Source organism: Anolis carolinensis, unplaced genomic scaffold, assembly GCF_035594765.1.
Source record: "Anolis carolinensis isolate JA03-04 unplaced genomic scaffold, rAnoCar3.1.pri scaffold_8, whole genome shotgun sequence".
Classification (NCBI taxonomy): Eukaryota; Metazoa; Chordata; class Lepidosauria; order Squamata; family Dactyloidae; genus Anolis; species Anolis carolinensis.
Window position 1 is genome coordinate 10,668,860 of NW_026943819.1, and position 576,716 is coordinate 11,245,575.

The following is a 576,716-nucleotide window of genomic DNA, read 5'->3' on the forward strand; positions in this document are numbered from 1 at the left end:
TGCTGTTTCAAAGTTGTCCTCGTTGAGGACTAGCTGCATGTCGTAGTCCATTGTGTCCCAACTCTGAGATGGAACCGGGACCTTCTTGCGTTCCGCGATGATCTCCGTAACCACTTTCGCAAGGCTCAGATAGTCCTTCCATCTGTCAAACTCCCTGAACATGGAAGGGGCATAATGTGGCACGTGCATGGCTGATCCGGAGAGCATGGTGCCAATTCTACCCTGGTGTGGACACACACTGAATGCCACATATTGGAGGCGGAGTCTTTGTTTTATATATAAGGGGAGGGGTTCAAAACCTTTCACATTGGACCCTCCCATCAATTTTTACCCTCCTTTGCCCTAGATTTAACCCACACATGTCTAGACATCACAGGTTTTCAAGGAAGAGTTGGGTTTTTCCAATTTTTTCACTTCGGAGGTAATGCCAGAGTTTGTCCCTTGAGGCAGTGGTTCTCGACTTGTGGGTCCCCAGATGTTTTGGCCTTCAACTCCCAGAAATCCTAACAGCTGGTAAACTGGCTGGGATTTCTGGGACTTGTAGGTCAAAACACCTGGAGATCCACAGGTTGAGAACCACTGCCTTAAGGGAACGTTAGCAGTTGTGGTTCTGTTTGTCCATCCAAAAATGAGTTGCATTTCTGCCTTGGATGAAATAGCAACATTGCACATCCAACGTTTGCCAAAGTCCTGAAGGACGGATCCAGTAATGATGAAGCCTGCAAGAGTGTTATATTGCTTTTGCATGGCAGAATAGCATTGGACTGGATGGTCTCTTCTAGCTTTATGATTCTATGATGTTTGGCGTCATGATTCTATGATTCTATCATTTTAGGATTCTAGGACTTTTGGGATGATTCTGTGACTTGGTTCTTTGAGTCTATGACTTTAGGGACCATGTTTCTATTATTCCATGACTTCTGTGACCATATTTCTATGACTTTTGAGACCATTCATGGGCCATCTGGCTAGTATTCCGGGACGGTAAATGATATATCGGTTACAGCATCAGATATTTCTGGATACAGTAGAGTCTCACTTATCCAACATAAACGGGCCAGCAGAACGTTGGATAAGCAAATATGTTGGATGATAAGGAGACATTAAGGAAAAGCCTATTGAACATCAAATTAGGTTATTTTACAAATTAAGCACCAAAACATCATGTTTAACAGCAAATTTGGCAGAAAAGGTAGTTCAATACGCAGTAATATTACGTAGTAATTACTGTATTTACAAATTAACCCCCAAATATCATGATGTATTGAAAACATTGACTACAAAAATGCGTTGGATAATCCAGAACATTGGATAAGCGAGTGTTGGATAAGTGAGACTCTACTGTATATTGTTTTTGCATGGCAGAATGGCGTTGGACTGGATGGTCTCTTCTAGCTTTATGATTCTATGATGTTTGGTGCCATGTTTCTATGATTCTATCATTTTGTTGTCGAGCAATTTAGAACAGTATTGGATACCTGTAACTGTTTCTTTGAGTGGTGTTCTGTGGAAACACAACCCGCCCATCCTCCCCGCTGATTTTATGAAAAGAAAAGAAAAGAAAGAAAAAGCCACATCCGGCAAGGCCCACACACTGAAATACTAGGCCGGCCACCGTTGGCCGGCACGCTTCCCTGACAGGAAGAAAGAGGGGCCGCCGCCCCAAAGAAGGCTTCTGTGCAAGATTGCACAAAGGGGTAAAGAACGACAGCCGCGAGAGAAGAGAGAGGCGGTGCATCGTGGGAAACACGTCGACCACGTAGGCCGACAAGGCCCACACGTTGAAATACTAGGCCGGCCACCGTTGGCCGGCACGCTTCCCAGACAGGAAGTAAGAGGGGCCGCCGCCCCAAAGGAGGCTTCTGTGCAAAATCGCATAAAGGGGTAAAGAACGACAGCCGTGAAAGAAGAGGAAAGGGAAGCGGTGCATAGTGGGAAACATGTCCACCACGTAGGCCAAAAAGGCGCACACTTTAAAATACTGCCACCGTTGGCCGGCACGCTTCCCTGTGAGGAAGAAAGAGGGGCCGCCGCCCCAAAGGAGGCTTCTGTGCAAAATCGCACAAAGGGGTAAAGAACGACAGCCGGCGAGAGAAGAGAGATGCGGTGCATCGTGGGAAACTCGACCACGTAGGCCGAGAGGCAGCAAAAAGAAAAGAAAAGAAAAGAAAGAAAAAAGCCACAGGCGACAAGGCCCATACATTAAGCCGGGCCGGCCACTGTTTGCCGGCACGCATCCCTGAGAGAGAGAGAGAGAGAAAAAACCAGAGGACACCGCCCCAAAGGAGGCTTCTGTGCAAAATCGCATAAAGGGCTAAAGAACGACAGCCGCGAGAGAAGAGAGATGCGGTGCATCGGGGGAAACACGTCGACCACGTAGGCCGACAAGGCCCATACTTTGAAATACTAGGCCGGCCACCGTTGGCCGGCACGCTTCCCAGACAGGAAGTAAGAGGGGCCGCCGCCCCAAAGGAGGGTTCGGTGCAAACTCGCTCAAAGGGCTAAAGAACGACAGCCGCGAGAGAAGAGGAAAGGGAAGCGGTGAGTAGTGGGAAACACGTCGACCACGTAGGCCGAGAGGCAGCAAAAACAAAAGAAAAGAAATAAAAAGCCACAGGCGACAAGGCCCATACTTTAAGCGGGCCGGCCACAGTTTGCCGGCACGCATCCCCGGGAGAGAGAAAAAAACAGAGGACACCGCCCCAAAGGAGGCTTCTGTGCAAAATCGCATAAAGGGCTAAAGAACGACAGCCGGCGAGAGAAGAGAGAGGCAGTGCATCGGGGGAAACTTGGCCACGTAGGCCGAGAGGCAGCAAAGACCAAAGAAAAGACAGAAGAAGCCACGGCCAAAAAGGCCCACACTTTAAAATACTAGGCCGGCCACCGTTGGCCGGCACGCTTCCCAGAGACAGAGAGAGAAGAAAAAAACCAGGAAATGTGGGCCCAAGCCCCTCAGACCCAGGGGGCCGGCTACCGTTGGCCGGCCCCACGCCCACACACCACAACCCACGGGGAAGGGCATGCTTTCTTAACGTCTGCTTTCGAAATGTGGGCCCAAGCCCCTCAGACCCGGGGGGCCGGCCACCGTTGGCCGGCACCACGCCCACACCGCTGAACCCACAGGGGGAAGGGCATGCTTTCTTAACGTCTGCTTTCAAAATGTGGGCCCAAGCCCCTCAGACCCGGGGGGCCGGCCACCGTTGGCCGGCACCACGCCCACACCGCTGAACCCACAGGGGGAAGGGCATGCTTTCTTAACGTCTGCTTTCAAAATGTGGGCCCAAGCCCCTCAGACCCGGGGGGCCGGCCACCGTTGGCCGGCCCCACGCCCACACACCACAACCCACGGGGAAGGGCATGCTTTCTTAACGTCTGCTTTCAAAATGTGGGCCCAAGCCCCTCAGACCCGGGGGGCCGGCCACCGTTGGCCGGCCCCACGCCCACTCACCACAACCCACGGGGAAGGGCATGCTTTCTTTACGTCTGCTTTTGAAATGTGGGACCACTCCCCTTAGACCAGGGCGGCCGGCCACTGTTGGCCGGCCCCACGCCCACCCCCCACAACCCATGACACAAAGATACACTCCATAACAGCAAACCGTCAAGCCTCTGGAAAAATCTAGCCATTTCTGTAGTCAATGATTCCATTACATTGTGATATTTTGCAGCCAAATTCATAAAGTACGCAATAGCAACATATCATTTCAGCATATAGAACGACTTCTTATGTCTCCTTGGTTGTATAACATGAATTTATGGTGCTTTATTAGGAAAATCATAACCTCATATGATGTGTTATATGCTTTTCTTCAACAAGTCCAATCCAAGAAATTTGCTTATTTCAGCTCAGGTAGGCCCGTTCAGCTTTGATCAGTGAGACTCTTCTGTGTTCATGTTGGGTCAATAAGACATAAGATAAAACTGAAGTCACAGTCAGCATACAGCATTACCAGCTTAAAAAACAGTGGTGTAAAAACACGGCTCTAGTCCGAGGACTGAAGAGGAGGTAGTTTGACAGTTAAAAAACAATACAGTGCGAAATACTATTGGCCTGGCAACCAATTCTTAAATAGGCTACAAACGACCACACAGACCTCTAAGGCTTTTTGGAAGAGGAAGGTTTTAAGGCTCTGATGTTAGGTTCATGTTTCCATGGAGTTGCACTTCAGGGAAGACTAGTGTGTTTTACAGGGGTTATTAAAGTTCTCCTGCAGATGAGCTGGATAGAGGGAAATGACTTCTGTTGGTATACAATTAAAGTAAACTTGAGGAAGTACAATTATGAAAGATATTGTGTGTAATGGAGTAGAAATGAATTCAAAGTAGAAACAAAGCACAAATGTTGATTCCAAAGGAAACATGAAGACATAATTAAGTAATTGTTTTTAATAGCAAAAGAGTTTCTGAGTGGATTGATTCTCTACTTCTTACTCTGCGTAAGATTATCATCACATGCTGTCGACTACACCCGCTCAAGGCAATGGTACAGTAAAAGAAGACAATTTGGAGAAGTGGTAAAGGCCAAGGTGTCCCACTTCTTTCAGTGATTCCGCGTGCGCGGCCAGAGGGCGAGGGGAACCAAAGGCGGCCGTTCTGCGGCCACAACGTAGAGTACACTGCCTTTCAAGGTGAATGGGACACTGTCCCACAGTCTGTGATCACTCCACCCTCGTTATTACCAACAGACCAGCAAGAAACAATTCCCACGAGACGGAACTTGCACCCACACATTGAAAGCAGCCGCAAAGGCACACGCCCTGATGGGCAAACGGCACCGTGCGCGTGCACAGCCAGAGGGCAAGGGGAACCAAAGGCGGCCGTTCCGCAGCAACAGCGTCAATCACAGCCTTTCAGGGTGATGGGAGACTGTCCCACTGTCTTTGATCGTTCCACCCTCTTCTATCGTTTTACCAAAAGGCCAGCAAAAGGCAGTTCCCACTCGGCGTAACCTGCGCCCACACATTGAAAGCAGCCGCAAAGGCACACGCCCAGAAGGGGGAACGGCATATACCTCTGTAAAGTTAGAGTCTGGCGTCACGTAGTCCGCGAGGCAGCAAAAAGAAAAGAAAAGTAAGAAAAAAAACAAAGGGCAGCAAAGACCCCACCCTGAGCCGGCCACAGTTGGCCGGCATGCATCCCTGAGAGTTCGGCCCGGCCCTCCCACAAAGTTTTTTGTTTTTGCGACTTTAGCCTCTCTACCCACACCAACACCCCACCACCCAAGGGGAAGGGCATGTACCTCTTCTATCGTTTTACCAACAAGCCAGCAAAAGGCAATTCCCACTCGGCGTAACCTGCGCCCACACATCGAAAGCAGCCGCAAGGCACACGTCCTGAAGGGGGAACGGCACCCTCTGCGTGCCAGGTCAAAGGGGGAGGGGACCCAAAAGCGGCCGTTTAACGACCACAGCGTAGACCACGGCATATAAAGGAGAAGGGACACTAGACAACCATTTGGAGAAATGCTGGCAAAGGCGGAGGTGTCCCACTGTCTTTGATGATTCCCCCCTCCGAGTTATAAAGGCACCCTCCGCGTAAGCGGGCAGAGGGCTAGGGGACCCAAAGGCGGCCGTCCCATGACCACTGCGGCAACCACACCCGCTCAAGCCGATGGGACAGTGAAAGATGAAAATTTAGAGAATTTCTGGCCAAGGTCGAGGTGTAGTAATCCCAGCGGATAAAGACATCCTCAAAGGTTCAGATGGACAGATACCTCTGTAAAGTGAGAGTCTGGCGTATTCCTACACCTAAAATGATTATCTGAAGTATCCACATCAAATATAACAGTGCTCTTTCTGTACAGGAACTGCGAGGATCTGGAGAAGACCTAACAGTCATGGCTCATGATGGAAATATTTTCTGCCCCCCCCCCCCCAAAAAAAAGGGAATTGAATGAAATCCGAACAGAACACAAAGAGGAAGCATTTCCTACCTTGGCTTTCATGGACTAATTTTCCTCAGAATATCCTTCTACCTCTACAGAGTCAGTATTACAGGAGAGAAAACGTTTTGTAACTTCCGAATACAGAGATGGGCCAAAAGTATATTAAGTTCAACAGGGACAAATGAAAGATACTTCTCTCCGCGATGGCTGTTCGGCAGTGGAACTGTCTCCCCCGGACTGTGTTGGAGGCCCCTTCTTTTGAAGCTTTTAAGCATAGGCTCGATGGCCATCTGTCGGGGATGCTTTGAATGAAACTTCCTGCGTCTGTCTTGGGGGAGAACTCGATGGCCCATGAGTTCTATTCCAACTCTACTTTTCTATGATTCCATGATTCACTGATTCGGGAAACGGCCCCTTGAGATGGATGAACCCAAAAACGACAGTGGGCAACGTTGAGTGATGAAAAAGAGGAGAAAGGAAGGGAAAAGAGAGAGGAAAGCATTGTAGGATAGAGGTGAGAGTTGTTGGACAGAGTCCAAAGGGGCCACCCCCCCGCCCGGCCGCCCAAAAAATTGGCCAAACTTACTCTGAAGCAGAGTTGCTTAAAGGAGGAGAACTGTTGCTCTAGGAGCAGTCGGTCTCAAAATCCAAATCTGGGAAATTCAACACAGGAAGGTTGGCCTTCAGGAAAACAAGTTTCTCAACTGTTTGAGGGTCCAGCAAGCTGCGGTGGGGCGTGACTACATCTCCCGCTAGGCTGAAGACCCTTTCGCTCTGGACGCTGGTGGGAGGACAGCTGAGGAACTGGCGGGCTACGTGCGACAGATCCGGCCACATGTGTTCACGTGAAGCCCAATAGGACAATGGATCACAAGAAATTATCTCAGGAGGCTCCTCAAAGTATCTGTTGACTGAGCATTCGGCCGAGTCTACCTTTTGAGCAGAAGCCAGCAAAGAGGATTCTTCAGAGCAGGCAAGTATGGCCACCGTCTCTGCAAAGAAAACGTTTCCTGTTCGCGGCTGGAGATCCGTATCCCTACGGCAACCCCCTACCGGCTCCCCGGGACTTTCAGTCTCGCCACTAGCGCTAGTGCTGGGGGTGACAGGCATTTCTGGAAGAGGGGCCGCTGTGCCCGTTTCCTCCACCCTGGCAGCAAAGACCTCCCTCACAAGGTCAACAAGTTGGGCCTTCCACACGGTAAAGTCTTTTGGGCAGACATTGTACTTTAGCCGTGGATCACACAAGGCCGCCAGCATATGGACCTTGCTGGAAAGAAGTGGCTCTAGGCGTTTCCGTACAGCAAAGGACAACCTCCTCACCACCTCCTGGACCGGCGGTGTCAGCGGTCCAGCCAGGGAGTCCAGTGTTCGACCGGCCCCAAGCCTTTCTAGGTGCCTCCTTAGCCTCAAGACCATGGGCACTGCCTGGCTCAGAAGGGCTTTTGATTCCGAAAGGGTCTCAGTGGCATGTTTGAATGGCTTTAGTACGTCTACTAGCTGGGAGATGGTGTCCCACTCTTGCTTAGTTGGAACAAGCTTGCTAACAGGCGCAACCAAAGTGAGGGAGATGCCGTGTACCGCCTTCTGCTGCTCGACCATGCGTTCGAGCATTTTTAAGGTTGAATTCCACCGAGTCGAGACGTCCTGGAGCAGCTTGTGCTGCGGGAGGCCTTCAAGGCTCTGCCTGTCTCTCAGCTGCCGGGCTGCCTTGATGCTCCGGTGGAAGTAGCCCGCGATCTTTCTACAGCGCTCGATCAGCAGGGAGATGTTTGTGTTGCTGGCCGACTGCTCTTCCTGGCTCTTTAAACCTTCCTTGACGGTATTGTGAAGCAAGTGGGCCATGCAGGACACATTCTGAAACCCGGCACTTTCAACCGCTTTGATCATATTTTTACCAGCATCCGTCACCATAAAGCCCCTCCTCATTTCTTCCGGCCTACACTGCATCCATTCCCCCATCATGTTTTCCAGATAGTTGCAGATGGTCTCTGCCTTGTGATCACGATCAACTACCTCCAATGCGAGGAGTGCCCAACGATGGGATGTATCCATAGTGCCTTCCTTCTCCCACCAATGTGCCGTGAGAGAGAGGTAGGAGTGGCCTCCTCCCAAGCTTGACCAAATATCAGAGGTAAAATGGATGTGTCCTCCCATGGCGGTACGCAACATCTGGATAATGCGTTCCTTACAGCCCTCGTACAAGCCGGGGATTACTTTTCTGGAAAAGGTGTGACGGGAGGGGATTTTGTAGCGGGGGCACAGTCGTTTCATAAGGCGTACGAAGCCTTCTTGTTCTACCAGGTGGAAGGGATGGTGATCTAGGGCAATCATCTCTCCCACAGTTTGGGTTATCTGCTGGGGTGTGAGTAATGTTTCCCCCGTTTTCTTTCTGGGTAATGGAATGGCCCAATCCTCCAAGGTGGACTGTGTCCGCCTTCCACCATCTTCACCAGGAGAACTTTGCGTGCTAAGGCTGCCACTGGAAGGGCTTGCAGTTCCCCCTCCTAGCGAAATGGAGGGATGGTGTCGCTTCATGTGAGAGCTCAACCCCGAGGTCGCAAGATGTCTCGTGTCTCTGCCTCTGCTGATATTTGCCCCACAGTGTCTACAAACTGCCAAAGTAGCACTCTGAGAGTGGACATGGAAATGGTCCCAAATAAATGACCTTGGCCTCCCCACAGCCACTGTGGCGACGCCCTCAGAGATGGGAGTCGTGGGCACCCTTTCAGCAGCATGAGAAAGTCTACGTTTTGATGGTAGTACCTCCTCTACCTCCTCCTCACTGTCAGTAGCGGGTGGAGGGGTGGGGTTATCTATATCCTCACTATCCACCACCTGTAGTTCCATGACGGCAACACCTGTATGTTCCATTGATCGTCCACTTGTCTCAGCTCCATACGACAACCGGCTCTGGGTGGATGCCTGTGAACTTTCTGCATTCGAACAGCCAGCTTCTTCATCAAGTCCACCCACTCCCATAGTTCGGCGTTCCAGACGGATGGGACCCACCTTAACTTTTTTGGCCCCCCCACAGTGTCCTGGCTGTGGCTTGACTACTAGCAGGACTTGCTCCCCCAGACCCGCGTACAGCTGAGCGCTTCATGACAAGGGGAGTGTTTTCAGGTAACAGAAGGGATGATGGTAAGGTGTTGTGTTACTGGTGGGAAATATTTGTTGAATCTTGATTGGCAACGTGTTATATTCTGGCCAATTAACTGTCGCAAAAGCGCAGTCTATAACATTTAGTTAGTTTTATTTGTTTACAAGGGGCTACCTGTACTTTCCAGGTCTACAGGGAAGTATGGGATATGCAACTCTTTGCCAAACTTGGCTTAGGATTATCAGGAAGCGTCCCCGGCTGAGACACAAGCAGCCCCGCTTGTGTTTGAGAGCGGTGAAGGGACAAAGGCACCCCCTTCTTTCCCCAAAAGGAGTTGTATTTTGTACAGGGAAGTATGGGATATGCAACTCTTTCCCAAACTTGGTTTAGGATTATCAGGAAGCGTCCCCGGCTGAGACACAAGCAGCCCCGCTTGTGTTTGAGAGCGGTGAAGGGACAAAGGCACCCCCCCTTCTTTCCCCAAAAGGAGTTGTATTTTGTACAGGGAAGTATGGGATATGCAACTCTTTCCCAAACTTGGCTTAGGATTATCAGGAAGCGTCCCCGGCTGAGACACAAGCAGCCCCGCTTGTGTTTGAGAGCGGTGAAGGGACAAAGGCACCCCCTTCTTTCCCCAAAAGGAGTTGTATTTTGTACAGGGAAGTATGGGATATGCAACTCTTTCCCAAACTTGGCTTAGGATTATCAGGAAGCGTCCCCGGCTGAGACACAAGCAGCCCCGCTTGTGTTTGAGAGCAGTGAAGGGACAAAGGCACCCCCCCTTCTTTCCCCAAAAGGAGTTGTATTTTGTACAGGGAAGTATGGGATATGCAACTCTTTCCCAAACTTGGCCTAGGATTATCAGAAAGCGTCCCTGGCTGAGACACAAGCAGCCCCGCTTGTGTTTGAGACTGGGGAAGGGACAAAGGCACCCCCTTCTTTCCCCAAAAGGAGTTGTATTTTGTACAGGGAAGTATGGGATATGCAACTCTTTCCCAAACTTGGCTTAGGATTATCAGGAAGCGTCCCCGGCTGAGACACAAGCAGCCCCGCTTGTGTTTGAGAGCGGTGAAGGGACAAAGGCACCCCCTTCTTTCCCCAAAAGGAGTTGTATTTTGTACAGGGAAGTATGGGATATGCAACTCTTTCCCAAACTTGGCTTAGGATTATCAGGAAGCGTCCCCGGCTGAGACACAAGCAGCCCCGCTTGTGTTTGAGAGCGGTGAAGGGACAAAGGCACCCCCTTCTTTCCCCAAAAGGAGTTGTATTTTGTACAGGGAAGTATGGGATATGCAACTCTTTCCCAAACTTGGCTTAGGATTATCAGGAAGCGTCCCTGGCTGAGACACAAGCAGCCCCGCTTGTGTTTGAGAGCGGTGAAGGGACAAAGGCACCCCCTTCTTTCCCCAAAAGGAGTTGTATTTTGTACAGGGAAGTATGGGATATGCAACTCTTTCCCAAACTTGGCTTAGGATTATCAGGAAGCGTCCCCGGCTGAGACACAAGCAGCCCCGCTTGTGTTTGAGACTGGGGAAGGGACAAAGGCACCCCCTTCTTTCCCCAAAAGGAGTTGTATTTTGTACAGGGAAGTATGGGATATGCAACTCTTTCCCAAACTTGGCTTAGGATTATCAGGAAGCGTCCCCGGCTGAGACACAAGCAGCCCCGCTTGTGTTTGAGACTGGGGAAGGGACAAAGGCACCCCCTTCTTTCCCCAAAAGGAGTTGTATTTTGTACAGGGAAGTATGGGATATGCAACTCTTTCCCAAACTTGGCCTAGGATTATCAGGAAGCGTCCCCGGCTGAGACACAAGCAGCCCCGCTTGTGTTTGAGACTGGGGAAGGGACAAAGGCACCCCCTTCTTTCCCCAAAAGGAGTTGTATTTTGTACAGGGAAGTATGGGATATGCAACTCTTTCCCAAACTTGGCCTAGGATTATCAGGAAGCGTCCCCGGCTGAGACACAAGCAGCCCCGCTTGTGTTTGAGACTGGGGAAGGGACAAAGGCACCCCCTTCTTTCCCCAAAAGGAGTTGTATTTTGTACAGGGAAGTATAGGATATGCAACTCTTTCCCAAACTTGGCTTAGGATTATCAGGAAGCGTCCCCGGCTGAGACACAAGCAGCCCCGCTTGTGTTTGAGAGCAGTGAAGGGACAAAGGCACCCCCCTTTCTTTCCCCAAAAGGAGTTGTATTTTGTACAGGGAAGTATGGGATATGCAACTCTTTCCCAAACTTGGCTTAGGATTATCAGGAAGCGTCCCCGGCTGAGACACAAGCAGCCCCGCTTGTGTTTGAGAGCAGTGAAGGGACAAAGGCACCCCCTCTTCTTTCCCCAAAAGGAGTTGTATTTTGTACAGGGAAGTATGGGATATGCAACTCTTTCCCAAACTTGGCTTAGGATTATCAGGAAGCGTCCCTGGCTCGGATCCCTTGTTTCCAAAAACACTTTTGCGTGGAAAAAAGAAAGGAGAAAGCCCACCCCTTGCTGCGCCAGGAAAAAAACACCCACAGGACAGCCCTTTGCAAAAACAAAAGAAAAAGAAAGACCCAACTAACACACACCACCCAAACTCAGCCAGCCACCCCACCTTTTCTCCCGGTCTTCACACAGCCATGCTGTGACGCAGCAATCTTTCCTGCCTGCCAGTGCCTGCACCAAAATCTCCCTTCCACCCTCTCCAAAATTCCCAGTGCGACTGAGCCACGAGGCGTGTGCACGCTGTTTTCATTCAGGACGTCCTACCAGCCCCTCCCCCTGGTTAAACGTGCTCTCTGATTGGCTACAAGGTGCAAACAACACGCTAGATTGCCCCAGTGGACTTAAACAAGTTTGGATGATTTGCCAAAGCATTTTTTAAAAACGAAAAAAAAGGCGCCATAACGGAAAACGGCCAATTGCGGTTCGAAACCGCGATATCCAGGCGTGTGGACAACCAAGGTTCGATATTGCTTCAAAACAAACGAAAATAACGAAGCAATAACGGTAAACGGGGAAAACGAATTATTTGAGCAAGCCTATCAAATAATAAATGTAATAATAACAATAATAATAAATTACATATATACTCGAGTATAAGCTGACCTGAAGCCAATCAGGATCCTCACTCGAGTATAAGCCGATGGGGGCTTTTTCAGCCCAAAAAAAGGACTGAAAAACTCGGCTTATACTTGAGTATATACGGTAATTGCTATATAGATGATATGTTTTTGGATCACCCCTCTCTGAGTCTAAATAAAATTTGCTCCGTTACTTGTTTTATTCAGGGTTATCGCAAGGATTTCCTTTTTCAGTTTTGCTATCATTTTATTTAAAGCTCTGGGTTCTCCACAAAGACTTCTGCTGGCAATTTGTCTGTGCAGATGATGTTCTTTTCTCTCTGGGTGTAATCCGCTTTTGACAAGCCCAGCTAAAATTAACATGAATGTCCACAAAAGCACAAATGTGAGGCTAATTGGCATCTTCTTTAAAGCTGGGTGCCCAGGCTTACATATCAGCTGCACTTTGGAAAAATACTGTATTCTTTATAGTCTAAAACATACTTTCCTCCATTTATAGATCTAAAAAAAAACCCCACAGTATATCACAATATTGAGCTTCCGGTGGCTCAGTGTGTTAAAGCACTGAGCTGCTGAACTTGCAGACCGAAAGGTCCCAGGTTCAAATCCAGGGAACGGAATGAGCGGCTGCTGTTAGCTCCAGCTTCTGCCAACCTAGCAGTTCGAAAACATGCCAATGTGAGTAGATCAATAGGTACTGCTCCGGCAGGAAGGTAACGGCGCCCCATGCAGTCATGCTGGCCACATGACCTTGGAGGTGTCTACGGACAATGCCGGCTGTTCGGCTTAGAAATGGAGATGAGCACCAAGCCCCAGAGTCGGACAATAAATGTGAATTCTTCTTCATGGAAAAATAAAACATCCCCTGAAAATATGACCTAGAGCATCTTTGGGAGCAAAAATTAATATAAGACACTGTCTTATTTTTGGGGAAACATGGTAGCACAAAAATATCACTATATATTGAAAACATTGACTACAAAAATGGCTTGGATAATCCAGAAGCTTTGATAAGCGAGGCTTGGATAAGTGAGACTCTATTGTATTATATATTAACCTCAATGTGTCAGCCTTTGAAATTTGCGGGTTTGAATTTTGCAGATATGATTATGTGCAAATTCAATTGAAATGAGAACTTTGGGGAGTCTTTTGGTCTCTTTGCTTTAAGACTGGTTCTCACAGTTGTTTGACAATTCATGGGTTTCCTCTGAGAGTACAGTTTCACTTAAAGCCATGGCTGGATAGGAAAAAATATTTGAAAATATTTGAAAATGATTCAATATGTGTTGAGAAACATTGACAAGAAGAATCCTAGATTGATGAGAAGCTTCATATTTCAGAACGTATTCTGTGCAGAATCCACACATAGCTGTTTTATACAATAAACTGCATTTTTCTGCAAAGGGAAAAGCAATCTCTGCATGAAACATAATACTTGGGTATTAAATCTTGTGCACAAAAAGGTCTATAATTGCAAATAGCATTTAAAAATGTTTCGGTTTTGGTGAAAAGAATATTTCTACTTTAAAAAAGAAACTTAGCCCCCACCTACACTGAACATTTAATGGAGTTTCTAACCAGAATTTTAAAAAATGGTTTAGCTGTGCAGAAGTTTACATACGAAATCCTGGAATAAGTTTGAGGCCTGGATGATGGTTGTGTGAGCACTAATACATATTAAGGGCTTTCTTTTGCTTGCCTTTGTGGGAGTTTGTCTGGCTAGCTTTGAACTAGTGTAGATGGGGCCTTGGTGAAGAGTTGGATGTGCAGTTCAGCATTCCCTCTGAGCAGCCAGCTTAGAGCAAGTGGTATACAGTGTTCCCTCACTACTTCGCGGTTTGCTTTTTGCAGATTTGCTGTTTCACAGTTTTTCAATAAACTCTAAAGGAATATTATAAATCATAAAAAAAATTACAGCCTAAGGAAGGGAGGAAGGAGCAGCCGAAGGGAGAGAAAAGGAGCCCAAGCTGCAACGGGAAGAGAAGGAGGCGATTTATCAACACACAATTGGTTAATAAAGACTTAAAATACTGTATAACTACTAAAATAATGTATAAATATATAGCATCCCTACTTTGTGGATTTTCACTTATTGTGGGTGGTCCTGGGGGCCAGGCTGTGACACAGACTGGTTAGTAGCCAGCTGCATTAAATCACTCTGACCAAGAGGTCATGAGTTCAAGGCCGACAATTAAAAATAAAAACTAGCCCTGCTTGTTGCTGACCTAGCAACCCGAAAGATAGTTGCACCTATCAAGTAGGAAATTAAGGTACCACTTATAAAGTGGGGAGGCTAATTTACAACTCCATAATAATCATCCAGCCACCGTTTGGAATGAGGAAGTGCCGTCGCAGTGGATGATGAAGCAGCTGCTCCCCCTGTGGCCGGAATCGAATATCCCCTCAGGAGAAGGTTAAATTGCCTCTGCGTCTGTCTCTGTCTTTGTTCTATGTTATATGGCATTGAATGTTTGCCTTATATGTGTACAATGTGATCCGCCCTGAGTCCCCTTCAGAGTGAGAAGGGCAGAATATAAATACTGTAAATAAATAAATAAATAAATAAATAAATAAATAAATAAATAAGTGAAGGAACACTGTATACTTAGTCTTTCTTTCATGTTCATTCAACATAGTTGCTTTAAACCTGAATCTCTCCAGATGAAGCATATTGTATGTAGAAAGCTCTCTAGAAATCAGAAAAAAAGCTTCCCAGCTAACGTTTACATTCATCCCCCAAGAATACAAAAGCACAAGACAGGTGCTTGCTGAGTTATGTAGCACAGATTAGCATGGATGTGGAGCTATATTTAGAGCAGATAATGTCTACCTATTTTCCATGCTATGCATCAAAAGTATATTTCTGTGTTCTCAGTGAAGCATGTCCACAGGTGAAGAAAGCTACTTGATAGACAGGAAACAGGAGGCATAAATGATTTTGCTTGACTGAATGCCAGTTAATCTATGGGTTTGCATTAACTCTTGAAAGGGCACAGCTAGAGACAGGCAAAAGTTATGTACTGGTGGAGTCAAAGATAGACTTCTAGACAGTGTGCAACATTATTTAAAGAAGGAATGTGAGAAATTTTGAAAGGGAGAGAGAGAGAGAGTATGAAATTCTGATCCAGTGTGCGATTTATAGTTGGCAAATACTTTCTGGTGAAATAATCCTCATCTGCAATTATCCACATACAGTAGAGTCTCACTTATCCAAAATAAAAGGGCCGGCGGAATGTTGGATAAGCAAAAATGTTGAATAATAAGGAGGGATTAAGGAAAAGCCTATTAGACGTCAAATTACATTATGACTTTACAAATTAAGCACCAAAACATTGTTTTACAACAAATCAACAGAAATCAACAGTAACGTTATGTAGTAATTACTGTATTTTTGAATTTAGCACCAAAACATCGCAATATATTGAAAACATTGACTTAAAAACCATTGGCTACTAACAAATTGACTACAAATAAAGATAGAATTGCATAAAATGAACTTACAGTAGCAACATTGTCAGAAATTAAATCCATAAAAAGTTCAATCCTTGCTGCCTACAGAAACAGCTGTGGATCGGGATGGAAGGCAAACTGCTTTGGATAATCCAGAATGTTGGATAAGTGAATGTTGGATAAGTGAGACTCTACTGTATTTGGAATTCCAGGGTCCCTGGTTCTGCTTTTAAAACTGTTGATTTAAATTGACTGATTTCTATCTGATGACTGGTGCTTGTTTGTTCATTTGTGTCAACATTTCTCATAAGTATTTTAAAAACATGTTGTGTGTCTTCGAGTCATTTTCTATGTATGGCAACCCTAAGACAAAGATCCATCACATAAGCAGACATGTCCATATCTAGTTTTAAAGGTTTTCGTCTATCTCCCCTTCTAACCCTACCTCAACCCATTTATTTAAATGTGCTGACCATGTAGTGAGAGAACAGCCAGCAATGGTTTTCAGCACTGGGAAAGAATTGGCCTAAACTTGATGATGGATATGGCATGTGGGAAACCCTAGTAGAAATTCTATTGGTGACATATGAAGGCATCAAGAACTACTTTGCACAATGATCCCACAAAAGTTCGGTCTAACTTTCTGCTGTTGAGTGCTCACCATAGTAGTAGTAGTAGTAGTAGTAGTAGTAATAAACAAACTACAAACTACAAACTAGAGCTGACAGCTGGCACAACAAAACATTGCACGGAAAGTTCCTTGACAAAATTGAAGGAAAAGCTGATAAGGAGAAGACCGGGCTATGGCTCACGAATGAGACCCTGAAGAAGGAGACAGAAGGCCTGATCCTTGCAGCCCAGGAGCAAGCCATCAGGACAAATGCAATTAAGACCAAGATCGAAAAATCAGCTGATGACCCAAAATGCAGACTGTGCAAGGAAGCAGACGAAACCATTGATCATATCCTCAGCTGCTGTAAGAAAATCGCACAGATAGACTACAAACAGAGGCACAACTATGTGGCCCAAATGATTCATTGGAACTGGTGGGATCACAAACCTGCAAAAGTATTGGAAAATGAGCACACAAAGATACTGTGGGACTTCTGAATCCAGACTGACAAAGTTATCGAACACAACACACCAGACATCACAGTTGTGGAAAAGAAAAAGGTTTGGATCATTGATGTTGCCATCCCAGGGGACAGTCGCATTGACGAAAAACAACAGGAAAAACTCAGCCGCTATCAGGACCTCAAGATTGAACTTCAAAGACTCTGTCAGAAACCAGTACAGGTGGTCCCGGTGGTGATCGGCACATTGGGTGCCGTGCCAAAAGATCTCAGCTGGCATTTGGAAACAACAGACATTGACAAAATTACGATCTGCCAACTGCAAAAGGCCACCCTACTGGGATCTGCACGCATCATCACACAGTCCTAGACGCTTAGGAAGTGATACGAAATCCAGCATATCTTATCTTGTTTGCTATGTCATACAATAATAATAATAATAATAATAATAAGAAGAAGAAGAAGAAGAAGAAGAAGAAGAAGAAGAAGTTTATTTTATACCCCATCCCCATCTCCCCCGAAGGGACTCAGGGCGACTTACATGGCCAAGCCCAGGATAAAAACAATAACAATATAAAATACATCCACAGACAAAAACCTACACATTTATAAAATTCAAACATTAACTTACAAAGAAAAAAAACTTAATAAAACATGAAATTAAAAACGACAAGTTGTAATAATAGACTGGGTAAAGTGGGGCATTAAGTGGAGCAGCCAGGCAGCAGCCAGTTGTGTTTCTGGATGCATGAGGAAAGCCTCCCTCCATTTCTTGCTGTTGTGTGTCTCCAAGTCATTTCCTGTTATGCTTGAACCACTTTGCAATGGTGGCTCATCCTTCCACACCAATTCATTACGTGCATCTCTTAGAGAGCATGATGCAGTTTTCATAAGAGTTCTGATTGTTTCAAATCCATGTTCTGAGTGATTGCTAACTCCTCTGCACTATCTAGAAAGTGCAGAGGACCTAGAAAGGGACAATTTGTAGTGGTTTACATTATCCCTTTCTTCTCTACAAATTAGCCCACCACAAAATTTCTTCCAGTATCTCCAGTGCAATTTGTAAACAGTGAATATACTCCATTTTGCCCTCTTTCTCTACCTAGGAAAGAAAATATAATCAGCAGATTGGATGCCAGAGGGCTTTCATTTGTTTTGCAAAGCACTTTGAGACTTCAAGGCAAAACTCAGTGCTGCATGAGTGCAAATTCTTATTGATTTTTTTTGAAAAAAAATTAGTTAAGAATAAAACATGGGAGGCATGAAGGAAAGTGAATCATTCATATTTGAAGAACAATCATTAGGATGCGCAGAGAATCAATTCTGAGTGTGATTTTGTTCAATTTGCATATTTCATTAATCACCCTGGAGGTGGCTGTGATGTGATCAATGGCTCTGTTATGAGTACATTTGCTAATGACTCCAAAAGGGGTCAGAGATTCACTATATACATTGGTGGGACAGCAAAGAAAGTCTATATGGAATTATTAGGATAATTGAGGAGGGCTGTAGGCGAAGGATTTGGCTTGCATGATAACTGAACTGCAGCATTGTTCAATTTACTACATCATTTGGACTTGGACAGAACATGCAAATGGCACCCTTAGAAGAAAAAGAATGCAAGAACACCTACAATCTCATCATATTGGTAGACTTGGCTATGCCGTCATACCCAGGCACCTTTTAGAGCTTTAAGATGTGCTTCTTTCTTTGCCTGGGTGAACTGCGGGGGCCTTACTTTGAAGCTCAGGAATCCCAGTAACCAAAGTCACTTCAAGTTGAACAATCAAACAAGATTTTATTTTCTCAAAGTCCTTGGCAGACTTGGCACAAATTGTTGAAGTTACAAATACAAATAGTCAACTTATAAAACCTTGCAGATGTTCCTTTCTTGCTTTTCCCCTTAGTTGCTGGGTTAACTTCTTCCAAATGCGAAGAGATCCTGAGATCCTCTCTACCCTAGCCCTGAGCTGCTATATCAAAAAGAGCAGGTCTTTCACTATCTAAGCTCAAAACTAGCTTGGAGACAAAGTAATTAGAGTTTCTTCCAATGGCAAAGAAATCCTGGGATATTTTTTGCCCCAGTGCTGAGTTGTTATCTTGGAAAGAGCAGGTCTTCCCCTATCTGAACTCAGCACCAGTTTTATAGGCAAGAGGTCAGTACTTACGATGGCTTGTCTGAGCTGGCCTGGCTTGACCATACAAGCACATCTGAGATCCTTTCTCTTCTGTCTAGAAGGCAAAAGGCTTCTCAAAATGAAGATTTCATCCCCAGGAAAAGGGGCGGTCTCCAGAACAAAAAGATACTTTGCAAGCTTTCAGCAGCAAAGACTTTGCTGAGCTGGCTACAAACTCTGCTAATGGTTAACTATCAGGGTGCTGCAGAATCTGCAACATCTCTGGAAGAAATAAACAGGTGCTGTTTCCTATAACTATGAAAAAATGTAAATCAAGCCCTGGGAGACGGAACATTGGCCATTGTACGCTGATTCCTCTTCATTTTTGCCACGTAGCCCACTGGATCCCATTTCATGATATACATCTACTTCTGGTGGGGCTCTGTAGCAAAACTTTTTTTTAAAAAAAGCATATGTCATGGTGGTGGCAACACGGGAGGCTTCCTGTGTTGCTTAAGGAACAATGGGGGGAAACTGGGTGGAAGACACTCTCCCCTCATGGGATGGGATAAAGGGGAAGCCGGGCAATGTAGGGTGTGGGACCACAGGTTCCCCACTCCCCATGTAGGATTCACCAAGATCCATGGCAAATCCTTTACTTAATGTGTTAAGGTCCCTAATTAACAACGTTTTTATCAATTAAGTTGTGCAAAAATTTAAACAAACGCAGGTGATGAAAAGCAAAAGTGAGAATTATATATATGTTTTAAGTTTTATACTGCATTGTAAACTGTATTATTAATTGATTTATATGTACTGTGCTGATTTTTATGTTTTGGGGCATTAAATTTTGCCAATTTTCTGTGAGCCATCCTGAGTCCCCTCGGGTGAGAAGGTCAGGGTATAAATGCTCTAAATAAAATAATTAAATAAGAATTTGGAACAATTAAGGAAGAGCGAGCTACTTTTTCATAATGATGATGATAAATATATGCTAATTCAGGAAACAACTTGTTTTCCCAACAAGTTACTGTATATACTTGAGTATAAGCTTAGTTTTTCAGCCCTTTTTTAAGACTGAAAAAGCCCCCCTCGGCTTATACTCGGGTGAGCGTCCTGGTTGGCTTATATTTGGGTCAGCTTATATTCGAGAATATATGGTACATTTATTATTTTTCTCTATTATTATTGGTATTATTACATTTTTTATTTTCCTCTATTATTGTTGCTACTATTACATTTATTTTACTCTATTTTTATTATTATTAATAATACATTTATTATTTCACTCTGATATTATTATTATTGCATTTATTGTTTTACTCTATTTATTATTACATGTATTATTTTCCTGTATTTATTATTATTATTATTATTATTATTACATGTATTATTTTACTCTATTATTATTAAAAGGATACATTAAGCACATTTACATTGAAGAAGATGAGAATAATGATTTGATGAGTTGGACAGTCTTATCATAAATTTGAACATTATGTAAATATTCAAAAACATTTAACCTATTGATGCCTCAATTAATGTAATTTTATTGGTATCTATTTTTATTTCTGTAATTTACCACTCTCGGCTTATACTGGAGTCAATGTTTTCCCAGTGTTTTTGTGGTAAAATTAGATGCCTTGGCTTATATTCAGGCCGGCTTATACTCGAGTATATACGGTACTTTGATAATGAATTACACTACAGAAATGGAACAAAATTACCTTTTTTTGCTTGCAATGACCATGAGTGTAATTCACTTCTTTTCAGTTGAACTGACTAATGCCAGAGAGATAAGGAGGGGTCACTTTGCAACAAAGATACAAGAGAGAGAATAACTAGGAAGAACTTCTTTCTTCTAAAATATACCTGGTGGTACTCACTGGCAGTCTCTCATCCAGATACTAATGTGGGCTGGTCCTGCTTAGCTCCCAGCATCAAACAGAATTTGGTGCCTTTAGGGTATTACAAAAGAAAAGTCATTTTCCTTTACATTTAAAAAAAAGTCTCCCAGTTGGCATGATTTCTTTGTAATTCTTGGAAATGCAAGCTGAGAAGCTGAATTCCTAGCACATTAAGATTAGCTAGCAATGGTATTGATGCCTGGCAGTGCAGACACATGCCCTACATTTCTGGCAAGACAAATCTACAGAATTCCTGGCAAAACCAATACAAATGCTTTATTCCACCCCCTTCTTTTTATACGGGCTTGCATACCCATCTCAATCTGGATCACTTTGACACTTGGCCCTGAATTTGTTGCCAATGAATACATAATGGTGGCTCACAGAAGAAATATTACTTGATCTTGCTGGCATCACAAACTTTAGCTTTCTCAAAGGATGAGCCTGTGATACAGCTTGTCAAGAAGGGAAGTCTTGTTGATTTTTCAATATAACAAGATAACGTGCTGGATGGAGATTTTGGAAATGTCTCATTCAGAGGCTAACTAGGTGTCAAATAACAAACTTGACCTGATAGAAAATAACAACCACTTGGTCAGAGTCAAGCAAAAATAACACATGGGTTTCTAGAGAGAAAATTCAACCAATGTGATTTCTAAACATTCATCAAATATTATTTATTTATTTATTAGACTTGTATACCGCTACTCCCAATTTGGCTTGGAGCGGTTTACAGAAATACAATTAGCTTTAAAATAACAATAAGAACAGACATATTAATCCTTTAACCAGGGTCTTATAACTCTCCTGGTGTGAAGTCTGGGGATGTCCCTCTTCTTCCAGTTTAGGGAATTATCCTATGTTTTTATAGTGCATCTACACTGTTGAAGTAATGCAGTTGTGTACCACTTTGACTGTCATGGATGAATGCTATGGTATCCTGGGTATTGAAGTTTGATGAGTGACCAGCACTCTTGGGCAGAGAAGACCTTGTAAAACAACAACTTCCGTGATTCCAAGCTACTCCGAGTCCATTTGGGAAATGGGGCAGGATATAAATAAAGCTTCATTCAGTCATTCATTTCATAGGATTGAGCCATGGCAGTTAAAGTGGTGTCAAATTGCATTCATTCCACTGTATAGAACACCCATAGATCAAAATAAAGGTAAGCTGTTAATAAGTTTGCATTTAAGGTAACTTCTAAGAACAGTACACCACCCTCCAACTTATACTTCATGATTACAGATTGTTATATATTATTTCATTCTGTATTTATGTACTCAACAAAAAACGCAGCACACTTAATTCCAAATGTTGTCATTCAGCCAGGATCTTCAGGATCAAAGTTCCAAAACTTTCTGATTACATTGGACATCAATGTCATCTGCCTTCAAATGTCCCTGTTTCCTCTCTCTTAGCTGGGATTTTCAAATTAGCAGAAAGAGATGGGGGCTGAGCACTCACATTTTATTTTGGAAAGTACAACAACCCTACTTTTGTTTAGCTTGTAGCCATACCACATCTTTCCTGTGAACTTCCTGCAGAAAGAGATGGCCCCTTTAGCAGTTCCACCCATCTCCTCTCCTTAGCCATTCTCCTTTTGCACAATGAAATCCACTCACCTCCTGCAACAAGGTAATTGACAGCTTTAATAATCCCATTCATTACATAATTGGAAAACAGTTGTGCCATAAACTGTAGATTCCTTGTTTCCCGCTGGGCCTAAGTGGGGGGCCCAGCTAACTCAATTAGCCCAGTATTTCTGCAGAATGTGCTATTTCATTTAGCACAAAACACTTCCTAAGAACCACTGGATGTCTCTACTGAGATTAAATCAACAACTGTTATCAGAGGAAAACAAAAATGTCTAAGTAGAACATCAGAACACTCCACTAAAACAGGTTTTAAATCCCACGAATTTGGCTGGGATCAATAAGCCTATGTTTTACGTTGGCTCACATATGCATATGGATTGATGAGCATTTGATACTGACATTAAATGACGATATGTATATGTTATATACATGAAATATAAGTTAGAGCATGTCACAAACAATGGCTTAAATTCAATATCCTCTCCATATGCTGTAACATGTGGACTATACACTATAATAATAATAATAATTTCTTGTTTTTCTGTCCGAATTGTCCAGTTTTGCCTGTGTCCAATTTATAATGCCAGCAGTATACCTTATGACAGGTATGGCCCAGGTGTTTATGGCCTTGAACAATTTGGACAGAAAAACAAGAAAACGCATGACCATTCATCATTCACTGCACCCTCGCAGTGATGTTGACCGGCTATATCTGCCTAGAAGATCTGGTGGCAGAGGACTCTTACAAGTAAAACAAGCAGTCAAAAAAAAAAAAAAACAGTACAAGAAAACTGCACTACAAACTAGAGCTGACAGCTGGCACAACAAAACATTGCACGGAAAGTTCCTTGACAAAATTGAAGGAAAGGCTGACAAGGAGAAGACCTGGCTCTGGCTCACGAATGGGACCCTGAAGAAGGAGACAGAAGGCCTGATCCTTGCAGCCCAGGAGGAAGCCATCAGAACAAAGGCAATTAAGGCCAAGATCGAAAAATCAGCTGATGACCCAAAATGCAGGCTGTGCAAGGAAGCTGATGAAACCACTGATCATATCCTCAGCTGCTATAAGAAAATCGCACAGACAGACTACAAACAGAGGCACAACTATGTGGCCCAAATGATTCATTGGAACTTAAGCCTCAAGTACCACCTCCCAGCAGTAAAGAACTGGTGGGATCATAAACCTCCAAAAGTATTGGAAAATGAGCACACAAAGATACTGTGGGACTTCTGAATCCAGACTGGCAAACTTCTGGAACACAACACACCAGACATCACAGTTGTGGAAAAGAGAAAGGTTTGGATCATTGATGTTGCCATCCCAGGGGACAGTCGCATTGACGAAAAACAACAGGAAAAATTCAGTCGCTATCAGGACCTCAAGACTGAACTTCAAAGACTGTTGCAGGAACCAGTACAAGTGGTCCCGGTGGTGATCGGCACATTGGGTGCTGTGCCAAAAGATCTCAGCCGGCATTTGGAAACAATAGACATTGACAAAATTACGATCTGCCAACTGCAAAAGGCCACCCTACTGGGATCTGCGCGCATCATCCAAAAATACATCACACAGTCCTAGACGCTTGGGAACTGTTCGACTTGTGATTTTGTGATACGAAATCCAGCATATCTATCTTGTTTGCTGTGTCATACAATGTTGTTGTGTCAATAATAATAATAATAATAATAATTTTATTTCTTACATGCCTCTCCCTGCAGCTCAACCTAGATATTGAGCCCTCTGATTTACTTTAAGGTTCCAAAACCAACACACCAAAGCATTCACTGGATCTGAAATTTGATTGCTCACCAATATTGGGACACAATGCAATACTTGGTGATCATCTGGAGACCTCCATGCTTCTGCAATCATTGTGCATACACCTTGGAATGAGGATCTCAAGCAGTTTCTCTGATCCAATATGTTCACGTTGGATGCATTTACCTTGTAGAATTAAAGCAGTTTGACAACACATTCACTACCATGGTCTACTGCTATGGAATTATGGGTGTTGTAGTCTTACAAGGTCATAGAATTATAGAGTTGGAAGAGACCTTGTGGGCCATCCTGTTCAACCCCCTGCCATGAAGCAGGGATATTGCATTCAAAGCACCCCTGACATATGGTCTTTAGCTTTCTTTGCCAAAATAGTACAGCTCTCGTGATTCCATAGCATTGAACCATGGCAGTTAAAGTCATGGCATGGCATGGTGTCAAATTACATTAATTCTATAGTGTTGAAGCATCATACAAGGTTGGGATATGTTTTGAAGTGTCCCTGCATGAAGGGGGACAGGAATACAGTTTTGTGACTTGAAGATTGGGTTGCTGACCTGAAGGCTACCAGGTTTGAATCCAACCTGGGGAGAGCTCGGATGAGCTCCCTCTATCAGCTCCAGCTCCATGCGGGGACATGAGAGAGGCCTCCCACAAGGATGGTAAAAACATCAAAACATCCGGGCTAAGTTCCTGGGCAATGTCCTTGCAGATGGCCAATTCTCTCACTCCAGAAGCAAGTCGCTCCTGACACGGAAAAAAGTGATATGTATGAGTGTAGATGCCCTAACCTCAATTCAAATGAGAATATTCCATATAATATTTTATATGATATATAATGCAAACTATTAAACTGTAAGGCAAATTAATCTATCATTAATAAAATTTACTCCTTATTCTCTTTGTCTGGCAGGCTGTTCCCAAAGCTTATAATACAAAGACAAGTATCCACTTATTACAATAATACAGAAATCATTAAACCTAAATTTACTATCAATACATCAACATGAAAACAGATACAAAATGTGTTGTTAAACAATCAAATAAAGAACTGTTACATTCACAGTAGAAACAATATTTTTCTCTTGTAGGATGAATTTACTCCTCTTCTCATAAACAATAAATGTTCTTAAGTTCTTTGATGGTTCCACATACACAAATTGAGTCCTCTTCTTATATATAATGACTAGCTGTGCCCGGCCACGCGTTGCTGTGGCTTAGTCTGGTGGTGTTGGTAAGTCTACATTAGGTTGTATTGATGCTGTAACCTCCACCCTTCTTTATACTCACATTAGTAGTAGTATTTGAAGTCTGTTACCTTCTTCAATTTTTGTGTTGATTGATAATTGCTTGAGATCCCTGTTGTCTTTGGTTTGTTGTTAATTGTAATGTCTGATTCTGCTGAGTGCGGTTTATATTTTTATTGTGGTACAATAGTCTTTTTTTTTTTTGCCTGTGTAGGTGTTTATTATTATTGTTGTTGTAGTGATTATGAAGGTTGGATAAGTTAGATGCTACTGTATTGTTTTTTGGAGGCCCAGTGTAGCACTGACTGGCCTCTCAGCCTCAGTGCCTGGCTGTTTCTTGCCTGTGATGGTGTTGATTCTTATTGTTGTTGTTGTTGTTGTCATTGTTATTATTGTAATTGTTTTTTTGGAGGCCAAGTGTGAATGTAGGGATTGGGGAGGTGGATGAGTTGTGTTGTTAAATTTTGTATTTGTTATAGTCACAATGTGTTGTTGTGAGTTTTGTGGGTCCGGATTGTGGTTCTGTGGTGTGGTTGTGTTGTTACAACTGAGAGGCAAGGCTTTTGTGTTGTGTTGCCAAGTTTTGTATTTCTGGGGCATTTAGTTGTGTGCCAAGTTTTGTATTTCTGGGGCGTTTAGTTGTGTTGTTATAGTCACGATGCATTGTTGTGAGTTTTGTGGGTCCGGATTGTGGTTTTGTGGTGTGGTTGTGTTGTTACAATCGGGAGGGAAGGCTTTTGTGTTGTGTTGCCAAGTTTCGTATTTCTGGGGCATTTAGTTGTGTTGTTATAGTCATGATGCGTTGTTGTGAGTTTTGTGGGTCCGGTGTGGTTTTGTGGTGTGGTTGTGTTCTTACAACCGGGAGGCAAGGCTTTTGCATTGTTTTGCCAAGTTTTGTATTTCTGGGGCGTTTAGTTGTGTTGTTATAGTCATGATGCGTTGTTGTGAGTTTTGTGGGTCCGGATTGTGGTTTTGTGTTGTGGTTGTGTTCTTACAACTGGGAGGCAAGGCTTTTGCGTTGTGTTGTCAAATTTTGTATTTCTGGGGCGTTTAGTTGTGTTATAGTCACGATGCGTTGTTATGAGTTTTGTGGGTCCGGATTGTGGTTTTGTGGTGTGGTTTTGTTGTTACAACCGGGAGGCAAGGTTTTTGTGTTGTGTTGTCAAGTTTTATATTTCTGGGGCGTTTAGTTGTGTGCCAAGTTTCGTATTTCTGGGACGTTTAGTTGTGTTGTTATAGTCACAATGCATTGTTGTGAGTTTTGTGGGTCCGGATTGTAGTTTTGTGGTGTGGTTGTGTTGTTACAACCGGGAGGCAAGGCTTTTGCGTTGTGTTGTTAAGTTTTGTATTTCTGGGGCGTTTAGTTGTGTGCCAAGTTTCGTATTTCTGGGGCGTTTAGTTGTGTTGTTATAGTCACGATGCGTTATTGTGAGTTTTATGGGTCCGGATTGTGGTTTTGTGGTGTGGTTGTGTTGTTACAACCTGGAGGGAAGGCTTTTGCATTGTGTTGCCAAGTTTCGTATTTCTGGGGCGTTTAGTTGTGTTGTTACAGTCACAATGCGTTGTTGTGAGTTTTGTGGGTCCTGTGTGGTTTTGTGGTGTGGTTGTGTTGTTACAACTGGGAGGCAAGGCTTTTGCATTGTGTTGCCAAGTTTTGTATTTCTGGGGCGTTTAGTTGTGTTGTTATTGCATGATGCGTTGTTGTGAGTTTTGTGGGTCTGGATTGTGGTTTTGTGGTGTGGTTGTGTTGTTGTAACCTGGAGGCAAGCCTTTTGCATTGTGTTGCCAAATTTCGTATTTCTGGGATGTTTAGTTTTGTTGTTATAGTCACTGCGCAAACAACTTTATCATTTTATATATATACTAGCTGTGCCCGGCCACGCGTTGCTGTGGCTTAGTCTGGTGGTGTTGGTCAGTCTACATTAGGTTGTATTGATGCTGTGACCTCCACCCTTCTTTATACTCACATTAGTAGTAGTATTTGAAGTCTGTTACCTTCTTCAATTTTTGTTTTGATTGATAATTGGTTGAGATCCCTGTTCTCTTTGGTTTGTTGTTAGTTGTAATGTCTGTTTCTGCTGAGTGTGGTTTATATTTTTATTGTGGTACAATAGTCCTTTTTTTGTTTTGCCTGTGTAGGTGTTTATTATTATTGTTGTTGTTGTGGTCATGAAGGTTGGATAAGTTAGATGCTACTGTATTGTTTTTTGGAGGCCCAGTGTAGCACTGACTGGCCTCTCAGCCTCAGTGCCTGGCTGTTTCTTGCCTGTGATGGTGTTGATTCTCGTTGCTGTTGTTGTTGTCATTGTTATTATTGTAATTGTTTTTTTGGAGGCCAAGTGTGAATGTAGTGATTGGGGAGGTGGATGAGTTGTGTTGTCAAATTTTGTATTTGTTATAGTCACAATGCGTTGTTGTGAGTTTTGTGGGTCCGGATTGTGGTTTTGTGGTGTAGTTGTGTTGTTACAACCGGGAGAAAAGGCTTTTGTGTTGTGTTGTCAAGTTTTGTATTTCTGGGGCGTTTAGTTGTGTTGTTATAGTCACGATGCACTGTTGTGAGTTTTGTGGGTCCGGATTGTGGTTTTGTGGTGTGGTTGTGTTGTTACAATCGGGAGAGAATGCTTTTATGTTGTTGCCAAGTTTCACATTTCTGGGGCATTTAGTTGTCTTGTTATAGTCATGATGCGTTGTTGTGAGTTTTGTGGGTCCAGTGTGGGTGTGTGGTGTGGTTATGTTGTTACAACTGGGAGGCAAGGCTTTTGCATTGTTTTGCCAAGTTTTGTGTTTCTGGGGCGTTTAGTTGTGTTGTTATAGTCATGATGCGTTGTTGTGAGTTTTGTGGGTCCGGATTGTGGTTTTATATTGTGGTTGTGTTCTTACAACTGGGAGGCAAGGCTTTTGCGTTGTGTTGTCAAATTTTGTATTTCTGGGGCGTTTAGTTGTGTTATAGTCACGATGCGTTGTTGTGAATTTTGTGGGTCCAGATTGTGGTTTTGTGGTGTGGTTGTGTTGTTACAACCGGGAGGCAAGGCTTTTGCGTTGTGTTGTCAAGTTTTATATTTCTGGGGTGTTTAGTTCTGTGCCAAGTTTCGTATTTCTGTGGTGTTTAGTTGTGTTGTTATAGTCACGATGCGTTGTTGTGAGTTTTATGGGTCCGGTTTGTGGTTTTGTGGTGTGGTTGTGTTGTTACAACCTGGAGGGAAGGCTTTTGCGTTGTGTTGCCAAGTTTTGTATTTCTGGGGCGTTTAGTTGTGTTGTTATAGTCACAATGCGTTGTTGTGAGTTTTGTGGGTCCTGTGTGGTTTTCTGGTGTGGTTGTGTTGTTACAACTGGGAGGCAAGGCTTTTGCATTGTGTTGCCAAGTTTTGTATTTCTGGGGTGTTTAGTTGTGTTGTTATCGCATGATGCGTTGTTGTGAGTTTTGTGGGTCCGGATGGTGGTTTTGTGGTGTGGTTGTGTTGTTGTAACCTGGAGGCAAGCCTTTTGCATTGTGTTGCCAAATTTCGTATTTCTGGGATGTTTAGTTTTGTTGTCATAGTCACTGCGCAAACAACTTTATAATTTTATATATATAGATATTGTTCTTGTTTCTTTATTATAGATAGTAGACTGCAAAACCACAACCGGTTTCAACTCAAAAGAGTCATCCTCAGGTGGATTGTAGTCCTTTTTTTCAGTTGTTTTTGAGTTTTTTAAATGTGGATCCTATAGGGAAATATGTAGTGGCTACCAGTTAATTACAATACATGTAGTTACATGAGACATACATGATACACAACGAAGATAATGTAAAAGTCATACTCACAGAAAGATCTAAGTTTTTTTAAAACATGCATACTCTGCAGACAGTTTGATTCCAATGCGAGTATGAAGCTGAGTAACTAATAGAACACAAAAGTAAGATCAGGAAACATTCTACTGATTTGATTTTTTATAAACATTTTGAAGATCTAAAACACAATCCTGAATCACTTCAGGTTCAGGTTCTAGAAGTTTTCACACCCTCCAAAGGCATGGATTTCCAGACAAAGCTCCTACAGTGTGAATCTTTTTGGATTTTCACACTCCAAACAGAACATCCAAAGGGGTTGAACAATACCAACTCTTATGATTGTTTTTTGTAAAGATTGATAGTCTTTCTTTAAATGTGACTTTGGAGTAACAGCAATTACATTACTTTACAACCACCTGACCATTGTGCTTGCCATTTAAGAGTGAAATTAGTTACTCAGCTTCATACTCGCATTGGAATCAAACTGTCTGCAGAGTATGCATGTTTTAAAAAAACTTAGATCTTTCTGTGAGTATGACTTTTACATTATCTTTGTTGTGTATCATGTATGTCTCATGTAACTATATGTATTGTAAATTAACTGGTAGCCACTACATATGTTCCCTATAGGATCCACATTTAAAAAACTCAAAAACAACTGAAAAAAAGGACTGCAATCCACCTGAGGAAGATTCTTTTGAGTTGAAACCGGTTGTGGTTTTGCAGTTTACTATCTATAATAAAGAAACAAGAACAATCATTATATATAAGAAGAAGACTCAATTTGTGTATGTGGAACAATAGAACTTAAGAACATTTATTGTTTATGAGAAGAGGAGTAAATTCATCCTACAGGAGAAAAATATTGTTTCTACTGTGAATGTAACAGTTCTTTATTTGATTGTTTAACAACTCATTTTGTATCTGTTTTCATGTTGATGTATTGATACTAAATTTAGGTTTAATGATTTCTGTATTATTGTAATAAGTGGATACTTTTCTTTGTAGTTCCAGGGAACCCATTTTCTTCTTTTTTGGTACCCAAAGCTTATAATACCAGCAGGGATTGAAAGGAGATATTGTGATGCCTGCAGTGAAGGACAACATGCTCCTCCTCCAACCCACATAAAGAAGCTAGCAGTGCCCTCCTTCTCATGTAACAGTTTAGAAATTCTAGGGCAGACATCTCTGTCATCCAGATATGAAAGAATATGTAATGGCTTTGAAGAAATGGCCCAGAGGCTGTTTTGGTTGGTTCTCAGCTTGTGGCATTTCAGTCAGTATCTCATTTATGTAATGAGGATACTGATTGCTTATTTCACATATTTAGTCATTTATTTAATCTATATCATATTCATACCCAAAGCTTGCCAATACTATGGTATTGACTTGCTGTTTTTGAAAGGATGGTGTAATTACAACTTTTTCATATGCAACAAATCCTCTTGTGCTCAGTTTTCTAATGTATATAAATTATGTTAAAACCAGATGCCATTGTGAAGCAGGTAAACACCACACAAAGTAGCCAAAGAAAATCTGCACAGTGAAATGGAAAGGACTGATGGCATGAACTTTACTGCAAGGATCTTTTTGGGGGAACATTTCCATTATATTAAAGCTACTTCTTTTCATCAATTAAACATCCGATATGGGGAAAACAGGGAGTTCTAATGCTCACTAGCAATTGTGAATGTGCAAGTTGTAAAGCAGGCTGATGAGAAATCCTCACAAATGAAGTTTATACTGCTATAAAGCTGCATAGCCCTGAAATACTGCTTCATAGCCCTGAAATTATGTCAGATTTCAGGTCTATGCAGCAGGCCTCAACAAAATACATAACCCATAAAAGATGGATACCTTTATTGGCCAACTAAAATGCATATCACACAAGCCTTTGAAGCTCCATTGGCTTCTCCATCAGAGAAAAATATTAAGAAATCATATAGGGTAGATATAGTGTAGCTGGTGATTCATCCAGAAATCATCATTGCTAGTCGGGAGGTATTCATTGATTTATTCTCTGGGTGTCTTCAAAGGAAAATGCCTAGGACTCTATGCAGTTTTTATATCAAGTGGATTGTTTACTCATTCTATAAAGATTAAGGGTACAAATGCACATCTTTCCTTCTGATGTCTATGGCTGGAGGAGAGTAGAAAAGTGTTACTACTAACTCCTTCAGGACTAAAAAAAATATCAATACTATGTGGGAGGATGGTTCTACCATGTTGGAAGTTGCCTTTAAACTTGGAAGCTGCTGAAATTTCTGCCAGCATTACTTAGGCTTTATACCATCTAACATTTCACAGATGAAAACTGCGACATGTATGGCCACTGGCCAATCCATATCCATGCATGGACACTGTGGTGAAAGTTACTACAGTAGAGTCTCACTTATCCAAGCCTCGCTTATCCAAGTTTCTGGATTATCCAAGCCATTTTTGTAGTCAATGTTTTCAATATATCGTGATATTTTGGTGCTAAATTCGTAAATACAGTAATTACAACATAACATTACTGCGTATTGAACTGCTTTTTCTGTCAAATTTGTTGTAAAACATGATGTTTTGGTGCTTAATTTGTAAAATCATAACCTAATTTGATGTTTAATAGGCTTTTCCTTAATCCCTCTTTATTATCCAAGATATTTGCTTATCCAAGCTTCTGCCGGCCCGTTTAGCTTGGATAAGTAAGACTTTACTGTATTAAGAAAGAACACACAAGTTAGGAGAGACTGCAGATGTTTGTTTCTTCTTTTGCCCCCAAAGCTGGTAATGGCAAAGCTTTGTTCCTCTTCTCCCGTCTCCTCCTTGCTGAATAAATTGTGCCCAAATTACTTTTGCACTTTTGAATTTAGGGTGCATCTTGACTTCCTAGAAACAGTGATGCTGACTGGAAGAGGTTACACTCCATACTTCTAAGCTTGGGAGCTGGATGGAGGCTAAACCATATGACCCCCAATCTACCCTGAAAACTGGATGGCTTTTGCATGGTCAAATGGTGTTGGAATCAGTTCAGCAGCACACACCCATGACTCTTGCCTTGCTCTCCGAAATGTGTCATTTTCAGTGACCCAACATGCACAGAAATGGCACCTGGAGTGATTTTGTCCAGAGCAACTATACAACATTGGAGAGGTGGAAGGAAGAATTAATCCCTGCTCCCCCCCCCCTTTTCCAATTGCTTTGACATTTTGGATATTGTTACTCCAAATGCTGAGTAATCAATAGTTCCACAATGGCACCACAAATGACAGAAGCCCCCACTGGCACAATGCGTTAAACCCTTGTGTCGGTAGGACTGCTGACTGATAGGTTGGGGGTTCAAATCTCAGAGTGGGTGAGCTTCCTCTGTCAGCTCCAGCTCCCCATGCAGGGACATGAGAGAAGCTTCCCACAAGATGGCAAACATCAAAAATCCAGGCATCCCCTTGGCAACGTCCTTGCAGATAGCCAATTCTCCCACACTAGAAGCAACTTGCAGTTTCTAAAGTCACTCCTGACACGAAACAAACAAACAAACAAAAAACCAGAAATGGCATCCCACTCCAGTGGGATGGTGGTGTAACCAACTATTCAGGAAGTGGCATATATTTCACACACATAACCACGATTGCAAATTACTATGAAGTTTTGGGAAATCTCTAGAGTTAATGTGTTAATGTGATTCAAGGTTGCATTAAGTCAATATTACCCAAGTCCTGGGACCTATTCTTTATCCCCTCCTAATGAATACAGTGTCAGAAAGGATTTTCTACCTTCTGTCCGACATTAACCCTGCAGTTACTCAAAAGGTTGCCCTTTTTGCCCTGGCTGCTCAGGAAATCCAGGCAAAACTGATCTCCGATGTCGCGGTCAACTGTGCTGGAGATGCTTTTAACTAATAGTGGTTTTTTATATCCAAGGTGTTTACTGCTTGGGTTTTAATAATGCTGTACTTACTTGGTTTTATCTTGTTTTTAATTATGTTGGTGCTAATCCATGACATATGTATAATTTGAAGGGCATATCCTGACATTGATATTTGCAGCATTTTAATGTTTTAATTATTTATATAAGGTTTATATTGTATTTGATGATCTGGCTTTTGTGTATTTGTTTGTTTGTCTTGCATGCGAAAGACCTATCGTCTAAGCATTAAATAAATTTGGATTTGGATTTGGAATATTACCCAAGTTATACATTTGAATCTTGTGAAACCTGTAAGTTCTGAACTCTCACATCACCAAGTCTAATTCTGGGCACCGCAATTGAAGGGAGATGTTGACAAGCTGGAAAGCGTCCAGAGGAGGGCAACTAAAATGATCAAGGGTCTGGAGAACAAGCCCTATGAGGAGCAGCTTAAAGAGCTGGGTATGTTTAGCCTGCAGAAGAGAAGGCTGAGAGGAGACATGATAGCCATGTACAAATATGTGAGGGGAAGTCATAGGGACGCAAGGGAACAATGGCTTCAAACTACAGGAAAGGAGATTCCACCTGAACATCAGGAAGAACTTCCTGACTGTGAGATCTGTTCGGCAGTGGAACTCTCTGCCCCGGATTCCAAGTCCTAAAATTGCCAGTAACACAGTATAAAACCATTCTTAATTTGTTCAGTCCACAATCAAACTTTTAAATAAAAGTGTGAACTCATTTTCTATAGAAGAACACTTAGATTTAGTTTTACCTTTCTGGAGGATGATTCAAAGCAGGTTCGCCCAGAAAGCTAATTCCATCTGGGCTCTTGGGAGCTCAATTAGAACATGGAGAAAGCTAGTAAGACGTTTTTGAGAAATTTCAGTGTGTTTGGCAGTGGGAAAATTCTGCATTGCATGTAGTGTTTTATAGGGTAACCTGCTGTTCCTTAACTTTATGAAGTTACTGCAGTAGATGAACAATGAAGAGAAGGAAGAATATTGGAGGCAAAATGAGCCTGAACCTTTGTGTGTGGGGAGGGGAGGAGTTTGCCGAGATTTCCCAAAAGTGATGTGCTGCCCACTTCCATCCAAAGCGTCAGATTTCTTTGCCAAGCTCAGACAGAGGCCACATCACAATGGATGTTTTATTGCATACTTTTATTGCACACTTCCAACTGCCGAGACTGAGCTCATAGTAATTTGGCATGTCTCAAAACGAGCATCATTATAAATGGTTTCCTCTACATATTAATACAGTAATGGCTGTTTTTCCAAATTAGTCTAGAAGATATTTAAGCATCGAATGTTTCACCGGCCAGTTGTTTTGGTCTCAATCCCGCTGGTTCACTTTGATCCATTTAGCATCAAAGCCTGACTTTCATAATAAATTTATTATTATTTTATTTATTTAATACATTTATATCCTGCCCATCTCACCCCGAAGGGCGGAGCGGCTTACAAATTAAATTTATATACAATATTATATTATTAGCATAGCACAATACTGGCAATAAATTACCATATTGTACTATATCTTCCTACTGAGGAGGCGTTGTTGCGATAGTAATCCTGCTCAGTACGAGAGGAACCGCAGGTTCAGACATTTGGTGTATGTGCTTGGCTGAGGAGCCAATGGGGCGAAGTGGCACAGTGTGTTAAAGCGCCGAGCTGCTGAACCTGAGGACCAAAAGGTCCCGGGTTCAAATCCCAGGAGCAGAATGAGCGCCCGCTGATAGCCCCAGCTCCTGCCAACCTAGCAGTTCGAAAACATGCAGATGTGAGTAGATCAATAGGTACCGCTCTGGCAGGAAGGTAACAGCGTTCCATGCAGTCATGCCAGCCATATGACCTTGGAGATGTCTATGGACAACGCTGGCTCTTCGGCCTTGAAATGGAGATGAGCACCAACCCCCAGAGTCGGTCACGACTAGACTTAACGTCAGGGGAAACCTTTACCTTTACTATATCTATATATTGTAATATTATTAATAATATTATATGTAATATACAATATATAATTAATATTATTATATTGTATTATTCGTATTATGTTGTATTACAAAATAATATTATTAATATTATATGCATATACAATATATTATAGTATTATAATAAACCCATGATAAGTGAACAAAGTAGTTTGATTTATGACAGGGGTTACATCTATACTGTAGAATTAATGCAGTTTGACATAATTTCCAACTTCCATGATATGGAATCTCAAGAGTTGTCATTTTTCAAGCCTTCTGCATCAAAGAATGCTAGTGCTTCACCATATTACAGTTCTTGTGATTCCATAACAGTGAGCCATGGCAATTAAAGTGGTGTCAAGCTGCATCCATTCTACAGTTAAGACACATCCAAGGTTGAGCAACACCCACCCTGGGAGTGGGAATTTACATTGAATGTTTACAAAACATCAAGAGAGATCTAGGTACCACTACCAACAGGGTCCTGCAGCTATTGCAATGGAAGTCCAAGGGAGCAGAGATGTGCAATGGAAAATGACTCATTTTATCTATTTTCTCCTCAATGCCATAGGTATTTGGAATATATGAAGCTTTCAAAGAGGTCTCACATAGGGAGAAAGCCTCCAGTGACTTGTTAGGAAGAAACCTCCTGACCCACCTCCATGCAGCTTTCTAAGAACTGCCTTCACAGTTAATCTGCCCTTCATGATGTTGGAAGAGTGTGTGGAAAATCAACTGGAGATCAAGAGATGGTAACCTTTCAATACCCTTTCCTTTTTCTTTTGAGCCTGTTCACTCTCTGCTACTAGAAGGGAAGTCTAAGGGTGAGGGGTAAGAAAGGGGCCTAAGGAGGATTCTCCTTGAAGTTCCTTTCTCTTTCCCCCCATAAGCATTCTAATATTTTTTCAATCCCTGTGAAATAGTATAAAATCCAAACAACCAAGCAGCCTACCTCTATTTTCAACTGCTGAGGCCAATAAGAAATTGATTAAGTGCTTGGCTAGGTAGGTCCACCTATGCTTAACTCTTGACCTTCATGGCTTATTAACATTTAATAAGAAGGGAGTGATTATGATCAGCTGGGTTCATGAGTTTGTAAATTACTTCTTGAGGATGTAAAAGCATTAAATCCCGGACCAGGAAAGAATTATAGGCCAATTGCCAGCTTCCTCTTTCTGGACAAACTGTTTACTAGCCATGTTGTCGAAGGCTTTCATGGCTGGGATCACAGGGTTGTTGTATGTCTTTTGAGCTGTGTGGCCATGTTCCAGAAGTATTCTCTCCTGATTTTTTGCCCACATCTATGGCAGGCATCCTCAGAGGTTGTGAGGTATGGAGAAACTAGGTAAGGAAAGGAAAGTGTTGGTTCCCATCAACACTCTGAGGGCAGAGGACAGCTAATGACTGAACAAAGGATTTCCCCAGGCAAGAGACAAAACCTTTCCAATGCTAATTAGGGTGATTAAATGAAACATTAATGCTGGCTTCCCAGTGACAAAGGACTCTTGCCACACTCTGGACTCTCCACAGATATATATTCTTTCCTTTCCTTACCTAGTTTATCCATACCTCACAACCTCTGAGGATGCCTGCCATAGATGTGGGCGAAACGTCAGGAGAGAATACTTCTGGAACATGGCCACACAGCCCGAAAGACATACAATAACCCTCTTTACTAGCCATTTCCACACATTTCTGTAAAACATATGAGGAACGACTAAGAAGTTGACCATAAACAACTTAGGGAATAGAAGAATGACGGTTGACATGATTCTTCTCTTTAAATACCACAAAATCTGCCACAAAGAGAAGGATGTTGGGTTGTTCTTTGCTGCCCCAAAAGATGTAACGAAATCTAATGGTTTTATTTTACAGGAGGGCAGGTGTCTATTGAAAATAGGAAGGAACATCTTGACAGACCATTTGGAAATGGGATAGTGAGGTCTTATTTCTGGATTTCTTCAAAAGCGAGGTTGAGCATCTATTTCTTGAGGATGTTCTAGTTAGAGATCGTGTGTTGAGAAGGAGGTTGGACCCTTATAAGTCCTCATTCCAAGTCTATGGTTATATTATAGTACAGTCTTGCCTCACTTATTGTGGGGATTAGGTTCCAGGACCACCCACAATAAGTGAAAATCCGTGAAGTAGGGATGCTATATTTTAATATTTATGTATTATTTTAGTAGTTATACACTATTTTAAGTTTGTATCAACCAATCATGTGTTGATAAATCACCTCCTTCTCCTCCCGTTGCCGCTTGGGCTCCTTTTCTCTCCCTTCGGCTTCTCCTTCCTCCCTTCCTTAGGTTGTAAATTGTAATTTTTAAAGAGTTTTTTAGAGTTTATTGAAAAACTGCGAAACAGCGAATCTGCAAAAAGTGAATCATGAAGTAGTGAGGAAACACTGTATTTCCCATGCTAGAAAAACGATTGTTTCATTTTCCCAGGCTTTTCATTATGTAAAACATTCTACTATGTTTTAGATTCTGTTTTGGAGATATGTTCTCAAATTCTGTTTTTCTGCCCCCCTTTGCTAGTATTTATGCAGTCTTAGAATTTATTTTCATGTTGTAATTTGGGATTATATGGTTTTAATCTTTAAATCTCATAGAGAAATCTCCTTATTGGGTGTTTGTCAATATTGAAAATCTGTGCATTAAATCAAATATCAATATAGATGTATTTGCTGACCAAGAAGTTATTTTATTTAAAAAGAACCATGACCAAGGGTAATTTGGGGAAATATTGTGAGTAAATATAACAAACTTATGGAGTAGAAATTTACAGCTCACCAAGCTATCACAGTTCTGTGGAAAGCAGTGATGGATGGAGCACTTGTAGCGGCTGATGTCACTTCAAATCAGATTGAATCGGGGATGCACCAAACAATGTGGAGCCTTTGTTCAGGTTTCTCAGCAAGAGCAAACGAAGCATTCAGCATCCCTGAAACTTGCGAACTGAATAGCTGACAGCATTAGAGTGATCCCTTCAGCTTTGGACAGGAGACCCACTGATATGTGAAGAAAATTGTCCGTATTTCAAAAACATTGTAGCAGACAGTATCTTGCAAGTTGCAAAAAGGGATCAAAATACAAAAATATTTTTTTAAAGTGATAGATCTGAGGATGATGTTGATTATGATTATGATAATAATGCAAAGAAGGGGAAATGGCACATTGGGAGGCAAAGCTACATCATCCACCTGAAAGTATGGTCTCACACAGCCAAGGCACCACACCAGCAACTATGCAAAGTCACCTGTCACTCTGATGGTAAATTGCTACTATCCCTTTGTTGTCAGGAATGGTATGAGATAGTGGCAAGGGTGCAGGAATGTCACATGATACAAGGGCAATATCGTTGTTGTCTCTGCTGCAAGTGATTTGAAGACTGAAATCCCAGGCTCACCTTCCCAACTGTACAGAAATCTCCAACTTTATTATATTAAAATGCACAGCCAGGTTGACCAATCTGTCCAGCTTCATCAGGTTCATCACTCTTGTGCTTGGACATATGATGCGCAGCTTATAAAGAAACAAGTGGTTGTTACACCTTGAACCCTTTTTGCTGTTCTCAATGGTCAGGATCATTTCTCAAGCTCTGACATCTGACATGACTTGTACATTTCATCCTCGCCTCTCAGTAGCAACATCATTTGGTGGCTATTGCCAGGAGGAATCAAAATGTCACTCATTGATCATAGTCTCAAACATCACTATCATGACTTCACACAATTGCTTTTTGAAACAGTCCAGTTAGGATAGACATAGGCTTGTTTACTACATAAAGAAGTGAACAACTCAAAGGCTCGTGAATATCAGAGCCTCATAGATCACAGCACCAGTGTCCCATGATAATCAATTCAAAACAGTCTATTACATTTAATATTTCATTGGAAATGAAATATAAAGGAAGTGTCCTTTATACAGCGTTCTGTTCTTGACAAGGTCTTTAGAATGAAAATGGGTACTTCTTTCAAGATAAAAAAGAAATTCCTTAATATTGTTGTCAGTAGCAAACGACTATGAGAGGGGTGTGTAAATGTGTGTGTTTTAAGTAACAAATAGGTAAGAATGGAAGAATGGAATTAAGTAATTTATATGTTTTTAATGCTTTTTAATGTTTGTATAATGTATTTTTACTGATTACTGTTAATGGTTTTAAATGTGTTGTTAATTTTATTGATTGTTTGGCATTTAATCTTGCCGGGTGTTGTAAGATTGAGTCCCCTCGGGTGAGAAAGGCGGGGTAAAATGTTGTAAATAAATAAATAATTGGAAATCATAGGAGTTGTGGTTTTACAAGGTCTTTAGCTTTCTCTGCCAAAGAGTGCTGATACCTCACCAAACTACAACTCCCAGGATTCCATAGCAAGGCCTATTTGGTAATCACCACAAAAGGTTTGACTTAGAAATGAAAATGTCTCAGCGAAACATCCTATGATTTTTAAGAAATGTAAAATATTAAAGCATATAATACAAATAATACAGAAAATAAACAATAATCACTATCTCTAAGAGTAAAATATGTGGTTTTCTTAATTACTCACTGAATGTGTAGAACTTTTGGAACAATGCATGTGTGATCAATTTAATCCATGATCCATGCAGTCATGCCGGCCACATGACCTTGGAGGTGTCTATGGACAACACCGGCTCTTCGGCTTAGAAATGGAGATGAGCACCAACCCCCAGAGTCGGACACGACTGGACTTAACGTCAGGGGAAACCTTTACCTTTATTATACATTTGTTGTATTGTTAAATATATGTACTGTGGCTTAATTTGTGACTGTAGTTACAATATTCAATCATGGTGGGCTCCATAGAACCGAGAAAGAGGTACACTGACATTTGTGTATACGGGTATGCTGAGCATCTGGGTAAGAGTTGTATTTCCCTGAGGCCACATGCACGCTGAGTGTTGATGTCTTTTCCAGGATTTTTTTTTCTGCGTAGACCTAATGAGAAATAAAAGTCAGAAATGTTATTGGGAAACATACATAAACTGCATCGTATTTCAAAGCCCTAGGATGGGGACCTGTAAATCACCCAGCAAGCATTTGCAGATAAATTGTTAACTAATTAATATCAGCACCATTGATGCAGAGAAAATATTTACTGAGGGATTTATATGTAACCCGCCACAGCTTTGCCACTTTGGAGGCCTACTTTATAAATCATTCTAAAATGTTTGTGTGTCTCATAAAGGCTTTATAAATGTTTGCTGACAATTTATCTCACATCTACTGCTATCAACAACCCACCAAGTTATTTGCAAATGTCACTATCTATACAATAATGATAACGGACGTGTCTAATAAATATCCAAGCAGCTTCATGTTACTATACCTCAGAAAATTGACTCTTCTTCTGCTCTTTGAACTTGAGAACTGCCCAAGGAGATGCAACAGAAGGCTTGACTAAGATTGTCATAACTTCTCATAAGTCATGATGATGTTCCACAGTTGGGAAGCCTATCATTTTGAAAACTGAAATCCTTGACAGAACAATCTTAGGATACTTTTCCAGGCTTTATTGCTGGCTTTATACCAATCCTGGTGGTGATTTTTCTTAAGATACTGTCCCTTTAGTGAGGAAAGAAGCTCCACCAGTAAAGGGATGGAGCTTTCAGTGGAAACTAACAATATTTATGAAATGTTTGAGACAATCATGCAACCAGAAAAACCCAGAAAGTCTAAACCAGAAAGAGGTGAGGCTCTGGAGATACTGCAAGATGTTGACATTGGTTTAAGAGGATCAAGAAACTGAGAAATTGGCAGATCTAGGGACAATTTTGGCAGGTTTAGCAACCTGGGTTTTTTTGTTTTGTTCCTAGAGCAGTTGACGGGGGATCAAAAACACAAAGTGGAGGAAGGGAGACTCCCCAGAAATGAACAGGTGTCTACAAATGAATTATTGGTGATCTCGTGGAATGACACGGATTACAAAAACAATTTTGGTGAAAGAAAGGGATGGAGAGGGATGAAAGAATAAAAGAATGTAGCAGCACTTTTCAGATTAACTGGTGTTTATTGTAGCATGAGCATTCATGAATATAACACCACTTTTGTTTAGATAGGCCTCATGAAACAAAACGTATTCATCCAATTTTGGGAGTGGGAGTGTAGTGCAATGGAATAGGATCCAGAAAGATACAAATCAGAATTCTTGCCTTAAAGTTTGAAAGGCTTGCTTAAGTGATGACAGATGTTTCAGGTCCTTGCATGCTATATCTTTACACAATATATAAAGATATGACATGAGATACCTTTACATGATATGGAATGTGATGGAACTAAGGTCTTCATGAAATAATGTTTTATACAATAGAACACAGGACCAAAAAAATCAGAAAAGAAGAATTAAAGAAGTTTTTTGCAATTAACCAAAGATTTTACAAAGACAGCTAGATTGAGAAATAAAATGTCATATGCTGGCATATATATTGATAAATGAGAAGAAATTAATCTTAAAGACATGTGAGAGGGAAAGCAAGATACCGTACTTCTTTATGTATTTTGTTGGTAATGTTAAAAAAACATTAAATAGACAGAATTTACCTGTGATTTCAAATTCACAGAATTGATACTGAATGTCCCTGTAAGAGAAATATTTGAAGTGATTAAGAAGATGAATACTGGCAAAGCACCTGAGCTAGATGGTCTATCTGCTGTTTACTATAAATGTTTTGGGGAAACACGGTTATTACCTTAACTTGATTCTTTGGAATGAGAAGAATGTTGAACAATGGAAAGAGACAAATATAGTTTTGATTTATTAATAATAAAATGTTATAAGCCAAAGATCCAATATTAAAGTGGACAGTGACAACAAGGGCAGAATATATCAAGTACTTGAAATTATTGAGAACATTTGAATAAAAAAATAAATGAGAGAGAAACAGCCATGGCCATTTCAGATTGAAGAGGGCTGAGTAAGTTGGGTTGCTGTGAGTTTTCCAGGCTGAGAAAGTTGTTTACACCAGCTTTGTAACATAGTCTCCTGTTAACATGGCAGATAGCAGCTGAATCTCATACCAGTTCCAATCCCCAATTTAAAAAATATCTGGTTTGTCAAGTTGTAGAAAAGGCTGAACTTCTTCCATTGGTCTCCAACATCCAGTGCCTCTTGTAACGTAATGCAAATTTTCACTGTCATGCATATATCTGTAAAAACAATTAGCTAATTACTGCTTTCAAACATTCCCCTGGCAGAGGAAACACATAATTGGAAGCTGGGATGGGTGATTATTATACTGAGGTCATTGGCAAAGTCCTCGGTTCATAAACTTCCCATGTGGGAGGCCACAGCCTAGAAGAGGAAAATAACTGCAGACTTGACTCAAGCTAAAAACTCCTAAGAGCAGTCCATTGAGATCAGTTTGTGAATGGCTTCCCCAAGTACAGTGTACACATTATACAAGGGATTATTCAGTCATCATTCAACTCATGAATAAGAAATCCTTCTGGGTTTGCCTTTCTCTAAATCCGGGTGTTCAGCTTGTTCATTTATGGCAGTTGGACCTGCAGACATTTTCATAAGAGTGTGGGGCCATATCTAGGATGACTTATCCAGGACATCAGACTAAGGCAGTTGTTTTGGATGCATTCACCCATTTGTGTGTCCCCTCCTCCCTTAATTCCTTTATTACAATTGCACTATGTATTAATTTCTTAGATTATAGTCATGTCATTACCTGCAGTTATTTCTATTGTATAGCAGCAACCTTTGTAATCCAAACACTAATACCAGTAGTTAAGTCATTGTATCCGCTAAGCTTAAAAAATACAAGCAGTGGTGTTTCACATTACTTGGATTATATCCATGAGGTCTTAAAACATTGTCACATTTTTAATTTGTAGAAGCCTCCATGTCCACCAGAAACTAGTCGATTGTCGTTATTACTGTATAAAACAACAGAGGGGGGAAAAAACATTCAGTTTTTTTAGTTGGACTGCAGCATTCCAGCCACAAAATAATATATTTATTACTTCCCAAACCATTTTTGTCATTGTAGAGATAAAAACTACACAAATGCTAACTGATCAGAATAATTAATTAAAAATCAATAAATCAAATACATCCTTCTGTGTTTTACTTTTAAAAAAATAATCACACAAGCACCCAAAGTTCACCAAGATACTCTTTTTTTGTTCAGCCCATCTTAACAATTTCCACCAATTTTGAGTATACAATGGAAATGTTGACAATCCAAATAGTCTTTGCTTCCATTTTGCACTATTCTTCTGTTCATGTGAGAACTCTGATTTCATCAATAACCATTCCCTTTTTAAAATGCCCCAAATATAATTTGAGGATCAACAATGATGCAAAATGGAAAAAAATATCAAAAGTCATATCTTCTCCAATAATGTACAACACATGTTTTAAATGGCTGTGCGCCCCAAGATTTACCTATTTTGGCCTCTTGGTTCTTTTGTAGGTATTGCCGATGTCATTTTGATTCAATGTAAGTCTTTAAAACTCGGTTTGGAATTAATTTTTTTCTTCCTTCAACAAAATATTTTTTTTAGAGAAGACCCTGGCTTGATATGTTCTCCCCACCTTGATAAGGACAACTAAATTTTAAAGAAACCTTTAAGAGTAATAAACACATAATAACAAAAGGTTATCGCATATTTTCATTCTATGTTTGGATACCACCCCCCATGTACACATTCCTTTAATTGGTATCTGTGGTTCTCCTTCAAAGGAATGGTGCAATGTAGAAAAATCAAATATACAAACAGAACGTTTAATCCATCCTTTATGTTGCTAGAGTGAAATCTAATGCTTTTTTTTGTATAAGAACCCAACAATCTTTCTGATATTTACACCAAGAAGTTTGTTCAACAGTTTAAAGCCAAAGAACGTTTTGAAGTTCTCCAGTTCATGAGCAACGTCACAGATTGCTTGAGGATCACTGTAGAAATTCAGTTTGTAACTGTCTCCGTTTCCCTGTGAGCTGGAGTTGAAACAGTGGGAACTGGAATGGTTACTCTTCTTGTTCCTTGCTCCTCTTGAACCAAAGGTCCCCCCTCCCCAGAAAAAGGAACCCTCCCGTTTACCCTTCTGAACTCTCTGGAACGGCATTCCATCAGTTTGGTATTCTCTCAATGTATATAGCTGGAGCAGCTGAACGTGCAATGGTAGCAATGAAGCTGTGGTCTCGACTCCGCTCCACGTTGGTTTCAGCCTGGTCCCGAGAGATAGTGTCATATCCCTTATTTACATGGAGGGGTTTGTGGGCCTGGCAGTATCCAATCACCGGTTGGTCATAGCCATAATAGGGCAAGGTTTTCATATGGTGAGGGACCTAGAGGGAAAGAGAGAGAAAAAGGGGAGAGGAAAAGAAAGAGGAGCCACACATTAGCATCACTGCAGAAGAACAGCAAAAAAAAAAAAAAACAGTCTGTGATGTGGGAAAAAATAAACAATCTAGTCAATTTGTTGTCGAAGGCTTTCATGGCCGGGATCACGGGGTTGTTGTATGTTTTCTGGGCTGTATGGCCATGTTCCAGAAGTACAGTAGAGTCTCACTTATCCAAGCCTCGCTTATCCAAGCTTCTGGATTATCCAAGGCATTTTTGTAGTCAATGTTTTCAATATATTTATTTATTTATTTCCAGCATTTATACCCCACCCTTCTCACCCGGGGGAGCTCAGGGCGGCTTACAACAGTTGGCAACATTTTATGCCAAGAACATAATAATAAAACAAAAACAGTACATATAATCAATTAAAACTATATATTGTGATATTTTGGTGCTAAATTCGTAAATACAGTCATTACAACATAACATTACTGCGTATTGAATTACTTTTTCTGTCAAATCTGTTGTTACAATTGAAGTAACACAGACGTTACTTCAATTGGGATGGTTTAATCTAATTACAAAGACTCAATCCCGACGCTGCCAGCAATTGTGATGGTGCTAAAGCCAATTGGTAAGACTCAAGCCAATTGTAATGGTGTCAAAGCAAATTGTAAATGCTGTTTCCACTACTGAGGGGATTTTTGAATCTTTTAATCCCTCTAGATTATATATATATCACCTTTATATGAGGGGAAGGATTACAGGGGGTGATCTTTATTTCAAGATCCCAGCCTCTGTCTCTGTAGTTAGGGATTTCTGTGTTGTTGTTCCCTTTCTGAGGTAACTGTGACTATTACTCTTCTCCAATCCCAAGGTGATTTATTAAGGTAACTGCCACCAACGTGAGGCTTTTGAATTATCACCGATGAAATTTGGCTCCACAGATGCAGATGAGATGTAATGAGTCAGTTGTTAGCAAAGAACAACAAGTTTATTGCGTACAAAGCTTATGGTTGCAGGTTGAATGATTTACTTATGGAACTTTAGATAAACAAGTGGTTTAATAACTCTTATAACCACCACACCAGTAGTCTCTGGTGTAATTCCACTCTCACTCTCCTACTGATGATATAAATTGTAGTGAACTTTAACCTCAGCGGAGCTCCTTAGTGAACAATGTCCCAACTACAATAAAAGCCTTTAATTTGATCTACTACCTATCAAATTCCTGATCACTAGTCCTTCCCAACTATAGATCTTGACTAGGCTCCCTTTAGTCTGTCTTGACTAAAGATTTTGGCCAGGCCTGTCTCCTCAGCCCTTCTTGACTGAAAAGCCTCCCGCCACGCACTCCCTGGTTTCTTTTTTTTTTAACTCCCTCTTTTTCCTTTTCTTGGCTCCGCCCACTTCTCCCTCTTGTGAGCTAGCCTGCTCCGTCTCCTTGGTAACAGCACTACTGTGGATTGAAACAAGATGGCTTCTGTTTTAGCTACTGTGTCAACTAAACACAAATACATACTTTTAACTGTTAAACATAATAACTATGACTTCTCCACACATGATGTTTTGGAGCTTAATTTGTAAAATCATAACCTAATTTGATGTTTAACAGGCTTTTCCTTAATCCCTTCTTATTATCCAACATATTCTCTTATCCAAGCTTCTGCCGGCCTATTTAGCTTGGATATGTGAGACTCTACTGTATTCTCTCCTGACATTTTTTTTTAAAAAAACCCTCAAAAATCAGAACAGTAAATAAGAAGCAACACTCTGAAAACAGAGGAGTTCCAGACATGCATCAACCAGGGGCAACTATCTGGACAAAGAATGCCCCCAGGCAGGAAGAAACCAGGAGATGAAGCTATTCACTGCTAATTAAGGTGATTAACTACAACATTCACAGTGACCTCCAACTGACAAGAGTTCTTCTCTCACCCTGGACCTTCCACAGATATATATAAACCTTCCTTGCTGAGTTTCTCCATACCTCACAACCTCTGAGGATACCTGCCATAGATGTGGGTGAAACATCAGGAGAGAATACTTCTGGAACATGGCCATACAGCCCAAAAGACATACAACAACCCCAATCTAGTCAATACTCAAATAAGGAAACTGCCTTTGATTTCTCAGATTTTGTGATCTCCTTCTTAGCCACACTTCTTACAAATAAAACAGGGAATAATTTGGATTAAACCTGAGACAGAGTTTGGGGCTTGTCAGTTGCGTTCAAGACTCTTGTCCTTTTCCCATGATTTGAGCATCTGCTGACTCTTTTGTAGAAGACTGTAGTTGCAACACAAACCTGACTGCATATTATCACAGATGTCAACCATACCGCCGTTAAAAATTCCAACAATTTGAAAAGGGCAGGTTTGTTAGTCAGTTGCAGCAAGAAATCCCAGAGACCTTTGATATCTTCTGGCATCAAACAAGGATGACATTTTAATATCTCATTCTCTAAGACTGTAGGTCTATTTTTATTTGTCTCATCCACCCACATTTCATTTTCTTCCTACATTAATGAGAAAATTCTAACTTTTGCATAGTGCTTGGCATCCTCACTTTTCCCCGGGTCATGAAACGTCATGGATACAACAATTAAAATAGCCAGTAAACATTAGTGGACAATTGAAATCAACACCGCTCTTTTATATTGCAGTACTAGGACCATCTCCAAAAACTTGAAAGAATTCCTTTACAGGTACAATTTTTTCCAGCCCCACATGATATGTTGATATAGAGGTTTTGGGGAGGTGCCGCCAAGAATCATCAATTATATTCCAATAGCCAGTATATATCTTAAGCATCTGGAAAAAGTCCAGAGGATGTGAATCAACATATGCAGGCTATAAATAACAATTGCCCCTGCCTGACCGTCCAACCAACCAACAAAGCCATGTAGTAACCAGGAGGCTGTTTGGGAACAGCTAGGTGTGGATCACTGTTTCTAACTATGTTTTGTCATAGCCAAAGATGGTGATCCTTGCTTGGCACTTTTTCTTTCCCTAATATGGCCATTTAAGGGTTTCAGCAGGATTCTTTCCCCCCTGAAAAGTCTCATTTTCCTCCTTCCCTCCCTCTATTTGAACATTCTTTCCAGCTCTACTTAAGGTAAAGGTAAAGGTTTCCCCTGACGTTGTCCAGTTGTGTCCGACTCTGGGGGTTGGTGCTCATCTCCATTTCTAAGCCGAAGAGCCGGCGTTGTTCGTAGACACCTCCAAGGTCATGTGGCCGGCATGACTGCATGGAACGCCCTTACCTTCCCGCCGGAGCGGTACCTATTGATCTACTCACATTGGCATGTTTTTGAACTGTTAGGTTGGCAGAAGCTGGAGCTAACAGCAGGCGCTCACTCCGCTCCCGGGATTTGAACCTGGGACCTTTCGGTCTGCAAGTTCAGCAGCTCAGCACTTTAACGCACTGAGCCACCGGAGGCTCCCCAGCTCTACTTAGAAGTAAATTAATGCTTCTAAGTAAATTACTGGTAATTCTTAGTAAATTACTGGTACAAAACTTGCCCTCAGATATTAAATCCTTTCCTAAGGAATCTTTTTCCTCTGACCCCAAAACTCAGTGAAGGCATGTGTTCTGGGACAGTTCATTTTCACTCCTAGAAACCAAAATCTGAGGAGCATATACAGACATCTGTTTTTCACTCAGTGCCCATGGGTGTTACTGTGAGCTCCAACCCCTGTAACCCCTGCAAGACATGACCAAAGACTAACTATAAAAAGTAGCAACTTGCTTAGCCAATCATTCCCAAGGATCTTCCTGCCTGAGTGCAGAGTGGATGGAATAAACAACATCTGCATAAAACATTTCAAGGAAGCAGCATTCCTACCAGATCTAACTTTCTTTTTCATCTCAGGAGTGACTAGAGACTGCAAGTTGCTTCTGGTGTGAGAGAATTGGCTGTCTGCAAGGATGTTGCCCAGGGGACGCCCAGATGTTTGATGTTTTACCATCCTGTGGGAGGCTTCTCTCATGTCTCCACGTGAGAAGCTGGAGCTGACAGAGAGGAGCTCACCTCGATCCCTGGATTCAAACCACCGACCTTTTGGTCATCAGTCTTGCCGGCACAAGAGTTTAGCCCATTGTGCCATCAGGGACTCCAGGTGCAACATGATAACTAACTAATCACAGCCTGCACTGATCTACAGCAGTGGTTCTCAACCTGGGGTCCCCAGACGTTTTTGGCCTACAACTCCCAGAAACCCCAGCCAGTTTACCAACTGTTAGGATTTCTGGGAGTTGAAGGCCAAAAACATCTGGGGACCCCAGGTTGAGAACCACTGCTCTAGAGCCTACATACATGAGACACAATGTGAAAAGACAGGAAGCTGTAATGATACAGCAGACTCTTAGAGCCCACAGAGTTTGCCCAAAATGCCCATCATAATGTCATCATTTTGCCTTCCATCTTGGCCTCATCCACTGGAGGTCAGCAAAACTAGACCTTTCAAACAATCCAACAAGTGGAAAGATCATACAGGATTTAAATCCCCCAGTTTATTCTAAGTTTTCATCTTAGTGCTTTGAAGTAGCACTTGACTAAACAATAAAACCCAGCAATTCTTCGTGCCCTTTTTATTTTGGAGATTGAGATTTCCCTTGTAAAAGGACAGACATCAATAATGTACAGGACATTAACTCGATGGGGTCCAGTACACATCATTGTTTTGTCCCTCGCCTCTAAACAGGAATTAAAAGTTCTGAATCAGAGCATTGTCTCTAAATGGCTTTGAAATACCATTGCCCTAAAAAACATATATGCTCAGTAGCTTATCCAACTGTCCCCTTGGCTCCATTTTAAAAAACTTTCTTTCTCTTATCTGTCCTGCTCTTTGGTACCAAGAAAGAAAAACTAGTTCAAAATGGGGACCAACATAAGGAAAAGAACATCGAAAGAAGGAGACTGGATAGCCATTTGTTGAGAGCGCTTTGTGTCTTACTTTTGTCTTCTCGCATGTCAGAATGGGGTTAGACTTCAACTTTCTGATTATAGGACAACCTCACAAAAATTTATCCAATATAGTACTTGGAAACCAAAGCACACAACTTCTGTCAAAGAAGAATTGTGGCAAAGAGAGAGAATGCAAGGTTGTTTTTCTGTGCAGCAATCATAAACATGGCAACCTGTTCCACCCATTACTCACAATAAATACGTACAATATTTAATATGAACATTTGATAATGTTGCTGCCATAATGACAAATGAAGGCATCGGAGAATGAGTGAAATAACTTTTTGTCTTGTATTAAATATTGGCTTTTCATTAGATCTCTTCAAAATTTATGGCATGCAGGAGAGCTACTCAGAAATGAATGGCTTCCTTAAAGAGTTTTAAATGCTCTTTTAAAAGTTGTACAGGAGTTCTGTATGTGGAAAGTGGAAATAAAAATGATTTCTTAAAGCCACGAGCTCATGCCACCAAGATATAATTCTTTTTCCTTATGGTCTTTCTGGTTATAATTCAGGTTTCTACAGCTTATACAAAAATAGGGAGAAATTCAAGAAGAAGCTGATGATATTTTGAACTAAAAGGGTCCCCCTGCCCCCATTTTGCACCTTCCCAAACAGTAGATCTCATGGCATTTAGGACAGTGGTTTTGGAAACTGTCTCTCACAAAAACTAGGCATCAACTGTCAAAAGTCCCAGCCTGCAAGGACAGCAGTGAGGGATTGCTAAAATTGCATTTCAGCATTTTAAGACTCAGGATTGGGAACCACTGACCTAGAGCAGAAATGCAATTCCTTAATATTTTTTTTCTAAAAAAAGAAGAAAGAAAAAGCATTGAGTAATTCTAGAAATGCTATTCCCTCTACAAGAAAGACTTTGAAACCTACACCATTCTCAACTACATACTAGTAACAATTTGGGTCTTATTCCTTGTAAAATTTGCAGATGGTTGATTTAAACGGAAAAGTTATTTCCGCATTCTATGGCAATTTTCTATTCTATGGCAATATTCTTAATTAAGATTTTTCATTACATTGATAAAATATAGATAGATTTATAGATATGAATAAGAAAACGAAATGATAGAATAGCAAAGAAATCTGAAGTAACCGTTATATATACATAAAATAGTATTTAGTACAATAGAGTCTCACTTGTTCAACATTTGTTTATCCAACATTCTGGATTATCCAACACAGTCTGCCTTTTAGTACTCAATGTTTTTGTAGTCAATGTTTTCAATACATTGTGATATTTTGGTGCTAAATTCGTAAATACAGTGATTACTACATAACATTAGTGTGTATTGAAATACATAGATCAGATTGGGGTGCAGTGTAGGGGAGATGAGGATAGTTGATGCATACATCTATGGATAAGCTATATTGGCACCAAGCTGGCAAATACCTGTATATATTTTTTTAATTTTAAGTGTACCAGATGTATGTTGTATTTCATGTTTGTTTTGTCTGTGCTTGATAAGGCCAACTGGCTAATCAATAAATTGTTGTTGTTGTGTATTGAAATACATTTTCTGTCAAATTTGTTGTATAACATGATGTTTTGGTGCTTAATTTGTAAAATCATAATGTAATTGAAGTTTAAAAGGCTTTTCCTTAATCCCTTCTTATTATCCAACATATTCACTTATCCAATGTTCTGCTGGCCCATTTATGTTGGATAAGTGAGACTCTACTGTGTTTACAAAGTTACTATTGTGCTATAGAGTAAGTAAATAGCTGTAATTCTCACAAGAGACTGTTTACATAAATAGTGTACTTATCAGGATTTAATGTTAAATTAAATAGAAAGGCAAAGTAAAGGAAAAATAATAAAAATAGAGATAATAGAAAGAAAAGTGTTTTTGTTTTTGACTTCCTGGTATCTTCATGAGGCCTCGTCCTTTTCTTTCATTCAGTCATTTATTCATTCATTCATTCATACATACATACACACACACATATATATATTCTATGACAATTTTCTAGATAGAATGGCTGATATGTGCCAGTTAGATGCAGCCAACCCAGTGATATACCAAATGGCACAAGGTGGTCTTCTTCTCATCCAGAATGGCTTAGTGGGATACTGTTCAGAAGGAACTGTGGAAGTGTAATTGCCAGGCCCAAATAGCCCGTAGCAGTTGAAAAACATAGAGCATGTAGCAGTGTAAACATTAAACCAACACCATAAGGAAAGTGCTTGCATGATGTGCAGATGTTGTCATTAGCACTTGCAGAACTTTGTGCCCACACTGTGCCTGCAACTACATGGTTTCAGAAGACAGAGAATTGATTGAGATAGTTGCCTCAGGATATATATAACTGGTTGTATGATCGACATGGTTGAAAAGTGAAAAGAGCTTAAAACAATGCAAGGGGTGCCTCATCTAGGGGTTCCAAGCAAGACCGAGTGTATGGCAACCTTATTCCTGACACTAGAAAATGGTTTTTAAAAAGAAAGCTAGGGTTTTAAGACTTATTTTATGTTTTTCCTGTGATATTTAGTATGAGTTTTAAAGCAAATTGACCTAATTTGAACCTCTCAGTTGAATATATGTACTGGAACCATTATCCTTTAGGCTGTATCCTTGTCAGAATATTGTAATGAACATTTTTGGCGCAAATACGCACCTAATCTTGCATATTGGGACAAATGTGTAAAATATGGATTTTAGAAAAAATACATCCAAAAATATTAAGAAATCAGGAAAAGGCAGACATGTTGAATGTGCCCTGATCATTTTGATTCAAATAGAAACTGGGATAGATCAGACTTATGATTTAAAATATGTGACCATGGCATAGACGGAATAGGATAATTTTCACATAAATTGCACCCCAAAACTACCAAGTGTTTTTTCCAATCCTTACCTAAAGGTAAAGGTAAAGGTTTCCCCTGATGTTAAGTCCAGTTGTGACTGACTCTGGGGGTTGGTGCTCATCTCGATTTCTAAGCCGAAGAGCCGGCGTTGTCCATAGACATCTCCAAGGTCATGTGGCATGACTGCATGGAGCGCCGTTACCTTCCCGCTGGAGCGGTACCTATTGATCTACTCACATTTGCATGTTTTCGAACTGCTAGGTTGGCAGGAGCTGGAGCTAACAGCGGGCACTCATTTCACTCCCGGGATTTGAACCTGAGACCTTTCGGTCTGTAAGTTCAGCAGCTCAGTGCTTTAACACACTGTGCCACCAGAGGCAACTTGTAAAATGGTTTTTCCATAAAAACTGCTACAGAAGAGATAGACGGGAAAGTCATCAACTTCCTGACTGTGTTCGAATTTTTTTTTTTGCTCCTTGTAAAATAAACTATGTAGTTTCTGGTAGAGAATAACTATTGTTATTAATATTAATATTATTATTAATGCCCATTGGTACACATCAGATGTCATGGGGAAGCAGACCTCTCTCACACTCAGCTTAGGGTACCAGAGTAACTATTGTTATTAATATTAATATTAATATTAACAGTCATTGGTACACATCAGCAGGGCCGTAGCCAGAAAAAAATTTCGGGAGGGGTTTTGAAAATTTAGGGGGGGGGGGTTGAACCCCTAGCACGCACCCCTCCCCGCTACAAACCTGTCAATATCTGCTTGAGATAGTGCCTGGAGGGACTTTTAATGTTTTGCATCTCATAGACTTAGCATGGGGATTTAGTTAACCAGTTAAAATTCATGAGTAAACCAGATTTTTTTTATAACATGAAAAATTTCGGGGGGGGGGGTTGAACCCCTAAAACCACCCCCTCGCTACAGGCCTGCACATCAGCTATAATGGGAAAGCAGCCCTCCATCAGTACCTGCTTATTATGCTACTGAAATGAAAGTAAAACGAAAGCAAGCACAATGACTACACGACTTGCATTTTTGTGTCACCTCTCGTTTCCTACTAAAATGTTGTCATCCATTTAGTGTAGCTGAACAGTCAACACAAAACGAATGCATGAAGGAAACAAAGGAAACAAATATTGCGCACATCCCTAATAAATAGTAACATGTCCAAGGTCACGAAAACATTAATACTTAAAAAGTACCATCCCTACACTATCCCCATTCAACGAATCTTTCCAGGTCTATTATTTACGGACAAGTCAATGCTGTCTTGTGATTCCTGCAGTAGGTTTAATATGATACAACCAACATTTTGTAACAATATTTGAAGTCTCCCCGATGACAATGTTTGACACATTTTCTGAACCCCTGCCACAGATTTTGACATCTTCAATTGAATTTTCCACTCTATTTTTGTGTCACATTGTCCTTGTTTCAGTAGGTTGTGTAAGATTTATGCAAAATCACTTGAAATACCTTCAGGGTGATGATAGCAGGCTGCAGGCAAGTTCCATTTTTTGAGCAGAGGTCCTGATTTTCAAATATGGCATAATCTAATTGGAAATAATAGCACTAAAATGATGTCCTATGGAAGGAATGGCCCTTGTGCTCTTTGAACAATATGCCACATGCAGGCACGTTAAACATGATGCATTGGTAGAACAAAGAACAACAGATGAAGAGAGAAGGCATTAATGTTGCATTCTATGCAATATATTTTTGGAATGTGTCCCATTAAAGTCTGTAGCTATTATTTCAAAATAAGCACATGTAGGAATGAGCTACACAGATAACAAGAAGGATATACGGAAGCTTCTATGCTATGGAAAACCACATACAGTAGAGTCTCACTAATCCAAGCTAAACGGGCCGGCAGAAGCTTGGATAAGCGAATATCTTGGATTATAAGGACTGATCAAGGAAAAGCCTATTAAACATCAAATTAGGTTATGATTTTACAAATTAAGCACCAAAACTTCATGTTATACAACAAATTTGACAGAAAAAGTAGTTCAATATGCAGTAATGTTATGTTGTAATTACTGTATTTACGAATTTAGCACCAAAATATCACGATATATTGGAAACATTGACTACAAAAATGGCTTGGATTATCCAGAGGCTTGGATAAGCAAGGCTTGGATTAGTGAGACTCTACTGTATTATGATGTCTGTACCCGCAATTGTCACCCATCTCTTCTCTGTTTTCTTTATTTATGTATCCTATGATATCCAGCTTAACACAAATTGTTGCAGCCACTTGATAACAGATATACTCATATGCAGGCCTGTAGCGAGGGGGCGGTTTTAGGGGTTCAAACCCCCCCCCCCTTTCAGGTTATAAAAAAAACCTGGTTTACTCATGAATTTTAACTGGTTAACCAAATCCCCATGCTAAGTGTATGAGACGCAAAACATTAAGAGTCCCTCCAGGCACTATTTCAAGCAGATATTGACAGGTTTGTAGCGGGGAGAGGTGTGTGCTAGGGGTTCAACCCCCCCCCCCCCGAAATTTTCAAAACCCCTCCCGAATTTTTTTTCTGGCTACGGCCCTGCTCATATGTGATATATGTAATGAATAAGGCTATAATACAAATGTAGAGGATAAGTGAACACCCTCTGATGCAGAAGTGTATGTGTGGAGAACTTGTTCTCTGGCTATCTTGAGTAGTCATTGTTGGAACTCTCTTTGCTGTTGTTTTAATGCCATTTTTAAGGTGGGGTCATCCTATTGACTCCTGGATCTAGTCATAGATGCTACGTTCAGAAAGATGAGATCATGACACTACTTTTGCAGTCAGTTTTGACTACTTTACAACTACAGTAGAGTCTCATTTATCCAACACTCGCTTATCCAACATTCTGGATTATCCAATGCATTTTTGTAGTCAATGTTTTCAATACATCATGATATTTTGGTGCTAAATTCATAAATACAGTAATTACTACATAGCATTCCTGCGTATTGAACTACTTTTTCTGTCAAATTTGTTTTAAAACATGATGTTTTGGTGCTCAGTTTGTAAAATCATAACCTAATTTGATGTTTACTAGGCTTTTCCTTAATCCCTCCTTATTATCCAATATATTCGCTTATCCAACATTCTGCCGGCCTGTTTATGTTGGATAAGTGAGACTCTACTGTATTATGAAGTCAAATTCAATCCAATCAGTACATCTTGTGAACGTATTATCAATTTTTATTATTTTTTTCTACCAGTTTCCTTTTAGCTCTGCCTTCTTGAAGCAATGAGATGTCTATCTGAAACAAAACTTTGAGATATCATAGAATCATCAAGTTGGAAAAGACTTCATGAACCATCCAGTCCAACCCCTTGTCAAGAAGTAGGAAAATTGCATTCAAAGCACGCCTGACAGATGGCAATCCAGTCTCTGTTTAAAAGCCTCCAAAGGGGGACACACTCTGGGGCAGAGAGTTCCACTGCTGAACAGCTCTCTCACACAGTGAGGAAGTTCTTCCTAATGTTCAGGTGGAATCTCCTTTCCTGCAGTTTGAAGCCATTGTTCCGTGTCCTAGTCTCCAGGGCAGCAGAAACAAGCTTGTTCCCTCCTCCCTATGACTTCCCCCTCACATCTTGATACATGGCCATCCCCAAACCTAGTATAGAATAAGTACTGTATATACTCGAGTATAAAAAGCTCTCCTCAGCTTATATACGAGTGAGGGTCCTGGCCAGCTTATATTCGGGTCAGTGTATACTCGAGTAGATACGTATTCAGAGTTGGACAGTCTCATCTTAATAAAGTCTTATTATTATCTTAAATTACAGTTTTATATAAATATTCAAAAACATTTAACCTATCGATGCCTCAAATAATGTAATTTTATTAATTTATTATTAATTTTTATTTTTGAAATTTACTAATAGCTGCTGCATTTCTCACCTTCATTTTATACTCGAGTCAATAATTTTTCCCAGCTTTTGTGATAAAAATTAGGTGCCTCGGCTTATATTCAGATCGGCTTATACTCGAGTATATACTGTAACTAGCTGTGCCCGGCCACGCGTTGCTGTGGCGAAGTATGGTGGTATGGGAAATAAAGTATTGAGGAATTGGTGGTAGTTAAGGTAAAGGGTAAAGGTTTTCCCCTGACATTAAGTTCAGTCATGTCTGACTGTCTCCATTTCTAAGCCGAAGAGCTGGCATTGTCCGTAGACTCCTCCAAGGTCATGTGGCCAGCATGACTGCATGGAGAGCTGTTACCTTCCCGCCGGAGCAGTACCTATTCATGTACCCTCATTTGCATGTTTTTGAACTTTAGGGTTGGCAGAAGCTGCCTAAGTGAGGCCTAACTCTGCCTGTTCCCTGGGCTGAGTGGGTTGCTAGGAGACCAAGTGGGCGGAGCTTAGCCTTCTAACTGGCAGCAATTGGATAAAAACAATTATTCCTCTCCCTCTAATTAGGACTTTATTTTTCTTTTCATTTTGTTGTATCAACCTGGAGGCATGGATGATGGGTTGTGTTGTCAAATTTTGAGGTTGGGGGGCCTGTAGTTTTGTTGTTTTGTCAGTCACCGGGATTCCATCACTCTTTTATATAGACAGATTATCAATTATAGGCCTTCTCTACCTAGATCGATGAAGCAGTAGATAGCTATGTTGTATCTGAGTATTGACAAGGATTATTATTTTTGAACGAATGCTTCTTCACGATTTGGCATGCCAAATGCTTCCCATATACCTTTACGAAGCTTGCTGTAATGTATTTTAAATTAGTATAAATAGGACTAGGCAGAAAATACCCTTCAGGAGGAAGCAAATTTGCCTGGTGTATTGCATGTAGAAAGCACAAAGAACTCTTGCAGGGGAAAATGTCTGCAGCTCACGTCAACAAGAGACAGCATGCTTGACCGAACACTAGACTCAGTCAGCCATGATCTGAAGTCTCAAACTACTTTATTATTCTTCAAACTTCCTCTCTTAGCGAGGAAAATGGAGATCGGGATCAAAGTCTTCTGCTTCAAGGAGGTTTCACTGTCTTTCTGTCTGTTTACCCAGAGATATAGAAGGTGATGTGTCATTAGGTTTATTCATCAACTATGGGACACATCCAAATTTGGAAAAGGTGTAGGCACACAAAGGTTAACTCATGAGGATAGTCTAAACTCAAAAACAGCAACATGATTTTCCTGCCCTCTGGCTGGGTGCTCCTTTTCCAGCTGTGAATTAACATCCTAACCCACATTTTCTCCTTTCCATCCCATGAGTCTAAGTGTTCTTGCTTCGATTAGAAAAACACCTGCTGATAAATCCTAGGAATGTCTATGTAAAACCTGTCCAATGTGGACCCAAGAGGCTGAGTCAAATTGTTATAGCTCGATAAAGACAGTGTGAATTCATTACACAATCTTGGGAGGTGTGGTCGTATGTCTAATCACCAGAAAAATTGTGTTGTTGGAAATGTCTATGGATTGCTTTTAATTAGCATTGTTTTATATGTATTCTTAATCAATTTGAGGCCTATATCAAGATAAAAGAAGGACAAAAATAAAGTAAACAAATCAATGAGCAAATAATGTGTGGCAGGGATTTTCTGAGGCAAAAGCACATTAATGCTGTGCTAATTTTATGTATATACTAGCTGTGCCCAGCCACGCATTGCTGTGGCGTTTTCTGGTGGTGTTGATGAGAAATTGTTGAGGTAGTGGTGGTATTGAATGTCTGTTGTATGGTTGTGTTTATGCTTAGTATGCACACTGAAGTGGATTATATGGCAGTGTGGAGTCAAGATAATCCAGTTCAAAGCAGATAATATAAGATTCTAAATGGGTTATATAGCTGTGTGGAAGGGCCTTGAGTCTACACTGCCATATAATCCAGTTCAAATCTGATAATCTGTGGAAGAGGCCTAAGTGAGGCCTAACTGTGCCTGTCCCTGGGCTGAATAGGTTGCTAGGAGACCAAATGGGTGGAGCTTAGCCTTCAAACTGGCAGCAATTGGATAAAAACTATTATTCCTCTCCCTGTAATTAGGACTTTATTTTTCTTTTCTTTTTGTTGTATCAACCTAGAGCCATGAATGATGGGTTGTGTTGTCAAATTTCAAGGTTGGAGGGCCTGTAGTTTTGTTGTTTTGTCCGCTGCCCTGATGCCATCACATATATATATATATATATATATATATATATATATATATATATATATATATAAAAAATATCTATTGTATATAATATAATAATATAATAATAACTTTATTTTTATACCCCGCCCCATCTCCCCGAAGGGACTCGGGGCGGCTTACATGGGGCCTTGCCCGATAAAACAATCAAATATCAAAACACAGCAACAAAACAGATATCCAATAAAAACATCAATTACAGTAAATATATAATATTGATAATAATATTATAATGGAATACAATATTATACTACTAATAATACTATATAATACTATTAATTATATATTATATATTACATGTAATATTTCTAATAATATTACCATATAATGATATAGTACAATATAGTAATTTAATGCTTATATTGTGCTATGCTAGTAATATATTTATATTCATTTGATTTGTAAGCCACACTGAGTCCCCTTTGGAGTGAGAAGAGTGGAATATAAATGTAGTAAATAAATAAATAATAAATAATAATGGAATCTCACTCCCCAAAGGAGATGAGGCTACTAGATCCATCCCACCCATCATTTAGGTATACTTTGTAAATGTTTGAACCCCAACTATATTTTTAATATAGTTGAACTGTACTTCTTTTAATTTTAAGGTGTTTTATATTGAGTTTTAGGAGTTTTGCTTGTCTTTGACAGAAGAACAAATGTGTTCAAATGTTTGGTGGAGATATAAAACAGCAAATCTATTGAACTTCATCTATATTCATTCATTCATTCATTCATTCATTTACAATATTTATATCCCGCCCTATATGTACACAATATATTATATTATTAGCATGGCACAATATTAGCATTATATATTGCTATATTGTACTATACCACTATACTGTAATATATGAGTAATATTACATGTAATATATAATTAATATCCTTATATTGTATTATTATTTGTATTATATTGTATTACATTATAATATCACTATCAATATTATATGTATATACAATATATTATGGAGCCCCGCTGGCGCAGCGTGTAAAGCACTGAGCCGCTGAACTTGCAGATTGAAAGGTTGCAGGTTCGAATCCAGGGAGTAGAATGAACGTGTGCTGTTAGCTCCAGCTTCTGCCAACCTAGCAGTTCAAATTCAGTCTTAACACCAATAATAATGGAAAAAGATTTCCCAAAGGAACTAAAAGGAACGCTAGATAAAAAATTAGAAAAAAGGGAACTAAAAAGGGTAGGAAATTGGATAGAACAAAAAATGGAAAAGGTAAAAATGAGAGAAGAATTGAGAGGAATAAATATTTCTTGGATTCATTGGATTCAATTAGAAAAATGGAATGAAAACTGGTGGGCCCGAAATAAAACTGGAAAACAAATAACACAATTTGAGGAATTAATAATAAAAGCATTAAAAAGAGAAAATAGTGAGCCATTAAAAGGAACAACAAGTAAAATATATAAAATACTAATTAAAGACATAGAAAAAAAGAAAATATTAACATTAAGAGAATCATCGGAGAAGGAAGTAGGAACAAAGATAATGGAAAAAGAATGAGAGGAGATATGGAAAACAAGACTATTTAAAAACATGTCAATTAGAATAAAAGAAAATTATTATAAACTAATTTGGAAGTGGTATTTAACACCAAGAAGGTTAAATATTATGAATAAGAATAATAATGAAAAATGCTGGCGAGGGTGCCAGGAAATTGGAACCTACATGCATATGTGGTGGGATTGTAAACATGTAAAAGGTTTTTGGGAAATGGTTATAAGGGAAATAGAAAATATGAATATAAAATTAGAAGGAATCCAGTGGAAATATTACTTTTAATTAAAAAAAGAGGATGAGAAAGATAAGAGGGAAAAAATTTAATATAATGTAGAGTCTCACTTATCCAACACTCGCTTATCCAACGTTCTGGATTATCCAACGCATTTTTTGTAGTCAATGTTTTCAATATATCGTGATATTTTGATGCTAAATTCGTAAATACAGTAATTACAATGTAGCATTACTGTGTATTGAACTACTTTTTCTATCAAATTTGTTGTATAACATGATGTTTTGGTGCTTAATTTGTAAAATCATAACCTATTTTGATGTTTAATAGGCTTTTCCTTAATCCCTCCTTATTATCCAACATATTCACTTATTCAACTTTCTGCCGGCCCGTTTATGTTGGATAAGTGAGACTCTACTGTACATGCTATTAACAGCAGCTAGATTACTAATTGCAAAATATTGGAAATGAAAATACAAATTAATGAATGGTATAAAGAAGTTTGGCGAATGGTACTGAATGACAAGCTAACATCAAATTTAAAAGTAAAGAAGGGATTATGGAAAAAATGATTTTGAAAGTATTTGGAGAAAAAACAAAAACAAAGGAGAAAGAAAGAAACCTGGAAGTAGAACCCAGGAAAGTTCTAAATATATTTTTACAACCAGAATCTGTTTTGGACCTCAGTTAGTTTTCAACATAAGGGAGTCTCCTGGTGCCATATGAATATGTGCTTGTGTGAGAGTAATGGCCTACAGCGTTTCCGAAGTTGCTGAATTGCAATCTCCCAGCGTTTTTGGAAAGCGCAACCAGCAGTGAAGAATGTGCTGAAAGCAGCACAGACGGGCAGAATGCATTGACTTTTCTCCTGCATTCCAGAGGCATTTAAGCACTCAAGGCAAGTAAATAGGTGTAGCAATGAGTTCATGAAGACTAATAGCAAATCTGAGGGAGCCAATTTATCTTAATGATCCCAGCACTGTACAAAGCCGAGTGTGGCGGGACACAGCCTATTTCTGCATATCCTTCTACATTACGTATAATAGGCTGCTCCAATTAGTGGCCAAATTGTTTCAAAGGATTACCATGCATTTCAATACCCCAAATAATCAAAGCCAGCTCTGCATGGTGGTGAATTGATGAACATTTTGCATATTTTGACAAGGGGAAATAATTCAGGCTGACTTTGTGAGCTGTCTCACTGTGTGCGCCATTGAATCTCTCTCCCTGGCCGCTCCACTAAAGGAGGGATCCTTGTCAGCGATGATGAACATTGAGCACGTTCGGCTTGAAAGCAGGTTAATTGTTCTCACCCATCAAAATACAGATGGACAATGCATTCATTCCGAGTTCTCATTTATATGAAGATGAGGCACAATGGGGCCAACTCCATCCCCTACACACATACCATAGAAAATGAGAAAAGGCATCTACAGTAGCACACTCAAAAGGCAAAGTATGAATGAACTAGAACAATAACTTTCACGAATTGAATAGGAACCGAACCGTGCCTCTTGCAGAAATATCCCCCATGAGGAGACAAATATGCTCACTAGTTCTTGTGGGTAGGACTCAAAGTATTATTGTGATAGCACAGTAATTCTATCCATAACAATGGGTATTTTGAAACAATAGGTGGTGAAAAAAAAGCAAAACCCAGAAAGCCTCCAATGAATGAATGAATGAATGGAGGCATACCTCAAAATGTTGTTGTATTTATATGTTGTAATGAAATAGTCTTCTTAGTAATTTAAGATAATTTTATCACAGATTGAGATGCATCAGCTTTATTTGTTGGCTAATTTGGGGCTGACTAATAAGTGAAATTGAATACACACAGGTAATATTTATTTTTATATTTTAAAATATTCATTTTAATTTTTGTGTTTTGTATTTTCTGATGTTTTTTTTTTTGCTTTGTTTGTTTTATCCAGGCTTGGCCCCATGTAAGCCACCCCAAGTCCCCTAGGGGAGATGGAGGTGGGGTATAAAAACAAATTATTATTATTATTATTATTATTATTATTATTATTATTATTATTATTATTATTATTAGGACCTGCCAATGGTCACATGGAGCATGAAGTGGTGGCGCAGTGGGTTAAACTGCTAAGCTGCCAAACTTGCTGACTGGAAGGTCAGTGGTTCGAATCTGTGGGATGGGGTGAGCTCCTGCTGTTAGCTCCAGCTTCTGCCAACCTAATAGTTTGAAAACAATAACAGGTATATGCTGGTAGATTAATAGGTACCGCTTTGATGTGAAGGTAATGATGCTCCATGCACTCATGCCAGCCACATGACCTAGGAGGCATCTACGGACAACACTGGGTCTTCAGCTTGCAAATGGAGATGAGCACCACCCCCCAAAGTTGAACTTGACTAGACTTAATGTCAAGGGGAAACCTTTATCTTTATCTTTAATAGAGTCTTCCTATGGTCACATGAAGCATAGTAAATTGAGATTCAGGTGCCATGTTTCAGATGAATACATATACTAGCGACAGTGCCAAACAGATCATACTCCAACTATGTACAAGTCATTGCTAGCAAGATTTGTAAAGAAGATACAAATGAGCCTTCTAATTCTTTGATTGCCTTAATTGTATGCTGCAGGTCCATGGTACATTCAGGTACATTCAGCATCCTCTGTTTCATCACAGTGACCAGTCATGGTTTTTCACATTTGCTTCAGAAAGAGGGAGAGGCGGTGCTTTGCTCCCTTCCAGTGAAGGGAGAGCTGTAAAATAGTCCCACCAAGACTTGAAGGGGGAGGGGCCAGCATTATCATGTTTCTTTCTGAATTAAACTTTGACCTACCCTACCACCCTTTAACTTTAAAGGTCGCCAATGGGGCTGGTTAGGAATTCCCACCTATGCTCTAGGGTGGGTGGGGGGGTACACCTACCCTACACTCTGAGGTGGTCCACCGGCGAGGCCAATTAGGCAGTTGCCTGTGGCACATTGTTACCGGGGGCGCTGTCGAGGGGCCCCCACATGCTCAAGGAGTCTCGGTTTGCCTAGGCCGCTCCGCGCGGCACCAGATGTGTGTGTGCAGGCCTTCCAATCGACCGCGCAGACGGGTGGCTCTCCAGGGGGCTGCTGCTGCCGCTGCCAGTATTTTTCCACAATTTGTTTGGGGGAGGGCACCAAAATTCAGGAGGGGTGCCAAAATTCCGGTCGCCTACTCCCGAAAATTACCTCGGGACAGCTCTTCCTACACTGTTGAGTCCTGGGCAAATTGGGTGAGTGGGCTTTAAATAGGCTATCAGGAAAAATAGGAATAGGTTTACATCTCACTATGCACCTAAGGCACCCCTTTGTGATGTAGGCTATGAACGGGAACCTCATCTGCTGTTAAAAGAACGGAGGTGAGGGTGAACAGTAATGGCCTTGCCCAGAGAGTTCTGGATGAAATGTTTCATCTGTACCCTTAATGGTCACTCTGGAATCAACAGTTGTTGCAGCTTGGGACCATGGTGTCTCTCCCTTAATAGATGAGGAGAAGGTCTTGGATGGCCACTGCCTCAGTTTCATCACATATCAAGTTCATGCTCTTAAATTGGTTGGTAATTCACATAGAAATTGATTGGTAACGTTTAATAAAAGTTGACCATAGTTTAAACCACACTATTGTGTTGACTTGTTATTTCGCTGGTTGGAGAGCAAAGACTATCAGTAAACTGAGCCACCTATTTTTTTGTTATAACACAGCAGTTCCAAAATAACATATTTTGTATTTTACTAGGCACTTGAGCTCTTTTGATTTCTTCAAAATATCAGTTATCATTGCGGAAGGTAACACAGTTCTAACTAAAAACTTTCAAAAGTGGTACAGAAAAGAAAAGGACTTATTTGTCTTCACCAGGATTCTCCACTTCCTTTAACCACAATTGACTATAGCAGTGGTTCTCAACCTGTGGGCACCTAGGTGTTTGGGCCTACAACTCCCAGAAATTCCAGCCAGTTTACCAGCTGTTAGGATTTCTGGGAATTGAAGGCCAAAACATCTGGGGATCCACAGGTTGAGAATCACTGGACTGTAGCCTTTCCTTGTAAATTGCCTTATTGGTTGCCACTGTTTTTACAGCACAGCAGTAGTAGAGAAGTCTAACCATGAGAATGAAAAATACAAAATAGCATGTCTGTAAAGATAACAATGGCATCTCAAACTACAAACCACAGGGAGCCATTTATTTCAATCAAAACGGTGGGGTTTGCAACTTAAGTTAATTAAAGGAAAGATGACAATGTCAGATAATAGTTGTTTCTCTCATTCTAATATACTGGAGAAAAGATTTCTCTTTTCTTCCTTATCGTTAACATGTTTTTAGAGTAACATAAGGAAGCAATATTGTTCTTAATAAAACCAAAAAAGCTGTTGCCTAAGTAACCAAAATATAATTGAATGGCTTTATTGACTTGATGAGATAATTGGCCAGCGCTCAAATCTAGGGGGAAGTTGAGACATTGAAACCACAACATGTAATTCTACATGTAGTCTTGAAAGCACAAAATGCATCAAACTTGATGAAGCTAAAAATATCAGAATGAGCTCATGGCCAAGTATATCCAAGCAACTCTGACTTCCATTATACAAATATGGATACACTTGTTTAGACAGTTTAGACAATTTAGAAGTACACATCTCCTTTTCACGGGAGACTTGAAAACCTGGTGCCGTCATATGGATGTATCCAGGTAGCCAGCCCTCCCAAACATCCAGTGAGTAACAAATTTAATCTTATCAAAATAAATTATTTCCTCCTTCAAGGTCTACTCCCACAGCAGTCATACTGATAAATCAATATATATATATATATATATATATATATATATATATATATATATATTGATTTATCAGTATGACTGCTGTGGGAGTAGACCTTGAAGGAGGAAATTTATTTATATATATATGAGAATGATTCAAAATTAGCTTTTGCACAGGACAGAAATAGCTTGGATCTCAAGGGAAGTTAGTTTTCTGTTGCTAACTGGGTTGTAATTGTATTCCTTGTCTTTAGCGCCTACGTGGTCAAGAAATGGAATGCCTTCTGGCTGAATTCATATCCCTTGGACCATGTCACGACCCAGGCTACAGAGCACCAATAACCATACGCAGAGGCCAAATTCTATCTAATATCTTTATTAAGGAAATATATAAAGTTAATAAAAGCGAATGTAAAGGTTAGTCCAGAAGCAGACCTTTCAGGAAAGGTCAAAATTAGTCCAAAGAAACAATGTCCAATATGAAATATTAAGGTCCAAAGTTGTAATCCAATAACCGAAACACTCACTTTGCCAAGCAAAGTGAGGGGAGATGACAAGGTCCTTTAGTCCATGAACTTGAGCAAGGCTAGGAAATAACTTGATACTTGAAACAAGGCTTGAATCGTGGAACAAGGTAACGAGGAACAAGAACAAGGTCCGTGGAATAACTTGGTAAAATCCGTGAAACAAGGCAAGGTTTAGTCCTGGGAAACAAGGCAAGGTCCGTAGGTAAACAAAGGCTGGGAAACAGGAGCGAAGGCTGGAAACAAGGACAAGGCTTGAGCAGGAACGAGGCTTGAAGCGGAGCGCGCTGTTCAGACACAACTCGCTCCGGAGGCTGACGAATTGACTCCGCGAAGTTACTTCGCGGGTAAAACACCTATATAGAGTCTAACTTTCCCGCCGAAGCAGTTCTCTGGGAACCAGAAACGAAAGCTAAACTCTGAGACCAGATGTTTGACTCCTTAAAGATTCTCACGAAAAGCAGGCTTAATTGGCTACATTCTTAGCTGCTATTCTAGCACTCCTGCGCGAAGCTGCTTCCAAACCCCTCTGTTGTTTACAAAACTCATGGCGAGAGAACACGGGAGATGTAGGCTCAGGGTTTGTTTGACATACTTCTGGGACACAACTTTCTTGCAGGTGCAAGGTTCCCAGATCTGCCTGGGAAAGATCTGGCTGAGAAGATTCCAGTTCTGACTGGGAAGGTAAAAAACCCAAGTTTTCTTCTTCATCAGGCATTACAATGTCATGAGCAGGACTACAAGGCCCATGAGTCATCACAGACCATCCAAACCGGAGACAGAAATAATGTAGGCCCGAGACTCTAATGTTGTCACTTTTCGTCTCCCTTTCGACATAGAAGGATGTGAAAATCTTGCATGATGTATTCTGTGCCTTTTGCTTGGCCAATAAAAGTATTGCTCTTTTGTGGAATTTGCACTTTGCTGCATTTCCTCAAATGTGTATAAGCATCTCTATTGCAGGTGCCACTAGGTGGTACTGTTGAACATACTTTTCCACAAAGATTGAGCTGAAAGTTACTGCATTATCATCAACAATTTTACCTATTGCTTGGACTTTTAAGAGCACCTTTTTCTCTCTGTTTTGATCTCTCTCTCTCACACACACACACAAATAGTTTTATTAACAAGTATGGGTTGTTATGTGAAAATTTGTTATTCAACCTGTTCTGATGTTTCTTCTGCATTATGATTATGCCTAAAGAATAAAAAGTTCATTGAATTTCAAAAAAAAAAAAAAAGACATTCCTCATGCTATTTTGTCTTGTAGACATGATCTATGTAAGTCTTTCAGTGCAATCCTCCATACTCGGCTGTCCCACCGTGTTTGAGTTGGCTTACTCATCCTATTCAATATTATTCACAATTAATTCCAAATGTTGGAAGAAATCTATCCATATATTATGTAATATCGAATGTATCTAGGATTAGAATTGCAGCATTATGACGGCTATTATATTCTGGTTGATGCACCTTTTAAATGTTGTACTATAATTAAAGGGGCCATGGTGGTGCAGCGGGTTAAATTGCTAAGCTGCAGAACTTGTTGACTGGAAGGTCAGTGGTTTGTATCTGCGGGATGCAGTGAGCTCCTGTCGTTAGCCCCAGCTTCTGCCAACCTAGCAGTTTGAAAACATGCAAATGTGAATAGATCAATAGGTACCGCTTCAGCAGGAAGGTAACAATGCTCCATGCAGTCATGCCAGCCACATGGCCTAGGAGGCTTAGAAATGGAGATGAGCACCAACCCCCAGAGTTGGACTCAACTAGACTTAATGTCAATGGGAAAACCTTTACATTTACTTTACTATATTTTTACTTCCTGATCTGAACATGAACTTTGGCTAAAGCAAGTCATGAAATATTTTTAGGAAATGCTCATCATGTATTTGCATACTCTTTTTGCTTATTTCTGCCATCATGAAATTGTTTCTGGTTGGAAGAGAGAAGCATAAAGCAATCAATTGATTTGCTGTGGTTTTAATGACGTGCATTGTAATTATTGATGATATGTGGCATTCAGCCAACAAATCAACTGATGAAAAACTATTTAATGCATTTACCATTGAGGAATAGTTTGCTGATTGAAACATACGGACATGGCGATACTAACTGACATCCCATTTATATTTTAATCACACTTTAATGAGAACTTGCCAATTTTGCACTTTGAACCAACACAATTATCAGTTGAAACTAGAAACTAGAAACATGAAGAATATTGTTGTCCTTCCAGATTTGCTAGTTTAAAATTGATTTTGCATTTGTGTTGTTACATATGTATGATTGAATTACAAATACCACAATCCTTGTGATTTTTTCCTCAATTTAATATTCAAGAATACGCAGGTCATTTATTTATTTATTATTTGTAGTATTTATATTCCGCCCTTTTCACCCCGAAGAGGACTCAAGGTGGATCACAGAACATATATATACAGCAAACATTCAATGCCATTTATACACTGACAACACAGACAACTGTAACATAGATAGAAGTATATATAGGCATTTTCCATCTTCGGCATCTTTGGAGACTTGTGATCGGTTCCCGGCCCTCCGGGGGGGGGGGGGGGCTCCATTTCCCTGCTGAAGAGATTTTGTTCGTAAATTTTCCTCCTTGATCAAATCGCCAGTATTTTCTGGCATTTCCTTATGGGTGCCTACATACCTTCCAGCTTTTAAGCGGTTCCTATTTATCTACTCGCATTTTGCTTTCAATCTGCTAGGTAGGCAGAAGCTAGGCTAAAGGTCAGGAGCTCACCCTGACCTGGACTTCACTGTCAAGCTTCAATTGACAAGATTTGCTTGGTGGTTTAACCTGCTGTGCTGAAGCCCGCCCCATTATTGGTTAGTTGTGATCTCTTTGCCTCTTCACTATGTTTAAGAATTAGAAACTTTCTGATGTAACATATTTTTATAAAGATTGCTTGCTTGAGTGTATGCATCATGCATCTGCTTCAATTTCTGTTATGAAAGTGAATTAAACAAAATCAGAATTACTAATGTGAAGTTCAGAGCCAGAGTTTTCAAAGGGACTGAATATGTGTGTTCTTCAGAGAAAACAAGCCTTTGAGTGTGATTCGGGAATCAAACATGGTTCATTTCACCTCCTATTTATTTCTCAAGACCTCTTGAGAACAAGAAGCAAACATGGGTGACTTTTTTAGATATGTGAAAATCTCTCACCCCCAATTTAATTTACCTATCTTTTCCTGATTCCTACTCACATTTTTCCATACTTGATTACCTTGTTTTATGCATTTCTTCTAATTTCATATTTCCTTGTGCAATTTACAAAATGTGTATTCTCCCAGTTATGAGTATTTACACATTTTCTTCCTACCCTTGATCCCCTCATTTTCTTTTTTGACATGTTCCCTTATTTCTACATTTCTTTGTGTAATTTACATTATTTACACAAATGTTCTAAGTGAATTGAAGCAATTACATGTTATTTTTTCCAATTATATACATTTTACCAATTTTGATTTTTTTAAACAAAACAACACACTCTAATTTGTGTATAAAGTATTGCTTGGGAATGTTATATAAAACTTTCAGAGATGCTCTTAAGTATTTGTGTATATATAAAATAGCATTTCAAAAACCTGTTGGAAGGATGGAAAGGATAGAAGAGAGCTGGCTGGGAACCAGGATCTTTTTCTGGGAATTCAATGTGGCCAAGAAATAGAAACTTCTGTTTAAAGAGACAGAAAATGCAATGGGAAGGAGAGAAAAAATAGCTACAAAAATGAGTATTCTTTCTCATTCAGATGTTTTATTTGAAGACATAATAATTTGAAATAGCTTGACTTTTTCAGCATCTCCATAATACCCTCTTTGATTTCAGTATCATTTTTTTCTGATGATGATTATTCATTTTTTTCTATACACATAAGGTTTATTAAATACTTTCTTTTTAGAAAAGAGAGAGTAGCAACAATAAAAAACTATCCAGCATCACAGCCACAGCCTGTTTTCTCAGCAATAATTTATATTCACTTCATGATAAATGCAGTTGCTTTGGCTTCATAAAGTGCCAGACAGGAAATTTACAATAGGAAGGAATAATAAACAGTGAAGGTGGACTCAAGGCATGCAACACCAGTGGATTGCAGATCCCGCTCACGTAATGCACAGGCCATCTATTCAAACCAATTTTCCATTCTAGGATTTGTTAGAGTAGACTAAATGCTACATAAACTTCTTTGACATTCAATTATATAATGTGTATTATACATTCAGTAGAAGGACAGACAGATGGAGAATTTCGCTGAGTGGTTCACTGGCCACTTGCCACTGCCAAACTAGTGAAAGCCAACCATAAAGGAGTATATGTGTGTATGGACATAATGTAATTCCATATGATGAACCCACTCATATGAAGTACTCTGGAGAAGTTTTCAATAACAGAGATGGAATGGCATCCAAACTTAGACTAGAGTAAAACAGATTCCTTGATATAAGTGGGACTATTCATTCATAATCAACATCAACCTGTTATCCATGGATTACATATCTATCTATTAAGACATTAAGAGTAAGTGTATGCTGACTTTTAGTTAAGGAGTTTACAAACTATTACTTTAGTCATTCCCTGTTCCCAGGTTTGCATTCTAAGTAACACGGGACACACAATTAAAAGGTGATCACCAGAGGGAAGAGAATCTGGGGCTTGTCTGTACTACCCAAAGACCCTAGACTCACCTTGAATGAATACTTGGCTGTCTTCATGATGTACAGATACTTCCAGGGAAGATTTGTGGATTTATATCAGTTTTGCTGGGTAAGATTAGGGAATACTCTAGAGTTTGCTGGAAACTCCATGATGTACAGATACTTCCAGGGAAGATTTGTGGGTTTATATCAGTTTTGCTGGGTAAGATTAGGGAATACTCTAGAGTTTGCTGGAAACTCCAGACTATCTTATTGCTTCAGGGCAGTCTGGACAGTTAGATCAGAACCAACTCAGCCCAATCCATATGCACAAAACTCAACATCGACACTGAAATACAACACCGCTTGAGCTCTGCGAGTGCAGCATTTTTCCGAATGAAGCAGAGAGTGTTTGATGATCGGGACATCTGTAGAGATACCAAGGTGCTTGTTTATAAAGCCATTGTCCTCCCAACCCTGCTCTACGCCTGTGAAACGTGGATGGTCTACAAACGTCACACTCAACTCCTGGAGCGTTTCCATCATTGTTGCCTCAGAAAAATCCTGCAAATCTCTTGGGAAGACAGGCGGACAAACGTCAGTGTGCTGGAAGAAGCAAAGACCACCAGCATTGAAGCGATGCTCCTACGCCATCAACTCTGCTGGACTGGCCACGTTGTCCGAATGCCCGATCATCGTCTCCCAAAGCAGTTGCTCTACTCCAAACTCAAGAATGGGAAATGTAATGTTGGTGGGTAGGAAAAGAGATTTAAAGATGGGCTTAAAGCCAACCTTAAAAACTGTGATATAGACACTGGAAAGCCCTGGCCCTTGAGCGCTCTAATTGGAGGTCAGCTGTGACCAGCAGTGTTGCGGAATTCAAAGAAGCACAAATGGAGGGCTTAAAGGAGAAACGTGCCAAGAGGAAGGCCCGTCAAGCCAACCCTGACCAGGACCACCTTCCACCTGGAAAACAATGTCCTCACTGCGGGAGAACATGCAGATCAAGAATAGCCACCTAAGAACCCATCCTCAAGACCCCACAACTGGAAGATCATCATCCTCGAACTACGACGGACTGCCTAAGTAAGTAAGTAAGTAAGTAAAGTAAGTAATTCATATGCAGACAGGACACTGACGCCATTAACATTTCCTTGAGCTTATCAGCACAGGGAAAGGAAATAAGTAGACCATGACTGTAAAACTTGGTCATAGTTGGTCATGAAGTTCCTTGAGAGCTCCTGACCATCATGGACATCTATGGTGACATCACAATAGATTGTCCAAGTGACTAGCATGAAAAATGGGGATAATTTCACTTCCTTCTCCCTGGTTCGAATGGCACCTCTGTCAAGGTCAGGACAGGAGACCCCATGATCAGGAAAAAGGAGTGGAAACTGCCCCACCTTCTTCATGCTGATCATGTGAACATCCCATTCTCATGCCAGCAGAGGTGCCCATAATGGCCAGGACCTCTTATGGAGCTTCATGTCCAGCTAGAAATAGTTGTGACAGTGACACAAAGAAGTTAAGGTGCACACCACCTCAACAGACTGACTGTGCTCCATGGCCATTTAGATATAGCCTTGGATTTGGCAGAAATATGCCTAATTTAGGGTTAAAATATCCACTATAGATATGCCCAATGTCCAGAACTTGTTTGAATGTCTCTTCATCAGATGCCCCATCAGTGGTAGTTGGAATAAGGAGGGGCAGAGCCTCTATGTAGTTGCTAGGGCAAAGACACGATGGAGACATGTCTGGCTCCTCTTCCTGCTCAGAAGCCACAGTAATGGAATATTTCATATTCACTGGATTGTAAGACCATTTGAATCATCGTCAGTATCATCTGGAATTTATGAAGCACAATCAAGATGACTTCACCTATGCCATTACTGTAATACTTTCTGTAGCCCAGTTTTAGTATAGATCTAATAGTCCATTCAAAATGGTGTAAATACACATAAATAAACCACATATCCCCTTTTCTCCAGCATAGCATCATATAAGTGTATTTACAGGCAAATATTGCTCATTCATTTTTATCTATGTCTGTTTAGAAAGCTCATTATTATATGATTATGTGAATTCATATTTGATTGGTTTTATTTTAATGAAGCAGACACCTAAAAATCAACAACTTTTCTTTTTAACTGCTTATTAAAAAATAGAACACATGAGTAAATTAATGGCGTTGGTGAGCATAAACACTCCCACAAGCTGTTACATCAAATGCAAAGCTTTCTCAAGAGAAGCAATTTTTCAACTTGAACTGGTGAAGCAGAAAAGCCCATATTACTGAGTTCAATATGTTTGCCGTGCTTTATTATGGTCTGAGTGTAAACCTGATCCAACTAAAATCCAGTGAGGTAAAGGGAAGCTGGTAGATATTCTGTTTTAGAATATTCTGAGAAATAGAAATAACTGCTTCTCAGTAGTAGGACATATATTTCGCTGCAAAATATAACAGGTCCCTGACATATTTATGTGGGGTTAATAAATATCTCTTTCTGGGTGCATCTACACAGTAGAAAGTACACCATGCCCTCTGAGTGAGGAATATATTCATGCATATCTTTTTGATCTTTCCTCCAGCCATTACTCTCAGTCTTTTGGTTTGCTATCCAAAATCTGAACGCTTATCAGACCATAGCAGAGATGTTTGCAAAAGTATGCACAGCTAAAAAATATGCATGTGCAGATTTCAAAATTGTGCATATACCCTGTTTCCCCTAAAATAAGACATCCTCAGAAAATAAGACCTAGTAGAGGTTTTGCTGAATTGCTAAATATAAGGCCTCCCCTGAAAGTAAGACCTAGCAAAGTTTTTGTTTGGAAGCATGCCCAACGAACACAACACCAGAGCATGTAGGATCGGTAAATGTACGTACCATAGAGTGTTGTAGATGGAAATAATGGCAGTAACAAGAAATTCTTGATAGGTTTCACAGTTTGTCTGGTTTGTGATGACAACTACTGTACAGTATATAATAAATGTTCATTTTTTTGTTCAACAATAAATGTGAATTCTTCTTCATGGAAAAATAAGACATCCCCTGAAAATAAGACCTAGAGCATCTTTGGGAGCAAAAATTAATATAAGACACTGTCTTATTTTCGGGGAAACACGGTAACATACTTTAGTCAATTGGATGAATTTGCACATGCCAAGCGTACAATTTTAAAAGTTCACTGAGAGTAAAAATGTGTAAGAACAGTATGTGAAGAGAATCTGAGGAGCTCTCCCCAAGGTTTATGGCATGCCAACTCTTTGCTGGAGGAGGATTCAGGAACATAAGGCTAATTCTTGTATAGAAGGCAACCCTTGGAAGCCATATTCCAGGCATGGATTGCATCCATATTGGCAACATATCTGATGACTTCTTGTATTTCACACTAGTGGAAGGTTTAAGTATGCTTCTGAGAACCTTCAAGGCTTACTATGTTCCTTCCAAAAACTGCATGCATGGGAAACACAACCTCTCCCCATAGATTTGCTTGCAGCAAAAGCCTGCAGTGTTCCTGATAAGACAAAATGGGAAATGAGAGCTATTAGAAAGAATGTGCTTAAGGAAAAGAAGTGTTGTTTCTAAGTGATTTCTCACCAGAGAACTGTTGGGCATCCCTTTGTAGATAATAAAACCCAAATACTCTTACATCTGGTGCAAACTCTGCTCACAGATTCTCCCGGAATTAATTGTGACACTTTACTGCTTCTCCAAAGAGGAAGTTTATTTGAACAAGAAATATTGTAATGACTGCACTAAATAAGCTCCAAAACTCCAGGAGCTCTATATGTAATCCATGGGCACTTTTGGTTGAGGTAGGAAAACAGACAGTTTATTACCTGTAACTTGGAGAAATCTGGCAGCATAAAACTTTGGTGGTGTCGACACACATTGTTGTTATTTGTCATGTTTTCCTTGTTAGTTTATTTTATTTGCCTTTCCCATCCTTCTTGGTATTTATTTGCTTGAGATATCATTTTTTACTCCATACTTCTGAGTCTTTCTGGAGAATTTCCACACTGACACAACTATTGAGAGCCGCAGTGGTACAATGGGCCACACCCTTGTGCTGCTGAACTGATGACCTGAAGGCTGACAGTTCAAATCTGTTGGATGGGGTGAGCTTCTGCTGTTAGCCCTAGCTCCTGCCAACATAACAGATCAAAAACATGCAACGTGAGTAGAGCAATAGGCACCGCTTTGGCGGAAAAAGGCAAAAAATGCTCCAAGCAGTCATGCTGGCCACAATTACTCCCCAAAACTCAAAACTGGACAGGATAATTCACAGATGGCATTTAGCAGCATCAATGTGGTGCAGTCTGTCTAACTCTGATAGCCATTTAAAAACAGCTTAATAGTTAATTCTGTTTAATATCTCTATCTCTGCACACACACTATAGGAATAATTAATGAGCTAATGCACTGCACTTAGAGATGCCCTTGCTGTTAGTCTGGGAACTTCAATTAGTCTGGGGAAAAACCCAGCTGGAACTAGAAAGAGAGATCCTATCAACCACTAACATTTCTGCTTAACTGTGTACCAATGTATTCAGTAAAGAAAATATAATAAAGAGCCAGTGCTTCTCTGGATTATCTGCTCATAGACAAATCCTTCTGCTTAACAGGTAAAACTCAAAATTTTGGTTTATTTTATTGGTTTATGTTATGGTGTGAACAGGGTTGATGTGTCTCTGGGAGACCTGGACTTGGGAAACTTTTGGGAAACTCGAACATCCCCATCTGCAAAACCTTTGTCCATTACAACTGATAGCTCAAGATACAAAATTCTTACCAAGTCCTCACCAGGTTCAAACTAGTGCATGAAACCAGTATCAAAATATGAAAATAGTCATCTAAAGCTTGAATTGTTTTTCTTCTGTCAATTTTTTCACAAGCTCTAATTCCATCTTCTATTTCTGTTCTTTCAATTGCTGCTTCTTGCTCCTACTCCCTTTAAAAAAATATTAAAATATTTAATATTAAATTATTAAAACTTTCTATGATCCAGAAATTGCCATGCAATCTCAATGAGTTTTAAAGTGAAGCATATAGAACTGAAAAAGTGATCTCTCTCCATCCTTTCAGTTACAGAGAGCGTGATTTTTTTCAATGTTAGCCAGTGGGTTTCCATGGCAAAGCAGGGACTCAAGTCCGGGTTTCTCAGAAACACATCAAACCTGTCCACACCATAAAATAAACCCATTTCAATAATGCAATTCTGAGAGCACTCTGTACCAAATCCTCTGTAAGTGTGCATGTGCCCAATGATTCCTAGATTCATTGAATTACTGTATATATTCGAATATAAGCCTAGTTTTTCAGCCCTTTTTTAGGACTGAAAAAAAACCTTCTCGGCTTATACTCGGGCGAGGGTCCTGGTGGGCTTATATCCAGGTCAGCTTATACTCAAGTATATGTGGTATATTTATTATTTTTCTCTATTATTATTGGTATTGTTACATTTATTATTTTACTCTATTAATTATTATTATTACATTTATTATTTTACTCTATTATTGTTGTTACTTTTACATTTATTTTACTCTATTTTTATTATTATTAATACATTTATTATTTTACTCTATTATTATATGTATTACTTTACTGCATTTATTATTATTATTATTATTATTACATGTATTATTTCACTCTATTATTATTAAAAGGATACATAAGGACATTTACATTGAAGAAGATGAAAAAAATGATTTAAACAGAGTTGAACAGTCATATCTTAAATTACAGTTTGATGTAAAGATTCAAAAACATTTAAACTACTGATGCCTCAATTAATGTAATTTTATTGGTATCTCGGCTTATACTGGAGTCAATGTTTTCCAAGTTTTTTTGAGGTAAAATTAGGTGCCTCGGCTTATATTTGAGTCGGCTTATACTCGAGTATATACGGTAATTTGCAGGGATTTTAAAACAGGGACAATTCACCATACTTAAAGGTGCCATCCCATATCATTTTATCAGGCAATAAGTTCCATTGCACTCAATGGATTAATCCAGGTGAAATTAATTTCAGTCCAATTGATTTCAACATATACATTTCTAGTCCCATTTGCCTTTTTAAATGTTGAAATCATTGTTTGAATGTACATTGTTTTGTTTACATATTGCATTACTGCCACTCTCATTACCATTGCCTTTCCAGATCAAAATTTTCAGCTCTGTTTATAATGGAATGTGTTTGAGAGCTTGCAATCTTACAACAATACCATATTGCACAATTATAAATCCAAATGTAATTTAAGTCATACAGTTTTTTTCAACCTCAAACAACATCCGTCTGAACATCAGAATCAAGGTTCCCCCTTAATGCAGTTCAGTTGAAACAATGCTAACATGCCAACAACTTGCTGGGATGAAAGACCCCCCTCTTCAATAGAAAATAGCTCAATTACAGATGATTATGCAATATGTATTTAATGTATAATTGCAACTGAGTTTTATTTTTAGACTTCATTCTTTGTGAGAAATGGTAAATTGCTGTAATTCATGTAACACAAAGATTCTTCCTGGATGTTACTGAGACCAGATTTTTTTTAAAAAAAAATGGAACACAGTAAAAATCCAAAGTGACTGCTGAACACATCCTATCATATCCTGAATACCCTAGGCTCTATGGATCTACTCTGAGTATCAGGAATAAGAACTGGTAGAGAGAAAAGGAAGCCAGCTGGACTGAATGAAACATCCCTGGTAAGGTCTCCCTGCTCAATTTCAGCTTATTGAGTGGTATTCTATCAAGCCACTTTTTGACTGATATAGTTCTCCAGAGCTACGAGGGTTGAATGAAAAGTAATGCCTCCACCTTTGTAACTCCTCAACAGATGGCAGTACTGGTCTGCGGCAGGTACTGGCTTGTTCAGTAGACTCTCCTCTACAGTTCCATTTGGTGGGAAGCCTTGACATTGAACAGCTGTGTTGTTAAAGTGTGAAGTATGGAACCCTGCGCAGATGGTCGGTCAATGCGACTTAAGCAACATGCAGTCATTGAATTTTTGACAGCAGAAGGCGTCACCCCATCATCAGAGAATACAATCAATTTATGATTATTGTGTTGATGTGAATACTGTGCGTTGTTGGGCGAGTAAGTTTAAAGATGTTGAGGTGGGAACATCTGACTTGCGTGACAAACAAAGAGTTGGATGTCCTGTGACAGCAACCACTGAGTTTCACAAACAAAAGGCTGACAGATTGATTCAGGACGATCGTCATATCACTCAGAGAGAAATTTCAAGCATAATCGGCATTTCACAAGAATGTGTGGGTCACATTATTGCTTTGCTTGGCTATCAGAAGATCTGTGCATGATGGGTATTGCGAGACGCTGGTTGGGGAAAAAGAGTGTCGACTTCTTCTGTGACGGCTTCAGAAAACGTGTTCATTGTTGGCAGAAATGTATCCAATTGTCTGGTGACTATGTGGAAAAGTCAATAGTGGTAGTTAAAGAGCACATTCTAAGGATTATTTCTGCGTTTGATTTATTAAAATATTCCCATCTAAACCAAAGTAATGAAGATGGAGGCATTACTTTCCATTCAACCCTTATAACTGATTTTTGTGCATAGCTTTGTTGATCTTTTTTTCAGGATTGTAGGCAGCAGGCAGTATGGTGGTGGAGATAGAACAGGCAAATGGAGAAGTGAGAGACATATTCAGACTTATACTTCTTTTTTGTATACTATCCAAAATCTAATTTGCATTCCTCTTCTAAGTAAAAATTTTCCCCTGAGAGGCTAAGCACACACATTCAGCAAGGATATCATAACAGGCAGATTGACAAACATGATTCTTTGTGCTGACCATTTGATACATCTAGTCTTATGGCTGGCTGGCTTTCTCGCCAAAAAATTGGATTAGGAGACTTGGTCTGGTATTACTATCACATATACACCCATGGACACTCATACAAACTCACAAAGCCTGCAAGAGTAGCTGTTATATAAATGATTATTGATTTCCTCTGCTGAGAGCCACTGCCAGCTTTAGTCAGGGAAATGGTTCTTTTATCAGGTCTGCTTGGTGAAGTGTCAAAACAGACAACTGAAATATACCTTATATCAACAAAAGACAGAGCTGAAACCAATCTTCAAAATTAGAAGCCTGGAGAGGTAAGACAAAGAAGGAATGTATCACACAGGCAGTCATGGAGAACAATATATCTGTTTGGTTCCCTGAAACATGATCCAGTCTGGTCCTAACTAAAAGGCATCCTGTTAAAATGGGAGGAGAACATATTATTTAAAGGACTGACAAAGGGCAATAGGTAAGTGTAACACACCTGGAAGAAAGAAAGGATTCAGTTCAGACTTTTGGGCTGAAATCCAACCATTAAAGGAGGAAACGAATCCTGAATGTACTTTGGTCTTTTTTGGCACATTTTCTCTCCAATAAAGCATCTTTGTTTTATGCATTCTTAACATGCTTGCGTTTATACAAAAAGGGCACATATGTGTACATGCAACCACAATACACATGCATTCACTGAAGTATATTGTGCACTTTTATGTGAATCACATGGTGAGGTTGGGAATGTATGGTATCTGACCCCAGATTGCAGTCAAGTCTTCATTTATTTCAGAGAAGAATGAATCGCTTAATCTCAAATACAGAAGCAACCCCCCAAAAAATATTTGCCTGCCGTACATTTAACAGCAAGCGTATCTATGCATACTAACAAGAAAGAGATGGGTATTCATTTTCCTCCAAGGAAGTAAAATACAACTTAGCTGGTGGGCTCTCAGGCATCAAAGATGCAGTAGACAATGTGTGGCATTGATAAATAGCTGCTTCATCTAAAAAGTCACCAACGAAGAGCTATTGCTGCTAGTTCAGATGAGTTCAGGAAGCAAACATTTGCATAAATAAGGAAATCACAGTTGTTGAAGGAATGCATATTTTCCTTCTTGTATCAGAAAAATCCCCTGGATGACATGACGCAGAACTGGGATGGGGCTTTGATGTTATGGTGCTGTTGCATTTGAAATACTTAGTGTTTATCCTTGATGCTAGTCAAAGCAGAAACTCTCTGAAATTTAAAGTACGATGTAGCTTGGAATTCCAAACACATATACTGGTCACACAAGCACTTTTAACTGTTATTCTAATGATTTGTGAAAACAAACTTTCAAAAAGTCAATTCAGGGGGTTAATCAGCTCCACACCACCCTGATTTATTGGTGAGCCAGGCCTCTCACCAATCCATCCTTTGTCAGACTGCTCAAGCATCCGGCTTGACAAACAACACCACAGTCGTAATTCAGCTGAACGCAGCAGTTCTTAGGCTTTATTATATACAAAATATTTACAGTTACAAAGTCCATCGCTCATAGGGCTCATGCTTTCCTAAGCAAGGCAAAGCATGACCTTTCTCTTTGCCGATTGTCAGTGAAGCACTTCTGTTGGCAACTCCCACATTCCAGAGGAGAATGACGAAGGTCCTGCCTGCCCTCTGAGACCGGAAGGCTTGACCTATTGGCTAGGCAGGCTATCACTCAAACTGGCCTGCCATTAACCCATGTGCTTCTGGAACACACAGCTGCAAAGCTCCAACAGCAAAACACTTGATTCAATATTTCACCAAACACCAAAATACACCAATAAGTCATACAGTCATAGAATTGAATGAGGTCTCCTAGATCAACAGCTCCAATTCCCTGTCAGTATAGGATCCTCAGTTAAAGCATCCCTTCAATGTACAGTAGAGTCTCACTAATCCAAGCCTCACTTATCCAAGCCTCTGGATAATCCAAGCCATTTTTGTAGTTGTTTTCAATACATCATGATATTTTGGTGCTAAATTCGTAAATACAGTAATTACAACATAACATTACTGCGTATTGAACTACTTTTTCTGTCAAATTTGTTGTATAACATGATGTTTTGGTGCTTAATTTGTAAAATCATAACCTAATTTGATGTTTAATAGGCTTTTCCTTACTGCCTCCTTATTATCCAAGATATTCGCTTATCCAAGCTTCTGCCGGCCCGTTTAGCTTGGATAAGTGAGACTCTACTGTAGTTGCTTTGAAGAAGTTCAGAGGAGACCCCATCACCTCTCAAGACAATTTGTTCCATTGCTCAGCTATTCTTACTGTCAAGAAGTTTCTTCTAATGTTCATCGAAATCTAGTCTTATAATTTTGAACCATAGAATAATAGAGTTGGAAGAGACCTCATGGGCCATCCAGTCCAACCATTTGACCTGGTCCAACTATATGTGGCAGCAGATAAAACATCTCTCCCTTCCTTGCTGTGACAGCTCCTGGGGCATGTAGTGCAATCATGCTGGTCTTCATCACACACCCCTCCTTCGTATATTTTGCTCTCCATACTCTTTATCACAGTGTTTCTCAACCTGTGGGTCCCCAGATGTTGTGGCCTACAACTCCCAGAAATCCCAGCCAGTTTACCAGCTGTTAGGATTTCTGGGAGTTGAAGGCCAACACATCTGGGGACCCACAGGTTGAGAATCATTGCCTTATCATCACTGTTTTTCTCCTACAAATCTACTCCAACTTATCTATATCAATTTTTAAAATAGGCATTAGAACTGAAAGCATTATTTCAGATAAGACCTGACAAACACAAAATATATTGGGGCTATTTCTTGTCTTGGAAACTGTGCTTCTGTTGCTGTTGTATGCCTTCAAGTAATTTCATAGCTTTGAGCCATAGCAGTTAAAGTAGTGTCAAACAGTTAATTCTACTTGTGATCAACAATAGTTTTATGTAGTACCCTTGATGTATCTCACATTCCATACCTATACCTTCATGGTGTGTGTGTGTGGCTTAAATGTGGAATTTTTGAAATTTTCTAATTTATATGGATTTTTAGGATTCTGTTCATGGCTTCCAATGTGTTAGTACTAGTCTGTACTAGTCACCCTCTGCCGTGTGTAGCAATTGATGCTCAGGCTTTTAAAGTAACTGTCCTGTTATATTGTTTTATCCTGTTGTTTTATCTTGTGTTGTAATGCTTTTAAATTACTGTTTAATTACTGTGTATGTAATGTTATGCTATGTTGTTGTTCGGGCTTGTCCCTGTGTAAACCGCCCCGAGTCCCTTCAGGGAGATGGTGACGGGATACAAAAATAAAGTTGTTGTTGTTATTATTACAGTAGAGTCCCACTTATCCAAGTTTCTGGATTATCCGAACCATTTTTGTAGTCAATGTTTTCAATATATCGTGATATTTTGGTGTTAAATTCGTAAATATAGTAATTACAACATAACATTACTGTGTATTGAACTGCTTTTTCTGTCAAATTTGTTGTAAAACATGATGTTTTGGCGTTTAATTTGTAAAATTATAACCTAATTTGATGTTTACTAGGCTTTTCCTTAATCCCTCCTTATTATTCAAGATATTCGCTTATCCAAGCTTCTGCCGGCCCGTTTTGCTTGGATAAGTGAGACTCTACTGTATTATTATTGACACAGACATAGTATGACACAGCAAACAAGATAGATATGCTGGATTTTATATCACAAAATCACAAGTCGAACACTTTCCAAGCGTTTAGGACTGTGTGATGTATTTTCGGATGATGCGTGCAGATTCCAGTCGGGTGGCCTTTTGCAGTTGGCAGATCATAATTTTGTCAGTGTCTATTGTTTCCAAATGCCGGCTGAGATCTTTTGGCACGGCACCCAGTGTGCCCATCACCACCGGGACCACCTGCACTGGTTTCTGCCAGAGTTTTTGAAGTGCAATCTTGAGGTCCTGATAGCAGCTGAGGTTTTCCTGTTGTTTTTTGTCAATGCAACTGTCACCTGGGATTGCAACATCAATGATCCAAACCTCTTTCCTTCCCACAACTGTGATGTCTGGTGTGTTGTGTTCCAGAACTTTGTCAGTCTGGATTTGGAAGTCCCACAGTATCTTTGCGTGCTCATTTTCCACGACCTTTGCAGGTTTGTGATCCCACCAGTTCTTTACTGCAGGGAGGTAGTACTTGAGGCATAAGTTCCAATGAATCATTTGGGCCACATAGTTATGCCTCTGTTTGTAGTCTGTCTGTGCGATTTTCTTACAGCAGCTGAGGATATTATAATAATAATAATAATAATAATTATTATTATTATTATTATTATTATTATTATTAGCCACCCCCTGCTAATTTTGTGCCATATGCATGCTTGACAAGGATTCCTTCCATCATGACATCTAAATCATTGATAAAACGTTGAAGAAGCCCCTAGGATAGAACTTTGAGGTGCTCCAGTCAAGATCACCTTTTAGTTTGCAACCAAACTGCATTGAAAGAACAGTGTAGATGTACTCTAAAGTGTGCTGTAATACTTTTTTTGGCACTGAGGTTAGTCTAACTGATCTTTAGTTTCCTGGATCTCTTTCTGTCTCTTTTGAAGCAAGGAACAATGTTTGTCCTTCTTCAGTCTTTTGACCTCTCATTGGTTCCCCAAGATTTTTCTAAAATGATGGCAAGTGATACAGCAAATTCCTTCCCATCTATTTGGGATGCAGTTCACCTCACCCTGTAGATTCTAACTAATTTAAGTTAGCTAGGTAATTCCTAACTAGCTACCTAAGAATCTTGACTTGATTTCAAATTAATGTTGTCCCTCCCTGTAGCTAATGTTACTTGATTCCTTGGTGCTGCCTAGCTAGACTTACCTTTTTCCAATTTGCATATTTTTGTTTTGAACTGTTTGGAACATAAGGCTTGACTCCCAGGAAGACTCACAATGGGATGAAAGCAGTCATATAAAATGATGAGAAATGGCTTTAGTTCATCCAGTAAGTGGAGGATTATTGAACAGAGAGAATAAAAGTTAAGAGCTTTAACACAAAAGATCTGAAACACACACTAGGGATGTTAAACTTCAGAATTTTTGTTCTCACAAGCTATAATGTTCTCACAAAAATAATGTTACCAGATTTTTCCTTGCTGTGAGAAAGCCATTGAAAACAGTGTCGTTTCCAAATATTATTCTCAGTTCAAGATTGAATCTGTGCCAAATAAAATAAAATAAGCATTATCTTTTTTGTAGCAGAAAAAAGGAGAAAGGGAGGGGGAGAAAATGTGGCAGCACTGCATTTGTATACAGGAGAATTGTTTTGCAGAGAAAATATTGTTTTCTCTGCAGAAATTGTATTTTTTTTTTCATGGACAAAGAGGCCACATGGGTGAATAAGGTACAAATGCCAACACTATCATCACATATACTGGAAATTCACTTCCTTTTTTTAAAAGCCTTTTACCTACTGAAATATATATATATATTGCGGTTGTGTCTTGAAGTTAACATGATTGGAAACTGATTTAACCATCAAATTAAGCTATTTTAAATGGATGTGTCCTCAAATGATGGTAGGAATTCCTTCCTTAAATAAGGTTGGGAGTCCATCTTTCAGGTGTACTTTGGTTATGCATTCCTTTTATGGGTCTGCACTTTTATATAATGATAGTGTGTGTATGTGTGTGTGTGTGCGCGCGCATGTGTATGCCCATTTGGTGCCTTAGTGGTACATAGAAATTTCCTTTCAAATGTCACTTGACAGAAGACAGAATGAGAAAGGCAAAAAAGAAGTGTGAATAAAACACTAATTATGTAGAGGGGGGAAAATAATGTACAATAATAAAAGTTTGAAAATCTGACTAAATGTAGCTCCATAATAGCATAAATATGGGTGTTTCGATTCTGACTATCACTGCCAGAAGCTAATGAGCTTGACATCTAAGGTAGGAGGTTAATTTAGCTGTAAATAGTCAAATCAATATACTTTCATGATTGCTTCAACTGAGACTGCCTCTCCCCTTTAGGGAAATAAAATTTTAAAACTACAAAACCAAAAGTGTGTGATTAAAGTGTGTGATTTGGAATCAGAGAGTCTTCATGTCATTATTAAAACTGACAAGGCAAATCAAAGTGATTAAAACTATGTATATCTCATATATCAACATGGCAGTGTCTGTGTCCCTGGCATTAGATCATAGATGTCCTCATAGGTTAATTCTGTTGGGAATCATCCTGGACTACGCAAGTCTAGATGTAGTTAGATGATAGAGTTAGATTGAGGGAATCCTTTCCCTGTTTCCAAAGCATGTCTAGACAGGCTTTACTGTGTTTCACTCTATCTTGTTTACGTCACATCCCTTACTTTGAAGTTAGTAGAAATGTGAATCTCTAGGGACACTAGCTTCTCAATGGTCAGAATGTTTTATGGCCCCAATAAACTGGACCATGAGGTTGGAACCATTTTGGTTCACTATTCTCCCTTTGTTCTTCTAGCTAACAAGAAGCATCTTGCTGTCTCTCCTGGCAAGATATAACTATGTAGATGTTTGTTATTTTTCCTTTCTTATTTTTCCTTAGAAACCAGTCTAGAGTAGACTAGACAGCTCCCAAGCCTTTCTATCTACAATGGAGTTCTTTTTACCTGAATAAATATTTTTTTGAACTTTTACTGAGACTCTGCAGTCCATTGCAATCCTAAATGATCAAAGGCTTCTCTTGCTCGCCCCATGTAAGTAACTGTTGCATTTAAAAGCTTTGCTTTTGCTACTCTGCTGATTTTTGGTGAAACCTCCCCCAGAGAGGGTTACATTGAGTCTAACCGCTCAGAGATTACCACAACAAATTCAATGTGACCTGCCTTCAGACAGAATGGGCAAAATACAGGTATGGGATAAACTAGACCACATTTTAATGTATTACATAAAGCATCTGATATATTCACATTGAGGGGCCCCTGGTGGCACAGTGTGTTAAAGCGCTGAGCTGCTGAACTTGCGGACCAAAAGGTCCCAAGGTTCAAATCCCAGGAGTGGAATGAGCGCCCGCTGTTAGCCCCAGCTCCTGCCAACCTAGCAGTTCAAAAACATGCAAATGTGAGTAGATCAATAGGTACCGCTCCAGCGGGAAGGTAAGGGCGCTCCATGCAGTCATGCCGGCCACATGACTTTGGAGGTGTCTACAGACAACGCCGGCTCTTTGGCTTAGAAATGGAGATGAGCACCAACCCCCAGGGTCGGTCACGACTGGACTTAACGTCAGGGGAAACCTTTACCTTCACCTATATTCACATTAGACTGCCTACCTTTCAGTATTGGAAGGTCCATCTGAGTGCCCTTCTACACAGACCTCAATCCTGGGAGGAACTGGAGTATTTTATCCCAGTTGCTCCTGGGATGGAGGCCCACACCCACCCCAAACCCCTGTCTTTTCCTGTGGGGCATTGGCTACATGCCCTCCCCCCAACCTCCAGACATATCATTTTCACACACCAAGAGCTTTCACATGCAGCCAGACCTTTCTAATATATCATTGCTACGTGCCAGGAGAGCTGCAGGAACACTGTAATGGAGGCCCAGTAAGGCTTTTTTTTTACTTTTTAAAGGGGTTTGGGGGCTTTTCGGGAGGGAGTTACAGTGTCTGGGTTTCTTCCAGAAAGTTCCGGGATAACATCTGGACACCCACCCCAGAAAGCATGGGCTGTCTGGGGTGTGTGTGGACAGGCACTTAAACGTGAATGTTCTGGGATAAGTGCCTGTCTGGAAGCACCTAGGTTGGCAAAAGCTGGACCTAACAGTGGGAGCTCACCCCACTCCCCGGATCATAACCACCAACCTTTTGGTCAGCAAGTTCAGCAGCTCAGTGGTTTAACCCTCCGTACCACCAGGGGCCCTCTATCTGACTTAGTGGATCATTATTAACTCTATTTCCCATCCCACCTATTAGTCAAGATCTTAAGCTAACATATACCATATATACTTGAGTATAAGCCGAGTTTTTCAGCCCTTTTTTAGGACAGAAAAAGCCCCCCTCGGCTTATACTCGGGTGAGGATCCTGGTTGGCTTATATTCCAGTCGGTTTATACTCAAGTATATATGGTACATTTATTATTTTTCTCTATTATTGTTGGTATTATTACATTTATTATTTTACTCTATTTATTATATTATTATTATTATTATTATTATTATTATTATTATTATTATTATTATTATTATTTTATTATCTCACAGCAAACAAGATAGATATGCTGGATTTCGTATCACAAAATCACAAGTCGAACACTTCCCAAGTGTCTAGGACTGTGTGATGTATTTTTGGATGATGCACGCAGATCCCAGCAGGGTGGCCTTTTGCAGTTGGCAGATCGTAATTTTGTCAATGTCTGTTGTTTCCAAATGCCGGCTGAGATCTTTTGGCATGGCACCCAATGTGCCCATCACCACCGGGACCACCTTCACTGGTTTCTACCAGAGTCTTTGAAGTTCAATCTTGAGGTCCTGATAGCGGCTGAGTTTTTCCTGTTGTTTTTCGTCAATGTGACTGTCACCTGGGATGGCAAACCTTTTTCTTTTCCACAACTGTGATGTCTGGTGTGTTGTGTTTCAGAACTTTGTCAGTCTGGATTTGGAAGTCCCACAGTATCTTTGTGTGCTCATTTTCCAATACTTTTGCAGGTTTGTGATCCCACCAGTTCTTTACTGGTGGGAGGTGGTACTTGAGGCATAAGTTCCAATGAATCATTTGGGCCACTTATTATTATTATTATTATTATTATTATTATTATTATTATTATTATTATTATTACATTTATTGTTACTATTACATTTATTTTACTCTATTTTTATTATTATTAATGCATTTATTATTTCACTCCGACATGATTATTGTTACATTTATTACTTTACTCCATTTATTTTTACATTTATTATTTTACTCTATTTATTAGTATTATTACATTTATTATTTTATTCTATTATTATTAAAAGGCCGCATAAGCACATTTGCATTGAAGAAGATGAGACTAATGATTTAACCAGAGTCGGACAGTTTTATCTTAAATTACAGTTTTATGTAAATATTCAAAAATATTTAACCTGCTGATGCCTCAATTAATGTGATTTTATTAGTATCTATTTTTCTTTCTGAAATTTACCACTCTCGGATTATACTTTCTCAGTTTTTTTGTGGTAAAATTAGGTACCTCGGCTTATATTCGGGTTGGCTTATACTCGAGTATATACGGTATTTGAAAAAACTACAATTAAAATGTACCAAAATTCAACATTAAAATTGAATTAAGCTATTGACCATACTAAAGACATATAATCTCAAAAGATGTTACAACATTTATATGATTGAATATTTTTATTTATTTATTTATTTATTTATTTATTTATTTATTAGACTTGTATACTGCTACTCCCAGTTTGGCTCGGAGCGGTTTACAGAAATAGATTAAAACAATATACTTAGCTTTAAAATAACAATAAAAACAATAAAAACAACAATAAAACAACAATAAAAACAGACATAGCCCCGAGTTTTTCACCCATTGAAAGCTTGTCGGAAGAGCAAGGTTTTGCAGGCTTTCCGAAAGGCAAGTAGGTCTCGGATAGTTTGAGTTTCAATATTTAAAGCTGAAGCTCATTTCAATGTCCTGATTTTGGCGAACTACTGCATACTTCCACCATGAAATGTGCATGCATTTCTCTGCATATTTTCCACATGTTTTGGGAAATATTCATATGTTGGGCAAAGGATACCTGTGTGCATATTTCAAATATATACATCTTCACATACATATTTCAAACATCTGGAGCCATTTTTCTTTGTGGTGAAACATATGCCACAAGCTCAGAAACATGGAGATTTCAAAGTACAGATTATATTTTGTTTCAGAAGGTAATAAAATGTGTAAGGAAGGGCAAAAAAAATCTCATCCATTCTTGGGAACTATTGTAGATGGCAGTGCCTTACATTTAGCAAGATAGACCTCAAGAAGATGAGTTCTTGTCTAGGTTTTCTTTGGTATTTCATCCACTCCCATATCCTGAAAGGTTGTCATTTAGGAGGAAAAAAATCAATCCTCATGTTTTTAGTGTGGCCAAAGACTATGACCCCATCTTTGATGGTGTTGGTTTCAGTTTGAAGGGCACTCTGTTTTTATTAAATCTATTTGCTGGAAAGAAACCATGCTGTGCTCTTTCTAAGGCTGAAAAGCAACAACCCAAGACAAACAGAAGATCTTGAAGCTGCAAAACAACCCTTTAGTTAATCTTCGGTGTTTATCTATCCACAGACAGCAGAAAGGATAGTCAGATCATGATGTTTTTGTTCTGTGAGGCATGTTTGGATGTCTCTAGAGACACGTAACTTCATTCCACTTCCATATACTGCAAGAACTAGCCATACAAAATGAAAACTGCGGATAAAACCTCATCTTTAGCTGGTAGAAGATAGCTGCCAGTTTTGACTGCATCCATCCAGTTTGGCAGATAGAAAGCTGCACTTTTTTTGGATAACGCATTAGGAATTCATGTTGAATGCTGCACATCGAAACATGTTGAATGCTGCATATAACTCATAAAGGATTCCAGTATTGAACTACTATCCAAATCTAGTATTTCTTTAAAAAAAATTTTTTTTTTTATAAATTTCGGGAGTTACAATAAAAGTGGGAGAACATTGTGGTTGATAGTAAAGTAGGAAAGCATAACCTCTCCAAGAGGGAGGGAAAGAGAAAAGAGATAAAAAGAGAAAAAAAAGAGGGAGGGGGTCCATTGACTTCCATCCTTATCTATATTGTCCTTGATCCAAAGGGAATCTTGTTCCCAATACTCTATTGTTATCCATTGATTTTACAGCTTCCCTATATTTATATTTTTCTTGTTACTTTCTACATATATGTTGATGCTCTATATTTATATTGTTATAATATTCTTTTCTTCTTTTTAATAAAATCTAGGAGGGGTTGCCAATCTGCACTTCTCTTTGGTAGTCCTTGTTGTTTAGTTAATAAATATGATCATCTATCCATATTCTTTATTTCCATTAATTTTAATAGCCATTGGTCTACGTTTGGTATTTCTTCTTGTCTCCAATTTTGTGCGTAAACAATTCTCGCAGTTGTCATCATGTAGTCGAATAAAATTTTGTCATTTTCTTTTAATTTGTCTTCTGTAATTCCTAAGAGTAAATATTCTGGTCTCATTTGGCATTTGATATTCAATATTTTTTGAGTTGACTCGTGGATCTCTTTCCAGAATTTTTTTGCCTTCTCACAAGTCCACCACATGTGGAAGAAGGATCCTTGCTCTTTCTTACATTTCCAACAGGTTAGATTTATTTATGAACCCTAATTGCTTCGGGGTTATATACCACCTGTGGAACATTTTAATCCAGTTCTCCTTTAAATTGAATGAATACATTTGTTTTAATTTCTTGTTCCAAATATTCTTCCATTGATCCATGTGAATTGTTCGACCTATATTAATTGCCCATTTTGTCATACATTCTTTTACAAATTCTTTCTCAGTTTGTAGTACAGTAGAGTCTCACTTATCCAAGCTAAATGGTCCGGCAGAAGCTTGGATAAGCGAATATCTTGGATAATAAGGAGGGATTAAGAAAAAGCCTATTAAACATCAAATTAGGTTATGATTTTACAAATTAAGCACCAAAACATCATGTTATCCAACAAATTTGACAGAAAAAGTAGTTCATTACACATTTATGCGATGTAGTAATTACTGTATTTACAAATTTAGAACCAAAATATCATGATATATTGAAAACATTGACTACAAAAATGGCTTGGATAATCCAGAGGCTTGGATAAGCAGGCTTGGATAAGTGAGACTCTACTGTATTTCTTTTAAGGTCGGCAATTAAATTTTCCAAGACTAGAGATGGCAGGGATTTTCACTCTATTACAGTTTTGGTGAGAATTTACTGTAAGGTTCACAAACGTCAATATGTATTTTGTGTATTTTTGTTTTAAAATGTGGGAGAAATGTAAACTATCAGAGACATCTATCCATCTTCGAGTACTTAACTGTCAAAAGTCTGAATTCTTGTAGTGTTGTTTCTGACATGCTTCTTTACAACTTTCTGACATCAGAAGAAACCCCCGGAAGACATGCCGAAGAAAGACAATAAAAGGAAAGCAGACTCCATGGGAGCTGGCAGATAAAAGCAGGCGTCCAGCAGGGCTGGGCAAAGGCATGTTGAGCAACTTGAAAGAAAGAGGAGGGCTGCACCACTTAATTTACACTTTACAATTACATCATTACTGTCTATTTTAGAAAGGATATTTTGTGGGGGGAAAGTAGAAGAGATACATGATCTGAGGAGGCAGCTTACATAGTTGTCCAAGCAAGGTAAAATTCATAAATAAAAGTCAACTGAAGGGATAGGAATAGAGTGCTCGTTGTCCCGAAACTGTCCCCCAGCTCAAACAACCATAATAGTCTTGGCAGCAGAAAGTTTGGGTTTAAAATGCTACTGGTGAATGTTGACAGAGGCTGTGCGCCCACATGGCTTCCCATATGCCACCCCATTGCATGGCATGGCAAGGGAGTTGGATCAATTGAATAACAGACAGGTTGTTCAGCATCGAGATCTATACCTCATAGCATGCCAACACTCCTCAGTTGCATTCAAATACAGTTATGACCCATTTGTGATGTGCTTGCTCTAATTCGAGTGGCTCCCAAAATGACTGGGGGTTAATGCAGTTTGCCACGGCCTTAACTGCCACATCTCCATGCTTTTTACCCTGTTGACGTTGTTGTTTTCACTGTGATTGTTATGTATTTTATATTGTGGTATTTTATACTATGTATTTTAAATTGCTGCATTTTATTGTATGTATTGGGCTTGGCCCCATGTAAGCTGCCCCGAGTCCCCTCGGGGAGATGGGGCAGGATATAAATAAAGTTGTTGTTGTTGTTGTTGTTGTTGTTGTTGTTGTTATCTCAATGCTGTGGAATCCTGGGAGTTGTAGCTTTACTAAGTCTTTAGCTTTCTCTGTCAAAGAGTGCTGGTGCCTCACCAAACTACAACCCTCAGGATTCCATAGCATTGAACCATGGCAGTTAAAGTGGTGTCAAACTGCATTAAAACTTCAGTGCAGACATACCTCCAGACAGCATTTAGGCATTAGGTCTGGAAATGGTAAGGAGAAAATGACCAATGGAAACTCCAGTTTAAAGTTCATGTATGGAATATAACAGAGCCCCTGGTGGCACAATGTGTTAAAGCGCTGAGCTGCTGAACTTGCGGACCAAAAGGTCCCAGGTTCAAATCCCGGGAGCGGAATGAGCACCCACTGAGCCCCAGCTCCTGCCAACCTAGCAGTTAAAAAACATGCAAATGTGAGTAGATCAATAGGTACCGCTCCAGCGGAAAGGTAATGGCGCTCCATGCAATCATGCTGGCCACATGACCTTGGAGGTGTCTACGGACAACGCCGGCTCTTCAGCTTAGAAATGGAGATGAACACCAACCCCCAGAGTCGGTCACAACTGGACTGAACATCAGGGGAAAACCTTTACCTATGGTATATAACACTGTCTCTCTCACCAAGACATTTTCAATCTTTGCTTGTTTGCTTTCACCCTACACCTTTTTATTTTAAAGAGGATTTAGAATATTAGCTATCTATGGGAAGAGACTTCTAGAATTTCAGAAGACCGCCTCAAAGCTCCCAAAGAGTTTAAGCAGGAATCAAACAAATGACATTTCTTCATTGATTCAGATGTTAATGAGGATGCTTATGTACAAAAATATTCTCAGATGTGTGTAGCTAATTACATGTTTCTTCTGGTTTTAATCACATTTGAAAACCATTGTTCAAATGTTGCTTCTTCTTAGCTTCTTCTCCTCCACAAAGCCATCAGCCTAATATTGAGGTCCACCAGCATTTGGATGTAGAAGAGCCACCAGAGAATATTATAGTAGAGAGTTATGGGATTTTGTCCATTCATGGCCATGTATGAACACAATATGTCCTGACATAAACTACATGGTAACTATTTACTCCCTATTCAAAATGTTCAAAAGGTTTCAATAGATATTTTACATGAACATTTCTGAAAAGATTCAACTTCACTTTTATTGAACAGTTGGATGGTATTATTCATAAATTAGTAAAAGCTACCTACTGGAAAGGTTCATCTCTCCAAAGAGGAGATCTTGTTTTATCTCACTAGAATCCTGAGCTCAGAAGAGCACCAGCAGTAGAAGCCATCTGTGACTGATCCTCATATTGCATTATTTCACACAATACGTTTTCAACAAACAATTTACCAACAGGGGTTGCTTCCACAATAATTAGGTTAATTATATTTTCTAATCTATTGAGCCTTGATTATCAGAGCATTCAAACACAACATTTTCCTCCTGTCACTTCCAATTCATTTTGCATTTTCTTTCAAAAAAGAAGAAAAAGGAGGAAGTTTAATAACTGTGCATGTTTTCTTCCCATTGAAACAGTTATTTATTTTAAAGTTAGCAATGACCTTGAAGTTGGAAGCTAATGAAACATAGTACAGGTTGAATATCCCTCACCTGAAATATTCATTGTGCAGATTTAACACCCCCTTTTTCCTGAAGGTTGCAGAAGTTCAATAAATAAATAAGTCAAACAATGACCCTTTTATACCATAGGTTTGTTGTCTAGCCACTTCATTTCATGTTGGGGGTTCAAGAAAGCAGGAACATTCATGCAATTTTCCCCAATGCTCCAAAATCAATTTAAAGGTTAAGAAAATGCTATACATCTAGGGTCCAAAAACCTTAAATTTGCACAGTCATGGGGTAGTTACAGCAGCATTGTTTATCCTACAAATATTTAAATCATCCAGATAGGGAGACAATATAGCAGAATCAGGAGTATTGTGCATTTTCAGAATAACTGTGGTTATTTCTTCAGGCCATTGTCATCTTCCAGTTTTCCATTTAGTTAAGAGTAAATTGCTTTTTTGGTATATTACATTATGCTTATAGAAATTAAAGAAAGCTAGAGAAGCTGAAGTTATACTGGATTTAGAAAACAGAATTGGAAGTTCTCCAAGTTGCAGTTACATAAATCATATCTAAAGTACAGTCGAGTGGGACAAACTGTGCAAAATTAGCTCTGCTGGCTTTAGAGAAGAAATATTCAAACTGATGCCTTCTGGAGAGCATGTTTGCTAATTTAACATTTGTTGAATGCCTTTTTATGCTTTATCTGAAGTGAAAGAATAGAGGGATGGATGTTCATTGCAATACTAAACTCAATTATATGCTTAAAGTCCATGTATTCAATAAGTTCCCTTTCATTTAGTGGGGCAGCTTTTGTCTTGTTGATATTTTTTAAGCGAGAAGTAGTTTCCTGAAGACTCTACCACTAATTTTAGTGCAGAAAACCACAGAACTTTTTCCTGTTCCTATGTCTTTTTGAACATCTGCCAATCTTCCACAGTTGCCCACATGAGGCCACAAAAGCTGTGAGGACCACATCTACCACATGTTCCATCACCTTGGACTTACGTGGACTTTTCTCGGGAAACCAGAAATAATGGTACTACAAAATGCAACCTAATGAGGCCCAAATATTAAGGAAATAAAGGTATATGTGTAAAGTCAAAAATCACATATCTGTGTGTACAAAAAACTTGCTAGGTCCATGGATGAAGACATATCTAAGCCAAAACAAAATAGATAAGGATACAGTTAAACAAGTGACCAGAATATAATGTGATAAAAATAGATAGTAAGAAAAATAGATTTTATAAATGGACAGTGTTTCTGGATATTTTTTTCAAATATGCATGTTGTCAAACAATCTTTAAACAGTGGGGCGTTATTCGTTAGTGTTTCTACAAAGAGGAGTGATGCATAATATATGCAGTTTTTAATTTTTCTGCTAAAACGTCTTCATGAGACTTGCACAGATAGATTCTGAAGTGGGAAATAGTTGAGTTCTCTGTATATTTTCTACCTGGGAATGTAGCTGCTCTCTCTGCACCGGTTCTTTTGAAGAGGTGGGAGGAGTCATGACATAATATATAACAGTAAGTTAGTGCTAAATCTCAAGTCATTATACAATCAGCATTTTAATTCATCAGATTAAGTATGCTGTTTTGGTACCATCAAGCTCATCAGTCAAAATCTTCCTAAAGGCCAAGATATGACTTGCTTCATGGAACCATCTTGAATATTGGCATGGCTTCAGGAGGCTCCAGGTGCCTAAAGCTCTTTCTGCCTGTTGCTCTATTGAGCAAACAGCTGAAAGATAAACAAAATACATGATCAACTGCTGTGATGGAGCCAAGAAAAGATAATTAACTTTGTAGCAGGTGCCACCACCTGTGTCCATCCCATTTCAGCCAAAACAATTTTCCAGGCAGATGTGGAAAAGGGAAGTGAATAGGTTTCAACTGGGGAAAAAAGTTGTTGAGAAGTGTAGGAACACTTCAGGACTTACAATGGTGGATTATGGAAATTTAATGTAGTGTGTTTCCTCCCAGAACCTGCCTTTCTGCTAATGCTTACTATGACAGTCAGCATATTGTAGTGATAAGAGCGCTGGATTAGGATTCCTGTAGACCAGGCTCAATTTCTTTCTTCATCCATGGAAACCCAAGATGTTCCTTTTAGGAAATCATCTTCTAGCCTCAAAGGAAGTTATTAAAAACCCCTCTCTAAAAATATTGCCAAGAAACTTCTACGATATGTTTGCATTTAGGTATCCATAAGTTGGAAATGACCTGAAGGCACATATACCATAGGAAGACAAACAAACGTGAGCACCTATCCATCGTGAGCACCTCTCCAAATTCTACCTGAATTTTTGTCATATTCTTTCTCCTCATCACACCACAGGACTTTTTTTCCTTTATATGATAATTAGTATGCAATTGTATTCTCCATACAGTGTATATTTATTTGTATACTTTCCCAAATGCATCAGTTTTTGTACTTTTGATTTATGAATGAAGAATGATATGGTCTGAAATTGAACAGATCTCTTGCTCTCTCATAAAAGGCTCAAAGAATTGCTAAATTGTTTATTAGAAGTGTAGCAATCAGACACCCAGGTAGTTCTAGACCTCAGTGCATCATTTTGTAATCTAACTCCCCAGCAAAAGGGAAATCTTGGTTATTAAATTTGATTGCACTTGATTAAGCCCACATCAAAAGCCATTTTGTTTCCTCCAGGGGATTAAATGTACTTGCAATTGTTACTGAAAATATATATAGCATAGCACAGCGGGTTAACCACCAGCTACAGAAGATCTTGCTGACCAGAAGGTCAAAAGTTCAAGCTCCAGGCAAGGTGAGCTGCCACCATCAGCCTAGCTTCTGCCTACCTAGCAGTTCTAAAACAGCTGTGTGAGTAGATAAATAGGTACCCTTTTGGCGGGGAAGAAAAAGGTGCCCCTGAAAAACATGCCAGCAGTCTAATCAGGAAGGCAACTGTGAATGACAAAAGCTCCTCGGTGTGGAAGAATGGAGCACCTCCCCATGGCTGAGTCAAGCACAGCCTCCAGTTTCCGGAGATGGAAAACAGAGAGAAGCCTGCCTCTGTCTATGTACTATTCTGTCTTTGCCAGAATAACAGCAGTGAATGTTTGCCATATACGAGGGTTATCCAGAAATTAGATTACGTTTTGGAATTAAAAATGGACAAAGTATAGGAGAAAACATTTACCATATGCAGTTGAAAGCCACACTCAAATACCACATCTCACGTAATCGCCATTCAAATCTAGGCTCTTACCATAGTGATGAATGAGCTTTGCAACTCCTTTCCCACTAAGTTTGCCGCTTGCGTCCTCAACCACTTGTTTCCAACAATTGAGGCGTGGCTGGCAACACAGTGTTTTGGCAATGATGCGCAGCTGCGGGGAGGGATGACCGGCTGGTTGAGGACGCAAGCGGCAGAATTTAGTGGGAAGATGTTGCAAAGCTCATTCATCGCTATGGTAAGTGCCTAGATTTGAATGGCGACTACTTGAGATGTGGTATTTGGGTGTGGCTTTCAACTGCATATGGTAAATGTTTTCTCCTATAATTTGTTCATTTTAAATTCCAAAACGTAATCTACTTTCTAGATAGCCCTCATATGTACCTACATATAAGCTGCTCTGAGTCCCCTCAAGGAGATAGAATGGAATATAAATAAAGTATATTATATACAAGAGCATTGAATGCAATGTAAGAATTTTTTTTAAAGAAAGGGAAAAATAGGTTTGCACATTTGCTGGTATATGTTTTAAAAGAATACATACAACAGTGTATATTTCCACCCTTCCTACATAGAAATCTATGCAATATTTTCCACTTCAAGGTACACATATTTGGTTTCCATTTTATTTGGCTTTCCATTTTATGCATACTTTATTGACTAGAGTATGTTTATATACATTTTAATGCTGAATATCTTTCACACGCAAACAGAGTTTTGTATGCATGTTTTCTTCATCAGTGAACTACATGGCAGTCCTGTGAATTTTGTATTGGGAGCTGCAAATCACAGTTTCCATAAGGAAATATTAACCTCTCATATTCTATTTTCCAATGCTAGAGCTATTGCATGCAAACAGAATGTATTCAGTTTCTAAAGAGCAAATACAGTAGGAGAGGAATGCTAAATGTTCATCCGAATACGTCAAAAGATCTTGAATTACTACAATTGGACATCACTTTAACGGTCATGGCTCAAAGCTATGGAATCCTGAGAGTTGTAGTTTGGTGAGGAAGAAAAGACTAAAAAAAATTGTAAAAATAATTCCCATTATTCTATAGCTTTGAGCCATGGCAGTTAAAGTGGCATCAAACTGCATTAATCCTACAGTGTAGATGCACCCAGAGACGTATTACCTTCCTACTATAACACTAGGCAACAAGTTTTTTGTTCCTGGGTTATAAATGTCATTTCCTAATTAGTCCAGTCATAAACACATGGAAAAACTTTATTACACTACAAAAGTTTTGTTTGTGCAGGACATCCTGCAGCACACATCGCTGTAGTTTTTCAATGAATATCTCAACCAATTCAACATAGTTTGTGACAGCCACAAAAATGAAGTTTCTGGTACACAACATCTACTTTCAAAGTAAATTAAACAAGAAATAACTAGATGCAATTTCCCTGTGTTCACACTAAGGTTTGGTGGATCAGTTTCAGCTCTGCTAAAGCCTTGGCGGGCCATAGTATTGCTCCCAACATAGTATTGTTCCCAAAAGTGATGTTCTGGTTGACTAGAAGCCACTTAGGCTCTTTCTACACTGTTCTTATATCACAGGATCTGATTCCAGTTATCTGCTTTGAACCAGATTATATGAGTCTCCATTGCCATATAATATTGGATAAACAGATAATCTGGTATCAGATCCTGGGATATAAAGACAGTGTAGAGGAGCTTTGCTGTCATTTTTTTTTTCCTGTTTCCATATGTGTCAACATAAAAAGTATTTAGATCAAGAACTGCAATTGTTTCAAATTCAACACAGATGTTTCTCAACATATGCATGTTTGGGAGGGATTCACATTTGGGTGAGGAAAGAGACTCAGGAGACACATGCAACTGTGGGACACATGCTTCTCATGTCTGGTTTAGTTCTTAATTTACTCATTACCATCAGTGTACATGGAACGTTACATGTACGGTTGAGCAATTTTCATTTGTCCTCAACCTTATAATCTACGAAGAAAACGGGAATGGCAACTGGATAAGTCCAACAGATGTTGGTTGCTGTTCTCTCCCTCCAAAGCCAAATGTGGCAACTTGGGTAGAATAATGACCTTTCCCTGGTTTCTTGGCCTTGGCATGAAGGAACTATTCTTCTTTCTCACTGAGGCCAGGATAGTGGCTGTTGGATGGATGGAGGGTCTTACCTCAGCTGCTGGTTCTAAGCATAATAATAATAATAATAATAATAATAATAATAATAATAATAATAATAATAATAATGTGCAAGGAAACCAACGAAACCATTAATCATATCCTCAGCTGCTTTAAGAAAATTGCACAGACAGACTACAAACAGAGGCACAACTATGTGGCCCAAATGATTCATTGGAACTTATGCCTCAAGTACCACCTCCCAGCAGTAAAGAACTGGTGGGATCACAAACCTGCAAAAAAATGAGCACGCAACAATACTGTGGAATTTCCAAATCCAGACTGACAAAGTTCTGGAACACAACACACCAGACATCACAGTTGTGGAAAAGAAAAAGGGTTGGATCATTGATGTCACCATCCCAAGTGACAGTCGCATTGACGAAAAACAACAGGAAAAACTCAGCTGTTATCAGGACCTCAAGATGGAACTTCAAAGACTCTGGCAGAAACCAGTGCAGGTGGTCCAGGTGGTGATGGGCACACTGGGTGCCATGCCAAAAGATCTCAGCCGGCATTTGGAAACAATAGACATTGACAAAATTACGATCTGCCAACTGCAAAAGGCCACCCGACTGGGATCTGCGCGCATCATCCGAAAATACATCACACAGTCCTAGACACTTGGGAAGTGTTGACTTGTGATTTTGTGAAACGAAATCCAGTATATCTATCTTGTTTGCTGTGTCATACAATATAATAATAATAATAATAATAATAATAATAATAATAATAATAATAATAATAACAATAACAACAACAACAACAACAACAACAACAACAACAAGTTTATTTTTATACCCCGCCTTTATCTCCCCAAAGGGGACTCAGGGCGGCTTACATGAGGCCAAGCCCAAATAAAAACAAGAACAATATAAAAAACAACAATAGATAAGAGACATGCACAATTATAAAAATGTAAACATTACCCAATAAAAATAAATGACAAAAACTTAATAAAAGCATGGATTAAAACGTAGAGGTAGTAAAAGTAGACTGGGTAAGGTGCACCATATAAATATTGTAAACACGAGGTGACTGATAAAGTGCTGCAAATTCTCGGAAGTGCAAATTGGGATGGGAATAGACCCTGTGTCTATATCAAGTTGACAAAGCTAAAAAGTGCAAACTGGTACAAAAATGGTCACAGATACAGGAAGGTTATGGGGATGAGTAATCTTTATCCAGATGTGCAGATGGCTAAGTGCCATCTAGAACATTGTTTTAGTAGTCGGACAATGCTATAAATTTATATATCTGTTTGCAAATAAATGTCTTCTAACAGAAAGTAAGAAAACTTTGCTATTGTGTGCATGGGGAGTATTGACAAATAATTAAATTATCTGGTGAAGCTGGAAATATTTTAATTATATATTTAATTAAAACCTGTCTTCTGGAAGGCACTGTCTGTCTGTCAATATCTTCAACATTTCTCTCCAAAGAGGCAATTTGAAAGAATGTTTTCTTTATCCTCAATGTGGCATATGGCCAATCACTATATCTCCCTAATAGGCAAAAATATAACTGCCACTTAAACAGAAAAGACTGTGCCTACATGAAAGATGTGACATTCCTGAGGGAGAAGCTATTTATTAGCAGGTATGACGACTGGGCGAATTAGAAAAGGTCCAAATGGGATCATTTTTCTTGCAAGGTAGGAGCTGTTGAGAACATTTTACATTCCCGGTGACAAGACATATCTTTCTTTATAAGCTTTGTCCCTTGACAACACAGCAAGCTTGGTTTCTAGCAAATAAAGACATCCTGGAGCCACAATACTTATTCCTCCCCCCACACAAGCAGAATGCATTTTACAGAATATTCACAAAATACTGCAGCAGTAAATATGCTGGAGACAAGAAATCTCACTGACTTGATCCTGTGGAAAAAACCACCCTTAGTTGACCCCATTAAAAACCAGCCAAAATAATCTCACCCTAAAAGGTCGATGTTAATGTATTGGACTAGTACTTTTGGATATTATTCTTCACTGAGTTTCTTGCAATGAGTTATTTCAGCAATTATCCTATTGCAATTTTGTGCACAAAACAGGATTGTTTTCACAGAAAACGGGATTTTCTGCATTGGAAAGATAATTCTTTGATGCAAATATATTAATTCTTACACAGAAAATACTACTTTCAATTCAAATTAACCATGTGCAATTTTTAAGTAGAACAAATCCCCAGTTACTGCAATGTTAGATATGGGAGATTTAATAACATTCCTTATAATGAACGATTCTGTATCTGTGGAACATCTGAAATTGAGGATTTAGCACATATATTATTTGACTGTAAACTGTATCAGAAGGTGAGAGATTTGTTCCTTGGTCCATATATCAAACGGACAATGCATTGGGAATCGCACATCAGAATAACGTATTTTATGTGCGGTCACGATCCAAAAATAACATATAAATCGGCTCTGTATTTGAGCAAAACAATACGTTTGAGATCCACATATTTGGGGCTGATTGGGGTAAATTGTAGGGGTGACAATGAAATATGATGGATACATTCAGTTTTATAATATTTATTTATTGTATTGTTACAAGTGTTTTATCTAATTTTTGTATAGAATGTAATCAAGTCTTTTCAAGCCTGGTTGTTTGGCTTGGTACTTTGATATGGCTTAAGGGCTAATCAATAAAATGTTCTTCTTACTGCAATGTTGTTGAGTAAACTGGGGAATTGTTCTGCTTAAAGATTGGCCAAAACATTGACATTTCTGGCCCATCCTCTGTTTGGATATCAGCTAACATGCCAATGCCTTAAATCAAGAAATAGCTTTCTAAGATCTACAGAGATACTCTGTAGAGAGCAGAATTCAAAACGATCTTGATAGATTAGAGAGATGGGCCGAAACTAACAAAATGAAGTTCAACAGGGACAAATGCAAGATACTTCACTTTGGCAGAAAAAATGGAAATCAAAGATACAGAATGGGGGACGCCTGGCTTGACAGCAGTGTGTGCGAAAAAGACCTTGGAGTCCTCGTGGACAACAAGTTAAACATGAGCCAACAATGTGATGCGGCAGCTAAGAAAGCCAATGGGATTCTGTCCTGCATCAATAGGGGAATAGCGTCTAGATCCAGGGAAGTCCTGCTCCCCTCTATTCTGCCTTGGTCAGACCACACCTGGAATCACACTGCGTCCAATTCTGGGCACCGCAATTGAAGGGAGATGTTGACAAGCTGGAAAGCGTCCAGAGGAGGGCGACTAAAATGATCAAAGGTCTGAAGAACAAGCCCTATGAGGAGCGACTTAAAGAGCTGGGCATGTTTAGCCTGCAGAAGAGAAGACTGAGAGGAGACATGATAGCCATGTACAAATACGTGAAGGGAAGTCATAGGGAGGAGGGAGCAAGCTTGTTTTCTGCTGCCCTGCAGACTAGGACACGGAACAATGGCTTCAAACTACAGGAAAGGAGATTCCACCTGAACATCAGGAAGAACTTCCTCACTGTGAGAAAGGCTGTTCGACAGTGGAACTCTCTGCCCCGGGCTGTGGTGGAGGCTCCTTCTTTGGAGGCTTTTAAGCAGAGGCTGGATGGCCATCTGTCGGGGGTGCTTTGAATGCGATTTCCTGCTTCTTGGCAGGGGGTTGGACTGGATGGCCCAGGAGGTCTCTTCCAACTCTACTATTCTATGATTCTATGATTCTATTATTCCACTCGCAGGAACATCTCAGCAAGCGAGAGTCCAAAAGTGGCAGGCTAAAATCTGGAACCTCAATCAGTGGCTGATACCAGATGAGAAACTCCCTCCTGGCCACACAGAAGACTGAATGACTTGGAAGGCTCTGAACAGACTGCACTCTGGAACCACGAGATGCAGAGCTAACCTTAAGAAATGGGGCTTCAAAGTGGAGTCCATGACATGCGAGTGTGGAGGAAAACAAACCACAGACCACGTACTGCAATGGAGTCTGAGCCCTGCCACATGCACAATGGAGGACCTTCTTACAGCGACACCAGAGGCACTCCAAGTGGCCAGCTACTGGTCAAAGGAAATTTAGTATAATGGTGGCACAGTGTGTTAAAGCGCTGAGCTGCTGAACTTGCAGACCAAAAGATCCCAGGTTCAAATCCCGGGAGAGGAACGAATGCCTGCTGTTAGCCCCAGGTCCTGCCAACCTACCAGTTCGAAAACATGCAAATGTGAGTTGATCAATAGGTACCGCTCCGGCGGGAAGGTAAGGGCGCTCCATGCAGTCATGCCAGCCACATGACCTTGAAGGTGTCTATGGACAACGCCAGCTCTTCGGCTTAGAAATAGAGATGAGCACCAACCCCCAGAGTCAGTCACGATTGGACTTGACGTCAGGGAAAACCTTTACCTTTAGGTTTTTAACACTGTTTGTGGTTTTTCTATACATTATAACTGTATTTTCAATTCACTTCTGATAGAAAATAAAATAAGCATGAAGAATGAAAATGAGAGTAGCTGTATTCTTAACAATAAGGCAAGCACAGAAGGATCTTACTTGGAAAACAAGGCTCAATTAAAACTTAAAGGGGCTTGACGCTGGCTTTAATTTATCTCTGAATTCTAAGGACCTCACTGAGGTTGCAGCAGTTGAGTTTTATCTCCACGTGGAGCTGAATAATAAATTGATGAAGCAGCTCTGGCCATCTAAATTTCAAAAGAAGAGACTCTAAAGGAATCACAACCAATCCACAGATGGCAGACAGATGGCTACAAGATCCAGAGATGTGTACATACCCAACTTAATTGAAATGAAATTCATAATTCATTGCAATAAATTTATCCTGGGCACATGAAAGGCAACATCCTTAAGCCAATTAATGGGGAAAATGGTTTTAAATAATTAAGGCCCTATTTATGAATGGCTTTCTGCAGTATTTATGAGCGGATTTTCACTATGGGTAGCAACAAACATATTGCTTATTTTTAAGTGAGATGGAGAGGAATTCTTCAGTATGTTGATCTTGGTGTATTCCAGAACAGAGCAAAGTTCAGGGAGATAACAGAAAATCCTCCTTTTCCAGCATAGGAAATGTCTGATGAAGGCCATGTTGTGACTCACAGGTTGTCAAGGAAGCAGAGATGATGAGCATAAGACATCCAAATGGGGTTTGCAGCTGTAAGCAAATTTTCACTGAAGTGACAAAATCCAGCTCTTGGTGTGTGAGCAACTCAAAAAAGAGGAGAAATGCACGAGTCTCAAATTTCAAATTATTTCATATATACCCTGAAACATATATTTTTTTGCAAAGGAACAGATTAATGTTCAGATTATTCTACACAGCAAGGAAACATAAAGGTCAACATGGTTGGTGAGGCCCCAGAACTATTTGGCAGAGAAGGCTAAAGACATTGTAAATCTTCAATGTCCATCTTTCTGTAGCATTGAGCCTTGGCAACTAAAAGATGCCAAACTGCATTCATTCTACAGTGTAAATACACTCCAATAATTTTTTTTAATTATTATTAAAAATTATAACCTGCGGTGACATTTTTCACATATAGAGACTGTCTGCAAAACAGAAACTCTAAAACGCGGGCCTTGAGATCCTCCGGGGAGGCCCTTCTCTCGTTCTCGCCTCCGTCTCAGGTGTGGTTGGTGGGGATGAGGGAGAGGGCCTTCTCAGTGGTGGCCCCTCGGCTCTGGAACTCCCTCCTCAGGGAGATCAGACTGGCACCTTCCCTGTCCACCTTTTGTAAGGACCTTAAAACATGGCTGTATCTCCTGCCAACCTAGCAATTCGAAAACATGGAAATGTGAGTAGATCAATAGGTACCACTCTGGCGGGAAGGTAACAGCTCTCCATGCAGTCATGCCGGCTACATGACCTTGGAGGTGTCTATGGACAACGCTTAGAAATGTTTTGGCTTAGAAATGGAGATGAACATCAACCCTAGAGTCGGACATGACTGGACTTAATGTCAGAGGAAACCCTTACCTTTACCTTTATCGATGTGCCTTCGAATGAACAGTTCCAGTTAGATATTAACTTGTCACAATTATTGCACTTTATCAATGTCTTGTTGATTTTAATCTTGAATTCTTCCCTGATCGCCCTATATTATTATCCTCGCATCTCACATATAGTCTGCAGAAGCTCACCCTTACATATTTGTGCTGTCGCGTCTGGGGCTATAACTCTTAGCAAAAGAGGCATGGACGTGACATCTTTCCCCAGGGGATTGCTTCTTGCCCTCCTTTAGGGAAACTGGAACTCCCAAGGACCAAAACACTGTAGATAACTCAAAACTGGTTTTATTGTTCACAAAAGGTTATCCCTTTAAGGCAATTAGCTGGAGTTTCAAAGGGGTAAAGGAAAATATACATTACAGTCTTTGGTTATCTTAAGTACAAGGAGCTCTGCAGCTGAGAAGCTGTTCCAGGTCCCTCTTTCTCAATGGCTGTGAATGCCGGAGTGATCCTCAGCCTCAGTCCAAATGGCCTATGTTTGAAGACACAGTCTTCCTTTGATGCCAAAGAACTGATTTGAAGGCGCTTGAGACTCCTGAACGTCCTCCAGGTTGGCCCTGAACATGAAGCATAAGTCTCAAGGGTAAGAACCTCAGAATTGGTGCTGAGAGGTAACTTAATCAAGGGCTTTTAGAGCCAAGTCTCTCTCTCACATCCATCTGGTAGAAAGCTTGATGGTGGAATGAAAAAAGGAAACACTGTCCTACTCCAGGAAGAGGTGGAGCCAAACAACTGAGCTGAGGAAGCAATATAACTGGTACAAACAACACTGATCAACAGCTATAAATAACCAATCAATCCAACTGCATTTACAGGGTAAAGGCAAAATCAGGCATGATACAACAATTCAAATCTTGCAACTTACAGTTCGACATATAGATGGCGCCACTCGCGCCGTCACAATATTTGTACTATGCTCTAGCTTTGAAGGAGTAGATATGTTTATGATGTTTTATGCTGTGTTATGTTGTTTTTATTGTTTTATATTGTTTTAAATTATAAATTATGACTGTGTTTTAATGTATGTTGATGCTAGGCTTGTCCCCATGTGAGCCGCCCCGAATCCCCTTGGGGAGATGGGAGCAGGGTATAAAAATAAAGTGGTGTTGTTGTTGTTGTTGTTGTTGTTGTTGTTGTTGTTATTATTATTATTATTATTATTATTATTATTATTGGAATAACAACAAAACAACAAATGGAAAACAGATGGCCACAAGATCCAGAGATCTTGTGCAGAACATACAGTAGAGTCTCACTTAATAATAATAACAATAATAATAATAATAGCAACCTTCTTCAGGGTCCCATAAGGAGAAGACCTGGCTATGGCTCACGAATGGGACCCTGAAGAAGGAGACAGAAGGCCTGATCCTTGCAGCCCAGGAGCAAGCCATCAGAACAAAGGCAATGAAGGCCAAGATCAAAAAATCAGCTGATGACCCAAAATGCAGACTGTGCAAGGAAACAGACGAAACCATTGATCATATCCTCAGCTGCTGTAAGAAAATTGCACAGACAGACTACAAACAGAGGCACAACTACGTGGCCCAAATGATTCATTGGAACTTATGCCTCAAGTACCACCTCCCAGCAGCAAAGAACTGGTGGGATCAGAAATCTGCAAAAGTATTGGAAAATGAGCACACAAAGATACTGTGGGACTTCCAAATCCAGACTGACAAAGTTCTGGAACACAACACACCAGACATCACAGTTGGGGAAAAGAAAAAGGTTTGGATCATTGATGTTGCCATCCCAGGTGACAGTCGCATTGACAAAAAACAACAGGAAAAACTCAGCCGCTATCAGGACCTCAAGATTGAACTTCAAAGACTCTGGCAGAAACCAGTGCAGGTGATCGGCACACTGGGTGCCATGCCAAAAGATCTCAGCCGGCATTTGGAAACAATATACATTGACAAAATTACAATCTGCCAACTGCAAAAGGCCACCCTGCTGGGATCTGCGCGCATCATCCGAAAATACATCACACAGTCCTAGACACTTGGGAAGTGTTCGACTTGTGATTTTGTGATATGAAATCTAGCATATCTATCTTGTTTGCTGTGTCATAATAAAATAATAATAATAATAATAATAATAATAATAATAATAATAATAATAATAATACTTTATTTATACCCCACCACCATCTCCCCACGGGGACTCAGGCGGCTCACAAGGGGCAAGGCCTGACCATCATAATATACAAAAACAACAGCATAAATACATTGCACAATATACAAAAAATAAAACACAGTAAAACAATAAGAAAGGAGTTAATAAAAAGGTAATAATATCAACCACCAAGTACAATTCATTCGACTTATCAAACATAAACAGGTTGGCAGAATGTTGGATAAATGAAAATGTTGGATAATAAGGAGGGATTAAGGAAAAGCCTATTAAACATAAAATTACATTATGATTTTACAAATTAAGCACCAGAACATCATGTTTTAAAACAACTTGACAGAAAAAGCAGTTCAATACATGGTAACATTATGTATTAATTAATATATTTACGAATTTAGCACCAAAATATCGCAACATTTACTACAAAAACGTTGACTACTAAAAGGCAGACTGCATTGGATAATACAGAATGTTGGATAAGCGAAGGTTGGATAAGCAAGACTCTACTGTACTGATGTTTTTTGCAGGGAAAAGAACCCTACATTTTTGCACAGAAACCAAGAGTCCCAAAATCTGGAAACAAAATGTAAAAACTGTGCAAAAACGCTCATGTTTTCGTCCAATAGGGAGAGGACATTTGTGTGATGACTCATGGGCCATGTAGTCCTGTTCCTAGTACTGTTGTGACAGATGAAGAGGAAAACTTGGGTTTCCCACCGTTTCTGCCGGATTTGGAGCCCTTGCAGCTGCAGGATGTTTGCCCACAAGAAGTCAGCTAAACAAGCCTTGAGCAGAAATCTCCCCCATTTTCTCGCCGGCTTTATTATAATCAAGATAGAAGCGCTCGGGAGGCGACTCGCCGGAGCGCCAGGATAGCTGCCAGACAATTAGATGATTAAGTCTGTTTCCCTTGGGAAAGTTTAAGGAGTCATGCATCTGGACACAGCATAGGTTTCGTTTCTTGTTCCCCAGAGAAAGTGTTCTTTGGCGGGAAAACAAGATCCTATATAGGTGTTTGGCCACAAAGGAATCCTTGTGGAGTCAATTCGTCAGCTTCGGGAGTAGATTGTGTGTGGACTACGCTACTCCAGTTTCCAGGACCTTGCTCTCGTTCCAGCCCTGCCTTGTTCCCCGGACCTCGCCACGGATTTCGCCACGGACCCTTTTCTTGCTCCTCGCTTCTTGTTGCCTTGAATCAAGCCTTGTTTGCCAAGAATCTAGTTTGCTCCCCAGCCTTGCATTAAGCTCCATGGACTAAAGGACCTTGTCATTTCCCCTCACTTTGCTTGGCAAAGTGTGTGTTTCGGTTATTGGATTACAACTTTGGACCTTAATATATCATATTGGACATTGTTTTCCTGGACTATATTTGACCTTTCCTGAAAGGTCTACTTCTGAACTATATTCTACACTTGTTTTTATTAACTTTATATATTTCCTTAATAAAGATATTAGTTAGATTCTGGTCTCTGCGCATGGTTATTGGTGCTCTGCAGCCTGGGTCCTGACAATTTGAATGCATTGTTTTTTTCATGAAAAAAGTGAAATCACTGAAGATTTACATCCCTAGTGCTTGGATAGGAACAACTATGCCATCCATCAAATACAGCTACTCAAGATGGCAAGCTTTGATACTGTCTAACTCAGATGAGACTGCAGAGACAACTGAGACAGGCAAAAGTAATGTAATTACTTGAGCTGGAACACAGCCAGTGCAAGGCTTTCTTTGTAGGAAGAAAAGAAAAACAGGTGCTTTTTTTCTACATTTCACACTGCAAAGCACAGAGGGGATGGAAGAAAGATAATATTTTGTTCTGGCATTCTATTGATACAATGGAAGAATAGCCAAAGGTTTTTCTTCCCTCTCTTCACTTGAGATTCTTTTTTTAAATAGCAACTACAATGACAAGAGATCAGTAACATTCTGATCAGGAATATTGCAGGTGTCACTTTTTTAATGATTTGCTGTCCAGATATTCATTGTGCAGCAGAATTAATTTGTCACAAAGATAACAACCATGCCAAGTCCACAGTCAAAAAGTTCAGTCCGTAGAAATGGATGTGGCAAGAAAAACCTACAGAGATTAGTTTGGATTATTCCAACACGTGACTGAGAAACTCGGGTAGGTAGGGGTCATTAGGGGTCAATATTTCAGGTTCAAACCAGATGAGATATTTAATGTACGCATGTGTTTTGCAAAATAGTGAAAAATGTACGGTAGACTCTGAGTTAGCTAGAACTCAAGCAATGGGAACTCTCAAACAACCAGGTTTTTTAAATAATAATAATAATAATACTTTAAATGTAAAGGGGGCTGTTTTTATAATACAGTAAATCAATGTCAGGGGAAAATCTTTACCTTTACCTAAATTTAAAAAAAGTGTTACATTGAGTTAAGTTTGTCTATATTTGCTTAATTACTATACTTCAATATTACTATCTGGTCAATATATAGTTTATGGTATGGTTTAGAATGGCATATAGTATAAATTAGACATATTTTAATAGTAACTTTCAAGCAGAAACTATATTTATCTGGCATCCACCAACCCCCATAGGTGCCAGTTAGCTAAGAATCTATATTTTTGATATTTCACAATTTCCCTTACCTCCATGTCTTGCATTTATTGGGCTTATCATTGGAAGCAAGCAAAGTCCCACAATAAGAAACTTACTTCAAGGGAACCACTGACTGCATAGGGGAGCTGATGAAGAAACACAACCTATGAACTATCTACAGACCCACTATGAATATCCAACAAATGCTATGTTCAGCAAAGGACAAGAGGGATCCTCTCACCTCTGTAGGAGTCTACCATATACCGTGCAGCTGTGGACAAGACTACATCGGGACCATCAAACCACAGCATTGCCCAAACATGATTCAAGGAACATGAAAGAAACTGGAGACTAACTCAACCATAGAAGTCAGCCATAACAGAGCACTTGATGAACCAACCTGGACACAGCATATTACTTGAGAACACAGAAATGCTAGACCACTTTCACAACCACCATGTCAGACTACATAGAGAAGCCATTGAAATCCACATGCATGTGGATAATTTCAACAGAAAGGAGGAAACCATGAAAATGAAATCTGGCTACTAATATTTAAAAAAAACCCTCTAAAATTAGAACAGTAAATAAAGAACAACACTTAGAAAACAGGGGAATTCCAGGCAGGAAACAATCGGGGATGGCTAACCTCCCAACAAAAAATTCCCCCAGGCAGGAAGCAGCCAGGCTTTGAAGCTGCAAGCCCATTCAATGCTAATCAAGGTGGCCAATTGCAACATTCACACTTGCCTCAAACAAACAAGAGTTCTTTCTCCCACCCTGGACATTATTCCACAGATATATAAACCCCACTTGACGCGTCGTCTCATTCGTTCAGTCGTTTTAGACTCTTCGTGACCTCCTGGACCAGTCCACGCCAGAGCTCCCTGTTGGCCGTCACCGCCCCCAGTTCCTTCAAGGTCAAGCCAGTCACTTCAAGGATACCGTCCATCCATCTCACCCTTGGTCATCCTCTCTTCCTTTTTCCTTCCATTTTCCCCAGCATCATGATCTTCTCCAAGCTTTCCTGTCTTCTCATGATGTGGCCAAAATACTTCAGCGTTGCCTCTAATATCCTTCCCTCCAGTGAGCAGCCATTGGGCATTATTTCCTGGAGGATGGACTGGTTGGATCTTCTTCCCAAGGTCCAAGGCACTCTCAGGATTTTCCTCCAGCACCAGAGTTCAAAAGCGTCTCTCTTCCTTCGCTCAGCCTTCCTTATGGTCCACTTGACTAGTTTCCAACAAACTTCACAACCTCCGAGGATGCCTGCCATAGATGCGGGCAAAATGTCAGGAGAGAATGCTTCTGGAACATGGCCATACAGCTTGGAAAAGTCACAAAAACCCATAACTTACTTCCACTAAATATTTTGTTTTATCACCATTTTCCATTATACTGTATTTGTTTTAGCTGAATCCCATGTTCTTTCCATGACATTTATGAATCCATTTTGAAATTAGTTGAATTAATTGTTGCAAATCACTTCCCTGTAGTTTATGATGGTTTTCATGACTATCTAACCAAAATGCACTTTGAAAAGTGAATATCATTTTTTTTTGTCTCTGACTATGTTATGGCTAAACGCAGCTGTCCTTGGTATTCTGGCAACTGTCGGCTAAGTGAAGCTATTCTCTTCCCCTTCCTTCCAATTTGGGAGCAGCCAATCTACATGCAGATTTCAATGTTTCACAGATCTAATTATGTGCAATGACAATCTAATTAATCTCTCCCCCTTTCCCCCCTGTTTTCTTTTCTTTACTCAGTTATGGAGTCTATTCCTTTATTGCATATGTCAGAATTTAGAGTGCTGGCAAAAATTCAGAACACACAGGCCTGATTTGGTATGCAGCAGATTCAACGGATTTATTTATTCTCTCTTTTCTACTTTTCCCCAAAGATATCTGCTTATCCTGCCTAGCAAAGAGACAGGTTGAACTCTCTGGACAGTGGTTCCAGTTTCATCAGTAATATCCTGGAATCTTCAGGAAGAAATGCCCCAGAGTAATCTGCCTGGTGTAGAAACAACCATAGTCAGTTTTAACCAGAAGACTAGTGGAAGATTAGAGTCAAATATGATGTTTTGTAAAGGGCTAGCAAGCTAAATTAGCATTATATAGAAAGTAGAGACAACATCACCCAACTCTTTAATCTAAGTTGTTGATGTCAATATATTTTTTCCTGAAATTCTGGTGCATGACGCCTTCCTCTCAGGGAGCTGATTCTCTTTTTTTCTGTGATTGAAACAAACATTTAAATTAATGCACCCACTCATAGCTCCAGGGTATCTCTGGCTAAACCTTCTAGCCCACTGGGGCAATTTTGAATATTCCATGACTCATAAGTTCCCAGAGCAGGAAAATTGTTCATAAATGTTTCATGATATCACATCTGCTCAGTTAAGAGGTGCCAGAAGCTTCACCACTCACAGACCAGGTAATCACACAGTATCCGAATCTATATACTAATGCAAAGCTAACTTTCTAAACGGGTCTTCTAATTTGTGATTATGATGATTGATGATGATGATATCTGGGAAATAAATATTTCTGGATCGCATACATTCTTCTTTGAGAACCTTAGGCTAATTACCATATATACTTGCGTATAAGCCAACCTGAATATAAGCCGAAGCACCTAATTTTACCACAAAAAACTGGGAAAACATTGACTCCAGTATGAGATACCAATAAAATTACATTAATTGAGGCATCAGTAGTTTAAATGTTTTTGAATCTTTGCATCAAACTTTAAGATATGACTGTTCAACTCTGATTAAATCATTATTTTCATCTTCTTCAATGTAAATGTGCTTATGTATCCTTTTAATAATAATAGAGTGAAATAATAAATGTAATAGTAATAATAATAAATGCAGTAAAATAATCAATGTATTAATAATAAAAATAGAGTAAAATACATGTAAAAGTAACAACAATAATAGAGTAAAATAATAAATGTAATAATAATAATTAATAGAGTAATATAATGGAGGTAAAAATACCAATAATAATAGAGAAAAATAATAAATATACCATATATACTTAAGTATAAGCCAACCTGAATATAAGCCCACCAGGACCCTCACCCGCGTATAAGCCGAGGAGGGTTTTTTTCAGTCCTAAAAAAGGGCTGAAAAACTAGGCTTATACTTGAGTATATACAGTAGTTTTTTTTTAATCACAGCTTTTCATTGTTAATATGTTTTCTGCTGATTCCATTTTTTCTGCTATGGTTGGTCTTCCAGGAACTTCGTTGTAACTTATCTTGGTTGCCTAGCAAAATGATATTGCAGCCTATTTTTCACATACTGTTCAGGAACACAGAAGTCTTTTGGAAAATTGAATTCTCCATAAACTTTTGGAGATTTTGTGATCTTTGGAAAAGCGTGACCTTGTTAGAAGTCATAATCTTTTGGGAAATGATAGCATAACCTTTTGGGAAAATGGCATTCATTCAAGGCAATCAGGTTTCTCAGCTGTTAAATTGATGTACCTAGATATGTCTTTGAACTGTTGGGGACAAAGATATGCCAATGCACTACACATACACATATATGCAACAGAGTTTCGGAAGTGTTGCTTTTAGTTGGCCAAAAAAATCTACTCTCTTTTAAAATATATATTAGCCTTTAAATCATGCTGTCAAGAGACAAAAATAAGCAGACCTCTTAAAAAGTAACAGTTGGTTTACTCACAAACTTCATGTATTCAGCATACAGTTACTTTGCATTTCAATCGAGATGCAGATAGGATTTGAAATAGTTTATCTGTGTAGGTAACACAAGGCATCTTTCCTGGAAAGTCTAATGGCTTCCTTACAATATTCTGTTCCTAAGGTAAAGGTAAAGGTTTTCCTCTGACATTAGGTCTAGTCGTGTCTGACTCTAGGGGTTGGTGCTCATCTCAGTTTCTCAGCTGAAGAGCCGGCATTGCCTGTAGACGCCTTCTAGATCATGTGGCCGGCATGACTGCTTGGAGCACCATTACCTTCCCACCTCATTCCAGTCCAGGAATTTGCGTTATTAATTTTTAAAAGTCTTGATTTAAACCCTTATTTATTCAACCATGTTAGCGCCATTACTTCTATGTTGTAGACTAAGGCCCCTTCCATACTGCCTTTATATCCCAGGATCTGATCCCAGATTATCTGTTTATCCCAGATTATCTGGAAGGAAGCTCATATAGTCAGTTTAAAGCAGAAAATCTGGGATCAGATCCTGGGATTTTTTTTATTGTGTCAGAAGTAATTTGAGAACATACTGCAAGTCGATTCTGGTATGAGAGAACTGGCTGTCTACAGAGATGTTGCCCAGAGGATGCCCATCCTGCTGGGAGGCTTCTCTCACATCCCTGCAAGCTAGAGCTGACAGATGGGAGCTCACCCCATCTTGTGGATTTGAACTGGCAATCTTCAGGTCAGCAAACCAACCTTTAGGTCAGCAGTCCAGTTGGTACAAGGGTTTAACCCATTGCGCCACTGCGGCTTATGGAATATAGGGTAATGTAGAAGGAGCCTTAGACTCTTCTTGAAGGTAGCAATGAGTAATTTCAGCAATTTTCTTCTTGGGTTGATTTGCATGGAAAAATATTTTCTGAACAAGACTGTAATATGCACTGAAATATTATTTTCCATGCATAAAATGCTCTTTTTTGTCCCAAGCGCTCCCTGCACAAATTTTGCACAGAATAATCCTCAGTTGTGAAGATTCACTAAAATGGCATGCAGGTAATATGACACGTATCTCTTGGCAATGAAAGCCAATTCATTTTTGAAGAACTAAAATGGACAGACCACATATTCAAGACAGAAATGAGAGAGAAAAAAAATTACAATTTTCTGTGAAGAATACAGTTAAACTGCCATCCCCCATCTGTATCCAAAACTTGTGTTAACTTCTTGTAATCGTATAGATACACACACTATTAGAAATAGATTTCTTGAACATCAAAGTTTGTAATTTAAAATGAAGTATCTTTGTGTTATCATTTGAACAGCAACGTTTTCTTTTGTGTATGTGCATTAAATCCCTAGACATTTTACAAGAAAAATAGCTTGGAGTTCATCCATGTCCTTAGCTTTTGTACAAAGGTTTGACAGTAATTGCTGAGGGAGAATGTGTGTGCATGTTTTACAGTCAAGGGGGGGGAGGATACTCTACAAAAGAATAATTGTAATTTTTATCAAATTAGAACAAATATTTCAATTTCTGGGCAATATGACTAAATGTGGGTTGTTTCAGTCACAACATGTCACATGAAAGGATTCACCTGATAGTTTCCAAGCATGCAATTAAACATGACATTTAATAATTACCAAGACAGGTTGTACCAAACTACCTCTCCGAACATATGATTTCATCAACAGGCATATCAGCTACACTTCCTTGATGCTTACAGATATATTAAAATTCTTTATGTGATATAATACACCAAATTAGCTACCTGAGAGATAACAGATAACACATCATGGCAAGGTATAATCTTAAATGTGGTTTCCAGAACACTGTCTTTCATTTTTGGGTGAAGAAGGATTCCACCCATCCAGCTCCCTGATTTTTCAGTGGATTCGCTTACGTAGGTGGCATTTGAGATCAATTCAGGGAGTGCTGTGGTTTTAACTTTGAATATGCATTGAATATATTTGAATGGTATTTATATTTAATTCTGTTTTAATGTTTGTATATTTGTACATTTTAAATGGTGTGCTAATGCTTTTGTGTTAAGCAGCTTTGAGTCCACATAAGGGGAAATAAAGCAAGGTATAAATTATTATTATCATCATTATTATTATTATTGACACAACGACATTGTTTGACACAGCAGACAAGATAGATATGCTGGATTTTGTATCACAAATCACAAGTCAAACACTTCCCAAGCATTTAGAACTGTGTGATGTATTTTCGGATGATGTGTGCAGATCCCAGCAGGGTGGCCTTTTGCAGTTGGCAGATCGTAATTTTGTCCATGTCTATTGTTTCCAAATGCCAGCTGAGATCTTTTGGCATGGCACCCAATGTGCCGATCACCACTGGGACCACCTGTACTGGTTTCTGCCACAGTCTTTGAAGTTCCATCTTGAGGTCCTGATAGTGGCTTTTCCTGTTGTTTTTTTATCAATGCGACTGTCACCTGGGATGGCGACATCAATGATCCAAACCTTTTTCTTTTCCACAATTGTAAGGTCTGATGTGTTGTGTTCTAGAACTTTGTCAGTCTGGATTCAGAAGCTCCACAGTATCTTTGCCTGCTCATTTTCCATGACCTTTGCAGGTTTGTGATCCCACCAGTTCTTTACTGCTAGGAGGTGGTACTTGAGGCATAAGTGCCAATGAATCATTTGGGCCACATAGTTGTGCCTCTGTTTGTAGTCTGTCTGTGTGATTTTCTAACAGCAGCTGAGGATATGATCAATGGTTTCGTCGGCTTCCTTGCACAGAGTGCATTTTGGGTCAACAGCTGATTTTTTGATCTTGGCCTTAACTGCATTTGTTCTGATGGCTTGCAAGGATCAGGCCTTCTGTCTCCGTCTTCAGTGTCCCATTCGTGAGCCAGAGCCAGGTCTTCTCCTTGTCAGCTTTTCCTTCAGTTTTGTCAAGGAACTTTCCATGCAATGTTTTGTTGTGCCAGCTGTTAGCTCTAGTTTGTAGTGCGGTTTTCTTGTACTGGTTTTTTGTCTGCTGTGCTTTGAGGAGTTTCTGGTTTTTGACTTCAATCAAAGCAGGTTCTTCACTTTCTATTATTATTATTATTATTATTATTATTATTATTATTATTATTACTACTACTACTACTACTACTACTTGCGGCAAGAAAGAGGAGAATGATGCAGAAAGGGAGCACAACTACTGAGATGCACATACAATGTAGAATTAATGCAGTTTGATACCACATCACTCAATACTATGGAATACTGGGATTTGTAACTTGATGAGGCAACATGGCACTCATGGCAGAAGAGGCTAAAGACCTTTTAGTACTACAGCTCCCATGATTCCATAGTATTTAACCCACTGTACTAGACAGAGACGTGGCAATGAACAATGGGTTAAAATGCCAGCTATAGAGGATCCTGCTGACCAGAAGGTTGGCAGTTCAAGCTCCTGACGTCAGCTCCAGCCTACCTAGCAGTTTGGGAACAACAATGTAAGTAGATAAATAGGTACCAGTTTGGTGGGGAGGTAAAAGGTGCCCTGAAAAATATGCTGGCAAAATCTGACCAGGAAGGTGTCCATGGATGACAGGCTCCTCGGCATGGAAAAATGAAACAACAGCACCTCCCCATGGCTGAATCGAGGAAAGCTAGATGCCAGAGATGAAAAGAGGGAAGTCTTGCCTCTGTTTATGTACTGTCTGTCTTTGTCAATTGTATAACGACATTGAATGTTTGCCATATATGTATCTGTATTCCGCTCTGACTCCACTCGAGGAGATAGAGCAAAATATAGAAGTATATATTATTGAGCTATGGCAATGAAAATGGTGTTAAGCTGCAGTAATTCTACCATTCCTGGTTTTAGTATTTATTTATTATCACTAATTTTCATCAAATCCAACAAGCTAGCAGTATATCTGGAAACAATGGTATGCACCTTTGCTGCACACAAGGAGTTAAAATGTGCTACCCATTAAGCCAGACAGGAACTCAATCCTGCCATCTGCATCTAACCTTGAACCATAGGTGAATGCCATAAATATAAAATAGTGGATTTATCCTCTGTAGGTCTTGATGGAAATACTACCAATGAAGAGGCACCATTGGGATTTACACCATCCTTTGATTTAATTATTTGGCAAGAAGCACTATGCCATGTCAAGGCATTTGTCCTTTGCTGTCAAAGCTGCCAGCACCAATTTCCCTTGTCAAAAAGAGGCCCTGTAATGGACTGAAAAGAAATAAGAATGGAAAACTGTGGCTATGATTATTGTAATTTTCAGTGTCATGATGACGTGATTATCCTTTTAAGCATGCAGAGTCTATACAGAATGCTCTTGAATAATCATATACTGTGGATCTTGCACATGTACTTAAAGCACTAACATGCTGGTTTGGGCTTTGCAGTAATCCTACAGAATAAATTTGTGTATCTTCATGAATGTCAGAAAGCAAAGGACACTGTCTAAAGATTTTATTTCTTTTCCAATAGGAGATTTTCCTTTTTTTGTGTCTACTGATGATGCAAAATCTGGGCCAACAGTTACATACAATACATGCAGTATTTCTCAGAACTAGGAATGTCAGAGGGATATGTATTTTAGGAAGGCACTTAGACCTAGAGTAATAGGGATCTCCAGGAGAGAATTCAAAGTACCTTACCAAACTACAAATCATAAGATTTAATAGGCTGGACCCATGATAGCTAAAGTGGAATGAAACTGCTATAATTGTATAGTGTGGACAAACCAAGGCAAAGTTCAACAGAGCAATTCCAAAAGGGCAGGCTTATGTATCAAATAGATATAAGTACCACATTTAAAAACAGCATTCATAGTTCACCCAAATTAATTTGGACAAAAAAGAAATTCTCGTGTTTTGCTGAGAATGTGCAAATGACTTGCAGTTTTACAGGTAAAAAAAATTAGTTTTATTTTGTAATTTCATTCTAATCAAGGCAATAATAATTTACAATAAATTACAATAATTCACCAAGCATTCAGAGAATAGCACAGTGCAATAGGTAGCTATGAAGTGACTGAAATATGATTGGACTGGCTCCTGGATTATGATTTTGGGTCTTTGTGCTTTTAACAGTTTATTGAATGTATTGATTGTTATGGTTTTATGATTTTTATTGATTTTAATGTATAATGTATATTGTATTTGTATGTTTATGTTTATTGTGGCATTGAATTGTTGCCAGTTTGGAAGCCGCTCTGAGTTCCCTTCGGGGTTGAGACAGAGCAAGGTAAAAATCCAGTAAATAAATAAATTTCCACATAAAATAATAATAAATATACTTTATTTATAGTCCGCTTTATCTCCCCAAGGGGACTCAGAGCGGATTACAGTTACATATATGGCAAACATTCAATGCCGTTATGCAATTGACAAAGACAGACAGTACATAAACAGAGGCAAGGCTTCCCTCTTTTTTCCATTTCTGGCACCTGGAGGCTGTGCTCAACTCAGCCATGGGGAGGTGCTGTTGTTTCATTCTTCCATGCCGAGGAGCTTGTCATCCATGGATGCCTTCCATCAATATGTTTTTTTCAGGGGCACCTGTTACCTCCCTGCCAAAGCAGTACCTATTTATATACTCACATCACTGTTTTTGTACTGCTAGGTAGGCAGAAGTTAGGCTGATGGCAGGAGTTCACTCTGCCTGCGATTTGAACTGCCAAACTTCTGGTCAGCAAGATCTTCTGTAGCTGGCAGTTTTAACCCCCTGTGCTGTAAAAGGTATTACAAGACATTACTGAAATGCTTGATTGAATTGTAGAGTATGGTTGACTATTCCATAGCAAGATAAAATGTATTACATTGACATTTTGAGGAATTTTGATATGAATATTTTTGATGGAAATGTAAACACAACAAATTTATTCCACACCCTTGATCACATGGGTTTTTTTGGCATATACTGCACATACAGTAGAGTCTCGCTTATCCAACATTCTGGATTATCCAACACATTTTTGTAGTCAATGTTTTCAATACATTGTGATGTTTTGGTGCTAAATTCGTAAATACAGTAATTACTACATAGCATTACTGCGTATTGAACTACTTTTTCTGTCAAATTTGTTGTATAACATGTTTTGCTGCTTAATTTGTAAAATCATAACCTAATTTGATGTTTACTAGGCTTTTCCTCAATCCCTCCTTATTATCCAACATATTCGCTTATCCAACGTTCTGCCGGCCCGTTTATGTTGGATAAGTGAGACTCTACTGTATTTAGAAAATTCAGAATGAAAGTACTATGAAATTAGCCACTGTCGCGTAATTGCCTTCACATGCATCTGTTTTCAACATTTTGAAAACATCCTTATTTATTTTACATCAAAAATGGGGGAAGCATGAACATTTTGGGGCATCTATCATTATTTTAATGTGAACACAGTCAACTAGTATAGTTTTACTAAGTTTGTTTTTCCATACATGGAAGCTAACATTGTCATTTACTGCAATAGCCAACATCTTTAGCAGTTGTCATAGTACACTTCTTTATTTTTTCTATCAAAACTCAAACGTCATTTCACAATTCAGGTCAGGTAGGGTGCCCTAAACACTGATGTTTATTTGAACTGCGCTCCACACTCCTTAAGGCTTTCCAGTAACTACTGCAAAGGCAAAATTGTGTATGAGAGCACAGGAATAAAGGGTTAGAAGTAGAAAACACAACACTAACAAAGGCATTACTCTATTAACCTCTCCTACATGGGTTTTCCTTAATCTCTATGTGAAGCATGAAGCCCTTGAAAATGTTTCCTTGGTGCCTCCTGTGGATTTAAAAGCCACTGTAACCCTACGATCTTTGCTTTAAAAAACTGTACAGCAGCACACAAATTCTGAACATTGTAAACCAAACAGTTCTGCCTGGCTGACAGTTCTGTTCATTCTGCAATGTCTTCAAATATGGCTTACAATCTTTTTGGGTTTATAGAAACTTCATCTCCTAGTAAGTTTAATGATTAGTCTCTAACAGCATCTGCCTTGAAAATAAATAATCTTAATAGAGGACAAAAGGGTCGTGATTTTTTAATAAAACATCTGAAAATGTCTTATAAGAAAGCAAGAGAGAACATCTCATTTCAGAAACCTATTTTTCTTGAGAACTTATTCTAAGACCTGAAGGTAAACTATTACAAGTACAAAACTATATGTGTGAAAGAAGTTCTATGACTACTAGCATCTAGATTTAGGCATAAATTGCAGAAACACATATATTTCATTTCACATATATTTAACTTAAGCTCCATCTATACAGCCATATGATGCAGTGTAGACTCAATAATGCTGTTTAACTGCATTATATGGCAGCATATATAGGGCCTTAGAGATTTCAGGTTCTATCAGTTTCACTTAAGATCTCATGTCTACAATCTCAAAATTGGTTTGAGATTTTGAAAATTTAGGTTGAGTATCCCTTATCCTCCGGTGGTGCAGTGGGTTAAAGCACTGAGCTGCTGAACTTGCAGACCGAAAGGTCACAGGTTCGAATCAGGGGAGCAGAGTAAGTGCCCGCTGTTAGCTCCAGCTCCTGCCAACCTAGCAGTTCAAAAACGTGCAAATGTGAGTAGATCAATAGGTACCACTCTGGTGGGAAGGTAACGGTGCTCCATGCAGTCATGCCGGCCACATGACCTTGGATGTGTCTACGGACAACGCCAGCTCTTCGGCTTAGAAATGGAGATGAGCACCAACCCCCAGAGTCGGTCACGACTGGACTTAACATCAGGGGAAACCCTTACCTATCCCTTATCCAGAATTTTGAATTCCAAAATCCGAAATACTCCAAAATTTTTATTATTATTATTATATATTTATGAAGAGCCCCCGTGGCCTAGTGGATTAAAGCCTTGTGACTTGAAGGTTGGGTTGCTGACCTGAAGGCTGCCAGGTTCGAATCCCACCTGGGGATGAGCTCCCTCTATCAGCTCCAGCTCCAAGCGGGGACATGAGAGAGGCCTCCCACAAGGATGGTAAAAACATCAAAACATTCGGGCGTCCCCTGGGCAACGTCCTTGCAGACGGCCAATTCTCTCACAACAGAAGCAAAAAAATAAACAAATTATATATTTATACCCTGCTTTATCCCCTGAAAGGGACTCAAAGTGGCTTAACATAAAATTATCAGCATAACCATTTAAAGTATATAAATACACGTATATGAACATTAAAACAGGATTAAATATAAATAGTATTTTAAAATTCCCAGTTAAAAACCATTAAAATAAATTCAAAGTTAAAAACCAAATCACCCCCTGAATTTATTTTAAACATCTTCATTTATAAAAGCCTGCCTAAATAAAAAGGTTTTAGCCCACTACGGGAAGGACAGCAGGGAGGGGGCCATTGTGGCTTCCCTGGGCAGGGAGTTCCAGAGTTAAGCGGGAGCCACTGAGAAGGAAAGCCCGCTCTTTCGTTCCCACCAACTAGGCTGGAGATGGAGCTGGGACTGAGAGAAGGGAGGGCCTCTCCCGAAGATCTCAGGGCCCAGGCAGGTTCGTACAAGTAGATGTGGAAGGTCAAATAGCCTGGACCTGAACCATTTAAGGTTTTAAAGGTCATAAGTAGCACTTTGAATTGTGCCCAGAAACAGACTGGCAGCCTCTCTATCCTCTCTATGGTGCCTCTCTATCCTGCTTTGATTCGATCTCACCTGGAATACTATGTCCAATTCTGGGCACCACAATTTAAAAGATATATTGACTCTAAGCTGGAAGGTCTCCAGAGGAGGGCAACTAAAATAATCAAAGGTTTGGAGCATATGAATCATTATGTGGAACACCATAAAGAAATGGGTCTGTTTAGCATCTGAAGAAAAAGTTGAGAGGAGACATGAGAACCATGGATAAATATGTGAAAGGATGTCATAAGGAAGAGGGAGTAGGTTTGTGTTCTGTTGCCTTGGAGACTAGTACTCAATGGAGCTATTATTATTATTATTATTATTATTATTATTATTATTATTATTATTATTATTATTATTATCTGCATTTCTATACCGCTTTTCTCACCCCTGGGGGGACTCAAAGTGGTTTACAACATAAGAAATGGCAAAATTCAATGCCTTACAAATATTTAAAAATATATAACATATCTAAATAAAATACATACAACTGTAGATTAAATCCATTAAAACTATAAAAATATCAAACAAAGTCATATGCATAAAAACATGCTATTACTGCAATTAACATAGATCCCTTCTCTTCCCCCACCACCAAGCAAGATGGTGGAGGCCTTCGATCAATGGGTTCAAATTACAAGAAAGGAGATTTCACCTGAACATTAGGAAGAACTTCCTGAGCGTATGAGCTGTTCAACAGTGGAACTCTCTGCTTCGGAGTGTGGTGGAAGCTCCTTCCTTGGAAACCTTTAAACAGAGGCTGGGTGACCATCTGTCAGGGGGTGCTTTGATTGTGCTTTTCCTGCATGGCAGAGGGTTGGACTAGATGGCCCATGTGGTCTCTTCTATGATTCTATGATTCTATACATTATTTGTAACTAGTATTTCTAATATTTCATTTATGATGTTGTCTTCCCCTAATTTATTCCTTCAGATATCTTTTTATTACTCTTTTTGTGCTCCTCTGAAAAATTCAGAGAAGTGCAAGTTTGATGGATAACTGAGTTTTGTGTATTGTAGATTAGGTAAGAACACATTATAATACAAATTGAAAGAATTTCTCATCCTTCACTAATTCCCACTTTCCAGTAGCAAATAGACCTCTAATAGAGGATTTCATAATTTCATTCCTTTATCATTCCTAGGTTTAGTTTATCTACATTTCTCTCTCCCTGAATTCCAATTTAACTAATTTTAGCTGTCAGCCAGTCAAGAAACTTCCATAGATCTGGAGAAAATGTACCAAAAAAGAGAATTAATTGTTATGTGTTGTTATCTATTTATTCATGGACAAGTAGTTATGCTCTCTGCCTCTGGTGACTCAGTCTGCAATAGCGATGTGTGCAATGTTTGTTTCCTTTGTTCCCTTCATGCATTCGTTTCGTGTCGACCGTTTGTCTGCACGAAATGAATGACGACATTTTTGCACGAAGCGAAAGGCAACAGAAAAATGTACCCCGCGTGGTCATCGTGCTTGTTTTCGTTTTCTGGCCACATTGCCTCCATGCTTGCAATCACTTCCTCGTGCATCAGAGAAGGAGACGGGGAGGAGGTGATCCTTGGCCTTTTGCCTTGCCTAGCTGTTTGCCTTGCTGGTGAGGGCACTGGTGGAAACTGGGATTTGGGTTTGGACTTTTCCTTTTTGTCTGGCTGCTTGCCTCATTTATTTATTTTTCCTTTGAAGCCCTTCCATTGCCGCCAATGGGACGAAAATTTTCATTTTTTTTCATAAGCAAGACAAAATTCTATTCGGAAATGGGGACAAATATGAAAATGAGACAAAATGAATGAAACTAAACAAAATGAACAGCAATTCCATACAAATGCACAACACTAGCCTGCAATCTCAAAGGACTTCTTTCTCCATTACTCCAGCATGATATTCATGTATTTGTGATTGTACATAGAAAGTAAGAAAACATCTTGTACCACTCTCATGATGGGCTCATCCAATGAAATCAGAATGGTAGGGAGATTTGCATCTAAAAGAAAGAAGTATTCCTTACTTCCTTTCAGCAAAAGTTGACTTTGTTCTTTCCGGGTGGAAAGATGTAAACTCTCACACATTTGGTCAGAAAAAACTCATTGGAATCATTTTATGTTGTTATTGCTGCTGTTGTTTTCAAGAATTATGATGCACTTCCCTTTCAGATGCATCTGTATGGCTGAACACACACACACATGTATACACTAAATAGGGATTATTTATTTATTTAATACATTTATAGCCCCCCCCTTCTCACCCCGAAGGGGACTCAGAGCGGCTTACAAATTAAATTTACATACAATATTATATTATTAGCATAGCACAATACTGGCAACAAATTACCATATTGTACAATATCTATATATTGTAATATTATTAATAATATTACATGTAATATATAATATATAATTAACTGTTGCAACACAGACTCCTTAAAGCGCCAGACCAGACTTTAGTTCACAGTTTATTAGTTCACAACCAAAAGGAGCCCAAAAACGAACTCAAAAGGCTCAGAACACTTAATCTTCAGTGTGAAACACAGAATTCCCAGCAACCAAAACAAAACCCCAGACCCTGGAGAATAACCCGGATTTAACCGGAGTATAATCCGGTTTAAAAACAAACTTTGTAAAACAACAAAGAAGGCACTCCAATTCCCAGCAGGATGTTAGCAGACAGGAATAGACAACCAGCAGGGGCCCAAAGACATCTGTCAATGTCATCCAAACACAATGTCGGCATCGTTGAGTCCAATCCGGGTCAGAGAAGGAGAAGTCAGCAATACGAAATCCAGTCCAGGTCAGAGAAGGAAAAGTCAGCAATACGAAATCCAGTCCAGGTCAGAGAAGGAGAAGTCAGCAATACGAAATCCAGTCCAGGCCATACACAGAGCCAAAGTGTAGAATGCAGCACGGCAAGTTCACAGAAGTCTTCCCAAAGTACGTCTTCCCAAACAGCTCACAAGGACACACAAACACCCAACAACACTTTGCCGACTGCAAAGGTGATCCATTTCCCAAACCCACTTATATTCACAAATCATCCTCAGAACTAGAATCAGCCAACACCCTGCTAGCAGCTGCAGCCTGTTGCTTCAATTCCTCCTCAGAGCTAGAATCAGACAACGCCCCACCAGGCCTCCTTTCAGCTGAATCTCCTTGCCGATCTCTCCAATCTGTCCATCTTTTATCCAACCCCATAACTCCCCAAGATTCAGCCGGATCCCCACTGTGCCAACCCTCGAACGTGTCGCTACTTGTGGGTTCTCTAAAGATGTCCTGGATCTCCCGCACCTTAGTCCAGTCCATTACCTCATCCTCTGAACTTGTCATCCCATCCTCCTGATTCTTAATCCCATCATCCCCCTCAAAGTCCTCAAATGTGTCATCCTCAGTAAGCTCCATAAGTATTTCCCTAATCCGCTTCCTTTGTTGCTCCTCATCGGAGTCTTGCTCACGAGTAGCCTTTCTTCCTCTTCTAGTGCACCTAGTAGTATCATTACTCAAAGACTCCATCACAACATTAGTGTTAAAGCACTGAGCTGCTGAACTTGCAGACCGAAAGGTCCCAGGTTCAAATCCCGGGAGCAGAGTGAGCGCCCGCTGTTGCTCCAGCTTCTGCCAACCTAGCAGTTCGAAAACATGCCAATGTGAGTAGATCAATAGGTACTGCTCCGGCGGGAAGGTAAGGGCACTCCATGCAGTCATGCCGGCCACATGAGCTTGGAGGTGTCTACAGACAATGCCGGCTCTTTGGCTTAGAAATGGAGATGAGCACCAAACCCCAGAGTCAGACATGACTGGACTTAATGTCAGGGGAAACCTTTACCTTTACCTAATTGTATTAAAATAATATTATTAATATTATATGCATATACAATATATTATAATATGATATTATAATTATCATGCTTAACTTCCACATTCAATCAAAATTAGATGTATAGAGTGGTATCAATTCTTGGACACCTTAAAGGAAGAATAATGACGCTCTCAGCACATCCATTCTTGTTTGAATGTGAAAGTTAAACAGGGTCGTATCTGCTTAGCCCTTTTATGGGATAGCAACAGAGAATACCAGGGAACACAAGGTAGGGAAAAATCCCAAATAAAACCCATCTGCCAGTCAGAGTTTATGGTAGTTGGCCAGAGATATGAGTGATTAGATTTCATATAAGACAGCTTGCTATGTTTTTAAATAAAGTTTAACACCATTTTTGTAGTATGTGTGTAGGGAGGATGATTCATCAGCCAGAAATTGGCCTGGCTCTGCTTGGCACCAAATTAACAGCAATCTAATTCATTATTACTGTGTTTTTACTACCTGGAATGGTGAGAGCAGTATGTTGGATTCTCATTATTATATGCCAAAATACCTTGGCTAGCTTCGAATAAAATGCGCCCTGACTCGGGTGGCTAGGGAGCACCATTTGCTGTTATGCTGCAGGCAGCAAAAATTTCCTAGGCCATCCCTGGCTAAAAATCAACAGCAGCAATGGAATCCTATTTTTGCTGTTCAGAAATAAGTCCCACTTTTTTCTCCGTGTCTTATTTGTGACTACATATTTACTGAATTCCAGCCTGAACATGCTAATTCATCAGCCATAAATTGAGAGTGAGAAACCAGAACATCTATATTCTTTCAGCATTATTAGTAGTGCTATTCGAAATCTTTCACTGATGCGAAATAAATTACACCACAATACACACATTCATTAACAGCAAAGACGATTTTAACACTCCAGCTTAGAAGGACATAAGGATGAGATCTGCCACTAATTATACACCAGATCACATACAAAGTCACATGGGATGTCAAATTTCATGAGGTTTTGCAAGATCTCAAGTGGATCTATATAGTCATCCATGCCAGACAATTGGGAATTTTCAACCAAACCTTCAGCCTGAGCAGGTCACAAGGTAGTTTTGCCCCCTTTAAACATCCACCATCACATAGGCAGCTGTCACGACCCAGGCTGCAGAGCACCAATAACCATACACAGAGGCCAGAATCTATCTAATATCTTTATTAAGGAAATAAGTAAAGGCAATAAAAATAAGTGTAGAATATAGTTCAGAAGATGTCCTTTCAGGAAAGGTCAAATATAGTCCAGGAAAACAATGTCCAATATGAAATAGTAAGGTCCAAAGTTGTAATCCAGTAACCGAAACACTCACTTTGCCAAGCAGATTGAGGGGAGATGACAAGGTCCTTTAATCCATGAAACTTAGGCAAGGCAAGGAAATAGCTTGATTCTTGGTACACAAAGCTTGATTCAAGGCAACAAGGAACGAGGAACAGGGACAAGATCCGTGGTAAATACTTGGCAAGGTCCGGGAAGCAAGGCAAGGTCCTGGAAGGCAAGGCTGAGTCCTAGGAAACAAGGCAAGGTCCGTGAAGCAAACAAGGCTGGGAACGTGAACGAAGGCTTGGAAACAGGAACGAGGCTTGGAAACGGGAGTAGCGCTGTCCACACACAACCTACTCCAGTAGCCGACGAATTGACTCCGCAAGATTCCTTCGGGGCAAGGAACCTAAATAGGGTCTCGTTTTCCCACCAAAGAACACTTCTCTGGGGAATCAGAACCGAAAGTCAATCTCTGTGTCCAGATGCATGACTCCTTAGAATTTCTCATGGAAGCAGTCTTAATCAGCTGAATGCCTGGCTGCGATTCTCAGGCTTCTGCGATTAGCCTGCTGAACTCCTTTTTGTTGTTGATAATAACTACGGCGAGAAAATGGGGGAGATTCTGACTCAGGGCTTGTTTGGCAGATTTCTGGAAGGCAAACCTCTTGCAGGTGCAAGGGCTCCAATTCAGGCTGGGAAAGTTCCAATTCTGGCTGAAATGGTGGAAAACCCAAGTTTTCCTCTTCATCTGTCACAACAGCGTTAGGAACGGGACTACATGGCCCATGAGTCATCACAGCAGCGAGGACCCAAATATCTCTATTCCCCTTCCTCTCCCCTGTGCCTTTGTTCTTTTTTCCCTTTTTTGATGCAGTGGCGTGTGTGAGGGAATGGTCATGCTAGGTGGAAAGGGAATCAAAGAGATCTCCCCAGGCATTTCTACTTCTTCCTGTCTTCTCGGTTCCTTTGTGTCCTTCACTTTTACTGGCTTTTTAAATATCCGCTTCCTTCTCTCTGTACTCCTGCCCCCTTCTGTTGTAGCCCAGCCGTCAGGATCATGCCCTTCACAGGAGATGGAGGTTAACTCAGAGCCTGAATCGGATGATGGGCCTCTGCAAGACTGGGATCCGAGCCCAGTGACCTTGCGGATGCCTGTTGTTGAACCTTCAGAAAAAACAGTTAATTGGGGAACTTTCTGATGATCACCCAAGTTTGGATTCATCAGATGGAGAGGCGGCTGGGGAGGATACATTCTTTGACCGCAGACAATCTATCTCACAAGAAAGGAGTGAAAGAAAATGTATAAGGTGCTGCAGATGCTTAGCTCTCAAACGCTGTTGAGTCAACTTTCCCTTGTGAAACAGGAGATGCCTGGATTCTCAAGGCAGGCAGCCTTGAGAATCCCTTAAAGGGACCTTTGCACCTTGCGGTGTCAACATTGCTTTCCTTGGGAGAAGCATCTACGTTCCAGTCCCTGTTTTTTGCCTTGTTTCCCGTGCTGTTTCTCAAGTTACCTAGAGAGAGTTCGAGCCTGTTGACCCTCAAGTAGACCTTGCCTTGTTGTTTCAGTTTCTCGTTACTCCTGATGGATGTTTTCCATGCAGATTACAGTTGTTGAAATTGCTACATCTTGTTTGGATCTCTACAACCTCCGATTTCTTGCTGCCTTTGATTCTTTGTGTAGAACTATCGAGTTCTGTCTGTGGATTATAACTTTCAAAGACTTTGTTGGACTATAATTACACAGTCAAGTGCCTTTCATTATAGACTATATACTTCAGAGACTTTTTAATATTTTCTTGCATATATATATAATCTTCAATAAACTGCTTTGCTTTTGATACTGGCTCAAGTGTGGTTTTCAGAGTGCTTTCGTAGCCCTAGGGTGCAACACCTTCTTTCCTCTAGACTTCCAGCTGGATTCCCCCATCCCACTATTCCTTGAATAAGCTGCTTACACTTTTTTACCCCTCTTCCTTGCCCAGCCTGCCATGTTGTTGCTTGGTCTGACATGCCACCACGACCCCATAGGCACCTCAATCACCATGTGACACTCACTTCTTTCTATCCCAAAAGCTGCCCTTCTGGTTTCCCCTGCCTTGCTGTTCATTGGGAAGGACTAAATTTGCTTTATATTTTGAATCTGAAATTATGATTAATCTCACCTGAACAAACACAAGTGAAGAGTGGAATGAATAGGGATATCTGTTCAGAATTGAGCTGCATGGAATTGGGGCATGATAATTTCAATGTGAGAAATAGAGAAACTGGAAGATTTCATTCCATTGCTAGGGATTAAGAAGAAGCGAATATGATGTATTCACCAGCACATTCCTGCAGGACACTAAGGACCTCATCAGATGGAAATTCAGAAGCCGGGGGACAGCAGGGGACGAGGGTTGGGGGGCCGTGGGGCAGTGCCTAGCTTCATCCCCTTACCATGGTTTGCCATTCCAAAAAATTCTTGGCTGTTCCCACCTTCTTCCTGTTCTGTCCCTGGCTTCTTCTATGAGGATACAGTTAGTTAACCATATCCTTGGGGCTTCCTCTTACCATGCTGCCGGAGCACTGACAGGACAGAGCCCAATGGAGTGCCAAGTTACAAGACATCTTTTCCCCATGATAACTTTCCAGTATTGAATTTCCCTTCCTGTTGTCTCACCCCTATTTGTAACTATGAGTCATTTGTCAATCAGATATTTACAACCTGGGGACTCCCGTATAGATGCCCAGTTTCTATCACTGGAAATGCCTTTTGTTGGGTAAGAGGTTAAACTTGCTTCAATTTCAAAAGTTGTTACTCAAGAAACAAATGCCTGAAGAATATAATTAAACAGGAGAACAAATCCTTATGAGCTTGAAGTTCAAATACTTACAAATTAATTGTAAACTTCTTACTATAAGGAATTTATCTGCTTCTAATGAAATAATAGGGCATGTTGCTGATCTCTAGTTGTAATGTCTAGTAATGTCAACCAATTTTGAATGTTTTTCATGAGTTGACAGATACATTAAACTAACTTTGGACCAACAAAATATTAATTCAGGAGTAACACTGCAATTTATTATTGTTTGAAGTTTGATTTTTTATTGTTGCTCCTTTAGATTGTAATTAATATTGTATCTTTCAACAGCTTTCTCCGAAGTATAATTAAACTTAAACTGAAATGTAGGTTAGGAACTTAGTGGAGATATGGATTTTGAACTGGATCATATTCAAATCTGCAGATTAATTGGAAAACTCCAGATCAGGTAGGTTTGCTCCAGATGTCAAATTCCCTGAACTTTTCAAACATCTGTATCTAATTACATCCACAAATAAATATTTAAGTCCAACACTGTTTAAAGTGAATTTGAATTTTCTTCCACGGTGAAATTGCCTGACCATTTTGAAAGAAGAGGTTTTGCAAGATTTTTGGTCATAGCTCTGATGTGATGTTTTCAGAAAAAAATAAATTGCCACACTATTGGGTTTTTTTCCCTCTTTAAAAGCACTACACACCTAATCTATAGATCTCTGCAGCAACTAAAGGCATTTTCTGCTTCATGAACAGAGCAAGTCTAACATTAAAGGCAAGCTAAAAACTCCAGTTAAAGAAATCGCTTATCCGGAGAGTAATCCTAGGATTAAGGCTTTTTGATACTACAGAGAGATATCAAAGCATAATAGAAGAGACAGAATTCTTGGAAACTAGAGATAATACAATAATTAATAACAAAATACTGTTAAATAGTTCCTTACAATCAACAATAACACAGAGAAAGAAAAGGGAAAGATATGACTTTGGAAATAATAAAGTGGATTATGGGGGGAAAGACGGATGTGTTAGTTATTGTGAAGATCCACAAAGAGTAGTTGGGTTCTGTCTTTTAAAATGGAAACAATAAATAAGCACATTAAAGACAGGTCCCATTTCCAGGGACAATGTAAAGGGCAGGGACTGTCTTGTTTTTCTTGATTTATCAACTGCTTGGGAAGCCCTTTCGCTAAAGGGTAAGGAATAACTTACTGAGCAATGTGAGTTTGTAGTGGAACTTTCAAGCGGAGGAACTAATGCACTCGGCAGAGGCTGAACAGCCCACATACAAGAAGAAGCAGAGAAAGTAATCAAACTTAGCCTCCTCTGTAAGGTAGAAGACGTATTCATGAATATTGGTGCATAACCAATACTGACTCATATTCCTGAAAAATGGCAAGGAAAGAAGCAGTACTACATGGTATCAGGAGAGATGGAGCACTTTATGTAGAAATACTCTTGTGCCATCCGCCAGACAATAAAAAAAAACTATAAAGCTGAAACGTGCCGTCCTTTATCCGGGCGAACTGCAAATCCCTATAAGCTGTCCTAAAATATTGAACGACTGAGTCTGGAGAACTTCAAAAAAGGATGTTTATTCATACAAGGTTGTAAACCTGGCACAGATCTTAAAGTTGCAGAAAATGAAACAAATTTCCATAGGTTTTAGTTGCAGAATTATCCCTGGTTCCAGAAGGCAAAGGTGATTATAAAACCACTATACCCTAATCACGCTGTCTATATTAGAAGGAGAAACTCTTTCCTTCCCTATCTTTACAGCAAAGATTAGTTCTAGAAGCGATGGAATAACCCTGCTCCTCTAACTAGATTTCCTATTCCAGATCAGTATAATTCAATACTTATCTAATTTGGATAGGCTTAGATTGGCCTGCTTTTGAGGATGATTTGTCCCAGTTAGCCTTGCACAGCTCCAGCACGTTGGAAGACTATAGCCAGAATGAGGCTCCAAAATGGAGACTAGACCCTGGTAAAAAAGGGCGGTCCTAAGATGTTGTACTCTTTGACCAATCATTGCAAAGAAAACTGCAGCCAGCTCTAGCAGACTCCAAGCCACCTTTCCTGGGCTTTTGCAGCCAAAGGCCGAAACAAAATGTAAGGCAAACCATCGTCCTGGGGGACGGAACACTCCCCGCTTAAATTCCCAGGATGTGGGAATTTACCACTCAAAAACATACAAACACCTTTGTATACACAACAATAAAACAGTATAAAACTTACACACTTTGGATAAGCAACACGAGATTGCTGGTTGGTCTGTCTAGGACAGACATTTTGTCCTTACTATGAGTCTTTACCTGAACTTTTCTAACCTTACCGTCAGGGCAAGGAAAGGTCTTTAGTATAATGCCCATAGGCCAGGTATAGCGGGGCAGGTCTTTGTCCTTTAGCAACACAAGGTTTCCCACCTTGACATTGTCCTTTGGGGTTTGCCAGAGTCTTCTGGTTGGAAGCTGGCTTAAGCATTCGGCCTTCCACCTCTTCCAGAAGTGGTTGGCTAAGGTCTGCACATGCAAAATTGGTGCCACAGTCCGACCAAATTGACTTAATTGGCCCTCTGAGGGCTATAAACTTTTTCAAGGCATTTATGAATGATGAAGTGTCCATTCCCTCTACATCCTCAATATAGACAGTTTGTTTTGACAAACAAGTAAACAAAACCGCCCATCTTTTATTATTTACAACACCACCCCTGGTTTTTCTGGTAACAATTTCCCAAGGACCAAACACATTGATTCCCACATGGGAAAAGGGTGGGTCTGTCAAAGTCCTATCCTGAGGTAGTTCTGCCATTAACTGACTTTGACAGTTTCGCCTAAGGCACCTGCATTTAACACATTTGAAAATACAACTGTTGACCAACCTTTTGGCATTAACTACCCACAGACCTTCATTTCTAAGGGCTGCCTCAGTTAGAGTTCTACCCTGATGATGGATCCTTTCATGGTGATGCCGAACGAGCAGCAATGCAGTGTGACTATTAGGGGGTATGATGATGGGGTTTTTTATGCACGCCTTGAGTTTAGCTTTGGCTAACCTTCCTCCAACTCTCAAAATACCCTCCTTGTCTAGAAATGGGTTTAACTCATTTAGAAGACTTTGATTAGGGATGTTGAGCCCTTGCTCTAGCCTAGCTATTTCCTGCTTGAAAGCAGATCTCTGTACTGACTTGAATATGACGCTCTTAGCCTTTATCATATCCTGGACCTGTAAAGGCTCACTATCTTTGCAAGCTAAACGATGTATAAGCCTAGCAACTGCTCTAAGAAGACTGTGCCACTCTGAAAAATGCTCAAAGCGGTGTAGTTCCAGGTAAGATCTTTGGCCTGTCTTGATTGCAGTGGTGGTCTTGCAGGCTGTTATTTCTGGAACAGACTCTGGTAATTCTATGCTTTCCGAAGGTGAAAAGACCAACGGGAAGTAGACATCCGCTAAACATCGTGGACCCATCAACCAACTGGATCTTAAAACTCGTTGAGCTGATGCTCCTCTAGAAGCGATGTCGGCTGGGTTGTCATTTGTGGCAACATGATGCCACTGGCTAGGTGTGGAGCTAGATAGAATGTTGTTAATTCTATTTGCTACGTACACTTTGAATCTTTTGGTTGTGTTGTTGATGTAACCAAGCACAACTGTACTGTCCGTGTGGAAATGGACATCTTGAAACAAGTCTCCTATCTCTTGCTGGATGATGCACCAGAGCTGGACAGCAAGAACTGCTGCACACAATTCCAGCCGGGGTATTGAAGTTCCCATAGGAGCTATTTTGGCTTTTGCCATGATGAACCCAACGTGGCAGTCATTCTTGTCCCTTTGCCGCATGTATCCCACAGCTGCTATGGCTCGTTCCGATGCATCACAGAAGATGTGAAGTTCTGTGGTGGGTTCTATCATCGCCTTGCAGGGAACAAATTGTCTGGGAACTGTGATGGTTTCCAGTCCTTCAGCTTGAGAAGTCCAATTTGCCCAAGCTGCTTTCACCGATGGGGTCAGCTCTTGATCCCATCCTATCTTCTTCAGTGACCAGAGTCTTTTTTCTGTCACATGCCTGTTGTTAGGCAAAGTGGGTTTTCCTGCTTTAAAAGGCAGAGGGGCTATCCAATTTCCCTCTGGACTCCGGGAAACTTGAGAGTTCATGATCTCTAAAAACCTCTGTTCATCTTTGGAAAGCGCTGTAGTTTCATCCCTTTCGGAGACTTCAAAGATGGAAGAATACTCTGGTGTTATCCCCTGACAATAGACCGAGATATGACTCAAACAGCTATGCATTAGTGTGGGGCGACTGCCTTGAAGCACGTGCGCTTGACGAGTGCCCACCGACGATGGAGGGTGCATCCTATTTATGCACACTGGGCCTGTAACTGTCCAGCCTAGTGGTAGCAGCTGAGCAATGGGCGCCCCTGGAGGTCCCTTAACTTGGTCGTTCACATAGAACAAGTTCGGACAGTCCGCACCAAGCAGAAGGGCAATGTCCACATCTGGACGGAAAGCAGGTAAGGCGTTCTTCAGCTTTCGCAAGTGAGGATGGGCTTCCACGACTTCTCTGGTGACAATCTGCCTTTTGTTCCGGGGAATAGAGGAACACTCAATGAGGTCTGGTAACTCGAACAGTCTCTTCTGGTCACAAGAGGAGACAACAAAGCCGGATGCTATGCGACCCTGCAACTTCTTCTTCCCTACACAGGTGGACATGGTGTAGTCGACCGTCTGGGTTTTTATGTCAAACAGTTGGAAAAACTCTGGAGTCGCCAGGGAGGCGTCGCTTTGTGAATCCAAAGCCACGTAAAGTCTCTTTTTAAGCCAAGGTCTTCTGGCTGGATATACATCTGCTAGGCAGATGGGATGGCAGACTCTGAACTGGTGCACGTCAGAGCATAGTTCAGTACAGGCGACCGATGGAGCATCCTCCTGCATCCGTGACGCGGTCTGCATGTTGGTGGCTTCAGTAGATGACCCTTCTTTGGAAGACGTGTCCCCTTTGGCGCGGGAGACAGCGTCAGAGTTGTGCATCGCGGTGCAATGCTTAAGGCTGTTACACCTTGCGCATTTGACGTCCTCTTTGCAGTTGGATGCAAAGTGAGGAGTTGCTCCACAGCACCTAAAACATATGCCCAGCTTCTGTACAATCTGTTGTCTTTCTTTATAAGGCTTCTTGCCAAATTCCCGGCAGTTGGCCAAACTGTGAGGCTTTTGGTGAATGGGGCAGAGCACCTCCTTCACCTCTGACTTGGATTCGTTGGCCCTGTGCTGAGTTTCAACAGCCTTAACACTAACCGGTCTTTTGGCCTCTCTGGATGGTTTTTTCTCCACTTTAGGTGCCTTCTCTGGCTGGGTCCCTCGGTATAAGGTGGGGAGGCCCGTCTGCGGATCATTCCTTTCTCTGGCCGCCCTGGTGATGAACTGGACCAAATGAGAAAATGGAGGGTATGCCTGGGAGTGGGCCTCCTTGTAGTTGAAGACCTCCTGTCCCCAGCGTTCTTGCAAAGTGAAGGGCAGCTTGGTCAAGATCTGCCTCTGGGACAGGTGCTGATCGAGGCACTTCAAACCGGGCAGTTCTGGATTCTCCTTGGCCGACTCTAATTCCGTAAGGAGATCGCTGAGGTCCCACAAGAGTTTGAAGTCTTTGAGTTTCAAAGCTGGGAACCTTTGGAGCTTGTCCATAAGAGATGCTTCAATCTCTGTGCTGGCCCCATACCTCTGCTGCAACCTGGCCCAGGCCTTTTCCAGGGCTTTGTCGGGATCGGCTACGTGGGCTGCGTAGATCTTCTTAACTTGTGAGGATGAGGCTGGGCCCAACCATGCAGCCAGAAGAGTCAGTTCTTCCTCAGGCAATAACTTTAAGTCTCTGATTGCTCTCTGGAAGGTGGCCTTCCAGAGAAGAAATTCCTCAGGCTTGTCCGAAAACTTTTCGACACCCTTGTCCTTAAGATCTCTTCTGGGGCTTCTGATGATGGAGACAAGCTGGGACTCTGGCGTCGAAGGGAACAATTGAGGAGTTTGCTGTTGTGGAGTGGACTCCCACCGTGCACCTTGCGTCAACCTTTGGCCTCTTGGAGGGATGACATCGACCACTGACGAATCGGTGGCTCCCTGTGCAGCTGTCTGTAAGGGCCAACTAGCACTTGGCCTTGAGGCCCTGATTGACTGACCTAGGGATTTAGCAGGAGGCACAGGTAGCTCGGGCAAGGGTGAGCTCCCCGCTATGACGCTCTGCTCTGCAGGAAACTCAAAAGTGACTTTGGGGCCCTGCTCTGGGTAAGGAGAGAAGTCTTCCTGTTCCTCATCCGAAAACTGGCTGTTTAAGCTATTAAGATGCACAAGCACCTTGGAAGAAGGGTCCTGCTTCGGCAACTGACTTACATTTTCTTCTGTGAGTGGCTCAATTAGGGCCTTGGCCAAAGTCTCAGCCCTTACCTTTTTGGCAGTAGCATCCATCCTTATTCTAAGCATTTCTATTTCACCTTGCCTTTGGGCCTGTTCCATTTGCATTTCGCTTTGTCTACGGGCCTGTTCTATTTGCAGTCGTTGCTCTTCTTCTTTAAAGGGAAGGGTGAGATCAGCTGCCTTAGCATCAGCCTCCGCCCCCGCTACCTTGCTCTTTAGCTCTAGACGTGCAGCCTCCTTAATGTGCAAGGCAGCTAGGGAAGAGATGGCACTCCCAGCAGCAGAAGACTTGCTAGAGTGGCTATGTTTAGATGATGCACACTCCCTTAGCTTAGATACCTGGCTAGAGCGGTTGGACTTAAGACTAAGTGCCACAGCAGGTGATTTTAAAAGATTGGTCTCATGGCTGCATAAGGAAGACTGATTTCCTTTTGGCTCAGACCTTAGATTAACAGATGGAGAACTAAATTCCAAGGCATCTAGAATTGCCCTCACCTTATTTTCTTTCTCATTAGTGTCAGCTAAGACACTCACTATTTCTAACTCTGAATCCTTGGCGTTAATGCGCTCGAGGACCTGGACTATCTTAGACACCAAACCCCTCCAAATACCGAAGGTCTCTTCAAGGTCTGTCTGTAATATGGATGGCACCCTTGTAATACCCAAGCTCTCAATTCTGTCCATTAATGTTACAATTCGCTCCCATGCCGAACCTAACCTCACATGGAGGAGCTCCTTTTCATCTATTAGATGGGCTAGCATCTTGGCTGAAGGGTGCTTTATCCTTTGGGGCCTTTCATTCCTACTTTCAGCCTCAGAAGGAGGTATACCATCTGCATCATCTTGAAATTGCATAGACATTATGTATTCTTAATAGCAAGTAAATTTACAACAAAGGCAAATGCAATATACCTGCAAGTAAATTTACAATAAAAGCAAATTCAATATATAATACAATTCACAGCACTTAACCATAGCAATATATATCACTAAGTAACTATACTTTACAAAGATTGTGACCTTTGGCGCCAAACTTTGGTAGGCAAGCTGCAAAATGCCAACTGACAGCAACTTGCCACTTGATACCTCCCTTGCCCGAGTGACGTAAACTGCCAAAATGGCGACTTCGCCAAATTTTCAAGCACCTTGTGCTCCGCGGCTCGAGGCCTGCCGCCGAAGGAGCACCGAGGCTGGCTTTGGAAAGGAGGAGAGAAGAGACGCCTCCTCCCCGCTGTGAAGGGAGGTCACCACCGCAGGACGATGAGACAGGTCACCACCGCAGGTCAATGAGGCAGGTCACCACCGCAGGATGATGAGACAGGTCACCGCCGCAGGTCAATGAGGCAGGTCACCACCGCAGGATGATGAGGCAGGTCACCACCGCCGGACCATGAGGCAGGTCACCACCGCCGGGCGACTGTCCCGGCCGAGATCCTAGCCACTGTGAAGACTCAGCCAGAACTTTCTTTTGGAGTTGCCAGGCTTATCTGGGTCCCGGCCTGGTGCTTCTGGACTCACCACCTCTGTGTGAGCCCAAAGACTGCTGCTGGAGCTCCGCGGCTCGATACCTGCCACCGAAGGAGCTCGGGGTAGATTGCTGGGTTTTGCACAGCCGTGCAATTGCAGAAACAGCCGCAGCTGAAGAGCAGGATACTGCAGAGGCTGAAGGAATGGCAGCAAGCTTCACTGCAACAGACCAACAAAATCAAAGTCTCTATGGCCGTGCAGGCTAGCTCAAGCGGAAAACCGCTGATCGTCCTCAAAACTGTGCCGTCCGCCAGACAATAAAAAAAAACTATAAAGCTGAAACGTGCCGTCCTTTATCCGGGCGAACTGCAAATCCCTATAAGCTGTCCTAAAATATTGAACGACTGAGTCTGGAGAACTTCAAAAAAGGATGTTTATTCATACAAGGTTGTAAACCTGGCACAGATCTTAAAGTTGCAGAAAATGAAACAAATTTCCATAGGTTTTAGTTGCAGAATTATCCCTGGTTCCAGAAGGCAAAGGTGATTATAAAACCACTATACCCTAATCACGCTGTCTATATTAGAAGGAGAAACTCTTTCCTTCCCTATCTTTACAGCAAAGATTAGTTCTAGAAGCGATGGAATAACCCTGCTCCTCTAACTAGATTTCCTATTCCAGATCAGTATAATTCAATACTTATCTAATTTGGATAGGCTTAGATTGGCCTGCTTTTGAGGATGATTTGTCCCAGTTAGCCTTGCACAGCTCCAGCACGTTGGAAGACTATAGCCAGAATGAGGCTCCAAAATGGAGACTAGACCCTGGTAAAAAAGGGCGGTCCTAAGATGTTGTACTCTTTGACCAATCATTGCAAAGAAAACTGCAGCCAGCTCTAGCAGACTCCAAGCCACCTTTCCTGGGCTTTTGCAGCCAAAGGCCGAAACAAAATGTAAGGCAAACCATCGTCCTGGGGGACGGAACAACTCTTATTACACATATTTCCAGGAGGATAGGCAGGAAGAGAGGGCAGATGCAAACACAGACAGAAGAAGAGTATGTGATACAGGAATAGAACAGGTATGAAAACATACACATACCAATGGAAAGAAGTTATCATAGACATGTTGTGTCTAAACTCCTAACAAATGACATAAAAGCTAAGTTTCAGTGATCACAGCTAATGGAAAGCTTGCCCATTTCAACATACCGTATATACTCGAGTATAAACTGACCCGAATATAAGCCGAGGCGCCTAATTTTACCACAAAAACTGGGAAAACTTATTGACTCGAATATAAGATGAGGGTGGGAAATGCAGCAGCTACAGGTCAAATTCAAAAATAAAAATAGATATTAATAAAATTGTATTATTTGAGGCATCCATAGGTTAAATGTTTTTGAATATTTATATAAAACTGTAATTTAAGATAATACAGTAATAAGACTTTAATAAGATAAGACTGTTCAACTCTGAATATATACTCAAGTATAAGTCAACCTGAATAGGACCTGGCCAGGACCCTCACTCGAGTATAAGCTGAGGGGAGCTTTTTCAGCCCTAAAAAAGGGCTGAAAAACTAGGCTTATACTCAAGTATAGACAGTAAGTGACATTTCACCATCAGCATCAGCATCACCGTTCTCAAAAGTGTCAAGTAGTTTGGACTCTATCTACACTGTAGAATGAATGCAGTTGGACACCACTTTGCCATGGCTCATGGGAATCATGAGAGATGTTGTTTTGCAAGGTCTTTAGTATTCTCTGCTAAAGTCTGCTGGTGCCACACCAAACTACAACTCCCAGAATTCCATAGCATTGAGTGATGGCTCCGCCTTGAGGTGCTTTGATTGTAAACTCAATGGGATGAGTTGTTGAATGCTTTCATGGCCGGGATCACAGGGTTGTTGTATGTCTTTCGGGCTGTGTGGCCATGTTCCAGAAGTATTATCTCCTGACGTTTCACCCATATCTATGGCAGGCATCCTCACAACCTCTGAGGATGCCTGCCATAGATGTGGGTGAAACATCAGGAGAGAATACTTCTGGAACATGGTCACACAGTCCGGAAAACATACAACAGCTCAATGGGATGTCATCAGCAGAAATGACTACCTGCCACCAGGAACTTATGTATCCTAGGATATGTTTGCCTCAGTCAAATATGAAGGCTGTGATTGGTCCGATGCTTTTTTTGTCACCCTGTCTGATGGAAGAGGGGATGGGCAGGTTAAAATTCAACCCAACATTTATTCAGGATTGCCTTGCTTGTTTATCCAAGAGTGAATATTTCTTGTGATAATATGACACTGCTGAATATTTATCATGCTTAGGGTGAACAGATTAGAAATGGCCTTGTACAACACAGGTAATATCAAGACGAAGTGAAGGAGAAGGATGGAGAAATAAGAAAGAACCTGCTGCGTTGGATGCAAGGTGCAATTGGGAAGGGATGACAATGATTTATAACATGGTATTAAAGTGCCATACTGTAACTGTCACTCTCAGCATTTCCTGAGCAAGAGAAAGTTAGCTGAAGTCAGAGCTCTGATTATAGGAAGGTGCCTCGCAGATGGATAATGCAACTTGACACTTTTTGTTCTTCTCCGCATTAGTGCAATTCAGAAATGAAATTCGCCATGACGTTGTGTCTGTGACTCAAGAAGTAAATTTGTCAGTTTGCGCATGCATGGCAGCGGTCAGGAGTCAGTGCCATGCTGGAGAAATCAGCTAAAAGCTTCTCAGGTCGCAAAAGGTTTCCAAATGAAGGATGAGAAATGAAAGAGGTACCTTTGTTCCCTTGGCTGCTCCCTACCATTTGGACCCTTTATCTCACAGCCTCTGTCCAGCTCCTTTCCAATCCTCTAATTAAATGCCTGTTAGAAGTATGCTGAAATCAATCACTCTCCTCTTTTCTTTTTGTTCACTGCTCTTCCCTTTGGGTAGGTTCTTTAATCAGTGCTAAAGCAAATACAACCCATGCATGAAAATCGAGGTTCATTTCTTGCTACTGAGAGTTAAAACAGGTTCTGGAAACTAATAGGAAAAACCATTGTTGGAGACCCGGGAAGCCAGCGTTAGTTGTGATATTGGAATAGGTTAGGCTAGACTAAGCATGGGCAAACTTGGGTCCTCTAGGTGTATTGGGACTTCAGATCCCACAATTCCTAACAGCCTACTGGACTTGAAGTTCAAAACACCTGAAGGGTCAAAGTTTGCCCATGCCTGGTCTAGATGGACAAGTCAGCCTGTTATAGGATTTACCCTGAAAAGAAGACAATACCCTCAAACTATTCTGACTTGGCAGGAACTATTCTGTTTTTAATCGATTTTTCATTTGATTGTTGCATCTTTGTTTTTACTTACTGATATGTGTTTTAAATTTTTATACTTTGTTTCTGTTTTGGGCTCAGCCCCATGTTAGCCACCCCGAGTCCCTTCGGGGAGATTGTGGCGGGACAGAAAAATAAAGTATTATTATTATTATTATTATTATTATTATTATTATTATTATTATTATTACCCATCATTTTTTCACTTTTAAGATGTACCCAGTTTACTTCAATTTCTGCAAGCTGAGTTCAAAATGCAAAAGTAGTTAACACAGCAAAGAGGAGGAAACCAATCCTTCCCAGTAGACCTGAGCAAAGACAAACTGCTGCAGCCTCTCCTAACTTGGATGCTCTTTCTCATTAATCACACTTGTCACCATGATAATACTCTAATATTGCTTGGTCATATGTACCCCTATTAATCTATAAGAGGTTGGAGGGTGTGGAAAATGTATAGAAATGAATCACTTTTGCTTCCCTGTATACATTAATACGGTAGAAGGGACATGATAGACATGTTTAAATATCTGAAAGAATACAAAAGAAAAGGGAGCAAGCAGAGGCGGTTCAACCACCAGGCCAACTAGGCAGTTGCCTGTGGCGCCATCTTGTTGAGGGCACCATCCAGGCAATTCCGGTCTCCAGCGGCCTGCCTCCGCAAGGCATTGACCTGCTTTTTCTGTTGGTTTGTTGTAAAACATGATGTTTTAGTGCTTAATTTGTAAAATCTTAATGTCATTTGATGTTTAATAGGCTTTTCCTTAATCTCTCCTTATTATCAAACATTTTCGCTTATCCAATGCTTTTATTTTTCAGTGATTGGTTTGGGGGGGGGGGCACCAAAATTCTGTTCACCTACACTTGAAAATTACCTAGGGCCGGCTCTGGGAGCAAGCTTGTTTTCTTCTGCTCCAGAGTATCTCTGTACAGAAGGAATTTACAAGTTTAAATTTTCAAAGTCTGCCCTCTTCCTAATGTGAGGGCAGTTTTAATAAAATCCCTTTGGAACAGTGAGTTTGTCATTGAAGGCTGGGTCAAGTGGAAGATATTAAACATTATGGTTTACATTGTCCTTTTTATAGCGACCTAAGAGAGGTAGATTTCTGAGCCAGATTATAGTAAAAATTTCAAGGCACCCCTGTGGCTTTAAAAAAAAAATCATATCTCTTAAAATTAGAAAGGTGGCTATACTGGATATATCTTTGGCCAAATTGTAGCAGAATTATATATGTGTGTTCCATGTTTTGAATATGTGTTTTAGCTACCGTTTTGTATTTTTTTAAAATGAATCACTGTTTCATAAATATGTTTTCTATATTTCTAATATGTTCAAGTGTGTGGGAGTAGCTTAACACATCAGCCTGCTTGGCCGCTTGCACCCTATCTCACTGAGTCTACTGGAGTTGTTGTCTCAACACTCCCTGAGTAGCTAATCCACATTTCTGAATCTCTAGATCTCTAGACCCTCGTGACCGCCTTTCCCCCTATGAACCTGCACGATCTCTTCGTTTGTTGGGAGAGGCCCTCCTCTCACTCCCACCTCCATCGCAAGTACAGTTGGTGGGGATGAGGGAGAGGGCCTTCTCCGTGGTAGCCCCTGGCTCTGGAACTTGCTTCCCAAGGAAATTAGGCAAGCTACCACCTTGGCTGCATTTAGGATGAGCTAAACACATAGATGTCTATTATACACAGCAAAAAAGGAAAAAAGGAAAAGTATGGTATAAAATATAATACAAGGTAAGTTATGTTATTGTTATACACTTCTATTGTAATGCAGTCCCTTGTATGTTACGATTATAACATCAACTTATATATAAAATACTGTATAGGTGAGTAACTGTTGTTTTAAACCATCTCGGGTCTGGATTGGGTTTAAATTACCGTATATACTCGAGTATAAGGTGACCTGAATATAAGCCGAGGCACCTAATTTTACAACAAAAACTGGGAATATTTATTGACTCGAATATAAGACAAGGGTAGGAAATGCAGCAGCTATGAGTCAATTTCAAAAATAAAAATATTAATAAAATTGCATTATTTGAGGCATCAGTAGGTTAAATGTTTTTGAATATTTATATAAAACTGTAATTTAAGATAATAAGCTCAACAGCCTGTGGTGCAGGCTGTTGAACAGCTGCAATAAATCACTCTGACCATGAGGTCATGAGTTCGAGGCCAGCCCGTGGCAGGGTGAGCACCCTTCAATTAAAAATAAAAAATAACCCCTGCTCATTGCTGACCTGGCAACCCGAAAGATAGTTGCATCTATCAAGTAGGAAATAAGGTACCACTTATAAAAAAGTGGGGAGGCAAGTTTAACTAATTTACGACCTGGAATGAGGAAGTGCCGTCAGAGTGGATGATGAAGCAGCTGCTCCCCCCGTGGCCAGAATCGAACATCCCCTATACAGTATAGGTACCCTGTATATAAAGTATCCAGATGGATTTATTCAATCCTCAATCTGTATGTATACAATATAGTAATGAAGAATAGTTATAACATCACATCGGGTTTGAATTCGGTTAAAGCTAATTCACTCTCTAGTCTTAAATCCAGTTCTAATTCATGTAATTGTTGATTCTCAATACAGTCCTATCGTCGTCCTCAAGATCTGTTGTAGTATTGTTCAAGGTGAAATAATTCAAAGTAAATAAAATGTAGTATAAATTCCTTGCATAAATGATAACAAAGTGGATTTACTCAATTAGTGGTTTTTGTTGTTTGAAGTGTTTTATGTTTCTTATTGTATTTGCTTGGGCTTTCGCCCCATGTAAGCTGCCCCGAGTCCCTTCGAGGAGATGGAGGCAGGGTATAAGAATAAAGATTACTATTATTATTATTATTATTATTATTATTATTATTATTATTATTATACCCCAGGGAATTCTGCTCTTACCTTATTTGAACCCTATGCCAACCTTGAACCAGCTTCTAGAATCCTCACAAAAGCGTTAATTGTATCCCCTCCTAAATTCCACCCCACCAGTGCCAATATACTCCTTAAACTTGTTGTCACTCAAAAGGAACTTCGCTCCCCAAATCCTAAAGTCCCAGCCCCTATTCTTTCCTTGATGACCCCCAGATCTAAGCCCAGGGCAAATGGATGTAATAGGCAAGGCCTAGAAGGTTTCTTAGACCAAATTAGCCATGATGATTGATGTGAGTGGCCCCACGAGTATCCTCTACTAAGGGTTGTCTCCTGGAATATTGCGGACTGGTTAAATAAATGGGTCGACAACTACTTATATCTCTACCTTCGAATTGATCCTACTGCAGGAAACATGGGCCATGGATAATATTACTCTAAATGGTTTTGTCACATACTCTCTTGTATTTCTAATACTTTCTGTTATGACTTGGAGAGGCAACATTAAATAATAAAGGCAAAGCATTTAAAATCAGTATAATTGAAAACATGCTGTTAAAAGCCTTTGGTTGCAAATCTATGTAACAATTTGTAATGGGCTGTGTTTTCTACCTTTTTTATCATGATCAATGCTTTTACGTTGTTTTAATCTTTATTTGTACTGACACTGAATTCTTTAAAAACTGTTGTATAAATAATGTTTTAGCTATTCTTCTTTAAGAGATTTAGACTACCTTGGGACTTTAGAAAGGAGAAAAGTGAATATTAAACAAGCAAACAAACTGGTTTGTCATTTTTACATGATTGCTAATGATAGACTGGATTTATACCCCTTTCAAAATAAGAAAAATACATTCAAACTCACTTATAGCCCAAAGTTAAATGGTTGGTGCTGTGTTCTTTGGTAAATGACAAATGAGTTATTATTACTTTGTTATATCTTTGGTGGAAGGCATTAATGCAAATATCCAGAAGTTCTCCAAATGTACCAGAAATTCAATGGGTGTCATTCCACTGCTTATAGCCAGGGGAAAAAAAGATAGATAGATAGATATTGCTGTTGATAGGTGTCTAAATGGCATATAACAATTTAAAAATATTTATAACATGCAACATTTTAAGTATCCAATGCCATGAAGATCTCCAGTTTTCATCGGTAGTTTCAATTCCATTCAGCAGTCATTAATGTCTCACATGTTTTTATATAAACGGGATAGTAATTGCATAATCTATCTTGGAAACCTAAGATCACGCAGCTAAATTATATTAGAATTTATTCAGAATAATATATTATAGACACTTAAGACCAAAGCGCTAAATTATACTTCAATTCACCTGGAATAATACATTTTCCAACCTGACTGGAGAGCATTGTATTAACTATGATTAATGTTTTTACAACTGGAGACCAAAGGAAGTAATAAGGATTTGCAGCACATTACAGAGTGTTGCAGAATAGTTTTAATACTATTATTATTATGAATGCGTTGGAATGAAATAATGGTTGGCAAAGTGCTTCATGAGAAGTGGGAAATTATTAATTCATCTACTGGTGACTGAAATGTTATTCAACATGATCAATGTATGCGGAAAAATTGCCAATACCAAATTTCATATTTTTCCTTGGCTGTTTTGTGTAAATGGCAATCCCTTATATTATTATTTTAAAAAATCCGAACTTCTTTTTTTTCAAGATGCCTGGAATATCTGGATTAGATGCCTGGGAACTAAGAAAAGGTTGTCTATTGTTTTACTCTCTCCCACTTCTGAATTTTGCAGACATACAATCTAAGAATATGGGAAAGGTGAGGAATTCCTAAAACAATTGGCTTATATTTGCGATTCCTCTTTGCTCTCTCACAGCATGGAACATAACTGAGCCAACTTACGTTCATTACATTTGGGAGCCTGCAGAATCTGAGAAGAAGCATTAATCTTTTAAAAGATGTGTAGAAAACACATTAAATAAAGTTGTCCTTACTCATAGCAGTCACCACTTGAGTTTTGATTTTTTAAAAGGGGAAAAATATATTTTGTATAAACAAGACATGTGAGGAGTATACATCCTATGTTAAATAATGATGTAAAGCTTCCTAGGGTTTCCAAGAAGATCATTCTCCTTATGAAAAAGGTTATAAAAATGTAACTACCATTGACGACTGGATCCTAAAACTATTTGATATAATTCAAATGGACAATTTGACTCAGAAATGAAGAGTCATAAAAGAAAAAATGGACTGGTCGGGCCTTAGAAATTTTATTGAAAAAGATGGATACAAACTAATAATAGACTTATCCGACGTATGAAAATACGCTAAATTACCAAGATGGTTACACCAAAAAAGAAAGATAATGAACAATGGCAATTATAAAGACACTAAAACCCTCAAGAGGACAATGGAAAGTCACTCAACCCCCTTTTTATTTTATATATATATATATATATATATATATATATATATATATATATATACACACACATACACATATACATACACATACTGTATTTTTTTTGTTTTGTTGTTGTGGTTTGTCTCTTATCTCTCTCCTGTTCTTTCCAATCCTTTTTTCCAATACTATTGACTCTCTATCCCTGCACAATGTTTTCCTTGCTTTCACTATATTTCTCACTAATACTATAATAAAAATCACTTTTAAAAAAGGTTATAAAAATCATAATCATCATCACCATCATTATCTTAAAAACACAAATTAAAAATAAATTTATTTGACATGTAATCTGGTCTCTTATTCTGTGGTTGGCCAGAAGCACGTTCACCTAATTCACATTGGTTTCTTGTTTGAACCTAGCAAAAAAGAGATATACAGATGGCTCTCCATCCACAATTGCAAGTTTGATTTCTGTGGATTTGATTATTTACAGATTTGATGAAGATGTTCTTTCCAGGAATTTCTAAGTCCTTCAGAGCAACTCAGTGTTCAGCTATGGAGAACCTAAACATGTCTAGAGAGGTGATCCCTTGGGTTTAAAACATTGCATTTTTAATTCATGGTTTTTCACTTTTATGGATGTCCTGTGCTTCTAACCCCAGCAAGTGAGCTGGGCTGACTGTAAATCCAAATTCACAAGTCATAATCCAGTTTACATGCTCTCAAATTGGGCTTGGTGGTTTATATGTATGCACTATAAAACGTATACGGTAAAGGTTTCCCCTTGACATTAAGTCTAGTCAAGTGATGCTCATCTCCATTTCTAAGCCGAAGAGCCAGCGTTGTCCATAGACGCCTCCTAGGTCATGTGACCAGCATGACTGCATGGAGCACTGTTACCTTCCTGCCGAAGCGGTACCTATTGCGGTACTTTTGCATGTTTTCGAACTCCTAGGATGGCAGAATCTGGGGCTAAGAGTAAGAGCTCACCCTGGTCTCTGGATTCGAACCCCCAACCTTCTGACCAGCAAGTTCAGCAACTCAGTGGTTTAACCCGCTGCATCACTGCAGCCCCTATAGAACATATAGTCTCAATATTTACAGTAGAGTTTCACTTATCCAACATAAATGGGCTGGCAGAACGTTGGATAAGCCAATATGTTGGATAATAATAGATTAAGGAGAAGCCTATTAAACATCAAATTAGGATATGATTTTACAAATTAAGCACCAAAACATCATGTTACACAACAAATTTGACAAAAAAGTAGTTCAATATGCAGTAATGCTACGTAGTAATTACTGTATTTACGAATTTAGCACCAAAATATTACGATTTATTGCAAACATTGACTACAAAAATGCGTTGGATAATCCAGAATGTTGGATAAGTGAATGATGGATAAGTGAGACTCTACTGTACTACTTGTTACTGTATGTTTTTGTCATGCTAAACCCTGGCCACTGTTGCTTGCTTGTGTCGTGCTAAACTAACGTTTTAACACAGTATCTAAATGCAGCCACATTCCGCTGCACACATTCCGCTTCACTTAATTTAAAAGAAACAAATATAACAGCCAAGATCAGTCATTTGGGTGCTTGCATGAGCCAAGATCTAATAAGGATCTTATGATGATTTAGAGAGATGGGTAGGCTTTGTATGCAGATGAGCAGAGAACGCCATCATTTACATAGAACAATATTTAACACATGCATGCCAAATATTATGAAGGAGGAGTGAGCACGCATAAACTCTTCTCCACCCAGTTTAAATTTAAAAAGCAATCTAGCGACTGCCAGGGAATGCCGTGACTCTCGAGTGATTAAATAAGTAGAAAAATAAATTATACTGCAAGGTGATCAATAGAGATGCCGCCTGAAAGCGCTCTTACTTTACACACAAACCATTCCACCGGTGGGGAAAAGAGACTTGTTATCCAGTGAGCTTTTTTGTGAGTTTTTACTCTCTCACACACACAAAGTGGTGACATTTCACAGCACACTAATAGACACAAACCAGCAGTCCTCCGAGTAGCGGCTCTTTGAGATGATATTTCTGCCTCTGACTCCAGGAGGGTTTTCGCGTTTGCTGCATTGATCCATTATCTAAAAGAACAGCGTTCTCCAGTTGGGCTGTAGGGAATGTTCGGGTCATGGCTGGCTCCCTTGGATACATTTATTTTAAGATTCAGAAAATTCTTGTTGCTCTTTCTTCCTTTGAAAGATTAAGTCTAATCTAAGCATTGCCCCTATGGAAATCTTGGATTTATTTCCCTTACCGCTTAAAAGCAATAGTTTGAATTCAGGATGCATTTATCATTGCTTCTGGCAGTCGCGGGGAATGCTTCTAATAGCTTTTCCAACTGCAACTGTGACCCTCGTTCCTTGCTTACATTTCCGTCTCCCCAAAACTAGTGATAGAGAGCGGGTCATGCCGTGAGGCTTTTGTTTTGTTTTGCTGTTTTTACATAAACCTTTGGGGCTCTGTTTCCAAGATCTATGTCGGAATAGATCTGACATGAAGCTGAGGCAAACCTTCTCAGAAAATCTATTTTGTGCTGAGAAATATTTAAGTAACCCTCCCCTTCATCTCACATCAAATTCAGGCACTTTCTAGATATTCTTCAAATATTTTCTTTCATTTAACCATTTATTTTATTATTCCTACAATTTACCAAGTATAATACCAGAATTGGAGCACTATGGGAGATGCCAAATGGCTTCATGAAAGGATGTTGATGCTTTTGTTGTTATTATTAGCCATTGATCTTCTACACCAGTGGTTCTCAACCTGTGGGTCCCCAGGTGTTTTGGCCTAAAACTCCCAGAAATCCCAGCCAGTTTACCAACTGTTAGGATCTATGGAAGTTGAAGGCCAAAATATCTGGGGACCCACAGGTTGAGAACCACTGTTTTACATTGATTACTTAGGAATACATCCCTTACCAATGTTTTCTGGCTCTCTCTCCACTCCAAACCCACCAGCAGCTGAATTGACCAGAGGAAAATGTATTTATTTATTTATTTGCAGTATTTATATTCCGCCCTTCTCACCCTGAAGGGGACTCAGGGTGGATCACATTGTACACATATAAGGCAAACATTCAATGCCATATAAACATAGAACAGAGATTGAGACAGACGCAGAGACAATTTAAACCTTCTCCAGCTTCCAGCTTCCTGAGGCTATGCTTGATTCCGGCCGCAGGGGGAGCAGCTGCTTCATAATCCACTGCGACGGCACTTCCTCATTCCAAAGGCAGCTGGATGATTTTTATGGTGTTGTAAATTAGCTTCCCCACATCTAAGTGGTACCTAAATTTCCTACTTGATAGATGCAACTATCTTTTGGGTTGCATAGGTCAGCAATGAGCAGGGTCTATATTTTATTTTTAATTGTCGGGTGCTTAGGGTTAACACGGGCTGGCCTCAAACTCATGACCTCTTGGTCAGAGTGATTTATTGCAGCTGGCTGCTAACCAGCCTGTGCCACAGCCCGGCTGTCAATCAAGGACCAAAGAGGATGGCATTTCTAGACCCTTCCCATCAGCGAATGAGGCAAAAATGTCAAATTGTGATAGGGGTCCTGCTTCTGGTTGCTGTAGTCTTCATTGCTAACATTGCCTGGTAACATCCTCCTCCTTACATCTTGATTGACAGATAAACATACCTCCTTTGGTCAATGCAACTGCTGGTTGTTAAGGTGGCCTTGGGGTCATTTACAATCATGGCAATGGTTCTGTGATCATGATTGTAAATTTTACTGGATATGTGGCTGTTACAAATCTATAACAAGGTTTACTGGGTATGTGGCCATCTTAGCGTGACAATGATGTGCTGCACGCATTCTCAAACTACTTGATACGGTCCAACATGACTTAGAAACAACAAGGAGTTTCTAAAAATACATATTATATGTATGTTTTATTTCCATATTACATAAACATGTATCCATAATATGCATTTTTTTTAAAAAAACATTTAGAATCTAAGGCCTCTTCCATACAGCTGTATACAATCCCACATTATCTGCTTTGAACTGGGTTCTGTGGCAGTGTGGACTCAGATAATCCAATTCAAAGCTGATATTGTGGATGATATGCCTTGATATTCTGTCTTATATGGTTGCGTGGAAAAGCCCTAAATTATATATATTCTATAATATAAATGATGAATGCAATTTGCTGACGATCCTGTTCCCTAGAAGCACAAGTATGAGCTGCTTCCTTAGATGCGAATGCTGGCATTCTTCTGAAAGATAGTTCTATAATGTTGTATATATGGATAGGTGCTAAGGTATTTTATTCATGCAGCCAAGAACACTAGCTATTGCATTTTTTTTAAGTATGCAAAATCCCCCTCCACCCAAAAAAAAAAAAAACTCTCATGAAATCTATTGGTACATATTCTCTAGGGAAAATCACTCCAGAGTCTTGCCATCTTGCCGCGAGGAGAGTCACATAATGTCAATGGTTAATCAGAGTTTACATCAATTTTATGCTCCAGGAAGGATAGGGTTCTGGCTTACTGGGAGAAGAACAAAACAATCAATACAATGCTTTCCTGCCAGGAAGCCCTGGGAAAGGCCAGTCAAGGTGGAGAGGGTTTGCCTGAAGGCCTTTACCAGTACATATGTTTAACAGAGTTTTCACTTCATTCCTTGAGAATATAATAAGTGCTCCTTGATTGGGACTTCAATCCTTCCTTTGTTTTGAGGACTACATGTTGACTTTGATGTAGTCATATCAAGTCATTGGTTTTAAATTTGTGAAGATGTTTAATCTCTTTCACAAAATTTGGGGTAGTGATTATGGAGATTTAAAGGGGGATCAAGTGTCAAGGGGATGAGCTAAGATCAATAAAATGGTGGCCTTGTGTTGTCGAAGGCTTTCATGGCCGGGATCACAGGGTTGTTGTATGTTTTCCGGACTGTATGGGCATGTTCCAGAAGTATTCTCTCCTGATGTTTCGCCCACATCTATGGCAGGCATCCTCAGAGGTTGTGAGGTATGGAGAAACTCAGCAAGGAATATACAGTAGAGTCTCACTTATCCAACATAAACGGGCTAGCAGAATGGCCCCTACATTGGCAGTCTTCAGAAAGAACTTGAAGACCTGGCTGTTCCAATGTGCCTTCCCAGATTAATAGGAAATCTCCAATACCAAGTCCCATAAGCACTTTATTAGAATTAAGATCGCATATCGCACTCTGCACTTGCCCTATAAGCCTTATATATCACCTGTCACATCAGCACTTTTAATCTTGTACCCATTACTCTGGCCTGGCCCAGTTTAATTGTGTTTTAGCATATTGTTTATTGCTTGTTGTTAATACTGTTTTAATTGTTTTTAATTTGCCTTTTGTTTTGTATTGTTATATTGTGTGTTGAGGCCTTGGCCTTTGTAAGCCGCATCGAGTCCTTCGGGAGATGCTAGCGGGGTACAAATAAAGTTTAATAATAATAATAATAATAATAATAATAATAATAATAATGTTGGATAAGCAAATATGTTGGATAATAAAGAGGCATTAAGGAAAAGCCTATTAAACATCAAATTAGGTTATGATTTTACAAATTAAGCACCAAAACATCATGTTATATAACAAATTTGACAGAAAAAGTAGTTTAATACGCAGTAATGCTATCTAATAATTACTTATTTACAAATTTAGCACCAAAATATCACGATGTATTGAAACATTGACTACAAAAATACGTTGGATAATCCAGAACGTTGGATAAGTGAGACTCTACTGTATCTGTGGAAAGTCCAGGGTGAGAGAAGAACTCTGTCAGTTGGAGGCCAGTGCGAATGTTGTAGTTAATCACCTCAATTAGCATTGAATAGCTTCATCTCCTGGCTTCCTGCCTGGGGGGCATCCTTTGTTTAGAGTCGTTAGCTGCCCTTGGTTCCCATGTCTTTACTTACTGTTTTGATTTTTGAGTTTTTTAATACTGGTAGCCAGATTTTGTTCATTTTCATGGTTTCTTCCTTTCTGTTGAAGTTGTCCACATGCTTGTGGCCATTTTTCTCCAACTTTGTCTCCCATTTGTGTTGATGAGGTTTCTCCTATGTAGCATTAATCTGGCAAAATGTGATGGAGTTACTGCTCTTTGTTCATCTCCTTGTCCAAGTCCCTTCCTCAATCCCTTTTCATTTTCTATTTTAAAGGATAAGGATCATGAAGTCCTCCATGGATTGTTGAATTGCAGCTGCCAGCAGCTCTAGTCAGTGTAGCAAATGGTTATGAGTTCTAGGAGTTGCAGTCCTACATACTATGACTCCCACCTCTGTGGTCTCTTCCAACTCTTATTATTCTATGAACAATATTGCCCTGTTAGTATTGTAAGGGGCCCCTGGTGGCACAGTGTGTTAAAGCACTGAGCTGCTGAACTTGCAGACCAAAAGGTGCCAGGTTCAAATCCCGGGAGCGGAATGAGCGCCCACTGTTAGCCCCAGCTCCTGCCAACCTAGAAGTTTGAAAACATGCAAATGTGAGTAGATCAATAGGTACTGCTCCGGCAGGAAGGTAATGGCGCTCCATGCAGTCATGCCAGCCACATGACCTTGGAGGTGTCTATCGACAACACCGGCTCTTCGGCTTAGAAATGGAGATGAGCACCAGCCCCCAAAGTCGGTCACAACTGGACTTAACGTCAGGGGAAACCTTTACCTTTACTTTAGTATTGTAAGAGAAGACATTAGAGCCCTTGTTCAAGTTACTGAATTGCACATCCAAACATTCAGAATAAGAAATAATTTATCACTTGCCAAGAAGTTCCGGTTTATTATAAAGAGAAAGAAATAAAATTTTGAACTGAAATCCTAGCTTCAGGCCTGGGAAAGAACTGATTCAAATGTCAAATATTACCAGAAAATACCTCCATGCATTTTTAATTTATGTTCTCCTCTCTCTGGCAGTGATATGCATATAAAGACCTCGACTCCACCAAGGTCACTGTGACAGTGGAGTTATCCATGCCTTTTGCCGTTTGAAGTTAATTGGATTCTGTTCAACTCCACTTGGACTAGCATTATACCACTGCCGACTTCTATCTTGCTAAAGGAAGGTCTGAACTGTGTAAGAAACATTTTTCCCATGTCTCCCTCATTTATTTCTTCTTCACACAGGTCTCCTGAAGTGGTATCTCTGATAAAGAATGAGTCACATTGAAGCGGAGAACTGGTTTGAGTGGCTTCAGAACTCTTTGTAATGTATCACTTGCTTGAGGCTTTTAAAACAAGTGTGGTTTAAATGATATGATATATGAGATTTTTAAAGCAAGCACATTTCCCCCTTTCTCCAACTGTGCAAAGCTGTTTCCTCTATCCTTTGATAAAAACTGTAGGGCTATATGATGTGGTACAGAAGGGAAGATACCACGGAGAATAGAGGAACACTTGGCAAAGAGGGCATTTTTGTGGAGGAAAGACATCACAGACAAATAAATTCACACTATAAAGATAACTATGGACACTATCACAGGCAGACAAACCACTATTGCAGCTGGAAAAGCAACTTTGTTGACAATCTCTATTGCATGATGCTATGTGTATCTTGCTGCCGGTCTTCCTCCTCCTTGGAATTATCCCACCCCTCTATATATCAAATAACTTGTAATCCCACAACTTTCCCATCACTTATCTTGCTGTGAAGGGTCCTTTCCCATTTTGAGCAAGATTGCTGACAGTAAAGTGATGCCAAGGGCTGGGATTCTCCTTCTCTCCTTCTCAATATTCCAAAGTTACCCATCCTCTATTTACTTTACATTTGACAGTCACATTTGCCTTCTTTGTTTTGTTTTTCAAAGCTGTGATTGTGGGATAGCTCTAAACATTAGGGAACAGTGGCAGTGCAGGAAGGCTGGGTCACAAGGGTAGGCAGAAATATTGTTGCAAGTTGACACTATTGCACAAATGATGTGTGATATCCAAGATGCTCAACCTGGTATGTATCTGCCAGCATGACTGCAATGGAATAATAATCTTGTGCAATAAAAGTCCTAAGAAAGTTGCCAGCTCACTTTCATTCTCCTGAAGCCAACTAAACATGAGATGACCATATCCTGCTAATATTAAGTGCCTTTAACAGAATCTTCTACTAGTATTCTGGGATATGTTTTTCATAGATAGGAAGAAGGTGAGCCTTAACATTAAGCAAAGTGTGATGATAGTATCAGTCAAGAGATTCTGTGAATCATGGAAGTCATGAAATACAGTGGATGAGATCCTGGGTTACATGGGTGTCAACTCAGATCTACACCTTTTCTCCATCCTGGTAGTTGCCATGCACTATGGGGACACTTCTTCTGCTGTTTACCAATAGAGAGAGAGAAAGTGAACCAGAAACAGGAGGAGGAGGGGAAGGACGAAGGAAAGTTGGTCTTAGCTGTAAGGGAAATAAAGTCTTCTGTGAATGAAAGAGCCCTGAGACCCATCTAAAAATGCATCCATGCACATAAACCAATAATAATAATAATAATAATAATAATAATAACAACAACAACAACAACAACAACAACAACAACAATAATAATAATTTATTTTTTTCCAGCTGACAGTCGCATTGACGAAAAACAAGAAAAACTCAGCCGCTATCAGGACCTCAAGATTGAACTTCAGAGACTCTGGCAGAAACCAGTGCAGGTGGTCCCGGTGGTGATGGGCACATTGGGTGCCATGCCAAAAGATCTCAGCCGGCATTTGGAAACAATAGACATTGACAAAATCACGATCTGCCAACTGCAAAAGGCCACCCTACTGGGATCTGCACGCATCATCCGAAAATACATCACACAGTCCTAGACACTTGGGAAGTGTTCGACTTGTGATTTTGTGATACGAAATCCAGCATATCTATCTTGTTTGCTGTGTCATAATAAAATGATGATGATGATGATGATGATGATATAGACCCTCTGCTTTTGTAGGGTTTAGAAATGCGGGACCACTGTAAAAATAGGAAAAATCAGCATAAACGTTAAAAACCCAGTTTTTTAACCCAAGTGAACATCTCCTTAGGTCATTCAGGACAATCCCATGGTCAACGTTCACCACATATAATAATAATAATAATAATAATAATAATAATAATAATAATAATAATAATAATAACAACAACAACAACTTTATTTTTATACCCCGCCCCATCTCCCCGAAGGGACTCGGAGCGGCTTACATGGGGCCTTGCCCGACACAACAATATAATAACAGCAATAAGACAATAAAACAAATATCCCAACAATAAAACATCAGCATCAATAAACCAGTCATAAAAATCAACATACAGCATAAAATGTTAAAAACAGGAGACTAATACACGGAGACTAATATACATACCCACAATATTATAATCTCAGAACATAAACATAATGATGGCAAAACTACACATTACATTAATGTGCAACTTATTTCCTGTGCTAAAAAGTGCAACTAGTGAGGACCACAATATGTGCATTACATACTTAACACATTGTTTTTATCTACCTTCAGTGCATGGTGTATGTATCTTCAGCCATAAATTCTTAAATATCCAGCCAAATGTTCTAGAAGTACAATTATATTTACGTCTTAGAGAGCATTTTCGACACCTTCTGCTCCCTTGGAAACATCCTGTTCTACTTCCTTATGCATTATATTCTTCATAGTGAGCAGGCTGGTAAAACCCTCTAAATGTAATCAACCTCTCAAGGGCATCAGTCAGGCTGTTTTCTAGTTAGATAATCATATCAAGGAAAGTTGTACTGAAACTCAGCAAGACAGTAAAAGTAACATTCAGAAATCTTTTCACTAAGCTAAGGTTGCAGGGCTACACTGGGGAAAGAAATCTTAAAACTCAGCTAAGTGAACAGTGTTTGAGCTCTAGGATGGTTCCTAACATACCTAGGCAATCTTCCAAATTAACACTACAATTTCCAGAAGTCTTTTGGAGAATTCTTAGAATCATAGAATCATAGAATAATCGAGTTGGAAGAGACTTCATGGTCCATCCAGTCCAACTGCCTGCCAAGAAGCAGGAAATCACATTCAAAGCACCCCCGACAGATGGCCATCCAGCCTCTGCTTAAAAGCCTCCAAAGAAGGAGCCTCCACCACACTCCGGGGCAGAGAGTTCCACTGCTGAACAGCTCTCACTGTTAGGAAGTTCTTCCTGATGTTCAGGTGGAATCTTCCTACGTTCATTCAGCTGAAACTCCAGAAAATCACTCAGGCATGTGTTCACACTACAGAATTATAGGAGTTTCATACCACATTAAGTTCCACGGCTCAATGCTCTGGAATTCTGAAATTTGTAGTTTGGTAAAATACCTACTCTCTTCCGACAGAAAGCTCTCCTGCTACATTAAGCAATCCTCTCAATGGATTGTCGGTTTGTTGTGGTGAGGGGTTTGCGTGTTCCAATGAACTTGCGGGCATAACCATCAGAGTCATGTACTCCCAGGAGAGACTGCAATGGAGGTTCTAGACCAAGCACAATCCGACAGATCAAGCGGAAGATAACATAGTGCATGTTACAACGGTTGTGAAGGTAGAAGAAGGCTGCCACAGATTGAGAAGCCACCATCGTCATGTTAACCATGCCACTGGTTGGGACCCTCACTCTATGAAGACTGTGTTGATCAGCTTTGCACCGACCTCCACACATTAAAAAAACTCATTTCCAAGAAAAATACTACACTTAGAAGGCCATCATACTCAGACAACGAGGGATTGCCTAATTAAGTAAGTACACATCCCAATGTCAATGAAAATGGGGTCAAATTGCTATAATTCTGCAGTCTGGATGGTGTGTCACCTAATTACATTGCTGACTTGTGTTTCCACTGGGACTAAATCCACCGATGTGCCAAAAGGAATCAGTTAAAATCTGACACAAATTACTGGGCAAAATAATAATTGACTTCTTACGTAATATACTGCAGAAAGGAACTAGGTGGATATCAAATTACAACTATCCTATCTTTTAACCTCTAATCCCTAGACGATTTAGCAGAGGACAAGCAATAATACAGGTTGAAATAGATATTATCCAATATCCTTTCTTCCTTCTAGAACATACCATATATACTCGAGTATAAGCTGACCCGAATATAAGCCGAGACACCTAATTTTACCCTAAAAAACTGGGAAAACGTTTTGACTCGAGTATAAGCCAAGGGTGGGAAATGCAGCATCTACTGGTAAATTTCAAAATAAAAATAGATGCCAATAAAATTACATTAATTGAGGCACCAACAAGTTAAATGTTTTTGAATATTTACTGTATTTCAAAGAAAAACAGTAAACTAGCTCTGTAAGTGGAAAAGTAGGGTCAACAAAAACAATATGGTATTAACAATAACTTAACAACAACAATAAAACTTCATTTGTACCTCGCCCTATCTCCCCTGGGGACTCAGGCCAGCTTCTAACATAGTAACAGGCAACATTAAATTCCTATATAAATAACGCAGAGCTAGATAGAAATCTATAGTTATATATACTAATTTCACACATGCATTTCCCTCTGAAACGTTTGCAAATTCTCTCTCTATATATGTGCATTTCCCTCCTGCATCTATCTAGAAATCTCTATATATGTGTGTGTGCATTTCCCATGTAATATTTCCAAGCCCTATATTCATATATATATATATCTATCTAGACTTCTCTCTATATATAGATAATTATATTTGTATAGGATTTGCAAAGACTTGCAAACATGTGAGGCAAAAATTTATATATAAAAATAATGTATACACATAGATACAGATATACAGATATATGGAAATCTCTAGATATCTATATGCATATAGGATTTGCAAAGACTTGCAAACATATGAGGGGGAAATTCATATATAAAATTAATATATATAGAGAGATACAAATATTTAGGTACATAGGGATTGCAAAGGCTTGCAGGGGGAAGTGCCTACATATCTGTAGCAGAGATTAACAAATATTTTATGATAAATGCTTTTGTAAGATTAATGGGTATATATATAGTCTTCTTCCTGACTCGCAAGGGCTTATTTTCCTTTTCAAAACATTCTCTTTGTTAAGAATGAGGGAGGCTTTGGAAAAACAAACACACTGATAAGGGAGGAGAGAAATATATATTGCAAGCAATGGCCTCCAGGCTCCGCTGCCCAGCTTGACCATGACCCCATTATAACCCGAGGGAGGCTTTTTCAGCTGATAAAAAGGGCTGAAAAACTCAGCTTATCTTCTAGTACAGGGGTCCTCAAACTTTTGAAGCAGAGGGCCGGTCCACTATCCTTCAGACTGTTGAGGGGCCGAATTATCATTTGAAAAAAATATATATAAACAAATTCCTATGCATACTGCACATGTCTTATTTGTAGTGCAACAACAACGAAAGAACAATACAATATTTAAAAATGAAAACAATTTTAACCAACATAAACCTATCAGGATTTCAATGGAAAGTGTGGGCCTGCTACTGGCCAATGAGATAGTCAAGTTAATTAGGATTGTTGTTGTTGTTGTGTGCCTTCAAGTCATTTCAGATTTGGGTGAGCCTAAATCTAAAATTAATTATTTATTTACTGCATTTATTTACTACATTTATATCCCACCCTTCTCACCCGAAGGGGACTCAGAGCAGCTGTATGTACATACAATATATTATATTATTAGCATAACACAATATTAGCATTATGTATTACCATATTGAACGATACCACTATACTATTATATAATATGTAATATATAATATTTTATATTATTATATGGTATTATTATTAGTATTATATTGTATAACATAATATTATTATCAATATTATATGTATATACAGTAGAATCTCACTTATCCAACGTTCTGGATTATCCAACGCATTTTTGTAGTCAATGTTTTCAATATATCGTGATATTTTGGTGCTAAATTTGTAAATACCGTAATTACTACATAGCATTAATGTGTAATGAACCATTTTTTCTGTCAAATTTGTTGTATAATATGATGTTTTGGTGCTTAACTTGTAAAATCATAACCTAATTTGATGTTTAATAGGCTTTTTCTTAATCTCTCCTTATTATCCAACATATTCGCTTATCCAACGTTCTGCAGGCCCGTTTATGTTGGATAAGTGAGATTCTACTGTACAATATATTATATTATTAAAACTGAGGGCGGGGGCCAGGTAAATGACCTTGGAGGGCCACATCCGGCCCCCGGGCCTTAGTTTGGGGACCCCTGTTCTAGTATATACGGTACTGTTTTACTTTTTTTAAAAAAAAAAGGCTGTAAAAGGCAGGCAACATGAACAGTCTTGGTTGAGGGTATAAAAAATTAAATAAGAAAAATTTTCCATTTTTTCAACTTTTTTTTCACATTCAAGGGAGCATGCAAAGCCCTTCTGTTCCTGATTTCCTCTGCTCTCTGCAGATGGTATTTCCAAACCAGAGTGTGGCACTGGCTAAGGAATGGGATTCTATATGTGAAACCCATCTGTGCGCAAGAAATGTTTCTGTGCAACCACCCTCCCCAAATGTTTTTCCACTATAGAGTATTTCGTTTGCAACACTTTAGGGGGATTGACTGTCAGGGAAAAAGTATGCAAAATCCTCACTGGTCTCTTCTTCTTCCTAGTGGGGGTCCAGACTGCCAGGAAACCTCTTTTTCATCCTGGCAACAAATAAGTCAGTAGCCATTCCCTCATTATGAGAATGATATTCAGGGTATTGATGGAGCTACACGTGAGCTCTATATCATCTTCATAACCTATACTGTGAATGAATTTGATATCACTCTGCATCATAATAAAACAAAACAAAACGATTATGTTATAGGCAATGTGCAACCAAATTGGCTGTATTTATTTGTCTCAGTAGTTATTTCTGGTTCTCAAGTGCCATTTGCATTTCCCTCTCCCCATCCTTAAGAGAGAGATTCCTGTCCCGTCTTGCATTTATTGCTTCCATTTCAGCTTATCTGATATCCCTGAGATTTTCTTTATCCCATCTCTTCATTCAATTACCAGCAAAGAATGCACATAACTTCTGCTGGCAGTTTCTATACACTTTGTTTAGCAATCTTTCTAATCATGATCTGAAGCAAAATCCAATTACAGGCAGACTGTGGTGTCCATTAGATTCCTATTAGCAAAGATAAAAGCTACTCCTGCCCTCCCTCCTTTTTCCTTTTGCAACCTCCCACTCTGAGAGCTCAAGAAATAACTGAAAGACATAGTGCCGACGAAAGGTCATCAGCAGTGACAACAAAACTTTTTGGTTCAGGGAAATTAAAGGACAGCTACCTCTTCGTAGCTAAACATAGAAGTGGCTACTAGCGTTCATTAAAAGTTTTTTTAAAAGCAAGAGTCCCCTGATTGCTTGTTGTGTATGAAGCACGACTTTGAAACATGAACACACACTTTTGCTGACATGTTGACAAAGCTATTGATTCCTGGTGCTTAACTTCTAAAGTGCCATAGGTTCAAAGCTCCTGGAAAGCACACCATCTGTTCCAAAGATCCTACCCTCTAAATCCAATATTAATGAACAGATATAAAAAATATTAATAACTGTTCAGTCCCTACCAAAACATGGGTTTTCTAATGCTTGGGAAACCTGGTAGGGAATAGCAACATAGATACAAGAATTCTGCACAAATTTCATCTGGTAGAGATATGCAAGTTGAGTACCTTTTATCCAAAATGCTTAGGCCTAGAAATGTTTTGAATTTCAGTTTTTATTTTTAGATTTTGGAATTCCTATCTATATATATAAAAGGGTAATGAAATTTCGGCCTAGGACAAAACAACAAAACTACACATCCCAGAAACACTAAACTTGGCAGCACAACCCCTCATCCATGCCTCTACATTCATACAACAAAAAGAAAAATAAAGTCCTAATTAGAGGGAGAGGAATAATTGTTTTTATCCAATTGCTGCCAGTTAGAAGGCTAAGCTCCGTCAAGGGAAAACCTTTACCCTTTACCTTAACTACCACCAATACTTCAATACTTTATTTCCCATATCACCATACTTCGCCACATCAACGCGTGGCCGGGCACAGCTAGTACTGTATATATGTAAATAATAGAATATCTTGGCGACCCAAATGTAAATGTGAAATTCATTTATTTCATATACACCTCATACAAACAGATTGAATGTAATGTTATACAATATACAATAACAAAGTTTCATCAGGTTTCTGCAACATAGCTACAGATTTGTGAAGTTATGAAACATAGGCTGTGATATTCCTTAGTCTACACTGTAAGTGTTCTTTAGTCTACAATGTAAGTTTCATGTTGGAAATATCCCATGGAGCATTTATGATATTGAAGTTGTCACTGCAATAAACATTTATGAAGTTTCAGAGTTGTCTCACACAGAGCAGTTCTGTCCTTTTTACACATTTGTTACATTTTCCACCACAGACTGGAACCTATGATTTTCCATCATTATGAAATTGCACTTCTTTATGAAGGACAATGCGCACTCCTTCGTTTTGTGTAAATCACTGTCATTGCCTTTGAACTTCAGGAGCAAAGCTAATTTATTAAAACTGGTATCTGGGTGGCTATCTTTATATATTAGGTATTTATACCCTGTTCTTCTCCCAGAAGCAGAATTCAAGGTGGCTGACAATCTATATATATAATAAAAGTGAAATCGGAGTATGTATCAGCGTTTTGATTGGTCTGGGGGAATATGTGCTCGCGTTTTGATTGGCCTGGCGGAATATGGATCAGCTTTCTGATTGGCCGGCCGGAATATGGGCCAGGCTCTGATTGGCTGCCACTTTCACAGGCCACTGGGATTGCTGAGGGAAAAACTACTACCAACTGGCTTCGTTCGGCCTACTTATCTCCTCAGAACTATGCTAGCTTTGGGACAGTTAACAGCTTTCGGCCTACACTTTGGTAATAAAAAACACCACTGCCACCACCAGGAAGGCCGGACCTGGACCAAACTTGACACACATCACCCCTATGATCCATGAACCCACTGACAACAGATGGCCCCCTTTGGCCCCTCTGCTGACATGTTTAAGGCCTTCCAGGCTGGCCCCACGCCGCTAGGCCCAAAAGGGGACGCCATCTTGCATCAGCTTTCAACTTCTTTGTAAGGCCCTACTTTCCTCAAAAGACAGCAGAGAACATTGTTATTATCGTTTTAATGATATGCTTATGAACACTTCTAGCCCCCAAAGCCCCAATCCAAGCCGCCTTTGATCATTTTGCTAACACGTTTCAGGCCTTGCAGCCTGGCTCCATTGTGCTAGGCCGCAAAAGAGGCGGCCATCTTCCCTGTTCCAAACAGAGCAGCTTTTGCCTGGGTCTCTTCTGCCACCTATTTGCAGGCCAAAGAGGCTGGCCCCGCCCTCCCAAGCCTCAAAACAGGACGCCATTTTACCTCTTCAGCTTTTCCCTGCCTCATTGGGAAACAGCAGTCCCCTTCTACAAGGTAAGACAGCACTGTTTATAATAGACTGAAGAGAACCTCATTCTTATCTTTTAAAGGATGCCTTTTCATGCTTAGGAACATTTCTAAATCCTGTTGGTAATGCTTACTAAAGTATACCCATTGCATCGATTATTTAATAATGTCAACAATTATATAAATCCAGTTTGGGAATACCAACATGATTCAGGCTAACACGTGCAGGAATATACAATCAAAGCACTCCTGATAGATGGACATCCGTGTCTCCTCCAAAGAAGGAAACTTCACCGTGCTCCCAGGCTGCATATTCCACTCTCAAACAGTTGTTACTATCAAGAATTTATCCCTAATTTTTAGATCAAATCTCTTTTCCTGGAGTTTGAATCCACCGCTCCATGCCAAATATCGTCATCATACAGGCTAGAATTGGTGGCATACACTGATCTAGCCGATTCATCCATGGAGCTGGCTCGCTTCCATCAGACAATGTCAGGCCAGTTCCGTGGGTCAAGGAGGGCAGAACCGGCATGCCATCACCACCACAGCAACACAGGATGCTTCATTGCTCAGTCACATAGTCGTTTCCGACTCTTTGTGACCTCATGGACCAGTCTATGCTTGAGCATGAGCATAGGCCAAAAACATAGGCCATGCTGCATGCAAACTACATAACTGGGACTAGAGTGGAATGGATGATAATTGGAACAGAACTCGTGAACACAGAACTGAGAACTAAAGAATAAGACCCCTCTTTTATCACTTTTAACTTCAAAGGTGTTGCCTCCATGACTTTCACCAAGACCATGTTTCTAGGAGATGCTTGAAGACCCATGCAAATGTTAATTGGGGGATATCATAAAACTGACAAGAAGGAAGAGAAGAAAGCAAGACATACAGACAAACCATTTAGTGTGCATGACTTGATTGTTAGTTCCCCAACATATTAGGATTTCTGAAAGATGTACTGTGAATTGTGCCACAGAAAGCAAATCTCCATTGTAGGTTGTGGGACAGAAGAAGACCTATTGGAGAGAGCGAAAGCTATGTTGTTGTCTATATGTGACTGAATATTTTTAAGGTATACGTAACAATGAATTTTCTAAGCAACCTGGAGGAATCGACTTTTTTGTGCACTCCTCCAGGCAGAACAGGTTATCAATTCTGAAATCAATGATTCCAAATGAAAAGTCACAGACAGATGGGTTTTTCTTAGCTGGAAGAAAACCCTCTACTGACTGCCTAATAGATTTGTGAAGGTAAGCAGTAAATTCTGATAAAAAAGAACAAGGTCTTTTATAAATTAGATTTTTACAGCTGCATTTTTTCCTTAAAATGTATGTCCATTAAGGGGAAACCTATTTCCGTGGTTAGAAACTTAGATGTTAAATACCTACAGATGGACACAAAACATGTCCAAAGTAGAAGACTTTGCCACAAGCTCAGGTGCCAACTGTAGTAGTGAAATGTCCTCATAGGACTGAATAAAATCAACCACAACTTTAGAAATACTTTCACATGCTTATCTTGTAATGCAGCACCCATCTCATCACATAGGGGATTTTTGCCCCTTGCCACGCTGGGACTCCTCTTTGACCACAGATCCATATGCACCTCATCAGACGACTCAGAATCAAAGCCCATTTCCATTGAGCGTTCCAAGAAGCTTCTTCTCCACCATGATAAGTGTTCCCTGTTTTTGGGTAACTTCCCCCCTGTCTGTTGGAGGAAAAGGCAAGACATTATGTGTCTTGCCATGCCTTCCCTTATCTGGAAATTTAAACAGAAGAATTGCAATATATTGATAAACTCTGGTCCATCAACAGAGAGTTGAACAGAGGCAATAATTTCCTGGCACACTGCTGCTCAATCGCATAGTAGTTTCCGACTCTTCGTGACCTCATGGACCATCCACGCCAGAGCTCCCTGTCGGCCGTGGTCGCCCCCAGTTTCTTCAAGGTCAAGCCAGTCACTTCAAGGATACCGTCCATCCATCTTGCCCTTGGTCAGACTCTCTTCCTTTTTCCTTCCATTTTCACCAGCATCGTGATCTTTTCCAAGCTTTCCTGTCTTCTCATGATGTAGCCAAAATACTTCAGCTTTGCCTCTAATATCCTTCCCTCCAGTTAGCAGCCATTGGGCATTATTTCCTGGAGGATGGACTGGTTGGATCTTCTTGTGGTCCAAAGCACTCTCAGGATTTTCCTCCAGCACCAGAGTTCAAAAGCGTCTATCTTCCTTAGCTCAGCCTTCCTTATGGTCCAGCTCTCGCATCCATAGGTTACTATGAGGAATAAAATTGCTTTGACCATGCGGACCTTCGTTGCCAGTGTGATGTCTCTCCACTATTTTGTCAAGGTTGGCCATTGCTCTCCTCCCAAGAAGTACACACTACACATATTATAATAGTAGTTAGCATTCCAGCCTCATAGAGCTCTCTTGCTTATTTGTATTACAACACCTTTCTGGTTTCCAGCCAACACTACACTATGTTCAAGGAACTTCCTCCACTATTTATATGATAGGAAGGATCACCCACTTCTTTTTCCTGGCCATGTGACTGCTTCTCTTAGGATTACTGTGGGACACCTTCAATGACTAGAAGCTCACACAGTTTTGTGGCCATTTGGGATAGGTGACATGGACAATAAGGGGGTGGTCTAGCGGGCCTCCAGTGGCACTGAGCTGATGAACTTGTGGACTAAAAGGTCCCAGGTTCAAATCCGGGGAGTGGAATGAGCGCCTGCTGTTAGCCCCAGCTTCTGCCAACCTAACAGTTTGGAAACATGCAAATGTGAGTACATCAATAGGTACCGCTCCGGCGGGAAGGTAACGGCGCTCCATGTAGTCATGCCGGCCACATGACCTTGGAGGTGTCTATGGACAATGCCGGCTCTTTGGCTTAGAAATTGAGATGAGCACCAACCCTCAGAGTTGGACACGACTGGACTTAACATCAGGGGAAACTTTTACTTTCACCTTTCCCTAGTGGGGCCAATGTTATCTCAGTCCACCTATGCAGTCTGGACTCGGATTCACTGCCACTGCAGGTCCAGGATGGTTCATATGACACCCATTTTTGCTCTGGACTAGCCTTGCATTAATCCAATCCTTTCTGAACACATATAGCATCTTGAAAGTGGGGATTTGCAGTCTTCCCATATTTTCGGGAGAGCTTGTTCCATGATCAGAATAGACATCCAAATTGTGAAATAATTATCAAAGTGTCTTGCAATGGCAGGAATCAGATTTACACTATTGTAATTTATAAAGAGAATGCTAGTCGTTTGTTTAATATTCTGCCTTTATTCAATATGCAGTAACAATAGGAATAAAAATTCCTGAGAAACTAGTCGAGCAGAGGACAAGTCAAATTGCCAAAGAATCATTGAGGAAAGCACCTTTCCAAACAAGAAAACAAGAAAACAGTAACAAGCCAAATCTCCTCGTTATGCTTGCTTGCTTGTTCCATTTGATTTTTCTGGATGTCAGGGTGAATTATGCAAAATATTATCTCCCTCTCTACATGACATGAATGACATCCAACTCCATTCATAACCATGCCATATGGGATGCCAGTCTTCTGTTTAACTGACTCCCTGCTTGGATAAACAGTCACTCTTGCTGGAGGCGGCAATATTTCCTACGTACCAGGGCAGGGACAGTCCTTGGCACAAGGGGAAACTGTGCTTGCTAAATCATAAATATATAGCCTTGGAACCTTTCCCTTCAAACAGTAGCACATGAGCATTGCATTAGAATTTCTATGGGTATTTTTATTTATTTTCCACATCATATCAGTTGCAATAGGAGATTAGGCTCCTGGGTGGCCAAACAACATGAGATAGTTTGTATGTAATTATTTGAAAAATAAATATTTGAAGTGGATTATTTTCTTTTTCACAGATTTTTTTTGTTTCTTCCTCCCTTCAGGCACTGTACTTAATGACATACCTCACCCAATTATTTTTACAAGACACGAATTATAGCAAATATCAAGGGGAAATGGTGTTGCTCAATGATAGTGGATACAAGTTGAACACAGAAATTCTCAGGTTGTTCTCTGTCAACTTCAAGTAGAGGAAAGCTGGAAAAAACCTCTGTGTGACTCATTGGCAACAGTACTGCCCTGCAAGTGTTTTTGGTCTACAACACTCATCATCCCAGACAATGCTTGGTGGGAATCATACCCCAAGGGAAGTAGAGATAACAGTGACCTAGATAAAACAACTATTTGATTAAGTATAAGGCAATTTGCTATGTTCTGAGAAACAAGAAAATGATCCACAAACATGCAGAACATTTGGCAGTTTTGGGGAGCAAAGAGGTAGGGATACATGCATAGTGCAGCTGGCTGGTGTGTATGTGCGTATATCAATATATTTTCATCTGATTTTTAGTCTTTGTACCATCATAGTGAAGATGGTTTCATGTCATCAGATTAGCAATTTCTATGCCTGGGAATCACCCTCAAAAGCAGAATCACACACATACTGTATATACTCGAGTATAATCCTAGTTTATTATTATTAATAATACATTTATTATTTCACTCTGATATTATTATTATTATTATTATTATTATTATTATTATTATTATTATTAGGAGCCCTTGGTGGCGTTGTGAAGTAAAGCCTTGTGACTTGAAGGTTGGGTTGCTGACCTGAAGGCTGCCAGGTTCGAATCCCACCCGGGGAGAGCGCGGATGAGCTCCCTCTATCAGCTCCAGCTCCATGCGGGGACATGAGAGAAGCCTCTCACAAGGATGGTAAAAACATCAAAAACCTATGGGCGTCCCCTGGGCAACGTCCTTGCAGACAGCCAATTCTCTCACTCCAAAAGCAACTCAAGTTGCTCCTGACAAGAAAAAAAATTATTATTGCATTTATTATTTTCCTATATTTATTATTACATGTATTATTTTCCTGTATTTATTATTATTATTATTATTATTATTATTATTATTATTACTATTATTATTACATGTATTATTTTACTCTATTATTATTAAAAGGATACATAAGCACATTTACATTGAAGAAGATGAGAATAATGATTTGATCAGAGTTGAACAGTCTTATCTGAAATTTGAGCTTTATGTAAATATTCAAAAACATTTAACCTACTGATGCCATTTTATTGGTATCTATTTTTATTTCTGAAATTTACCACCCTCGGCTTATACTAGAGTCAATGTTTTCCCTTTTTATTTTTGGTAAAATTAGGTGCCTTGGCTTATATTCGGGTCAGCTTATACTCGGGTATATACGATACTTTTCATTTTCAAAATGAGAGGAAAAAGTTAATATAATATAGTATTCAACTGTGTTTTTTAGGGTCTCTGGTGAGACATTGCTTCAATATAAATATCCATGATAAGGTAAGGGTGGATAACTTTGAGCTACGTGACTGAATCTGGTCTTTCCAAGGCCCTAATTTGGCCTTTGGGTCCACCCCATAGATGCTTATGGCTTTATCAAGATCACAGTAACAAGAAATATAAGAAATCCAAATGATCCCAGAAATCCCCAATTAAAATCTCATTTTTAGCCACAGATTTAGCACCTGGCATTATGCAATCCCTTTCTTGCTTAAGAAAACAAGAAGGGATTTAAACCTAGCCATGGTGGTCTTGATCTAGGCGAGGAATCAGCATGTTTACATGTAAAGAAAAAGGGGCAGAAGACTCAGATGCATGCTATATATTTATTGTAATATATAGTTTGAATCCCAGCCCAACTGTCACTGGACATTGATATGACATATAATGTGAAACATACGAATTGCAACTCCTAAAATGTTATTGAATGTGCCAAGATAGTAGAGGAAAACTGGGGGGGGGGGGGGGGGGGTTGCAATTTGATGATATCTAGACGTCACAATTTGCCTTGTAACAGATTGGGCTGCTTTTTTTAATAAATAAATTTTATTGAATAACAGTGAATTTTACATATTTGTTACTTAAAACTTCTTGTACATTCTTTAACAAATTTGCAGTACAGGATTATGTATATCATAGTATTTTCACTCTCTAACTACTGTATATACTCAAGTATAACCCTAGTTTTTCAGTCCTTTTTTTAAGACTGACAAAGCCCCCCTCGGCTTATACTCGGGTGGGGGTCCTGTTTGGCTTATATTTGGGTCAGCTTATACTCGAGTATATATGGTACATTTATTATTTTTCTCTATGGTATTATTATTGGTATTATTACATTTAATATTTTTCTCTATTATTGTTGCTACTATTACATTTATTTTACTTTATTTTTATTATTATTATTAATACATTTATTATTTCACTCTGTTATTATTATTATTATATTTATTATTTTACTCTATTTATTATTACATGTATTATTTTACTCTATTATTATTAAAAGGATAAAAGGTAAAGGTAAACGTTTCCCCTGACGTTAAGTCCAGTCATGTCTGACTCTGGGGGTTGGTGCTCATCTCAATTTCTAAGCCGAAGAGCCGGCGTTGTCTGTAGACACCTCCAAGGTCATGTGGCTGGCATGACTGCATGGAGCGCCGTTACCTTCCTGCCAGAGCAGTACCTATTGATCTACTCACTTTTGCATGTTTTCGAACTGCTAGGTTGGCAGAAGCTGGAGCTAACAGCGGGTGCTCACTCCCCTCCCGGGATTTGAATCTGGGACCTTTCGGTCTGCAAGTTCAGCAGCTCAGCGCTTTAACACACTTCGCCACTGGGGCTCCATTACCGGGTTTATATTAAAAGGACATTTACATTGAAGATGAGAGTAAATTGGTCATTGTTTGAGGACTACCTTGAGAATGTAATTTCCAAGAAGTGATAATGTAATATGTAAGGAAAAGGATAAAGACCGGAAGTAAACCTTTCCCTTATGTGTTTTTCCCCCCCTCACAACCTTTCACCCACTACACCCCCCTCTTCCCCTCTATCCCCTCCCCTTACATCAATCCTTACCCCTCCCCCCCTTCCCAAATGTAAATGTGTTTGTGTTTATTGTTATTAATGTGAATATTTGTAAACCTTCAATAAAAATATTTAAAAAAAGAAGAAGATGAGAATAAGGATTTAATCAGAGTTGGACAATCTTATCTTAAATTAGAGCTTTATGTAAACATTCAAAAACATTTAACCTACTGATGCCTCAATTCATGTAATTTTATTGGTGTCTGTTTTTATTTCTGAAATTTACCACTCTTGGTTTATGTTTTCCCAGGTTTTTTTGTGGTAAAATTAGGTGCCTCAGCTTATATTCGGGTCGGCTTATACTCGAGTATATATGGTATATTACATACTCATATTATTTACCTTTTGTTACCCCTCACCTAGTGCTATCCCTTCACCCCAGACCAGCCAATTGCAATATTTATTTCCAAAATTCCATAGAATGCTATTTTCCTCATTTTAGCCACCAGCTTGATCTCCCTCCTTCCACTATTGCACTAAGGTGGTGATGTTGGGGAGGGTTGCAATGGTATTATATGGTCCTAGTTTAACCCCGTGCTCTGTTCTTGCCTGTTTATTTCCATTTCCACCTGAAAAAGACACCTCCTCCCAAGTATTACAGCATTCCCGCATATCCCATTAGTCATGTACAGATTAGCTCTGCCTAGCACAGCTATCATTCAGGCTGAAGGTTCTGCTGACACTGGAAACCACAAATGGTCCAATCCATTGCTTTAATTAATGATCTGCTGGAGATCTGTGACAGTGCAGATGAAAACAATTGGACACTTTAGCTCGGGGGCACCTGCTGTACAACTGTAGGTTTCCAGACAGTGAATTGTCGGAGTTTCTTCCAACTTCTAGTGAATCTGTCTTCGCTTGACTTCTGTACTTCCTAAATATCTAAATCAGTGAGCCTTTTTATTAATGATGGATTCACCCAACACTTTTCACAAAATATATCCTGATGAAGAGAGTGATGTCAAGACAAAAAGAATATGAAATCATTTGTATGGATGGGGAAGGGGATTGTGTCTCTTGCCCGTGAATTGCCTTGCAGATGCCATTGGTTTCTTCTATGAAACAGACTGTGCAAGCACATACCTTTCTTTGTGGTGTCTTCTTTCTTTCTACATCTCTCATTGATCTTTTGTCTCTTAATAGTAAAAAGGAATAAGTTCTGTAGCAGTGGCTTTCATTTCTTTCCCAAGGCACACAGCATTGTATGCGTCTTGTCAAAAGCTTTCTGATCATATGAAAAAAGAAACTTGGAATGAATTTTCAGCCACCTGCCTCAAATTTACAAAGTTTGTAGAGGACTGTGGACCATGTTGTAGGACTCACCTACTGTCCTTCTGTGTGTCCATTCTACTTTGATTTAGCATTACATGGGTGATAGTCGAAGGTGCTCTATTGTCCAGATTTCAGGACCTTTGAGAGATATAACTCCATAATGTATCTCCTCCTATGAGCCATCAAGAACCTTAAGATCATCTGGGGAGGCCCTGCTCTCGGTCCCACCTGCCTCGCAAGCGTGGCTTGTGAGAACAAGGGACAGGGCCTTCTCAGTGGTGGCTCCTTGGATGTGGAACACCCTCCCTAGCAACATTCAGCAGGCCCCGACTCTTCTGGGCTTTAGGAAAAACCTAAAAACATGGCTATGTGCATAAGCATTTACTGAATAAGCACTATGATCCAACATGGTCTGAACTAAAGTTTACGTGTGAGGTTTCTGGATGAAAGGATTTAAGTATTTATATGTTTTTAAGCTTTGTATATTTTTTTATTAAGTATTGTTAATTGATTTAAATGTGTGACTTGATTTTATTGAATTTTGTTCTGGGCATTGAATTTTGCCAGTCTCTGTAAGCTGCTTTATTTATTTATTTACAGTATTTATATTCCGCCCTTCTCACCCCAAAGGGGACTCAGGGCAGATCACATTGACACATATAAGGCAAACATTCAATGCCATATAACATAGAACAGAGACAGAGACAGACGCAGAGGCAATTTAAACCTTCTCCAGCTTCCTGAGGATATGCTTGATTCTGGCCACAGAGGGAGCAGCTGCTTCATTATCCACTGAGATGGCAACTTCCTCATTCCAACGGCGGCTGGATGATTTTCATGGTGTCGTAAATTAGCCTCCTCACATATAAGTGGTACCTAAATTTCCTACTTGATAAATGCAACTACCTTTTGGGCTGCTTAGGTTAGCAATGAGCAGGGGTTATATTTTATTTTTAATTGTCAGGTGCTCACCCCGACATAGGTTGGCCTCGAACTCATGACCTCTTAGTCAGAGTGATTTATTGCAGCTGGCTGCTAACCAGCCTGTGCCACAGCCCAGCCTTTTGAGTCCCCTCAGGTGAGAAAGGCAGGGTAGAAGTGTTGCAAATAAATATCAAAGCAAAGGCTGAGATTCTGCATTGGGGCACATATGTGCATCACATAGTTACATCTCTGTAGTTGCATTTCCTGATGTAAACACCTGAAAGCCAACTGGTAAGCATTGCAGTGCACCACCAACATATCAACAACCATGTTGTCTGATGATGATTTCTTCCCTGGCCTCCTTGGTCAAATCAAGCTATTTTCTTGCATTTTCTCCACTACTAAGGTGTCATCTATAAAGACCTGAATGTCTCTATTGGTGTTTCTCCACAACAAGAAGAAAGCTGACCATAAACATGTTTTTTTTGTGTGTGGCATACATCTGATTTATACCATTATAATTCACTAGCAGGATGTCTGCCAAAGTCTTTTGAGTTTTTGTGGGAGTCTTTAGATTGACGTTGTGAAAAAACTCTTCTCCTTTCTGAAATGTAGGAAGGCTATATGCTCACTAGAGTCTAAATAAAGCAAGCAAGCAACAGGAACATAACAGTTACTCTCGCTGTACAAAGCAGGCCGACCTCTTCCACCCACCCCTTACTAGATTTCTAAGGAAACTATGTTCATTCACAAAGGATAGAGAGCTTCTATTTTCACTTAGGCCTGTCTCTTCAAGAGAAATGTTCCCTATATTCCAAGGTGTTACTACAAGGCATAAAAAGGGTACCCCAACAGAGTATGCTGCTTAATGTCTACCTGCTAGAAACACATTTCAGGATCAAAATATCCCCCCCACCCCAAGCTCTCCTACAGACTTAGGAAATTACAATGTATCTGCCATCTCTTTACTTCACATTGTCCATATAGGTAAAAGTAACAATGGTAATATCATGGTTTCAGAAGCTTGCAGGACTGATAAAGTTTATACCCTATTCTAGTTTGAACTCTGTAAATAAGAAATACGGCAATACAAAATTCCCAATAATAATGATGATGAAGATGATGATGATGTTGACCGGCTATATCTGCCTAGAAGATCAGGGGGCAGAGGACTCTTACAAGTAAAACAAGCAGTCAAAGAAGAAGAACATGCCCTGGCATAATATGTAAAGCAAAGTGAAGAACCTGCTTTGATTGAAGTCAAAAATCAGAAACTTCTCAAAGCACAGCAGACAAAAAAACACTACAAGAAAACGGCACTACAAACTAGAGCTGACAGCTGGCACAACAAAACATTGCATGGAAAGTTCCTTGACAAAACTGAAGGAAAAGCTGATAAGGATAAGACCTGGATCTGGCTCATGAATGGGACCCTGAAGAAGGAGACAGAAGGCCTGATCCTTGCAGCCCAGGAGCAAGCCATCAGGACAAAGGCAATTAAGGCCAAGATCGAAAAATCAGCTGATGACCCAAAATGCAGACTGTGCAAGGAAACCGACAAAACCATTGATCATATCCTCAGCTGCTGTAAGAAAATCGCACAGACAGACTACAAACAGAGACACAACTATGTGGCCCAAATGATTCATTGGAACTTATGCCTCAAGTACCACCTCCCTGCAGTAAAGAACTGGTGGGATCACAAACCAGCAAAAGTATTGGAAAATGAGCACGCAAAGATACTGTGGGACTTCCGAATCCAGACTGACAAAGTTCTGGAACACAACACACCAGACATCACAGTTGTGGGGGGAAAAAGGTTTGGATCATTGATGTTGCCATCCCAGGTGACAGTTGGATTGACGAAAAACAACAGGAAAAACTCAGCCGCTATCAGGATCTCAAGATTGAACTTCAAAGACTCTGGCAGAAACCAGTGCAGGTGGTCCCAGTGGTGATCGGCACATTGGGTGCCGTGCCAAAAGATCTCAGCCAGCATTTGGAAACAATAGACATTGACAAAATTGCGATCTGCCGACTGCAAAAGGCCGACTGCGCACATCATCCAAAAATACATCACACAGTCCTAGACACTTGGGAAGTGTTCGACTTGTGATTTTGTGATACGAACTCCAGCATATCTATCTTATTTGCTGTGTCATAAAATTAATAATAATAATAATAATAATAATAATAATAATAATAATAATAATAATAATAATAACTTTATATATATCCCGCCACCATCTCCCCGCAGGGACTCAGGGCGGCTTACATGGGGCGAAGCCCGACAACATAATTGAACAAAATAAACAACAACATAAACACAATTCATGGTATAAAAAGATAAAAACAGTAATACAATATAGAACAAGAATCTTATAACAGTAGTTAATAATATCAGTCAACCACCGGGCACAGTTCTATCATCTCTATGAGTGGGGAAACTGAGGCAGCAATGCAAAATAAAATGATGAATTAAAGTGCATATAAGGTAAGAACCTAATAAAATGCAGGATAGATTATAAATACCATCTGGAGCCAACTGGAACATCCAAGTCTTTAGTTGTTTTCTGAAGGAGGATAGAGAGGGAGCTAACCTAATCTCCCTGGGGAGGGAGTTCCAGAGAAATACAAGTGTTCTGCGAGACTCCAAAATTCAACCTGGAATAAGGGATAGTTAAATCTGTTAGCAGTTTGTATACCTTCTTCAAACATTTGTTAAGTATTCCATTCAGCCAAATTTTGTATTCATTTATGCATCTTATTGTCAAAGCCCAAATCTGTTTTGGTGGCGGGGAGTGGGCTTTATTTGCACAGATGTATGGAAAATTGGTTTTCTTTATATAAGATAAGTTTCCCCTCCAGAAAGTCTGCCCTCGACAATGAAATAAATGAAGATTTACATCCTTACCTAGGTGATATTACTTTATAATGATAGCATCACTGTTGGTGGTACAAATAACAAGCCTTTGAAAACACTAAGCAATAGGGCTGTTCTGTGATTTTGCTGATGCTTGTTGTGGCAGATTCAGTTCTGGGAAGTTTTTAAAAACTCATCATTTTTCATTCTATAAAATACATCACCTTGAATACTAGATGCCAAATCTTAATAAATTTTAGACTTTCTTTGATTGCACCTTTTGTCTGAACAGTACAAATGGTCTCCTGCATGGTGCAATGATGACTCAACTGAGAATGTATATGCTATGCATATCTTAACACCTGTTGGCAAACATCAATGGGTTTTATGACTCTTTTCCTTGAATACATTGTGAGTGTGGAAAATAAAAATAAAAGGACATGTTTCAAAAAACTAAAAACTATGGGAGATACACTAAATGGCTGCGATATTTTACCACTCCTCCACTTTACATTCCTCACTATATGCACTTTCTCTGACCCAGTTAATTTTTATGAGCTTTCTCAGGTTTTTATCTAACTATGTTTCATTGTAAATGTGATTTAAATATGTTTTATAGATTTGTTTTTACATTGTTGTGTATTTTACAGTGTCTGTAACTACCTGGGTTTGGCCCCATGTAAGCTGCCCCAAGTCCCTTTGGGGAGATGGAGGTGGGGTATAAAAATAATTTTCTTTGCTATTAAGGTAAAGGTTTTCCCCTGACGTTAAGTCCAGTCGTGAACGACTCCAGGGGTTGGTGCTCATCTCCATTTCTAAGCTGAAGAGCCAGCGTTGTCCATAGACACCTCCAAGGTCATTTGGCCAGCATGACTGCATGGAGCGCTGTGACAGTGCAGGGTGCGTGTGGGTGGGTTACTTCAAAAACCATCGATCAACAGCTCCGGATCAGCACCCTGATGAATTGGTGAACTTCTGCCCTCACCAATTCCTCTCCAATGTCAGACTGCTGCTCTCGTTCTGAGTAGCAGTACAGACTCACAGACATCTGCAGTCTGAAGTTCAAACACTTATTTAATATTTACAAAGCATATTTACATCGCAGCAAAAGCCATAGCTGGAAGCTGGCATTCTTCCTTTTGCCTCTTGGCTCGGCACACACAGCTCAACTGATAAGAAAACACATTCCACAGTTCATGAGTTTCGGCCAGACAGTTCAAACGGAAACTGTGCCCCATAGCTCCTGTGGGCAATCACTCAAGCAGTCTAGTGATTAACTCCTGCACTGCTGAAATGCTTTGCCGGAAACACAGTTGCAAAACACCAAACAGTTTAACTTGATATAACATTTCAACCTCAAAACATAAACATACACTAACACGCTGTTACCTTCCCATCAGAGATCTATTGATCTACTCACATTTGCATGTTTTCGAACGACTAGGTTGGCAGAAGCTGGAGCTAACAGTGGGTGCTCACTCCGCTCCTCAAATTCGAACCTGCAACCTTTTGATCTGCAAGTTCAGCAGTTCAGTGCTTTTAACACACTGTGCCACCAGGGGCTCCATTGTTGTTGTTGTTGTTGTTGTTGTTGTTGTTGTTGTTGTTATTATTATTATTATTATTATTATTATTATTATTAAGCAATGTCTCCTCTTTTCCAGGAGAGGGGATTCCTTCTCTCCTTCTCCCCACTTACTCTGTCACTCCAGTCAATGTTCCTGCAACAATGGACCCCTAGTATCCATGTGACACAGCAGGCAGTAAGGGATGGTTAGGGTCATCAAATCATGTTTGGTACCCCTGGCAGTTGGCACTTCTTTTCAGTGGCTAGGGAGCCTCCATGTAACCCATACCAGGGCCAATCTTATTTATTTATTTATTTGTTTGTTTGTTTGTTTGTTTACTACATTTATACCCCACCCTCTCTCACCCTGAAGGGGATTCAGAGTGGCTTACAAGTTATATTTACATGCAATATATTATATCATTCGCATAGCACAATAATAGCATTATTTATTACTATATTGCAGTATACCACTATACCGTAATATTATTAGTAATATTACATTTAATATATAATATATAATTAATATTATTATATTGTATTATTATTAGTATTATATTGCATTACATTATAATATTAGTATCAATATTACATGTATATACAATATATTATATTATTACCATATTTATTTATTTACTTACAGTATTTGTATTCCGCCCTTCTCACCCCAAAGGGGACTCAGGGCAGATCACATTGACACATATAAGGCAAACATTCAATGCCATATAACACAGAACAGAGACAGACACAGACACAGAGGCAATTTAAACCTTCTCCAGCTTCCAGCTTCTTGAGGGTATGCTTGATTCCAGCTACAGGGGGAGCAGCTGCTTCATCATCCACTGCGACGGCACTTCCTCATTCCAACTGTGGCTGGATGATTTTATGGTGTCGTAAATTAGCCTCCCCACATATAAGTGGTACCTAAATTTCCTACTTGATAGATGCAACTATCTTTCGGGTTGCTTAAGTCAACAACAAGCAGGGGCTACATTTTATTTTAATTGTCGTGTCTCACCCTGACACGGGCTGGCCTCAAACTCATGACTTCTTGGTCAGAGTGATTTATTGCAGCTGGCTGCTAACCAGCCTGTGCCACAGCCCGGCCCCATAAAAAATTATTATTATATTCTAATAGTACTATGTTGTTGCTGGAGGGAGGGCCCCCCAACTGATGGCAGGTCTTGATAGTGTAAATTAATTTGGTGGTAAGAAAAGCAAAATTTGATGGTAATGGCAATGCAACCCAAACACAAAAGACTCTCCTGATTAGTAGACTGGCTCCCTTCCACTCAGTGGCTGGTGGAATGGCAGTTAAAGATGGTAAGATGGTCTTACACAATGGCAGAATTAGATGCCACATGTAATACAAAATGTAGTAAAACCAAACATAAAACACAATTAAAAGCCGGTATCCAAATCAAATTAAAACAATAAAAACCATGTGACCCTTACAACAGGGGAAGTTTCCAGCCAAAGTCAGAGCCAGTCCATGTTCGACTTAATATTAATTCACAGAATCCATCAGGTCATATCAACTCATATCTTAGGATGGACCAAACACTTGGCCCCGCATCCAGGTCTTCATTCAACTGCTGGACTGAAAACCAACACAAATGTAAACAGAGGGAGGAAAGATGGCCAGGAGATAGCCTATTACCACTCTAACAAATTGAATTCTCAAGAAATGGCAATATATTAGTTGAATCAATGAAGGATCATGAAAGGGCTTCTTCTCCCACCCCATTGACAAAAACAATACTTGATAAGTGAACAGGCTGTGTGATATAGATCTTGTGGACACCATTGCAGATATCCCCAAATTTTGTATCAATATAGATCGAAATGGAGCATCTGGTGGCGCAGTGTGTTAAAGCGCTGAGCTACTGAACTTGCAGACCAAAAGGTCCAAGGTTCAAATCTGGGGAGCGGAGTGAGTGCCCGCTGTTAGCTCCAGCTTCTACCAACCTAGCAGTTCGAAAACATGCAAATGTGGGTAGATCAATAGGCAGGAAGGTAAAGGCATTCCATGCAGACATGCCGGCCACATGACCTTGGAGGTGTCTACGGACAACGCCGGCTGTTCAGCTTAGAAATGGAGATGAGCACCAACCCCCAGAGTCGGTCACGACTGGACTTAACGTCAGGGGAAACCTTTACCTTTACTATAGATCCAAATAAGATTTAGAAGGGTAGCTATGAAATAACTGAACAAGATACTAGAGTTACAATTGTGAAAGTTGGACAGTGAAGAAAGCTATTAGGAAGAGAATCAAATTAGAAATATGATGTTTAAGGAGAGTTCTATGGATATATTGAACTGCCAAAAAGAGATAAATCATTCCTAGAGCAAATCAAATCTGAAAATATGGTCCATTATAAAAGACAATAATATCTGATAAGTTAGAAGCAAGCACAAAGTGAAGAAGACCTCATTCCAGTTGGATAGACTCAATCAATGTAACACAAGCTGGAGTCTGCAAGACAAAAGCAGGGCAATTGATCATGGGGTTTCTCATTTATAGGGTTGGCACAAGTTGAAGGTAACTTAATGACAGATAACAACAACAAACAATGTTATAATTTTCATTATATGGGGAGCAATCATTATGTTTTCTGTAAAAATTAGTACTATGAAATATCCATAGGACCATCACTAACACTATCAAATTGCATTTGTTCTGCCTGACAAAGTGAACAAATTCAACTTTTAGAAAAGGTGTGCACTCTTGCTTGCTTGCTTTCCACTCAGACAATTTCATCTGTCCTGTTGCCAGAACACCCTTGAAGCCTCCTCCATGCAATCAGTCTCCCAGCAGGAGCCAATTGTCTGGGTGAAACTACTTCATTTTTTCCCATATAGCAAAAATGTGAAAGGCTGGGTACTATTATTAAGGAGATCAGAGATATACCCCTGTGAGATCTGAAATGACATTAATTTCTCGTTGTCCAGAGAAATCAGAAATGGCCAGGGCATCTCTGGCTTTGCTGGATTTTCTCAGAGATCAGGACAAATGCAAGATACTTCACTTCGGCAGAAAAAATGGAATGCATAGATACAGAATGGGGGATGCCTGGCTTGACAGCAGTACGTGTGAAAAAGACCTTGGGGTCCTCATGGACAACAAGTTAAACATGAGCCAACAATGTGATGCGGCTGCTTAAAAAGCCAATGGGATTTTGGCCTGCATAAATAGGAGTATATTGTCAGGGAAGTCATGCCCCCCCTCTATTCTGCCTTGGTCAGACCACACCTGGAATCACAATGTGTCCAATTCTGGGCACCGCAATTGAAGGGAGATGTTGACAAGCTGGAAAGCGTCCAGAGGAGGGCGACTAAAATGATCAAGTGTCTGGAGAACAAGCCCTATGAGGAACGGCTTAAAGAACTGGGCATGTTTAGCCTGCAGAAGAGAAGGCTGAGAGGAGACATGATAGCCATGTACAAATATGTGAGGGGAAGTCATAGGGAGGAGGGAGCAAGCTTGTTTTCTGCTGCGCTGGAGACTAGGACGCAGAACAATGGCTTCAAATCCCAGGAAAGGGGATTCTACCTGAACATCAGGAAGAACTTCCTCACTGTGAGAAGGGCTGTTCAGCAGTGGAACTCTCTGCCCTGGAGGTGGTGGAGGCTCCTTCCTTGGAGGCTTTTAAGCAGAGGCTGGATGGCCATCTGTCGGGGGTGCTTTGAATGCGATTTCCTGCCTCTTGGCAGGGGGTTGGACTGGATGGCCCATGAGGTCTCTTCCGACTCTATTATTCTAGGACTCATGAAAGTATTATTGGGTTTAGTTTGCATCATCAAGAATATGATGCAGGCACGGTAATGAGGAAAAACAGCTGAGAAAGTACCCCTTGATTAATACCACACTGTTGAGTCCCATCTATTGCAACTGGATTGAAACAAAAAAATCAGGAATGTCTAGGTGAGAATTCAGAATATACTGCAAATGTTGCATGATAGAAAGAACGGATGCAGTTAAGCACACCTGCTTCCTAGTGCTTATGATTCTGCATGGTCCATTCAACCCCCTTCAGCTTTGTGCATAATATTGCATACGTTTCTAGAATTTGTTGGCTACTGTTTCCATGATTCTCACTGTTGGTGATATTGGGCAAGGCTGGTGGGACCTATACCAGAGGGCTGCTCGTTTCCCATTGTGTTCTACACAATAGGTATTTGCTGAAAGTACATTTTAAAATGCTGAATGCTATTTTAAAGGGTTTCTTTGAGGATCAATTTCTTTCAATATTGGCATGACACAACATTTGGTCAACTAATTTTCTCCATCCATGTCCCTCTGTGATGATGCAAACTGCAAACATAGAGGGATTCACATTATCATGTTATAAATTTCATCATCTTACACTGATATTGCCTTCTGCTTTTACTTCTTGTTCAGTTTTAATGTGAGAGGGGTTAGGCATGCACAGAAGGAAGAAGATTTGAATTCTTTAAGAAACGCCTTTACATCTGTGGCTGGAGTACAAGCCTTTTTTCCATTATAATTCTCCAGAACAGCATGAAGACAATATAGCTCGAGGATGAAGCACTGATAGTACCTCATCTGTGGTATGTCTTTTTGATATGTATTTTATATTCTTGTATTTTATTGTTGGGCCTGGTCCCCACATGAGCTGCCCCGAGTCCCCCCGGGAAGATGGGGTGGGATACAAGAATAAAGTTGTTGTTGTGGTTGTTGTTGTTGTTGTTGTTGTTATTATTATTATTATTATTATTATTATTATTATTATTATTATTTAATTAATTATTTGAATACTGATTGCTCTCCCCTCCACCCCAGGCTAAAAAATGGATCTAATATTGTTGAATTCCTGTATTTTATTTTTGTTAATTCCACTTTGATCCACTTTGATTCCACTTGCCTAGTTTCCAAAAGACCTCTAAGGATGCCTGCTATAGATGTGAGCAAAACATCAGGAGAGAATGCTTCTGGAACATGGCCATACAGCCTGGAAAACTCAAGCCTTTACTACTGATTTCAGCTTGTCCTCTTCTCCTCTGCACTATATTTTATCATTGATTTGTCATTATCTGTCATTTTTTGTTTTTTATCTTCCCCAAATGCCAATGCCAATGGGGCAAACTTAAAGTGCAATTCATCCATCCATCCCTTAAAAATTGTGCACTGCACTGGAAGTCTCCCCAGAAAGAAAGGCAGCGAAATAGTGTTTGAAACCAACCAAGTGGAATTATATTACTCAAGGATCTGCAGAAAGAATCTTGAGCTGGAAATGTGGCTCCAAATATTATTTTCAACAAGATCACAGAATATGAAAATGCAAGATCTCTGTTCTCCCTTTTTTCCCTCCCTCTCTTCTTTTTCTAAGTTTGACATAGGCTGGTAAGGGCCCATCACACCATCCCACAGCAATGGCTCCCAAAGTGACCAATTTAAGGTGGAATCAGGTGTCAAGCAGGGATGTGTTATTGCCCATCTTCATTGCTATGATACTTCACCTTGTTGATGGGAAGCTTCCCACCGGAGTGGAAATCATCTATCGGACAGATGGCAAGCTATTTAACCTCAGCAGACTGAAAGCCAAAACCACGGTCACCACAACATCTATTATAGAACTCCAATATGCCGATGACAACGTAGTCTGTGCACATTCAGAAGAAGACCTACAAGCCACTCTAAAAACCTTCGCAGAAGCATATGAGAAGCTTGGCCTCTCACTGAACATCGAGAAAACCAAAGTGCTCTTCCAACAGGCACCAGCTAATCCCTCTGCAATGCCAGGAATACAGCTTAATGGTGTAACATTAGAAAACGTTGACCATTTCCGCTACCTTGGCAGCCACCTCTCCACAAAAGTCAACATTGACACTGAAATACAATACCGCCTGAGCTCTGCGAGTGCAGCACTTTTCAGAATGAAGCAGAGAGTGTTTGATGACCGGGACATCCGTAGAGAGACCAAGGTGCTTGTTTACAAAGCCATTGTCCTCCCAACCCTGCTCTACGCCTGCGAAATGTGGACGTGACACTCAACTCCTGGAGTGTTTCCATCAGCGTTACCTCAGAAAAATCCTGCAAATCTCTTGGGAAGACAGGCGAACAAATGTCAGCGTGCTGGAAGAAGCATTGAAGCGATGCTCCTATGCCATCAACTCCGCTGGACTGGCCACCTTGTCCGAATGCCCGATCACCATCTCCCAAAGCAGTTGCTCTACTCCGAACTCAAGAACGGGAAACGTAATGTTGGTGGGCAGGAAAAGAGATTTAAAGATGGGCTTAAAGCCAACCTTAAAAACTGTGGCATAAACACTGAGAACTGGGAAGCCCTGGCCCTTGAGCGCTCTAATTGGAGGTCAGCTGTGACCAGCAGTGCTGCGGAGTTTGAAGAGGCACGAACGGAGGGCTTAAGGGAGAAACATGCCAAGAGGAAGGAGCATCAAGCCAACCCTGATCGAGACCGCCTTCCGTCTGGAAACCGATGTCCTCACTGCGGGAGAACATGTAGATCAAGAATAGGTCTCTTCAGCCATCTACGAACCCACCCCCAAGACACCAGAAATGGAAGACCATCATCCTCGGCCTATGAGGGATCGCCTAAGTAAGTAACTAAGTAATCACACCATTCTAGTTGCTTGCCTTCCTCTAAACTAATACAACAATTTTAAAATCGCAGTATCACTCTACATGCTTCTTTTCACATTGCCTCTTCGTTTTACCAGCAATCCTTCTCTCCATTTCATTCGCATATCCACTGTGGGGGTGACGATTATGTCAATGATTTCTTTAGAAGGGGAAAGGCAACAATATTCTCTGTCAAATAGAGGAAAGGACAGAAAACAGGTTCCTTTTGAGCAGCATTGTTCACTGAACTGCATGAGCGATCCCTTTTTCTCTTTGCTGCCTGGGATATTCAATGTATGAAGTCAAACAAGTGACAATCATTCTCTGCAGGAAACCTATTTTGTGTTCCCCATATGCATAGACATTTGCAAATTTGAAAAATAGGCCTACAGAAAATAAAAAGAGAAGGGAAAAAATTCTTATCTCTTTTTGCATTACAACTATCAATGCCTCTCTGTCTGAATTACCATAGGAGATAAGTTCGCTGCCCAGATATGAAAAGCACTCTCATAATTTTCTGTTAACATGCCATGTCAATTGGACCTTGGACAGTCCAATTTTAAATAGCACAGTGGTTCCCAACCCTTTTTTGACCAGGGACCACTTTGGCCAGGGATCACTCTCCAACATTAGTACCAAAAGGGTTACAAAATGGTTTTTGGTCAATTTTAGATTTGGTTTGATTATTTGGGATGCTGATTCAGAAAATTGCATTTGATATACCATATCAGCTCTAGTTTCTGATACAGAACAAGAATTGGTGATGGAAAATTGGCAACAGATTACAGTAATCACAAACATCATGCAGGAAAATAACTGAATTTTGAATCCAACTCCTTTTTATTTCCAGAACATTGATATTTCAAGGTCAAGAATTGTGAAATAGTGTAAATAGCAGTTTAACACTGAGAATATGATAGATTCCATTTTTTAAAAAAATCATGAACATGATTATACAGCACTAGCAGTGGTCATATATTTTAATAATAACTACACATTTCTTTCTGAAACATTTTCTGTTGCTGACACATTCTTATGTCCCTGCCTTCCTGGAATCCAGCAACGGAGGTTTAAATGTTCCAGGAAATCAGGCTGCACTTTAACTGTATTTGTGTAAACATTTCATGTGCAACAACCTTCAAAGTTTTAGGGGGATCAAAAGTGCATTGAAAAATGATGCCCCAGGAAACAATTGGTTAAACATAACATTTAAAATAAGTAATGACAAATATATCTTCAGAATCATAGAACCAGAGGAGCCCGCAGGAGCCATCTAGTCTCACTTTCTGGCATCTCAATGCATAACTAGAGCTGAGAAGTGACTTTATAAATGTTGTTTAAAAACCTTCAAAGAAGATTTCACCATTTTTTGTGGTAATACAGTCCAGTGTCTAATAATAATAATAATAATAATAATAATAATAATAATAATAATAATAATAATAGTAGTAGTAGTAGTAGTAGTTGTTGTTGTTGTTGTTGTTGTTGTTGTGCGGTTTTCTGGCATTGTATATTTCTGCAGCTTCTGTGACTGTTCATTTGTATTTTGATTCCGTAGCCCACTTGTCGATGGAAGTCCAGAATCAGCAGCATCCACCGTGGTCCTTTTTGTCCTGGGCGTCGACCAAGCCAGTATAGACTTCATTTTGGTTTGATTCCCCATAATGCTAATGGATGGGTTAGGTGCACTTGGTTCCACTCCTCAGCTGAGTTGGACCTGCCGGTAGTTACACTACCACCAGCACAGCCCTCAGTCATTGGAGTGGTAAAGCCCCCCCCCCCATGTCAAGATGGCACCTGCGGGGTGTTCTGACGGCTTGCTCTTGGGCTGCAAGGATCAAGCCTTCTGTCTCCTTCTACAAATGGGACCCTGAAGAAGGAGACAGAAGGTCTGATCCTTGCAGCTCAAGAGCAAGCCATCAGAACAAATGCAATTAAGGCCAAGATCGAAAAATCAGCTGATGACCCAAAATGCAGACTGTGCAAGGAAACAGATGAAATCATTGATCATATCCTCAGCTGCTGTAAGAAAATCACACAGACAGACTACAAACAGAGGCATAACTATGTGGCCCAAATGATTCATTGGAACTTATGCCTCAAGTACCACCTCCCAGCAGGAAAGAACTGGTGGGATCACAAACCTGCAAAAGTATTGGAAAATGAGCACGCAAAGATACTGTGGGACTTCCGAATCCAGACTGACAAAGTTCTGGAACACAACACACCAGACATCACAGTTGTGGAAAAGAAAAAGGTTTGGATCATTGATGTCGCCATCCCAGGTGGCAGTTGGATTGATGGAAAACAACAGGAAAAACTCAGCCGCTATCAGGACCTCAAGATTGAACTTCAAAGACTCTGGCAGAAACCAGTGCAGGTGGTCCTGGTGGTGATGGGTACACTGGGTGCCGTGCCAAAAGATCTCAGCTGGCATTTGGAAACAACAGACATTGATAAAATTACGATCTGTCAACTGCAAAAGGCCACACTACTGGGATCTGCGCGCATCATCCGAAAATATATCACACAGTCCTAAACGCTTGGGAAGTGTTCGACTTGTGATTTTGTGATATGAAATCCAGCATGTCTATCTTGTTTGCTGTGTCATACAATAATAATAATAATAATAATAACAACAACAACAACAGCAACAACAATGACAACAACAACTAGCTTGGGGACCCAGCGGTGCCCCAGTTATTTGAAAAAGGCATTATATATGCTGACTCCACAATTAAAGTGAGATTAGGTAATAGCGGGGCGGTCTCCAATGGAATAGCTTCAACTAGGGGTGTGAGACAGGGATGTCTGTTGGCACCGTTCTGTTTTAATTTTTATATAAATGATATCATGGAATATTTGAATATGAAAGAATGTCAAGGACCAAAGATTATGGATAGGGAGTTAAATATTTTGATATACGCAGATGACATAGTTTTGTTATTAGTCTGCTTTATCTCCCAGGAGGGACTCAAAGTGGATTGCAGTACACATAAAAGGCAAGTATTATGCCTTTTTACACAATGAACAACAATGACATACAATACACATACAAGGTAAAGTCCTTTTCCTTTTTATCTCTGGCATCTGGAGGCGATGCCAAACTTCAACCATGGGGAGGTGCTCTTGTTCCACTTTATTTAGTTATTTACTACATTTATATCCTGCCTCTTTCACTCCAAAAGAAGGACTTAGAAAGGCCTTACAGAAAGGCAGCAATTTGATGCCATGAACATAAATGCATTAAAAATAACAATTTTCCATGAGGAGGAGCCTGTTATCCGTAGACATCTCTGAACACATTGCCGGCATGTCTGCATGGGTTGCCCTTTTACCTTCCCACCAAGGCGGTACCTATTCATCTACTCACATGGCATGCTTTCAAACTGCTAGGTTGGCAGAAGCTAGACCTGACAGTCCAAGCTTACTCCGACTTGCAGCTTCGAACTGCCAACCCTCCAGTCAGCAGCTTTTTCCTGCAGCTAGCGGTTTAACGGAGCCCCGGTGGTGAAGTGTGTTAAAGCACTGAGCTGCTGAACTTGCAGACCAAAAGGTCCCAGGTTCAAATTCCGGGAGCGGATTGAGCGCCCGCTATTAGCTCCAGCTTCTGCCAACCTAGCAGTTTGAAAACATGCAAATGTGAGTAGATCAATAGGTACCGCTCTGGCGGGAAGATAACGGCTCTCCATGCAGACATGCCAGCCACATGACCTTGGAGGTGTCTACGGACAACGCCGGTTCTTCAGCTTAGAAATGGAGATGAGCACCAACCCCCAGAGTCAGACATGACTGGACTTAACATCAGGGGAAACCTTTACCTTTACCTAGCGGTTTAACCCGCTGTGCTACTGCAGCCACAAAGAACCTCTTAAGTCAAGTTTAACTTTTGGCCTACCTGTTGTTATCATAAATAAGGCTGATATTTTAATACAGTCTCTACCTACATAAAGTGAAAATCATTGTGGACAAGTTTTCTTCTACGAATTCTTTTTTAGTAGACAAGCACTTGGCCCGAAAAGGTTTTAAAAGAAAGTTCTTTAAAAAATACAAAGGAGGAAATTTCCTTTGATCCCAAGAAGGAAAGAGAAATCTCTGACTCTATGGAGTATCTCTAGTAGGCAGTCTTTTGTAATTGACTTCTTTGTGGCCAGAACACTTCTTATAAGTGACCATATTTTTCTTTTTTTCTTTTCTCTCAATTTGATCTCTTTTTCCTGTTCTCAGGTTCTGTTTAATCTTCTCAAGTTCACTTCCCCATGTCTTCAGTTGGTGCTTCCACCCATCTGTATACTCTTCTTGCTTTCTCTTTCCTTGCCTTCCTTTTCACTTCACTTCTCCACGTGTCCTCTATAAAGCTTCAGTTACATCTCCTGCTGTTTGAGGGCATCCTTTGTCTCATTGTACCTCCACCCCGTTGCATCTCTTGACTTCCATCTGGCTTCTTCTCTTCATACATTTAAATGCTTGTTAAAAACACCTCCTCTTCACTCACATTTTCTCAAAAGTGGCCTTGCTTCTCTACTTTCCTCTTCACTCTTATTCCCTTGTGCACACTTAAAATCTCGAGCTGTAACTATAATGGTAGGAATGCTTATTTTTTAAAGCCAATATCCCTTGCGCGGTGTCTCTCATCACACTTTGATAACTATAAAATCTATGGGGGATTCTTCAATATCCTTCTGAAAGAAGGATTTTTAACTGTTGTCTTCCTGTTCATTTTTAATGTGACCTTTCCATTACGGTTCAATGTGGAAATATTTAATAGTACAGGAATGATAGAACATGAATGCAACTTTCTGTCAGAAATTAGACCCCACTCATGCTAATGTTTTGCTACTTCATTAACATCTTGAGTAAATATTTTGTTGCAGGTGACCAAAAGTCTCAAAGCAACTAACGAATGTGCAAGAGAAAATATAAACAAGTATAGTAAAGATAAAGGTTTTACCCTATCATTAAATCTAATAATGTCCAACTCTGGGGGTTGGTGCTCATCTCAATTTGTAAGCTGAAGAGCCGGTATTGTCCATAGACACCTCCAAGGTCATGTGGCTGGCATGACTGCATGGAGTACTGTTACCTTCCCACTGGAGTGATACCTATTGGGCTACTCACATTTGCATGTTTTCAAACTGCTAGGTTGGCAGAAGCTGGGGCTAACAGCAGGAGCTCACTCCATTCTCCTACTGACTGTTCAGTGAGCAAGTTCAGCAGCTCATCAGTTTAATCCACTGCACTACTGGGGGCTCCCTGTAAGGAAGTACAGTAGAGTCTCACTTATCCAACATAAATGGGCCAGCAGAACGTTGGATAAGCGAATATGTTAGATAATAAGGAGAAATTAAGGAAAAGCCTATTAAACATCAAATTAGGTTATGATTTTACAAATTAAGCACCAAAACATCATGTCATACAACAAATTTGACAGAAAAGTAGTTCAATACGCAGTAATGCTACGTAGTAATACTAATTAATGTATTTACAAATTTAGCACCAAAATATCACAATGTATTGAAAATTGACTACAAAAACATTGACTACTAAAAGGCAGACTGCGTTGGATAATCTAGAACATTGGGTAAGTGAATGTTGGATAAGTGAGACTCTATTGTATATGCAAATGCAAAATGAAGCAAGCATGCAATCCTCATTTTTTTGTATATATATCTATCTCTACCTCTATATATATATCTACCTGTATATATATATCTACCTCTATTTCGGCCTAGAATTGTTTAGCTCCTTGTTTTTAACATGTGATGTATGTATTGATTGTATGACTGCTTTTCATGTTTGATTTTACAATGTGTAATTTGTCACTGTTTTTATTATTGCTGTGAGCCGCCCCGAGTCCCTTTGGGGAGATGGGGCGGGATATAATAATAAATTTATTATTATTATTATTATTATTATTATTATTATTATTATTATTATTATATTATCTCAAGTCATGGTACTGTTTCCCATAGGACTTCCCTTCAAATTCAAACTCATTCCATTCCAATCCAGCAAAGATATCCACATTTCCCTTCATAAAGCAGAAATAGCAGAAAACATACACAGAGATCTGAATGTTACCACTAGGACTAACTAGAGAAGACCTTTGGAATCAATTCTTCAATGACAAGTCAACAACTCATTGATAATCTTAAATAATACTGCAAGTCGCTTCCGGTATGAGAGAATCAACCATCTACAAAGATGTTGCCTAGGAGATGCCAGGATGTGTTGCAATTCTGTGGGGAAGCTTTTCTCATGTCAGACAAGCATTCCAAGTTCTGAGGATTATCTGGGAAGGAATCCCATTGGAGCATTGCGGCAGCCCAAAATACCTGGGAGTTACTCTGGACTATGCTCTGACTTAGTCAAGCAGCACTTTAAGTAGGTACTAGAAATAATATCACACCAAAGCTGACTGGCACAACCTGGAGATCACAACCGGACACAGTGAAGACATCTGCCCTTGCGCTTTGCTACTCTGCTGCTGAATACGCATGCCCAGTGTGGAATACATCTCACCACATTAAAACAGGGGATGTAGCTCTTAATCAGACATGCCACATTATCACACAATGTCTATGCTCTACGCTGCTGGAGAAATTGTACTATTTAGCTGGTATTGCATCACCTGACTTCTGTCGGGAAGTAGCAACCTGTAATAAAAGGACCAAGGAATTGACGTCTCTGGCCCATCCTCTGTTTGGATATCAGCCAGCACACCAATGCCTTAAATCAAGAAATAGCTTTCTAAGATCTAATGAGATACTCACAGGAACACCTCAGCAAGCAAGAGTTCAAACGTGGCAGGATAAAATCCGGAACCTCAATCAGTGGCTGATACGAAATGAGTGACTCCCTGGGATACACAGAAGACTGAGCAACTTGGAAGATGTTGAACAGACTGCACTCTGGCACAATAAGATGCAGAACTAATTTTAAGAAATGGGGCTACAAAGTGGAGTCCACAACATGTGAATGTGGAGAAGAGCAAACCACAGACCACTTCCTACAATGCTGCCAGAGCCCTGCCACATGCACAATGGCGGACCTTCTCACAGCGACACCAGAGTCACTCCAAGTGGCCAGCTTCTGGTCAAAGGATATTTAGTATAATGCCAAGTTTTTAATTTTGTGTTTTTAAATACATGATAACTGTACCCTCAATTTGCTTCTGACAAGATAAATAAAATAAAATCCTGAATAATAAAAAGGATAGACAAAAGGGAAGCTATGTATTCTTCCGTGTGAAAATGTCATTCTTAAAACTTTGAAAGTGCCAGAGTTCTTCTATAGAAGGATATTTGCCAAAATCTATGTGAACTGTTATATAATTTTACATATATTTAGCAGCGGTGCTAAGATACCCATGGAGGGGTGAATTTGGTTGGGAGAAATTTCCTTTAAAATAACCCCACACTTCCAAAAGACTCAGTAATAAAATGTGGTGTTAGGATTTCATATTTAGAGAACTGATGTTTTAAATAGCAAATCAATCAGTTGTGATCCAGCTAATTAAACAATTCTGATTATTGGTGTTGCTGGTGATGAATTATGCTCCCGATTTTAATGCTTAATATTATGGAATTAATTTTCCAATGCAATCTTCCAATGTCTGCCTATGCTAGTAACATAGTAGTGAAATATTAAGAGCTATACAAATTTCTGTGCCAAGGAATGTAATTACAAACTTTGACAGTGCAAGTATCAGCAAGTACTCCAGGGAAGGCAATTAAAGGGCTTTAAGCTTTTGTAAGAGTCAACAGAACACATTTATTTCAGAAAATATAAGCAAATAATCTTCCATCATTTGGAGCAAGCACGCCTCAACTCTGATAGTATTTACAGCTTTCTGTCCTCTGTCTGCCAGTCTTCCTATTAAGATTCTTTCTTGACTTGGAATCTCAGTTTGAAACTGTTTGAAGTTGGGAAATAACAACCAAGCTGGCAATTTAAATAATTACCACTATTCAATGCACATATTGATTAGTCGCCACCAGTAAGACAGAAATTTCCCCTTTGCCCTGATACAAGGAACAGAGATAATGGTGTTCTTTCTCAAATCTAGCAGGGATAAAAAGGCATAATTAAACCACAATCTAGACGCTAAGTGAGAAAATCAAACTGAAAGATCCAACTGTGGATTCGCTGCTGGTTAACAGTTCTCTCTCTCTCTCTCTCTCTCTCTCTCTCTCTCTCTCTCTCTCTCTTTTGCCACTGACCAGACTGTGTTATTTAGAATTTCTATTTATTCTTTGGTTGAATTTACAATTTTTCAAATATGGTATACTACTCATTTGTGTGTACAATTTTTTTCTGTGCCTATCTATTGTCTCTCTCTGTGTTAATGTTTTTGCAAACATATATGCACATACACACATACAGGATTTACAGGGTTTCAGAAAGATTAATCTCTTTCACATCAGGTAGATGTGAAGATAACATGGGAGAAGGCATTCCAGAATCGAGTTGCTGCAGTGAGAAAAGGATCTATGGGTAGATCTACACCGGCACATATTTTGGGTAATCTGGCAAATGCAATGCCAGATTGGCCCTAGGTAATAATAATAATAAGCCATCAGAACAAGTGCAATTAAGGCCAAGATCAAAAAAATCAGCTGATGACCCAGCTGTTTTAAAAATGTTTTGTTAAAGATGTTTTAAAGATGTTTTAAAGATGTTTTTAAATGGTTGTTTTAGCCGGTTCTTGTGAGCCGCCCCGAGCCCTAGGGGAGTGGCGGCATATAAGTTTGAAAAATAAATAAATAAATAAATAAATAAAATGCAGACTGTGCAAGCAAACCGACGAAACCATTGATCATATCCTCAGCTGCTGTAAGAAAATCGCACAGACTACAAACAGAGGCACAATTATGTGGCCCAAATGATTCATTGGAACTTATGCCTCAAGTACCACCTCCCTGCAGTAAAGAACTGGTGGGATCACAAACCTGCAAAAGTATTGGAAAATGAGCACGCAAAGATGGGCACACTGGGTGCCGTGCCAAAAGATCTCAGCTGGCATTTGGAAACAATAGACAATGACAACATTATGATCTGCCAACTGCAAAAGGCCACCTGACTGGGATCTACGCGCATCATCCGAAAATACTAGACACTTGGGAAGTGTTCGATTTGTGATTTTGTGATACGAAATCCAGCATATCTATCTTGTTTGCTGTGTCACACAATAAGAAATCTAGCATACCTATCTTGTTTGCTGTGTCATACAACATCGTTGTGTCAATAATAATAATAATAATAATTTATTCTTATACTCCGCCTCCATCTCCCCGCAGGGACTCGGGGCGGCTAACATGGGCCAAGCCCAAATTTCCATAATAAGCAGATTAATATATATATATACATATATATACATATACATACATATATATATATATATATATATATATATATATATATATATACACACACACACACACACACACTACACACACACACACACATTTAACAATAAAACATCATATACATTTAACGTTACACAGGTCAAACCAAGAGTTTACAATAATATAATAATAAATAAAACCGCCTAATAAGAACAAGATAATAAAAAGGCAGGGCAGTGGAGTGACCCCACAGGGAGCTAGGCAGGCATGCTCCCATCTCAGCAAAATGGATTTCCCATCGCAAAAGCTATGAAGACCCATGTGATAATATACATAATGTATTGTATGTATTATCATCCTTATAAGGCCCTTCCACATTTTCCTTATATCCCAGGATATGATCCCAATCCCTTCTACACAGAATATCAAGGCAGATAAGACACAATATCTATTTTAGAATTGGATTATCTGAATCCACATCACCAAATAATCCAGCTCAGTGTGGATTTTATACAGCTGTGTGGAAGGGCCCCCATATTATCATCTTATCCCATGATTTCTGGTAGAGGAGACTCATATAATCCAGTTTAAAGCAGATAATCTGGGATCAGATCCTGGGATAGGGCAGTATAGAAGAGGCCACCATGCTTACAATTGAATATTTGAATGCCATGCACGAGCTATCAGTGGGACAAGTATTGTTTTCTCCCCTCCCCAAATAAAAATCTGCCCGAAGTATTTGGTTCCTTGGAATCAATGGGAAAAATCCTGCTGAGAATATACCTCTATATTCTGAGAGATAAAAATTGTGACATTTGTACACATACAAATGTTGCAGTCCTTGCAAAATCCTCAACGCTATGGAAAACCTCATTGTTGGAATCAATTTCAGGTAAACCATCAACTTCACTATTGATTTTGAGCAAGCGTATCTCATCAGTATGCCACAGAATGTCCTTCAACACACATTTATTGTAGCAAGCAATCATAATAATAGATAATAATACATCCTTTCTCAACCAATGCTAAGGGATTATAAATTTTGCAGTTCATCAATATCAGGAAGATCATATTTCCATCCCTGACTTATGAAATGTAAAGTAGAAGTGGTCACCAAGTAGTTAATAAACCATTTTGTTCACCATTGATTATTAACCATTTCTATTAATGACACTAATGCTGTTTAATCCCAAGGAAGCCATTATTATCTCAAAAACACTGCAAATTTATCAAATGACATGGAAATATAAAAGACACAATAAATACCTTTTAGGCAGCTTCTAAATACTGAACTAAAATTCATGACTTTATCCCATAGCATCTCAGATCTTTTCATTTAACAACTGCCTAGTTTTCATGGCAGTTCCATTAATATCCAGCAATGATGGAACAGATATACAAAAATAAGCCTTTATTCACCACCACATTATCAGCACCACAACATTAACTGCAGCAAGAATTAAAATATCTTTGGTTGGCATTTCGGGGAAGTCCAAATTCCAACCAAAAGGACATACCGTATATTCTTGAGTACAAGCCAACCCGAATATAAGCTGAGGCACCTAATTTTATCACAAAAAAACTGGGAGAACATTGACTCCAGTATAAGCCGAGATACCAATAAAATTACATTAATTGAGGCATCAGTAGTTTAAATGTTTTTGAATCTTTACATCAAACTGTAATTTAAGATATGACTGTTCAACTCTGATTAAATCATTATTTTCATCTTCTTCATTGTAAATGTGCTTATGTATCCTTTTAACAATAATAGAGTGAAATAATAAATGTAATAATAAATAGAATATAATAATAAATGTATTAATAATAATAAAAATAGAGTAAAATAAATGTAAAAGTAACAACAATAATAGAGTAAAATAATAAATGTAATAATAATAATTAATAGAGTAAAATAATAAATGTAACAATACCAATAATAATAGAAAAAATAATAAATATACCATATATACTTGAGTATAAGCCGACCTGAATATAAGCCCACCAGGACCCTCATCCGAGTATAAGCTGAGGAGGGTTTTTTTTTCAGTCCTAAAAAAGGGCTGAAAAACTAGGCTTATACTCGAATATATACAGTAAGTTTGCTTGAAGGACAGGACTTCATAGTACAGAACACCAGCAAACTTTGACTTACACATTTTACTTTGGTTTTTCTAGCATAGGTGACCTTATTAAAGCTTGAAAACTTTATTTTCCTTTTCTACTAAATAAAACTTTGCAAGGATAATTACATTCATGTAAATGTGGGATGTTCCAGTGATGTAGTCCTACTACAGTCCTAACTCAAAAAATGAATCTGCATATTGCTTTACCAAAGCATGCCAAATTTTTTGAGACATGTCTTCCTTTTATTATTTACTGTTGGGATTTCCAACAACTATATAAAATGCACCTGGACAGTCAAGGATCATGTATCCACCCACTGATGTTTGGTGCAGCATGAGATTTCCAGTGCCGGCAAACTATCTGTTTTGTGAACAGCAAAGCCTTGACAGACCACTTTCCCTGGCCCTCTTCTAACTGTCATTTATCAGAGATACAGCATCTTGAAGCACTTCTTGTTCTCTGTTTCCAATGACTTATCCAGTGTCATGTTGACTTATATCTTAACCTTTTCTCCAAAAGTGGTTATAATGTAGTTTTTTCCCATAGTAGCTGGAGGACATCTAGTGCTTATCTATACTTCTATATCTTGTCATACGAAAGAATGGACAAAGACTTCAAGTGAGCTGTAGTCCAATATATAAGACTACTTATTTAATTGAGAAAATATGTTGCAGGCTGAAATAACTAACTCAAAGACGATCTTTAACAGGTAAAGATGTACAAGTGCTTGAGTGGGTAATTTAATCTGCAGTGACATTTGAAATATACAGTAGCAGGAATTTGTTATCTGTTGGGGTTTGGTTCCAGGAGATCTCTTGATACCAAAATGTGTGGATGTACAAGTTGCATTATATAGAAATACTAGCTGTGCCCGGCCACGCGTTGCTGTGGCATTGTCTGGTGGTGTTGGTGAGAAATTGTTGAGGTAGTGGTGGTATTGAATGTCTGTTGTATGGTTGTCTTTATGTTTAGTATGCACACTGAAGTGGATTATATGGCAGTGTGGAGTCAAGATAATCCAGGTCAAAGCAGATAATATAAGACTCTAAATGGGTTATATAGATGTGGAAGGGCCTTGAGTCTACACTGCCATATAATCCAGTTAAAATCTGATAATCTGTGGAAGAGGCCTAAGTGAGGCCTAAGTCTTCCTGTCCCCTGGGCTGAGTAGGTTTGCTAGGAGACCAAGTGGGTGGAGCTTAGCCCTCTAACTGGCAGCAATTGGATAAAAACTATTATTCCTCTCCCTGTAATTAGGACTTTATTTTTCTTTTCTTTTTGTTGTATCAACCTAGAGCTGTGAATGATGGGTTGTGTTGTCAAATTTTGAGGTTGGGGGGCCTGTAGTTTTGTTGTTTTGTCCGCTGCCCTGATGCCATCACTCTTTTATATATATAGATAGCAGAAAGTTTCATATAAAAAGGACAAAATCAAGGTTTGCTTTTTGGATGTTTTCAATTTTCAAACCAAAGATGGTTGAATCCACATATTCAGTTGTTGATTCCAATCAGAATTAATCCATTGAATTAATAGTATTAATGAAATGTTCATTTACACAAGTTCCCATTGACTGAATGATTCTACTGTATCTCTAGGCCTAAAAACTGTATTTGGGTTACTTTTTCTTGTATCTGTAATTAAAGTATGGGTTGGTAACTGTTGCATAGGATAATAGTTATACCTGTAGCCACCAGGCTGGGCTTCACTATGTGACTCGAGTGATCTATAAGTTTTACTATAGGCTATGACTCATGGCTGAGTATGATTGTCTTCCAAGAGTAGATTGTGGAGACCTACCGTATATATTCGAGTATAAGCCGACCCGAATATAAGCCGAGGCACCTAATTTTACCACAAAAAAAACTGGGAAAACATTAACACAAGTATAAGCCTAGAGGGGTAAATTTCAGAAATAAAAATAGATACTAATAAAATTACATTAATTGAGGCATTAGTAGGTTAAATGTTTTTGAATATTTACATAAATTTAAGACAAGACTGTCCAACTCTGATCAAATCATTATTCTCATCTTCTTCAATGTAAATGTGCTTATGTATCCTTTTAATAATAATAATATAATAAATACAGGAAAATAATACATGTAATAATAAATAGAGTAAAATAGTAAATGTAATAATAATAATAATAATAATAATAATAATAATAAGATCAGAGTGAAATAATAAATGTATTATTAATAATAAAATAGAGTAAAATAAATGTTATAGTAGCAACAATAATAGCGAAAAATAATAAATGTAATAATACCAATAATAATAGAGAAAAATAATAAATGTACCATATATTATCGAGTATACGCTGACCCAAATATAAGCCAACCAGGACCCTCACCCGAGTATAAGCCGAGGGGGGCTTTTTCAGTCTTAAAAAAGGGCTGAAATACTAGGCTTATATTTGAGTATATACAGTATTCTGTGTTGGTATTGTCTTTTTGGTTCCATGTTTGGTTGAAACATACTTCCCTCCCCCCTTTTAAAAAAGAGTTAGGAGTCAAACATTGGCAAACAGCTATTTTTAAATGCTATTTTACAGTCATCTGGTCTATTTTTGCACAGTTATTCCCAGCCAAATCTGCTTGAGGGTTTAACCAAGTGTCCTTAGATTGAAAAATAAAGTGGTGGGGTGGTGACTCCATTTTCCTCCTATCTAAACTGAAAGCAAAACACAATTAATGAACTCTTCACACAGGTAAAAAATGCCCTGTTTTGCCACCTCCATGCATGACATTGGGGCCTGCCATGCGCCACAACGCACAGCAGGCTCCACTCACTTTCCTCCTTTTGGTACTTTGCTCTCCATTACAGGGAAGAAAGAGTCTGGGGCACTTTTGGCACCTGAAATCTGTGTGATGGTAGAAAGGATGATGGGGCAATGTGTGTTGCCATTTATTTATTTATTTATTTATTTATTTATATTCCGCCCTTCTCATTCCGAAGGGGACTCAGGGCAGATCACATTGTACATATATAAGGCAAACATTCAATGCCATATAAACATAGAACAGAGACAGAGACAGACGCAGAGGCAATTTAAACCTTCTCCAGCTTCCAGCTTCCAGAGGGTATGCTTGATTCCAGCCACTGGGGGAGCAGCTGCTTCATCATCGACTTCGATGGCAACTTCCGCATTCCAATGGTGGCTGGGTGATTTTTATGGTGTCGTAAATTAGCCTCCTCACATCGTTCCTCACTATCTTTTGGGTTGCTTAGGTCAGCAATGAGCAGGGGCTTTATTTTATTTTTAATTGTCGGGTACTCACCCCGCCACGGGCTGGCCTCGAACTCATGACCTTTTGGTCAGAGTGATTTATTGCAGCTGGCTGCTAACCAGCCTGTGCCACAGCTCGGCCCCATGTGATGGGGATGGGAAAGTGTGCCAATGTACCTCTTCCCACCCTCCATGTGTGATGAGGGGAGGGCGTGTGGGATGCCATGAGTTGCCCCATGCACCTTCCCTTTCACCGGCAAAAGCCAACGAGATGGAATGGCCCACGTGGGCCATGTGACAAGGTCCTAAGAAGGTGCCAATATTGCACATCTTTAGGGTGGGTGTTTCATGTGTTAACTTTCTTTTCTTTCAGTGGAAAAGTAGAAAATTACTATAAATAAACACATTTAGATGTCATTTTTGAAAAGACTTGTTTTTCACCAGTCAGGCACTTAAACTCCAATACAAAGATCTCCACCAAGAATCTTTTTTTAAATATAGTTTTTTATTTATTTTATTGTTATAAGTACATCGAAAGTGGGAGAACAGCTATAAATATAGAGAGGAAAGAGAGGAAGAAACATGTAGAAAATAAAAAAATAGAAGACAAAAAGGAAAAAAGAGAGGGAATAAATAAATAATAATAATATAAAAATCCAGTACAGTAGAGTCTCATTTATCCAAAATTCGCTTATTCAACGTTCTGGATTATCCAATGCATTTTTGTAGTCAATGTTTTCAATACATCGTAATATTTTGGTGCTAAATTCGTAAATACAGTAATTACTACATAGCATTACTGCGTATTGAACTACTTTTTCTGTCAAATTGGTTGTGTAACATGATGTTTTGGTGCTTACTTTGTAAAATCATAACTTAGTTTGATGTTTAATAGGCTTCTCCTTAATCCCTCCTTATTATCCAATATATTCCCTTATCCAATGTTCCGCCAGCCCGTTTATGCTGGATAAGTGAGACTCTACTGTAGTTTGACTTCCCATCTGCGTTTTAGGATCTTTTCTTTCGTTCTTTTGTTGTTTCTTGTTCTTTCAGCTCTCTATTCTTAATGATAACTTTTATAAGAAAGACAAATCTGTCATGAAGTCCATTCCTTTTTTAAAACAAATTCTTTGAAATTTGACCAGTCCATTTCATTTTTTACATCTCTTATTTTTTGTGTTAAACTGTCCATTTGTATTATCCATTCTTCTATGGTTGGAATTTTCTTTTCTTTCCATACTCTTGCCAATGCAAGTCTGGCCGCCATACTTATGTGAAAGAACTCCCTTTACTGGTTTTTGTTTAATTTAGTTTGTGAATCTGGTTCCAATCTAAATTTAATTTTCAATATCTCCTGTGTCTTTTGATGCATCCCCCAAGAATCTTAAATGAAATCTCCATGAGATCTTCAGCTTATGTATTATTTTCAAAAAAACATTGCTCAAGGAGGATATATGCTCAGATTTAAAGAGGCAAATCAAAATTTAAAATCAACAGATGTATGGTTCTTGCAGAAAACTGATGTAATGCATGTTGACTTTATTGGCATATTGCATTACATAAACAAGGAAGGCCTATTCCAGAATCAATAGTGGTTTAATTCTGGTTTACTTCGTTTTTCATGTGTGCATTATCTTTTTAATTGCACATTGTTTGAAATGTTTGTGAACTGTCTTAAATATGGTGCTGGGAGGAAAGTAGAATATAAATTAATGCAACAATATTTAAAATAATCTACAGGAATAGCTACAAGTGATACTGCGACTGTAAGGAAGGAACCAGCCTGGAGCAATTCCAGAAGATAAAATTACTTTGACAATCTCTGGTTGGCACCAGGTGCCAATGTGAACAGGAAAAGTGTTAGTCTGATGGAAGCAGAGGCAAACAAAAATAATTAGAAGGAAATATACACGGAAAGCCTAAAGTCAGACTCGTGTGTGCATATGAGTGCATGCTGGCATAACACACACTCCAAGCTGTTATGAACTAAGTAAGACTTGTTCTTTCCTGTGCTTGTTACTGTCATACCAATTCAGTATTCAGAAACTGCCATCCTTGTTCAGAGCTTTGGGTTTTGGATTTTTTGGAAGCAAGAAGACTAAATCTTTTTTCCCCATCTATCTTCCCTTATCTGTAAAGTGTGAGTTGGAATGAGCCCTTCTCTTGATTAAACACAGAACTCCTTTCTACTCCATCATTTCCAGGATTATTGTTGAGAAGAAAGCCATAAAAGGCTTGACTGTAAATGAGTATATTTAATGAAAAAGGGGGCACATGAGGCTTGTAAAGCATCAGCTGGCTTCGAAACTTGCTGTAATCTACAGCTCCTATGGTTACCCTCCCTTCAAGAAAATGCATCTCTTCCTAACCTAAATGAACCTCTGCATTTTCACAGGCCAATAAAAATAATTGGGACAAACTGGGATGGGCGGGCAGAGAAAGAGAGAGCGATAGGAGAGATTGAAACTGCTTGATGTTTTAGTATCCAACTGCAAGGAAGTCAAAGAGGTAGAAAGTCAATAGCTAAGAGCATCTACCTTATAGAATTACTGTATGTTGTCAAAGGCTTTCATGGGCAGAATCACAGGGTTGTTGTGTGTTTTCTGGGCTGTATGGCCATGTTCCAGAAGTATTCTCTCCTGACGTTTCACCCACATCTATGGCAGCCATACCTCACAACCTCTGAGGATGCCTGCCATAGATGTGGGCAAAACGTCAGGAGAGAATACTTCTGGAACATGGCCATACAGCCCAGAAAACACACAACAACCCCAGAATTACTGTAGTTTGAAACTACTGCAGCTGCTATGGCTCATAGCTATAGTAGTTGCACAGGCCATCTCTTTGACTTGAAACATTGCACTATATTCCTCTGCCCGAAAGCATATTAGAATATAACATTGTATTTTAGTTCTAGTGGTCCCTCCAGGCCATCCTCTCCTCCATCCCAGTGGTCTTTTTTCTTTTTTCTTTGCAGATTCATATGTTATTTGAGTGATTATATTCCTTCTGCTTATGTGATTGTTTTAGTCAATTGTTATGTTTTGTTTTTGTTTTTATTTCTTATAGCATTTTATAGTGTTTTCAGTGTTTTATTGTACAATGTTTTATGCTGATTTTATATTGGAAACTGCCCTGAGTCCCTTTCGGGAGAGAGGGCAGTATACAAATAAACTTTTACTTACTTACTTACTTACTTACTTACTAATGCTATAGAATCCTGGGAATTGGAACACCAGTCTTTGACACAGAAGGATCAAGATCTTTGAAGCTGGCAGGCTATTCAATGCTAATCAAGGTGGCCAATTGGAATATTTACACTTGCCTCCAATAGACAAGAGGTCTTTCTCCCACCCTGGACATTAATAGATATATAAACCCTACTTGCCTAGATTCCAACAGACCTCACAACCTCTCAGGATGCCTACCATAGATGTGGGTGAAACATAGCAACCTAGTGATTTTAGCCATGAAAGCATTAGAGAACACATAGATCAAGACCTCTTAAAATTGCAACTTCTGTAGCAACTGAGGTCAATCCAGTGTATGTCATGCCATGCCATACCAGATCAATCTCTATATAATGGGTCATTGTAGATCTGTCCAAAAAGGATTGGTGACAACTACAAAGTTATGTCCTGCTTATATGTTTGACCGTATCTTCCCCTACAAATCAGGGCTCTTAGATCTTCCGAGGAGGCTCTTCTCTTGCTCCCACCTCCGTCCCAAAAACATTTGGTGGAAATGAGAGAGAGGGCCTTTTTAGCGGTGGCCCCCCGGCTCTGGAATTCTCTCTCCACAGAGATTAGATTAGCTCCCACCCTAGCCACATTTCACAAAAATTTGAAGACTTGGATGTGCCAACATGCCTTCAAACAATAGGTCGGTTTTTATCACCACCCAGTCTTAATTATTTACTGTCCTAATCTCCAGCACTTTATTCCTATTCCTAATTTTATTACTTTGTGTTTTTGCACATGTATTTTATGAATGCTTATTTTATTGTTTTAATTATATATGCAGTTTTTGTGTTCTGTTTTCATCTGTTGATTCTTGGGCTCGGTCCCCATGTAAACAGCTTCGAGTCCCCTCGAGGAGATAGGGACAGGTTATAAATAAAGTATTATTATTATTATTGGAGCCTCCAGTGGCGCAGCGTATTTAAGTGCTGAGCTGCTGAACTTGCAGACTGAAAGGTGGCAGGTTCGAATCTGGGGAGCGGAGGGAGCGCCCACTGTTAGCTCCAGCTTATGCCAACCTAGCAGTTTGAAAACATGCAAATGTGAGTTGATCAATAGGTACCGTTCTGGTGGGAGGGTAACAGCACTCCATGCAGTCATGTCGGCCACATGACCTTGGAGGTGTCTACGGATAACGCCAGCTCTTTGGCATAGAAATGGAGATGAGCACCAACCCCCAGAGTCAGACACGACTGGACTTACCGTCAAGGGAAAACCTTTACCTTTACCTATTATTATTATTATTATCATCATCATCATCATCATCATCATCATCATCGACACAACAACACAGTACGACACAGCAAACAAGATAGACATTATTATTATTATTATTATTATTATTATTATTATTATTATTATTATTATTATTATTATCTCAATAAGGTTCCAGGAATTTTGCATTTCTTTGTCACCAGAACCAAAATACGAGCCAGTCCTAGAAAGGACCTTGATTCCTCTTGACTGAACATTACATTTAGCAGCCGCAACTGTTGATTACAGTAACATTTCAGACACATAGTCACAAGAAGATGAATACATTGAGTCATTGCCCAGGGCTCACCATCCATCAATATTGATTCTGGGGGTGCTTATGAGGAAGCAGTGCACACACTGCCAGGTAGTTTATGCAAATAGTTGTATTAGTTTGCTATACAAGCTCCCTGGGTTTATTAATTCTGGCTTTAGCCCTCCGTGGTAAATCTAAGGAAATGGGATGAAAAAACCCTAAACCTACATACCGTTATTTCATTATCAATCATCAATGCTCACCTCAACATACCCACAAGTTAAATCTAACAGCTAACTTGATTTTGAATCATATCTGAACTTAAAATTTTTTTTCAAACAACAAGATCAAGCTTTTTAATGACTTCCATGGAATGGCAGCGTCCTAATGACAAATATCCCTTGGAGTTAATTTGAGGGCTTTGCGCATAAAGCAACACATCAACAGTCCCTGATTTATGGAAGTGTTTCTGCATAATAACAACCGAAAACCGGAATTGTATTGCCAGGGGCAATTACTTTACTATAAAGGATGTGAACCTAAAATACATTAATTTAATTTCCAGACCGGTAAGAGGAACAAAATATATTAGGAAAGAAGCAGCAAAATGATAAAATTATATTTTAGATTTAAAGTTATATTTTAGATTCCTTGTGTCCATGGATAACCCCACATCATAATGCTTGGGTCAATCACACAAGAGGGAATGGCAAAAAGAGGAGACATTTCTCCAGTTGGGCACAGGGCACTTGTGACTTTCTGTTGGTCTCTGCTCTGGATAATGTTTGCAGCTCTGTCTGGGGCTACTTCTACCTCTACTTGTACTGCCATTGTTCAGGACTGCCTGGGCCACAAAATGCCATACTATTTCACATCACAACCATTGTGACATGGCCTTGCTGCTTACTCTGCTAGTGTAATGGTTCAGTTGCACACTTATAACAATTGTCCCTTTCTGGGAAGTAATATGCCCATTCCATAATACCATAATTCTAAACCACATGATACGAGGGTTGAATGAAAAGTAATGCCTCCACCTTCGTAATCCCTCAACAGATGGCAGGTCTGGTCTGCGACAGATCCTGGCTTGTTCAGTAGACTCTCCTCTACAGTTCCATTTGGCGGGAAGCCTTAGCATTGAACAGTTGTGTTGTTAAAGTGTGAAGTATGGAACCCTGCGCAGATGATCGGTCAATGTGACTTAATGTCACATTCTTGACAGCAGAAGGTGTCACCCCAAAGGAAATTCATCAAAGAATGCAAGCTGTTTATGGTGACTGTGTTGATGTGAGTCCTGTGTGTTGTTGGGTGAGTAAGTTTAAAGATGTTGAGATGGGAACGTCTGCTGTCAAGAATTCAATGACTGCACGTTGCTTAAGTCGCATTGACCGACCGTTTGTTCAGGGTTCCATACTTCACACTTTAACAACACAACCGCTCAATGCTAAGACTTTCTGCCAAATGGAACTGTAGAGGAGAGTCTACTGGACAAGCCAGTACCTGCTGCAGACCAGTACTGCCATCTGTTGAGGAGTTATGAAGGTGGAGGCATTACTTTTCATTCAACCCTCGTAATAAACTGGTTGATGATGTACTAAATACAGGATGCTAACCAATTTGTTTCTGCGAAAGGGGGAATTCTGGAAAGGGCTCATTCAGGACCTGTCATTTATTTAGCACTATTTTATTCTTTTTTAAAAAAAACACTAAAAGTGCTTTATAATATTTCAGTGTTATTTATCATGTCAGAAGCAAATTGGGAATACAGTTATAATGTATAAAAAACCCCCACAAAATTAAAAAAAACTTGGCATTATACTAAAAGTCCTTTGATCACTTGGAGTGCCTATGGTGTCATTGTGAGAAGGTCCTCCATTCTACATGTGGTAGGGTTCAGACTGCATTGTGGTCTGTGGTTTGCTCTTCTCCACACTCGCATATTGTGGACTCCAATTTATGGCCCCATTTCTTTACATTGGCTCGGTATCTCGTGGTCCCAGAGCACAGTCTGTTCAGCGCTTTTCAAGTCGCCCAGTCTTCTATGTGCCCAGGAGGGAGTTTCTCATCGGGTATCAGTCACCGATTAGCCTGCCACTTTTGGACTCTCACTTGCTGAGATGTTCCTGCAAGTATCTCTGTAGATCTTAGAAAGCTGTTTCTTGATTTAGGTCATTGGCATGCTGGCTGATATCTGAACAGAGGATGGGCTAGAGATGTCAATGCCTTTGTCCTTTCATTGCTGGCTACTACTTCCCAGCAGATGTCAGGTGGTGCAATACTGGCTAAACAATATAATTTCTCTATCGGTGTAGTGCATGGACATCCTGTGATAATGCAGCATGTCTCATCAAGAGCCACATCCACTATTTTAATGTGGTGAGATTATTATATGATAGATTATATCGGTCGCCTCAATCCCCAAGGAATTTCAGTGTTAAAAACAGGTTGTTACAATAAAGAAAAAAGATATGTTACTTATTTAATCTGTTTGTACCTTAGCCTTCTGCCATTAATGGGATGGAATTCTTTATGTGTTGCCATAAAAAAAAGAATGTAAAAAAGTGCTCATTATTTTTTTTTCCACCATTGAAAGAAATGGTGACACCTCAAGACACCTCCTTGATAAATTGGTCAACTATTGCAACATTTTCTGTATTTTAAAGCGCAACATAAAATGAATGAAGAACCTCCCCCAAAGAAAGTCCTTAAAACTTCATAAACATAAAGATTTCATAACATGACAAATGTTTCAACATAAAATACAAGTTTCAGTCACTGGAACTGTATTTTATGGCAAAACATTCTGCATTTTCTGAAACCTTTAAGAACATTTGAGCTGGGTGCATGATGGATGGGGATTACTGTTGTTCAGAAATGAGTTTTTCACACTAGTGGCAACTCAATGTCCTAGTTGCATGCCCTGACATCCACTTTTGGGTGAGGAACCCTTTTGTTATCTCTCTGTTGCACATTGTTGAAGAAGAAATGATATGAAATAAAGTTGAAAACACTACAAAATTATTTCGAGGGGGGAGAGATGCTAAGATTTTGTTAGTGTTCTGTCTCTCAGGGGTTTGATTTGCATTTTCCCATGGTTGTAGGGAATAGCACCCTTTTTTGCATTTTTTCCAGGTTTGCTGAAGACTCAGCAGCACTCTGACAGTTAGCCATCTGCAGAGATTTGTAACCATTTTGCAAGTCCTTTGCTGATGAAAGCTTGCAAAGTATCTTTTTGTTCTTGAGACCACCCCTTTTCCTGGGGATGAAATCTCAATTTTGAGAAGCCTCTTTGCTTTTTACAGAAGAGAAAAGAACTCAGATGTGCTTGTGTGGCCAAGCCAGGCCAGTTCAGACAAGCCATCATAAGTACTGACCTCTTGCCTTTGAAACTGGTGCTGAGCTCAGATAGGGAAAGACCTGCTCTTTCTAATATTGCAACTCAGCACTGGGGCAGAGAATATCTCAGGATTTCTCTGCCATTGGAAGAAGCTCCAACTACTTCGTCTCCAAGCTAGCTTTGAGCTTAGATAGGGAAAGATCTGCTCTTTCTAATATAGCAGCTCAGGGCTAGGGTAGAGAGCATCTCAGGATCTCTTTGTGTGAAGTTAGCCCAGCAGCTAAGGGGAAAAGCAAGAAAGAAACATCTGCATGATTTTATAAGTTGACTGTTTATATTTGTAACCTTAACTACATGTGCCAAGTCTGTCAAAGACTTTGAGAAAATAAAAATCTTGTTTGATGTTCAACTTGAAGTGGCCTTGGTTACTGGGATTCCTGAGCTTCTAAGTAAGGGCCCTGCAGTTCACCCGGCAAAGAAAGAAGCACATCTTAGTTTATCTTAGATGCCCGGGTGTGACGGCATAGTTAGAATCATAGAGTTCTAGAGTTGGAAGAAACCAAGGGCCACCCAGTCCAACCCAATTCTGCAAGGCCGCAAAACACAATCAAAGCACTCCTGATTGATGGCCATCCAGCCTCTGCTTAAAAAATTCAGACTCCACCATACACTGTGGCAGCATATTCCACTGTAGGACATCTCTGAAAGAACTTCCTGATGGTAAGAGGCTAGAGATGCTCTGAAGAAGAACTGTGTAAAAATATTAGCAGTCAACCAAGGCTTCCACTCAATTATACGGTTGCGACTGAACCTTCTTCTGAACAAGAGAAACCCAGGTAAATGTCGGGCTTTCTATCTTTAATTCATTCCCCCTCATTTTAAACAACACAGCAGCTTCAGATGAGTGAATTATTCTGCTCCTCAATCCATAAGAACTGCCATAGGAATGAGCAATGAGGCACAAATAAGATGGAGTGCTGGCCTTCGCTTTGGATTTCTAACAGACGTGTCACTCAGCCTCTCTGTCCCTATTGTTACCTGTTTGTACTGCAGGTAATCCTATGCCAATTGCATAGCAATTAATCTCTGCTGCTCTCCATGCCTCATTGTTGAGGCACTTATTGGCAAACAATGCCAGGATGGTTCGGTGTGACAGTTCAAATTGCAACAAGCAAAATATCAATGCAGGGAAGAGTGACTTGGTGGCAGTCTTTTGGTTACAGGTGCTACTTACTTCTGTAATACTAATGTCCTTGTAAAACTGATCGCTCAGTAGGCAATGTGCATGACTGATAAAGCCTTTACGTTGTTGCTTCTCATTTGGCCATGTCTGTAGTATAGATTCAGGACAGGGAAGACCAAACATAGACATGTTTGATGGAAGAGGAGGTTTAGAGCTTGAAATGGAAGGCTTTTTTTTTTCATGTTAGGAGCAACTTGAGAAACAACAAGTCGCTTCTGGTGTGAGAGAATTGACTGTCTGCAAGGACGTTGCCCAATTTTTTTTGATGTTTTGACCATCTTTGTGGGAGGCTTCTCTCATTGTTCCCGCATGGAGCTGGAGCTGCTAGAGGGAGCTCATCCATGCTCTCCCCAGGCTGGATTCGAACTGGCAACCGTCAAGTCAGCAATGCAACCTTCAAGTCATCAGTCCTGCTGGCACTAGAGTTTAACCCACTGCGCTACTGGGGGCTCCTTCAAATGGAAGTGACTAAAACACACTGCTCAAGAGATGTTAAAGAATATGTAAATCCCATGTTAAAGTAGACACATACTAAAATTACAATAAACTGAAAATTGTCACAAACATTGTGTCAGCTTAACCTAAGGAACAGAAACTCGCTATTGCACAAGGCACTACTAAAAGAGAAAAATTCAAACTACAATAAGAACCCTATATCCATGGGGATAATATGTTCCTTGTTAGAACATAGTTACCTGAAACTGTGGATAGGACAAACCACCACTACATTACTAGCTTATCCAGTATGACTCTGTTGTAACTTCTAAGGAAGCATACTATGGAATCACCTGGCAGATTTAGAAAATCCGAAGAGTTTTCCCTGAACATGAGTAAGGATTAGGAAAGCCATTGATATGAGTTCTGTGGTTAAGGAGAAATCTGACTGAAGTGTTGTTTTTTATTATCATTATGTGATGATGCCACTGGATAATACACCATTGCATTGTTTTACTGATTTTATATTTTGAAGAATAAATTTGAAATTTCTTATACATAGGCAAATCCACTGGCACAACATCCAGGATATGTTGTAATAGACCCAGAGTCCATTCTGCACGGGTCCTCCTCCATCCTAGAAATCCTTTGACTGAATGAGGCTGCTCACTAATAAATAATACATCCCTTCCTTTCAGCAACTGACAGGGCAAACTGATTTGTAGGCAAATTCTGAATTATAAATAATGGAATGCAACCAAAGAAAACTTAGAGCCAACTGGGAATGCTGTAGACCCATTGAAACCAATTCCCTGGATTATAGTCAAATCAACACTAGATCACACCATCAGTGAGACAGTTTTGGTCTTGAATTGCTTAGAAGTTCAAAGATAATAAAGTCAAAACAGACATCATGGAAATGCAGTGCAATGGAAAAAGTAGCAGATTAGATGCATATATCAAAATGTAACTTGGACAAATCAGTTGCATTATTTTCCTATTGTAAACTCTGCCTTTAGAGCAGAGGACAATATAGAAATAATAATAATAAAACAATAATAAGTTTATTTGTATCCTGCCTCCATCTCCCTGAGGGGACTTGGGGCAGCTCACATGGGGACATGTGAAACGATAAGATAATTTTTCCAATATCAAAATACATATGCTCTTTTGTCAATCAAGATATACAAAGTCTTTCCTGAAAACATCTGCAGAACAAGACTTCACCAAGGCTGACAAAACTGATGGGCCATTCATTGAACCGCATTTACCACAAAGCATTTCTGTCAAAATAAGGTTCTAATAGCCAAGTCTAGTGCTGTTAGCAAACTATGCAGAAGGACTTCATCATCACCACCAGGTTAATTCGAGGAGTTGTTCCTGGAGCCCATTACTCTAACTTTAGAGCACGTTTTGCAAAAACAGGTTTCATTTAGTGAGAAACGTACACAAATTCAAAGAAGTCGAGGCAAACCTACATGATTAACACTAAAATGAGCAGTAAGAGTAAACCCACCTACATACTCCCTATGGTCTCATTAGTGAATATCATTAAAACTTCAGAAGTTAAGACCCAGTGAAGCCAACCCAAGCAAACAGTCAATGGAAAATTAATGGTGTTAGTCTACATCATGGTACTTGCACACAATTACCAGTCTTGCTCTCTTTCTCCCTTCTTCCCTCCCTCCCTCTTTCTCGGCACACTCTGTCCATCCCACAGCAAAGGAATGTAACATGCAAGGTTACCATAGTTATAACAGAAAATTGGAATAAATAGGGCTCATCTTCCCGTTATAATTGGGACACTGTCACTCAAATGGTTGCAATACCTCTCCTTTTCTGTGCAAGGTTTTGGTGCAAAATCAGTCCAGGTCAGTTCAGACACGTGATGGCTTAAGACCCAGTCCAACAACATAACATCTTAAAACTTTCTTTATTAATAAGTATGGTATTAGCAGTTGGTGCAATAGCTTTGCTGGTCGCTGGTCTATTTCCAGCAAAATTAAACATTAAGGTAATGCATTTATCTGTAAAGTCCACTGTGACTCAGGTCCATCTTATTTGAAGGACTGTCTTCTGGCACTATTTTGAGGTTTTCTAGACCCTCCTTTGTATACATCACTCTACCTCAATGATTCCCAACCTTTGATTGACCAGGGACCACTTTGACCAGGGACCACTTTGACCAGGGACCACTTTGACCAGGGACCACTTTGACCAGGGACCACTTTGACCAGGGACCACTTTGACCAGGGACCACTTGACCAGGGACCACTTGACCAGGGACCACTCTCCAACATTAGCACCAAAAGGGTAACAAATCCGTTTCTGGTCAACTTTAGATTTGGTTTGGTTATTTATGGTGCTGATTCAGAAAATTGCATTGAACAGACCACAACAGCTCCAATTTCTGATACAGAATATATGTCACCCAGTAGTTGCCATCTGCTCACCCACAGAAAACCACATTTAATAAGCCTCAGCACTTTAAGAGGGTTTTGTGAGACCAGTCACTCACATTGCAACAGTGTAGTAACGGTGAGACCGTGGACCATATTTTAGTTCGTGTGGACCACTGGTGGTCCACGTACCACAGGTTGGGAACCACTGCTCTACCTGGTACATCTGGTAGGCAGGCACAGGAGAAGTCATTCTCCTTCCAGAGAGGGATGTATCCCTAGATGAAGATATTGTTGTTTCAGCAGTAAGAACTGTTTAGTAGAAATAAGCCATTCTATCCTGGATTTTCTTGTTGTCAATTTTTACCCTGATTGACTAGGCACTTCTATTGATGTCAGCATGGGGCATCCGCATTGGCCAGAAGCTCTCATGGACCAGCAACATTGACAGGGACATTAAGGTGACAATCTACTACATTATGTATAAAGCCTTCATTTCACACAATTAGAAAGTTCAAGATTGAAGGAATATTTGAACTCTAGTCTTAAGTGTCTCTTATTGAGTCTTTCAGGGGAAAATATAAGATTTTGAAATTTCTATTAAATTTAAGAAGGTTTTGATCACCATTTTCTTAAAGGTAGATTGTATCTTTTAAAATCTCTTATGTACTATCATTCGGGTTGAATAAATGTAAAAAATGAGTTTTGTGGTGATTCCTTGTGCCAGCTGAACTGCTGGCCTGAAAGGTCGGCGGATTGAATACGTGAGACGGGGTGAGCTCCAGTCTGTCAGCCTCAACTTACCATACAGGGACATGAGAGAAGCTTCCAGCAGGATGGTAACACATCTGGGCATTCCCTGGGCAACGTCTTTGTAGACAGCCTATTCTTTCACACCAAAAGCGACCTGCAGTATGTTCTCAAGTCACTTTTGACACAATAAAAAACCTATAGAATTAATATCATTTGACACCACTTTAATTGCTGTGGCTCAAAGCTATGGAATTATAGAGTTTGTGGGTTTACAGATCTTTAGTATTCTGTGTCAAAGAATACTAGTGCCTTGCTAAACTATAACATTCAGCCATGGCAGTGAAAGTGGTGTCAAACTGTGTTCATTCTACAGTATAGCGTCAGTCTTGGACTTCTCTTTTATTTTTCCTTCCTTTACCCACAGTGAAGTGAAATAGACATGTGTGCACACCAGAAACAATGTGTATACCTTTATCATTCTGAAAATAGAAATAATTGTAATAGCAACTCTGATGGATGTGGAGTGGGAGATAAATGTTAAAAAAATCTTTGTGCACCTTGTATTTCTTCATGGTATACTTTCAGTGGCATAATCAATAATTTATTAACTTGGCAAGTCACACAGTTATCTATAGAGATTAGTTTTAGTGATTCATGGAAGAACAATAGCCTTATTCTATGGCCATACTATGTATCAGAAAAGGCTTCAACAAAAACCCAATTATAATACAGCACCCATTTACAGAACTTGTATGACAAGTAAAACATTTTGCTGATAACATACATAAATTCCCTGTGACAAACCCCCTCTCATTATGCAAAAGCTCTTAATGTATTATTGGTATGTTAAAAAAAAAAGCAACTATGCACTAGGAGGGACATTGTCTCTATTTAACAGTAATGTATTCAGATTACTGCACCATTACATTTTTGGTCAAGATCAAGCCCTTAGGTCCCTGATCACATTGCTGGTTTATGGAGCTTATAACTATGATAATCAAGCAGTGTGTATCTGTCAACCCAGAAAGGAAGTCATGAAAATAAAATGTACGTGGGAGGCAGAGCTCACATGCTGTTATAAAATAGTACATGTGTGTGCATTCAGACATATGATGCCTCTGTTCCTGAAGGCACTGAAGTCATTTAATCTAGCCTGAATTTGTTTAATTCCATTTTTAAGCTATTGCTGGACATGACCATCTTTTCAAAGCAAGTTAAATGATTTTTTGTATGGGGTGTTGGCTTAAACTCAACTAGACCACTGGTTTATATGCTGCAGCATTCTGTATTTAAGTTGCCAGCAGTTCCCAAGAGAAATCAGTCTTCTTCAAGTACGAGGGTTACCCAGAAAGTAGATTATGTTTTGGAATTAAAAATGAACAAAGTATAGGAGAAAATATTTACCATATGCAGTTGAAAGCCAGACCCAAATACCACTTCTCAACATAGTCGCCATTCAAATCTAGGCACTTATGATAGCGATGAATGAGCTTGGCAACTCCTTCCCCACAAAACTCTGCCGCTTGCGTCCTCAATGCAGCATTTTGGCGATGATGCGCAGCTGCGGGAAGGGGTGACCGGCTGGTTGAGAACACAAGCAGCAGAGTTTTGTGGGGAAGGAGTTGCGAAGCTCATTCATCGCTATGACAAGTGCCTAGATTTGAATGGCGACTATGTTGAGAAGTGGTATTTGGGTGTGGCTTTCAACTACATATGGTAAATGTTTTCTCTTATACTTTGTTCATTTTTAATTCCAAAATGTAATCTACTTTTTGGATAACCCTCATATATATCAACTCTAACAAAGACTACTTGGTGATGACAGGGAATTGAGCAACTTGAATTAGGCTCCTGCATTACATCAGAATGCCTCAGCTTTAGGGAATATTGGTGGCATCTTCCCTTGACCTAATATAGCAGATGTCAACTGTACTCCCCAAAGCTGAGACATTCCCAGCGTGGGACTCACCATCCCGCCCTTTCCTTTGTTGTAGCAGCCATTGGGCACAACATGGTTTGTGTTGGGTGCTCTCTCCTGGAGTGATGCTGGCCAGAGCAACAACATGATATGAAAACAGAGAGAGGAGAAGATGACAAGATTCTTCCTCCTCCCTCTTGCCCATTCCATGTCACTTTAGTACCTTGCTGATGTAACTTCAGGTGATGAGTGACTGACACTAGGGATGTGCAATTCGGCCAAAAGGCATGCCATTTCAGGGCCATTGTCGGCTCACCTCCCATTCTGTTTATCGGGAAGTTACAGTAGAGTCTCGCTTATCCAAGCCTCGCTTATCCAAGTTTCTGGATTATCCATTTTTGTAGTCAATCCATTTTTGTAGTCAATGTTTTCAATATATTGTGATATTTTGGTGCTAAATTTGTGAATACAGTAATTACCACATAACGCTACTGTGTATTGAACTGCTTTTTCTGTCAATTTGTTGTAAAACATGATGTTTTGGTGCTTAATTTGTAAAATCATAATGTAATTTGACATTTAATAGGCTTTTCCTTAATCCCTCCATATTATCCAACATTTTCGCTTATCCAACGTTCTGCCGGCCCGCTTATGTTGCATAAGTGAGACTCTACTGTACTACAAATCTTTTTCATTCAAACTGATTCAGGTGAAGAGAAAGGAGGAGAGTGGTCCTACATCCGAGCAGCTGTGGTGCCAATCTGGTGCCAATGGTCCATTTACACTTACTCATAGAAGCAGGCTCTTGTAAGGGCACCAAACATACCATCTGCTGAAACCCTTATGGCACCATTACACAGTTCTGATAAATACGGTTATATCTGCAATCTTCTGCAGTGGACTCCTGTAGTTATTCTGCTGTCAAGCACATTTTATTCCCTGATCTGTGACACCGTAAGGAGCAGAATAGTGGCTCACTGTGCAGGCTGACACATTTTGCTTTGCTAGCTGTTGTGTTTATCCTCCTTATATATACACAACATAGTGGTGGGGGGTATTAATATAGTGGCAGTCCATTAACATGGTGACATTCAGTCACCAAAAACTACCCATAAATATGACATATGGATGCTTCCTTTTTATAAATAATACTGTATATACTCAAGTATAAGCCTAGTTTTTCAGCCCTCTTTTTAAGACTGAAAAAGCCCCCCTCGGCTTATACTTGGGTGAGGGTCCTGGTTGGCTTATATTTGGGACAGCTTATACTCGAGAATATATGGTACATTTATTATTTTTCTCTATTATTATTGGTATTATTATATTTATTAATTTTCTCTATTATTGGTGCTACTATTACATGTATTTTATTTTATTATATTTATTTAAAGGGGCCAGGCTGTGGTGCAGGTTGGTGAGCAGCCTGCTGCAATAAATCACTCTGACCATGAAGTCATGAGTTCGAGGCCAGCCCGTGGCAGGGTGAGCAACCATCAACTGAAAAATAAAAAATAGCTCCTGCTCGTTGCTGACCTAGCAACCTGAAAGATAGTTACATCTCTCAAGTAGGAAATAAGGTACCACTTATAAAGTGGGGAGGCAAATTTAACTAATTTACGACATTGGAATGAGAAAGTGCCGTCACAGTGGATGATGAGCAGCTGCTCCCCCCTGTGGCTAGAATTGAACATCCCCTCAGGAGAAGGTTAAATTGCCTCTCCTTCTGTCTCTGTCTCGTTTCTATGTGTATTTGGGCATTGAATGTTTGCCCTATATGTATATAATGTGATCCGCCCTGAATCCCCTTCAGGGTGAGAAGGGCGGAATATAAATACTGTAAATAAATAAATAAATAAATAAATAAATAATTTAATAATAATAATAATAATAATAATAATAATAATAATAATAAACTTTATTTATACCCCGCCACCATCTCCCCAACGGGGACTCGGGGCGGCTTACATGGGGCCATGCCCAAAACCATACAATATGACAAAATATAAAACAACATATCATAACACAATTTAATAATACAATAAATAATAACATACATTACAATTCAAAATTCAGAAAAAGCAATAAAATCCAGGGCAGGCCACATGAACACTAAATTAACACTTGGTGAGAAAGACATATGAATAAAACCACGGGGAGTAGGGACATAAAATAGTGGAACAGTCTAGAGGATAGATATCCTAAGGGAATAACCGAAGGAAAATATGACAGTTACTCTCCAAAGGCACACCGGAAGAGCCATGTTTTTAAGTCTTTCTTAAAGGCTAGCAAAGTGGGGGCCTGCCTAATCTCAATGGGCAGTGAATTCCATAGTCGGGGGGCCACAGCAGAGAAGGCCCTCTCCCTTGTTCCCACAAGACGGGCCTGAGATATAGGCAGAGGCGACAGGAGAGCCTCCCTTGACAATAGAAGAGATCGGGCGGGTTTATGATAGGAGATACGGTCACTAAGGTAGGCGGGTCCCAAACCGTTTAGGGCTTTATAGGTGATAATCTGCACCTTGAATTGGGACCGGAAAATGAACGGCAGCCAGTGGAGCTCCTTGAACAAGGGAGTAGATTTTTCCCTGTAGTTCGCCCCCGTTATTAATCCGGCCGCCGAGCGCTGGACCAATTGTAATTTCCGGGCCGTCTTCAAGGGAAGCCCCACGTAGAGCGCATTACAGTAGTCCAGCCTAGAGGTAACTAAGGCATGCACCACCGTGGTCAAGTCAGACTTCATGAGGTATGGTCGCAGTTGGCGCACAAGTTTGAGTTGTGCAAAGGCCCTCCTGGCCACCGCCGACACCTGAGCCTCAAGCGTCAGCGCTGAGTCCAGGAGGACCCCCAAACTGCGGACCTGTGATTTCAGGGGGAGTGCAACCCCGTCCAGCACAGGCTGCCACCCGATACCCCGATCAGACGAGTGACTGACCAGGAGGGCCTCTGTCTTGTCAGGATTGATCCTCAGCTTGTTCCTCCTCATCCAGTCCGCCACAGCGGCCAGGCAGTGGTTCAGCACCCGAGGGGCTTCCTTGGAGTCAGATGGAAACAAGTAGTGGATTTGCGTGTCATCTGCGTAGATGGCAACGCCCTCCAAAACTCCGGATGACCTCTCCCAGCGGTTTCATGTAGATGTTGAATAGCATGGGGGATAGGATAGACCCTTGCGGGACCCCACAGGTCAAAGGCCAGGGGTTCGAGCAGGTGTCCTCCAGCTTCACCATCTGGGAACGACCCTCCAGGAAGGACTGGAGCCACAGCAGGACCGTGCCACCGAGCCCCATCCCAGAGAGCCTCCCCAGAAGGATACCATGGTCGATGGTATCGAAAGCTGCTGAGATGTCCAAGAGAACCAGCAGGGTCACACTCCCCCTGTCCAAGCGACCAAGGCCGTCTCGGTGCTGTGCCCAGGCCTGAAGCCAGACTGCGAGCAGTCCAGAAAATCAGTGTCATCGAGGAACTCGTGGAGCTGCGTAGCAACCACCCGCTCCAGAACCTTGCCCAGGAATGGGAGGTTGGAAATTGGTCTGTAGTTGTTACAAACAGATGGATCTAACGTGGTCTTACTCTATTTTACTCTATTTTTATTATTAATAATACATTTATTATTTCAATCTGATATTATTATTATTATTATTGCATTTATTATTTTACTCTATTTATTATTACTTGTATTATTTTCCTGTATTATTTATATTATAATAATAATAATTATTATTATTATTATTATTATTATTACATGTATTATTTTACTCTATTATAATTAAAATGTTACATAAGCACATTTACATTGAAGACGATGAGAATAATGATTTCATCAGAGTTGGACAGTCTTATCTTAAATTTGAGCTTTATGTAAATATTCAAAAACATTCACCTACTGATGCCTCAATTAATGTAATTTTATTGGGATCTATTTTTATTTCTGAAATTTACCACCCTCGGCTTATACTGGAGTCAATGTTTTCCCAGTTTTTTTGTTGTAAAATTAGGTGCCTCGGCTTATATTCGGGTTGGCTTATACCCGAGTATATACGGTATTTTGTTAGAATGATATAATATAAAAATCTACCTACAAAATTGAATTTTAAAAGAATAAATGAAAGGAAAGAGAAAAATAATAGCGTGAAAAAGAAAAGGAGGCCAAAAAAAGAAAGAAAAGAAAAGTGACTTTCAATCTTTTCTTTCACAGCTATATCTAAATCTTAGTTAAGCCTCCTCCATCTATTTTTAGCCTTAGTCAAACCAAGAAACAGGACACATTAGCATTAAACAAACAAAAAGACGCTTCTTTGTATAATCTATCAATTTCATTAGTACACATATGAAAGATAACTTACCATATTAATTAATTATGCTACAGAAAGTTAATAAAAGTTTAGCACCAATATCTCTCTATTAATAATAATTAAAAATGATAGTTATTTCTATTTAAACAAAAATAATCTTTCGTTCCTACAAGTCTGTCAATCCTAAAATTTGGTGTTTAAGCTCCAAAGTTAACAGTTTAAAACACGATTATCTACTATTCTTATACTATTATGTTAATATCTTTTGTATGAATAAAACCAATTGTAACCTCCACATGCAAAATTAACATAATTTGTTAAGTCAAACAAAATATTTTGCTTCTTAAATTTAGCAGTAATTTAGCAATGAAGTATTTATGACAACCATCCTGAAACAAACAAAACAACCAATCCTGCCTCAAGACTATGGAGCAAAACCCTCTAGACTTTTCTTAATCTGTGTTACACCTTAACTTTAACATGTGGACTCCCTCCCCAATGGAGATGGAAATTTCTCATTTAAAAACGCATATCTTAGATATGGATCCCCTGGCGGCACAGCAGATTAAACCGCTGAGCTGCTGAACTTGCTGACCGAAAGGTCGGTGGTTTGATTCCAGGGAGCAGGGTGAGCTCCCGCTGTTAGCCCCAGCTTCTGCCAACCTAGCAGTTTGAAAACATGCAAATGTGAGTAGATCAATAGGTACCGCTTTGGCAGGAAGGTAATGGCACTTCATGCAGTCATGCCGGTCACATGACCTTGGAGGTGTCTACGGACAATGCCGGCTCTTTGGCTTAGAAATGGAGATGAGCACCAACCCCCAGCGTCAAACCCGACTAGATTTAACGTCAGGGAAAATCTTTACCTTTACTATTTTAGATATAATTTCCCACTCTAGTTTCCTCTCTTGTTCTCTGCTTCTTTCCTGGAAAATGGTGTACATTCTCTGCAGTGACAGATTTCTTTCATCACAACTTCAATTTTCTCAAGCTTCCAATGTTCCCATCATTCCTAATCTGGTATTCTTCCAACTGGTTGTTAATCTTAAAATCTGATGTCAAGGTTCTATAGTTCCACAGTGAACAACATTCATTTTATTTTCCCCTTCTAACAGTTTGATTTGAATTAACCTCATCTGATGGTTAATTCATTTCTTCTTTGTCTTCACCTTCCTTGTCATCTTCGTCCTCATCGTCTCCTCCTCTGTCTTTTCCTTCTCTTTCAACTCTGTATGCTTCATCTTATTCAAGACATACATTGTTTTTAAAATCATCAACTATTTTACTAAAAGATTTGACTAAAGACTTCTGAGTAGAATTTATCTTTTTTTTCTCTCTCGGTTTCTGAAACATTAGTTGATAAAGAGCTGTTCCCTCCTTTTTTCTTGTGAAGCAACCATTATCCAACATTAATATGCCTGGTAAAGAATTGGCAGTCTTATCAGCGGGTTGCTGTGAGTTTTCCGGGCTGTATGGCCATGTTTCAGAAGCATTCTCTCCTGACGTTTTGCCCACATCTATTTCAGGCATCCTCAGAGGTTGTGAGGTCTGTTGAAATCTAGGCAAATGGGATTTATATATCAGCTTTGTCTGGTGGTCCTTATGTAGACTTATTCACAGCAGCATGGTATACGATAGACTCCTTCAGAGGTGAGAGGATCTCTCTTGTTCTTTGCTGTGCTTTCATCTTATCAGTGCATTTAAACTTTGTCAAAACCAGTAGATTTTCTCTGAAATACATGCCTTGCAATCCAAAATTAATAAACCCAAATTAATCAAATTAGTGTAAAAGAAAAAAATAAACCTTTCAACTGTCATCGTTGCTCACCTTTACAAGATTGTTGCTTTTAATTTAATACTTTATTGCATTTCCACCTCCAACTCTAGTCAAACCTTTTGTCTTTATTTTTTAAAGGTATTTTTTATTGAGGCAGGGTCACAGCTGGGTCCAAGTGTTAGTAAGTGAGATCAAAAAGTAGATATTGTACAAAGAATGGGAAAAAGTTTTGGATCGAGTGTCTATTAGAGAGAGCTGTTTACCAGCTCTCCGGGTGCAAAATGACGGGAGGACATGATAGAGTCCTAGCTCCTTCAGATGATATTACTAAACCACTCTTTTCTGTTTCCATAACAATGTCTGGGTTGAAGAGTCTTCTTGGGTCATCCCTTGGGTTTTCCTCTGATCCAGAAACATTACTTGATAACTGCAGCTAATCTCCTGCTGTTAAAATATCCATCATCATTTCTTTCACCTGTGGATTCCCGCAAGGTAAAAGTACAAATGTTGATGCCTTTACATTTGAGTAGGGGGAAGTGGTGGAATTTCCAGGTAGTTGAAACCACAACATTCGGGACACTACATGATAATGTGTAAGTTGTAGCACCATCCAATTCTGAAGGCACAAGATCTTTCAGTAAGTGGGCAAGATTTCAAACTGAGCCTTTTCCAGAAAAAGTCATAAATACCAATCCAATTTTGAAGTGAGACAACAACATTCAACCTATCTTTGTGATGTATGAGGAAGCTTTTGCAGGCAACCTGGGACTTGTAAGCTTCTCGACTTGGCAGAGATCACCATATTAGGGAATGCGGGTTTATGATAATACTATTTGGAATGTTGTTATAGAAACGATGCCTGATGATGTCAAAATAGATAGGACGATAGCTTTTATGGATCAGCCCTCTCTGGCTAAGCTCATAAATTTATAAGCTTCACTGAGCTCTTGCAAATTGAAAACTTGAACAATGCTGTCAACAAAATATGGCTCAGGAAATACATCTTTGCTTCAGACGTTTGTCTGCATATGATGCACATGTGTGTGTGTATTAATGGATTATGGCATTGCCACAGGTAACCTGATTACCCAACAATATTTGGAGGACTGGCTCTTGTTTACTTTTGCCCCACTTGCTGTTAGAGCATTACCTTTGCAATTTTCAAAAACACCATGATCTGACCATCCAGACTGACCAAAAATGTCCTCCTATGACTTCCTTGGGGTATGGGGTCCATCTTTCGACATTTTTTGCAGCCTCTCTCGACCTAAGGAGGTCTTTATTCTGACTTTGAGCTCCCTTCCTTTAGAATAAAGGATTGTTTGAGGCATAAAATGGTTGGAAGGGCTGAAAGCAAGGACATAATGCCTTACACCTTCTAGTGCATGTTTGGAAACAATATGTTTTTAAAAGGCCTTTGGGATTACGAAACTGTTTATGTAGGGGTACATGTGACCAGTGGTGGTTGTGTTGCTTATGCCAGCTCAAAGGAGAAGTCTTACAAAACTGGAGTGCTATGGGAGAAGAATGTCTTCTCCCACGTCCTGCAAATATGTTTGCTCCTGACCAAAAGGACACCGACTAGGGCCTTTGTGTTTAATTTGTAAAAATGCCTCTGTGTGCTTCACTGTATTCTGCTTCTGATATTCTTTTGACTCTCAAAGTTCTGCTTTGTCACCAGTAAGACCAAATAGATCTTGGAGTCTTCGTGGACAACAAGTTGAACATGAGGCAACAGTGTGACGCAGCAGCTAAAAAAGCCAATGTGATTTCAGGCTGCATCAAAAGCAGTACAGTGTCTAGATCGAGGGAAGTCATGGTGCCTCTCTATTCTGCTTTGGTCAGACCTCTTTACCTGGAATACTGTGTCCAATTCTGGGCACCACAGTTTAAAAGAGATATTGGCAAGCTGGAAAGTGTCCAGAGGAGAGCAACTATAAAGAAGGTCTGGAGACCATAACATATGAAGAGCATCTTAAAGAGCTGGGTATATTTAGCCTGCAGAAGGGGAGTTCAAGAGGAGACATGATAGCCATGTATAAATATGTGAAAGGGTGTCATAAGAGGGAGCAGACTTGTTTTCTGTTGCCCTGAAAACTAGAACTAGGAGCAATGACTTCACATTACAGGAAAAATGATTCCACCTGAATATTAGGAAAAAAAATTTAATCACTGTTTAACAGTGGAACTCTCTGCCTCAGGGTGTGGGCGAGGCTTTTTCCTTGGAGGTTTTTAAATAGAGGCTGGATGGCCATCTGTCAGGGGTACCTTGATTGTGCTTTTCCTGCATGGCAGGGGGATGGATCAGATGACCCATTTGGTCATCCCCAAATCCATTAGTCTATGATTCTAAGTATTAAGGCAACAAATATTTTTTCTAATAATAATAATAATAATAATAATAATAATAATAATAATAATAATAATAATAATAGATGCATTTATTACTGGCCTCACCACCTGCAACAGTAGTATGTTAGAAAACATTCTGAAAGATATAAGTAGGATTGGTCCACCAAAATAAAGATTAAATGTTACAAATATTTTTCCCTTTCATCTATTATGATAAATGGGATTAACTATTTAAAATAGGCATACTCCCAGAATTTAGGACAGTGAATGATCATCACAGATGTTTGGCATGTGTCTGTTGTTAAGTTTCCTCAAGTCAATCTCAACCTAAGGCAACACTTTCATAGGGTTGTGTCGGCAAGATTTATTTAAAGGAGGGCTGCCACTGCCTTCCCCTGAAAGTGGATGATTTGCCAAGATCATCCAGTCCATTTCCATGGATTCCAACTAGGACCTTGGTCTCCAAAAGTCCTAGTGCAGCCTTCAAAATGCTATATAATGCTGGCATGTTTAGCTGCCTGCAAACACACACAAACACAGAATGCACTGTGCTCTGCAATGAAATGTTCAAGATTAAAATTCAGGCTGTTAAAGTTTCCCTTTCAACATTTCACTAACAATTCATCATATCTAAACAGCAGGCACCCTATTCTGCTATTTCTCTTTAGTCTATTAAAGGCCATGCATGATAAAAGTGCAAAGCAAAATTGTGCAGGATAAAACCTATGTCGGACAATGGGAAAATCCATTTTGAAAGACAGTCTCTTATATTCCGATGCATTTAGCAAAACAAGCATGCTGCTCTCATTTAAAGTCACCGCGTCGAGCTTAAAGAAAAGGATTGGTTGGTGTATTCAAACTCTGTAGACTAGTAATATATTCACTGGGGAGAACCCAAAGAAAATAACTCCTATGTCTCCTACTAAATAAAATACAACAGTGGTTCACATGACATTACTATAATGGGCTTTAAAAAGAACTGTATTCCGGCTGTCAGAGAAATATGACAACCTTACACATTACAATTCAGCTTGCGAAAATGTATTAGAGATCAATAACCTCACAGCATGGCCTGGACATTCCCTGACAATTGTTCAACATTTTAACAACCGATGCTCTGGGTGGTATTTTTCTCCACTTGTCAAAAGAGCAACCAAATGCTCTGAACATACCCATAGAGAACCCTGCAGAAGATCCAGTATAATAATGGGAGTGCTAGTATCCCTGTGCTACTTCTGGGAGAAGTGATGTATCCAATGTGAGTGAGCAAAGCGACGATGGAAAAAGAAAAATAGCACACATGTTGAACAAACATGATTAGAATACCTGAAAAGGGCTATCAGCATTATCAATTTCACATTTTTCTCCAAATTCTGTGTGCATACTCATGCTTTGTTTGGAAAATTCTGAATCCCATCACAGTTTTCTATGTACATGTTTTCAAATGTTTGCAATTTTGTACACATTTTGTCACAAAATTTGACATGGCAATAGTTTTGACTGTAATAATAATAATAATAATAATAATAATAATAATAATAATAATAATAATAATAATGTTTGACTTGTGATTTTGTGATACGAAATCCAGCATATACATCTCATTTGCTGTGTCATAATCTGACTTTGTATTCATCATCATCATCATCATCATCATCATCATCATCATCATCATCATCATCCGAAAATGCATCACACAATCCTAGACACTTGGGAAGAGTTCAATTTGTGATTTTGTGATTTGAAATCCAGCATATCTATCTTGTTTGCTGTGTCATACAATAATAATAATAATATTTTTTTTCTTAACACATCTCCTCGAGGCTCAAGGTGGGTTATAACATAGTTAAAACATATAAACATTGCAAAGATTCTATAAATACACATATTAAACTGTATTTCTATAAAAGATGCATATAAACTTATGAACAAGGACAGAGGATCTGGACGTTCACCATTAAGCACTGGCTTCTGCTGGAACAAAACAGCCAGTGAACCACATCCAATTTCCCCTTCCCCAACATTTATTAATCACATATGGTTCAATATATCAAAATTTACATTACTGAACAATGATCTCAGCTAGAGCGATATCTGTCCAACTCCCACTGGTGCTGAAATGTTGTAATTGTCGTACCAGAACTAGATTCCCTACCTTCCAAGCAATTTATTTTGGTGTTTCCTGCCTGTGTAGAGCCTCAATGATTTAAAATTCCATCTGTTCCACAAGTGGAATGCAATTGAAAATCACCATTTACCCATCAAACAAAAAATTCGTCATGCAGCCAGGGTTGTTTGTATTTAATTCTAGGAGCATTAAAGTTAGACATTTTTATTCTGTGAAAATGAAAAGTCTGTCGATGCTGCAGTATTGAATAATTAGTGTATGGCCACTTGCAACTAGTTCCTAAATATGTTTAATAAAGAAACAAGTTTGGTTGAGTACTCCTTGTCCTCCTAGTTAGTGTGATTTGGACTCACTGTGCACTGTAGAATTAATGTAGTTTCACACCTTTTTTCTGCCAGGGCTCAATGCTATGGAATCTTGGGACTTGTAGTTTCATGAGGGACCAGAACTCTTGTATAGAGAAGGCTAAAAACCATGTAAAAATGACAGCCCCCAGGTCTCCATAGCATTGAGATAGAGCAGTTAAAGTTGTGTCAAGCTGCTTTAATAGTAGATACACCCCAGGATTGCAAATGAAGTCTTCTGGTAGAATTCAAAATTAGACCCGGAGTCAAGGATTTAGGTGGTGAAATTGAAGACAGAATTGAGTTAGATATTATCCCTACATAAAGAGTCATTGTTCCCACATATTAATATAATACATGGCAGGAAAATGAGGTCTTATGTGTTGATTCTGATGCTAATGTCTCAATCAGTTCTGTCCAGAATCTTCTTCCATTGAGAAGAATGGACAAATTGGAAGTCTGGCTTCCTGGGAATGTATTTCTCACAATGATACCTCACTGTAAAAGGCAGGGTTCCTACACTTTGGCAAGTTCTTCAGAGGCCAAGAGATGATCACATGGAAGTCATAAATAGAGACAATGAATGCCATCTTGACACAATTTTTAAAATGCATAAGCTCAGAATAGGGCATGACTTAGGCAGTAGGTCTGCACATTTTACCAGGTTCTTTAGTATTAAGTAGATAAAATGATTTTGCATTTATAGACACACACAAGCACTGTGCAAAGGATACTTAGCAGTCAGGAAGTATTCAACAAACAACGAAACCTGTCAGGGGGTCATTGTTTGCTGGATTTGAAATTCCCCACAAGACTCAAAACAGTGGTAAACATGTCACTCTATAAGTTATAAAAAGTGACAAAGACACAAATCCAAAACAAAATATTTATGTCTTTGAAATGGGATCTTTGATTCATGTGTGACATGTCTGAAGCATTGTCACCGGGATAAATGTCAGTAATAAAAGCAAACACTGCCACGAATCCTTACTACCACCAAGCCGTGGATGTACAGCTATTAGTACAAGTACAATGGAAGATGTACTAAGCGGGTAGGGGAATGGGGATTTCCTTCTTCAAGTCACCCTTGGTTCTAAGGGTAATACCACAGTTGATAAGTTATTCCTTCTCTTCTTCAGTGGAGCTTCAGAAGAAGTGAGTCAAAGACTTGGAGTGTATCAGGTCAGTGGAACTAATACAGTTTCACACCAATATAATGGCCATGGCTCACTGTTATGGAATCCTGAGAGTTGTAGTTGTAGCCTTCTTTGCCAAGAAGTAGTGGTATCTCTACTACTCCCATGGTTCTACAGCACTGAGCCATGATAGGTATCCAACTGCATCAGTTCTACAATATAGATGTGCCCTGGGTTGGGGAAGGAGCCCCAGCCCCAAGACCAATAGAGGTCTTTGCTTCTTCCAGCATGCTGACATTTGTCCGCCTGTTTTGCCAAGAGATTTGAAGGGTTTTTCTGAGTCAACGCTGATGGAAACACTCCAGGAGTTGAGTGTGACGTCTGTAGACCGTCCAAGTTTCGCAGGCATAGAGCAGGGTTCGGAAGACAATGGCTTTGTAAACAAGCACCTTGGTCTCTCTACAAATATCCCGATCATCAAACACTCTCTGCTTCATTTGGAAAAATGCTGCACTCGCAGAGCTCAGGCGGTGTTGTATTTCAGTGTCGATGTTGACTTTTGTGGAGAGGTGGTTGCCAAGATAGCGAAAATGGTCAACGTTTTCTTATGTTACACTATTAAGCTGTATTCCTGGCATTGCAGAGGGGTTAGCTGGTGCCTATGATATTTCACCTTGTTGATAGGAAGCTTCCCACCGGAGTGGAAATCATGTATCGGACAAACGGCAAGCTATTTAACCTCAGCAAACTGAAAGCCAAAACCAAAGTCACCACAACATCTATTATAGATCACCAATGGAGTCCCTGGAGGCGTAGTGACTTGAAGGTTGGGTTGCTGACCTGAAGGCTGCCAGGTTCGAATCCAACCCGGGGAGAGCATGGATGAGCTCCCTCTATGAGCTCCAGCTCCATGCGGGGACATGAGAGAAGCCTCCCACAAGGATGGTCAAAATATCAAAACATCTGGGCATCCCCTGGGCAACGTCCTTGCAGTCAGCCAATTCTCTGACACCAGAAGTGACTTGCAATTTCTCAAGTCGCTCCTGACACACACACACAAAAATAGAACTCCAATATGCTGATGACAACGTGGTTTGTGCACATTCAGAAGAAGACCTACAAGCCACTCTAAACACCTTCACAGAAGCATACACAAAGCTCGGCCTCTCGTTGAACATCGAGAAAACCAAAGTGCTCAGAATATTATGAGGAGCCCCAGTGCCGTAGTGGGTTAAACCCTTGTGCCAGCAGGACTGATGACTTGGAGGTTGGGTTGCTGACCTAAAGGTTGCTGGTTTGAATCCAACCCGGGGGGGAGAGAAGATGAGCTCCTTCTATCAGCTGCAGTTTCATGTGGAGACATGGGAGAAGCCTCCCACAAAGATGGTAAACACTCCCTGGGCAACATCCCCCTGGACAATGTCCTTGCAGATGACCAATTGTCCCACACCAGAAGCAACGAAGAAAAAAGTATATAGGCATGAAGTTGTCTTGGACAAAATGGAGCAGTTTATCCTCTATGAGGAACACAGGGGATGTCTCTGAGAAGGAGGTTGGCTCCCCAACACAAAGGGGAGACATTTGGAAGAATGTCTAATACATTTTTCATTTGTGACCAAATCACATGAGCTTTCACCCCCATCCTAGGACGTTGCTGAGATGCAGCCAGGATGGATTCCACCAAAGTCCATCACTTGTCGCAGGGCTACTTCCAGCAGGGCTCCATGCCATCTCCGTGCATGTTGTGTCTTGGCAGCATGCTAAGCATCAGTCTTGAGAACATGAGTAATTACCCGTGTTCTCATAAGGACAAGCCGGGGACAGATGGATAACAGTGTGGGATGGCAAGACGGCGCTGAGAGATGCTGCCCGATGGATTCGCCATGTTGCCCCACAGATGCCCCCACTGTCCCCCGGCTTAAGGACCTCAGTGTGATGAGGTCTTTGCTTTGTACACACTTTCATTGCTTAGAGAGCAAGGAGAGGCAATAAGGGTTTCAACTATTTTAGATATGATCATAATCAGTTGGGATATAGCCACTGTCACTGATCATGCCTCTTGCAAAAAGTAGTTTCAGATCTTTACAGTAAGTGGGTAGATGTGCTTTAGGAAGGAAATTCATGGGTCCAGTGTCCATTAATTCCAAGACCCCCTCTCATCACCACTACTCACTTTCTGCTATCTCCTGGTGAGGAAATATCAAGCTCTCTCCTTGTCTCTCCAGATTTTTTTTTTCTGGTTGGATCTCATCTCCTTGCTGATGATTTGGCTACCTAAGCTTTCCCTACTAGGAATGTCAACCTGCCATCATCCTTCACCCAAAAATACGAAAAAAAAGTTTTGATGTGGTAGGAAACAACACTGAGAATGTGCTATCTCTGATGTTCTCCAAACATACAACCCAACTGAGACATTGAGTGGTATAAACCAGATCAGATCACTACAAATACAAAAGCCTTTCCATCTTACACTTAGTGTTTGGTGCAAGGGGCTTGTTTTCAATGTCAAGAGACAAGTCAGACATATAAATAAAATTATGTCCTTGTTCACAGTTTAATTTTGTGGTAGTGCATCAATGTCATGTGAAAATGTGAGGGCATTATTATAAATAAGCTGAACGATTTTAAGGGAAATGCCTTAACCGAGAGGTCGAGAAGACCTTGATGATTTCTAGAGGCTTGCTTGAAAATAATTCTACAAGACAAAGATACAGAATTTTCAAATGAAACCATAAACTATTTGCAGATTTATAGAATTTTTCCTTATTAGCTTTGAAAAACCGAGCCATTTTAAAAGGAGAATACATTTTTAGTGTCTAAATGAGAAACCAATCGACAATGTGCCATTGGTTCATTTCAGCAAATATTAACATGGAAGACAATTTTCTGCCTGCCGCAAATGCTTTAATTTTTACCAAGATGAATGTTTTGAGCAGCACGGAATAATTAAATCATCTTCCCTTTCAAAAGAAGCCACATATTTTCAATGTGTGTTTTCAGCATTTTGTAAATCATCTAATGATTTCCTGCTTGCTTAAATATTGCTTCCCCACACTGAACTGATTAACTAATGTGAAATATACAGGAGAGCCTTTCGTTTCAAAAAAACACCAAGTTCCTAAATCAGTTAAAGATTTCCTGCTACTGTGTATATTATAATTCCTGTGATGCTGATTAGGATAATGTTGAATCTGCTGGGACAATTTTCCCCCCTTTAAGGTTGCCTTGGACATATGCAAAATGAATTCCACTGTAAAAATATATGTTTTTTTCCCCAAAAAATTAAAGACATCATAGGTGGATGAGCCGAGGGAGAATTGTGCTGCATGCAGCTAATAAAACATCAATGGGGAATCCCAATTTTCCATTATGATGGCCAGAATATGTATGTGCATTTATGTCCTTCCAGAATTGGACCTTAACACTCCCAACCATTCTTCAGGAGATCTTCTGAGTGGAATCAATAGGCTTCAAGCTGACTTACAAAGCTGTTCAGCCACGAACCAGCAGGGACCAACAGGAATTTCTCCAGGCCAAATTACATGTCAATTTCAAGCGGTTTGCATTTTCTTTCAGCCTAAAGGAACCAGGAACCGGAATGCCATCTGGGATTAAATAAATAGTTCCTTTGGGTCCTTTTAAAGCAATTTCTTGGATGCTACATGCCCCTAGCCTATGGTACAAAACACATCTACGCTGGCTTAGGACAGCATTATAAATAAATGCATACAACTGAACATAAAGGAGCCCAAAGCATAATGTAAGCCACTGGTTGATATTCCTACTACCAGATGATGAGGCTACAACAGGGGTGCATCTACACTGTAGAATTAATGCAGTTTGACCCCACTTTAATTGCTATGGCACAGTGTTATGGAATCATGGAAGTTGTAGTTTGGTGAGGCAATGGCACTTTTTGGCAGAGCCAAAGACCTAAAAGTTTAAAGACCTTAAAACTGAGCATGAAGGAGTCCAAAGTATAATGTAAACCACTGGTTAGTATTCCTTCTGCCACATGGTGAAACTACAACCATTCCCATGATTACAAAGCTTTGAGCCATGGCAGTTAACATAGTGACAAACTGCATTAACTCTACAGTGTAGTTCAGTGGTTTTCATACTGTGCTCCGTGGAACCCCTGAGGCTCCATGAGAGGTGCTCAATGGCTCCGTGGATGCCCCACTTCCTCTGGGGTTTCTGTTGTTGTTGTTGTTGTTGTTGTTGTTGTTGTTGTTGTTGTTGTTGTTGTCACCACCACTACTACTACAAAGGCTGGGTGGCCATCTGTTGGGATACTTTGACTGTGTTTTTCCTGGATGGCATAAGGAGGTTGGACTGGACAACCCTCGGGGTCTTCCACTGAAATATTGTTATGTTGGTTAAGATTGTTCTGAATTATAAATATTGCTTTTTGTGGGGTTTTTTGGCACTATGTGAATTAGTTCACATGAACACTCTCCATCCATCTGTCACTGGCCTGGCCCATGCCTGATATATATACATTATATATAATACTAGCTGTGTCCGGCCACGCGTTGCTGTGGCGAAATATGATGGTATGGGAAATAAAGTATTGAGGAATTGGTGGTAGTTAAGGTAAAGGGTAAAGGTTTTCCCCTGACATTAAGTCCAGTCATGTCTGACTCAGGGGGTTGGTGCTCATCTCCATTTCTAAGCCGAAGAGCCGGCGTTGTCCGTAGACTCCTCCAAGGTCATGTGGGATGACTGCATGGAGCGGCGTTACCTTCTCGCCGGAGCAGTACCTATTGATGCATGCACATTTGCATGTTTTCGAACTTCTGGGTTGGCAGAAGCTGGGGCCAACAGTGGGGGCTCTCTCCGCTCCCCCAATTCAAACCTGTGGCCTTTCGGTCCAGAAGTTCAGCAGCTCAGCGCTTTAACACGCTGCGCCATCAGGGGATATTATTTCCTAAAGGTTGTGAATATACAATATTTCTGAATGGTTTTTTTCCTGTTGGATGCAAGTATGAATGCTGCAATTAGGAAAATGATTAGGATTTAATGGCCTTGCAGCTTTAAAGCCTGGCTGTTTCCTCCCTGAGTGAATTTTTTGTTGGGAGGTGTTAGCTGGCCCTGATTCTTTCCTGTTTGGAATTCCCTTGTTTTCAGAGTGGTGTTGTTTGCGATATTTTATGTGCTTCTACTGTCTGTGGCCCTGAGAAAACAGAGGATTTGCCAGACTTTGATGATGGGAATACTTTGTTGGGAGGTGTTAGCTGGCCCTGATTGTTTCCTGTGTGGAATTCCCCTGTTTATTTACTGTCCTGATTATATTGTTCTGCATTATTCTATCCCAGTAATTATTTCATATTAAAGTAGAATCTCACTTATCCAACATTCACTTATACAATGTTCTGGATTATCCAACACAGTCTGCCTTTTCATAATCAATGTTTTTGTAGTCAGTGTTTTAAATTCATTGTGATATTTTAGTGGTAAATTTGTAAATGCAGTACAGTAGAGTCTCACTTATCCAACATAAACGGGCTGGCAGAATATTGGATAAGCGAATATGTTGGATAATAAGGAGGCATTAAGGAAAAGCCTATTAAACATCAAATTAGGTTATAATTTCACAAAAGAAGCACCAAAATATCATGTTAGACAACAAATTTGGCAGAAAAAGTAGTTCAATACACAGTAATGCTATGTAGTAATTACTGTATTTATGAATTTAGCACCAAAATATCACGATATATTGAAAACATTGACTACAAAAATGCATTGGATAATCCAGAACATTGGATAAGCGAGTGTTGGATAAGTGAGACTCTACTGTAATTACTACATAGCATTACTGCGCATGGAACTACTTTTTCTGTCAAATTTGTTGTATAATATGATGTTTTGGTGCTTAATTTGTATAACGATTACCTAATTTGATGTTTAATAGGCTTTTCCTGAATCTCTTCTTATTATCCAACATATTCACTTATCCTGCCGGCCTGTTTATGTTGGATAAGTGAGAGTCTACTGTTTCTAAGTGAGAGTCTACTATTCTATGATTCTATGATTCTATGATTCTTGATAATCTTATATTATCTGCTTAGAACTGGATTATATGAGGACCCTTCTTCACAGCTGTATAAAATGCCCACTGAAGTGGATTATATGGCAGTGTGGAGTCAAGATAATCCAGTGCAAAGCAGATAATATAAGATTATAAATGGGTTTTATAGCTGTGTGGAAGGGCCTTGAGTCTACACTGCTATATAATCCAGTGCAAATTAGATAGCCTAAATCTGCCTGTCCCCTAACTGAACCGTGGCTGTCCCTTGGCTTGCTAGGAGACGAAGTGGGCAGAGATTAGCCCTCTAAACTGGCAGCAATTGGATAAAAAAAATTATTGCTCTCCCTCTAATTAGGACTTTGTTTTTCTTTTCTTTTTGTTGTATCAACCTGGAGGCATGGATGATGGGTTGTGTTGTCAAATTTCGAGGTTGCGAGGCCTGTACTTTTGTTGTTTTGTGAGTCGCCGTGATGCCATCACTCTTTTATATATATATAGATAATATATAAATATTTATTGGGGCTTCACGAGAAACTTTTGCTTCACAAAGGGCTACACAGCTGAAAAAGTTTGAGAATCCCTGGTGCAGGTGGACAAATGCTAAGGTTATACAATCCCTGGTGCAGCTATACAAATGCTAAGGTTACGAAATATTACTCTGCAAAAGGAATGCTACAGTTCTAACACATGCTATGTATAACTTTGATATTGTGGAAATATTAATTGCAAGTAATGCATTATTTGCAATGAGTTCCTCAAAGTTCTTCTTGGGCCAATATAAAGATGTCTCTACACACAGAAAGCATATGCTGAACTGCAAATTCTCTCTCCTGGCCATTAGAAGATGGCATAAGATTGGCTAACTGGCTCCAGATGGATGTCTGAATAAAGGCTGAAGCAGCAGGTTGGTTTCTAGCACCAATAATGCCAGAGTTATTTTCAGGATCAGGGACCATTTGTCTGGACTAGATTTATGGAGGTTATTTCCCAAGAAAATATCAAAGGCATCTGTTTGCCATGGTTCAAGGACCAGGAGAGCTGGCTCGGTAGTGCCGCAATATTTTAACATGCCAGAGTGTAAAAGAAATGACTCCGAGGGTTGCCTGCCCAAAGCAATCAAATATTTTACTGGCAGCTGAAGTTGCAATGATGACCAAGTCTAAAGGGGAACTCCAAAAAACAGCTGTAATTTAATGGCCCACTTTAAAACAAATTTCTTCTCGCTGGAAAATGAACAACAAGCGCACATCATTACATGTCATTTAAATATTATTTGTTTGGGTTAACATTTAAACAGACTTAATAGCAAAATTACAACCAAGTTTTTCTTTCTTCCCTGATTGGCAGTTGGATCAGATATTTTGGTTGACTCTTATACTTTGTAAATTGAGTTTCTAAATATATACACTTAGCTCCTGTAGTCCTCAGAATGTGCTTTTTGATTCTGAGTTGACAATCTTCACATCAATTAGACTTTAATTAATGTTATATTTGCAATACATGTTATAATTAAAAGAACAGTGTAACAATGACATAGATATTTTTAAAGAAGTGTATGTATAATATATATAGTCATATTTGTTCACGGCAAGGATAGGTTACTTTATGCTGGAAGTTGTTCTGATCCTGGATAAGGAATATAATACTCAGTCACCTCCTGCCAATGCCAGGGAATGCTGTGAAGTGTATAGTTTTTAAATTGGCATTAATGGTTTTAATAGTTTATTTTTAATTGTTTCAATGTTTAATTCTATTTTAATGCTTGTATGTTTTCTAGGTTTTAATATAATGTATTTATTTTATTGTTAGATGCTTTTGATCTCTTTTTTAGAGAGATTAAGCAGGACAGATGATACTGTTCCATTATCTGGGTGAAGGCCACAAGAGGGTGCTTGTAAGAGACTACAAACGTCTAAGGCTCCTTCAGGCAGGGGGAATCTTTTTATCCCACCAGCTGCCCCAAATTTGTAAAGAACTAATAACGACTGCCACCAATTTGTAAAGATGCAACCACCAAAGACGCAGGGAGATGATTACTTTTTTTCTTTAAAGGGTAGCGTAACTTAATTTAGAATATATGCGACAGAGGCTTGGATGTTGAAAGAACAATAACAAGTTTATTCAGGCACAAGCTTGGTGGTTACAATGTAGCTTCTCACTTAAACTTTCTTCAACAATTGCAATATTAACATATGGCAAATTCACTCTCAAAAGACTTTCTCCTTCCCTTGAGCAGTTTAAACATTTTTCTTCTATTATAACCAATGCTATCAACTGATCACTTTGGATCTAACTGGAATTGCTTCCCCTTACCACTCAGACTCTACGAATAAACCCAAACAAGTCACTTAACTTGCTTAATATGACACAACTAGAGATCTGAGCTTCCCTGGTTTCCCTAAACCTGGAACCAGTCTATTCCCTGTGATTCTTCCGATCACAGACTGAGATCTGAGCTTCCCTGGTTTCCCTAAACCTGGAATCAGTCTATTCCCTGTGATTCTTCCAATCACAGAGTGAGATTTGAACTTCCCTGGTTTCCCTAAACCTGGAACCAGTTTATTCCCTGTGACTCTCAGATCACAGGCTGACATTTGAACTTCCCTGGTTCTAACCACCTCAGAACCAGTCTTTCCCTGTGATTCTTCCAATCACAGACTGAGCTCTCTTCAAAACATTCCCTCCTTTTTCATCCAGCTAGTTCTGCCCCTTTCTTGCTAGCTTCGAAATAGTTACATTTCTACAGAAGCAGGTACGTTTCTATGACAACCTGACTCAGAATGCTGAGGTGGCCACCATCCCCCATGCACTGGTAACTCTAATACTTACCCATTCCAAACATATACCTATAATTAAACATAACATCTGTAAACCAAAATTCATACTTCATTACAGTGCTAGAGAAAGAACAATAGTCCATTAAATGGGGGTGGAGAGTGGCTTGATGGAGTAAAACCATTTTCCCCTGTTTTCCTGTTACTCCCCCACCATGTCCCCATCATGGAAACAACCCACATTTATGATATGGGGAGGGGACATAACCAGTGAAAACGGGGAAATTGTTTTCCTCCTTCAACTCCTCCCATAAAATGGACTATCCTTCTCTCTCTAGTGACCCCTAGTGGCCTCCACCCAGATAATGTAACAATACCAGAAAATAAATAAATAAAAAGGCAAAGAAGAAGTTGAAGACAAAGATGAAGATGAAAGTGAAAATAAAAATAAAAACTGTGATAAAGTGTAGTGAGAAGAGACAGGGCTTTATGACAAAAATTAGGAACTATTGACTATTTGGGCATTTTGGACTACAATTCCCACAATCGCTTACCAATGTCTCAACCTCCTGTTTACTGGGAAACTAAACATTCAAAATGGTACCAATAAACAACAACCTCAAATATGGAATTACTGACCTAGGACAAATTGGACAGCTTTCACCTTGTTTATTTCATAATAAATGGTACTAAGAGAAATATTAATTAGCTCACAGGCAACGATGGCTCTATAAAGAAAATACAAGTTTGAAAGCATCTGAAAAAATGCAGATGTGGAGCAATCTGAATAATCAAACAGAATGTAACTGTAGGCATGTTTGTTATGAGGGAATAAGGATTACCATTTGCTCATTCTTCCAAATTTGTTTACATAAGAATAACCTTCATGTTTTTGAGCTCTAGATATGTGAATTATTAAAGAAGGTGCAGCCAGAGTGAATCCCACCTCCTTCTTTTGTTGGTTTTCAAACATAAACTGGATGCCTATGCGTTGGGATAGTTTTTGGTTGTGTATTCCTGAATGACATGGGATTGGACTCAATGACCCTTGTGGTCTCTTCCAGCTCTATGAGTAAAGTGACATTGATGAATAATAGGTAACTCAGTGATCAGTGGAAATGAGACAAAGTAATTTGAAACCCTCTAAATATAGAAGGAATCTCAGGTGGTAGGAAAGGTTATTTTTATAAAATGCTTTAGCCAGCATGGAGCTGCATTCATTGTTCCTTTCCTTGCAAAATTACAAGAATAGAATATACATATCCTGTTGATATAGCTCGTATTTCTCCACATTCTACTTCTATGTCATGTTACCTCATTCTAAAACCTTTTTTTTTCATCCTGCATTAGTACACATTTCTCTATACTTCTTCCATAATGTATGTATTTACCAACACTCTTTGAAGACCACATTGTTTGTATGTATTCCCTCCACTGGCTAAAGTATGTTTTTCTACTGTGTGCATTTTAGCTCTTTGCATTTTAAAAAGACATGCCAGGCTTTGTGTGTATTTCCTTTCCCTATGATTCATTGAAAGCTTTACACATGTGCAGATTAATAGGGCAAGGTGCATTTTGACTTGTAACAAGTCCTCAAAAGAGTGCAAAGGGCAATTGGGGTGAGAATGACGAAGCCAGTGAATTCCTTTGCACTCCAGGCTAGAATAAACCTCATTCCAGATCTTTCTCTGGTTTTGTCATTGGAACAGCAGAATCTGGAGAAATATGTAAGATTTCTAATACTGGGATAGACAATATGGAGCATGTTACTTCACTGCATTTCTAATAAAATCACCACCCCTAATAACCCATCAGACACATTAAAAACAAATACACAATCCCAGGATCTTGCTTTTTGATTATAGAGATCCAGTCTCTGAATTAAAGTCCAAACATTTCCCATGATAGGCTTCCTGAGAGTTGAGAAGGACTTAGGCCATACATTGATGATTATTTGAATCAACATATGAAACATCTATGGCTGGATCTACACTGCCACATTATCCAGTTTTTGAATCCAGATTATTTATTCTTTCCAGCATTTATACTCTGCCCTTCTCACCTGAGGGGACTTAGGGCGGTTTACAACAATTGGCAAAATTTAATGCCTAACACACAGTTATAAATCAAAACAATACATACAATCGATTAATAAAACTATTAAAATATATTATAAAAGTTAAAAACATACGTAATTATATCCATTATCTGATTTGAACTGGATTATATGTGTCTACACTGCCATATGATCCAATTCAGCATCAAGATATTTATATATGAAATTATTTCGAACTACCGTGTTTCCCCGAAAATAAGACAGTGTCTTATATTAATTTTTGCTCCCAAAGATGCGCTAGGTCTTATTTTCAGGGGATGTCTTATTTTTCCATGAAGAAGAATTCACATTTATTGTTGAACAAAAACATGAACATTTATTATATACTGTACAGTAGTTGTCATCACAAACCAGCATAAGCAGACAAACTGTGAATCCTATCAAGAATTTCTTGTTACTACCAATATTTCCATGCACAATACTCTATGGTACGTACATTTACCGATCCTGGATGCTCTGGTGTTCTGTTCGTTGGGCATGCTTCCAAACAAAAATTTTGCTACGTCTTACTTTCAGGGGAGGCCTTATATTTAGCAATTCAGCAAAACCTCTACTGGGTCTTATTTTCTGGGGATGTCTTATTTTAGGGTAAACAGGGTAGGAAACAACCAGTTACTCTGTTACTCTGTTACTTACACTGGAAAAGACAAATGGATATGTGTCTGAAAACTGGCAATGTGAGCACAAACAACTCTCAAGAGAATTAGTTCATGTAACTAAACAAAAGATTCTGTGAGTTTTTCACCTTTTGCTATTTTAGGATAATCATGGTTATGTTCTCTGCTACGGATATTTACTATTGCAAAAAAAGAAATAAGCCCTCCAGGAAAATGCAAGGTCATCTCACGCCTGACCCTCAGGTGGCCTTCATCAATATGAAATAATAAGGAATAACAATAAGAAGAATGCCTTAGCTATAATGAATTCCTACCTTATTCACTGCACAATCATCCATGACAATTCCTTTTTGAAACAGGACTTCTCCGGAGAGCTGAGAAGATAATGGCAAGGAAACAATATACAGCTCCATTATTATTCGTTCAAAATATGCAGTCCTTCTAAGCTACAAGACATTCACTGTAAATTGCAACTATGGAAGCTGTTTAAACAATAATTTGCCAGATTTCTCATTAACCCACCCTTGATTAGTTTAGTTGAGCAATTTCATTTCTGGCAAATAAAGGCATATCCTTCTTCCAACCTGACCTCTGCCACCTAATGTGTATAATGAGTGGTTTGTTCTGGTCCTGCTGGCCAAGCAACCAAGCCATTATGCAGAAAGAACATCTGTGGCCCCGACATTATAGAGAGGTCCACTGGCTTCATTCCCTTCCAAAAAATGCACATGCATTATAAATGGATGGTGAAGGGGAGGCGAACAAATTGGGATGAAAATTTCTAGACACTCTCCAAAAAGAAATACTCCCAAACAAGTTTGTTTTTACTTGCACACAGTTACACAAAGATTGTCAAGATGCTTTGAGAGAACGTTAGAAACAGTTAGTCAATACAGTTATTGAGAATGACCAAATATGTACATTATTGTGGGTAGATTCTCAAGATAAATAGGTCAAAAACAAAGGTGGTGGGGACAGGGAGAGAGGGGAAGTCTGATCTGATGTCAAAACATTGATATCTACATGGCCACATTTGTAAGACTGGACAAAAATTCTCATGAAGATGTCGAGTTACTTCCCAAAGAAAGCAACAATGTTGTGGAACCATATCTGCAGTTTTGAAAATAGTTTCTTGGTTTATTATGTTTACAAAGGAAACAGGGATCTTTCATTTGAGCAGCAGGGAGATAGGAGAAAAAAGTACCGTATATACTCGAGTATAAGCCGACCCGAATATAAGCCAAGGCACCTAATTTTACCACAAAAAAACTGGGAAAACATTGACTCAAGTATAAGCCGAGATACCAATAAAATTACATTAATTGAGGCATCAGTAGTTTAAATGTTTCTGAATCTTTACATCAAACTGTAATTTAAGATATGACTGTTCAACTCTGATTAAATCATTATTTTCATCTTCTTCAATGTAAATGTGCTTATGTATCCTTTTAATAATAATAGAGTGAAATAATAAATGTAATAACAATAATAAATGCAGTAAAATAATAATGTAATAATAAATAAAGTAAAATATAAATGTATTAATAATAATAAAAATAGAGTAAAATAAATGAATAAGTAACAACAATAATAGAGTAAAATAATAAATGTAATAATAATTAAGAGAGTAAAATAATAAATGTAACAATACCAATAATAATAGAGAAAAATAATAAATATACCATATATACTTGAGTATAAGCCAATCTGTAAGGCCACAAGGACCCTCACCTGAGTATAAGCTGAGGAGGGTTTTTTTCAGTCCTAAAAAGGGCTGAAAAACTAGGCTTATACTCGAGTGTATACAGTAATCTAAACTTGTTGCACTGGGATGAATGCAGAGGAAAGTCTCAGACTAGGGAGTAGGTTTGCATGCATTTATATAAAGTACTAGAATAGAGAGAAATCAGCGTGGAAACTGCAAGAGGTACCATAGATTGTTGTACATGGAAATAATGATAGTAAATAGTTTTTGATTTATTAAATACAGTTATATATTGCAATTACACATTTTTGTTATTTAAACTATACATATTGCGAAATTATGGGTTTTTTTCTCGAAGTGACACACCACCCAAGTCATGGTGAATTTTGACACACCAAGCGCAAAAGCTTGCCCATCATTGCTCTATATAGTAATTCACTCCGGGTTCCTTTGGGTAGAAGGACGGAATATAAATAAAGTGCATTAAAATTATTATTATATAATTATAATTATTATAATATATTATCACTAGCTGTGCCCGGCCACGCTTTGCTGTGGCTTTTTTAAGGTGGTTCCGTGTCTTAGAGGGGGGGGAATCCTTTGTTGGGAGATGTTAGGTGGCCCTGATTGTTTCCTGGATGGCATTCCTTTGTTTTCGGAGTGTTGCTCTTTATTTTGTGTTTTGAGATGAAAGAGTGCTGAGTACCAAATGGGTTTGGACCTTCAAAGAGGTGGGGGGGGGATCCTTTGTTGAGCATAAGAATGTAGTAGTTGTCAATTTTCTAGGTTGGGAGGCCTTTAGTTTTGTTGTTTTGCCCGGTGGAGCGACACCATTATCCTTTTATATATATAGATTTTAGTCTTTTGTTCAGTGGAAATGAATACCAACAAAAGGACACAACCTATTTATTGTAGAGCTGTTGAAGTCCCCTTACTTCATGGGTCTTGGAAAGACTACAAAAGCATCCAGCTATGTCCATAGAGGCAGATACAAATGACTGCATTAATCACTGAGAACTCCATGGGCCAGAGGACCTAATGGCTAATGCAATCATTTTGTGTCTGGCCATGGGGATATGGGCTCCTCTGTGATGAACCCCACTCTTCACCAGGCTTAAATAGCCATGAATGGTTGGTTAGAGACTTCAGTAACTCTACAGTAGGTCCCAAGGGGTATGAAATGGTTTAGCTTAGCATAGTTCTGAATGTTGAGCCATGGAAGATGGCAGCAATCAGTGAAAGCATACAGCCCCTTTCCATAGGCATACAACTGGAAAGTCGCAACATGAATTAAAAATAGGGTGCGGAAAGGAAAATAAGCATTAAAAATGCATACATTTTAATATCTAAATGGAATAGATAAAAGGAGAAAAAGACCCTGTTGAAGTTGGAATGGGCATACTTCCAATTTCCTTTTGCTACAGCATACTGTAGCAGTTGATAGTTTTGACAGAGTAATCCAATGAAACCAGTGTTGAAACAGACTAAATAATAGTCTTGTTTAGATATGGGAAGTCCTGGAAAAAAAATGGAAAATTGGGGGCAAACAGTTGCTTTCTGTTTCCCCCCAAATTTTTCAATTTCCCTCCTAATTTTTCTGCTTTTTCCCTGTCCCCACCCCATTTTCCCAGTTTTTTCAGGCCTTCCCATCTCTAGTCTTGTTCCAGTCCCCGTCTACAGACACTTTATAATGGTAGATTTCTTGGTCCCCGGTTTTCTGTGAACCTGTCACTTGGAAAAGCTTGATTTCCCACATTTCACTGCATGTGGGAAAAATGCAATAGGGCAAATCACCCCCCTATCAAACTGATATTTTAGATGGCACACTAAGAAAAAAACCCAACAAAAACAATGTATGTTTTTTGCTTCTGGGCAGATGCAATACGCAAGCATATGCAGTTTTAATTGACCAGTCAATCAATCAATCAGTCGTGAGGATACCCTGGATTAATCATCTCAGATTTCATTAATCAGACGCTAGCCCTGGTGCTAATGGCAAACAAGTTTAAGCATTCAACACCGTAGCAGTAAACCACTCAGTGCTTTAATTGAAGAGCCACGCACCATTAAGCAACTTCTCACTTCATCATCAAAATTGTCTTTTACAATTGCACCCCATAAGCAAAGGAATGTGTGCCTATGAATATGTGTTCAAGAAGCAGGGTGGCGGTTGGCACATTGATAACGGGTGGAGAAATGAGGATCCCATCTGGATCTCAAGGAAGTCCTTCTCTCAATCCAACTACTGAGTCAAGTTCATTTGACTGGCAAGAATACAGATATATGCTGCTCACAATAAGGTCATTTGGAAGTTATTTTTGGTCATTTGGAAATATTGGGAAATACAATAACAGGCTCAAGATATAATGCAAGTATCCATGCTACTGAATATTAGTGTTTCTGTTTATGGTATCTTGGCTCCATTCTTCATTTAGACACCCTTTCTTTCCAATTACCATCCCACAGCTAATAGCCACCAGAGAATCTGTTTAATTGCAGATATATCCTCCTTTAACCAATCTGCTTTTGTGTCTCTTATAAACTTATCTTGGTTATGCAGCCCAAGTGATGTATTGTGTGTCAGTGGGAGGCATTCTAAATGCAAGCCTCCTATCTACAGCCCATATCAGTAGACTTCATCTCTTATCTTCAATTAAAACACTTGTCCAATTGTAGTCAAAATGCTTAATTGTGGCTGGATTTTAAGAGAGGATTGAGAGAAGGTAAAAGGACACACATTGTTAGATGAATCCATGACTCTTCATAGAAAATACTCAAAGAAATATGATCCTGTTATGCAAAGGTAAAGATAAAGTTTTTCCCTGATGTTAAGTCCAGTTGTGGCCAACTCTGGGGGTTGGAGCTCATCTCCATTTCTAAGCCGGAGCCGGCGTTGTCCATAGACATCTCTAGGTCATGTGGCCAGCATGACTGCATGGAGTGCCGTTACCTTCCCGCCGGAGCGGTACCTATTGATCTACTCACATTTGCAAGTTTTCGACCTGCTAGGTTGGTAGGAGCTGGGGCTAACAGCGGGCTAACAGCGGGATTTGATCCTGGGACCTTTTTGTCTGCAAGTTCAGCAGCTCAGCGCTTTAACACACTGTGCCACCAGTTATCCAAAACAGACATATAATCCTAGGACAAGCAATGGTTGGGTTGTTTTTCTTTTGAATGTGGAAAAATCACTTACTGTCATCAATGGGTCATGATTATCCCAAACATTTCCCTCTTTCATTCCCCCCCCCCCCACATTTCTTTGAGAAAATTATAAAATTAAAAAAAAATTGGAGTAAAGTTCGCAACAGTCCTTTGTCTAATCACTTTATTTGACAAAGTTATTCAGGCTTCTGAAGACGAGTTTGATATTTGGGTTGTAATTTATACATATCTCACAGTTTTGGATCCCCAAGGAACTCTAGGAAGATTTCTAGTTAAAGCAGATAACACATAGTCATAACATAAAAACTAACACTAAAGTAACAACAAGGGGGCCGGGCTGTGGCATAGCTGGCTAATAACCAGCTGCTATAAATCACTACTGACCGAGAGGTCATGAGTTCGAAGCCTGGGTTGGGTTAAGCCTCCGACCATTAATAGCCCCGGCTTGCTGTTGACCTATGCAGCCCCGAAAGACAGTTGCACCTGTCAATTAGGGAAATTTAGGGACGCTTTATGCGGGAGGCTAATTTACAACACCATAAAACTGCCAGCAAAACACGAGGAAAAGGAATGCGGAAGTACAGCCACTACTGGACGGTGAAGCAACAGCTCCCCCTGTGGCCGGAATCGTGAAGCTGGAAAAATGTTAAAAATGCCTCTGAGTCTGTCTAATGCATGTTGTTTGTCTGTTGGCATTGAATGTTTGCCATATATGTGTTCATTGTAATCCGCCCTGAGTCCCCTTCGGGGTGAGAAGGGCAGAATATAAATACTGTAAATAAATAAATAAATAATATAAATTGGCAGTGGAAATAAAAATACTGTAAATATGTTATGAAAAAGACTGGGTGACCCAGCATATTATAATGGTTTAAGTGGGTACATCAACATTTGACTTCTTTACATGCACCACTGGAATCGCCGAGTATTGCAGTGAATCAAAGTGATCTCGGTGGTGCCCACCCAGAGGACAAGAGGACCTGTCTCCCCACACCTCGTACCATCCCAGATTCCCCTCACATCATCCCATGGGGGGAAGTCTGTTTTAACTGCCTCAACACGTTGATTTCTATTGAAAAACAGGATCCCTCCCATCTTTTGCCACCAGCTATTTTATGGTGGGAGCCCCCGGTGGCGAAGTGTGTTAAAGCACTGAGCTGCTGAACTTGCAGACAAAAAGTCCCAGGTTCAAACCCGGAGAGCAGAGTGAGCGCCTGCTGTTAGCTCCAGCTTCTGCCAACCTAGCAGTTCGAAAACATGCAAATATGAGTAGATCAATAGGTACCGCTCTGGCGGGAAGGTAACGGCGTTCCATGCAGTCATGCTAGCCACATGACCTTGGAGGTGTCTACGGACAATGCCGGCTCTTCGGCTTAGAAATGAAGATGAGCACCAACCCCCAGAGTCGGATATGACTGGACTTAACATCAGGGGAAACCTTTACCTTTACTAGTTTATGGTGGCGGCAGGGGTTTTGAGATAGTTTCACCCCGGAGCCACCCCGGATGTACTTCTCCGGGGTGTGATGTGAGCCAGCAGGCTCTGTGACAAAACTGCTTAAAACTTGTCACTACCACCAAAAATAAGCCTGTGTGAAAGAGGTATTTTGTGGCAGCTGCAAGATGCATGGAGCTGATTTGGTTTAATGCATTTGCTTTGAATTCTTCCTGAGAATCCAGATCAAATTGTGACTATGGGTCTGTGTAAGCTGTTGGGCTGGTTTCAAGATCAAACTGTCTACAAGTATTTACATGGCCAACCCATATTTTCCAGGATTTAGTAGTACTCACTGCCACCCTCCTATTCTTGTTGTTGCTGCTGGTGTTGCTTGCTCATTGCCTGGAGTGATGTTAGCTGGAGCAAAGAGGCAACCAGAGAAGGGAGGGAAGAAAACAGAAACACCTTATCTCCACTCTCTTCTCTACCCCCCCCCCCCTTACCCCATGTCTCATTGGTAGCCCAGCAGATATCACTCAGGTGACAAGCAATGGACATTGGCAATGTCACGGATGATGGCGGCTACAATGACAAGAACAGGAAAGGGACAATAAGGGTGACCCTCCTGTCTCTGTGGCCATTCCACACTGAACTTAGAATAAATGGTTCACATAGAGCCACCCTATTACTCCAGAGACCTGGATTTGAACTCCTACTCAGAGGAAGGCAAAGGCAAATCCCATCTGAACAACTCGATGATTGGGTTCATCTTAGGTTGTCAAATGTCATTACACTATGGAATTCCATATGTAATGTAGTGTAATGACATTTGACAACCTAAGATGAACCCTATCATCGAGTTGTTCAGATGGGATTTGCCTTTGCCTTCCTCTGAGTAGGAGTTCAAATCCAGGTCTCTGGAGTAATAGGGTGGCTCTATGTGAACCATTCTAAGTTCAGTCTGGAAAGTCTGGAAAAAGTTCAGTTTCAGAATGCTGTGATGGCCACCAACTTGGCCAGCTCCAAAAAGGAATTGGTTCATTTCTTGGTAGACAAAGCTATGAATGGCTAGCTACTAATCAGTGATCACAACTATTTATTTATTTATTCATTCATTCATTTATTTATTATTTACTACATTTATATCCCTTTCTTCTCACCCCGAAGGGGACTCAGAGCGGCTTACAAATCAAATGAACATACAATATATTAATAGCATAGTGCAATATAAGCATTAAATTACTATATTGTAATGGTAATATGGAAATATTATTAGTAATATTACATTTAATATATAATATATGATTAATATTATTATATTGTATTATTAGTAGTATAATATTGTATTCCATTATAATATTATTATCAATATTATATGTATATACAATCTCTATATATAAAAGAGTGATGGCATCATGGCGACCCACAAAACAACAAAACTACAGGCCCCCCAACCTCGAAATTTGACAACACAACCCATCATCCACAGCTCTAGGTTGATACAACAAAAAGAAAAGATAAATAAAGTTCTAATTAGAAAGAGAGGAATAATTGCTTTTATCCAATTGCTGCCAGTTAGAAGGCTAAGCTCCTCCAACTTGGTCTCCTAGCAACCCAATAAAAAATAATAAAAAACACTAAAAAATAATTTAAAACACTAAGAAATGAATACAATAAAATACTATAATAACAAAAAATAACTAAAAATAATACAAGAAAATAATAAAATATAATAAATAAAAAAGATAACTTACAATAAAATTAATAAAAAATTACAAATAACGTCAGATTAAAATTACACAACAATTTTTAACTGATACCACCACCACTTTGCCACAGCAATGCGTGGCCGGGCACAGCTAGTATATTATATATTTATAAATTATTATACATTATATGTATGTGTATATAAAATTAGCATAGCATGTGCTATGGCACAGGAGACAAGATGCAACTATCTTCCTGGCCCTCAGGTTTGTATGAGAGTAGGTATTTATTGCCTTGAGTTTCAGCAGTAGCATGCTTCTCAATACCACTTGTTAAGATATATGAACATGGTAGTGCTATTATGTTCATGCATGTTTATCGGCCTCCTATGGATCTCTGTTTGATTACTGTTGGAACAAAACACTGTACTAGAAAGGACATTGCTCTGAATTACCATTCATAGGGTTCTATTGTTTGCATTCATATTAAACATTGTTTTGTAGTGTGGTTCTTGCAATCCTATGTACAATTGCATCCTCCAGTCTTTTAGCAGCAGACTTTTCTTTTACGCAGTCAACATTGTGTACTTTATTCTTTTAGAGCAGGTTCTTTAGAAATTTAAACTAATTTAACAACAACAATTTCAGAAGGCTGCTGAATTCTGATTTTTATTTATTTATTTGCCGTGGAAGATGCAAATGCCAAATGAATATAAAAATAGATTTGTTCCTTTATAGCTGTAAGCCAATTTCTTGGAGTTCATGAAGATCTATACACATTAACAATGCCGCTTAGCTGGATTTTCAGCTCCCCCTTCTCTTTTTTTAAAACTCTCTTTCTTTCTTTTTTAGCTCCAGGGAATAAAGAGGAGAAAAAAATAACCCAAGCAAATGCAAACTGTCAAGTTATATATATGATGCCTAAAATCTCAATCGAGCACTTTGAAAGCTTGTCAGGAAAATTAATTACCCTCTTGATTTAAAGAGTGCATTTTTGTCCCCCCTGACAAAAGCAGCATTTAACTATTGAAAGTGAATACTGGTTGACACGAGACATCTCATTCAATAAATAACACCAGGTTTGGTGCTATTAACAAACCAGAATATTTAAAAATGGATTTCACAGCTCCCAGAAGTACCTGTTTCCCAGATCAGTCTGTTCCCAGGGTTAACTTACATGACCTTATTTAAAGATTAAGAATGCCAAGAACACTGCACAGAAGAAATAATAAATGTACGTTAGGCGTGGAATGAACATCCCATTATTAATTAATTCATTCTGCTCCATGGTGAGATTATGTTTCTTACATTGTGTTTCTTACCTCTAACACAGTGGTTCTCAACCTGTGGGTCCCCAGATGTTTTGGCCCTCATCTCCCAGAAATCCTAACAGCTGGTAAAATAGTTGGGATTTCTTGGAGTTATAAGCCAAAACACCTGGAGATCCCACAGGTTGGGAACCACTGCTCTAATAAGTGGTCCAGAACTTCTAGGAGTAGAGGACATGCACTGAGAACATATGTGTCTGCCAACTAACTGTGGTAGGTGAATATACATATGGATATAACCATAGCATTTTTCCAATATTCTCCTGTGCTCTTTCCTAAATGAACGGGGCCATTGGGTTGCTGGATACAGATTCTCCAATAATAATAATAATAATAATAATAATAATAATAATAATAATAATAATAATAATAATAATAATTTCTTTGATTAAAGTCAAAAATCAGAAACTCATCAAAGCACAGCAGACAAAAAACCAGTACAAGAAAACCGCACTACAAACTAGAGCTGACAGCTGGCACAACAAAACATTGCATGGAAAGTTCCTTGACAATTGAAGGAAAAGCTGACAAGGAGAAGACCTGGCTCTGGCTCACAAATGGGACCCTGAAGAAGGAGACAGAAGGCCTGATCCTTGCAGCCCAGAAGCAAGCCATCAGAACAAAGGCAATTCAGGCCAAGATCAAAAAATCAGCTGATGACCCAAAATGCAGACTGTGCAAGGAAACCGACGAAACCATTGATCATATCCTCAGCTGCTGTAAGAAAATCGCACAGACAGACTACAAACAGAGGCACAACTATGTGGCCCAAATGATTCATTGGAACTTATGCCTCAAGTACCACCTCCTAGCAGCAAAGAACTGGTGGGATCACAAACCTGCAAAAGTATTGGAAAATGAGCATGCAAAGATACTGTGGGACTTCCGAATCCAGACTGACAAAGTTCTGGAACACAACACACCAGACCTCACATTTGTGGAAAAGAAAAAGGTTTGGATCATTGATGTCACCATCCCAGGTGACAGTCGCATTAACGAAAAACAACAGGAAAAACTCAGCCGCTATCAGGACCTCAAGACTCTGGCAGAAACCAGTGCAGGTGGTCCCGGTGGTGATGGGCACACTGGGTGCCGTGCCAAAAGATCTCAGCCGGCATTTGGAAACAATAGACACTGACAAAATTACGATCTGCCAACTGCAAAAGGCCACCCTGCTGGGATCTGCGCGCATCATCCAAAAATACATCACACAGTCCTAGACACTTGGGAAGTGTTCGACTTGTGATTTTGTGAAACAAAATCCAGCATATCTATCTTGTTTGCTGTGTCATACTACTACTACTACTACTAATAATAATAATAATACTTTATTTTTCTATCCTACCACTATCTCCCGAAAGGACTCAGGGTGGCTAACATGGGGCCAGGCACAAAGCAAAAACAAAATATGACAAGTTAAAACCAAATATAAACAATATCATCATAACACTCAGATATAATAAACAAATTAAAAACACAAAATACAAAAACACCATAATGACCAGGTAGGGAAGGTAATAAAAATGAATAGCACCATCAATGGGTAAAATGGGGGTGGTCAAGTCAAAAAGTGCATAATTTCAAGACCGTTAATAAAGTGCCTGGACAAGTGTCAAAGTGTTGCCTGAGATAATTTGGGTTAGGATAGGTAGGAGGGAAAATAAAGTATGACAATGAGAGGGGTATAACATGTCATTGATTGTTCAAATGCACATTAAAAAAAACCATGTTTTTAGCTGTTTAAAAGAGGCAGACAGGGTTGGGGCCAGTCTAATCTCCCTAGGGAGGGAATTCCAAATCCGAGGGGCCACCACAGAGAAGGCCCTCTCTCTCGTTCCAACAAGCCGAGCCTTTGATAGTGGAGGGAACGAGAGGAGAGCCTCCCCAGAAGATCAAAGAGAGATACTTTCTCCATTCCTTTTTGGGAAACAAAATGTAAGGTCCAAGTAGTTGCGTGAACAAGCCAAACATGGACAAGACATAAGTGATCTAGAACATACTTGCATATTGAAATTCATATTTTTCTAATACTGCTGTCCCAGGTCTTTGGTTCTCCATATATTTTTGCCTACAAGGTTCAGTAGTCTTTGTTACATGGTCAATGATAATCATGTTCTTTCTGTGCCCACCATCCTCAGTAGTTCTACCTACTATGGTCTATAATTAGCATAGCAACATCCTATGCTAATTTTATATACATATATATATATACAGTAGAGTCTCACTTATCCAAGCTAAATGGGCTGGCAGAAGCTTGGATAAGCGAATATCTCGGATAATAAGGAGGGATTAAGGAAAAGCCTATTAAACATCAAATTAGGTTATGATTTTACAAATTAATCACCAAAACATCATGTTATACAACAAATTTGACAGAAAACGTAGTTCAATACGTAGTAATGTTATGTTGTAATTATTGTATTTACGAATTTAACACCAAAATATCACAATATATTGAAAACATTGACTACAAAAATGGCTTGGATAATCCAGAGGCTTGGATAAGCGAGGCTTGGATAAGTGAGACTCTACTGTATATATAATTTATAAATATATAATATATTGTATATACATATAATATTGATAATAATACTATAATGGAATACAATATTATACTACTAATAATACAATATAATAATATTAATTATATATTATATATTAAATGAAATATTACTAATAATATTACCATATAATGATATAGTACAATATAGTAATTTAATGCTTATATTGTGCTATGCTAATAATATATTGTATGTTCATTTGATTTGTAAGCCACTCTGAGTCCCCTTCGGGGTGAGAAGAGAGGGATATAAATGTAGTAAATAAATAAATAAATACAGTAGAGTCTCACTTATCTAACACTCGCTTATCCAATGTTCTGGATTATCCAACGCATTTTTGTAGTCAATGTTTTCAATACGTCGTGATATTTTGGTGCTAAATTCGTAAATACAGTAATTACTACATAGCATTACTGTGTATTGAACTACTTTTTCTGTCAAATTTGTTGTTAAACATGATGCTTTGGTGCTTCATTTGTAAAATCATAACCTAATTTGATGTTTACTAGGCTTTTCCTTAATCCCTCCTTATTATCCAACATATTCGCTTATCCAACGTTCTGCCGGCCTGTTCATGTTGGATAAGTGAGACTCTACTGTAAATAATAGTGGAATAGAGGGCCTTGATAGAGGAATCGAAGACTAAGCATTCCATTAAAATTCCTGTTTTGGCAGAGACAATCCTGATGAAACCTCTCTCATTCTTCTTCATGATTATTACCCCAAACATTTTCCCTCTTCACTCTGCTTTAGAAGCATTTGAATTGATTTGATGCAGTCAGTAGATACCCTGTTTTATTTGTGTACTATAGTAAACTATAGCATGGGCTATCAGTTCTGAACAGAGGAATTTATCTACACATGGTAAAAAGAAATGCATGATAAGAAAACTCCTACAAGATAGAATCTGGCAGTATGACCAAAGAAAATTAATGAACACAGAAAATGTAAAAAATGGTAGAGAGTGATAATCTCTTACCCAATAGCTCTCCAAATATAATTCTGTTATCTGCCATGATCCATTTAGGTGAATTATACAAGGTGAGCTGTAGACACTATACAGTGTTTTCTGATTTCGCTGACAAGTATTACAGCTAATAAGTAATTGCACGTTAGTCAAAAGCATTTCACAATGCTCATACAGGTTAAAGCCTGGGCAAGTCATTTAAGGTGTAGGAGGGCTTTTTAATACTTTTTTTAAAAAAAATCCTTGTGTCTTACACTGGTTTACAACGTAAAATAAATTAGGCTATAAAACTGCTCTAACTTAGATAAGACAAGCTTCAGCTGTGAAAAATAATGAGAGTGGGGATCAAGCTAATTTTATTACAGTAAGGAGATTGATTTCACGTCAGTACATTACTTTCGACATGAAAATTACCTCTACTTTATTTAACCTGAGATCTTGAACCCGGCCAGTTCGAAATTGTCTCCTTATTTAATACTGTTTTAAAAGCCAGGTAATATGATGCCATTATCATATTACTCAATAAAATCTTGTGTGTATAAAAGAGAAAAAAGCAGCGAGGTTGAAACTATTCTATGGATACAATGCCCTGAAATACTGGTGGGCATATAGGAATGGTACATTTGTAACAAATGAGAGGTGAGAATATTTTGGCTTTCTCATCATCACATGAGAAAGAGCAATGTAGTTTTCTAGCCAACTGTGGCATAATTCATTACATGACCCAAAGCCTACCCATAGGTTGACCATTTTTGTCTAAAAATAGCTAAATTGACAGTGTTCTATATTTCTCATCCTTATTGCCCTCCAGCTTTTTATTTCATTCCGTAGCTATTTAGTCAGCACTTGTGCAGTTTTTGTGGCCATTAATCACTCAAATTATATTTACCCGTATAAACTCGAATATAAGCCGAGGCACCTAATTTTACCACAAAAAACTGGGAAAACATTGACTCCAGTATAAGCCGAGATACCAATAAAATTACATTAATTGAGGAATCAGTAGTTTAAATGTTTTTGAATCTTTACATCAAACTGTAATTTAAGATATGACTGTTCAACTCTAATTAAATCATTTTTTTTCATCTTCTTCAATGTAAATGTTCTTATGTATCCTTTTTAATAATAATAGAGTGAAATAATAAATGTAATAATAATATTAATAATAATAAATGCAGTAAAATAATAAATGTAATAATAGAGTAAAATAATAAATGTATTAATAATAATAAAGTAGAGTAAAATAAATGTAAAAGTAACAACAACAATAGAGTAAAGTAATGAATGTAATAATAATAATTACTGGAGTATAATATTTATACTGGAGTATAAATGTAACAATACAAATAATAGAGAAAAATAATAAATATACCATATATACTTGAGTATATGCCGACCTGAATATAAGCCCACCAGGACCCTCACCCGAGTATAAGCCGAGGAGGTTTTATTTCAGTCATAAAAAAGGGCTGAAAAATTAGGCTTATACTCGATTATATACAGTATATCTTTTAAATATAATCCCTAAATCATGGAGTCAAAATAATCTCTGGGTTTCATAAGTTTTAGTATCCCAGCACACTGATAATAGCTCCCCACAAAAAAAAGTATATTTTCATTAGCGAAAATGCTAAACCTTTGTTTTCAGGTATCCACAACAATGAAGTTTCTGCAGTATAAAAACTACTTTCAAAGTACATACTGCACAATTAAACAGGAAAAAACACTTTGAAACCAGAAACAGATTTTTTTTTCAAATTTTGTTACCTAGTTTTATTGTCAAGCCCCTCTGATTCCTTTTGCACTAAATAAATAAATCTTTAATTGAATAAAGTGAAACAGTTGATATTTAGATCCTCAAAGAAAGATACCACATGGATTTAGAATTGGAATTAGATTTGGATCTATGTGCTATATTACTGTGGAATCTAAAAGAAGATAGAGATAAAGATGTAATTCTTCACTAAGTTTCTTCTGGAAGGTAGCAATGAGTAATTTCAGGAATTTTCTTCCTGCTGAGTCTTTGAAAACCACACAGCTTTGGAAGGCTACTCACAGTTCAAGAGGTATTCTGCAAAAAAAAAAAAAAATCCCATGTGGTTGTTTTGCACAGAAATCACAATTCTGCACAGATAAATTGAAGGTGGAATAAAGTAACCAGCAGGAGAGATTATTTTCTCTGGTAACTCCAGGAGAAATTAGAAGACCAAAGAAATCAAGCATCCAACTTTACTAGAAAAATGCATTTCTGTCTCATATTGTAAAGTATGAGCCCCTGGTAGCACAGTGGGTTAAAGCCTTGTGACTTGAAGGTTGAGTTGCTGACCTGAAGGCTGCCAGGTTTGAATCCAACCCAGGGAGAGCGTGGATGAGCTCCCTCTATCAGCTCCAGCTCCATGCGGGGACATGAGAAAACCTTCCCACAACGATGGTCAAAACATCAAAACATCCTGGGCAACATCCTTGCAGATGGCCAATTATCTCACACCAGAAGCGGCTTGCCATCCTGACACGAAAAAAATACCCTAAAGTACAATAATTTTCAGGATCCAGCATCCTAATGCATTCTAATTGCTCCCAAACCAACAGAATAACGAGTCAACACAATAATATGGGTTAAAGTATGGGCAACTTTTATTAAACGTTACCAATCAATCTCTATGTGAACTGTCAACCAATTGAAGGGCATGAACTTGGTCTGTTTATGAATCGAGGTAGTGGCCATCCAAGACCTCATCTATCAAGGGTGAGAAACCACAATCCCTGGATACAACCAACTGTTGATTCCAGGGTGACCACTCAGGGAAATAGATGGATAATTCTGTCACAATTCCATAGGATATTCAGACCGGAATTCTCCCTAATCAAGGCCATGGCCACACAGCCCGAAAGACATACAACAACCCTGTGATTCTGGCCATGAAAGCCTTCGACAACACAAGGCCATTACTGTTCACCCTCATCTCAGTTCATTTAACCACAGCTGAGGGTAACCACAGCTGAGGGTAGGTTCATGGCCTACACCACAATAGGGTGCCTTAGGTGCACACTGAGATGTAAACCTATTGTTGTTTTTCCACATGATAGCCTATTTAAAGCCCATTCACCCAATTAGGTCTGGACTGAACAGTGTAGGGTAGGTGAAAAAAAAGTAGAACATGGGGAGGGGGAGATTCCTACCCAGCCCCAATGGCAATCCTATAGCGTACACTATTAAACGGTGTGAGGGTGAGTCAAAGCTATAAGCTAAAATGGAGAGCAGGATGGGGATCTGCTCTAAGTTGGCCCTACCTCTTACAAGTCCCGGTCAGGCTGTGGCATAGTTGGCTAGTAGCCAGCTGCAATAAATCACTACTGACTGAGAGGTCATGAGTTCAAAGCCCAGGTTGGGTTAAACCCCCAACCATTAAATAGCCCAGCTTGTTGTTTACCCAAGCAGCCCGAAAGACAGTTGCATCTGTCAACTAGGAAATTTAGGTATGCTTTATGCGGGAGGCTAATTTAACTAATTTAAACAGCATAAAACTGCCAGCAGCATGAGGAAAGGAAAGAGGATGTACAGTACTCAATGTCACTAGTAGACGGTGAAGCAACAGCTCCCCCTGTGGCTGGAATCGAGCATACTCTCATGAAGCTGGAAATGTTAAATTGCCTCTGTGTGTGTCTATACTGTATGTTGTTTGTCTGTTGGCACTGAATATTTGCCATATACAGTAGAGTCTCACTTATCCAAGCCTCGCTTATCCAGGTTTCTGGATTATCCAAGCCATTTTTGTAGTCAATGTTTTCAATATATCATGATATTTTGGTGCTAAATTCGTAAATACAGTAAATACAACATAACATTACTACGTTTTGAACTGCTTTTTCTGTCAAATTTGTTTTAAAACATGATGTTTTGGTGCTTAATGTGTAAAATCATAACCTAATTTGATGTTTAATGGGCTTTTCCTGAATCCCTCCTTGTTATCCAAGATATTCGTTTATCCAAGCTTCTTCCGGCCCGTTTAGCTTGGATAAGTGAGGCTCTACTGTATATGTTCATTGTAATCCGCCCTGAGTCCCCTTCAGGGTGAGAAGGGCAGAATATAAATACTGTAAATAAATAAATAAATAAATAAATAAATAAATAAATAAATATTCCCAAAGTTTTCCCTTTGCCAGAAGGGAGCAAAACACCTACCCGCCCCCCTCATTTTGAGTGGGGGGGGGGAAGCAATACTTTCCATATAACCACTATTGCTTGATGATGTTAATGGGGGTTTTTTTTTTACGCCAGACATCTGAACTAACCCTCTATAAATCTCATTGTTTGTCAAGGGGAACCAGATATTCTGAGTGGAATGTTTGCTATGCTAACTAATGCTGGGAGAAAATTCATAAGACCAAATAATACATTAAAAAAGAAAGGCAAGCCCACACAAAAATGCATTACTGTTTTTCCCTGCAAAGGGTAATGAAACGTGCGTGCGCACACACCACAGAGAAAGCAGAAGGAAGTGGGTTCATTTATTTCTAGTGTATTCATAATTATTGTTCAATGCAATTACTCACCATAATATTACATAAAAATAAAAAAGCTGTTACGACTTCATTAATTAAGACAGTGTTACAGAAAGGCTTATTGTGTGCTCATGAAAAGAAGGAGAAGAATAATGTGTGTGGGCAGAGCAGAACGCATTGAATAAATACTACACAATATTAAAAGGTCAAATATTATACAGTTTTTAAGCAACGGGGCATTATTGCAACTTCTGGTGTTGCGTAGTTGTTTGTTTCTTTGTTTGCTTCTATTCTTCTTTCACTGTAAAAATCTCCCAGAAAACAGAAATGTCATCCCCTCTAATGTTTAAATGATGGCTCTGATTAGAGATGCTCTTGGATTTGATGAGAATCTTGAAATGAAAACTGAAGATTACTTATTGCAACTGTGTCTATTCACAGATTAGTAAAGTAAGGAATGCTTAACCATAGCTTCACAGAAGACATTTATAGCTAGCGGGGTATAAATACTGTAAATGAATACAGTAGAGTCTCACTTATCCAACATTCTGGATTGATTATCCAACGCAGTCTGTCTCCTGTTCAGATCCATTGCTCTTTCTCTAGGCAGCAAGGACTGAAATTTTTATGGATTTAATTTCCAAAAATGTTGTTACTGTAAGTTTATTTTATGCAATCCTATCTTTATTTGTAGCCAATTTGTTAGTAGCCAATATTTTTGTAGTCAGTGTTTTCAATACATTGCAATGTTTTGGTGCTAAATTCGTAAGTACAGTAATTACTACATAACATTACCGTGTACTGAACTGCTTTTTCTGTCGATTTGTTGTAAAATGTGATGTTTTGGTGCTTCTTTGTAAAATCATAACCTAATTTGATGTTTAATAGGCTTTTCCTTAATCCCTCCTTATTATCCAACATTTTTACTTATCCAACGCTCTGCCAGCCCGTTTATGTTGGATAAATGTAGGTTATTTTCCCATCCTTTTGACTGCTTTTTTTTTTAATACTCCATTACTTGAAATAAACTTTTTCTCCATTTGTGATCCAATGGGAAGAAAATCTTAGAATGCTCTCAATATTTAAAACAATTATGTATGGATAAAATCTACAAATGAACTTAAATTTGGACATTTGATGAGCTATTGTGATTATTTCAAGTATGTTTTTTTTTCTTATCTTCCTGCTCTTGTTATTCTAGAACATTGTTGTGTTTAACTGAAAACCTTTTTAAATGTAAGTATTGTTTAAAAAATTAACATTTAAAAGTGTTTGATCTGCAGTGGCAGGTACATTTCTCCTCTCTATACTGTGTTCCCTCACTACTTCACAGTTCACCTTTCACGGATTCATTGTTTCGCAGTTTTTCAATAAACTCCAAAAGACTATTATAAATCATAAAAAATTACATTTTACATCCTAAGGAAGGGAGGAGGGAGAAGCCGAAGGGAAAGAAAAGGAGCCCAAGTGGCAACGGGAGGAGGAGGAGGGGATTTATCAACACACGATTGGTTGGTAAAGACTTAAAATAGTGTATAACTACTAAAATAATCTATAAATATTAAAATAAATATAGTGTCCCTACTTTGCGGATTTTCACTTATTGCAAGTGGCCCTGGAACGTAACCCCTTGGAACTATACACATATACAAGAAATAGTGATGATAACTCAGGTTAAGGCTCTGTTTATCTCCAACTTCTTGATATATCTGACTGTGTCACTACAAGTCCTTGCAATGTTTGACTCTTTTAATATTCCTCTTGAAAGGATCTGGCAATAAGATAATTCAGTTCACAATTTAAACCTTTAGAGACCAAGAAGTGGCCTTCTTTTCAAAGAACAAATAATACTTCTGATACATTAACCATCTCACCTTTGCATGATGGGAAGCTGCAATATATTGTAAACAGTTATCTGCAAAAGCCAAACATGGCTCAATTTGTAAACTACTTACAAAATTTCTATAGATGATTTTTTATTATGCTATCATTTTTTTCCTCTTGTGGTTTCCCTCCCCTCTTAGCAATATTATTGTCGAAGATATCATCAATGCCACTTCAAATCTGTCAGATATAATCTTCTAATCTGCCAACTTTTCACAAGGCAGAGATGAGATCATGCACAGACTGACAAGACATGCAGAAAAGTCTCGGCTGTCGTGGAGCCTGTTAAAAGTTTTAAGTTTCCTCTATTGTGCGAATGCTGTCAAATGTGGCCCTGCAATTTCTATAATGACAGCTCCTGTCAGTTTAAAAGGGTAAATTATTCAGTTCAACAGAGAATGTTGACAGTAACTGTAAAAGGGGCCTTAGCAATTAAAAAGAGAGAGAGAGAAAAAGTGAGGGGAGGAGATCCAGGTATTGTGAAATGTATTGAACCTGAAGTAAGCATCTTTGCAATTATAACTTTACACTGATATCTCTTCTTCCTTTCTTGAGACTATAAACCATTCTACAAGCAACATCTAATTACATTTGTTTAGACTGCCCATCAACATTCTTCTTTTAAGTAACTTTAAAAAATGTTGTAATGCAGGGCTCTTCTGTTTGTGGTTTCAGGGTTGAATCCAGAGGACTGAGATAAGAAACCCAACTGATGATCTAGGACAGTGTTCCCAACCTGTAGTCCGTGGACCACCAGTGGTCCCCAAGAACTAAAATATGGTCCTCAACCTCATCGTTACTACATCGTTGCAACAAGAGTCTCATGAAACCCTCTTATAGTGCTGATGCAACTGGGATGTCGGGAGGGGAGAGGCTGACTACCCATGAAAGTCTCCTGACTGCTGCTTCTCCTCCTCTCCCTCCATGTGGCGCCTGGAAGCAGAGGTACCTTGGTGTCTTCATTTTTAGGCCTGTTCTTGGAGTTATTTGGGGTACTGATTCAGAAAATTGCAATGGATAGACCACATCAATTCTAGATTGTTAAATATGGTTTTCTGTGGCGAGCAAATGACGACTACTGAAAGACATATGTTCTGTATCAAAAACTACCGGGCTGGGCTGTGGCGCAGGCTGTTGAGCAACCAGCTGCAGCCAGCTGCAACAAATCACTCTGACCAAGAGGTCATGAGTTCGAGGCCAGCTCGGAGCCCCGCGTTTGTCTTGTCTTTGTTCTATGTTAAAGCATTGAATGTTTGCCTTATATGTGTAATGTGATCCGCCCTGAGTCCCCTTCGGGGTGAGAAGGGCGGAATATAAATACTGTAAATAAATAAATAAATAAATAAATAAATAAATAAATAAATAAATAAATAAAAACTAGAGTTGTTGTGGTCTATCCCATGCAATTTTCTGAACCAGCACCCCAAATAACCAAAGCAAATCTAAAGTTGTCCAAAAATTGATTCGTAGCCCTTTTGGTACTAAAATTGGAGAGTGGTCCCTGGTCAAAAAAAGGTTGGGAACCACTGATCTAGTAGAAGGCAATTCCCTTCCCAACATGATTTCTGTGCCGCTTCATAAAGACTCCCCTTCCTCTTCCATCTCTTCAGCAAAACCTACATACTTACTTGTTGCTGTGCTATCAAAATCTCAGTTCAAGGGATTTTCTAACACTGCAGAGCAAAGACTGAAAGCACATAGGGGTTGCAGAAGTATTACTTTCTGGATCCATTGATGGGACTTCTTTGAGAATGTCTAAACATTTACAGATTCTAACCCCAACCACATTCTTGCTGTTTGCTGCCTCTATTAACTCAGCACCAATCCTTAGGACATTGTTGGAGAATTTTCTTCCCAAACTATTGCAAAAAAAAAAAAAAAAAGAGAGAGAGAGAGAGAGAGAGAGAGATTTCTTGTAACAGAGAGCTTCCTTTATTTCATGTTGGAGCTACTTGGAAAAACCCCACCTTGAACAAGCATAGAGAGGAAAGAAGCTAAAGAGTAGACATTTTGTCTAATAAGCATTCAGATTTCATGATTATGAGAACAATCAGCAGTATTTCTTAAAAAAAATTCTAGAAATCACATATTTATCAATCCCATGGAATCAGTTTAGGATTTTTGCTACTTCCCTGTGATTTTGTGGACATCAAGCAGAGCCAATACATTTATTTATGTATTTAAGAGATTAAGTATAAATGTTCATCTATGAAAATGAGAGGGGGTGCAGTACACTAGAGATTTGATATCCAGGGTTTTACTTACCAAAACAACAAAAAATAACCTCCTCTCCCCAAGTGTTTCTGGGCATCTTGAGATCCTCTAGTGCAGTGGTTCTCAACCTGGGGTCCCCAGATGTTTTTGGCCTACAACTACCAGAAATCCCAGCCAGTTTACCAGCTGTTAGGTTTTTTGGGAGCTGCAGGCCAAAATATCTGGGGACCCCAGGTTGAGAACCACCGCTCTAGTGCAATCCCGTGGTATGCTGTAATTCCAAATATAGTCTAGTTTAAAGTTTGCTGTTAACTACAGTTTTGGATATCCATAGGCATTCTGGGAATATATCCCCCATGGATGCAAGACTGTACCGTAAAATCAAAAGTAACATATACAATATTAAATAGTACCCAAACTGCCAAAAATGCATTTATTTATGCAATGTTTGAGACCATTTAGAAAAGAACATGCTTTTTGGTATTCTCACAAAATTTCAGTGCATTAATAACTCCATGTAGATGTTGATTTGCATGAGAGTCAGGATGAGTCAGAAGAAAAGAATCACTTCATAGTATAGAATGAGCCAAGACGTAACAAGGAAAAGAGCATTGGCCAGTTGTCCAAATCTATTACATTAGTTAGCCACTGCACTGCAATTTTGACTACAACTCAGCCTCCAGATAAGAACAAAAATATTACCAGCTGTCTGCCAGCATTACACGTGCTTTAAGCTGTCTTTTGCTGTGGTCTTCTTTTTGTGAATGTATGGGACCAAGCAAAGTTGCTGTTGCTCAGCCAGGTGGATTGGTAGCTGTAGCAATACAGTAGAGTCTCACTTATCCAACACTCGCTTATCCAGCGTTCTGGATTATCCAACGCATTTTTGTAATCAATGTTTTCAATATATCGTGATATTTTGGTGCTAAATTCATAAATACAGTAATTACTACATAGCATTATTGCGTATTGAACTACTTTTTCTGCCAAATTTGTTGTCTAACATGATGTTTTGGTGCTTCATTTGTAAAATCATAACCTAATTTGATATTTTATAGGCTTTTCCTTAATGCCTCCTTATTATCCAACATATTCGCTTATCCAACATTCTGCCGGCCCGTTTATGTTGGATAAGTGAGACTCTACTGTAATTGCAAAAAAAATTCAAGAACACAGCCTGTGATTCTGTATCAGAGTCTACGTTGTATAACTTTTCATCTAGTTGGTTACATAGCAGAAGTGCTATGGAATCCTCCTACTGCATCGCAAAAATGCAGAATTGTTTAATGTTTTCTGGGCTGTATGGCCATGTTCTAGAAGTATTCTCTCCTGATGTTTCACCCACATCTATGGCAGGCATCCTCAGAGGTTGTGAGGTGCTGGGACACTTATGTAGAAATGTCATGGTAACTCCTTCCTGAATATGGACATTCCAAAATCCCTCAATTCTATTTCCCACAGATGTGAGTTCACTTATATAGATATTGTAGGCAATGAGAACATGGGGATCCACACATTTTCTCAGGGATCTGTCCTAGGATGCTTCCAGAGCAGAGCCAGAACAGAGCGTCATGAGAAGGGCTCCGTCCTGGCTTCATCTTGAAATGGAGCCAGAAGTCAATATGCTGAGGTTCTAAGTTGCATGTTTTGACCCAGAAACCTCAGGGCCCGGGACATTCCTGGAATGCCAATCTTAAGAAGATTTATAATTCCTCTTAAATATATATTTCTGGATGATTTTCTCAATGCTGGCAGGATTCTTAAGGGAAAAAAACCTTGTTAATAAACTAAACATTATGTTGGCACGTATCAAGAAGTAGCACATACACACATTTCTGCATCAGCATTTGGCAGCTTCCTAAACAAATCCATAACTTGCCACTCACGGAATGACTCACAGTTCTTTTCATCCCCTTGAATCAATCAATAACAGCAACCGCTAGAATAAGGAAGCTTTGCTGCAAATATTTGAGCATTCACAAGAAGGCAGTGTTGTTTTGCTTTGTTTAGTTTTGCCTTCAAGATGTAGGTAAAATATGTGCAGATAAAGTGCCAAAAGCAGCAAAAAGAAGTTTGGCAGAGTAGTAAACTCTTAGGAGACTATAGCACAATGGCTAAGGGTACATTTACACTGTATAATAAATGCAGTGTGACACTTTAAACTTATATGGCCCAATACTATGGGATCCTTGGATAGTTGAGCAAAACTATTAGATGTTAAAGGTAAAGGTAAAGGTTTCCCCTGACATGACCGACTCTGGGGGTCGGTGCTCATCTCCATTTCTAAGCCAAAGAGCCGGCGTTGCCCGTAGACACTTCCAAGGTCATGTGGCCAGCATGACTGCATGGAGCGCCCTTACCTTCCTGCTGGCACCTATTGATCTACTCACATTTGCATGTTTTCAAACTGCTAGGTTGGCAGGAGCTGGGGCTAACAGCGGGCGCTCATTCCGCTCCCGGGATTTGAACCTGGGACCTTTTGGTCCACAAGTTCAGCAGCTCAGCACTTTAACACACTGTGCAAAATGCTATGGGGCAGCTTTGCCTAGTTGGTATTTTCATAAGGACTTGGATGTTTCGGTTGGCCTTTGGTGAGACAAGCATTAGATAATCAACCCCATACGGTATTTATCAGGTCCCTATTTTATTATCTATGCATTTCATCTCATCATTGTACTCTTGCATAGATGCTTCAGTTCCACCTATGTAGACCACAAAATTGTATTTGGTGGTTGACTGATATTATTAGCTATTATAATATCTCTGTTTTATAATGTATTTTGTTTTTATCTTTTTATACTGTGAACTGTATGTATGTTGCTTTTATTTAATTATGTTATTCAAACTTTGACCCATGTAAGCTGCCCTGAGTCCCCTGGGGGAGATGGGGTATAAATAAAGATTATTATTATTATTATTATTATTATTATTATTATTATTATTCATGCAGGGATTCTTGTTCTCAGGGTTCTCTGGTTCCATAGAGGACAAATGTTGTTACAACGCTCCATTTTCAGTGTTGGAACCATTGCTGTGTTTTCTAAGGAGATCATAATTTTAGAAGCATTTAATGAAACTCCCTGCACATCTAGCCTTTATCCCACTACCTTCAATCTTTAAGATAACAATCTGGATTTTGACTTGCCAGAGCTTACAGGCAAAAGTAATTCCCATTGTTTGCCATTTTTCTAATGTTTCCACAGAGTTATCCCCATTGAAGCTTAGCATTTATCAAACAGGCTTAGAATTAATGAACACCTTCAAAGTATATATGATAATTTTTACAAAACATTCAAATAGAAAATGTAATGCCATCAAAGGGAACAGTCCAGGTCTGGTGCTCAGTGAATGAGAAGTCTACCTTTCATGAACACAGCCAGATTTAACTAAACAAGATGAATCCCGAAAGATGTTGGTCAAATACATTTGCATATTTGACTGTTTGTTAAAGCAATGTAGGGTAGCCAAGAATGCAAATTTCCAATTTTCCCTTGCAGGCATATTTTCAGGGATGGAAAGAAAACCCAAGCAAAATAAAAATGCAAAATATAAATAAACAAGAACAATTGTAAATGTTTGATTTGGTGCTTGTCAAATTGAAATTATAGCAATTGATAACATACACCATTTTTAGGCAAGCCAGGGGGGTGGGGGTGGTTGGCCTGGAATTAAACTCTCAGGCTTTCAAGTAGCTCTCTTGTATGTTGTTTTGTTTATTGCTGGAATATTTAATCTGCTGTTAAATTTTATACATGAAATGCTGTTATGTTGTTGTTCGAGCTTGTCCCTGTGTAAGCCGCCACGAGTCCCTTTGGGAAGATGGAGCGGGGTATAAGAATAAAGTTGTTTATTATTATTATTATTCTTATTCTTCTTCTTCTTCTTCTTCTTCTTCTTCTTATTATTATTATTATTATTATTATTATTATTATTATTAGTGGATGTCAAGGACCGACTGGATGTGTATCTCTTCTTCCCCATTTTATCCTCACTACAAGATAGACAATTTTTCAGCTGCCACTAACCTGACCAGTGGGACAGGATCTATCTGTCATTGAACTTCATTTCTCCCCTCTTCCATTTTCTTAACGTATATTTATACTGTAAGCCTGAGAGCAGATACCACTGAATACACTATGTAAGCGTAGAGTTCTTTACAGGGTAAAGGTATAGTAAATAAGTAATTAAAATAAATAAATAAAGATAATTGTAATAAATAAGATCCTTATTAGGTCAGGGTGGATGAACTGACAGGTGCATATTTACCAGGAAGACTCGTAGTTCAGTAAACAAGGCTTCCAAGTACTATGGCACCACTTCAGCAGCGATATTATTTATTTATTTATTAGCGACATTTATATCCCGCCCTTCTCACCCCGAAGGGGACTCAGGGCAGTTTACAAGTATATATACATACAATATATTATATTATAAGACTATATTGCAATATTATTAGTAATATTGCATGTAATATAAATATACAATTATAATAGTGAATTGTAAAACATATATTGCCTTCAGTGACTATGATTTCTGTCCACAGCAAGTCCCTCTAAAATTTCGGTCACACTTGTGTCAATAGAAAATACCATTGGGAATTCCAGCAATGAATCTTGCTACTTGGCCCTTATAAAACCAATTTCTATTGTGTCATAAGCGACTTGAGAACATATTGCAAGTTGCTTCTGGTGTGAGAGAATTGGCTGTCTACAGAGATATTGACCAGGGGACGCCTGGATGTGTTACCAGGGAGGCTTCTTTCATGTCCCCGCAAGCTAGAACTGACAAACGGGAGCTCACCCCATCTTATGCGGCCCGCCCTTGTTATTACTGTTTCTTTGACTTGTGTTGTAATGTATATTATTACTTATTGTATTGTTTAATTGCTCTATGATATGTTGTTTTTATATTTTGTTACATTGTTTTGCTTTGGGCATGGCCCCATGTAAGCCGCCCCGAGTCCCCGTTGGGGAGATGGTGGCGGGGTATAAATAAAGTATTATTATTATTATTATTATTATTATTATTATTATTATTATTATTGATTCAAACAGATAACGTTCAGGTCAGCAACCCAACCTTCAAGTCAGCAGTCCAGCTGGCACAAGGGTTTAACCCATTGTGCTATTGCGGCTCCTTTATAAATCCAAATAGTGGCCTTGCTGGTTCTCATCGCAAGATTGAGAAGACTATTAGGGGACTGAAAGGACATCTGGGTACTTTGTTGCAGCCTGATTTACCTGTGAACCCCATACCAGATCTGGTAAAAACACAACTTGTCAGTTTTTCATTGATAGCTACTGAATACAAGGATGTAACGTCAAGAGACCACTGCTGAGCTCTGGTGTGAGGCAAACTTTCCACCACCAGTGAAATGTAAAACAACAAAGCTGATTTAATGATCACAAAGGAGGGAGAGGAAAAAGCACATAATCACCTGATGCTGTTACATATAAATCAAGTCCATAATTATGTGGCGGTAATTCCCACATAATTTGCCACCTGCCAATTCTTAATCAAAGGAGGAGTGTTTCTTCCTGGTAGTCTTGACCTTGAGAATATATACAGCATCGCATTGCGTCTTGGATGCCATGGATCTCCCCAATCAGTTATTTGAGTTGCCCACACATCAATTTATATGTGGCTCACTCTGTCACTCATTATATTCTAAAACAAAGATTTTCAATTTTCCTTTAATAGAAGCTCAATGATATGGAAAACTAACAGTGAGAAAATCCACCTGGTAGAAGACGCCAATGAGGCATTGCTATTGTATTTAGAAAGAAGTGAGAAGGAAAGACAGAGGAAAAACTGAACTCAGTGGCCATACATATGCCATATAGGAGGCGACATTACAAGCATCTACATCTTTGAAACGTTTTTTAAAACCTGAAGTATAAATGAATTAATGAATTCCTGCATGGAAGACGGTTTGACTGGATGGCCCTTGTGGTCTCTTCTAACCTTATGATTCCAATGAAGAATAAACCTTTTTAGGGAGATGCACGATGAAAAGCTCTTGCATATATTAAAGGGGTACAAAAGCGCCACTTTCGTTGAAGTGAGTCACAAACAATGAGTAGGAGAAGAAGAAAAGATTCCATAACTATGTGCTTAAAAAGTTTTATTATGCTCGGTGCGAGACATTTTGCTTTAGAATCTGCGCTGTTTTGTGGGAATAAATCAGGTTGGATGGTATTAATGTTGCAATTTAAAAGAAGCACAAAATGGAAGAGTGAAGTATACGCTTACTGCAAATCACTTTTCTTCAAACTCTGAAAGAGTTAGAAGGGACTGCAAGAGGCATCTTGTCCAACATCCTGCCATGCATGAACAAACAGTTAAAGCACTCCTTAGGTATAATAATCCAAAATCTGTTTAATTACCCCCAAGAAGGGAAGTCCACCACCCTTTGAGGCAATATTTTCCACTATTGAAGAGATCTTATAGTATGAATGTTCTTCCAAACATTTCAGAAGAATCTCTTTTCTTGTAATTTTAATCCATTGGTTCATGTTCTCATCTCTGGAACAGCACTTAATATGCTCATTCCATCTTATACACGATATCCATTCGAATATTTAAAGGTAATTACCCTATAAAGGTGTCATTTTCCACTAATTGCCTTCTCAAATGTAGCAACAAATAATTTTAGCAATTTTATTTCCCTTTTTTAAAAGAACACACCACGTTTGAAGCCTACTGCAATTCAAGGTTTATTCTCCACAAATTTTGTGGATGGTTATTTTGCAAAGAAAACAACACAGAAAACAGCCTGGTAACTGTCTTGTATGCATGACAGCTATTTCATGGCAATTGAAGCACTATAGCAAATGTGGTAACCTTTCTTCTTGCTTCTTCCATCCACTTTAGCAGACATCAGCTGCATGGAGAAAGTGAGGTCCATTCTGCTGGCTTTTGGGGAATCATTAAATGAAGCTATTTGAGAAATGAGTCAAGCCAGAAGTTACTTAGAGAAATATTGTGAACTAAGTAATAGATACATTTATTTATTTATTTAGATTTATTTATTTACATTATTTATATTCTTCCCTTCTTACCACGGTAGATCACAAAACACATACAGCAAACATTCAATGCCGTTAAACACAGACAGGACAGACAACAGTAGAGATAGAGGGATATAGGCATTTCCCATCTTCATCATCCTGAAGTTCTGCTTGATTCTAGTCACTGGGGCGGGGGGTTGCTGTCGCTCCACCCTCCATGTCAAAGAGCCCTGTTCACAGACTTCCTCCTTTTTTGATCGCCGGAATTTTTCTGATATTCTCTTAAGGTAAGATAAAGGTTTCCCCTGACGTTAAGTCCAGTCAAGTCTGACTTTGGGGGTTGGTGCTCATCTCCATTTCTAAGCCAAAGAGCCAGCATTGCCCGTAGACACCTTTAAGGTCATGTGGCCGGCATGACTGCATGGAGCACCGTTACCTTCCCGCCAGAGCGGTACCTATTGATCTACTCACATGTTTTTGAACTGCTAGGTTGGCAGAAGCTGGAGCTAACAGCGGCCGCTCATGCCACTCCTGGGGTTTGAACCTGGGACCTTTCAGTGCTTTAACACACTTCGCCACTGGGGCTCCTTACGATGCCATTAAAATACCTTCCCGCTTAAGGAGTACCTACTTATCTACTCACAGTTGTTTTCTATCTGCTAGGTGGACAGTGAACTGGGCTGAAGATCAGGCACTCCCCCCCCTCCTGCTTTGAACTACCAACCTTTCGAGTGGCAAAATTTATTGCAGCTGGCGGTTAACCTGCTGTGCTAAAGCCCGGCCCTAAAATTATGTCCATTATTTTTAGTTAAGAACATTTTGTCTTCCTTGCAAAACTGCAACATAAAACATTTGCACAAAAAAACGTCCTGAACTACAAAGAAATCATGGGTTTTTTAAAAATTCTACTGAAGTTGTCAAGTGATAATGAACTCAAGAAATAACCCTGTAACACCCTTCTAGTTACTTATCTCCAGGATGAGCCATTTTTGGGATCAGTCCATTAACCAATCACTAATCCACTTAACATGTTTTATCAGCTCGTCTGTGAGAATATAATGGGAGACTTCCAAAAGTGTTACAGAAATCAAGATGTTAATCTGGTATAACTTGTATTTGAGATACCCATGCTGGCTCTTGGCAATTAAAGAACACATTTCTAAATGTTCACAGAAAAATCTTGATCCTTTCCTTGAATTAACATTAAACTGATGACCAAGTCTCCCTTCCCCCCCATTTGAAAATGGGGACAACATTTGCCCTCTTCCATTCTGCTGGGACCTCTTCTATTCTCCAGTAATTCAATGTTTGGCAGTGCTTTGCAATTTCATCTTCATGTTCCTTTAGTACCATTGGATGCATTTTTGCTGGCCCTGGAATCTAAAATTCATTTGGAGATGCAAGGCAGCCCTGCACTATCATTTCACCTACCTTGACCCAAAGTCTAGTTGCTACACATATATCATTTCTTCTATTTTCACCAGGTGCAGGACTGTTTCTTTTTCAGGAAACAATGTACTCTAGAAGGTACTGAGCAGTTCTACTCTCTTTCTATTGTCTCTTAGCGTTTCACCATATATATATATATATATATATATATATATATATATATATATTTCTTCTTTTGGCTTCAAACATAGCAAACTTCTTCTGCATTTTAAAAAGTATTTTTCACCAAGTTGGAACGTTACTTTTTCTGAATTTCTCTCTGCAAGTGCTGGCTACACATTTGTATTTCTACCTCCTTCCATTTCTTGTATGTGCCTTTTTAAAACATCAGGTGAAGAGAAAGTTTTATAATACACTAGCTGTGCCCGGCCACGCGTTGCTGTGGCGAAGTCTGGTGGTATGGGAAATAAAGTATTGAGGAATTGGTGGTAGTTAAGGTCAAGGGTAAAGGTTTTCCCCAGACATTAAGTCCAGTCGTGTCTTACTCTGGAGGTTGGTGCTCATCTCCATTTCTAAGCCGAAGAGCCGGCGTTGTCCGTAGACTCCTCCAAGGTCATGTGGGATGACTACATGGAGCGGCGTTACCTTCCCGCCGGAGCAGTACCTATTGATGCACTCACATTTGCATGTTTTCGAACTTCTGGGTTGGCAGAAGCTGGGGCTAACAGTGGGGGCTCACGATATATTGAAAGCATTGACTACAAAAATGCGTTGGATAATCCAGAACGTTGGATAAGCGAGACTCTACTGTAAATACTACATAGCATTACTGCGCATGGAACTACTTTTTCTGTCAAATTTGTTGTATAATATGATGTTTTGGTGCTTAATTTGTATAACGATTACCTAATTTGATGTTTAATTGGCTTTTCCTGAATCCCTTCTTATTATCCAACATATTCACTTATCCTGCCGGCCTGTTTACGTTGGATAAGTGAGACTACTGTATATTTCTAATCTTATATTATCTGCTCAGAACTGGATTATATGAGGCTCCTTCTTCACAGCTGTATAAAATGCACACTGAAGTGGATTATATGGTAGTGTGGAGTCAAGATAATCCAGTACAAAGCAGATAATATAAGATTATAAATGGGTTATATAGCTGTGTAGAAGGGCCTTGAGTCTACACTGCCATATAATCCAGTGCAAATTAGATAATCTGTGGAAGAAGACTCAGTGAGGCCTAAACCTGCCTGTCCCCTAACTGAAACCTGGCTGTCCCTTGGTTGCTAGGCAACGAAGTGGGCAGAGATTAGCCCTCTAAACTGGCAGCAATTGGATAAAAACAATTATTGCTCTCCCTCTAATTAGGACTTTATTTTTCTTTTCTTTTTGTTGTATCAACCTTGAGGCGTGGATGATGGGTTGTGTTGTCAAATTTTGAGGTTGGGGGGCCTGTACTTTTGTTGTTTTGTGAATTGCCGTGATGCCATCACTCTTTTATATATATAGATACTCCCAGTAAACACATCACAGCACAAGAGGCATATGGAATATGGTTTTTGAACTGTTTTTTTCTTGCTTGATATTTTGTGAAGCATTCAGTCAAAATCAGTGCTTGGCAAATCCTCACATTGACAAAATCCTTTTCAAATTTATGAAAGAGGTGGCTTTCAAACATTGTTTTGACATTTCTCTTTCTTGTACAATTATAATTATAGTAAGAAACAAATCTTAAAGGACTACTTAATAAGACTTTCCCTTGAAACAAATAGCAACTTATGTTCCTATGTTTAAAAAACAGTAGCATTACTTTCCCAATGGAACTAGTGATGAACAGCTTCTCTGATAAGTTTGGAACTGAGTCAGCAGTTATGACCTTCTGAACAATAGTTTGTAAAATAACAAGTTTCTCTTGTTTTTCCTGAGGTCTGCCTTTGATCTTAGAGTGTCATTGGTTTCTTCACCAAGTCCTATGCACTAGTTCCAGCTTAGATCTTTGCAAAAACTAAAGAGTAATTTTAAAGCCTTTGGGAAGTAACCTGGTCAACCTGAATGCTGACCAAGCAAGAAATAAATCTTGTTTTATGTCCCAAGTCAAAAAAACACACCTGAGTGAAATGATACTCAATTGGTAATATATCCAAGCTTTATCGACTGAATTAACTCATTCTTCGTGCCAGATAATTTTAAACTTTGGCAACATCACTAATTGCAATATTACTTTCCTGCATTCAGTAAGCGAGATCCCATTTTGTCTTGGGAATTGTAACATACACGTCCATGCCAAACAATTAAGTTTCAGACTTGATTTATTCTATAGCGCATAACATGTTAATCAGTGTACAAAAAACCTTAAGGGCCGGACTGTGGCGCAGCTGGCTAGTAACCAGCTGCAATAAATCACTACTGACCAAGAGGTCATGAGTTCGAAGTCCGGGTCGTGTTAAGCCCCCGACCATTAAATAGCCCAGCTTGCTGTTTACCTAAGCAGCCCGAAAAATAGTTGCATCTGTCAAGTAGGAAATTTAGGTACGCTTTATTCAGGAGGCTAATTTAACTAATTTACAACACCATAAAACTGCCAGTAACATGCTGGAAAGGAATGAGGAAATACAGTCACTAGTGGACGGTGAAGCAACAGCTCCCCCTGTGGCTGGAATCATGAAGCTGGAAATGTTAAATGCCTCTGTGTGTGTCTATACTGTATGTTGTTTTTCTGATGGCAATGAATGTTTGCCATATATATGTTCATTGTCTCCTTAGGGGTGAGATATTTGATCAAAGGAACGAAGTCTGCAAATATAACTAACAAATAAGCATTTCTTCATTTGTCTGGAAGTGTGACTGAGTATAGTGTAGAAATGCTCAGGAAGAAAGCACTTTGAAAATAATAAAAAGGTCAAGGATGATTAGTGTTATTACTGACATTCATAACAGATGAGCAAGGTCTGTGTGGTAACTACCTCCCACCCCATTTCTAAAAGAATAAGATGTACCTCAGTTTTACTTTACATCCTTCCTAAGTTCTAACAAACAGAGTCAAAGTCATGCCAAAGCTTTGCTTTAATCAAATCTGAAAGACGAAGGAGGTAATCAGCGCATGTATGTATTAGTTTGGTGCACTGATGAATTATTCTCAGCTCCTCACACTAATCATTGATTAAAATCACAGTTCTCTTCCAAGCATCGGCTGAGTAATTGTTTAATCAATTAATCAATTACGCTTTCAAACTATGTACAGACATGCCGGTATGACCATTTAGTGGTGGTTCACAAGTACTCAAGTGGCAGATTCCGTTTAAAAAACCCGAGAAAGTGAATTAATCTGTCTTTCATGAAATGGGTCTTTGTAAACTTCTCTCTCATGAAGCAGAATTTTTCAATTTGTCTTAGCATACAGAGGTTAACTTGTTTTTAAGTTTTGACTGTTTCCCGAACCTTGATGGGTAACTAAATTTAATTTCTTACATTTGTTTTATTTGTAGCAGATGGGAGATGATTTAATTTCTTATGCATCCGAGGTAGCAACAAAATGGCAATGAAACATACATAGAATTTTCTGTCAGCAATTTCTAATTTTTAGAAGAGTGCAATCCTATACTTTGAGATTCAGAAATTGGTAATTGGCTTATATCCTGATAAATCCCTTACAGAGTGCATTGGTTTTTCATAGGCCTGGACAATGGATTTTCATGGATAAATCACCCTTTAATTTGTTTTTTTGTTTTTCTTGTCCTCCTACAGGAGGTTGAGCACTAAAATGGCTCAAATGGTTTTTGATGTGGCCACTTTAAGCAAAATGCATTGAATCCAAACCATTATTTAAGAGTTTTTCAGCCGAGAAATGTTATGTTCCACTTCATATTACTTTCACTGCTATGCTTTCTATACTATCCTTTCTCATTCTAGTTTCTGATCTGACACACACACATACATCTATATATTATCTGCAGTCTTGCTCCACCATAAGGTTTGCAAGGAAACAACTTACTCCTCATTACCGTTGTTTGCTAAAGGCGATCCCATCAAAGTGTAGCAAATAAATCATGTACAACAGTTTCTCTGCCATAGTAAAACGGCATCCTTCACTATATGTGCCTTGCAGTACCTTTTTCAGCACAATGATTCTATGATACACCTCAGATAAAGATCTGGATCCCATTCTCTCCAACATTTCACTGGCAAAAACCAATGAATGCGGTAAAAAATGTGTGACCAAAAGTCGTAAGTGTAGAAGAACATACAAAACTATAATTTCTTAAAAATACATTTCTTCTGAATTTCCTAGGATGACCAGCTACTTTTGGGGAAAGGATGGGATGAGATGCACTGCAGAGAAAGACGACAGAACAGAGAAGAGGGCCAGGCTCAAATAGTCTTGAGTTCTCTTCAACACACTGCACAATATTGCGTTTACCTATCACCCTCCCTTCCTTCCATCTCTTTAAATAGTGTTCTCATACCAGAGTTCCAGGGAATGAAATTCTGAGATGCAATCATTACATTACATATCTAAAGAGGCCTTTGTGACTAGGCCATTATCACCTTTCTATGTTCCCCATTAAGTATTATTCACACTATGGCAGGAAAGATCTTGTACTTGCTAAATGTAATGTGTCCATGAAGCACCTGGGGGACAGAAGTAAATCAAAGTTCTGAAGCTTTGAAAGGTAAAAGGGAAAAACTATTTTCAAATAATACACAATTCCTTAGAACTTGTCAGATGAGCCAGCAGCTGTCTTTAACCAGAAGCCTATTTGTCTAAATTGGTCTATAGTTTTTACAGAGACACTTCTATGCCATAGAAACACTGAGCTATTGGAGAGGAAAACACTTGTGAAAGTGAGTTGTCATCTTGTATAACCAAACAAACAATAGCAATAGGAATAATCACAATTTTTCAAAGCATTGTCCTCCTTCTTTGGAGGCTTTTAAGCAGAGGCTGGATGGCCATCTGTCGGGGGTGCTTTGATTGTGATTTCCTGCTTCTTGGCAGGGGGTTGGACTGGATGGCCCATGAGGTCTCTTCCAACTCTATTATTCTATGATTCTAAATATTGTCCACTGGCTAAAGAGCATATGAATAATACAGCTGCATTTGATATGTCAGTGATGCGAGACACAGAACTTGGTCCTATTTAGGATTACACATCTAGTTGTATTGCTTGCTTGTAGAAGCATAAGAAAATCTGATCTTAAAGGGCAAAAACCCCACCATTTCCCATCAAGAAATCCAAATAGCACTCATGAACTACACTCCTCCAACCTGTGTTTGAAGACCTCCAGAGAGGAAATGTCTTCTGATGAAGTCTATTCCATTGTCCATCAATTCTTATAGTAAACAATTTCATCCTGATATCTAGGTGGCATCCTTCTTCTTGTGGATTTCTTGAATAGCAGGAAACAAACTAATCCACACATTGAAAATCCCCAAAGGCATCGTTGAGGTTTTAGTTTTTGAGAAGGGGAGCATGGCATCATTCAACATTTCTCAAAGACTACTTGTCCTTGATATGGCATATGAAAAGAGAGTCCGAGCTCCAAGAAGAATTCTAGACTGGCACAGAAGGAGTCCAAAATATTAATGCCATATCTTCCCATCCCACCATTATAGGTGTTGGAGGCTCAATTATTAATCTCAAAAGCCCCAAGAATGTAAAAAGCATTTGAGTGTGGACAAATATTTATGAAGACTCTTGAGCTCTGAAAATGAGTTTGTAACCTGATCAGTAAAGTCAGCATAGTGTGGTGGTTTGAGCCTGAATTGTAAGTCTAGAGCAGTGGTTCTCAACCTGTGGGTCCCCATGTGTGTTGGCCTACAAGTCCCAGAAATCCCAGCCAGTTTACCAGTTGAAGGCCAAAACATCTGGGGATCCACAGGCTGAGAACCATTGCTTTAGAGACTAGAGTCTGAAACCTTGCTTAGCCATGAAAAGTTGACAGATGATCTTGAGTAAGTCACTCTATCTCAATCTCAGAGGCAAGCAATGGTGAACCTCCCTTGAACATACCTTGTCAAGAAGAACCTCTAAGTCACTTTAGGACCATTATAAGTCAGAAACAATATGAAGGCACACAACACTTTTGGACTACATAATAATGGAGATTAAGAATTTATTGAATGATATATTGAAATTGCCAGATTCTCCCTTATTGTTCCAGTCTCTTCAATACACTCATTTTTAAAGAACAGGACATGTAATGTTCAATGCACTGAAAAAGGCAACACTTATACACAGTAGGCAAGACTGCAAAAAATCCTCCTCTGAAAAAAATCACAGTAATTAACCTAAAGGTTGTAGCACAACCCTTGGATGTCTGGCTGAAATGATGGGTTAGAAACATCTACATTTAATATAGATTAATTAAAGGTGGTAGGCATTAAAATGAACCAATTCCATCAAAATCTTTTCAGCATTGTCATCAAAATGATTGAAATAATGAGATTAAAAGGTTACTCTCTCCCCCTTTCTCTCTCTCTCTTCTTCCCTTCTGCCCCTTCCATCATTATGAGTAATATTTATGATCAAACAATGAAATAAGGTACAAAAAAGCATGAGTTTTGCACAGAACCTTGCTTCTGACTGTCTTTTTGACGAACGGAAGAACGGAGAAATTCCATCTATTCCAAAGGGATAAAATGCAGTGCTCTCTCTCAGAAGAATTGTCTGTATTTGTAACCACTAGATCATCATCTTAGGACATCACGTCTTCTGCCCCAACACGCAATAAAAGATTGAACAGAGAGGAGTAAAGATGTACTTAGGAGGAGAAATGAATTGTTCTCCAAATGAGATATGACATGGAATACGCTAGAGGTTTCTGATTGACTCAGTGGCAGAGAATACAAGCATTGTCCACAAAGACTGAAACTTAATTAACATTTTAGAGTTGTGCTTTGACATTTTTACCACTTAGGTAAAACCATTTAGGTAGCCTGTGGTGTTAAAAACTGACAACATTCATACTTCACTTATTTAAATTACTCTTTCATAAGAAATGTTTTTTTTTTTCTCCAAGAAAAATAGAAGTGTTCAAATGCAAATTCAACTTATTTGAATCCCAGACAGTCATAAATTTCACGGGAAAAAGGATGGAGTATGGGGAGGACAGTTTCTTATGAACAAACCTGTGACATTTACCATTGGCATGAAATGTATTTCATATTAGCATTATATTTTCTGCAAGATCATTAGCATGTGGTCCATGCGTCTATGTATCTTTGGTACAATTAAGATGCAAAATAATATACCGTATATACTTGAGTATAAGCCTACCAGAATATAAGCCGAGGCACCTAATTTTACCACAAAAAACTGGGAAAACATTGACTCCAGTATAAGCTGAGATACCAATAAAATTACATTAATTGAAGCATCAGTAGTTTAAATGTTTTTGAATCTTTACATCAAACTGTAATTTTAGATATGAGTGACCAATTCTGGTTAAATCATTATTTTCATCTTCTTCAATGTAAATTGCTTGTGTATCCTTTTAATAATAATAGAATGAAATAATAAATGTAATAGTAATAATAATAAATGAAGTAAAATAATAAATGTATTAATAATAAAAATAGAGTAAAATAAATGTAAAAGTAACAACAATAATGGGGTCCCCTGGTGGCACAGTGTGTTAAAGCGCTGAGCTGCTGAACTTGCAAACCAAAAGACCCCAGGTTCAAATCCCGCGAGCAGAATGAGCACCCGCTGTAAGCCCCAGCTCCAGCCAACCTAGCAGTTCAAAAACATGCAAATGTGAGTAGATCAATAGGTACTGCTCCGGCGGGAAGGTAATGGCGCTCCATGCAGTCATGCCAGCCACATGACCTTGGAGGCGACTATGGACAACGCCGGCTCTTCGGCTTAGAAATGGAGATGAGCACCAACCCCCAGAGTCGGTCACGACTGGACTTAACGTCAGGGGAAAACCTTTACCTTTACTTTTAACAATAATAGAGTAAAATAATAAATGTAATAATAATAATTAATAGAGTAAAATAATAAATGTAACAATACCAATAATAACAGAGAAAAATAATAAATATACCGTGTATACTTAAGTATAAGCCATTCTGAATATAAGCCCACCAGGACCCTCACCCGAGTATAAACCGAGAAAGTTTTTTTTCAGTCCTAAAAAAGGGCTGAAATACTCGAGTATGTACAGTAACTGAGTCTAGCAGTCTGGAAAAAGGCAGCATTTTTTCCACGTATTGAGACTTCTCATAAAAAGAAATAAAACTTACCCTGAGAATTTCCACATTGGTGATTCTTAGGGGTCGTTTTGGGGGAAAAACAGAACACTAACAAAACAATCTGAGTATTTTTAAATGTAAGTGTGCACATACACAACTGGCATCAAGATGGTTAAAATTCACAGTTTAAAATTGCAAGGAGAAGATGGGGTGATGGCGACAGGGGACAGGGAAAAGGCAGAACTACTTAATGCCTTCTTTGCCTCAGTCTTCTCAGAAAAAGAAAGCCATCTTCAACCTCAGCAACACGGAATGGACGAAGGATTGGGGGAAATCCAACCCCAAATAGGGAAACAAGTTGTCCAGGAACACTTGGCCTCTCTAAACGAATTCAAGTCCCCAGGGCCAGATCAGCTACACCCAAGAGTACTGAAGGAACTAGCGGAAGTTATTTCAGAACCACTGGCAATTATCTTCGAGAGTTCTTGGAGAACGGGAGAAGTCCCAGCAGATTGGAGGAGGGCGAATGTGGTCCCTATCTTCAAGAAGGGAAAAAAGAACGACCCAAACAATTACCGTCCGGTCAGCCTCACATCAATACCAGGCAAAATTCTGGAAAAGATCATTAAGGAAGTGGTCTGCGAACACTTAGAAACAAATGCGGTCATTGCTAATAGTCAACACGGATTTACCAAAAACAAGTCATGCCAGACTAATCTGATCTCTTTTTTCGATAGAGTTACGAGTTGGGTCGATACAGGGAATGCTGTGGATGTAGCGTACCTGGATTTCAGTAAGGCCTTCGACAAAGTCCCCCACGACCTTCTGGCAAACAAACTAGTAAAATGTGGGCTAGACAAAACTACGGTGAGGTGGATCTGCAATTGGCTAAACGAACGAACCCAAAGGGTGCTCACCAATGCGTCGTCTTCATCATGGAAAGAAGTGACAAGTGGAGTGCCGCAGGGCTCCGTCCTGGGCCCGGTTCTGTTCAACATCTTTATTAACGACTTAGACGAAGGGTTAGAAGGCACGATCATCAAGTTTGCAGACGACACAAAACTGGGAGGGATAGCCAACACTCCAGAAGACAGGAGCAGAATTCAAAACGATCTTGACAGACTAGAGAGATGGGCCGAAACTAACAAAATGAAGTTCAACAGGGACAAATGCAAGATACTTCATTTCGGCAGAAAAAATGGAAATCAAAGATACAAAATGGGGGACGCCTGGCTTGACAGCAGTGTGTGCGAAAAAGACCTTGGAGTCCTCGTGGACAACAAGTTAAACATGAGCCAACAATGTGATGCGGCTGCTAAAAAAGCCAACGGGATTCTGGCCTCCATCAATAGGGGAATAGCGTCTAGATCCAGGGAAGTCATGCTCCCCCTCTATTCTGCCTTGGTCAGACCACACCTGGAATACTGTGTCCAATTTTGGGCACCACAGTTGAAGGGAGATGTTGACAAGCTGGAAAGCGTCCAGAGGAGGGCGACTAAAATGATTAAGGGTCTGGAGAACAAGCCCTATGAGGAGCGGCTTAAAGAGCTGGGCATGTTTAGCCTGCAGAAGAGAAGGCTGAGAGGAGACATGATAGCCATGTACAAATACGTGAAGGGAAGTCATAGGGAAGAGGGAGCAAGCTTGTTTTCTGCTGCCCTGCAGACTAGGACACGGAACAATGGTTTCAAACTACAGGAAAGGAGATTCCACCTGAACATCAGGAAGAACTTCCTCACTGTGAGGGCTGTTCGGCAGTGGAACTCTCTCCCCGGGGCCGTGGTGGAGGCTCCTTCTTTGGAGGCTTTTAAGCAGAGGCTGGATGGCAATCTGTCGGGGGTGCTTTGAATGCGATTTCCTGCTTCTTAGCAGGGGGTTGGACTAGATGGCCCATGTGGTCTCTTCCAACTCTACTATTCTATGATTCTATGTTTCTATGATTCTATGAAAATGGGCTGGGCTGTCAACCAGCAACATCCAAGTCAGACAATACTGGGTTATACAGACCAATGTGCCAAAGCAATGTAAGGTGAGTTTATATTTGCCCAGATGATGACAAATGCTAGCTATCATTCCCCATCCCTTAAACATGATATCTTTCTTTGGAAAGCAAAACTATTTCGCCTTTAAATGCAAGCAAGATGTCAGTGCATGTTTACATATAATTTTCTTCAAGCCAACCCTAAAATATAGCCACTTACATAAATATACAACACAATTAGGAGAAAATGGTCATCTCAATATTGCTGCACTAATGAGAACTGCCTGTATGAAATGACTATATCATTTAATTAAAAAGCCCATTATGGGGCCCATTCAAAATTCTGTTCATTGAACTCTTCCAAATAAATCTGAATTGTTTTAGTACAGAGTTTAGGGTTGTCATTTTATTTGTACAAACAGATTTTGTTTAAAAAACAAGGGCTCTGGGCATTATGCTAAACTGCTCACAAAACGCCAGAGGAGTCTAGAACGGCACATGCAGAGCTATGAACAACTGAAAAAGACCCAAAGCTCATAAATACTTGTTAGCTTTTCATAAATTATCTTTCACATCCACCCGTTTCAATTATATCCTACTTTTTTTTGTATCTATCAAAGAATATGCATGGGGTGAATGACACAATTTTTTAAAAAAACTGCTTTATTCAAAGACATAATATGGTAAATCTATGATATATCTAACCACAATAACTTGCGATGAAACAAATGTATGATTGTTGTTAAAATTAAGGCCAGATTTGGTGTTTGTACACAATTCCTAACAAGATTTTATAAATCTTGGTATTTGGGGATTTCTGCACACATCAAATTGTTATTGAGCCACAGTGACCCCCCCCCCCCAGATGTATAGTTCTCCAAGGGCTCAGAAATAAACATGATTTTTCCATTTTTAAAAGACCCTTTTGGTCCAGAAAACATTGGAAGATTGAGACCGAATCAGCAGCAGTTGTAAACCCCAAAACTCTATTGTATCTAACTCTTTAGTAAATTTCATCTCCTTAATGATTTTGTGTAATTTGCATCTTTCAACTGTGTATTGTATCTCTTTTTTATATATGAAATGTATAGAAAGTGCTTCTTAGAAATGTTTCAAAATGTAACTTAGATCGATATCTACCTGTTTCAATGATGTACCAGTCCATGGCTACGTCTGGGAATGTCAATTAGGTTACTATTGATATCCTCATATTTCCAAGGGAAGGCTCTGGAAACAATGCTAAAATTCATCTAGTGAATCAAGTCAAAATTTGAATCAACTTGAGACTTGATAATTTTTATTTTGGCTTAAGCTTTCATGGATATCACACCACTTCTTTGGTGAGATAGACTGTAACAGGATCCAGATACGTTTGCAAGTTGTTGGACTTCTGTATCCATTTACAGTGGATTGGTATCCATTGGGGTTTGATTCCATGGATGTCAAAATGTGTGGAAACTCAAGTCCCATTAGATATTATGGCATAGTGAAATGATTTTCCTTATATAAAATGACAAAATCAAGGCTTCCTATTGGGATTATTAATAGAATATTTTCAAACAGTGGATGCTTGAATCTGTGGATAAATAATCCTCTGATACAGAAGGCTGACTCTATAAACTGTTCTATTACTGTATATACTCGAGTATAAGCCTAGTTTTTCAGCCCTTTATTAGGACTGAAAAAAAACTTCCTCGGCTTATACTTGGGTGAGGTTCCTGGGGAGCTTATATTAAGGTCGGCTTATGCTCAACTGTATATGATATATGTATTATTTTTCTCTATTACTATGGGTATTGTTACATTTATTATTTTACTCTATTAATTATTATTATTACAATTATTATTTTACTCTATTATTGTTACTTTTACATTTATTTTACTCTATTTTTATTATTATTAATACATTTAATATTTTACTGCATTTATTATTATTATTACATTTATTATTTCATTCTATTATTATTAAAAGGATACATAAGCACATTTACATTGAAGAAGATGAAAATAATGATTTAAACAGAGTTGAACAGTCATATCTTAAATTACAGTTTGATGTAAAGATTCAAAAACTTTTAAACTACCAATGCCTCAATTAATGTAATTTTATTGGTATCTTGGCTTATACTGGAGTCAATTTTTTCCCGTGTTTTTGTGGTAAAATTAGGTGCCTCGGCTTATATTCGGGTTGGCTTATACTCGAGTATATATGGTATATTCTATCACAGCATTCCCACAACTGTATAAATAATTCTGTTTAATAACCTGAGACTTTACAATAACTATATATTTCATCTGAGTTAAGTAATACACACTTTGATTCAAATATTTCTATAGCCCCCAATTCCCTAATTGCATTAAATTATTGGAAGTGGGAATTTCTGATGCAAAGCTCCACACAATAGTGATATGATTCCCTTTCCTTCTTCAGTATTTTCTTATCTTCACACATAAATAGGCGAAGATGGTCTCCCAGTTCACAACTCTAGATTGTTGGGAGCATAAGTCAAATATCATGATAGTACTGTAAACATGGTAAAACAATGGCACATATATATATATATAACTGCGTATGTATTGAGAGGAGGGCAAGACTGTGCCATCCAAAGGGGAAGCGATTCCAACATTGCTATGAAACATTAATTTGGAGCAAGGCAGTGGAACATCTGAATTGTTTATGTGCTGCTTGTTAATGCTAAGACTCAGCATTTAAAATAAAACCTTTATGTTCTGCTCACAGAAAAGGTCTTTGGCATGGACATTTACTGCTAATGAAAGAATATAATGCCAATGACCTTCTTCCTGGGCTGGAGCTACACTTAAAAATTTAGTACATTGAAAGCAGAGGATCAAGTGCTGTCCATACACTGCAAATCCCTATCGAAATTAATAGGGCCGTACAGAGGAGCAGAGCAGAATATGATGAGATCTGGCCATCAATAACTCAGCAGAAAACTCATCTACTCTCTTTATTGTAGTGTATGCATCATTTCATTATGCTTCCAGGCATGTCTGAGAGACAGCAGGAAAAGGCTACAAAGAATGACATGACTTCACCAAAGCCTTGTAAAAGTCCTTTAGTTGTGTCACTGCCTGTCCAATTCAACAGGATTATTAGTTTCTACAGGCTCTGGAAAATCACAGCAACAAAAGGCTTGATGGAATACTTGTCTGTTTCCTCATTAATTAAAAAACAAACCTGCTGCCAGGGTGAGAGGCTTACATATCTGCTACACAAGGCGGGGGAATAGTTACCTTTCAGAGTCTCTATGAGAACCCGAATTTTTTGAATTTCAAAAGACCGAGAAACATTGTGATAAAGGGGGAAAGAATGAAGTCATGTTCCAAGGTGAAATGATCAAAGTTCAAAGATCTTATCAAAGACCATAAAGGACCTGAAAGGGACTATGGAGTTTGGTTGGCTTTCCCATGCTGTACACCATTTTGTCCAGTACCATAGACCATAATATTTTGTTTGTGTTATAGAAACTGTCAGTAGAAAAGTAATCATAGATACAAATCACAAAAGGATATATCTGATCCAAATGAGATTATTTACCAAAAACAAGTCATGCCAGACTAATCTGATCTCTTTTTTCGATAGAGTTACTAGTTGGGTCGATACAGGGAATGCTGTGGATGTAATGTACCTGGATTTCAGTAAGGCCTTCGACAAAGTCCCCCACGACCTTCTGGCAAACAAACTAGTAAAATGTGGGCTAAACAAAACTACGGTTAGGTGGATCTGCAATTGGCTAAGCGAACGAACCCAAACGGTGCTCACCAATGCGTCGTCTTCATCATGGAAAGAAGTGACGAGTGGAGTGCTGCAGGGCTCCGTCCTGGGCCCGGTTCTGTTCAACATCTTTATTAACGACTTAGACGAAGGGTTAGAAGGCACGATCATCAAGTTTGCAGACGACACAAAACTGGGAGGGATAGCTAACACTCCAGAAGACAGGAGCAGAATTCAAAACGATCTTGACAGACTAGAGAGATGGGCCGAAACTAACAAAATGAAGTTCAACAGGGACAAATGCAAGATACTTCATTTCGGCAGAAAAAATGGAAATCAAAGATACAGAATGGGGGACGCCTGGCTTGACAGCAGTGTGTGCGAAAAAGACCTTGGAGTCCTCGAGGACAATAAGTTAAACATGAGCCAACAATGTGATGCAGCAGCTAAAAAAGCCAACGGGATTCTGGCCTGTATAAATAGGGGAATAGCGTCTAGATCCAGGGAAGTCCTGCTCCCCTCTATTCTGCCTTGGTCAGACCACACCTGGAATACTGCGTCCAATTCTGGGCACCACAGTTGAAGGGAGATGTTGACAAGCTGGAAAGCGTCCAGAGGAGGGCGACTAAAATGATTAAGGGTCTGGAGAACAAGCCCTATGAGGAGCGGCTTAAAGAGCTGGACATGTTTAGCCTGCAGAAGAGAAGGCTGAGAGGAGACATGATAGCCATGTACAAATACGTGAAGGGAAGTCCTAGGGAGGAGGGAGCAAGCTTGTTTTCTGCTGCCCTGCAGACTAGGACGCGGAACAATGGCTTCAAACTACAGGAAAGGAGATTCCACCTGAACATCAGGAAGAACTTCCTCACTGTGAGAAGGGCTGTTCGGCAGTGGAACTCTCTGCCCCGGAGTGTGGTGGAGGCTCCTTCTTTGGAGGCTTTTAAGCAGAGGCTGAATGGCCATCTGTCGGGGGTGCTTTGAATGCGATTTCCTGCTTCTTGGCAGGGGGTTGGACTGGATGGCCCATGAGGTCTCTTCCAACTCTACTATTCTATGATTCTATGATTCTATGATTCTATGAGCAAATTTAGTCAAAGCACAGACTGGGAATTTTTTATCCAGAAGGTGTTTGACTGTAACTTCCATTGGTCTTTGTCAAGGTGGCCCATACTCAGGAAGGGTCAAAACCAATCTTTAGGAAGAGGTGAAAGATTTATCAGGAAATAAAATATTGTTATTATTGTTTGTATTCATAAGAATTGTACTAGCAAAACACCACCAACCGAAGTCCGATCAGCCTTCCTCTACTGATCCGATCTCTTGCAATCCCATCACTTCTCCCTGTTATTTAATCCAAATATTTCTCTCTCTGTGTTCTCTGCTTTCTTTATTTCATGTAATAATAATAATTTGGCTGTTGCCTAATAATAAAACTATTGGGCTTCTGTGGAAGCTTTGCCAACAGAACCCATTCTCTCTCTTTACTCTAACTCCAACCTCCTCCATTGGAAAATAAAAGATTTGCTTGACCACTCCAACAACTATCATGTCAGACTACACAGAGAAGACATTGGAATCCATAAGCATGTGGACAACTTCAACAGAATGGAGGAAAAACATGAAAATGAACAAAATATAGCTACCAGTATTTAAAAAACTCAAAAATCAGAACAGTAAATAAGAAGCAACACGCTGAAAACAGAGGAGTTAAAGACATGAATCAACCAGGGGCAGCTAACTACTCTGAAAAAAGGATGCACCCAGGCAGGAAGAAGCCAGGAGATGAAGCTATTCAATGCTAATTAAGGTGAATAACTTCAACATTCACACTGGCCTCCAACTGACAAGAGTTCTTCTCTCACCCTGGACTTTCCACAGATATATATAAACCTTCCTTACTTAGTTTCTCCATACCTCACAACCTCTGAGGACGCCTGCCATAGATGTGGGCCAAACGTCAGGAGAGAATACTTCTCAAACATGGCCAGACAGCCCAGAAAACATACAACAACCCAAAGATTCTTGTCACCACCTTACCTTTCTAAATTAGTGAAGTTAAAATAATATAATATGCTCCAAAAACATTGGCTAGTTTCCAAACATCACTAGGTTCCCCACAATACATTTTTAAAGTGTTTTCCCCCCAGTGGATCATACAGGATCTACTATTCTTATTTTTCTAATAAGAAGATGTGCAGCTTGTTTTCTTATGGATGCAAGTAATGTGAGATGTATGTTGTGAGAACAAGAAATGCAAAAGCATTAGAAGAAGTTGCTGTTTTTTTATTAGTAAAGAAAGTGTAATACTGGGCTGTGTGATATGGAAGCCTGCATCTTTGACACCTAGCAAGAAGAAATTGTGCCCTGATGCTCCTGGAGAAGTTACAGTGTAGAAAGGAAATTCCTAAAAATCAGGGGATAACCCAAATGTTGTGGAACTTAGTAAGCTAACAGTGGTAGATGTGCCCTCCAATTGTGGCCATTTTCATCCCGATAGCCCTAAAATGATGGGAAGGGGAGCCCATGAAGCAGCCCATTGCCTCCAATGGGCCAGATCTTGCCTCAATTTTTGGGTGTGGACCAAAAGCAGCTTTTTGGATGGCAGCTTTTTTGGGAGGCTCACAAAAAATTGATCTGTGGGCTGCTGAAATTCAGAAAACAGAAACGGATTGCAGTTTAGTGGAATTTCACAAGCCTAGTTTTTAAAGCCATCTCTGCATGCATATCATGTCATTACTTGTTTACAATAAATCCCACCCCATAAGACATTGGCTACTCCCCATCTTGCCAGTTCAGCCATTTCTTTCCTTTAATTAACCTAGTAAGTCCAGAATAAAGAGCATCTCCACATCAATAAAAACCTATCAAGTGAAATTATTGGCAAGCCAGTATCTTTGCTAAATTCCTGTACTTTGTATAGTGCTTACTAGGAGATATTCTGCTGCCTTGTTTCACGTGCAAACCAACTGATTTATATGAAGCAACAGGCTCTCATTTGTATAATTTCATTTGAGTTCCACCTAGACTGATAAACCTGTACAATGGATGTGCCATTTCAGACTAAGGCAAGATATTTTACTGTCTCAAGCAGAAGAGCAAATAGCATTACCTACCTGCATATACAACAGATATTGTGGAACCTGAAACCCAGATAACTATCCTCATCTTTGACCATAACATTACACTAGGAACAGCCCCAGAGATGTGTCTTGAGGCATCTGCTTCACTGTGTGGCTGATCCATTTGTGAAGACAGGAAGACCACATTATTGACTATCTTGTATAACAAAATAATATCTGTACATAAAACTAGAACCAAACACACATAAAATTAATTTGGAAGTAAGTGGGACTTACTTTCAAATGAAAGAAAATGCACAAGCAAGGTCTGTATTTTTTACCATTTTGGCCACCCTTCTCTGGAGAACTTTCAGATGTCTATATCCTTTTTTGATTGTGAAGCATGTAACTAGATATAATATATTTAATTGTCTTTAATTTTAAAACAAATCATTTATCTATGGAGCAAAATGTAGCTTTGTTTTCTAGATATGATCAATGGGTATCTGAGGCTAAACAAATTAATCTGGTCTTAGTTTTAATCTAGAAAATGAAAGCTCACCCACCAGTTTACCATATCCCTATCCTGCTTTTTAAACTATAGGCTATAAAAATTGAAGAATGGCTGCACTATCAATTTAAACAGGCCTCCTTGAAGATGAGTTGTCAAAGCCATAAACCATGGCTATAATGATGACTGTATTTGCAAGGAATACACTATGTCATGTTATGTGCCAGCTTCAGCATTATGTGTCATACCATCCAGCCTTCCTCTTTATCTGAGACATGACGTATAGGTGAGCATATACAAGTCTTAAGTTTTGCTCTTTTTAATCAAAGTAGGCCTTTTTTGTATTCAGAAATAGAAAGTGTGGAAAAGGGTAATTTATGCACATAATTCAACATCTCATCCATATTAATCTACAAGCCACCAAATACTAAGTTAAGACCATGCACAGCACCTTGCCAGGAGAGACTAGGTCTATCTTACATAACTATGGCTGAGAACTGATATCAGGATTGATTAGCAGAAATTTCCATATGGGTCTACTGCTATGCCCTTCTTATGTTGAATTAACAACTACTCCAGATGTGCAATTAACCAAATGTACAACATTCTTCTATGTGCAATGGCACTGCATGCCCAACTTTTCCTCTGGAACCTTGAACTGAATGTAAGTTTTCTACACTGGAAAATTGCATTGAAGTCCCAGTTATTCCCAGTGCAGTTTTTTTCCTGTTCCATATTTACATATTTAAAAGGTGATTATTTGTTTATCATATCTTACAAGTAAACAATTAACAGTGTAGCAGTACTAAAGATAAGCTAACTGCATATCTATTAAATCTTTGTAACAGATAGGGTGGTGAAATGGGTGAAAACCTTGTGCTGGCAAGATGGCTGACTGAAAGGTCAGTGGTTCAAATCTGGGGAATGGAGTGAGCTCCCATCTGTCAGCTCCAGCTTCCCATGCGGGGATATAAGAGAAGCCTCCCATAAGATGGTAAAACATCCAGGAGTCCCCTGGGCAACGTCCTTGCAGACAGCCAATTCTCTCACACCAGAAGTGACTTGCAGTTTCTCAAGTTGAAAAAAAATTGTAACATGATGAGGAAGAATACTCCTTTTGCAGTGTTGCTGTTACATTTAGTTACTTTGATAATAATGTCGATTTGGGCTCACTAATGGTTGGGAAGACATATATAATTTAAATACTGAATTGTGCTGCTGCCTTCTGTGTTGTTGAGAAGTACGGAAAATTTTTAAAAGTAACTTTTCAAGAGCTGCTGGGTTGAAAACTAGGAATGAGCCAATTTTTCACTACTAGCCAGGTGTGATATTTATCTCATCTCCTATTCATTTGGAAAGGCTATACAAGATTGCAGGTTAGGTTTAACCTTTGCATGATCAGCAATGGGGTTGGCTATGTCTCACTGTTTGTGGCCCAGCACTGACAAATATCCTAGGTTTGTTCACAGAGGTTGAGGTGTGTAAATAAAGTGTTGGACAAAATGCCCTGATTGAAAACATGGGCTAATTCTTCTCTGTGGAAGTCCCAGGCTTATGGAAATCCACAGTGGCACACATCATGATCAACCAATGCTGCTCTGGCTTTGCAAGATTGAACAGTTTGACACCAGGCAAACTCTGTTGTAACTTTAAAGGCATGATGGGTACACTAATAAAATGTATTTTAATGAAGCTGCAAACATTTTCCTAACCCCAGATTCTACCGCATAAAGCTGTACAGAGATGCATCAAAGCATAAGGATGCTGATTCCTGATCGCGGCATTATCATATCCCTACAAGAGCATTGCCTGAACATATGCTCCCTTCACAGCAGGTGAAGGAAGAGAGATGACAAGGATTACTTGTATATTCATATATCATGCATGGGTGGCACAGTATTTTCTGTCTGAATATCCTTTAGGGATTGTTTTAAAGCTTTCCAGATACGCTCAAACTTTTCTCGGATATGATGCAAAATACAATCTTGGCTTGAAAGGTTTGTAAAAGTATTATCACATTGGCCTTAGCGTTGGCAGAGAAGTTGTCTTGACAGATAGCTAACCACAGCTATCATCATCCACTGTTAATAGGTAAAGGTAAAGGTTTCTCCTTGACATTAAGTGTAGTCGTGTCCAACTCTGGGGGTTGGTGCACATCTCAGTTACTAAGCCAAAGAACCGGTGTTGTTCGTAGACACCTCCAAGGTCATGTGGCTGGCATGACTGCATGGAGTGCCATTACCTTCCCACCTGAGTGGTACCTATTTATCTACTCACCGGGCGGGGCTGTGGCGCAGGCTGGTTAGCAGGCAGTTGCAATAAATCACTCTGACCAAGAGGTCATGAGTTTGAGGCCAGCCCGTGTCGGGGGTGAGCACCTGACAATTAAAAATAAAATATAGCCTCTGCTCGTTGCTGACCTAATCAACCCGAAAGATAGTTGCATCTATCAAGTAGAAAATTTAGGTACCACTTATATGTGGGGAGGCTAATTTACAACACCATAAAATCATCCAGCCGCCGTTGGAATGAGGAAGTTGCCAACACAGTGGATGATGAAGCAGTTGCTCCCCCTGTGGCCGGAATCAAGCATACCCTCAGGAAGCTGGAAGCTGGAAGCTGGAGAAGGTTTAAATTGCCTCTGCATCTGTCTCTATCTTTCTTCTATGTTATATGGCATTGAATGTTTGCCTTATATATGTACAATGTGATCTGCCCTGAGTCCCCTTCTGTCAGGACCCAGGCTACAGAACACCAATAACCATGCACAGAGGCCGGATTCTATCTAATATCTTTATTGTAGGAATATATAAAGTCAATAAAAACAAGTGAAGAATATAGTTCAGAAGTAGACCTTTCAGGAAAGGTCAAATATAGTCCAGGAAAGTAATGTCCAATATGCGATATTAAGGTCCAAAGTTATAATCCAATAACCGAAACACACACTTTGCCAAGCAATAGTGTGGGGAGATGACAAGGTCTTTTAGATTTACCTATAGCGTATGTTGATACTAGATAATACTTTTGTGTTTTGTTAGAATTTAGAAAAAAGCCTTACTAGATTAAATTATAGTTTTTTGTGTGTGTGTGTGTCAGGAGCAACCTGAGTCGCTTCTGGAGTGAGAGAATTGGCCGTCTGCAAGGACGTTGCCCAGGGGACGCCCGGATGTTTTTGATGTTTTTTTACCATCCTTGTGGGAGGCTTCTCTCATGTCCCTGCATGGAGCTGGAGCTGATAGAGGGAGCTCATCCGCACTCTCCCCGGGTGGGATTCGAATCTGGCAGCTTTCAGGTCAGCAACCCAACCTTTATAGGTGAAAATATATGTAACACTTAATATGTAACCAAATATATGTAACCAAAAGCTGGGACACGAAATGGGTTAAGGTTTACCCCAAAAGCACAACCCTACCTTCTTCTCTTCCTCAAGAAGAAGGTAAACCTCCCTGTTTTGCTTTTCTGTTGTCCCTTTCTTCCAATGTAATTTTAATTTCCTAAAAATAAAATAACTCAGAGCATTGTGAAAGCATTTTCACTCCAAGCACACACAAATACAACCCTTGTCGGCTTACAAAAGGGGAGGAGTACAGTCCATAAATAAATTCTAGGGGATACAATATACTTTGAAAATACATTCTACAATAGGAAAGAATAAAAATATGTTTTCTTTCTTGGTATTATTATAGCATACCTACCTCTTTCAAACCAATAACCCAAATGGTAAACAATGCTTTCTAATGCAGAAGTCCTTATGGTTCATTAAATTCAAGTGAAGGGGAGAGAAAGGAAACCAGAAACCTGTGAGATGGGAACATAAATAGCTTTAGAGCAAACAATAGTTTAAACCGTGTAAATGTCTCCATTCTCTGCCTTTCAGGGAATATACGACTAAATTATCGTATTGAAAATGAGCGAAATGATAGAAGGTATTCTATTTATCTAATCCATTTCTGCTTTCAACCTGCTAGATGGGCAGGTGAGCTGGGGCTAAGGGTGGGTGCTCAACCCCGATCCGGGCTCGAACTGCAGACCTTTTGATCAGCAGGATTATTTTAGGTAAAATCTTCATTTTATATAGCACTATTATCCCAAACCGTGTGTCTATCAATACACAGATCTGTAATTTTAAATAAAAAAGAATCATCCTGAGATCAACTTATGATATTGCCAATGTTTTATATGTGTGTGAACATAGTCTGTATAGGAGTGGGGAGGAAGAAACAAGAAGTAGTTGAAGTTAGTCCAGCTTGCACATATACAATGGACAGTATAGAATTCAGATGCATTTGATCTATGAAAGATTAGGAATACATCAAACCCACCCTGGATAACAACTCATTTGCACTGCCGAAAACTAAGAAGAAATACAGGTGAGGAGAATTTTGAAAACAACTCAGTCCAGAATGCAAATCTATTTGGAATTTATCACATGTTATGCACATTTGACTACAACAACTGTATGTAAATTTCAGAAAGATAAAACTGTGTGAATGCTGTGTGAATTCCTGGCTGTTCTTAATAAAGCAGGCACCGTTCCATGCTCAAAATGCAAGCCAGTTTGTTTCTATGCAAGTAGTTAATCTGTTCTTTGAAAATGGACTATTGCCTAGTCTCATTTATTATGGGAAATCCAATTGTATCCATACCCAGAAATAAAAAAGAGTGACACCAATGTTGAAAGTAGGAACACGATTTTGGTAGAGGAAAAACAAGATTGTATCCAAGCAAAGTGAGAAGAAGAGGAATGTAGAAGAGGATGGGTGTTTTATCAAGTTCTGTCAAAATCTTCTATGTGCTTTAAGTCATGAATCTCTTCACAGTCATGGATCTCCTTAATATAGTATTCTGTTCTGCTCCCTTTCTTATTTATTCTGTTACTGCATTCCAACCATCGGCCTTCCCGTATTAGGAATTCAAATTCAACATGTTTATTTTCCATGCTCTATGCATCAGTGAATAAATGCCTAAAACCAGAGGTCATTCTCTCCTGTTTCTTCCTTGTTATTTTTTTCCTGCCCAATGATGGTTTGTATACTGTCATCTCCACCTCTATCATTAAAAATATCCCTAGTATTTTCCACCATCTGGAATACTGTCTCCTATCTTCAAATAACTCTGTTGAAATGTCACGATTTGTGACATTTCTATTTCTATCCAACTCTGTGTCCTTAAGAAGGATTTCTTGCAATCCATTTTTTGGCCAGATGTCCTTCTTTGTGAAAGCATACACAATTGTCCAAGGAGCCAAATAGTTTCCAAATCTTTTGCAAAGGCAGCTGTTCCTTCCTCATGTTCTTTGATGCTCTCTTACTAGACTGCTTTTAAAGTATCAAACAGTCCTCCAAAGTTCTTTAGTTTTCTATGCAGAGCCTCAAACTTTGTTGCAATATGTCAAAGGCTGTATCTTGTAGTATCATTTATTTTCATGGTGATCAGAAGAAAGGAGTAATGATTGGTGGACTTAATGAGTCCTGTCAAATTCACTTCTAGATCATGAATCTTCATTCCATAAGACATGCTGTGAGGCCTGAAAACCAATACCTTTTCTTCTAGTCAAGGGAATATCACTAATCACTATCTCCACATGGTTTTTCAGAGAAGAAGAGAGATCTACAGATCCTACCAAGTCCACCTCCATCCTCTTGAAGAAACAGAGGCCATGTTCCAGAAGCATACTCTCCTGATGTTTCACCCACACCTGTGATAGGCATCCTCAGAGATATATACCTCACAACCACTGAGGATGCCTGTCATAGATGTGGGTGAAACGACAGGAGAGTATGCTTCTGGAACATGGACATACAACTTGGAAAATGCACAACAACCCAATTAAAGTTTCGATTCTTTTTGTCACTTCCAGGTTTCTGCCTCCTGTATTCGGAAATTTTTCTCTTTCTTATTGTACTAAATCAATATACTTTCAGAATAGTTTTGGATGGTCATTAAACAGTCACGTTCATACAGCTGCAAAGGAATCATAATTCAATGGGGAATCCTGGTTTTAATGTGTGACTTTTGCTTGATCATTGTTTAGCCACCAAAAGTGTTCATGGAGTGGAAATAAAGGTAAAGGTTTCCCCTGATGTTAAGTCCAGTTGTGTCCAACTCTGGGGATTGGTGCTCATCTCCATTTCTAAGCCAAAGAGCCAGCATTGTCCATAGACACCTCCAAGGTCATGTGGCCGGCATGACTGTATGGAGCGCCGTTACCTTCCCACCGGAGTGGTACCTATTGATCTACTCACATTTGCATGTTTTCTAACTGCTAGTTTGGCAGGAGGAGTGGTAATAGAACTTATTTAATAGACAGAAAGTTCAACACTTGCAAATTATTCCCAAGTGAGAGCTTTATAAGATGGCAGCCACTTCTATGGTCACAGCTGCTGCAAAATCTTCAGCTGCAATCATTTAAATAACTGTAATGTCAGTAGAAACCAAATGGTTAGTTGAGTAAATGTATGAAGGGAAGCAGTTTTGGGGAACACCAGCAGAGTAGTAAAATGTAGGGCTGTAGCTATTCTGATAGCAGTTGGAGTAAGAGCGGTAATAAAGTTTGTTTGTTCCACACTGCAGTGTCCTGTGGTGCTTGTTTATAAAATTGGCAGAAGAAAATATTACAGTAACTTCTGGTTTGAGTGTCCATATGACCTTTTTTTCTTAAATCATTTTTCTCATTGGCATGTAGGTGTGCATACTCCTGTAATTTCCAAATGCAGGAGGCTAAAAGGAATTTATGGAGGAGAAACAAGAATCATAGCATTTACTTTCAACCTCATTTAAACTATAAAAGGAAGAGCATTCACTTTGAGACTGAAATCTTCTCTCTATCTGGGTGAAGCCTTTTGTCATATCATAGATCCCTCGATAGATCAATAATAAAGTAATAAGATAATAATATTGAACTGCAACTGTCACCCAAAGGGCTGCCCCTAGAATGACCTGCCAGAACAGATTAAACAGCTAGATTCAACAAAAAGTAAAACAGAATTATAGACCTATCTCTTCCGAAAGGGCTGCAAAGTCAACTTTAAACTATGAATTCAGACTTTACATTTTATTAGTATTAGGGTTTTCATAAAATCATAGAGTTGGAAGACACCACACAAGCCATTCAAACTTCTTACATGCAGAAAAACACAATTGTGTTCTATCTATTTTAATGATGTATTTAAGATCTGTGTGTTTGAATGAGATCGTACCTTCCATGAGGAGAAGAAGGTAACAAATACTAATACTACTACTACTAATAATAATAATCATCATCATGCTGTCAAAGGATTTCAAGTTCAGAATCACTGGGTTTCTATGAGTCTGCCAGGCTGTATGGCCATGTTCCAGAAGCATTCTCTCCTGATGTTTCACCCACATCTATGGCAGGCAGAGGTTGTGAGGTCTGTTGGAAACTAGGCAAGTGAGTTTATATATCTGTGAAAGGTCCAGGGTGGGAGAAATAACTTTTGTCTGTTTGAGGCAGGTGTGAATGTTGCATTTGGACACAAGTGAATGTAGAGGATTGTCTGTAAATTAAATAGCCTTGCAGCTTCAAGGCCTGGCTGCTTACTGTTAGTGCTTACTGTTAGTGCTGGACTACTCTAATAACTACCATGTCAGAGTACACAGAGAAGCCATTGAAGTCTACAAGCATGTGGACAATTTCAACAAAAAGGAAAAAAAACCTTGAAAATGAACAAACCTTGCTACCAGTATTAAAAAAAAAACATTAAAATCAGGACAGTAAATAAATAACAACACTCAGAATACAGGGGAATTCCAGACAGGAAACAATTAGAGTCAGCTAACACCTCCCAACAAAGATTCCCCCAGGCAGGAAGCAACAAGACCTTGAAACCACAAGGCTATTCAATTCTAATCAAGGTGGCCAATTGCAACATTCCCCTGAATAAACCCCACTTGTCTAGTTTCCAGCAGACCTCACAACCTCTGAGGTTTCTCCCATAGATGTAGGAGAAATGTCAGAAAAGAATGCTTCTGGAACATGGCCATACAGCCCAGGAAACTCACAGCAACCCAATAATAATGATAAAATTATTATTATTATTATTATTATCATCATCATCATCATCATCATTATTATTATTATTTTATGACACAGCAAACAAGATAGATATGCTGGATTTCGTATCATAAAATCACAAGTCGAACACTTCCCAAGTGTTTAGGACGGTGTGATGTATTTTCGGATGATGCGTGCAGATCCCAGTCGGGTGGCCTTTTGCAGTTGGCAGATCGTGATTTTGTCAATGTCTATTGTTTCCAAATGCCGGCTGAGATCTTTTGGCACGGCACCCAATGTGCCCATCACCACCGGGACCACCTGCACTGGTTTCTGCCAGAGTCTTTGAAGTTCAATCTTGAGGTCCTGATAGCGGCTGAGTTTTTCCTGTTGTTTTTCATCAATGCGACTGTCACCTGGGATGGCAACATCAATGATCCAAACCTTTTTCTTTTCCACAACTGTGATGTCTGGTGTGTTGTGTTCCAGAACTTTGTCAGTCTGGATTCGGAAGTCCCACAGTATCTTTGCCTGCTCATTTTCCAATACTTTTGTAGGTTTGTGATCCCACCAGTTCTTTACTGCTGGGAGGTGGTACTTGAGACATAAGTTCCAATGAATCATTTGGGCCACATAGTTGTGCCTCTGTTCGTAGTCTGTCTGTGCGATTTTCTTACAGCAGCTGAGGATATGATCAATGGTTTCATCAGTTTCTTGCACAGTCTGCATGTTATTATTATTATTTGAAACACAACAAGATGAGTCCACAGCAGACACTCTGCTGGCTGTTGTATTGGATCACATGTCGGACACTTCCCAAGTGTCTAGGACTGTGATGATGATGATGATGATGATGATGATGATGATGATGATGATGATGATTTCCAGTCTTGTGTGTGTCTCATTCTGACATCAGCAGAGGTGGCTGTACCAGCCCATTTCTCAAGTTCAGCACCATGGCCAGCTAAGAGTTGAGGCAGCTGCACCACAGAGGAGATGTAGTCTGGAAAAAAACCTTCAAACTCAGCATGTATGTGCCAGATCTGGGGCTCCTCCGGGTCAAATTTACACTAGATTGACTTGCCAAGAAGATGAACCCTTAAGAGCCTGAACTATAAAGATCTTAATCAATGTCCGTGTAGAATTGTAATGTAAGTCAAAATCATGATACAAGGGGGAATCTTGAATCATCCAAATAAAGACCTTGCATATAATGTGATTGATTTCAGATGCTCCTATGGGTATTGCTTCATTATATGCCTATACAACAGTAATTTTGTTTTCTTTTTAATTTGCACTTGTTGTACCCTGGATAATGATGTTCCTGGCAGCTGCAAACAAGGCATTCTGAGTAACTGCAAGTCAAAGCCATATTCAAATGCTACCGATCAATTTTGGTTAAGAAGTGTTCTCATTTCATGTTGTACCTTGTTGGAAAATTAATAAAAGAGAAAACAAGGTTGTACTAGTACCTACATTGCAGGGAATCAAACAGGGACATATTTGCAATTTTTATGTTTGGCTTTTTTTCCCCCCAATAGCAAACCTCAATAGAGAATTCAATCTACTCCTGCGTGTTCTTCCAAACAACAAAAACGAAAACAGACAGAAAGAGGATCCTCCAAAATTAAAATAGGAGAGCATGCATACATACAATCAAAATGACTCTGTATTTCAGATTTGTTCCTTTGTGTACATGTTGTTGGAACTAAAACAAATGAAACATCAATCTGGGATGAATACACATTCTGTTCACATCCAAGTATTTGCAAGCTTCTTTGAAGGCATGACAGGATAGATAGATAGATAGATAGATAGATAGATAGATAGATAGATAGATAGATAGATAGATAGATAGCTCAGTCATTCTCAGGTGGGAGAAGAAATACTGTGTGTGAAGGTCTGTTCTCTCTATTTCAACATTTTCTCTCTTTTGCTAAATCCCTCCAGCTGTTTTCATTGTTTCAATAATGGATTTTGGGAATTGGTGTTCTCTTACCATACCAAAATCCCACATACATTTTAATGCATTTTCCCTTAATTGGTACATTTGCTTCTGCAGTTTTTCTAATCTATGTAACATATCCCCAATGACTGATATGTGTTTGTGCATATTTTTAAAACAATCATACCCTGTTCATACTTTAAAATAGGTAGAACAGTTTTGAATGCACTTCATTTCTGAGAAATGACTCCAACAATGTGAATTTTCCATATGAGGTTTATATTTTTCCCCCCAAGAAACATCAGAAGATGCAAAAATGCCGAGAGACTATTGAGTCCAGCTGAATGTCTTTCAATCTCTGCAATATGGGGGTTCACACATCTAAGTTCCCAGAGTATTTAATGCTTCAAAGCCTGCTGTTGAATCTCTGTATGCTCAGACATTTTTGTGATGTTGAATTGGGGTTGGCTATCTTTTTTCTCTGGCAGGCTCTTCATCTCTTTGCTGCCTACTAAGCATGTGAGATCAATACAAAATGTTTCAAAAATCATTACAAAACTTGGGGGGGGCACCAGTTTTTGGTTCTAAAGTATTTGTAGTATAGTTAGTAAAACTTTTGTTACAATAAAATGTCATTACTTTTTTCGTTAAGTAACTGAACAAGTGGGGAGATTTCAGGGGCTTATTTCTCCCCCAGTTTTAGAACTATCATGATGAAACTTGCTATAATTGTACCACACATTTTCTACTATTATTCCACCAAATTTCAGAACATTACACCCATCAACTAATTTGGGGGCAATTTTTGAATTTTTTTTTTTTACAAACAATATATATATTTAAAATCCCTACAATAACTATCTACTTGAATTTTTATTTATTTATTTATTTATTTATTTGAAGTATTTATATTCCACCCTTCTCACCCCAAAGGGGAGTCAGGGTGGATCACATTGTACACATATAAGGCAAACATTCAATGTCATATAACATAGAACAGAGACAGAGACAGACGCAGAGGCAATTTAAACCTTCTCCAGCTTCCAGCTTCCTGAGGGTATGCTTGATTCCGGCCACAGGGGGAGCAGCTGCTTCATCATCCACTGCGATGGCAACTTCCTCATTCCAATGGCGGCTGGGTGATTTTATGGTGTTGTAAATTAGCCTTCCCACATATAAGTGGTACCTAAATTTCCTACTTGATAGATGCAACTATCTTTCGGGTTGCTTAGGTCAACGACGAGCAGGAGCTATATTTTTAATTTTTATTTTATTTTAATTGTCAGGTGCTCACCCTGACATGGGCTGGCCTCGAACTCATGACCTCTTGATAACCAGCCTGTGCCACAGCACAAGATTACCAGGGCATCAATCTCTCCAAGTTTCAGAAAAATTCACACATCTACGGATTTTGGGGGACTTTCAAAAGTTTAGACAAAAATATGTATTCATCCAAAAAGCCACAACAGTAATCCCCTTGAATGTCTGTTTAACAGTGTGTCAATATGGCACACAATTAACCACATAAGTTCAACTTAGGACAGATTTATACTATACTTTGACAAGTTATATTGTCTAAACCTCTAAAGAAGGCAATGGCAACTCCATCTGAGCAAATTTTACCATGAAAAACCTTTGATAGGCTCACATTATGATTATCAAAAGTCAGAAATTATTTCACAGTGCACACAAACACAACAAGTAATATTGTGAATTTATTTGAATTTCCTCCCACTTGATTTCCCGTAATCAAGGCATATGAGCTCTTAAGAATATATGTATATATGTATGCAAGACTGTAATTCATGCCTTGCTTTTCTGTAAAAAAGAAAAACACTCTGGGAAGTTAACAGTAATAACATTCTGTTTCTAAAACATGACATGAAAACTAATTAAAATACAATTAAAAATAGAACAATAAAAGAAATGAGCACCACCCAACCAATTAAAATCCTCTTCTGCAACAAATTGTCTCATATGTTGCCGGCTTGCCTGAATGAAAATGTCTTCAATTCATCATGCAAAGACATCACAGAATAAATGTTGCCTCCCTCAAGAGGAGTTCTAGGACTTTGTGGCAAGAATCTGCAATTCCATGGCAGTCGTGTGATTACAGATAGCAGATCCATACCGGAGGAGAACTTTCATTCACGTAATTACACTGATTCATGATTCCATGGTCCCGTGATTGTACTTCTGCATACCCTTGTAATCCTACCTTCCCAACTACTAGAGTTGTGTGCAGAATTCATTTCTACTGTTCTACTGTTTCTTTGGGAGCAGAAACGGGAAGGCCCCTCCCCACAGGAAAATCAGTTCGGCATAAAAGCAAGTTAGAACCAATCCGGGATCCAAGCCTCCTTTCATCTGCAGCCGAGGGGGAAAGAGTGTGTGTGTGTGGTGTGCAGGCCCAGAAAGCATGCACACCTGCCAGTACCTATAGCCAAGCACCGGGGCTGGGCTGTGGTGCAGGCTGGTTAGTAGCCAGCTGCAATAAATCACTCTGACCAAGAGGTCATGAGTTCGAGGCCAGCCCGTGTCGGCGTGAGCACTCAATGATTAAAAATAAAATATAGCCCCTGCTCGTTGCTGACCTAAGCAACCCGAAAGATAGTTGCATCTATCAAGTAGGAAATTTAGGTACCACTTATATGTGGGGAGGCTAATTTACAACACCATAAAAATCATCCAGCCACCATTGGAATGAGGAAGTTGCCGTTGCAGTGGATGATGAAGCAGCTGTTCCCCTTGTGGCTGGAATCAAGCATACCTTCAGGAAGCTGGAAGCTGGAGAAGGTTTAAATTGCCTCTGTGTCTGTCTCTGTCTCTGTTCTATGTTATATGGCATTGAATGTTTTCCTTATATGTGTACAATATGATCTGCCTTGAGTCCCCTTCAGGGTGAGAAGGGAGGAATATAAATACTGTAAATTTTGCTCTAGAGTAAGATGCTCTCAGCTGATGGTGCACATGCTTTCTGGGCCTGCACGCCACACCACACGCTCATTCTCCTTGAAAAGTGTGTGTGTGGCATGGTATGTAGGCCCAGTTCCTGTAGCTGAGCGCCTCTTACTCTATAGTAGAAACAGCAGGTAAGAAGCCTCCTTATAGTGTGTAGCGGGAAGGGGAGCCTGGGTGGGAAGCCCCCTACCCATAATGGTTCGATAGAAAACCAATCTTCCGGTGCCCCAAACGGAAATCAGATATCTGCCATCCTGATTTCAGGACTATCAGGACTCCCACCAAAAGCCAGGAAACCAAACAGGTCAAGGTTTACCCCGAATGCACAACCCTACCAACTACTCTGTAGTTGCCCCCAGGCAGGAAGAAGACAGAAGATGAAGCTTTTCAATGCTAATTAAGGTGATTAACTACAACATTTATACTGGCCTCCAACTGACAAAGAGTTCTTCTCTCACCCTGGACTTTCCACAAATATATATAAACCTTCCTTGCTTAGTTTCTCCATACCTCACAACCTCTGAGGATGCCTGCCATAGACGTGGGCGAAACGTCAGAAGAAAATACTTCTCGAAAATGGCCATACAGCCCGGAAAACATACAACAACCCTGTGATCCCAGCCATGAAAGCCTTCGACAACACATTTTACTCTGTAATTTTTTTTAAAAAAATACATCAATTTTGTAGTTCCAGTAATGGTCAGGAAAGTCAAATATAATTGAAAATTGTTAAATGAAGACAGCTCAGTAATAATAAGGAAAAGAAAGAGAGAATCCCACCATCTGATGTCATTTTACTGCCATCATGCCAGACTGAAAGTAAAACATACTCATTGCACAAAATGTTGTAGAAATGTTGTAGAACTGTGAGCTAAAGATGAGTTATTCCCCAAAATAGTAGGAGACAGTTTAATCATGGGAAGGAGGCAGATGGGCATTGGGATTCAAACAGTGTCATGCAATAAGAAGAATCACCAAAAGTGACAATCTTTCTGTAGTGTCAGTTTGCCTGCTTCATGCAACAAAGTTCTTAAAGTCTGGAAGTAGCCGCCAGGAATGTTTTCTCACTAGTGCATGCATGTACAAGTTTTCTCCTCAGCCTTTAGATTGTAGAAAATCTTCCACAACAGCTTTTCCTTACACACACACATAGTCAGGCTACCTGATAATAGGAATATATATATAGACATTTTGAACATTTTCTTCTTCTGGGAAATGTATTTGCTACCAGTCGTGATCTAACGCATCCTGGCAGCTGGCAGGTAGGAAGTGAATCTGGTGGAATTAGATTGTTATTAGCTGCAAAAATTGCAATACCTGAAACCATCTCAAGCTAGCTGTGTTGACAGTGTGATGGAATCCTGACAATACCTTGCCAAGTGGGTGAAAGGATATCATAGCTGAGCAGATGATTAGTTTTAAAACTTTTAATGGATCCTAGTCCATGGCAGACCGATGGAGTGAATGGTACACTACCCCAGGGAAATATGAAAACTATTTTATATCTCATTTGCAGGAGTGAACACCCAGGAGGTTCTTGCCTTTGTCAGAAAATGTAAGTTCTCCCTGAATATGTTGGTTTAGCATTCTGTACTGCAGCATATAGCTTGTCCTAGTATTTTGTAGCCTGGACTGGGCTCATTAACTGCTCTGGTAGAGAGATCGTGTGGTGAGGGCACTGGAAGAAGGGAGAAAGTCTAATAGGAAACATTCAGATCTGTCATGTACATAGTGAATTCGAATGGTGTTGGGAAGGTCATGGGGAAATAGTACCCAATATTATAGTTGTTAAATAGATGTAAATCATAGAGCGCCATGGAAGGACAGTAAAATATTTAGGTACATGTGAGTCATTAAAAATAACGTATTTTCAAACATCCTTTTAAAGAGACATATACATACGTAATTCAGGTGATGCATGTAAAACTAAAAAATCACTGGTGCACAATTGACATATTCTACTGAAAGCAGAAGTGAAGCTATACAAACAGTATGTTCATCTTTGCAAGTTGCACATTGTACATTGAGTTGCGGTACACTGCACAGCGTGGACATGCACCATATTTTGTTTCTTGCAGTTGTTCAACCTAACAACAACAACAACATATTGTATATACTTGAGTATAAACCTAGTTTTTCAGCCCTTTTTTTAGGATTAAAAAGGCCCCCTCAGGTTATACTCGGGTGAGGATCCTGGTTGGCTTATATTTGGGTCAGCTTATACTCGAGAATATATGGTACATTTTTTATTTTTCTCTATTATTATTGGTATTATTATATTTATTATTTTACTCTATTATTACATTTATTATTGTACTCTATTATTGTTGCTACTATTACATTTATTAGTACAATTACATCTATTTTTATTATTATTATTAATACATTTATTATTTCACTCTGACCTTATTATTATTATTATTATTATTATTATTTACATTTATTATTCTACTCTATTTATTATTACATGTATTATTTTCCTGTATTTATTATTATTATTACATGTATTCTTTTACTCTATTACAGTAGAGTCTCACTTATCCAAGATAAACGGGCCGGCAGAATGTTGGATAAGCGAATATGTTGGATAATAAGGAGGGATTAAGGAAAAGCCTATTAAACATCAAATTAGGTTATGATTTTACAAATTAAGCATCAAAACTTCATGTTATACAACAAATTTGACAGAAAAAGTAGTTCAATACGCAGTAATGTTATGTTGTAATTACTGTATTTATGAATTTAGCACCAAAATATCATGATATATTGAAAACATTGACTACAAAAATGGCTTGGATCATCCAAAGGCTTGGATAAGCGAGGCTTGGATAAGTGAGACTCTACTGTATTATTAAAAGGATACATAAGCACATTTACATTGAAGAAGATGGGAATAATGATTTAATCAGATTTAGACAGTCTTATGTTAAATTAAAGCTTGTTGTAAATATTCAAAAACATTTAACCTACTGATGCCTCAATTAATGTAATTTTTTGGTATCTATTTTTATTTCTGAAATTTTCCACTCTCGGCTTATATTTGAGTCAATGATTTCCCAGGTTTTTTTGTGGTAAAATTATAAGCCTCGGCTTATATTCGGGTTGGCTTATATTTGAGTAAATACAGTACTTCATTTGTTTTCTGCTCTATCTCTCTGAGGGGACTTAGAGCAGATCACAGAATATATACAAGGCAAACATTCACTGCCATCACAATTAATAATATAGACAGACAATACATAGACAGAGGCAAGGCTTCCTGCTTTTTCCATCTCTGCCATTTGGAGGCTGTGTTCGGGGGGGGGGGACATGTGGGAGGGGTGGGTATGGGCTTGTGTGGGAAACAGGAAGGTAGGGGAAGGGATTAGAGAAGGGAAACCAAGGAAGGAGGGTGTGAGGAAAGGTCCAGGGGGGATATCTGTTGACTTCCTTCCTCTGTCTTCAAGTTATATACCTTCGATTTGAAAAATAAAAGTTTCATTTAGTTCTTCTGGTTTCCCTTTTGGTGTTTCCACATCCAGTTTTTTCCCCGGTGCATTTCCATAGGTAAATCTGAGAATTCATTTTTCCTTGTTTGCTTTAAGATATTCTTTTATAGGGGTCCAGTCCGTTTGTTTTTTGGGATTCCCTGTGTATCTTTCAATTGATAGGCTATAATGTCCATTTTCATTATGTCTAAGACTTTCATGATCCAGTCGTTTGACGTAGGAGGTTCTTTGATCTTCCAATTCCTTGCATAAACTATCCTGGCCACTGTCACCAAATAATTGAATAATATATCTTTGTTTTTGTCCCTTTCAACATCCAGCATTCCTAGTAGGAAAACTTCTGGTTTCATTTCTATTTTCTCTAATAATTTTTTTCCTACTTTCTGATGTATCATTTTCCAATAATTCTTAGCAACCTTACAGGTCCACCACATGTGGAAAAAGGTTCCCACATGGGTGCCACATTTCCAACATTTTCCTTGCTCTTTTTCACAGTATTTGGCCAGTTTCTGAGGTGTGATGTACCTATGTGATGTGCTATTTTTGAATTGTTAGGTGAGCAGAAGCTAGGGCTCATGGCGGGAGCTCACCCAGACCTGTGGCTCAAACCTGCCCTTAGCCCCAGCTCACCTGCCCACCTAGCAGATCAAAAGCAGAAATGTGAGTAGACAAATAGGTATTGTTTTTGTCAGAAAGGTAATAAAGATGCCCTTAAGGACATCAATCAGAGGAAGGCTCCTCGGCATGGAAGATGGAGTGACAGCTCCCCCCCCCCCCCCAATGGCCGGAGTCAAGCACAGCCTCCAAGATGCCGGAAATAAGATGGGAAAAACTGCCTTTACCTCTGTTTGTGTTGTTTGTCTTTGTTAATTGTATAATCAACATTGAATGTTTGCCTTGTGTGTGTTCTGTAAGCCGCTCTGAGTTCCCTTCAGGATGAAAAGGGCAGCGTATACATTCTGTAAATAAATAAATAAATTTGTAAGCAGGAATGAGCAAAAAATGTGACAGTTATGGGAAATGGTTACTTCAGACTGCAGTTTTTCAAGGAGATGTACTGAATCTAAATGTTCAGCATACATTTTCACAAATGCATATTGACTCCTGAATCATTTGTGTATAGAAAAATGTTGAAAATCCATCATATCGGTGTCATTTCTTTAATCGAGTTATCTATTGTCTTTCCTTAGTTTTATAGCATTAGATTAAGAAGTAATGACATTTTTAGTTTGGAAATTCTCCTCTTGGCAGGTGCATGATTTATTTATTTACTTTCTGCATTTTATTTTTCTTTCTCCCATCGTTCTCCCAATATGGGGACATGCCACAATGGGAGGATATGTCTGGAGACAAACAGGGGTACGAGTTAAAAATGGATGGTGATATCCTATGAAGTTCACTTTTACCAACTCTTGGAAGTAAAATATTCTTTTATCAAAGCAATATTCTCTGAATATTGCACATGAATGTTTTAGCAAACAGAATTACATTCTGCTAGGAGCTTCCAACGCCCAAAGGGAGATCGTTCTTTGCATTTTCTCCCCCAAAAGGTGTAAAAGTTTCATTAGTTTGCAAAGTGAACACCGAGTTGTAATTAATGCAGGGGAAATGTAATATTGCACAGTATTACCACAGCCATGCTTTTTTATTAACTTTACTTGATAAAAAGTGAGGAGGATCATGTTCAAACCATTACATTAATATTCTTCAGAGAGTTGGGCTATAATTTCAACTTCTCTTTCTCTCTCCTCCTTTGCCCTGTGAGTCAATATGGGAGGATGTCTGGCAATCAGCAATTGCAATTATCTTTCTTCCCCAGATCTGAACGGGTAACTGTAGCTTCCACTAATAGAGCTGCCAATGAATAGTATCTCTCTCCCCTCTCCTTCCTTGGGTGGATTTTAAGGCAGATGGCTCCAATGCTCAAGGCAGCGGAATATGAGAGGCTAAAGAGGACATATGTTTTTATAAGCCTACTTAATGTCAGTAAGGAAGGGGGAAAAAGCCTAAAATAATATAAAAGCAAAGACTAAAAGATCACACTAGTTTGCGAGAAACCTGACTTGAGGGCATAGGATCAGACAGCTTCCGCTAGAACATGACACCAATAATCACAGGAACCCAGGCTAAGACCTATAGGCTACATAAGTATTCTCTGATTTTACAATCTTATATTTTCCTGTAGGTAATTCCAACTGAACTGAATAGGATTTACATAGATTCTGGACTCCAGCCTCTAGAATTTGCTAAGTAAAGGTAAAGGTTTTCCCTGATGTTAACTCCAGTTGTGTCTGACTCTGGGGGTTGGTGCTCATCTCCATTTCTAAGATGAAGAGCCGGCGTTGTCCATAGACACCTCCAAGGTCATGTGGTTGGCATGACTGCATGGAGCGCTGTTACCTTCCCAACCGAGCGGTACCTATTGATCTACTCACATTTGTATGTTTTTGAACTGCTAGGTTGGCAGAAGCTGGAGCGAACAGCGGGCGCTCACTCCGCTCCCCAGATTCGAACCTGCGACCTTTTGGTCTGCAAGTTCAGCAGCTCATCGCTTTAACTCGCTGCGCCACCGGGTCCCCAAGAATTTGCTAGGAAGCAGGAATACAGACCACGAGAAAAGGTAGTAAGTCTCCTCCTACACAGTCCTTATATCCCAGGATCTGATCCCAGGTTGTCTGCTTTTAACTGGATTATATGGGTCTGCCGTATAATCTGGAATAACTAGATAATCTGGGATCAGATCCTGGGAAATAAGGACTGTGTAGAAGGGGTCTAAATCTTGCAGAAGGAGAGATTTCATGACCAAAAACAGAAAACTGGGGGCAAGAAAGACATTTCAATGGAATCTTAATTCCTTATGGTCATAGCCTTCCTAGGCCCCTTCTACATTGCAATATGAAATCCAGATTATCTATGTTGAACTGGATTATCTGAGTCTACACTGCCACATAATCCAGTTCAAAGCAGACAATCTGGATTTTATATGGCAGTGTAGAAGGGGCCTCAGATAATCCAGTTCAAAGCAGATAATGTGTCTTATATTTGCTTTGATAATCTGGATTATCTAGCAGTATAGAAGGGGCTCCAGATGTTATGCCTCCCAAGAGGCTGAGGATGGTGATCTTTAAGGAGACTGTTTTTTCCCTACCCTCTTTCCTCTTAGTCAGCTTTCTACGGGGTATATTTACACAGTAAAATTAAGGCAATTAGATATATTTTTAACTGCAATGGCTCAGTGCTATGGAATCATGAGTGTTGTAATCATACAAGGTCTGTAGTTTTCTCACCAAATTACAAATCCCAGGACTTCAAAGTGCTGAATGTAAAGGGGTGTCAAACTGCATGAACTCTACAGTGTAGACACATCCTTGGAAATGCATAAAGGTAAGATAAAGGTTTTCCCCTTGACATTAAGTCTAGTCGTGTCCGACTAGACTTAATGTCAATCTGTAAGACAAAGAGCCGGCGTTTTCTGTAGATGTCTCCAAGGTCATGTGGCCAGCATGACTGTATGGAATGCTGTTACCTTCCCGCTAGAGCAGTACCTATTGATCTACTCACATTGCATGTTTTCGAACAGCTAGATTGGCAGAAGCTGGGGCTAACAGCTGAAGCTCACCCCACTCCCCGGATTTGAACCTGTGACCTTTCATTCAGCAAGTTTAGCAGCTCAGCAGTTTAATCTGCTGTGCCATCAGGGGCTCAAGAAATGTATACCATCTCTAATTCCAACCATGTTTTGTGTTTCTATGGCATGTTTTGCCCAAAGGAAATATATCAAATAAATTCTGAAAGATAGGTGGCAGGATTTTGCAACCTTAGTGTGTGTGTGTGTGTGTGTGTTGGGTTGGGTAGGATGTGTTTATTACATAGCCAACACTGGCCCTGGCCTGACATCCTTCAATTGAAAACCAGATACTCTCATACGGTACTTGTTCCTCAACAAGTTTGTTCACGTTGTGAAGCGTGGGCAGCTGGAGAAGCTCAACCACTATGGTATGTTTACAGAAAAAAAGAAAATAGACACAGATTGCCACTTTACAGCCATACCTTCAAGAGAAACAATACAAAAAGGTGGCACTGAAAGAAATAGTCATCTATCACGGAAGCAAAAAACTTCCAGTAATTTGAAGAGGATGGATTTCAGTACCTTAGAATTCAAGATGACAATTCAACTGTAGGGAGAAGAGGCAGAATTGCAATTATCTCTTTGGGTTCCATCTCTCTCACCATGTGCCCAGTCCCACAATCTGCTGGGTTTGATTGTGTGTGTGTTGTAATAGATCTGACATTTTTTTTGTAATCACTTTTATTTTATTAAAATATAGATATCATATTTTATGGACCCCCTGGTGGTGCAGCGTGTTAAAACACTGAGATGCTGAACTTGCAGACCAAAAGGTCGCAGGTTTGAATCTGGGGAGCGGAGTGAGCACCCACTGTTAGCCCCAGCTTCTGCCAATCTAGCAGTTTGCAAACATGCAAATGTGAGTAGATTAATAGGTACCGCTCCGGCGGGAAGGTAACAGCATTCCATGAAGTCATGCCAGCCACATGACCTTGGAGACATCTATGGACAACACCGGCTCTTCGGCTTACAAATGGAGATGAGCACCAACCCCCAGAGTCGGACACGACTGGACTTAACGTCAAGGGAAACCTTTACCTTTACTATCATATTACATATTACAGTAGAGTTTCGCTTATCCAACATAAATGGGCTGGCAGAACGTTGGATAAGTGAAAATGTTGGATAAGAAGGAGGGATTAAGGAAAAGCCTATTAAACATCAAATTACATTATGATTTTACAAATTAAGCACCAAAACATGTTTTACAATAAATTGACAGAAAAAGCAGTTCAATACACAGTAACGTTATGTAATAATTACTGTATTTAGCACCAAAATATCTCAATGTATAATAATAATAATAACTACTACTACTACTACTACTACTATATTTTACTTTTACCTACTTTATGTTTTAATGGGCTTTTATGCTTAATGTAAGGTATTGTTTGCATAATGTGATTTTACTGTGTTTTATTCATTGTAATACGTTTTAATTGTTGTACTTGTTTACTGTTTTCGGGCCGTTGTCCCGTGTTAGCCGCCCTGAGTCCCTGCAGGGAGATGGTGGTGAGGTAGAAAAATAAAGTTACTTTACTTTCTTACTTTATTTTTATGCCCCACCTCCATCACCCTGAGGAGACTCGGGGCGGCTTACATGGGGTCAAGCCCAAGCAAATACAATAAAAACATAAAAGACATCAAACAAAAACCATGTGTAAATATAAAATATTAGACATTAACATGTAAGGGTAAAATGGCAAACATTAATAAAACATAATTTATTCATAAAAATAAAAATCATAAAAACGAACTGGGCAAAGTGCGCCACATAAATTGAAAAACATTGACTACAAAAATTGCGTTGGATAATACAGAACGTTGGATAAGCAAGACTCTACTGTACATTCTTCATAATGCTAAAGTTATAGAGACTTATACTATATTACAATCTAAAATCCTAAAATTATCCCCCTACCTAATCAAAATAATTTAAAAGAAAAAAAAATATAGAGAGATACTTCCAACTCTTCTATTCACACCACTATCATACTATTCAATATCTCTATATCACACATACAGTGTGAACCCGTCAGTGTTTTAAGACTTACATGGGAAGTATAATAATGGCATTCTTGTTTTTCAAAGACTGAGTTCTTTTGGTAAGTCTGCAAAGTTTGTTTTGTTTTTTTCTTCTTCCTTCCTTTCTTTTTTTCATCTTCAAATCCAGTAGAAAGGCAGGTTTATAAATCAATTGCCTGACTATCAAAAAAGAGTCTCACTTTGATCTGCCGCTGTACTCAATCTGGCTGATGTGTTTGTACATCAGCTCAGAGAAAATTTGTTCTCGTTGATTTATGGACTACAAACGGGACAATTCCCCTTTTATAGATAGTGCCATTGCATACAAGTACCACACAGAACAGAAGACATGAAAGGAAACAGAAGATTGGACATGGAGCACACTGTTTGATTCAGACTACCTTATAAAAAGGTCTGGTAGTGGGGTTTCTGGAATTAATGCTACATAGGCATCACTTCACAACTGATGACACTGAATGCAATAAAAACTCCTTAATTTGAAATCTGTTGCAGAGTGCAGAGCTGGGCCAAAATATTTTTTTTACTACCAACTCCAACCAGTTTTGAGAGTTAGCAACAATGGTGGGGGTTCTTTCAGTGAAGGGTGAGCCAATGATGATGATGATAATGATGATGATAATTGAAAATTGAAGGAAATGCTGACAAGGAGAAGACCTGGCTATGGCTCACAAATGGGACCCTGAAGAAGGAGACAGAAGGCCTGATCCTTGCAGCCCAGGAGCAAGTCATCAGAACAAAGGCAATTCAGGCCAAGATCGAAAAATCAGCTGATGACCCAAAATGCAGACTGTGCAAGGAAACTGACGAAACCATTGATCATCTCCTCAGCTGCTGTAAGAAAATCGCACAGACAGACTATGAACAGAGGCACAACTATGTGGCCCAAATGATTCATTGGAACTTATGCCTCAAGTACCACCTTCTAGCAGCAAAGAACTGGTGGGATCACAAACCTGCAAAAGTATTGGAAAATGAGCACGCAAAGATACTGTGGGACTTCTGAATCCAGACTGACAAAGTTCTGGAACACAACACACCAGACATCACAGTTGTGGAAAAGAAAAAGGTTTGGATCATTGATGTTGCCATCCCAGGTGACAGTCGCATTGACGAAAAACAACAGGAAAAACTCAGCCGCTATCAGGACCTCAAGACTGAACTTCAAAGACTCTGGCAGAAACCAGTGCAAGTGGTCCCGGTGGTGATCGGCACATTGGGTGCCATGCCAAAAGATCTCAGCCGACATTTGGAAACAATAGACATTGAAAAAATTACGATCTGCCAATTGCAAAAGGCCACCCTACTGGGATCTGCGCACATCATCTTAAAATACATCACACAGTCCTAGACACTTGTGATTTTGTGATACGAAATCCAGCAGCATATCTATCTTGTTTGCTGTGACATACAATGTCGTTGTGTCAATAATAATAATAATAACTTTATTTTTGTATCCCGCCCCATCTCCCCGAAGGGACTCATGGCGGCTCACATGGGGACCAAGCCTGGTACAGCATAAAACACAGTATCAAATACATTTAAAACAGCGAACATATAAAACAAGCATATAAAAACAATAAAACATAGTAAACCAACCAATAAATGAGGCAAATTATCAAATATTTAGAAGTCAAGCCCTAATGAGGAATGGCTAAGGGAGTATGTTTAGACTGGAGAAGAGAAAAATGAGAGGGGACATAAAAATCATATTGAAATTTTTAAAATAATTTTTAATCCAAGCAAATAGGCATCCCAGGTGGCACAATGAGTAAAACCCTTGTGCTGGCAGGACTGCTGAATGAAAGGTCGGCAGTTCGAATCTGGGTAGCGGGGTGAGCTCCCATCTGTCAGCTCCAGCTTCCCATATGTGGACATGAGAGAAGCTTCTCACAAGATGGTAAAACATCAGAGCATCCTATGGGCAACGTCCTTGTAGATGGCCAGTTCTCTTACACAAGAAGTGACTTGCTATTTCTGTGACATGAAAAAAAAAATCAAAGCAAATACCATGGTAGAAATATCCAGATTCTTTAGCACAGCTTTGTGGTCAACATATGCTGGAAGTTGGCCATAAACTCATATTAGTTGAGCATATACTTAACATATACTTAAAAAGCTTTCAGATGAGTACAGAATCATTTGGGACTTCCAGCTCCAAAAAGGGCCATTCTTCAACTCTGCACAACTTTGAGTTTCCTCAAATCTGCTGATACCTCTCTTTCTTGTTCTGTGAGTAAATTCATTTTGGCTATGTATTATTACAGCAGCAACGGATGTCAGAGGCAGAGGTAATTAAACTGAGGAACTTGTGCTTCTTGATGTGTTTGCTGCAGCAGTTTTTGTGTAGCATAAGAAAGACTGAAGAAAACAATCAGAAGTTCTCTGGAAGTAATGATCCATGAAGCTGTGCAGAAGAAAAACAAGCAAACAAGAGGTTGCCTTCTATTTCCAAATGAACAGAGTTTTGCTAGCTATCATTTCAAAAAGGGAACTGGATTAGTTTGAGCAGAAACATTATAATTATCTGCCTTACATAAGCATATCTTTCCCTTCTAACATTGAAAGCTATGAGAAACAGTATTCTTGTCCAGTTTCATATTTTTAAAAAAATATTTTTTTATTGACAATAACAAAAAGAATTTCCTTTACATAAAAAGTGGGAGAACATTTTAGATACAGAAAAGTAGGTAAAAAAGATGAAGGGAAGAAAAAAGAGAGAAAAAGAAAAAAAGATAAAAACAAAATATATAAACTTAAAAAAAACTAAGAATAATAATAAAAAAGCAAAAAAAAGTTGTTACTTCCTTTCTTCTTAGTAATGGTAATTTAATTTTTCTTCTAATGAAAATGCTTCAACATTCATCGGTTTATCATTTTAAAGCCCCTTTCTTAATCTTGCGGATGGTCTTTGGTGCCTTTTCTATTTTTCAAATTAAAATCTTGGTTTTATTTTCTTTTAGCCATTCCTTGAAGAGAGTCCAATCTGTCATTTTGATAGTCTTTCTTTGAGATTTAGATACTAATATTGTTAATAAATCCATATTCATAATATCCATCATTTTCTGTATCCAATCCTCTTTGTCTGGTGTCTCCTTCTGCCTCCTTGATCTTGCGTACACAATTCCCATTCATGAGGTCTGCACATTTCTAGAGAGGTAGTTTCTTAGGAAAAAAAAATACCAAAATTTGTATTTTTTTAAAAGCTTTTGTGGAGGTCTTGTGCCTTTAACACCAGGGAATGTAGATGAATGACTGTAAAGTAAATTTGAAATGAGCATTCTCATATGCCCACCTGGTATTTTTTGTAGATCTATGCCTGTTACTTAAGGTTAGCCATAGGGGTCCTATCTAACTGCCCATTGCACTCATTACCACCATGATTTTATTATTTGAAGTTTTATGTAGTAAATGCACATCCATTGGCTCAGCCACAGCCTTATAATAACCAGCATTCCATTATTATTTCAGTGGAGTGTCTGTAGATCAAAAGCACATCACTACAGGCCACTGAATCGCCTTGAAGACTCATACATATTTTAAGTCGTAACATAGGATGGAATTATTATTTTACACAAGAGGCATACATCAAAGGCTCCACTTGCAACAGAAGTAGGTAAACCGAAAGTTCCTTTTCACCTTCCCTCCCAATACCAAGAAGGTAGCCCAGAAAAGACATTCAAATCTAAGTAAGATGTATGTCTGAAGGGAGTGTCAGGTTCCTTCTTCTTGTCTCCATTGACCTCCTATCTGAGGAGGAGAGGCAGAAAGTCTACAGTTGTGTGTGTTAAGGATACATAGATTGTACCTTCTCCTTATATTTGGATCACTGTGATGTCAAACGGTTTGCCTTGAACTAGAATTGAGATCATTCTATCATTTTTTGGGTTGCAACCAAGCACTGCTTTAGCAATTTTGATTATGAAGGCTACTCCATTTCTTCGGTGTTCCTCTTGTCCGCAGTAGTAGATCTGGCAGTCATCTGTTGTGAAGTGGCCCATTTCAGTTCACTGACTCCCAGCAATACATGGAGCGAGAGCTACCAGATGTCCAAGCTGGGTTCAGAAAAGGCAGAGGAATGAGAGACCAAATTGCCAATATCCGCTGGATAATAGAGGAAGCCAGGGAGTTTTAGAAAAACATCTATTACTGCTTTATTGACTATTCTAAAGCCTTCGACTGTGTGGACCATAATAAACTGTGGCATGTTCTTGGTGGTATGGGGATACCAAGTCACCTTGTCTGTCTCCTGAGAAATCTGTATAAAGACCAAGTAGCCACAGTAAGAACAGACCACAGAACAACAGACTGGTTCAAGATTGGGAAAGGAGTGCGGCAGGGCTGCATACTTTCACCCTCCCTATTCAACTTGTATGCAGAACACATCATGTGACGTGTGGGCCTTGACAAACCCAAAGCTGGAGTTAAAATGTCTGGAAGAAACATTAACAACTTTAGGTGTGCAGATGATACCACTCTGATGGCCGAAAGTGAGGAAGAGCTGAGGAGCCTTATCACCAAAGTGAAAGAAGAAAGTGCAAAAGCCAAGCTGCAGTTAAACATCAAGAAAACCAAGATCATGGCAACTACACCTATTGATAACTGGAAAATAGAAGGAGAAAACATGGAGGCAGTGACAGACTTAATATTTCTAGGCGCAAAGATGACTGCAGATGCAGACTGCAGCCAGGAAATCAGAAGACGTTTACTTCTTGGGAGGAGAGCAATGGCCAACCTTGACAAAAGAGCAGAGACATCACACTGGTAACAAAGGTCCGCATAGTCAAAGCAATGGTATTCCCCATAGTAACCTATGGATGCGAGAGCTGGACCATAAGGAAGGCTGAGCAAAGGAAGAGAGATGCTTTTGAACTCTGGTGCTGGAGGAAAATACTGAGAGTGCCTTGGCAAGAAGATCCAACCAGTCCATCCTCCAGGAAATAATGCCCAACTGCTCACTGGAGGGAAGGTATACTAGAAGCAAAGATGAAGTATTTTGGCCACATCATGAGAAGACAGGAAAGCTTGGAAAAGATCATGATGCTGGGGAAAATGGAAGGAAAAAGGAAGAGAGGCCGACCAAGGGCGAGATGGATGGACGGTATCCTTGAAGGGACTGGCTTGACCTTGAAGGAACTGGGGGCGGTGACGGCCGACAGGGAGCTCTGGCGTGGATGGTCCATGAGATCACGAAGAATCTGAAATGACTATGTGATTGAGCAGCAGCAGCACCTTCTCCTTATAATTTATTTCATTTTTTTTAAAAAAAACCATTTTATTCACAAAATTGCATTTGAAGTGCCTCAGAGCATGCTTAAAATGTACCATCACCATCAAACCCCAACATCACTGTGGTCACAATTCGACAAGAGTTTGGTGAGGCACCAGCTCTACAACTTCCATGATTCCATAGCATGAAGCCACGGTAGTTAAAGGCATTTAGTTGCATTTATTCTACAGTGTAGATGCACCTTCTGTCAATGCCTTCAGTGATAACCTGTTGCATGATTCTCCCTTTTAAAGAAGTTTCCCCCCATTCCTATCCCTGCTTCCTTACAACCTCCCGGCTTCCTTTTTAGCCATACATCCATCTGTCAAACTGGAGCAGCTTCTCTTTTCTCTCGCCAGGGAATAAGGACAGTCATGGATGGAAGTTTCAGGAACAGATGCTTCTCTGGCTGGCAGGAGAAGAAACACTCTCTGTTGACACAAGTGTCTACCTGCTCCTTTGCCAAAGATACTGAAGTGGCTTAGTAGAACATCTCTGTCACTCTCCTTGACCTTTGAAAGGCCTTAACTGGGGATTGATGAGCTGAGCTTTCAGGAAGGTGAAGCTTTGATCTGTACAATAAAGGAAGGACTCAGAAATCTGGAAACAGCTAAGAACCAAACCTCATTTCTTCATATTCTTGGCAAAGTTTTATTCTTAGTTCAAGTAGAAAGTGAAAGAAATGAAGGGTGGACTTTCCTTTCATGTTTTCAGAATCCTCTCTATTTACTGTTCTTATTTCCCTTTGTGATTACAGGTACAGTGACACATTCAATTTGTTTTATCGGGACAGGTAAAAGATGATGTGGTGGCAAGATGTGAGGGTGTAGGAAAACCATTTTATGTTAATAAGGGACTTCGAGGGATGGGTAAAATCCAGATGATTTCTGGTTTTGGGGTTGTTTACAATTAAATATATGTCTGGTTGCTTTTCTGAGCAGCACTTAAAACATGGAACCATTGCTGTCAGGATGTGTTGAGGTATGTTTTGAATATATGTCCAGTATGTTTGCCCTGGTGAATCAGTGTGATGTAGTAGTTTAAGTGTTAGACTCCTGCAGACCATAATTCAAATCCTAGCCTGGCCATGGAAACACACTGATTAGCCTTGAGAAAGTCACATATTCAGGAGCAAAATCTGTGAAAAAATCCTGCCCAGAACAACTATGATGTATTCACCCAATGGTCACGATAAAAAATGGCATTTATCCTTATTGGTACTATTTCTCACATCAGTTTGGGGATAGAGTGATAAATTGTTCATCTTCATCATCTTAGGCTATCACTCAGAGCTGAGTATGATTGCCTTCTACCGTGTTTTCCCGAAAATAAGACAGTGTCTTATATTAATTTTTGCTCCCAAAGATGTGCTAGGTCTTATTTTCAGGGGATGTCTTATTTTTCCATGAAGAAGAATTCACATTTATTGTTGAACAAAAAATGAACATTTATTATATACTGTACAGTAGTTGTCATCACAAACCAGCATAACCAGACATGGAATCCTATCAAGAATTTCTTGTTACTACCATTATTTCCATGTACAACTGGTATGTACGTTTACCAATCCTGCATGCTCTGGTGTTCTGTTTGGCAGGCGCTGGGCATGCTTCCAAACAAAAACTTTGCTAGGTCTTACTTTCGGGGGAGGCCTTATATTTAGGAATTCAGCAAAACTTCTACTAGGTCTTATTTTTCGGGGATGTCTTATTTTCGGGGAAACAGGGTAAGTGCAGAGTCTTGGTGGTAAGTCTGTAGGTGACTGTAGAGACTTATTCTTTATCTGCATGTTCTTTTGCAATGAATACATCAATTTCCACATGGAATGTGGTCCCAACAAGGGTTGACTAGATACACCTTCTTCCTCTTGACACATTTCTCCCCGTCACCATCCATTCATGCTTCTTTGAATTCCACAGCACTGCTGGTCATAGCTGACCTCCAGTTAGAGTGCTCAAGGGCCACAGCTTCCCAGTGTCTATGCCGCAGTTTTTAAGGATAGCTTTAAGCCCATCTTTACATTATGTTGGATAAGTGAGACTCTACTGTACTGTATTTACAAATTTACCACTAAAATATCACAATGAATTTAAAACACTGACTACAAAAACATTGATTATGAAAAGGCAGACTGCGTTGGATAATCCAGAACATTGTATAAGCAAATGTTGGATAAGTGAGATTCTTCTTTAATATGAAATAATTACTGGGATAGAATAATGCAGAACAATATAATCTCTAAAACCAGGACAGTAAATAAACAGGGGAATTCCACACAGGAAACAATCAGGGCCAGCTAACACCTCCCAACAAAGTATTCCCATCATCAAAGTCTGGAAAATCCTCTGTTTTCTCAGGGCTACAGACAGTAGAAGCACATAAAATATCGCAAACAATACCACTCTGAAAACAAGGGAATTCCAGACAGGAAACAATCAGGGCCAGCTAACACCTCCCAACAAAAAATTCACTCAGGGAGGAAACAGCCAGGCTTTAAAGCTGCAAGGCCATTACATCCTAATCATTTTTCCTAATTGCAGCATTCATACTTGCCTCCAACAAACAAACAAAAAACCAATCAGAAATATTGTATATTCACAACCTTTAGGAAATAATATCCCCTGATGGCGCAGCGTGTTAAAGTGCTGAGCTGCTGAACTTCTGGACCGAAAGGCCACAGGTTTGAATTGGGGGAGCGGAGAGAGCCCCCACTGTTAGCCCCAGCTTCTGCCAACCCAGAAGTTCGGAAACATGCAAATGTGAGTGCATCAATAGGTACTGCTCCGGCGGGAAGGTAACGCCGCTCCATGTAGTCATCCCACATGACCTTGGAGGAGTCTACGGACAACGCCGGCTCTTCGGCTTAGAAATGGAGATGAGCACCAACCTCCAGAGTAAGACACGACTGGACTTAATGTCTGGGGAAAACCTTTACCCTTTACCTTAACTACCACCAATTCCTTAATACTTTATTTCCCATACCACCATGTTTCGCCACAGCAACGCGTGGCCGGGCACAGCTAGTATGTTATATTTTGCTAAATCATGAACAAAGATCATGATCATTACCAGTTTCCAATCATTTATCTGCAGTGATCTTATGAATGCCAAACTAGTTCACGCATAAGATCTCTGTGAATTAGTATGACTAGTGATTGTGAGCAAAATAGAGTTCATGTAGTCTACACTGCAATGCGACACCTGCAGCCCTCCTAGTGTTTTTAGACTCTGCTTCCCATCTATCACAGGCTGCAGCCAATTGTTAGGAGAATGAAATTTATAATCCAACAGCTGAAGGCTTCAGTTTATATATCTATCTGACATGTATCTGTTTCCAGCCAGTGAAACAGATTCATCTAGCCAGTGAATGTAAGATGTTTTAGTTTTCTTCTCAACTTACACCCTCTAATAGGGTCACTTTCTTCCTTTTGTATTCCCATTATTTGAAGTTTAGTATCAGCATTTGATTCTTTAGTTTGATTCCTTGCACATATAGTAAAGGTAAAGGTTTCCCCTGACGTTAAGTCTAGTTGTGTCTGACTCTGGGGGTTGGTGCTCATCTCCATTTCTAAGCAGAAGAGCCGGCGTTGTCCGTAGACACCTCCAAGGCCATGTGGCCGGCATGACTGCATGGAGCGCTGTTACCTTCCCTCCAGAGCAGTACCTATTGTTCTACTCACATTTGCATGTTTTTGAACTGCTAGTTAGGCAGAATCTGGGGCTAACAGTGGACGCTCATTCTGCTCCCCAGATTCGAACCTGTGACCTTTTGGCCCACAAGCTCAGCAGCTCAGCACTTTAACACACTGCACCACCAGGGTCCCGTCTTTGCACATATAGTTGTTGTAATTTTATGGTTGTCTGAACAGGGTTTTTATAAACAAAATAAAAATATTAATTCCATTGAAGCCAGTGAAGCTATACCAGCAGAGACCTGCAGCAGAACTTTTAGATTGATGCTCTATCACAAGAAAGTTTTTCAGTTCTATATGAACATTGCAAAAAAAAAAAATGATTTCCGTCCCTTTTGCTGGACAACATCTGTATGCATATAAGCTTCTGCAGTGTGAAACCTTGGCAGAATTTCTTTTTAATCTGGTCTGAGCATCACTTTAATCAAAATCCAACCTCAGGGATCATGCATATGCACAAAAAAAATCTGCTGGGCTGCCAATCAATGAAGTGACTGCACCAGCAAAAAAAGGTAACTGGCCCATTGCTCTGAAATGACAACCTCTCATGAATAAGAAAAAGGGTTGTGAGCTTCTCTTTATTTCCAAAGATGCCCTCGCTATGCCTTATTGGTATGCCTTATTAAAAAAATATAAAAAACGAGGATAATATTGAAATAGTAAAGAAACACCGGGAAAAAGACATTGGTGTGTTTCAAATCAACAGCACTTTATATTCAGGACTGCACTGTCCACAAGCATCAGTAGGCATAGCTCCATTGCTATGCTTGGCATACCAACTGAGAATCGGACTCGAAAGAATATAAATATCTGCTGCCTGGTCCATCTGTTCCAGCATCCTATTGTCCACAATGGGCTGCCAAATATCTCTAGAGAACCAACAGATATGGTTTGAAGTTGGAGTCTGCACAAGATTTCCCAGTTTGAGTCAGTCAGATTTAGAAACTGCTAAGTCAGTTCAAGGGATGTTATTTAGTTATGCAGATGTAACCAAGTAGCCAACTTAGGATATCTGTAGGCACTTTTAAAGGCATCAAATAGGGACCTACTCCATGACAACTAAAAGCAATGGACATGACAAAACAACTCATTTGTTCTACGGTGAAATGCTGTGCATGTGTGTTGATTTTTAAAGTCCTTTGAAATGCTTGATCAAAAGAAATTATAATTATCAAGTCTTCATTACAAAGAAAGTAGCACACAGGAAGATTATAATTAATGTTCTCTTCAGGTTTGTTCTCACAAGCATCACCTTAAAACTTTTGATAAACTAAATCTGTAATTAAAAGAAAGTAAAATAAAGAGGGGGGAACCGTCCTTCAATGCGAATAGTTTTTCTGCCTTACCTATTCATATTTTGCTTCTGCCTACATAACCCATTTCTTCAGCAGACTATACTTTCTCACTTACATACAGAACATACCAAGTCACCTTCACCTTCCTATAGCTGAAAACATATGAGGACATAAATTAAAATGAGTAATGTTGGGTTGAGGTACCACAAATGCCTTGTAGACTGCAGAAACATTTTTCAATGCCAATCAGTAATCTAGGCAGATTAAATTAACAGCAATTCTTGATTTCTAAATGATAGCGTTGTGCTTGCATCATGCAAGCACTGCATGGCAGGGAGCTGTTTTTTCTAACCTCCAATGGAGAGGAGGCATGGTGGACAGGGATAGACCTGAAGAGTGAGCACTGGGGCGCACGTCTGGAGGATGTTTGAGCTTCACCAATGCCCTCCATTCCCCTCTTTGTTAGGGTCAAGTTTACATTTTTTATTAGCCTATCTAATACAATATCTTGAAGATTTTAAAAACTGTCTAAGGGCGGAGTAAGTACTTGGCAGGTAACAGATTTATTTATTTATTTACTATATTTATACCCTGCCCTTCTCACCCTGAAGGGGACTCAGAGTGGCTTGCAAACTACAGCAAAAATTCAATGCTGCATGACAGACACAACAATAAGCATACCATATCAAATTATAAAACAGTTAAAACATTATTGTGGCTCAGCTGGAACCTCAGAGTGACTCTGATGGGGATTCAGGTTCCAAATGGCTCTGATGGGGATTATGGGATTCAGGTTCAAATGTCCATGTGGTAGAAGATGAGGAACAGGGAGTTTTTCCCACAGTAGGGAATGGTGTTGATGATACTGAAATTAGCCAGGTGCAAATTGGCTCAGAAAATGAGGACAGTTCTCAGTCTGATAGCAAGCAGGCAGACGCTAATGAGCAGGTTGACCTTGATGGAACGGAATCTCTAGATCGAACTGACCATTTGGAATTCAGGGTTCGAAGGAGTGTGAGAATAGCAAACAAGGAGGTCAGAGGCCAAAGAAATGCTTTCATGCTTTGCAAAGGGTATTAAAATTGTGTTGGGAGACAAATCTTTGTCAAAGCAACTTTTCGCTCAAGCCAAGAAGCAAGCTCTCGTGTTCCTGGATTATCTTGCAGCCTTTGTGTGTTCGTGTTCACACACATGGTGAAGGGATGGGCTCTGGAAATGCTCTTTAGGTCCTGGAATCAAGACAGAGGAGGAAACAATCTTCAGAGCTAGCCCTCATTTAAATTCTGAGACTTACGTCCTCATCATATGGGGTAATTTCGGCAGCACACTCTGGTTTCTCTTTATTTGCCTCATGGAGCCGACCAAGTCCCATCACATGATGTAGAGCTACTTTTGGCAGGGCTTGATTGTGCAATGGGGAAAAAAACAAACTAGGCTGCTACAGCTGCAACACAGAACATTTCCCGTGTTGCATAGGGATCAATGAGGAGGAGCCAGGTGGTGGACACTTCCCCCCATGGGATCAGGTAAGTGGGAAGCCTGTTGATGTGGGGCGTGGGGTGATGGGTTTCCCATGCCCCATACTGGATTCGCCACGATGCATGGTGGTTCTGGCAGCTCATATGATAAGGTCATTAGGTTCAAAACAAGCCAACTACAATTGTTGGTTGGTTAAACTTTCCAGAGTTTGTTATAAACAATAATCCTTTATTTTTACCCAAGAATATACCAAGATGCTGTAAAAATAAAACATAACTAACAATTTCCACCTAGAAGGAAGATGAGGGAACAGGACATTGAACTCAGCTCTTGCATAAGATCATTTCACCTTGTACACAAACCACAGACTAAAACTCTCTACCAGATCACTAGTAGTTTGCTTGATGGTTAATTTATTAAACATATTTATATTATGTTGCCCATGTGAAGATGCCCTGAAGTGGTTTAAAATAATAAAGTAAATAGCATAAGAAACCAAATGGGAATGCAATCAAATGTAAGTAAGTAAACTTTTATTACAGTCAATGACCAGCTCATATCAAGGGCACCCAGTCCCGTACATCCATATGGAATGTGGATGTGGCCCATATTCAACCCATCTTTCTGTGTCTCAACAATTATTCCAATGTTGGTCAGCAAAACTATGGGAATCCCTTTACTTTTTATGCTGACCTTTCCTTTTCTGGCGTGGGAGATATCCACATGGAAGCATTTGCAAAGAATATGTCTCTCTGTGTATGGATTCATCTTGTGTCTGAATAAAAATTAGGTTTTTCTGCAAAGATCCATATTATTGTCTTGAATTACTGCACACCAATTGGACAGGGCTACATTGAGATTCCAACAGTCAACTGCAATTGTGACCAAAATATGCATATATGATATGTGGTATGAATGGAAGAATGAGTTAGTACATTTGAAGACACCAGTCTGTAGACTAATACTTGCAAAGCGTAAACTACCTGCTCAGGAATTGTAATTAAAACCTGCTAACGAGACCTGAAACAGTTGACCTGCCTGGCAAACTGTGATAAGAACTGCAACTGATAAGAGAAATGTTTACATCTGTTAACATCTGTCAACATTTGCTAACTTGATGAACTTTTGGGGCAGAGCTGCTTGTGTTTGCTAACACCAATCAAGAGGAATCAACATCTGGTCCAGGAAACTGAGGATATTCCAGGATGGAAGACGTCTATGATTCATTTACAACTTTGGGATAACATCATCAGCAAAATATTGTTATATAAGTGACCTTATGACAGTCCAGAAGGTGTGACAGACAGCGACGCTGTTCACCCGCCATGCTCAGTGGAGATGGTGTACTTGGGAGTGGCAGATCTGCTATGGGAAAGCAGGATTCTGTTCACTTTTTGGGGCTTCCTTTTCTCATGGGAAGAGAAAAGAGTGCATTTTGAAGTCATGGTCTTTTTGAAGTTATGGCATTTTGGAACTATGTCTTGGCAGGCAGCAGTGGAAGCTGGGTCTGGCCTAAGCAGGTGCTTCTCCAAGGAGGGAGACAGAATATGGTAATATTTGTGTGCATGAAGATGGATGCATGTTGTGTGTGAATGATGAATGAAAATGAAACCCCCCCCCCTTGTTTGTTTGCTAGCCAATGTAACTGTAGGTTGTTTGTGAATCCAATGTAGTTGCATAGAACCTGTATGTCTGTATGTCTAAATGTTGTTCTTTGTTGTTCTGTAAAAGTTCTGCTATACCTCTCAGACTGAAACTGCAATAAAAAGAACCTATGCTTTAAAGTTATTGAAAAGTTATTCATAACATTTTTGGTGTCAGAAGTGGGATATTCTATTCAGTCTGAGCAGGATGTTTTAACTTTTGTTGTAAAAGTCTTCATGACACAATGAAGACTTAATTTAAGATTTTCTTTCATGACCTTACAGTGAGACCCATACTATCACAATGAAAATCAATGGCAACTCCTCATTTTGCAACCAACATTTGAAAGAAGGTGCTGTTTTTCTTTATGTAAAGGATGGGACCAGAGCTGCCACCTCTCTTATGGGAGCTTGCTGTTAGGCAAGGCACAGCTTGCTTCTATTCTGCAATGGAAGGTGAGAAGTTTATCCCACTGTGTTTTGGCAACTGTGTGTTTTTTCTTGGCAGCAGCAGCTGTCAGTTACAGCATCACGGCTGCAGAGGCTGCGGGTACTGGAAAATTGGACTGATAGGGAGTACATGACTCCTGTTGGTTGTGTATCGCCCACCCTGGCTCACAGGTTGATTGACAGACCTCGGGTTTTTACCATCAACCAATGTTTCTGAGTGGAGATAATAAGGGATTGTATTATGCAAAGCAGGTATTCTGACACTTAGTTGGCCCCCTCCCCGGTGACTTGTACGGCGATCCCTGCTTGGCACAGCTGGGCTAAAGGAGGAAAGATAGCGCATCTCAGAACCAGGCAGCATTGGAAATGACAGCTGAGAAGGAAGAGTAGTTCTGCTCTGTACAGGGAACGTAACAAAATGCACACAAGCAAATCACCAATGACATTGTTTTGAGTCAAAATAAACACTGTGATGGTTTTCCTGGCTTCTAGCAAGAATAGATGCAGTTTCTTGTGAGTAAACATCCACAGTTTATTTCTTTTTAACAAACCTGCTGATTTATTTATTTATTCCATTTATATCTCATCTCATGCAACTTTTGATTAATTTTCTTTTCAAAGGAACCCTGCTTCTGAATAATAATAATAATAATAATAATAATAATAATAATAAAACTTTATTTATACCCCGCCACCATCTCCCCGCGGGGACTCGGGGCGGCTTACATGGGGCAGCTGCCCAAAGCAACATAAGAACAAAATATAAGCAACACAACACAATCACAATATAAAAAAGATACAATAGTAATACAATATATCAATGTAAACAACAATACAGGATAAAAAAATTACATTTAGTGTTTTTACGATTTTTTAAAAGATATTTTAAAGATGTTTTTAAATTGTTAGATTTTAGCCTTTCTTGTAAGCCGCCCCGAGCCCTAGAGGAGTGGTGGTATATAAATTTAAATAATAAATAAATAAATAAATAAATAAATAAATGGTAAGACTGTAATAAATACAAGATAGATGATTAAAAACCCTCTGGGGCTGATTAATTAATGACTGTATGTTCTATAGTAGGCTGTCCCTCCTGCAAAGACAAAGTTTTTGCAGTTTAATATACATTTCCCATGTGTTTATAATAGGATCAATTAGGAAATGGTATTTATAACTGAGAAACAAAAATCATAGTCCAGGAGAGGAAGTGTTGTTTTTCCCAGAGAAAACAGGAGATAGACAGTGGGTGGGAACAGCTCTCTACAATGTGATGGCAAATCAACTGAGAACTCCTGAGTAAAACAGATAGTTTGCTAGTGTGTGATGGAGGTAGGAAAAGCATCCATTTAATTTCAAAACACAGAATGCCTGAGCTGTATGGTATACAACTCTTCCAAGCACTTGACATGTTCAGTGGGATGAAGTAAGGACCAAGGCATTGACATCTCTGGCCCACCCTCTGTTTGAATACCAGCCAACATGCCAATGTCTTAACTTAAAAACAGCTTCCTAAGTTCCACAGAGATACTTGCAGAAACACCTCAGCAAGCGAGAGTCCAAAAGTGGCAGGCTAAAACCCAGAACCTCAATCCATGGCTGAGACCAGATGAGGAGGAGCCCCTGATGGCACAGTGGGTTAAACGCTTCTGCCGGCAGGACTGCTGACCAAAAGATTGGCGGTTTGAATCCAGGGAGCAGGGTGAACTCCCACCTGTCAGCTCTAGCTCCCTATGCAGGGATATGAGAGAAGCCTCCCACAAGGATGATAAAAACATCAAATTATCTGGGCGCCCTTGCAGATAGCCAATTCTCTCACACCAGAAGCAACTTGCAGTTTCTCAAGTCACTTCTGGCGTGCACACACACACAAAAACAGATGAGAAACTTCCCCCTGGGCACACAGAAGACTTGGAAGGCACTAAGCAGACTGCTCTCTGGCACCACGAGATGCACAGCCAATCTTAAGAAATTGGGCTACAAAGTGGAGTCCACGACATGCAAATTTGGAGAAGACGACTTACTACAATGCAACTGAGCCCTACTACATGCACAATGGAGGACCTTATCATAGCAACACCAGTGGCACTTCAAGTGGTCAGCTTCTGGTCAAAGGAAATCTAGTGTAATGCCAAGTTTTAAACTTTGTTTGTATTCTTAAATACATTTCAATTATATCCTCAATTTGCTTCTGACACGATAAATAAGCCAGATTGGTTATGTCATATTCTCTACCTTTCCATGGCTTCTCTTTAATGAGCGTGTGTTATTTCATGGCTTCCTTGCTGCAAAATGGCTATTTATAGCCTTCAGAATGAACTCCTTGGTAAACAACTGAACTGACCTAATGACAAGAAAACACTGCAAAGCAATAAAAGCAACACGTAAGCTTTTAATTAAACATTTAAAAGCAATTCCTTCATTAGGAAAAGACATCCCATCTACCTTGCTCGGGATGTTGTGTCAGCACTTCCCGGGCTACATTTTCATGACCTTCCAGCAAAATGTCATTAACACATCTACATAGGTTATTCTCAGTTCTTTGGTGGCACCATTAACATGCCTTTGTGTTACTCCTGTTATGAGGCCATGGCCATTGAAGGAGGTGAGTGACTCTCTTGCAAATATTCCAGATACTATTCTGAACATTCAACTTTCTGCCTTTTAATTATAGTAGGGAAAAAAGTATTTAGTTAGATACCAATTGTACAAGTTCTCCCACTTAAAAAGATGAGAGAGGCCTGTAATTGGCGTCATAGGTAGACCTCAACTAGAAGAGACAACATGAGAAAACACATCCAGAAAATCACATTTTCTGATTTTTCACAAATTATGGTGGAAAATAAGTATTTGGTCGATAACAAAAGTTCATCTCAATACTTTGTTATATATCTTTCATTGGCAATGACAGAGGTCAAACGTTTTCTGTAAGTCCTCACAAGGTTGGCACACACTGTTGCTGGTATGTTGGCCCATTCCTCCATGCAGATCTCCTCAAGAGCATGTTCTGGGGCTGTCGCTGGGCAACATGGACTTTCAACTCCCTTCAAAGGTTTTCTATAGGGTTGAGATCTGGACACTGGCTAGGCCACTCCAGGACTTTGAAATGCTTCTTATGAAACCACTCCTTCGTTTCCCTGGCGGTGTGCTTGGGATCACTGTCATGCTGAAAGACCCAGCCACATTTCATCATCAGTGCTCTTGCTGATGGAAGGAGGTTTTCACTCAAAATCTCTCGATACATGGCCCCATTCATTCTTTCATGCATATGGATCAGTCACCCTGGTCCCTTTGCAGAGAAACAGCCCCAAAGCATGATGTTGCCACCCCCATGCTTCACAGTAGGTATGGTGTTCTTTGGATGCAACTCTGCATTCTTTCTCCTCCAAACACAACAAATAGTGTTTCTGCTAAACAGTTCTACTCTGGTTTCATCTGACCATTTGTCATTCTCCCAATTCTCTTCTGGATCATCCAAATGCTCTCTAGAAAACTTCAGTTGGGCCCGGACATGTACTGGCTTAAGCAGGGGGACACGTCTGGCACTGCAGCATCTGGTGGCATAGTGTGTTGCTGATGGTAGCCTTTGTGACATTGGTCCCAGCTCTCTGCAGGTCATTCACTAGGTTCCTCCATGTGATTCTGGGATTTTTGCTCACCGTTCTTGTGATTATTTTGACCCCACAGGGTGAGATCTTGCGTGGAGCACCAGATCGAGGGAGATTCTCAGTGGTCTTTTATCGCTTCCATTTTCTCATTATTGCTCCCACAGTTGATTTCTTCACACCAAGCTGCTATTGCTGATTCAGTCTTCCCAGTCTGGTGCAGGGCTACAATTTTGTTTCTGGTGTCCTTGGACAGCTCTTTGGTCTTCACCGTAGTGGAGTCTGGAGTGTGACTGCTTGAGGTTGTGGACAGGTGTTGTTTGTACTGATAACAAGTTCAAATAGATGCCATTACTACAGGTAATGAGTGGAGGACAGAGGAACCTCTTCAAGCAGAAGTTACAGGTCTGTGAGACCCAGAAATCTTGCTTGTTTTTAGGTGACCAAATACTTATTTTCCACCATAATTTGCAAATAAATTTGTGAAAAATCAAATGATGTGATTTTCTGGATGTGTTTTCTCATGTTGTCCCTCCTAGTTGAGGTCTACCTATGACGCCAATTACAGGCCTCTCTCATCTTTTTAAGTGGGAGAACTTGTACAATTGGTATCTGACTAAATACTCCCCCCCCCCACTGTATATATTTTTACAAGCAATTTACTAACCCCTATGCTCATATTAGCTAGACCTCATTGTGTTCTACCCAATGGGAGTGGTATTCTTGTCAACACAAACAGAGGCATTGGCATGATGGATTACGGATAGTGATATAAATATTTAACTATGACATTATTTGATGTTAACAATTTCCATAGTTTTCTCCTTCTATTGGAGAAAATAAATATATCTGAGCCATTTTTGCCCAGTAAGCTTCAGGAAATAATCCTGAATAGAAATACGTGTGGGGTTTAGATTTTTTGTTGTTGATTTGTGAGTATATGCAAAACTCACCATTGTTGCATCAAGAACAGGTGCTTTGGGAAACAGTTGTGGTATATATACACATAATATCCATACAAACAAAAACATATTTTCTGTGAAAACTTTAAAAATATGCATATAATCCCTTCAACCTCGCCATCTTTCTTCTTTTTCTCCTTTCCCTCTCTTTTTTCTTTTTACTAATGTAAATTGCTAGAGCTGCTATTCACATTTCAGCTCTCTCTCTCTGGAATCTCTGCAACTGTGGACCAATGTTTCAAGTTTATGATATTCACATAAATCCATGCACATGAATGCTAAGGCATCACTAGCATGTGTACTGCATCTACTAAGGTGAGGTATGAACTGCGGAAAACATATTGTAGAACGGCAGTGGGCTGATCAGATTCTCAGAGTGGCATGTAGTTAAATGGCAGTTATTTGATTAATTGATTATTAATAGCAATAATTTGATTTTCTCCACCCATTTTAGCATGTTGAAATTTAGAAGAATTGAGGGTAAGACTGAAACCAAATATTGATGCTCACAATGCACTCAGAAACAGTCTTCTTCTTAAATATTTGTCTTTTGTACCTGTCTCTAGTTGGTAGATGGTGGTTGGTTTGAGATTGCACTAATCTGAAACCACTTCTACTGTAGAGATATATTATTGTCTGCTTTGCTGACAAATTAGCTACTGTATTTGGCTTTTAAATCAGTGAAGAATGGTCACTATGTTCCCTTTTTCCCAACTGTCAGCTAATGGCAACCCCATTTATCATTATTATTATTTATTTACAGTATTTATATTCCGCCCTTCTCACCCTGAAGGGGACTCAGGGCGGATCACATTATACACACATAGGGCAAACATTCAATGCCCATAAACACATCAAACAGAGACCGAGACAGACAGACGCAGAGACAATTGAACCTTCTTCTGGGGGGATATTTGATTCTGGCCACAGGACGGAGCAGCTGCTTCATCATCCACTCTGATGGCACTTCCTCATTCCAGGTCGTAAATTAGTTAAACTTGCCTCCCCACTTTTATAAGTGGTACCTTATTTCCTACTTGATAGATGCAACTATCTTTCGGGTTGCTAGGTCAGCAGGGGCTATTTTTTATTTTTAATTGATGGGTGCTCACCCCGCCATGGGCTGGCCTCGAACTCATGACCTCATTGTCAGAGTGATTTATTGCAGCTGCTCAACAGCCTGCGCCACAGCCCATTTCATAGGATAAAAGTCAAGAAATAATAGAGGTGATAATAGAGGTAAATAGGGACAGGCTGTGGCACAGACTGGTTAGTAGCCAGCTGCAATAAATCACTATGACCAAGAGGTCATGAGTTCGAGACCAGCCCGTGTCGGAGTGAGCACCCAACCATTAAAATAAAAAATAGCCCTGCTCGTTGTTGACCTAAGCAACCGAAAATATAATTGCATCTATCAAGTAGGAAATTTAGGTGCCACTTATGTGGAGAGGCTAATTTAACTAATTTACGACACCACAAAAATCATCCACCAGCATTTGGAATGAGGAAGTATCCAAGGACTCGGCGTCACAGTGGATAATGAAGCAGCTGCTCCCCCTGTGGCCGGAATCGAGCATACTTTCAGGAAGCTGGAGAATGTTAAATTGCCTCTGTGTCTCTGTCTCTATGTTGATATGGCATTGAATGTTTGCCATGTATGTGTACATTGTGATCCGCCCTGAGTCCCCTTCGGGGGGAGAAAGAAGGGCAGAATATAAATACTGTAAATAAATAAATAATTTTGTTAGTTGCATCCTCTGCAATAGGAATTTAATATGAATATGGAAAGCTATATATACAGTGTTGGTTTGCCTGAAATGAGGTCATGAGATAACCATGTTGTCATTGCATACCTGTTTAGTAGTGAAGCCATGCTCAGTATGGATTTCCAGTAGGCAAATGCTGCGGTGTACACATTACCCTGTGTATCCCCATGCCTTGCAATTGAGAGTGTTTAATGCCGGTTTCCCTAATTCCCGCTCTACCCGGAGCCATGACAAGAATTGCAATGACTAATGACATTCTCCTCCAACATTGCCTCATTAACAGCATGTCCTCATTTAAGAGGGCAAATTTACCATAAACAATTGCATCCCCTCTGCACTGTCCTCAGCAGCAACTGGGCATGCTGTTCAAGAATTTACCCCCTGTGATTCAACAAGGCATTAGGGCTGAATGGTCTAGAATTTTAACTAAACATATGATGGAACCCTTCTTCCCAGACTAAATCAAGGGCTGTAAAAGAAGCGTCTGCATTTCTGTCTTCAGCTTTTCCTTGTTCTCCAAAGGAAGGTGACGTTGTGTGTGTGTGTGTGTGTGTGTTGGGAAGAACATTACTTTTTCCCCCTGGTTTTGATTTGTTCAACTGACAGCACCAGCTTCACATTAAATCCTCAAGGTCATAAAACACCAAAAGATTCAGAAACTGCTAAGGAGGTTCTATAAGTAAATATATTATATTTAAGTTTGAAATTAATAATAGTGGTGCACTCTAAAGATTTATTATAGATATATTTTCAAGGGATTGGTGAACAAACAAACACACAAGCAGAGAGGAATGATGGGGGAAATGTCCCCCAATTTCAATTGACAATTGTTTCACCATTTATCTTTCATAATAGCAAGGGGTTATATCCAAGTGACACAGCATTTCTTTTTCAATCCCTAGCACTTCCCAATAAAGGAGTTTGGTAGCCAAAGATGGGAGTGAGAATTGGACTAAGACGACAAAGGACTCAAATCCCAGTTGAGCAGTGAATGCCCCTGGGTGACTGTCTAAGGCTGGACCTACACTGCCATATAAGCCAGATAATCCATATAATTCAGGTAACAAAGGATTCAAATCCCAGTTGAGCAGTGAATGCCCCTGGGTGACTCTGTCTAAGGGTGGATCTACACTGCCATATAATCCAGATTATCAAAATTGATAATATACATTATCTGCTTTAAACTGGATAAATACAGATAATCTGTATTTTATATGGTAGTGTAGATGGAGCCTAATACAGCCATGCAATACAGTTTCCAAATGCAGACTAAGGCCCCTTCTACACTACCATATAAAATCCAGATTATCTGTTTTGAACTGGATTATATTACAGTGTAGACTCATACAATCCAATTCAATGCAGTTAAGATGCATTCTGCAACTGGATTATATGGCAGGGTAGATCCAGCCCATGTTACACTTTCACAATCTAAGAAAGAACCTCACCTGAATAAATCTTGCTAAGAAAACCTTGTGATAGATTCACCATGGAGTCAACCTGAAGTCACATAATAATAGAAACCGTGATGGGAAAGATTGCCTGAGATCTTAGAGAGCCAGCAAGAGTAGATAACATGGGGCTTAGCACAGCAGTAGTGTGACCTTGAAAAAAAAAACACTTTTCTATTATGAGGATATTTTTGTGACAGTGGATTCCAGCACATGATGTTGCTATCCTGTGCCATTCATAAAATCAGGAATAGCGGCAATTTATCAGCATGTTGACCTTGGTATCACATCTCTTCCAAAAGTCACACAATAACAACACTTTGGCAATCCCATCCTACTGATGTTTTGCTTCTGTTTTTAATCTGTTTAGAGTTCCCAAAGGGTAGTAAAAAAGAAATTAAAATCAAAAGTTGCAAGAATGGCATAGAAGCCGCTGGGGTTTACCATACCAGGGAAATTCTTGTAGTGTGATAAGATCAGAAACTCTTGATGGATTTTGTCCATCAATAGCAAGAGATAGGTTGGTCATGGGAAGGTGGCAGACCACATGGTTCCATACCAGTCTGCTACTCCAATGTAATGAAGTCCCCAGTGTATTACATTAGAGCCATTTTCAAACAATCTTTAGCTTGGTGTAAAATACTTGGTGTTATGTTATCGAATTAGCCACTGGAAAATCAAAGAAAAGAACATGTGTGTTTGTATCTTTTTCTACCACCCAAGATAATAACTCCATATGCTGTGAATATGGCTTCTCAGAGATACAACATAGTGAAATTGTATATATACAGATAGGATGTTGCATTTAAAAAAATAGCAAGAACAGTGACGACAACAAAGTAACAACATTTACTCAGGAATCTTTCAAAGCCCTTGTCAAACAACTTCAGTGCTATTTCTGGATAATAATTATCCCAAGATTCTGCCCCTCAAATAGTTGAGTTTCCAAGCAGCAAGGCACCAGGAGTAAAAGACACATCCATAGGCAAGCATGCCAGTATAAGCTATGCTTTTGCATTCTGAGCAGGATCTTGGAGTACACACTGTGCAGAATGGAGGCATACTGTACAATCTATGTAAGTGTATGATGCTTCCTCTCTCCTGCTGCACCCTATATACCACATTTTCTCTTTTGCCTTTCCTCCCCAAGAGTGCCCAGATTTGCTCGTTGAAAGCACCCGCTGCTGACTGCATACCTGTCCTTGTATTTGTTTTAACACAGTGGGACCCTGGAATGTGACTTGTTCAATTTCCATCCATAGCTCTCTGCCACCATCAGCAAATGCAAATCAATCATACTAGGTCAGCTCCCTGATTTCTGAGACATACGGAATGGTTTTGCTCTAATACGGCCTAAGGATGGAGAGGAATTTCTTTGGGCTCAACATTCCTGATGAAAGTAGTACTTTTGCCCCTCCTGAGACTTGTTAGGAGAAAGTGTGCATTACTCTTGGAACCTCTGCAAATCTGTGAGGCTTATAGTGTGATTCTGAGAAACTACAAACAAGCTGAAAGGCACATAACTAGGCAGAAAAGCAGAAGCACATTCTGTCCAACAAGAAAAGGCTGCATAAATTAGGGAAAACATGCAAATAAAGGCACAAATGAAGAAACACATATTAGCGTTAAATGAAGTTCAGTGTGATAAGTAAATATAAATTAAGGTTTTCCCCTGACATAAAGTCCAGTTGTGTCTGACTCTGGGGGTTGTTGCTCATCTCCATTTCTAAGCTGAAGAGCCGGCATTGTCCGTAGACACCTCCAAGGTCATGTGGCCAGCATGACTGCATGGAGCGCCGTTACCTTCCCGCCGGAGTGGTACCTATTGATCTACTCACATTTGCATGTTTTCGAACTGCTAGGTTGGCAGAAGCTGGGGCTAACAGCGGGTGCTCACTCCGCTCCCCGAATTTGAACCTGTGACCTTTCAGTCAGCAAGTTCAGTGGCTCAGCGGTTTAACACACTGCGCCACTGGCGGCTCCAATATATAATATACAATATACAATCTGACTACAGTAGAGTCTCACTTATCCAACACTCGCTTATCCAACGTCTGCATCATCCAACACATTTTTGTAGTCAATGTTTTCAATACATCATATTTTGGTGCTAAATTCATAAATACAGTAATTACTACATAGCATTACTGCATATTGAACTACTTTTTCTGTCAAATTTGTTGTATAACATGATGTTTTGGTGCTTAATTTGTAAAATCATAACTTAATTTGATGTTTAATAGGCTTTTCCTTAATGCCTCCTTATCATCCAACATATTTGCTTATCCAACATTCTGCCGGCCCGTTTGTTGGATAAGTGAGACTCTACTGTATTAGATACAAAACAAACTAAAATGAAAACAAGTGGATTTGGAGAAATGTAATAAAATCCGGGAAATATACTGAGGAGCAGCTGTGTTAGCCTAGCCACAAAATACAACTACACTAGAGTCTCACTTATCCAACCTTCACTTATCCAATGTTCTGTATTATCCAACACAATCTGCCTTTTAGTAGTCAATGTTTTTGTAGTAAATGTTGCAATGTTTTGGTGCTAAATTCGTAAATATGGTAATTGCTACGGAATGTTACCATGCATTGAACTGCTTTGAACTAAGGGTTTATGTGCAACGTGCTGGATGAATGGACTTAAGTATTTGTATGTTTTAAGCTTTGTACAATGTTTTTATTATGTATTGTTAATTGATTTAATTATGTTGTTGACTTTTATTGAATTGTCTTGGGCATTGAATTTTGCCAGTTTTTGAAAGATGCTTTGAGTCCCCTCGAGTGAGAAAGGTGGGATTAAAATGTTGTAAATAAATAAATAAATTTTCTGGCAATTTGTTGTCAAACATGATGTTTTAGTTCTTACTTTGTAAAATCATAATGTAATTTTATGTTTAATGGGCTTTTCCTTAATCCCTCCTTATTATCCAACATTCTGCCAGCCCGTTTATGTTGGCTAAGCGAGACTCTACTGTAAATCCAAAATCCACAAAATAGTGAGGCCTTTGCTTGACCAATAAAAATGGATGAAATACATCGAGCAAGCATTCAAAGCTTTCTGTTGTTGAAATCTTTCATCGCCAGAATCACTGGGTTGCTCTTTGGTTCTATTGCATATGTTACATGGAGATGGCAAAAATTAAGCAGAAAGCTGAACACATATTTGCAAAATTTCTGCTTTGGAATTTGACTATGTGAGTGCCATCAGTAGATTTTTTTATAGTATCATCACACAACTTCTTCATTAAATGTAAGCCTGGGGTACATTCTTTTTCCTAGCTCACAGATACAGAAAAACTTACAATTATTACTTTTTTCTAAACTGCTGCTACACTCCACTGCCCCCAACCATGATAATTAGCAAGTCCCATCATCTCATTTTGTCTTTTTCATCCCATCTACCTCAATAGTTCCTTTGCAGCAAAACAGGATGGCATTCTCATTTAGCTAAGTGCCCATTCTGAGGAAATTCCAGGGTGAAAATTGGTACCGGCACTATCTATAATGGAGATAAAAATTAACACCTTGACCAGGATGTGACATACACAGAGGAAAAGGCAAGGCACTCATCAGCAATATGACCACTTTGTAGCTAGCTATTCAGCCTTCACCAAGCCAAGCCTTAAGTGCACCTGGCCATTTTATACATTCAGAAGAAAGTATTTCTACATTACAGTATTCCATTTCACACACAGCCAGACAAAGATGGCAAGACCCAGATGTTCCGTAAACTAAGACTATCACTTTATTAACAATTTACAAGACTATGTATCTGAGGCGTAAATATGTCTGATGAAAGCATGGACCATATTAGGAACTCCTCCTATGCTATTATTAGCAAACCAACATGTCACAAGCCTGACATCTCTGGTTTACATTTAGGTAATAAGACAATGCCAGATAAATATACCTGAAGTCCTGGATTTCCTCAAATGGGTTCTTCATCTTTTCCCTCTCAACAAACTCCAGAATCTAAAGGACAAGTTGAGAAATACCTCTTTCACCCTAGAAATATTAGCTGCCGTGGCACAATGGATTAAACTTTGTGCCGATTGAACTGCTGACTTGAAGGTTGAGTTGCTGACCTTTTTTTTCATGCCAGGAGCAACTTGAGAAACTGTAAGTCGCTTCTTGTGTGAGAGAACTGGCCATCTGCAAGTAGGTTGCTCAGGGGATACCCAGATGTTTTTGATGTTTTGACCATCCTTGTGGGAGGCTTCTCTCATGTCCCCGCATGGAGCTGGAGCTGATAGAGGGAGCTCATCCACACTCTCCCCGGGTTGGATTCGAACCTGGCAGCCTTCAGGTCAGCAACCCAACCTTCAAGTCACAAGGCTTTAACCCACTGCGCCACCGGTGGCTCTTTTAGTTGATGACCTGAAAGTTGGCAGTTTGAATCCGTGAGATGGGGTGAGTTCCCGTCTGTCAGCACTAGCTTGTCAGGACATGAAAGACGCCTCCCAGCAGGATGGTAACACATTTGGGCATCCCCTGGTCCATTTCTCTGTAAACAAGCAATTCTCTCACACCAGAAGCGACTTGCAGTATGTTCTCTTTCGACACGATTAAAAAAAACCATGGAGTGCATAAGGCATTGTTTCCTGCTTTGCCCTGTGTTTGAACAATGTAAAATACCCATCACTGCATTTCCATTACCCTGACTATTCATGCAAAGCGGATGAACCCTGACTTGCCAGACTAATGACCTCTGGATTGAGTAAAATGCATGAATGCCTCTGAAAGAGTATTTGCAGAATTTTTTGTTCTCACTAAAAACTTCCTTAGAAAAAGAACAAGACAAGGAGAAGTTTGTTTTGTAGGTCTTGTAATTTGTGTGAAAACATGTAAGTACCGAATGGTGATCTTTGCGAATCAAAGGATGTACGTGCATACGCACACACAGAGTGAAAATAAGCAAATTGTCTGATTGATCAAAACAACCCAATGAATGCCTCTGGCATTAAAAAGTTCATGCAACCTGACAGCACTTACTTATAATGGAACTATGCAATTTGCACATTTCATGCAATTTGTGCACAAATACAAAATCTCTCTTGAGACTCATAGAAAATCTTTCTCCCATCTCAGAAGCAGCAATATGTTTTTACAGTTTCCCATTCTCATACACAATAAACATAGATTAGATCCCCCATTTTAATAACAGTTAATTAACAACAAAAGGAAGAAAACTCCTTTTGGGTTTGATGAGACGTGATAAGGACTTTCTGTGTTCACTGAATCTGCAAAATGGGAACAAAGTACAGCTCTTGTGGACTGATGATGTGTTATTTCAGCAATATGGATCTTGTGTAGTAGAGCAAAAGGAGGCATTGCATTGTATACTATGCTTGGAATAATTCCCTCTACATCATAGCCTTGAATTGGAATAATATATCATAATGTAATATAATGTATATACATAAAATATTGATAATATTATATTGTAATATGATATAATACTAATAATACAGTATAGTAATATTAATTATATTATTATTACTAATAATATTACAATATATTGATATAGTACAATATAGTAATTTAATGCCAGCATTGTGCCATGCTAATAATACAGTATTGTATGTAAATTTAATTTGTAAGCCGCTCTGAGTCCCCTTCGGGGGAAAAGGGCGGGATATAAATATAGTCAATAAATAATAACTAAATAAATGCATAGTACATATGCACAATAGTACTGTATGCACAAGTCAGCTACTGCAACTTCAAATTAAATACCGATGTTCTGTAGGCGATGAAAATGCCCAGTACTGTTCCGTTATCCGGGCGGAGGCCACAAGGGGGCACTAGAGAGAGAAGGATAGTCCATGTTGGGGGAGGAAGGATGGGTTGACGGAGGAAATTAATTTCCCGTTTTCCTGTTTTTTGCCCCACCCATGTCCCCGTCGTGGAAACAACCCTCATTTATGACACAGGAAATGGGGAAGGGGAATAACCAGCAAAAATGGGGGAAGTGGTTTTCTTCCTTCAACTCCCCCCCCCCCCCCCGTAAAATGGACTATCCTTATCTCTCTAGCACCCCTTGTGGCCTCCGTCTGGATAATGGAACAGTACCAAATGCCTGTCACTTTTGCTGGGAAACATATGCACACAAAATATCTACAATGATCCTTACTGTCGCACCTCAGGTTAGCTTCACCTTGCTAAAGACACCAGGCTGCACACAGATCATAGTCTTTTGTAATTTGTTAGGAAATAAGGAAAAGATAGTTCATAAAAGGTAAAAGTTCAGTTCCAAAAGATAATTACAAAAACAAGGCTGTAAGCACAAATCCATGGAAACATTAGGCATGAAGCAAGGTCTTTAAAACGAAGCCCAAGTCCCAGAAACAAGGATACATCTAGGCAGGGAAGCAGACTTAGTTCTTGATTCAAGCGAGGAATTGCTTTGGCAAAGATTTCCCTCTCAGCAGACTGTTTTAATAGCATACCATGAAGGCATTTCTTTGCCCCTTGAAGTCCCTCTTATTAGATATTCTGAGGCTTCTGCGCAACCCCCAAAATTCCAAACGACTAGCCTGATCTAGAGACGCGGCCTCATCATCGCTTTCAACGCCACAGGGCTCGTTAGTGTTATCAGGCTGGGAGCTACTCTCCCTTTCTGCTTCTTGCACCTGAAAACCATCATCAGTAACAACATCATTTCTTCCCGTGGGAAAGCCTCCCTGCTCCTCATCTCACACAACAGGGACATTCTGCACCTGAATCCCATAATTCCCTTCAGTCATCTTGAAACTCATCCTGAATCTGAATCCCATCATCTTGAAACTGCATCCCAGAATCCTCATCAGAGTCACACAAAGGCTGAGTCACAACACTTACCACTGAATATATGGCAGTTAAAGTAGTTTAACTGTGTAATGTGGATACAGCCAAAGACTGAAAAGGGGGTACTTCTTTGACAGGATCAATTTCAGGCAACAGGATCAATGTCGCTAAGACAAGTAAGAAATACAAAAGCACAGGAGTGCAATAACAACATGAATTAGTTGATCCATCCAAATATAATATCTCCTCCTTACATTTAACACATATCCCCTTTCAGGGATAGTACGGAATTGGTTTCAATTTTTTTCTAAAGTCTTTTTCTCTAAGGTACAGTAGAATGGATGTGCTTCCCTGCATTCTTTTCCATCCCCTTGGTAACCAGTGACAGTCATTTTCATTCTAGCTACCCATTAGATAAGCAACATGAACTGAGCTACTGTGAAACAGAATTTAAATGCTTTGTATCCCAAAATAACCCCCAAATATCATATTTGCATCAAAAATACTAACAACGGCTATGAAGGAAGCATACATACTATCTCCATGAAATAACAAAACAGACTATTTACTGAAAGAAACAGGGAAACTGGTTGACATATTACATCACATTAAAATCAGTGAGAGCAGAAGTATCTGTCAAATAGCTGAGGCCATTCATTAATGTTTGCACTTCTATATATAGCCTATTTCTTATTTTTTCCTGTATTAAAAACAGAATAGATCATCCTCAAGCCAAGTTATCCTACAGTTTGAAGTTAGCAACCACTGTTGAGCTATTTTCTGGGCACAAGCCAGAGAAAGAACTGACCCCGTCACTACTGATTTTTAGGTTCATTGGAAGAATAATCCCATAAAAGGGACCGGTCATGTAATGACAAACTAAAGGATTCCTCAAACAACTGGCAGCGGCAGGACAAAATAGTGCAAATCAATGCAAAACAGTCCCCAACCCATTGCAAAATACAAGCAAATTTGATTTAAACTCCCACCTTCCTCTAAGCACAGGATTCAAGGATGAGTACAAGTGTTTAAAAACACGGTATGACTAAAAATAAACCCCTTTGCACAAACACGTTAAAACGCAATTAAAACAGGGTTCTATTCTTAAAGTACAAGTTAAAAGCAGTTTTTAAAATACATTATTATAGAAAAACAGCATAATTAAACAAATAAAAACAATGAGGCTGCAATGCTATTCTTAGTTTCCTGAGATTTAGGTTTTTTGAATTCAGTGCATGCTATTTCTGCATCCATATGGACATTGTAAATTAATACAGTTGGTTGTCTGCATCTACCGATTCTGTATCCATGGATTCAACTATCCACAGCTTGAAAATGTGTTTTAAACCCTCAAAGGCCACGGCTAGCACAACGGGTTAAACCGCCAGCTATAGAAGAGCTTGCCAACTAGAAAACTGGCAGTTCAAGCCACAGGTTGAAGTGAGCTCCCACCGTTAGCCCAAGCTTCTGCTTACCTAGCACTTTGAAAACAACAATGTGATAACAGATAGTGCTTTGGCAAGGAGGTAAAAGACACCCTGAAAACATGCCGGTAAAACAAGGCTCGGCTTGTTGAAATGAAGGAGAGGGCCTTCTCTTTGGTGGCCCCTCGGCTTTGGAATTCCCTACCTAGGGAGATTAGGCTGGCCCTAACCCTGTCTGCCTTTATTAAGCAGCTTAAAACATGGCTCTTCCAGTGTGCATTTGAACAACTAACAACATGATAGACCCCCATCACTGATATACAGGGTGATTGAAAAAGAACTCCCTAGTTTAAAGTATAAATACAATAAAACTAGGGAGTTCTTTTTCAAACACCCTGTACTGCTTCCTTGCACTTTATTTTCCTCCCTATCCATCTTATCCCAAATCTTCTCAGGCAATTCTCACACACTTGTCCATGCACTTTATTAAATGGTCTTGAAATTATGCACTTTTATATGACCACCCCCATTTTATCCATCAGTGGTGATGCTTGTTTTTATTACAGTAGAGTCTCACTTATCCAAGCTTCGCTTATCCAAGCTTCTGGATTATCCAAGCCATTTTTGTAGTCAATGTTTTCAATATATCATGATATTTTGGTGCTAAATTCATAAATAGAGTAATTACAACATAACATTACTGCGTATTGAACTACTTTTTTCTGTCAAATTTGTTGTATAACATGATGTTTTGGTGCTTAATTTATAAAATCAATAGCTTTGCCCGGCCACGTGTTGCTGTGGCTTACGGGAATCCTTTGTTGGCCAGGTGGAATAGCAGTGAATAGCCTTGCAGTCTCAAAGCCTGGCTGTTTTCTGGAGTAGCTGGGGCTTTTTGTTGTATGAACGTAGAGGCATGGATGAGGGGTTGTGCTGCCAAGTTTAGTGTTTCTGGGATGTGTAGTTTTGTTGTTTTGTCCTAGGCCAAAATTTCATTACCCTTTTATATAGATATTTAGATAACCTAATTTGATGTTTAATAGGCTTTTCCTTAATCACTCATTATTCAAGATATTCGCTTATCCAAGCTTCTGCTGGACCGTTTAGCTTGGATAAGTGAGACTCTACTGTACCTCATTTTTATATAGTAATGATAGTAGTATACTGTAGTCTGTGTTTTAATTGAATTATTTAATTGTTTATTTTATTTGATTGTTGTGTTGATACTATTTTTAGTTATTGATACTTGTTTTAACTTGTTATGTTTTGTCTCTGTTTTGGGCTTGGCCCCACGTTAGCCGCCCTGAGTCCCTTCGGGGAGATGGTGGCGGGATAGAAAAATAAGGTATTATTATTATTATTATTATTATTATTATTATTATTATGTATTAATTATGAAGACATGCATGGACAACAGACTCCTCAGCATGGAAAAATAAAACAACAGCACCTCCCCATGGCCGAAAACAGCCTCCAGATGCCGGAGATGAAAAGAGGGAAGCCTTGCCTCTGTTTATGTACTGTCTGTCTTTGTCAGTTGTATAAACGGCATTGAATGTTTGCCATATATGTACCTGAGTCCCCTTGGGGAGATAGAACGGAATATAAATAAAGTATATTATCATTATCATTATTATGAAAAACAAACCTTGATTTGCCATTTTATATAAGGAAAAACCCTTTGGTTATGTCATTGTATATAATGGACTTCAGTATCCAGGATTTTGGTCTCCATGGCAGGATCTGGGATCAAAGTGACACATCACCCATCTTGTACAGGAGGTGAGATTGCTCAAGAAGCTGGAAATCCTTGGGGTCTTGCCTTGATTTGTCAAGATAGTCATTTCACACCTAGAATGACAAAGGTTTCTGGTGGCAAGTTTTCTTTCCATTCCTATCCTCCATAAATCCCTCTCCCCAGAATTTGCACGAAATCCATAGGAATAATTTGATCAATAAATTTGAGGGATCCTCATTACACTTGCATTAGTATTTTATAGATGTATATGTTGAGCAGGAATAGAACTGCTAGGGAGATATCATGCAGCATTACTTTTTAAATGTTGTTTTATGTAGAGAAGGGAAAAATGGAATTGTGAATTAATTTGAACACTCAATTTTTGATGGCGCCTTGTTAATGCATCGGATTTTCTGAAGGTAGCAAGTACTCATAAAATATGTCTGTGCAGGGACAATTAAAAGGAACACAAATGACAGAAATTTGGAGGCATGGAAAAGATGACTAATGAGGGCATAATTAAGCGAGAATTTTATGTAACTGTTGGTTTGAGCAGAGTACGTAACTGCTTTTGCAGAAACAGCAGCATGACGATGCCAATTTTATATAGATTGATTAATTGAATGATTGATGGAAATACAGAGTTACTATTCCCACCCCCTGCCAAAAGATGCTTTCTTCAATGCAAGTTAACATTATGCCTGAATGTTATGAACTATACCCAGTGTTCAATGGGACTACCATTTGAGGTTGTGGTCTAAGTAGTAGAAATGGGTAAGAATTTCATTAGCCTCCTTTTGTTTCATTGGGACATCCTTAAGTTCACAATATATTTATTTTCATAAATTTGACTGAAGTACTTGAGATCTGACATATCTAAATGCAGGAGAAAGTTAAACCAATGGATGTATGTCCATTCTGCATTGTAAAGCAGAGATGAGACTCATGAGGTCATCCAGGTGTTGCTATAATGCAGTTTGCATGAATCGTCACTATTTGCAATAATCATCACTACAAGAATTGTCTATAGACCCACCAAGAAAATCCAACAGTAAATAAGAAGCAACACTCTGAAAACAGAAGAATTCCAGACATGAGTCAATCAGGGGTAGCTAACAACTCTGAACAAAGGATTCCCTCAGGCCAGGATGTGAAGCTTGGAAGGCTATTTAATGCTAATCAAGGTGATTAATTATAACATTCACACTGGCCTCCAACATACAAGAGTTCTTTCCCCACCCAGGATCTTCCACAGATATATAAATCTTCCTTGCTTAGTTTCTTCATATACCTTACAACCTCTGAGGATGCCTGCCATAGATGTGGGTGAAACATCAGGAGAGAATACTTCTGGAACATGACCATACAGTCCAGAAAACACACAACAACCCAATCATCACTATTGGCAATGCTTATTATGATTGCTAGGAGTTGTAGTTCAATATCTATAATAATTACATATGAAGAAAAAGGTGGGTGAATCCCACCCTCAGAAATCTAGTATATTTGCCCTGCCTAGTTGATACTGGGACAATGGATTTCCATAGAAATGTGCCTGCTCAGAAGATATTAATTTTAGAAATTGGGGTAGGGGAAGAAAGGATGCATCAAGAGACAGGCAGCACAGAGCTGGAGCAAATGAACCTATAGGTCAGGCATGAGCTCCTTTAATGCTGTTCTGGCTGCTGGTCAGAAAAGTCAGCAAGTAGCCACGAAGAAGAAATTGGTTTGCTTTGCCATTTCTTGTGAATCAACATAATTCACACTTCTCAGTTAACATGCGAACCATAATGCCAGAATCCTGCAGATTTTACACTTCTCATGAAATTTTCCAATCAAAGACACCTGTATATACTCGAGTATTGTTGGGAATCATCCTGGACTGCTCAAGTCTAAATGTAGTAAGATAGATGATAGGGTTAGATTGAGGGAATCCTTTCCCTGTTTCCAAAGCATGCCTAGACAGGCTTTACTGTGTTTCACTCTATCCTGTGTATGTCACATCCCTTACTTTGAAGTTAGTAGAAATGTGAATCTCCAGGGACACTAACTTCCCATTGGTCAGAATGTCTTTTATGGCCCCAATAAACTGGACCATGAGGTTGGAACCATTTTGGCTCCTTCTTCTCCCTTTATTCTTCTAGCTAACAAGAAGCATCTCGCCATCTCTCCTGGCAAGATGTAACTATTTAGATGTTTGTTATTTTTCCTTTCTTATTTTTCCTTAGAAACCAGTCTAGAGTAGACTAGACAGCTCCCAAGCCTTTCCATCTACAAAGGAGTTCTTTTTACCTGAATAAATACTTTTTGAACTTTTACTGAGACTCTGCAGTCCATTGCAATCCTAAATGGTCAAAGGCTTTTCTTGCTCACCCCGTGTAAGTAACTGTTGCATTTGAAAGCTTTTGCTTTTGCTACTCTGCTGCTTTTTGGTGGAATCTTCCCCAGAGAGGGTTAAATTGAGTCTAACCGCTCAGAGATTACCACAACAAGTATAAGCCGACCTGAATATAAGCGAGGCACTTAATTTTGCCACAAAAAACTGGGAAAACATTGACTCCAGTATAAGCCGAGATACCAATATAATTACATTAATTGAGGCATCAGTAGTTTAAATGTTTTTGAATCTTTACATCAAACTGTAATTTAAGATATGACTGTCCAACTCTGATTAAATCATTATTTTCATCTTCTTCAATGTAAATGTGCTTATGTATCCTTTTAATAATCATAGAGTGAAACAATAAATGTAATAATAATAATAATAATAAATGCAGTAAAATAAAATAATAAATGTATTAATAATAAAAATAGAGTAAATAAATGTAAAAGTAACAACAATAATAGAGTAAAATAATAAATGTAATAACAATAATTAATAGAGTAAAATAATAAATGTAACAATACCAATAATAGAGAAAAATAACAAATATACCATATATGCCTGAGTATAAGCTGACCTGAATATAAGCCCACCAGGACCCTCACCCAAATATAAACCGAGGAGGGTTTTTTTCAGTCCTAAAAAAGGACTGAAAAGCTAGGCTTATACTCGAGTATATACAGTATATACTAATGTGAAAGGGGTCCCTTATTGCCCTGGTTGACTTCACTGCATGTGATGGCCAACAAGTAGGATCCATATTGCAGCTGGAGATCACCAAAATACAGAAGATGGGAGCAGACAGTAAGTACCACCTAATATCCTCGGGTTATGAAAGTCTGGGAAACATGGCATGGCAGTGGAAATATTTGCAGCCAATACTGTCTCAAATGTGGGTGATATTCCAAATTGTTGTCCAAGGCAGGTTTGTTCTTTCTTATTTTTTTTATCATGTCAGAAGTGACTTGAGGACATACTACAAGTCGCTTCTGGTGTGAGAGAATTGGCTGTCTACAGAGACAGAAGACAGGAGCAGAATTCAAAACGATCTTAACAAACTAGAGAGATGGACCGAAACTAACAAAATGAAGTTCAACAGGGACAAATGCAAGATATTCCACTTCGGCAGAAAAAATGAAATGCAAAGATACAGAATGGGAGACACCTGGCTCGACACCAGTCCGTGTGAAAAAGATCTTTGAGTCCTCGTGGACAACAAATTAAACATGAGCCAACAATGTGATGCGGCTGCTAAAAAAGCCAATGGGATTCTGGTCTGCATCAATAGAGGAATAGCGTCTAGATCCAGGGAAGTCATGCTACCCCTTTATTCTGCCTTGGTCAGACCACACCTGGAATACTGTGTCCAATTCTGGGCACCGCAATTGAAGGGAGATGTTGACAAGCTGGAAAGCGTCCAGAAAGAGGCGGTTCAACCACTAGGCCAACTAGGCAGTTGCCTGTGGCACCATCTTGTTAGGGGCGCCATCGAGGCAACTCCTGTCTCCTGCGGCCTGCCTCCGCATGGTATTGAACTGCTTTTTCTGTTGATTTGTTGTAAAACATGATGTTTTAGTGCTTAATTTGTAAAATCTTAACGTAATTTGATGTTTAATAGGCTTTTCCTTAATCCCTCCTTATTATCAAACATGTTCGCTTATTCAACGCTTTTATTTTTCAGTGATTGGTTTGGGGGGGGGGGCAAAATTCTGTTCACCTACACTTGAAAAATACCTAGGGCCGGCTCTGCGTCCAGAGGAGGGCGACTAAAATGATCAAGGGTCTGGAGAACAAGCCCTATGAGGAGCGGCTTAAAGAGCTGGGCATGTTTAGCCTGCAGAAGAGAAGGCTGAGAGGAGACAAGATAGCCATGTACAAATACGTGAGGGGAAGTCATAGGGAGGAGGGAGCAAGATTGTTTTCTGCTGCCCTGGAGACTAGGACGCGGAACAATGGCTTCAAACTACAGGAAAGGAGATTCCACCTGAACATCTGGAAGAACTTCCTCACTGTGAGGGCTGTTTGGCAGTAGAACTCTCTGCCCCGGAGTGTGGTGGAGGCTCCTTTTTTGGGGACTTTTAAGCAGAGGCTGGATGACCATCTGTCAGGGGTGCTTTGAATGAGATTTTCCTGCTTCTTGGCAAGGGGTTGGACTCGATGGCCCATGAGTTCTCTTCCAACTCTATGATTCTATGATTCTATGAGTAGTTGCCCAGATGTGTTACCATCCTGCTGAGGGCCTTCTCTAATGTCCCTGCAAGCTAGAGGTGACAGATGGGAGCTCACCCCATCTTGCGGATTCGAAACAGAAACCCTCAAATCAGCAACCCAACCTTCGGGTCAGCAGTTCAGCCAGCACAAGGTTTTAACCCATTGTACCACCATGGCTCCTTTCTTAAAAAGTTTTAGGACTTGGGATTGAGTTCCCCTGGACTGGCCTTTCAGTGACTGGCTGATCAAGGTGAGCAACCCATGGATTGAGATTGCGTTTGGGGTGAGTTGTTTTGTTTAAGGACTTGTCCCTCAGACACATCACATTGCCCCTCCCCACCTTCCTAGCAGTTATCCCAGGAAACAAACAATAAGCAGGAATATGTTGATAAAATCACCTTATTTACCCAAGAATCTTATGTCTGGCCTTTTTATTTTATGCTTGACATTCAGTGTACCTGAAGCACAACATTCTTATTAATACTTCAAAGATAATTGGGTTGTTATCAGACAGTTGGAGTGAGAATTTATACTTTGCTTTTGTTCACTACAGCTTAAATCTTACAAATTTAGCTTAGTTGGGATTTTCTTCTGACCTACAGGCTCATAAGGCTGCATGGATCTTCCACTATAAGAAGAAAAACACCTTGCTTGAACTACTTCTAATGATCTCCCTTTCCCATAGCAGGTTCTTATTTCCTTCTTCTAATTAAAACTGAGATTCTCAGCAGACTCTATCAAGGAGAACGAGTCAAACTCAGTGGAAATGTCTTGTGCATAAAGGTAGATGGAACTGGGCTGTAAACATCCAGATGCTAAACACCTTTAAGCGGCCATTTCATGAAGCAAAAAGAGCATGTTGTTAAATTGTTATATTATTCTATTTGCTGAGTTCTCAGTGGTAGAGGATATAAAAATTGTGAAAATGTACACAAACAGGCAACCCATACTGTTTAGAAATATCTTGCCCTGTTGTTTCCAACTTCCATTAATAACATCCTTTGGTTTAGTAAACCAACAGATTTCCAGATTGAATCAACAGATAACACTCATATTTTTTCTGTACTACTTAAATAACATTACAGTTTAAGAAGAAACATGTAACCTTGGTTAAACCATTACTTCCACATCCATTCTTCAGAATGAATGCATTTACACAGCCTTCAAATAGTTACCATAGCTAGTATTAGCTGTGAGACATTGTATACATTTTTAGACACACTATATTTATTAAAATGTATAAATTGACTATTGCATTTGGGTACATTTTAAAGAAAAATCATTCCATGTATAAATTGACTATTGCATTTGGGTACATTTTAAAGAAAAATCATCCATGGTTTCAGATATGCTTCCCTGTGAAATAAATCTCAAGCTTTGCAGATGTACCTGTTTCCATGGTAAGATGCATTCCATTCTGTTCACAAATCTCAAGAGGTGAAAAATAAATCCTCATTTCCATGGAAGTGTTCATCAAAACATTAGTTCTAATCCCCACTTGGAACAGAGAGGCAACATTGCCTCTGAAGTTGGGAGCACCAAGAGCAAAATGTCTGCTAGAGATCTGAACACCTTGAGCAGGTTCATATGGGAACAGGCAAATCTTTAACTAATGAAATCCCAGCCTCTTTACTACAGCTTTATCAGATCATGCTGATGTTTTAGACAGCACCTGAAAACAATCTGGCCATCAGTTTAGGTTCTTAAGCACTGTTAAAATACAAACATCAGGTGAATACTCTAAACTAGGGTATGGTTCCAAATTTCATGAAACTACATACAATATACAATCAAGTACAGTAGAGACTCACTTATCCAACACTCGCTTATCCAACGTTCTGGATTATCCAACACATTTTTGTAGTCAATGTTTCCAATACATCGTGATATTTTGGTGCTAAATTCATAAATACAGTAATTACTACATAGCATTACTGCGTATTGAACTATGTTGGATAAGTGAGACTCTACTGTATTTCAGCAACTTAAGCCCATTGACATTATGTGTCTTTGGCCATATAATCAAATTTGAGAATGCAGATTAATTGCACTGAACTGGATTATATGGCAATTTAACTTATACAATTCAGCTCAATGCAGTTCAATCTGCATTATATGAGTCTCTACTGTCCATTATAATGCAGTTCAATGTGGCAGTGTAGATGGGGCCTAAGTGTACATGGTTTCTTTAGCCTTTTTGCCCTACATTAACTGTTGAAGGAGTACAATGGTAAGAAGAATGTGTTTATGGAAAGAGAATGTTCACTTGCCTTAATATATAGCTTAATATTTGCCATTGGAAAACAAGGGAGATTTTTTTGTTGATGCTGTTTCTCGTCAGGAGCAGGAAATCATTGACAATCTGCTATTGCTATTCTATATCAGCATAGATCCAAATCTTTTAACTTCTTCCCACCCTGTTCGAAGTTATAGAGTTGCCTTGGAGACCGAGTTGAGCTAGCATTTCTCCACCTCGGTGAGGCTTTCAATGGACTCCATTGTACCATGTATTCTTGTTTATTCCTGAAGCTTTGATGGCATCACCCTTCTTTTGCAGCTTCTCAAGCTTGTTTTTAAAATTTGCCAGCCTCATACAAAACAAGAAGGGCTCTTATTAAGCTGAGCAATGGGGTTTTTTCTTATTTTTCATTGCTCTTTAGCTATGCATATTTTGCTAATAAGTAGCAAGAAGTGAGAAAAGCTGCAGCAATGTACCGAGCTGAAATCCTTGACAGATCAGCTACAGGAAGCACCAGTTCAACATTGCGTGTTACTAGGGAGACTCAAACAAAACTTACAAAGGACAACAAAAGAAAACTCTATCTTCTCATCATAAACGAAAACACACTTTTATAGATCAAGTTTTCATGTATTCAGTTTTGTGTTAGCACGTCTGGTTTATGAAATACAACCATAGATAGATTTTATGCATATTTCACAGATGTGCTGGAAACAGAGTAATATCAAACTACATCTATATTGTTTATTTTACTGATATCAGGGAATATATATCACCAGTTTCATATATCACCAATTTAATAAACTTATATACAATTTGACCACTACTACAAAAACTGCTGAGCTGCTGAACTTGCTGACCAAAAGGTCAGCAGTTTGAATCCAGAGAGCAAAGTGAGTTCCCACTATTAGCCCCAGCTTCTGCTAACCTAGCAGTTTGAAAACATGCAAATGTGAGTAGATCAATAGGTACCGCTCCGGTGGGAAGGTAACGGCGCTCCATTCAGTCATGCCGGCCACATAACCTTGGAGGTGTCTACAGACAACACCGGCTCTTTGGCTTAGAAATGGAGATGAGCACCAACCCCCAGAGTTGGACACAGCTAGACTTAACAGTCTAATTTAAGATTTTGGGAGGGGTTTTCTTGCTACCTAAGAACTTTAAAGCAGAATTTGATATGAATCTAGAACTATTGCTATCAAATTGAATTTTTGAAAATGAATAGAAAGATAGCTGCTGTTGTGACTGCGCCTTCGGGGTTATGGTTGATGGGGATGGAATTCGAAGAGGAAGAAAAAACCCTCGTGATGAGGGTTCACTGGAGGAGTTGCGCAGGAAGCGACTTAGAGAGCTATATGGGGGATCTTCTGAGGAAGATTCAGATGGGGAGATGGATGCTGAGGAACAGGTGGTGGCTGGGGAAGCGGGCACTGAATGGGCACAGCCACCGGAGATGTCTGGAGATTTGGGGTCTATGGATACTTCTGAACCTGGGGTTTCTGCAGGAGCTGATCCCAATTGGGATGCTTGGAGAAGGGAGGATGGTTCTTTAAGTGTTCATGGGGCTAAGTGTGGGCAGGATGATTGGGACTCCGACGAATTGCTAGGTACTCCAGATCCACGAGCTCTAGCTGTGTAGAGCTCCGACTCTGAGTAGATTTGGGACACCTGGTGTTTGGATGTGAGTGTTTGGTCACCCAGGAGGAAGGGGAATAAAATGGGAATGTTTGGCCACTGCACTTTGCGTGTGGCAAGGTGTTGCTGAGGCGCCATTGGGATCTCTGTGTTTCCATGAAGACTGGACTTGGACTATGATTTGAATCTGCTGTTATCACCTAGCTTGGCTCTCGCTGTGTCTTATCGTGGACCTGTTTTGGATGACTGCACCCTCTTCAGACCTTGGATCAGAATTTGACCTTGCTACTGCCTTCGCCCTGTGATTGATGACTACTATCGGCTTTTGACTCCTGGCTTGCTCTTTGGACACCGCTGTTATCTCCTGACTTGACCTTGGAATCCCGGACGACGTCTTTTCACCATCCTTTTGGAGCCTTCGGCTTTATCCACATTGTGGAAGCAGTCTACTGCATTCTTAGTTTGTTTGTTTGTTTCCTGACCAATTTGATGTTTTCTTTTGGGAACTGTTCCTTTGAAAACTACAGAGCCGGCTGGCAGGGCTTGGACTCAGAAAGTGCAGTTTGCACTAAGGTTGTTTAGCTTTGTTTTTACCTGCTTGTGTTGCTGAATTATATTTTTTGTTTGAACTGCTCTTGAAGCACTGATAGTGAAGTGTTTCAAGGTTTTTTCTGTGTTAACATTACTTTTTGGCTTATCTGCTGAATAAACTCTATTTTTGTTCGCTAATTGGCGTCTGACTCTTGACAGCTGCGCTACTGTTTAGCTACAGCATAAAGTTAAGATTGTGGATAAAACCATGAACATACTGTCTATGTATCTCTTACCATCCATGAGCACATAGTTAAAAAATTATAAGTATGCTGGGAGTTTTGGCACTTCAGCTTCGTTCAATACTTTCTAATGGGAATTATGTAATTATAACCAGCTGAATACACTTGTAGAACCTGCTTGAGATCTTCTTGCTCAACTTTTAGGCTGCTTCTCCCATCTCTTAATTTTAGTCATGTTCATGCTCATCTAAATGCCTGAACACGGATCGAGAATGTTTCCTCCTCAGTTTTGATTATATTTCATCTAAGCAGATCTCAAAGTGAGTTTGGGGGCTTTTCCTTCCAAATGAATTGCAACATATCATTAACTTCATTCTATTTTGCAGAGTCATGCAAGGCTATATTTTGGCTGCCTTTAGTCATTATATACTTAAAAGGACTATGGCTGAAGTACTATGAGTGTTTACCTGAGAGGGAGCCCAACTGAGCCGCTACTTCAAAGCAGACATTGCATGAAACTTTCTACTATATATCTTATTGAAGACACTAAGAGTTATTTTATAGTAGGAAAAATATATATGGAGCCCACAGGTGGTGCAGTGTGTTAAAGTGCTGAGCTGCTGAACTTGCAGACTGAAAGCTCCCAGGTTCACATCTGGGCAGCAAAGTGAGCGCCCACTGTTAGCTCCAGCTTCTGCCAACCTAGCAATTCAAAACATGCAAATGTGAGGAGATCAATAGGTACCGCTCCAGTGGGAAGGTAACGGCGCTCCATGGAGTCATGCAGGCCACATGACCCTGGAGGTGTCTACGGACAACGCCGGCTCTTCGGCTTAGAAATGGAGATGAGCACCAACCCCCAGAGTCAGACATGACTGGATTTAACGTCAGGGAAAACCTTTACCTTCTCTCTCTCTCTCTCTCTCTCTCTCTCTATATATATATATATATATATATATATATACAGTAGAGTCTCACTTATCCAACATAAACGGGCCGGCAGAATGTTGGATAAGCGAATATGTTGAATAATAAGGAGGCATTAAGGAAAAGCCTATTAAACATCAAATTAGGTTATGATTTTACAAATTAAGCACCAAAACATTATGTTATACAACAAATTTGACAGGAAAAGTAGTTCAATATGCAGTAATGCTATGTAGTAATTACTGTATTTACGAATTTAGCACCAAAATATCACGATGTATTGAAAACATTGACTACAAAAATGCGTTGGATAATCCAGAACGTTGGATAAGTGAGTGTTGGATAAGTGAGACTCTACTCTGTGTGTGTGTGTATATATATATATATATATATATATGTATGCATTTTCACCAGGAATGTGACTTGTTCAGAACATTCTGGATTTAGGATTTGATCATACTAAAGCAACATGAAAGATTCATTAATGTTTGATCAACTGATGACAAGCAGAACTTGGCATTTCTCAAAATCATTATTATTAGCAGGCAAAGTCTTGCTTTGCACATTAGAATTTGCTAAACAAGTATCAACCAGTCCTTCATTTCCCTCCCTTTCTTACTTTTTGGCAGATTTCTTGGAATTGTGCAAAATCTAGACAGTGGTTTGAAAATCAAGTAATTACTGAGAGCTTTTCTGCAGAAGAATGTTTGAAATAAGGAGTCTTTTATACTAAAAGCGCACCAAGTGAGGTTGCCAAAACATAAGCCTCCATTTTATGCCTTTGACACTATGGTTTCTCTGGCTCTTTGGATTCCTGGGGGCAGAATAGCAAGTACTTCCAAAAGGAAAATGGGAAGGAGCACTGAATATTATCCTCACCCACACAGTAATCCAAGAACCTTGGCCACAGCATTATTGCTTGCTACATGCCACATTCGTTTAGTTTCAGGGATGCTGACAAAGACTTGGCACTCCATGGCCCATTGTGCCACTTCTTTCTTGCCCTGGGTGATTAGTAAGCCAGTAAACCATTCAAACCAGTGGAATAAAATCTTGATGACAGTTTGCTAGACCTAAAAACTAAAGGCTCGTACTTAAAATCTCTGCTTTTGTATTTGTTTGGGATACTCACCCACACTGCTTCTTTGAGTCCGAATTATAATAAAATAGATTATTCCTATACTTTGCTAAGGTGTTTAGATACGTTCAAGAGTAGAATAAACTACCCAAGAAGGTACTGATCTGCCTTCATTGCAAGTTGGGCATGCTCTAGCTGTGGATTCCTGCATGGAAGGATTTGAATCCGCCATCCCACTGATTTCCTTCAAATCCTATGATTCTATGATCTAATCACAGTAGAATGTAAAATATGTTAATTAGATGCAAAAAAGTTTTTTTTTAATTTTTGAGCATTGCTTTGATGGTAGCAGTCTTTTTAAAAGCATTAGCATACGATTTCCCACTACTTTGAATTAAGCTCAGGTCATGGTGCCTCTGAGATTGTATGATATTTACTTCCAAGAATGTGAATGCTTTCTTTCTTTATTTAAATAATGGATAGAACTAAAGTTGTTGTTTTTTTTTTTTAAGATGGGGGCTTTTCCTGGTTGCTTTGCTCTCTAGATTTGGAGTGTAATTCTGTCTGCACTACAAATAAGACATGTGCAGTGTGCATAGGAATTTGTTCGTATTTTTTTTCAAATGATAATTTGGCCCCTCAACAGCCTGAGGGACCATGAACCGGCCCTCCACTTAAAAAGTTTGATGACCTCTGCCTTAAATAGTTCCCCTTGCAGCATTCTTAAAGTCATTTTTAGCCTTCTTTCCAAGATATGCCATGTGTTTACAAAGTCTTCATTATCTATTAATTTCTCTCTCCAATCTTTCTTGAGTAGTTCTCTTTCTCTCTTCCATGATTTCGCTATAACCATTCTTGCTGCAACAAAGCTGTATTGGCATATTTCTTTATCTTCCTGGTTAATACCCTTTCTGAATAGACCTAGAAGGCACATTGCTGGGCTTTTCTTGACCTTATTTGTTTCCAAAACTACCCCTTTCCAAAACTGTAATATTATTGGACATGACCACCAGACATAGAAACAAGCACTTCTGGTTTTTTTTAATATCTCCAGCAATCTCCTCTGTTGGTTTTGTCCATCTTAGCTAATAACTTAGGAGTTATATAGCGTCTATAAAACATTTTGCATAAGTTCTCTCTAATAGACCCTGCTATTGAGAATTTAGAACCCTTTTTCCATAGATACTCCCAATTCTCTAATTCTATGTTTTTCCCCAAATCTCTGGCCCAAGAAATCATGACAGGCTTTATTCTATTACTTTCTAGATTATATTCTAGAATATATTTAGAATATAAGTTTTAAAAAATGTTTTATGTAATATGTTAATATGTTAATTTTATATCGGGATATGATGTTTTAACTGACTATATATTGTGGTTGGATGTATTTGTATGAATTTTATATGTTGTACACTGCTTTGAATCCCACCCACGGGAGAAAAGCAGGATAGAAATGAATTATTATTATTGTTATTGTATGACACAGCAAACAAGTTAGATATGCTGGATTTCGTTTCACAAAATCACAAGTCGAACTCTTCCCAAGTGTCTAGGACTGTGTGATGTATTTTCGGATGATGATGATGATGATGATGATTATTATTATTAATAATAATAATAATAATAATAATAATAATAATAATAATTTATATAATCTGGAGATGAAGTCCCAGATACAAGATATATAATTAAATATATGCAAATATTCCAACCTTTAAAAAAACCCTGAAATACAGAACACTTCTGGCACCAAGTATTTCGTATAAGAGGCTCTTAATCATTCTGTACACAATACATTTGTGAATATTGAATGGAGAAACAGGAACAAGTTTTGAAAATCTGTTCTAAGAGGTTTATTTTTTTCAGTTATAACATCTTCCACATATTCTCTCTATATTCTATCTCTGTTTGTTGTCCCTAGATGCATCTTCAATTCTAAACACTCTGGCTTAAATCTTGATAAAAGAAGCTCCGAAATGTAATTCAGCTTCAAAAGTGTTACATGCCTCAGGTTACATGGAGTAAAAAGTCAACTCAAAATGAAGCATAGCTTCTTGACATAGTGCTTCTCACTCCACATTTAAAGATAAGCGTGTGCATACACAGCAGCAAGGTCACTATTTCTACAGGCTAAAATTTACAAAGAAATATAGAGGGTTGTGAATGGGTTGAGATCTTAAAAGAAAGATCACTGAATTTGTTCTTCTTGCAAGAAGAAGGGAGTTTGTCCCAAACACAACAATATCGAGACAATCTGCAGGTCCGGAGAGATGAAATTTCAAGAGAAGAAAAACAACAAAAATAAAATCAAGATATAATTTTAAGATATGAAACCTCCTGCTCACACAGCAATTATCCCAGTTGTAGATAGTTACACAGAATCACAGAGTCTAACTCCTTCAAAGCTTTGCACACCTCTAATGGCAAGAACTGCATACGGTATGTGCATTTGGAATAGGATACTGTCACTGACATATATAGATTTGTGATAGATTTCATTTATTTACAGCATTTATATTCCGCCCTTCTCACTCCGAAGGGGACTCAGGGCGGATACACATATGGGCAAACATTCAAGGCCTTTTAACATAGAACAAAGACAGACAAACAAAGGCTCCGAGCAGGCCTCGAACTCATGACCTCCTGGTCAGAGTGATTCATTGCAGTGATTCATTGCAGCTGCTCTCCAGCCTGCGCCACAGCCCGAGCCCAATATTTCATCTGAAATGTTATGTTCAATTCTGGAAACCACAGATCAGGAAATATATTGACATGCTAAAATGTTTCCAGAGATAGGTGACCAAAGTTGTCAAAGGTCTGGAAGCTAAGATTTACTTACTTATTTAGTTAGTTAATTAATTACAGTATTTATATTCTGCCCTTCTCACCCGAAGGGGACTCAGGGTGGATTACAATGAACATATATATGGCAAACATTCAATGCCATCAGATAAACAACATGCAGTATAGACACACACAGAGGTATTTAACATTTCCAGTTTCATGAAGGTATGCTAGATTCCAGCCACAGGAGGAGCTGTTGCTTCACCATCCACTAGTGACACCAAGTGCTGTACTTCCTCATTCCTTCCCACGTGCTGCTGGCAGTTTTATGGTGTTGTAAATTAGTTAAATTAGCCTCCCATATAAAGCGTACTTAAATTTCCTACTTGACAGATGCGACTGTCTTTTGGTCTGCTTAGGTAAACAGCAAGCCAGGCTATTTAAATGTCGGGGGCTTAACCTGACCCAGGCTTCGAACTCATGACCTCTCGGTCAGTAGTGATTTATTGCAGCTGGTTACTAGCCAGCTGCACCACAACCTGGCCCTAACCTCTATGGGGAGTGGTTTAGGGAACTCTGATTTGTAATTTGGAGATTCAGACAATTCGGAAATACAAACCTCCGAATTACTAATCGGAAAGGAAATTGTGCAGAAATTCAAGAAATTTGTGAAAACTTTTTAAAATTAAAAATGGACAGCCAAAACATTTTGAAACTTGACAGACTTAAAGTATTAAATGTTGCCTGCATATGTGCCAAGCTTTATCTGGATAGCCATAAAAACGATAGAAAAACAAACCTAGCAAATTTCCCCATGGCTGTTAATGGAATGAATCTTAATGAAGTAATAACAAAGCTTCAGAGATTCGGATTATGAATCGAAATAGGATCCCTCCAAATCTTTAGTAATTCAAGCAGGGAGCATCCAAATCTATAAAACGAATTGCTAATTGAATTTCAGCTATTTTGCACACCTAGTTGACATATTCCTATCCCACAAAGGTGGCCATAATGGACATCTGATTCACACAATATGCCTCTAATTGTAATGCCAAATGAGACTATTTCTTTTAGGATACAGAAGCAATAAACTCATTGATGGACTGAAGCGAATAGCAGATTTATTAGATAGCAGACTAAAAGTATGGATGCTAAATAAAGTCTCTACCCAAAGCTATTCCCCACAGTTGTTAGGAACTCAGAGAAACAACAGGAAATACCTCAAGGCCAAAAGCACATTCCCAGCCCTTCGATTTTTCTTCTTTCTCTCAGACCAATCTTGCAGAGAGTTTTATGGACAGAGATCCTTGCACTCTCTCTTGATAATACCTGTTGTCTGCTGCTTTCCGAGTTCTGAACAACAAAGTCTGTTTCTTTAAACTAGGGGTTCTCAAACTCCTGTTGTCATAACTGTGGTTAGTAGACCTTGAGCATCCTTTATTTTAAATGCATAAGGCCAGTGGTTGTTTGGATTCAGGATTATTTTGAATTTTCTGCATAACTGCATCGGCATATACACAGAAAATGAAAAATCTTGGAGATGGACCCGAAACCTAAGTTCAACATTTATTTATGTTTCATATACATCTTGAATATATAACAAGAAGATAATTTTAAGTACTAACTTAAATATTTCTGTGCATGAAACAAAGTGTGGGTATACTTAACGATTGAAATATTTCAGCTTTTGCAATTCTGGATTCTAAACCTGTACCGAAAAAGAGAGTGCTGTGAAACTAATTCCCCAGGGAAGATTTTTTTGAAGCCTACTCAGCTCTCTCTTAGGAAGATCAATTCTCCTGAGTCTTTTAAGAGTATTTTAGTATTTTGTACCCTCAGGTATTTTGAGGATGTGCTGCAAAACCAATCTGCAATTCTGTCATAATTATCATTTGTTAGGGTTTTTAATAATTGCTTTATAGTTTTTGAATCATGTTTATTTTATTTTCACATTAAGACTGCAGCCCTGTACTCACATTCTGACAGACACAGCTATCAGAGCTAAGAGTAAGAAACAGCACAATCGGTAACATCTAAAAAGCTACATGATTTCCACCTACAGATGTAATTCTTTGCTAATTTTCATCTCAGAGATAACAATGAACAATTTTAACAATTGTCTTCCAACAGCAAAAAAGAAGTATTTGAAAATGCAAGTCCCATTCAGAACTTGTGATCACAAAATAGCATATTATTTTCTGCATAGGAGCCTCCAATGGCCTAGGGGATAAAAGCCTCATGACTTGAAGGTTGGGTTGCTGACCTGAAAGCTGCCAGGTTCGAATCCCACCCGGGGAGAGCGCGGATGAGCTCCCTCTATCAGCTCCAGCTCCATGCGGGGACATGAGAGAAGCCTCCCACAAGGATAGTAAAACATCAAAACATCCGGGCATCCCCTGGGCAACATCCTTGCAGACGGCCAATTCTCTCACTCCAGAAGCAACTCTGGTTGCTCCTGACACGAAAAAAAAAAATCTGCATAGAAAATAGTATTACTTTCTATGCAGAAAATAGTATGCCATTTTGTGGCCACAAATACTTATACACATTTTTTTGCACAGAAAATGCTGTTTCCTGTGCTGATAATCCTGTTTTCTGCACAACCACACATGTATCCATATGCACATTTTGTGTGAAAACTTAAGTCTTCAGCTCTGAAGCTCTGTTCAGACATTCATGAAACACACTTGACCATTTTCTGAACATTTTCAAATATTATTTCCATGCCTATTCCCCCCAATGACTCACTTCCTATTAAGGAAATGAGCCATTGCAGCACTCATTGATTATAGTTCATCAGTAGCACTTATCGTTTTTGTTGTTGTTGTTATTGTTGTTGTTGTTGTTGTTGTTGTTGTTCCACTTCAGCACACAGACTGATAATAAGAAAGACAGGTGAGCACTAAGGCTTTTCTTTTGAACCTGTAGAATTAATGCAGTTTGACATGACTTTAGTTGTTGCAACCCAGTGCTGTATTATCTTAGGAGATGTATTTTGATGAGGAACCAGCGGTCTTTGGCATATAAGACTAAAGCACTCACAGGATCCCCTAGAATAGAGCCACGGCATTTGATGTTGTGCCAAACTGCATTAACTCTACAGTGTAGCCACTCTCCTAGTCCCTGGGTGCAGAGAAGCAGCCAAAATGTCCACGCAAAGGTTGAGATACATAATTTATGCTCAACACATCATTTGAGTTTTCTTAGCAAATAATTCAGGTGGTTTGGGGAGGAAGAGTCCCAGCGCATGAATGCTCCTGCTCTCAGTTAATGAACAACACTCACAAAGCTGCAAGCATACGAACAAGTCTGGAAAAAAAATCAAAACGCAGTGAGCTGAAGTGACAGATTTCAACTCAGCTGAATCTCATATTTTATTTATTTCTGAATGGGGTGAATTTGTGCACTGAAGTGTAAATGATCAAATTAGGTGATTTCAAATCTACCTCTGAACTCAAGTCACATAGGTTAGCTTCCATTTCCATGGAAGAAATGGCTGGGGTTTTTGTTATCATAACCTACAGATATTTTCAATCCCTTGCTTTCTGTTCTTTGTGTGCGGTACGAAACCTGTCAACTTTGTACATATGATAAAATATTGTTTTCAACTTCCCTGAAGTGAACTAATACATTTATCTCCATTTAGTGAAGATAGGAATAAATTGCATACCTGGAGTAGGAAAACCCCCCAAAGTTCTGCTGATAGTTTGCATTCAGGGACACAGGGAAAAAATGTTCCTTCCTCCCCCCCCCCCCCCCACCAACTTTTGAAAAATAAGGAAGTTCAAACTGTATGAACTTGACCACCATCATGTCTATGAACTATAATATCCTTTCAGATAGGGTATATTAGAGTACAGGGCTACTAATGAAGGTTTGAATAACCATCAAACTTATTCAGGTGTTGGTATCCCATGTAAGTAATGACTTTATTGCACGAAGCAGCTATCCCATAGCATTCACACAATCAAAGATGAAGGCAACTTACAGAGATGATCAAGCTGTCTATCACACCTTTCCATAGTGGCATAACTGCGGTGATTTGCCACTCAGTTGTATCATACCCATATGTCCTACTAGGAATAAAACTCCACTTTGCAGTAGTTCCATTGCCCCATTAGTATCCATAGAGATAACATTGCCACTCTTGCACCCCAAGGCAACATGAGCACTGGAAACCAAACAGAGACCAATAATCATATAAAACTTTATTAAAGCAATAATAAATTCAGGAAAGAATAAGTGGAAAGGATGAGTGAGCAATAGTCCTTTATGATATGGTATGAATTAGTCCAAAGAGTTGAAGAGATATGTCCAATATTATTGTCCAAATTCCAGAAACCGAAACATGCTCAAAACTGTTGGGAAGTTCTTGAGTGGGGAAACAACAAGAAAGCAGGAGTGAATAACAAGGTCCAAAGTAACTAGGAAGTCTTTGATATCAAGGCAGGCAGAAGACGAAGCTAAAAGCAATCTGGATTCAGGAACAAGGCAAGGACGTGAATTTACTCCGGATTAAATCAGGAGTCACGGCTTGGCTTGGCCGCCAGGAACAGGAGACTTGGCTTGGTGAAATCAGGGAACTGGAAATGGTGAAGTGTTCTCAGAAGTCGCTACGTTGACATCACGAGTTGTTCACAGTGTAAGACACTTTTATGGAACTTAGATCTAATCACAGCAAAGGGAAACCAATTCCCCAAAGGTTCCCAAGGAAATCTCCTATCCATTATCCCCTCTAGATGCCAAACATCGACTCTTTTGAAGCTCCTGTTTTTCTGATCTCTGGCGATGCAAAAACTCCCTTCTGTTAAAGGATACATTCCCTGGGGAACTTGGGACATCTGGTTCTACCACGGGAGTAATGTTTTCAGTATCTCTCCCAATTTAGGGAGCATCGGAGCTATCCAAAGCTGGGGTCTGTAATTGGAAGGAGCTCGTAGAAGAACTGGGTAAAAGGTCAGAATAAGCTTCATCCTGGTCAAAGTTCATTTCTGAATCAGGTTCAGAACCCAAAGGTGGCTGGGGTATAACAGCCCCATTAGTATCCATAGAGATACCAAGGTGCTTGTTTAGAAAGCCATTGTCCTCCCAACCCTGCTCTACGCCTGCGAAATGTGGACGGTCTACAGATGTCACACTTAACTCCTGGAGCGTTTCCATCAGTGTTGCCTCAGAAAAATCCTTCAAATCTCTTGGGAAGACAGGCAGACAAATGCCAGCGTTCTGGAAAAAGCAAAGACCACCAGCATTGAAGTGATGCTCCTACGCCATCAACTCCGCTGGACTAGCCACGTTGTCCGAATGCCCGACCACCATCTCCCAAAGCAGTTACTCTACTCCCAATTCAAGAACGGGAAATATAATGTTGGTGGGCAGGAAAAGAGATTTAAAGATGGGCTTAAAGCCAACCTTAAAAACTGTGGCATAGACACTGAGAACTGGGAAGCCCTGGCCCTTGAGTGCTCTAATTGGAGGTCAGCTGTGACCAGCAGTGCTGCGGAGTTTGAAGAGGCACGAATGGAGGGCTTAAGGGAGAAATATGCCAAGAGGAAGGCCCGTCAAGCCAACCCTGACCGGGACTGCCTTCCACCTGGAAACCGGTGTCCTCACTGCGGGAGAACATGCAGATCATGAATAGGTCTCTTCAGCCACCTAAGAACCCATCCTCAAGACAACAGGAATGGAAGACAATCGTGCTCGAACTACGAGGGATTGCCTAAGTAAGTAAGTAATTATTATTTTTGTATAAAATAGCTTCACAATGCTGGTGAAGTTTTTAAAATAACTTAAAATCTATCACTTATTGCATGGGGGAGAGTATGCAAGTGTGACACATAAGTGGATTGGGTTCAGTGATGGGATCATGGCATGATCAGGGGCTATTAGCAAATTTTTCCATCAATAGCACGGAATGGGTTTGTTGCAGGGAGGTGACATATTGGCAATGTCTTGGACATAGTATTTTGTGATAGAAACTGTGAGTCCTACTGCCATGTCAATTTGCCGTCTTTGTGCAATAAAGTCCTAAGACTAGTGTATAGATCAAGGAAGAATAGGGCTGCACAAACTGATCCTATTATTTAATAATAATATAATAATAAACTTTATTTATACCCCGCCACCATCTCCCCAACGGGGACTCGGGGCGGCTTACATGAGGCCATGCCCAGAATAATACAATATCACAGAATATAAATAGAACAACAAATCATAACACATTAAACAATACAATAAAAGATAATATACACTACATTAAGCAAAATCAAAACAACAATAAAACCACGGGCAGGCCACATGAACACTAGGTTAAAAACTCGAGGTGAGAAAGGGAATAGGAATAAACCACAGAAAACAGGGTCATAAAGTAGTGGTGCAATCTGGAGGACAGATATTGGAGGAGAGTAACAAAAGGGATGTATGCAGTAATTACTCTCCAAAAGCACAACGGAAGAGCCATGTTTTCAAATCTTTCTTAAAGGCTGCTAGTGTGGGGGCTTGCCTAATCTCACCGGGCAGTGAGTTCCACAATCGGGGGGCCACAGCAGAGAAGGCCCTCTCCCTTGTTCCCACAAGGCGGGCCTGAGATATCGGCAGTGGCGACAGGAGAGCCTCCCCTGACGATTGAAGGGATCGGGCAGGTTTATGATAGGAGATACGGTCACGAAGGTAGGTGGGTCCCAAACCGTTTAGGGCTTTATAGGTGATGGTCTGCACCTTGAATTGGGACCGGAAAATAAACGGCAGCCAGTGGAGCTCCTTGAACAAGGGAGTGGATCTCTCCCTGTAACTCGCCCCAGTTATTAATCTGGCAGCCGAACGCTGGACCAATTGTAATTTCCGGGCTGTCTTCAAGGGAAGCCCCACGTAGAGCGCATTACAGTAGTCCAGTCTAGAGGTAACTAAGGCATGGACCACCGTGGTCAAATCAGACTTCACGAGATATGGTCGCAGTTGGCGCACGAGTTTTAGTTGTGCGAAAGCCCTCCCGGCCACCGCCGACACCTGCACCTCAAGTGTCAACGCTGAGTCCAGGAGGACCCCCAAACTGCGGACTTGTGATTTCAGGGGGAGTGCAACCCCATCCAGCACAGGTTGCCACCCAATACCCCGATCCGACGAGTGACTGACCAGGAGGGCCTCTGTCTTGTCAGGATTGATCCTCAGCTTGTTCCTCCTCATCCAGTCCGCCACAGTGGCCAGACACTGGTTCAGCATCTGAGGGGCTTCCTTGGAGTCAGTTGGAAACGAGTAGTGGATTTGCGTGTCATCTGCGTAGAGATGGCAACGCCCTCCAAAACTCTGGATGACCTCTCCCAGCGGTTTCATGTAGATGTTGAATAGCATGGGGGATAGGATAGACCCTTGCGGGACCCCACAGGTCAAAGGCCAGGGGTTCGAGCAGGTGTCCTCCAGCTTCACCATCTGGGAATGACCCTCCAGGAAGGACTTGAGCCACAGCAAAACCGTGCCACCGAGCCCCATCCCAGACAGCCTCCCCAGAAAGATACCATGGTCGATGGTATCGAAAGCCGCTAAAATGTCCAAGAAAACCAGCAGGGTCACACTCCCCCTGTCCAGCTCCCTGCGGAGGTCATCCACCAAGGCGACCAAAGCTGTCTCGGTACTGTGCCCAGGCCTGAAGCCAGACTGCGAGCAAGCCACTGCAAGCCACATTTGCTCTCTCCACATTGTTCAGAGGTAGTCCTCAGAGTGCCTGAAACTTAGCCCAGTGAACTGGAGGGAAACCTGAGCTCACAGATTCTGCAGGTTTATCAATATGTCGACAGTGCTGTTCATTAAATGAGAGCCAGAGCATTAGTACACATGGACATATTTTAATATTTGGGTGCAAAGCCCAGTTCTTCCATGAGACAGAGAGCGTGATATGTTTGCCTCAAGAAGAAATTAACAGGAGATTGAAGCAAATTGCTGGAAAGTAGTCATATCCTCTGATTTGCTCTGCACTCCCATTGCACCCTGCCAAGAAGTCAATATCTTCAGTCACTAGAGAGGATTCTGTGGCTAACAAAGTTAGTATTATTGCAGACCTCAAAGTTTAAAGATCAAAACCTGGGACCAAAGGATGGTCCCCAAGGATGCTATAAAGAATGATCAAACATCAACCACAATTGCTTAGACTGAGTATCAGAGTACTAGTACTGAATACTGAGTATTTTTGGAACAGGAATTATTACCTGTATAAGAGGCTGGAAATGCTCCTTCTGTTTGCAATGGCATTCGTTCACTCTAGTGATTACTTCTAGACTATATAGACTGGCTGCTAGGTGCTTCTTATAACACTGAAGGGCACATTATAAGAATCAAGTGCATCAACAAAGAAGAAAAATGCATATTGGGTTTGAAGTGCGGCTTCAGTGTTGCTCAATGGTTGTTTCAGCCGACTGGTCAATGCCAGCAATACAACAGATGCCTTATGTTTCTGGTATTGGACACCATCCTGCAATCGTTATCATTATTAAAATGATTAACTCATATATTGCTTTTGATTCAAAGAACATATGGTGTGTACAAGTTGTATTTGAAAATATTTCTAGACGTGAGATGCTTCATGGGCACAATAAGCTTAGCCCAGTGAGGCTGGAAAGCATTTGCAAAAATCAGCAGTTCAGAGAAGGTTTCCTAGCTTCTAGTTCACAATCAGTAAAACCTGTCAGTGGGAACAAGTACAATTTTTAACACTAAATGATCGTCTGTGCAACTATAAGTGCTCTAGACACGCCTCCAAATTTTGGTCCTCAGAAGGTTGGCTGCCATGGGCCATATAAATGTCATGCAAACAATGAATGTGTTTCTTTATTTCACATAATAAATGTCAAGCTGGAATTCACAAGAAGTAGAATGCTGATCAGTACAAACCTAGAGAAAAAGAATAAAGGAAAGAGTGAGGAAAAACCAAACAGCCAAGCCATGGAAAATCAGTCTTCTGGCAAAGCAAAACTTTGCATGAACCTCACTCTGATCTTGCCAATACTTTACAAATATTTTAGCAAAGCTCCCCTATCAGTTAAACCTATGATGAAAGTCAACAGAGACAAGATTCTGAGAATGCTGCCAAAGTATGGTTTCCATTGTCATTCCAAATCTCATATTGAATTAAAGAGGATGTGGTTGAGTAGTGGAGCATTTTGCTTGCTGTATACAAAGATGAGTCCCAAGTATTTTCAGACCATCTTGGCAATACCTTTTAATTGAAATGACATCTAGATTAAATGGGGAGACTGGGATCTCTGCAGTCCAATTACATATTTAATTTATCAGTTGCCAAGCCTGATTATGTTTTTATCTCATTGCAATCTGCAGTAGTTAAAGAGAAGGCAGAAGATATAGGAAGGATGGCTGAGAAGCAATGCACATCTCTTTTCACAGAGGACCAACTTAGTTGAACAGTTAGAAGAGTTGGAAAAGACCACAACCAGTCCAGCTCTCTGCCATGTAGGAATCAAACCGCTTTTGTCAGATGGCCATCCAGACTATGTTTATAAATCTCCAGAGAAGAGGATTCCACCACTTCCAAACAGTGCATTACACTGCTGAGCAACTCTTACTATAAGGAAGTCTCTTACTATAAAGCGGTTCTTCCTGCTGCTAAGGTAGAATCTCTTTTCCTGGAGTTTGAATCCACTGAGGAGTGAGAAGGGTGAGGTACAAGTGTGACAAATAAATAAATTGCTGTGTTGTCGAAGGATTTCATGGCCAGGATCACAGGGCTCCCAACCGTCATGTTTATTTGGGAAGAATAATATTTTTATTCACTTGCCCACTAAATCATGCAGCTTTCAAATCATGACAGCAAAATTAATGATAAATAGTCAGCACCTAGTAAATATTCCTGTTCCAAAGGGACTCACAAATTAGCAAGTCTGATGTCATTAAACATTTAGGCCTTTATTAACTGGTGTATTCCGTGGTCATACTCAGATAATTTTCAAGCTAGCAAAATATATCTTCTTGAGTCCAAGGAATGCTGTTGTATAATGCATGTGGCTAGGTAATAAATATACTCTGCTGGTTTAATAAAGTTTCGCATTGTGCCACAGTCACAAGACAAGAGAAGCAAGCTAGATATTTTCCAAGGTCATCATTTAGAAATGTGCCATTGATTCCTTTCCCACACAGTTGTATGCCATATAGCATACATCTATTCTGTATTAACATCCAATCTATAAAGTCAGCACCAATTTTAGGTAACAAAAATATGAAAGCAACAATACTATCACAGACTTTATTTATTTTGCATCAAAAGCATTATATAAACAAATACAGTCTTGCTTATCCAACCTCCTCTTATCCAATGTTCTATATAATCCAACGCAGTCGGCCTTTTAGTAGTCAATGTTTTTGTAGTCAATGTTTTCAATACATTGCAATGTTTTGGTGCTAAATTTGTAAATATAGTAATTACTACATAACGTTACATGTATTGAACTGCTTTTTCTGTTGATTTGTTGTAAAACATGATGCTTTGATGCTTAATTTGTAAAATCATAATGTGATTTGATATTTAATGGGCTTTTCCTTAGTCCCTCCTTATTATCCAACATTTTCACTTATCCAACTTTCTGCCGGCCCGTTTATGTTGGATATGTAAGACTCTACTGTAAGTATAAAACTGATAAAATAAAGGGAACACAGGCAGCTAAATAATTTTAGATCAAAAACGGGCAACAGCGACCGTGTATGGATGATTCTTCACAATCGGACTTCATGATATGCTTTCCTAACACATATTTCCAAATCTAATTTTCATGAATATATGTGTTATTTCTGCTAATACATGAACGCTTGTACTCACACATTTTTGACCTAAGAACTCCACTGAAAAATCTGGAGAAATGACTTTGGCTCCAAGGTGCAGAATTATATATGTTTGTATTTAAATGCTAACTTCTATGTGTGCACTGGATGGCTGTGTTTATTCATGAAGCACAAAGGAAGGAGGTTGAAGACAGAAGACCTTGACCACTTAGTAAACCAGACAGACAAGGATGAATCACTCCCCCGTAGCAGAACCAGCATGTTTAGTGATCAGGGTACAGTATGAGAATCAAAGTTACCACAGTTAAAGAAAAGCTATCCCTGAAGCATGTTACATGGTAGTTAGCAAAAATGTAGGAAATTATTGGCCTTTCCCCCTGCAGCACCCTATCTGTGGAGTGTCCTCTTCTGGTAGGCCAGTTGGCACTAATATCAGTCAAACTAAAAGGTGGATTTGGGACTTAAGTGCTCAGAAACAACCAAACTTGTGTGCAAAATTGCACTGAGTCTAGTAATAGCTGCAATGTTACAACATATGGGCATCTGTTGTGCAGTGGTAACCAGTGGAGTGGCTGATGTGCCATGGTTTGATGGACAATGGGTACTGGAGCATCACTTCATGCAAACCCAAACAAAGTTTAGGAATTCCTGAAGAATAACAGTGTTTGATGCACATTTATAAAAGAAGAGATTAGTAAAAGTAAAGGTTTTCCCCTGACATTAAGTATAGTCGTGTCCAACTCTGGGGTTTGGTGTTCATTTCCATTTCTAAGCCGAAGAGCCGGTGTTGTCCATAGACACCTCCAAGGTCATGTGGCCAGAATGACTGCATGGAGCACCATTACCTTCCCACTGGAGTGGGGCCTATTGATCTGCTCACATTTGCATGTTTTCAAACTGCTAGGTTGGCAGAAGCTGGGGCTGACAGCAGGAGCTCACCCCACTCCCCAGATTCAAACTGCCAACCTTTCAGTCAGCAAGTTCAGCAGCTCAGCAGTTTAACCCACCAGGGGCTTCAAGAAGAGATTATGACTAATTATAATCCATCTCAGTGCAAGTACAACTTCAAGGAAATTGTATCTGAAAGTGTATTTTTTAAAAAATGCAAATTTTCAACAAGTAAGGAAAAGCAATTACATCTAAGTCTGTGCTTCCATTGCTAATAAGATGCTTTGATTTCTCAAACAACCAGAGGATGAACCAAGGAAGACACGGGTGATTGTGTATGTAGTTCCTTACCCAGAGCCCATCTGCATTGTCATATGGTGCATTACTTGACTGTGTCGATAGGGCCTCAGGCTCAGAGGAAGGAAAAGGTATCTCTCTCTCTGAATAAATTTTGCCAAGTAAACCCCATGACCTTAGGATTGACATGAATTGAGAACATTGTGAGGACACACCACAACAACAGGCTTTACAGCATGATCTATATTCATTATTCATTCTCTTGGGATCTAAGTAGGAACGAAGTGAAACATGGCACAAATCATGTCAATACCCTTCCTCCCAGAAACTGTTCTAAAATGCTTTAGCAAAACACTATAAACACTTAAGAAAATGTCAAAGATCCAGGAAAATTCAAGAGCCTCTTCCCAGATGCATCAGACAACATTATAGAAATTATGTTCATAATGGCAATGCCATTTTACAGCGCTTAGCATCACAAGGGAAGCAGCGTGCTAAATATTAATATTAAACCTGAAGGCATTCCATGCCCTAAATGCACTTAGCTTTGCTTTGTTTTTCTAGAGTGATTGCAGGCAACAGTTTTCAGCAATTAAATAAGGAAATATGACTTGGACTCCATGCCTTTTCCCCTCATTATTTACAACCAACAATTTTGAAAAAGAGATTGTTTGTGTTCGTTCTCAAAGGGTGACATTTGATGTAATCAGGAGAGAGATAAAGACTAAAACTATTGCTTATATTTTTATGGACTATGCAAGTGCATTGAAATTAAATGACTGCTGTTTGTGACATAGTAAAGTCCTGGTATAGAAATGGGATGTTTAATGACGGATAAGAATTAATTGACCTAATGCCAGGCACAGAAAGGAGATATGCAAACACCACATGGGTGTTAACCCTTCCCTATGTCATTCAAAGCATGTGCGTATGTGTGTATGTGTGTGTGTGTCAAGATATATATAATGCTTATATATTTGGCATTTATGTTCTAGACAAAAGGCAATCCATTCCCTCCAGATGCTTTACTGCAAGTCTCAAAATCTTTGCAAATAGATACTGCCTGATACCTATCCGAATTGTAATCCAAAACAGCTGGAAGAAACTTGGCTGCCTACCCCAGAACTCTTCATTTCAACATGTGCATATTGGCCAACTGGCCATCTGAGTGTTTTATCATCTGACCACATTTTATTTGTCCAGTTGGCAAAAAAACAGCAAATACTACAAATCAGGAGAGGACTTTATTCCAATAAGATATGACAGAAATCCAATTTCTTTTGCTCCACAGCCTGAATACAAAATTGTCCAAGACTCTGATTACTAAACTGCAATAGCTCCTCTCTGTTACTGAAAAGAGGTATGTTGTACACAAGTGACTCAGTGCAAATCATTGTTATTGATCAGAATTATGATTTCAGCTTTTATGTTATGTCCACTGGAGGGATCTCTTCTTTTTCGCATATATTAGTGTCCAACCTCCTAGCATCATGTAAAAACTAGTGAGGTGAATATGAATCTTTTTTGCCAGTTGTTTGATAACTAAACTGTTGACATTTCCATCTAATTTCCATTCCCACCACATCAATTCTTGATTTGTGCAGTTTAACCCTATTCTAGCTTTGCATGTGTGGAAGAAAATGAACTTCAGCTTATTCATTGTATGTTGTATGTATGTCTATGTGTTAAATGTTTTGATACGGCTGATGGGCTAATCAATAAAACGTGATCTGAATTGGGATTTGAATAGCTTATTATTTCATAGGATCATAGAGATAGAAGGGGTTCCAAATGAGAGCGATGAGAGATAGAAGGGGTTCAGTGCATGATCTCCAGCCAAGGCCTCCACAGGAGGTAGCACTAGCTACCCAACCTCTTTCTGAAGTCATTCAAAGAAGGAGACTCCATTAATTTTCTAGGAAATTGATTCTACTTCTGAACTACTATGAAGGCTGCAGGAATTTCATTCTAAAGTTCAATTGAAATATACCTGCCTATAACTTCAAACCATTGGACTTGGTGACATCCACAACATTGGCACCATTTACTGAAATAGTGATATAAGATCAGTTTGATAGGATTGTTCTTGCACCTACTGATATTGCATTGTCATCAAAGTACCTGTCCTCTGGCATCTCATGTGTTGTCCAAGATTTTCCAAAAATCATGGCAAGAGGTTCAAAGAGCAAGTTCCTTCAGTACCCTGGGATGCAGTTCATCTAGAATTGCAGAATTGAATTTGTTTAGGTTAGCTAGATACTTTCTGGTTAAGACATTATCAATCTTGATTTGCAATTCAAATCCTTCCTTTCTTCCCTTCGTTTACATGCATCCTGAATTCAGTCTTCTGTCTCCTGTGCCTTATGGTCTCCATGATGTTGTCCCTGTCCTTTCCTTCTCATAATTCTATGGTTGGTGGTCACCACAACATGAGGAACTTAGGAAGATAGAGAACCACTGGGTTATATCCTTCAGCTGCAATATTTACATCATGGGAGACATATTCGGATTTATGTTATGCCTATAAGGTCACAATTATCTTCCTGTGTTAGGATTGCAAGCTCATCTTGTTTGTTTCCCAGGTTCTGTGTATTAGCATGTAGGCATTTGATGTTTTACTTGCTCTTAGCTATTATGTTATTGTCAGTTTTACTGTGGATCTCATTCTCTCCCTTAGCTTCTCGTTTGGATTTCACATCCTTGCCTGACATTTGAGCTATCAACTCCATTCACCCTAGGGTTTAGTTTAAAGCCCTATTGATCATACTTGGCGTGCTACTATCAAAGACATTCCTTCCACTTCTTTGTGAAATGCAGCCTGTCTGGAGCCAGAGGTCTTCTGTCTAAGAAGTGAAGACTGGTCCCAGAACCCAAATGTTTCATCTTTGCCATCTTCATAGAGAGTCATTCACCTTTGGTGACTTCCTGTCCCTATGTAGTCTTTTATCTTTCCTTTACAGACTTGATGAGAGTACCACCTGTGCCTCCAATCCAGAACTTCAGTCAAATATCTGGAAGGGACTAAGATAAAATAGTCCAATTCCCAGTGCAGCAAGAAATATTCTACTACTGTACCCTAGTAAGTGGCAATTCAACTTCTTATTAAACATCTCAAGTGAAGTTAGCTCCATCACCTTCTAAGAAAGACATACCCACTGCCAAACATTCACCTTTGGTAAATTCTCCCTGAAATTTACTCTTAACATTTTTAAAAAATTATTTGGAATTCTAAAACTGATGCCTTATCACTCAAACAGACTCTCTCCAGCCCATATATATTCCATTAGATTAGCAATTGCTGTCCACCCTGCCATCTGTGGTGTGACTTCCTGGGATTCTTTTTTCTCACTCATGGAGTTATACATGAATTGTTATGGCAGCCTTGTGCACATAAATACGGAATGCACACCAACAAACAGCTGTTCATACCCAGGTGTGTACGCCAAATTATGTTTCCCTTCTGTTTCTGTACCATTCATCTCTTTCATTCCATCTTCTCCCTCCCCCTACTAACACTGTCTACTTTTGGGGGGGGGGGGGGGGATACCGCAGGAATAATCGGATAAGCTAATAAAGTCAGATTCATAGAAAAAGATAGACATGTGCATGCACATGAACACAGGAATCTGAAAGGCAACAACACATTAATAAATAGTATGTGATATGCATGCCTGAATTTCACCACACTAGAAAAGAGGAGAGATGGTGGTGGCAGAGTATTAAGAAAGCATAACACTCATAGCCCTGACAACAACAAAAAACCAAACAAATGGGTACAGAAATACAGAAAATACAGAAAATGCAAAAGTCATGTGAGAATTTGCAAATGTACTTACTGTATATACTCGAGTATAAGCCTAGTTTTTCAGCCCTTTTTTAAGACTAAAAAAACCCCACCTCAGCTTATAATCGGGTGAGGGTCCTAGTGGGTTTATATTCAGGTCAGCTTATACTCAAGTATATCTGGTATATTTATTATTTTCTCTATTATTATTGATATTGTTGCATTTATTATTTTACTCTATTAATTATTATTATTACATTTATTATTTTACTCTATTGTTACTTTTACATTTATTTTACTCTATTTTTATTATTAATAATATATTTATTATTTTACTACATTTATTATTATTATTATTATTACATTTATTATTTCACTCTATTATTATTAAAAGGATACATAAGCACATTTACATTGAAGAAGATGAAAATAATGATGTAATCAGAGTTGAATAGTCATGTCTTAAATTACAGTTTGATGCAAAGATTCAAAGACATTTAAACTACTGATGTCTCAATTAATGTAATTTTACTGGTATCTCGGCTTATACTGGAGTCAATGTTTTCCCAGTTTTTTGTGGTAAAATTAGGTGCCTTAGCTTATATTCAGATCGGCTTATACTCGAGTATATACGGTACATGATTTTCCACATATAATGAGAGGAATACAAAATCTTTTCTGATATGCTATAGATTCTGGTCTCATATGACTATCACCGGGGGCCCTATCCACTGCCATATAATGAAGTTTCAAACTGCATTATATGGCAGTGTAGATAGGGCCTTAGTTATCTAGTGTGGTGAAAATATTGTGCGTACATTTTAAGATGTTTTAAATCATTGTTTTGCTATGTTTTAATCTTGTAATTTGTATTGTGTTTTAATTGTACATCAAACTGATGTTTTTAGGGCTTGTCCCCATGTAAGCCACCCTGAGTCCCTTCGGGTAGATGGAAGTGGGTTATAAGAAATAAATTATTAATTATTATTATTATTATTATTATTATTGCTAGATTTATTTTGACCCCATAGCCCCCCCTTGTACACGGCCATATAACGGAATAAATGTAAACACTGCCCCCACCCCATATCAATCAGTTTTATGCAATGTATTCATTTTGCACAAAACATAGCTTGCACAAAATAAAAAAAATAATTTTGTGTAAATGCATTAGATTTTGGACAAAATACATTTCTTACACATAAAAAGCACACTTTTCACTGTGCTGGCTTGTCCAAATTATGACTCAGAACATAGCTTGTTTACAGTCTGTTTACCTCTGCCTATTGACATAATGTCTCCATTAAATTAAATAAGCAGCATTAAAACAGGCACATGCTGCAAATTGGCTGCTGGGGGTGAATATCAACACACACCAATGACCCTTCAGACAACATGGTGTTCAGTTGTTTTGAGTGCTAAATGCAATAAATACAATTTATGGATAAATTCGAGTGCAATTGCCTCAATCTGAGTCCCCCTTCTAAGCAAAGTGTGCACCAACGTTCCCACTAAAGGAAGAAAAAATAATAAGCTATTCTTATCATTATGCTTTTTCAGCAGCTGGGAAATAAAATGTGTCTCAAAGAAGAGGGGCAGCTTATCTTGGGGTGCATTTGCACCGTTTAACTGATATATTTTGATGCCACAAACTGCCATGGCTCAATGTTATTAAATCCTGAGAGTTGTAATTTTACAAGGTCTTTAGCCATCTCTGCCAAAGGTGATGATGCCTCAGCCATGTACAACTCCCAGGATTCAGTACCATCAAGTCATGGCAGTTAGCATAATATCAATCTTCTTGTTCCTTCTCTCTTTTTGTGCCAAAGAATTCTAGAAAAGGAACTCTATTCTCTCTCTTCCCTCCTGCAGTTATAGTCCACTATATTTCAAATCTGGCAGTTTTAGTTACTTCTACTTTCATATTTTGCAAATGTGACAAATTCACTGTAAAGAAATGAACCAAAATGAAATGTTTACACATCTCTGCTTCAGATGTTTGCTTTCTGCTCATAGTATATCAATATTAATGGTCAGGTTGATCAGGCAAAAATTATAGCCATAACAAAAATGGCCCCAAACTTCATACAAAGCTCTCTCTGTATATATTGAATGATTGCCTAGAGTAGTTTTTCATAACACTGGCACTGAAAAGGGCAGATTCATGGACACGACATATTATTATTTCAATATGTGAAAGGATTATGTAACAAAATGGAGATAGTGTTATGCAGAGAAACTTTATCTAATTTTCCCACCAAAAATTATGGTTTTCCCCATTCTGTTTTTGGAACTGTCCAGATAATCATTTTCAATGGATCTTAATCCAGGCTGTGGCGCTGGCTGGTTAGCAGCCAGCTGCAATAAATCACTCTGACCAAGAGGTCATGAGTTCGAGGTCGGAGTGAGCAACTGACAATTAAAATAAAAAATAGCCCCTGCTCATTGTTGACCTAAGCAACCCGAAGGATAGTTGCATCTATCAAGTAGGAAATTTAGGTACCACTTATATGTGGGGAGGCTAATTTACGACACCATAAAAATCACCCAGCCGCCATTGGAATGAGGAAGTTGCCATCGCAGTGGATGATGAAGCAGCTGCTCCCCCTGTGGCCAGAATCAAGCATACCCTCAGGAAGCTGGAGAAGGTTTAAATTGCCTCTGTGTCTGTCTCTGTCTCTGTTCTATGTTTATATGGCATTGAATGCTTGCTTTATATGTGTACAATGTGATCCACCCTGAGTCCCCTTCAGGGTGAGAAGGGAGGAATATAAATAATACTGTAAATAAATAAATAAATAAGCATCTTAAAACTGAAAGCCATAAATATCCTGAGAATAGGTACATTTACATCCAGATCTGCAGCACAGACACTGTTTGCATAGACCTAAATAGAGTCTGCGGCATAGATATATGTCAGTCTCTATGCTCTCAACTTCAAAAAAATTATATAGGTTTGCTATCAATCTCTTGTTTCGTATAAATATAGCTATATCTGTGAGCATACCCTGAAGGTACATGATCCAATAATAATGCTGAATGGTAACATTAACCTGGCCTTGATCTGGTCATAACCTATATGAGAAATCTCTTGGGATCCTTGCCGTCTTCCACTTCTCATTAATCTCCACAAAAGAAACACAGAAACAAAAAAATATGAATGCTATACCATGGTCCCAAAGGTACACTTCCAATTCTAACTCTATTCCATCTTCACCTTTATTTATAGGAGGGGGCAGATGCTGCCTGGTATTCTACTCAGGTGTATATTCCCCTATTCAGGTGGTTAGATATTTTTCGTCCAGTACAAAGTGTTCAAAGTAGCAGAACCAAAATTTTTTGCATGCAGTTCCATTGAGCACATATCAAACTGAATGATGCACCTGTGTATTCAGTTGCGTACAGTAGAGTCTCAGTTAACCAACCCTCATTGGTTGAGTAGTAGTAAATACTGGTGGTTGTTTGAGAATTAGTATAAAAAATAGGCCCAAATAATAACCCATAAATTCTATATTGACTTGCTAAGATTAAAATATAACATTAAAAATAAATAAAGACAAACTTAATGTAACACACTCTCACACGACACTATAACAAATGAGTTTTTAAATTTAAAGTATTATTTCTTCAATGTTTTTCTGGTTGCTTGAATTCCAGTTACCCAAGAGTCTATAATATTGGTGTCTTGGTTCAGTTACACAAAACGTCATTCAAGGTAAGAGTTGTGTGATGCTGCCTGCAAAGATCAACATGACCCAAAAAGATTATGTGTCATTTATAGCACCATTTTAAGCTCATTTTGCCAGAAACTCTACAGAAAAGTTTCATTTGAGATGTTGACTTATGATCATCCCTAGTTCCAAACCCTTTCTACCACCTTTTTGGAAAATGATTTCCCCATCACTTGGCATCCACCCGGAGTCTTGCTTTGGAAAGATGTTGGGATTACAAAAAGATGTAGCCTACATTAGGATTGGGATTCATTCACTTTTCTTAACAGGGAAAAAAGCCAATTCTACTTGCTAATTTAGTCATAAGAAATAATTCCACCCGCTCTAATAATGCACATAATTACACACCTCGGTGGAGTGTTTGGGGTACTAATTAGTTAATGTTTGTACAGCACATGGAAGATGTTATATTCTTAAGTATTACTTTTAACTAAACAGAGTATTCATACTCAATTAATATGCACCATAACTTCCACTACTGCTATACTCACGTACATGTAATCCACCAAAAAAATGCATATACAGACAGCAATGAGTAACCAAATAAAAATCCAGAAGGACATTAGGAACCTATAACAAGGTGTTTTTGTAGGCAAAATATATTCATTTTCACAATACTGAACATGTTCTTCACTACAAGGTCAAAAGCAATAATGTCATGAAATATGCATAGTTTGAATGGAACTGTATGAAAGATGTATGGTTGGGGTCTATATAGTCTAGATTCAATCCCACGATTGAAGCCTGGAAAACTACAAAAAGGTGGTGAAGAATTCATGGACTGCAATTAAAAGTTGCTAATGAGTACTGTCACAATGATTAACTGTTAAACTTTTGGTGAAAAACAACGTGTTATACATTATCAGAGACAATGGCTCTTCAAGTTATGGACATGTTTACAAGGTTCCTTATGTTAAGAAGGATGTCAACACAAGGCTCCTTATATTTACCAATACCAATTAAGGAGAGTCAACATCTGCCAGGAACTGGGAAGCCAGGATGTTTCAGGCTAGGAAAACATCTGTCATTCATTTAAAACTTTGGAACAACATTAGCAAGTTCTTCTTCAGGAGACAAAGGGAGAAATTGTGATGTGTGCACGAGGATGAATGAACGTGTATGTGCAGTGTGAATGCTGAGTAAATTCCCCTTTGTTTGTTGGCCAATATTGCTGTAGGTTGTTTGTGAATTCAATGTACAGTAGAGTTCCGGTTAACCGACTTCTGGTTAACCGACACTCCGTATTATCCAACATCCCAGGCCCCTTGGGAGGTGCTCATGCACGTTGCTAGGTAGTTTGCTATCTACCTAGCAACGCGCACAGGCACCTCCCAAGAGGCAGGGCGGCGAGCAGAGAAGCGCCCGTTTGCGTTGCTAGGTAGATAGCAAGCTACATAGCAACGCGCACGGGCGCTTCGCTAAGCCGAGTGCTCGCTGCTCTGCCCCTTGGGAGGCGCCTGTGCACATTGCTAGGTAGATAGCAAGCTACCTAGCAACACGCACGGGCGCTTCCCAAGGGGCGGAGAGGTGAGCACTCGGCTTAAGAAGCACCCCTGAGCGTTGTTAGGTAGCTTGTTATCTACCTAGCAACGCGCACGGGCGCCTCCCAAGAAGCAGGGCAGAAGCGCCCCTGTGCGTTGCTAGGTAGCTTGCTATCTACCTAGCAACGTGCACAGGGCACTTCCTTTAACCGGCTTGCTGGATAATAGGGCCTCCCTATTATCAGTCAGATCCAGTTATTCGACATTCAGCCCGCCCGTTTATGTCAAATAACCGGAACTCTACTGTAGTTACAAAGAATCTGTATGTCTGTATGTCCAATGTCGTTCTTTGTGTAAAAGTGTAAAAGTTCTGATACCCTTTATCATACTGGAAAATTGAAAAAAGAACATATGCTTTAAAGTTATTGAAAAGTTATTAGTAAATGTAATTCAAACTGCATTATATGGTCATGCAAATGGGACCTAAGTCTCATCTCGTAAATAGTAATTTCAGTAATTTTCTTCCCATTACTAGAAATTCTTTGAAAACCACATAAAATATGCAAATTGAAAGCAGAATTTCTAGAATAAAACTGTCTGTCCAGAAAATGTTTCCTGCAGAAAACAACCATGTGCAAATTTTACACAGAATAAGTCCAGCAAAGATTCCCATGAGTCCCAAATTCTTTCAAGTATATTTGTTTATTATTTCTATCCCCTTGTGCAACTCCAGTCCTGAACCTAAAGGTAGACATCAAAAACATGCCCAATTCCTTCTTTAGGAGAATTTCCACTTACATAAGACTATAACAGGATTTGAGTCTGTACATTATTTGCTCTCAAAAGATCAAGTGAACACTTCTCCAAGCCAAATTACTGCAGAGTAAATGGTTTGCATATGACAATGAAGAGTGAGTCACCACTGTATTTCTAAGACTGATTAAAAGAACGTGTCTAAATTGAAAGATGGTCAGAAATGCATTGGATTACCCTTTAGAACATTAGTTACGAAGTTCAGACACCAACAAACATCCTCAACATAGATCTCCCCCACCCCTGCCCCAGCCATTAACAGTTGCTTTAATCCTGCTGGCATGAAGTTGTTAATTTAAAGCTTTCCAGACAATGAGTAATGGCTAGAGAGCTCTCATTTGAGGAAACAGATGAGCTGGAACACTTTCAAGGCCAAATTAAGAATTTAGAAAATTGTACTTGCATTTGTTTGCAGCTAATGCATTCATTTTCTCCCCTCTTTCTCATTAATACGTTATGGCCATTGGTGCAGCTCCTATTAATTTAATAGCATCATGGCCATTATATGCTTAACATGGCAATATTGCACCTTCGCTGAGCTAGATCTGTCAGAGAACACAATAGCATGCTTAAAGAATGTAAACTCTAGAGTATTATTACTCAATTGCTCTTTCAAGAGGGTATGCATTTGCTCATCATATGCCAAACATCTTTCAACCCACCAGAAAAGAAAAAGAAAGTTGCCGCTTTCTTGCTCATCGTGACAATAAATTAGACATAAATGTACATGTTGGGCCAGTTCATTGTAAATACAAATGTACCCCAATATAATCCAATGAGTGAGGAAATAAAGTAGAGGTGTAGTGATACTGTAGGATAAATGCAGTTCCACACAACCTTAACCATCATAGCTCAATGCAATGAAATAACAGGATTTGAATATCTCTTTTGTCTTCTTTGCCAAAGAGCACTGATGCTCCACCAAACTTCAACTCCCATGATGCCATACCATTGACACACTGAGTAGTTAAAGTACAGTTAAACTACATTCTGCAATGCAGATGTTCCTTAAGACTCTTAAAAGCAGAGTTGGAGAAAGAGGAAGATGAATAATGTGATCATAACCAACGTAGTTCTATCTGACCAGAGGAAGGTCCTTCAGAAGATCTGAACATAATGGGGCCAGTTGTAAAGGAGGAGGCAATTTGGTGTTAACTCATACAATGTCGAAGTTCAAAGGTAATAACCAAAACTTAATAATCAAAAGAAAGAAAATGCATCACCAAAGCAATAACAAAGCTAAAGAACCTGTCTCTAGGTATTTTTTTATTTTAGTAGGTGGCCAGAAAAAAGCAGGGCATGAGATATCCTTCAAGGACACAACGTGAAATCTGTCTAGGAAAAATTCTGAGTGGATTTACAAAAGTGGAAGGAGATCAGGCTTTTCACTTAGTCCTCCAGGAGCCAAAAAAACTTAGTTTCTTTCGGTCCAGTAAATGGAATGAGATTTTCAGCTCCAGAAATTTCTGCTGTTACATTGCACATTGGTATGCATAGGCTTTAAGCAATATACAAAGAAAAATTAAAATGCATTGCAATAGTTCATTTGGATATTCTTATATAGTTATGTGTTGCCTTTTTAACTTTTAAATATGTATTTGCATTTATGTAACACCACAGAAGAAGGCCATAGAAATATGCACATAGGCCAATATGTGCTGGGCTTTTCCCAAAATAAAATATAATCGATACCCTTTTCCCTGGGATTATGTTAGGTTCTCTCCAGTTATCTGCCTCTTTTTAAATCTTCTTAAATTGCTTTTTTCATAGTATGCATAGTACAGTGTGCAAGTTTGACTTTGCACACATATGCTTCTCCATATCAGCAACTGCAGTTAGTGGGAGATGTGATATGGAAGGTGAGAAACTTCATCATATGGTCAGTATAGACTCATATGGCAGTGAGATGGGGCATCATATTCTACACTTTAGCTTTAGATAGAGAGCAAACAAACTGACTGTTGGACTGAGTAGACCTTTGGTTTGATCTTGCAAAGCTGTTATGCTGCCATGTGCATTTTGCTGTTGATGCAACAAAAGGATAGAAATCAACGGAAAGATAGAAATCAACAGAAAGAAAAGAAGGCTTATTATTAACTAAGTGTAGAAATCGAGTAGAGAAAGAAAAGAGAAGCTTTTTTGATCCTTTATCGTAATACTAGAAGGGGCTGTGGTGCAGGCTGGTTGGAAGCCAGCTGCAATAAATCACTCTGACCAAGAGGTCATGAGTTCGAGGCCAGCCCACGGGGTGAGCACCCGACAATTAAAAAATAAAAAATATAGCCCCTACTCTTTGCTGACCTAAGCAACCTGAAAGATAGTTGCATCTATCAAGTATGAAATTTAGGTACCACTCATACGTGGTGAAGCTTATATGTGATTTATGACACCATAAAAATCATCCAGCCGTTGTTGGAATGAGGAAGTTGCCATCGTAGTGGATGATGAAGCAGCTGCTCCCCCTGTGGCCAGAATCAAGCATACCCTCAGGAAGCTGGAAGCTGGAAACGGGAGAAGGTTTACATTTTCTCTGCGTCTGTCTCTGTCTCTGTTCTATGTTATATGGTATTGAATGTTTGCCTTATATGTGTACAATATGATCCGCCCTGAGTCTCCTTCGGGGTGAGAAGGGAGGAATATAAATACTGTAAATAAATAAATAAATAAATTATATTCACCATACTATAGTCAATAGTAGGAGATATAGGACAAATTAAAGGAAATACTTCTTCACATTATGCATAACTGAACTACACTACAATGTACAGTGATGGCTACTGATTTAGATGGCTTTGATAGGGCAAGAGGTAATTCAAGGAAGATAAGACTATCAGAGGAGGAGGAATCAAGATGGCGATCAACTAGCAGCTCCTGAACTAAGCTCCTGAGCGGAGACCAGACTCATCCCAGATGACTCAAATGCCACCGAGAGACAAAAAAAGAACTTGAACCAGCCCCAGCAATGAGACAGGGAACAACAAATCATCCAAAACAGAGAAACAGATGAGAGTTTACTCCTACCTTAAAACAGCAAAGGCCACAACAATTGTGAGTAATAGATCTTCAAATTTATTTTATTTATTTATTTACAGTATTTATATTCTGCCTTTCTCACCCCGAAGGGGACTCAGGGCAGATCACATTGACACATATAGGGCAAACATTCAATGCCATATAACATAGAACAGAGACAGATGCAGAGGCAATTTAAACCTTCTCCAGCTTCCAGCTTCCTGCTCCGGCCACAGGGGGAGCAGCTGCTTGATCATACACTGTGATGGCACTTCCTCATTCCAACGGCAGCAGGGTGATTTTTATAGTGTTGTAAATTAGCCTCCCCACATATAAGTAAAGGCTTGGCTTCGTGAGCAGGCGTTTGATGAGTGAATTCTGTTGGCTCGACTCGGTCCAGATTAAGGTTTAAGTATAAGGTGTTGTGGACGAATGGCTCAAGTATTTTATAATGTATGGTTTTAAAACTATTTCTTGTATTTTGTTAAATTACCTAATTGTTTTAATTGCTTATGTTTTATCTTTTTGTACTGTATATGGGCATTTAATTTTGCCAAATTGTGAGCTGCCCTGAGTCCCTTCGGGTGAGAAGGGACGGGTAAGAAATGATGAAATAAATAAATAAATACATAAATAAGTGGTACCTAAATTTCCTACTTGATAGATGCAACTATCTTTCAGATTGCTTAGGTCAACAACAAGCAGGAGCTATATTTTATTTTCATAGAATCATAGAATCATAGAATAGTAGAGTTGGAAGAGACCACATGGGCCATCTAGTCCAACCCCCTGCTAAGAAGCAGGAAATCGCATTCAAAGCACCCCCGACAGATGGCCATCCAGCCTCTGCTTAAAAGCCTCCAAGGAAGGAGCCTCCACCACGGCCCCGGGGAGAGAGTTCCACTGTCGAACAGCCCTTCTCACAGTGAGGAAGTTCTTCCTGATGTTCAGGTGGAATCTCCTTTCCTGTAGTTTGAAGCCATTGTTCCGTGTCCTAGTCTGCAGGGCAGCAGAAAACAAGCTTGCTCCCTCTTCCCCATGACTTCCCTTCACGTATTTGTACATGGCTATCATGTCTCCTCTCAGCCTTCTCTTCTGCAGGCTAAACATGCCCAGTTCTTTAAGCCTCTCCTCATAGGGCTTGTTCTCCAGACCCTTAATCATTTTAGTTGCCCTCCTCTGGACGCTTTCCAGCTTGTCGACATCTCCCTTCAACTGTGGTGCCCAAAATTGGACACAGTATTCCAGGTGTGGTCTGACCAAGGCAGAATAGAGGGGGAGCATAACTTCCCTGGATCTAGACGCTATTCCCCTATTGATGCAAGCCAGAATCCCGTTGGCTTTTTTAGCTGCCGCATCACATTGTTGGCTCATGTTTAACTTGTTGTCCACGAGGACTCCAAGGTCTTTTTCGCACACACTGCTGTCAAGCCAGGCGTCCCCCATTCTGTATCTTTGATTTCTATTTTTTCTGCCGAAGTGAAGTATCTTGCATTTGTCCCTGTTGAACTTCATTTTGTTAGTTTTGGCCCATCTCTCTAGTCTGTCAAGATCGTTTTGAATTCTGCTCCTGTCTTCTGGAGTGTTAGCTATCCCTCCCAGTTTTGTGTCGTCTGCAAACTTGATGATCGTGCCTTCTAACCCTTCGTCTAAGTCGTTAATAAAGATGTTGAACAGAACCGGGCCCAGGACAGAGCCCTGCGGCACTCCACTTGTCACTTCTTTCCATGATGAAGACGACGCATTGGTGAGCACCCTTTGGGTTCGTTTGCTTAGCCAATTACAGATCCACCTAACCGTAGTTTTGTCTAGCCCACATTTTACTAGTTTGTTTGCCAGAAGGTCGTGGGGGACTTTGTCGAAGGCCTTACTGAAATCCAGGTAGGCTACATCCACAGCATTCCCTGTATCAACCCAACTCGTAACTCTATCAAAAAAAGAGATCAGATTAGTCTGGCATGACTTGTTTTTGGTAAATCCGTGTTGACTATTAGCATGACCGCATTTGTTTCTAAGTGTTCGCAGACCACTTCCTTAATGATCTTTTCCAGAATTTTGCCTGGTATTGATGTGAGGCTGACCGGACGGTAATTGTTTGGGTCGTTCTTTTTTCCCTTCTTGAAGATAGGGACCACATTCGCCCTCCTCCAATCTGCTGGGACTTCTCCTGTTCTCCAAGAACTCTCGAAGATAATTGCCAGTGGTTCTGAAATAACTTCCGCTAGTTCCTTCAGTACTCTTGGGTGTAGCTGATCTGGCCCTGGGGACTTGAATTCGTTTAGAGTGGCCAGGTGTTCCTGGACAACTTGTTTCCCTATTTGGGGTTGGATTTCCCCCAATCCTTCGTCCATTCCGTGTTGCTGAGGTTGAAGATGGCTTTCTTTTTGTGAGAAGACCGAGGCAAAGAAGGCATTAAGTAGTTCTGCCTTTTCCCTGTCCCCTGTCGCCATCACCCCATCTTCTCCTTGCAATGGCCCTATCGCCTCCTTTTTCTTCCTTTTTCTACCAACGTAAGCAAAAAAGCCTTTTTTGTTGTTTTTTATGTCCCTGGCAAGCCTGAGCTCATTTTGCGCTTTAGCCTTGCGAACCTTTTCCCTACAGGTGTTGGCTATACGTTTGAATTCTTGAATTTTATTTTTTGGGTGCTCACCCCTACACGGGCTGGCCTTGAACCCATGACCTCTTGATCAGAGTGATTTATTGCAGCTGGCTGCTAACCAGCCTGCGCCAAAGCCCGGCCCCAAATCCCAAATCCTCTGCTATAAATCTAGCAGTAAGAAGACTGTCTCCCCCTCACCCTCTGAGGATCCAGCCCAGGACACTCTCCAGAACAAGGTAGTAACAAAGATAACTTCTTGGAACATTTACCCAGTTCCCCCAACAAATACATCACTCAACCCTGCCATGAGATATGTCTGCTCTTAGCAGACACTATTATCCTTATTCTGCAATGGCCAAATGATATTGCGGACAAAGTAGAAAATTTCCGAAATCCCTTGATCAACATTGCCCCCAGGGCATACAAAGGGTTAACAAGACAGCAACACAGTGCCATGCTGGCATGGAAGGTGACTCTGAAGCCTCCTTGTCAACTTCCATAAATCACTATGAACCAGTCCTTGCAAAAAGCTCTCAGAGTATCTTACAGTAAGCTCAGCTCTTACTACAAATTCACCAGCCTCTAGAGGAGGAAAACAAGGGCCAAAGGACTTGGGGTTCCTTAGAATCATAGAGTTGGAAGAGACCTCATGGGCCATCCAGTTCCAACCCCCTGCCAAGAAGCAGGAAGATCACATTCAAAACACCCCCGACAGATGACCATCTAGCCTCTGCTTAAAAGCCTCCAAAGAAGGAGCCTCGTTTTCCTTTGACTTTTGTCATTTTTTCTAGCCTCCTTTCCATTAGCTCACTTCTATACACAAGACAGATCTATCATAAGATCCATTTTTTCTTTTTCTCAGGAATTTTATAACATTTGTCCAATCAGTCTTATTTTTTCCTTCTCTTATTTTTTGTGTCAAAATGTCCATTTGTATAATGTCCAATATTTTGGTTAGCCAATCTTTCGAATTTGGAGGTTCTTTTCTTTTCCAAACTCTTGCTAAGGTCAGTCTAGCCACAGTGCTAATGTAAAATAGTATTCTAACATCATTTTTCTTTAATATTGAGTTTGAGAATCCTAGTAGGTAAGTTTCTGGTTTTAATTTGAATTTGGTTCCTATCATCTTTTGTGTCATTTGGTGAATTGCCTTCCAAAATTCTTTGGTTTTCCCACATGTCCACCATTGGTGAAAGAAGTTTCCTATTTTTTCCCCCACATTTCCAAGCTGGGCTGTGGCGCAGGCTGGAAAGCAAGCCAGCTGCAACAAATCACTCTGACCAAGAGGTCATGAATTCGAGGCCAGCCCGTGCCTGCATCTTGTCTCTGTCTCTGTTCTATGTTATGGCATTGAATGTTTGCATTATATGTGTGCAATGTGATCCGCCCTGAGTCCCCTTCGGGGTGAGAAAGGCGGAATATAAATGCTGTAAATAAATAATAAATAAATAATTTAGAGTTCTTTTTGTTGAATTATGCTAATCTGTCTGGGGTATAATACCAACGGAACTGCATCTTATACCAATTTTCTCTTATATCTGTTGCCGCTGTGTATTTTTTTTCCAGACCTCTTTCTTCTTCTTCTCCTCTTTGTTTCACTCCCTGTCTCTCTTCTCAGCATTCTTTACTACTTGCTTTTTGTTCTCCCACTTTCGCTGTATCTACACTTACAAGAAATAAATAAAAATTATTATGCAAAGAAGGAGCCTCCATCACACTCCAGGAGGGAGAGACTTCTGGTCCACATGGAAACAGGTAGTACTGCTAAGGTTTTGGAGTGAGAAAAGGCCTGAAGTAGACAGTTTTTGACATGGTCCAGCAGGACTCTTTGTAATAGTCTTATGTTAAGACTGTTAAGAGAGCAACAAATTGTCAAGTTCTCTGTAAAGACTTTGGAAATGAACAGTGGAGTAACAAAGACTATCTAATGGAAGCGATATATTCACAAACAAGACACTAATTTGGATAAGGAGAAATTTGGAAACATCCCTGAGAACATATCAGAAGCAAATTATACATGTAACATGACTGAGGCACTTTGGGAGAGAGTAATTGCTTAAGCAGCTGAGTAAAAATATGGTAAATAAAACAAATAGGAAGTCTGACAGCATAATCTTCAACGGGTTTTCCGAGAAGGAAGCTATATCTGTGCTCAAGAGGGCTTATTCCCAGATAAGTGTGCACAGGATTGTAGCCTGAGCCTCTCTATAGTTAAGGCACATAATGAAACCTCAAATCCTGTAAATTAGATTTAGCAAATGTCACATAGGGAGGGGAACACCCCAGAGTATTCCTTAAGACCTTTGATCTATGGTTCCTAAATTAAAAAAGAGGATTTCAGAGCTTATTTCTGCAAAGATTCTTTTTTTCTTCCTATTAGATCAAGGTTTTGAAATGATCTCTCGCTGCCTTCCTCAAGTATCTGACTCAGAAGGAAATAGCATTTGGATCAGATGCTATTAAAAGCAAACTCACTGGGGATTCTAAAGCAACAAGTGGATTGTGGAAATATTAGCCACAGGCTAGAGCATATGCACACACACTCACAGAGATAGCATAATATCCTGTTTGGAAAATTAGACAGAAATCTTAGCTAAAGGCTATTTCCAGATCAAGGTGAAATGATGGGATTCTTCCTTCTTGCTTACTTAAGGCGACAGGATAAGGAACATTTCATCTAGCCTACTTGCCTCCAGCTTGAATTGGGATGCAGTGTAAAGTGGAAGGTGAACCTTGGTATTCCAATAACCAGGAGTAAAGGAGAAAGCTAACAAAAGAAAGGTATAAAATCTCTTGAGTGTCTTTGCAACTTGCAGAAGAAAACCAATGAAGTGTTGCAAATTGCAGCAAGCTGACACTCCTAACTGAGCTGGCAATTTGTCTCTTGTATGGAGATGCCCCACCAAAACTGGATACAATATATACTCGAGTATAAGCCGACCCAAATATAAGCCGAGGCACCTAATTTTACCAAAAACTGGGAAAACATTGACTCCAGTATAAGCCAAGAGTGGTAAATTTCAGAAATAAAAACAAATATCAATAAAATTACATTAACTGAGGCATCAGTAAGTTAAATGTTTTTGAATATTTACATAAAGCTCTAATTTAAGATAAGATTGTCCAACTCTGATTAAATTATTATTCTCATCTTCTTCAATGTAAATGTGCTTATGTATCCTTTTAATAATAATTGAGTAAAATAATACATGTAATAATAATAATAATAATTGTGCGGTTTTCTGGCATTGTATATTTCTGCCGCTTCTGTGACTGTTCATTTGTATTTTGATTCCGTAAGCTTACTTGTCAATGGATGTCTAGAATCAGCAGCATCCACCGCGGTCCTTTTTATCCTGGGCTACGACCGAGCCAGTATAGACTTCATTTTGGTTTGATTCTCCATAATGCTAATGGGTTAGGTGCTCTTAGTTCTACTCCTCAGCTAGGAGACTGTGCAAGGAAGCTGACGAAACCACTGATCATATCCTCAGCTGCTGTAAGAAATTCGCACAGACAGACTACAGAGGCAAAACCATTTGGCCCAAATGATCCATTGGAACTCATGCCTCAAGTACCACCTCCCAGCAGCAAAGAACTGATGGGATCACAAACCTGCAAAAGTATTGGAAAATGAGCACGCAAAGATACTGTGGGACTTCCGAATCCAGACTGACAAATTTCTGGAACACAACACACCAAACGTCACAGTTGTGGAAAAGAAATAGGTTTGGATCATTGATGTTGCCATCCCAGGTGACAGTTGCATTGACGAAAAACAACAGGAAAAACTCAGCCACTATCAGGACCTCAAGACTGAACTTCAAAGACTCTGGCAGAAACCAGTGCAGGTGGTCCCAGTGGTGATCGGCACACTGGGTGCTGTGCCAAAAGATCTCAGCCGGCATTTGGAAACAATAGACATTGACAAAATTACGATCTGCCAACTGCAAAAGGCCACCTTACTGGGATCTGTGTGCATCATCCAAAAATACATCACACAGTCCTAGACACTTGGGAAGTGTTTGACTTGTGATTTTGTGATACGAAATCCAGCATATCTATCTTGCTTGCTGAGTCATAAAATTATTATTATTATTATTATTATTATTATTATTATTATTATTATTATTATTACAGGAAAATAATACATGTAGTAATAGAGTAAAATAATAAATATAATAATAAAATCAGAGTGAAATAATAAATGTATTATTAATAATAATAAAAATAGAGTAAAATAAATGTAATAGTAGCAACAATAATAGAGAAAAATAATAAATGTAATAATACCAATAATAATAGAGAAAAATAATAAATGTACCATATATTCTTGAGCATTAGCTGATCAAAACATAAGCCAACTAAGACTCTCACCCGAGTATAAGCCGATGGGGACTTTTTCAGTCTTAAAAAAGGGCTGAAAAACTAGGCTTATACTCAAGTATATACAGTATTCAGAGTCAGACCCTGACATCTGGCAACTTTAGTACACTATTATTGCTTGCTGCCTAGTGATCTAGATTGATCACTAAGATTGCATCCATCTGGACTTGAATTCAAAGGGAATGGTGTGACCTGGTTTGCTTTAAGATAGTGGATCCCAAAGAGATAGGCACAAGTATCAATGGGGTAGGAATCGGGGCCATAGCCAGAAAAATATTCGGGGGGGGGGGGGTGAAACTTCTTTTAGTGAATCATGAAGAGTAGTTCCATAATGCAAAATAGTTTAGAAATCAGGCTCCATCAATAAACTTCAGTGGACATTCATGGGGATTTGGTTAACCAGTTAAAATTCACGAGTAAACCAGTTTAAAAAAAAACTGAAATATTTGGGGGGGGGGGTGTTGAACCCCTAATTTCCCCCCCCCCCCTTGGCTACAGCCCTAGTAGGAATACATGGAATGGTGAGAAGGAGACAGAGAAGGTACAAAGGCACCAAAGACCAAAAGGAAAGGGAAGTTGTTGATGAAGCAAAGAAGGCAAGAGGACATTGAAAGCTGTGATAGACAACTAGTGATCTTCTGTCTGTTGTTGGGTAACAACATTTATCAGCTGTAAACGGTGGGATAGTGAGAGTTACAGTCCAACAACTGGAAGAGTATCAATTGCCCATATCTAGTCTAAAACATCCTGATATTTTGGATTACTTTCAGTCACCTCATCTTGCATGGATTGAAGCACTAGCGTTCCCCCTCTTTCATTCTTCCTCCGCCTCCATTTCTAAACTTTGTGCACATCCATCAAAGTAATGGGTCACTCGTTTTGCAACATGTGTTTGAATACTTTACCTGTAAGGGGAAGATAATGCTTTAGAAATATATAGCCTTTCAGGACCATGGATAGCATCTGACACTTTAAATTTTGCTTTAACCTGGCCTCACAGACTATAGTTTCAGATTACATCTCATGGGATTTGGAGTAGAAATCTCTTCTGTTTTAGTTTCCAAATCATTCCATCTTATTTTATGACTCCTCATCTAGAGTCCCTCCATCTTTGAGCACAATGCAAATAAAAAAGAATGCAATAAGGTATGTGTTTACATATTAACCCAAACAGAGTTGCAATGTATGCAATGTAACTATTCTTAACAACTTGGAAGAAGGTGAGCTGACTGTGCAGGGAACAGATTGGAGAATATATTGTTGAATCAAAACAAGAATTTATTAACTGACAAGAACTTTAGACTTTTTCTCCTCCTGAGTCTCACTACAAAGTCTTTATGAGGAGAGGTAAAATCTTTGAGAGATAGACATAGTTCTAACCAAACTGAGGCTCTTAAATCTTTATTTCTTCTTATTGTCTCTGTCTTGTATTGTGTTCAACTGTCTCTAAGATGATCTTAATATTTAACTCTGACTAGACTTGACATTGCAACTGAAGACTGTATACTTGGACCATTGTCCTATGTTTTGTCCTTTAGTGATATTGTTACTTTCACATTGAGAACTAAACTACTCTATATCCGCGCATGCACTGTAATTGCCATTAGCTCATTACAATGTGAACATTACATGTGTGGCAACCAACCAATAAATCATTCCTCTTTACTCCTGACCAAAGTGGTTTTCACTGGTTTATGCTCTGAGTAAAGGAAACCTCTTTGATAAAATACAGGATTGGAGCACAATCTTTCTCAGCTGAATTGAGAACTCCCTGGAAGCTTTGAGCTTGCAAGGGCTAAGTAGGACTCATGATAACAGGATGACTTGGAAATCTCTCATTCAAAGGGTTGCCTTGTCAAAGTTATCTTCCTGGCAGTTAGCAACAATGTAAGACAAAATTGGGCCTTTGTGGGTTTTACGCTAAGGAAGGCCACATTCACTGCCTAAATATTTGCAAGCTATGCATTTATGTTCCATTACCTAGATTTTGAAAACACACTCTAAAAGAAGCTTAAAGCATTCATGGTTATGATATTGCATCTGTATGGCAAAATCTTATTTTTGCACTTGTTTTTCAATTTAAATAGAAGCACTTCACTCACTGAACTCTTTGGTTTATTAAGCCATCAGTCTGCAATCCAATATACTGTTAGTGTTCTAAAACAAACATACGCAATTGTCTCTAAATGCATTACACTTTATTGCCAAGACATTTTTCATTAAATGCCTCTGTATAAAGTACATGATTTTTTTTTTTTAAAAAAAGCTCTTTAGTTAAACTTGATGCCCTGTAGCCAAGATTCAAGAACAGCTTGTTGTTTTTGATGGTATCTTCTATTAGTATTAAGAATATGTTTGTGGTTCTCTAGCTACAGTTTGTTCACACTCAGCTAAATCAATAAGCAATTTCCTCCATATGTATGTTATATACAGTAGCTGTGACAAGGTCCAGATGGCTTATTCTATTCTGTAATTGAGTTTAAGCCTTTTACAGAAATATAATAATATTGAAAATGAGCCAATTGAATTTCACATATATATCCATGTCCTTACTGTTATGCCTCTCAGAGCCCTTAATCAAAAGCAAAAGTCCACAAGGCAGTGATAAAAACTGAAATAAAAATTGAAACAAAACCCAATACGCAGCTACAAATGTCATAGGAATAACTGCTGTTCAGTGATGTATGTAAGCATAAAAACAAATTATCATCTTGCAGTTGAGTAACTTTAGGAGAAAGTTCAAGGGGTAAATTTATTTTAGCTCCATACAGCATCAAACAAGAATTTGTTCTCTAGAAGTTTTGACCAACAACTTCCATTAGCTCCATCTAGCATAGCCAATAGAAAATGGTTGGAGATGTTGGATACAATCCACTGTAGAATTGATGCCATGGCCTAATGTCACAGAGTCATGGGCTTTATAGTATGGTAAGGCACAGTACTGTTTGGCAAAGCAAGCTAAAGCACTTGTAAAATGACAACTTTATTTATAACTTGAGCTTACTGCAGTGGATGTCCATTTATCCATAAAGTTTTGATTCCTTGTGTGCTGCCATTTTCATTGTTGGACTCAGTCCAGCATATAGAGCAGTGGTTCCTAACCTGTGGACCATGGACCACAGTGGTCCCCAGGAACTAAAATATGGTCTGTGACCTCACTGTTACTACACTGTTGCAACTAGAGCGACTGGTCTCACAAAACCCTCTTATAATGCCAAGGCAACGGGGATGTTGGGAGGGGAGAGGCTCCACGAAAGGCGTGACAACAAGCCTCCTGACTGCTGCTTCTCCTCCTCCTCCTCAATCCCCCTGAGTGGAGCAATTCCATGTGGCACCTGGAAGCGGTGGCGCCTTGGTGTCTTTGTTTTTAAGCCTGTTCCTGGGGTTATTTGGGGTGCTGATTCAGAAAATTACATTGGATAGATCACATCAGCTCTATATTATTAAATATGGTTTTCTGTGGGCGAACAGATGGCGACTACTGGATGGCATATGTTCTGTATCAGAAACTTGAGCTGATATGGTCTATCCAATGTAATTTTCTGAATCAGAACCCCAAATAACTAAACCAAATTTAAGGTTGACCAAAAACTGATTCATAACACTTTTGGTACTAATGGTGGAGAGTGGCCCTTGGTCAAGTGGTCCCTGAACAAGTGGTCGCTGGTCAGAAAAAAAGGTTGGGAACCACTGATATAGAGACATTTAGTGGTTGACACCTGCATCTATATTGACATTATAATTTGAAGGTCTGGGGGCTCTTACATAGAGAAGACCATTGCCATGTACAAAATCAGCAACACCATTTAAAAAAATAAAAAATAAAATTAGTTCGCTCAATTTACAATATCCTCAGTAGCCCACACTGGGTTAGCATTTCATTGAGCCATCCACCAAAACCTCAAGAAATATGTCTTAATCAGTTACCATCACTGTAAATCATATTAGTGAATATAATATTTGCCATTTGCCATTCAAATGCATGTGCACTTAGTCTGCAATCACCCCCATGGCCACCTTTACAACCCCCCTTTTGTACAAGACAGAATAAGTTCATTTCATCCAAATGACATCTAAATGACCATTTACAATTTCAGATGAGTTATCTGGTGTGAATTTTCCTGAGTTTCTCTGTATCCATTTCCTTCTTACCCAGTCTGATGTGAAACTTTTCATTCTTCTGTTCTGTAATTTTGCAATTTTGCACATTATCTCTCTGAAATGCCTCAACAGTGTATGAATATTTGAGATAAGGTGTATATTTTGTCATAGCAAATCCTAAGAGGGCACACTTTCGTCAAGTTTGTCAAGTCCAATCCAATTTCCTTCCTCCCTATTGTAAAGAAATGAAGAGACACTTGTCAAAATTTACATTTCTGGGGTGCCCACTTGCCTCTCACCTGACTGTGAGAGCTGTCAATTTATCCCAGCTCTTTTTCTTGTTCTTTTTTTTTTAGTGCACTCATCTCTTAGTTTCAGCTCCTTTGGTGAGCAACTTTGTCAAATGTTTTGTGAAAGTCCAAGTATGCAATGTGACACACTTATCCATGTACGCATTAAGGCTGTCAAAGAATTCTAAAGGAGTAGCGAGAATTGATTTATCTTTGTAGCAGTCATGATGACTTTCCTTCAATAGTAGAAAAAAAGGATATACTTGATCCTTTCATCTCTAACAATGCTACCCATCACTTTACGTGGAACATTTTGTAATTCCCATTCACGTGTTGTTGCTGGGGTTATTTTTTTGAAATGTTATTGATTACTTTACACATATCAGGCATAAATTAGACAATTTTGTTACAAAATAAACCATTTACACATGAATGCCTTCTAAACCCAATGATTAGTAGACTGATAATGTATTGAGAAGAATACGGATTACTTCACTTTTTATCTTGTTTTCCTTAGTACTTTTAGAGTTATTTCCTAGTACATCAGTTTGACTCCTCACTCAGCAGTCTCCTTATCCACACATCTAATTTATATATAGTCCAATGGTCCAAAAGCTTTGCTAACTGGCTTATTTGTTCTATTTAAAAACTGTTTCAGTGTTGACATTTTCATCAATATGCTCCTCAAATATATATATATATATATTGCATCTTTTGGTTTGCATCTGACTTACAAGAAGCACTGCTTGACTATCAAGCAAAAAGTGTGTGCTAGAAATAACATATATGAAAGCTGACTGGCACAACTTGAAGATTACAACCAGACAGAGTGAAAACATCTGCCCTTGTACTTTGCTACTCTGCTACTGAATACGCATGCTCAGTGTGGAATACATCTCACCATGTTAAAACAGTGGATGTGGCTCTTAATGAGACATGCCACATTAGCATAGGATGTCTATGCTCCACACCACTGGAGAAATTATACTTTTTAGTATAATGGTGGTTCAGGAAAACAAGGGTGGCACTAACCTAAATTACATTACAGTAGTTTATTTGTGTTAGTAGTTTATTTGTGTGAGGATCTGCAGCACCTAACACACCACAAAGAGATTATTTTCATCACAGAAGACTGGAATGCTACGGTGGGCAGTCAAATGACAACCGGGATCACAGGCAAGCATGGTCTGGGACAACAAAATGAAACAGGACACAGGCTGATAGAATTTTGCCAGGAAAACTCAATGTGCATAACACTCTCTTCCAACAACCTAAAAGACGGCTTTACACATGGACTTCACCAGATGGTCAACACCGAAATCAGATTGATTACATCCTTTGCAGCCAAAGGTGGCGGACATCCATCCAGTCAGTGAAAACAAGACCTGGAGCTGACTGTAGTTCAGATCATGAACTTCTTATTGCAAAATTTAGAATCAGACTAAAGAGAATGAGAAAAATACACAGACCAATCAGATATGATCTCATAAATATTCCTAGTGAATATGCAGTGGAAGTGAAGATTTAATAAATAGAGTCCCAGAAGAACTATGGTCAGAAGTCCACAACATTGTTCAGGAGGCAGCAACAAAGTACATCCCAAAGAAAAAGAAAACCAAGAAGGCAAGATGGTTGTCTGTTGAGACACTGGAAGTAGCCCAAGAAAGAAGGAAGGCGAAAGGAAACAGTGATAGGGGGAGATATTGCACCACCTGACATCCGTCAGGAAGTAGCAGCTTGTAATGGGAGGACCAAGGCATTGACATCTCTGACCCATCCTCTGTTCAAATATCAATGCCTTAAATCAAGAAATAGATTCCTAAGATCTACAAAGATCCTTGCAGGAACACCTCAGCAAACAAGAGTCTAAAAGTGGCAGGTTAAAACCCAGAACGTCAAGCAAATGAGAAACTCCTCCCTGGGAACACAGAAGACTGGGCGACTTGGAAGGTGCTGAACAGACTTGCGTCCTGGCACCACGAGGTGCAGAGTCAATCTTAAAAAATAGGGCTACAAAGTAGAGTCCACGACATGCGAGTGTGGAGAAGAGCAATAATACAATGCAGTCTGAGCCCCGCCACATGCACAATGGAGGACCTTCTTACAGCCACAACAGAGGCATTTAAAAGTGGCCAACCTCTGGTCAATGAAAATTTAGTATAATGCCAAGTTTTTCATTTGTTTGTGGTTTGTCTATACATTATAACTTTATTCTCAATTCGCTTCTGACTTGACCGAATCTAAAGTTGACCAGAAACTGAGTTGTAACCCATTTGGTATTCATGTTACAGAGTCGTCCCTGGTCAAGTGGTCCCTGGTCAAAAAAAGGTTGGGAACCACTGATTTATAAGATCCATAATCTATTAATGTATCTGGAGATTTCAAATCCATCTTCTATCCTGAACAGAGGTAGATGAACAAATCCAATATGATAAGACTGTTGTGTTTCCTTGTTTCCTTCATTTCGTTCCTCTGAAATATTTCCCACAAAATTAGCACTGTAGATTCTGAGATGCTCAAGGACATGCTCCTAAAGTTAATTGTTTGCTTAAGCTCAACATAAACATCAGTTTTATTTTTAGATAGCCTTTAAGTTGTTTTATTAAACATTAAGGGAAATGAGATCTAGCCAATTAAAGTACATTGGCCATTACTTACAAGTAGGACAAAATCCTTCATAAAACATGCTTTAAAAGAGCTGGCTCAGGATCATAAATGCAGTAGAAAATAATTTTTTTTAAAAAAGTGAAATGAAGGCAAGAATATGAATATGATTATTCTCCGAGAAGGAAATCTACTCAGTAAAACTGAATTGATTTAAGGCATGCTTTTGAGCTATTTTCAAGAAGCTGTTTGTCAGCTTGGTCAAAGTTGAGCCTAATAATATTGCCAATTTTTCTTGCACTTTATTAGCCCATGGCTTGGGTTGTTTGCAGAGGGCAAACTTCTTCAAACATGACATTAGATATGGGGTCAAAGTCTGCTCCAGTCAAAGTCCAACTCAACCCAACACTTTTCTTTGAGTTGCAGTCCCATTTTGGAAATCTGTGTGATTTAAGGTTTGTGGATTCTGCAATCTGCTCAGGAAGTCTGGCAGACTGGAACAGATTTCTACCAGGTATAACTCTAAAGAGGTTTATTCTTCACTGAGTTGCTTCCAGAGCTCAGAGACAGTTCTGCATCATGCCAGGTTGAAATATAGGACAGGCTGTTAGACCGCCAACTCTACAGCTGTGCTTATTTACCAGCAGTGGTTTCTTTTACTTATAGTGGTGGAAATCTATGTGTTTGTACAGACCTTGGGGAGATGTGACCATAATGTTTTGGATTATCACAGTGCACTCTATAAACAGGCATATTTAGAAAGAACACAACCTGTTGCTGATGGTGACAATGCATTTTGGCTTCAGGTGCATATAAAGTCTTCCATCATTCACTCCCCCTAGCATGGATGCCTAGCTATAATGGTCATACATAGAAATAAACATTCTCTAATATATAGTGCACTGCACTCCATAGTTTCCTTCATAATCTACAAGGGTTGAATGAAAAGTAATGCCTCCACCTTCATTACTTGGGTTTGGATGGGAATATTTTAATAAATCAAACACAGAAATAGTCCTTAGAATGTTCTCTTTAACTAACACTATTCACTTTTCCACATAATCACCAAACAATTGGATACATTTCTGAAAATGATGAACAAGTTTTCTGAAGCCGTCACGGAAGAAGTTGACACTCTGTTTCCGCAACCAGCGTCTCACAATACCCATCATGCACAGATCTTCCGATAGCCAAGCAAAGCAATAAAGTGACCCACACATTCTTTTGAAATGCCGATTATGCTTGAAATTTCTCTCTGAGTGATACGACGATTGTCCTGAATCAATCTGTCAACCTTTTGCTTGTGAAACTCGATGGTTGCTGTCACAGAATGTCTAACTCTTTGTCACACAAGTCAGATGTTCCCACCTCAACATCTTTAAACTTACTGGCCCAACGATGCACAGTCCTCACACCAACAATCACCATAAACAGCTTGCATTCTCTGATGAATCTCCTTTGGGTGACACCTTATGCTGTCAAGAATTCAATGACTGCATGTTGCTTAAGTCACATTAACCGACCGTCTGCTCAGGGTTCCATATTTTGCACTTTAACAACACAACCATTCAACTCTAAGGCTGTAGAGGAGAGTCTATTGAACAAGCCAGCACCTGCCGCATACCAGTACTGCTATCTATTGAGGAGTTTCAAAGGTGGAGGCATTACTTTTCATTCAACCCTCATATATATTATTTTACACCCATTGACTCACAGTTTGATTTGTGGACACTGACTGACTTCCCAACATGCTAAAAATGCTGCATGTTGTCCTTATTCTACTATTGCTCTGCAGGTTCAAATGCCAACTTTATTTTTTCAGAGGAATGCAATGCCACTAAGAAATTCTGCTACCTTCCCTGCACAGATTGGCAAAGGGAGAGAGAGAGACATTTTATTATCTCTGTCTTGATTCCACTCTTGGGATCATCTAGTAAAACAGAACTCCATAAGATTCAAAACAAAGGCAAGGGGGCAGTTGAATTAATGCAGTTCAACACCATGTTAACTGCCATATTGGCTTGATGCAATGGAATCACAGGAGTTATAGTTTTACAAGTTATTTCATTTTCTCTGCAAAAATGTGATAGTGCTGCAAATTCCAAGATAGTATTGAACATTAAAGGGGTGTCAGGCTGCATTCATTATATAGTGTAGATACATGGCATACAATATGAAACTCACTTGCAGCCTCTACAACCCAGAAACGGAACTTATACAATGATTTGCATATTTGCATATTCACATCTTTTTTAAAAAAAACTGCCGCATTTTCCATCCAATCTTGGGGGCTGAAAAATCCCAGAACAAGGCAACAAGTATGCACAATGGAGGAAGAAATCCCAGGAACAATGTGTTGGGGATCACCCTGGACTACTCAAGTCTAAATGTAGTCAGATAGATGATAGAGTTAGATTGAGGGAATCCTTTCCCTGTTTCCAAAGCATGCCTAGATAGGCTTTACTGTGTTTCACTCTATCCTGTGTACGTCACATCCCTTACTTTGAAGTTAGTAGAAATGTGAATCTCTAGGGACACTAACTTCTCATTGGTCAGAATGTCTTTTATGGCCCTAATAAACTGGACCATGAGGATGGAATCATTTTTGGTTCACTCTTCTCCCTTTGTTCTTCTAGCTAACAAGCAGCATCTTCCTGTCTCTCCAAGATGTAACTATTTAGATGTTTGTTATTTTTCCTTTCTTATTTTCTCCTTAGAAACCAGTCTAGAGTAGTCTAGACAGCTCCCAAGCCTTTCTATCTACAATGGAGTTCTTTTTACCTGAATAAATACTTTTTGAACTTTTACTGAGACTCTGCAATCGATTGCCATCCTAAGCTGAAAGGCTTCTCTTTGCTCACCCCGTGTAAGTAACTGTTGCATTTGAAAGCTTTTGCTTTTGCTACTCTGCTGCATTTTGGTGGAATCTCCCCCAGAGAGGGTTAAATTGAGTCTAACCGCTCAGAGATTACCACAACACAATGTGTCTCTATGTGGACCTCTTCTCAGGGACCAGGCTTTGTTTTGCCTTTGACTAAAACCTGCAATTTGGTGCTGTCTGGAACCACCCCCTCTATATAGCCTCATGCACAATTGTTGCAGAGTGGTATAATCTAACAGTATAATCCCATTGGTGGGATATTGGATTTAGACCTTGGATTCTAAATGTCCCAAAGTGCAGCAGTTACTACTGGACTGTGTGTAATTCACTCTTATGTTTCTGTTCCAGATCTCTCCAAGGAGCTGAAGTGAATAACACTAAGCTGAGAAACACAGATGGGTCAAATTCACTAAATGAACTTCCCAACTGAGTGGAGTTTAGATTATAAGCTTTCCAATCCACCTCCAGTACTCTAATAGTGAACCACATCAACTCTCACCAATTTCTGATAAGTTGGGACCAATAATAATATTTTTTTTGAAAGATTAAAATGTAAACAAAGCTTTTTATTATTTTCTGCATGTGTTGTGGCAGAGATATCATGTGTCTATATGGCATCTATGTGTTGGTATTCTGGAAATCTTGTATGTTTCTTTGTCATATGTTGTTCTTGTGGAATCGCCAGTTTTCAATTTGGTCCTGCTCTCCCTGGCACCATTCACCCCTATGAGGATCAGAGAGAAGGGATAATCTCTTAATTGGCACGTTTCAGTTCCCACCAGGGTGTGCTAATTAAAAGGATTCCATCCCAACCCCTGCTGTTTGCATACTTGAAGGAACGTCTCTGCAGAGACATGGGTTGCTTCCAATAGGAGGCAGTGGCCAAGCAAGGATGGAGCAAAACAAATTAATTCAGGGAGGTTTGAGAGAGCTACAATTTTGTAATTCTGAAGTATAGATGGAAAAAGGAACAGACCGCTTTAGGAGTCCTTTGGGAATAGAAGCCACAAATACTTTGCCGTTCAGAAATTACTACTGGTCTAAAACTGTATGGACATTATCATGTGAGGCTCCTACAACAGGTTCTGCTGCTGCAAACCTGTCTTACTTCAGACTAGAATACACCTACCTAGCTCTGCTTCTTATCTCACTAAGCTTTATTGAAAGCGCTTTGAGAAAGCTCAAAGCACATTTAGATTGCTGCAGCTACAGTGATGTAACTTTCGCAATCCATTTATTCCCTATCTTCATACATGCAAGAATGGTGGAACTACAAGAGTTCAGATGTTCGGAGCTGTACACTCTGCACATCTGGCTTTCCAAAGTGCTTCAGCACTATCCATACAAATGCTTACAATACTAATTACAAAATAAATGAGATGTTGCTATTAAAAGCTGTTTTCTATTGTGTTTCTTCTGCAAGGGGGAAGTGTAGTTTGGACTCTGAATTTTTTTTAGCATCATGAAACCATGTATGAGTGGAAAGATCTGCAAACCAGTCTTGTCTTGCCAGGAAAGGAAATGAGGGGAAAGTCATTTATGGTATGAAAGAAAAAAGTTTATTACTAAATAATATAGAAGTGAGCGAGTTAGACATAAGGCTGATATGATGTAACTAAGTGCTAAGAGAGAGGTCTGCAGGGAGGTGAATGGCAGATAAGTCATTCTGAGCATATCAATCTAAAGTATAGACTTATAGAATTATAGAGTTAGACAAGATCACCTCATATCTCTGTTTTTTAAAATTATTTTTTCCCTAAGTATAGTATCCTACATTTCTCTGTTTGAGAATAAAAGGGAGAAATCTGTTAAGGTCATTTTGGATTCTGATCCTGTCTTTTGGGATATTAATTATCCCTCCTAATTTGGTGTCATCTGCCAATTTGATAAGCATGCCTTCTATTCCATCATCCAAGTATTGATAAAAAGGTAAAGGTAAAGGTTTCCCCTGACGTTAAGTCCAGTCGTGTTTGACTCTGGGGGATGGTGCTCATCTCCATTTCTAAGCCAAAGAGCCAGCGTTATCCGTGGACACCTCCAAGGTAATGTGGCAGGCATGACTGCATGGAATGCCATTACCTTCCTGCCGGAGCGGTACCTATTGATCTACTCACATTGGCATGTTTTCGAACTGCTAGGTTGGCAGAAGCTGGAGCTAACAGCAGGCGCTCACTCCACTCCCCGGATTTGAACCTGGGACCTTTCGGTCTGCAAGTTGAGCAGCTCGGCACTTTAACACACTGAGCCACCAGAGGCTCGCCAAGTCTTGATAGAAATGTTAAATCAGTGGTTCTCAAATTGTGGGTTCCCAGCTGTTTTGGCCTTCAACTCTCAGAAATCCTAACTGCTGATAATCTGGCTGGGATTTCTGGGAGTTGTAGGCCAAAACACCTGGGGACCCACAGGTTGAGAACCATTGTGTTAAATAGTACTGGACTCAGGGTCAAACCCTGCAGCACTCCACTGGTCACGTCTCTCCAGGATGAGGAGGAAACACTGCTAAGAACCTTTAGGTTCTGTCAGTCAATCAATTCCCAATCCACCTAACAGTAGTGTTGTCTACTTTATTTGTAAGAATATAACGGGGAAGAATAAAACAAAAAACAAACAAAAAACAACCCTATAGATTAGCAAATACAAAAAGGGGAAAAAAGCAAGGGTACTGTTTTATTATCTGGGCGGAGGCCAAAAGGCGATGCTAGACAGAGAAGGATAGTTTATTTTATGGGGTGGGGAGGGGCTTTCGAAGGGGTAAAACCTTTTCCACCTGTTTTCCTGTTATTCCACCCACCCATGTTGCTATTGTGGAAACAACCCTCATTTTTGAAATGGGAAGTGTGGAGAGGGAATAACCAGAAAAAATGTAGGAAATGGTTTTCCTCCTTCAATCCCTCCACATAAAATGGACTATCTTTCTTTATCTTGTGCCTTCATTTAGTCTCCGCCCAAATAATGGAATAGTACCAAAGCAAGAATTAATGGCTATCTGACTCTGTCACTTTTTCCCTTGAAGGCTCAGACACACTATATAGGTACAGTTACCCTTCACTTTGAATATATTTATCGTCAGGAGAAGCAGTATTCTTTGTAGGCTAATCTGACCACTGTTGATGAGAGGGGATCTTGGAGATCTCTCCATTATCAGGTCACAAGGAGTCAACATCAACTTGATGGTTATTAACAACCATTGTGTTTCCTCCTCCCTTTCCCATTCTTGTAACAAACATGTCTAACCCCCCACCAACACACGCAATTTTGCATTCAAATATGCAAATGGGAACTCTGGCCCCTGAGCTGATCTGAAATTCTTCTCAAGATTGCAAGACCTTTGTTTAGGCAATATAACAAGACTTTAACTAAAGGATACATTATGAGTAAACAAAAGAATTAAACCCAGCACTATTCTCAACAGGGCTGCAGTCCTAAAGAAAGCTTATCAGACATTAGCAGATGGGGAAAGCAAACGGATTGAGTGTTTAATTGGATGTGAGTGAAAATAACCCAGCTTCTGGAGAACTCAAATGCACCTTAAATTAATTACTTCAGTGGAGTTAGGGTCATATCTCTCCCTGTTATCATCAAACTTCCAAGTATCGCAGAAGACGTTTGGCCCTAAACCATGCATACTACACAAAGTATCATGCCTTATAAGTAAAACTCAAAAAACCTGATCTATACCTGGCCCTAACCTATACCAGATATGAAATTATTCCCCAATTTTCTTCTCTAAAGAAGGAATGAGAACTTTTAACAGTTTTCTTGCAGTGAGACTCAATGTAGCATATCTTCCATAAATGTCTGTAATCTCCATTGAAAACCAATCCAAAGTAGGGTCAACTTCATGCCTTGAGGACTATATATCCTTGACATTAATGGGATATATGGAAAAGTGTTTCCCTTTGTTATCCTGCACCTCCAACCATTAAATCTCACTAGATAGCCTTGAATTCAGATGCTGAGAAAGAAGGCAATATCCTACATCTCCTACCTTTGTACATCTATCACACACTCCAATCAAATAGTTCTAAGTTTTGCCATCTTTCCTGCAACCTGGGAAAAACGTTAGGTTCTTGCGCATCAAAGGTAGGAACAGTGTTTAAGCCCAATGAGAAATTATGAATTTATTTTATTTTATTTACCATATTTATATCCTGCTTTTCTCTACCCCTGGGGGGACTCAAGGCGGCTTACAAACAGCATTACATAGTGTCTAAAACATGAAATAAGATTAAATTAAAATTGAACATACATAAAAAAATAAGATACAATCCAATGTTGAGACACATCATCCAAAGGCAAAAGGTTATGCTCAGAGGCGGTCCACAGGCAAGGCCATTTAGGCAATCGCCTGTGGCGCAATCATTCCAGGGGCGCAGTTGAGGCCCCCGGGAGGATGGCGCCACCCCTGCCTCCTTCTTCGGGCCTTGCGGGCCTTCTCTGTGCATTCTTCGGGCTGCCCAGCCCACTGGAAGGCCCAACACGGGGTCTGGAAGGCCCGACGTGGGCTCCGGTAGGCCCAGCGCAGGTTCCGGAAGCCCGTGTCGGGCCTTCCGGTGGGCCGGGCAGGCCTTCCAGAGCCCGTGCTGGGCCTTCCAGAGCCCGCGTCAGGCACTCCGGAGCCTGCTGCCGTCTGTTGGAAGCAAGGCAAGTGGGGTTTATTTGTCTGTGGAATAATGTCCAGGGTGGGAGAAAGAGCTCTTGTCTGTTGGGAGGCGGGTGTGGATGTTGTAATTAATCACCTTGATTAGCATTTAATGGCCCTGTGGCTTCAAGGCCTGGCTTCCTCTTGCCTGGGAGAATCTTTTTTGGGAGGTGTTAGCTGTCCCTGATTGCTTCCTGTCTGGATTTCCCCTGTTTTCAGAGTCTTGTTTTTTATTGAGGGTTTTCCTTAATCCCTCCTTATTATCCAACATTTTCGCTTATCCATCACTTTTATTTTTCAGTGATTGGTTTTGGGAGGGGGAGGGTGCCAAAATTTCTGTTCACCTATATTTGAAATTTACCTTGGACCTGCTCTGGTTATGCTTGTGAGCTGTGTCCAGAAGTGTAAAGCTCTCTTTACTCATACTATATTCAATTGGGATAATGGCAGATAGAAAATAAATAAATATGACAGAAGGTTAGCAAATGCCTTCTGACAATATTTTAATTGTGTTTTATGGAATTGGGGTGTCTTTCCTAAAGACAGACACTCCAATATCTGTGCTGAGTTCTCCACATGATTTCAAACAAGTGTTGGCTCACCCACCTAGGTTTTGATCTAGCCCATGAACTTTTCACATATAGGTTTTTCAAGTGCTTTTTCTGAATGCTCAAGGGAAAAAAACTTTCCAAACAATCTCCTTGAGATCGAACAAAATCCTTGAAGAACCCTGAAAGGATGCCTGCAAGGGTAGGGAGGAAGGTTTCTCACATCAGCCATTTCAGGCACTTGACAGTTCTCCCAAGTTGAATGTCAGTTCTGATTTTGGAACTAATGGGTAAAGCTGCTCCAAAACTAGCTTCGATTTGGATTTTTTTTTTCAGGCATTCAATGTGAAGATGAAAACTAGAGGGAATGAAAGAGCATCAACAACCATAGGCAAGATCGTAGGTGCTTTATTCAGGTCTCCTTTGCACTGAGATAACGATAGTAGACAAGGTTGACTGTTTTATAGAAAAACATAGTAAATGCTGAGAGACTTTCAGAAATGTTCTATTGCTCACAGCTGAACCATCCATTTGGAAGAATTATGGATGGGTGAGTCGCTTGTGGTACTCACGCTTCATTTCTGGAAGAACATGTGGAGACTTGCATCTGTTGTCATGATAAGAGACCACAAACTCCTGATCATAAATATTTCATAAGTATCTGCATTAATCTTTGTTTGAAAGTGTTTTGTTCAGAAATGAACAGTCACAACCACAACCACAAGCTAAGTGACAACCACAGGACTAGTGCAATGGTTAAAATGTCTAAAATGTTTTATGTCCATGTTTGATTTTTGTATAGTATTAAATTGTTTTAATTCATAGTTATATGCTACTGATTTAGATATGTTATATATTGCTGTTATATGATGTGTGGGACTGATTTTTTGCATTTATTATGTTGTACACTGCTTTGAGTACCACCAGGCGTGAGAAAAGTGATATAGAAATCCAATGAATAAATAATAAATAAAACCAAACAGAATTCTTTGTAATGAAGAAATGAAATAGATAACATTTTTCCGATGATGGAAAGTATATACTCCAGTATAAGCAAAGATACCAATAAAATTACATTAATTTAGGCATCAGTAGGTTAAATGTTTTTGAATATTTACTTAAAGCTCTAATTTAAGATAAGATTGTCCAGCTCTGATTAAATCATTATTCTCATCTTCTTCAATGTAAATGTGCTTATGTATCCTTTTAATAATAATAGAGTGAAATAATAATAATAATAATAATAATAATAATAATAATAATAATAATAAAGGCAGTAAAATAATAAATGTAATAATAAACAGAGTAAAATAATGTGTTAATAATAATAAAAATAGAGTAAAATAAATGTAAAAGTAACAATAATAATAGAGTAAAATAATAAATGTAACAATACCAATAATAATAGAGAAAAATAATGAATTTACCATATATACTTGAGTATAAGCCGACATGAATATAAGCCAACCAGGACCCACACCCAAGTATAAGCCGAAGAGGGTTTTTTTCAGTCCTAAAAAGGGGCTGAAAAACTAGAATTATACTCGAGTATATACAGTATTAGGGAATTTCTGTTAGATTAGGGAAAACTACCCAAAAATAATAGAGTATCCAAAAAACCCCACACAAACAGGATACTTATAGTTGAGCATTCAGCTCATAGCAAGCAGTGTGTGAAGTGTCATGTGATTATAAGAATTTAGAGCTTAGAAGGCAAAGATCCAAAGTTCAATCTTTAGCAATTACAAAAGGTTTATTTACAAAAATAATAACTACATTTCTTAATAATAAAGAACTGGCCCTGAGCTTCTCTAACTTGATCTCTCTATGGTTCAAAACACAAAGGACCATATTGACATGATATGCCATTCAGATATTAAAACAAGGAATTTCTCAGGACAAAAAAACACATGATTGTAAAGACAAATGATTAAAGTCAGATGGCTGGCCAAAATTAATACAATGGGCTTCATCATGGCCAAGTGAGAACTTGAGCTCAGATTTTCCAAGTCCTAATTAAATGCTCTAACTACTATGCCATGCTAGCTGTATTTATTTTATATCTTCGAGGCCAAACCACCTTCTCCTCGCTTGATATCAATGAGGGTATGTATTGCTCTAGTCCAGTTTTATAACCAATTTACTTCTCACAAAGCTCCTCCATTAATGTGGACAACAGAATTATTTATATCCCAATAAAATGCTGCTTCTATCATTGCCTATCATTTACAATTAGAAGCCGTCTCAGTCTTAGAGTACAGTGTGACCACACTTACGTAGTTAAGAGGCCCTTGATAGAAAAGCCAAGACAACCAAAAATAAGCTATTTCCGTCCTCTTTTTAAAAAATTCCAATCATAAAATGTTTTTATTGCTTAGGATAACAAATACTTAATGAAAATATCAATAAAACTTAAATGCTGACCTAGCTCTTGCAGCTTTAAAAAAGAAAAAGGAAAGAAATCTGTTTCATGGGGGCAAATGATAAAGAGTGAAAGGTTAATCATTTCTTTAGACTGCTGAGTTTTCTCTCTGATTCTCTTGTGAAGTCTGCGGAGGCATCTGACTAATAAAGAGAGGAAAAAATAAAAGAAAAGCAAAGGTAGAATTTGTTTCCATAGGCAAATTGCTGCTAATTTACCATTGCCGGGAACTCGGTTCTTGGCTTGATTTGTGCCATTTGCGTTCCTACTGCGAGAACACAAGGGCTGTCTTCATTTCGACATTTTTATTTCATGTGTGACATTGACAAGGCTTTTGAAATGGAAGGCTCCGAACGTATGATTTAGAAGCTCTGGGAATGGGGGGAAATGATAATGTTGGAAACAGGAAGAAAAGATAAGAAATTTACATTAAAATCATGCAGTTTTGCTGCAGTGCAGAAAACCATTGGGATGAAGCAATACCTGAGGAGCTGCAGGCATTTCTGTGTTACATATGGATATAGTGTAGGTATTTTTTAAAAGACTACAGGCGGAAAAGAGGTAAAAGAGGACGCCAGAGAGAAGAGAGACCATGCTGATATCAGAGTGAGACAAAATAGAACAAGCCTAGTGTGTTCATACAGACCTTCGGATGACACTTCTGTGTAAAGCCACCTGTAAACACAGACATCATCCTTAAGGTTAAAAAGATTGTATAGAGCTGGGGCCTAAATGCCCTGAAGGCACAGATGCTGTCTGATCTAGAAAGCTAAGCTGAGTCACACCTAGTTAATACTTGGATGGAAAACCAGCAGGGAACAACAGGTGTTGAAGGCTCTATTTTAGAGGAACTGGAAAAAGCATCTCTCAAAGTCTTCTTATGATGACCCATAAAATTAATGGGGTCATCATAGGTCAATGGACAACATGAAGGCCACGTACATAGACACATACAGGTTGGGCACATTGATAGAATCATAAAGTTGGAAGAGCCAAGTCAAGAAGCAGAAAAATTGCATTCAAAGCACCCCTGACAAATGGCCATCCAGGCTCTATTTAAAAGCCTCCAAAGAAGGAGCCTCCACCATACTACAGGGCAGAGAGTTCCACTGCTGAACAGCTCTCACACTTAGACAGTTCTTCCTAATGTTTAGGTGGAATCTCTTTTCCTGTAGTATGAAGTCATTGTTCCACGTCCTAGTCTCCAGGGTAGCTTGCTCCCTCCTCCCTATGACTTCCCCCCATATATTTATACACGAGCCTAATCATGTCTCCTCTCAGTCTTTTCTTCTGCAGGCTAAACATGCCCAGCTCTTTAAGCCACTCTTTATAGGGCTTGTTCTCCAGACCCTTGCTCACTTTAGCCGTCCTCCTCTGGACACATTCCAGCTTGTCAACGTCTCCCTTCAATTGCAGTGTCAATAACTGGACACAGTGTGATTCCAGGTGTGGCCTGACCAAGGCAGAATAAGGTAGCATGACTTCCCTGGATCTAGACACTATACTCCTATTTATGCAGACGAAAATCCCATTGGCTTTTTTTAGCTTCCACATCACATTCTTGGCTCATGTTCACCTTCCTCCCCATGAGGACTCCAAGATCTTTTTCACACGTACTGCTGTCGAGCCAGGCGTCCCCCATTATGTATCCTTGCATTTCATTTTTCCTCCCTAAGTGGAGTATCTTGCATGCCTTATCCAGAATTCCAACATGGGAATTGCTCCAATATCCCAAACGGTCCACATGGGTAGTTGAGATAGTGACACCTTTGCTTTCTGATAGTTCAATGTACAGAAACTTTGTTTTATTCAGAGAATTACTAAAAGTATCTTCAAGCTATGGGTGTAAAGTGTATATGAAACATTAATGAATGTCATGTTTAGACTTGGATCCTATCTCCTTATATATGTTTATGCAAGTACTCCAGAATCTTGGAGAGTGATCCAAAACTTTTCTAGTCTCAAACATTTTGGATAAGGGATTCTCAACCTTTACTTATCTATAATGTCATCAATTTGAAGACATTCTTGTTGTTCAACCACTATATAATTCCCAACTGCACTGATTTAACAGGCACTGTCCTAATAGATTAGTGGTTCCCAACTTTTGAGCCTCCAGGTATTTTGGACTTCAGCTCCCAGAAATCCCTGCCATCTTACCAGTTGTTAGGAATTGTGGGAGCTGAAGTCCAAAACACCTGGAGGCCCAAAAGTTGGGAACCACTGCAATATATAGATGGATAGATAGATAGATGATGATAGATAGATAGATAGATCCTTTATTTGTGTTAGCCACAAGCTATTGCAACAGAAACATCTTCCCAATTAATCCTTATCCATTATTTCTGCGAATATGTCCCATTTTCTTCTCCTACTTACCCACTTTGTTCTCAGCTTAGATTAATGGCTTGGAACTGAGTTCATAAATGTGCTCAAATATATCTCCATGAAGTTTTATTATTCTCCCATCTAACCTCTGAGGAGCAGGCAAAAAAAATATATTAATAAACAAGCCAGGTGAAAACACAAGCCTGTCTGGATTTCAGGATTAATCACTGAAATGTACAGAATGTATCCCAAAGCTCACTGGTTTGTCAGATATATTTATATGTGAGCTGGTACCATCATAACATTTCTGCAAGATTTCCTTTAAGAAAAAATTTAAGTTAAGAGACCGGTGACCCCATAGTTCGCCTGTATTTAATTTTAGCTTCGGAAAGGAGCCTGAACTATTGCTTTTGTTGCGGAGTCTCAAAGCATGCCCAGAATCTTGCCACTAATGTTATAGTCAAGAAAATGGATGCCAATTACAGGTGACTTCTTTCATGTTGAAATTCTACATGGCTGATTATCATTGCTCCCACAAAACCACAGATGCATAAAAGTGGAAAATGCTGTTCCCCTATACACAGTTGGAGAAAGGCATTGGCAATTGAACTAGGGGAATTGGGGCTTTCATCCATTCCTTTTGCCCAGCAGGTAAATAGAAGAAGGCAGTCACCCTGAAGCTGAACCAGCAAGGTGGGTACACGAGCAGAAAAAATGAGACTTTTTTTGTGTATAGCCAATATATGAAACATCCCTACGAAACTACATCATGTTCTGAGCCACTGAACTGGCCAAAGTCATCCTCTGATGCCAATGAAGATAAGCATCCGAGATGCCATTTGCTGCCTATGACTATTTGCATGTAATGGTCATAAATGGGAGATTTAATTGTGTGGAATGAAGCTCTCAAAATGTTGGTGATGAATAGGAAATTCTAAGACTTGTAGTCCATAAAAGTGATTTTCCAAAAATCTCCAAATATAATGAGGGGTGCGTCTATGTTGTAGAATTAATGCAGTTTGACACCATTTTAACCACAATGGTTCAACATTATGGAATCATGGGAACTGTAGTTTGGTGAGGTGACCTGCCAGTACTGGGCAGTAAAGCCAAAAGGCCTGTAAAACTTCAAATCCCATGATTCCATAGTTAACGGCTTTTAATCACTCTTGTGGAGAAAAAAGTGGGTTATAAATAAACATCATCATCATCAACATCATTTTTTTGTGTGTGTCAGGAGCAACATGAGAAACCGCAAGTCACTTCTGGTGTGAGAGAATTGGCCGTCTGCAAGGACGTTGCCCAGGGGACGCCCAGATGTTTTGATGTTTTACCATCCTTGTGGGAGCCTTCTCTCATGTCCCCGCATGGAGCTGGAGCTGATAGAGGGAGCTCATCTGCGCTCTCCCCGGGTTGGATTCGAACTTGGCAGTCTTCAGGTCAGCAACCCAACCTTCACGTCACAAGGCTTAAACCCACCATGCCACCGGGGGTTCAATAACATCATAATGATAGCTGAAGTGGTTTTAAACTGCTTTAATTCTACAATTTAGATGCTCCCTAGGTTGAGGTCAGGGATAGTTGAATGAGTTCACATCACTTTGAATTCCATTTTGGGAGAAAGTTGTTATGCACCTTCAAGTCATTTCCAAGCTATGGTGACCTTATTACCACATTCTTCTTGGCCAGATTTATTCAGAAGGGGTTTACTATTGTCTTCCATTGAGGCTGAGAGAGTGTCATTTGCCTAAAGTTACCTAGTGGATTCCATGGTGGAGCAGAGATTTGATCACTGGTCTCTAGAGTCATCCAACATTCAAACCACTACACCACACTGGTTTGTCCTTGGTGGGAAGGATACAAATTCAATAGACACAGAGAGAGATAGAGATAATGCTGAGAACATACAATGGGATGAGTTGCCCTGCATGCCAGCTTCTCTTATGGATGCAACTGGCCAATATTAGATTCTGGATGCAGCTCGAAATAACGCTCAGTGGTGTAATGTCACATTATTTGGTGTACATGTTACTGCTTATTTAGGTTAACAACTAAATCCAATTGCTTATATAGGTTATATAGGTTAACTGCTAAATCCAATTCCTTATATAGGTTAACAGCTAAATTGCTTATATAGGTTAACAGTTAAATCCAATTGCTACTTCAAGAAGGATAGACCCATTGTGGCATGCTCTCAGTGGAAATCTCATTGATTCAGTTGGGATTCACAGTTGGGGCTCGGCATGCATTCACAGGCGGCAGGACTGGGAAAAAGGAGAGTGCAAGAGGAGGAGAATCCAGTTTGCTAGTATCATGTTGCAGTTGACATGCTGCCATAGAAGAAAGACAACCACATTACACTTGGTCAGTGAGAGAATTTTGGCATGATTTGCAGTTATTGATGTGTTTCACATAATAGTAGAGACTGATTCATCCCGGGAAGGAGGCAGACTAACAATGGGATGCACACAACTTCAATGCTAGTTTTCCTCCTTAGTCCTAAATGGTTATATAAATGTATGAGGGTTGAATGAAAAGTAATGACTCCACCTTCGTTACTTGGGTTTGGATGGGAATATTTTAATAAATCAAACGCAGAAATAATCCTTAGAATGTGCTCTTTAACTACCACTATTCCCTTTTCCACATCATCACCAGAAAATTGGATACATTTTTGAAAATGATGAATAAGTTTTCTGAAGCCGTCACGGAAGAAGTCGACACTCTGTTTCCTCAACCAGCGTCTCACAGTCCCCATCCTGCACAGATCTTCCGATAGCCAAGCAAAACAATAATGTGACCCACACGTTCTTGTGAAATGTCGATTATGCTTGAAATTTCTCTCTGAGTGATACGACAATTGTCCTGAATCAATCTGTCAACCTTTTGCTTGTGAAACTCGGTGGTTACTCTCACAGGACATCCAACTCTTTGTTTGTCACGCAAGTCAGATGTTCCCACCTCAACATCTTTAAACTTACTCACCCAACGAAGCACAGTACTCACATCAACACAATCACCATAAACAGCTTGCATTCTCTGATGATTCTCCTTTGGGGTGACACCTTCTGCTGTCAAGAATTCAATGACTGAACGTTGCTTAAGTCGCATTGACCGACCATCTGCGCAGGGTTCCATAAAAAGGTAAAGGTTTCCCCTGACGTTAAGTCCAGTCATGTCTGACTGGGGGTTGGTGCTCATCTCCATTTCTAAGCCGAAAAGCCAGCATTGTCCGTAGACACCTCCAAGGTCATGTGGCCGGCATGACTGCATGGAGCGCCGTTACCTTCCTGCCGAAGCGGGTACCTATTGATCTACTCACATTGGCATGTTTTCGAACTGCTAGGTTGGCAGAAGCTGGAGCTAACATCGGGCGCTCACTCCGCTCCCGGGATTTGAACCTGGGACCTTTAGGTCTGCAAGTTCAGCAGCTCAGTGCTTTAACACACTTCGCCACCGGGGCTCCTCTGTGCAGGGTTCCATACTTCGCACTTTAACAACACAACCGTTCAATGCTAAGGCTTCCCGCCAAATGGAACTAACTGTAGAGGAGAGTCTACTGAACAAGCCAGTCCCTGCCGCATACCAGGACTGCCATCTGTTGAGGAGTTACTAAGGTGGAGGCATTACTAAGGTGGAGGCAACACTCATATTCCTCCCTCTCCATTTCCAATCACCTTCAGCCTAATCTCCTTTGCCACCTGGAATTCAATACAAATTTCCATCTCAGTGCTTAGTTTCCATTCCTTACAGTGTTTTCAGCTTGTCTAACTGGGACTGTATGGTTGGCTGTGTGTATGCTGTTATTGTTGTTGTAATTATTGTGGTTCTCTAGGATTGGTGGGCAGTGTCCAAAGAAAACTGCCTGTGCCTAGATATCATGAAGCCTCTTGCTGTGAGATTTCTGACTTTTCCGGCAGAGGTGACAAAGGCAGGCAATGTCTGATGCAACCATTATTTTTGTTCCTTCAACCTTATACCTTGCAACTTAGGCTAAAACTAGTCATTACCTTTTTTTCAGCAGGTGGCCGTGTAAAATAAAAACAGCTCTGGAGCTAAAATGAGTAGGTTGTTCCACTTCTCATTCTTTCCTCTCTGGAAAAGCAATGAGACATTTCAAGGGAAGGTCAGTGTTACAGAAGGCTCTGGACACAGCATGGTTGTTCATTTTCTAAATGGTTTAAGGCATTAAGATCTAAGTGCGTACCAAGGATTTTATGTCTCTCTGTGTTCCATCGTGTGAATAGGTCTCTCGCTGTGGAAATTTGGCTGTTCAGAGAGCACAGGAGATATTGGGACTATTTAATTTGTGCCAAAGTGTCTCTGTTCGGTGTCAACATTAGAGTTGGAATGGATCAGCAGAAGGATGGTCTGTTACAGTTTGTTCCTTTATGTTGCCATTTTTGTAAGTAATATATGAAACTGAGCTAAATAAATATATTGATAAATTTAAGGCTAAAGCATTCATATAAACAGATTTTTTTTGAACTTCAGTTATCCTAATCATTCCACTTTGTAAAATCTCAGCTAAGATAGAATGAATGAGACAGGCCTTCAGAGAGACAGACCTGAATTACAATTCCCTATTAGAAAATACGACAGCTTTCCAAGGTACATTTATCTGTCTGTTTTAATTATTTAAAGGGACATATTCTCCACGCAGGCTACCTCTTCCATTTATGAACTCTTTCATCATGTCTTAAAATACCAAGCAGGACTCCTATTTCCAGCACCTACGTTCCAGATGATGCTTATCTGTCCTGTTAATGCATGGAAACAGGTAACTATGGAGACAAACAATGATACATCCAAGCAAAGTCCAGTCCATCACAACTGCTTTACTATTGCTCCAGCAGTGATTTTCACATCACTTTAAGTTGTCCAGATATAACAAGAAATTGAGATACAAATCACTATTTCTGTCACCTTTTACTTTGGCTTCTCAATTTCTTTGGGTTTGGTTGATCAACCAATTACAAACCAATCGAGTTGCATTATCTAGCTCATATTTTACAAGCATGGTTCCAAGAATATGGCTGCTCCCCCTGTGGCTGGAAACAAGCATACCCTCTGGAAGCTGGAAGCTAGCGAAGGTTTAAATTGCCTCTGTGTCTGTCTCTGTCTCTGTTCTATGTCATACGGCATTGAATGTTTGCCTTATATGTGTACAGTGTGATCCACCCTGAGTCCCCTTCGGGGTGAATATAAATACTGTAAATAAATAAATAAATAAATATAATAGGAAGGGGCAAGAGTTTGTGTGCACTGAACCCTCAGAAAGCAAGGCATCACTATCTCCTTCTTGAAATTTCCTGTTCTTCCTTCTCCCTTTTTACTGATTATTACGCTTGTGCACGGATTCGGGTTGGTCAGTTCTCTTCAGCCAACCTGGCTTGTTCGGCTTGTCTGGATGGCCATAATGTCAAGGGCTCAGCCACCATTTTTTTCATCCAAAACAGCCCACGTGGCTTCCTAAACATGGCACATGATTCCCAAACAATCATGTACATGGCACATGATTCCTAAACCCTGTGGCTGAAATCCAGATTCCCTTGAAGGCAAGAAAGGAATGGGTCCCAGGAAGGGTCTTCCTTAACCCCGTTGATCAAGCCCATCTTTCTTTCCCTGAAAGAAAGAACGAAAGAAAGAAAGAAAGAAAGAAAGAAAGAAAGAAAGAAAGAAAGAAAGAAAGAAAGAAAGAAAGAAAGAAGGAAGGAAGGAAGGAAGGAAGGAAGGAAGGAAGGAAGGAAGGAAGGAGAGGATCCCATAAATGGAAAGGGAAGCCTTGTAAATTCGCCATTGCCACCAATTGGCCAGATCTTCCTGGATCTTTCAGCTGCCTAGCCAAAAACACATTTTTCCAATTAACCGATTTTTGGGAGGCTGTGAAAACGGATCTGGGTGCCCAACAAAATTTGGATAGCAAAAACAGATCGCCCTCCAGCCAAATTGCACAATCCTACTGATTATATGTTACTCTAAGACTCAGATATTGGTTTTCACTCATTTCCACTGAGCCATAGAATAATGGAATCCTGGAATTGGAAGAGACCCCAAGAGCCATCCAGTCCAACCCCATTCTGCCATGCAGAAATCCACAATCACTTCTGACAGATGCCATCCACTTCTGTTGAAAAATCTCCAATGAAGGAGATTCCACCACACAGCTCTTACTGTCTTTATTATTATTCAGGCATTATAACCAAAGAGCTAAAGTGCTTTTGTAATATTACACGAGTTAAACATTAGGAGTGTTTTGTTTGGGTGCATAAATTTCCCTTTCCCTCAATTGACCTCGCCTGAATCTGTGTCCTGGAAACAATAGCTGCATTTACTAGTCACGGCCATCCCAGTGCCAGGGTAATGCAAACAGACAGGTAAGCAGAGATACATTTCATCGAATCTAACCTGAGAAATAGGAATGAGAAGTCCTTGGTAGTGCTTGGAGTTTCACAGCAAACACTTTTGAGCTGGATTTCCCCCCTCCCCTTTTTGTCCATTAAATGGTATGAGAGTTTCAGCTCCAGAAATTTCTGAAGTTATATTTCAATATTTTATATGCAGAGGCAGCATACAAATGTAATAAAGGTTTTACACACTGGAAAATTACACTTTGCTTCAATATGTATTCATGTGTTGTCTCTTATTTATGGTTTCTCACATCCACTGAAAAATGCCTGTGATCGTAATATACAGGCTGAAACATGTTGGGCATTTTATTAATAAATCATTCATCACTGAGAACCTTGAGATGTGTCTCCTGTTTTCTGGTCATAGTGTAATGTATATAATGCTGGATTTGGGACAGGGTGATCTAAGTTCAAATCCCTTCTAGATTTAATAAGTACCAGGTAACCTTGGACCACCAATGCTAGTAAACCCTATAGCACTGTTTTAGGGATTCAAAGGAGCTACAGTAGTGTCTCGTTTATCCAACATTCGCTTATCTAACGTTCTGGATTATCCAACACAATCTGCCTCCTGCCTGGATCCACAGCTGTTTCTCTAGGCAGCAAGGACTGAACTTTTTACACATTTAATTTTAGACAATGTTGTTACTGTAAGTTCATTTTATGCAATTCTGTCTTTATTTGTAGTCAATTTGTTAGTAGCCAATGTTTTTGTAGTCAATGTTTTCAATAAATTGCGATGTTATGGTGCTAAATTCGTAAATACAGTTATTACTACATGACGTTACCATGTATTGAACTGCTTTTTCTGTTGATTTGTTGTAAAACATGATGTAAAATCATAACATAATTTGATGTTTAATAGGCTTTTCCTTAATCCTTCCTTATTATACAAGATTTTCACTTATCCAACGTTCTGCCGGCCCATTTATGTTGGATAAGTGAGACTCTACTGTATGTAAAATGGTACAGAATGGAGGCGATTATGGTGAAGAAGTCATATTGTACTGATACATACAGTAGCAGCACTATCATCAGATCATTGCTTTTGTGGTAATATGGGGAGACAATGTAAGGACAAACAATTTCAAGGTGTATCTACAGTAAATATTTTACTGTAGCTAGAAGACCATGACATTCCTTGTCTTTGCCATATTCAATGTTTCTAGACAGTACATGCATTCAAGTGATCTATGCTAAGAAGAGATGTCTGTGCTACCACTCAACTACTGTTTGTTAATTTATGGTACACCTTGCATGCCATTACTATCAGCCTCCCACATTAGCATGTGTAAAATAATGTGCTTGCTAATAATGCAGATCTTGCTAGCTTTCATATATCCTCTCCTCATCTAACTGTAAATGAAACAAATATTATAAGAAAAGTCACTTGTTCTTAAAGTTGTCTGCTCCAACAGGAATCAAAGCTAGGTAGTTTATACCCCAGAATTTCCCACCTCTCTAGGAAAGAAGCCACATTTTATAATCAATTCTTGATAATATGACCTATTCTCTAAGGGAAAAACAGAAACTATTTATTTATTTTTCTATGACATTTCTACCTCACCTTTCTCAACCCCGAAGGGGGCTCCAGGTGGCTTTATTATTTATTTATTTATTTATTTATTTATTTATTTATTTCCATCTTTTCTATCCTGCCCTTCTCACCCGAAGGGACTCAGGGCAGCTTACAAAACTGGCAGAATTCAATGCCAATACACAACAATACAAAAGAATAAAACATAAGCAGTTAAAAACAGATTAAAAACAATACTAAATACTTGAGCCATTCACCCACAGAACCTTGTACATAAACCTTAGTCCAGACCAAGTCAAAGCCAACAAAACGTATTCTTTAAAAACTTGCTCGTATAGCCAGTTGTGTTTCTAAAACTCAAAAGGGATGGAGCCTGCCGGATGTCACTAGGGAGGGAGTTCCACAGCCGAGGAGCCACCACTGAGAAGGCCCTTTACACATAGGTAACTATCTAATGTCTTAAAAACAGTATACAATTCAAACTGACATTAAAAGAAAATTATAAATACAGTAGAGTCTCACTTATCCAACATAAACGGGCCGGCTGAACATTGGATAAGCGAAAATGTTGGATAATGAGTGATTAAGGAAAAGCCTATTAAATGCCAACTTATGTTATGGTTTTACAAATTAAGCACCAAAATAACATGTTTTACAACAAATGGACAGAAAAAGCCGTTCAATACATGATAACATTATGTAATAATTACTGTATTTACAAATTGAGCACCAAAACTTCACAATGTATTGCAAAATTGACTACAAAAACATTGACTTCTAAAAGGCAAACTGCATTGGATAATACAGAATGTTGGATAAGCGAGACTCTACTGTACATTGAAACATTTAAAAACAATATATTCACAGTTAATCGTGTAATCCACAAGCACGGGCTGTGGCGCAGGCGGGAGAGCAAGCCAGCTGCAATTAACTGCAATGAATCACTCTGACCAGGAGGTCATGAGTTCGAGGCCCGCTCGGAGCCTATGTTTGTCTTGTCTTTGTTCTATGTTAAAAGGCATTGAATGTTTGCCTATATGTGTGTAATGTGATCCGCCCTGAGTCCCCTTCGGGGTGAGAAGGGCAGAATATAAATGCTGTAAACAAATAAATAAATAAATAATCCGGGCCGTTCCAAAAGTCATTGCAAGTATGTCTATTGCACAAGTTATCTTCTTTATTATATTTTCTACAGACATTCTCCACCAAATGATGGAGCATATGCCATAGCATATGATCTTCCTATTCCCCATATCTTGTAATTTTTTTTGTGATTGGTCATTGAGGGACAAATGTGGGTAATCCGATTACTGAGGCATAGATCCATGTATATTGAGAAGACTTGTTAATTGCAGTGAATGCATGTCCCTTTTTAAGATCTAGTTTTATCCTGAAACTTAGACCCTCGGGAGGATAGGTATTATAAGATTTAGGTCAGAGCATTGTAAGTCTGAGACACAGTCCAGCTATATTTTACAGCTGAGCGTGTCTAGGGAGAGCTAACAATGAAAATTTCCAAATGAAGTAGATATTAATCTATCCTGTGATTCATTTCTCCGTAGCTTGAGCCTCTGTTCATTCCCAAGAAGACCTAGCTCCACTCAAGAAAAAAAGGCATCCATAGAGTGCAGGTCCAGACCTTGAGCACAAGTAATCCTGTTATTTATATCTAGAAATTAATATTGCTTTTGGATTGATGCTTGCCTTCCTCTCCATCAAGATCATTTGGGCCTCATCTTCTTCATTTCTCTTTTCCTTTCTGCTTTTCTACTCTTTCTCATACCAACCCCCACTCTTTCATGGGCTGTCTTATCACCTCTGGATTTAAGCTATGATCCCTTGAGCTCTGTAAACTAAGGATAGAATGAGTATTTGACATTTTCTCAAATGTGGTTGGAAATTGGTGTTCCCGACCACTTGGGAAACACTGGTGGGAAGAAAAACTGTGCTTGGAACATTCCCACAATTTGGAGGAACCTTTTCTTGTTCTCAGCACAGCAAAACAGCACAACTTTATCAACATGGCAGTCATAAAGCTGCACAATTGGGAAACAGTACAACTCTCCAAGGTAATGTTGTGGACCTATCCTCACTAAAACCCCACCTTTTTTTAAACAAAATTCATTACTGAATAGTTTGAGTACAACATTCCTTGAATGTTAAGCTGTGCAATTGAACTGTAAAATGTATGATTATTTTCTTCTCTGATTCATTCCATCCTCCGCAAGCTTTTTTCCTTGTCTCATGCCCTATCCTCTGCTGCTCTTTCTCAGATGGCCTTTTCATTACACAACTTGTTCTCAAAACTTTCTGGGCTCCCTTTCTTCTTGACCTCCCTGCCTACTCTGATTCTGGGTAGACATCACTGAAAGGCGGTGAAAGTGAAGGCAACAGAAGTGGAATCATATTGGCAAGTGTGAGAATTAATACAGGAATCTGAGTGGGCAGGCTGATCAAACTATCATCAACATTATTATCATTTGCATCATCTCCTGGGATGGACTAAACCTTTGCCTTTTGCTACTCAACTGAGAGAAGGGGGGTGCTTCCTTTTGAATGGGAGTTAAGGTACATTAATCACATTGATCCTTTGATACATTGACCCAGATTCTTGGGTCATTTGTAGACAAAATTTTCCAGATGCATAAATTTGTACAAAAAGTAATCAAATAAACTACTATATATACTTGAGTATAAGCCTAGTTTTTCAGCCCTTTTTTAGGACTGAAAAAAACCCTCCTCGGCTTATACTCAGGTGAGGGTCCTGGTGGGTTTATATTCAGGTCGGCTTATACTTAAATATATGTGGTATATTTATTATTTTTCTCTATTATTATTGGTATTGTTACATTTATTATTTTACTCTATTAATTATTATTATTACATTTATTATTTTACTCTATTATTGTTGTTACTTTTACATTTATTTTACTCTATTTTTATTATTATTAATACATTTATTATTTTACTCTATTTATTATTATTATTATTATTATTATTATTATTATTATTATTATTAAAAGGGGCCCCTGGTGGCACAGTGTGTTAAAGCGCTGAGCTGCTGAACTTGCGGACCAAAAGGTCCCAGGTTCAAATCCCGGGAGTGGAATGAGCGGCCGCTGTTAGCTTCAGCTCCTGCCAACCTAGCAGTTCGAAAACATGCAAATGTGAGTAGATCAATAGGTACTGCTCTGGCAGGAAGGTAACAGCACTCCATGCAGTCATGCCGGCCACATGACCTTGGAGGTGTCTACGGCAATGCCGGCTTTTCAGCTTAGAAATGGAGATGAGCACCAACCCCCAGAGTCGGACACGACTGGACTTAACGTCAGGGGAAAACCTTTACCTTTACCTATTGTTATTATTATTATTATTATTATTATTATTATTATTATTATCATCATCATCATCATCATTACATTTATTATTTCACTCTATGATTATTAAAAGGATACATAAGCACATTTACACTGAAGAAGATGAAAATAATGATTTAATCAGAGTTGGACAGTCATATCTTAAATTACAATTTGATGTAAAGATTCAAAAACGACTGATGCCTCAATTAATGTAATTTTATTGGTATCTCGGTTTATACTGGAGTCAATGTTTTCCCAGTTTTTTGTGGTAAAATTAGGTGCCTCGGCTTATATTCGGGTCAGCTTATACTCAAGTAATTTGATTATTTTTGTGTAGTGAAAAAGCCAATCATTTTAGAAACTGCACCTGTAACAATAACTGTAATAAAACTAGAGCAGTGCTTATTTAAATTTGTGTACCCAGTAGAAATGGGTTTCATATGATGTGTCACTCTAGCACAGCCTGGCTACAAGCAAGAAGCATCTGGAAACATCAACTTGCTCCTGGAATACCAATGTTTCAATAGGAGTCAACATCCCGCTACAACATCTCACCATGACCTCAAACCAAATGCCACTCTAAGGACTGTAGGCAATGTAAATAGCTATCTAACATCATCAGAGGAGTGGTAGTACATTTTGAAGTATAGGCTCCCATGAAAATAATCCCCATAGCAACATCTGTAAGGAAAGTACAAACCTACAGTGAACTGTGTTGACTCTTATCAACAAACCAATTCCTGCCATTTTCACCTATATGAAGAAGTCCTTTTTTGAAAGCCAATGGTCCTTAATAGCCCTTCATGCTTGGGTAACCACCTCCAGTATATAATTGCTAAGAAAATGATCACAACTTCTGTGAGAACTAGAGGAAATAATAATAATAATAATAATAATAATAATAATAATAATAATAATAATACTTTATTTACCATATATACTCAAGTATAAGCTGACCGGAATATAAGCCGAGGCACCTAATTTTACCACAAAAAAACTGGGATAACTTATTGACTCAAGTATAAGCCAAGGGTGGGAAATGCAACAGCTATGGGTAAATTTCAAAATAAAAATAGATACCAATAAAATTTCATTTATCAAGGCATCAGTAGGTTAAAAGTTTTTGAATATTTACCGTATTTCAAAGAAAAACAATAAACTAGCTCTATAAGTGGAAAAGTAGGGGCAACAAAAACAATATGGTATCAACAATAACCTAATAATAATAATAATAATAATAATAATAATAATAATAATAATAATAATAATAAAAACTTCATTTGGATCCCATCCTATCTCCCCATGGGGACTCAGGCTGGCTTCCAACATAGTAACAGGTAAACATTCAATGCTTATATAAACAATGCAGAACTAGATATAGATCTATAGTTATAGATACTAATTTCACATATGCATTTCCCCCTGAAACGTTTGCAAATACCCTCTGTGTGTGTGTGTGTGTATGTATGTGCATTTCCCCTACAATATTTGCAACCTATATATATATATATATATATATATATATATATATATATTCATATCTATCTAGACACATATATATATATATATATAGGTAGGTAAGAATATATTCATATCTATCCAGACATCTCTCTTTAAACAGATATTTGCAGAGATTTGCAAACATATGAGGGTAAATTCATATATAAAAATAATGTATATGTATGGCTACAGATACACAGGTACATGTATCTATCTGTATAAAGGATTTGCAAAGACCTGCAAACATATGAGGGGAAATTCATATATAAATTAATGTATACAGATAGATACACATATAAAGGTACATAGAGATTGCAAAAGCTTGCAACGGGTTAATGCCTATATATCTGTAGGAGGGTTTAACAAATATTTCAGGGGAAAATGCTTTCATAAGATTAATGAATATATATTTTTCCTCTTCCTGACTTTTAAGGGTGTCTTTGTCTTTTCAAAACATTCCCTTGATTAAGAGCAAGGGAGGCTTTGCAAAAGAAAACACACTGATAAGGCAGAAGAGAGAAATAGATCACATTTGCAAGCAATAGCCTGCAGGCTCTGTTGCTGGCCTTGACCCGATTATAAGCGGGGGAGGCTTTTTCAGCTCATAAATAAGGGTTGAAAAACTCAGCTTATCTTCAAGTATATACGGTATACCCCGCCACCATCTCCCCATGGGGACTCCCGACGGCTCACATTGTTACAAAAGTAACAACACAAATACATTAGCACAATATACAAAGGTTAAAACACAATAAGGTAATAAAACAAAAGTTAAAACAAAAGTTAATACAACACTAATAGTATCAAACAACCACCAATACAATTCAGTCAAACTTCATAGGTGGGGGGACTGCAGCAGCAATATAAAGATAGAATCATTAGATTAAAATACCCAGATAAGAGGGACCTAGTAAAATTCAGAATAAAATTATAATGAAAGGGGAATAGAATCTTACTACAGTAGAGTCTCACTTATCTAACATTCGCTTATCCAACGTTCTGGATTATCCAACATATTTTTGTAGTCAATGTTTTCAATACATCATGATATTTTGGTGCTAAATTCATAAATACAGTAATTACTACGTAACATTACTGCATATTGAACTGCTTTTTCTGTCAAATTTGTTGTATAACATGATGTTTTGGTGCTTAATTTGTAAAATCATAACCTAATTTGATGTTTAATAGGCTTCTCCTTCATCTCTCCTTATTATCCAACATATTCGCTTATCCAATGTTCTGCCGGCCCATTTATGTTGGTTAAGTGAGACTCTACTGTATTAGAAAAACCAAATGCTCCATCTCAGCAAGCCCCGTTTCTACTAAAAGACTTCTCCCATCAATGCTGCAAATTGAGATAGGAAACATGCATTTAACAAAGAAACCCCCAAAGCGAAAGCTTCACTCCCATTCGCTAATCATTGTAAGTGCAAAATCCCATTCATTTGTGGCATGGGCTGGCAAAATATGATTTGAGACCATATGTGACTCAAGGGCCCATCATCCTTCAGGGTGAAGAAGGGCCTCTTTTAAAGGATGAAATAAACTGCAGATAGGAAGTGTTTATGTTTGAAATAGGAATTCACAGGAATTGGCTTCCCATCACTACCGGTAAGTGTTGTTAAAAAAAATGCCTCCTCTTTTGGCCTAGGAGACTGAAAAATTAGAAAAATTCCCCATACCTGTTCGAGGGTGCTTGGGAATACTAAGGGTCACCCCTCCTTTTTTGCAGGATGGAGCTTTAATTCAGCCCCTATCTTTCCACATTTGCCCATCCCTGATTAACAATACAATGTATTACAGAACACAATTATCCCAAACTCCTAAATCCTACCTCTGTGTCATTACCTTGCCAAAGTCAACGTCTGTGTTTGTTTTCCTCCCTGTTTTTCAGATTACTTTGGTGCTTTTCTGGCAGGCCCAAACATTTGATTACATAAATTTGAATTAAATGTCCTTGACTCTGTTCATTGCTTTGAGGATACAATTGTCCAACAGGCGTTCGTTTGCCAGCTTCCCAGCTTGGTCTTATCATTGTTTCTAAAGATCTGTGATAAGGTTTTAGCACCTGCTGTCAAAGGCCATATTGCATTTGCCATCTTTTATTACTGCCACTGAAACGAGCAAATCGCCTTTAGTCTCAGCTTAAATTATACTTTTGTTCCATTAGTGAAGCAGTCTTTGTAAACAGACACTGAAACAATGTATAGGCAATGTTTACCCTCCTATTAATTTTAGGGAGAATGAGGCTGATCCTCGGAGCTTATCAGGTTTAATGTGGTTTCCATATCAAAGACATATTGTTTCAATATGGAAGAGAAATCTCCTGGGTTCCTTCTACCTCTTTCGGGAGAACCTATGTCTTTTATTCTGTTGACACTGAGTAAGTTCAAACTACAGTGATCCATCAAGCATGGCACTCTATGAATATTACCTAAGTCCCAATAAACTCTCAGTGAGTAATTCATTGAGTTCAGCAGGCTTTAATGAGGACTTAAAGGCTTGCTTCTCTCGGTAAGTTTCAGGATTTTACTGAGGAAAGTAAAATTAGATTGACCTAAGGACCGATAGCAGAAGAGCACTTTTCAAGTAGGTAGGAAAAAAAGAAACACTACAAATCATTAAATATTGGGACATTCCTTTTCTCTTTCAGTCACTAAATCCCTGCTCAGAAAGGGAGCTTTTCTGTTTAATTATATATCAACCTATCTATGCCTCTGTTGGCTCACTCCACCATTCAAGCTTATATGAATCAAAACCAAAGAGAATACCAGCAGCAATGAAGCAAGACATTTTATTCCACTGCAATGGCCATAGAGGTGAAATAGGCTAGCATGAGAAGCCAATGTAGTCAAACGGTTGCAATATAGCCACAGAAATCCATTTCAGAAAGTCAGTTCATCTTTGCTGCGTACATGAATCTTGTGTACAACTCTCTAGAAACAAAGCCTAGACAATTTTGGGAGATTTTAGGCCAACACAAAATTGGATTATTAGAAGTAGTTATCACTAAAGTCTTAAGTCCCGAGCAATTCTATCCACAAGATAGTAAACATCAACATACAAGGCTCCCTAATTTACAGGCCCTTTCAGAAGCTTGGATTCTCAATGAATATTACTCCTTTCTGACTCTCAAAGAAGCAACAGATAGCCAAGTTCAAATTTGAATCAAAACATCACCCTGCTATAAACAGGCCTAGGTGAAATAGAATTGTTCACCTGTTACTGGAGATCTAAAAATGACACATTTATGAGATATTTCATCTTTTCAATGCTCAATTCTTGATCTGTGTCCCTTTTCTTTCAAACAAGAGAGAGCACACTTTTAAATCCATCTTTATTTTGCAAGTTACTTCAAAAGTGACTTAAACCATTGTATTTTAAGGCACAAAGGTGGCATGCACTGAAGAATGACAGGGAAAAGGCAGGAGAAGGGTTTATAAACATACTAGCTGTGCCCGGCCATGCGTTGCTGTGGCTTATGGGAATGCTTTGTTGGTCAGGTGGAATAGCACTGAGTAGCCTTGCAGCCTCAAAGCCTGGCCATTTTGGCTGAGGGAGTTGCTAGGACGCGAAGGGGGTAGGGCCTAAAGGCAGTGGGGGGCCTAAAGGTAGTTCTGATTGGCAGTTAGGGGGAGAAAGGCTCTTCCTCAACTCTGCAATTTGGACTATTTTTCTAGGTTTTTTTGTTTGTTTGTATGTCTTTTGTGGCCAAATTTGGTGTGATTTGGTTCAGTGGTTTTTGTTGTTTACTCCATAGTAAAACCGCATACAGTGTTCCCTCACTACTCCGCGGTTCACTTTTTGCGGATTCGCTGTTTCGTGGTTTTTCAATAAACTCTAAAAGACTATTATAAATCATAAAAAATTACAATTTACAGCCTGGAGGCAACTGGAAGAGAAGGAGGCGATTTATCAACAAATGATTGGTTGATAAAGACTTAAAATAGTGTATAACTACTAAAATAATGTATAAATATTAAAATAAATATAGCGTCCCTACTTCGTGGATTTTCACTTATTGCGGGTAATCCTGGAACCTAACCCCAGTGATAAGTGAGGGAACACTGTATTACATTTTAATATATAGATGGTGTTGATATCCAAGAGAAGACATCCAAATTGCACGGTACCCTCCCACAATCCCCTCCCCAGAATATGCTAGTATAACTCTCATTATGTCAACACCTTACTATAATCAGTCTCTCATCCACTATATGGATCTGACAAAATGTATCTTCATTGTCTCTTTACATCAAAGGTATGTCAGAGATAATGCCTGCGAAGCCAAGAGTTTTAAGTCAATGTAAAATAGCTTGAGGGGAAAGATAGCCTTGAGTGCCTTCATCATTGTTGTTTATTCCAACCTCACCTCACCCTTGAACAAACTCCTCTCTAGTCTGAGAGCAGTTGAAAATAACCACCATCACTTCCCCTGATTGTTGTAATTTAATTAAATAACCTTTCACACCAAGCAAACCCAAAAGCAAAAAGGCTCATTAATCTTTCTAGTGATTAGAGATGCCTCAAGAGCTTCGAACATTTACCTCTCCTTCCCAGCAGCAGAAATGGATTTAGGAGGATCATGGTTCATACCTCACATTCCCTGGAGCCAGAAATGGTATACGTGCACGGTCCAGATCCATTAACCGATACATCCATGGTCTCGGAATTTGTAGGCTTGTAGTCCACATAATACTCCTGTAAAGGGGAGTTCATTTGCCTTTCTGACTCTCGGGCTTTTTTCCGGCGCCTCTTCATAAGAGAGTGTTGCTGGAGCTGTTTCATGCTGGCAGGATAACGCTTCCATGAGACATAAATGACCAACAAAATCATAGCCACCGAAAGAAAGAGGGCAACGCTTCCAGCGATAATCTTGTGAAAGGAAACATGCTCATACTCGGGTTCGGGTCCAGATGTTGGAAACTCTGGAGAAGGGCTTGGTGTAAACGATGTTGGTTGAAAGTCTTCCAGTTTGGGAAGAGTAGGTTTGGGGACAAAAATGGGCCTCTGTTGAGTTTTAGGTGCCTGATAGGGCTTCTCGGTGACAACAACTGGGATTTCGGCACAGATGTTGTAGGTTTCGACAGCATCACTCACCTTTTCACCTTGGATATGCTTGGGGCCTGCACAAATCATGGTGCTTTCCTTGTTTCCCTTGAAGTTTTTAAGCCAGGTAAACAGGGGGCAAATACTCCGAGTACATTCCCACATATTTCCAGACAAGGTGATGGATATTAAAGAAATCCAGGCATTGACAGTCTCCTGAGAGATATTGGTCAGTTTGTTGGAATCCAAATTGAGCTTCTGCAAATTGGGCAGGCACTGGAACGTCCCAGGTTCAATCCCCGCAATATCATTCCCTGATAAATCCAAGTTGTGTAAGGAACTCCAAGTCCATGTTAACCCTTGGCTGATGGATCGGATCTTATTCCACTGCAAGTAAATGGAGCGCAGGCTGAAGAGACGTGGAAAGTGAGCAAAGTTGATTTTCGAAAACTGGTTGTGCTCCAAGTGGAGCTCCGTTAGCTTCAAGAGGCCAGCAAAAGCATTGCGGGACAAACTCCGTAGACGGTTGTAACCCAAATCCAGAAAGTCAAGATTGCGGCAATCTTGGAAAACTCGAATCGGAACAGTCTTCAACGAGTTGGACCGTAAGTGCAAGATCAAGAGCTTGCGAAGACCTTTGAACTGCTCAGACTGCAATGCCTGCAGCTTGTTGTACGACAGGTCCAGATTACGGAGGTTGGGGACTGGGTGGAACGTTTTGTTGTGCAGATGAGTGATTTTGTTGGAGCTCAGGATTAATTCCTTCAGCCTACGGATGCCCTGGAAGGCATCCTCGTCTACGGAACCGATGTAGTTGTGGTCAAGGTACAGCCATATGAGCTGGTGAAGGCCTGCAAACTGATTTGGTTTGAGCTTCTGGATGCTGTTGTACCGCAGTGATAAACCTTGAGACCCTCCAGAAATGTTTTGAGGAATGTCTCTAAATGCGTGAGACTCACAATAGACAATTTTGCCATCACACCTGCAGTTTTTGGGGCAGGCTCGCTGAGCCCCTGTCAATGTCACAAACAGCACTGTAGGAAGGAGCACGAAGACTGCACTCATGCCTCTCAGGTGCTTAATTACATGGAAACCTGTAATGTCAGAAAAATGACAGACATTGTCAAGCCATTCCAATCAACCAGGAGCAGCTATGCAATAGAACGACTTCTAATATTGCCTAACAGGTCTAGCTAGATCCTAGGCTGTCTTCTTCTCTCCTTTGATTCTTTAGCATGGAAATGCTTCTTCTTCTTCTCTCTTATTTCACTGCTTCATCATCCCCATCCCATGTATATATCCCCCCCCCACATTATCTCAGTATAATTGATTTTCTTTGGGGGGGAAAATTAACCCCATGTATATCACCAGAAGACCTAGGATACTGGGATCTCAACAATCAACCTATTCGTCAAGTCACTGTGATGTGGGGTTAAGGCTTCCTTAATAAACCATTTCACCAAAAAGCTCCTTTGAGTATCTCAAGAGCCATACAAACAACTTTAGAAATGTGTTTTTAAAAGCAGGTGAAAGGAACAGTTTGGGAAACTGTGCAAAAATCCATTGGGACAAAATGTTATTCAGAAAGCATGCAAAGAAGAGCAGTTTCATGTGAGTTCAACATAAGGCAAACATGGAGTAATGTGAGCATGCACGCATGTCTAATGTGTCTTATTCTGTGTGGGTGAAAGTCTCCGCAAATATGGCCAATGCAAATCGATCTTCCTGTATATTTTTACTGATATAAGTATGACAACAGTGTCATGCAAGAGAGGGAGGAGGGAGAGGATTGCACGGATTTATTTGTGTGTGTATGTGTGGTAGAGACAGCTGCTTTTCAGAGTAATATTCATTTATCCAGACACACTTGGTATCATCACAGCAGCAAAAGGGCAAAACCTGTACCAGAATCTCCCTTCTACTTGCTCCCAATTTCTGCCTGTTTTCATATTTCACAAGTGACATCCTGAGCAACTTATGGCACTGTAATTCCAATGTGCCTGCAGCCCACATTTCCCACATTCTCTGAATAACAGAGGTCTCAGAAAAGCATAGCTCACAAGGCTTGTGTATGTGAGATTTGTGGACTGGAGAGCTGGGGGAGGAGGGTAGAAAACGACTTTTTTCACACTACATCGTCTTTGATCCAATAGATCTTTCCAGAGTTTTTGGAATCTTTCTGGAAAATCCCACTGCATTCTTCCATTGGGGAAATTTGGAAGCAGCTCTGATTTTCCCAGTAACAAAGAATACTGAGGAGGGAGAAGAAAGAGAGGGACAGCACAAGGATGGGAGAATATGCAGATCTTTCTCTGATGTTTCAGTCTGAAATCAAGAGGTGATGTGCTGGAGAGAGGCGAAGTGTGGAGAATTCCTAATCAAAAGAGCTTTTGACTCTCCTCTCTGATCTCTCCCCCCTCCCCACTTTAATGGTGAGCTTTTTTCCCCATTTAAATTCTGATCTCCTTTCTTCTCCCCCCTCTCAGAACATTTCCCCTTCTATGCCAGGAATACCAACCAAACCAAACAAAATACACTCCAGAATTTATAAAAAAAATTTGGGGGGGGGGGGGGATATAAACACAGAATTGGAAGAGTTGGTAGCACTGGTATAGTGGAGGAGGCTATGGAATGACTCCTAGGGATATAGCAGCTCTTTTGGAAGGGATCCTGAATGTGGATGCAACATGCCTTTGTGTACTTTTGCTTGGGCACACACACCCTATAAAGAAAGAAAAGCATGGGTAAAAAGTCCCAAGCTGCATTGAGGTATCAGTCCAGTCTAACTAAGGTCTAAGCAGTGCACCAAGGCCATGTATTCCAAGATAAATGGAATACATGGGGAAGAAGAAGAAAAAAAGCTGCAGGGGACAAACCATAAAGGGTTGGGACAGGAAGGTGCAGGTGGAGGGAAGTGAAGCAACCAGAATCTCAAAACACAGGAGAAACAAGCCAGTTTCGTTGCAATAAGAAGGAATGTTGGGATTGTGTTGTTGAAGGCTTTCATGGCTGAAATCACTGGGTTGCTGTGAGTTTCTTGGCTGTATGGCCATGTTCCAGAAGCATTCTCTCCTGACGTTTCACCCACATCAATGGCAGGCATCCTCAGAGGTTGTGAGATCTGCTGGAAACTAGGCAAGTGGGGTTTATATATCTGTGGAATACTGTCCAAGGTGGGAGAAAGAACTCTTGTCTATGTGAATGTTGCAATTGACCACCTTGATTAGCATTGAATGGCCTTGCAGCTTGAAAGTCTGGCTGCTTCCTTCCTGGGGGAATCCTTTGTTGGGAGGTTTTAGCTGGCCATGATTGTTTCATGTATGGACTTCCCCTGTTTTCTGAGTGTCGTTCTTTATTTACTGTCCTGATTTTAGAAGTTATTTAAATACTGGTAGCCAGATTTTGTTCCTTTTCATGATATCCTCCTTGACAAATTCCTCCTTTTCCAAGAGAAATTGAATACAGGGGGAGGGGGGAAAAGCTGCAGGGTACAAACCATAAAGGATTGGGACAAGAAGGTGCAGGTGGAGGGGAGCAAAGCAACTGGAATCCCAAAATACAGAAGGAGCAAACCAGTTTTGTGCTAAGAAAGATTGAGTTGCTGTGAGTTTTCCAAGCTGTCTGGCCATGTTACAGAAGCATTATCTCCTGATGTTTCACCCACATCAATGGCAGGCATCCTCTGAGGTTGTGAGGTCTGTTGGAAACTAGGCAAGTGGGGTTTATATATCTGTGGAATATCTAGGGTGAGAGAAAGAACTCTTGTCTGCTTGATGCAGGTGTGAATAGTGCAACTGGCCAGCTTGATTAGCATTGAATGGCTTTGCAGCTTCAAAGCCTGGCTGCTTCCTGCCTGGGGGGGGAGAGAATCCTTTGTTGGGAGGTTTTAACTGGCCCTCACTGTTTCATGTCTGGACTTGAGTGTCATTCTTTATTTACTGTCCTGATTTTAGAGGGGTTTTTTTAATACTGGTAGCCAAATTTTGTTCATTTTCATGGTATCCTCCTAGACAAATTCCTCCTATTCCAAGAGAAATTGAATACAAAGAGAGGGAGGAAAAGCTGCAGGGGACAAGAAGGTGCAGGTGGAGGGGAGCAAAGCAACCGGAATCTCAAAATACAGAAGGAGCGAGCCAGTTTTGTGGCAATAAGAAAGATTGGGTTGCTGAGAGTTTTCCAGGCTGTATGGCCATGTTCCAGAAACATTCTCTCCTGACGTTTCCCCCCACATCTATGGCAGGCATCCTCAGAGGTTATGAGGTCTGTTGGAAACTAAGCAAGTGAGGTTTATATGTCTGTGGAAATAATGTCCAGGGTGGGAGAAAGAACTCTTGTCTGTTGGAGGTAAATGTGAATGTTGCAATTAATCAGGAGAGAATGCTTCTTGAACACGGCCATACAGTCTGGAAAACTCACAGCAACCCAGTGATTCCGGCCATGAAAGCCTTCGACAATAAGAAAGATTGTGAGGATTATTTGGTTGTTCCTTGGTGGGTTATATATGAACACACACACACACATAACAAACAGAGAGAGATGCAGCTCTGCCAAAGGAAAAAAAAGTTCACTCACCCATCCTTTTGTCATCTGTAATGGTTCCCCCTTTTTTTTCCTTCCAGATGTTCTTGCTTCAACCAGATGGGTTTTGTTGTTGCTTGGGCTGCTGTCCTTGCGTGGGTTGTCCTGTCCCCCCTCCTTTCTGCAACCTTTTCCAAGCTAATCTGTGTGTGTCTCTTCTTCTTCTTCTTCCTTTAAAGCATCACAGCATCCCTGTCACCCCAAAAGGCGAGCCTGAGAGTCCATCCTGCATCAAGGCGAGAAAAACCGACCCAAAGTTCCCCAGAGAAGGGCTGAAGAAAGGGGGTCATGGGTGGTGGGAAGGAGGGAGATAGGAGGAAAAGGCTGAGAGTGGCAAGGAAGGCAAGACCCTGGGGTGGGTGGATGGAGGGGGAAAAAAGAGGGAATTTAGGGAAATAAGGGAAAGGGGGGTGCCGGCTTCTAAAGGACCCTCCGACGCATCCTCTCCAAGCTCAGCTCACAGGCGCAAGGAAGGGGCCAGCTTCCAATCGGAAATTGGGGGAGAAGGAGGGGAAAAAGGAACTTCTCTCAGGGAGAAAAAAAGCAAGCAGGTCCCTGGGCTGCTCTCGGTAGCGTCGGAGGCAGCATCCTTCTTCTTCCTTCCTCCTCTTGGCATCTCCAAGCCATCCTTGAGCAAACTCCCCACCAAGGATGACTACGATGATGATGATGACGAGCAGGGAGGATGAAGAAACAACCCTCCTTGCCTATTTTTTAAACAACTGGGCATCAAGCGAAGTCTGGGCTGTCCAAATCCATGGATGCGGTGCGCCTTTGGGGCGCTTTGGACAGAGCCGGAGAGGCTCTGGCTCTTCTCCTCCCTTCTGAGAAGGGCTTCCCCCCAAAACACACACACTGTCTCTCTCTCACACACACCTCCTTTCCCTCTCTCCTCCTTTTTTGTCTCTCCCTTCTTCTTCTTCTTTTTTCCCAGAGAGTGATGAGATGCTCTGGAGCTTGTTGGTGCTAATGTTCCCGTTTGCGAGACACTGAGTGCCCTCCACTGGAGAAAACATCACACATTAAAAGCACGAACAAGCCGGGCTGTCATTGCTCTGCGGGCTCTCCTTCTGGCTGGGAGGAAATTAAAGACACAGGCCTTTTATTCCTGCCTATCTCCCCCCTCCAAGTCCCCCCCATTCCAAGCTCTCCTCCTATGACTCTCACAGCAACTGGTCTCTCCACTGATCTAGGTGTTCCTTGCACTTGAATGCAATTTTTTTGCCATATTTTTTCTTCTTATTGGAGGAAAACAAGGCCCAAAGGACTTGGGGTTCCTTAGAATCATAGAGTTGGAAGAGACCTCATAGGCCATCCAGTCCAACTCCCTGCCAAGAAGCAGGAAATCGCATTCAAGGCACCCCGACAGATGGCCATCCAGCCTCTGATTAAAAGCCTCCAAAAAAAAGGAGCCTCCACCACCCTCGGGGGCAGAGAGAGAGAGTTCCACTGCTGAACACCTCTCACAGTTAGGAAGGTAAAGGTAAAGGTAAAGGTTTTCCCCTAATGTTAAGTCCAGTCGTGACCGACTCTGGGGGCTCATCTCCATTTCTAAGCCGAAGAGCCCAGCCGGCATTGTCCGTAGACACCTCCAAGGTCATGTGGCTGGCATGACTGCATGGAGCGCCGTTACCTTCTCCCCGGAGCGGTACCTATTGATCTACTCACATTTGCATGTTTTCGAACTGCTAGGTTGGCAGGAGCTGGGGCTAACAGCGGGCACTCATTCCGCTCCCCAGATTCAAACCTGGGACCTTTTGGTCCACAAGTTCAGCAGCTTAGTGCTTTAACTCGGGGCTATGTCTGTTTTTATTGTTGCTTTTATTGTTGCTTTTATTGTTGTTTTTATTGTTATTTTAAAGCTAAGTGTATTGTTTTAATCTATTTCTGTAAACCGCTCCGAGCCAAACTGGGAGTAGCGGTATACAAGTCTAATAAATAAATAAATAAATAAACACACTGTGCCACCAGGGGCCCCACAGTTAGGAAGTTCTTCCTAATTTTCAGGTGGAATCTCCTTTCCTGTAGGTTAGTCTTTGCTCTGCATCCTAGTCTCCAGGGCAGCAGAAAACAAGCTTGCTCCCTCCTCCCTATGACTTAAAGCTGGAAGGTGTCCAGAGGAGAGTGACTAAAATAATCAAGGGTCTGGAGAACAAGCCCTACAAGGAGCGGCTTAAAGAGCTGGTCATGTTTACCCTGAACAAGAGAAGGTTGAGAGGAGACATGATGAGGGCCATGGACCAATATGTGAGGAGAAGTCATAGGGAGGAGGGAGCAAGCTTGTTTTCTGCTGCCCTGGAGACTAGGACACAGAAGTACAGGAAAGGAGATTCCACCTGAACATCAGGAAGAAATTCCTCACTGTGAGAGCTGTGGAACTTTCTGCCCCGGAGGGAGTGTGGTAGAGGTTCCTTCTTTGGAGGCTTTTAAGCAGAAGCTTGATGGCCATCTGTTGGGGTTGCTTTGAATGCCATTTCCTGCTTTTTGGCAGGGGGTTGGACTGGATGGCCCATGAGGTCTCTTCCAACTCTATGATTCTATTATTCCTCTCACATATTTATACATGGCTATAATGTCTCCTCTCAGCCTTTTCTTCTGCAGGCTAAACATGCCAGCTCTTTAAGCCGCTCCTCATAGGGCTTGTTCTCCAGACCTTTGATCATTTCAGTCGCCCTCCTCTGGACACATTCCAGCTTGTCAACATCTCCCTTCAATTGCAGTGCCCAGAATTGGATACAGTCTCACAATTCACTTTTTTTTATAAGTGGGAGGACAAAATTCCCAATCCGAAATCCAAAATGCCAACTTGAAGAATCGGGCATCTTTGCTCTGGCTTGCTTGTGTCTTCTGGCTTATTAAGTATTTTGCAAATTTGGGTGTTTTAAAATAATATTTTTTTCATGTCAGGAGTGACTTGAGAAACTGCAAGTCACTTCTGGTATGAGAGAATTGGCCGTTGCCCAGGGGAGGCTCGGATGTTTGATGTTTTACCATCCTGTGAGAGATTTCTTTCCTTGTCCCCAACACAGCTTCCTAAACATGGGGTGCTAGAGCTGACAGACAGGAGCTCACCCTGCTCTCTGTATTCGAACTGTCAACCTTTTGGTCAGCAGTTCAGCTGGCACAAGGGTTTAACCCATTGAGCCACTGGGGGCTCCATAATAATAATAATAATAGTAATTATTATTATTATTATTTATTTATATCCCATTGCCATCTCCCCGAAGGGACTCGGGGTGGTTCACAAAAGCACTCCAAGGTGCAGCACACGTAAAATGCACAATACATAGCATATAAAACAATGACAGTATACATTTACACAACAATTTTACATAAAAAACCACACAATAAAATTTAAAATTCCATAAAATACAGCAGTGCCTGCGGATATAAAATAGGCTGTATTCAAGTATCACAAACAATCCAATTGAATCCCAGTGAGGGTGGCACATGTTTAGGAAGCTGTGATGGGGACCAGGATTAGAAGAAAAGCCGGATAGGAAATTAGACAAATTGAAAGATAGATAGACTGAACCAGAACCCTATTGCTTCACCTCTCCTCTAGTCAACTGATGATTGACTTTCTCTCTTTCATCTTTTTTAATGGACTTGGTTTGCATTCTATGCAGAGTGTAATTGCATTGTTAATAATGTCTTGTGTGTTTTCGACTCATGTCTTGAATATTTCATAATACCCATCAAACGTATTGTGAGCTTAGATCCATGATAAAAAGGGCAGAAGCAGAACATAGTGGGAAGCAAAGGTGAGAAAGGAGCTCAGAGATACCAAATCTTCTCCTCATTAATAAGTGGCATCTGAATAGCAAGCTTCTAAATCAATACTTAATGGCATTTGCAAGCCTTTTTCTTTTGGTATTTGCTTTAATTTGTTTGTTTTTTGCAAACCCATTTGGGTGCCAATTTAGGGGGGAAAGTGGGGTATAAATGACACAGTAACAACAACAACAACAACAACAACAACAACAACAAATCATGCTGGCAGCTGTGACATAAAATATTAGTGGTCTAGGCTGCCTGAACCTGGTTGGTGCAACAGGGAGTGTTGTCCATCCACAGGTTTGCAACCAATATTGACAGATTCAGAAGAATATTCCTCAAAGAAGTATTGCTTCTTATTGGGATGGAACTGAAAAAACCGCTTTCAAAGAAGGTGAGGTTTTTGCCTAGGAAGGGGGCTAATGTATAGTCAATGCCCAGTTATGTTTATAATAATGATGATATATGATATTCTGTCATTTCCTGATTCAAGACTCAACAGTTTGAACAAGCTAGCTAAAAAGCCATGACATGCAAAAATGCATGTTTGTATAATAGAGCTCTTGCAAGGCAACCTATTTGGACATAGCTTGGGATAATCAATTCATTTTATTAAAGCTACTACAAGTGAAGATTAACTTGTTAGGAACTGGTCTATAGATATTATTCAACATAAAAAGTAAAGACATTAAGTCTAGTCAAGTCCGACTCTGGGTGATGGTGCTCATCTCCATTTCTAAGCCAAAGACCCGAGCCGGCGTTGTCTGTAGACACCTCCTAGGTCATGTGGCTGGCATGGCTGCATGGAGCACCATTACCTTTCTGCCGGAGTGGTACCTATTGACCTACTCACATTTGCATGTTTTCAAACTACTAGTTTGGCAGAAGCTGGGGCTAACGACAGGAGCTCACCCCACTCCATGGATTTGAACTATTGATTTTCGGTCAGCAAGTTCTGCAGCTCACCATTTTAATCCACTGCACCACCATGGCCCCTTTTTCTTTTTCTATATATATATACACATACACAACATTTACAGTTCCCACCACCACCACGAGGATTATTTTCTTTTACATATTAATCCTATTTGAGACAATCCTTCTAGATTTACATACTATATAACATTTGTATCCTATTTCTTATGGCCTGATCTCTAGACATATTCCATTTTTCTTCAACTTCTTGCATTCTATTTTCATTATCTTTTGAATCATTTAATTTTACATCCATAATTTCCAATTCCATTTGGTCCACCATATACTGATACCATTTGTTTACTGTCCACACCATGGCCCCTTTTTCAACATAACTGTCTATATAAACACAGAAGATGCCCTGAATGCATCATTCGACCCCAAAAGAGGCATCTGAATCCAATGGGGTTTGTATCTCTGTCACAAGCTCATCCCCATGGTCCCTCAGCGTATAACATTCTTTTTAAAACCTTCTTTCAAAGTATTAAGTTGTCACCTCTGATATCTCTCTATATAGTCTCTGGCATCCAAAGAAAAAGTACAAGGGACATTCTTATCTGGTTCTCTTTGATATCTCAACCAGTGTTAAATGGCAATTTACCAAAATATGATTTTTTTTTCCGACTGGAAATAAGCAATACCAAGAAATTTTATCAAATGCTTTTTCTGCCTCTAGCTAAATCAAAGCATCCTTTTTTATTGTTATATCTAATATCTGATGGTATTCAAAACAGTTTGTGAATTATTCCTTAATTGTCTTTTTGGCATACATCCACTCGGATTCTCATGGATATTCTGAGAGATATGTTTCCTCAATCTGCTTGCCAAAATAGCAGCAAATATAGCTATTTGTAATTAATGGAATAGGTCTGTGATTTTTTTGTGAATGTTTCACGGGTATCTTTTTTATGAATCACTGTAAAATAGGCATTTTTCCAAGAGCCTGGCATGTGCTATTTTCATAACACAGTGGGCCCTCCCAATCCATGGACATCTGATCCACTGTTTAAATCAACCACAGGTCAAATGGCAGTGGTGTGCACACAGACACACTGAAACATACATACTTGTTTCAATTTAATAATATAGCAGAACCTCGACTTAAGAGTGTCCCAACTTAAGAGCATTTTAGTTAAGAGCCATAGCTTAACCCAGGTTTTGCTTTGACATACAAACAGTATTTTAAAGTTGATTCTTCTTTTTATTGTTCTATCTGAATGTGAAGGTTTTGCCTTGCAGTTACACTGGCCAGCACACATTTTGTTGCCTCAGGTGTGCTTCCTAGTCACAACTTTGTGTTTCTATCATTTTAAAGTTGATATTTCTTTTTTATTGTTCTATGTAAATATGCATTTATGCATTATTTGTTATTTATAAAGTAGACTTTCCTTATTGAAACTTGAAAACAATCGGTGCTGACAAAATTACCATCTGTCAGCTGCAAAAGGCCACCCTACTCGGATTTGCATGCATTATTCGCTGATATATCATATAGGCCCAGACACTTGGGAAGTGTCCGATGTGCAATCCAATACAAAAGCCAGCACAGTGGTGTCATTTGCTGTGTACTAATCTTGTTGTGTATCAAATAATAATAATAATAATAAATAAATAAATAAAGCAGTCAAAGAAGAAGAACATGCCCTGGCAGAATATGTAAAGCAAAGTGAAGAACCTGCTTTGATTGAAGTCAAAAATCAGAAACTCCTCAAAGCACAGCAGACAAAAAACCAGTACAAGAAAACCGCACTACAAACTAGAGCTGACAGCTGGCACAACAAAACATTGCATGGAAAATTCCTTGAAAAAAATTAAAGGAAAAGCTGATAAGGAGAAGACCTGGCTCTGGCTCACGAATGGGACCCTGAAGAAGGAGACAGAAGGCCTGATCCTTGCAGCCCAGGAGCAAGCCAACAGGACAAAGGCAATTCAGGCCAAGATCGAAAAATCAGCTGATGACCCAAAATGCAGACTGTGCAAGGAAACTGACAAAACCATTGATCATCTCCTCAGCTGCTGTAAGAAAATCGCACAGACAGACTACAAACAGAGGCACAACTATGTGGCCCAAATGATTCATTGGAACTTATGCCTCAAGTACCACCTCCCAGCAGTAAAGAACTGGTGGGATCACAAACCTGCAAAAGTATTGGGGGAAAAAGCACGCAAAGATACGGTGGGACTTCCGAATCCAGACTGACAAAGTTCTGGAACACAACACACCAGACCTCACAGTTGTGGAAAAGAAAAAGGTTTGGATCATTGATGTTGCCATACCAGGTGAAATTGATGAAAAACAACAGGAAAAACTCAGCCGCTATCAGGACCTCAAGATCGAACTTCAAAGACTCTGGCAGAAACCAGTGCAGGTGGTCCCGGTGGTGATTGGCACACTGGGTGCCATGCCAAAAGATCTCAGCTGGCATTTGAAAACAATAGACATTGACAAAATCACGATCTGCCAACTGCAAAAGGCCACCTTACTGGGATCTGCACGCATCATCCGAAAATACACCACAGAGTCCTAGACACTTGGGAAGTGTTCGACTTGTGATTTTGTGATACGAAATCCAGCATATCTATCTTGTTTGCTGTGTCATAAAATAAAATAATAATAATAACCCATGCAGGAAAATTGCAATTAAAGCACCCCCAACAGACAGTCCTGCAAAAGAGCCTTCCAATCAAGCGGGTCAGGTATGGTCAGTATGCTGCAAAGTATATGGGGAAGAGAAGTAAGGGAAGCAATGAGCCAAACAAAGTGGGGCACCTGCAGAGCCCTTGAGTGCCTCTCACAGAGCCCCAAGGGCTCCATAAAGAAACACTGGTGTAGGGGAAAGGTGTAGGGATGTGGCTGGGCTGTGGTGCAGCTGGCTAGTAACCAGCTGCAATAAATCACTACTGACCGAGAAGTCATGAGTTCGAAGCCCGAGTCGGGTTAAGCCCCCGACCATTAAATAGCCTTGCTTGCTGTTTACCTAAGCAGCCCAAAAGACAGTTGCATCTGTCAACTAGGAAATTTAGGTACGCTTTATGCGGGAGGCTAATTTAACTAATTTACAACACCATAAAACTGCCATCAGCACGTGGAAAGGAATGAGGAAGGACAGTACTCGGTGTCACTAGTGGATGGTGAAGTAACAGCTCCCCCTGTGGCTGGAATCAAGCATGCCCTCATGAAGCTCGAAATGTTAAATGCCTCTGTGTGTGTCTATACTGTATGTTGTTTGTCTGATGACATTGAATGTTTGCCATATATATGTTCATTGTAATCCGCCCTGAGTCCCCTTCGGGATGAGAAGGGTGGAATATAAATACTGTAAATAAATCAATCAAGCATACCCTCATGAAGCTTGAAATGTTAAATTGCCTCTGTGTGTGTCTATACTGTATGTTGTTTGTCTGATGGCATTGAATGTTTGCCATATATATGTTCATTGTAATCTGCCCTGAGTCCCCTTCGGGATGAGAAGGATGGAATATAAATACTGTAAATAAATAAATAAAATAAATAGGGATGATGTCCATGTCTAATTTCAAAGTAGATCAGGCCAAGCTGGACCACTATGCACCATGGGAAAGTCATTGTGCATTGAGGAGACAGCTACTGCTCCATTCAAAGTGAGTCCAGTTTTGATCTGGTGTAGACAAGCCCTAAACCGACGTTACCTGTATATGGGTCTTCCCCATGGCCAATGTCAGCGTGGAGCTACATATTTCACTCTGTTTGCAGAACTGAATGTACCAGTGGCGGTGCAGTACTTCTAATTTAAACACGTTTCTGTTCTTGCTGGGCTTCTTCTCTTGTTCATACCTACAAGAGGGGAGCAACTGTTTTATGTTGATGTACATGCACTATTCATCCTTTTGGGTAAAGGATTAATATGCTTCAGTTATTATTTATAATGAGATCTTGAGCTCTTTGCGTTTTTATTTCCCCAGCTCATTTCAGCCATTCATCATTCCTTAGAGAAAATTAGACATATCTTCAAGTGAACGTAGTACTGCTTAGCTGCAGTTGCAGAAGGCTGCCCTCATGCGGAGCCCCAAGGGCAATATCCGTGGGAATGTCTTCTGCTCACGTCAAGGCCCATCTAAAAAATTTAGCTAGGCTCTAGAGGACAGCTATACACAGTTCCGGCTATCCAACATCTTGATACATACATACATATGCCTAAATCATATTACCAGCTGATACAATCACAGCAGGTCAGCTTCTTTATACTTTGAAGATATTTTGAATCTAGGTCAAGACCGCCAGCCTTCAGGCTCCGCAACTCCCTTTTCTTCTGTCTCCAGCTTCTGCCACCTGGCCAGGTTTCTACAGCCTGAGTGTTCACAGTCCAAACTGGCTGCCAGTTCTGGCACTGAAAGAGACAGGAAGAATTTCATCGCTAAGATTGGAAGGACTCTAGCTGAGACTTGGAGGAAGCAATTAATTCTTTGAATTGTTGCCTTGACAGTGTTGTCCAGCATGCTTTGCATATTCCTCTGACACACTCCTGCTTTTAAAACCTAATGCCCAGCCTGATAGTTCTTTGCTACCAAAGAGTCTACACAGCAGTTACCCAACATACTCATGAAAAAGTCTATACATTTTAGTTAAAAAATCACTCCCCTGCCCCCCAAAAAACCTGGGTCAACTTAACCATTGGTCAGTGTGAGTGCTGTATATCAATTACTGTATATACTCGAGTATAAGCCGGGGTTTTCAGCCCTTTTTTAGAAGTGAAAAAAGCTCTGCTCGGCTTATACTCGGGTGAGGGTCCTGGTAGGCTTATATTCAGGTCAGCTTATACTTGAGTATATATGGTACATTTATTATTTTCCTCTATTATTATTGGCATTGTTACATTTATTATCTTCTTCTTCTTCTTCTTCTTATTATTATTATTATTATTATTACATTTATCATTTTACTCTTATTATTATTATTGCTACTTATTATTATTATTGCTACTTGAGGGCCCTGGTGGCACAGTGCGTTAATGCGCTGAGCTGCTGAACTTGCAGACCAAAAGGTCCCAGGTTCAAATCCCGGGAGCGGAATGAGTACCCGCTGTTAGCCCCAGCTCCTGCCAACCTAGCAGTTCAAAAACATGCAAATGTGAGTAGATCAATAGGCGGGAAGGTAACGGCATTCCATGCAGTCATGCTGGCCACATGACCTGGAGATGTCTATGGACAACGCCGGCTCTTCGGCCTAGAAATGGAGATGAGCACCAACCCCCAGAGTCGGTCACGACTGGACTTAACATCAGGGGAAACCTTTACCTTTACCTTATTATTGCTACTATTCCATTTATTTTAATCTATTTATTATTATTATTATTATTATTATTATTATTATTATTATTATTATTATTATTATTAATAATAATAATAATACATTTATTATTTTGTTCTGATATTATTGTTATTGCATTTATTATTTTACTCTATTATTGTTAATGCATTTATTATTTTACTTTATTATTATTATTATTATTATTATTATTATTAGGATATATAAGCACATTTACATTGAAGCTGAGAATAATGATTTAATCAGAGTTGGACAGTGTTATCTTAAATTATGGTTTTATGTAAATATTCAAAAATGTAATTTTATTATTATCTATTTTTATTTCTGAGATTTACCACTCTCAGCTTATACTTGAGTCAATGTTTTCCCAGTTTTTTGTGGTAAAATTAGGTGCCTCGGCTTATAGTCAGGTCAGCTTATACTCGAGTATACATGGTATTATTTTTAAAAAGGAACCATCCTCATCTCTGAGTGGAGTGGTGAAAGGCAAGAACTTAGTTTGTCCTGGGAGAACCAAGAAGAAGCGCAAAGCTTATCTACTCTTTTTATTATGATGCCACTTCTGTCTATTTTGAAGGCCTGGGCAGGGGTGGCTGGTGCTTTCCCCTTTGCAGAACGACCACATATTTACCCAATGGTTATATCAATATCCTTAATTTTGGCTCCAAAACCTGTCCTACATTTACATATGAAGTCAACTTAGATGTGAATATACCATTGTTCTTTCATTCCTCAGCACTGGGCACTCTATTCCAGATGGTTAAAAATGAAAAGAACCTCATAACAGCTAAATGGCTAAAATGATAGGTAAAGGTATAGGTTTTCCCCTGACATTAAGTCTAGTCGTGTCCGACTGGGAGTTGGTGCTCATCTTCATTTCTAAGCCGAAGAGCCGGCGTTGTCTGTAGATACCTCCAAGGTCATGTGGCCGTCATGACTGAATGGAATGCCATTACCTTCCCGCCAGAGCGGTACCTATTGATCTACTCACATTTGCATATTTTCAAACTGCTCCCCGTATCTGAACCACAACCTTTCGGTCAGCAAGTTCAGTAGCTCAACGGTGTAATCCGCTGCACCATTGGGGGCTCCAGCTAAAATGATAGTTGGGACTTATTTCTGTTTCATAAAACCAGGAGGGTATTGGGCCTTTACTACAATTTCATCACCATTCTCTCATGAAAATACACAGAGAACCAATCAAAAAGTCACCTTTTAGTATTAATGAACATTGTAAGTTATGGAAGTAAATGTACTTGTAGAACTTTCACTGACACTGGAATGAATTTCGGCACCATCTAAGATGGTTACCTGCTATCGTTAACCTGTAGTCATTATTGATGCTGTGATAACTATGCAGGGGTCTAATAGTATGCCTGGCTAATGCTTTATTGTGCAGGCTGATAATTCTATTTGTGTTGACAAAAAAGCTACATGGTGGAAAACCTGCCTTACTTATGCTAGGATTGACCTTGTACAATGTGGAACAGAGCCATGAAGGAAGAAGGGAAGGAATAGGAACAGCCAAGTTGTCCCTACATATCCTTCACCCATCTCACCTGGTTGACTCTAGGCATGAGCGATCCATGAAAAAAATGGTTAAATACTCGCTTCTAAAGTAGGGAGCGCTGGCGCTTTGTTTCTGAAACTACTTCCGATTTTTGAACCAAATTTTTTGGAACTTTTCGAAAATTTGGAATGTTAGGAATTGATTTGTTGATGGCAGACGTGCATGCGAAGTTGTGAAAAAACAGCACTCGGGGGGGGGGGGCATTTACAGGGCTCTCCCGCCCTCATTTTTTGAGCTATCCTGATCAAATTTGGTATAGTGGTAGAACACATTCAACCCTGCTAGCTCACCTTCTGCGAGCCCCGGTTTATCCTCCATCCACTTTTGCAGCCCGGGTTAAAGCGCGGGAAGAGCAGGGAAGTTGAAGATACAGGCTCTCTCCACTTCTGGAAGCCAGTTCAAGAGCCCATAGAAAGCAACCACCCCAAAATGGGATGGGGGACTTCTCTCCTGAATAGCAAAGGTTGGTTGAATTAAAACACTTTCCCATATGATCAGGCCCTTTCAGCTGAGGCTTTTCAGAGCTATTTTGCTGACAAGATCTCGCTACTACGCTGGGACCTCCCTGCCACAATCGACACAGTGAGAGAACTTGAGACTCAGTGGCCACTCGGTGGACCAACCCTCGACTGGTTCATCCTGCTGGACACAGAGGCTCTCAATAGGCTCATAGCTGCAGCTAGACCAACCACTTGCTCTCTCGATCCGTGTCCCTCTTGGTTGGTGAAATCCTGCCTGGAGGGATTACGCGACCCGCTGCTGAAGATAATAAACAGCTCCCTTGAGCAAGGAGTATTTCCAGAGGGCTTAAAAGAGGCGGTGGTCTCTCCTCTGCTGAAAAAAACAGATTCAGATCGCTCAGTTCCCTCCAGCTATTGCCCAGTTTCGAATCTTTCATTTCTGGGCAAGGTGATTGAGAGGGCAGTAGCGGTGCAGCTGCAGCAGTTCCTAGACGACACAGCCGGACTGGATCCTTTCCAGTCCGGCTTCCGTGCGGGGCATGGGACAGAGACTGTATTGGTTTCCATCATGGATCATCTCCGATGCCAGCTTGACCAGGGCGGGTCAGTGCTGCTTGTGTCATTGGATCTCACAGCAGCATTTGACACAGTTGATCACAATCTGCTGACCCACAGCCTTGCTGTTGCTGGAGTCAGGGGGACAGCTTTAAATTGGCTGGACTCCTTTCTTCACAACCGTGGACAGCGAGTGGAGAGGGGAGGCCTGGTCTCTGAGAGGTCCCCTCTACATTGTGGGGTTCCTCAGGGGGCCATTCTCTCCCCTCTGTTGTTTAACATCTATATGCAACCACTTGCTCAGCTGGTCCGAGATTTCAGGCTCGAGTGTTATCAATATGCTGACGACACTCAGCTTGTGTTAAAGATGGAAGGCCGACCGGATTCTGTACCCGACAATTTTCATCAGTGCCTCGAGGCCATTATTGGATGGTTGCGTTCCAGTAGGTTGAGGGTGAATCCATCAAAGACGGAGATCCTATGGCTGGGTCGACCGGGCAGTGGGGATATCCAGTTGCCAACCCTGGATGGTGAAGCGCTACGCCCGTCTTCACTAGTAAAGAGTCTAGGAGTCCTCTTCACTGACGATGGAGGCCCAGGTCTCCGCCGTTACCAAAACTGCCTTTTTTCATCTTCGGCAGGCTAGACGGCTAGCCCCCTATCTGTCTAGGGACAACCTGGCTACGGTGATCCAGGCTACAGTCATCTCGAGACTGGATTACTGTAACGCACTTTGCATTGGCCTTCCTGTGTCGGTGATCCGGAAGCTCAAATTGGTGCAAAATGCAGCTGCCCGGCTCCTTGCGGGAGTCCCGATGAGATGCCACATAACACCAATCTTACGGCAGCTGCACTGGTTACTAATTGAGCACCGGATCACTTTCAAAGTGATGGTGCTTACCTTTAAAGCCTTACATGGTCTAGGGCCGATGTACCTGAGGGACCGTCTCACTCCCTACAAACCCCAGAGATCCCTCCGTTCTGAGGACCAAGACCTGTTGGAAGTCCCCAGTTTTAAGACCTTGCATCTAACAGCAACTAGACGCAAAGCCTTTTCAGCAGTGGCACCATCTCTCTGGAACACCTTGCCACTTGAAGTTCGTGCCTTGTCGGCCTTCCGCAGGGCATGTAAGACACACCTGTTTTGGCAGGCTTTTGAATTCTGTTATTGATGTTTTAAAAAGGTGCTTTTAGGATGTCTTTAAGATGTTTTTTAAAGATGTTTTTAAGATGTTTTTAAATTGTTGATTTTAGCCGGTTCTTGTAGGCCACCCCGAGCCCTAGGGGAGTGGTGGCATATAAGTTTGAAAAATAAATAAATAAATAAATATATCTGAAGATTTTCCGAAGGTATTTAGATGCATGGGCGCCAACGCTTCGAATTGGAAGGTTAATTTCAAAGCACCAAACCATCTCGGAAACCCCTTCGGATCTATTTTGAATAACGAATTTATTACGATAAACGAGGTTTTCTGAAGATTTGCCCATCCCTAGTTGGCCAACCTGCATGGAGCCACAGTTGTGCAATGGGTGCCGGTTGAACTGCTGACCTTGAATCCGCAAGATGGGGTGAGTTCCCATCTGTCAGCCCCAGCTTCCCATGTGGAGACATTAGAGAAGCTTCCCACAGGATGGTAACACATCCAGGCGTCTCCTGGGCAACGTCTCTGTAGACAGCTGTTTCTCTCACACCAGAAGTGACTTGCAGTTATCTTCTCAAGTCGCTTCTGACATGATAAAAAAAAAGCCAACGTGAGAGTGGATATGCTGCTTTTTTATTTTTGTTGTTATAACTGCTGTTGCTATTGTGTTCTTTGTCCTGGGCTGACAGTGATGTTGTGATCAATGTCTATATTTCTCAATTACTACAAATCTGTATGCATAATTATCTTGGGCCAAATCTGTGTTCTGATACCCGCCCACACCCGAAGTATGTCAATCCATCTTGGAATTACATCATCCTGCCATATGCTTGATATTCTTCTATATACAGCACCTTAGTTCCCTCAAGCTACCTAAAGCCTTTTATTAGTATTGCAATATATTCCTTGTGATCTCAATGCCAGTGGAAAGATATTGCCTAGATACAAGCAAAACATATGGGCTAGTATAGAAAACCGAGCTGAACAGATTTATCAGGTTTCCGTGCCTTTAAGTAGTCGTAAAGCCAATGTGTCAATCTTTTTCTTCCTGTATACTTTTATAAAAAGGGCATCATAGAATACCAAGTATATTTATAAAGTATATTTATATTTATAAAAGAGTTCTTCAAGTGGTTGGTTTGCTGTCTCTATCCATCCCATCCTGGGAATTGGCTAACACTGGTTATAAATCACAGCCAACGTAGTCATTTCTGTGTCATTCTTTGGGCATAAAACATTTCTCAGCCTCATTCACAATATGAATTTTGGTAACATAAAGGTTGCTGGATCAGACTGAAGTTTATTTTAGTTAGGCACTCCACTGCATCCAATTTGTTGTTCTGTTCTTTTTTGCAAAGGCATAACTAAGGACTTTATTGCATGAAGCTGCTATCCCGCATCATTCACATGATCATGAATGGCAGCTACATAGCGGGATGATCACTGTCACTATCGGCCCACTTTGTAGTTGTGTAATTGTGACAATTTACCAATTCATGGTCCCGAAGCTATATTTATTTATTTATTTATTTATTTATTTGCAGTATGTATATTCCATATTTATTTATTTATAGTATTTACAGCATTGTGATCCACCCCGAAGGGGACTCAGAGTGGATGACAATGCACATATAATGGCAAACATTCAATGCCATTGGACAAATGACATATATAGATAACCACATATAGACAGAGACACAGAGGTAATTTAACACTCCAGCTTTTTGGCTTTGTGAGGATATGCTTGATTCCAGCCACAGGGGGAACTGCTGCTTCATCATCCACTGTGACACTAAGTCCTTGATAGAAACTTCCTCCTCTTCTGCATACTGCTGGAGATTTTATGGCGTTGTAAATTAGTTAAATTAGCCTCCCCGCATAAGTGCTACCTAAATTCCTACTTGACAGATGCAACTGTCTTTTGGCTGCAAAGGTCAACAGCAAACTGGACTATTTATGGTCAGGAGCTTACCCTGACCCGAGCTAGCTTTGAACTCATGACCTCTCGGTCAGTAGTGATTTATTGCAGCTGGCAATTTCAGGGAGACAGCAGATTCGCAACAGGTTGTGCATGGCATCATGCAATAGGAACCATCACCACCACTATTTGGCAGAGAAAGCTAAAGGCATTGTAAAACTAAAGTTCCCATGATTCAATAGCATTGGATTGTTGACACTTAAAGTGGTGTCAAACTGCATTAAATCCCCAGTGTAGATGCATCCTTGGAAAGATAAAATGAATTTGTCCCTATCTGGCTGGAAAAAAAAGACTCTGGTCTCCAGTCATTATGAAAAAGCTGACCATATACATGCATGGGAAAAAAATCATCAATCATATAATTTATTTTGTGTAATACAAACTCATTTATCAACTACTCTAACTACAGCAGCAGGCAGTGTTGCCCACCTGCTTTACACTATAATTTATGGAAAGATTTGTTAAATGCCACAATTAATCTGACTGATGCTGCAGAATGATGTGTTGTGTGTATTTCTTGGTATGCTGGTTTTATGCATCTTGCAAGTTGTTTTATTTTTAATAAAAAGATAATGCTTAGCAAAGAGGTAGGCAATAGGAGAAGAAGGAAACCACTTGGATAGACTCAGCCAAGAGTTAGCAGAGCTGCAAATACTTTGCAACACATTAGGCTCAACATATATCAAAGGCAAAATGATAGCAAGCAATTATTAAAAATACATTCAAATAAGTTATCCTTCTCATGTGCCAAACATCAGGTAAAATAATAGAGAAAAATACCTTGTTTGAGTTCTGAAGTAGTGGAGGAAGTCTCAGGACAGCATATCCTAGGCAGGGACAAACTTCAGCACCTCCAGGTGTTTTGGATTTCAACTCAGCTTACTGGCTGTTAGGAAATGTGGGAGATCCAAAACACCTGGAGGGCTGAAGTTTGCCAGTGCCTAGCATATTCTATCTATTCATTCCAAGAGTAAAAATTAGTTCTACTATTATGTCAATCACCATTGAGATCAGTATCCAAAATGATCCTACAAAAATTATCATGAATTCAGCCAAGTCTGTTGGAAATGTTTTGACTGTGTGCTTCTGCATTGCAGGGAGGACTGGATGGTTTCTTCTGACTCTGTGACTCTATGTTTCTGTGTCCTGTGTACAACTAATATATGACAGAATCATATTAATACTAGAGTTGTGCATAAAACAGTTTCCCTTCACTTCATCCATTCTTTCATTACTTTCATTACCTTCAGGAGCACATAACAGAAAGGCCCCTCCCGGTACAGCTTGACATGAAAACTCCTTACTTGCTTTTCGTGAGCATGTGGCGCTCCATGCCTCCTTGCCTTGGAAAGTGTGTGTGTGCAGGCCCAGAAAGTGTGCATGCCTGCCTGCAGCCAAGTGCCTCCTCTAGAATAAGAATGAATATTTGCCTCCTTGCCTTGGAAAGAGAGTGTGTGTGTGGTGTTTAAGCCCAGAAAGCAAGAGTGCCTGCCTGCAGCCAAGCGCCTAGAGTAAGCTGAGAACTTACATCCTTGCCTTGGAAAGTGTGTGTGTAGTGTGCAGGCCCAGAAAGTGTGCATGCCTGCTGGCAGCTGAGCACCTCCTCTAGAGTAAGAATGTGAACTTGCCTCCTTGCCTTGGAAAGAGTGTGTGTGTGTAGTGTTTAAGCCCAGAAAGCAAGAGTGCCTGCCTGCAGCCTAGCGCCTAGAGTAAGCTGAGAACTTACATCCTTGCCTTGGAAAGTGTGTGTGTGTGTGTGTGTGTAGTGTGCAGGCCCAGAAAGTGTGCATGCCTGCCTGCAGCCAAGTGCCTCCTCTAGACTAAGAATGAGTATTTGCCTCCTTGCCTTGGAAAGTGTGTGTGTGTGTGTAGTGTGCAGGCCCAGAAAGTGTGCATGCCTGCCTGCAGCCAAGTGCCTCCTCTAGACTAAGAATGAGTATTTGCCTCCTTGCCTTGGAAAGAGTGTGTGTGTGTAGTGTTTAAGCCCAGAAAGCAAGAGTGCCTGCCTGCAGCCAAGCACCTAGAGTAAGACTGAGAACTTACATCCATGCCTTGGAAAGTGTGTGTGTGTGTGTGGCGTACAGGCCCAGAAAGCGTGTGTTCCTGTCTGCAGCCAAGCACCTCTCCTCTAGAGTAGAAACAGGTAAGAAGCCTCCTTAAAGCTCACACTTGTCTGCAGCTGAGCACCTCTCCTCTAGAGTAAAACAGCATGAATGCTTAAATTGATGGGAAGGGGAGCCTGAAAAGCCCACCTCCCCCATGTGCCGATAGAAAATTGATCTTTTGGCACCCCAGAGCAAAAACAGATATCTGCCTTCCCAGGAGGCTCACAAAAAATGGATCGGGCCCTCACCAAAAGCTGGGACATGAAACAGGTCAAGGTTTACCCTGAAAGCACAACTCTAATTAATACAATATCCAAGGAGTTGCATTTTTTCCAATGATGGCTTGTAAATGAACCTTTCTCACATCTTACTTGGATCTCGCATTCAGAAAAATGTAGAATATCAAACACACTAATAAATCAACCAATGAACATTTTTATTCACAAGAAATGCACTTGCTTTCACCAGCATGGTTAGACCAGTGTAATATACCAATAGGATCTTTGCCTTAGTGTGTAGTCAATCTATAGTGTGGTTGTATATTTCATAATTGAATTGCATGGCACAAACAGATGATCCCAATCATATTTTATGAAAAAAGAGATGAGCCTGAGAAAGATGGTCTGTCCAAGGCACAAGTGCCTCTTCAACTGCTACATATCTAATACATCTTCTATTTAGGAGCCACTTCTCCCACTGCACGACCGACTAAAGTGTCTTGTGTATCTAGGAGCCACTTCATATGCTGCAGTAAGAGGAAGACAAAAACAGAATTAACTCGTACTTTTGCTGCAACATATGTGGGACTAGCACATTTCACCCTTGGTGTGAAGAGGCACTTCATGGAAGAGTTGCTCTGATGATCACGATTCTGAGCTTCTTGTCTCTAAATAGACTCTAAAACAGAATTCTGCCAATTTTTAGGAAGCTGTGAATTCTTGAAGATTTGCCATTTTTCATTTTGGACTCCTTGTTCTCAAGCCATAATTCAGCGTGGACTTCTTGTTCTTGGGGTGTATTCATTAGAAACAACAAAAAACAAAACAAGCGCTGTATGACAGATGACAATATTCAACTAGTGCCAGGACTTATTGACACAGAACAAAGATGTTTGCATTTGTTTTGTACTTGCACACATGTCATCACACCAGAATACCAAAGAGACAAAAAAAGGAATTAGAATGATGATGGAGAGAGAAGTGATGGGGCCCAAATGTGAGCCAACCATGTCATTACATTATGTGCAAGAACATATATTTCCATAAGCGAGGTACTGAGATGATCTAGCAAATGCTTTTTTTCTGGAATCCCTCAAAATTGTCAAATCACAGTTGACTGTTGCTCTTCATTGTCTCCCAGAAGAAGACAATTAAACAAATACAGGATAAAACAGTAGTCTTTATGTCAGGCTGCCTTGAGTCCCCTTTAGAGAGATAAAGTGGGGTATAAATAAATATTATAATATCAACAACAACAATTGTGAATATTGTATATGTGTGTCATTTCCACATAATAGAAGCGGCAGTGGCACAGTGGGTTAAACCCTTGTGTTGGCTGAACTGCTGACCTGGAGGTTGGGTTGCTGACCTGAAGCTTGCCAGTTTGAATCCACGAGATGGGTGAGCTCCCATCTGTCAGCTCTAGCTTGCAGATACATGAGAGAAGCCTCCCAGCGATCACATTCGGGCACCTCCTGGGCAACGTCTCTGTAGACGGCTAATTCTCTCACACCAGAAGCAACTTGCAGTATGTTGTTGAAGGCTTTCATGGCAGGGATCACAGGGTTGTTGTGTGTTTTCTGGGCTGTATGGCCATGTTCCAGAAGTATTGTCTCCTGAGATTTCACCCACATCTACATCAGGCATCCTCAAAGATTGTGAGCCATATACCTCACAACCTCTGAGGATGCCTGCCATAGATGTGGGCAAAAAAATCAGAAGAGAATACTGTATATACTCGAGTATAAGCCTAGTTTTTCAGCCCTTTTTTAGGGCTGAAAAAGCTCCCCTTGGCTTATACTCGAGTGAGAGTCCTGGCCAGCTTCTATTCAGGCCGGCTTATACTTGAGTATATAGGTATTCAGAGTTGGACAGTCTTATTAAAGTCTTATTATTATCTTAAATTACAGTTTTATATAAATATTCAAAAACATTTAATCTACTGATCCCTCAAATAATGCAATTTTATTAATATCTATTTTATTTTTGAAATTGACCCATAGCTGCTGCATTTCCCACCCTTGGCTTATACTTGAGTCAATAAGTTTTCACAGTTTTTGTGGTAAAATTAAGTGCTTCGGCTTATATTCGGGTTGGCTTATACTCGAGTATATACGGTATTTCTGGAACATAGCCATACAGCCCGGAAAGCACACAACAAACTTGCAGTATGTTCTCAAGTTGCTTCTGACATGATAAAAATGCATATATACAACATATAAACACAGATACCTATTGAAACAGTAGAACTTCCATGTTTTAACCAGAAAGTCTGCAGCAATTGTATTTCTGTACTGTTGTGGATGAGTCTCTGAGTAGTAGTAACAACAGGGAGTTGGAGAGTAGGCAGGCAGAAAGGTCTACTCGGGAACAAGATCCTATAGAAGAGCAACAGCAGGAGAGGATTCGGCAAAAACTTACTGAACCCACTGATGAAGAGTCTTTTGAAGGGTTTGATGGGGATGTTGGGTTTGACAATGAAGCAGTTTCTATGAGAAGTGCTGGGGGTGACACTGATGAGGTTGTGGATGAGATGGATTGGACAAAAGTAGCAGAAGTGGGTGAGGAGCCTACAAGTAGTTGCACATTCAGAAGATCTGTTGGGAATGAAACTTGGAGGGAAGATGATTTGTCTGCTGTTTGGGAGGATGTAAGTAGAAGCAAGAGAAGGGCCGCTTGGCAGGCAAGGCAAAGAGCAGCTCGGGAAGCACAACTGGCAGCTGAGCGTGGGGTGTTGTCTGATTCTAGTTTGGAGGAGAATGCAGGAGCAGCTGAGGGTGGGGCGTTGGCTGACTGCAACTCAGAGGAAGGTTTGTAATAAAAAGAGGGCTGGTTGCAATAGGGATCTTGTGACTGGCAAAGTGTATGCTGGGTTGTATGTGATGCTGGGTCATGATTCCTGTGAGACCTGTGATTCCTGAACTTTGTGGATTCTTTGGGATTTGCTACTGTTCTTGGTTTGGACCTCGGATCACTTCTGGACATCATGTTTGTTCTTGTGCCCTGACTTTGGATTGGACATTGACGCTGCTGCTGTATCCTGTTTGCTGTGGATGACCCCTGGACCAGCTTGACTACTTTACTTCACTTTGGAACGTGTTCGCTGAAACGATAGCGAATACCTCTGCCGGGTATTTTGGTTAGTGGGTTGGGATTTTTTAGGACTTTGGGACTCTCCGTTTTACCTCCTTTTTGACCGGTTGGTCTGTGTTTGTTTTTGAATACTGTTTTGCTGCTGTTAAGCATTTTTTATTCTTTTGAGCCGTTTCTTCATTAAACTATTGTTACTTTATACTTGGGACTGACTTCGTAGTATCTGTACTTTGACATGTACACATTAGGCTTGATCGATCCATGAAAAATTTGATTCTAAACTCGTTTCAAAACTAGAGGGGGCAGTTTTTCGTTTTTGTTGCTAATAACGAATTTGGCCCCCAAAATTTTTCGAAATTAACGAAAATTCGTTATTTTCGAAATTAATTCGTTAATGGCGGACGCGCATGCGCGGTCGCCCAAAAACAGCCCCGGGGGGGACTTAGGGGGCTCTCCCGCCCTCATTTTTTGAGTGATCTTCTTCAAACTTGGTACAGTGGTAGAACACATTTAACACTGATAGCTCACCAAAATGTGGAACGTTTCCCTTATCCTCTGATTTTTGGCAAATTTTCATAGCTTTTATAATAAACCATTTTTTAATAATTGCAGAAATCTGTTCCTGGTTTGAAAGTCTTATTTCCTGTTTCATAGGGTTGTCTTTACTGTGAAAGTCATTGTTCTACTTCAGAAACTTTGTTTTTGTGGCTGAAACTTTGTTAAATTGGTGGACCAAACCATAATATGTTCCATCCATGTCGCTTGCACAAAGTTCAGGTAGTGTCATAGATTTTGCCATGTTTCTATGACAGAACCAATTAGGAAATGACATTTATCACCCAGGAACAGAAATCGTAGTACACCATCAAATCATTCCTGACAGATGGCTATCAGCCTCTGAATAAGGAAATTAGTTCCTGGTTTGAAAGTGCTATTTCCTGTTCCATTGGCTTTTCTGGGCTGAGAGTGTGTGACTTGCCCAAGTGGGTGGCTGAGTGGGGAATCATGACACAATTGGAGTCCAAAATTCAAACCTCTTCCTCCCTCCTTCTCTCTAAACTTCTCATACCTTCCAAGAATTCACATACTGTATGAAAGTTTGGTCAAGATGGTCAGAGGAGGGCAACTAAAATGATCTAGGGTCTGGAGAACAAGCCCTATAAGGAGTGGCTTGAAGAACTGGGCATGTTTAGCCTGCAGAAAAGAAGGCTGAGAGGAGACATGATGTATAATATGTGAGGGGAAGTCATAGAGAGGAGGGAGCAAGCTTGTTTTCTGCTGCCCTGCAGACTAGGACACTGAACAATGGCTTTAAACTACAGGAAAGGAGATTTCACCTGAACATTAGGAAGAACTTCCTCACTGTGAGCTGTTCACCTGTGGAACTCTCTGCCCCGGACTGTGGTGGAGGCTCCTTCTTTGGAGGCTTTTAAGTAGAGGCTGGATGGCCATCTGTTGGGGGTGCTTTGAATGCGATTTCCTGCTTCTTGGCAGAATAGGGTTGGACTGGATGGCCCAAGAGGTCTCTTCCAACTCTACTGTTCAATGACTCTCTGATTCTAAGCGAGGACAAAAGGGGGCGGAGAATGTTAAGAGGAGAGAGGGCCTGGAACACCTGGGAATTGTAGTTTTAAAGCGGGCATAATACTATTGGAGAAACGTTTGCTTCAGCCCAATGCTTTTATAAATGGTCAATATTCAGAGGCTTCCTTCTCATGCATTTTGAAAGCTATTATGATGAAATTTGCCAGAATGGAAGCAAAAATTAAGTACTCTTTGCCTATCAAGTTTCATAATGTTTGACCCATCCACTGATTTTTGGGGATTTCTGAAGCAACATTTTTTTAAAATGTTAGCAGATCGATAGCCACGCCTCCCTGTCCTTCTTCCTTCCACTTTGATTGGCTTGCTAAGGCTTCTGGGAAATGGAGTTTTTTCTCTCGTTATGGCGAATTGCTTCATTAATGGTCAATATTCAGAGGCTTCCTTCTCCTGCATTTTGAAAGCTATTATGATGAAATTTGCCAGAATGGAAGCAAAAATTAAGTACTCTTTGCCTATCAAGTTTCATAATGTTTGACCCATCCACTGATTTTTGGGGATTTCTGAAGCAACATTTTTTTAAAATGTTAGCAGATCGATAGCCACGCCTCCCTGTCCTTCTTCCTTCCACTTTGATTGGCTTGCTAAGGCTTCTGGGAAATGGAGTTTTTTCTCTCGTTATGGCGAATTGCTTCATTAATGGTCAATATTCAGAGGCTTCGTTCTCCTGCATTATGAAAGCTATTATGATGAAATTTGCCAGAATGGAAGCAAAAATTAAGTACTCTTTGCCTATCAAGTTTCATAATGTTTGACCCATCCACTGATTTTTGGGGATTTTTGAAGCAACATTTTTTTTAAAATGCTAGCAGATCGATGTCCCATGCCTCTCCCTCCCTCCCTCTTCCGCTCTGATTGACTGAGAGGCATGCCAACATGGCTTCTCCTCTACAGCTTCATCCGAAGACATCAGAAACAAACGAAAAAAGGTACTTTTATTATTCAAATTCGTAATATTTGTAAGGGCAGTGAGCAGATGGTTCAATATTGATTCAAAATTGCTTACGAAACGAATTTTTAACGAATTTAACGAAATAACGAAAAATTTGCTCAAGCCTAGTACACATGTAATAAGCAATTCGACTGATACAATTCATGCACATTTAGTAATCTGTCAGCTATGTCAAGTCCCATAGAGGAGTGTTCAATGTTCAAGGATTTTCTGATCAGTTTTGAAAACTCTAGATTGGATATATTTTTAAAACTTATGGCTGGGGAATTGCAATAGTGATTATTAATAGCACAACTGGGTACCTGAAATGCAACACAACCCAGCCCCTAGTAAAGAACCCACCATGTCTTGATAATTAAATATTTGTTTGTTTATCACTTAATGTTAAGTTTATCACAGCAAAATAAAAAGGGCTCCAAAGCATCAGAAGTGGGGAGAATTTCCCGGTCTTTCACATTTTGTGGCCTATAATTGGGCCCTGAAGGAATTGCTTGTTGCAATTGTTGGCAATGAGGTGGTATGCGGCTATTGCTTCTATTTCTCATATTTGCCTTAGAGCGATACATTTTGACAGAAGCCCTGAGGACTCTTACCTCACAGGAGGGGGGTAGTGGTAGCAGAAGGTAGCTTCTGCTCTGTTAAAGGGTCACGTTAAAATGATCCAAAGTTCCATTCAATTTAAGGAATCCACCAAGGAATAAACTACTCAACATTTCAGAAAATTCCCAGGCACTTTGAAGAAGGCAAGTTCACTGGCAGTCTTTTATCGTGTGTCCCAAATGATGTCTAAGACATCTCACTTTTACAAGGCTTTAAACCTTACAGACAGGCTCCTGTTTCACATTGCCTGTCCTAGCCGAGAAGGTTTAACAGGTGCGTTTGGAGCTGTGTTATGTAACTGTGCTCAAGGAATAAGTAGGATGGTTATAGCACACATATTTGTATCTGCTGTTTTGTCTGGACTGGAGAAGAGAATGTGTGGTGTATCTAATCCAGGAAAACAAAGTTGTTGTTGTTGTTAATAATAATACTTTATTTTTCTATGCCGTCACCATCTCCCCGAAGGGACTCGGGGCGGCTAACATGGGGCCAAGACCAAACAAAACAAAATTTGACAGATAAAACAAATGCCCCTATTACAACAGGATTCGATCTTTCTATTTAGAGCCTCTGCTGGAGAACCATACTCCAGAGAAATTGCACATCCTTCTATAGGGTTCAGATAAAAACACTATTTTAAAACTGACCCTTTTACGCAAAAAGCGCTGGTCATCTGAGAGAAGATGGAAGCTGAGAGCTGTGACATTAATGCCATTAACAAAATTCAAATTTAAAATTTACTATGGACAAGCCACTAGTTTCACTTACCCTTGCCCCAGCTTAAACTTTACCTTAAGGGAATAATTAATTTGAATCTTTTTATTCTGTATTTGCACAACTACCTAGGCCTGTAGGCCGGGAAGCTTTGTATCTATACATGGTTTTATTTATGTATGGGTAAGTGTGTACGTTTTGTATGTTTTGATATGTTCAAAATTGACTAATCAATAAAGAGTTGTTGTTGTTGACAGATAAAACCAATATATAGCAATATCAATACATAACATTCAGATATAATAAACAAATTAAAAGCACAAGATACTGTCAGAGCGGTTTCCTAGGCACACACGCAGCAGAGGTCGCTGACGAGGAAGCTCTGGATAAATAACGACGCTGCAGTCTTCAGTTATCTATCAAAAGTTTTCTTACGAACGGAAATCTCACAAGACGATACACAGCTCTCACGCAGGCACACACGGGAAGGGACAGAGAGAAAAGATAGAAAGTAGAGGGCTATTTATCTCATCCTCTGCTGTCTGATGCAATCCAAGTTTAACCCTTTACACACTGGTATAGTAAGCAGCAAACAGTGTATGATGCAATCTCCAGCACACATTGCACGACCATGACTCAATTACATTTAAACAACTCTATATACAACCATTTCCACTTTAACAGATACAAAATACAAAAGCACCATTTTAACCAAATAGGAAGGATAGTAAAAACAAACATCACCATCAGTAGTTAAGATGGGGGTGTTAAGTAGTTAAGGTGGTTGTTGTTGTTAAAAGTAGGGATAGTAGTAGTAGTAGTAATAATACTTTTTTGTACCCCACTCCATCTCCCCATGGGTACTTGGAGCAGCTTACAATCTTTCATATAGGTCCTTTCCAGACAGGCCCCAAATCCAAGTTTTTCCGCTTTAATCTGAATTATATGAGTACCCACTGTCAGATAATCTGGGATAAACAGAAAACTTGGTATCAGATCCTGGGATAGAAGGTCTGAATGGAAGGGCCCTATGTTTCTACTTCTTTTAAGTTTATATTTTTGTAGATTTCGAGATTTGCACTGCAGACAACTTTACAACAAATTCAAATCATAGCATATAAGCAACATACAAAAATAGCCCAAAGGAATAAAAAAAGACAAGAACATCTGGACAACCATAAATGCTCACATTTTATTTATGAAATTTAGTTCACAAGCATTGAATAAGTAGCGCAATAAATGGTTCTTTGCTTTAGACTAGGAACTACCACCAGCATTAGTCTACTGTTGTACAAGGGTTGAATGAAAAGTAATGCCTCCACCTTCATTACTTCGGTTTGGATGGGAATATTTTAATAAATCAAACACAGAAATAATCCTTAGAATGTGCTCTTTAACTACCACTATTCACTTTTCCACATCATCACCAGAAAATTGGATACATTTTTGCAAATGATGAACATGTTTTCTGAAGCCGTCATGGAAGACGTTGACACTCTGTTTACTCAACCAGTGTCTCACAGTCCCCATCCTGCACAGATCTTCCAATAGCCAAGCAAAACAATAATGTGACCCACACGTTCTTGTGAAATGCCAATTATGTTTGAAATTTCTTTCTGAGTGATACGATGATCATTCTGAATCAATTTGTCAACCTTTTGCTTGTGAAACTCGGTGGCTGCTGTCACAGGACATCCAACTCTTTATGTGTCATGCAAGTCAGATGTTCCTACCTCAATGTCTTTAAACTTACTCTCCCAATGACGCACAGTACTCACACCATAAACAGCTTGCATTCTCTGATGAATCTCCTTTGGGGTGACACCTTCTGCTGTCAAGAATTCAATGGCTGCACGTTGACTGACCATCTGCGCAGGGTTCCATACTTCGCACTTTAACAACACAACCGTTCAATGCTAAGGCTTCCCGCCAAATGGAACTGTAGAGGAGAGTCTACTGAACAAGCCAGTACCTGCCACAGTCCAGGACTGCCATCTGTTGAGGAGTTACGAAGGTGGAGGCATTACTTTTCATTCAACCTTCGTATTATGGAGCTTGCTGAAATTATGCTTGAAGAAATCAGTTTTACTTCGAGATGAAAGACTTTCAGAACTTGAAGGTCAAGATTTACAATTTTGAGTGTCATGGCCTGAATTTTTTTGGTATGCTGCATTAAAAAAGCGTTATATTAGAAAGGTTCTCAAATGCAGAAAAATAAACACCAGCAACAAAGTTCTCATCTTTTTAGATATAAGATGTTTTGTTTATAGGGATTCTTGAGGGGTTTTTCAATGCATCAATAACTTCTGTCTCAAAATAAATCATGAGATTCCTTCATATCTCTAGCCTATACATATGTAAACTGCATATTCATATGCATGTGTATTTTGGCATCTTGTCTCTTCAAGAGTGAATTATGTAGACAATCTGTATTATGCACATAGTTAAGATGTAGGTAGTACAAGGCTCTGGGTACAATCCTCCTCCCCCCTTCTGTTTATTTACTGCGATGGATTGAATGTTATTCAAGTGTCACATTATATGCTTAAAATAAATACATGAGAAGGGGACGCATTTTACCCTCTTTTTCATTACTTTCCACAAGCCCTTAGTCAAGGAGCGGTGTGTGTATGTGTTGCGGGTTCAACCCCCATAAAAAAATTCAGTTTAAAAAAAAAACTGAATTACACGTGAATTTGGTTAACCAAATCCCTATGCCAAGTCTATGAGAAGCAAAAATTAGAGTTCCTCCAGAACTGAAAGCACTATCTCAACCAAATTTTGATAATTTATTCACACTATCATTACCTGAGGAGCCCCGGTGGCGAAGTGTGTTAAAGCACTGAGCTGCTGAACTTACAGACCTAAAGGTCACAGGTTCAAATCCTGGGAGCAGAGTGAGCGCCCACTGTTAGCTCCAGCTCCTGCCAACCTAGTAGTTCGAAAACATGCCAATGTGAGTAGATCAATAGGTACCGCTCCAGCGGGAAGGTAATGGCGTTCCATGCAGTCATGCTGGACACATGACCTTGGAGGTGTCTACGGACAACGCCGGCTCTTCAGCTTAGAAATGGAGATGAGCACCAACCCCCAGAGTCAGACATGACTGGACTTAACGTCAGGGGAAATCTTTACCTTTACATCACACTATCATTACCTATCTTTCCACCAATTTACATTGCAATAACAGCAATAGCCAACATAGTGGAAGCAACCAAGTTGTTGCACCCTAGTGTTGCAACACCCTTTCTGTCAGGACGTGTCCATACCAACTTGAGCTAAGCTGCTTTGTCCACTCCATGCCATGATTATTGAGAGGGGAAGGCTAGCGGTACATCTCTGATAAGTGTCATCTGGACTGGGGGAATTAGAAACCATAGGATCCTTTGACGGGAATGGAATGTAGCTGTTAGAATATCCGAAGGCTTAATGAAAAGTAATGCATCCACCTTCGTAACTCCTCAACAGAAGGCAGTACTGGTATGCAGCAGGTACTGGCTTGTTCAGTAGACTCTCCTCTACAGTTCCATTTGGCAGGAAGCCTTAGCACTGAACGGTTGTGTTGTTAAAGTGCAAAGTATGGAACTTTGCACAGACGGTCGGTCAATGCAACTTAAGCAACGTGCAGTCACTGAATTTTTGACAGCAAAAGGTGTCACCCCAAAGCTGTTTATGGTGACTGTGTTGATGTGAGTCCTGTGCGTTGTTGGGCAAGTAAGTTTAAAGATGTTGAGGTGGGAACATCTGACTTGCGTGACAAACAAAGAGTTGGACGTCCTGTGACAGTAACCGCCGAGTTTCACAAACAAAAGGTTGACAGATTGATTCAGGACGACTGTTGTATCACTCAGAGAGAAATTTCAAGCATAACCGGCATTTCACAAGAATGTGTGGGTCACATTATTGCTTTGCTTGGCTATCGGAAGATCCGTGCACGATGGGTCCTGTGAGATGCTGGTTGCGGAAACAGAGTGTTGACTTCTTCCATGATGGCTTCAGAAAACTTGTTCATCGTTGGCAGAAATGTATCCAATTATCTGGTGATTATGTGGAAAAGTGAATAGTGGTAGTTAAAGAGAACATTCTAAGGATTATTTTTGCGTTTGATTCATTAAAATATTCCCATCCAAACCGAAGTAACGGAAGTGGAGGCATTACTTTTCATTCAACCCTCGTAGATAGTGGGAGGGGTCATGGGTCAGCAGGATGATATATGCAGAAATTGGTGGAAATGACACAGAGCTGTAATGGTTTCAACACACCACCACAATCACCACCTCCACTCCAGATTTCTTTTCTGGCTATGGGACTGTTGATAGGATCCCAGAATGTGTAGAGAGCCTCTCTTCTTTAGATCATCTATATATATAAAAGAGTGATGGAATCAGAGCACCAGACAAAACAACAAAACTACAGGCCCCCCAACCTCGAAATTTGACAACACAACCCATTATCCACGCCTCTAGGTTAATACAACAAAAAGAAAAGAAAAATGAAGTCCTAATTAGAGAGAGAGGAATAATTGCTTTTATCCAATTGCTGCCAGTTAGAAGGCTAAGCTCCTCCAATAAATAAAAAGATAACTTACAATAAAATTAATTTTAAAATACAAATAACGTCAAATAAAAATTACACAACAATTTTTAACCAATACCACCACCACTTTGCCACAGCAACATGTGGCCGGGCACAACTAGTATCCATCTAAGTGAAGTGATTGAGGACAATGCAATCCTTGTCTGTTGTGCCTCCTTAAAATATGTAAGGAACATCTGAATAATGCCTAAATAATACTATAGTCTATGTAGCTAAATGAGAGCCTTATGGGCAGTTTGATTAACAGGCCTTTCTTTAAGAACTGCAAATCATAACAGAGAAAGAAGGAAGAGTGGTTTATACCTCCCTATTGCTTCTCTGACTTTGCTTAATCCACCATGAAGGTCACCTGAAGTCCCTCGAGTACACATAGTTCCATAACTCTCAAGCGGACTTATGTGTGTGACAGTTTAATAATACTTTGAAACGGGAAGAAAAATTCTCAAATCTAAAAAAGGTACATCAGCATTAACGGCATGATCCACCGAGTGTGTTTCTTCCCTTTAGAGAAAAAAATCCTAAATGTACCTAAAATCACTTGTTAAAAAGGTTACTTTTCTAAAAATAAAGAAGAGCCAACTGTGCCAAATCAATGTCTTTCTTCTGCCTGTGAGGGACAATTGTGAATGAGATTTTAAAGGTCACCGGTTCTTTTTGTATGTTAATAAACAATTAGCACGTCTCAAGGGAACAAGTAGTATGCATTCCTCTACTCTATATTTCCAGGCAGCCAACATGTCCTGACTAATTTTTGTGCCATTGAGTTCCGTCTCCATGAAAATACAACTGTTTTGCCAGTATTTGTTAGCATTTGTCATTATTATTTTTTATTAATATGTACCTCTCAAGACAACTATTCACTCCAAGCAATTCATTTTATTTATTTATTTCACCCTTTCAGAAGTGATAAGTAGAAGGGCCGGGGAAATCGGGGAAGGAAGAGGGAAAGAGAGAGCATTCCATAATAATTGATGTTTGCTTCCTGTTATATTTCATATGCATGCACTGTCGTGTGCAGCGAATCTAAATACAAAATGACTTTCTGTCATTTGTCGTGGGTGTTTGCCGCGTTTCCACACATTCCCATAATTATGATTCTCTCTTCCCTCCCCACAAAGCAACAGCACAGAAACTGACCATCTGGTCAACATTTTGAAAATAAAACAGCCAGTGAGCGAAAGCAGGTGCCCAGCCTGCTAAGCATGCGATATATCCCTCTAAAGACGTGGCACAAAAGGGTTGTTCTTGGTTATTTTGAAATAGCCCACCAACATCTGCAGCTTAGTAATCATTTCATAATCATTAGAAAACACATTTTATGAACCACTGAATTGGTTTAACTCTCATAGATGTTGAAATGGGCTCTGTCTGTTTATCATTGGGGCAGAGCAGAAGCAGAAATAGCAGCATTTCTCAAAAGAAGAAAACATAAGCAACCTGTAGAACAGAAGATCATCCTAAGATCATCCAGTCCAGCTGCTTCTTATTCTTATTCTTCTTAGGCGATCCCTCGTAGGTCGAGGACAATGGTCTTCCAGTTGTGGGGTCTTAGGGATGGATTCGTAGATGGCTGAAGAGACCTATTCTTGATCTGCATGTTCTCCTGCAGTGAGGTGGAAGACGGTCCCGGTCGGGGTTGACTTGATGCTCCTTCCTCTTGGCACGTTTCTCCCTTAAGCCCTCCATTCATGCCTCTTCGAACTCCGCAGAACTGCTGGTCACAGCTGACCTCCAGTTAGAGCGCTCAAGGGCTAGGGCTTCCCAGTTCTCGGTGTCTATGCCACAGTTTTTAAGGTTGGCTTTAAGCCCATCTTTAAATCTCTTTTCCTGCCCACCAACATTACGTTTCCCATTCTTGAGTTCGGAGTAGAGCAACTGCTTTGGGAGATGATGATCAGGCATTCAGACAATGTGGCCAGTCCAGCGGAGTTGATGGCGTAGGAGCATCGTTTCAATGCTGGTGGTCTTTGCTTCTTCCAGCATGGTGGCATTTGTCCACCTGTCTTTCCAAGAGATTTGCAGGATTTTTCTGAGGCAACACTGATGGAAACGCTCCAGGAGTTGAGTGTGACGTCTGTAGACCGTCCACGTTTCACAGGCGTAGAGCAGGGTTGGGAGGACAATGGCTTTCTAAACAAGCACCTTGGTATCTCTACGGATGTCCTGATCATCAAACACTCTCTGCTTCATTCGGAAAAATGCTGCACTCACAGAGCTCAGGTGGTGTTGTATTTCAGTGTCGATGTTGACTTTTGTGGAGAGGTGGCTGCCAAGGTAGTGGAAATGGTCAACGTTTTCTAATATTACACCATTAAGCTGTATTCCTGTCATTGCAGAGGGATTAGCTGGTGCCTGTTGGAAGAACACTTTGGTTTTCTCGATGCTCAATGAGAGGCCGAGCTTTTCATATGCTTCTGCGAAGGTGTTTAGAGTGGTTTGTAGGTCTACTTCTGAATGTGCACAGACTACGTTGTCATGTCACAGAACGAACTGATGCCACTAAGTGAATCACTAGCATCCTGCTTAGCATCCTGATAAGTGGATTGTGTAATGTAACTCTGTTGGATGGCGTGGGACTAAAATACACTGCGGAATACTTAGACCTGATATCCAAGAGTAGACAATTTGAATTAATTGTTGAATGCTGCGGTAGCATAAGTATCAATGTCATTGACTGAATGGGTCCATGCTAGTTGGAGTCGCAGTAGAACACTATCTTTCTGTGAAAGAGAGTCATCCAAGAAGAAAATGTTTGAAGATGAAACTACAAATTTAGAAAGTGAAGTGGAAACTTCACACAAAACCCTTGAGAGAAATAAATTACCAAAGACAGATGCTGTGCCATAAAGGTGCTTCAAGCTACAGAGGCTGAATGTGCTGAAATTCTAACTAAAATCAGTCAAATACAGAAAACAAAATAATGCTCCACAGATTGAAAATATACATTCCAATCTCTATGACAGGGATCGCCAGTGGTTGTAACAATCACCAGAATACTACATTAATTTCTCATGCAAGCAAAGTGATGCTCAGAATTCTATAATTAAGACTTTTCCCATTTATAGAGCTAAAATGTACAATTCAGGGCTCAAGAAAATAAGAGGCACTAAGGATCATATTACAATCATACATTGGATAATAGAACACAGCAGAAAATCAGCCTATCCTGTATAGATTGTGACAACATATTTGATTATATAGATCATAGAAAACTAAAGATGGCTCTTAAAGGTAAGGATGTACTACAACTTTTGGTTAGGAATATACATGGAGAAATAGCAACAGGTTCAGGCAAGGCTGGGTTTTATCATCCTATTCATTTAACAGCTACACTTAACATATCATAAATTAAACTGGATTACACTTGGAAGGAGGTTTAAATATCGGACAAAAAATGTGGCATACCAACAATTTAAGATATGCCACCATGAGCATAACCTCCACAGGAACATGCAAATACGGGAAGGCAATGTCATGGCGAAGTATGGTGTAACTTTTCTACACATCAGTTATTTTCTTATTTTTTCCTAAGTAAAACAGCCACAAACATTGCCACTTCATATATGATTTTATCCAGCCCTTTTCTACACTGTTTTCAGCACTACAGCATTCATTTCCAATTCCGGTTATCTGATCTGTAGCCGATATTTTGAGTATTTTTGGCATGGTTGCATTGGGGCTCTGTATCTAGGTAGCATAATCTGTTTTTATCTTTTTCAGTTTTGGAATCTTGGAATAAATGATTTCTCCTACATGAACTGAGGCAATGCTTCTGAATCTGGAACATTCTTTCTTCCCCCCCCCCCCCACCAATTCCTGTTTTTGATATATATGTTTTGAAATAGTTTGACTTTATCTCTTTAGAGCAACTAATAGTTCTAATATATATACAGTAGAGTCTCGTTTCTCCAACATTCACTTATCCAACATTCTGGATTATCCAACGCAGTCTGCCTCCTGCTCAGATCCTCTAAGCAGCAAGGACTGAACTTTTTATGGATTTAATTTCCTACAATGTTGTTACTATAAGTTCATTTTATGCAATTCTATCTTCATTTGTAGTCAATTTGTTAGTAGCCAATATTTTTGTAGTCAATGGTTTCAATACATTGCGATATTTTGGTGTTAAATTCATAAAGTCAATAACTGCATAACATTACCATGTACTGAACTGCTTTTTCTGTCGATTTATTGTAAAATATGATGTTTTGGTGTTTGTATGTTTAATAGGCTTTTCCTTAATCTCTCCTTATTATCCAACATTTTTGCTTATCCAACGTTCTGTTGAATAAGTGAGACTCTATTGTTCTATTTACTTTCAATCTCGGAGAACAGTTGCAATGTGTGAGAATGCCTCTTGCATAATTATAGCTTGACGGCACTAGAGTTTGATTTTCTTCCCCCCGAAGTCTTCCACTTTCCTTTTCTTGTATCGCTTTCTACATACAAAGCAATCAGACCTCAGCAGGTACAAGACATTAGCACAAAGGGATGCAGGCCTGAACTGTAAATAAGAAAACACAGTTGAAGCAAAACGAGAGGGTTTCTTTTAAAAGCTTAAGCTACGGCTGCCAGAAAACTACAGGAAGAAAATTAGGAAAGGAATAAACAAAAGATAAGGTGTGCAAATTTGGATCTCCTCCTCATCTGATGCATTATCACTGGAGGAAAAGGATTGTGTTGGTCTCCCCTGATCAGAGACCGGTAAAGCATATTCTTCCCTTATGTGCCCATATGCGGCACAGTAGGGAACTCAAGGATCTAAAGACTTCTGTCAGTCCCTTCCTTGCCTCTTTTCCTTTAGAGCATAAAGGAAAAGATCATAGGATGTGGTAGGATTTTCTGGATGAGTTTCAAGAGATCTCTTTTTGGCATGAGTTGAAGCTTAAGGATGCACTGGAGGTTTCTTCTGGTGCTAATAATAATAATAATAATAATAATAATAATAATAATAATAATAATAATAATAATAATAATAATAATTGGGACTTCCGAATCCAGACTGACAAAGTTCTGGAACACAACACACCAGACATCACAGTTGTGGAAAAGAAAAAGGTTTGGATCATTGATGTCGCCATCCCAGGTGACAGTCGCATTGATGAAAAACAACAGGAAAAACTCAGCCACTATCAGGACCTCAAGATTGAACTTCAAAGACTCTGGCAGAAACCAGTGCAGGTGGTCCCAGTGGTGATGGGCACATTGGGTGCCGTGCCAAAAGATCTCAGCCAGCATTTGGAAACAATAGACATTGACAAAATTACGATCTGCCAGCTGCAAAAGGCCACCCTGCTGGGATCTGCGCGCATCATCTGAAAATACATCACACAGTCCTAGACACTTGGGAAGTGTTCGACTTGTGATTTTGTGATATGAAATCCAGCATATCTATCTTGTTTGCTGTGTCATAATAAAATAATAATAATAAAATAACTTTATTCTTGTATCCTGTCACCATCTGCCCAGAGAGACTCGGGGCGGCTTACACAGGGACAAGCCCAACAACAACAACAACAACAACATAACTTACCGTATATACTCGAGTATAAGCCGACCCGAATATAAGCCGAGGTACCTAATCTTACCACAAAAAACTGGGAAAAGATTGACTCCAGTATAAGCCGAGGGTGGTAAATTTCAGAAATAAAAATAGATACCAATAAAATTACATTAATTGAGGCATCAGTAGGTTAAATGTTTTTGAATATTTACATAAAGCTCAAATTTAAGATAAGACTGTCCAACTCTGATCAAATCATTATTCTCATCTTCTTCAATGTAAATGTGCTTATGTATCCTTTTAATAATAATAGAGTAAAATAATACATGTAATAATAATAATAAATACAGAAAAAAATACATGTAATAATAAATAGAGTAAAATAATAAATGCAATAATAATAATAATAAGATCAGAGTGAAATAATAAATGTATTAATAATAATAAAAATAGAGTAAAATAAATGTAATAGTAGCAACAATAATAGAGAAAAATAATACATGTAATAATACCAATAATAATAGAGAAAAATAATAAATGTACCATACATTCTCGAGTATAAGCTGACCCAAATATAAGCCAACCAGGACCCTCACCCGAGTATAATCTGAGGGGGCTTTTTCAGTCTTAAAAAAAGGGCTGAAAAACTAGGCTTATACATGAGTATATACAGTATGTAAAACAATAGTTAAAACAGTGAACCAATAATTAAAACAATAACAATAAAATGTAAATATCACATAACGGTCTTAAAAACTTAGCATCGATTACACATCAATTGGTGCTTAGGATTTAGGGCTTAATGGCCATGTAGAATTTTATTTTTTCCCCACAAGAAGAGCCTTTCTGATTTGCCTTTCACCAAATCTTCCACATAGAAAAAAATGGAAACAACAGGCCTTTTCCAATTCTTTCAATTTGCAAAGTGATGCAATGTTGCTTCAGGAATGGGACAACACAAACCCACCGTCGGAGAATTGCACCCTTTCAAGTGTTTCAGAGAGTTTTCCCCCGGCAAACTTCAGAACATCTCTTTGCAGATTGTGCCAAACATTCTGATCCTGAAACATATCTGCAAGGACAGGGTTACAAAATCTTCCATGAAATCCAATTGATGCATAACCCATTGCCATATCTTGCTCACAGCATGTTGGGGTGGGGAGAGAGCAACCATAGAACTACCAGGTAATACAAATGTTGAGGGAGAATGGAAGTTCTCTTGCTTGTGAAAAATGTGCTGCTTTTGATGGAAAAAATATCTAGCATTGATGGCTATATTGAATGTTTTCAGGTTTCCTATTAGCAGAAAAGACAAGGCCAGCCGTTGGTATCGGAAAGGAGTGCTTTAAGCATGCTCCTATTAAACTCTCCAAGCATAGAAGAAATCACCAACAATCTTTCTTATTCAATTAGATGGCCAATAGCCATCATTCTGGATCTGCTCGAAGCTTGAATGAGAAAGTATAAAGTTCAAATCACAGTTTAGCTACAGAACTCAGTGAGTGGCCTGAGGCAAATCTGTTTCATCCTGATCTCATCCTGACCTCAGATGCTTAGCAGTGTCAATGAAATTATGTGAATCAGCTTGGAGCATTGTGGGAGGAAAGAAAATCATTTTTTTCCCTTTTAATCCCTCCAAGAATTAATAATGTTCCTTGCACTTATATCCCACAGAAAGTCTGAAACTGAATGCAGTAGAATTTGGTAACAACCTCAACAATGGATGTAACAATTTAAAACTTCTGGCCCACAGACTGCCAAAATATATGCTGGTAAATCATTTCATTGCGGTGGCACAATGGGTTAAACCCTTGTTTAACCAGCTGGACTACTGACCTGAAGGTGGGGTTACTGACCTGAAAGTTGCAGGTTCGAATCTGGGAGATGGGGTGAGCTCCCATCTGTCAGCTGTAGCTTGTGGAGACATGAGAGAAGCCTCACAGCAGGTTGATAACACATCTGGGCATCTCCTGGGCAACGTCTCTGTAGACAGCCAATTCTCTCACACCAGAAGTGACTTGCAGTATGTTCTCAAGTTGCTTCTGACACATTAAAAAAAGCTTTGTTCAACACAAAAGAAAGCTTGAATTGGTCCTTCAAATTACCAATACAGTAGAGTCTCACTTATCCAAAACTCACTTATCCAAGGTTCTGGATTATCCAATGCATTTTTGTAGTCATTGTTTTCAAGACCAAAATTTGCTTGAAGTCCCTAACATACGGACTTATCATTTGTCTTCTACTAGGCAAAGAGCCTTCTCGATTGTAGCCCCTCATTTATGGAATGCCTTGCCGGTTGAAACTCGAACTATCCGAGACCTACTTGCCTTTCGGAAAGCCTGCAAAACCTTGCTCTTCCGACAAGCTTTCAATGGGTGAAAAACTCGGGGCTATATCTGTTTTTATTGTTGTTTTTATTGTTGTTTTTATTGTTTCTATTGTTATTTTAAAGCTAAGTGTATTGTTTTAATCTATTTCTGTAAACTGCTCCGAGCCAAACTGGGAGTAGCGGTATACAAGTCTAATAATAAATAAATATAAATAAAAAATATATGGTGATATTTTGGTGCTAAATTCGTAAATACAGTAATTACAACATAACATTACTGTGCATTGAACTACTTTTTCCGTCAAATTTGTTGTATAACATGATGTTTTGGTGCTTAATTTGTAAAATAATAACCTAATTTTAATAGGCTTTTCCTTAATCCCTCCTTATTATCGAAGATATTCGCTTATCCAAGGTTCTGCCGGCCCATTTAGCTTGGATAAGTGAGACTCTTCTATAATTCTTTCCATTCACTATCCAACTTTTCATCAGAATATTCAAATCATTTTACAATTTTAGAAGTTTATAAAAAGTATTATTCTGCTAATTGCTCTTCATTTTCAGAGTAGTTCTCTGTTTTGTAGAACAATCCTAAAACACTAAGATGGTTGAGTGATGATGTAGTCCCATTCATTTTTAGTAAAATTTTCTCAATTTCACAATTTAATCAAATCGGGGGGGGGGGGGGGGATTAATTGATGGAAGGCAACCTGACAGGATCTCTCATCCAGACAGAAATTCTGCATTTGAATTCCCGTAGCCTCTCCTACAAAGCAGATACAAATTATCTGCTTTGAACTAGATTATATGGCAGTGTAGACTCAGGTTCCATCTACGCTGCCATATAAAATCCAGATCATCTGCTTTGAACGGGATTATATGGCAGTGTAGACTCTGGCCCCTTCTACACGGCCATATAATCCACATTATCTGTTTTGAACTGGATTATCTGAGTCTACACTGCTATACGAAATCCTCAGAGGCACCCATGATAGCAAGAAGCTATCAGGTTGAGGTGAAAATGGAGGAGATAACAGCTCAACAGAGTGAATGTAGTCTAGATTTGTCTGAACAATGGCCACAAATAGAGCACTACTCTCATGGCCTTCCCACCATAGACACACCTTTAGTAGACCACAGACTAAACATCAGTTTAAAAAAAACCATTGAGATTCTAGGCTGCATCCATAGATGCATCTAGGTGGAGGGAAGTCATTGTTCCACTCTAGTCTGGTTTGGGCAGACCTCACCATGAATAATCCTGTCCATAGTTCTGGATATTACAAGTGAAGAAAGATGTTGACACAGTGGAATGTGTTGAGAGGAGGACGACCAACATGGAAAATGTCTGAAAACCAAGCCCTGTGCGGAAGAGTTCAGGGAGTTGGGTATGTTTAACTTGGAGAAAAGAAGGCTGAAAGGGGACATGGTTGCGATGTTTAAATATTTGAAAAGAGGGAGCTTGTTTTCTCTGCTCTGGAGACTAGGAAACAGACCAATAGATCACAACTCCAGGAAAAGAGATTCCACCTAAGCATTAGGAAGAACTTTCTGATGGTAGGAGCACTTCCACAGTGGAATAAGTAGCCTGGGAGCATAGTGGAGACTTCTTCTCTTGCGGTTTTTAAACAGAGTGCTTTGTTGTATATTCCTTTATTTATTTATTTATTTATTTACCGTATTTATATTCCACCCTTCTCACCCCAAAGGGGACTCAGGGTGGATTACAATGCACATATATATGGCAAACATTCAATGCCATCAGACAAACGACATGTAGACACACACAGAGGCAATTTAACATTGTCCAGCTTTCCAGCTTCATGAGGGTATGCTCAATTCCAGCCACAGGGGGAGCTGTTGCTTCACCGTCCACTAGTGACACCGAGTACTGTACTTCCTCATTCCTTTCCACTTGCTGCTGGCAGTTTTGTGGTGGTGTAAATTAGTTAAAATAGCCTCCCCGCATAAATGGTCCCTAAATTTCCTACTTGACAGATGCAACTGTCTTTCGGGTTGCTTAGGTAAACAATGAGCTGGGGCTATTTAATGACTATTTAATGGTCGGGCACTGAATCCGACTCGGGCTTCGAACTCATTACCTCTTGGTCAGTAGTGATTTATTGCAGCTGGCTACTAACCAGCTGCACCACAGCCCAGCCCATGGCAGAATGGAGTTGCCTGTCATTATATGATTCTACACTAAAAAGTGAATATATAATATAAGCCACAGGTTATCACAAGAAAAGAAAAATGGATGAGAATTTATTTGTTTTTTGAAAAGCTTATCCCCTTTCCTTTTCTTTTTGAGCTGCAAACTTGTCATCACTATTTACACAGCAATCCTATACATGTCTAATCAGAAATAAATCCTTCTGCATTCAGTGGCACTTGCTGCCAGGAAATGGTAGAGGAAGGCAGCCTAAGCAAATAAAGTGAAATGCAGCTAAATTTCATATCCACCCACCCACTTTCTTCTGCTACTCACTATGGCTTTTCCTACATAACCTCACCTTTCCTGCACTTGTGAATCAAGTGGGCATGTGATCCTCAATGATGAATGAAACTGTACAAAATGGAAATCACTATTACATTGTGACTTTTCCCACACCATTTATTTTAGCAGAGAGAAAGTGGCCGAGAAATCCTAGAAAAAAAACTCCCACAGTTTAAATAAGTGACAAAAATACAGTGTTAATAATAATAATTTAAGCTCACACAATGCCTTTCATCGGGGGGGGGGGGGGGGAAATATCCCTTACAAATGTTCCACTTACACTTTTCTCTAAAGTCAAGATAATTGCATTGCGATAACTATTTGTATGACTTTCTTCTTTGCTGCTTTGGAAAGGAATAAAGATTATTATAGCTTGTACTTGTGAATGTTTATTGCAATAACATTTTGCATTGATAGGAAGGTATATTTCCGATTGTTGTTTATACCCTTCAGAATATTAAGTATTTCAGTGTGCAATGGAGGTGGAGCAGGGGCTAGATTAGCTTCTAAATGTTTCTGCAGAACATTATTCATCTTAGAATAACTTCAGAGGAATGTAAAATAAATCTGAAACCCATGCACTATTCTATGTGCAGTACTGTTTCTAATGGTATGCTGACATGCAAACAAAATGTTGTGCCATCTTAAAGATGAACAGGTTTTATTTGGTACCAGCTTCGGTACCCAACAATACCTGGATTATTTGAAAAGGTCATTTTTTAAAGATTTTACAAATGGTCTCATAAAGAAAATGTATAAGGTTGTGGATGAACTACAACTCGCATCTTGCCAGGGTAACCCTCTCAGACTCCATCAGTATTTAAACTTGGTTAAGTTGGGTATGTGTGGCAAGTTTGCTCCAGATGCATCATCATTGGGGTAATAATAATAATAATAATAATAATAATAATAATAATAATAATAACAACAACTTTATTTTTATACCCCGCCCCATCTCCCCGGAGGGACTCGGAGCGGCTTACATGGGGCCATGCCCAACAACAACAATACAATAGCAGCAATAACACAATAAAACAAATATCGAGAATAAAACAAATGTCGCATCAATAAAACATCGACATCAGTAAACAGTCATAAAAGTTGGCATGCAGCATAAAATGATTAAAAACGGCTTTCTGGCTGCAGGGTGAACTACAACTCCCAATCTGGTGGGAGTGCCTCTGGGAGCCTCTCAGTATTTTCCCAGGCGAGACACAAAGCTTGGATGAGACCTGGAACTGAGCAGCAAGGTGAACAGAAAACAAACAATAATTTTGGCCAGAGGAACTACCAAGCCCAGTGCTGTTTTCAGTCCAAACTTTTCACACCACTGGCCAAAATACGTAACATTATTTCAAGCATCAGTATTTTATAGTACTCTAGAACTATGCAATCTCTCCTAACAATACCATTTTGTAATTTGATGAAATTCTAATAATATCACTAATGGGCAGAGGAAGATATTTCAGTCATACCCAACAATGTGCCCTTCCTAAAACAAGACATACACAAATGAAGCATCTGACAAATGACCATCAGACTTCTGTTTTAAAGCAGTCAAAGCTAGAAAGCAGCCAATTTTATTCTTAAACAGCCCTTACTCTGCTTAATGTTTAATCAAAGTATCTTTCCTTGCATTGGTGCAGTTCCTATGCACTGGAATGGATGAAAAGAGCATTGCTTCATCTTCTCCATGACAGCAGCAGAAAGCAGTCCTGCCCAATCATCTGTATATGTCTAAAGATGGTTATCATATCCCTGCTCAATTTTCTGTGCCCTTATTCAGATTTGACATATCCATCTGATTTCACAACACTTCCTTTTTGGAATGAAAGCCACATGGAGCTTCTTTTTCTAAGCTGAAATTGCTATTAAAGGTTTCATCCTTGGATAATTATATCTTAACACCATCCACCTAGGCAATATTAAAGGGAGAGAAAGAGCTAGACCTGCACAGAGGAATCTCTGTTTCTACATTGAGGTGTGTTATCATGGCACACATCTTACTTTAAGCCCTACTACTCTTTTCCACCAAATTCCAAGGAAGCTGCCTGGACCTTGAACCAGTGCCTGGCTGCTGTGACGAACTGGATGAGGGCTACCAAGTTGAAGCTTAATCCAGACAAGACAGAGGCCCTCCTGGTCAGTCACTGGACCAATCGGGACCAGTTGGGTGGCAACCTGTGCTCGACAGGGTCGCACTCCCCCTGAGGGTGCAGGTCCGCAGCTTGGGGGTCATTCTGGACTCATTGCTGACGCTTGAAGCTCAAGTGTTGCCAGTGGCTGGGAGGGCCTTTGCACAATTAAAACTTGTGCGCCAGCTGCGACCATACCTCGAGAAGTCTGACTTGGCCATGGTGGTCCACGCCTTGGTTACATCCAGACTGGATTATTGCAATGCTCTCTACGTATCGCACCTCAGGTTAGCTTCACCTTGCTAAATACACCAGGCTGCACACAGGATAAAGTCTTTTGTAGTTTATTAGGAAATAGGAAAATAATAGTTCTTACAAAGCAAAAGTAAAGTTCCAAAAGATTTTTGGAAAACAAGGCTATAAAGAATAATCAAAGAAAACATTAGGCATAAAACAAGGTTCCATAGATGTATGACAAAGTACCAAGAACATGAATACACCAAAGCTGCAAGATAATCCAGGAAAGCAAGAGCTGGCTTCTTGACTCAAACGAGAAGTTGCTTTGACAAAGATTTCTCTCTCAGCACACTCTTTTATTACCCTTTGCATAGCATGAACACATTTCTTTGGCCTCTGACCTCCCTTTTGTTTGCTATTCTAGCACTCCTGCGAATCCTGAATTCTAAACTGCCAGCTCGATCCAAAGATTCTGTTTCGTCAAGGCCAGACAGCTCATTAGCATTAGCATCTGTCTGCATGCTATCAGACAGGGAGCTGTCTTTCCTTTGCACCTGGCTAGCTTCAGTATCATCTTCAGAATCATCAACACCATTCCCTGCTGTGGGAAAACCTCCCTGCACCTCATCTGCCACAGCAGGAACACTCTGAACCTAAATCCGATAATTCCCATCAGAGTCATCTTGAACCTGAATCTCATCATCTTGAACCTGAATCCCATAATCCCCATCAGAGTCACTCTGAGGCTCTAGCTGAGTCACAACACTACATGGGCCTGCCCATGAAGGCAGTCTGGAAATTCCAACTGGTTCAAGGTTGGCAGCCAGGTTTCTAACAGGGGCGGGCTATAGAGAGCATACAATGCCCCTATTAAAGCAGTTCCACTGGCTGCTGATAAACTGCTGGGCCCAATTCAAGGTGCAGGTCTTGACCTATAAAGCCCTACACGGCTCGAGCCCTGCCTATCTCCGTGATCGCATCTCCCCCTATGAACAGGAGAAGTCCTTGAGATTGTCCCAGGCACGATTGGTGAGGATGAGGGAGCGGGCCTTCTCAGTAGTGGCCCCCCAGCTCTGGAATGCCCTCCCGAAGGAGATCAGGCAAGCCCCTACTCTCTCCACCTTCCATAAGGAATTGAAAACCTGGTGGTTCCGGGAGATTTTTGAATAATCTATCCTGGTATACTGCCGACGTATGGCCTTGAAATATGCTGTATAAGATTTATCTATCCCTAAAAACCGATGATGTCAATTCATTTGACCAATGATGCTCGTCCCCTTGATTGTAGGTTGTTGTGACCATCCCTTATTGTTTTTATTTGTAGGTTTTAAGCTGTTTAATAATGGGTTTTATGCTGCTTATGTAATGTATGCTGTCTGTATTTATTATTGGAAACCACCCTGAGTCCCTTTTGAGAGATAGAGCGGTACATACAGTATATACTCGGGTTTATGCTGACCCAAATATAAGCCAAGCTAATTTTACCACAAAAAACTGGGAAAACATTGACTCGAGTATAAGCCGAGATACCAGTAAAATTCCATTAATTGAGGCATCAGTAGTTCAAATGTTTTTGAATCTTTACATCAAACTGTAATTTAAGATATGACTATTCAACTCTGATTAAATCATTATTTTCATCTTCTTCAATGTAAATACGCTTATGTATCTTTTTAATAATAATAGAGTGAAATAATAAATGTAATAATAATAATAAATGCAGTAAAATAATAAATGTAATAATAAATAGAGTAAAATAATAAATGTAATAATAATAATTAATAGAGTAAAATAATAAATGTAACAATACCAAAAATAATAGAGAAAAATAATAAATATACCATATATACTTGAGTATAAGCTGACCTGAATATAAGCCCACCAGGACCCTCACCTGAGTATAAGCTGAGAAGAGGGTTTTTTTCAGTCCTTAAATAGGGCTGAAAAACTAGGCTTATACTCGAGTATATACAGTAAATAAAGTTTTACTTACTTACTTACCTACTAGACATATGTTTGCGAGGAATTGTTCTAGCATACTTGACTTGGGATGCAGTGAAGAGTTACAATGTTCAATGTAGCTTCTGCACTTTCCTCACTATCTGCAACTATAGTGTATTGTATCATTTTTATGTCTTTGGCTTATTTTAGTGAAGTTCCTTAGAAGTTGGATCATGCCCTCCCCCACCACAATGAGATACCCACATGATATAAAGTTCTTCATAACTAAATAAATATATTTATTTCATAAACTGCTGTCTTTCTTGTTGAGTTTTCTGTGTGCTCCGATTTACCAGTTGGAGGAATGAAAATTGCATTTCCTCCTTGACTTTATTCAGGTGGGCATGGGGATTCGTAGCTGAAGCATCTGGAAAGAAGAATGATAAAAATGCAAAGTCTTTGCAATTTCATGGGATGTTTCAAAATGCTAATTGCGGAAAATGGGGCTAGAAAGCATGTCATTGAGAAAGAGCATAAACCACACTTGTTGCCAGGCATGGAAAGATTCAGCTTTCCCTAAATGTAAAGGGAGTATGGGGAGCAGAATGCTCATATTCTGAACTGAAGTAGCATCTGCACATCCTGATTTCCCTCTGACATGAAAGGGAAATGTAGATTTAGAGCATTGTTTAAATATGTCACCTATTAGACACAAACATATTGTGACACACATGTGCATATATTACTTACTCGTCCAAGTATGATGACCTTCCAAGTTTAGTGTCTCAACACTGGACACGTAGACGAATGTGGAGCCCTATTCTTGATCCGCATATTCTTCCATGGTGAAGAAATCCGTTTCCAGGTGGTCCTGGTCAGGGTTGGCTTGACAATCCTTCCTCTTGAAACATTTCTCCCTTTCGCCCTCCATTCATGCCTCTTCAAATTCCACTAGCACTGCTGGTCACAGCTGACCTCCAGTTAGATTGCTCAAGGGCCAGGGCTTCCCAGTTCTCGGTGTCTATGCATATATTACACATATACACATGTGTCATCTGGTCAGTTTTCTTGAATTGTACTTTGCTTGGAGATTGGGGTTTCTATATTAATTTACTCAATATAAATTCCTCTATAATTCTACTATAATTCTACCCTGTATTTTATTAGGTCCTTACTATTATCATCTATGCATTTTAATTCATCACTTTACCCGTGTATTGCTGTTTCAGTTCTTCCACCTATGTAGATGATAGAACTGTGCCTGGTGGTTGACTGATGTTATTAACTGTTATAAAATGCTCATTTTACATTGTATTACTGTTTTTATCTTTTATGTTGTGAATCGTGTTTATGTTGTTGGCTATTTTGATCAATTGTGCTGTTGGACTTTTGCCACATGTAAGCTGCCTCGACTCCTCATAGAGAGATGGTGGGGGGGGGGGGGGGTATAAATAAAGTGATATTATTATCATTAGTTGTAGTATTAATAATAAGAATAATGAAAAACTCTTAGACCAATGATTCCCAAAGTGGGTGCTACCACCCCCTGGTGGGCGCTGCAGGGATCCGGGGGGGGCGGTGATGGCACTTATTAGGACACAGGGGCGGGGCCAGGGGAGGGGAGGGGCCTCTTCCCAAGTGCCGGAGACAGGGCTGAGCACCTGAGGCGCCTGTTAGGACGGAGGGGGCGGAGCTAGAGTGGGTGTGGCTTCTTCCCAAAAGCCCGAGACAGGGCTGAGAATCTATACCTCTCCTGAGGTGCTTGTTGGGACACAGAGGGTGGAGCTAGGGAAGGGGGTGGGGCCTCCTTCAAAGAGCCCGAGACAGGGCTGAGCTTCTATACTTCTCCTGAGAGGCCTTTTAGGATTAAAGGGCAGGGCTGGGGTGGGGGCAGGGCCAGGGCTGAGACAGGGCTGGGCCTCTATATAACTCCCCTGAGGCTCTTGTTAGAACATGGGGCGGGGTATAGAGGTTCAGCCCCGTCAGGCACTTGGGAAGAGGCCACGCCCCCTCCTCTAGCCCCACCCCCTGTGTCCTGGCAGGTACCTCAGGACAGGGATAGATGCTCAGCCCTGCCTCAGAGCTCATAACTCCGCCCATCCCAGTCCTGGCAGCCCATTTGCGGCCCCACCCACCTCCCCCCCCTCCCCCTCCCAGCCCTGCATCTTGGACTAGGGGAGAGGCTCAGCCCTGCCCCCTTGAGCAGGAGCCACGCCCACCCCTCTAAGCCACGCCCCCCTTTCCAGGGGGTGCTGAGTAATATTTTTTCTGTAAAGGGGGCGGCAGGCCAAATAAGTTTGGGAACCACTAATTTGGACAGACATGGTTTAAAAAACTTCTGAGCACACAATAACTTTTTAAACACATTTGAATACTTTCTTCTCATTTTGATCAAACCAGCTAAAAGTTAAAGCCATCATTATCAAATCCTCCATTGATTCTCAACCCCGCCACAGCTGGTTTTTTGTTGATCGATCCCTAGCAGAGTAGACCCATTCCATCAACTATTGAACAGTGATTCAAGATATAGACAAATCCCATTCATTCAGTTGGCCTACCTTAGTCATGAAACCAATAGACCAAGGAAGGCTGGCTTGGAAAATTATGTGTACCATGGGGATATACTTAGAAGAGAAGGTTTGGCTCTTCAGCTAGCTTTGGATTGCTACTCGTAACCAACATACCCTATAGGAATGGTTAATCAGAATTATGATCCAACAGCAGCTGGTGAGTTACATATATCCCTATCTGTTTTAGACATTGCAATCCAGAGATTTTCATAGGACGAACTGTAATGATCAAGGCTCTTTTTAAGATGAGCTCTGCCCCCTGCTGGCATAGTCCAACCTGACACTTACTCTAAACATCTTCAGAGGTCCTTGGACAAATTGAAAGCTGATAAGATTTGGATGGTATAGAACATAAAACTCATTTGAGGCAAGTTTATCCCATTAATCCAGTACCAATTTCTGTGGCTCAAAACAACGTCTGAACTACTTAGCTGACTATATGAAATACTCTCTTGGTAACATATTACTAGAGCATTTGCTCGCAAGACTTATCGATCCACTCCAAAAAAGACTGCCTTTGATTATGTCATAAAAAATAAAATAAAATCTCACACATTATTCTTGGGGATTTGTTCCTCTAGTAATGTACTTTATTAATATTAACTGCTAGTGGAAAGTGACAAAAATGTAATCAACCTCAAACTTTTAATGTATTCCAATTAGCAGATGGATGTGACATTATTATGTCGAAGTCAATCATGGTCCCAAGTGCTTTGCTGCTTTTAAAGAACACTTTGGCTTTGCAGAGCTGAGAAAATACTGTAAAGCTTTCATTAAATGGGGAGGGGGACCATGTAAGGAAGATTAATTATTTCAATCACGTTCCACTTTGTTTCAAGTTGGGTTTTTTTTGCTTTTTTTTGGCAAAGTGTGTTTAAATATTACTCATTCACACACAGATGCATGCGTGCAACCAGAATGTAATTTTAGCCTGGATTTGCATTTTCATATATTTATTGATATAATATGGTATATTAATAAAATTCTCCTGCTAACAAACGCGAGGGAACATATTCTTGATGCATATGCGACCTGTATTAGTGACACAGAATTGGAAGCCAAAAAGAGAAATGATGTGATGGCTCTGATTTTGACTACACAAACGCTATTACATTTACATTTTGATTTTAAAGCAGCAATGAAGAAATCTGAAATTAATTTACTTGTGATATGATTCAAAGCTTGATTTTGTTGTTCAACAAACACTGTTACCCCAAAATATTTTCTCTGTCCACAATAAAAAATGAAATAAAAATGTGAGATTGTGCATTGCTTTTGTACCTATGTAGTCAAGAATGCCTTAAGATTACATAGTCAGTGCCCATAGCTGTTTTTACTACAGTCAGAAGTTGATTATTTTACTTCTATAGAGGCCGCGGCTAGCACAGCGGGTTAAACCACCAGCTACAGAAGATCTTGTAGATCGGAAGGTTGGCAGTTCAATCCGCGGACAGAGTGAGCTCCCGCCATCAGCCCCAGCTTCTGCTTACCTAGCAGTTCGAAAATAGCAATGTGAGTAGATAAATAGGTATTGTTTGGCGGGGAAGTAAGAAGCACCCCTGAAAAACCTGCCGGCAAAATTCGATCAGAAAGATGTTCATGAACAACAGGCTCCTTGTCATGGAAAATGAAAAAACAGTGCCTCCCCATGGTCAAGGCGAGAGATAGAAAAAAGAGGGAAACCTTACTTCTGTTTATGTACTGTCTGTCTTGTCAATTGTATAACGGCATTGAATATTTGCCATATATATACCTATAATCTGCTCTGAGTCCCCTTGGGGAGATAGAGAGGAATAGAAATAAAGAATATTATTATTATTATTATTATTATTATTATTATTATTATTATTATTATTATTATTATTTCTACACTTGACAATGAAATTCAGATTGCTCTAATAATTGCCTGGAATGTTTTCAGTTGGGCTTGTTTTTGTAAATGGGAAAATAAGTATCCAAACCTAATAAAACAGTTTGACTCTTAGAGGCACCATCCAAGTTGATACATTCCTCGATTAAAATATTATGAACTCTGGAGGCTTGTAATGCTTGAACAGAGTGTTGAGATCTTATTCAATTCGGGTTTTAATTTAAGGCAAAGAATAATAATTCCTTCTGACTTTTCATCCTCATCCACCTACCCACCCACACATTTAGCTTGCAGCAGCAGCTGCTGCCACAATGATAAACATGAGAGAGTAAGGGACTTACTATACCTGCATTTAAAGAGTTTTTGTTCTATATTGACATTATCACCATCATCATCACTGCCCATCTTTTCTCCAGTCTGGGACTCAAAGATACTTGCAAAAGATAAATCAGAGACAACTAAAAAATTATGCCATGCATAAGATACAAATGTAAACTTTCGATAATATCAAAACAAGTTAAAAACATCATCTAGAATCCTCTATCCCAGTGTACATTATCTAATTTGATGATACTTATCTACATTGGAAAGGTGCTGCGAAACCCTGTTAGTGAACTGGGGCCCCTGAATGTGTCCTGATGTGTACTAGGCTCTACCAATGTGCACCACTCCCAATGCATAATAAGAGAGACACAACAAAACCAATGCACCAGTGCTTTGGTGATCTAGTTGTCACCCCTATGTAATAATGCCACAAAACACTGGATTTTATGGAAATGTTCAATACTAATTTAAGCAGACGCAGGTTCACTTACAAAGTTGTAAGCCTCCAACAGGATTCCAGCCAGTATCATTTAAAAAATAAATATAAACTGCACAGCAAATGGAATGCCCTTTCCTCCTTAGTGGTTTATTTATTTATTTGTTTATTTTATTTATTAAACTTGTATACCGCTACTCCCAGTTTGGTTCGGAGCGGTTTACAGAAATAGATTAAAACAATACACTTAGCTTTAAAATAACAATAAAAACAGCAATAAAAGCAACAATAAAAACAGACATAGCCCCGAGTTTTTGACCCATTGAAAGCTTGTCGGAAGAGCAAGGTTTTGCAGGCTTTCCGAAAGGCAAGTAGGTTAACCTCAATGGCTTGTTGGGTGGGGAAGCTCTTCACTGGTCTATGACACAAGCCCAACATTTCTAGGAAGAGAGTTCTAAAACTTGGGAAGAGTCACCAGGAAGGTCCTCATATGTTTTTACTAGATGTTCTTGTGATGTACTGTGAAAATGATGGGGTAGAACAAATGGTTTTCCTGGAAGATATTAAGATCTTCCTTCAAATAACATGAGCTTGGGTCATATAAGGTGAATTTTTAGGTCAAATCCAGCCATTTGAACTGTGACCAGAAACAGACTGTCAACCAATGGTGTAGTTGTACAAGGAAGTAGTGTATTCTCTGTGCACTTTTTGGACCAGCTGAAAGAAGCTCGATGTAGAATACATTACAGCAACCCAGACCGGATATAACTAAGGAATATAGATTGATTGATTGAATTGGAGAGGTTCCTTCTATCTATAGTGTCTTCCATTAAAAAAAAAAAAAACCATTTGCATTCAGAATTCCTAGTGGTTTTTTTATAGTCAGCATTTTTATACTCAGTCACAGGCTACAAAAACTGGAGCTACAATTCTAAAATCGCCCTTCACATTGTGTCTGATGATTTACTTCTTCCTCCCTCTTCCCTACTCTTTCTTCTTTTTTTGTTAGCGATTTCTCTCCTTGCATTATCCTGCCACCCTTATTAATGAACTGTGAAAGCTGACATTTCCAATAAGGAACAATTAAATCTAAAACCAAATGTAATGAACTCATTCATTTACAAAATAATAGCTAACTCGTAGGAGACCGGTGAAAAATGATTGCAAGGAATGGGTAGGGGGAAGGAAAAGACAGAGTAAATTAAGTCTGGCTGCATTAATATGTTTTAAATACTTTTATTGCCCAGAAAATTAAACAGGAAGCATCCCATTAGCTCTCTTGAGCAGAGGGTAGTAATGTGTGTACTGAGAATAGCAAATATTGCTAACCACAGATTCTTTCAAGAGAGAAATCAAATGGAGCTCAAATATGTAACTAATTTCCAACAGACAATGTGGCCCATTAATCATGATGGAATTGAAGGGAAGACTACAATGCTTTCATGACACTGAATATGAGTTGGGATCAACCATTGTCCCATAGGTTCTCCATCTCTTTGCCCATGCTATGTCTTCAAAATGTAATGTAAAAGTAAGACTATTAATAAGTAATTAAAATGTAATGTAAATATAAGTTTATTAACAAAAATATGAATAATGTGGATTTCGAAATGTTGTTAGATTTGTGCCATCTGGGTAAACCACTATCTCTTTCGGTGTCCTGAATTTTGATGGGGGTCCTCCTGAATTTGGGAGGACAACAATCCATTTTTGATCCAGGAAGCTGAAAGATTCGTTTTCTATTTGGCCCACTAGTGTCATTTTAGGCATTGTGTTTGCCCTTATATCCTTCATTAAGACCTTGATTAAAAGCATAAAAGTGAAGATACCACTCTTTCTGGGACCCTTTCCTGTAGAGGAAACCAGGTTTAATGCTTTGTTAAAGCTGTTTCTACTCTAGATGAGACAGGAGCTGCAGGCATGCACGTTCTCTCCCTGCAGCAGGCAGTTTTCCAAGGCATTTTAAGGAGACTTCCCATTAACCACGAAAGGAAGAGGGATCAACTTGGAGGTAGTCTACCCTGGGCTTCCTTTTAAAAGCCCTCTCTTCTCTCTTGATTTGGAGATGCCGGAGTGGTCCCCCCCCCCCCCTTCACACTTTTCCTTCTGTGGCTACCTCCCTCTCCACACTCCATGTGTAACAGAAAATAGCCAGTTTTTGACAGCCACTGTTTTGTTATGGCTGGTAAAAAAACGGTGGTGGAACCCATGTCATAATGGGCTTCCAAACCAAAAAAACCCGAAGGCAAACGTCCATAACGAATCCGTGCACAAGCCTAGTTTCAACTTCCAACAGCATAAGTAGAATATCAGAAATTCCACCATCACTTCCAATGTTCCATTTTTTTATTCTAAATCGCCTTAACACAACAGTTGTGTATTCCATGTTGATATTTAGGTCATAACTTCTAAGTACCATTTCTCTAGACATTTCTACATTGTGCTGCATGGTGCCTTGGTGAACTTTTAGTGCAAGTTGACTATAAACTCATGCTGGAGAACCTAAAGATTTCTTGAAAATAAAGAAAATAGGGGAAGGGGGAAGTAGTAATACTAGGGGGTATTCATTGTTTTTCTACTTCCATTGGGTCCAGCATAAATGGGGGGATACTGTAAGAGTTATATGTTTGCTCTTGGCAACTATATTCTTCTTGACTCAATTTCTTCACCACTTAATCATACTTATGGAAAAGGACGCTGATTCTTCTCATGTATAAGAGATGTTTTGATTGTGCTTTTCTTGCATGGCAGAAGGTTGGACTAGCTAGCCCATGTGGTCCCTTTGAACTCTATTATTCTATCATTCTAACTATCATTCTATCTATCATTTATTATTTAGTAATAGCAGATTTCTCTACCACTACACCTGATTTTCTCACTCCAAAGTCCTTGGAGAAATATGAAATGGAGAATGACATGATGAAAGCAGATTAAATAAATCAACAGTCTCCCCTGAAGTCGTATCTAAATTTCCACTCCAAATCATCATACTCACCTCCATTTAAAGCTTGGCAGCTTGTGATCATGTCGATGTGCACATGTGTGTCTCACTGCCTCTGAACCCAAATGGCATGACATAGAGTCATATTTCTACTTCAGGGCATTCAGCTCACATTTCCTTTCCTTCCTAAGTGGAAGGGCACCTATAACATTTTTCTGTCTAGTCACAGGGAAGAATACTTGCCTAATTTTATTATCAGAGGAAGGAAGGAATCATCTCTAGGGCTCTATTTTACACATGCACAAAGATATACACACATTCCATAGCCTCTGGTAAAGTAAATTCATGTAAATGCTACTGTTATGCTCATGCCCTCTAGTTATGCCAGTAGAGTTGATTCAGGATGCGCTTTTCTTTGCATGCTGATTCTGCCAACCACTTGGATGGTGCCAGTAAATCCCTTGGCTGGCAGCAACTGAAACTGAAAGAGAAAAGTGTGTGTGTGTGTGTGTGTGTGTGTGTGTGAGAGAGAGAGAGAGAGAGAGAGAGAGAGAGAGTTCAGCTTTGTGTGTGAGAGAAAGAGTTTGAGTGTGTTTGTGAATGTGAAAGAGAAAGAAAGGAGGAAGAGGAGAGTAGCAAATCTATCTATATATATAATAAAAGTGAAATCGGAGTATGTATCAGCGTTTTGATTGGCCTGGCGGAATATGTGCTCGTGTTTTGATTGGCCGCCACTATCCCAGGCCACTGAGACCAACAGGAATGACGGATCTCCACCAAACTTGGCACACTTCATCCCCACGATGCACTTTATGACCTGCTGCCATTTGGGGGAGGATGGACCACAGATGATGGGATTTGCAGTACTTTCAAACACTTTAACTCCCACAGACGACTGCAATGCCCACCAATGATAGAAATGGACCAAACTTGGCACACAGAACTCCTGTCGACCCCTTAACGTCCTGATGTATATTGGGGCAGGATGGACCAAGGATGATGGAATTTGCAGTACCTTCCCTCACTTCTTGAGACCACAGCAACTGCCACAAATCACACAACTGAACCAAACCAGGCACACATATCCCAAATGACACACTTCACATGCTGCAGCAGTTTGACGGAGGGTGGACCAAGGATTATGGGATTTGCAGTACATTCATCCAATTCACCTCCCACAAACCACTGTGATGCCCATGAATGACAAAATTGTATCAAACTTGACACGCAGGTGCAGGGTAGCCCACTTTACATCCTGGTGCAGTTTGGGGGAAGAGGGACCGTGGTTGAGGGGACTTACAATATCTTCAGTCACTTCCTGGGACTACTGTGACCCCCACCAATGACTGATCAAGACCAAACTTGGCACATAGAGCCACCATGGCCCACTCTACATCTTGGTGAGATTTGAAAGAGCTTGGACCTTGGATGATGGGACTTGCAGTATATTCATTCACTTCCTGAGACCACTGTCACCCCCATCAATGTCTCATCAAGACCAAACTTCAAACAGAGAACACCCATGACTCACTCTACACCCAGGTGCAGTTTGGAGGATGATGGACCATGGACGATGGGACTTCCAATACCTTCACTCACTTCCTGAGAGCACCGCGACCCACACAAATGACTGATCAAGACCAAACATGGTACATGGAGCCCTCATGACCTATTCTACATACTGGCTCTGTTTGGAGGGGGATGGACACTGGACGATGGGACTTGCATATGGGAGTTGGAGCTCACCCGCACCCACTGAACCCAGCTGACATTGGATATGGGCTACACTTGGAACACAGGCAAACAATGCCTTTCTCAAATGACCCGGGCATCGCCGGGTCTCCAAGCTAGTAACAAATAAATATGAAACACTGGAAATTTCAACCACAGTCACTTCTGTACCTGCTAGAGGATATTTTTTTGCTATTCAAAAGTAGTAGTTAATTGATCATGCTCTTTCAGAGAGTTACAAGAAATAAGGTCATTCATGTTGCTTGCTAACAATGCTTGTTGAATGCATGTATGTGCCTTCAAGTCATTTAAGGGGATAATCTCTATCTCTCTTTCTCTTTTTCTGCTCTGAATGCCTTCAAGTTGTTTTGGACTTCTGGCAGCCAAAGGTGAACCTGTCATGGATTTTCTTTGCAAGATTTTTTCAGAGAAGATTCTCCATTGCCTTTCTCCAAGGTTCAGAGACTGTGACTTGCTTAAGGTCATTCAAAAGGTCTCCTTGGCCAAGCAGGGAGTCAAAGCCTGGTTTCTTTGAATTCTAGTTGAACATGCAAATAATTACAATATAGTGGCTCTCTTTGGGATACTAGACTATACACTGCAATATATATATATATAGTTCTATATATATATATATAGAACTGCAAGCAAAATTTGACTGGGAGCATAATATTTTGTAGATTTGTGGATGTGTAATAACCAACATGAAGCATTTAATTTCAGTGCACTTAGCTCTACGGACATTACACAGCATGTTGGCTGCAAAAATATCCGCTTGCTCCATGCATCCCATAGGTCATGGTACTAACCTAGCATAGCACAAATAATTAGTGAATCACTCATTTTAATAAGTGCGTGACAGCTTGGAATGGGTTTGCTTCATTTATCCTCGCCTATTTATATTATGTTACATGGCTAAATGTTTTTAACATTCCTTACGTAACTCTCTCATTTTTCAAATATTAATTGCTTTCTGCGTTGAGCATTCTTTTGTATTAAGTAGTTCAAATTATGTTTAAACTATATGCAAATGTGATTTCCATATTTTCACTGATATTTTTCATAGCAGTGAATACATTCAATGGTAGTTCCACATAATTTGACCAAATGTATCAGCAGAGCTTAGATAAGCATTGACTTAGTAAGATCTCATTAATTCAGTGGATCAACTGTATTTGAGAATCACAATTGGATTTAGTTCAGGGATGAGAAGCATGCTGTCCTGGGATTTGTCTTTTTGACTCACAAATCCCAGAACTGTGCTATGTGAAACTATATGAGTTTGGACTGGTAGGACATGTAATCCAACAACATTTAAGATAGAAGCCTATCTTCCTTAATACTAGAAATGTTTGTGGAAGTTTCTCAGGCCCACACAGCTGCATAACATCAATATTGAACTGGATTATGTGGCAGTGTGGACTCAGATATCCTACTTCGATATTGGTTATATAGCTGTGTGGAAGGGCCTCAGAGCGCTTCCAGATAGCACCAAATCATGGGATTGTCTTTGCCAGAAGATATATATATATATATATGGTTATGCCTTGATCCATATATGCGCATATGCGCGATATACAGATCTGCGCATAATGAAGTGCATAAGTGGTGCAGTGTGTTAAAGCACTGAGCTGCTGAACTTGCAGACTGAAAGGTCGCAGGTTCAAATCCCGGGAGCGGAGTGAGCGCCTGCTGTTAGCTCCAGCTTCTGCCAACCTAGCAGTTCGAAAACATGCCAATGTGAGTAGATCAATAGGTACCGCTCCGGCGGGAAGGTAAGAGCGCTCCATACAGTCATGTCGGCCACATGACCTTGGAGGTGTCTATGGACAATGCCGGCTCTTTGGCTTAGAAATGGAGATGAGCACCAACCCCCAGAGTCAGACATGACTGGACTTAACATCAGGGGAAAAGCTTTACGTTTACCTAAGTTTTAAAAAAACTTTCACTGGATTTCCCCTTCCCCTAATTATTTACTAAAGCTCTGCTTACAGTGTTACAGTGTTTACAGTATTAATTAAAGAGCTTCAGAGAGTTATAATGGCTAAAGGCAACTATCCTACAGTTTCACTCCTCTCCAAAATGATTGATATATCTATATTGTGGGACATTCTATTGACGCACACACAAAAAACAAGTTTTATGATACACCTGCATTAAACCATATTTTGTATGTGAGTAAGATCATTTTCTAAAACTAAGGTAGCTTGAGCATTAGTAAAAAAAACCAAAAAAAACGTTAAAATGTGGCGCAGGCTGGTTAGCAGCCAGCTACAATAAATCACTCTGACCAAGAGATCATGAGTTCGAGGCCAGCCCGTGTCGGGGTGAGCACCCAACAATTAAAAATAAAATATAGCCCCTGCTCATTGCTGACCTAAACAACCCGAAATATAGTTGCATCTATCAAGTAGGAAATTTAGGTACCACTTATATGTGGGGAGGCTAATTTACAACACCATAATAATCATCCAGCTGCTGTTGGAATGAGGAAGTTGCCAACGTAGTGGATGATGAAGCAGCTGCTACCCCTGTGGCCGGAATCAAGCATTCCCTCAGGAAGCTAGAAACTGGAAGCTGGAGAAGGTTTAAATTGCCTCTGTGTCTGTCTCTGTCTCTGTTCTATGTTATATGGCATTGAATGTTTGCCTTATATGTGTACAATGTGATATTCCCTGAGTCCCCTTTGGGGTGAGAAGGGCGGAATATAAATACTGTAAATAAATAAATAAATAAAATTTTGGAATCAAGGGAGTTGCAGTTTGGTGAAGCACTAGCCCTCTTTGGCAGCAATAGCTAATGACGTTGTAAAAGTACAGCTCCCTCTCTTAGTGGGTTACCTGTCCTCATTGCTTATTTTGTTCTTCACATGCATCACAAGAAATCCTTTGCAGCTATTCATGCAGCTGTATCAATAATGCTTTTTTCAGCATTGTATCAATATATGCATGCATAGCACTAAGACAGATGGTGAGAATATGCAATCAGACAAAGAAATAGAAAACTGCAAGAAAAAGAATGTGCTGAAATTCTAACATTCGTTTTAGAATTCATTTTAGGACTTTTCCATGTTAGTGAATCCACGGCTCAGGTGGATCAGAATGCATGATAGGGAAAACCAATACTATGAGATTAATAGTGCAGAAATGAAGGGGAAAACATTCTTCAGTGTTGGTCTGGTTATTAATGCTGTTCTGATGTCTGTAGAGGTTAATAACAACTCTGATGCCATTGAAGTGAAGGCTGTGTATTTATTTGGAAAAATAATCACACAGTTAATTATTTCACTTGACTTTAATCCTTGTCTTCCCTGCATTCTTGGGGAGATTGGCTTCCACATCTCATAATACTATTCTGCCAGTTATCCAAAAGGTCAAAAGACTCTTGTATTGGGGTTGGTAATTACAGGTAATATATTGCACGAAATTATTCCAGCATCATTTTAACTCATTGGCCCCATGTTGCTATTAGCCTGATTATAGTGTACTTTGTGACTGCAAATAGCTTTGAGGGACGATCCTGAACTTTTCCTCACTTTGCTTTCCTGATTGCGGAGTTCTCATTCTATTCTAAAGTGGCACCCATGGAGCAGGAAGAAATCCCTTGTTCCAGTTTTTTTAAAAAAAGAAAAATCCTAGTTTTGTATTGAGCAGTAAGCCATGCAAGTTCATCATAGTTTCCAGTTCCATCATGTACTTTTTCCATCTTACTTTGTTTTAATCATGATATAAAGCACAAAATATTCTTGAAGCAGTCACACCTGCCGACACCTTTCAACTGGTGAACTATAGGTAAGGAGAAGTGAGACTGCATAAAGTGTGCATACATACACACACTACTGGCTAAAATGATGAACAGAGCCTTATACCTTCGCTTTTGGGTACATTCACAATGTAGAATTAATGCAGTCTGATACCACTTTGACTGCCATGGTTCACTTTTTGGATATAGCTTTTAGTCTAAGTTCTGTGGATTGGTGAGTGCAGGGATATACAGTGATGTGAATATGTGCATTTTCAGGCCAGAATTGGGATAAAGGGGACCTTTTTACACCGTGTTTTTTGTCCATTGCAATAAATCAGCTCGGATGTACTGTTAGTGTCCCCTACAGCTTTCAGGATTCCATAGCCTTGATCCATGGCAGTTAAAGTGGTGTCAAAATTGCATTCATTCTACATTGCAAATTGTAAATTGTCTGTCCTTTAACCCTGTTTGGATCGCCAGAAGCCTTCCAGTATAGATTTTGCACATCCCGTGAACATTGAGTAGACATGTTTGACTTCCTTTATATTATTATAAGGTTTATTTTGTCTTTCCTATACGGTGTATATGATACAAGGCATTGGACAAGAGCTAGTTTCTTTATTAAGCTGATTTGAATGCATATGGTTTTGAACTATGACTCAATGCTAATCATAGAATCATAGAATCATAGAATCATAGAATAGTAGAGTTGGAAGAGACCACATGGGCCATCCAGTCCAACCCCCTGCTAAGAAGCAGGAAATCGCATTCAAAGCACCCCCGACAGATGGCCATCCAGCCTCTGCTTAAAAGCCTCCAAAGAAGGAGCCTCCACCACGGCCCCGGGGAGAGAGTTCCACTGTTGAACAGCTCTCACAGTGAGGAAGTTCTTCCTGATGTTCAGGTGGAATCTCCTTTCCTGTAGTTTGAAGCCATTGTTCCGTGTCCTAGTCTGCAGGGCAGCAGAAAACAATCTTGCTCCCTCCTCCCTATGACTTCCCTTCACGTATTTGTACATGGCTATCATGTCTCCTCTCAGCCTTCTCTTCTGCAGGCTAAACATGCCCAGCTCTTTAAGCCGCTCCTCATAGGGCTTGTTCTCCAGACCCTTAATCATTTTAGTCGCCCTCCTCTGGACGCTTTCCAGCTTGTCAACATCTCCCTTCAACTGTGGTGCCCAAAATTGGACACAGTATTCCAGGTGTGGTCTGACCAAGGCAGAATAGAGGGGAGCATAACTTCCCTGGATCTAGACGCTATTCCCCTATTGATGCAGGCCAGAATCCCATTGGCTTTTTTAGCAGCCGCATCACATTGTTGGCTCATGTTTAACTTGTTGTCTACGAGGACTCCAAGGTCTTTTTCGCACACACTGCTGTCAAGCCAGGCGTCCCCCATTCTGTATCTTTGATTTCCATTTTTTCTGCCGAAGTGAAGTATCTTGCATTTGTCCCTGTTGAACTTCATTTTGTTAGTTTTGGCCCATCTCTCTAGTCTGTCAAGATCGTTTTGAATTCTGCTCCTGTCTTCTGGAGTGTTAGCTATCCCTCCCAGTTTTGTGTCGTCTGCAAACTTGATGATCGTGCCTTCTAACCCTTCGTCTAAGTCGTTAATAAAGATGTTGAACAGAACCGGGCCCAGGACGGAGCCCTGCGGCACTCCACTTGTCACTTCTTTCCATGATGAAGACGACGCATTGGTGAGCACCCTTTGGGTTCGTTCGCTTAGCCAATTACAGATCCACCTAACCGTAGTTTTGTCTAGCCCACATTTTACTAGTTTGTTTGCCAGAAGGTCGTGGGGGACTTTGTTGAAGGCCTTACTGAAATCCAGGTAGGCTACATCCACAGCATTCCCTGTATCGACCCAACTCGTAACTCTATCGAAAAAAGAGATCAGATTAGTCTGGCATGACTTGTTTTTGGTAAATCCGTGTTGACTATTAGCAATGACCGCATTTGTTTCTAAGTGTTCGCAGACCACTTCCTTAATGATCTTTTCCAGAATTTTGCCTGGTATTGATGTGAGGCTGACCGGACGGTAATTGTTTGGGTCGTTCTTTTTTCCCTTCTTGAAGATAGGGACCACATTCGCCCTCCTCCAATCTGCTGGGACTTCTCCTGTTCTCCAAGAACTCTCGAAGATAATTGCCAGTGGTTCTGAAATAACTTCCGCTAGTTCCTTCAGTACTCTTGGATGTAGCTGATCTGGCCCTGGGGACTTGAATTCGTTTAGAGTGGCCAGGTGTTCCTGGACAACTTGTTTCCCTATTTGGGGTTGGATTTCCCCCAATCCTTCGTCCATTCCATGTTGCTGAGGTTGAAGATGGCTTTCTTTTTGTGAGAAGACCGAGGCAAAGAAGGCATTAAGTAGTTCTGCCTTTTCCCTGTCCCCTGTTGCCATCACCCCATCTTCTCCTTGCAATGGCCCTATCGCCTCCTTTTTCTTCCTTTTTCTACCAACGTAAGCAAAAAAGCCTTTTTTGTTGTTTTTTATGTCCCTGGCACGCCTGAGCTCATTTTGCGCTTTAGCCTTGCGAACCTTTTCCCTACAGGTGTTGGCTATACGTTTGAATTCTTCTTTGGTGATTTCTCCCCTTTTCCACTTCTTGTGCATGTCACTTTTGAGCTTTAGCTCGGTTAGAAGTTCTTTGGACATCCATTCTGGCTTCTTTGCACTTGTCTTATTTTTCTTCTTTGTTGGCACTGTTTGCATTTGCACCTTGAGTATTTCACTTTTGAAAAACTCCCATCCATCCTTAACTCCCTTGTTTTTTAATATCGGCGTCCATGGAATGCCGCTCAGTAATTCCTTCATTTTTTGGAAGTCAGCTCTCTTAAAGTCCAGAATGCGTGTTTGACTTGTCTTAGTTTCAGCATTCCTTTGTATTGCAAACTGCAGGAGCACATGGTCACTTGCCCCTAAGGATCCAACCACTTCAACTGTATTGATCAGGTCTTCCACATTTGTTAAGATTAGATCAAGAGTTGCTGATCCCCTTGTTGCCTCTTATAATATTGTCTGGATCAATTTGATCCAATCTGATTTGTATCATGGTTGATGTTGGCATTGTTTTGCTTGGCTTTGTGATTTTTTGGGAAAGATGAGCAGAAATTTTAAGGGTTGGTGAGCAGGCTAAATCGATTTGTGGTCCCCCTGTCCTCTAATTCGGAGCATTTTTGAACAAATTAGTTCTTTCCAATTAAGTGAAACAAACCATGGCAATCCTTTTGTTCCTTTCTTCTTAAAGTGGTAAAACTGATCCCTCTCCACGCTTGCTGACATGACTATTTACAACTTCCATTAACTTGATAGTAGATAGTGGATATAAATCTCTTTCACTAAAAGAACCAAGCAAGCAATCAACAAAGGTGATAATTAGGTAGAGTTTTGGAAAACAGTGAAGAGGATAACCAATTAGGAATAAGTAGCATTATTTTACGTGATAAAAAAGGTAAGGTTATAAATTTGTAACTGGGGATGTGAATCTCAGCCAAGGGGTGAATTATGGAGACGTATCATGACAACAGTTGAATGTAGACAGCTTTAGCATCACGCTGTATTTGTTATCATTACTAATTATTGTATTTGCCGCACTATAAAAAGGTGACCCCAGAATAGGTCCAGTGTAAACACAACGCTTGCCTTCTAGCATCACGTCTGAGTGCATCTTGCCTATTCTGAAAAATTGCCCAATCCATCTACATCAAGGCACACAACCGATTTGCTAACACAGCAAACACAAAACTATTGTCAAAGATAAACAAAGCTTGGATTCGAGAGAGTACGTGCACTGCACCAATTATCTTAGAAGAAAATGTAACTGTACAGCCAGCTTATTACAGGTGCTTGTATTCTCTGACAGTGACAAAGTAAAGGACCTGCATTTGAAATGTTCACATTTATAACTGTTTGCTTACTAGAGGGGTAGAGGAGGAGGAGAAGGAAAAGAAACCTTCTGCATAACAAGCTGCTTTGTCATCTGAGAACAAGATGCACCCAGACCTTGTATATACTTCTGTATTAAAGTAAAAACAATAATAAAAAATGATCTAAGTGCAAAGAGATTGAATTTTAATAGCCAAGATGTCTGCAAATGTTATTCATGACATCCTGAATACAGAGATTGTAAAATGCTAGCTTGCTTCCTGCTGACTAGGAAAAAAAAAGCCCAAAACCAAAATAATGCCAGAAATTATCTCTCTGTCATACAAACACAGTGAAAAAGTGGAAATAGGTTCTGAACTTTTAAAAGAAGAGGCTAATATTCTACATTATGGTCCATATTGTGCAACTTTATGTATTTGTAGCTACATTGCAGAAATGTAATGGAACCCAGCTATTGAATTGCATTCAGGTACCAGGAGGAGTGTTTCAATGTGGATGCAGCAGATGAGTATCTTGTGCTTCTGAATAACATTAGAAACTTCTAATGACCATTGAGAGCTTCAGATTCACCACAAGTTCTTCTGAAGCACATTGAACAATTCTAATGTGTGTTGGGCAGTTTTGATGCATACTTGACATTTGATGACCAACCATGAAATAGTGGACCAGACACAGAAAATTGAGTTAAACATTTTATTTGACCTATACATTTTACAGTGTGTTGTTAACTGAGATGTGCAAAGGAGTGGGGAGAAACAGTGCCCAGATGCACACCAAAATCAGTTACCTTGTGTTTTCAAAATTCACATGGTGCACTTTACCCAGTCTGATTGTATAACCTCTCCGTGTTTAAATCATGTTTTATTAGGTTTGCTTTTATCCTTATATGTTAATGTTTAAATTTGAAATGTGCATGTCTTTTTGTCCATTGATGTGTTTTATATTGTTATTGTTTTTATTTCGGCTTGACCCCACTTAAGCCGCCTCGAGTCCCTTCGGGGAGATGGAGGCAGGGTATAAAAATAAAGTTGTTATTATTATTATTGTTATTATTGACACAATGACATAGTCTGACACAGCAAACAAGATAGATATGCTGGATTTCGTATCACAAAATCACAAGTCGAACACTTCCCAAGAGTTTAGGACTGTGTGATGTATTTTCGGATGATGTGTGCAGATCTCAGTAAGGTGGCCTTTTGCAGCCGGCAGATTGTAATTTTGTCAATGTCTATTGTTTCCAAATGCCAGCTGAGATCTTTTGGCACAGCACCCAGTGTGCCAATCACCACTGGGGCCACCTGTACTGGTTTCTGCCAGAGACTTTGAAGTTCAATCTTGAGGTTCTGATAGTGGCTGAGTTTTTCCTGTTGTTTTTCATAAATTCAACTGTCACCTGGGATGGCAGCATCAATGATCCAAACCTTTTTCTTTTCCACAACTGTGATGTCTGCTGTGTTGTGTTCCAGAACTTTGTCAGTCTGGATTCTGAAGTCCCACAGTATCTTTGCATGTTCATTTTCCATTACCTTTGCAGGTTTGTGATCCCACCAGTTCTTTACTGCTGGGAGGTGGTACTTGAAGCATACATTCCAGTGAATCATTTGGGCCACATAGTTGTGCCTCTGTTTGTAGTCAGTCTGTGCGATTTTCTTACAGCAGCTGAGGAAATGATAAATGGTTTCATCAACTTCCTTGCACAGTTTTTATTATTATTATTATTATTATTATTATTATTATTAATAATAATAATAATCAGTACCTGCTAGCACCAATGACTGCTAAGAGTCACCCCATACCTGTTATAAAATAATAATAACAACAACAACAACAACAACAACAACAACAACAACATTTTATTTCTTTTAACCTGCCTCCATCTCCCTGAAGGGACTCGGAGTTGCTCACATGGGGACAAACCCCAAAACATCAAGTTGATGTACAATTAAAACATAAAACAAATTACAAAATTAACATAGCACAATAATTATTACTTGTTAGAGCAAGTAGTTATCAGAAGGACTATTATTAATTGGTTTATTTAGTACAGATTAAGCAACAGCTGACAAAGAGCTCTGGTGGGCTGGTCCATGAGGTCACAAAGAGTCGGAAGTGACTGAATGAATAAACAACAAAAGATTAAACAGAGAGATTAATTAATCAGAAGCTCACATCCAGCAGAGAACTGGAATGATTGATGGAAAGTACATGGGGCATGTAGTCCAAAACGGTTTTTGTCTATTCAAGGAGTAAAAACAAACCTATAGAATTGTCTTAGAGGAAGCTTGGCCCAAACCAAAGCAACTAGCAAGGTGCTTCCCTTAAAAGAAACAAATGAGAATGTCCAAGTATGTCTTCCTCTGATAGATGAAGGCTACAACTGTGAGTTTCATCTCTGTTTTTGGACAAAGCAAAGCAAAATTGTTGTGAGGGAGCCACATTTCCCCCATTCTCAATTATATGGTGAAGTCTACAGTCAAGTTCTACCTAGACTGTATTTAATATGCATTGCTGTTATTGTGTTTGATATATACATATACATCAACTTTAAATCTCTTTCAACGCAACCTTGAATGCCTTTTGGGCAGTATATCACTTCATCAACCTAGCTTAACTAGTGCTGCTTTTTTCCATTTTTTATGGCCCCCATAAAATCTAGGAATGGAACACTTCGATTTTTCTAGCAGTAATTTTTATTACTTTTAGCCCCCTTTTAAGTACTTGTCAGAGAGATACAGTACTTTGTACAGAGTATATTTTTCCAGCTTTGCATTATATTTTTATTTCAATTTATTTTAGATAGAATGTGCAACATACATCCAAATAATGCCTGTGGTATTTCATAGAACCCTGTTATGGATGTAATTATAATGGATATAAACCTACTCTGTCCATCAGTATTCCTATATTTCATTTGCCTGCATCTGGCTTACAGTCTCTTTCAAGCAGTTCTTTTGAGGATAACTCAAGTCGTGCTTAAATGTTGCACATAAAACCCAATTACAATACAAAAGGGAAGGAAGGAAGGGAGGGAGGGAGGGAGGGAGGGAGGGAGAAAGGAAAGTGAGAGAGGGAGGGAGGGAAGAAGGAAAACAGGCAGGCAGGCTATATTGAAATATATGCCTTTAAATTCATTTAGAACTTTTCTGCCCCTTCCCTGGATAATGTTTCACAGTTTGGTGATTTTGGGGTGTATGGAGAGAATCAGGCTATCTGAATGACCATCTTCTTCCACAAACAACTACTACTGATAAGATTTATATTATAACTGATCAGGTCCAGGCAATTTGTCAAATTGCCTCTCCCTATATAGATTATCTCGAGTGGGAGAAACTGTAGAAGGTTAAATTAAAATATTCTAGTTCACTCAAATTAAGGGAGAACTGGTATAAAATGTTCTTTCAATGGTACCTAACTCCCCAGAAACTATCTAAGTATTACACAAACCAAAAGAAGGAATGTTGGAAGTGCAGTACGAAAACAGGGACTGTGCCATCACACCCAGGCACCTTTGGTTGAAATTAAGATGTGCTCCTTTCTTTGCCGGGTGGACTGTGGGGGCCAGCAACTAAGGCCACTCCAAATTGAACATCAAACAAGATTTTTATTTTCTCAAAGTTCTTGACAGGCTTGGCACAATTTGTTGAGATTACAAATACAAACAGTCAACTTATAAAATCATGCAGATGTTTCCTTTTTACATTTCCCTTTGGCTGCTGGGTTAACTTCTTCAAAAGTGGATAGATCCTGGGATGCTCTTTACCCTAACCCTGAGTGCTATATCAGAAATAGCAGGTCTTTCCCTGTCTAAACTCAAAACTAGCTTGGAGACAAAGTAGTTAGAGCTTCTTCCAAATGGCAGAGAAATCCTGGGATATTCTCTGCCCTAGTGCTGAGTTGCTATTTTAGAAAGAGCAGGTCTTCCCCTATCTAGACTCAGACCTAGTTTTAAAGGCAAGAGGTTAGTACTTATGATGGCTTGTCTGAGCTGGCCTGGCTTGACCACACAAGCACATCTGAGTTCCTTTCTCTATTTTGTAGAAAGCAAAAAGGGATTTTCAAAATGGAGATTTTATCCCCAGGAAAAAGGGGCAGTCCTCAAGATCAAAAAAGATACTTTTGCAAGCCGGCAACAGCAAAGGCTTTGCAGGCTGGCTACAAACCTCTGTTGATGGTTAACTATCAGGGTGTTGCTGAATCTGTAGCAACCCTGAAAGAAACGCAAAAAGGGTGCTATTTCCTACAACTATGGGACAATGCAAGTCAAACTCCTGGGAGATGGAACAGGGACTTTTTTTACATGTATGGTGGGATTGTATATATATGATTTCCTTTTTTACCTTTGCCTCTTTTTGTATTTTCCTTGCCTTTTCACTCATCCTATTTTTCTCCTACCACAACTGTAGCAATGTTATTGTAAATGCTTTGAAAACTAATAAAAATTATAACCCCCCCCCCCCCAAAAAAGAGAGGGGGGCCTTCTCTGTGTTCACCCCCACCTCTGCAATTCCATCCCTAAAGAAATAAAAATGGCCCCCACCCTCCTCTCCTTTAAGAAACAATTGAAGATACATCTATGTACCTTAGCGTACAGAAAGGAGGAGGATTAACATAACCGTCACCTTATAGCTGCTATGGTCTAAGTTGAATTACAATTAATACCAGTCACCTTCTGCATTTTAGTCATTTTAATTGGTCTGGGTATATGCTGTCTGCAATAATGTTTTTACTGGTTTAACGGTTATGTTTAAATTCATTGTTCTTTCTAATCTGGAATTATTTTAATAAGTTGTTATTTTTCATTTTTTGATATTAAGCGATGTAGTTGTGGCACTGAATGTTTGTTGTTTTATATGTATGTTAACTGCCCTGAGTTTCTCTGGGGAGAGAGGGTGGTCTAGAAATAAAGATTATTATTATTATTTGAAACACAACAAGATGAGTCCACAGCATACACTCTGCTGGCTGTTGAATTGGATCACATGTCGGACACTTCCCAAGTGTCTAGGACTGTGTGATGTATCGGCGCATAATGCGTGCAGATCTCAGCAAGGTGGCCTTTTGCAGCTGGCAGGTGGGGATTTTGTCAGCGCCCATTGTGTTTAAGTGCAGGCCAAGGCCTTTAGGCACTGCACCCAGTGTGCCGATCACCACTGGGACCACCTTGACTGGCCTGTGCCAGAGTCTTTGCAATTCAATCTTTAAATCCTCATATCGTGTCAGCTTTTCCAGTTGTTTCTCCTCAATCCTGCTGTCACCAGGGATTGCAACATCGACAATCCATACTTTGTCTTTTAATACGATCATGAGGTCAGGAGTCTTGTGCTCTAAAACCCTGTCTGTCTGAATTCGGAAGTCCCAGAGTAGCTTGTCATGCTTCTTCTTCTTCTTCTTCTTCTTCTTATTATTATTATTATTATTATTATTCCTGTGTCAGAGGGTCCTGATCACCAGCTCCTGACATCATCCATTCATCCAATGAGCCAGGAAACAAGTGATTGGTTTGTAAGAGCTGTTGTGGAGTTAATTCTATCTCAGGATATCCAGAAGAATGAAAGGAGAAGTTTGTGGTTCAATCCATAAGATAGGCATGGGAGGTTCTTGAGAAAGATGATAGAAGTAAAGCAGGCAATATTGGGGAAAACTGTATTATTTAACTCATCCAGCTGTTTTTCATTATTTAGCTGCACTTTCCTACTACTTATGGCCAAAGGGATCCAGGTTTAACTAACAGTTTCAGCTGTTCAGCTGAAATTGTTGTTGAAACTATCAGATTGAATTGTTCAATCTGATAGTTTTAGATCACACAATTAACTTCTCTTCTCCCACGCAGCTATGGGTCGGGAAGTGTTTTTATTAGGTAACATTAATAAAAGGTAAAGGTAAAGGTTTCCCCTGACGTTAAGTCCAGTCATGTCTGACTCTAGGGGTTGGTGCTCATCTCCATTTCTAAGCCGAAGAGCTGGTGTTGTCTGTAGACACCTCCAAGATCATGTGGCTGGAATGACTGCATGGAGCGCTGTTACCTTCCCGCCGGAGCAATACCTGTTGATCTACTCACATTCACATGTTTTCGAACTGCTAGGTTGGCAGGAGCTGGAGCTAACCACAGCCGCTCACGCCGCTCCCATGGTTTGAACCTGACACCTTTCCGTCTCCAGCACTTTGCCACATTACCCATAGTTTAATCCACATCGTGTTGTCTCTTTATTTTGGGGGTTGGATGGCAACAATGCTTATGCAGGCTCTTTAATAGCTAATGATAGAATTCAATAAATGAATGGTCTTCCATTAGCTAAATATCAAACTTGACCAGATTAATCTAAACAACATTCCTTAATTTCTAATATCAATAAGCTTCCCTTCCAACTTATTTTATAAAATTAATATTTAAAAATACATTTAAGGAAGGCAGCCAGTATGGTGTACTGGTTTGAGCAGTGGATTACAACTAATTTGTTTATTTATTGCACTTCTATACTGCGTTTCTCAGCCCTTGGGGGACTCAGAGCGGTGTACAACTAACTCGGGAAACCAGGTTTCAAATCTCTTCTCGGCCATGAAACAGACTGAGAGGCACACTCTCAGCCTCAGAGGAAGGCAATGGCAAACAGCTTCTGGCAAATGTTGCCAAGGAAATCCTGTGTTAGTTTTCCCCGAGGGTTGCATTTGAAGGCACACAATGACAATGATCATGTAATCGCAATGGAGACAATACTCTTTACTTACTAATTAGGGTGGATGAATGACATTGGAAAAGGTGTCAAATTAAATCAACTTCCTTAGTAGCAGTGTGAATTAACATAGATTTAATGCCAGTGATAATTTTATGCAATTGTGTGAGTTCAGTTGTTTAATGCATTTGGCATAGAATTGGGGGGAGGGGATTTTCTTTCTCTGAAGGTACCGAATAAACCCTGCTAATCCTTTTCCATTAGCTCTCACATCCATCTAGGCTTTGGCTTAAGAAAGGGCCAGAGAAATGAGGATTCTGCTGTGCCTTTGCAGAACAAGCTCAGAAGAATGAGAAGTTATCCTTGGGTTGTTGTGGCCTGGAATCATTAAGAAGAGTAATGGCAGGATTGGAGGAGTAAGTTTACATTTTCTTCTACTTGAGCATAACAGACGTATCCTTTAAAAAAGAAAAAGAAAAGAAAAAAGGAAGACACACTCTGACTTTAATCCCCTGTCACCAGTTGGGAAAAACAGAACACACCGATTCTTGTTCCAGATCATTTTTGCAGGTCTTATCCCAAATATTCCATTAGCAATATCTTATAGTATTTTAAAATGTATTTCTTTTAAAAAAAATTCTGACAGAACAAGCCCACATTGTTTCCAAGAACTATCTGACCCTGGAGTGTTGGAATCACAGACGCCTTAAAGGGCCAGACTTAAAAGTGACTTCAAAACAGAAATTTAATCCAGATAAACTGAATGCAAAGAGCAACAAGTCAAACAAAACACTGTGAGGCAAAACAAAAAGGCACAGTACATAAATGGGTAACAAAAGGAATTGCAGGAAGAGAAGCGTCGTCAGCCGAAGTCCAGGGTCGAAGCGGGAGAAATCCAAAACAGCGTCTCTCCAGTGTCCGCAGAAGCAGCGTCTTTAGCCAAACCGGTCCAGGTCCAAACTGCAGATCCGAATCCAACGCTGAACACGAAACAGGCAACAGCAAGTCTACAGGAATCTTTACCAATACACAGCACCCATCACATGAACACACATCAACACCTTGCCTTCTGCAAAGACCCCTCACCCCTGAACCCACTTTTATCTACAAATCATCATCAGAAGATGACCACCGCCCCATCACTATCCCCCGCACCTGCTCCCAGCTTTTCACGTGAATTCCCTTGACTTTTCCTCCAATTCCTCCATCTCCTATCAAGACTTAGATCCCCCAAGAATCAGTTGGATTCCCTGATTGCCAGTCTTCACCCCCAGAGAACCCCATAAAGGTATCACTAGTTGTTGGTGCCTCACAAATAGCTTGCACTTCTCTTATCTTAGTCCAATCCATGGTGTCTCCTTCTTCTCCTTCACTCATTGACCCATCATCCCCAGAGAATCCCTCAAATGACTCCTCATCTGTAGGTGCTGTAAGTATGTCCCGGATCCTCTTTCTCTACTGCTCATCATCAGATTCCTGCTCCCAAGTAACCCCTTTTCCCCTTCTGGCACCCATACTACTGTTTGTAACGTTATTCACAGGCTCTACTACAACATGGAGTCTCTAAGGCCCCTTCTACACTGCCATATAATCCAGTTCAAACAAATAATCTGGATTTTACATGGCAGTGTAAAAGGGGTCTGAGATAAACAAATTTCATATTTTTCCTCTTTTTTCACTCTCCCCAGCTGTTTAGGAGCATTTTTCTCCTTGTTGAAAACAATGGAAGGGAGGTGGTTAGTGTTGATGGAACTGACATGATGGATAAAATGCTGAAGAACAACAGCTGTAAAATCCAACCCTAAAACACATTTCTCAATAGTGTCCTCTAGTTTGAATCAGAAGCATGGATGAGTGGTCTTTGAGCATGGTTTTCCAATCAATTATGGTTCCATTTGATGGTGTTCCCATCTCTTCTCTATTTAATGAGTTTGTTAATCAAAATAGTATGGGGAACCATTTCAAATGCTTTGTTGAAATCAAGTAAATGGCATCTTGAGCATTCCCAGTTCTACGAAACTAGTCACCTGATCAAGGAAAAGATATCAGCTTGACAGGATTTCTTCATGGCAAAGCCATGCTGGTTTCCTATTGATCCCTGTGTTATAGACAGATGTGTGGATAAAAATAGACATAATCAATTGCAATGACTTATTGCTAGTACAAGGAGACAGAGGGATCTTGGTGGCTCCAGTGTAGACACTGGTTTAGTTTAGGGGCTAAGCTGGACATATCAAGTCCCTCCTTAGTGAGCCTACATAGGGATCATGAATACAAATAATGTGATAAGTGTGAGACTTTAGGTTACACATTTATAACTGAATAACAGAATTCCAGCCACTATCATCATGGATGATCACTCATGGGTGAGTATGATTGTCTTCCAGAGGTAGAGTGGCAATGGATCCATAAATAACTGACTGAGAAGACCTATTCTGGATCTACATGGTCTTTCACATTGAGGACTCTGTGTTTGTGTGTATAACAAAACTTTCATTAAAATATTTTCTTTTTCATTTCAGTTCAAAAATTAAACAATACATTTTATTGAAGTAATGGAAAAGAAGGAAAAAATGGGTCAAGAACTCTCCAACAATGACTCTCCAAGTCATTGTTAGCTGCTGGAGTAGACAGTTTCCTGTGATTACATTTGACTTCAGAGGTGTCATGTTGTTTCTTTGGCTCTGTTCTTAAGGATGAAAGGCACTCACTCAAGGAATTGCTTGTTTATTTACAAGGATTACACTTGTTAACTGCCAGTTAAGTAGGAATTAATGTAGAATGTAAGAGGACTCTCACACTGAGAACTTAAGGTGGTGGAAAGTCTGAAGCACATACGTGGTTATTGTCGTTACCTTTGATACATAACATTTACTGTCACAGACAGAACGCCACCAAATAAGGTTCAACACAGTTTATTAAAGTTACAGAACCAAAAATGCCCGTAAGAAACAAAGGGCTAGGCAAACACTTGCCTTCAATGTGAAAAGATACAAAAAGACTTTGCTGGAACTAAAAACGGTTCAAAAGATAAACCGGATTAAACAGGAGTTTAATCCGGGTTAAATCAAAAATGCTTACTTCAGCCTGGCACTTTAAACAAACAAAAGTTGATAAACAAAGATTCAATGAAACACAAATAACTGGCAGCAGATTCCTCTCTGCTACTCAAAAGCTACGATTGAGTAACTAAGTTGTTACTCCTCCGTGCAACGAGCGAACTCCGGGTCCAAACACATCAATCAGGGTAGCAGTGGTCAGCAGGGTCCCAATCCGGTCCAAGGTTGAAAGCCAGGTACAGACGTCTTTAGTTCACCAGTTCCACCGATAGCCACAGAAGGGATAGTCCGAGGTCGTAGTCAGTCAGTCAGTCCAGCGTCAATCCAGAGTAGACAATTAATGTCCGTCAAAAAGACGACGGAGGTCCAAGCTATCAAGATTAAACACAGGTTGCACAGCAAAAGCCCACACAGTTCCTCCCGCCGTCTATGCCCAGTGTCCTTGGTAACTTACGTATTCAGCAAACGAATCACACCCGTCTTCAGGAATTTCCCCAACAAGAGCCCAAGCGTTCGTCCAGATTACCTTGCCCAACGCAATTAGCCATTGATTCTAAACCCCATTTTATGCCAGTTCATAACTCCTCATCACTATCAGCTGCTATCCTAATTCCAGGTGCCTCATCATCATCATCCTCATCAGAGCTAAAACACCTTTGACTACGCCCCACAGCATCCCCAGCTGTGGATCCCGTTCCATCCCTCCAGCTTGTCCACGGGTCCGATCCTGCAACCCGCCAGTCGTCTCCCATGCTATCATTGCCGGTGACACCCAAATCCTCCCTCACACGAGTCTATTCCATGTCATCCTCCTCTGAGCTAACCATCTCTTCCTCCATTCCCTCGGTAAAACCCTCAAAGGAGTCTTCGTCTGTTGGTTCTGCAAATAAGTCTCGGAGCCGTTTCCTTTCGCGCTCCTCAAGAGAGTCTGACTCTCGAGGAGTCTTACGACCATGTCTCCCAGTATCGGAGCCATAAGGCTCAACCATAACATTTACAGACTTTTAAGTGAGGTAGTGGTTATTTTTTCTTTGTTTGCACCGGGTAATATTTTCCACACATGAATTATAAGGGTAAAACAACCTCAAGATTTAAACGCCAACGCATCAACTGAGACAATGTCTCATGTTGTCCGATTAGCAACTAATCAAAGAGGCATTATTCCAACTTCCAATTGTTGTTTGAAACCAATGACAAACGCAATAAAGTCTTGAATTAGCCATCAGAAAAGCTGCTGTGCCAGTCTGTCTGTTTGCAAGCATTTGCCCTACACTTCTCCAGCATCACAATTGCCATCCAGGATTAGAGTTACTCATGATGGCTGTGGAAATTCTCTGAGATGGGCTCTGATATCTAAGCCTACATTTAAGGAACTATTAAGATGTCCAATGTGTGATAATGGAGTCTCTTCCCACTGGTACGAGTTGTACTCCCATCTCCTGTCTGTCATTCTTATGATTGCTGTCCATCAGAAATAGTTGTGAGAGATTACACAGCTTAGGCTATTTCATCCAGGCAAGGCTTTATTTCTGGCACATAGCAAAAGAAAACTACCTGGCACTGCTCTTAATCCCTTGAAGATGCATTCCTGCAGGATATATATATATATATATACACACACACACACACACACACACACACACACACACATACACACACACACACAATTTCCAGGCTACTCTAGAGACCTTTAAGGAGAAAAAGTACCATGCAATTCAGATAATACAGCACTATCTAATTATTTTTAAGTCGACAAGGCTGACCTTTCTCACTTTAAAAATGTCACTTCCTCCTCTCATAATGTAGGGCACAAATGAAAACTATGATATGCCTTCTACTGAAGGGAAAGAAAGGCTGGGGTGGGGAGATAAATAATAAAAAAACCTCTCATCCTTTTGCATTAGTTTACTTTCTAGGTCTTTGATAAACAGCACCCATAACCACAAAGGGTGACAATGAGAGATAAAAGGAAAAAGGAAGTTGGATAAAAGTACATACATGAGAGGGAACAGAGGGGAAAGGTAGCAGTAGGCTTCTGAATTGCTGTCCATCAGCAATTGATGACAAAGAATGTATGACTTCCAACTGTTTGATCAGAGGTAGAGCAAAATAATGTCTTCCCAACCTACTCTATGTATTCATGTATAAATCTGGAAATGTCAGTAACGAAATCACACACACGCACACAACTTGTGTCAATTTATTACAGAAATTCTTAACAAAAAAAGAGACATCTAATTTTTGGGCAGAATGACTGAAAATGAGAGTTTAGTCCATCCTAGGAGAACCTAAAAGAAATGTTGACCCTCTCTACTCTCTCCACTTTAGCACCCCTTTCGGCTTTTTGGAATGTCTGAATGGAGGAATGATAGTGTCCGCTAACCTCAGATGGCACTGATGCTTTGCCCTCTTCACAAAATGACCCTTGAAGATGTCCATGGGTCATATAAAAACCCATAACTTGTGCCGCTAAACCTCCCTCTGATCATCCTCGAGGTCAACATATACATGAGTATTGATAAGTAATGCCCAGGTGTTATGATCATGTTGCCATTTCTTTTGCCTTAAAAGGGTCTTGCATTCCCTTATTAACTGGAATAGGGAGGAGGGTGGGTATCTTGAGCCAGATTTTCTGTAGCCAATATAAATGTCTCTTAAGGCTTTTTTCATCATCTGGCACTCCTTGTCAAACCAGACGGGCCCAAAAGGCCTGGTGTCTTTATGTTGGAGGTAGCCAGGATTGGGGAGAAAAGTTAGGTCTTCTTCTTTTTAAAAAATACATTTTATTGAAAACACACCAAGGTTATTTACAATGTAATTAAAAAGAGGGTTGTTATAAAAAAGAAAATAAAAAGAGAAAGAAAAAGAGAAGAAAAGGAAAGGAAACAAAAATAAAAAGGGGTATATCTGACTTCCAACTACTTCATGGTGGTACAGTAGAGTCTCACTTATCCAAGCTAAACGGGCCAGCAGAAGCTTGGTTTTTATTTACTGTCCTGGTTTTAGAGATTATATTGTTCTGCATTATTCTATCCCAGTAATTATTTCATATTAAAGAAGAATCTCACTTATCCAACATTCGCTTATACAATGTTCTGGATTATCCAACGCAGTCTGCCTTTTCATAAGCAATGTTTTTGTAGTCAGTGTTTTAAATTCATTGCGATATTTTAGTGGTAAATTTGTAAATACAGTACAGTAGAGTCTCACTTATCCAACATAAATGGGCCGGCAGAATGTTGGATAAGTGAATATGTTGGATGATAAGGAGGCATTAAGGAAAAGCCTATTAAACATCAAATTAGGTTATGATTTTACAAATGAAGCACCAAAACATCATGTTAGACAACCAATTTGGTAGAAAAAGTAGTTCAATACGCAGTAATGCTATGTAGTAATTACTGTATTTATGAATTTAGCACCAAAATATCACGATATATTGAAAACATTGACTACAAAAATGCGTTGGATAATCCAGAACATTGGATAAGTGAGTGTTGGATAAGTGAGACTCTACTGTAATTACAACATAGCATTACTGAGCATTGAACTACTTTTTCTGTCAAATTTGTTGTATAATATGATGTTTTGATGCTTAATTTGTATAACGATAACCTAATTTGATGTTTAATTGGCTTTTCCTAAATCCCTTCTTATTATCCAACATATTCACTTATCCTGCCGGCCTGTTTATGTTGGATAAGTGAGAGTCTACTGTTTATTGATAATCTTATATTATCTGCTTAGAACTGGATTATATGAGGCCCCTTCTTCACAGCTGTATAAAATGCACACTGAAGTGGATTATATGGTAGTGTGGACTCAAGATAATCCAGTGCAAAGCAGATAATATAAGATTATAAATGGGTTATATAGCTGTGTGGAAGGGCCTTGAGTCTACACTACACTACATATAATCCAGTGCAAATTAGATAATCTGTGGAAGAGGCCTAAGTAAGGCCTAAGTCTGCCTGTCCCCTAACTGAACCCTGGCTGTTCCTTGGCTGAGTGGGTTGCTAGGAGACGAAGTGGGCAGAGATTAGCCCTCTAAACTGGCAGAAATTGGATAAAAACAATTATTGCTCTCCCTCTAATTAGGACTTTATTTTTCTTTTCTTTTTGTTGTATCTTACTGGAGCCGTGAATGATGGGTTGTGTTGTCAAATTTCGAGGTTGGGCGGCCTGTAGTTTTGTTGTTTTGTGGGTTGCCGTGATGCCATCACTCATTTATATATATAGATAAACAGTCAGTCAACCCAACATCATAAAAATAAAAATAAATCCAAAAAATAAATAAAATTTAAGATGTAACTTGGGGACTGTGAACTGCCTGTACTATACCATATTGTTTAAGAGGATTTTTTTAATATGTGGGAAATGGAAGATAATATACTTTACATTTGTTTTGGATGTAAATAGCATGAATGACAAAGCATCGAACCAGGAGTTGAGAGTTTCGTTTGGAGGATGTTGTCATTCTTTGTCAATCTCTTGCAGGATTCAGAGAGGATCCGCCTTAGAAAGCTTCACTAATGTTGTTCATAAAGAAATCTACAGGTGGTTTTAAGAATTTACTTCCTGTTGTGAGCCTTCTTTTTAGTCTCCTACCCCTTGCTAGCTTCCACCTTCTTGAACAAAAAGCTCATGTCTCATGTTTACCACTAACCAGCTGGAGTCCACCATCTTATTTCTGTCAGTAATCTTTTTGCAATAATTATATATAATAGTGTTATTCCAAAGGAGGTTATGGTGAGTGAGCATGATGACTTGCCTTGAGACCAACTAAGGGAGCTCTACATGGTTTGAATAAGAATGGAGACTTTGATCAAAGAAAGAAAAGAGAGAGAGATGCTTCTGACACAAACTTGCTCAGTGTGACTTTGCACACAGGAGTGACATATTTCATTCCATGTGGGCAACTACTCTAATGAAGCATATTATTCTAATTATGCAAATTCAACACATTCATGGCCCTGTTTCTATTTCTGCCTTAATAGCATTGCTTTAGTAAAACAAGGATCTGAGAGAACTAATACAGAGCCATGTTTAAACTGCTGGACATGTCACTGTTGGTTGTGGACTATGTGACCTTGGAACTAAACAAAGATCTTGAAAGCATGTAATCATAGTGAAAGAATAAAAGGAGAGTAGGTGTGCATCTACACTGTAGAATTAATGTAGTTTGACACCGTTTTAATTACAATTGCTTTTGTGTGTGTGTGTTAGGAGCGACTTGAGAAATTGCAAGTCACTTCTGGTGTGAGAGAATTTGCCGTCTGCAAGGACGTTGCCCAGGGGATGCTTGGATGTTTTCACCATCCTTGTGGGAAGCTTCTCTCATTTTCCCCGCATGGAGCTGGAGCTGATAGAGGGAGCTCATCCGCGCTCTCCCCAGGTTGGATTCGAACCGGCAACCTTCAGGTTGGCAACCCAACCTTCAAGTCATCAGTCCTGCCAACACAAGGGTTTAACCCACTGCGCCACTGGGGGCTCCATAGTACCATTGCTCATTGTGACAGAATCATGGGAGCTGTAGTTTTACAATGCCTTGTGCCTCCTCTGCCAAAGAGTGCTGGTCCCTTACCAAACCACAGCACCCAGGAGTGACATAGTTCATTCCATGTGGGCAATTATACTAATGAAGTATATTATTCTAATTATGCAAATTTTATAATCACCTCATCAGTAAAATATATTAAAATGTTCAGGGTTTGGGGAACCCTGATAAATTGTGATGCTCCCCATGTCCCTTACAATAAACCTTTTGCACCAAGTAGTATCGCCCCTTATGAGGATGAAGGATCTTTATTGCTACTTTTGCAGCTTTTGCTTTCAGACAAGAGCAGAGAGGACAAACCAAGATAAATCATATTGTTTCATGATAATTTATGGAGAGTGGGAAATGGTTGCACCCATTAACATCTGTCCAAGAAATCTAAACCATCCAAGATGCAACGAGATTTACTGAAATTAGCACCTTCCATTTTCCAAAGAGTCAACCCCCCCAGGTTTCTGATGAATCCACTCCTTCAGGAGGAATTATTTATGGCTGTACCATCACCAAGGCCATTTAATCAAAAGAATGGGGTTGTATTTTTAAAATATAAATATGAAAAATGACTAAGTTTCAGAGCATCTTTCAATATGCATTGGTTCCCTGACAAGATCTGAAGTCAAAAGCATCTGAAACAAGGCTAAACGCTGGCATCAATTCTGGCTAAGTGTCAAGCCTGCTTGACCACAATGACAGCCAATGGGTGTCTTTTCATATTCCAGATATAGCCTCCGTGGAAATTATATCCAGCCACTGGAGGCCATTTCAAGTTTCAATCAAGGTAACACAGATTTAATCTTAGCAAAGAGGGCACTTTTCCCAGTTGCAGCAAATCAATTGACACCATTAACACAACAGTTACATTTCTGTAACCCTTTTTCAGACGTTTGAGGTGTTGTTTATCTAACATTTGAAGAGAGGGAAAGTGGGGATACATACATATTAGTTAGTTGTGAATATGTTTTTATGGTTTTTAACTGAATTGTTGTTAGTACAGTAGAGTCTCACTTATCCAATATAAACAGGCTATGTAGTAATTACTGTATTTACAAATTTAGCACCAAAATATCGTGATATATTGAAAACATTAACTACAAAAATGTGTTGGATAATCCAGAACGTTGGATAAGCGAGTGTTGGATAAGTGAGACTCTACTGTACTAATGTTATTTAATTCTGTTTTAATACAGTAGAGTCTTTTCCTTTTTTCCTGTTCTGTGACAATGATCTAAGAAAGTCATTTGCTTTTTCTTCTGAATTTATTTTCCACCTTTGTTCTTTGTAGAAGATTGTTAGACCCTCATCTTGTTCCCACCTGTATCTGATTTGGCATTTCCTCAATTCCTTTGTTAAAATAGAGTATTTTTTCCTTTTTTGTAGGACTGTATAAGGTAGTTCTTTTAATATCACTATACTCCTTTCTTTGTACATTATCGGTTTCTCATTTTTCCTTCTCAGTATTTCGTCTCTCGTAGACATCTTTGCAAATCTTACTATGGTATCTCTTGGAGTATTAAATCTTTTTGCATATCTTGTATTTATTCTGTGTATTCTGTCTAAACCTTCTACAGCTTCTTGTTGTGAGCATTCTAATATCTGGACATAAGACAAATAATTTCAGAACTCTCGGCTCAGATATTAGTTCTGCTTCTCAGTAGAGACCACACTGGCTTGGTTGAACCTGGTTGAATTTGATTGAACCTACTGGTAGTTTGCACTACTGCCAACACAGCTCTCAACATCATAGAAGCAGTTAAGCCCCTCCTCAACAACAACAAGGTGGCACTCGATTTTTTTTTTGGGGGGGGGGTCCATCATGGGTTATGTGCATTGTGGCAGATGCTCAAGACAGTCTGGTTTTTCTGGCATTTCTTAAACAACCTTTTACCTAATACTGAATTAAATACAATCCTTTATCAAAGACTGAGGCTGGATAAACATCTGCATGTATTACAGAGTGTGCTTTTATGATCCTACTTGGATTTGCGCACATTATTTGCCCATACATCACATAGTCCTAGACACTTAGGAAGTGTCCAACATGTGATCCAATACAAAAGCCATCATACTGATGTTATTTGGTATGCACTTATATTGTTGTGTATTTAATAATAATAATAATAATAATAATAATAATAATAATAATAATAATAATAATAATGTACAAAGTTAGCTCCAGATTCTGTGTCTACTCTAAGCTGTATATGAAGAATACATAGAATGTGTGTTTAGATCTGGATCCTGTTGTAGCTCAGCCATCATGGCCTGTATTCTATCAAGAGATTGATGCTGTGGATTTTGCAGACATTTCTGCCCCGGATAGGGGCCCCTCAGCCTCGCAGCTGCCTGATATGGTTGTTTCAGAAGAACCGCTAATTGGAGAACATTCTGACATCTCCTCATTGTTACCTACACCAGATAGTGTTGACCTGGGTGCAGATGAGACTTTTAATAGGAAGGAATTTGTTACAAAAGATAGGAGCAGGAGAGAGGGAGTGAGACGGAGTCAAAGGTTAGGTCTCAAATTGGATAATGGCTAACCTTCCCATGAGAAGTTTCGTGGGTCCTATACTCCTTAATTTTGCAGACTTGGGATTCTTTAAAAGTGCCCCTCACTGTATTCTCATTGCGGTGTCAACCTTGCCTTTCCTTGGAAGAGGTTCATTTCCAGCTCCTTGCCTTGTCTCCGTGCCGAGTTTCCAGATCCAGGCGGGACGTGCCGTGTCACGACTCCCGAGTTGACCTCTACTCATACCAAGTTTTCCTTGTTCCTGAATCGAGATTGACTCTGCCTTGTTTACCTTGCCTTATTGCTCCTGCTACGAGACTTTTCAAGTGGATTTGGAGTTTGCAGATTTGCAGCGCTGTGTTCTTGCTATTGTTTCATGGACAAACTTTGATTTCTTGGAAGGAACTATCGAGTTCTCATTTGTGGATTACAGTTTGGACATTTCTAAACCCATTTGGAACTACAACTGACTTTATATAAAGACCTATTTCTTACTCTGACTTTCTGCCTTAATTCTGCATAGATATATATTTTGCTACAATAAACGGCTTATGTGTTATATTGGCTTCTGTCTGGTTTTCGAGTGCTTGGGGTGCAACAGATCCCATCTCCAAGGTATGTCATTAGAAACCTTATCACATTAGGAGATACTCCATTTCTGAGACTGTTTGAGAATGATTTTGAAGGGTCCCATCACATGATGTTTGCCCCATATCATCAGTATTCCATTGGACTCCATCTGCAAAGCGTTGCACAAACAGATTATTTACAGACAGAATTTTAATCATATTTTTGGAAATACTACGGATTCTTCCATTGCTGAAGCACTGTTTTTGTGTGTATACATCTCATCAGCAATTATACTTTTTAAAAAGTTATAGAGTGATGTAGGGGGTGTTTTGAATGGATTGGGAGAAGCCAGCCTTCCATAGTGTAATGAGTCAAATCACAATATTTTCAAATCATAAGAATGGTAGTAATTATATGTGCTAAGGGGAGTATGTATCCTGTCTCAATACAATATGCATCCAATCCTAAAAAAAATATGGGATGCATACTGATATAAACAGATTATATCTCAATGTGATAAGTTCCTAGATGTGCCTATGCAAATACAGGCATTAAAAAAATTAAAAACCCACAAATTAAATTTTAGACAAGGAATATTCAAATGGAAGTATTTAAAAGAGAAAATATTAATCCCTAATGAAATTTCAAAATAAAAATATTATTTTACTGAAAAAACGGCTGTATTTTAATCTGCCTTCTTCAGATTCCTGGAACCACAAAGGTATGTTTTGGTGGAAGACTTTTAAACAGAGGCTGAATGGCGATCTATTGGGGATACTTTGATTGTGCTTTTCCTGCTTGGCAAGGGGTTGGACTGGATTCTATGCTTCTAACAATTTGGAGAATCAGAACAAGCCAATTTGGCAAAGAAAGAGAAACATGTACATGTTCAATGAAGATGGAGTGTCGTGCAAATACAGGTACAGATATATGTGTAGATTTGCCCTTTTAAAACATAATACAGAACCATACTTAATGCTTCCCTCTTTTAAATTGCACGTTGTTTGTAAATGCCAGATAGATACAGCTGTTTATATATAACAGCAATAACCATAATCGTCACTCTCAAGTGGAGACTTTGTATGTCATTTTGGAGCATGAAATGAATTTTTATCGCTGCATTACAAGCCAATCAAAATTGGGGTTCATAATGCAAGTCCTGACAGTTTATCATGTTGGGCTTAATTAAATGGGGCAGTGACATAATTAAAGGTTTTGAGTTATTAATGCATTGCTGTGGCAAACATTTAACCTTATGCAAGTGGTAAAACCCTGATTAAAATGGGGCAGATGAAGACTGCTAGATATCTTGTTAAAAAGTTTATACAACTCATTTGTTAATTCGATGCAACCGGAAGGCTTAATTTTTATGACTCTACTTTAGCGTGCAGAATTGCTGAGGCACGAAAGAGACCTAGAAACTGTGATTTCGAAATACCAAGATAACTTGATTTGACCCTAAAATCTGCAAATGTTCTTTAAGCAGCAGTAGCAGCTGTGGGCTAGAGCATAGCCAAAGCAATAGCCGTCAAATGTAAAAATCTGTTGAAATTGGGAATAATAGTGTGATGGATCATTGCATCAAATATATTGAGTTCCCTTTCATCATATCAGGGATACGTCCATTGTTGTGGATGCTGAATACAGTCTCGTTTTTCTGGCATTTCTTAAACAACTTTTCATCTAATACTGGATTAAATACAATCCTTTATTAAGGACTGAGGCTGAATCTACATCTGCATGTATTCCAGAGAGTGCTTTTGTGACTTGTCAATCAATGTCACCAGCAAGCTTCTGCCAGAGAACATCTTATGGTTGGTGAAACAGTGATGAATTTGTTGGACTTATGGACACTATACTGGACCAGATTCAGTCTGATCTAGCTATCCATATCTCCAAAACAACGAAAGTCAGGTTGGATGCAACATTTCTTTTGAGAATCTAGCTACATGTTATGTTGACTCACTACAGGAGTTAAAAAGTAAATCCATGTTATTTGGCCAATGCAAACAACACCGTTGTCTGGGAAGTACATATCAGATCAGTTGCCTTAAATAGGTGAATGAATGAAATCTTTGATCATATTTATGCCCAGTAAGAAAGGATGGGTGCTGATTTTTTCAGAAAATAATGACAGTTAACTGACCTACAGTGGTTCAACCTGAAGTAAGATGACAGAAGCAATGCTTCCATCTTGGTTTTCAAAGCTTTCTGCAGTATTTCTTTTAGTCTATTTGCTTTCATACTTGGATAGAAGAGTCCTCGTTTGGTGAGACACTAGTACTATTTGGCAGAGAAGTCTAAAGACTTTTGGAAAACTTCAGTTTCCGTGATTTCATAGCATTAAGCCATGATGGATAAAATTATGTCTAACTGCATTCATTCTGCAGTGTAGATGCATCTTTAGATCTTCTATGTATATATAGGACACAGCATAGAACAGCCAGCTTGTTTTACCATGAGTCTGAAATGGAATGAAGCCACATAACAATAATAGAAATGATGCTGTTTTATGTTATGTTATGGTCTTTTGTAATGCTATTGATTTTATTGAGTTATGTTTTAATCTATGGTTGGTTTTAATTTGTTGTTGGATTGGGCATGTTCCCCATGTAAGCAGCCCCGAGTGCCTCCGGGGAGATGGAGGCGGGATATAAAAATAAAGCTGCTATAATTATTATTATTATTATTATTATTATTATTATTATTATTATTATTTTATTGTGACACAGCAAACAAGATAGATATGCTGGATTTCATATCACAAAATCACAAGTCGAACACTTCCCAAGTGTCTAGGACTGTGTGATGTATTTTCGGATGATGCGCGCAGATCCCAGCAGGGTGGCCTTTTGCAGTTGGCAGATCGTAATTTTGTCAATGTCTATTGTTTCCAAATGCCGGCTGAGATCTTTTGGCACGGCACCCAATGTGCCCATCACCACCGGGACCACCTGCACTGGTTTCTGCCAGAGTCTTTGAAGTTCAATCTTGAGGTCCTGATAGCGGCTGAGTTTTTCTTGTTGTTTTTCGTCAATGCGACTGTCACCTGGGATGGCTACATCAATGATCCAAACCTTTTCCTTTTCCATAACTGTGAGATCTGGTGTGTTGTGTTCCAGAACATTGTCAGTCTGGATTCGGAAGTCCCACAGTATCTTTGTGTGCTCATTTTCCAATACTTTTGCAGGGTTGTGATCCCACCAGTTCTTTGCTGCTGGGAGGTGGTACTTGAGGCATAAGTTCCAATGAATCATTTGGGCCACATAGTTGTGCCTCTGTTTGTAGTCTGTCTGTGCAATTTTCTTACAGCAGCTGAGGATATGATCAATGGTTTCGTCAGTTTCCTTGCACAGTCTGCATTTTGGGTCATCAGCTGATTATTATTATTATTATTATTACTATTATTATTTGAAGCACAACAAGATGAGTCCACAGCAGACACTCTGCTGGCTGCTGTAATGCATCACACGCCGGACACTTCCCAAGTGTCTAGGGCTGTGTGATGTATCGGCGAATAATGCGTGCAGATCCCAGCAAGGTGGCCTTTTGCAGCTGGCAGATGGTAATTTTGTCAGCGCCGATTGTGTTTAAGTGCAGGCTAAGGCCTTTAGGCACTGCACCCAGTGTGCCCATCAGCACTGGGACCACCTTGACTTGCTTGGGCCAAAGTCTTTGTAATTCAATCTTTAAATCCTCATATCGTGTCAGTTTTTCCAGTTGTTTCTCCTCAATCCTGCTGTCACCTGGGATTGTGACATCGACAATCCAGACTTTTTGTGAGGTCAGGAGTATTGTGCTCCAAAACCCTGTCTGTCTGAATTCGGACGTCCCGGAGTAGCTTGACATGTTCATTCTCTGTAACTTTTTCCAGCTTGTGATCCCACCAGATCTTTATTGCAGGCAGATGGTATTTGTGGCACAAGTTCCAATGAATCATCTGAGCAACGGTGTTATGCCTCTGCTTGTAGTTTGTCTGTGTGATCTTCTTACAGCAGCTAAGGATTTTATTATTATTATTATTATTATTATTATTATTATTATTATTATTATTATTATAAATTGGTGGGTTGTGCAGCAGCAGAAAATAAGGAAAGAAAGGACAGGCAGACAGATGAAATTTTAAAAGTTGCATTTTACTTTCAAAATAGAGCATCCAAGGAACTCATACCTTGTTTTCATGCTGAGTTCTGCTTTGCGTAACACAAAATTCATGCACATAGGGAACAGTACTCAGCTGGAAAAGAAGGTACATGCTCCCTATACAACTTGTTTAATTTAAGTTTTGCCCACCAAAATTTGGCAGCACAGTTGCAAATGTATTGGTATTGGGGACAGTAGTAAAAAGCCTGCATGCTCCCTGTGATATGCCTCCAGACTAGTATAGGCTGTAATGTTCTCTCTTTCTCTTCCAACAGCATCTTGTTTTCTGTGTCACACAGATCACTCAATGGGAAACATCCCAAGAGATTGGCACCAGGGCACATAATTTAGAGATAGAATTGGGTTCATTTCATTAATGTTCCACAAATGCTAAAATCCATTTAAATGACATTAGACTTTATATTAATGTGATAGTCTTCGGCACTATATAGAGAAAAGGTCAAGCAGGCTCAGCTAGGTATAAGGATGAATATAAATACCAGGAGGAACAAAGCATCCTGAAATTATCATTATGTCGGGGTAAGTTTGCCACAATGGCTAAGGTTTCTAAGAGCTCAGTAGAGGGAAATTATAATCCTCTTCACATCTTTTTTTATTGAATCCTAAACTGAAAGCATTCATTTAAATAAAGGCCAAAAACAGTCCTTTCCCTACTTTGTGAAATAATATGATCAATGGGTTGCTGTGAGTTTTCCAGGCTGGATGGCCATGTTCCAGAAGCATTCTCTTCTGACATTTTGCTGGAGGGAGAGTGCCCGCTCAGTTTTTCAGGTTCATGGAGCTCGAGAAACTGAGATGGCGGTCCCCGGGTGCAACCACACAGGGCCCACACCTGGTAAGACCTGGATCTTACCATAAGATCTGGATCTTACCAGGTGTTACATTAATTCCGAACACATCAGAGAAACCCTGGTTTGTTCTGAATTAATTTGATTTTACCCAAAGCATCATTTGGACAGGTCCCGTCTGGATGAACCCATGGGCCCCTTTCTTTGGTTGCGAGTGTTGAATTTCTCAGAAAGTATGCCGTCACACCCAGGGACCTTTTAAAGCTTTAGGATTGTTTCTTCTTTTTCCCAGGTGAACTGCGGGGGCCTTACTTAGAAGCCCTTAAAATCCCAGTAACCAAAGGCATTTCAAGTTGAATAATCAAACAAAAATTTTATTTTCACAAAGTCCTTGGCAGACTTGGCACATGTAGTTAAGGTTGCAAATATAAACAGTCAACTTATAAAACCTTGCAGATGTTCTTTTCTTGCTTTTCCCTTTAGTTGCTGGGTTAACTTCCACCAAAGGCAAAGAGATCCTGAGATCCTCTTTACCCTAGCCCTGAGCTGCTATCAAAAAGAGCAGGTCTATAACTATCTAAGCTCAAAGCTAGTTTTTGAGGCGAAGTTGGTAGGGCTTCTTCCAGTGGCAAAGAAATCCTGAGATGTTCTCTGCCCCAGTGCCAAAGCTACTATTTTTTAGAAAGAACAGGTCTTTCCCTATCTATGCTCGGCACTGGTTTTAAAGGCGGGGCAGTACTTACCATGGCTTTGTCTGAGCTGGCCTGGCTTGGCCGCTCAAGCACATCTAAGTTCTTTTTTCTTCTGTCTAGAAGGCAAAAGGCTTCTCAAAATTGAGCCTTCTTTCCCCAGGAAAAGGGGGGGTCTCCAGAACAAAAAGATACATTTACAGGCTACAAGCAACAAAGCTTTGCAAACTGGAAGCAGCAAAGGCCTGCATGCTGGTTGCAAACCTCTGTTAATGGCTAGCCATCAGAGTGCTGCAGAATCTGCAACAGCCCTGGAAGAAATGCAAACAGATGCTATTCCTATAACTATGAAAAAATGCAAACCAAACCTCTGATGGACGGAACAGGAAGTATCAATACCTCTACATCAGGAAAAAAACAAACATTCATGCGATCTATAGGTAGGTAGAACTCAGCCAATTCCAGTCCCAAAGAAAAAGTTTTAACATTGGTGGTAAATGTAGTTTACTCAGTAGTAAGTCCCTTTGGCCATTTGGAAATCTAATTTCAAACAAACATGGTTAGGCTTGTACAGTAGAGTCTCATTTATCCAACATAAATGGGCCGGCAGAACATTGGATAAGCGAAAATGTTGGAAAATAAGAAGGGATTAAGGAAAAACTTATTAAACATCAAATTACACTATGATTTTACAACTTAAGCACAAAAACATCGTGTTTTCCAACAAATTAACAGAAAAAACAGTCAAATACACAATACTGTTATGTAGTAACTTACTGTATTTACGAATTTAGCACTAAAACATTGCAATGTATTGAAAACATTGACTCCAAAAACATTGGCTACTAACAAATTGACCACAAATAAAGAGAATTGCAGAAAATGAACTTACAGTAACAACATTGTCGGAAATTAAATCCATAAAATTTTTAGTCCTTGCTGCCTAGAGAAACAGTTGTGGATCCGAGTGGGAGGCAGACTGATTGGATAATCCAGAACATTGGATAAGCGAATGTTGAATAAGTGAGACTCTACTGTATCGAGTATTTATCAAAACAATTATATTATGATTAGCTTTACTTCTAGTCTGAATTGAATGTAGGATTTGGATTATTTAAGAAAGAAAAATATGATCTGACTGTAAGTTTATTCACTGGCTATGACTGAATCATTATGTCAAACTAATTATAAATTGTCATAGAGTGCATCTACATTGTAGAATAAATGCATTTTAAGATCACTTTTGCTGCCATGGTTCAGTATTATGGAATAATGGGAGAAATAGTTTTTCAAGGTATTTTGAGTGACTATAAATCCTACGATTCCATAGCTTTGAGACATGGCCATTAAAATGATGTCAAATAGCATTCATCCTTATAGTGTAGATATAGCTTTATTCATTTGCAGACCATGACTTTGAATTGCCGTTTTGAAATATTTATGAAATGACAGGAATAAAATCCCCCCAGTTGAGATTCATAACAATATTTTTAACAAACCTAACAGCCCTTGTTATCATCTTCCAATTGTGAATTCATCATAGACCTATTCCAGGATAGAGAGCGTTCCAGAAGGCACTTGTATAGACACCGCGGTAATGTTCACTCAGCGCAGCGATCTTCTCTCCAGATCTCTTGGTGCCACACAAAGAGTTTATCGGCTGTACCGCCTCTGTATGAAAATCTCATTATGTATTTCTAAAAAGAATGCAAGCGACGTGATTTTCAGGAAGTGTAATTACATTTATAACTGAAAGGTATGCTTCCTTACAACATTTAACCTTTCTAATAGGCTAGGCAGGACATGTAATGAATGCTCAGCCTTTAATGGTCTTAGAAGAATGAGCAAAGCTGACCTTTAAATAGGGATCTTACTTAGTGATTGCACCAAGAATGTATTTGGCATGGGGACATTTATAATGGGGATCTAGGCTACCTCCCCGCTCCCTTCATCGCATTGAAGATTTGTAGTAGAATCAAAGTGCTTGAGCACCCAAAGAGACATGGGCTGATGTGTGCCAGCTGGCTGAAAACACAAACCCGGGCAACTTCTTCCTTATATCTATTTGCTAGCTCGATGTTACATTTGAAATAACAAAGGAAAAAGGAGATAGAAAGAAAAGAATATTCCCAATACATGTATTGTTTGGTGAGTTTGCTTGTTCCTGCATTTCAGTCCTTCTCTATGGGTCTTTTCCAAATTACAAAATTATAGCACTATGTTTCTACTTGAATTGCCATGATAACAATTATAATAGAATCCTGGGATTTGTGGTTAAGGGAGTAATATTTGGAATTCTCAGCCGGAGAGCTTTAGTAGCTTTTTATCCATAGTGGTTGATGTTTGTATTATTACTTCACTTGCTTGGTCATTATATGTTTTATTGTATTCTATGTTTTAATTGATTATTTTATTTGAGTGTTGTATCTTTGATTTTAGTTTATTGATATGTGTTTTAAACTGTTATACTTTGTCTCTGTTTGGGCTGTGCCCCATGTTAGCTGCCCCGAGTCCCTTTGGGGAGATGGTGGCAGGACAGAAAATTAAAGAAGTATTATTATTATTATTATTATTATTATTATTATTATTATTATTATTAGCTCATCACACTCCAAGCCCAGGGATTCCATAGGATGTATCCATGGCAATTTTTCAGTTTTTATAAAAAAAATATGTGCATACATATACCTTGCTTGGAAGTAGAAATTCTAAAAGTCCTGAAAGGACTGAAATCTGGAGCAAACTGCATGTTCTCTAACACAAGTATTAACATTAGAAAGCTTGATGCCGTCCATATTACACAATTAGAGTGTTACAAGCCCACTTTTTTTTATAAAAACTGAAAAATGCATTCTTATTTTGTTTGGCACACAACTTCCTCAATTTTATTTGTGAGCCATCCCAAGACATCATTAGGGAGAAGAAGACACTCCTATTTTGGGAGAAAGATGATGCACAGATGCAATAAATAAATAAAGTCCCAATGTAACCAACCCAGAGATCTTTATTTTTACTCTCAGTAAGCTTAGTTTGCCCTCAGTGACTTAAGCAGCTGCCCAAAGCTATAGTGTTGTAACATTGTTGTTTCCGGGGTTGTTGTGTGCTTTCCGGGCTGTATGGCCATGTTCCAGAAGTATTTTTTCCTGACGTTTCACCCACATCTATGGCAGGCATCTCAGAAGTTGTAAGGCCTCCGAGGATGCCTGCCATAGATGTGGGCGAAACGTCAAGAGAGAATACTTCTGGAGCATGGCCATACAACCTGGAAAACACACAACAACCCTGTGATTCAGCCATGAAAGCCTTCAACAACACATTGTTGTTTCCATTCCACAATCCCTAATGGTTTAGGATCACTTTCTAAAGGAGAAAGAGACTCTAAAACTCCAAAAATTGTGTCGAAAAATAATGCTGAATTTCTGAAGCATCCTCAACCTCAGGGAATATTTTAGTTCCATGCATGGCAAATCACAAATGTACTTCTAGGAGTATTTAAATATGAATGAACTCTTTTGTTGCCATTTGTTATTATTTCTAAAGCGCCAAGAAAAAAGTATTGTTAACAAGAACAGCAACATCAACAGCCTTCTGGAATATTAGTGATCGGTAGCAAACCAAGTCTCCAGTGTTGCTAATAAGTGCAAGTCTTGTCCATATGGAAGGAACAAGTACATGGGAGACGTATCGTATGCCACACGACAGGAAGATTACTTGACAAGTATTTATAAAGTGTCACCAGCAGCAAATTAATCAGATCTGTAATGTGTGTTTGGATTCATTTATATTGCTGTTGGAAGTCGTATCTCTGGAGCCTCCAACAGATGTGCAAGATTTATTAGCAGGCAGAGGAAGTTCTCACTGGATTAGAAGAAGCTTCTTTTCCCCACCCCACCCCCACCCCAAGTATCATTTTTTTAGGTTTCTCTTTTCCTCCACTTCTTTCCCATTTTATTGTGAAGAGACATTTAATATTCAGCGGATCCTCTTTTTTGCAGAGTTTTTGACTTCTGTCTTGCTCTGCTGGCCCCCAGCGGTGAAATCCATTTCTGACCTACTGTATCCAAAGGAGCAATCTCTAACTGTTATGCTCTTCTCACCAAAACACAAGTATAATTGAGTTTTCTGCCTAGTGAATTCTTAAGACGGTCCCATCTGTTAAGAACATATTGGTGAGATATCATAATTTGTGGAGTCTGAAGTCCATCCTTGTTAGAGCCATATAATCACAGCTGGCTATGTATGTTCGATGCTGGAAACAAACTGAGGTGATAGGCATCCAGCATTGGGAATTCTCCACCACTGTTCCTGAAATGTGTTATGAACACACCACATTCTTAACCACAAAGACACACATGTGACAAAACACTTACAACCACACAGCACTTGCTCTTCAACGTTGAAATGATTATACACCAGGCATTAAACTGAGCTCCCACCACCATTTCTTTTCTTTTTTCTTTTAAGAGCCATACAGACACGTTTCATTTTAGCTTTATATCCATGATCCAAAGTCCTTCAAAAGAACAGGCAGGAGTAGGGAAAATCGATTTCATTTTGGCAGGTGATTCTATAACACCTGCCAGTCACCATAGTATCTGGGCTATTTTGGAGTCTCCAGAAATCAGCTTGCATTAAGTCAATGGCTACATTTGGATTGTAGCCCAGGATTCTATCAATATTTAAATGATTTGTTGCAACATTAAAGATGCTTCATCCCCCTTCTCTCACTTGCCATTTGCATGTTAAACCCTCATCCAAATGAGAATCAACAACACAAATTAATAGGGCCTCCCATTCATTTCACCATCTCTTCCCTGCTCTCCATTTGTTGTTAATGATGGTGTTTTAAAACAAGGAAAGCCTTACATTTTGCAATAACAGGCTCCTCTCCGTAATAATGGTGCAATTTCTCCCTTGTATGGAGAGAGATGCGATAAGGCATCTCAGATGAAATTCTGCTGGGGCTTTACCCTTGCTTCAGTGGTTGACGTGCTGTTTGAAAGCATTTATTGCCAGCCCAAGGTGGCAATGCCAAGTTATTACAGCTGCTGTGAAATGTATTTCATTCAGTTCCTTGGGACAAATAAAACACAATGCCACAAAGAAACAGCCAAATGCCCTTTCAGAGGAGAATGGTACCTTGGTCTATATAGAAACCAAAGTAAACTTCAAATATCAGCTTTCGGATTCAGTATTAATAAATCAATATATAGAAACTTTACGTGGGTGAAGTTTTATGCTCCCTTCCTTACATTTCTACCTTATTTTATTAAATAGCACTTAAAAATAAATTTTATTGGTGGTAGACATAGAAAGAATACTGAAAAATATTCAAAATTGTTTATTTATTTATTTACTGCATTTCTATACCTCTCTCCCTCTCTCTCCAAGGGGGACTCAGAGTGGTGTACAACAAGGCAAAATTCAATACCGCCAATATAGGTAAAGGTAAAGGTTTCCCCTGACATTAAGTCCGACTCTGGGGGTTGTTGCTCAACTCCATTTCTAAGCTGTTGTTCATAGACACCTCCAAGGTCATGTGGCCAGCATGACTGCATGGAGCGCCGTTACCTTCTCACTGGAGCGGTACCTATTGATCTACTCACATTTGCATGTTTTCAAACTGCTAGGTTGGCAGAAGCTGGGGCTAACAGCGGACGCTCACTCCGCTCCCCGGATTTGAACCTGCGACCTTTCGGTCTGAAAGTTCAGCAGCTCAGCGCTTTAACACACTATTCCACCGGGGGCTTACTGCCAATATACATACATATAAAAGCAATACATAACATAAACAACTCAAAAACATGGCAAGAAAAATGATAAAAAGAATTTTGAACTGTTGAAAATGTTCAAAATTTGGGAATGATTCTAGCTCAAAACTCACTAAACCATCCATGTAAAGTCCCTTATAACCTGACAACCACATCATGTTTCATTAGCGACTGCCTAATAAAGTAGTTATTTTTTCTTTAAAATTACTGTCAAGTAAAGAAAGCAGCTCTGGAAAAGTGAGGAAGAAGGAAGAGGGAACGAGGAAGAGAATTCCATCATCTGACACTCCATATGTTTGGGCATGTCGGCACAGAAGTGGAATGGTCCCATTGTACAATATAGATGATGGGAATGTTGCAGGATTGACAGCTGTTGATACGAAAAACTTGTCAATAGCAGGGGATAGGTTAATTACAGAGAGGAAGTAGACCGGCAAAAGGATGCACACAGTGTGATAAGGAACACCACCAAAAGGTGACCGTCCTGTTTTAATGGCAAATTTGACTGCCTCATGTGATCAAGTCCTCTCTCTCTCTCTCTCTCTCTCTCTCTCTCTCTCTCTCTCTCTCTCTTGTTCCAAACTGAAGGAGGAGGGGGGATTTGATTCATAATATAGCTAAGTCACAATTTGGACAATATCATATCATAAATTAGATCATTATGAAAGGTAGGGAACATTACCTTTTGCAATGTGATTGCTGGAAGTGTTAATACAAAATCCCCAGTCTTCCATGTGAGTGAGATTCCTCTGAAAAACCTCTTTGTTTGTACAGGTTCTTTTGCTATGACAGCAATGCCCTTGAGTGCCTCGGCATTTTTCATTCTTTAGCTTGTGCAAACTGATCATGTTTGCCGTATGAAATATTGACAGACCACAGATGTGGAACCCCCATGATGCCATCTCAAAAGTACAGTTTTACAAGACAGTACCACATTTTAAGAAAAACCTGTTGGAAGATCAGGTTTTTCAAAATTAACTTGTTGCTTTAATTGTTGGGAAGCAAATCATAGAGCAAACTTAAGAAAAACAACAATTCCTTAAGGTAATTCCTTTGAAATACTGTTGTCCCACTATCCCTTCTAGCTGGTAAGAAAATATTCTCAAAGATTAAGGCCATGAAGAAATGACTTCAGAAGACTTCTGCAGTTAAAGCTAGTTTGAAGACATCTTATACTTACAGCACACAAGCACTCAGTCATATATTTCCTCTATCATTAACCCACATGTGGGATTTGAAAATGTTATTTACCGAATCTATTCAGCAATGCTGGAGCACTAAAGCGCAATCTGGAAATAGCAGAGCATTGCTGCTGTACATTGCATTTAACTATAATGTCCTTTTTTCCAATAGAGGAGACTATTGAAAGGTCTACAGGACACCGAAGGGAAAAAAACTAATCAAAATGCTCGTGTACAACAATGAAACATGTAGCAGATGGCAAAGGACATGAGCTACAGCAATACAGGTGAAAATATTCTCCACATTAGTTTATGCCATTTATGCATTCATAGACAATCAAGGCAAGGAAAAGCAAAATTAGCTGCCCTCTACCTCATTAGTTTGTATCCAGAAGTCTTGATGGAATTGACCATATGTGCAAATGGGTTCCATTGTGACTACAGAATCCAACAGTATACAAGACCAAGCTTTTCCATAGTACTGTGCAGTAGACTTGTGCATAGATCTGTTTTAGCCATCTTTCTTCAGGTTCTTTGGCTTATTTGGCTGGTCGTAATGGCAAGGGCCTAGCCCCCATGCTTTTTTTTTTTCATCTGAAATATCCCATGGGACTGCTGGGTGCATCTTCTTCCATTCTATTCAGGGGCACGTGTCACATAGGCACTACACAGCAAAACTGGTTGGTTTTATCCACTTCCAAACTGGATTATCATGTCTGTGTAGAATCATCCAGAGATGTAAGTCATGCCAGTCCAAGAGTCAAGAAAACAGGAATGAGGGAAAGAGATGCTAATCACCAAGTAATAGAGTTGTAAGGGGCCGGGCTGTGGCGCAGGCTGGTTAGCAGCCAGCTGCAATAAATCACTCTGACCAAGAGGTCATAAGTTCGAGGACAGCCCGTGTCGGGGTCAGCACCTGACAATTAAAAAATAAAATATAGCCCCTGCTTGTTGCTGACCTAAGCAACCCGAAAGATAGTTGCATATATCAAGTAGGAAATGTAGGTACCACTTATATGTGGGGAGGCTAATTTATGACAGCATAAAAATCATCCAGCCACCATCAGAATGAGGAAGTGCCATCGCAGTGGACGATGAAGCAGCTGCTTCCCCTATGGCTGGAATTAAGCATACCCTCAGGAAGCTGGAAGCTGGAGAAGGTTTAAATTGCCTCTGCGTCTGTCTCTGTCTCTGTTCTGTGTTATATGGTATTGAATGTTTGCCTTATATGTGTACAATGTGATCCGCCCTGAGTCCCCTTCGGGGTGAGAAGGGCAGAATATAAATACTGTAAATAAATAAATAGAGTTGTAAGCAACAAGGCTACCAGAGAGAACTAGGAGATTTGTATCAGCACACAGGTGTCTAAGTAGGACAGTGTCATCTACTTAATAGCCCTAAGGATCAGCATTTCTTTCTTCATCATTCCAAAAGGACATGAGTGTGTCTTCCATATCATCAGTATTTGCCACCTTTCACTATTTCAACCTACAGACCCCAAGATATTTTTGCGGTCACAAACTTGCTTATTAGCTCTCTCCCCCCCCCCCCCCCCCGCCCCAAACAGCAGTCTGGAGTAAAACTGGTGTAATAAGAAATGTAAGATGTTACTCAATTAACACAGACTGACAGAATTGCAAAGACTTTTGCAGATGTCTGAAGCTTGGTGCAAATATTCAGATTTTTCCAGAAACAATAGCAAATCAGTATAAATCAAATAATTTGTTCTCTTGGATCTACATTTTATTTTCTCTCCCATCCTTCACAGAGACACGTTGATGAACAGTTATTTTCTACCTCTCTTTGCCATACAAATTCTAACGTAGAAATAGAAGCCTTCGCAGGAACCTCTATGGTAGATGATCTATCTCCCTTTTCAAGTGCAGAACATTTTCCAATATTAGCAAAGACCTGAAGAGAAGAACAGCCACGTCACACTGCTCTATGACATATTCCTGGCATGAAAGGATTTCTGCTTTAGACAAATAACAATTCACTTTTGTGCTTGGATGTAAACAAGTAGGCAACCTAATCATTCACAAAAATTACATCCTTGCAAAAAGTATAGACCTGCTTTTTCAGATGAATGCCCCAAATGGATAGTCTCACTTGTCAGCCAGACAGAAATATCTATAGGAATAATATAGGCAATTTGGTTCAAAACTTTTTAGCAGTGCTGGAATATGGGTTGAGGATCAGGAATGCTACCTCTTCTAGAAGCATTGAGAAAGTGAATGTAATGCTAAACAGGAGAAAAGCTCCCCCTCTACAACATTTTCCTAAAAATATAGTCTTCACTGCCAATGTAATGTTCAAGAAATGGTTATAAATTCTTTCCTGAAGACTTTTTACCCCTATTGAAAATTGATTGAACTTTTTTATGTAACTGCCTTTGAAGACTATAAACAATTAAAGTTTATAAGAGGGAGCAATAAAAAACTGTTCCTCTTTTATATTTGCATTTATGGTGGTGGAACAACCAGAATAACTTACTACTGGAGATGTTCAGCAAGTAATGGCGGCTTAAAACGCTTATATATGGCAACTAGGCAGATTCCATCTTTGTAATATAGTATCCTGTTTAAAAATAAATCTGAAACATGCATTGCAATGCAGTATTTGCACAAAACAATCAAAATGTGAATCAGATGTGACCATGCATGATCCAGAGAAGTGTCTCTGTGAGGACTAACCAACTGAATGGTTTTGGGTAAAGTCCTGTAGGTTTTATTGTTATGTCCATGCGGCACTGAATTTTGCCAGAGTTTGTAAGCTGCCTTGAGTCCCCTGGGGGGTAAAAATGAAGTAAATAAAATAAATAAATAAATTTCAGTTTTTGATAATTATCCTAGGTAATCACTCATAACCAGGTATGATTATCTTCAAGGGGTAAAGTCTTGGCAGTGGGTCCACAAGTGGCTGTAGAGACCTATTCTGGATCCGTGTGATCTTTCGCAGTGAGAACATACATTTACAGATGGGAGGTAGTCCTGACAAGGGTTTGCTTGGTGCACCTTCCTCCTGTTTCTCACCCTCCATTTTTGCCTCTTCAAAATCCACAGTACTGTTGACCTCCACTTGCAACGCTTGAGGATCAGTGCTTCCCAGTTCTCTGTGTTTTTTCCACATGTTTTGAAATTAGCTTTAAGCCCATCTTTAAATCTCTTTTGCTGAAATCTACTATTCCTGAGCAGATACTATCAAGTTCAGGCTAATACTATTGGTTTAAAAATAGTAAATGGCTCAGGACTTGGTTATCTAAAAGATTCCCAGAAGCCAACTTGTTCTCATCTAAGGGTACATCTACACAATAATAATAATAATAATAATAATAATAATAATAATAATAATAATAATAATCTCCTCAAAGCACAGCAGACAAAAAACCAGTACAAGAAAACTGCACCACAAACTAGAGCTGACAGCTGGCACAACAAAATATTGCATGAAAAGTTCCTTGACAAAATTGAAGGAAAAGCTGACAAGGAGAAGACCTGGCTATGGCTCATGAATGGGACCCTGAAGAAGGAGACAGAAGGCCTGATCCTTGCAGCCCATGAGCAAGCCATCAGAACAAAGGCAATTCAGGCCAAGATCGAAAAATCAGCTGATGACCCAAAATGCAGACTGTGCAAGGAAGCCGACGAAACCATTGATCATATCCTCAGCTGCTGTAAGAAAATCGCACAGAGAGACTACATCATCCAAAAATATATCACACAGTCCTAAGCATTTGGAAAGTGTTCGACTTGTGATTTTGTGATACGAAATCCAGCATATCTATCTTGTTTGCTGTGTCATACAATGTCGTTGTGCCAATAATAATAATAACAATAATAATAACAACCTATTCTTATATCCTGCCCCATCTCCCCGGAGGGATTCGGGGCGGCTCACATGGGGACGCAGCCCGGTACATCATACAATACAGTGTCAAATGCATTTAAAACAAGAACACATAAAACAAGCATATAAACAATTAAACATGATAAACAGTAGACAAGGCACTGTTAAGGAATTCAGTGGGGTCAGGCAATAAAATATGTCAAATGAATGCAGTTTGACACCACTTTAACTGCCTTGGCTCAATGCTATGAAATCTGGGATTTGTAATTTATTATAATTAATTTATTATAATGCATATAATATTAATAATATTATTTTGTAATACAATATAATACTAATAATACAATATAACAATATTAATTATATATTATATATTACACTAGCAGTGCCCGGCCACACGTTGCTGTGGCGAAGTATGGTGGTATGGGAAATAAAGTATTGAGGAATTGGTGGTAGTTAAGGTAAAGGGTAAACGTTTTCCCCTGACATTAAGTCCAGTCATGTCTGACTCAGGGGGTTGGTGCTCATCTCCATTTCTAAGCCGAAGAGCCGGCGTTGTCGATAGACTCCTCCAAGGTCATGTGGGATGACTGCATGGAGCGGTGTTACCTTCCTGCTGGAGCAGTACCTATTGATGCACTCACATTTGTATGTTTTCAAACTTCTGGGTTGGCAGAAGGTAGGCCTAACAGTGAGGGCTCACTCTGGTCCCTCAATTCAAACCTTTCAGTCCAGAAATTCAGCAGCTCAGCGCTTCAACACGCTGCGCCATCAGGGGATATTATTTCCTAAAGGTTGTGAATATACAATATTTTGGTCTGCTGGAGGCAAGTATGAATGCTGCAATTAGGAAAAATGATTAGGATGTAATGGCCTTGCAGCTTTAAAGCCTGGCTGTTTCCTTCCTGAGTGAATTTTTTCTTGGGCGGTGTTAGCTGGCCCTGATTGTTTTCTGTCTGGAATTCCCTTGTTTTCAGAGTGGTGTTCTTTGCGATATTTTATGTGCTTCTACTGTCTGTGGCCCTGAGAAAACAGAGGATTTGCCAGACTTTGATGATGGGAATACTTTGTTGGGAGGTGTTAGCTGGCCCTGATTATTTCCTGTGTGGAATTCCCGTTTTCAGAGTGTTGTTCTTTATTTACTGTTCCGATTTTAGAGATTGTATTGTTCTGTTTTATTATACCACAATAATTTTTATATATTCTGATTTTAGTGTTTTTGAATACTTGGAGCCAGATTGTATTCATTTTCATGGTTGACCGCAACACAATAATAATAATAATAATAATAATAATAATAATAATAATAATAATAGTAATAATAATGACTTTGGTAATACACAGTGCTTCACTCCCTTCTCAGCATCCTTTCTGGAAGAATCCTTTCTTTGGAGGTGTTAGCTGGCCCTGATTGTTTCCTTTGTGGAATTTCCAATTTCCCTGCTTTCAGACTGTTGGTCTTTATTTACTATCCTGGTTTTAGAGATTATATTGTTCTGCATTATTCTATCCCAGTAATTATTTCATATTAAAGTAGAATCTCACTTATCCAACATTCACTTATACAATGTTCTGGATTATCCAACACAGTCTGCCTTTTCGTAATCAATGTTTTTGTAGTCAGTGTTTTAAATTCATTGTGATAGTTTAGTGGTAAATTTGTAAATACAGTACAGTAGAGTCTCACTTATCCAACATAAACGGGCCAGCAGAATGTTGGATAAGCGAATATGTTGGATAATGAGGAGGCATTAAGGAAAAGCCTGTTAAACATCAAATTAGGTTATGATTTTACAAATGAAGCACCAAAACATCATGTTAGACAACAAATTTGGCAGAAAAAGTAGTTCAATACGCAGTAATGCTATGTAGTAATTACTGAATTTATGAATTTAGCACCAAAATATCACGATATATTGAAAACATTGACTACAAACATGCGTTGGATAATCCAGAATGTTGGATAAGCAAGTGTTGGATATGTGAGACTCTACTGTAATTACTACATAGCATTACTGCACATAGAACTACTTTTTCTGTCAAATTTGTTGTATAATATGATGTTTTGGTGCTTAATTTGTATAACGATTACCTAATTTGATGTTTAATCGGCTTTTCCGGAATTCCTTCTTATTATCCAACATATTCACTTATCCTGCTGGCCTGTTTGGATATGTTGGATAAGTGAGACTCTACTGTATATTGATAATCTTATATTATCTGCTTAGAACTGGATTATATGAGGCCCCTTCTTCACAGCTGTATAAAATGCACACTGAAGTGGATTATCTGGCAGTGTGAAGTCAAGATAATCCAGTGCAAAGCAGATAATATAAGATTATAAATGGGTTATATAGCTGTGTGGAAGGGCCTTGAGTCTACACTGCCATATAATCCAGTGCAAATTAGGTAATCTGTGGAAGAGGCCTGAGGCCTAAGTCTGCCTGTCCCCTGGGCTGAGTTGGTTGCTAGGAGACCAAGTGGGCAGAGATTAGTCCTCTAACTGTGTGATGTCTCATGGGCCTTGTAGTCCCGTTCCTAGTACTATGGTGGCAGACGAAGTGGAAAACATGGGATTTACACTTGTTTTTATTGACTTTATATATTCCTTTAATAAAGATATTAGATAGATTCTGGTCTCTGCGCATGGTTATTGGTGCTCTGCAGCCTGGGTCCTGACAGTTTGACTCTGCCACCCTACGCACCAATTAACCTAGGCCAGAATGTCTACAGGAACCGGGGCGGAAGCCCAACCACTCAGCTACACCATTTCCAAGGACGAATTCGACAGGATCCGAGATACCCTCCAAACACAGGAGGGAGAAATACGGGGCTTAAAGGAACGCGGTGTCCGGCTCCCTGGCCTAGCGCTTCCAACCAAGTTTTCTGGAGAAGCCTCCAAGGTTCTTGTTTTCCGTCGCCAATGCCAGGCGTACATAGAAGCCCGTCAAGCCGAGTTTCCCCAAGAAGAAGTCAAGGTGGCGTGGATTTACAGTCTTCTAGAAGGGCCAGCGGCCAATTGGGCGACGGCGCTATTTGATGAAGCCTCCATGCACCTAAGTTCCGTGCAAAACTTCCTGAATCACCTTAAGGCGACATGGGGGATCGAGGACAACGTGGAGGCGGCCGGCCATAAACTCCGGCGCCTTTTCCAAGGGGACAGGCCGTTGTTCCAGTACATAGCCGAGTTCCGAGTGCTGGCTCAAAACACCGGTTGGAACGATATAGCCCTCAGAGGACAGTTTCGTGAGGGTCTCAACATCGAGATGCAGGAAGAAATCTCCAAGGTGGAACCTCCAAATACTCTTGAGAGACTTATTGATCAATGTTTACGAGCCGAAGTCCTGCTTGCCAACAAAAAACAGTGGCTCCGAGGCCAGAGTGGAAGAGCCGGAGTGAAACCTCCCGCTTCCGCCAGTATTCAGCCACGTCCAGTGTGGAGGCCCCCACCACCAGCCCCATACCCCAGAGGAAGCGAGGAGGAGCTGATGCAGTTGGGCAATGTGCGCCCCAGACTAGATGTTGCCGAAAAGGCCCGCCGCCAACGTTTAAACCTCTGTTGGTACTGCGGGAACGGGGGCCACTTCACCAGAGAATGTCCAGCCAAGAGAAAGCCCGCCGCTCGTTTGGCAGCGGCGTCCTCCGCGGAGACGGAGACGGCCGAGGCGGCTGGAGCAAAGCCGGCGGGGGAAGCCAGCGACCGGGGGTAGAGAGGCTCGCCAACCCGGTCAAAAACCCCACTCAAGAGCCGCAAACCGGGGTCCTATTTCTCCTAGTGGTCACGTTGTGGTCAGCGAAAAAAGGACCCGTCATGATCCATGCCATGATAGACTCAGGAGCAACAAACAATTTCATCGATAGAGAGTATGCCGACTCTCTGGGATTACAATATCACGATTTCAAGAACGCCCGGGTGGTGCAGGCTATTGATGGCCGTCCCCTAAAGACGGGTCCAGTAAGTCAATGGACTGAACCCACCAGAATGTGGATAAGGGAACACATGGAAGAGATTTCCTTCTTCGTTACCGAGGTGCCCCACTTCCCTGTGATTTTGGGAATTCCATGGCTGACGCTCCACGACCCAAACATCTCCTGGACCAACAGAGAACTACAGTTTGCTTCAAAATATTGCCAAAACCATTGTCTAGTAGCCAAGGTCTGCCATGCCACAGACGCTGAGCCCATCATCACCTTGCCCAAGAAATATTCAGACTTTTGGGATGTTTTCAATGAAAAGGAAGCCGAGAAACTACCCCCACATAGACCCTACGACTGTGCCATTGACTTGGTGGAGGGGGCCCCGATTCCGCGAGGACATCTCTACTCCCTGACTGAACCAGAGCAAGAAGCTCTCAGGGAGTTCATAGAGTCAAATCTTCGCAAGGGATTCATCAGACGCTCTCAATCCCCAGCTGCCTCCCCGGTGATGTTTGTGAAAAAGAAGTCAGGGGACCTACGCTTGGTTGTGGACTATAGAGCATTGAACAATATCACGAAGCGGAACCGCTACCCCCTGCCTTTAATCTCGGACCTATTAGACCGGCTTCGAGGGGCCAAGGTTTACACCAAGCTGGATCTACGGGGGGCTTACAATCTAGTTCGCATCAGGGAGGGGGACGAATGGAAAACCGCTTTCCAGACCAAATTCGGATTATTCGAGTCCCTAGTCATGAATTACGGATTATCCGGAGCTCCCGCAACATTCCAGCATTTTGTCAACGATATTTTCCAGGATTATCTATATCAGTTCTTGATCATATACTTGGACGATTTTTTGGTGTTTTCTAGATCACAATCGGAGCATGAGAAACACGTCAGAATGGTGTTACAACGATTATGGACTATATGTCAAGTTGGAAAAATGCGCTTTTGATCTACAAGAGGTAGACTTCCTGGGATACTGTGTCTCGCCACTAGGGCTCTCCATGGACCCGGCAAAGGTTTCAGCAGTATTGGAATGGCGGGCGCCAACCAACAAGAAAGAGGTGCAGCGTTTCTTGGGGTTCGCGAACTACTACAGCAAATTCATCCCAGACTTTGCCCGCTGGTCTGACCCAATCACCAGCTGCATCCGTGGAAAACAGCCTTTCCGCTGGACGGAGCAAGCAGAGAAAGGGTTCCAGCAACTAAAGAAGTTATTCACGACCCAGCCAATTCTACAGCACCCTGATCCTAAAACCCCTTTTGTTGTGCAGGCTGACGCCTCCGATGTGGCAATTGGGGCTGTACTCATGCAACCAGTGGGAGAACATCTTCATCCTTGTGCCTTTTACTCCCGTCAACTAACAGCCCCAGAGAGAAATTACACTATTTGGGAGAAAGAACTTTTGGCCATAAAGGCAGCCTTTGAAAATTGGAGACATTGGTTAGAAGGGGCCAAATTTCCCATTGAGGTTCACACTGATCATCGAAATTTGGAACACCTAAGGACCGCACGGAAGCTAAATCAAAGGCAACAGCGCTGGGCTTTATTCTTTGAACGTTTTGACTTCCAGATCCATTATGTAACCCCGGCTCAGACCAAGCAGGCAGATGCTCTATCCCGGAAACCAGAGTATGCTGCAGGACGCAGAGAGACCTCAGAATCTCGATTGCTGCAGCCCGAGAACTTTGCCACGCTCACAGTGGGAAACACCAAATCCACTTCAATTGAACCAACTCCTTCTAACCCAGAACCCCTTTGCGCTCAAGAAATTAGAGCCAGTCAGCAGGCAGATGCCTGGGCTCAAGAACAGTTTCGCCAAGGACTACGTTTCCCTTTTTCACTTAAGGATGGGCTACTGTGCTACAGGAATCATGTTTACATCCCTCCAGGTCCAGGTAGAGAAAGGGCACTTCATATGTGTCATGACTGCAAGCCAGCAGGGCATTTTGGACTTTTTAAAACCATGCACTTGATCCTACGGGATTTCTGGTGGCCCAAGATCCGCAAGGATGTGGAGAAATATGTCAATACCTGCCCGGTATGCCAGCGTTCCAAGACAAGAAGGGAGAAGCCGACAGGGCTACTGCATCCCCTTCCTACTCCATCTCGCCCATGGGAGATAATTTCCGAGGATTTTATCACTGACCTACCACCCTCCCTTGGATTCACCACGATCCTAGTGGTGGTGGACCTTTTTACCAAGTTGGCCCATTTCATTCCCTGCGATGGCCTCCCCACGGCCAAAGAGACTGCAGATTTATTCCTTCAGCATGTTTTCAGACTACATGGATTGCCCAAGAGTTTAGTCACAGACCGTGGATCTCAATTCACCTCTCGTTTCTGGAAGGCACTACAGAAACTATTGGGCATAGACTCTCGTTTATCTTCAGCTCACCATCCCCAAACTGATGGGCAAACTGAGCGCACCAATGCCACTTTGGAACAATACCTTCGCTGTTATGTGAACTATCAACAGGACAATTGGGCCTCCCTATTATCGCTGTCAGAGTTTGCCTACAACAACGGTGTCCAGGCTTCAACTAAAGAAACCCCGTTCTTTGCAAACTATGGATTCCATCCATGTTTCTTTCCTCCTGTCATTGAAACCTCAGAAGTCCCCGCAGCAGAGGACTGGCTGCAAGAACTCACAGCGGTGCAACAACTCTTGCACCAGCAACTGGATCAAGCCAAGGAGGACTATAAATGCCACGCTGATGGTCATCGCCAGCCCGGCCCCGAGATCAAGGTAGGAGATCGGGTTCTATTATCCACTCGCTTTTTGCCCTCCCACCGTCCCTGCCGGAAGTTAGATGCCCGTTTCATTGGTCCCTACCCAGTGGTGGCGCAACTTAACCCCGTGACTTTCAAACTGCAACTTCCGCGCTCCATGCGCATTCATCCGGTGTTTCATCGTTCCCTGCTCCTTCCGGCGGATGGAGTACGCCCCGATGTGGATCAGCCGGCCTCCGCCCCTGTTTTGGTGGACGGGGAGAATTCGAGGTTCAGGAGATTTTGGATTCTCGCTTTCATCGCCGCCTTCTTCAGTATCTCATTGACTGGGTGGGTTTTGGGCCCGAAGAACGCTCTTGGGAAGACGCTTCCACAGTCCATGCCCCCGATTTAGTCCGCCGCTTCCATCAGGCCTACCCTGCCAAGCCGCGACCCCGCACCTCGGGAAGAGGGCCCATTTTGGAGAGGGGCCTTGAGGAGGGGGATAGTGTGATGTCTCATGGGCCTTGTAGTCCCGTTCCTAGTACTATGGTGGCAGACGAAGTGGATTTACACCGTTTCAGCCAGAAACGGAGCCCCTGCACCTGCAGGATGTTTGCCCTCAAGAATCCAGCCAAACAAGCCTTGGGCAGAATTCTCCCCCGTTTTCTCGAAAAGACAATTATAATAGAGATAGAGGGGCGAGGGAGGCTAATCGCCGCTCTCTCAGAATCGCTGCCAGACAATTAGCTGATTAAGCCTGTTTCCCTTGGGAAATTCTAAGGAGTCATGCATCTGGACACAGTTTGGGTTTCACTTCTTGTTCTCCAGGGAAAGTGTTCCTTGGCGGGAAAACAAGATCCTATATAGGTGTTTTACCGCAAGGAAATCCTTGCGGAGTCAATTTGTCAGCTTCAGGAGTGAAATCGTGTGTGGACTACGCAACTCCAGTTCCTTGTTCCAGGACCAAGTTCCAAGCCTGCCTTGTTCCCCGGACCTCGCCACGGACCTTGTTCTTGCTTCTTGCTTCTTGTTGCCTCGTATCAAGTCTTGTATGCCAAGAATCTAGTTTGTTTTCCAGCCTTGTTGTCAAGCTCCATTGGACTAAAGGATCTTGTCATTTCCCCACACTTTGCTTGGCAAAGTGTGTGTTTCGGTTATTGGATTATAACTTTGGACTCTAATATCTCATATTGGACATTGTTTTCCTGGACTATATTTGACCTTTCCTGAGAGGTCTACTTCTGAACTATATTCTTCACTTGTTTTTATTGACTTTATATATTCCTTTAATAAAGATATTAGATAGATTCTGGTCTCTGCGCATGGTTATTGGTGTTCTGCAGCCTGGGTCCTGACAAACAGGCAGCAATTGGATAAAACAATTATTGCTCTCCTTCTAATTAGGACTCTATTTCTCTTTTCTTTCTGTTGTATCAACCTAGAGGTGTGGATGATGGGTTGTGTTGCCAAATTTTGAGGTTGTGGAGCCTGTAGTTTTGTTGTTTTGTTGGTCGCCATGATGCCATCACTCATTTATATATATAGATATAACATTACAATATTATAATATATTGATATAGTACAATATAGTAATTTATTGCCAGTATTGTGCTATGAAAATAATATAATATTGTATGTAAATTTAATTTGTAGGCTGCTCTCAGTCCCCTTCGGGGTGAGAAGGGCAGGATATAAATGTATTAAATAAATAAATGAATAATTTTGTGAGGCACCAGAAGTCTTTAGTAAAGACCTTTTTAAACTATAGCTCCTATAATTCCATTGCATTGAGCCATGCAAATTAAAGTGGTGCCAAACTGTATTAATTTTACAGTGCATATGCACCTTAAGAAAGGAAAAGGGAAGAAAAAGATAAAAGCTTCTCTCCTAGTGGAAATTTCAAATATTATAGCTAATACTTCTGGATTTCTTCCCAAGCTTAAAAGCTGGTGTTGCTTTCACTGAGGATGGAGAGAAGGGGAAAATCAACTATTTTACCCAAATTAAATAATACTGCACAAGAATGGAGAGAGAATAATTGTCTATTCAAATACATGCTCTCCAGCTCACAGGTGATAACAGCTTAAACATTAATTCATCTGAGAATATTATGTGTTAAGAATGGCGCACAAAGTTAATTAAGACTTGGAAGCTTTTAAGACTGATCCTTAACTGGCATAAATCTGCATAGCTGTATTGACTTTCAGAGGACTTATTCTGTCTTATCCCAGATGAGAATTCAGCCTTTGATTTAAAACACACACACACACCGCCTTCAGATCTCCAGAGCATTCAAGGTAAAATGTATACACAATAAACTTAATTTTTTTAAAAAATGCAAATGAGATTACATCAGCACATTACTAGAATCTGTTGCAATATGATAATGCTGGAAGAGACAGAATGTAGTAATATGTCTTTAGGGTTAAGGTTGCTATTTGACATGCTTGCTTTTTGTATGTGTTTATGTTTGTTTATGTCATGTGCTTTGTCATAAACACATGATTCAAGGCAGTAGCGCTTAACATTTGGTCATCCATGTGTTTTGGGAGCTGAAGTCCAAAACACGAGGAGGAAGGAAGAAAAATTGGGAATCATTCATCTAACCACCTCATTACATTGAGAGGGGAAAGCATGGGTGACTGTCCCTTTAAGAGTCAGCAGTCCTGCTTTGAGTTCTGCCTCTCCATCACATTCACAATACATTTGTGTTTTACATTCATCACAATGTCAGTTTTACCTTTTTATTTTTAATCAGGGGGAAACAACAATATCCTAAAGTCAAGGGTTCCCTTGCCCTGCCCAAAGCCCCTTACATTAAAGGAGACTGACACCAGTTTTAAACCACTTCTTTCCACAGGATCCTATTGTTCTGTCCAAAATCCCATATGATACCACAGTGATCCTGGTTAAAGCCATTTTTTCCCTTGGGATCCTATGGTTTTGCATCAAACAGCATAGAATACAAGAGGCGGAATCAGGTTTTAAGCACACCTTTTTAACATGTGCTTTTTAGCTCTTAACCCCATCCCTTGTTTAGCCATCACCCTTTTAACCCAGTTACCTCTAGGTTTTACAGCATGTGTAGAAGGGTCCTAAGAAGCAAAGATATATGATGTAACAGATGCTGCTTCTAACAGATGCTAGCTCTATAAAATCCACATATTATTTATTTATTTACGACATTTATATCCCGCCCTTCTCACCCCAAAGGGGACTCAAAGCGGCTTACAAGTTATATGTACATACAATATATTATATTATATTATATTATATTATATTATATTATATTATATTATATTATATTATATTATATTATATTATATTATTATATTATTAGCATAGTTTTATATACAGTGTTCCCTCACTACTTCGCAGTTCACTTTTCGCGGATTCACTGTTTTGTGGTTTTTCAGTAAACTCTAAAAGACTATTATAAATCATAAAAATTTACAATTTACAGCCTAAGGACGGGAGGAAGGAGAAGCCGAAGGGAGAGAATAGGAGCCCAAGTGGCAATGGGAGGAGGAGGAGGCGATTTATCAATTCATGATTGGTTGATAAAGACTTAAAATAGTGTATAACTACTAAAATAAAGTATAAATATTAAAATAAAAATAGTGTCCCTACTTTGCGGATTTTCACTTATTACGGGTGGTCCCGGAACCTAACCTCGGCAATAAGTGAGGGAACACTGTATTACTATATTGTACTATACTATACTGCAATATTATTAGTAATATTACATGTCATATATAATATAAAATTATATTGTATTGTTGCAATTAATTATTAAAATATTATTATAGTGTATTATTATTACTATTATATTGTATTACATTATAATATTATTATCAATTTTATGTGTATATATAAAATATTATATTATTAGCATAGCATATTATCTGTTTTGAACTGGATTATATAGAAGTGTAGACTAAGGGCCTTTCCACACTGCCATATACAGTGTTCCCTCACTTATTGCAGGGGTTAGGTTCCAGGACCACCCGCAATAAGTGAAAATCTGTGAAGTAGGGACACTATATAAAGGTAAAGGTTTCCCCTGATGTTAAGTCCAATTGTGACCAACTCTGGGGGTTGGTACTCATCTCTATTTCTAAGCCGAAGAGCCGGCGTTATCCGTAGACACCTCCAAGGTCATGTGGCCAATGGCATGACTGCATGGAGTGCCATTACCTTCCCGCCAGAGCGGTACCTATTGATCTACTCACATTTGCATGTTTTCGAACTGCTAGGTTGGCAGGAGCTGGGGCTAACAGCGGGCGCTCATTTCGCTCCCGGGATTTGAACCTGGCACCTTTCGGTCTGCAAGTTCAGCAGCTCAGTGCTTTAACACACTGTGCCACCAGGGGCCCCAGGGACAGTATATATTTATACATTATTTTAGTAGTTATACACTATTTTAAGTCTTTATCAACCAATTGTGTGTTGATAAATCACCTCCTTCTCCTCCCGTTGCCGCTTGGGCTCCTTTTCTCTCCCTTCAGCTTCTCCTTCCTCCCTTCCTTAGGCTGTACATAGTAATTTCTTATGATTTAGAATATTCTTTTAGAGTTTATTGAAAAACTGTGAAACAGTGAACCCCCAAAAAGCGAACCGCGGAGTAGTGAGGGAACACTGTAATCCGGAATATCAAGGCAGATCATCAACATTATCTGATTTGAACTGGATTGTCTGAGTTTACATAGCCATATAATCCACTTCAAAGCAGATAATCTGGATGTTATACAGCTGTGTAGAAAGGGCCTAACATAATCCAGTTCAAATAAGATAATGTGATTTTTCTGCTTTGCTAACCTGCATTATCTAGGAGTGTAGAAGGCTGAGAAACTCTTCTTTCTCATGCACATGGAAACAAAAAACACTCCAAAATGAAGTCTTTGACCCCTTCTACATTGCGATTTAATCCATATTATCAAAGCAGATTATCCAGGTAATCTGTTTTGAACTGGATTATATGAGTCTACACTGCCATGTAATCGAGTTCAAACAAGATAATCTGGATTTTATATGGCAGTATAGACAGTATAGACTGGACAGATTGCAGATTGCCTTTGACAGATTGCAAGGGACTGTGGGAATGAGTGTAGGAAGGTGAAGAACCTTGGGACATGCTTAACATGACATATTTTTAGAAACAAACTTCTTCCTAGATTGTGCATTGATCTCTGCAATTTATCTGATTTATGCCATGTATCCCCATTGACTAAAACATATTCCTACATATTTTCATCAAGGCACACTTTGACCATTTGCATTTTTAAAGTCCAATTTTGTGTGCATTTTATATCATGGAAATGCTTTTAAAGTCTCCCTCTCCCTCCTTTCTCGAGTTCCCGTAGGCTGAGGAAGATAAGAAACTGTGGCAACTTCTCTTCAAAGTCTGCTTTATGTCCTCCCTCTCTTAATAAAAAAGCTCTTTTTAAGCCCACAAAATAAATAAATAAATAAGCAAACAAAATAAACAGGCAAGTTCAGAAAGAAACTCAGGTTATTGATTCCTTTGAATGAGCCCTGGATGGCATGAGCTTGATCCTTTCATTCATATTTTATGGGTAATGAAAAAGAGGTTAATGCTGTTATGTTTATCAGATAATGTTTAAAAACTCACTGGGGCCCACAAAAAAGGCCTAAATAAATTGTGAGGCTTAACTGTGCAGATGGCTATGTCCCAGAAGGCTTTGTAAATCCATGGTTTTAGAATCCCAGTTTGAGCTTTACAAATGTTTTATTTAATTCTATACAATATCTGACACTGAGTTCTTTTCCTGCGCTAAAATTCAGTCAATCAGAAAAGACAGCCAAGAGCAGTCTAGCCCCATGTTTCTAAACACATTTATTTGGAAATAAGCTGTGCAAACTCTCCAAGGAACCTCTCAGCCCAAAGCTTTTCTTTCACAATCAAAATTCAGGGGTTATCTCGGGAAGCTGAACTCTTGCTTCTGAGAACACAGCTTTGTATACCTGAGCAGGAGTGTTTAGGGCACATTTTGTTATAAAAGTGCAATTCAAAGTAGATGCGTTGGGGAGTAAGACCTGAAATCGAGAGGATTATATAGCATCATTCAGAGCTTGGAAGACTGATTTTCAAGTGCCAAGGTGGACATTGCATTACCTGAGGACTGCATACAAGCTGGAGTCCGTTTATGGTGGTTCCCATGGTCCACACTAGAGTTCTGTGCAGAACCCATTTTCCTTCATTATTTCATTACTTTCGTTACCTTTGGAAGCACATAATAAGAACCCTTTCCCCTTTACTGTGTTTTAACTTGTGTTTTATTAATGATTATGACTTTATTTTATGTCTTTTTAATTTTCATTTGCACGTTTTTCGGTACTTGATATTATTGTAGGCTTGTTTTGTATTTGTAAGCCGCCCTGAGTCCCCCGGGAAGATGGAGGCGGGGTATAAAATTAAAATTATTATTATTATTATTTACAAAAATTAGCTTGCTACGAAAACAAGTGGAAGCCGATTATTGGTTCCTCCTCTGCTTTCATGAGCATGTGGCGCCCCATGCCTCCTTGCCTTGGAAAGAGAGTGTGCATGCGTTGCAGGCTGGTTAGTAGCCAGCTGCAATAAATCGCTATGACCAAGAGGTCATGAGTTCGAGGCCAGCCCATTTAGGAGTGAGCACCTGACCATTAAAAAAATAGCCCTGCTCGGTGTTGAAACTAAGCAACCCGAAAGATAGTTGCATCTATCAAATAGGAAATTTAGGTACGACTAATGTGGGGAGGGGGCCCCTGGTGGCACAGAGTGTTAAAGCGCTGAGCTGCTGAACTTCCAGACCAAAAGGTGCCAGGTTCAAATCCCAGGAGGGGAATGAGCGCCCGCTGTTAGCCCCAGCTCCTGCCAACCTAGCAGTTCAAAAACATGCCAATGTGAGTAGATCAATAGATACCGCTCTGGCGGGAAGGTAACAACACTCCATGCAGTCATGCCGGCCACATGACCTTGGAGATGTCTATGGACAACACCGGCTCTTCGGCTTAGAAATGGAGATGAGCACCAACCCCCAGAGTCGGTCACGACTGGACTTAACGTCAGGGGAAACCTTTACTTTTACTTAATTTGGAGAAGCTAATTTAACTAATTTCGACACCATAAAAATAATCCAGCAGCGTTTGGAATGAGAAAGTATCCAAGGACTTGGAGTCACAGTGGATAATGAAGCAGCTGTTCCCCCTGTGGCCGGAATCGAGCATCCCCTCAGGAAGTTGGAGAAGGTGAAATTGTCTCTGTGTCTCTGTCTTTGTCTCTGTCTCTATGTTCATATGGCGTTGAATGTTTGCCATGTATGTGTACACTGTGATCCACCCAAAGTCCTCTTCGGGGTGAGAAGGGCGGAATATAAATACTGTAAATAAATGTGTGGCATGCAAGCACAGTGTGCATGCTTGCCTGCAGCCGAGAACCTCCTCTAGAGTAAGACAGTAAAAACTTGCCTCCTTGCCTTGAGAGAGTGCATGCGTGGTGTGCAGGCCCAGAAAACGCGCACGCCTGCCCGCAGGCGAGCACCTCCTCTAGAGTAGAAATACGTAAGAGGCGTCCTGAAAACGTGTGCCTGCCTGCAACTGAGAACCCCTCCTCTAGAGTAAAAGAACTTAAATACCTAAAATGATGGAAAGGGGAGCCTGGGAAGCCCACCACCCTATTACGGGCGAATAAAAAACAGATGGAACTTTATTATAGTTGTTATTGTTATTTTCTTTCCTACCTGCCCCTCCTCATGGCTCAAGGTGGGTCACATCACACAAATACTATAAAAATTCTACAAACACACATATTAAAATGCAGTTCCGTAAAAGATACATATCAAAGCATTTCTATAAGATACACATTAATCACACAGGACAGAGACCAAAACAACATTACTCTTAGGAAAATGCATATGTATCCCCATTCCTACTCTTTGTGTGAGCACTTTTGGAATATATTTAGTCTATTCTGTGTGGGTTTCATTTTGATTTGGGGACTGTTCATGTGTCCGTGATAATGATAGGGCATCTCATTTTTATTAGTTGGCAGTGTAGCATCCATTTGGAAATGAATAAATAAGTATGTTATCAGTACACAATGAGGCTCAAATACATGGGGGAAAAATCATATACTCTACCGTAGAGGAACCTGTATCTTCTCAAGTGGTACCAGAGGGAATATTTATACTTCATCCTCTGGTTCTGTAGCATTGTGGTGAAAAATGGCATTTTTAGTACCCTTCCACCTCTTGATTCTTAACTAATAAGCTCAAGTTTGTGATTTTAACATTCTTAAATAAAGCATTAGCTTTAAAGGAGATGTCAACAGGGTCATTATGGAGCTATGTGCCTTTGACTTTCATCCTATAATATGAATAATTTATTATTATGACAGCTTTAGCTAAAAGACCCAAGAGCATTTGTCAGCGTTTTAATATACCATTAATGCACAAGGACCTCAGAAAGCGAAAACAATATCAAATATGCGGGAAAACTTTGTTCCATAATTAACTAAAGGGAATTGAACAATAGGCTAATGATGAAATAGAGATGGAGTAAGGGCTTTCAGAGAACTTATAGCTATTTTGCACACAACCCTTTTAAATATTGTAGAGACCTACAATCTCTTCGCTCAGGGCATTTTTGCCCCGTTTTGCCTTTGTGGCAAGGACAGGGCCTGCCGTGCACCATCACATGACACATAGCAGGACCCACGCACATTCCTCCCAAAGTCGGGGAGAAGCGCTAAAAGGCTATTGGGGGGGGGGGGGTATTTTGGGTAGTTTCTATGGAGCTATCCACACTTTCCTCCCCATTTCCCCGTGTGATAGAGAAAAGGGCAGTGGGGTAACACATGCTGCTGTGCATGACTGAAAGGAATCATAACAATGTATTAAATATCATTAAATATTGTATTATACACAATAAACAAATATACATTTCAGATAAATGGTTACAAAAACCAATCAAACTGTTGCATTCACAGTATGATAATGGTAATCAACTTCCTTGGTTATTTTCTTGTTTCTTCTTCAAAGAAGGGTAGATCCCTGATCCACAACCGGTCTTCGTCTGGTGGTAGGGTCTGCAAGTATTGGGTAACATTAATACAATTGTACAAAGTGTTTTCTGGCTTAGTAAAATTAACAACTATTAATGTTCCATGTCTCAGAGGCTTGGTTTGCATTTTTTCATAGTTGCAGGAATAGCACCTCTTTGCATTTCTTCCAGGGCTGTTGCAGATTCTGCAACAACCTGATAGTTTAGCCATTAGCAGAGTTTGTAGCCTGTTTAAAAAGCTTTGCTGCTGGCAGCCTGCAAATGTATCTTTTTGTTCTGGAGACCGCCTCTTTTCCTGGGGAAAGAAGGCTCCATTTTGAGAAGCCTCTTGCCTTCTAGACAGAAAGAAAAAGAACTCAGATGTGCTTGTGTGGCCAAGCCAGGCCATCTCTGACAAAGCCATCGTAAGTACTGACCTGCCTTTAAAACCAGTGCTGAGCATAAATAGGGAAATACCTGCTCTTTCTAAAAATAGTAGCTTAGCGCTGGGGCAGAGAACATCTCCAGATTTCTTTGCCATTGGAAGAAGCCCTACCAACTTCGCCTCAAAAACTAGCTTTGAGCTTATATAGTGATAGACCTGCTCTTTTTGATAGCAGCTCAGGGCTAGGGTAAAGAGGATCTCAAGATCTCTTTGCCTTTGGTGGAAGTTAACCCAGCAACTAAAGGGGAAAAGCAAGGAACAGCTGCAAGGTTTTATAAGTTGACTGTTTATATTTGCAACCTTAACTACGTGTGCCAAGTCTGCCAAGGACTTTGTGAAAATAAAATTTTGTTTGATTGTTCAACTTGAAGTGCCTTTGGTTACTGGGATTTCCAGAGCTTCTAAGTAAGGCCCCCCACAGTTCACCTGGACAAAGGAAGAAGCACATCTTAAAGCTTTAAAAGGTGCCTGGGTGTGACGGCATAATTAATACATACTACTTACTTTTGTTACTTAATTCAAACAATTCAAGCATGTACTCAATAAACCATACAGTCTTTCATAGATGTCGTGGAACCTATTGGGAACATACAGTGGCTTACAAGTTGTTCTCTTGATACATTAAACACAGAATGGATAAAAATAAAATAATGAAAAGATATTATGTCTATATTTACAAAGCGTTCTGTTTCAAATCAAAGATACTCTGCATAAGGTTTTATTCTACTGCGAGTATGAGCCTAAATGGCTCAACCTGTTATTTAAATAGCCAAGAAACTCACACAGGTATTCTACAAAGCAGTGTGTAACATTGAACTCATGAGTCGCATTTAAAGAAATACAACAGATTTACAAAAAAAAAAAATCATAAGAGTTGGTAGCATTCAAATTTTTAGGGAATTCTTTCTGGAGAGTGAAAATCCAAAATGATTCACATTGTAATAATTTGATCTGAAAATCAATACCCTTAGAAGGAGTAACAACTTCTAGAATCAAGTCCTTGGGAACCCATTTTTTCTTATAGCTGTGCATTACTGCCCTTTCTGCTATCTGATGGGGGAGGGAAAGGGTGCCAATGCATCCTCTCTCATCCCCTCCATGCGATGAGGGGAGGACGGAGGGCACATGGGGCACCACAAGCCACCCCGAGTGCCTTCTCTTTCATCGATTGCAATGGCACGGCCTGAAAGATCTGTGTGAAGAGGTCCCTAGACCCCTTCGATATGGTATTAACTATTTCCGATACTATATATTGCATATAATGCTAATGATAAAAAGAAACAGAGAGAACATGGAAAGGAAAAGAAAAGATTTATATTCATTTATTTATTTGCTATATTTATACCCCGCCCTTCTCACCCCGAAAAGGAGTCAGAGTGGCTTACAACAAGTAGGCAACAATTCAATGTCACATAAACAGACAAATATAATAAACATATGCATTAAAACCATAAAGTTAAAATATCTAAACATTAAAACCGATTATTAAAATCACACAATCCAAAATCATAGTCCAGTAGCCATTCCAGTCCTAACTATACTTATTCCATATCACTTATTACTGTCCAAAGGCTTGGTTCCACAGCCATGTTTTTAGTTTCTTTCTAATGGTCAGGAGGAAGGGGGCTAATCTAAATTTGCTGGAGAGGGAGTTCCATAGCCATGGGGCCACCACTGAGAAGACCTTGTCTCTCATCCCTACCAATTGCGCCTGCGAAGGAGGTGGGACTAAGAGCACGGCCTCCCCAGAAGATCTTAATCTCCAAGATGATTCATAGAAGGAGATATGTTCGTACAGGTATGCTGGGCCAAAACCAAAAGATAAAAAAGAAGAAAGCAATGAATAAATTTGACTTCCATTGTTTGCAACAAGTTGTTAATTCATAAAGATGGCAAAACTGCAATGCTTCCCTAGAACATTATTTTATCACCTTCCTGTCTATGGAGTAAAATGTATGAACTCAGGATGGATATACATTGTAGAATTAATGTAGTTTGATACCACTTCCATGGCTCAAGGTTATGGAACCCCTGGAGTTGTAGTTTGATGTGGCATCAACACTCTATGGCAGAGAAGGCTGAGGACATGGCATCATAGCATTGAGTAATGACAGTTAAAGTGGCGTCCAACTGTGTTAATTGTGGGATGTAGATGCACCCCCAGAGTCCAGCTAATAACACTTTTTAAAAAATTAGATGTTATTCCCACTGAACATTTTAGGTATTGACTACTTGAATGTCTATTTGCTAGACTATTTGTTATGAATCCTTCCAAACTGTAAGACACACTACAGAAAGCTATAGCCTGTGTATCTATAAACATACCCATCTAATTCATGTCTGCAAAAACAATAGAAATAAATATTTGAACAAGATTCTAGGGATACATTAAGATTGACTTGTAGAATATACATATACTGCTGAGATCAAAGCAAAAGTTTAAAACCCACCGAGAAGCCTTTGGAAGCAAGACTGCATTACAGCCTCCTAATGTGTGCATGGTTTTTACTTCTTCATCTTTTGGTACAGAAGTAACAAGGATGGTATTGGGGAAAGAGTCAGAGAGTGAACTTTTCAGCTGTGCAGTTATCACAGAATAGTGCTATTGTTTTTATAATGATAGCCAAAGTGTGCCATTTTTGTCTGGTATTGACTGAGACAGCAGAGGGAAAGGTAAGGAATTTATTACAGGAAAGGTTGCTAGTTGAGAACTTTAGATAACAAAGCACTAAGCTTTGTCTTATTGACTCAAAAGAAAGCTCTTTTGCTCATGCTTGAAAACTAGGACACCAAAACATCACAAAAACCAAAGAGTGTCCACTTGCTGCTACTGTTATTTTCTTCTCAAGTTGTACCATCCATGTTGACCCCAACTGATCCTTCAAAAAAGTCAATTTTCTTTTCTGGGATTCTATCTAAATAGTGTCTGTGAATTATTACAACCAATGGGAGAACTGGTGGGAAATACATTGCATACTCTCATTTGGTCTCTGCCTGAAACCCTAAGTGAAGGAAAAAGTATTAACAGTGATAGTCCTTAGAAGTTGGAATGCTAAACATGAAATCCCCTTTTGTAATTTGATTTAAAATGGGTATATTTCAAAAAAAGATTTCCTGTTAAGAAAAATGCCTTTTTCAAGCATCTTCATAAATTTTTCATATGTTAGATGCTGTCTCGTTTATTTGGCATGTATTACTATGCAATTAATTCAAAAAAGTAAAAGGATAATGGGGGGAACTACTACCTAAACTAAGTCTCTTTGCATGTAGATCGAATCCCTGATTTTGTTCACACTCTCATCACCAATACCTCCAAGGTAAATCACAATAATTACATTCATTGGAACTTAGCCATAAATACCAGTGGAAAAAACTTCTCGTCCTACTCTCTTTATACTGCTGTGTCCTCTGTGTCCCCAAAGAGAGCAGATTTCCAGTTTTGTTGCAGTAAATAGAGCTCTGCAATAAATACATTGTAGTAAATAGAGATCCACAATGAATACATTACTACTACTTTGCCTATAATTTCAAACAAAGAACATACCAATAATGTCAGTGTTCTTCCAGATGGCAGCTTCCCATGAGCTCTGACCAGCATTTATGTGCTGCATCTGAATCCAGCAAAATCGGAAGTTGCTCTGGAGGTGTTACATCACAGCTCCAACTAGGAAGATTGTTTGGGGTTGTCCAGTGTTATTCCACTGTATGGCTTCAGTCCAGAAATAATAAATATGTAGGGTTTGCTATTATCTATAGTTTTAGGGATTTTGTGTGTGTGTGTGTCTTGGAGCACATTTGTTCATAGAGCTTGAGGCTGAAAAAGTGTGACTTGCCCAAGGTCACCCAATGAACAAAGGAATGGTTGCAGAGAGAACCATTCTCTCTGGGAATTTTTTTTCAATTGTGCTTCCATTTAGCCACCTGTGCATCCTTGGCTACACTGTTTACAGCCTTCATCAGCAGTTTCAGGATTTTGAAATATGCACATGCTCTGAAGCAGTCCACATCAGCATATAGGAATGAAGTCACATGTTTTTCTTGAGTGCAGAGATATATAGTGATGCGAAAATGATTTTAAGTGCATCTTTTTAACACGTGTTTTTTTGTTGTTAATGTGATCCGATGCACATTTTCGGCAAATATCATTTAGTAACCCCACCCCCTTTTATCCCAGTTTCTTCTGCATTGTAGGGCCTGTGTAGAAGGGCCTCTAAACTACTACACCACACTGGTTCTGGATAGTGTAATATACACAGTTTGAAAGGTTGAATGCCCTTTAAATGTCACACTTCTTGCTAGACTGCCACAGGTCTGTGGAACATGCCCATTAAAATAATAATTTAAAAAGCCCCTGTGTTGTACAGAGATGCTCAATACATTTAGAGAGACAAATATGTCCGATGTACAATGGGATATTCTCTCTGCAGTTCTCTTCTTCTTAGGAACAATTATAGGAAAGGTAAAGATTAAAATGTTCTTGCAATTTTCCAGGCTCTCATATTCCTCTCAGCATTTTACGCTAAAGAAAAGAAAGGCATATACTTCTGTCACCAAAATCTCATTATTCTTGTTGCCGCACCACTCCATATGCTCTCCCTGTGGAGTTATAGCTAATTGAAATGGCATTTACCACCTGTAGATGATGCTGAACAGCACCCACCTCACTCGAATGCAGGTGAGTCACACCAAGAAAAGTAATGTTCAAATATCATTTCAAATATGTGGATTTTTCCTCCTTTTTTTACATCTGTGTTTTATAGCTTTGGAGTTGCTGACATTGGCATTCAAACAATGCAGGTGCTTTAAAACTGCATATAGCAAAAGAGCCATTTCAGCATTGCTCCTCCTGGTGCTGGGAATGGTTTTATGAAAGTGAGTTTCCAAATAATACCTTTGGCAGAAATCCTCTGACTTTAGATGAAAAGGTTCTGGTTCTATGCCCCTTTCAGTCAATACGAGCCAATTTCACGCAAAGCCCTGCTGATGCAGGTTGATTTAAGAGATGATCTAGCACAGAGTTACTTCACGCTTTAGTGTCTCTCTCTTCAGACATCACCTACAAATTAGTTGGGATCCAATTGACTTGAATCAAATATCAACAATTAACATTTGGCGCAGTTGCACTGCAGTGTTTGCTGGGTTGAATACACTTTTGCCTCTTCTCACAGGAAGAGGCATGCTGGGTTGCCATATGGGATGTCGGGTTATTTATTTAAGCCCATTCTTAAATGGTATGTAGAGTGGTTCTGCTGGATCATATTGAACAAAAGTCGGCTGAACAGTTTTTGCCTGTAGTGCACTGACTTCCTTCAGGTATTGGGATGATGGTGGTGGTGATGGTTTGTATGCCACTTTTTCTCTCTCAAAAGAAAGTCAAAACAGTGAGTGTGCCAAAATAAATATATTTAGACAAGAAGTGTAGAACTGGAAGATATCAACATACTTTCCAACTATCCCAGTTTGTCAAGGACATCGGTGTCCCAATTTTTCAGTCGCTTTTCAAATATCCCATTTTCAGCCTCATATTCAATAAGCTTCCCACCAGAGTGGAAATCATGTATCAGACAGATGGCAAGCTATTTAACCTCAGCAGATGGAAAGCCAAAACCAAGGTCACCATAACATCTATTATAGAATTCCAATATGCCGATGATAACGTAGTCTGTGTGCACTCAGAAGAAGACCTACAAGCCACTCTAAACACCTTCGCAGAAGCATACGAGAAGCTCGGCCTCTCATTGAACATCGAGAAAATCAAAGTGCTCTTCCAACAGGCACAAGCTAATCCCTCTGCAATGCCAGGAATACAACTTAATGGTGTAACATTAGAAAATGTTGACCATTTCCACTACCTTGGCAGCCACCTCTCCACAAAAGTCAACATTGACACTGAAATATAACACCGCCTGAGCTCTGCGAGTGCAGCATTTTTCCGAATGAAGCAGAGAGTGTTTGATGATCGGGACATCCGTAGAGATACCAAGGTGCTTGTCCTCCCAACCCTGCTGTACGCTTGCGAAGCGTGGACGGTCTACAGACGTCACACTCAACTCCTGGAGTGTTTCCAACAGTGTTGCCTCGGAAAAATCCTGCAAATCTCTTGGGAAGAGAGACAAATGTCAGCGTGCTGGAAGAAGCAAGACCACCAGCATTGAAGCGATGCTCCTACGCCATCGACTCTGCTGGACTGGCCATGTAGTCCGAATGCCCTACCACTGTCTCAAAAAGCAGTTACTCTACTCCCAACTCAAGAACGGGAAACGTAATGTTGGTGAGCAGGAAAAGAGATTTAAAGATGGGCTTAAAGCCAACCTTTAAAACTGTGGCATAGACACTGAGAACTGGGAAGCCCTGGCCCTTGAGAGCTCTAATTGGAAGTCAGCTGTGACCAGCAGTGCTGCGGAGTTCGAAGAGGCACGAACGGAGGGCTTAAGGGAGAAACGTGCCAAGAGGAAGGAGCGTCAAGCCAACCCTGACAGGGATCGCCTTTCACCTGGAAACCGATGTCCTCACTGTGGTAGAACATGCAGATTAAGAATAGGTCTCTTCAGTCACCTAAGAACCCACCCACAGGACCCCACGTCTGGAAGACCATCATCCTCGAACTACAAGGGATCACCTAAGTAAGTAAGTCGGTGAAAATTGAGTTCAAAGTGTAATACTAGTTTGCAGAACCAAGACAAGATCATTGAGTGTCAGATGGATATTTGTTGTTCATTGTAGTCTTTGCAAGGTAAGAGATAAATATGCAACTGGGGCTTGGGCAGAAACTGAATCTGGACATTTTCCAAAATGTGGTTAAGTATTGATCTCTCCATTTAGTGACATTTCCCCATCCAAATAGTCATTTAACTCTAACCTGCGTGAAATATTTTGTTGAGGGCTACAAATGTCAGGATAAGTTCTCTTCATTTAATTCATCAGATGCTGGTAAGGTTTGACAAAGAACTAAATAGCATGACAAGATAAATTATTTTATGATTTATAGTGATTAAAATGAAATTCCATGTTGCACAAGTGAAAAAGTGGAAAGACCTGTATCTGAGTCCTTCTGTGGAGCTGAATGCCACCCTGAAGACTATAGTGTCTTTTACACAACTTAATTTTTATAGTTTGATACCACTTGTACTGCCACTTTTACTACACCATTGTGTCAGCTCACCACAGCCGCTCCTGAATGAACACACGAGACTCTTCGTGGTATCACCAGGAACTTTTACTGTAGGAAACATGAACATCAGAAAAGCCAAGAATGGGAGGCTCCGGCCAACCCTCCTTTATATACCCTCCCCCTCATTTGAACAGTCTCTTCCCGCTCAGTAAAACCCCGCGCAAATTCCCCGCCAAGTCCATCAGCCGTTTCTCCTCCGAGTCCTGGGACGCAGGTGTCTTATCAATGTCAGTGACCCTGAAACTCAGAGCCACATCCAGGCTCTAGTAGCAGGGTTCTGACATGGCGTCCTCCTCCCCTTCGTCCTGGAAGGAAAAGATTAAACACAACTATTGTTCTCCGCTGTCCAGAGTTCCTTTATACTTTTTTAACAGGCTGCAATGGAATACCGGGTGTACCTTTCCTAGGTCCTTTGGTAGCCTCAGCTCATAGGTCACTTCGTTTATTCTTTTTGCTACCCTGAATGGCCCTATATAGCGTGGAGCCAATTTCTTGGATGGGAACCCCAATTTCAGGTTTTTTGTGCTCAGCCAAACCAGGTCTCCTTCGCCCAATTTGTCCCCCTCTCGGCGCCTACGATCCGCAAAGAGCTTGTACTTCTTTTGTGTTTCCCGCAATGCCTCTACCACGGTTTGCCACCCTTGCTTGATTTTGGCCGGCCATTCCTCGTCGGTCTGGCCCTCCCCTTCCTTCCACTCGGGTAGCCTGGGGAAAGGTGCCACCTCCTGTCCGTATACTATTTCGAATGGGGCACGACCTGTGGCCGAATGTACGGCCCCGTTAAAAGCCATCTCAGCAAACGGAAGAAGGTCCGCCCAATCATCCTGTCTATAATTGGTGTACATCCTTAAGAATTGGCACAGTGTCTGTTGGGTACGTTCGACCCCCCCGTTGGTCGCGGGATGAAAGGCCGAGCTCAGGTTCCTTTCTGCTCCTAACAGCTGTAAGAATTTTCCCCAAAATTTTGCAGTAAATTGGACTCCCCGGTCACTAATTATCTTGTCGGGACACCCATGTAGGCGATATACATGCTTCACATACAAATCAGCAAGTTTTTCAGCTGAAGGGAGTTTTGGCAGAGCCACAAAGTGTGCCTGTTTTGAGAATAGGTCCAATATTGTCCAAATGTATCTGTGGCCTCTGCTGGGGGGTAGTTCGCCTACAAAATCCATGGCTACGCATTCCCATGGCCTCATGGGCTCCACCACCTTCTGCAATAGCCCCTGGGGCTTCCCCGGTGGTGTTTTTCCCTCTGCGCATAGTTCACACTGCGTGACGTACCCCCTGGCGTCTTTCCTCATTCCGGGCCACCAGCATTGTTTGGCCAACAGTTTAATAGTCCTGGTGGGGCCTAGATGACCCGCACCCTTGTTATCATGGTACTTCCTTAACATTTCTCGTCTTAAACATTCAGGAATATACAATTTCTTATTTACAAACACCAAATCCCCACACAATTCTCCCTTTTCTTTGTTTGTTTGTAACCATTTGTCCATTCCATACGCTCGCTTCAACTCTTCCTCCCATATTTCTCCTCCCCCCGTGGAAATGGCAGTACGTTTGTTTTCTTTGGCCGCTTGTGCTCGAGTTAGTACTGCCAGGCCCCATTGCTTATCAAGAAAAATACTCCCTTCAGATTCCTGAATTCCTCCCCCGTGCTGAGGCATCCGAGAGAGAGCGTCAGCGAGTATATTATGTTTCCCCTGGAAGAATCTGAGTCTGAAATCAAAACGGCTGAAATATTGGGCCCATCTAATTTGCTTCGCTGATAGTTTACGAGGGGATCTTAGATACTGTAAATTTCTATGGTCAGTCCACACCTCAAACGGTGTTCCACTTCCTTCCAGGAAGTGTCTCCAGCACTCTAGTGCTTTTAGAATCGCTAAGGCTTCTCTCTCCCAAATCGGCCAGTTTTTTTCTGTATCGCTAAACTTTTTTGACAGATAGCCACATGGCTTCAGGTTCCCCCCCTCGTCTTTCTGTAGCAGAACTGCCCCATATGCCCGGTCTGACGCATCGCAATGTAATACAAAGGCTTTAGACATATCAGGGTGCTGTAGGACAGGCTCCTCAGTAAAACGCTTTTTTAGGGCTTCGAAAGCTTCCTGGCATTCTATTGTCCAGGTCAGTTTGGCCCCTGGGGCCTTCACTTTGGCTGTTTCTCCCCTACCTTTAGTCTTTAACAAATCCGTTAATGGCAAAGTGAGGCGCGCAAAGTCCTTGATAAATGTTCTATAGAAGTTTGCGAACCCTAGGAAGGATTGCAGCTGCTTCCGTGTTTTGGGGGCTTCCCACCCCCTCACGTCTTCTACCTTCGCAGGGTCCATCGCCACTCCCTGGGAGGAAATCCTATACCCCAGAAAGTCTATCTGGTCTTTATTGAACTCGCACTTGGCAAGCTTCGCATACAGTTTTGCTTCTCTCAACTTTTGCAGGACTTCCCTGACTAGTTCTATGTGTTGCTCCTTAGTCCGAGATACTAACAATATGTCATCTAAAAAAACAAAGACTCCCTTGTACAACAATGGATGCAACACTTCGTTGATTAATTGCATGAACGCGGCGCCTCCGCCGCACAAACCGAAAGGGAGCACACGATAATTGAATAATCCGAATGCACAGGAGAAGGCCGTCTTCCACCTGTCCTCTGGTTTAATCTGCAGTTTATGGTACGCTTCAATTAAGTCCAATTTAGTGAATATCTGTCCCTCCGATAACTGGGCGATCAAGTCCTTCACTAAAGGTAGGGGGTATTTATTTCCAGAACTGATTGCATTCAGGCCCCTGTAGTCAATGCAGAGCCTCAGCGTTTGGTCCTTTTTGCGCCTGAACAACACAGGCGCCCCTAGAGGGGAATTTGAAGGCTCTATGAAACCCCTCGCTAGGTTTTTATCAATGTATTTTCTCAGTTCCTCCTTTTCCCTAGCCGACATTGGGTATATTTTTGCCTTGGGAAGCTCTGCTCCTGGGACTAGCTCTATCTTCACTTCAACTCTCCGCTTCGGTGGGAAACTGTCTGCTTCCTTCTCATCAAATACGTCCACAAAATCCCGATACTCTGGGGGTAATTTATCTGCCAGTTCTGCTATCCTGATAGAGTCTTCCTCCCCCCTTTTCCCCGGCTCTCTCTCCACTTCCTGGCTCCCTTCTTCCAACTTCATCCTGAAGATCATGCTCTTATCCTCCCAGTTGATTTGCGGGTTGGCCTGCCCCAGCCATGGCATGCCTAGTATAACATTATAGCTGGCTATTTGTGATATCACAAATGACACCTTTCCTTCCCAACTCCCTATCTTACACTTTACATCTTCGGCACTGTACTTAGCTAATGATCCCGATGCTGTGGATCCGTCCAACTGCGAAAAAGCTATTGGGGATTCTAGGTTCGTTCTTTCGCATCCCAATCCCTCGGCTAATTCAGGGGAGATGATGTTCCTGGAACATCCACAATCCACAAATGCTTTGCAGGTTGCTTGTTTGCTGCCACTTTCCAGCTGAATGGGGACCACTATCATGGCTTTGTCCTGACTTACCAACCCCCCCGAGTGGTGCCTCATCGGTGGTTCTTCCTCGGCGCGTTTCCCTGCCACGGCTTTTGGTTTGGGCGGGCCTCCGCCTTCCCCTTTTCTCTGCCAGCACTCGGCAGCCCTGTGGCCCAAACGGCCGCACACGAAGCAGCCCCTCCTGCTGGTGCTCACGTTCCCTGTCGGCTCCGTTCTCCTCCCGGCTGGGGTTGATCCCTCCTTCCGGCTCCCCTCTTTCATCTGCGGCCGCTGCTGTAGCCCTCCTCGGTGCCTCCTCGCCTGGGCCAGCGATGTCTCGATGCGCCCCGCCAGCTGAATCCATCCGCGCAGTGTGTCAGGCTCATCGCGATGCACCGCCCAGGAGAGGATCTCCCGCCTGAGCCCCTCTTTGAAGAGTTCTATCTTTGTCACTGCAGACCATTCCGGCACCTTTTCAGCGAGGCATTGGAACTCCTCCGCATACTCAGATACCGACCTCTGCCCCTGGGAGACGGTCTTCAACTCCTCCCTCGCCCGGATCTGCTCCAGTGGATCTCGGAAACGGGTCTCCAGGGCCCCCATAAAGCGTCGGAGTGACCCCAGACATGGGTCGCGCCGCGCGTGTAGTTGAACGTACCAGCTGGCCGCTCCCCTCTTCAACACTGCACCAATGGCCCGTACCCGGCTGGATTCCGTTCTAAAAGTGTGGGCATTGTCCTCCATATAGCCCCTCACCGTGGTCAGGAAAAAATCCAGTTCAGAGGACTCTCCCCCAAACTCGATCCTTAGTTCCTCTCGTCTCGGTAGGGGTCCCTGTGGTGGCAATCCCCAATCCTCCGCCCGTCGCAAGCCCCCTTGCGGGCCAGTGGGCCCCGCTGCTGCTTCCCTTTGTCCTGTGCCACGCCCGGCATTCGCCAGGGGCACCAGGGTCTCAGTTGGGAGCGTAGCCGGGATTCTCGGAGGCTTTTCCCCTTCGTCGTCACTCTCCTCCACCCGCGTCAGGCTCGTTTGGATCTTGGGCCGGGCACCGGGCTCCTTTCGCATTTCCCTTCCCTTCGGTGCTGGGAGGTCTGCAAAGCCCTGGCTGCTTCCCATGCTCACGTCCCACATTGAGCTAGCCCGGAGTTCCCTTCCTCGCTCCGGCTCCGCCAAAACCGCCAGGCGCTCCATCGCCCTCGACATCACTGCCAGGGTGGTCTCCATCGCCGACATCCTCTCCTCCAGAAACACCATCTTTTGCGGGCCTGGGGAAGGTGAACCTTCCTCTCCTCCGGTGCTATCTCCCCGCACCACTCCGCGCCTCTGGGTTACCCCATTTGGCTGGGCATAAGCGGTGGATGACGCCAGGGCCGCCAGCTGGTGGAACTCAGCGTCCGTCTCGGGAGTGGCCCTCTCCGACCTTCCTCCTCCGGCGCCCAAGAGCTCTTCATCCTCCACTTGCATGTTACACCTCACCGCTACAGCGGGATGGTGTCCGTATTCTTGGCTTAGTGTCAGCTCACCACAGCCGCTCCTGAATGAACACACGAGACTCTTCGTGGTATCACCAGGAACTTTTACTGTAGGAAACATGAACATCAGAAAAGCCAAGAATGGGAGGCTCCGGCCAACCCTCCTTTATATACCCTCCCCCTCATTTGAACAGTCTCTTCCCGCTCAGTAAAACCCCGCGCAAATTCCCCGCCAAGTCCATCAGCCGTTTCTCCTCCGAGTCCTGGGACGCAGGTGTCTTATCAATGTCAGTGACCCTGAAACTCAGAGCCACATCCAGGCTCTAGTAGCAGGGTTCTGACACCATTGTACTGCATAATGGGATTTAGACATTGATAGCATTTAGTATCTCCATGGGTTTCTGGAATCTGGGATCGCTGTCCTTTGCTGCTGTGTTGTAAAACAAAAACTGTACCAATATAAAGTTATCCTTCTGAATTAAGAGATTCAACCATATACAATTTCAAAATATTCCAAAAAATAATATTCCAAAAAACAAACTGCTGCCTTTTAATATAAGGAACAATTTTTTGCTAGGCTACCGCATATAATGTAAATTGAGCATCCACTAATTTTAGTATCTACTGAGGTTCCTGCCACCAAAACGCAGAGGATGCCTTTTAGAGTTTGGTAAAGTATCTGGCAAATTTTTGGTTAATTGTAAAGTCAGGAGTGCCTAAGAAATACGTAGGTTCTGAGTAAATCACAGAGTAATGAATGAGATCTGTAAGCAATAAAGAATAGGCTGCAGTGAGGATGATGTAATGCAGCAGGTGATTGGTTAAAGGACATATAAATTAAGTAAGTAATCACAGCATGTGGGTTTCCCAATGACAGAGATTCTGGAGGAGTTTTTGGGGCTTCCCTGTAGAAGAGATTTTGGTGTGAATCCATGAACTTGTGAATCAAATGCTGCTTTATAACTAAAGATACAGTGCAAGAAAATACTTTAAGTAGAAGGAGGAGAACTGTGTATCTATTGTACAAACTATGTATATTTTGGATTATGGAATGTAAAGATACAAAGCCTTCCTGGTTGGAATAATAACAATAATAAACTTTATTTATATCCCTCCCCCTCTCTGAGCAGGACTTGGGGTGGCTTACAAGAAATAAAAGTACAGTGCAAAACACATAATTACAACATAATACATAAACAATAATATCAAAAACCTAACAGAAAATAAACCACAATATAAAAACCAAAGCTAAAATAAATACATAACAACAATATCAAAAGACTCAACAGACTGACATAGCAATAACAAAATAAAATGACACATATTTAAAATTACTGCTAGATTTAAAACAAGTTCTGTTTAATTTCATAAATATCAAAACAATGGAATGGTTGCAGAGAGTTCTCATGAGAATTGCTTTCCAAGGGTGCTTTTATTTAGCCACCTGTGTCTCCCTGGCTCCATTTGTTTGCAGCCCTCGTCGACTGTTTTGGGATTTTAAAATGAGACATGCACTGGAGAAGTCCACACCAGTGTATAAGAATGAAGTCACATGTTTTCCTTGACCGTAGTGCTGCAAATATGCACATTTTTTGGCCAAAATCAGATTTTAAACACACCTTTTTTGCATGTGCTTTTTAGCTATTAATGCAATATAACACACATTTTTGGCAAACATAATCTAGCCACCACCCCTTTTATTCCGGTTTCATCTGCATTTTAGGGCCTGTGTAGAAGAACCCTCAGTGACATCAATGATACCAGGTGCTGTGGGCTATGTTTGAGAGGAAGAAGCTGGCAATACTGGAATTATTACTTGCCTAGAAAAACTCTATGGAATTCATGGAATCCTCATATGTTGACAGGTGACCTCATATGTTGACAGGTGACCTTCATCTATCTATCTATCTATCTATCTATCTATCTATCTATCTATCTATCTATCTATCATCTATCTAGTATCTATCTATATGGGGAGAAATTATATTCTTGTTTTTGGCATTATATTCTCATCTCCCCTTCTTCAGTGTTGCTAAACTAGGTTTTATTTTAGAGCTGGCATATTCACTGAACAAATACCCAGGCTTTTCTTTGATTTTACTGCCAAGCCCTAATACAATGAAAAGTTTCATGAACCTTTTATTGTTCAGTTGTACAACTATTTTAAACATTTGCCCTTCTGCAGTATCCAGTGCCATTACCTAAGCACTGGATATAAATTTTGTAACAAATGTACATGGTGAAGTAGATTACTATGTAATCTTACCGCTGAATGTCATAGAAATAAAATGTCCTTTGAAAAATGTTTCTGCAATGGGGATTTTTGGGTTTAAGATTCAAATACATGCCACATATAATCTCAGCCTTAAATCATGCAAGACCAGATATGAGTATATGTTGAGGAATAGTCTTACTCCCCACAATGGAAGTCATCAAGAAAATATGGTTACTTAACAGGAAGGTCAATGCAGTCTCAATCTAACATATTTCATCTAATTATACAATCATTGATTTCCACCACTTTCTTCTTTTCATGCCATCAAAATGTCTTGCTTAAGAAATTCAGTGTTGGGCGCAGGTATCATCCATAGAGGAAAAGCTTCTGAAATAAATATATCACTACCCCATTGGTGATCCAGCCAGTTCTACCTCCAAGCTTTTCAGTATTCACAAATGAAATATGATGTCACCAAATCAATGCAAGATTCCATCAATTATCTGCAGGATAATGTGTGATCAAAATGCAAAGAGAGAGGTTAAAGAAAAGGGTCTGATTTTTTTTTGCCACCCAGAAAATATTGATGCCAATTACATAACATTTTTTAATTCGCTTTAATCAGTGACAGTCACGTGTTGCTTGTCATTAACCTTTTCACCCATATTCCAAATGGAATAATTACCAACTGTAATTAGAAGGGGAAATTGTTCTAAATGTATGGGCTGATCTTACAGTTTGACTTTTGGTTGCTGTGTAACCATTTGCACATTAGTTGGAACTAATTTTTCAGGAGTTAGAAGCTAAGAGCCATATTAATTTATGCTACAGAATAATAAAATTGCATGAGAAAATATCAGTTGGTTCTATTTAAAGATAGGTCAAACAAGAACATCGGTGGCCATCTCTTCCTGTTGTTTGATTTATTTCTTTTCATTTTCTTAGAGACCCTGACCATCTTTGATGACATCTGGGACTTCCTTGCAGAATAAGGATTTTTTTAAAGAGGAAGAGGAGGAATATTGTAGGATTGGCACTATCCCTGTCCATCTTTCGTAAGGATCTTAAAATATGGCTATTTCGATGTGCCTTCGAATGAATAGTCCCAGTTAGATACTTAGCTTGTTACAACTATTGTACTTTATCAATGTCTCTCACCCTTGTTGATTTTAATTTCTAAATGAAACCTACCTGTCTTCCTTGATCGCCCTATATTTTATCCTTGACCCTCACATAGAGTCAGTACAGTTTTACCCCTACATATTTTGCACTATGCTCAGACTCAAACGACTTGATATGTTATGTTTTTATGATGTTTATGCTGTTATATTGTTGTTATTGTTATATTGGTTTAAATTGTGATTGTGTTTTAATGTATGCTGATGTTGGGCTTGTGCCCATGTGAGCCTCCCCGAGTCCCCTTGGGGAGATGGGAGCGGGATATAAAAATAAAGTTGTTGTTGTTGTTGTTGTTGTTGTTGTTGTATGAATCATAGAATCATAGAATAGTAGAGTTGGAAGAGACCTCATGGGCCATCCAGTCCAACCCCCTGCCAAGAAGCAGGAAATCGCATTCAAAGCACCCCCGAGAGATGGCCATCCAGCCTCTGTTTAAAAGCCTCCAAAGAAGGAGCCTCCACCACAGCCCGGGGAGAGAGTTCCACTGCCGAACAGCCCTCACAGTGAGGAAGTTCTTCCTGATGTTCAGGTGGAATCTCCTTTCCTGTAGTTTGAAGCCATTGTTCCGTCTCCTAGTCTGCAGGGCAGCAGAAAACAAGCTTGGTCCCTCCTCCCTATGACTTTTCACGTATTTGTACATGGCTATCATGTCTCCTCTCAGCCTTCTCTTCTGCAGGCTAAACATGCCCAGCTCTTTAAGCCGCTCCTTGGCATGTTTAGCCTGCAGAAACACAGCAAACAAGATAGAAATGCTGGATTTTGTTTCACAAAATCACAAGTTGAACACTTCCCAAGTGTCTAGGACTGTGTGATGTATTTTCAGATGATGCGCGCAGATCCCAGCAGGGTGGCCTTTTGCAATTGGCAGATCGTAATTTTGTCAATGTCTATTGTTTCCAAATGCCGGCTGAGATCTTTTGGGATGGCACCCAATGTACTGGTTTCTGCCAGAGTCTTTGAAGTTCAATCTTGAGTTCCTGATAGCGGCTGAGTTTTTCCTGTTGTTTTTCATCAATGTGACTGTCACCTGGGATGGCAACATCAATGATCAGAGCCAGCCCTAGGTATTTTTCAAGTGTAGGCGAACAGAATTTTGCCCCCCCCCCCCGCAAACCAATCACTGAAAAATAAAAGCGTTGGATAAGCGAAAAATGTTGGATAATAAGGAGGGATTAAGGAAAAGCCTATTAAACATCAAATTACATTAATATTTTACAAATTAAGCACCAAAACATCATGTTTTACAACAAATCAACAGAAAAAGCAGTCTCGACTGCGCCCCCGTATGTTTTGTGCCCAAGGCGACTGCTTAATTAGCCTCATTGTTGGACCGGCTCTGTCAATGATCCAAACCTTTTTCTTTTCCACAACTGTGATGTCTGGTGTGTTGTGTTCCAGAACTTTGTCAGTCTGGATTCGGAAATCCCACAGTATCTTTGCTTGCTCGTTTTCCAATACTTTTGCAGGTTTGTGATCTCACCAGTTCTTTACTGCCGGGAGGTGGTGCTTGAGGCATAAGTTCCAATGAATCATTTGTACCACATAGTTGTGCCTCTGTTTGTAATCTGTTTGTTGTTGTTGTTGTTGTTGTTATTATTATTTTATTGTATGACACAGCAAACAAGATAGATATGCTGGATTTCATATCACAAAATCAAAAGTCGAACACTTCCCAAGTGTCTAGGACTGTGTGATGTATTTTCGGATGATGCACGCAGATCCCAGCAGGGTGGCCTTTTGCAGTTGGCAGATCGTAATTTTGTCAATGTCTATTGTTTCCAAATGCCGGCTGAGATCTTTTGGCACGGCACCCAGTGTGCCGATCACCACTGGGACCACCTGCACTGGTTTCTGCCAGAGTCTTTTGAAGTTGTTATTATTATTATTATTATTATTATTATTATTATTATTATTATTATTATTATTATTATTTCTTTTCAGGTCAAATAACAAAAAGATTTAAATGTCTGGGTTGACTAAACAAGCAATGTGAAATGAGCTGTCTCCTTGAGAGATGCTTTGAGGTCATTGTCAGACAGTTGTAGGCCACCACCAATCTTGCTTGCTATCCAATCTTGCCTCAACTTCATGGAAACATCTGCTTGAGGACCGATGCTATACTGAGGCATATCCCTTCCTATGCTACATTAAGCCACATACTCTTGAAGGCATCTTTCATTACCATTCCATGCTTTGCAGCAAGAAGGCAGCATCAGAGGAGTGTCTGGCTACCTTCCTGTAGCCAGACACATAATGATTACACAAATACTGAAGCTCATCATAGGGGAAAAGTCTTTTGAGAAATCACTATTATCTTTATCTTTTTTATCTGTTATTTTATGGTATCATGTCTCATTCTGGGTTTCCCATAAGCATCTAACTGGCCTCCCTGCATTAATAATATGCTTTTGATCTGAGACCATCAGGGTTCCTATTATTGAATGTTCTTATAGTGGAGTAAAGCCCAGAACAATAAAGTGGTGGAACGGGGAAATCAATACAAAGCTAATATCTGTATTTCTCATCTATATTATGGAATAGGAAACTTCTGGCTTTGTATAATCATGTTCTCAGCAAACAGTGCTTCTCTCAGGAGGAGATTTTGTGTGTACGTGTGAGTCTCTTTGAACTTGATAGTCCTTGGGAATGTTCCACCCATCCTAATATGAAAATCAATGGGTCCCAAGAGACTGATATCTCTATCATTAGATCAGCTCCCTACATAACCTTCAGACAAAATGACTTGGTGTGTAAGCAATCACATAGCATAGGAAGTAACATTGATCTGGGAGAAGTTTGTTTGCAGGAGTTCTGTATTTGGATTTATGCCTACTCCCTTTCTGTGTCCTTCATTCACATTTTTGTTCAGATTTTTGATAACTCTGGTTTTTTTTTTAAGTGCCAACATTCAGATAGCTTATGCATAACTCAAGTCTCCTGGCCTGACCTCTCCCTCTCCTTCCTAAGCAAACATAACAACCAGCAGCCAGATTTAAAAAAGGAAGCCTATTCAACTAGAGCAGTGGTTCCCAGTCTTTCTTTCTTTTTTTCTTTTTTTGACCAGGGACCACTCTCCAACATTACTACCAAAAGGGTTACTAATCAGTTTTTGTCAATTTTAGATTCAGTTTGGTAATCTAGAGTTCTGTTTCAGAAAATTGTATTGGATAAACCACATCAGCTCTACTTTCTGATATGGAACATAGGCCATCCAGTAGTTACTATCTACTTACCTACAGAAAACCATATTTAATAATCTAGAGCTGATGTGGTCTATCTAATGCAATTTTCTGAATCAGCACCCCAAGGAACAGGCCGAAAAATAAAGACACCAAGGTGCCACATGGAACAGCTCTGTTCAGGGGGAGGAAGGAAGAGGAGAAGCAGCAGTCAGGAGGCTTGTTGTCATACCTTTGTGGGTAGTCAACCTCTCCCCTCCTGACATCCTTGTTGCCTCGGCACTATAAGAGGGTTCCGTGAAACCAGTTGCAATGGTGAGGCTGTGGAGCATATTTTAGTTTTCGGGGACTACTGGTAGTCCACGGACCACAGGTTTGGAACCACTGAACTAGAGACTGAGGAGCAAGAAGAATGGCAATCTCAACCCCCTCCCTTCTGCAAGGAGAGCTTTACTAAGAAACTGAACTGGACAAGGATTAAAAATTGGACTTCTAAGAGCTGAACACTCAAAACACACAAACTTAAACCTTCAGCCTGCTCCATTGGATTTATGAGGAAGTTTGTGAAGTCTAGAAAGTTGTCAGCAAAACCTGCCCCTAATACCAATTGCTTAGAATAATAGGTGGAATAATGTAGTGGGTGAGAAAGACCATCTTGCAACAGGATATTGCCCCTTGAAGGACTACTGTCTATAGGACTGATTGAACTCAAAGGGCTTTCAACAGTAGACCAGTGGAAATAGAGATTTTCCTGAAGAAAGAACAAAAGGGCTGTGCAAATTTATTTGCTGCAATTCAGCCATGAGTTGAATGTCATTGACCCAGGCTATGGCTTAATAACAGTTGCAAATTGGATAATTGCACTGTCAATGCCAAACGCAACCAGCATTTGCATGTGTTTATGCATGAAACTTCCTTCCGCCGGTTATGCTTTCTTCATTCTTGTCAATCTAGAAAGTGTTTTCCTTTATTCGTAATGTGAAAAAAATATTCATGACTATACAATGCAATAGCATTTGAGGAAAGATTTATCCTTTCAGCAACAGCAGTTATTTATGGAATATACTAAGCCCCAAAGCAATAACTGTTCATTTACTTTCATACAATAGCCCCTTAAAAAGGGGAGAAGTATACAAATAGGAAGGTTATTAATAAAGCTAGTATCTTGCTGTGCAAAAATGTGAATTTTCTTATCTGAAATGCTAATGAGAGCACACCTGCTGGAAACAGGAAGCCCTGTATGTTCAGTAGAGTTATATGGCAATTATAACCCTTCTGGCTTGGTCTAGACCTTTTTTGGAAGGGAAATTACAGATAATGTGATGCAGAGGACCAACAAGCCCTAAGGCAATGGGGAAAGAAGCAAACTGAATTTGACAAGCATATACCATCCTCCCCAGCTGCTACCAGTTAGAGCAACTGAAGAAATGTCTTGCCCAGGAGGGAGAGGAGTCGAAGCAGAAACAGACTGATGAAGGATTCCAGTCCAGTTCTGTTGTGGTCCTTCCTCTCCAGGTGTCCGTACCTGAGAAACCACCTGGTCTTGAGTACATAGAAGAAGGAGAGCACACAAACTGGTGAGTAACTACAATCCAATTGGATCCTTCGCGGACAACAAGTTGAGCATAAGCCAACAGTATGATGCAGCAGCTTAAAAAAAATGGGATTTTGGGCTGCATCAAAAGGAGCATAGTATCTAGATCGAGGGAAGTCATGGTGCCTCTCTATTCTCCTTTGGTTAGACCTCACCTCACACAGTGTCCAATACTGTGTTCAAAAGAGATATTGACAAGCTGGAAGGTGTCCAAAGGAAGGCAACTAAAATGATCAAAGGTCTGGAGACCATGCTGTATGAGGAATGGCTTAAAGAGCTGAATATGTTTAGCCTGCGGACAAGAAGGTCGAGAGGATACATGATAGTCATGTGTAAATAAGTGAAAGGATATCATAAGGAAGAGAGAGCAGGATTGTTTTCTGCTGCCCTGGAAACTAGGAGTCGGAACAATGGGTTCAAATGACATAAAATAAGATTCCTCCTGAACATTAGGAATAACTTCTTGATTGTAAGAGCTGTTCAACAGTGGAACTCTCAGAGTGTGATGGAAGCTCCTTCCTTGGAAGCTTAGGCTGGATGGCCATCTGTCAAGGGTATTGATTGTGCTTTTCCAGCATGGCAGGGGATTGGACAGAATGGCCCATGTGGTCTCTCCCAACTCTATTAGCCTATGATTCTATGATCTTCCCATGGTAGACCCTCCATCTCTTAAGTAGTGGTTGTCAACCTGCTCTGTACCAGGAATGGGTAGCCCAACCTTTCAAATATATATTTAGATTGCCGGGCTGTGGCGCAGGCTGGTTAGCAGCCAGCTGCAATAAATCACTCTGACCAAGAGGTCATGAGTTCGAGGCCAGCCCATGTCGGGGTGAGCACCCGACAATTAAAATAAAAAATAGCCCCTGCTCATTGTTGACCTAAGCAACCCGAAAGATAGTTGCATCTATCAAGTAGGAAATTTAGGTACCACTTATATGTGGGGAGGCTAATTTATCACACCATAAAAAAAATCATCCAGCCGCCGTTGGAATGAGGAAGTTGCCATCACAGTGGATGATGAAGCAGCTGCTCCCCCTGTGGCCGGAATCAAGCATACCCTCAGGAAGCTGGAAGCTGGAGAAAATTTAAATTGCCTCTGCATCTGTCTCTGTCTCTGTTCTATGTCTATATGGCATTGAATGTTTGCCTTATACGTGTACAATGTGATCCACCCTGAGTCCCCTTCGGGGTGAGAAGGGTGGAATATAAATATTGTAAATAAATAAATTGCATCTCCTTTCAGTTTTGGCAACACAACTGATGAAGGGGATTACTGATTGCATCTCAAGGTTTGCACTTTGTCCACACCTATTCTATCTAGAAAATACCAACAATAGGCAAATATAGATAATGTCCAGCCATTTCTGGCTTCTGGGTCTGGCAATATTATCCATGCCTGACAATCTAACAAAGTTTTAATTAGGGTTGGGTAACAGGAGCCAACATTAATTCATGGGAGGGTGACATTTTCAATTTCAAAGAAAAATAGGGTTCATGGTTTTTATGATTATTATTGATTTTTATAGATACAAAAAATAAAGAGGGAAAAGAAGTTAGGGGAGATACATATCTACATATATATAGTATATAAAATATAGATTATAGTTAACATAAGCATCGAGGAATATTTACCGTTGGGAAAAAGAAAGACAAGATACAATTTTTTGTGCCATGACAATAATTTGTAATTAAATGCAGTGTCTAGCCTATCTTTCTTTCACAGAACTCTCTGGAGAACACAGTCACTGTTCCCAGGTTGATCCTCGTGAAAACCTTATGAGATAAATTCAGCAGACGGGGTGATTGCCCCAGGGCTCCTAACATGTTTTGTGGCTGAGTAGGGATTCAAATCTGATCTTCTTGTCAAAGTCCAGCACTCCATCCATCATTACACCACTTTTCTTGATAAAATGATGGATTTTTCTCTTGCTTCCCTTTGAGACTGGTGATGGATAGCAAATGTGCCACCTACACCTCTGTGTTATAACTACTTCTGCAATCTTGCAGTGCATTACTCCAGTGATGAATGAAAGTCTACCTCTGCCACAGCTCTGGTCCAAACTAGATGTGACATTTAATGTCATGTATCTTTTTCCTGATTTTTTCTCCCCCTCCTCATAACTGAAGCCAGATTCTGGCGGCTCTGAATTGGATGATAGGAAAGCCCAGAGGAAGGGAGCATTTGGCCTTTCTAGAGCTTGGAACTAAGTGTTACAAGCTGGCATCGTGTTTGGGAAGCTAGCTGGCACCATGTTAGTCAGTCACAACAGTGTAAGCCACACTTTCATCGTCACTTTTTTTGGCCATTTCGAGGTTGGAATTATGTTCCAACCATGTTAACAATCAAATCTTCCCCCAAACTGCCTTGTAAACAACACAGCCTCTTCTCCAATATTGCCATTCCTATGTTGTAAGAGACTGGAGGTTGAGCAGCTATTTGGACATGTCCACATATTTTCCTGTAGTTGGACATGCGGCAAAGAAATAATCTGAAGAAGACCTCCTGAGTTCTCTGCAGATGCCTGTCACAAATGTTTCATTAGAGAAAATGACCAAAATTGGCACAATCACAGAACCTATCTATTTTGTCAGTCTTAGGATAGTAACTAATTGCTTTTTAAAAGCAATTTTCTAGGCTCTAAACCTTTGTCCTCTTCTCATTTCTCTTTCCATTTCACCTACAGAACATGTGACATGGAGATCATTTTGAGAAGGAAGGGGGGGGAAACCAAGAGAAAGTTTTCTTTTTACCTTTCTTTTATTCAAACTCTATTCTTGCCTACACTGATCTTGGATTTAAAATATAATACAGGGGCGGGGGGGACTACATTTCACTGTATGTCACATCTAGTTTGAGTCTCAATCTGCCAGAAATGATTGGCAGTGCAGATTCCCGGAGTCATAAAAATGGATTTAAAGGCTAAGCAAGTAGCCTTATAACCTGGCTGATTTGAGGAGAAATGAGAGGATCAAAAAGGGAAAATGAAAATCCTCTTAACCTGAACTTTAATTATTGGATTAAAGGTTCATTTTAATTTTAGAAATCGGAACCTGTTCATTATTCATTTATTTAAAGGTGGATGGTCATGTTACTCAAGTTCCAGCTGCTGCGATCCCTACAGGGATGGAGTGGGGGCTGGTGGGCATGGCTGCGTGACTAATGGCAATGACGGCCACTGGTAGAACATAAAGGACACATTTATTTATTTTTAATCCCACGTACAACTTAGTTCTCTTAACATTTGCATTGTAGTACTTCCTTCTATCACATATTCTCCCATTTTGGTTATGTTGTTTTTTTCTGTCTCACAACAAAACATCAATGCAGTGCAGCAAAGGGGCAGGGAATTTATTTCTAGATATTCTTCATCTCCTTCAAGTCTCTCAGTTCTTGATTCTTGACCATCAGACATGCAATTGCGAATCCATTATCATTAAGAGTACTATAAAGTCTTTACCTCATCTGTAGGGGGTGAAGATCCAGAGATTTTGCCTACTCTTTAAACCACTGAAGACAACAAAGAAGGATAGTCACAAGTATTAAATCATAGAGCTAGAAGAGAACAGTTCATTATCAAACACAATATTGGGTTGCTGTGAGTTTCCCAGGCTGTATAGCCATGTTCCAGAAGCATTCTTTCCTGATGTTTCACCCACATCTATGGTAGGCATCCTCTGAGGTTGTGAGGTCTGTTGGAAACTAGGCAAGTGGGGTTTATATATCTGTGGAATAATGTCCAGGGTGGGAGGAAGAACTCTTGTCTGTTTGAGACAGGTGTGAATGCTGCAGTTGGCCACCTTGATTAGCATTGAATAGCTTTGCAGCTTCAAAGCCTAGCTGCTTCCTGTCTGGGGGAATTCTGCCTAGGGGAAACAAGAATTTTTTTGTATTTCTTAGTTTCTAAATGTAATACTATGCATCATCTTCTTAAGCAGTCACCAGCTTTAAGAATGAAAATCATATATCATCCTAATGGCCATCAATGGCTTAGAAAATTTTTCCAATTAAAATTCCAAGCCAGGAAAAAATGCATAAGAGAGGACCATATCCATGTCTTTACCTGCAAATATCAACATTAATATAAAGGTTTTCTTTATGTATATAAAGGAATATGAGAAAGGCACAAATACATTCTAAAAGAATATAGAAAACAAATGAAAAATAGAGATGATGGGCTATCTCGTTGTTTTTGAGCACTCTAACTGGAGGTCAGCTATGACCAGCAGTGCTGTGGAGCTTGAAGCGGCACGAATGGAGGGCGAAAGGGAGAAATGTGACAAGAGGAAGGCACATCCAGCCAACCCTGACCAAAACCGCCTTCCACCTGGAAATTGATGTCCTCACTGCGGAAGAACATGTGGGCCAAGAACAGGGCTCCACAGTCACCTACGTATCCACCGCCAAGACACTACACTTGGAATACCATCACATTCAGACAACAAGGGGTTGCTTAAACGGTTGTTGAGTGCCTTTAAGGCATTTATAATCTCTGTCAACCCTAGGGCATCTCTATAATGGGGTTTTCTTGGTAAGTTTCATTCAAAGATTTGTTCAGAGAAAGGCCCTTGCCATTCTCTGAATTCCATGATTAGTCTTAACTTTATGATTAATTATGGTGAATTGATTCTACATAATTAAGGAGCATGAATATTCAATAATTTTTGCTTGCCTTTTTGTTTCCACCCCAATTCACACCAATGTAAGATTACTGTATGTTTCAACGTACAGTAAAAAATGCTCACAAATATTCTTGTCCTCAAGAAAACAGTCAACAGTCACAAGATTAAAAGCACTTTGGGATTTGAAAGAACCCTCACAAGTTTTTTTCCACAACAAGTTTCAATGATAAAAATTACAAACATGAAAAATGTGTTAAAACATCTTATAATCTCACCCAGAAGGGAAAAAAAGTTTTGAATATATTTCCTCTTATATCTATGAATGAAAGAAACAAAGATTCGCATTCTACTTTTGAGCCAATAAATGCTCGCTATATTGCTTTAGGGAGCAATCTGTATTTTTGCTGATTTCTATTGCTTTCCTTTCAGCCCTGACTGGGAAGAATAGCTTCTGGTACCAATGTTGCATATCAGTAAATAAATTAATTCTTCCTTCTCCATTTTAACTGTTTCTTAAATTGTCTTTTCAGTGAATCTATTTCTAGTTAAGAAGCAATCATTTCTAATAATAATAATAATAATAATAATAATAATAAGAAGAAGAAGAAGAAGAAGAAGAAGAAGAAGAAGAAGAAGAAGATATACTGCTGGCATTATAAATTGGACACAGGCGGAACTGGACAATTTGGACAGAAAAACAAGAAAACTCATGACCATTCATCATTCACTGCACCAGTACAAGAAAACCGCACTACAAACTAGAGCTGACAGCTGGCACAACAAAACATTGCATGGAAAGTTCCTTGACAAAATTGAAGGAAAAGCTGATAAGGAGAAGACCTGGCTCTGGCTCACAAATGGGACCCTGAAGAAGGAGACAGAAGGCCTGATCCTTGCAGCCCAGGAGCAAGACATCAGAACAAAGGCAATTAAGGCCAAGATCGAAAAATCAGCTGATGACCCAAAATGCAGACTCTGCAAGGAAACCGACGAAACCATTGATCATATCCTCAGCTGCTGTAAGAAAATCGCACAGACAGACTATAAACAGAGGCACAACTATGTGGCCCAAATGATTCATTAAACTTATGCCTCAAGTGCCACCTCCCAGCAGAAAAGAACTGGTGGGATCACAAACCTGCAAAAGTATTGGAAAATGAGCACACAAAGATACTGTGGGACTTCTGAATCCAGACTGACAAAGTTCTGGAACACAACACACCAGACCTCACAGTTGTGGAAAAGAAAAAGGTTTGGATCATTGATGTCGCCATCCCAGGTGACAGTCGGATTGATGAAAAACAACAGGAAGAACTCAGCCGCTATCAGGACCTCAAGATTGAACTTCAAAGACTCTGGCAGAAACCAGTACAGGTGGTCCCGGTGGTGATGGGCACACTGGGTGCCGTGCCAAAAGATCTCAGCCGGCATTTGGAAACAATAAACATTGACAAAATTATGATCTGTCAACTGCAAAAGGTCACCCTACTGGGATCTGCACGCATCATCACACACACTTGGGAAGTGTTCGACTTGTGATTTTGTGATACGAAATCCAGCATATCTAACTTGTTTGCTGTGTCATACTATGTCGTTGTGTCAATAATAATAATAATAATAATAATAATAATAATAATAATACACTTCATTTATATTCCGCTTTACAATGCCTATTACACAGTGAACAATGACATACAATACACATACAAGGTAAAGGTCTTTCCCTTTTCATCTCTGGCATCTGGAGGTGATGCTCTGGCCATTGGGAGGTGCTTTTGTTTGTTTGATCAGCCTGTTGTTTCTGATCGTGTTTCCAGCATGTCTGCATGGGGTGCCTTTTACCTTCCCACCAAGATGGTACCTATTGATCTACTCACATTGCATGCTTTCAAACTGCTAGGTTAGCAGAAGCTAGGGCTGTCAGTCAAGAGCTTATCTTGACTTTCGGCTTCGAACTGCTAACCCTCCGGTCAGCATATTTCCTTGTAGCTCGTGGTTGGAGACTTTAAAGCAATGAGTATAAAGAGTTATGATGTATTTCATAAAGTTGTCTATGGTGGGCCTTCTGGATCTATGAAGGTTTGGTTCTGGTGTCCACACAGATGGCAAATATCCATGCTTGGTCATGTCCCATATTATTAAATAATGACAATGTGCATGTCTGTCTATGTCAGTGCATTCATGGGCATGCCATCACCAGTTTAGATGTGGGCTGTGATCATCTTTGATTGGTTGAAACCATGGACCAGAACCCTCCAGATTGGGACTGTATTTATTTATTTATTTATTTATTTATTTATTTATTTATTTACAGTATTTATATTCCACCCTTCTCACCCCGAAGGGGACTCAGGGCAGATCATATTGTACACATATAAGGCAAACATTCAATGCCATATAAACATAGAACAGAGACAGATGCAGAGGCAATTTAAACCTTCTCCAGCTTCCAGTTCTGAGGGTATGCTTGATTCCAGCCACAGGGGAGCAGCTGCTATATCATCCACTGCAACGGCAACTTCCTCATTTCAACAGCAGCTGGATGATTTTTATGGTGTCGTAAATTAGCCTCCCCACATATAAGTGGTACCTAAATTTCCTACTTGATAGATGCAACTATCTTTCTGGTTGCTTAGGTCAGCAACGAGAAGGGGTTTTATATATATATATATTTTTAATTGTTGGGTGCTCACCCCAACACGAGCTGGCCTCAAACTCATGACCTCTTGGTCAGAGTGATTTATTGCAGCTGGCTGCTAACCAGCCTGTGCCCCAACCCCTAAATGGCATAAAAAGATTATAATTTGTGGATCAGAGAAGGAACTTAATTTAATTCACATGTATATGAATATACCTAATAGCAACCTTGTGAGATAGCCTCTCAAGAGACCAAGGCAAAGCTGTCTAGCTGTCTTCACACCTGCATGCTGTGACCTCTCATCTTAATCTATCTTGTTGTCTTGTCTCAAGATGTTTGCTTGCAATGTTTCATAAACGGATGTGTTCAACAGCTAAGATTTCTTTTCAAGCAACAAGGAAATTCTCAGCCCTAAAGTGGATTTTTATGACCAAGTAATAATAAACCTATTATAAAAGTGGTTGCAAAGTGCATGATGTTAGACCTTTAATGATAGCAAGGAGACCCATGTCTACTTACAAATTCTTGCGAAACATTCGGCTTTATTTGTCAAACATCTTGTTTCTACAAAATCAATGTCTTGATCACCACATATGCTTAATTTTGCACTTAGAAAAGGTGATTTATCAGATTTTTCTGCAATAAAAATAGTACTCGCAAACTCCACATGCATAATATAATGTCAAAGTAGAGATTACTAGTAGAAGGTAAAAAATGAAGTAGGTGTTTCATTGAAATACTGACTCGAATCCTGTTTGGTATTGACATCATTATAAACTGACTTACAATCACATAAAGGCATTGCACATTTTCACAAAGAGAGCAGAGACATGGCTATGTCTCTGAGACCATTGTGTAAATAGAAAGAGCAACACAACCATTGTGAAACAGTCCCATTGTGTCACAATGTATAATGCTCTAGGACATGATACGCAATAGGAATCCCTGCTCCATAATGGAACACCTTGTGCAGTGTCCATTATGCATCAGCCACTAATATTGTTGTACATCATGTCAGTGAGGTAGCTCCAAACCATAAAGTTACACATAACAATGCAAGATCTTGGACATTGTTTTTACCTACTGCTTTATGCATATTTAATGAAAATGCAGGGGAAACTCTACATGAGTAAGGTTAATTTGGGGGCAATGGTGCACCAGAGCTAGCCTTGGAGACAACGTTGGGCCGGGGCCGAACTATGGCGTAACTGGTTAGTAGCCAGCTGCAATAAATCACAACTGACCGAGAGGTCATGAGTTCGAAGCCTGGGTCGGGTTAAGCCCCCAACCATTAAATAGCCCAGTTTGCTGTTCACCTAAGCAGCCCGAAAGACAGTTGCATCTGTCAACTAGGAAATTTAGGTACGCTTTATGCAGGAGACTAATTTAACTAATGTACAACACCATAAAACTGCCAGCAGCACGTGGAAAGAAATGAGGAAGTACAGCACTCTGCGTCACTAGTATACGGTGAAGCAACAGCTCCCCCTGTGGCCGGAATCGAGCATGCCCTCATGAAGCTGGAAATGTTAATTTGCTTCTGTGTGTGTCTATACTGTATGTTGTTTGACTGATGGCATTGAATGTTTGCTATATATGTGTGCATTGTAATCCGCCCTGAGTCCCCTTCAGGGTGAGAAGGGCGGAATATAAATACTGTAAATAAATAAATAAACATCCAGGGTTATGTGTCCAGATGTTACAGCCTATTCTCTCACTGGCCTGTCCCTTTGTCCATGTGTAGGAGCCACTGTTCCTTTCCAACTATGCCAGTAAGTGCCTGGCTGTTGCCTTTCATATCTTCTGAGATCACATTGTGGCACCCATACAACCAGCAAGGAGGTAGTAGAGCAATTCTTCTCATTGAGCACACTAGTTGAGGTTAAAATCTCTGGATAAACATTCTTTTCCTTTTTATTTTTCTTGTCATTACAGTGAGGCAACAAGTCAGTCTTTATACAACTATCCCACAAAAATGTTGTCAAGCAATCCCCTGGGTTTGTGGGTGTTTTAGAAAGCCTGGTGAAGCACAAGGGATGTTGTTCTCCTGGGACTACAAAACTTGGATAGGGGAATGGAGAAAAATGACATTGCTTTAAATATTTCAGTTGCTTTATGCTTCAGTGTCTCCTGGAAAAAATCCTGTGAAAACAGTTCTTGAATACTGGTATTTCCAGTTACAGAACAAGTTAAAAGGCATAGAAAAAGAGAAGGGTTTTTAAAATTCACCTCGTATTTACACAGAAACAAGTTTGGATAAACTGTGTAAATCCCAGAAAGAGGACAATTTTGATATGACATTCTCATTCTAGAGATCTCTTGCATGGCTTGAAGAATTCTCTAACGTGTGAATTGGTTTCTTAATCTTCCTAAAAGCATGCTTGCTCCATCAATGTTTAACATTTACACAATTGATCAGCCACTGCCAGAAGGGACAGAGAATTTAATCTATGCTGATGATCATGCCATCACCACTCAAGCAGGAGCTACAAGGTGAAGTCCATGACAATGAACTCTTAGTCAATAAGAAAAATGCATGGAAAGATGTGTGAATTAGGGAATATATGTACAAATTTCCACATAGTAAATGAAAAGCAAATCCCCACATTTCTGATACCAAAGAAAGTGATCAAGGATGAGACTGGAACTGCAATTTAAAGAAACATGATGCAGCTGATGTTTTTCATATCCTTTTCCTATTAACAAAAAGAGAAGAAAAAATGCAAAATAATTCTAATGCTGCAGGAATATAGATTAACACTACTGCTGTGATCATATATATTTCACATTGTTCTCACACCATCTCACTTTTGAAAACCTTAGGGAAAATGCAGTCCCATTCTCCTGTGTATAACTGGTTCCCATAGCAATGGGCAGACAGAGAAATATAGCTGGTTCATTTTTCAAAATCTTTTGGATTGCCAAGAAAAGCAGAATTTATTTCCTGACTTTTAAGTATTACATTGCAATGGGTATCTGACTCTCTTTCGGAAGTGTTCATGCTATTGCATCCATAAAAAGAATCTTTCTTCCTGCCTTTTTTGCTGAGACTGAGGTCTACAAATAACAAAAATAGGTATAGCAGCAAGCAGGAAAAGTAATAGCAAAGAAAAGAAAATAAGGGCGGAAAGACTTCAGGCATATCTCATAAAAATATAATTGTGGAGTCCCATTTAATGGATTGGAACAGACTATTTGCAACAAACTTAAATTGCTCCCATTTGAAGGCATACAAACAGCTCTAGACCTTAAATTTTCTCCCTTCCTACCCTGCACTAGTGAAAAGTAGGAATGAAGAGACAGTAGAAGAGGCAGTAACTTGAAAAGTTGGCCATGCTATCTGGTTAATGTGAATGATTTGCGTGTGAGTCTAGGTCTGGGCTTGGTTGTTTCCCTGAAAGTAATAACGGACACCCAAAGACACCTTTATTATGTAATGGATTCTTTCATTTCTCCTTCAGAGTGAGTGGTCAAGGAATGGGCAGAAGCATTATCTTGAAGTGTCCCTTGATATCCAAAACTCATGCCTTTTCCTTTTTCTTCTAAAGAATGGGATAGAGCTTGGGGTGACAAGGCATCTGTATACTGAACTTCACTTGGATGACTACTGCTGTAAGGTCCTACTTCATTTTGCTCCCCAACCAGGAAAATAACAACACATAAATGTGGGTTGAACTATGACAACTTTTATTAAATGGTACCAATCAATTACTGTGTGAATTGCCAAGCAATTTAAGGGCATGAACTTCTTGTGCCGTCACACCCAGGCACCTTTAATTGAAATTAAGATGTGCTCCTTTCTTTGCCGGGTGGACCCCACAGGGGCCTTACTTTGAAGCTCAGGGGTCCCAGAAACTAAGGCCACTCCAAATTGAACATCAAACAAGATTTTTGTTTTCTCAAAGTTCTTGACAGGCTTGGCACAAGTTGTTGAGGTTACAAATACAAACAGTCAACTTATAAATCATGCAGATGTTTCCTTTTTAAAAAAATTACCTTTCCCTTTAGCTGCTGGATTAACTTCTTCCAAAGGTGGAGAGATCCTGGGATGCTCTTTACCCTAACCCTGAGTTGCTATATCAGAAAGAGCAGGTCTTTCCCTATCTAAACTCAAAGCTAACTTGGAGACAAAGTGGTTAGAGTTTCTTCCAATGGCAGAGAAATCCTGGGATATTCTTTACCCTAGTGCTGAGTTACTATTTTAGAAAGAACAGGTCTTTCCCTATCTAAACTCAGAACTAGTTTTAAAGGCAAGAGGTTAGTACTTATGATGGCTTGTCTGAGCTGGCCTGACTTGACCACACAAGCACATCTGAGTTTTTTTTCTTTTTGTAGAAGGCAAAAAGGCTTCTTAAAAAATGGAGATTTCATCCCCAGAAAAAGGGAGCAGCCTCAAGATCAAAAAGATACTTTTGCAAGCCTACAGCAGCAAAGGCTTTGCAGGCTGGCTACAAACCTCTGTTGATGGTTAACTATCAGGGTGTTGCTGAGTCTGTAGCAACCCTGAAAGAAACGCAAAAAGGGTGCTATTTCCTACAACTATGGGACAATGCAAATCAAACCTTTGGGGGATGGAACACTTGTTGTGTAATGAAACTGAGGCAGTGGCCATCCAAGACCTACTCCTCATCAAACAAGGGTGAGACACCATGGTACTTGGCTGCAACCAACTGTTGTTTCCGGGGTGACCATTCAGGGAAGCAGAAGAGAATTTTGTCCCAATTTCAGAGGATATTGAGACCCACATTTTCCCCGCTCAAGACCACTACTCTTCACCCTCACCTCGATTAATTTAATCACAGGTGAGGGTTCCCATTCATGGCCTACACCACAAAGGGGTGCCTTAGGTGCACACTGAGATGTAACCAATCTCTGTTTTCCCACATGTCAGTCTATTAACCCCCCCCCTCGCCCAATTTGTTATAGATTAAACAGTGTAGGGTAAGGTAAAGGTAAAGGTTTTCCCCTGACGTTAAGTCCAGTCGTGAGTGACTATGGGGGGTTGGTGCTCATCTCCATTTCTAAGCTGAAGAGCCGGCATTGTCTGTAGACACCTCCAAGGTCATGTGGCCGGCATGAAAGCATGGAGTGCCGTTACCTTCCTGCCAGAGCGGTACCTATTGGTCTACTCACATTTACATGTTTTCAAATTACTAGGTTGGCAGGAGCTGGAGGTAACAACGGGCACTCATTCTGCTCCCGGAATTTGAATCTGGCATCTTTTTGTCCGCAAGTTCAGCAGCTCAGTGCTTTAACACACTGTGCCACCAGGGGCCCCTCCTCTCCCTATTTCCTATAGATTGAACAGTGTAGGGTAGACGAAAAAAACCCTTAGAACATGGGAGGGGGGATTCCTACTCAGCCCCAATTGGCGACCCTTGAAGTACATTCTTAGAGGGTGGGCAGGTGGGTCAAACCTGGAATCCAGTATGGAGAAGGGAGGGGAGTATGTCCTGCTGGCCCCACCCATAACAAGTCCCGGCTGGGACTATTTCTTCTCTTCCTTCTAGAAGGGATCAAAGCCCTCTCCCACCCTCATATCGAGGGTGGGGAAAGCAATTGCCATAACATACAAACTAAGTAGGGATTTGAACCCTGTTTTCCAAAAGCCCTAGTCCTACACTCAGACTACTATAGCATATTAGATCTTTTAAGCCAGTGATTCCCAAATTGGGCACTACCGCCCCCCAGTGGGCACTGGAGCAATCCAGGGGGGCGGTGATGGCACCTATTAGGACACAGGGGCGGGGCCAGAGGAGGGGCGGGGCCTCTTCCCAAGTGCCGGAGACAGGGCTGTGCACCTGAGGCACCTGTTAGGACACACAGGGGGCAGAGCTAGAAGAGTGGGCGTGGCTTCTTCCCAAGAGCCCGAGACAGGGCTGAGAATCTATACCTCTCCTGAGAGGTGTTTGAGGACTAAAGAGCAAGGCTAGGGGTGGGGGCGGGGCCTCTTCCCAAGAGCACGAGACAGGGCTGAGCCTCTGTATACCTCCCCTGAGGCACTTCTTAGTACACAGGAGCGGGGTACAGAGGTTCGGCCCCGTCAGGCATTTGGAAAGAGGCCACGCCCCCTCCTCTAGCCCCGCCCCCTGTGTCCTGGCAGGCGCTGCAGGACAGGGATAGAAGCTCAGCCCTGCCTCAGAGCTCGTAACTCTGCCCATCCCAGTCCTGGCCACCCATTTTTGGCCTCGCCCACCTCCCCCTCCCCCTCGCAGCCCTGCATCTTGGACTAGGGGAGAGGCTCAGCCCCGCCCTCTTGAGCAGGAGCCATGCCCACCCCTCTAAGCCATGCCCCCCATTTCCAGGGGGGCCTGAGTCATATTTTTTCTGGAAAGGGGGAAGCAGGCCAAATAAGTTTGGGAACCACTGTTTTAAGCAAACTCATTTTTAAATGCTAGCAGTAAAACATCATTCTCTTCTAAAACCTTATAATGGGCAATGCAACAGATTCATTTCAAAAAATAATACCGCTTGTTCTCATTGTAGCACATCTAAAGATGAAACCCTCACTTCCATTATCCAAGATTCTTGTAATGTTTTTAGGCTTTACTCCCTCATCCCTTTTGCACACCCTCTTGTCTCTGTTTTGTCATTTCAGCACTATCCTCCTGCACATATTTTCCCATTTACCCCCATTCCTTAGTCAATAGCTATATGCACATTTAGTAAGTAGCTTAAGTTTCCTTATCGTGGTCTTCAAGGGTGACAACTGAGGCACTAAAAATATGGAAGGCAAGATAGACGGAAAGTTCTGCTGCTACATCAGCTAGGGGAAATAACAGCTAAGGTATGGAGGCAAAACAAAGTTTGCAATATCAGATGAAGGAGAGTGTGTCAAGTCACTAATCCCCCACAGCTGTAGCTTCCCCTATCTTGCTGGACAACCTAAAAGTCAGGGATTTGTCTGTTTACCTGCGCTTTCCATGAGATCATCACTACTTGATTCTCAGTAGGATGTAGATACTCAGCATGCAGCAAGCAAGCTATCAAGAAGGCCAATCTCTCACAAATGAGATGAGAAAAAGCTTGAGCAGTTGATGCTGAAACAGCATGTGGAGCTTTTGCTGAAGCTGTACTGGCATGGAAAATTGCAGTAAATAAGTTGGGCAAACACAAAGATTCTAGGATGAATCAAGATATTGTTCCATCTAGGTCGGTCTTGCGTATGCCAAGCTAGATAACCCTTCGTTTCCTCCTGCTGCGCGAGACTACAGTTCCCTTAACACATCATCATTAGACATGCTGCCCAGGGAGGTATTGGAATTATCGTTCAAAATATCTGATAGGTACCAGATGAAGACATAGGTTAAGAAAAAAAAAGAAAGCACTTTCAGTATCAGGACATTGCACGGGACACTTTGGGGGTAAGATGTGGGGTACATTTTCTCTCCCCCTATTCACCAAAATGGCGATCACCAGATAAAGCATCGGGAAGGGAAAAGTCAAATTTCTGCTGTTTGTTTCTAGGTTGATCATAAAGTCCACACTGGCGTATCTTTTCAGGGCTAACCCTAAGTTGGGTGGGAGAACTCAGGGCAAAGTGCTGGGGCCTCTCTGCAGTTATTGGACTATCCAAGGCTTGTCTGACAATGAAGTAATTACCATATATACTTATACATACGTTGACCTCATATATAAGACAAGAACAAGTTTGGTACCAAAAGTATGTTTTTACATGGCATGTGGATAAGCTGAAAACCATTCTGCAAACAGAGCAATGTTCCCTTGGTTCTGCCATGGGCATTTTTTCTCCCAGACATTCAAAAGTCTAGAAATAGCACCATGATGCCATTAAAAGAGGAAGTTAGTGTTTTGTTTTGTTTTTTCGGTTCTAATAGTATGGGCTAAACTCTTGCCTCTCATTACTCTACTCAGAAATGGTTCCTATACATATTATCATTATATTATCATTATAAACAGAAAAGTAAAAGGGTACTTTGCATGTGCATGTATAAGTGTAGAAATTTTAATCAGAAAATTTGGGTTGACTTATTAATGGTCAAGTACTGTACTTGACCATTGAGCCCCGGTGGCGAAGTGTGTTAAAGGACTGAGCTGCTGAACTTGCAGACTGAAAGGTCCCAGGTTCAAACCCCAGGAGTGGCATGAGCGGCCGCTGTTAGCTCCAGCTCCTGCCAACCTAGCAGTTCGAAAACATGCCAAAGTGAGTAGATCAATAGGTACCCCTCCGGCGGGAAGGTAAGGGCGTTCCATGCAGTCATGCCGGCCACATGACCTTGGAGGTGTCTATGGACAACGCCGGCTCTTCGGCTTAGAAATGGAAATGAACACCAAGCCCCAGAGTTAGACATGAATGGATTTAATGGACTTAACTAAACCTTTACCTTTTTACTGCACTGCAACACACACACACACACACACAGATATATATATATATATATAATATAATATATTATTTTGGTTTTAATTTGAGCATTTATACCCCACTCTTCAGTCAAAGAAAACCTTTTTCAAGCCTGGGAGGGGAGGTGAAGCCTCTTAAAAGAAGAGGCAAAGCCTATTCAGCAGATTGTCGCTCCCCATTTTAGCTCATGCATTTCAGCTTGGATGTTGACCCACCCATCCCACCCTATAACAGTGTACCCAGATACTGGGGGTCGCTGTATGGAGCTGTATGGGAATTCTAATCCTGGAAACCTCCCAACTAGAGATTTGAATACTCTATGCATTTTCCCAAGCAGTTCCCTGGTTACGACTCATGACTGCTTGGAGCATCTTTATGCCTTTCCCGCCGAAGCAGTACTTATTTTTCGACTAATATTTGCATGTTTTTGAACTGCTAAGTTGGCAGGAGCAAGGGCTAACAGCGGGAGCTCACCCCATAATGTGGTTTCAAACTGCTGATCTTCAGGTCAGCAGTTCAGCAGCTCAAGGGTTTAACTCATTATGCCACTGCAGCAATTGGAGCTTTCTCTGTTGCATAGCAGGTACACTCCCTAAACACAGAGGGAAACAAAGTTGAATACAGTAGAATCTCACTTATCCAAGCTTCACTTATCCAATGTTCTGTATTATCCAAGGCAGCCTGCCTTTTAGTAGTCAATGTTTTTGTAGTATATGTTGCAATGTTTTGGTGCTAAATTCGTAAATACAATAATTACTACATAACATTACTGTGTATTGAACTGCTTTTTCTGTCAATTTGTTGTAAAACATGATGTTTTGGTGCTTAATTTGTAAAATCATAATGTAATTTTATGTTTAATAGGCTTTTTTCTTAATCCCTCCTTATTATCCAACATTTTTGCTTATCCAATGTTCTACCGGCCAATTTATGTTGGATAAGTGAGACTCTACTGTATTTTCAAAGTGTATTTTTTTCTAAAAAGTCACTATAAAACCAATGGAGAGGGAAAGAGAAAAAAGCTGAGAAAATTTCCCCTTTGCCGACATAGAGGCTGATTGCTAAAGGGTCTTGATTTAAAACATAATTTCCTTCTTCCTAAGCAGACGAAGGCAGGATCTGAACCATGTTTATGAATTAGTAACTCATTGCTTTCTTTTTAACCTCTTCCTAATATGGGTAAATGTCCTGAAACCCCAGGGACATGGAACCAATCAGCCGGATCAAATGTGAAACATGCAAGGTTTTGTCAGACTGAGATTTGAAAATGCAACGTGATCTGTGTTCTGTCTTGATTTTGCATTCACCTTCAACTTTCTACAAACTGCTCAGCCTCCTTTGGAATTAATGAAGGCAGTGCAATTACTGAGTAACATAATAGCAGGTGAAGGAGGAGAGAATTTAAAATTAGCTGCCTCTTTTTTTTAGAGAGAGACAGAGAGACAGAGAGAGAGAGAGAGAGAGACTTATGTGAGAGAGTTTACCTCTCAGTCAGGATACTTGACATTAAGACCAACTGCTGAGAGCCTGCTCTCTATCCCGTCCATTCATTTATCAAATTATGAACATAGAAACAAGAGACAGAAGGTGCACTACACTCAGGCCCGGCCCAACACGGGACGCTAGCCACGCCCCTGCGTTGGGCGCCATGTTCCCAGGGGCGCTATCGAGCCCCTGGGAGGCGGGGCCACACTTGACCCCGCTTTTGGCACCCTGGCCCTGCCTCCCGTGCTGCGGGAGGCGTGGCCGCGCGACGCGGGAAGCGTGGCCAGCCCTACTTCCCGCGGTAGGCACCCTGTCCCAGCCAGACTGTGGCGGGAGTCCAGTCCTTCCAGGCCGCGGCTGGACCTTCACCGCGGCCTGGAAGGACTGGATTCCCGCCGCAGCCTGCCTGGGACAGGGTGCGCGGGGTGGGAGGCGTGGCTGGCTCTGGCCCCGCATCCCACTGCGCGCGCGCCCTTGCCCCGCCTCCCATGCCGCCCGCGCCATGGGGGGCGGGATCAGGGTGCCCGCACGCAGCGTGGGAGGCGGGGCCAGGTCTGGCCACGCCTCCCATGCCGCCCCCTACCATGGGGGGCGGGGTTAGGGTGCCCGTGCGCGGCGTGGGAGGCGGGGCCAGATTTGACCATGCCTCCCGCGGCACAATGGGGGGGCGCCAAATTTTTTTGCGTATCCCCAAAAATTTCCTCGGGCCGGTCCTGACTACACTGTAGAATGAACGCAGTTCAATGCTACTTTAATTGCCATGGCTCAATGTTTTTGGATCCTGGGATTTGTAGCTTGAGGGGGTAGTGAAAGCTAAATACCTTGTAAAACTACAACACCCAGGATTTCATAGCATTGAGCCATGGCAGTTCAAGTTGTGTCAAACTGCATTCATTCTACAATGTATATGTGCTAGACGTGCACGAAATTCGTTCTTACAGTTTCTTACAGACCACACCTGGAATACTGTGTCCAATTCTGGGCACCACAGTTGAAGGGAGATGTTGACAAGCTGGAAAGCGTCCAGAGGAGGGCGACTAAAATGATCAAAGGTCTGGAGAACAAGCCCTATGAGGAGCAGCTTAAAGAACTAGGCATGTTTAGCCTGCAGAAGAGAAGGCTGAGAGGAGACATGATAGCCATGTACAAATATGTGAGGGGAAGTCATAGGGAGGCGGGAGGGAGCTTGTTTTCTGCTGTCCTCCCAGACTAGGACGCGGAACAATGGCCTCAAACTACAGGAAAGGAGATTCCACCTGAACATCAGGAAGAACTTCCTCACTGTGAGAGCTGTTCGACAGTGGAACTCTCTCCCCGGGGCCGTGGTGGAGGCTCCTTCTTTGGAGGCTTTTAAGCAGAGGCTGGATGGCCATCTGGCGGGGGTGCTTTGAATGTGATTTCCTGCTTCTAGGCAGGGGGTTGGACTGGATGGCCCATGAGGTTTCTTCCAACTCTACTATTCTATGATTCTATGAATGTGGGTCATTGCAGGCATGAGGGAGGGGGAGAGGGAGAAGGAGGAAGAGAAGAAGCACAGTGCCTGCCAGGCAGTCAAATGCCTCAGGAATGGGAGCCAGTGGATGGGAAGCCCACCCCATAATAGGCCGATTTTCGGGCCCCCAAAACAAAACAATCAAAAACAACCCTCCCAATTTCAGAAGGCTTTCTGAAATCAGATCAGGCCCTGCAACGAAAGCCGGAAACGAAACTGGACAAGCTTTTACCCGAATGCACATCACTAATATGCACCCATAGAGACCAACCTGGACTCTCTCCCATATGCACACAGCCCCTTTTCTGTTGTTTTGTTTCTCCCTTCCTGCAAATGCCCCCCTACAAAAAATCCAGAAGTCCACATTGTTTCATATTGAACTGTGAAATGTGTGAAACACAGAATCTGGATTACAACTTCTGATTCTAGCTTCTGATCCAGGTTTATTTGGAGGCACTTGACCTTAGGCCCCAGCTGAGATATAACCACAAGCTATGTTTAAGTGTTGAATCCTTACTTGGTTCCTTTTCTCATTCAAAGGGAGGAGTAAAGAGAACGACACGAATTGACATGCTGCTTATGCACATCCTTTGATTTCTCATTGCATGCAAACACAGTGGACATCTGAAAGTCAAGAAATATTCAGTGGTGTGTAATGAATGATACATCAGGAGTTCAGAGGAAAAATATAACACATTAGAAGTCTTGACAAAACAGAGTGAGAAAGGCATTCAAATTCTGTAACACCCGCGGGCAACTGTGACGGGGCATAAGGCTATATTCCCCAAAGCCTCTTCACATAAGCCATACTTTTGCTCCCAGTGTAGTTGTAAGTAATGCAATCGCTCTTCTGATTTTGGTTTTCACCCCAACTGCTTCATTTTTTTGTGGCTTGGGGACATTTCGCTGAAAAATCAAGTAGGTTAGGGTATTTGGGGGGTTGCTGCGGAGTTCAAGAGTTGTATGTGATCTTTATTAACTTCTCCTCATCCTATAGTTTATTCTAAACTACAGTTGGCCCATTGAAATCAATACATCTTTCACAAGTAGTGACTGTAAACGTTTCATTACTTTCTACCACTCTAGTGTATTTTGTGTGGAATGTTGCTTTGCATTAATTCATTATACAGTCGGCTCTTCTTATCCATGAATCCCATGGTCTTGAAAATATCCCCCCCCCCAAAAAAAAACTCCCAAAAGCAAACACTGATTTTGGCATTATATATAAGGGATATCATTTTTATAATGACATTGTATATAATGGGATTTGAGTATCCACTGATCTTGGTACCCATGGGAAGTCCTGGAACCAAACTTGTGAATACCGAGATTATACTTACCAAAGATATATGGAATAGTAAATAAATAACAATACTCAGAAAACAGGGGAATTCCAGACAGGAAACAATCAGGGCCAGCTAACACCTCCTAACATTGATTCCCCCAGGCAGGAAGCAGCCAGGCTTTGAAGCTTCAAGGCCATTCAATGCTAATCAATGTGTCCAATTGCACCATTCACTCTTGATCAAACAGACAAGAGTTCTTTCTCCCACCCTGG

The 576,716-nt window shown here is 39.9% G+C and overlaps 2 protein-coding genes and 2 long non-coding RNA genes across 8 annotated transcripts; 1 reads left to right on the forward strand and 3 right to left on the reverse strand.

The window, feature by feature from the left end:
• Window positions 1–41,596: 41,596 nt before the first annotated feature.
• Window positions 41,597–424,605, reverse strand: lrrtm4 (leucine rich repeat transmembrane neuronal 4). 4 transcript variants are annotated; one of them, XM_062961263.1, is made up of 4 exons: window positions 423,543–424,601; window positions 418,518–420,064; window positions 234,813–234,872; window positions 41,597–44,162 (listed from the first exon to the last, which is right to left on the reverse strand). In XM_062961263.1, the coding sequence occupies exons 1-4, from the start codon at window positions 423,544–423,546 to the stop codon at window positions 43,944–43,946; spliced, it is 1,830 nt and encodes a 609-aa protein (XP_062817333.1). In that variant the 5' UTR covers window positions 423,547–424,601; the 3' UTR covers window positions 41,597–43,943. The 4 variants fall into 4 exon arrangements, with proteins under 4 accessions (XP_062817333.1, XP_062817334.1, XP_062817336.1 ...); XM_062961264.1 differs by lacking the exon at window positions 234,813–234,872 and having other exon boundaries at window positions 423,543–424,602; XM_062961266.1 differs by lacking the exon at window positions 234,813–234,872 and having other exon boundaries at window positions 44,026–44,162; window positions 418,469–420,064; window positions 423,543–424,605.
• Window positions 424,606–431,540: 6,935 nt separating this feature from the next.
• Window positions 431,541–441,667, reverse strand: LOC134293514 (uncharacterized). Its single transcript, XR_010000452.1, has 3 exons — window positions 440,092–441,667; window positions 432,489–432,667; window positions 431,541–432,114 (listed from the first exon to the last, which is right to left on the reverse strand). It is a non-coding gene; the product is annotated as an uncharacterized LOC134293514 (long non-coding RNA).
• Window positions 441,668–535,999: 94,332 nt separating this feature from the next.
• On the forward strand, window positions 536,000–553,634 carry LOC134293522 (uncharacterized). Of its 2 annotated transcripts, none has more exons than XR_010000462.1 (4): window positions 536,000–536,246; window positions 540,758–540,941; window positions 550,115–550,276; window positions 551,552–553,634. It is a non-coding gene; the product is annotated as an uncharacterized LOC134293522 (long non-coding RNA). The 2 variants fall into 2 exon arrangements; XR_010000461.1 differs by having other exon boundaries at window positions 536,006–536,246; window positions 550,115–550,256.
• LOC134293489 (uncharacterized) lies at window positions 543,468–548,736 on the reverse strand. Its single transcript, XM_062961167.1, has 2 exons — window positions 546,971–548,736; window positions 543,468–543,742 (listed from the first exon to the last, which is right to left on the reverse strand). The coding sequence occupies exons 1-2, from the start codon at window positions 548,516–548,518 to the stop codon at window positions 543,701–543,703; spliced, it is 1,590 nt and encodes a 529-aa protein (XP_062817237.1). The 5' UTR covers window positions 548,519–548,736; the 3' UTR covers window positions 543,468–543,700.
• Window positions 553,635–576,716: the final 23,082 nt, after the last annotated feature.

Coding starts and splice junctions, on each gene's coding strand:
- lrrtm4 (XM_062961263.1), bottom strand. Junction 234,873..418,517: donor CTGGCTCCAGGGAATGTGAG/GTATGAACCATG, acceptor TTATCTTCTCAG/CTCTCCGGAGAAGTCCTGTT. Junction 44,163..234,812: donor ATGATTGTGCAGTGAATAAG/GTAGGAATTCAT, acceptor CTTTCCCTCTAG/GTCCCTCACCATATGAAAAC.
- LOC134293489 (XM_062961167.1), bottom strand. CDS start 548,518: ATGTTCATGTTTCCTACAGTAAAAGTTCCTGGTGATACCACGAAGAGT. Junction 543,743..546,970: donor GGCACCACTCGGGGGGGTTG/GTAAGTCAGGAC, acceptor TTTTCCTTCCAG/GACGAAGGGGAGGAGGACGC.